This window comes from Homo sapiens, chromosome 19 (genome assembly GCF_000001405.40).
Source record: "Homo sapiens chromosome 19, GRCh38.p14 Primary Assembly".
Lineage (NCBI taxonomy): Eukaryota > Metazoa > Chordata > Mammalia > Primates > Hominidae > Homo > Homo sapiens.
The window spans coordinates 8,269,894-8,793,634 of record NC_000019.10 but is presented as its reverse complement, the minus strand read 5'-3'; the positions used below and the strand labels follow the sequence as shown (position 1 = coordinate 8,793,634).

The window sequence follows — 523,741 nt, the reverse complement described above, 5'->3', positions numbered from 1 at the left end:
TAATCTGTGTATTTTTAGTAGATACAGGATTTCACCATATTAGCCAGCCTGGTCTCGAACGCCCGACCCCAGGTAATCCTCCCACCTCATCCCCCCAAAGTGCTGGCATTACAGGCGTGAGACACAGTGCTTGACCCAATAGGACAAAATCTAATAATTTGATTTTGAAAATGGGCAAAAGACAGGAATAGATTATTTTTTTATTTTTTTATTTTTAGACAGAGTCTCACTCTGTCACCCAGACTGGAGAGCAATGGCACGATCTCAGCTCACTGCAACCTCCGCCTCCCAGGTACAAGCGATTCTCCTGCCTCAGCCTCCCAAGTAGATGGGATTACAGGCATCCGCCACCACGCCCAGCTAGTTTTTGTACTTTTAGTAGACACAGGGTTTCATCACGTTGGCCAGGCTGGTCTCAAACTCCTGACCTCAGAAGATCCGCCCACCTTGGCTTCCCAAAGTGCTGGGATTACAGGCATGAGACACCACGCCTGGCCTCTGAATAGACGTTTTTCAAAAGAAGATATACAAATGGTAAACAGGCTTATGAAAAGGTGCTCAACATCATTGATCATCAGAGAAATGCAAGTCAAAACTATGAGGAGATATCACCTTACCCCAGTTAGCTTACATCCAAAAGACAGACAATAATACATGCTGGTAAGGATGTGGAGAAAAGAGAACGCTTGTACTGTGTTGCTTAGTTCAACCACTATGCAGAGCAGTAAGGGCCACAAAGTGAGACCTTGTCTCTAAAAAAAATTACAAAAACAGGCCTGGCGCAGTGGCTCACACCTGTAATTCCAGCACTTTGGGAGGCCCAGGCAGACAGATCGTCTGAGCTCAGGAGTTCAAAACGAGCCTGGGCAACTTGGCGAAACCGCGTCTCTACTAAAAATACAAAAATTAGCTGGGTGTGGTGGAGCACGCCTGTAATCCCAGTTACTTGGGTGGCTGAGGCACGAGAATCGCTTGAGGCTGGGACGTGGAGGTGGCAGAGAGTCAAGATTTTACCACTGCACTCCAGCCTGGGTGCCAGAGTGAGACTGTGTCAAAAAAAAATGGTGAATAGAAGAATAATTGAATAACTGCCTCAGACATTTATACAGTTCTCAACTCATTCTGGGCACACGGAAGACCGTGTTGGACTCATCTCCTTGATTTTAAAAACAGTCATTCTAAAATCAAGGAGACTAGATGTATCACTTCTAGGCCAAATCGTGAAAGAAAACGTGTAAGAGTTTCATGTGCTCTTCATCTCTGTGATCACAATTGAAGAAGGCATGAGTTTGAGATGCTGCATCACCAAGATCGTGGTGATTCCATTATCATTACCCTTGTAACTTGTGAGCATCCTTACTGCCAGCAATCATTATTAGATATCAAATGTGAGATAGGAGTTCATATTTACGGTATGAATATCTTGGTCTGGGAGTGGTGGCTCATGCCTGTAATCCCAGTGCTTTGGGAGGCAGAGGCAGGAGGCTCACTTGAGCCCAAGAGCCCAAGAGTTCGAGACCAGCCAGGACAATTTAGCGAGACCCCATCTCAACAAAAAATTTAAAAATCAGCCAAGTGTGGTGGTAGGTGCCTGTAGTCTCAGCTATTTGGGAGGCTGAAGTGGGAGGATCCCTTGAGCCTGGGATGTCAAGGCTACAGAGAGCCAAGATCGTGCCACTGAACTTCAGCCTGGGCAACAGAGCAAGACTGTCTCAAAAATAAAATGTTTTATTCTTTAGGCTTAAATTCTAACCCTCAAACCTCCAATGTGAAGGTATTAGGAGCTGGGGCCTTTTGGAGATGATGACGTTATGAAGGTGGAGCCCTCATAGATGGGATTAGTGCCCTTCTGAAAGTGACAGAAGAGAGCTCGCCGGCACCTTCCATGTGAGGAGACAGGGAGGATATGACAGTCTCCAACCTGGAAGAGGGTCCTCACCAGACCCCGATCATGCTGGCACCCTCATCTTGGACTTCCAGCCTCCAGAACTGGGATAAACAAATGTCTGTTCTTAAAAAAAAAAAAAGCGTGGAAAGCAGTGTTAATGTTCCCAATCACTTTGAGTACATTCTTTCTTTAACTATGTCTTAATGCATAGTTGTGTTGTATGGCCTAGTTTGTAATGTTAGAATATGCATGTTAGTGAATTAATAAATACAGCAATAAAGAATACTGTTCAGGTTGGGAATGGTGGCTCACGCCTGTAATCCCAGCACAATGGAAGGCCAAGGCTGGTCAATCACCTGTAGTCGGGAGTTGGAGATCAGCCTGACCAACATGGAGAAATCCCGACTCTACTAAAAATACAAATCAGTCTGCCATAGTGGCACATGCCTTTAATCCCACTGCTCGGGAGGCTGAGGCAGGAGAATCACTTGAACCTGGGAGGCAGAGGTTGTGGTGAGCCGAGATCGCGCCATTGCACTCCAGCCTGGGCAACAAACGCTAAACTGAATCTCAAAAAATTAAAAAAAAAAAAAAAAAGAATGCTGTTTGTTGACCATTTGATCAGCTAGACTTGGTGCTTCCTGGTGAGCCAGGAGAGCGCTGCCCCACCCCCAACCCATTCCAGTAGACATGGCATAAGAGTGATTCTCACTCTCTGCTATAGCCTCTTTATCCATTGGCTGAAATGATTTTTTTAAAGTGTCTTATAAATGTTTCCATAGTAAAAAAAGAATTGAATTTTATAGTGACTCTTTTGGGGATCATTACCCATAATTTGTTTGAACTCCTAAAAAATGGAAGTATGCCGAGCACAGTGGCTCATGCTTGTAATCCCAGCACTTTGGGAGGCTGAGGCGGGCGGATCACCTGATGTCAGGAGTTCAAGACCAGCCTGACCAATGTGGGAAAACCCCAACTCTACTAAAAATATAAAAATTAGCCAACCATGGTGGTGTGCACCTGTAGTCCCAGCTACTTGGGAGGCTGAGACAAGACAATTGCTTGAACCCAGGAGGCAGAAGTTGCAGTGAGCTGAGATGGTGCCACTGCACTCCAGCCTCGAAGACAGAGGGAGATTTTGTCTCAAAAAAAAAAAAAAAAAGGAAGTAAAGGGAAATAAATAAGGAATCTTTGACTGGATATCTGGATTGCCTATGAAAGCGTGTGTGTGTGTGTGTGTGTGTGTGTGTGTGTGTGTGTGTGTGTGTGTGTGTAGCCAGGAAGAAGTGTCTGTTCCTGGGGTGCAGACCCTTCTTTGTCTGGAGAAAGTTCATTGCTGGTAACTCATTGTGGGTTTTGTGAACATTTTCTCTCTCTCTTTCTTTCTTTCTTTCCTTCTTTCTTTCTCTTTCTTTCTTTCTTTCTTTCCTTCGGACATTTTCTCCTCCCTTCCTCCCTCCCTCCCTTTCTTCTTTCCCTCCCTCCCTCCCTCCCCTCAGGAGAATGGCGTGAACCGAGGAGGCAGAGCTTGCAGGGCGCCAATGTCACTCCACTGCACTCCAGCCTGGGCAACAGTGCAAGACTCCGCCTCAAAAAAAAAAAAGGAGAAAAAAAAGAAAATCTCCATTTCTGGCCACGCACAGTAGCTCACACCTGTAATCCCAGCACTTTAGGAGGCTGAAGCGGGTGGATCGCTTGAGCCCGGGAGTTGGAGACCAGCCCGGGCAGCATGAGGAAACCCCATCTCTAGAACAAATGCAAAAATTACACAGGTGTGGGATCTCCCCACTCCAGAGGCTGAGGTGGGAGGATGGCTTCAGTGCAGGAGGCACAGGTTGCAGTGATCTGAGATCGTGCCATTGCACTCCAGCCTGAGTGACAGAGTGAGACCCGGTCTACAAATAATCCTAATAAAAAGTAAAGTAAAATAAAATAAAACTCCATTTCTGCCGCAAACTGTTTTATTTCTACTGGATACAAGGCACAGATGGTAGAGCCCAGAGTAAGTGGACAGAGATGAGCTTTCTCAAGGCAAAAGAGGATCCCCCACTCCACAGATGACAGCACACACACACACACACACACTCACACAATCAAAAAACACACGTACGAATCCATTTATACCCCCACCATAGGTCATCTTCAGATTTCCCCCAGCGTTTCCCAAATGCATGAGTTTCCACTTCTAAAGAGTCTCTTGTGAATAGACCCCCAGAGGTGGTCTGTTTGGACAATTATGGAGGAATCACAATTAGAAACTCTCTCACAACATCTTATATATTTCCCTTTAATTCCTTTTTTTATTTTTTTAAGATGGAATCTCCCTCTGTCATACAGTCTGGAGTGAAATGGCACCATCTCAGCTCACTGCAACTTTTGCCTCTTGGGTTCAAGCAATTTTCCTGTCTCAGCCTCCCAAGTAGCTGGGAATACAGGTACACACCACCATCGTCGGCTAATTTTTGTATTTTTAGTAGAGTTAGGATTTCTCCCACATTGGTCAGGCTGGTCGTGAACTCCTGACATCAGGTCATCCGCCCACCCAAAGCGCTGGGATTACAGGCATAAGCCACTGTGCTTGGCATACTTCCATGTTTTAGGAGTTCAAACAAATTATGGGTAACAATCCCCAAAAGCGTCACTATAAAATTCAATTCGTTTTTTAATGTGGAAACATTTATAAGACATATAAAAAAATCATTTCAACCAATGGATGAAGAGGCTATAGCAGAAAGTGAGAATCACTCTTCTGCCATGTCTACTGGAATGAATGGGGGCTGCAGCAGGGCTCTCCTGGCCCACAAGGAAGCACCAAGACTAGCTGAACAAATGGTCAACAAACACCATTACATTTTTTTTTTCTTTATTCAGATAGAGTTTAGCTTTTGTTGCCTAGGATAGACTGCACGCACACGATCTCAGCTCACCACAACCTCTACCTCCTAGGTTCAAGTGATTCCCCTGCCTCAGCCTCCGAAGTAGCTGGGATTAAAGACACGTGCCACTATGACAGGCAGATTGGTATTTTTAGTAGAGTCGGGATTTCTCCATGTTGGTCAGGATGATCTCCAACCCCCGACTTCAGATGATTGACACGACTTGCCCACCCATTGTGCTGGGATTACAGGCGAGAGCCACCATTGCCAACGAGAACAGTATTCTTCACTGCTGTATTTATTAATTCACTGATATGCATATACTAATATTACAAACTAGGCCATCCAAGACAACTATGCATTAAGACATAGTTAAGGAAAGAATGTACTCAAAGTGATTGGGAACATTAACATTGCTTTCCACACTTTTTTTTTCTTTAAGAATACACATTTGTTGATCAGAGTTCTGGAGGCCGGAAGTCGAAGATGAGGGTGCCAGCATGATCGGGGTCTGGTGAGGACCCTCTTCCAGGTTGGAGACTGTCATATCCTCCCTGTCTCCCCACATGGAAGGTGCTGGCGAGCTCTCTTCGGTCACTTTCAGAGGGGCACTAATCCCATTTACGAGGGTTCCACTTTCATAATCTCATTATCTCCCAAGGGCCCCACCTCCTAATACCGCCACATTGGAGGTTTGAGTGTTAGAATTTAAGCCTAAAGGAAAAAGTATTTTATTTTTGAGAGAGAGTCTTGCTCTGTTGCCCAGACTGAAGTTCAGTGGCACGATCTCGGCTCCCTGTAGCCTTGACATCCCGGGCGCAAGCGATCCTAACACTTCAGCCTCCTAAGTAGCTGAGATTACAGGCACCTACCAGCACACTTGGCTGATTTTTACATTTTTGTAGAGACGAGGGTCTGGCTATGCTGTCCCGGCTTGTCTCGAACTCCTGGGCTCAAGCGAGCCTCCTGCCTCTGCCTCCCAAAGCACTGGGATGACAGGCATGAGCCACCACTCCCAGAACAAGATATTCATACAGCAAATATGAACTCCTATATCAGATTCCATATCTAATAATGATTGCTGGCAGTAAGGATGCTCACAAGTTACAAGGGTAATGACAATGGAATCACCACGATCTTGGTGATGCAGCGTCTCAAACTCATGCCTTCTTCAATTGTGATCACAGAGATGAAGAGCACATGAAACTCTTACACATTCTCTTTCAAGATTTCGCCTAGAAGTGATACATCTAGAATCCTTGATTTTAGAATGACTGTTTTTAAAATCGAGGAGATGAGTACAACACGGTCTTCTGTGTCCCCAGAGTGAGATGAGAAATGTATAAGTGACTCAGGCAGTTATTCAATTATTCTTCTATTCACCAATTTTTCTTTTACACACAGGAAGGAAGGACGGAAGGAAGAGGGGAAGGGGAAAGGAAGAAGGCAGGAAGGAAGGAAAGAGGGAAGGGAGGGAGGAAGGATGGAAAGAGGGAGGGAGGGAGTGAGGAGGGGGGGATGGAGTGGGGTTAGGATCGAGGGAGGGAGAAAGCAAAAAATGTCAGAAAGAACGAAAGAAAGAGAGAAAATATCTCCAAAACCCACAATGAGTCAACAGCAATGGACATTCTCAAGAGAAAGAAGGGTCTCCACCCCAGGAACAGCCACTTCATCCTGGCTTCACACGCACACACACACACACACACACACACACACACACGCTTTCACAGGCACATCCACAAATCCAATCAAAGGTTCCTTCCTGTCATCCTGAAATTCTCAGTAGCGTTTGTCAAATGTCCTAAGATTGATCTTCTGAAGCACCTTCTTACTTGGGTAGGAAGTAGGAAGCCAACATATTTAGGAAACATGGCAGGAATTCAAGCAGAGACTCTCAGGGAAGCTTGTGAATTTCCTTCTGCTTCTGCTCCTTTGACACTTCATTTCGTGTACATAACATTCCCCAGGATAGCCACCGTGAAAGTTAACATATTTTTATTGCATGAAAATATAAAAGGCACACATGAAAAACTATTTCAGCGATGGATGAATTGGGTATTACAGAAAGTGTCTATCATTATTAGGCAAGACCTAGAGGATGGGAGGGGACAGGAAACAGGTTGACTCTTGATGGGATTAGGCAGGTTCTGTTGATCGGTCATCTATGGATTGAGTTACGCCCCAATCCTCCATGAGGGCCCCTCCCGTTGTCATACCAGGAACAGCCAATCACATCAGTTCCTGCTGACAAATCCCCTGGCTCCACCCCCTGCTGACAGTGTACAAGATTCCCCCAAGAGCTCAGTTGTCAGAGCCTCATCCACCTGCCGCTGGCCACAGCCCCGTCGCTACACAACCCAAGCCTTCGGGAGCAGCTTTGGGGCTGACACCACTCTCTCAAAGGAACTAAAGGATTCGGGAGCCAAGAAGAAATCTTTGCAGGAGACAGACAAACACTGGCAGTGGCTGACTTGGAGAACCCTGGAAATTTTCACCATGAAAGGTTCCCGGCGCCCAAGAAGCCCCAGTGATTCCTGCACCGAATCCAAGAGCGACCACGCAGGAGAGAGCGGGTGAGCTTTGCTATGTGCTGGGGACGCCTGCGGGGTGACCTGCCTGTGGGATGTGTGGGTGTGTGTTGGAGAGAGGGGAAGGGAAAAGGGTGCATGAACCTGCCATGAGATTGGATGTTTTGAATTTGGGGCCAGAGGGAAGTGAGGTGCCCGTAAGTCATCACAGGGTGCTGGGAAGGCTTCTACATCGCAACCACACACATATCTCAGGGCAGCCCCACTTTCAATCCACCCAACCAGCTCCACAGGGAATGGGTTCTGTGTTCTGCAAGAAGGGAGATTGTAGGACATGATGTGAGAGTTTCAAGATCTACTAGGAAAAATAAAACAGTTTCCTCCTTTTTTCATTTTTAATTTTTCTATTTGTCTTATTTACTGATTTATTTTACTGAGACAGCGTCTCACTCCGATGGTCCACACTGGAGTGCAGTGGCGTGATTTTAGCTGACTGCGGGCTCCACCTCTGAGTCGCAGGTGATCCTCCCACCTGAGCCTCCTGAGTAGGTGAGACCACAGGCATGCACCACCATGACCCACTAATGTTTAGTATTTTTAGTGGAGACTAGCTTTCACCATGTTGCCCAGGCTGCTCTCAAACTCCTGGACTCAAGCAATCCTCCGACCTTGGCCTCCCAAAGTGCTGGGATTACAGGCGCATGCCGTCATGCCCGACAAATTCCTTCCTCTTCTCCTGCTGTGATTCGAATCCTAAGACCCCATTCCTTTGTTACCTGTGTAGACAGAGGTGCCACCTCTCCGGGATCTCAACATCTTTCTCCAGCTCCTCACACCCAAGGAGAGTTTTCCAACTCTCATCTGCATGAGCTCCTGAAAGGGTAAACTGCTCCCTGTGGGCACCGACCCTCCTTCCCTGCCTTTTCTTCACCCAGGGAAGCTCAGGTAGATGGGGTGAGAACAAGAACAGCTGGGAGTTAGGACAGATTGGGAGCAGGTCTCACAGGAAGTGGATGACGAGTCTGTGGCCTTGAATGAAAGGCAGGGAAGTGGAGTGAATTTGTGGGGATTCAGGGAATTGGACGTTAGGGAACTGCCCGAAATCTGACTGTGTCTCTCTCTCTGTCCTACAGCTCCAGCGGCACGCCATCAAATGCCCCAAAACGCCAGAAAGTGGAGGAGCTGGGTCCTCATCCAGGTGAGGCATCTTCTCTTTTTCATCCTGAGTCCCCTGCTACCAAGCCAGTGTCCCGTCACGTCATGAGGCGAGCAGCTGTGCTGTCCAGAGTGTCGGGAGCTTCCTCCTGCAGCTCCGTGGCTGGGTGTCCTGTACCTGGCTTCTTCTGTATTTGGTCTTTCTCACGGTGGCACCTTGAACCCTCAAGGGCATCCTGCATGACAAGGGCTTTCACCTGCACACTCTGCTCTCTCCACAGGTGCAGAACCAGCTCCGGTACAGCCAGCTCCCCACCACCCTGCACAACTGCCCCTGGAGCTGCCCCAGGTAAGGTCACACCACCTAGGTGGGCGTGGGTGAGACAGGTCTGCCTGAGCTCCAGGCCCTAGGGGACTTGCAGGAAATCACCGTCCCAAGGGGCGTCAATACAGGTGCCAATTCTGGGTGTCCCTGCGGGGTTTCATTTATGCCTGGGGAAGTTACTGGCAGCTCCCCGCCTTGCTCTCTCCCTGTTTGAGCCACCCTCAGAGGACAATGACTGACCCACGGCTTTTCTCCCCCAGGGCCCACAGCTTCCCCAGAGGAAGATGATCATCGCGGTCTTGGAACCAGGAATGGTCCTGCACCTGCGCCTGGGGCAGGAGTTCCTGGGGCTGGACCCACAGGGAGCCCTGCGACTCAGCCTCCTCAATGTGCAGCTCCTGGTGGTCCCTGAGCAACTCTTGATGTCCCTGAAGGATCTCTTGTACCCTGCCCATGCCCGCTGGCTCCTGCTCACTAGTACAGAGACTGTCTGGGAGATTGACATTGAAAATGGATCTGTGAGAGCCCAGAGAGCAGAGAATGTGTGTGTGGCGCCTTCAGTAAAAGAGGGTGAGGCTCCGCAAGGCTTCCTGACCCTGATGGGACCCCCAGCAAACCTTGTGCATGGAGTCAGCCCTTCTTCCTGGCGTGTCCTCTACCTCAAACCTGACTACAGAGCGGCCGTCCCCCAGGGCTCATCCCAAATGCCCAAGCCTAGTCCCTGGAGACAGGCTCTGCCTGAAGAATTCCACTTGGATCTCCACGGCCTGGAGCCCCTGCCCACCTCTGCTCTCAGACCTCTACCTCCATCACCCAGTCCGGAGCCCAGAATTTGCCACAAGTTTCTATGGAGGCCAACGTGCAAGGCCCGAAGACGTCTCTTCTAAGGCTCATGGGCCATGGACCCTCAGGCACCAGACGGGAATCAGAGACGCTCTATTCAGAATGAAGCACACCTGCTTTTTCATGGTGTCTCCCTGCACACATGTCTCGGCATCTCGGAGGAGAGAGATGCTGCGCATGCTGGAGAGGTGGAGAAATGCTCCGTCCTCTCACCTGAACCTTTGCTCTGCCTCAGATGCTCTTGATTTGTATCAAAGAGCAACCTTGAGATTGGGGCACAAAATATTTGCAAATCTCATATACGTGCAAGGACTGCTCATACTCAGAATACACAGAGTTGTCAAAACTCCAATGGGACAAACAAATGATTCTGTTCAAAACCCAGCCAGAGACTTGAGCAGACATTTCCTCAAAGGGGATGTAAAGAACCACTTCAAAAAGCGTTCACTGTCCCTCCCCTGGGGAAATGCACGTCAAATACACCTTCAACAACAACCAAGAAGCTCTCCCAGAAGCCACCGTGACAATCACTCACCATCCCAAGGGCTGCGGAGCATGTGGAGAAGCTGGAACACTCTGACAGTGCTGCTTGGAATCCAACTGGGACAACCCCCAGGGAGAAAGAGTTTCATTGATTCATAATCAATGCAATAGGCACTTAGCATTGGAACCATCTTTCCCACCCTGAGATAGTTGTTCTAAAGGAATTAGAACTCACGTGGACAAGGCTGAGGGCAGAGGCTTCTAGCACCTGTCCTCACAATCGCCAAAAGATGGAGGGGCCTTCAATGTCGTTCCACAGTGTCTAGAGAGAGGAACTGTGACCCATTCTTTCAATGGGATGCAGTTCAGCAATGAATAGGCTGGGATTGTTGTTGGTAAATTCAGTTCTAAGAATGAGTAGTGAAGAACTTGTCGAAACACTTGAAGGTATGTTTGGACTCTTACGCTATGTGAGACTTCTCCTGAGATTGTAACTCTCATGAAATTGACATGCACATCAAGCATGTGTGATCGACGTTCAGTTTCCAACTGACGTTTGCTGTAAAACACATACTAGATTTTGCATCTGAGAATGAAGGATTGTAGCATGTATCTTAGTCATCATTGTGACATCAATTGTATTGGTGTTGATTATATCTGTATTCCTTGGGTTAAATAAAAATGTTAAAATGAGTTTCGTCTATTTGCGTTTCTTTTCTTTAATGTGTTTGCTCAAAAATCTCCATTTCTGGGCCGTGCATGGTGGCTCATGCCTGTAATCCGAGCACTTCGGGAGGCTCAGGCGGGTGCATCACGAGGGCAGGAGATCGAGACCGTCCTGGCTAACACGGTGAAAGCCCGTCCCTACAAAAAAAAAAAAAAAAATGCAAAAACCTTAGCTGGGCGTGGTGTCGGGCGCCTGTAGTCCCAGCTCTTTGGGAGGCTGAGGCAGGAGAATGGCATGACCCCAGGAGGCAGAGCTTGCAGTGAGCCGAGGTCACTCCACTGCACTCCAGCCTGGGCCACGGTGCGAGGTTCCGTCTCATCAAAAGAAGAACAAAAATCTCCATTTCTGGCCGGGCACAGTAGCTCCCACCTGTAATCCCAGCACTTTGGGAGGCTGAGGCGGGTGGATCACTTGAGCCCGGGCGTTGGAAACCAGCCCGGGCAGCATGAGGAAACCCCATCTCTAGAAAAAATGCAAAAATTACACAGGTGTGGGATCTCCCCACTCCAGAGGCTGAGGTGGGAGGATGGCTTCAGTGCAGGAGGCACAGGTTGCAGTGATCTGAGATCGTGCCGTTGCACTCCCGCCTGAGTGACAGAGTGAGACCCGGTCTACAAATAATCCTAATAAAAAGTAAAGTAAAATAAAATAAAACTCCATTTCTGCCGCAAACTGTTTTATTTCTACTGGATACAAGGCACAGATGGTAGAGCCCAGAGTAAGTGGACAGAGATGAGCTTTCTCAAGGCAAAAGAGGATCCCCCACTCCACAGATGACAGCACACACACAAACACACAGTCACACTCTCACACAATCACAAGACACATTTAAGTATCCATTTACACCCCCACCACAGGTCATCTTCAGATTTCCCTGAGTGATTCTCAAATGCATGAGTCTGCACTTCTAACGAGTCTTTTACGAATAGATCCCCAGAGGTGGTCTGTTTGGACAATTAAGGGGGAATCACGATTAGCAACTCTCTCCTAACACCTTGTATATTTGTATATTTCCCTTTACTTCCTTTTCTTTCTTTTCTATTTGGTTATTTATTTATTATTTGAGACGAAATATCCACTGTGCTCGGCATACTTCCCTTTTCTAGGAGTACAAACAAATTATGGAATGATGGGTAACAATCCCCGAAAGAGTCCCTATAAAAGTCAATTCAATTTTTTTTGCTATGGAAGCATTAATAAGACACATTAAAAAAGAATCATTTCAGCCAATGGATAAGGAGGCTATAGCAGAAAGTGAGAATCACTCTTATGCCATGACTACTGGAATGGGTAGGAATGGGGCAGGGCTCTCCTCGCCCACCAGGAAGCACCAAGACTGGCCACTCAAATGGTCAACAAACAGCCTTCTTTTTTTTTTTTTTAATTTTTTGCTATAGAATTTAGCTTTTGTTGCCCAGGCTGGAGTGCAATGGCGCGATCTCGGCTCACCGCAACCTCTGCCTTCTAGGTTCAAGTGATTCTCCTGCCTCAGCCTCCCGAGTAGCTGGGATTAAAGGCATGTGCCTCTATGACAGGCTGATTTGTATTTTTAGTAGAGTCGGGATTTCTCCATGTTGGTCAGGGTGATCTCCACCTCCCGACTACAGGTGATTGACCCGCCTCGGCATGCCATTGTGCTGGGATTACAGGCGTGAGACACCATTCCCAACCACAACTCTATTCTTTACTGCTGTATTTATTAATTCACTAACATGCATATTCTAACATTACAAACTAGGCCATCCAACACAACTATGCATTAAGACATAGTTAAGGAAAGAATGTACTCAAAGTGATTGGGAACATTAACATTGCTTTCCACACTTTTTTTTTCTTTAAGAACACACATTTGTTGATCAGAGTTCTGGAGGCCGGAAGTCCACGATGAGAGTGCCAGCATGATCGGGGTCTGGTGAGGACCCTCTTCCAGGTTGGAGACTGTCATATCCTCCCTGTCTCCCCACATGGAAGGTGCTGGCGAGCTCTCTTCCGTCACTTTCAGAAGGGCACTAATCCCATTTACGAGGGTTCCACTTTCATAATCTCATCATCTCCCAAGGGCCCCACCTCCTAATACCTCCGCTTTGGAGGTTTGAGTGTTAGAATTTAAGCCTAAAGGAAAAAGCATTTTATTTTTGAGAGAGAGTCTTGCTCTGTTGCCCAGGCTGAAGTTCAGTGGCAAGATCTCGACTCCCTGTAGCCATTACATCCCGGGCGAAAGCGATCCTAACACTTCAGCCTCCTAAGGAGCTGAGACTACAGGCACCTACCAGCACACTTGGCTGATTTTTACATTTTTGTAGAGACGAGGGTCTCGCCATGCTCTTCCGGCTTGTCTCGAACTCCTGGGTTCAAGCGAGCCTCCTGCCTCTGCCTCCCAAAGCACTGGGATTACAGGCATGAGCCAACACTCCCACACCAAGATATTCATACAGTAAATATGAACTCCTATATCAGATTCCATATCTAATAATGATTGCTGGCGGTAAGGATGCTCACAAGTTACAAGGGTAATGATAATGGAATCACCACGATCTTGGCGATGCAGCATCTCAACCTCCTGCCTTCTTCAATTGTGATCATAGAGATAAAGAGCACATGAAACTCTTACACATTTTCTTTCAAGATTTCGCCTAGAAGTGATACATCTAGAATCCTTGATTTTAGAATGACTGTTTTTAAAATCGAGGAGATGAGTATAACACGGTCTTCTGTGTCCCCAGAGTGAGATGAGAAATGTATAAGTGACTCAGGCAGTTATTCAATTATTCTTCTATTCACCAATTTTTCTTTTACACACAGGAAGGAAGGACGGAAGGAAGAGGGGAAGGGGAAGGGAAGAAGGCAGGAAGGAAGGAAAGAGGGAAGGGAGGGAGGAAGGATGGAAAGAGGGAGGGAGGGAGTGAGGGGGGGAAAGAGGGGGGTTAGGATCGAGGGAGGGAGAAAGCAAAAAATGTCTGAAAGAACGAAAGAAAGAGAGAAAATATCTCCAAAACCCACAATGAGTCAACAGCAATGAACATTCTCAAGAGAAAGAAGGGTCTCCACCCCAGGAACAGCCACTTCATCCTGGCTTCACACACACACAAACACACACACACACACACACACACGCTTTCACAGGCACATCCACAAATCCAATCAAAGGTTCCTTCGTGTCATCCTGAAATTCTCAGCAGCGTTTGTCAAATGCCCTAAGATTGATCTTCTGAAGCACCTTCTTACTTGGGTAGGAAGAAAGAAGCCAACATGTTTAGGAAACATGGCAGGAATTCAAGCAGAGACGCTCAGAGAAGCTTGTGAATTTCCTTCTGCTTCTGCTCCTTTGACACTTCATTTCATGTACATAGCATTCCCCAGGATAGCCACCGTGAAAATTAACATATTTTTATTGCATGAAAATATAAAAGGCACACATGAAAAACTATTTCAGCGATGGATGAATTGGGTATGACAGAAAGTGTCTATCATTATTAGGCAAGAGCTAGAGGATGGGAGGGGACAGGAAACAGGTTGGCTCTTGATGGGATTAGGCAGGTTCTGTTGATCGGTCATCTATGGATTGAGTTACGCCCCAATCCTCCATGAGGGCCCCTCCCGTTGTCATACCAGGAACAGCCAATCACATCAGTTCCTGCTGACAAATCCCCTGGCTCCACCCCCTGCTGACAGTGTACAAGATTCCCCCAAGAGCTCAGTTGTCAGAGCCTCATCCACCTGCCGCTGGCCACAGCCCCGTCGCTACACAACCCAAGCCTTCGGGAGCAGCTTTGGGGCTGACACCACTCTCTCAAAGGAACTAAAGGATTCGGGAGCCAAGAAGAAATCTTTGCAGGAGACAGACAAACACTGGCAGTGGCTGACTTGGAGCAGCAAACCTTGTGCATGGAGTCAGCCCTTCTTCCTGGCGTGTCCTCTACCTCAAACCTGACTACAGAGCGGCCGTCCCCCAGGGCTCATCCCAAATGCCCAAGCCTAGTCCCTGGAGACAGGCTCTGCCTGAAGAATTCCACTTGGATCTCCACGGCCTGGAGCCCCTGCCCACCTCTGCCCTCAGACCTCTACCTCCATCACCCAGTCCGGAGCCCAGAATTTGCCACAAGTTTCTATGGAGGCCAACGTGCAAGGCCCGAAGACGTCTCTTCTAAGGCTCATGGGCCATGCACCCTCAGGCACCAGACGGGAATCAGAGACGCTCTATTCAGAATGAAGCACACCTGCTTTTTCATGGTGTCTCCCTGCACACATGTCTCGGCATCTCGGAGGAGAGAGATGCTGCGCATGCTGGAGAGGTGGAGAAATGCTCCGTCCTCTCACCTGAACCTTTGCTCTGCCTCAGATGTTCTTGATTTGTATCAAAGAGCAACCTTGAGATTGGGGCACAAAATATTTGCAAATCTCATATACGTGCAAGGACTGCTCATACTCAGAATACACAGAGTTGTCAAAACTCCAATGGGACAAACAAATGATTCTGTTCAAAACCCAGCCAGAGACTTGAGCAGACATTTCCTCAAAGGGGATGTAAAGAACCACTTCAAAAAGCGTTCACTGTCCCTCCCCTGGGGAAATGCACGTCAAATACACCTTCAACAACAACCAAGAAGCTCTCCCAGAAGCCACCGTGACAATCACTCACCATCCCAAGGGCTGCGGAGCATGTGGAGAAGCTGGAACACTCTGACAGTGCTGCTTGGAATCCAACTGGGACAACCCCCAGGGAGAAAGAGTTTCATTGATTCATAATCAATGCAATAGGCACTTAGCATTGGAACCATCTTTCCCACCCTGAGATAGTTGTTCTAAAGGAATTAGAACTCACGTGGACAAGGCTGAGGGCAGAGGCTTCTAGCACCTGTCCTCACAATCGCCAAAAGATGGAGGGGCCTTCAATGTCGTTCCACAGTGTCTAGAGAGAGGAACTGTGACCCATTCTTTCAATGGGATGCAGTTCAGCAATGAATAGGCTGGGATTGTTGTTGGTAAATTCAGTTCTAAGAATGAGTAGTGAAGAACTTGTCGAAACACTTGAAGGTATGTTTGGACTCTTACGCTATGTGAGACTTCTCCTGAGATTGTAACTCTCATGAAATTGACATGCACATCAAGCATGTGTGATCGACGTTCAGTTTCCAACTGACGTTTGCTGTAAAACACATACTAGATTTTGCATCTGAGAATGAAGGATTGTAGCAGGTATCTTAGTCATCATTGTGACATCAATTGTATTGGTGTTGATTATATCTGTATTCCTTGGGTTAAATAAAAATGTTAAAATGAGTTTCGTCTATTTGCGTTTCTTTTCTTTAATGTGTTTGCTCAAAAATCTCCATTTCTGGGCCGTGCATGGTGGCTCATGCCTGTAATCCGAGCACTTCGGGAGGCTCAGGCGGGTGCATCACGAGGGCAGGAGATCGAGACCGTCCTGGCTAACACGGTGAAAGCCCGTCCCTACAAAAAAAAAAAAAAATGCAAAAACCTTAGCTGGGCGTGGTGTCGGGCGCCTGTAGTCCCAGCTCTTTGGGAGGCTGAGGCAGGAGAATGGCATGACCCCAGGAGGCAGAGCTTGCAGTGAGCCGAGGTCACTCCACTGCACTCCAGCCTGGGCCACGGTGCGAGGTTCCGTCTCATCAAAAGAAGAACAAAAATCTCCATCTCTGGCCGGGCACAGTAGCTCCCACCTGTAATCCCAGCACTTTGGGAGGCTGAGGCGGGTGGATCACTTGAGCCCAGGCGTTGGAAACCAGCCCGGGCAGCATGAGGAAACCCCATCTCTAGAAAAAATGCAAAAATTACACAGGTGTGGGATCTCCCCACTCCAGAGGCTGAGGTGGGAGGATGGCTTCAGTGCAGGAGGCACAGGTTGCAGTGATCTGAGATCGTGCCATTGCACTCCAGCCTGAGTGACAGAGTGAGACCCGGTCTACAAATAATCCTAATAAAAAGTAAAGTGAAATAAAATAAAACTCCATTTCTGCCGCAAACTGTTTTATTTCTACTGGATACAAGGCACAGATGGTAGAGCCCAGAGTAAGTGGACAGAGATGAGCTTTCTCAAGGCAAAAGAGGATCCCCCACTCCACAGATGACAGCACACACACAAACACACAGTCACACTCTCACACAATCACAAGACACATTTAAGTATCCATTTACACCCCCACCACAGGTCATCTTCAGATTTCCCTGAGTGATTCTCAAATGCATGAGTCTGCACTTCTAACGAGTCTTTTACGAATAGATCCCCAGAGGTGGTCTGTTTGGACAATTAAGGGGGAATCACGATTAGCAACTCTCTCCTAACACCTTGTATATTTGTATATTTCCCTTTACTTCCTTTTCTTTCTTTTCTATTTGGTTATTTATTTATTATTTGAGACGAAATATCCACTGTGCTCGGCATACTTCCCTTTTCTAGGAGTACAAACAAATTATGGAATGATGGGTAACAATCCCCGAAAGAGTCCCTATAAAAGTCAATTCAATATTTTTTGCTATGGAAGCATTAATAAGACACATTAAAAAAGAATCATTTCAGCCAATGGATAAGGAGGCTATAGCAGAAAGTGAGAATCACTCTTATGCCATGACTACTGGAATGGGTAGGAATGGGGCAGGGCTCTCCTCGCCCACCAGGAAGCACCAAGACTGGCCACTCAAATGGTCAACAAACAGCCTTCTTTTTTTTTTTTTTAATTTTTTGATATAGAATTTAGCTTTTGTTGCCCAGGCTGGAGTGCAATGGCGCGATCTCGGCTCACCGCAACCTCTGCCTCCTAGGTTCAAGTGATTCTCCTGCCTCAGCCTCCCGAGTAGCTGGGATTAAAGGCATGTGCCTCTATGACAGGCTGATTTGTATTTTTAGTAGAGTCGGGTTTCTCCATGTTGGTCAGGGTGATCTCCACCTCCCGACTACAGGTGATTGACCCGCCTCGGCATGCCATTGTGCTGGGATTACAGGCGTGAGACTCCATTCCCAACCACAACTCTATTCTTTACTGCTGTATTTATTAATTCACTAACATGCATATTCTAACATTACAAACTAGGCCATCCAACACAACTATGCATTAAGACATAGTTAAGGAAAGAATGTACTCAAAGTGATTGGGAACATTAACATTGCTTTCCACACTTTTTTTTTCTTTAAGAACACACATTTGTTGATCAGAGTTCTGGAGGCCGGAAGTCCACGATGAGAGTGCCAGCATGATCGGGGTCTGGTGAGGACCCTCTTCCAGGTTGGAGACTGTCATATCCTCCCTGTCTCCCCACATGGAAGGTGCTGGCGAGCTCTCTTCCGTCACTTTCAGAAGGGCACTAATCCCATTTACGAGGGTTCCACTTTCATAATCTCATCATCTCCCAAGGGCCCCACCTCCTAATACCTCCGCTTTGGAGGTTTGAGTGTTAGAATTTAAGCCTAAAGGAAAAAGCATTTTATTTTTGAGAGAGAGTCTTGCTCTGTTGCCCAGGCTGAAGTTCAGTGGCAAGATCTCGACTCCCTGTAGCCATTACATCCCGGGCGAAAGCGATCCTAACACTTCAGCCTCCTAAGGAGCTGAGACTACAGGCACCTACCAGCACACTTGGCTGATTTTTACATTTTTGTAGAGACGAGGGTCTCGCCATGCTCTTCCGGCTTGTCTCGAACTCCTGGGTTCAAGCGAGCCTCCTGCCTCTGCCTCCCAAAGCACTGGGATTACAGGCATGAGCCAACACTCCCACACCAAGATATTCATACAGTAAATATGAACTCCTATATCAGATTCCATATCTAATAATGATTGCTGGCAGTAAGGATGCTCACAAGTTACAAGGGTAATGATAATGGAATCACCACGATCTTGGCGATGCAGCATCTCAACCTCCTGCCTTCTTCAATTGTGATCATAGAGATGAAGAGCACATGAAACTCTTACACATTCTCTTTCAAGATTTCGCCTAGAAGTGATACATCTAGAATCCTTGATTTTAGAATGACTGTTTTTAAAATCGAGGAGATGAGTACAACACGGTCTTCTGTGTCCCCAGAGTGAGATGAGAAATGTATAAGTGACTCAGGCAGTTATTCAATTATTCTTCTATTCACCAATTTTTCTTTTACACACAGGAAGGAAGGACAGAAGGAAGAGGGGAAGGGGAAGGGAAGAAGGCAGGAAGGAAGGAAAGAGGGAAGGGAGGGAGGAAGGATGGAAACAAGGAGGGAGGGAGTGAGGGGGGGGATGGAGGGGGGTTAGGATCCAGGGAGGGAGAAAGCAAAAAATGTCTGAAAGAACGAAAGAAAGAGAGAAAATATCTCCAAAACCCACAATGAGTCAACAGCAATGAACATTCTCAAGAGAAAGAAGGGTCTCCACCCCAGGAACAGCCACTTCATCCTGGCTTCACACACACACACACACACACACACACACACACACACACGCTTTCACAGGCACATCCACAAATCCAATCAAAGGTTCCTTCGTGTCATCCTGAAATTCTCAGCAGGGTTTGTCAAATGCCATAAGATTGATCTTCTGAAGCACCTTCTTACTTGGGTAGGAAGAAAGAAGCCAACATATTTAGGAAACATGGCAGGAATTGAAGCAGAGACGCTCAGAGAAGCTTGTGAATTTCCTTCTGCTTCTGCTCCTTTGACACTTCATTTCATGTACATAGCATTCCCCAGGATGGCCACCGTGAAAATTAACATATTTTTATTGCATGAAAATATAAAAGGCACACATGAAAAACTATTTCAGCGATGGATGAATTGGGTATGACAGAAAGTGTCTATCATTATTAGGCAAGACCTAGAGGATGGGAGGGGACAGGAAACAGGTTGGCTCTTGATGGGATTAGGCAGGTTCTGTTGATCGGTCATCTATGGATTGAGTTACGCCCCAATCCTCCATGAGGGCCCCTCCCGTTGTCATACCAGGAACAGCCAATCACATCAGTTCCTGCTGACAAATCCCCTGGCTCCACCCCCTGCTGACAGTGTACAAGATTCCCCCAAGAGCTCAGTTGTCGGAGCCTCGTCCACCTGCCGCTGGCCACAGCCCCGTCGCTACACAACCCAAGCCTTCGGGAGCAGCTTTGGGGCTGACACCACTCTCTCAAAGGAACTAAAGGATTCGGGAGCCAAGAAGAAATCTTTGCAGGAGACAGACAAACACTGGCAGTGGCTGACTTGGAGAACCCTGGAAATTTTCACCATGAAAGGTTCCCGGCGCCCAAGAAGCCCCAGTGATTCCTGCACCGAATCCAAGAGCGACCACGCAGGAGAGAGCGGGTGAGCTTTGCTATGTGCTGGGGACGCCTGCGGGGTGACCTGCCTGTGGGATGTGTGGGTGTGTGTTGGAGAGAGGGGAAGGGAAAAGGGTGCATGAACCTGCCATGAGATTGGATGTTTTGAATTTGGGGCCAGAGGGAAGTGAGGTGCCCGTAAGTCATCACAGGGTGCTGGGAAGGCTTCTACATCGCAACCACACACATATCTCAGGGCAGCCCCACTTTCAATCCACCCAACCAGCTCCACAGGGAATGGGTTCTGTGTTCTGCAAGAAGGGAGATTGTAGGACATGATGTGAGAGTTTCAAGATCTACTAGGAAAAATAAAACAGTTTCCTCCTTTTTTCATTTTTAATTTTTCTATTTGTCTTATTTACTGATTTATTTTACTGAGACAGCGTCTCACTCCGATGGTCCACACTGGAGTGCAGTGGCGTGATTTTAGCTGACTGCGGGCTCCACCTCTGAGTCGCAGGTGATCCTCCCACCTGAGCCTCCTGAGTAGGTGAGACCACAGGCATGCACCACCATGACCCACTAATGTTTAGTATTTTTAGTGGAGACTAGCTTTCACCATGTTGCCCAGGCTGCTCTCAAACTCCTGGACTCAAGCAATCCTCCGACCTTGGCCTCCCAAAGTGCTGGGATTACAGGCGCATGCCGTCATGCCCGACAAATTCCTTCCTCTTCTCCTGCTGTGATTCGAATCCTAAGACCCCATTCCTTTGTTACCTGTGTAGACAGAGGTGCCACCTCTCCGGGATCTCAACATCTTTCTCCAGCTCCTCACACCCAAGGAGAGTTTTCCAACTCTCATCTGCATGAGCTCCTGAAAGGGTCAACTGCTCCCTGTGGGCACCGACCCTCCTTCCCTGCCTTTTCTTCACCCAGGGAAGCTCAGGTAGATGGGGTGAGAACAAGAACAGCTGGGAGTTAGGACAGATTGGGAGCAGGTCTCACAGGAAGTGGATGACGAGTCTGTGGCCTTGAATGAAAGGCAGGGAAGTGGAGTGAATTTGTGGGGATTCAGGGAATTGGACGTTAGGGAACTGCCCGAAATCTGACTGTGTCTCTCTGTCCTACAGCTCCAGCGGCACGCCATCAAATGCCCCAAAACGCCAGAAAGTGGAGGAGCTGGGTCCTCATCCAGGTGAGGCATCTTCTCTTTTTCATCCTGAGTCCCCTGCTACCAAGCCAGTGTCCCGTCACGTCATGAGGCGAGCAGCTGTGCTGTCCAGAGTGTCGGGAGCTTCCTCCTGCAGCTCCGTGGCTGGGTGTCCTGTACCTGGCTTCTTCTGTATTTGGTCTTTCTCACGGTGGCACCTTGAACCCTCAAGGGCATCCTGCATGACAAGGGCTTTCACCTGCACACTCTGCTCTCTCCACAGGTGCAGAACCAGCTCCGGTACAGCCAGCTCCCCACCACCCTGCACAGCTGCCCCTGGAGCTGCCCCAGGTAAGGTCACACCACCTAGGTGGGCGTGGGTGAGACAGGTCTGCCTGAGCTCCAGGCCCTAGGGGACTTGCAGGAAATCACCGTCCCAAGGGGCGTCAATACAGGTGCCAATTCTGGGTGTCCCTGCGGGGTTTCATTTATGCCTGGGGAAGTTACTGGCAGCTCCCCGCCTTGCTCTCTCCCTGTTTGAGCCACCCTCAGAGGACAATGACTGACCCACGGCTTTTCTCCCCCAGGGCCCACAGCTTCCCCAGAGGAAGATGATCATCGCGGTCTTGGAACCAGGAATGGTCCTGCACCTGCGCCTGGGGCAGGAGTTCCTGGGGCTGGACCCACAGGGAGCCCTGCGACTCAGCCTCCTCAATGTGCAGCTCCTGGTGGTCCCTGAGCAACTCTTGATGTCCCTGAAGGATCTCTTGTACCCTGCCCATGCCCGCTGGCTCCTGCTCACTAGTACAGAGACTGTCTGGGAGATTGACATTGAAAATGGATCTGTGAGAGCCCAGAGAGCAGAGAATGTGTGTGTGGCGCCTTCAGTAGAAGAGGGTGAGGCTCCCCAAGGCTTCCTGCCCCTGATGGGACCCCCAGCAAACCTTGTGCATGGAGTCAGCCCTTCTTCCTGGCGTGTCCTCTACCTCAAACCTGACTACAGAGCGGCCGTCCCCCAGGGCTCATCCCAAATGCCCAAGCCTAGTCCCTGGAGACAGGCTCTGCCTGAAGAATTCCACTTGGATCTCCACGGCCTGGAGCCCCTGCCCACCTCTGCCCTCAGACCTCTACCTCCATCACCCAGTCCGGAGCCCAGAATTTGCCACAAGTTTCTATGGAGGCCAACGTGCAAGGCCCGAAGACGTCTCTTCTAAGGCTCATGGGCCATGCACCCTCAGGCACCAGACGGGAATCAGAGACGCTCTATTCAGAATGAAGCACACCTGCTTTTTCATGGTGTCTCCCTGCACACATGTCTCGGCATCTCGGAGGAGAGAGATGCTGCGCATGCTGGAGAGGTGGAGAAATGCTCCGTCCTCTCACCTGAACCTTTGCTCTGCCTCAGATGCTCTTGATTTGTATCAAAGAGCAACCTTGAGATTGGGGCACAAAATATTTGCAAATCTCATATACGTGCAAGGACTGCTCATACTCAGAATACACAGAGTTGTCAAAACTCCAATGGGACAAACAAATGATTCTGTTCAAAACCCAGCCAGAGACTTGAGCAGACATTTCCTCAAAGGGGATGTAAAGAACCACTTCAAAAAGCGTTCACTGTCCCTCCCCTGGGGAAATGCACGTCAAATACACCTTCAACAACAACCAAGAAGCTCTCCCAGAAGCCACCGTGACAATCACTCACCATCCCAAGGGCTGCGGAGCATGTGGAGAAGCTGGAACACTCTGACAGTGCTGCTTGGAATCCAACTGGGACAACCCCCAGGGAGAAAGAGTTTCATTGATTCATAATCAATGCAATAGGCACTTAGCATTGGAACCATCTTTCCCACCCTGAGATAGTTGTTCTAAAGGAATTAGAACTCACGTGGACAAGGCTGAGGGCAGAGGCTTCTAGCACCTGTCCTCACAATCGCCAAAAGATGGAAGGGCCTTCAATGTCGTTCCACAGTGTCTAGAGAGAGGAACTGTGACCCATTCTTTCAATGGGATGCAGTTCAGCAATGAATAGGCTGGGATTGTTGTTGGTAAATTCAGTTCTAAGAATGAGTAGTGAAGAACTTGTCGAAACACTTGAAGGTATGTTTGGACTCTTACGCTATGTGAGACTTCTCCTGAGATTGTAACTCTCATGAAATTGACATGCACATCAAGCATGTGTGATCGACGTTCAGTTTCCAACTGACGTTTGCTGTAAAACACATACTAGATTTTGCATCTGAGAATGAAGGATTGTAGCATGTATCTTAGTCATCACTGTGACATCAATTGTATTGGTGTTGATTATATCTGTATTCCTTGGGTTAAATAAAAATGTTAAAATGAGTTTCGTCTATTTGCGTTTCTTTTCTTTAATGTGTTTGCTCAAAAATCTCCATTTCTGGGCCGTGCATGGTGGCTCATGCCTGTAATCCGAGCACTTCGGGAGGCTCAGGCGGGTGCATCACGAGGGCAGGAGATCGAGACCGTCCTGGCTAACACGGTGAAAGCCCGTCCCTACAAAAAAAAAAAAAATAAATGCAAAAACCTTAGCTGGGCGTGGTGTCGGGCGCCTGTAGTCCCAGCTCTTTGGGAGGCTGAGGCAGGAGAATGGCATGACCTCAGGAGGCAGAGCTTGCAGTGAGCCGAGGTCACTCCACTGCACTCCAGCCTGGGCCACGGTGCGAGGTTCCGTCTCATCAAAAGAAGAACAAAAATCTCCATTTCTGGCCGGGCACAGTAGCTCCCACCTGTAATCCCAGCACTTTGGGAGGCTGAGGCGGGTGGATCACTTGAGCCCGGGCGTTGGAAACCAGCCCGGGCAGCATGAGGAAACCCCATCTCTAGAAAAAATGCAAAAATTACACAGGTGTGGGATCTCCCCACTCCAGAGGCTGAGGTGGGAGGATGGCTTCAGTGCAGGAGGCACAGGTTGCAGTGATCTGAGATCGTGCCGTTGCACTCCAGCCTGAGTGACAGAGTGAGACCCGGTCTACAAATAATCCTAATAAAAAGTAAAGTAAAATAAAATAAAACTCCATTTCTGCCGCAAACTGTTTTATTTCTACTGGATACAAGGCACAGATGGTAGAGCCCAGAGTAAGTGGACAGAGATGAGCTTTCTCAAGGCAAAAGAGGATCCCCCACTCCACAGATGACAGCACACACACAAACACACAGTCACACTCTCACACAATCACAAGACACATTTAAGTATCCATTTACACCCCCACCACAGGTCATCTTCAGATTTCCCTGAGTGATTCTCAAATGCATGAGTCTGCACTTCTAACGAGTCTTTTACGAATAGATCCCCAGAGGTGGTCTGTTTGGACAATTAAGGGGGAATCACGATTAGCAACTCTCTCCTAACACCTTGTATATTTGTATATTTCCCTTTACTTCCTTTTCTTTCTTTTCTATTTGGTTATTTATTTGTTATTTGAGACGAAATATCCACTGTGCTCGGCATACTTCCCTTTTCTAGGAGTACAAACAAATTATAGAATGATGGGTAACAATACCCGAAAGAGTCCCTATAAAAGTCAATTCAATTTTTTTTGCTATGGAAGCATTTATAAGACACATTAAAAAACAATCATTTCAGCCAATGGATAAGGAGGCTATAGCAGAAAGTGAGAATCACTCTTATGCCATGACTACTGGAATGGGTAGGAATGGGGCAGGGCTCTCCTCGCCCACCAGGAAGCACCAAGACTGGCCACTCAAATGGTCAACAAACAGCCTTCTTTTTTTTTTTTTTAATTTTTTGATATAGAATTTAGCTTTTGTTGCCCAGGCTGGAGTGCAATGGCGCGATCTCGGCTCACCGCAACCTCTGCCTCCTAGGTTCAAGTGATTCTCCTGCCTCAGCCTCCCGAGTAGCTGGGATTAAAGGCATGTGCCTCTATGACAGGCTGATTTGTATTTTTAGTAGAGTCGGGTTTCTCCATGTTGGTCAGGGTGATCTCCACCTCCCGACTACAGGTGATTGACCCGCCTCGGCATGCCATTGTGCTGGGATTACAGGCGTGGAAGAGGGGAAGGGGAAGGGAAGAAGGCAGGAAGGAAGGAAAGAGGGAAGGGAGGGAGGAAGGATGGAAAGAGGGAGGGAGGGAGTGAGGGGGGGATGGAGGGGGGTTAGGATCGAGGGAGGGAGAAAGCAAAAAATGTCTGAAAGAACGAAAGAAAGAGAGAAAATATCTCCAAAACCCACAATGAGTCAACAGCAATGAACATTCTCAAGAGAAAGAAGGGTCTCCACCCCAGGAACAGCCACTTCATCCTGGCTTCACACACACACACACACACACACACACACACACACACACACACACGCTTTCACAGGCACATCCACAAATCCAATCAAAGGTTCCTTCGTGTCATCCTGAAATTCTCAGCGGCGTTTGTCAAATGCCCTAAGATTGAACTTCTGAAGCACCTTCTTACTTGGGTAGGAAGAAAGAAGCCAACATGTTTAGGAAACATGGCAGGAATTGAAGCAGAGACGCTCAGAGAAGCTTGTGAATTTCCTTCTGCTTCTGCTCCTTTGACACTTCATTTCATGTACATAGCATTCCCCAGGATAGCCACCGTGAAAATTAACATATTTTTATTGCATGAAAATATAAAAGGCACACATGAAAAACTATTTCAGCGATGGATGAATTGGGTATGACAGAAAGTGTCTATCATTATTAGGCAAGACCTAGAGGATGGGAGGGGACAGGAAACAGGTTGGCTCTTGATGGGATTAGGCAGGTTCTGTTGATCGGTCATCTATGGATTGAGTTACGCCCCAATCCTCCATGAGGGCCCCTCCCGTTGTCATACCAGGAACAGCCAATCACATCAGTTCCTGCTGACAAATCCCCTGGCTCCACCCCCTGCTGACAGTGTACAAGATTCCCCCAAGAGCTCAGTTGTCAGAGCCTCATCCACCTGCCGCTGGCCACAGCCCCGTCGCTACACATCCCAAGCCTTCGGGAGCAGCTTTGGGGCTGACACCACTCTCTCAAAGGAACTAAAGGATTCGGGAGCCAAGAAGAAATCTTTGCAGGAGACAGACAAACACTGGCAGTGGCTGACTTGGAGAACCCTGGAAATTTTCACCATGAAAGGTTCCCGGCGCCCAAGAAGCCCCAGTGATTCCTGCACCGAATCCAAGAGCGACCACGCAGGAGAGAGCGGGTGAGCTTTGCTATGTGCTGGGGACGCCTGCGGGGTGACCTGCCTGTGGGATGTGTGGGTGTGTGTTGGAGAGAGGGGAAGGGAAAAGGGTGCATGAACCTGCCATGAGATTGGATGTTTTGAATTTGGGGCCAGAGGGAAGTGAGGTGCCCGTAAGTCATCACAGGGTGCTGGGAAGGCTTCTACATCGCAACCACACACATATCTCAGGGCAGCCCCACTTTCAATCCACCCAACCAGCTCCACAGGGAATGGGTTCTGTGTTCTGCAAGAAGGGAGATTGTAGGACATGATGTGAGAGTTTCAAGATCTACTAGGAAAAATAAAACAGTTTCCTCCTTTTTTCATTTTTAATTTTTCTATTTGTCTTATTTACTGATTTATTTTATTGAGACAGCGTCTCACTCCGATGGTCCACACTGGAGTGCAGTGGCGTGATTTTAGCTGACTGCGGGCTCCACCTCTGAGTCGCAGGTGATCCTCCCACCTGAGCCTCCTGAGTAGGTGAGACCACAGGCATGCACCACCATGACCCACTAATGTTTAGTATTTTTAGTGGAGACTAGCTTTCACCATGTTGCCCAGGCTGCTCTCAAACTCCTGGACTCAAGCAATCCTCCGACCTTGGCCTCCCAAAGTGCTGGGATTACAGGCGCATGCCGTCATGCCCGACAAATTCCTTCCTCTTCTCCTGCTGTGATTCGAATCCTAAGACCCCATTCCTTTGTTACCTGTGTAGACAGAGGTGCCACCTCTCCGGGATCTCAACATCTTTCTCCAGCTCCTCACACCCAAGGAGAGTTTTCCAACTCTCATCTGCATGAGCTCCTGAAAGGGTAAACTGCTCCCTGTGGGCACCGACCCTCCTTCCCTGCCTTTTCTTCACCCAGGGAAGCTCAGGTAGATGGGGTGAGAACAAGAACAGCTGGGAGTTAGGACAGATTGGGAGCAGGTCTCACAGGAAGTGGATGACGAGTCTGTGGCCTTGAATGAAAGGCAGGGAAGTGGAGTGAATTTGTGGGGATTCAGGGAATTGGACGTTAGGGAACTGCCCGAAATCTGACTGTGTCTCTCTCTCTGTCCTACAGCTCCAGCGGCACGCCATCAAATGCCCCAAAACGCCAGAAAGTGGAGGAGCTGGGTCCTCATCCAGGTGAGGCATCTTCTCTTTTTCATCCTGAGTCCCCTGCTACCAAGCCAGTGTCCCGTCACGTCATGAGGCGAGCAGCTGTGCTGTCCAGAGTGTCGGGAGCTTCCTCCTGCAGCTCCGTGGCTGGGTGTCCTGTACCTGGCTTCTTCTGTATTTGGTCTTTCTCACGGTGGCACCTTGAACCCTCAAGGGCATCCTGCATGACAAGGGCTTTCACCTGCACACTCTGCTCTCTCCACAGGTGCAGAACCAGCTCCGGTACAGCCAGCTCCCCACCACCCTGCACAGCTGCCCCTGGAGCTGCCCCAGGTAAGGTCACACCACCTAGGTGGGCGTGGGTGAGACAGGTCTGCCTGAGCTCCAGGCCCTAGGGGACTTGCAGGAAATCACCGTCCCAAGGGGCGTCAATACAGGTGCCAATTCTGGGTGTCCCTGCGGGGTTTCATTTATGCCTGGGGAAGTTACTGGCAGCTCCCCGCCTTGCTCTCTCCCTGTTTGAGCCACCCTCAGAGGACAATGACTGACCCACGGCTTTTCTCCCCCAGGGCCCACAGCTTCCCCAGAGGAAGATGATCATCGCGGTCTTGGAACCAGGAATGGTCCTGCACCTGCGCCTGGGGCAGGAGTTCCTGGGGCTGGACCCACAGGGAGCCCTGCGACTCAGCCTCCTCAATGTGCAGCTCCTGGTGGTCCCTGAGCAACTCTTGATGTCCCTGAAGGATCTCTTGTACCCTGCCCATGCCCGCTGGCTCCTGCTCACTAGTACAGAGACTGTCTGGGAGATTGACATTGAAAATGGATCTGTGAGAGCCCAGAGAGCAGAGAATGTGTGTGTGGCGCCTTCAGTAGAAGAGGGTGAGGCTCCCCAAGGCTTCCTGCCCCTGATGGGACCCCCAGCAAACCTTGTGCATGGAGTCAGCCCTTCTTCCTGGCGTGTCCTCTACCTCAAACCTGACTACAGAGCGGCCGTCCCCCAGGGCTCATCCCAAATGCCCAAGCCTAGTCCCTGGAGACAGGCTCTGCCTGAAGAATTCCACTTGGATCTCCATGGCCTGGAGCCCCTGCCCACCTCTGCCCTCAGACCTCTACCTCCATCACCCAGTCCGGAGCCCAGAATTTGCCACAAGTTTCTATGGAGGCCAACGTGCAAGGCCCGAAGACGTCTCTTCTAAGGCTCATGGGCCATGCACCCTCAGGCACCAGACGGGAATCAGAGACGCTCTATTCAGAATGAAGCACACCTGCTTTTTCATGGTGTCTCCCTGCACACATGTCTCGGCATCTCGGAGGAGAGAGATGCTGCGCATGCTGGAGAGGTGGAGAAATGCTCCGTCCTCTCACCTGAACCTTTGCTCTGCCTCAGATGCTCTTGATTTGTATCAAAGAGCAACCTTGAGATTGGGGCACAAAATATTTGCAAATCTCATATACGTGCAAGGACTGCTCATGCTCAGAATACACAGAGTTGTCAAAACTCCAATGGAACAAACAAATGATTCTGTTCAAAACCCAGCCAGAGACTTGAGCAGACATTTCCTCAAAGGGGATGTAAAGAACCACTTCAAAAAGCGTTCACTGTCCCTCCCCTGGGGAAATGCACGTCAAATACACCTTCAACAACAACCAAGAAGCTCTCCCAGAAGCCACCGAGACAATCACTCACCATCCCAAGGGCTGCGGAGCATGTGGAGAAGCTGGAACACTCTGACAGTGCTGCTTGGAATCCAACTGGGACAACCCCCAGGGAGAAAGAGTTTCATTGATTCATAATCAATGCAATAGGCACTTAGCATTGGAACCATCTTTCCCACCCTGAGATAGTTGTTCTAAAGGAATTAGAACTCACGTGGACAAGGCTGAGGGCAGAGGCTTCTAGCACCTGTCCTCACAATCGCCAAAAGATGGAGGGGCCTTCAATGTCGTTCCACAGTGTCTAGAGAGAGGAACTGTGACCCATTCTTTCAATGGGATGCAGTTCAGCAATGAATAGGCTGGGATTGTTGTTGGTAAATTCAGTTCTAAGAATGAGTAGTGAAGAACTTGTCGAAACACTTGAAGGTATGTTTGGACTCTTACGCTATGTGAGACTTCTCCTGAGATTGTAACTCTCATGAAATTGACATGCACATCAAGCATGTGTGATCGACGTTCAGTTTCCAACTGACGTTTGCTGTAAAACACATACTAGATTTTGCATCTGAGAATGAAGGATTGTAGCATGTATCTTAGTCATCACTGTGACATCAATTGTATTGGTGTTGATTATATCTGTATTCCTTGGGTTAAATAAAAATGTTAAAATGAGTTTCGTCTATTTGCGTTTCTTTTCTTTAATGTGTTTGCTCAAAAATCTCCATTTCTGGGCCGTGCATGGTGGCTCATGCCTGTAATCCGAGCACTTCGGGAGGCTCAGGCGGGTGCATCACGAGGGCAGGAGATCGAGACCGTCCTGGCTAACACGGTGAAAGCCCGTCCCTACAAAAAAAATAAAAAAATAAATGCAAAAACCTTAGCTGGGCGTGGTGTCGGGCGCCTGTAGTCCCAGCTCTTTGGGAGGCTGAGGCAGGAGAATGGCATGACCCCAGGAGGCAGAGCTTGCAGTGAGCCGAGGTCACTCCACTGCACTCCAGCCTGGGCCACGGTGCGAGGTTCCGTCTCATCAAAAGAAGAACAAAAATCTCCATTTCTGGCCGGGCACAGTAGCTCCCACCTGTAATCCCAGCACTTTGGGAGGCTGAGGCGGGTGGATCACTTGAGCCCGGGCGTTGGAAACCAGCCCGGGCAGCATGAGGAAACCCCATCTCTAGAAAAAATGCAAAAATTACACAGGTGTGGGATCTCCCCACTCCAGAGGCTGAGGTGGGAGGATGGCTTCAGTGCAGGAGGCACAGGTTGCAGTGATCTGAGATCGTGCCGTTGCACTCCCGCCTGAGTGACAGAGTGAGACCCGGTCTACAAATAATCCTAATAAAAAGTAAAGTAAAATAAAATAAAACTCCATTTCTGCCGCAAACTGTTTTATTTCTACTGGATACAAGGCACAGATGGTAGAGCCCAGAGTAAGTGGACAGAGATGAGCTTTCTCAAGGCAAAAGAGGATCCCCCACTCCACAGATGACAGCACACACACAAACACACAGTCACACTCTCACACAATCACAAGACACATTTAAGTATCCATTTACACCCCCACCACAGGTCATCTTCAGATTTCCCTGAGTGATTCTCAAATGCATGAGTCTGCACTTCTAACGAGTCTTTTACGAATAGATCCCCAGAGGTGGTCTGTTTGGACAATTAAGGGGGAATCACGATTAGCAACTCTCTCCTAACACCTTGTATATTTGTATATTTCCCTTTACTTCCTTTTCTTTCTTTTCTATTTGGTTATTTATTTATTATTTGAGACGAAATATCCACTGTGCTCGGCATACTTCCCTTTTCTAGGAGTACAAACAAATTATGGAATGATGGGTAACAATCCCCGAAAGAGTCCCTATAAAAGTCAATTCAATTTTTTTTGCTATGGAAGCATTTATAAGACACATTAAAAAAGAATCATTTCAGCCAATGGATAAGGAGGCTATAGCAGAAAGCGAGAATCACTCTTATGCCATGACTACTGGAATGGGTAGGAATGGGGTAGGGCTCTCCTCGCCCACCAGGAAGCACCAAGACTGGCCACTCAAATGGTCAACAAACAGCCTTCTTTTTTTTTTTTTTTTAATTTTTTGATATAGAATTTAGCTTTTGTTGCCCAGGCTGGAGTGCAATGGCGCGATCTCGGCTCACCGCAACCTCTGCCTCCTAGGTTCAAGTGATTCTCCTGCCTCAGCCTCCCGAGTAGCTGGGATTAAAGGCATGTGCCTCTATGACAGGCTGATTTGTATTTTTAGTAGAGTCGGGATTTCTCCATGTTGGTCAGGGTGATCTCCACCTCCCGACTACAGGTGATTGACCCGCCTCGGCATGCCATTGTGCTGGGATTACAGGCGTGAGACACCATTCCCAACCACAACTCTATTCTTTACTGCTGTATTTATTAATTCACTAACATGCATATTCTAACATTACAAACTAGGCCATCCAACACAACTATGCATTAAGACATAGTTAAGGAAAGAATGTACTCAAAGTGATTGGGAACATTAACATTGCTTTCCACACTTTTTTTTTCTTTAAGAACACACATTTGTTGATCAGAGTTCTGGAGGCCGGAAGTCCACGATGAGAGTGCCAGCATGATCGGGGTCTGGTGAGGACCCTCTTCCAGGTTGGAGACTGTCATATCCTCCCTGTCTCCCCACATGGAAGGTGCTGGCGAGCTCTCTTCCGTCACTTTCAGAAGGGCACTAATCCCATTTACGAGGGTTCCACTTTCATAATCTCATCATCTCCCAAGGGCCCCACCTCCTAATACCTCCGCTTTGGAGGTTTGAGTGTTAGAATTTAAGCCTAAAGGAAAAAGCATTTTATTTTTGAGAGAGAGTCTTGCTCTGTTGCCCAGGCTGAAGTTCAGTGGCAAGATCTCGACTCCCTGTAGCCATTACATCCCGGGCGAAAGCGATCCTAACACTTCAGCCTCCTAAGGAGCTGAGACTACAGGCACCTACCAGCACACTTGGCTGATTTTTACATTTTTGTAGAGACGAGGGTCTCGCCATGCTCTTCCGGCTTGTCTCGAACTCCTGGGTTCAAGCGAGCCTCCTGCCTCTGCCTCCCAAAGCACTGGGATTACAGGCATGAGCCAACACTCCCACACCAAGATATTCATACAGTAAATATGAACTCCTATATCAGATTCCATATCTAATAATGATTGCTGGCAGTAAGGATGCTCACAAGTTACAAGGGTAATGATAATGGAATCACCACGATCTTGGCGATGCAGCATCTCAACCTCCTGCCTTCTTCAATTGTGATCATAGAGATGAAGAGCACATGAAACTCTTACACATTTTCTTTCAAGATTTCGCCTAGAAGTGATACATCTAGAATCCTTGATTTTAGAATGACTGTTTTTAAAATCGAGGAGATGAGTACAACACGGTCTTCTGTGTCCCCAGAGTGAGATGAGAAATGTATAAGTGACTCAGGCAGTTATTCAATTATTCTTCTATTCACCAATTTTTCTTTTACACACAGGAAGGAAGGACAGAAGGAAGAGGGGAAGGGGAATGGAAGAAGGCAGGAAGGAAGGAAAGAGGGAAGGGAGGGAGGAAGGATGGAAAGCGGGAGGGAGGGAGTGAGGGGGGGGATGGAGGGTGGTTAGGATCGAGGGAGGGAGAAAGCAAAAAATGTCTGAAAGAACGAAAGAAAGAGAGAAAATATCTCCAAAACCCACAATGAGTCAACAGCAATGAACATTCTCAAGAGAAAGAAGGGTCTCCACCCCAGGAACAGCCACTTCATCCTGGCTTCACACACACACACACACACACACACACACACACACACGCTTTCACAGGCACATCCACAAATCCAATCAAAGGTTCCTTCGTGTCATCCTGAAATTCTCAGCAGCGTTTGTCAAATGCCCTAAGATTGATCTTCTGAAGCACCTTCTTACTTGGGTAGGAAGAAAGAAGCCAACATGTTTAGGAAACATGGCAGGAATTCAAGCAGAGACGCTCAGAGAAGCTTGTGAATTTCCTTCTGCTTCTGCTCCTTTGACACTTCATTTCATGTACATAGCATTCCCCAGGATAGCCCCCGTGAAAATTAACATATTTTTTTTGCATGAAAATATAAAAGGCACACATGAAAAACTATTTCAGCGATGGATGAATTGGGTATGACAGAAAGTGTCTATCATTATTAGGCAAGACCTAGAGGATGGGAGGGGACAGGAAACAGGTTGGCTCTTGATGGGGTTAGGCAGGTTCTGTTGATCGGTCATCTATCGATTGAGTTACGCCCCAATCCTCCATGAGGGCCCCTCCCGTTGTCATACCAGGAACAGCCAATCACATCAGTTCCTGCTGACAAATCCCCTGGCTCCACCCCCTGCTGACAGTGTACAAGATTCCCCCAAGAGCTCAGTTGTCAGAGCCTCATCCACCTGCCGCTGGCCACAGCCCCGTCGCTACACAACCCAAGCCTTCGGGAGCAGCTTTGGGGCTGACACCACTCTCTCAAAGGAACTAAAGGATTCGGGAGCCAAGAAGAAATCTTTGCAGGAGACAGACAAACACTGGCAGTGGCTGACTTGGAGAACCCTGGAAATTTTCACCATGAAAGGTTCCCGGCGCCCAAGAAGCCCCAGTGATTCCTGCACCGAATCCAAGAGCGACCACGCAGGAGAGAGCGGGTGAGCTTTGCTATGTGCTGGGGACGCCTGCGGGGTGACCTGCCTGTGGGATGTGTGGGTGTGTGTTGGAGAGAGGGGAAGGGAAAAGGGTGCATGAACCTGCCATGAGATTGGATGTTTTGAATTTGGGGCCAGAGGGAAGTGAGGTGCCCGTAAGTCATCACAGGGTGCTGGGAAGGCTTCTACATCGCAACCACACACATATCTCAGGGCAGCCCCACTTTCAATCCACCCAACCAGCTCCACAGGGAATGGGTTCTGTGTTCTGCAAGAAGGGAGATTGTAGGACATGATGTGAGAGTTTCAAGATCTACTAGGAAAAATAAAACAGTTTCCTCCTTTTTTCATTTTTAATTTTTCTATTTGTCTTATTTACTGATTTATTTTATTGAGACAGCGTCTCACTCCGATGGTCCACACTGGAGTGCAGTGGCGTGATTTTAGCTGACTGCGGGCTCCACCTCTGAGTCGCAGGTGATCCTCCCACCTGAGCCTCCTGAGTAGGTGAGACCACAGGCATGCACCACCATGACCCACTAATGTTTAGTATTTTTAGTGGAGACTAGCTTTCACCATGTTGCCCAGGCTGCTCTCAAACTCCTGGACTCAAGCAATCCTCCGACCTTGGCCTCCCAAAGTGCTGGGATTACAGGCGCATGCCGTCATGCCCGACAAATTCCTTCCTCTTCTCCTGCTGTGATTCGAATCCTAAGACCCCATTCCTTTGTTACCTGTGTAGACAGAGGTGCCACCTCTCCGGGATCTCAACATCTTTCTCCAGCTCCTCACACCCAAGGAGAGTTTTCCAACTCTCATCTGCATGAGCTCCTGAAAGGGTAAACTGCTCCCTGTGGGCACCGACCCTCCTTCCCTGCCTTTTCTTCACCCAGGGAAGCTCAGGTAGATGGGGTGAGAACAAGAACAGCTGGGAGTTAGGACAGATTGGGAGCAGGTCTCACAGGAAGTGGATGACGAGTCTGTGGCCTTGAATGAAAGGCAGGGAAGTGGAGTGAATTTGTGGGGATTCAGGGAATTGGACGTTAGGGAACTGCCCGAAATCTGACTGTGTCTCTCTGTCCTACAGCTCCAGCGGCACGCCATCAAATGCCCCAAAACGCCAGAAAGTGGAGGAGCTGGGTCCTCATCCAGGTGAGGCATCTTCTCTTTTTCATCCTGAGTCCCCTGCTACCAAGCCAGTGTCCCGTCACGTCATGAGGCGAGCAGCTGTGCTGTCCAGAGTGTCGGGAGCTTCCTCCTGCAGCTCCGTGGCTGGGTGTCCTGTACCTGGCTTCTTCTGTATTTGGTCTTTCTCACGGTGGCACCTTGAACCCTCAAGGGCATCCTGCATGACAAGGGCTTTCACCTGCACACTCTGCTCTCTCCACAGGTGCAGAACCAGCTCCGGTACAGCCAGCTCCCCACCACCCTGCACAGCTGCCCCTGGAGCTGCCCCAGGTAAGGTCACACCACCTAGGTGGGCGTGGGTGAGACAGGTCTGCCTGAGCTCCAGGCCCTAGGGGACTTGCAGGAAATCACCGTCCCAAGGGGCGTCAATACAGGTGCCAATTCTGGGTGTCCCTGCGGGGTTTCATTTATGCCTGGGGAAGTTACTGGCAGCTCCCCGCCTTGCTCTCTCCCTGTTTGAGCCACCCTCAGAGGACAATGACTGACCCACGGCTTTTCTCCCCCAGGGCCCACAGCTTCCCCAGAGGAAGATGATCATCGCGGTCTTGGAACCAGGAATGGTCCTGCACCTGCGCCTGGGGCAGGAGTTCCTGGGGCTGGACCCACAGGGAGCCCTGCGACTCAGCCTCCTCAATGTGCAGCTCCTGGTGGTCCCTGAGCAACTCTTGATGTCCCTGAAGGATCTCTTGTACCCTGCCCATGCCCGCTGGCTCCTGCTCACTAGTACAGAGACTGTCTGGGAGATTGACATTGAAAATGGATCTGTGAGAGCCCAGAGAGCAGAGAATGTGTGTGTGGCGCCTTCAGTAGAAGAGGGTGAGGCTCCCCAAGGCTTCCTGCCCCTGATGGGACCCCCAGCAAACCTTGTGCATGGAGTCAGCCCTTCTTCCTGGCGTGTCCTCTACCTCAAACCTGACTACAGAGCGGCCGTCCCCCAGGGCTCATCCCAAATGCCCAAGCCTAGTCCCTGGAGACAGGCTCTGCCTGAAGAATTCCACTTGGATCTCCATGGCCTGGAGCCCCTGCCCACCTCTGCCCTCAGACCTCTACCTCCATCACCCAGTCCGGAGCCCAGAATTTGCCACAAGTTTCTATGGAGGCCAACGTGCAAGGCCCGAAGACGTCTCTTCTAAGGCTCATGGGCCATGCACCCTCAGGCACCAGACGGGAATCAGAGACGCTCTATTCAGAATGAAGCACACCTGCTTTTTCATGGTGTCTCCCTGCACACATGTCTCGGCATCTCGGAGGAGAGAGATGCTGCGCATGCTGGAGAGGTGGAGAAATGCTCCGTCCTCTCACCTGAACCTTTGCTCTGCCTCAGATGCTCTTGATTTGTATCAAAGAGCAACCTTGAGATTGGGGCACAAAATATTTGCAAATCTCATATACGTGCAAGGACTGCTCATGCTCAGAATACACAGAGTTGTCAAAACTCCAATGGAACAAACAAATGATTCTGTTCAAAACCCAGCCAGAGACTTGAGCAGACATTTCCTCAAAGGGGATGTAAAGAACCACTTCAAAAAGCGTTCACTGTCCCTCCCCTGGGGAAATGCACGTCAAATACACCTTCAACAACAACCAAGAAGCTCTCCCAGAAGCCACCGAGACAATCACTCACCATCCCAAGGGCTGCGGAGCATGTGGAGAAGCTGGAACACTCTGACAGTGCTGCTTGGAATCCAACTGGGACAACCCCCAGGGAGAAAGAGTTTCATTGATTCATAATCAATGCAATAGGCACTTAGCATTGGAACCATCTTTCCCACCCTGAGATAGTTGTTCTAAAGGAATTAGAATTCACGTGGACAAGGCTGAGGGCAGAGGCTTCTAGCACCTGTCCTCACAATCGCCAAAAGATGGAGGGGCCTTCAATGTCGTTCCACAGTGTCTAGAGAGAGGAACTGTGACCCATTCTTTCAATGGGATGCAGTTCAGCAATGAATAGGCTGGGATTGTTGTTGGTAAATTCAGTTCTAAGAATGAGTAGTGAAGAACTTGTCGAAACACTTGAAGGTATGTTTGGACTCTTACGCTATGTGAGACTTCTCCTGAGATTGTAACTCTCATGAAATTGACATGCACATCAAGCATGTGTGATCGACGTTCAGTTTCCAACTGACGTTTGCTGTAAAACACATACTAGATTTTGCATCTGAGAATGAAGGATTGTAGCATGTATCTTAGTCATCACTGTGACATCAATTGTATTGGTGTTGATTATATCTGTATTCCTTGGGTTAAATAAAAATGTTAAAATGAGTTTCGTCTATTTGCGTTTCTTTTCTTTAATGTGTTTGCTCAAAAATCTCCATTTCTGGGCCGTGCATGGTGGCTCATGCCTGTAATCCGAGCACTTCGGGAGGCTCAGGCGGGTGCATCACGAGGGCAGGAGATCGAGACCGTCCTGGCTAACACGGTGAAAGCCCGTCCCTACAAAAAAAATAAAAAAATAAATGCAAAAACCTTAGCTGGGCGTGGTGTCGGGCGCCTGTAGTCCCAGCTCTTTGGGAGGCTGAGGCAGGAGAATGGCATGACCCCAGGAGGCAGAGCTTGCAGTGAGCCGAGGTCACTCCACTGCACTCCAGCCTGGGCCACGGTGCGAGGTTCCGTCTCATCAAAAGAAGAACAAAAATCTCCATTTCTGGCCGGGCACAGTAGCTCCCACCTGTAATCCCAGCACTTTGGGAGGCTGAGGCGGGTGGATCACTTGAGCCCGGGCGTTGGAAACCAGCCCGGGCAGCATGAGGAAACCCCATCTCTAGAAAAAATGCAAAAATTACACAGGTGTGGGATCTCCCCACTCCAGAGGCTGAGGTGGGAGGATGGCTTCAGTGCAGGAGGCACAGGTTGCAGTGATCTGAGATCGTGCCGTTGCACTCCCGCCTGAGTGACAGAGTGAGACCCGGTCTACAAATAATCCTAATAAAAAGTAAAGTAAAATAAAATAAAACTCCATTTCTGCCGCAAACTGTTTTATTTCTACTGGATACAAGGCACAGATGGTAGAGCCCAGAGTAAGTGGACAGAGATGAGCTTTCTCAAGGCAAAAGAGGATCCCCCACTCCACAGATGACAGCACACACACAAACACACAGTCACACTCTCACACAATCACAAGACACATTTAAGTATCCATTTACACCCCCACCACAGGTCATCTTCAGATTTCCCTGAGTGATTCTCAAATGCATGAGTCTGCACTTCTAACGAGTCTTTTACGAATAGATCCCCAGAGGTGGTCTGTTTGGACAATTAAGGGGGAATCACGATTAGCAACTCTCTCCTAACACCTTGTATATTTGTATATTTCCCTTTACTTCCTTTTCTTTCTTTTCTATTTGGTTATTTATTTATTATTTGAGACGAAATATCCACTGTGCTCGGCATACTTCCCTTTTCTAGGAGTACAAACAAATTATGGAATGATGGGTAACAATCCCCGAAAGAGTCCCTATAAAAGTCAATTCAATTTTTTTTGCTATGGAAGCATTTATAAGACACATTAAAAAAGAATCATTTCAGCCAATGGATAAGGAGGCTATAGCAGAAAGCGAGAATCACTCTTATGCCATGACTACTGGAATGGGTAGGAATGGGGTAGGGCTCTCCTCGCCCACCAGGAAGCACCAAGACTGGCCACTCAAATGGTCAACAAACAGCCTTCTTTTTTTTTTTTTTTTAATTTTTTGATATAGAATTTAGCTTTTGTTGCCCAGGCTGGAGTGCAATGGCGCGATCTCGGCTCACCGCAACCTCTGCCTCCTAGGTTCAAGTGATTCTCCTGCCTCAGCCTCCCGAGTAGCTGGGATTAAAGGCATGTGCCTCTATGACAGGCTGATTTGTATTTTTAGTAGAGTCGGGATTTCTCCATGTTGGTCAGGGTGATCTCCACCTCCCGACTACAGGTGATTGACCCGCCTCGGCATGCCATTGTGCTGGGATTACAGGCGTGAGACACCATTCCCAACCACAACTCTATTCTTTACTGCTGTATTTATTAATTCACTAACATGCATATTCTAACATTACAAACTAGGCCATCCAACACAACTATGCATTAAGACATAGTTAAGGAAAGAATGTACTCAAAGTGATTGGGAACATTAACATTGCTTTCCACACTTTTTTTTTCTTTAAGAACACACATTTGTTGATCAGAGTTCTGGAGGCCGGAAGTCCACGATGAGAGTGCCAGCATGATCGGGGTCTGGTGAGGACCCTCTTCCAGGTTGGAGACTGTCATATCCTCCCTGTCTCCCCACATGGAAGGTGCTGGCGAGCTCTCTTCCGTCACTTTCAGAAGGGCACTAATCCCATTTACGAGGGTTCCACTTTCATAATCTCATCATCTCCCAAGGGCCCCACCTCCTAATACCTCCGCTTTGGAGGTTTGAGTGTTAGAATTTAAGCCTAAAGGAAAAAGCATTTTATTTTTGAGAGAGAGTCTTGCTCTGTTGCCCAGGCTGAAGTTCAGTGGCAAGATCTCGACTCCCTGTAGCCATTACATCCCGGGCGAAAGCGATCCTAACACTTCAGCCTCCTAAGGAGCTGAGACTACAGGCACCTACCAGCACACTTGGCTGATTTTTACATTTTTGTAGAGACGAGGGTCTCGCCATGCTCTTCCGGCTTGTCTCGAACTCCTGGGTTCAAGCGAGCCTCCTGCCTCTGCCTCCCAAAGCACTGGGATTACAGGCATGAGCCAACACTCCCACACCAAGATATTCATACAGTAAATATGAACTCCTATATCAGATTCCATATCTAATAATGATTGCTGGCAGTAAGGATGCTCACAAGTTACAAGGGTAATGATAATGGAATCACCACGATCTTGGCGATGCAGCATCTCAACCTCCTGCCTTCTTCAATTGTGATCATAGAGATGAAGAGCACATGAAACTCTTACACATTTTCTTTCAAGATTTCGCCTAGAAGTGATACATCTAGAATCCTTGATTTTAGAATGACTGTTTTTAAAATCGAGGAGATGAGTACAACACGGTCTTCTGTGTCCCCAGAGTGAGATGAGAAATGTATAAGTGACTCAGGCAGTTATTCAATTATTCTTCTATTCACCAATTTTTCTTTTACACACAGGAAGGAAGGACAGAAGGAAGAGGGGAAGGGGAATGGAAGAAGGCAGGAAGGAAGGAAAGAGGGAAGGGAGGGAGGAAGGATGGAAAGCGGGAGGGAGGGAGTGAGGGGGGGGATGGAGGGTGGTTAGGATCGAGGGAGGGAGAAAGCAAAAAATGTCTGAAAGAACGAAAGAAAGAGAGAAAATATCTCCAAAACCCACAATGAGTCAACAGCAATGAACATTCTCAAGAGAAAGAAGGGTCTCCACCCCAGGAACAGCCACTTCATCCTGGCTTCACACACACACACACACACACACACACACACACACACGCTTTCACAGGCACATCCACAAATCCAATCAAAGGTTCCTTCGTGTCATCCTGAAATTCTCAGCAGCGTTTGTCAAATGCCCTAAGATTGATCTTCTGAAGCACCTTCTTACTTGGGTAGGAAGAAAGAAGCCAACATGTTTAGGAAACATGGCAGGAATTCAAGCAGAGACGCTCAGAGAAGCTTGTGAATTTCCTTCTGCTTCTGCTCCTTTGACACTTCATTTCATGTACATAGCATTCCCCAGGATAGCCCCCGTGAAAATTAACATATTTTTTTTGCATGAAAATATAAAAGGCACACATGAAAAACTATTTCAGCGATGGATGAATTGGGTATGACAGAAAGTGTCTATCATTATTAGGCAAGACCTAGAGGATGGGAGGGGACAGGAAACAGGTTGGCTCTTGATGGGGTTAGGCAGGTTCTGTTGATCGGTCATCTATCGATTGAGTTACGCCCCAATCCTCCATGAGGGCCCCTCCCGTTGTCATACCAGGAACAGCCAATCACATCAGTTCCTGCTGACAAATCCCCTGGCTCCACCCCCTGCTGACAGTGTACAAGATTCCCCCAAGAGCTCAGTTGTCAGAGCCTCATCCACCTGCCGCTGGCCACAGCCCCGTCGCTACACAACCCAAGCCTTCGGGAGCAGCTTTGGGGCTGACACCACTCTCTCAAAGGAACTAAAGGATTCGGGAGCCAAGAAGAAATCTTTGCAGGAGACAGACAAACACTGGCAGTGGCTGACTTGGAGAACCCTGGAAATTTTCACCATGAAAGGTTCCCGGCGCCCAAGAAGCCCCAGTGATTCCTGCACCGAATCCAAGAGCGACCACGCAGGAGAGAGCGGGTGAGCTTTGCTATGTGCTGGGGACGCCTGCGGGGTGACCTGCCTGTGGGATGTGTGGGTGTGTGTTGGAGAGAGGGGAAGGGAAAAGGGTGCATGAACCTGCCATGAGATTGGATGTTTTGAATTTGGGGCCAGAGGGAAGTGAGGTGCCCGTAAGTCATCACAGGGTGCTGGGAAGGCTTCTACATCGCAACCACACACATATCTCAGGGCAGCCCCACTTTCAATCCACCCAACCAGCTCCACAGGGAATGGGTTCTGTGTTCTGCAAGAAGGGAGATTGTAGGACATGATGTGAGAGTTTCAAGATCTACTAGGAAAAATAAAACAGTTTCCTCCTTTTTTCATTTTTAATTTTTCTATTTGTCTTATTTACTGATTTATTTTATTGAGACAGCGTCTCACTCCGATGGTCCACACTGGAGTGCAGTGGCGTGATTTTAGCTGACTGCGGGCTCCACCTCTGAGTCGCAGGTGATCCTCCCACCTGAGCCTCCTGAGTAGGTGAGACCACAGGCATGCACCACCATGACCCACTAATGTTTAGTATTTTTAGTGGAGACTAGCTTTCACCATGTTGCCCAGGCTGCTCTCAAACTCCTGGACTCAAGCAATCCTCTGACCTTGGCCTCCCAAAGTGCTGGGATTACAGGCGCATGCCGTCATGCCCGACAAATTCCTTCCTCTTCTCCTGCTGTGATTCGAATCCTAAGACCCCATTCCTTTGTTACCTGTGTAGACAGAGGTGCCACCTCTCCGGGATCTCAACATCTTTCTCCAGCTCCTCACACCCAAGGAGAGTTTTCCAACTCTCATCTGCGTGAGCTCCTGAAAGGGTAAACTGCTCCCTGTGGGCACCGACCCTCCTTCCCTGCCTTTTCTTCACCCAGGGAAGCTCAGGTAGATGGGGTGAGAACAAGAACAGCTGGGAGTTAGGACAGATTGGGAGCAGGTCTCACAGGAAGTGGATGACGAGTCTGTGGCCTTGAATGAAAGGCAGGGAAGTGGAGTGAATTTGTGGGGATTCAGGGAATTGGACGTTAGGGAACTGCCCGAAATCTGACTGTGTCTCTCTGTCCTACAGCTCCAGCGGCACGCCATCAAATGCCCCAAAACGCCAGAAAGTGGAGGAGCTGGGTCCTCATCCAGGTGAGGCATCTTCTCTTTTTCATCCTGAGTCCCCTGCTACCAAGCCAGTGTCCCGTCACGTCATGAGGCGAGCAGCTGTGCTGTCCAGAGTGTCGGGAGCTTCCTCCTGCAGCTCCGTGGCTGGGTGTCCTGTACCTGGCTTCTTCTGTATTTGGTCTTTCTCACGGTGGCACCTTGAACCCTCAAGGGCATCCTGCATGACAAGGGCTTTCACCTGCACACTCTGCTCTCTCCACAGGTGCAGAACCAGCTCCGGTACAGCCAGCTCCCCACCACCCTGCACAGCTGCCCCTGGAGCTGCCCCAGGTAAGGTCACACCACCTAGGTGGGCGTGGGTGAGACAGGTCTGCCTGAGCTCCAGGCCCTAGGGGACTTGCAGGAAATCACCGTCCCAAGGGGCGTCAATACAGGTGCCAATTCTGGGTGTCCCTGCGGGGTTTCATTTATGCCTGGGGAAGTTACTGGCAGCTCCCCGCCTTGCTCTCTCCCTGTTTGAGCCACCCTCAGAGGACAATGACTGACCCACGGCTTTTCTCCCCCAGGGCCCACAGCTTCCCCAGAGGAAGATGATCATCGCGGTCTTGGAACCAGGAATGGTCCTGCACCTGCGCCTGGGGCAGGAGTTCCTGGGGCTGGACCCACAGGGAGCCCTGCGACTCAGCCTCCTCAATGTGCAGCTCCTGGTGGTCCCTGAGCAACTCTTGATGTCCCTGAAGGATCTCTTGTACCCTGCCCATGCCCGCTGGCTCCTGCTCACTAGTACAGAGACTGTCTGGGAGATTGACATTGAAAATGGATCTGTGAGAGCCCAGAGAGCAGAGAATGTGTGTGTGGCGCCTTCAGTAGAAGAGGGTGAGGCTCCCCAAGGCTTCCTGCCCCTGATGGGACCCCCAGCAAACCTTGTGCATGGAGTCAGCCCTTCTTCCTGGCGTGTCCTCTACCTCAAACCTGACTACAGAGCGGCCGTCCCCCAGGGCTCATCCCAAATGCCCAAGCCTAGTCCCTGGAGACAGGCTCTGCCTGAAGAATTCCACTTGGATCTCCATGGCCTGGAGCCCCTGCCCACCTCTGCCCTCAGACCTCTACCTCCATCACCCAGTCCGGAGCCCAGAATTTGCCACAAGTTTCTATGGAGGCCAACGTGCAAGGCCCGAAGACGTCTCTTCTAAGGCTCATGGGCCATGCACCCTCAGGCACCAGACGGGAATCAGAGACGCTCTATTCAGAATGAAGCACACCTGCTTTTTCATGGTGTCTCCCTGCACACATGTCTCGGCATCTCGGAGGAGAGAGATGCTGCGCATGCTGGAGAGGTGGAGAAATGCTCCGTCCTCTCACCTGAACCTTTGCTCTGCCTCAGATGCTCTTGATTTGTATCAAAGAGCAACCTTGAGATTGGGGCACAAAATATTTGCAAATCTCATATACGTGCAAGGACTGCTCATGCTCAGAATACACAGAGTTGTCAAAACTCCAATGGAACAAACAAATGATTCTGTTCAAAACCCAGCCAGAGACTTGAGCAGACATTTCCTCAAAGGGGATGTAAAGAACCACTTCAAAAAGCGTTCACTGTCCCTCCCCTGGGGAAATGCACGTCAAATACACCTTCAACAACAACCAAGAAGCTCTCCCAGAAGCCACCGTGACAATCACTCACCATCCCAAGGGCTGCGGAGCATGTGGAGAAGCTGGAACACTCTGACAGTGCTGCTTGGAATCCAACTGGGACAACCCCCAGGGAGAAAGAGTTTCATTGATTCATAATCAATGCAATAGGCACTTAGCATTGGAACCATCTTTCCCACCCTGAGATAGTTGTTCTAAAGGAATTAGAACTCACGTGGACAAGGCTGAGGGCAGAGGCTTCTAGCACCTGTCCTCACAATCGCCAAAAGATGGAGGGGCCTTCAATGTCGTTCCACAGTGTCTAGAGAGAGGAACTGTGACCCATTCTTTCAATGGGATGCAGTTCAGCAATGAATAGGCTGGGATTGTTGTTGGTAAATTCAGTTCTAAGAATGAGTAGTGAAGAACTTGTCGAAACACTTGAAGGTATGTTTGGACTCTTACGCTATGTGAGACTTCTCCTGAGATTGTAACTCTCATGAAATTGACATGCACATCAAGCATGTGTGATCGACGTTCAGTTTCCAACTGACGTTTGCTGTAAAACACATACTAGATTTTGCATCTGAGAATGAAGGATTGTAGCATGTATCTTAGTCATCACTGTGACATCAATTGTATTGGTGTTGATTATATCTGTATTCCTTGGGTTAAATAAAAATGTTAAAATGAGTTTCGTCTATTTGCGTTTCTTTTCTTTAATGTGTTTGCTCAAAAATCTCCATTTCTGGGCCGTGCATGGTGGCTCATGCCTGTAATCCGAGCACTTCGGGAGGCTCAGGCGGGTGCATCACGAGGGCAGGAGATCGAGACCGTCCTGGCTAACACGGTGAAAGCCCGTCCCTACAAAAAAAAAAAAAAAAAATGCAAAAACCTTAGCTGGGCGTGGTGTCGGGCGCCTGTAGTCCCAGCTCTTTGGGAGGCTGAGGCAGGAGAATGGCATGACCCCAGGAGGCAGAGCTTGCAGTGAGCCGAGGTCACTCCACTGCACTCCAGCCTGGGCCACGGTGCGAGGTTCCGTCTCATCAAAAGAAGAACAAAAATCTCCATTTCTGGCCGGGCACAGTAGCTCCCACCTGTAATCCCAGCACTTTGGGAGGCTGAGGCGGGTGGATCACTTGAGCCCGGGCGTTGGAAACCAGCCCGGGCAGCATGAGGAAACCCCATCTCTAGAAAAAATGCAAAAATTACACAGGTGTGGGATCTCCCCACTCCAGAGGCTGAGGTGGGAGGATGGCTTCAGTGCAGGAGGCACAGGTTGCAGTGATCTGAGATCGTGCCGTTGCACTCCCGCCTGAGTGACAGAGTGAGACCCGGTCTACAAATAATCCTAATAAAAAGTAAAGTAAAATAAAATAAAACTCCATTTCTGCCGCAAACTGTTTTATTTCTACTGGATACAAGGCACAGATGGTAGAGCCCAGAGTAAGTGGACAGAGATGAGCTTTCTCAAGGCAAAAGAGGATCCCCCACTCCACAGATGACAGCACACACACAAACACACAGTCACACTCTCACACAATCACAAGACACATTTAAGTATCCATTTACACCCCCACCACAGGTCATCTTCAGATTTCCCTGAGTGATTCTCAAATGCATGAGTCTGCACTTCTAACGAGTCTTTTACGAATAGATCCCCAGAGGTGGTCTGTTTGGACAATTAAGGGGGAATCACGATTAGCAACTCTCTCCTAACACCTTGTATATTTGTATATTTCCCTTTACTTCCTTTTCTTTCTTTTCTATTTGGTTATTTATTTATTATTTGAGACGAAATATCCACTGTGCTCGGCATACTTCCCTTTTCTAGGAGTACAAACAAATTATGGAATGATGGGTAACAATCCCCGAAAGAGTCCCTATAAAAGTCAATTCAAATTTTTTTGCTATGGAAGCATTTATAAGACACATTAAAAAACAATCATTTCAGCCAATGGATAAGGAGGCTATAGCAGAAAGCGAGAATCACTCTTATGCCATGACTACTGGAATGGGTAGGAATGGGGTAGGGCTCTCCTCGCCCACCAGGAAGCACCAGGACTGGCCACTCAAATGGTCAACAAACAGCCTTCTTTTTTTTTTTTTAATTTTTTGATATAGAATTTAGCTTTTGTTGCCCAGGCTGGAGTGCAATGGCGCGATCTCGGCTCACCGCAACCTCTGCCTCCTAGGTTCAAGTGATTCTCCTGCCTCAGCCTCCCGAGTAGCTGGGATTAAAGGCATGTGCCTCTATGACAGGCTGATTTGTATTTTTAGTAGAGTCGGGAATTCTCCATGTTGGTCAGGGTGATCTCCACCTCCCGACTACAGGTGATTGACCCGCCTCGGCATGCCATTGTGCTGGGATTACAGGCGTGAGACACCATTCCCAACCACAACTCTATTCTTTACTGCTGTATTTATTAATTCACTAACATGCATATTCTAACATTACAAACTAGGCCATCCAACACAACTATGCATTAAGACATAGTTAAGGAAAGAATGTACTCAAAGTGATTGGGAACATTAACATTGCTTTCCACACTTTTCTTTTCTTTAAGAACACACATTTGTTGATCAGAGTTCTGGAGGCCGGAAGTCCACGATGAGAGTGCCAGCATGATCGGGGTCTGGTGAGGACCCTCTTCCAGGTTGGAGACTGTCATATCCTCCCTGTCTCCCCACATGGAAGGTGCTGGCGAGCTCTCTTCCGTCACTTTCAGAAGGGCACTAATCCCATTTACGAGGGTTCCACTTTCATAATCTCATCATCTCCCAAGGGCCCCACCTCCTAATACCTCCGCTTTGGAGGTTTGAGTGTTAGAATTTAAGCCTAAAGGAAAAAGCATTTTATTTTTGAGAGAGAGTCTTGCTCTGTTGCCCAGGCTGAAGTTCAGTGGCAAGATCTCGACTCCCTGTAGCCATTACATCCCGGGCGAAAGCGATCCTAACACTTCAGCCTCCTAAGGAGCTGAGACTACAGGCACCTACCAGCACACTTGGCTGATTTTTACATTTTTGTAGAGACGAGGGTCTCGCCATGCTCTTCCGGCTTGTCTCGAACTCCTGGGTTCAAGCGAGCCTCCTGCCTCGGCCTCCCGCCTCTGCCTCCCAAAGCACTGGGATTACAGGCATGAGCCAACACTCCCACACCAAGATATTCATACAGTAAATATGAACTCCTATATCAGATTCCATATCTAATAATGATTGCTGGCAGTAAGGATGCTCACAAGTTACAAGGGTAATGATAATGGAATCACCACGATCTTGGCGATGCAGCATCTCAACCTCCTGCCTTCTTCAATTGTGATCATAGAGATGAAGAGCACATGAAACTCTTACACATTTTCTTTCAAGATTTCGCCTAGAAGTGATACATCTAGAATCCTTGATTTTAGAATGACTGTTTTTAAAATCGAGGAGATGAGTACAACACGGTCTTCTGTGTCCCCAGAGTGAGATGAGAAATGTATAAGTGACTCAGGCAGTTATTCAATTATTCTTCTATTCACCAATTTTTCTTTTACACACAGGAAGGAAGGACAGAAGGAAGAGGGGAAGGGGAATGGAAGAAGGCAGGAAGGAAGGAAAGAGGGAAGGGAGGGAGGAAGGATGGAAAGCGGGAGGGAGGGAGTGAGGGGGGGGATGGAGGGTGGTTAGGATCGAGGGAGGGAGAAAGCAAAAAATGTCTGAAAGAACGAAAGAAAGAGAGAAAATATCTCCAAAACCCACAATGAGTCAACAGCAATGAACATTCTCAAGAGAAAGAAGGGTCTCCACCCCAGGAACAGCCACTTCATCCTGGCTTCACACACACACACACACACACACACACACACACACACACACGCTTTCACAGGCACATCCACAAATCCAATCAAAGGTTCCTTCGTGTCATCCTGAAATTCTCAGCAGCGTTTGTCAAATGCCCTAAGATTGATCTTCTGAAGCACCTTCTTACTTGGGTAGGAAGAAAGAAGCCAACATGTTTAGGAAACATGGCAGGAATTCAAGCAGAGACGCTCAGAGAAGCTTGTGAATTTCCTTCTGCTTCTGCTCCTTTGACACTTCATTTCATGTACATAGCATTCCCCAGGATAGCCCCCGTGAAAATTAACATATTTTTTTTGCATGAAAATATAAAAGGCACACATGAAAAACTATTTCAGCGATGGATGAATTGGGTATGACAGAAAGTGTCTATCATTATTAGGCAAGACCTAGAGGATGGGAGGGGACAGGAAACAGGTTGGCTCTTGATGGGGTTAGGCAGGTTCTGTTGATCGGTCATCTATCGATTGAGTTACGCCCCAATCCTCCATGAGGGCCCCTCCCGTTGTCATACCAGGAACAGCCAATCACATCAGTTCCTGCTGACAAATCCCCTGGCTCCACCCCCTGCTGACAGTGTACAAGATTCCCCCAAGAGCTCAGTTGTCAGAGCCTCATCCACCTGCCGCTGGCCACAGCCCCGTCGCTACACAACCCAAGCCTTCGGGAGCAGCTTTGGGGCTGACACCACTCTCTCAAAGGAACTAAAGGATTCGGGAGCCAAGAAGAAATCTTTGCAGGAGACAGACAAACACTGGCAGTGGCTGACTTGGAGAACCCTGGAAATTTTCACCATGAAAGGTTCCCGGCGCCCAAGAAGCCCCAGTGATTCCTGCACCGAATCCAAGAGCGACCACGCAGGAGAGAGCGGGTGAGCTTTGCTATGTGCTGGGGACGCCTGCGGGGTGACCTGCCTGTGGGATGTGTGGGTGTGTGTTGGAGAGAGGGGAAGGGAAAAGGGTGCATGAACCTGCCATGAGATTGGATGTTTTGAATTTGGGGCCAGAGGGAAGTGAGGTGCCCGTAAGTCATCACAGGGTGCTGGGAAGGCTTCTACATCGCAACCACACACATATCTCAGGGCAGCCCCACTTTCAATCCACCCAACCAGCTCCACAGGGAATGGGTTCTGTGTTCTGCAAGAAGGGAGATTGTAGGACATGATGTGAGAGTTTCAAGATCTACTAGGAAAAATAAAACAGTTTCCTCCTTTTTTCATTTTTAATTTTTCTATTTGTCTTATTTACTGATTTATTTTATTGAGACAGCGTCTCACTCCGATGGTCCACACTGGAGTGCAGTGGCGTGATTTTAGCTGACTGCGGGCTCCACCTCTGAGTCGCAGGTGATCCTCCCACCTGAGCCTCCTGAGTAGGTGAGACCACAGGCATGCACCACCATGACCCACTAATGTTTAGTATTTTTAGTGGAGACTAGCTTTCACCATGTTGCCCAGGCTGCTCTCAAACTCCTGGACTCAAGCAATCCTCCGACCTTGGCCTCCCAAAGTGCTGGGATTACAGGCGCATGCCGTCATGCCCGACAAATTCCTTCCTCTTCTCCTGCTGTGATTCGAATCCTAAGACCCCATTCCTTTGTTACCTGTGTAGACAGAGGTGCCACCTCTCCGGGATCTCAACATCTTTCTCCAGCTCCTCACACCCAAGGAGAGTTTTCCAACTCTCATCTGCATGAGCTCCTGAAAGGGTAAACTGCTCCCTGTGGGCACCGACCCTCCTTCCCTGCCTTTTCTTCACCCAGGGAAGCTCAGGTAGATGGGGTGAGAACAAGAACAGCTGGGAGTTAGGACAGATTGGGAGCAGGTCTCACAGGAAGTGGATGACGAGTCTGTGGCCTTGAATGAAAGGCAGGGAAGTGGAGTGAATTTGTGGGGATTCAGGGAATTGGACGTTAGGGAACTGCCCGAAATCTGACTGTGTCTCTCTGTCCTACAGCTCCAGCGGCACGCCATCAAATGCCCCAAAACGCCAGAAAGTGGAGGAGCTGGGTCCTCATCCAGGTGAGGCATCTTCTCTTTTTCATCCTGAGTCCCCTGCTACCAAGCCAGTGTCCCGTCACGTCATGAGGCGAGCAGCTGTGCTGTCCAGAGTGTCGGGAGCTTCCTCCTGCAGCTCCGTGGCTGGGTGTCCTGTACCTGGCTTCTTCTGTATTTGGTCTTTCTCACGGAGGCACCTTGAACCCTCAAGGGCATCCTGCATGACAAGGGCTTTCACCTGCACACTCTGCTCTCTCCACAGGTGCAGAACCAGCTCCGGTACAGCCAGCTCCCCACCACCCTGCACAGCTGCCCCTGGAGCTGCCCCAGGTAAGGTCACACCACCTAGGTGGGCGTGGGTGAGACAGGTCTGCCTGAGCTCCAGGCCCTAGGGGACTTGCAGGAAATCACCGTCCCAAGGGGCGTCAATACAGGTGCCAATTCTGGGTGTCCCTGCGGGGTTTCATTTATGCCTGGGGAAGTTACTGGCAGCTCCCCGCCTTGCTCTCTCCCTGTTTGAGCCACCCTCAGAGGACAATGACTGACCCACGGCTTTTCTCCCCCAGGGCCCACAGCTTCCCCAGAGGAAGATGATCATCGCGGTCTTGGAACCAGGAATGGTCCTGCACCTGCGCCTGGGGCAGGAGTTCCTGGGGCTGGACCCACAGGGAGCCCTGCGACTCAGCCTCCTCAATGTGCAGCTCCTGGTGGTCCCTGAGCAACTCTTGATGTCCCTGAAGGATCTCTTGTACCCTGCCCATGCCCGCTGGCTCCTGCTCACTAGTACAGAGACTGTCTGGGAGATTGACATTGAAAATGGATCTGTGAGAGCCCAGAGAGCAGAGAATGTGTGTGTGGCGCCTTCAGTAGAAGAGGGTGAGGCTCCCCAAGGCTTCCTGCCCCTGATGGGACCCCCAGCAAACCTTGTGCATGGAGTCAGCCCTTCTTCCTGGCGTGTCCTCTACCTCAAACCTGACTACAGAGCGGCCGTCCCCCAGGGCTCATCCCAAATGCCCAAGCCTAGTCCCTGGAGACAGGCTCTGCCTGAAGAATTCCACTTGGATCTCCATGGCCTGGAGCCCCTGCCCACCTCTGCCCTCAGACCTCTACCTCCATCACCCAGTCCGGAGCCCAGAATTTGCCACAAGTTTCTATGGAGGCCAACGTGCAAGGCCCGAAGACGTCTCTTCTAAGGCTCATGGGCCATGCACCCTCAGGCACCAGACGGGAATCAGAGACGCTCTATTCAGAATGAAGCACACCTGCTTTTTCATGGTGTCTCCCTGCACACATGTCTCGGCATCTCGGAGGAGAGAGATGCTGCGCATGCTGGAGAGGTGGAGAAATGCTCCGTCCTCTCACCTGAACCTTTGCTCTGCCTCAGATGCTCTTGATTTGTATCAAAGAGCAACCTTGAGATTGGGGCACAAAATATTTGCAAATCTCATATACGTGCAAGGACTGCTCATACTCAGAATACACAGAGTTGTCAAAACTCCAATGGGACAAACAAATGATTCTGTTCAAAACCCAGCCAGAGACTTGAGCAGACATTTCCTCAAAGGGGATGTAAAGAACCACTTCAAAAAGCGTTCACTGTCCCTCCCCTGGGGAAATGCACGTCAAATACACCTTCAACAACAACCAAGAAGCTCTCCCAGAAGCCACCGTGACAATCACTCACCATCCCAAGGGCTGCGGAGCATGTGGAGAAGCTGGAACACTCTGACAGTGCTGCTTGGAATCCAACTGGGACAACCCCCAGGGAGAAAGAGTTTCATTGATTCATAATCAATGCAATAGGCACTTAGCATTGGAACCATCTTTCCCACCCTGAGATAGTTGTTCTAAAGGAATTAGAACTCACGTGGACAAGGCTGAGGGCAGAGGCTTCTAGCACCTGTCCTCACAATCGCCAAAAGATGGAAGGGCCTTCAATGTCGTTCCACAGTGTCTAGAGAGAGGAACTGTGACCCATTCTTTCAATGGGATGCAGTTCAGCAATGAATAGGCTGGGATTGTTGTTGGTAAATTCAGTTCTAAGAATGAGTAGTGAAGAACTTGTCAAAACACTTGAAGGTATGTTTGGACTCTTACGCTATGTGAGACTTCTCCTGAGATTGTAACTCTCATGAAATTGACATGCACATCAAGCATGTGTGATCGACGTTCAGTTTCCAACTGACGTTTGCTGTAAAACACATACTAGATTTTGCATCTGAGAATGAAGGATTGTAGCATGTATCTTAGTCATCATTGTGACATCAATTGTATTGGTGTTGATTATATCTGTATTCCTTGGGTTAAATAAAAATGTTAAAATGAGTTTCGTCTATTTGCGTTTCTTTTCTTTAATGTGTTTGCTCAAAAATCTCCATTTCTGGGCCGTGCATGGTGGCTCATGCCTGTAATCCGAGCACTTCGGGAGGCTCAGGCGGGTGCATCACGAGGGCAGGAGATCGAGACCGTCCTGGCTAACACGGTGAAAGCCCGTCCCTACAAAAAAAAAAAATAATAAATGCAAAAACCTTAGCTGGGCGTGGTGTCGGGCGCCTGTAGTCCCAGCTCTTTGGGAGGCTGAGGCAGGAGAATGGCATGACCCCAGGAGGCAGAGCTTGCAGTGAGCCGAGGTCACTCCACTGCACTCCAGCCTGGGCCACGGTGCGAGGTTCCGTCTCATCAAAAGAAGAACAAAAATCTCCATCTCTGGCCGGGCACAGTAGCTCCCACCTGTAATCCCAGCACTTTGGGAGGCTGAGGCGGGTGGATCACTTGAGCCCAGGCGTTGGAAACCAGCCCGGGCAGCATGAGGAAACCCCATCTCTAGAAAAAATGCAAAAATTACACAGGTGTGGGATCTCCCCACTCCAGAGGCTGAGGTGGGAGGATGGCTTCAGTGCAGGAGGCACAGGTTGCAGTGATCTGAGATCGTGCCATTGCACTCCAGCCTGAGCGACAGAGTGAGACCCGGTCTACAAATAATCCTAATAAAAAAGTAAAATAAAATAAAACTCCATTTCTGCCGCAAACTGTTTTATTTCTACTGGATACAAGGCACAGATGGTAGAGCCCAGAGTAAGTGGACAGAGATGAGCTTTCTCAAGGCAAAAGAGGATCCCCCACTCCACAGATGACAGCACACACACACACACACACAGTCACACAGTCACACTCTCACATAATCACAAGACACATTTAAGAATCCATTTATACCCCCACCACAGGTCATCTTCAGATTTCCCTGAGTGATTCTTAAATGCATGAGTCTGCCCTTCTTTTTTTTATTTTTTTATTTTTATTTTTATTGATCATTCTTGGGTGTTTCTCGCAGAGGGGGATTTGGCAGGGTCATAGGACAATAGTGGAGGTAAGGTCAGCAGATACACAAGTGAACAAAGGTCTCTAGTTTTCCTAGGCAGAGGACCCTGCAGCCTTCCGCAGTGTTTGTTTCCCTGGGTACTTGAGATTAGGGAGTGGTGATGACTCTTAAGGAGCATGTTGCCTTCAAGCATCTGTTTAACAAAGCACATCTTGCACCGCCCTTAATCCATTTAACCCTGAGTGGACACAGCACATGTTTCAGAGAGCACAGGGTTGGGGGTAAGGTCATAGATCAACAGGATCCCAAGGCAGAATAATTTTTCTTAGTACAGAACAAAATGAAAAGTCTCCCAAGTCTACTTCTTTCTACACAGACACAGCAACCATCCGGTTTCTCAATCTTTTCCCCACCTTTCCCCCTTTTCTATTCCACAAAACCGCCATTGTCATCATGGCCCGTTCTCAATGAGCTGTTGGGTACACCTCCCAGACGGGGCGGCTGGCCGGGTAGAGGCGCCCCTCACCTCCCGGATGGGGTGGCTGGCCGGGCGGGGGCTGACCCCCCCACCTCCCTCCCGGACGGGACGGCTGGCCGGGCGGTGGGCTGACCCCCCACCTCCCTCCCTGACGGGGCGGCTGGCCGGGCGTGGGGCTGACCCCCCCACCTCCCTCCTGGACGGGGCGGCTGGCCGGGCAGAGGGGCTCCTCACTTCCCAGTAGGGGCGGCCGGGCAGAGGCGCCCCTCACCTCCCGGACGGGGCGGCTGGCCGGGCGGGGGGCTGACCCCCCCACCTCCCTCCCGGATGGGGCGGCTGGCCGGGCGGGGGGCTGACGCCCCCACCTCCCTCCCGGACGGGGCGGCTGCCAGGCGGAGATGCTCCTCACTTCCCAGACGGGGTGGCTGCCGGGTGGAGGGGCTCCTCCCTTCTCAGACGGGGCGGCTGCCAGGCAGAGGGGCTCCTCACTTCTCAGACAGGGCAGCCGGGCAGAGGCGCTCCTCACATCCCAGACGGGGCGGCGGGGCAGAGGCGCTCCCCACATCTCAGACGATGGGCGGCCTGGCAGAGACGCTCCTCACTTCCTAGATGGGATGGCGGCCGGGCAGAGACGCTCCTCACTTTCCAGACTGGACGGCCGGGCAGAGGGGCTCCTCACATCCCAGACGATGGGCGGCCAGGCAGAGACGCTCCTCACTTTCCAGACGGGGTGGCGGCCAGGCAGAGGCTGCAATCTCGGCACTTTGGGAGGCCAAGGCTGGCAGCTGGGAGGTGGAGGTTGTAGCAAGCTGAGATCACACCACTGCACTCCAGCCTGGGCGCCATTGAGCACTGAGTGAACAAGACTCCGTCTGCAATCCGGGCACCTCGGGAGGCGAGGCTGGCGGATCACTCGCGGTTAGGAGCTGGAGACCAGCCCGGCCAACACAGCAAAACCCCATTTCCACCAAAAAAATACGAAAACCAGTCAGGCGTGGCAGCGCGCTCCTGCAGTCCCAGGCACTCCGCAGGCTGAGGCAGGAGAATCAGGCAGGGAGGTTGCAGTGAGCCGAGATGGCAGCAGTACAGTCCAGCTTCGGCTCGGCATCAGAGGGAGACCATGGAAAGAGAGGGAGAGGGAGACTGTGGGGAGACGGGAGAGGGAGAGGGAGAGGGAGAGAGCGAGTCTGCACTTCTAACGAGTCTTTTAGGAATAGATCCCCAGAGGTGGTCTCTTTGGACAATTAAGAGGGAATCACAATTAGCAACTCTCTCATAACACCTTGTATATTTGTATATTTCCCTTTACTTCCTTTTCTTTCTTTTCTATTTATTTATTTATTTATTTATTTATTTATTTATTTATTTATTTTTGAGACGAAATCTCCATTGTGCTCGGCATACTTCCCTTTTTTAGGAGTTCAAACAAATTACGGAATTATGGGTAACAATCCCCGAAAGAGTCACTATAAAAGTCAATTCATTTTTTTTGCTATGGAAGCATTTATAAGACACGTTAAAAAACAATCTTTTCAGCCAATGGATAAGGAGGCTATAGGAGAAAGTGAGAATCACTCTTATGCCATGTCTACTTGAATGGGTAGGAATGGGGCAGGGCTCTCCTCACCCACCAGGAAGCACCAAGACTAGCCATTCAAATGGTCAACAAACAGCATTTCTTTTTTTTTTTTTTTTTCTTTTTTGAGATAGAGTTTGGCTTTTGTTGCCCAGGCTGGAGTGCAATGGTGTGATCTTGGCTCACCACAACCTCTGCCTCCTAGGTTCAAGTGATTCTCCTGCCTCAGCCTCCCCAGTAGCTGGGATTAAAGGCATGCGACACTGTGACAGGCTGATTTGTATTTTTAGTAGAGTCGGATTTCTCTTGATCAGGCAGATCTCGAACTCTCGACTTCAGGTTATCTGCCTACCTTGGCCTTCCAATGTGCTGGGATTACAGGCGTGAGCCACCATTCCCAACCCGAAGAGCATTCTTTACTGCTGTATTTGTTAATTCACTAACATGCATATTCTAACATTACAAAGTAGGCCATCCAACACAACTATGCATTAAGACATAGTTAAGGAAAGAATGTACCAAAAGTGATTGGGAACATTAACATTGCTTTCCACAGTTTTTTTTTTTTAAGAACAGACATTTGTTTATCACTGTTCTGGAGGCTGGAATTCCAAGATGAGGGTGCCAGCATGATCAGGGTCTGGTGAGGACCCTCTTCCAGGTTGGAGACTGTCATATCTTCCCTGTCTCCTCACATGGAAGGTGTTGGCGAGCTCTCTTCTGCCACTTTCAGAAGGGCACTAATCCCATTTACGAGGGTTCCACTTTCACAACCTCATCATCTCCCAAGGGCCCCACCTCCTAATACCTTCACATTGGAGGTTTGAGGGTTAGAATTTAAGCCTAAAGGAAAAAGCGTTTTGTATTTGAGAGAGAGTCTTGCTCTGTTGCCCAGGCTGAAGTTCAGTGGCATGATCTCGGCTCTCTGCAGCCTTGACATCCCAGGCTCAAGGGATCCTCCCACATCAGCCTCCCAAATTGCTGGGACTGCAGGCACCTACCACCACACTTGGCTGATTTTTACATTTTTTGTAGAGATGGGGTCTCCCTGTGTTGTCCTGGGTGGTCTCAAACTCTTGGGCTCAAGTGAGCCTCCTTCCTCTGCCTCCCAAAGCACTGGGATTACAGGCATGAGCCACCACTCCCAGACCAAGATATTCATACAGTAAATATGAACTCCTATCTCAAATTTGATATCTAATAATGATTGCTGGCAGTAAGGATGCTCACAAGTTACAAGGGTAATGATAATGGAATCACCACGATCTTGGTGATGCAGCATCTCAAACTCATGCCTTCTTCAATTCTGATCACAGAGATGAAGAGCACATGAAACTCTTACACATTTTCCTTCATGATTTGGCCTAGAAGTGATACATCTAGTCTCCTTGATTTTAGAATACTGTTTTTAAAATCAAGGAGATGAGGCCAACATGATCTTCCGTGTGCCCAGAATGAGATGAGAACTGTATAAATGTCTGAGGCAGTTATTCAATTATTCTTCTATTCACCATTTTTTTTTGACACAGTCTCACTCTGGCGCACAGGCTGGAGTGCAGTGGTAAAATCTTGACTCTCTGCAACCTCTGCATCCCAGCCTCAAGCGATTCTCGTGCCTCAGCCACCCAAGTAACTGGGATTACAGGCGTGCTCCACCACACCCAGCTAATTTTTGTATTTTTATTAGAGAATCGGATTCGCCAAGTTGCCCAGGCTCATTTTGAACTCCTGAGCTCAGGCGATCTGCCTGCCTAGGCCTCCCAAAGTGCTGGAATTACAGGTGTGAGCCACTATACCAGGCCTGTTTTTGTAATTTTTTTTAAGAGAGAGGGTCTCACTGTGTGGCCCTTGCTGCTCTCCATAGTGATTGAATTAACCAACACTGTACAAGCGTTCCTTTTTCTCCACATCCTTACCAGCATGTATTATTGTCTGTCTTTTGGATGTAAGCTAACTGGGGTAAGATGATATCTCCTCACAGTTTTGACTTGCATTTCTCTGATGATCAGTGATGTTGAGTACCTTCTCATAAGCCTGTTTGCCATTTGTATATCTTCTTTTGAAAAACGTCTATTCAGAGGCCGGGCGCGGTGGCTCATGCCTGTAATCCCAGCACTTTGGGAGGCCAAGGTGGGTGGATCACCTGAGATCAGAAGTTTGAGACCAGCCTGGCCAACATGATGAAACCCTTTGTCTACTAAAAGTACAAAAATTAGCTGGGCGTGGTGGCTGGTGCCTGTAATCCCAGCTACTTGGGAAGCTGAGGCAGGAGAATCGCTTGAACCTGGGAGGCGGAGGTTGCAGTGAGCTGAGATCGTGCCATTGCACTCCAGTCTGGGTGACAGAGTGAGACTCTGTCTTGAAAAAAAAAATCTATTCATGTCTTTTGCCCATTTTCAAAATCAAATTATTAATTATTAGATTTTTGTCCTATTGGGCCAAGGACGGTGTCTCACACCTGTAATGCCAGCACTTTGAGGGGCTGAGGTGGGAAGATTACCTGAGGTCAGGCATTTGAAACCAGCCTGGCCAATATGGTGAAATCCTATCTCTACTAAAAATACACAAATTAGCCGGGCATGGTAGCAGGTGCCTGTAGGGCCAGCTACTCGGGAGGCTGACGCAGGAGAATTGCTTGAACCTGGGAGGTGGAGGTTGGGGTGAGCCGAGATTGTTCCACTGCACTCCAGACTGGGCAACAGACTCTGTCTCAGGAAAAAAAAAAAAAAAAAAAGATTGTGTTCTATTGAGTTTTTTGAGCTCCTTCTGTATTTTAAATTAATTTCTATATTTTACTTATCACCTGATAGACCCTGTAAATGTGCATATTTTGATCAAATATCTAAGTTGCCCATGATTTAGTTTGTTTTCTTCTTGCTTCCTCAGAGTTTTGTTAGCTTTATAATGTTTAAATATTAGCTTGATGATATATTAATATTTCTAACATATTGAGGAGTTTTCCTAAATTCAAAAGTTAGTCGAGCAAAATTCTTTTACACATGTGTAATCTATTGTCCACAGGACTCTTATTAAATCATCATTGTCGAGATGTTTTGAAATTCTATCTTTATCACACACTAGGTTTTCAGGACAGAAATGGTTCTAAAAACAAATGTTCCTCCATCGATTTACTGCTTTGTGTTATTGCTTTTGCTCTAAGTTTTCTTTTCCTAATATCAAACTTGAGAATAATTTTTGGTATTGAGGTGGAATTGACATAATAAAACACTAATTATTTTAAAGTGAACAAATCAGCAGCATCTGGTACATTCATGAAGTGATGCCCCAGCTGTCCCCTCTCTCTAGTTCCAAGTCATTTTTGCCACCCAAAATCAGACTCTTACCCATTAAGTAATCAACCCCAATTCCCCTCTGCACCCACCTCTAAGATCATGTAGCCATCAATCTGCTTTCTTTCTTTTTTTTTTTTTTAAGACAGAGTCTGGCTCTGTCACCCAGGCTGGAGTGCAATGGCGCAATCTCGACTCACTTTAACCTCCACCTCCCGGTTCAGTTGATTCTCTTGAGATTCCTGAGTAGCTGGGAGTACAGGCATGCACCACCACGCCCGGCTAATTTTTGTATTTTTTTATTTTTAGGAGAGACAAGGTTTCACCATGTTGGCCAGGCTGGTCTCAAACCCCTGACCTCAGGTGATCCGCCCACCTCAGCCTCCCAAAGTGCTGGGATTACAGGCATGAGCCACTACGACCGGCCATCATCAATCTGCTTTCTCTTTCTATTGATTTAACTATTCTAGATACTTTATATAAATGAATTTATACCACATGCTATCTACTGTGTCAGGCTTCTTTCATTTATTATAATATTTTCAAGGTTTATATACATGGTAGCAGATATCTTTTTTGCTTTTCTTTTCTTTTTTTTTTTTTTTTTTTTTTTTTTTTTTGCAAGACAGGGTCTCACTCTATCACCCAGGCTGGAATGCAGTGGTGTGATCTTGGCTCACTGCAACCTCTGCTTCCAGGCTCAAGTGATTCTCCTGCCTTAGTCTCCCAAGCAGCTAAGACTACAGGTGCGTGCCACCACAGCCTGGACTTTTTTTTTTTTTTTTTACTTTTTGTAGAGATGGAGTTTCACTATGTTGAGCAGGCTGGTTTCAAGCTCCTGGCCTCAAGTAATCCTCTTACTTTGGCCTCCCAAAGTGCTGGGATTACAGGTGCAAGCTACCACAGCCAGTCTTTCATTCCTTTTTATGACCAAGTAACATTCCATTATATTGATTCTGTTTATGCATTCCTCCATTAGTGGACGTTTGGGTTTTTTCCACCTTTGGCTGTAGAGGTAGGCCGCTGTGAGCATGCATGAGCAAGAATTTGTTTAAGCACACTTCTTTTGGGTATACACCAAGGAGCGGAATGGTTGGGTTGTGTGGTGATTCCATGTTTATAACTTTTTTTATTTTAAGACAGGGTCTCACTCTGTCGCCCAGGCTGGAGTGCAGTGGTGCCATCTTGGCTCACTACAACCTCCGCCTCCTGGGCTCAAGCAATTCTTCTGCCTCAGCCTCCTGAGTAGCTGGGATTACAGGTGCCCGCTACCACACCCAGCTAACTTTTGTATTTTTAGCAGAGATGGGGTTTCGCCATGTTGGCCAGGCTGGTCTCGAACTCTTGACCTCAAGTGATATGCCCATCTCGGCCTCCCAAAGTGCTGGGACTATAGTCATGAGCCACCACACCACCACAGGTAGACGGGGTGAGAACAAGAACAGCTGGGAGTTAGGACAGATTGGGAGCAGGTCTCACAGGAAGTAGATAACAAGTCTGTGACCTTGAATGAAAGGTGAGGAGATGGAGTGAATTTGTGGGGCTTCAGGGTGAGGATTTGTGGTGGCTCACACCTGTAATCCCAGCACTCTGGGAGGCCCAGGTGGGCGGATCACATGAGGTCAGGAGTTCGAGACCATCCTGGCCAACATGGTGTAACTCCGTCTCTACTAAAAATACACAAATTAGCCAGGGGTGGTGGCAGGCACCTGTAATCCCAGCTACTCAGGAGGCTGAGGTAGAAGAATTGCTTGAACCTGGGAGGTGGAGGTGGAGGTGAGCCGAGATCGAGCCACTGCACTCCAGCCTGGGCAACAGAATGAGACTCTGTCTCAAAAAAAAAAAAAAAAAAAAAAAAAAAAGATTTTGTCCTACTGAGTTACTGGAGCTCCTTGTATATTTTTAATTAATTTGTATATTTTACTTATCACCCAGTAGACACTGTAAATATACATATTTTAATAAAATATCTAAGTTACACCTGATTTATTTTCTGTTTTCTTCTCAGGGCCAGCTTTGGTGCTGACACTTCTTCAGAGTTTTGTTAGCTTTATAATGTTTAAATATTAGCTTTATAATATATTGATATTTCTGGCCAGATGTGGTGGCTCACACCTGTAATCCCAGGACTTTGGGAGGCCAAGAAGGGCAGATTACTTGAAGTCAGGAGTTTGAGGCCAGCCTGGTCAACATGGTGAAACCCCATCCATACTAAAAATACAAAAATTAGTTAGGCATGGTGGCGCACGCTTGTAATCCCAGCTACTTGAGAGGTTGAGGTGGGAAGATTGCTTGAACCCGGGAGGTGGAAGTTGCAGTGAGCCGAGACTGTACCACTGCACTCCAGCCTAGATGACAGAATGAGACTCCATCTCAAAAAAAATGGGGGGGGGGGTACATTGTTACAGAAATAATATACTGTCTGAGCACAATGGCTCACATCTGTAATCCCAGCACTTTGGGAGGCCGAGATGGGAGGATTGCTTGAGTCCAGGAATTCAATACGAGCCTGGGCAACATCATGAGACCCCATCTCTACAAAAAATGAACAAAATTAGCTGGGCGTGGTGGCACATGCCTGTAGTCCCAGATACTCAAGAGGCTGAGGCAGGAGGACCCCTTGAGCCTAGGAGTTCTAGTCTGCGGTGAGCTATGACCATGTCACAGCATTCCAGCCTGGGCGACAGAGTGAGACCCCGTTACAAAAAGAAAAAAAAGAGAGAGAAAAAAAATATGCTGAATGTGATTGGGATGATTACCATTGCTTTCCACAAGTCCATGAGGGAAAACATGAACCCAGCTAGTCATCAGCAGGGAGGAACTCGGCGTGAGCAGGGAGGAACTGGGCAGACACTTAGCCTTGGACATAAGCACTTAGCAGCTGAATTTTACACTTCAAAGTGGCTCATTTTATGTTACGTGTATTCTACCTCAATTTAAAAGGCAGACATTTTCTCAAAAAGTTGCACCTTGGGCAATGGCTGGATATTTGGCCAGTTGCACAAATTGGCAATTGAATGCCAAATGCATACTTTGGGAAGGTGGGTGGGATCGAGGACCGCTGGAATCTCACCAGCAGTTTCTATGTAGTCAGCACATTTGCCTGAGTCCAGCTCTGCTAAGCACTTTGACCAAAGCCATCCACACCTCCGGATTCCTCAGACTGTAGATAAGGGGGTTGAGTGTAGGGGTGACAAGGCTATAGAAGAGGGAAACCACGTTATCCTGCTGTGGACTGTGGTAGGCGCAAGGCACCATGTACATGAACACGGCGGCACCATAAAAGAGCCCCACTACCGTGATGTGCGAGGAGCAGGTGGTGACAGCCTTGTGTCTGGCCTCCTCTGAGCGCATGCTTAGAACAGCCTGCAACACGTGGCCGTAGGAGGTGGCGATGAGGGAAAGAGGGAGCATTAGGATCAGCACCCCTGAGGTGGACAGCGCCATCTCGTAGGCACAGGTATCTGCACAGGAGAGCTTCAGTAGGGCTGGCACCTCACAGAAGAAGTGATCCACAATACGGGAGGCACAGTAGGGAAAATGCAGGGTGATGGAGGTCTGGATGGAGGCGTTGAGCACACCTACCACCCAGGAGGAGCCCATCATCAGCAGACATACCTGGCGTCTCATAAGTACAGGATACTGCAGGGGCTGGCACACAGCAACATAACGGTCATAAGACATGAGGACCAACAGGACGCCCTCAGCCACACCCATCAGTGTGAGGAAGAATATTTGAGCTGCACCACCTCCATAGGAGGTGGCACCTTCTCCCCGCAGAAAGTCTGATGCCATCTTGGGGATGGTGACCATGGGACAGCCAATGTCAAACAGGGAGAGCTGGCTGAGCAGGAAGTACATGGGTGTGTGGAGCCGGGAGTCCACACGGATCAAGAAGAGAAGAACGGTGTTGCCCAGAAGGCCTATGACAAACATGACAGCCACCAGGGAGAAGAGGAGCTGGCGTGATCCTGAGTGACTGAAGAGGCCCACCAGAATGAAGTCTGAGGCCACCGACTGATTCACATCCCCCATGTTTTACACAATGCACTTTAGCTGCAGGAAGAACAGCTGAACTATGGCAAGAAGCCTGCATGGGGTGGCAAATAATTTTCATCTCACATGCCAATCATCATTGATTGGTAGTGGCTTCCTGGGATGGTGTCTTGAGAAGAGTAATGAGGCTGCAGCTAGAATCAGTAGGCTGGAGGGAGAAAACTTAATCAGTTAGTGTCTATCCAAGGCATGGGATGGGAAAGAAGCAGCTGGCATCTCTGAATGAGACGCTTGGCCACACTCCAATGAAGAGCTACCCACTGCTCCCTATAGTGAAAAATTTGAGGTTCGGCTGGACGTGGTGCCTCACGCCTGTAATCCCAGCACTTTGGGAGGCCGAGACAGGTGGATCACGAGGTCAGGAGTTCGAGACCAGCCTGACCAATATGGTGAAACCTCGTCTCTACTAAAAGTACAAAAATCAGCTGGGTGTGGTGGCACTCGCCTGTAATCCCAGCTACTTAGGAGGCTGACACAGGAGAATTGCTTGAACCCGGGTGGTGGAGGTTGCAGTGAGCCGAGATCATGCCACTGCACTCCAGCCTGGGCAACAGAGCGAGACTCCATCTCAAAAAAAAAAATGCGGTTCAAGTTAAAGACAGCCACATAGATGGTGGAATGCTTCAATACCCCTCATCCCAGGGGTCCTTAACCAAAGCTGAGGTCAGATACCAAAAGGGCTGGGAGGTGAAACGGGATGATGAAACTGAAGCAACAAGCTAAGTAAGAAAACAGAGAGAAGGGCTTGCTTGGGTCTAAATGCGTGGATGAGAATCTGAAGCAAAGAGAAATCTGTGATGAGCCAGCACTGGAATCAAATTGAGGGAATGCCCAAGGAAAATAAATCATTCTACCAAATGAGCATGTTTATCACAGCACTATTCACAATAACAAAGAAATTGAATCAACCGGGGTGCCTATCAGTGGTGGACTGGATTTTTTTAAATGTAGTATATAGACACCATGGATTGCTATGCAGCCATAAAAAAGAATACAATTGGCTGGGCACAGTGGCTCATGCCTGTAATCCTAGCACCTTAAGAAGCCAAGACAGGAGGATCACTTCAGCCCAGGAGTTCAAGACCAGCCTGGGTGACATGACAAGACCCCATCTTGGAGCCCGGGGATGGTGGCTCATGGCTATAATCCCAGCACTTTGAGAGGCCGAGGCGGGTGGATCACCTGAGGTCAGGAGTTCGAGACCAGCCTGACCAACATGGAGAAACCCCATCTCTACTAAAAATACAAAATTAGCTGAGCGTGGTGGCATATGCCTGTAATCCCATCTATTCGGGAGGCTGAGGCAGAAGAATCGCTTGAACCCAGGAGGCGGAGGTTGCAGTGAGCCGAGATCGCACCATTGCACTCTGGCCTGGGCAACAAGAGCAAAACTCCGTCAAAAAAAAAAAAACCATCTCTACAAAAAATTTAAAGTTCGACTTGGTGGTGACTGCCTGTAGTCTCAGCTACTGGGGAGGCTACGGCAGGAGGATCACTTGAGCCTGGGAGGTCGAGGCTGCAGTGAGCTATGATCACATCACTGCACTCCAGCCTGGGCCACCGAGCAAGACCTTGTCTTAGAAAAAAAAAAAAAAACCTGTTCATTGCAGTGACATGGACGCAACTGGAGCCCATTATCCTAAGTGAATTAAGGCAGAAACAAAACCAAATACCACATGTTCTCACTTATCAGTGGAAGCTAATCACTGGGTACGCAGGAATATAAATAGGGGAACAGCAGACACTGGGGACTTCAGAGGGAAGCAAGGGTTAAAAAACTACCTATTGGGCCCTTTTCACAAGATGGCGCCGAAAGCAAATAAGGAAGCTCCTGCCCCTCCTAAAGCCGAAGCCAAAGTGAAGGCTTTAAAGGCCAAGAAGGCAGTGTTGAAAGGTGTCCACAGCCACTAAAAAAAAGATCCCACATGTCACCCACCTTCCAGCAGCCCAAGACACTGTGACTCCGGAGGCAGCCCAAATATCCTCGAAAGAGCACCCCCAGGAGAAACAAGCTTGGCCACTCTGCAATCATCACGTTGCCGCTGACCACTGAGTCCACCATCAAGAAGATAGAAGACAATGACACACTTTCGTTCATTGTGGACATTGAAGCCAACAAGCACCAGATCAAACAGCATGTGAAGTAGCTCTATGACATGGATGTGGCCAAGGTCAACACCCTGATTCAGCCTGATGAAGAGAAGAAGGCATATGTTCGACTGGCTCCTGATTATGATGCTTTGGATGTTGCCAACAAAATTGGGATCATCTAAACTGAGTCCAGCTGGCTAATTCTAAATATATGTATATCTTTTCACCATAAAAAAAAAACTACCTATTGGGTACTATGTTCGCAATTTGGGTGACAGTTTCAATTGAAACCCAAATCAGCATCATGCAATATATCCATGTAACACACCTTGCATATGTACCCCCAAACGTATTTAACAGAAGAAAAACATTTAGGGTATAAATCTAAAGAAAGGAAACCATAGAGGCACAATGACAGCAGGAGGGGGTTGAATGGCCTGGGGAGGGGCAGTTGCTGCTGAGCTCAGCTATTACTGGTGGCTTCACTGCATTGGATGGGAGAGCAGCGGCCTGTGGGTAGTCTGACTCAATTTCAAGGACTACTATGAGACACTAGCTCTAGAAGATTTTATGTCCCTAAGTATTGCCTGAGTGAATGAGGTGAACAAGAAGGATGGCCAAGAACCAGGAAGAGCTGCACACTTAAATCAGGAATACTTCCTCTCTTCGGCAACCTCCAAGCTCCCAGACAAAGCCAGATTATTCTGAAAGACCATGCAGTGCCCACAACTCCAGCAATGGAAAATGCAGGACCTGGTGAATGTTCTTTCCCAACTGTGGATGGTTAAGAAGCATGCTAAAAAGGAAAAGAAAAAGCAAAGAGGACAGGAGTGGTTCTCTCAGAGAAATGGTCTGAGCTAGCACTTTTGCTTTACGCCAGTATTTATCCACTTTGGGCTATATGACCAGGGCTGTTTTATTATTCGTATGTTTTATAAAATAAGATTCTATTTCTCATTCCTGCTCAAGGTGAGTGGAAGATAGCATCCTCATCCCTGCTCAACCCAATTGAGGTGTTTTCTTTTTGTTTGGTTTGGTTTTGTTTTGGTTGAGACAGAGTCTTGCTCTGTGACCCAGGCGGGAGTACAGTGGCGTGATCCTGGCTCACTGCAACTTCCGCCTCCCCGGTTCAAGCAATTCTCCTGCCTCAGCCTCCCAAGTAGCTTGGATTACAGGCACATGCCATCACAATCAGCTAATTTTTGTATTTTTAGTAGAGACAGGGTTTCACCATGTTGGCCAGGCTGGTCTCAAACTCCTGACCTCAAGTGATCAGCTCGCCTTGGCCTCCCAAAGTGCTGGGATTACAGGCGTGAGCCACTGTGCCCGTCCTCAACTGAGTTGTTTTTTTTTATTATTATTATTATACTTTAAGTTTTAGGGTACATGTGCACAACGTGCAGGTTTGTTACATATGTATACATGCGCCATGTTGGTGTGCTGCACCCATTAACTCGTCTGAGTTTTTATTGAATTGTTTTCTAAGGAGTCAGAGTGAGTTATGAATAAAACACATCTTCAGGGCAAAACAAATAGAGCTGATTCCCAGCATGCCAGACAGCCAGGAAGAGTTTTCAACAGAGGTGACCAGGGGCTGAGGAAGAGTGTCTCTCAGACAACACAAAAAGCTGCCCAAAGTGGCTGCTTCATGGCATTACTAAGAGTGCAATGGAGGCCGGCTGCACTGACTCACGTCTGTAATCCCAGCACTTTGGGAGGCTGCAGTGGGAAGATCGCTTGCACCCAGGAGTTTGAGACCAGCCTGGGCAACATAGGGTGCCTCCATCTCTACAAAAAAATTACAAAAGTTAGCTGGGCGGGGTGATACAAGCCTGTCATCCCAGGTACTTGGGAGACTGAGGCAAGAGGATTGCTTGAGCCCAGCAGGCTGAGGCTGCATGATCACCCCATTGTACTTCAGCCTGGGAGACTGAGCGAGACCCTGTTTCAAAAGGAAAATGGAATTTTAAGAAAAAGATAAATAAATAAAAGAGTGCATGGGGTTAAATTTAAAAAAAAAGAAAAAAGCAGCAAGACTGATCATTTAAGAGCAAGTAGATTCTACTGAAGGCCTCCCTGGAGCTCTTTGTCATGAGGCTGCCTGTGGAATTATTCCTCACTCAGATGATGGCCTGCAAGGCTGTCTTTAGTTATACGCCATCCTGATTTTTCTCATTCCATCCAAGCTCCTCTCTACCATTCATCCATGCATTCAACAAAATGTGTCATGCCCTAGAATGGGCATAAAACATTCAGAGGTGAATCATCCAGGCAAGATCCCCGGTTCTCTGGACTCCACCATCTCCATCAGGAGACCAATGACCAACAAGAAGATAAATGCACAAGACCTTTGTGATAGGGGGAAGTGCAGGGGTGAAGTGGTCAGGATGCCCTGTAGGTAATAGCTAAGGACACTACAAGACGTGGTCAGGGAAGCCTCTTGAGACAGGTGAGAGCTGCCTGGTATGGTTTGGACCTGTGTCCCCACCCACATCTCATGTTGAATTGTAATCCTTAATGTTGGAGGTGGGGCCTGCTGGGAGGTGATTGGATCATGGAGGTGGCTTCTCATGAATGGTTTAGTACCATCCCCCTTGGTCATGATAGTGAGTGAGTTCTTGCGAGATCTGGTCATTAAAAGTGTGTAGCACCAGCCAGGCATGATGGCTCACAACTGTAGTCCCAGCACTTTGGGAGGCCAAGGCGGGCCGATCACGAGGTCAGGAGTTTGCAACCAGCCTGGTCAACACGGTGAAACCCTGTCTCTACTAAAAATACAAAAAATTAGCCAGGTGTGGTGGCAGGTGACTGTAATCCCAGCTACTCGGGAGGCTGAGGCAGGAGAATCACTTGAACCCAGGAGGCGGAGGCTGCAGTGAGCCGAGACCGTGCCACTGCATTCCAGCCTGGGCACAGAGTGAGACTCCGTCTCCTCCACCCACCAAAAAAAAGTGTGTAGCACCTCCCTCTGCCTCTACTCCTGCCATGTAAGACATCTGCTTCTCCCTCATCTTCCACCATGATTGTAAGTTCCCTGAGACCTCCCCAGAAGCAGAAGTCATTATACGTCCTGTACAGCCTACAGAACCATCGCCAGTGAAACATATTTTCTTTATAAATTACCCAATCATCTCAGATAGTTCTTTAAAGCAATGCAAGAATAGACTAATACACTGACCTTGCTATCTGATGACCTTCATGAGGGGAAGAGTAGAATTGCCTGCTTTATACTACTGGAAGGTGGATGTTAATGAGGGCAGCTGTGTGGTTCAACCTAGCAAAGAACTTTCTAACAGTGAAATCTAACCAAAAATGGAATGGAGTGCCTCATTGGTAGCATTTTTCCAGAGTCAATCAAAGATGTATGGGAGTTTGGCTGGGCGTAGTGGCTCACGCCTGTAATCCCAATGCTTTGGGAGGCTGAGGCGGGCAGATCATTTGAGGATGGGAGTTCAAGACCAGCCCAGCCAACAAGGTGAAACCCTGTCTCTACAAAAAATACAAAAATTAGCCAGGTGTGGTGGCGGGCACCTGTAATCCCAGCTACTCAGAAGGCTGAGGCAGGAGAATTGCTTAAACCCAGGAGGCAGAGGTTGCAGTGAGCCGAGATCATTCCACTGTATTCCGGCCTGGACAACAGAGCGAGACTCCAACACAAAAAAAATTAAAAGAAAAACAAAGATGTATGGGAGTTAGACAATTTAGCCCTGCAGTTATAGAATTTAGAGTTAGAGTTTGACAGGGAACATGAGCATTGTTGAACTCATTTCAGCATAGTCTGATGAGCAATTTAATAAAAATACATGCATGATGATTTTTGGTACCCAGGAGATGAAACTCTGCCTGGGATGGGATCTGGGAAGCCTTCACAGAGAAGGAGGCATTGGAGCTGAGTTTTGAAGGTCAGGTAGGAATTTTCCAGAGAGCTAGAAGAGGGAAGGTTGTTCCAGACAGAAATAATACAGTATCTGGACTCTATGGACTGGTGGTTAAGAAAATGCACCCAGGAGTAAGACATAAAATAGGCTTGCAGGCAGAAGCCCAGGCAATAGTTTTCACACCCACTCCTCCAGCTGTGTTTTGGAAGCAAGGAGAGCTTTCTGAGAGCTGGGCAGCTCCTCTAAGCCTATCACCTCCTACCCAAGGACACACTTTTTGTACCCCATTCTCAGTAATGAAGAGAAGTCTGTCGGTGGATAATTGAAGGTGGTCGAGCATCTGTCTTTCATCAACCCCTGAGCCCCGAAAATGGAAAAAATGAAAGAATGAAATGCAAATCTAAGTTTTTGGGAAGAGAAGTGAGGATGGTGGGAATGGAGGTGGCTGGGGAAGCTGTTATAGAAATATTCAGCAAGCCCTTGATGACAATGACAATAACAATAACCACACTATTAGGCTGGGTGTGGTGTTTCACATCTGTAATCTCAGCACTTTGGGAGGCTGGGACCAGCCCAGGAGTTTGGGACTAGCCTGAGCAACATGGCAAGATCCCGACTCTACAAGAAATAGAAAAATTAGCCAGGCATGGTGGCACATGCTTATAGTCCCGGCTACTTGGGAGGCTAAGGTGGGAGGCTCACTTGAGCCCAGGAGGTGGAAGCTGCAGTGAGCTGTGATCACACCACTGCACTCCAGCCTGGGCAACAGAACACAGAGTGAGACCCTCTCTCAATTAAAAAAAAATGACCATAGGTATTAATACCTCTATGAATTTTGGGGATGAGAAGACAGAGATCTGAGAAGTGCAGTGCCTTGTCCAGGATGAACCAGCAAGAAGGTAACCAAGTCAAGATTCTAACAAAATGAGATTTAATTCCAAAGTCCTTGTTCTTGCATCGGCATTTCACACATCTCCAAACACTGTAATAGATATTCAAGATTTGCTTCACACACACACACACACATACACACACACACACACACACACACACACACACACACACACACAAACAGACTCCCCTTCACCACTAAGTTATGATTTCTGGCTAATGGGTGATCATGTCCCACCCTGGTCTGGTAGAGAAGCCACACTTGCCAACCCTCAGGGCCAATGGTCCACCCTAGAACTGTTCTAGGACTGGCATTTCCCCTGGTTTCAGGCATTGTGGCCCTTTGGGATGGTGGGGAAGGCTTCTGCACCAACAACTCTGCAGGACCTGCCTTGAAACTGCAGAGCACTCTTGGGAAGAAACCACACAGGTTGACATTTGGGTCTAGAACAGTGTCATCGCCCCACCACTGGTTTCTGTAATTCTTCTTCTGTTTTCACAGACCCTTATCTGGTGACACACACACACACACACGCACTGTATGTGTAAAATCCAACCAAAAATGAAATGGAGTGCCTCATTGGTGGCATTTTCCAGAGTCAACCAAAGATGTACGGGAGTCAGATAATTTAGCCCTGCAGTTATAGAATTTAGAGTTTGAGAGAGAACATGAACATTGTGCAACTCATTTCAGCATAGTCTGATGAGCAATGTAATAAAAATACATGCATGATGATTTGGGTACCCAGGGGATGAAACTCTGCCTGGGATGGGATCAGGGAAGGCTTCACAGAGAAGGAGGCATGGAAGTTTTGAAGGTCAGGTAGAGGAGGGAAGGTTTCCAGAGAGCTAGAGGAGGGAAGTTTATTCCAGGCAGAAGTAATAGAGCATCCGGACTGTATGGACTGGTGGATAACAGAATCCACCCAAGAGTAAGACATAAAACATGATTGCAGGCAGAAACCCAGGCAACACTCCTGTGTGCCCCCAAACTCACCTTTCCTTTCAGGGTGCCCAGGTGGTCCCACTGTCTTTGATGCATCTGAAAAAAATAAAAACCCCTGGTTTTGGGGATCTCTAGCAGTTCCTCTAATTCCATTGTAATGCCTTTGTGTCCTGAGCTTTTTTTGGTAGAGGGAACAGAGCCTCACTCTGTCACCCAGGCTGGAGTACAGTAGCACAATCATAGCTCACTGCAGCCTTCAACTCCTGGGCTCAAGCCATCTTCTTGCCTCAGCCTCCCGAGTAGCTGGGACTCCAGGTGTGCACCACCACACCTGACTAATTTTTATTTTTTAATTTTTTTGTAGAGATGCGGTCTTGCTATGTTTCCCAGGCTGGTCCCTTAATCCCAGTTTTAAATAATACCTCCCCATCTTGGCCTCACAAAGTGCTGGGATTATGTCCTGAGCTTTTGGCACACTGTTTCCCACTGAAATCTCTTTCAGAAAAAAATGTTCCACCCATCCAACCTCTCTCACCTGCTGCCCCACAGTCAGACAGGCAGAGCTGGAAAAAGTAGCCATGACTTACTCTAATCTGGGCTGGAACATCTCACAGTGATTCCTAAATCAGTCCTTCTTTGGGTGGGAGGAGAGTCCCTTTGAAAAGTTTTAAAGTTGTGGTTTTACCTGTCCCTTTCCCGTTTTCCTCAGGGATGCCAAAATGTGGGTCTAGAGTGGTCCCTTTGCTGACACTGAGTGACCAGAAGAAAGGAGCTACATTATTTATCTTCTTGTTGCCAATAAAACTCACATCAGTCCGTTATGACCAGGCATGATCTGGACTCTTGGTCACTTTAGTAGCCAAATGATCACATGACAGTTTGCAGGACAAACTGTCACTTATATTATTTATTAAATTCTCACATTCTCTTATATTATATTCACTTATATTATTTAATTTAATATATAATATAATTTACTTAATAAAATAATTTAATTCACTTATATTATTTATTTATTTCTCACATTCTCACATCTCAAGGATCCACAGCAGAGCCTGCTCAGTAAATAGTTGTTAAATGAATACGTCCTGCAAGGGAAATAATGATTGTTGGAACTAAAGTTAAAGACAAATGGACTCAGAGAGGGTAAGTGACTTACCTAAAGTCACACAGCTAAGAAGAGGGTAGACTGGGATTTGAACCCAGTTTGATTTCAGATCCTGAGCTGTCTCTATTCTGGACACTGTCTCTTTCTTGGACTTAACACTCAACTCATCTTCCCTGGAATTCTGAGCTGAGAATTCCTCCAGAGCATCACTGTTGTAGGATGGTCACAGTCTCCAGAAAGTGAGCTGAAGGTGCTTCCAGCCCATGCCAGATGGGTTGTTCTAGTCCCGGCCCCATGGCCAAGGTGAGGTGCCCACCCCTTGCTGCTTCCAGCACATTTTATGGAAGGTTTGGAATGAACGTCAACATGGGTGACCTTCTGCTATCTAGAGGTCCAGCCTGCTTGGATTCACAGCAGCAATAACAGACAAGGTAAGATGCATCCAGCGTGCAGGTTGGCAAATGTCCAAGAGGTAGACAAAAATTCATCTTTCCATCCAAATACCTGTACAAGCTCAACCCAATGAGCTTGTGAAACACAATACCAGCAGTTCTGGGGGCCCATCTTGCCACTAATACTAGTCTCTAAATTATGCCCAGACCCCCAAGATCTCCACAAGGCTGGGTTCCAAACTCTCACCCCCAGTCACCAAGGTCTGTGTGCAGACAGAGTGATGGATCCCTCTCAATGCCCCATGAGCATGTCAACTCCCTTCATTGCAAGACAGCTCCTGAAAAAAACCTCCCCAGGCTCCAGCATCTTGGGTTTAATCAGTGCCACCTTGGTCTATGCAAAGATAGACATCCTTGTCTGGGGATCGAGGCTCCAGGGACAGCTTTTGCATCAGAACCCCTCTGGGTCTCCCTTTCTGTTAGGAAAAAAAAATAGTTTCAGTGGGAGCCTAGAGCCCATGATACTTGGATTGTCCCTGGAGGATTGTGGAAAAACATTTACTCATCTCTCAATTAACCATGGGGAAAATGGGCAACACTGATGCAGATAATTGGATATGGCAGATACCCAAGTCCTTTTGCTTGGATCTAAGAAGAGAAAGGAGATGAGGGAATCCATTACTACAAAGGGACCCTCATGTTCCAAAGGAAATCTGATGTCCAGGAGATTTTTTTCTGCATTAAATACTGGGGCAGTGATGGTGGTGGCACAGCCAAGAGGCAGATTCCCTGGTCAGGACATTTCTTCCACTGAGTTCCATCCTTGAGGGGCTTCCAAGACTCAGGCAAAGCAATGGTCCAGAGACAGATAGATCATAGAGAGACCCTGCCTCTACAAAAACATTTTTTAAAGATTAGCTGGGCATGGTGGCACACACCTGTAGTCCCATATTCCCAGATACTTGGGAGGCTGAGGTTAAAGAATTGCTTTAGTCCAAGATTAATTTCTTCACAAGGGTCAGTAACAGTTCATGGACCACAATTTGAGTGGCACTGCCATAGACCATGAGTTCCTCAATGGCAAGAGCCTGCAATTATTCATTTTTGTATAACTGGTGACCAAGGGACATGGACACATTAATGTTTACTAAATAGGAAGGGCTGAAACAGACAGGAGTTTAGAAAAAGAAATCAAGATATGGAGAAATGAGCAGTGGGATTTGGATGCTCAACACCTAGCACAAATTGACTGGCACCAATGATGGATGGATGGATGGATGGATGGATGGATGGATGGATGGATGGATAAATGAATGGATGGATGGATGGATGGATGGATGGATGGATGGATGGATGGATGGATAAATGGATGGATGGATGGATGGATGGATGGATAAATGAATGGATGGATGGATGGATGGATGGATGGATGGATGGATGGATGGATAAATGGATGGATGGATGGATGGATGGATGGATGGATGGATGGATAAATGGATGGATGGATGGATGGATGGATGGATGGATGGATGGATAAATGGATGGATGGATGGATGGATGGATGGATGGATAGATAAATGGTTAGAGGGATGGATGATGGATGGATGGATGGATAGGTAGAGGAATGAGTGAAGGGATGGAGGGGTGGAGGATGAATTGATGATGGATGAAAGGGTATAGAAATATATAGAACAAACCATGAAAATTGTTTTTGACTACACCATGTCATTATAAAGAACAAGGGAAGAGAAAACATGACAGAGAAAACATGTTAATACTCTCGACATGTGCCTCAAATATTAATAAATTATTATTAGTAATAAAGGATTAATATTAATCCTCTGAATTCCAGCTCCATTTTTTGCCATTGCTGTGTGCCATCCACATTCATTGTCTTGATAGAGGTAACTCCTGCTTAATGTCAATTATACGTTTCTGAAAAGCAGATGCTCACAAAATTGTCCACTGGGACTCTATATTCCATTATTTCAAATGTGAAAAGGCTGTATTGTACCTCAACCCAAAAGTCTCAAATAATTTCCTGGAATATAGCTGAAACTAGTAAAAGGCTTGTGTATCAGTAATCAGTAACAAACTGTCATGTTAGGATATGAAATATTTAAAATACTGCTTCCTGTTAACCAAAAAAATGAAATGGTTAGTTTGATATGAGGTCATATTTCTCTTCATGGCTTCCTTTTCCAAGATTTTCTTTCACTCTCTCAGCTTTTGGGAAACTCATTGCAGAACATTAACCTTTGCTTTTGCCAAAATATAGAAAGCCTTGGGGAAATAAACTCAGGACAAGAGCACAACAGTATAGAATGCTTCACACTGGGCCAGGAGTGGTGGCTCACCCCTGCAATCCCAGCACTTTGGGAGGCCAAGGCAGGGTGGATCATTTGAAGTCAAAAGTTCGAGACCAGCCTGGCCAACATGGTGAAACCCTGTCTCTACTAAAAATACAAAAATTAGCTGGGTGTGGTGGTGTGCACCTGTAATCCCAGCTACTCGGGAGGCTGAGACAGGAGAATCGCTTGAACTTGGGACAAAAAAGTTGCAGTGAGCTAAGATCACGCCACTGCGCTCCAGGCTGGGTGACAGAGGGAGACTCCAACTCAAAAAAAAAAAGAATGCTTCACACTGAGTGTGACATTATGATAACATGTCTTAGGACCAGCAATATCTGAGACACACACTCTCTTTTGTTATCACTTGGGACACTTTTTCTTCATGTCATTTTACGTAAAATCTTGTATTTATTGGGAGGCAAAGATTGCTTGAGCCCAGGAGTTTAAGATTGCAGTGAGCTATGATTGCTGCCTCCAGCCCAGGTGACAGAGTGAGACTCTCTCTCAAAAAACAATCTTGTATTTATTTAGATGTAAATATAAACGTTTCCCATAAAACCATAGGCCAGAGAACATTATATTCAAAGAAACACACATTTTATAAACTTTGTGCATTAACACCGAGAGATTTGGCATTCTACTGGAAAAACTTAACCAGAAAGATACCTATATTTTTAAAATTACTCACTTTTAGTTGTTTTTTTTTTTAGAATTGACTTAATTTCATCTTTTATGCTGACATTATACAATTTATAAGCTATCACTTTTTGCCTTCAGAAGAGATAAACTGAAAATGATGGAAATGGCTAAAAAATTAAACACCAAGTATTCTCTCCGTTTTTCTAACTTTTACTTAAAATATTTTAGACTAAAAGAAGAGTTGAATGAACACCCATATACCCTCCAACAATTGTTAATCTTTTGCCCATTGTTTTATCTCTTTATATACGTATAAACGCACACATTATTTTATTCAGATGAAATTCACAGGCTGGGCATGGTGGCTCACACCTGTAATCCCAGCACTTTGGGAGGCCAAGGCAGGCAAATCACCTGAGGTCAGGAGTTCAAGACCAGCCTGGCCAACATGGTGAAACCCCTTCTCTACAAAAATACAAAAATTAGCCTGGCATGATGGTGGGTGCCTGTAATCCCAGCTACTTGGGAGGCTGAGGCAGGAGAATCGCTTGAACCCAGGAGGCGGAGGTTGCAGTGAGCCAAGATTGCACCACTGCACTCCAGCCTGGGCGACAGAGTGAGACTCCATCTCAAAATAAATAAATTAATAATAAGGAAATATGCGTAACATAAAAATTAGCTATTTTAAAGTGTATAATTCAGTGGCATTTAGTACATTCACTATGTTGTACAATCATCAACTCTATCTAGCTTCTAGATAAAAATGAAAACATTTTTATCACCAAAGAAACCTCTGTATCCATTAAGCATTCACTCCCCGTTCCTTCCCTCTCAGCCTCTGGCAACCATCAGTCTGATTTCTCTAAGTATAAATTTACCTATTCTGGATATTTCATGCAAACAGCATCATACAATGTATGATCTTTGTGACCTTTCATTGAGAATTTACACACACACACATCTAGAGAAGACGCATCCACAGAAAGGGCTTGAAAGGCCCCCAGACTACAGACAGTCAGATTGATTGGTGAAGTTCTCGCTCTGTCTGTAAGAAGCCAGCCTGTAAAGACTATAAGACATAGTTTTCTCAAATGCATGGTGTCAGGAAACACAAATAAAAAAGGAAAGATGCCTAGGTTTTCTTCTAGGGTTTTTATGGTTTTAGGTCTAACATGTAAGTCTTTAATCCACCTTGAATTAATTTTTGTATAAGGTGTAAGGAAGGGATCCAGTTTCAGCTTTCTACATATGGCTAGCCAGTTTTCCCAGCACCATTTATTAAATAGGGAATCCTTTCCCCGTTGCTTGTTTTTGTCAGGTTTGTCAAAGATCAGATGGTTGTAGATATGCGGCATTATTTCTGAGGGCTCTGTTCTGTTCCATTGATCTATATCTCTGTTTTGGTACCAGTACCATGCTGTTTTGGTTACTGTAGCCTTGTAGTATAGTTTGAAGTCAGGTAGCTTGATAACATTCAGGACATAGGCATGGGCAAGGACTTCATGTCTAAAACACCAAAAGCAATGGCAACAAAAGCCAAAATTGAGAAATGGGATCTAATTAAACTAAAGAGCTTCTGCACAGCAAAAGAAACTACCATCAGAGTGAACAGGCAACCTACAAAATGGGAGAAAATTTTCACAACCTACTCATCTGACAAAGGGCTAATATCCAGAATCTACAATGAACTCAAACAAATTTACAAGAAAAAAACAAACAACCCCATCAAAAAGTGGGCAAAGGATATGAGCAGACACTTCTCAAAAGAAGACATTTATGCAGCCAAAAAACACATGAAAAAATGCTCATCGTCGCTGGCCATCAGAGAAATGCAAATAAAAACCACAATGAGATACCATCTCACGCCAGTTAGAATGGCGATCATTAAAAAGTCAGGAAACAACAGGTGCTGAAGAGGATGTGGAGAAATAGGAACACTTTTACACTGTTGGTGGGACTGTAAACTAGTTCAACCATTGTGGAAGTCAGTGTGGCGATTCCTCAGGGATCTAGAACTAGAAATACCATTTGACCCAGCCATCCCATTACTGGGTATATACCCGAAGGATTATAAATCATGCTGCTATAAAGACACATGCACATGTATGTTTATTGCGGCACTATTCACAATAGCAAAGACTTGGAACCAACCCAAATGTCCAACAACGATAGACTGGATTAAGAAAATGTGGCACATATACAGCGTGGAATACTGTGCAGCCACCAAAAATGAAGAGTTCCTGTCCTTTGTAGGGACATGGATGAAACTGGAAACCATCATTCTCAGCAAACTATAGCAAGGACAAAAAACCAAACACCGCATGTTCTCACCCATAGGTGGGAATTGAACAATGAGAACACATGGACACAGGAAGGGGAACATCACACTTTGGGGACTGTTGTGGGGTGGGGGGAGTGGGGAGGGATAGCATTAGGAGATATACCTAATGCTAAATGACGAGTTAATGGGTGCAGCACACCAACATGACACATGTATACATATGTAACAAACCTGCACATTGTGCACATGTACCCTAAAACTTAAAAGTGTAATAATAATAAGATAAAATTAAAAAAAGGAAAGATGGTTCCCCAAAAAGGAAACTAAATCTCCAGAAACGGATTCTAAATAATTGAGGTAAATTACCTGAAAAAGAGTTCAAAATAACCATCATAAAGGTGTTCTATGAGCTCAAGAAAATGATGCATGAACAAAATTAAAATATCAATAAAGAGATTTAAACAGTTTTCAACCAAATAGTATTTATGGTGCTAAAGAATATAGTAACTGAACTAAAAAATTCAATAGAGGGGTTCAATAGTAGATTTGATCAAGCAGAAGAAATAATCAGGTCATTTGAACATATCCAATCAGAGGAACAAAAAGAAAAAAAAATGAAAGAGAGTGAAGAAACCTTAAGGGACTTATGTGACACTGTCAAGCCGAACAATATACACATCATGAGATTATTAGAAAAAAGAGAGAAAAATAGCAGATAGTTTCTTTAAAGAAATAATGGCTAAAAACCTTCCAAACCTGAGACAGGAAATGGACATCCAGATCCAAGTAGCCTAATAGACTTCAACTAGGATAAACCCAAAGAAATCCACACCAAGACACATAATCAAATTATCAAAAGCTAAAGACCAAGAGATTTTTGAAAGCAGTGAGAGAAAGGCAACTCATTTCATACAAGGGAACCTGCATAAAACTATTAGAGGATTTCTCTGCAGAAATCTTGCAGCCCAGAAGGGAGTAAGATGATATAGTCAAAGGATTAAAAGAAAAAATGCCAACCAAGAATCTTATATCTGGCAAAGCTACCCTTCATAACTGAATAAAGACTTTTCTATATAATCAAAAGCTGAGGGAGTTCATTACCACTAGTTCTGCCTTACAAGAAATGCTGAAAGAGTCCATCAGGTGAAAATGCTACAATAGTAGTGTTTAAATCACTATTCATTCTGGCATAGAAGTTTTAAGACAAAAATATTTTTAAAAACTATAACTTCAAAAATATATTAATGAATATGCAATATAGAAAAGACTGAATTTTTAACATCAATAACAAAATCTAGGGGGAGTAAAAGTGTAGAGTTTTTATATGTGATTGAAGTTATCAGTTTAAAATAGATTGTTATAAATATATTTATAGGAGTTTCATTTTAGCCACAAAGAAAATACTTATAGTAGATACACAAAAGAAAATGAGAAAAAAAATCAAAACATGTCACCATAAAAAAAAATCAATGAAATACAAAGAAAGATAGCAAGAGAGGAAAAGAGATGAAAAACTACAAGACAGAAAACAATGAACAAAATTGCCCTAGTCCTTCCCTATCAATAGTTACTTTAAATGTAAATGGATTAAACTCTTCAACCAAAAGACATACAGTAGCTGAGCATATTTTTTAAGACTCAAGTATTGCTGTCTACAAGAGACCCACTTTAGCTTTAAAGAAACACAATAGGCTGAAAATGAAAGGATAGAAAAAAAATATTCCATGCAAACGGTAACCAAAACACAGCAAAGATAGCCATACTTGCATCAGACAAAATAGACTTTAAATCAAAAATCAAGGACATTGTATAATGATAAAAGCATCATCTCATCCAAGAAGATATAATACGTATAAATATATACACACTCAGCACCAGACCACCCAAATATATGAAGCAAACATTGACAGAACTGAAAAGATAAATAGAAAGCAACACAATAAGAGTAGGGAATTTCAGCATTCCATCTTCAATAATGGATAGAACATTCAGACAAAAGATCAATATGGAAACAAAGCACTTGAACGATACTAAAGAGCAAATGGACCTAACAGACATATACAGAACATTCTCTCCAACAATAGCAGGATACACGTTCTTCTTAGGTACATGTGAGACGTTCTCCAGCATAGATCACACGTTATCTCACAAAACACAACGTAACACATTTAAGAAGGTGGAAATCGTTGTCAAGTATCCTTTGCAATCTCAATGCAATGAAACTAGAAGTCAGTAGCAGAAAGAAAACTGAACATTTCACAAATATGTGGAAGTTAAACAATATGCCTTCGAACAACCAATGGGTCAAAGAATAAATCAAAAAGGGCCCAGTGAGGTGGCTCACGCCTGTAATCCCAGCACTTTGGGAGGCTGAGGTGGGTGGATCACCTGAGGTCAGGAGTTCGAGACCAGCCTGACCAACATGGTGAAACCACGTCTCTACTAAATACAAAAAAAAGTTAGCTGGGTGTGGTGGCAGGTGCCTGTAGTCCCAACTACTTGGGAGGATGGGGCATAAGAATCGCTTGAACCCAGGAGAGGGAGGTTGCAGTGAGCCGAGATCATGCCACTGCACTCCAGCCTGGGCGACAAGAGCGAAACTCCATCTCAAAAAAGAATAAATCAAAAGGGAAAATAGAAAATATCTTGAGACAATGAAAATGAAAACACAAAATACTAAAATTTATGGGATACGACAAAAGCAGACGAAGAGGGAAGTTTAGAGTGATAAATTACTACATTAAAAATGAGGGAAAATCTCAAATAAATGACCTAACTTTAAGCCTCAAGGAACTAGAACTAGAAAAAGAAAAACAAGCCAAAAGTTAGCAGAAGAAAGGAAATAACGGAGATTGGAGCAGAAATAAATTAGATACGCAGCCAGAGATGGCTGGAGGCACGGCCGCCGCTCTCAGTTCATCCTCATGTTGTGCGGCCCAGGGTTTTAAAAAAAAAAATTTGGAAGAGCATGGTGGCTGACGCCTGTAATCCCAGCACTTTGGGAGGTCGAGGCAGGCAGATCACCTGAGGTCAGGAGTTCAAGACCAGCCTGACCACCATGGAAAAACCCCGTCTCTACTAAAAATACAAAAATTAGCCAGGCGTGGTGGCAGGCACCTGTAATGCCAGTTGCTCGGGAGGCTGAGGCAGAAGAATGGTTTGAACCCAGGAGGCGGAGGTTGCAGTGAGGCAAGGTTGTGCCACTGTACTCCAGCCTGTGTGACAAAGTGAGACTCTGTCTCAAAAAAAAAAAAAAAAAAAGAAATAAATAAAACAGAAAAACAATAGAAAAATTAATGAAACTAAAAGTTGTTTTTTGAAAAGATGGACAAAACTGGCAAATCTTTGGCTAGACTACCTAAGAAAAAAGATAGAAGATGCAAATAAATAAAATCAGAAATGAAAGAAGAGACATTACAACTGAGGTCACAGAAATAAAAAGTGTCATAAGAGACTACTATGAACAATTATATAACAACAAATTAGATAACCTAGAAGAAATTGATACATTTCTAGAAATGCATGACCTGCCAAGACTGAATCATGAAGATGCAGAAAATCTGAATAGATATATGACTAGTAAGGATATTGAATCAGTAACCAAAAACCTTATAACCAAGAAAAGCCCAGGACCTGGCCGGGCCCGGTGGCTCACGCCTGTAATCCCAGCACTTTGGGAGGCCGAGGCGGGTGGATCACAAAGTCAAGAGATCGAGACTATCCTGGCTAAAACGGTGAAACCCCGTCTCTACCAAAAATACAAAAAAAATTAGCCGGGCATGGTGGCAGGCGCCTGTAGTCCCAGCTACTCAGGAGGCTGAGGCAGGAGAATGGCATGAACCCAGGAGGCGGAGCTTGCAGTGAGCCAAGATCACGCCACTGCACTCCAGCCAGGGCGACAGAGCGAGACTCCATCTCAAAAAAAAGGAAAGAAAAGCCCAGGACCAAATGGCTTTATTGATGAATTCTACCAAACAAATGTACAGAAGAATTAATGTCAGTCCTTCTCAAACTCTTATTTAAAAAAACAAAATGGAGAGGAGTGAACACTTCCAAACTCATTTTACAAAGCCAGAATTACCCTGACACTACAACCAGAAAAAGATACTTTAAGAAAACTATAGGTCTTTTATCTTGGACACCCCCATTGTGTCACCAAAGCATAAATATTTGCAGAAATAACAGCCTCAAGGGCCTTGAATATCACCGACACACAATAAAGTTCCTTTCTCTTCCTTCACACCTTCTTCTTCTACCACTCGCCCACCCCACCATTGCCAGCACCTTTCAAAATGGGGCCAGCCATCAAAGACTACCTGCAATGCCACCTTCTCAGCGAAGACCATCCTGGTTTCTCCCACCTGACACTCTTCCTGACAGATTCACCTGACCTTGTTTAAAGAATCCATTAATGTTCAACTTGGTTTATGTTGCAATTGTGTGTATCTGGAAGTGTAGCATACTTGGCAAGAATGAAGACTTGGAAGCAGACTTCTTGGGTTGAAAATTTGATTCTACTCTTCATAAGCTATTAGATTCCAGGCAAGCTGCTTAATACCTCTGTGCCTGGTTTTCCTCCCCTGTAATGTGAGAATAAAGATTAAATGGGCTAACAGTTGTAACCCACTTAGAAAGTAACTGGGAACATTGAGGCTGTAACAGTGTTTGATATTATTACTATCTTTTTTTAGAGATGGGGTCTTGCTATGTTGCCCAGTCTGGATTCAAATTGCTGGAATCAAGCTGTCCTTCAACTTTAGCTTCCTGAGTAGCTGGGACTACAGGTGCACACCACCGTACCCTGCTACTGTCATTATCTGTGAGGCTTGTAAGCAATCCACTTCTACCTTGCCTCTGGCCTGTTAACATTTTCTTCTTTCCCAGATTGTTTTTCAAATAGTAAAGTACACAAACATAAAATTTACCATCATAACCACCTGTAAATGTACAGTTCAGTAATGTTAACTATACTTATGTTGTTGAGCCACAAATCTCTGGAACTTTTCCATCTTGCAAAACTGAAACTCTGTACCTGTTAAATAACTCCCTATTCACCTCCGCAACTCCAGCCTCTGGCACCTGCTATTCAACCTTCTGTTTCTATGAGTTTGACCACTGTAGATACCTCGTATAAGTGGAATCCTACAGTATTTGACTTTTTGTGACTGGCTTATTTCACTTTGCATGATGTCCTCAAGATTTATTCATGGCTTTGCATGAGCAGAATTTCCTTCCTTTTTAAGGCTGAATAATATTTCACTGTATAAGTATAGCACATTTCTTTATCCTTTTTTTTTTTTTTTTTTTTTTGAGAAAGTCTCACTCTGTCACCCAGGCTGGAGTGCAACGGCCAATCTTGGCTCACTGCAATCCCCATCTCCTGGGTTCAAGCCATTCTCCTGCCTCAGCCTCCCAAGTAGCTGGGATTACAGGCGCCCACCACCATGCCCAGCTAATTTTTGTATTTTTAGTACAGACTGAGTTTCACCATGTTGGCCAGGCTGGTCTCGAACTCCTGACCTCAGGTGATCTGCCCGCCTTGGCCTCTCAAAGTGCTGGGATTACAGGCGTGAGCCACTGTGCCCCGCCTGTTTATCCTTTTATCTATCAATGGACTTTTGGGTTTCTTCCACATTTTGGCTACTGTGAATAACGCTGTTATGAACATAGGTATACAAACATCTCCTTAAGATCCTACTTCCAATTCTTTTGGGTATATGCCCAGAAGTAAAATTGCTGGATCATATGGTAATTCAATTTTTAAATTTTTGAGAAACCACCATACGTTTTCCATCATATTTGCACCATTTTCTATTTCCACCAACATGCACAAGGGTTTCCATTTCTCCGCATCTTTGCCAACACTTGTGGTTTTTTTTGGTTTGGGGGAGTTTTTTACAGTAGACATCCTAATGAGGATAAGGTGGCAACTCATCTCACTGTGGTTTTGACTTCAGCTTATCTTTTTTTTTTTTTTTTGAGTCGGAGTCTCGCTCTGTCTCCCAGGCTGGAGTGCAGTGGCGTGATCTCAGCTCACTGCAACCTCCACCTCCCAGGTTCGAGCGATTCTCCTGCCTCAGCCTCCTGAGTAGCTGGGACTATGGGCATGCGTCATCACGCCAGGCTTATTTTTGTATTTTTAGTACAGACGGGGTTTCCCCATGTTGGCCAGGCTAGTCTCAAACTCCTGACCTCAGGTGATCTGCCCGCCTTAGCCTCCCAAAGTGCTGGGATTACAGGCGTGAGCCACGGCACCTGGCCAACTTCAGCTTATCTTTTGAGGAAGATGTTTCTCTTTCGCTGCATCTCATAGCCTTTTCCCGAGCAGGTCAGAACTGAAGTTTATCTCAGGGCTGAGAAAGCCTCTGCTGCTTTCCAATGTCACCCACGGTGCTGTTCATACCTGGCAGTGCTGAGCATCAGGCCAAAGCAGCCAATATATCCTTGGGTTAAGTCCAAGGAATGGGCATTTAACCTGAAAGCGCAGGAACCTATTAAAGGCAGATATCAAGTCATGGAAAGAGAAGCAAAAGTGCAGAAGAGATGAACAACTCCAAGACATGCTTCCTTCAACAGAGTGAGGAAAGCTGGGGCTCTCTCACCATCCCTGGCTGTTGTGTGTGGTTAATGGCTCCGTATACAGATGGTCCAACCCCTGCTTAGTGGGAAACACAATTCTGGGATTTAGGAATTCAAACCAGGGCTCCGAATAACCTAACAATGCCCAAATCCTAACACTCTAGTGAAAGAAGAGGTCAAAAGAAGGCTAATGGTCAAGGTGATTCAGTTATTTCTCCATGACGATGACCTAACCAAGAATGGATCCCCATGCTCTGTTCTTTAACACTTTGCAACTTTATATATATATATAACCTTATAGATAGATAGATAGATAGATAGAGTTTCTCATATGTATGAGAAATAAGACTATATTTAAGAATATATTCAATACATATTTATACTATATATTTGTATTGTTATATAAATATAAACACATAAGCTTATACATTAAATATAAATATATATCATTTCTCATATATGTAAATAATCTCATATCAAATATATATCATGTATCATATATCAAATATATATAATATTTCATGTATATAAAATATATTATTTATATTAAAGTGATATATATATATAAACTGGCTAGCCATATGTAGAAAGCTGAAACTGGATCCCTTCCTTACACAAAAATTAATTCAAGATGGAGTAAAGACTTAAATGTCACAACTAAAACCATAAAAACCCTAGAAGAAAACCTAAGCAATACCATTCAGGACATAGGCATGGGCAAGGACTTCATGACTAAAACACCAAAAGCAATGGCAACAAAAGCCAAAATTGAGAAATGGGATCTAATTAAACTAAACAGCTTCTGCACAGCAAAAGAAACTACCATCAGAGTGAACAGGCAACCTACAGAATGGGAGAAAATTTTTGCAATGTACCCATCTGACAAAGGGCTAATATCCAGAAGCTACAAAGAACTTAAACGAATTTACAAGAAAAAAACAAACAACCCCATCAAAAAGTGGGCAAAGGATATGAGCAGACACTTCTCAAAAGAATACATTTATGCAGCCAACAGACACATGAAAAAATGCTCATCATCACTGGCCATCAGAGAAATGCAAATCAAAACCACAATGAGATACCATCTCACACACCAGTTAGAACGGCGATCATTAAAAAGTCAGGAAACAACAGGGTCTGGAGAGGATGTGGAGAAATAGGAACGCTTTTACACTGTTGGTGGGACTGTAAACTAGTTCAATCATTGTGGAAGTCAGTGTGGCGATTCCTCAAGGATCTAGAACTAGAAATACCATTTGACCCAGCCATCCCATTGCTGGGTATATACCCAAAGGATTATAAATCATGCTGCTGTAAAGACACATGCACACGTATGTTTATTGCGGCACTATTCACAATAGCAAAGACTTGGTACCAACCCAAATGTCCATCAATGATAGACTGGATTAAGAAAATGTGGCACATATACACCATGGAATACTATGCAGCCATAAGAAAGGATGAGTTCATGTCCTTCGTAGGGACATGGATGAAGCTGGCAACCATCATTCTGAGCAAACTATCTCAAGGACAGAAAACCAAACACGTCATGTTCTCACTCATAGGTGGGAACTGAACAATGAGAACACTTGGACACAGGGTGGGGAGCACCACACACCAGGGCCTGTCATGGGGTGGGGGAAGGGGAGAGGGATAGCACTGGCAGATATACCTGGTATAAATGACGAGTTAATGGGTGCACCACACCAACATGGCACATGTATACACATGTAACAAACCTGCACGTTGTGCACATGTACCCTAGAACTTGAAGTATAATAATAAAAAATATATATCATGTATCATATTTCAAATATATATCATGTTTCATGTACATAAATATATATTATTTTTCTCATATACATATATATATAGTTTCTCATATACAGATATAAGATATATAAATAGACATGCTGGATTATAATCCTCTTTTTCCATTCCTGAACAAATTCAACATATTTGGAGATACTTTTTGCATATATATATGTATGTATAGATATAACCTTATATATATACATAGTTTATATAAGAAACTATAAATGGTTATATCTAAACATGTATATGAAAACTATATATAAAAGTAAACTATATATGAGAAACTATATAAATAACCATGTAACTATATATTATATATAATGTAATATAGTTTCTCATATATATTATATGTAACTGTATATATCATATTATATGTACATATATAAGAACATAATATATAATAATATATATAATATTACATAACATATATGATATATTTACAGCTATATATTTATACATAATGTATAGTTTCTCATATATATGTGACAAACTATATATAACTATATTCAACATATTTGGAGATAGTTTTCATGTATATATATGTATAGATATAACCTTGTTATGTATGTATAGATATAACCTTATTATCTATATATATGAAAACTCTATATAAAACAAACTATATGTGAGAAACTATATATAACTGTATATATTATACTATATATTATATATAATATGTAATTATATTTAGAACTATATATTATATTATATATTATATACAACTATATTTAGAACTATATATTATATATTATATATGTTATATGTTATATATTATATATTATATATGTTATATATTATATTATATATTATATAATATAAAAATATATTATATAATATATTATATAATATATTATATATATTATATATTATATAATATATTATATATATTATATAATATATAATATAAAATATATTATATATTATATGTATTATATATTATATAATATAAAAATATATTATATAATTATATGTATTATATATTATATAATTATATATATTATTATATATCTTATATATTATATAATATAAAATTATATTATATTATATAAAATTATTATATCATATATAATATATAATATACATTATATATAGTTTCTCACATATATATAGTTTCTCACATACATAACCATGCAACTATATATTATATATAATTATTATATAGTTACATTATATATGTACTATATATTATAATGTACATTACATAATTACATTATATAATACATTATATATAATATATAGTTACATGGTTATATATGTGAGAAGCTATATATAACTGTGTATATTATATTATATATTGTATATAATATATAAAGTTCTGTATATATTATATATAATATATTATAACATATATTATATATTATAACATATATTATATATTGTATATTATATATGTTATAATATATAATATATGTTATAATACATAATATATGTTATAATACATATTATATATGTTATAATACATATTATATATTATATATAGAACTACATATATTATATATACAATATATACAGAACTATATACATTATATATAATATATAATATAATATATACAGTTATATATAGTTTCTCACATATAATTTATTTTATATAGAGTTTTCAGATATATGTATAGATAATAAGGTTATATCTATACATATATACCAAGGTTATATCTATACATATATATACCAAGGTTATATCTATACATATATATACCAAGGTTATGTCTATACATATATATACCAAGGTTATGTCTATACATATATATGCATGAAAACTATCTCCAAATATGTTGAATTTATTCAGGAGCAGGAAAAGAAGATTCTAATCCAGGATTCACCAAATGGCAAAGCATGAGTGCATCCAGTGAGGGAAGGGTAAAGGAAAGGTCTTATAGGCAAAAAGGGAGAAGTTCTTGTAAACTGCTTGGAAACAGAGTTCATTGGTTCCAGAGGCTCAAAGCCAGAGTTGTCATCAGTTCGTTAGTGGAGATGCTATTACCGGGCAAACGTCCTTCCAAGAGCACCTTCTCTGAATTACTGCACTCCTAAAGAATGCCTGGTGATAAATCTTGTCATAGAAACATAAGCACACGTGTAAAACATGCAAGTCTGCAATGCAGGTGATGTGTGAAGAACAGGAAGAAATTTCTTGTGGGGTTTTTAGAAATTCTTGGAAACAGTTCTTATCTCAGACATGCAACCACAAGCCCTCCTCCTTGGTGTCTTCCGGGCCCTATTTTTTCTGTGTCTAACAAAAGTGATTTTATCCTGGTGTTCCCTGAAAGGGCTAAATATGCAAAGTGGACCCCAAATGCTGAAAGACCTGAGAACCAAAGAATGAGGCAGACAAATCCAGTCTGTAGGTAAAGATTGTTTGATTGGGGGAAATTACAGACAGAAGCATGGTCTTGGGAGGCCACAAGACAGGTAGATCTCTGCACTGTTACTCCCCAGGCCCAAGGCTTATATACCATAGAGAAAGGGTATATCTGCTCAAGCAAGACAAAAAAAGGCAGCCCTCCAAAAAAGGCAAGAGAACTACATGAGTCATAGCTTATAATTTGTGCTATAGTGACATCAAGGTTGACATGTTCTTACACTAAAGACAGTATTAAATAAAGTAGAGGCAGGGCACGGTGACTCATGCCTGTAATCCCAACACTTTGGGAAGCCGAGGCAGGTGGATCACTTGAGGCCAGGAGTTTGAGACCAGCCTGGCCAACATGGCGAAACCCCATCTCTACTAAAAATACAAAAATTAGCCAGATGTGGTGGCGGGCGCCTGTAATCCCAGCTGCTCTGGTGGCTGAGGCAGGAGAATCGCTTGAACCCGGGAGGCGGAGGTTGCAGTGAGCCAGGATTGTGCCATTGCACTCCAGCCTGAGTGACAAGAGCAAGATTCCTTCTCAAAATAAATAAATAAATAAGGTAGGGAGCAGGAGGCATTCATGGAACTGAGGCTAATCAGAAGTCAACCCAGCAGATTATCATCCGAGATGGAATCACTTTTGTCTCCACACCTGGTATCTGCAACTTCCACACACCAACCGAGAATGCTGCTTTGGGGAGGAAACAGATTCAGTCTCTCACCAACACAACTATCCAAAACTCACTGCTGATACCAATAACACCTGAACACAGGTGATGGGAGGACACACACATGAGGGTGGAACTGTCTGTATCACGTCTGAATCCCTGCCTTTCCCCAAAATACACACTGCTGTGGACTTAAGATTGAGAGATACTATGAAGGCTGGGCGCGGATCACCTGAGGTCAGGAGTTCGAGACCAGCCTGGTCAACATGATGAAACCCGTTCTCTACTAAAAATACAAAAATTAGCCAGGCGTGCTGGCAGGTGCCTGTAATCCAGTTACTCGGGAGGCTGAGGCATGATCATCGCTTGAACCCGGGAGGCAGACATTGCAGTGAACCAAGATGGTGCCACTGCACTCCAGCCTGGGTGACAGAGTGAGACTCTATCTCAAAAACAAAAAAAAAGAAAAAAAGAGTGATACAGTGAAATTCCCAGGTATTTGATCCGTAGGCTGGGAAGACAGCCTCCAGCATTGCACAGTCCTACGTATCCTGTTTTTTTGCACAAAAGTAAAAGTCACATGTCTTTCCTGACCTTGTTCTGAGCCCACCAAGGCATACCCATGAGCATACTCAGTGAGAGACACCCATCAGAACTTTATTTAATACTGTCCTTAGTGTAAGAACATGTCAACTTTGATGTCACTATAGCACAAATTATAAGTTATGATGCATGTAGTTCTCCTGCCTTTTTTGGAGGGCTGCCTTTCTTTGTCTTGCTTGAGCAAATATAGTCTTTCCCTATGGTATATAAGCCTTGGGTCTGAGGAGTAACAGTGCAGAGACCTACCTGTCTTGCAGCCGCGCAAGACCACACTTCTGTCTGTAATTTCCCCCAATCAAACAATCTTTACCTACAGACTGGATTTGTCTGCCTCATTCTTTGGTTCTCAGGTCTTTCAGCATTCGGGGCCCACTTTGCATATTTAGCCCTTTCAGGGAACACCAGGATAAAATCGCTTTTTTTGTTGTTTGTTTTGTGTGTGTGTGTGTGTTTTATTCGAGACAGAGTCTCACTCTGTTGCCCAGGCTGTAGTGCACTGGCACGATCTCAGCTCACTGCAACCTTCACCTCCCGGGTTCAAGCCATTCTCCTGCCTCAACCTCTGGAGTAGCTGGGACTACAGGCAGGCACCACCACATCCAGCTAATTTTTTTGTATTTTTAGTAGAGACGGGGGTTTCACCATGTTGGTCAGGCTGGTCTCGAACTCCTGACCTCAAATGATCTGCCTGCCTCAGCCTCCCAAAATGCTGGGATTACAGGCATGAGCCACTGCGCCCGGCCTAAAATCACTTTTGTAAACCTAGACAAAACAGTAGCTGGAAGGCATAAAGGACGGGGGCTTTTGGTTGCCTGTCTGAGATAAGAACTGTTTCCAAGTGCTTAACCCACTAACACCATCTTCACTCAAGCAGTATTGAGCTACTGTCAAGGGATAAAGGCGTTACATTCAAATCCTCTTCCAGCCTCCCGTTTCAACTGCAGAGAAAAAAATTAATTGCAGTGGGAGTCACGTGCTCTATATCTAAAATTGGCCCCAGGAGAGCATGAAAAAACTGTTAGGTTCGGTTTTAATTAACTGCAGGAATGAAGGAAGGAGGTTTGCCAAGAACATCCAAGAAGTGTTGGATAATTAAACATCCCTGAGCATTTCAAGTAAGAAGAATGAGTGAAGCCTTCTGTTTTAAATGTAGGTTTTGGCGGGGTGCGGTGGCTCATGCCTGTAATCCCAGCACTTTAGGAGGCCAAGGCAGGTGGATCACTTGAGGCCAGGAGTTCGAGACCAGCCTGGCCAACATGGAGAAACCCTGTCTCTACTAAAAATACAAAACTTAGGCTGGGCGTGGTGGCGTGTGTCTGTAATCCCAGCACTTTGGGGGCTGAGGTGGGCAGATCACCTGAGGTCAGGAGTTCGAGACCAGCCTGGCCAACATGGAGAAATCCTATCTCTACCAAAAATATGATAATTAGCTGGGCATGGTGGCGGGTGCCTGTAATCTCAGCTACTTGGGAGGCTGAGGCATGAGAATTGCTTGAATCCAGGATGCAGAAGTTGCAGTGAGCCGAGATCATGCCACTGCACTCCAGCCTGGGTGACGGGAGAGACTCTGTCTTAAAAAAAAAAAATTAAATGTAGGTTTTATTATTATGCACATATGGCAAGGCCAAGAGATTGGGAGATGATTGCAATTGAAAGATAACTTACTACAGTTTCTAAGAGGAGGAGGCACACCATGCCATAGGGCCGGGGGCAGTGCGTGGGGGGTGGGTGGCGGGGGCGGGACATGGGGAAAGCACCATGGGTGGTCAGGAAGCAAAGGGAGTGAGAGAAACTGTGGGCAAGAGATTTTATTGTGGTTTCCCCAGGAAGGAACAGGCAAGGCAGGGTGAGCAGGCTTAGAATTGGCTAATATGAATCATTTCAGTAGGCTCTGGGGTGTGGGAGCTGTTCCTGGTTATCTGGGGTGACTGGGGCAAGAGGAGAGTGGGCTGGAGTGCAAGAGCCTGACAAGGAGGTGGCTGGGGAGTATGGGCTCTGGATTTGTTTGTTTGCACAGGAAACCTGAAGTTGCAAACAAATTATTGACTATCTCTAAGCGTTGGGTAGTCAGGAGGAGCAGTCTCTGCAGGCTCAGCAAGGCTCCAAAATGCCCCAGCCTCGAAAGAACAGAATAAAAAGACGGTGAATACAGCATTTCTTTTGCCTAGAAAGGACAGAATAAAAAGACGATGAATACAGCATTCCTTTTTGTTCTCCAGGGTTTGTGACAAGACTGCTCAAGAAATCAGTGGTTCTCGGCACTAAAGGCACAGCAGGCTGACCTAGGAAGTTTTTTTGGTTTTTTGTTTTTTTTTTTTTGAGACAGAATCTCGCTCTGTCGCCCAGGCTGGAGTGCAGTGGCGCGATCTCAGCTCACTGCAACCTCCGCCTCCCGGGTTCAAGCAATTATCCTGCCTCAGCCTCCCGAGTAGCCGGGATTACAGGCATGTGCCACCACGCCCAGCTAATTTTTGTGTTTTTAGTAGAGACGGGGTTTCTCCATGTTGGTCAGACTGATCTCCAACTCCTGACCTCCAGGTGATCCACCCACCACAGCCTCCCAAAGTGCTGGGATTACAGGCGTGAGCCACCGCGTCCAGCCAGTACTTATCATTGATGTAACAAACCCTCACATAGCACTTACTATGTGTGAACCACTGACCTAAACACTAGAAAACAATAACTTGCCCATCCTCATAGCTGCACTTTGAAGGTGGCACTATTATTACTCCCATTTTGCAAATGGGGATACTGAGTCACAGTTAGTAGTTTGCCTCAGCTATTAAGCAGAGGAGTCAGGGCTTAAATTCCAGAAGCCTGGCCCCGGATCTGTGGCCTTAGGCACATCATGGCTTTGTTGCCTATAATCACGATATTTTCCTATATTGTTGCTTCAGTATCTCAGAAGCTAGCATCTATTAAGTGCCAGACAAGGTATCCTCATTTTATCCAAGAAGAGAGGAAATGGAGGCTCACAGAGTCCCAACCTTTGTTTCTGTTCTATTTTTAGTGGGTTTTTCTTGTTTGTTTGTATGTTTGTTTGTTTGTTTGTTCCTTGAGACAGGGTCTCGCTCTGTCACCCAGGCTGGGTGCAGTGGTGTGATCTTGGCTCACTGCAGCCTCCAACTCCTGGGCTCAGGTGATCCTCCCACCTCAGCATCCCTAGTATCTCGGACTACAGATGTGAGCCACCATGCCTGGCTGTTTTGGGTGGATCTTAGATTTCACAATTTCCCAGACTCACAGTCAGCCACTGAAGTAAGTCAAAGATGTAGGCTCAACTCCTGCCTCTGTCTCATACCAGTTGTGACTTTGAACAATCACTTGACCTCTCTGAGCTTCTTTTCCATCAAAAAAATAGACATAGTACCCATTCCTAAGTCATAAAGTTGCCATAAGAAGTTGCCATGTTTTAAAATCAGAAAATGAAGAAAGGCCAGGCATGGTGGCTAATCCCTGTCATCCCAGCACTTTGGGAGGTTAAGACAGGAGGATCACTTGAGCCCAGGAGCTCAAGATCAGCCTGGGCAACATAGCAAGACCCCATTTCTACAAAAAATTAAAAACTTATCCGGAGATAGTAGCACATGCCTATAGTCCCAGCTACTTTGGAGGCTGAAGTGGGAGGATTGCTTGAGACCACGAGGTTAAGGAGGCTGCAGTGAGCAGTGATTGCACCACTACACTCCAGCCTGGACAATATAGCAAGACCCAGTCTCAAAAAAAAATTGAAAACAATAAAGTGTTATCACTTAGTGTATTTCTGGTTGTTGTGAACAGTCCAAAAAACAGACCCTCAATAAATTGCTGAGTAAATATTTCCAAAAGCATGGATTAGACCACACATACCAGTAAATCAATAATTAATTAAAATGCTCAATAAACCACACTCTGGCAGAGTAATAAATCTAGACACAACTAGAAAATTAAACCTCTTTCATTTAGATATCCCATAAGACATTCACTAGCACTATTCCTGGTGATTTCTACCACCACATGCATGAACATACACTAAGAAAAACGTTTTTATTTGCTTTAACTAACAGGTGATATCTGATATCACCAAAAACAGCCATGGTCTTGAAGCAACTCTCCTAATGCATTTTGAAGCCTGCTATTTATTGTTGAGATAATTCCTTCCTCCCAAATGCACCCTCTCCCCTTTTATCTATACTGAAACCCCTTCTTGTATCTCACTGAGCCCCTCTCCTGCCAGGAGGAAGCAGGTAACAACCCCTGGAGAGAAGGCAGACTTCCCCCATCCCTCATCTAGTTGGAGTACAGAGTAGAAATCAGGGTTGGCTTCCAGGAGGAGGTGGCATCAGACTGAGATTTGAAGAGGCAAATTCCTTCTTGGCAGGAATGGGACAGGGAGAATGATTCAGGCAGTGAATATAGCAGAGGAAGCAAAGAATCTAGGACAGGGGTGTTCCTGTCTCTCCCTGCCTCTCTCCATCCCCAACCAAGGCTGGCCTCTGTCTCCATTTGGAAACCAGGAAGCCATGCTAGCCCGCCCCACCTTCTAATTAATATTCTGAGGAGGAATATTCTAATATTCTAGGGAGGCCTGTGGCAAGCTCTCTGCCACTAGGCTGTAAATAGCTTCATGGCGAGGTACCCAGAGGAGGATTCCTGGGTCTTCCTGAAAGCGTGGCCCAAAGAGTTAGAGAAACCAATTTTGCATGTTTTTAGTGAAACCATGCCCCAAAGAAATGTTTGAGCTTGCAGAATGGCAGATCAAAAAAGAAACAACTTGCTGAAATGCCTTCCACTTATGAGGGTTTTTTGTTTGTTTCTTTGTTTGTTTGTTTGTTTGTTTTGAGATGAGTCTCGCTCTGTCATACAGGCTGGAGTGCAGTAGCATGATCTTGGCTCGCTGCAACCTCCACCTCCCGGGTTCAAGAGATTCTCCTGCCTCAGCCTCCCTAGTAGCTGGGACTACAGGCATGTGCCACCATGCCTGGCTAATTTTTTTTCTTTTATTTTCTTTTTCTTTTGAGACAGAGTCTCACTCCATCCCCCAGCCTGGAGTGCGGTGGCATGATCTTGGTTCACTTCAACCTCCACCTCCTGGGTTCAAGTGATTCTCCTGCCTCAGCCTCCCCAGTAGCTGGGACCACAGGCATGCGCCACCATGCCAGGCTAATTTTTGTATTTTTTGGTAGAGACGGGTTTCACCATGTTGGCCAGGCTGGTCTCGAACTCCTGACCTCAGGTGATCTCCCACCTCGGTCTCCCAAAGTGCTGGGATTACAGGTGTGAGCCACAGCCCCCGGCCCCAGAACTTTTCTAATAAAATTACTGCCTTAAAGCCAGCTGAGAAACAGACTTGTGCTGGATTCCTAGCTCCCAGTGGGTTGACATGCAACAAAAAGCTTGTCTTTTCTCAAAAACCAGGTGCCATCGTATTAGCTTCTAGCGCATCCGACAGAAATGTGTTAAGAGGGCCCTGCTCTGAGATGCTCATCTCCTCCTCCAAATTTGGCTCTTCAGAGAAGAGATGACAGCCTTTGGGCAGGCAGGGCTGGGCAGGGACCCATCCTCTTGGCTGCATTGTGATGTCTTAAGAAGACTGAAGGGGCACCGTGACGTCATAGATTGCGGGCCCACCCCTCCCCCTGTCTGCCTGCCCTCCCCACTGGCCGGGCCTCAACCTCTTCTCCCCGCAACCCCAACCCCAGAGGAAAAGCCCCCTCACCTGGCGTCCCGCAACCATGGATGCAAGTCGCCCCAAGTCCTCGGAATCCCAGTCCTCCCTGGAGGCCCCCAGGCCCGGCCCAAACCCCAGTCCCAACGTGGTGAACAAGCCCCTGCAGCGGGACTCCCCCGGCATGGTGGCCGACAGGCTGCCACCAAAGACCGGCGCGGTGGTTATTGACATGGGCACAGGCACCTGTAAGGTAGGTTTTGCTGGGCAGGCCAGCCCCACCTACACCGTGGCCACCATCCTGGGCTGCCAGCCCAAGAAACCCGCCACCTCGGGGCAGTCCGGGCTGCAGACGTTCATCGGCGAGGCAGCCCGCGTGCTCCCAGAGCTGACGCTGGTGCAACCCCTGCGCAGCGGCATCGTCGTGGACTGGGATGCCGCCGAGCTCATCTGGCGCCACCTGCTGGAGCACGACCTCCGAGTGGCCACCCACGACCACCCGCTGCTGTTCTCCGACCCACCCTTCAGCCCGGCCACCAACCGCGAGAAGCTAGTGGAGGTGGCCTTCGAGTCGCTGCGCTCCCCAGCCATGTACGTGGCATCGCAGTCGGTGCTGTCTGTCTACGCCCACGGTCGTGTCAGCGGGCTGGTGGTGGACACGGGACACGGGGTCACCTACACAGTGCCCGTCTTCCAGGGCTACAACCTGCTCCACGCCACGGAGCGTCTGGACCTGGCGGGCAACAACCTGACCGCCTTCCTGGCGGAGATGCTGCTCCAGGCCGGCCTGCCCCTGGGACAGCAGGACCTGGACCTAGTGGAGAACATTAAGCACCACTATTGCTACGTGGCCTCCGACTTCCAGAAGGAGCAGGCCCGGCCGGAGCAGGAGTACAAGCGGACTCTGAAGCTGCCCGATGGGCGCACGGTCACCCTGGGCAAGGAGCTGTTCCAGTGTCCGGAGCTGCTGTTCAACCCCCCAGAGGTCCCGGGGCTGTCACCCGTCGGCCTCTCCACCATGGCCAAGCAGAGTCTCCGCAAGTTGTCACTGGAGATGCGCGCGGACTTGGCCCAAAACGTGCTTCTCTGCGGTGGGTCCTCGCTCTTCACCGGCTTCGAGGGTCGCTTCCGGGCAGAGCTGCTGCGCGCTCTGCCAGCCGAGACCCACGTGGTGGTGGCTGCCCAGCCCACCAGGAATTTCTCCGTATGGATCGGGGGCTCCATCCTGGCCTCCCTGCGCGCCTTCCAGTCCTGCTGGGTCCTGCGGGAGCAGTACGAGGAACAGGGTCCCTATATCGTGTACCGCAAATGCTACTGACCAGGGCAGAGCTGGGGAGGGCGTGGGGGCAGTAAAGCCTCTGCTACAGCCGGCTCTGTCCTGTCCTTCCTCCAGGGCCTGCCCCATCCACTCCTGGGCACCTCGCCCCACAGGCTGACCTAACTCACCTCCTGTGATGCATGCCCTGAGACACCCCAATCCTGACCCCCTAAACCCACCTTCCCCATGAATAACTCCCAACAGACCACTAAGTTCTAATCCTGTCAACCCATCCTCCTGTGATCTGTGCCCCTCCCCAGGCACCCTTGGGTTGGGACACCCCCTCCCCAGACCACCTCTGACAAGTGCCCTTCCCATTTACACACTCCCAGAGATGGGGAGTTCACTACCTCAAGGCTATTGTTAGAAATATCACCTCCTCCTATGAGTCATAGATAAGCCTCCACCTGGCACCTGCCCCCAACCCCAAACATGAAGAACATGAAAGCCTCTGACCACCCACCCCATGCCCACACACACCCCTAGGGTCTGCCACATACCCAAGCCACATACCCAATTCCTTCCATTTCTAGTTTAAGTGATTCATGCATTGATCCCACATACATTCATTAATTACCCACTATGTGCCCAAGACATCCTCAAATACTGACTCCCTAATCTCACCCCATTATCTATTGCTTTTGATATAGCATCCCAAAATACCCCTGGGCTCCAAACCCTCCAAACTGCCACCCCCCTTAGTATGCTCCTCAGGGACCCCCCAACCCAGTCTCTACCCCGGAATGCTCCAACCTCCTCCCAGAATCTTCCCGTGAGTGCTCCAACCCCTGGGTGCACCCCCATAATCTTCCCCTTATTTCTAATCCCCCCAAACACACTCTTAAATTCCACTTGTCAAGATTCCACTTGTCAAGATACCCCTGGTTCTCAGCACCCCAAATCCACCTCTTCATTGGTTTCCCCTAGGATGCCCCCCACAAGTGCTGACCCCCCAGATCCATCACAGAGACCTGAATTCTGACTTTCAAGGGTTTCTCCTACAATGGTCCCACCATGGGATGCCCCTGGCATCCATCATCCCTGCAGAACTCTCCCCTCCCCTCAGGATTTTTCCCCCAGACCTCCCCTGGCCCCACCTCCACTGACCAGGTGGTCCCATCACCCATCCCCCATCCATCTTCCCAAAACACATCATTCTGAGATCCACCCCCGAAACCCCAGGGTGGACCCCTGTTGCTCTAAGACCACTTTCTTGCACTGTGTCTCCGCCCGAAATACTCCCAAATGTTCTCTCTCACAGGACACTTCCTGACCCTCTTCCTCAGCCCCCAGCTCCTCCCAGGAAAGAGCCAGCCTCCCAAATGTCATGCTCAGGTCCCCATGAGCATCCTATAACGACCCCACTAGACCCTAGGCCCTCCTCTGTGTTCCAACACCTCCCAACTCCCTCCTCCACAGACTCTCCCAAAGATACCCTCCCAGGCACCCCATGATGTGCACCCCGCCCTGGAACTCTCACAGGCTCTCCGGAACCCACTCCCCAAGACCATTCCCTGGACACCATACTATCAAGCAAGACTTGGACATCAGTGGGTAGTGATACTCTTAAGGGCTTCCCAGTCCACTGCAGTCATGGGGCAGATGCCCCAGGCAAGGAGCTTCACCTGGACACTGGCTCTCTCACTCGCCCCAGCACAGGCACCCAGGGCCCATGTGTCCCAGGCTATGCATCCCCATCTCCCTCCATTCCATTAAAAGTCCATCTCTCAGCCTGTTCCTCTCAGTCCCATGAGCTTTCTCTGGGTTGTGCACTGAGGATGCTCGAGGAGGCCTCTCCCACCCCACCCTGTCCCTGCCAGGGTCGGGAGGGGGAATCCAGCCTCTCAGGATGGCGAGCGTCCTGGGTCCCCTCTGGAGGTAGGACCCTCTGTCTTCATGCCCCCTAGCCCAGCCTGAAGGACATCCGGACCTCCAGCCAGCAGTCTGGACACAACCCCCAGTTTATCAACACAGTAGACAGGAGCTGCTGGAGGTTATCCATGTCTGTGTCAAGTCCTCTTTTTGCTCAGCCCAAGAAATCATTCATTCACTCATTCATTCATTCTTTCAGCCAGTCACTATTTAAGGAGCATCACTCACAGGATCTGTAGGCTCCTGCTGTGTCTTTCTGTGCATTGCTAACTTTTCAGGAGTTTTGTGCTCAGTTGCTGTGTTTGTTTGTTTGTTTGTTTGTTTGTTTGTTTGTTTGTTTTTGAGACAGGGTCTCGCTCTGTCACCCCATCTGGAGTGCAGCCGCATGATCATGACTCGCTGCAGCCTCAGCCTCCCCCAGCTCAGGTGATCCTCCCACCTCAGCCTCCCGAATAGCTGGGACTGCAGGTGCATGCCACCACATCTGGCTAATTTTTTGTATTTTTAGTAGAGATGGGGTTTCACCATGTTGCTCAGGCTGGTCTCCAATTCCTGGGCTCAAGCGATCCATCCACCCCTGCCTCCCAAAGTGCTGGGATTCCAGGCGTGAGCCACCACACCTGGCCTCACTTGATGTGTTTCTTTCTCCCTAAACCAGCGTGTGTGTCTCTGTCTCTACCTGCCTCTCTCTCTCTCTCTCTCTCTCTCTCTCTCTCTCTCTCTCTTCCTCTCCGTCTGACTCACCTGCAAGAACCATGCTTATGGATGGAATTTTCCAGAGTGGAAATGCATTTATCTGTGGAGCAGTGAGGCGACCTCCCCTACCCTCCAAGTCAGCCGTGAGAAACTCCCCACCCACCCTGTCCCACTGTGTCCTGGAGAGTAGGCTGTGGCTCCAGGCTCACCCTGGGTTAGTGTGAGATCCTCAGCTCAGGGGTGGGGGGCCCCCACTGACAGGCCAAGATCTCCAGATCACAAATATTCAGGGTTGGACCCGCTCTGACCCAGCCGGGCTCTCCCCAAGGTAGACTCAACCTATAGAATGCACAGAATCCCCTACCAGGAGGTCATGGGGTGTTGAGGAGACATTTCTTCTCCTCCACACCAGGGGGCAGCACCTCCAAGCTCAAGGGCATGGAATTCAGAACGTTGATGCCTGGAGCAAGCCAGACACCCAGACCCCAAGTGAGACCCACTCCAAGCTCCAGCCACAAGGCACAGAAGGTATGTGAGACAGGCTGAGTCTCAGATACCACAGGAAGTGAGGGAGATGCAGAAACCCTGTCACCCCTGGGCTCCTGGGAAACCCAATGAATCCTCATTTAGAGCAGACTGAGGTTCCCTGTTCCCTCAGCTCCAGACCTTCCCTGGGGCAGAATTTTCCTCTACAACTCTCTGGACAAGTGCTTTTCCCATTTACACAGTCCCAGAGATGGGGAGCTCACTACCTCAAAGCTGTTGTTAGAAATCTCACCTCCTCCTATGACTGATAGGTAAGCCTCCACCTGCCATCCGCCCCTAACCCTGAGCACCAAGAACTCAAGACCCCGACCACCGCCCCCTCCATGCCCACACACACCCCCAGGGTCTGCCACCATACTTGGCTAATCTTTTTTATTTTTAGTAGATATGAGATCTGGCCATGTTGTCCAGGCTGGTCTTGAACTCCTGAGCTCAAGTGATCCTCTCACCTCAGCCTCCCAGTTCCCCAATTTCCTCTTGCCTCAGCCTCCCGGGTCCCCGATTTCTTCAATTTTGATTTAAGTCATTCATACATTGATCCCACAAACATTCATTGATCACCCACTATGTGCCCAGTACTGCTCCAAAATGTAAGGAAACCACAGCAAACAAGAAATGGGGCCAGGCATGGTGGCTCACACCTGTAATGCCAGCACTTCGAAAAGCTAAGGCGAGAGGATTGCTTGAGCTCAGGAGTTCAAGACCAGCCTGGGCAGCATAGCCAGATCTCATCTCACTAAAAATCAAAAAGACTAGCCAAGCATGGTGGCACCTTAGTCCCAGCCACTTGGCAAAGGTGGGAGGATCACTTGCACTCAGGAGTTTAAGGCCAGCCTGGGAAACACAACCAGACCTCATCTCTACTAAAAATCCAAAAAATTCGGCAGGGCGCAGTGACTCACGCCTATAATCCCAGCACTGTGGGAGGCTGAGGCAGATGGATCACCTGAGGCCAGGAGTTCGAAACCAGCCTGGCCAACGTGGTGAAACCCCGTCTTTACTAAAAATACAAAAATTAACCAGGCGTGGTGACAGCTGTCTGTAATCCCAGCTGCTCAGGAGGCTGAGGCACAATAATTGCTTAAACCTGGGAGGTGGAGGTTGCAGTGAGCCAAGATCACGTCACTGCACTCCAGCCTGGGTGACAGAGCGAGAGTCTGTCTCAAAAAAAAAAAAAATAGCCAAGCGTGGTGGCGCCTTAGTCCCAGCTACTTGGCAGAGGTGGGAGGCTCCCTTGAGCCCAGGAGTTCGAGGCTGCAGTGAGCTGTGTTTGTGCCACTGCACTGCAGCCTGGGCAACAGAGCAAGACCTTGTCTCAAAGAAAAGAAAAATAAATGATGTGTCTGCCCACCGGATCCTCCTTGAAGGGTTTAACTTGAGAAGGCAGATTCGTCACTTCACTTGTATAGACATGTTTCTTCCATCACGAACTTTCAACTGGTTCATATCTGTTTTGCACACCGATTCACAAGTCCTTTCCTTCTCAATGCCCCTGGAGCCATCCACCTCTCTCTATCCTTTTGATCCCAGCCCAGGGATCAGCTGAATGACTGAAGGCGCCTCCTCCTTGGTGTCCCAGTCACCTTCTCAGAAGATCCTTGTATGCATAGGGCTTTTGCAAAACACAGAACATGTTATTCCCTGCTAAGAACATCCTAGTCGCTTGCCTGCCTGCCTTCCTTCCTTCCTTCCCTCATTCCTTTCTTCCTTCCTTCCCTCATTCCTTTCTTCCTTCCTTCCCTCATTCCTTTCTTCCTTCCTTCCCTCATTCCTTTCTTCCTTCCTTCTTTTCTTTTCTTTTCTTTTTTTCTTTTCTGAAACAGGGTCTCATTCTGTTACCCAGGCTAGAGTGCAGTGACTCAGTCATAGCTGACTGTAACCTTGAACTTCTGGGCTTAAGTAATCCTCTTACCTCAGCCTCTGGAGTAGCTGGGACTACAGGTGTGTACTACCACAACCAGCTATTTTTTAAGTTTTTTTGTAGAGATGAGGTCCCACTATGTTGCCCAGGCTCTTGTCAAACTCCTGGGCTCAATCTTCCTGCTTCGGCCTCCCAGAGTGCTGGGATTACAGGCATGATCCACCATGCTCAGCCAGCCTATGCCTTTTCATTTCGTGCAAATAAACCAAGTTCTTCCTATGGCCCTGAATCCTCTGCTGATCTCTCTAAACCTCTCCTTGGCATCCCTCCTAATCCCCTTTACCTCCAGCCACACTGCCTGCCTTTCTCTTCCAGTTATGGGATGCACTATGTCCCGCCAAAATTCATATGTTGAAAGCCCAACCCCCAGTACCTGAGAATGGGACTGTATTTGGAGATTAGAACTTTCAAGTAATAATTAAGTGAAAATGAGGTCTTCAGGGTGCAGCCTCATCCAGTATGACTGATTGGACATCAGAAGAGATTGGGGCCAGGCATGATAGCTCATGCCTATAATCCCAGCACTTTCAGAGGCTGAGATGGGCGGATCACTTGAAGTCAGGAGTTCAAGACCAGCCTGGCCAACATAGTGAAACCCCATCTCTATTAAAAATATAGAAAAAATTAGCCAGGAGTTGTGGCACATGCCTGTAATCCCAGCTACTCTGGAGGCTGAGGCTAGAGAATCACTTGAACCCAGGAGGCGGAGATTGCAGTGAGCCGAGATTGTGCCACTGCACTCCAGCCTGGGGGACAGAATGAGACTCCATCTCGAAAGAAAGAAAGAGTGACAGAATGAGACTCCATCAAGAAAGAAAGTGAAAGAAAGAAAGAAAGAAGAAAGAAAGAAAGAAAGAAAGAAAGAAAGAAAAGAGGGAGGGAGGGAGGGAGGAAGGAGAGAGAAAGAAATGAAAGAAGGGATAAAGGAAGGAAGGAGAAAGAAAGAAAGAGAGACAGAAAGGGAAGAGGGAGGGAGGGAAGGAATGGAAGGAAGGGAGGGAAGGAGGAAGGAGAGAGAGAAAGAAAGAAAAGAAGGAAGGAAGAAAGGAAGGAAGGAAACAGAAAGAGAGAGAGAAAGGAAAGAAGGAAGGAAGAAAGGAAGGAAGGAAACAGAAAGAAAGAGACAGGGAGAAAGGAAGGAAGGAAGAGAGAGAGAAAGAAAGGAAAGAAAGAAAGAAAGAAAGAAAAAGAAAAGAAAGAGAGAGAAAGAATAGATTGGGACATAGACACACACAGAGGGACAAACATGTGAAGACACGGAGAAGACAGTCATCTACAAGGAGAGAGGCCTCAGAAGGAATCAACCCTGCTGACACCTTGAACTTGGACTTCCAGCCCCCAGAACTGTAAGGCTATACATTTCTGTTGTTTAAGCCACCCAGTCTGGGATACTTTACAGCCTGAACAAACGAACGCAAACTTTGATACCAAGAATTGTTCTAAAGTTAGTTAAAAATAACAGCTATAACCACGTGACCAGTTACAGAAATGAAGACTGTAGCTGTCACCAATATGTCTTCCTTAACTTGCTATGAATATGTTTACATGTATATAAAATACCTTTGTCTTATCCCTTCTCTTATCATGTAACATAAGGTTTATTAGGCCAGGCATGGTGACTCGTGCCTGTAATCCCAGCACTTAGGGAGGCTGAGGTGGGAGGATCACTTGAGCCCAGGAGTTGGAGACCAGCCTAGGCAACATAGTGAGATCCTATCTCTACCAAAATAAAAATATTAGCCAGATGTGATGGTGTGCACCTGTAGTCCCAGCTACTCAAGAGGCTGAGGCGGGAGGATTGCTTGAGCCCAGGACTTGGAGGCTATGGTGAGCTATAATCATACCACTGCACTCCAGCTTGTGTGACAGAGAAAGATCCTGGGAAGAAAGGAAAAGAAAAGAAAAGAAGAAAAGAAAATAAAAGGGGAATCTCAGATCCTACTCAAGACCCACTGAGTCATTTTAACAAAATCCACACGGGATTCCTCAGCACATTAAAGTTTGAAAAGCGGCCAGGCATGGTGGCTCACACCTGTAATCCCAGCACTTTGGGAGCCCAAGGCAGGTGGATCGCTTGAGGTCAGGAGTTCGAATCCAGCCTGGCCAACATGGCGAAACCCCATCTCTATTAAAAAGAAAAATTAGCTGGGTGTGGTGGCAGGTGCCTGTAGTCCCAGCTACCCAGGAAGCTAAGGCAAAAGAATCTCTTGAACCCGGGAAGTGGAAGTTGCAATGAACTGAAATAGCACCACTGCACTCCAGGCTGGGTAACAGAGTGAGACTCTGTCTAAAAAAAATAAATAAATAAGGTTTGAAAAGCACTGAAAAAAATTGAAATAAAAAATAAATTAATCTCAATCTCTCTCTCCCATCTTATCAAAGGTAGCCCCACAAATCTCAGCTGCCACAAAAGAAATGATTACAACAGTTGACTTTGTGTAAACACCCCCAAAAACTCCGCAAGGTAAAAATCACCCTCATCAAAGTCAAAAGACAAATGACCACTTAAAAATAATAAATAGGTCGGGGCGGTGGCTCCCGCCTATAATCCCAGCACTTTGGGAGGCCGAGGTGGGTGGATCACAAGGTCAGGAGTTCGAGACCAGCCTGGCCAACATGGTGAAACCTTGTCTCTACTAAAAATACAAAAATTAGCCAGGTGTGGTGGTAGGCGCCTGTAATCCCAGCTACTCAGGAGGCTGAGGCAGGAGAATCTCTTGAACCCAGGAGGCGGAGGTTGCAGTGAGCTGAGATCAAGCCATTGCACTCCAGCCTGGGTGACACAGCAAGACTCTGTCTCAAAAATAATAATAATAATAATAAATAATAATTTGTAATGACAAATGGAAAAAAATACTTGAAACTCATAACACAAAGGAATAATGTCTGTCATATATAAAGAGCTCTCAGAAAGAATCAATAGGAAAAATACCTCAAGGGTCCGTGAAAAAGTTAGCAAAGGATATGAACACACAGCTCATTAAGAAAGACGGACAAACGGTTCTTAGACACAGGAGAAGATGCTCAATTTCATAAGGGAAATGAACACTACACCTATACTGCGATGTCGTTTTTAACCCATCAGATTGGCGATCAAAAGATTTGATAATACTCACCGTTGGTGAGACTCTGGGGAAACTAGTACTGTTTTGCCTTGAAAGTGGGGAGGGAAATTGGTACAACCCTATACAGGACATATTCCAGCCGCAAACACCTGGCCCAGCTATGGCACTTCCAGGAACCTCTCCTTCTGATACAATCAACTTTTACGCGAAATGACGTCAATGCAGTTATCCATCATCCGTGACGCGGCGCTTTCTGGCCGCAAAACACTGGAAACAAGACACGCGACCATCCAGACAAACCGATTAAATAAATTGTATTCCAACAGAAGAGAAATACTACACGGGTTTTAAAAGAAATGAGCAAGCTGTGTTCTGACATGGAGTGATCCCCAAGATATAGTTTGGGAAAAAAGAAAGCCCAGAACAGTATGTTATCATTAACATAAAAAGAGGAATAAAAGGAGATGTGGGCATTTGCTTTAAAATGTCTAGAACATTCTGAGGTTTGGAGCAAGTTTTTTTTGTTGTTGTTTTTGTTTGTTTGTTTGTTTTTGAGACGGAGTCTCGCTCTGTCACCCAGGTTGGAGTGCAGTGGCGCGATCTCTGCTCACTGCAAGCTCCGCCTCCCGGGTTCACGCCATTCTCCTGCCTCAGCCTCCCGAGTAGCTGGGATTATAGGCTCCCAACACCACGCCCGGCTAATTTTTTGTATTTTTAGTAGAGACGGGGTCTCACCATGTTAGGCAGGATGGTCTCGATCTCCTGACCTCATGACACACCCGCCTCGGCCTCCCAAAGTGCTGGGATTACAGGCGTGATCCATCACGCCCAGCCTGGAGCAAGATTTAAAAAAAAAAAAAAAGAAAGAAAAGAAAAGAAGAAAGAAAGAGAGAGAGAGAGAAAGAAAGAAAAGAAAGAAAGGAAGAAAGAAAAAAGAAAGAAAGAAAGAAGGAAAGAAAGTCTAGAATAGATCAGACACAGTGGCTCACACCTGTAATCCCAGCATTTTGGGAGGCAGAAGCCAGAAGACTGCTTGAGGCCAGGAGTTCGAGACCAGCCTGGGCAACATAGTGGGACCTCAGTCTCTACAAAAATACAAAAATTAGCCGGGGGTGGTGGTGCACCTCTGTAATCCCAGCTACTCAGGGGTTTGTGGCAGGAGGATGGCTCGAGCCCAGGAGTTTGAGGCTGCAGTGAGCCGTGATCACACCTCTGCCCTCCAGCCTGGGCAACAGAGCAAGACCCTGTCTCAATAAAAAAAAAAATTTTTTAAAAAGTCTAGAATAGGCTGGGAGTGGTAGCTCACACCTGTAATCGTGGGAGGCTGAGGGGAGACAGTCACTCGAGCCTAGAACTCGAGACCAGCTTGGGCAACAAAGTGAGAACACATCTCTACAAAACAAATTTTTTTAAATGTTTTTCATTAAAATAATTTTTTTAGGCCAGGTGCAGTGGCTCACGCCTGTAATCCCAACACTTTGGGAAGCCAAGGCAGACAGATCATGAGATAAGGAGATCGAGACAATCCTGGCCAACGTGGTGAAACCCCGTCTCTACTAAAATATAAAAAATTAGCCAGGAATGGTGGCACGTGCCTGTAGTCCCAGCTATTCGGGAGGCTGAGGCAGAGGAATCGCATGAACTCGGGAGGCGGGCATTGCAGTGAGCTGAGATCGTGCCACTGCACTCCAGCCTGGTGACACAGTGAGACTCCTCTCAAAAAAAAAAAAATCAAAAGATAAAGCAAAAAATAAAATGTCTAGACTATCTCAAAGATCACAAAAAGAAAAATTGAACGGCGGCAGCTTCTATGCCAGTGTTTCTCAGCTTTCATTTCATTATTACCCCTAAGGAGGCTTTTTAAACATGTTTATCCTAGTTCCTCCCCTGCCATGAAAGTTTAATATGATGGATATATTGCATAGCTGCCCAACTGAAGTATTTACATTTTGAACCATGTGAATATAAATATGTAATACATATTTTTTTTTGAGACAGGGTCTCACTCTGTTGCCCAGGCTGGGTACAGTGGCACAGTCACGGCTCACTGCAGCCATGATTATAACCTCCTCCAACCCAGCTCAAGCAATCCTCCCACCTCAGCCCTCTGAGTAGCTGGCACTACAGGCACATGCCCCCACATCTGGATTTTTTTTTTTAATTTTATGTAGAGATAGGGTCTCACTATGTCACCCAGGCTGGTTTCGAATTCCTCAGCTCCAGCAATCCTCCTGCCTCAGCCTCCCAAAGTGCTGGGATTACAGATGTGAGCCACCATGCCTGGCCATGAGTATATTTTAAAATATGGATGTTTGCTTTAGGTTCCTCTGGTGTCCACCCAGACAGTTCTTTTTCCTTCCTAATCTTCTCCCTAGTTGTGACCATCAAATTTCTGTTTAATTTCTTGTTAATCAATGGTGTCACCATCCCTATCACGAGTTCCATGAGGACAGGCCCCCCCCGTGTCACTGCTATGTCCCCAGTTTCAACAGCACTCATCACACAGTCATGCCCAATACATGTTTGTTGAATGACTGAATGATTCAAAACATTCAAACATCATTGAGTGACTGAATGAATGAGCCAAGAAGAATCCTCTTCCGTGGGAGGCCACTTCCCCTCTCTTCCTTGGGCATTGGAGTCAGACAGGCCTGGGTTCCAGGCAGCTTCCTCCCACGCTGTGTGACCTTAGACAAGTGGCCTGACCTCTCTGAGCCTCACCTGAAAAATACAGCCATGTCAGCGCTCACTTCAGGGGAGTTTTATGAAGATAAAATGAGCTCATGCAGGCTCTCTGGGCAGTGTAGAAGGACATCTCTTAAATTTCAGTCACCTTTAAGATGGGAGGCTGGAATCTTTTGAGTTTATATATGAATGTAATTGTTTGAATGTTTTATGATGCAAATGCCTCCATAGACATAATATTTTTTTTTTTTTTTTTTTTTTTTTGGAGACTGAGTCTCACTCTATCACTCAGGCTGGAGTGCGGTGGTGCAATCTCAGCTCACTGCAACCTCTGCCTCCTGGGTCCAAGCGATTCTCCTACCTCAGCCTCCTGAGTAGCTGGGATTACAGGCGCTGCCACCACACCCAGCCTAATTTTTGTATTTTTAGTAGAAACAGCGTTTCACCATGTTGGCCAGGCTGATCTCGAATTCCTAACCTCAAATGATCTGCTCGCCTCGGCCTCCCAAAGTCCTGGGATTACAGGCGTGAGCCACCGCGCCTGGCCAGACATAAATTTTTAAAACTGCTTTTTGACTAATGCATGAAGTGGACTTAGCATGCTTAGTACACAGCAAGCTCTCAACAGATGGTGGGGCTGCTGTTGCAACTAGATCGTGCCAAAGACGGACCCCCGAGTCCAGCCTTGGACTCACCCTCCAGACAGACAGACAGACAGACAGCAACCCAGGACCTGGACACCCTCTCTCAAGGGTTTGAGCAGAGAGAGAGGGCCCCTGTTTATTGCGAGGCCCAGGAGAGGAAGTATTTGGAGAAGACAGGGTTATTCCACTAGGGAAATGATGAACCCAGCAGAGATGATGTTGAGGCCACCAATTCAGGCTGAGCAGATGCAGGGGCAAGCTTGGCTTCATTTTACAATTTGACACCAAGTACCAGGTGCAGTGCCTTATACCTGTAATCCCAACACTGGGAGGCAGAGGCAGGAGAATCAGTTGAGCTCAGGAGTTTGCAACCAGCCTGAGCAACACAGCAAGACCCTGACTCTACAAAAGCTAAAAAATTAGCCTGGCATGGTGGCACACGCCTGTAGTCCCAGTTACTTGGGAGGCTGAGGTGGGAGGATCACTTGAGCCAGGAGTTCAAGGCTGCAGTGAGCTATGATCATGCCACTGCCTGGGTGACAGAGCAAGACCATGTGTCAAGAAAAAAGAAAACATTAAAAAAAAAAAAAAGGAACACTGCGGGCCAGGTGCAATGGCTCACGCCTATAATCCCAGCACTTTGGGAGGCCAAGGCAGGCAGATCAACTGACCTCAGTTCGAGACAAGCCTGGCCTACATGGTGAAACCCCATCTCTACTAAAAATACAAAAATTATCCAGGCATGGTGGCACATGCCTGTAATCCCAGCTACTTGGGAGGCTGAGGCAGGAGAATCGCTTGAACCCACGAAGGGGAGGTTGCAGTGAGCAGAGATCGCACCACTGCACTCCAGCCTGGCAACAGTGCGAGACTCCATCTCAAAAAAAAAAAAGAGACTCAAAAAAAAAAGAGACTCAAAAAAAAAAAAGAGACTCAAAAAAAAAGAGACTCAAAAAAAAAAAAACCCTGGAGCATCAGAGCTCGAATGGGGAAACTGAGTCACGGTGTGGCACAGTGGCCTGCTCAAAGCCATCCAGCATGTCCGTGGCAGAGTTGAGATCCCAGGTTTCCTGCCTGCCAGATCCAGCTCATCTCACCACCCTCCCCTGTTTCCGGAGGAAATGGAATTTGAGTTAGGATTTGGATTATTCCTGGGTTTGCCAAGGAGGAGAGGGATGAGGACATTCTGTGTAAGGGAACAGCGAGGATAAAAGTGTGGAGTCTGGAGTAAAGCAAGATGCAGAAAATGAATAACAGTGACAGCCAGCATGTAGCAGGTGCGTTAGGACCTGCCAGACTCAGCTCTCACCTCCCCGTGGGTGTCACCTCCTCGACTTCTCCCACAGCCCTCGGGGGGTAGGAACTACAATTATCCCCATTCTGTAGAAGAGGAAACTGAGGCCCAGAGAGGCAAAGCAAAGTCGTGAGAAGCAGGGCAGAGCCCTCTCCCCTCTGTCTAAGAACCCAGGCTGGGACGGGGGTTCTTAGTCTTTCCCCATGACCCCAAACCCAGGCCCCAAGACAGGAAGACAGTGGCCAGGGCAGCCCTGCTGGGGACGAAGGCGGGCGAGGACGGCCTAGGCCAAACCACAGGACAGGATTTCTCAGAATTTACAGTATGGGGGAGAGGGGAGGCTGGGGCTGCTCCCAGGTCCTTCATAGGCGGGAGAGATGGGGTGATGGGGGAGGGGGCACACCAGTGGCCTTAGGGGAGGGAACTCAACTCTCCCCCATCCCCTACATCCTCCGCAAGGCTTCAGCCCCACAACACGGCTTGTGGGGGGGCATATGGAGAGACTTGAGGCGGTTCCTTCACCCCCAGGCTCAAGCACACATGTGTATACATGTAGGTATCATGCCCACACCTACACGCCCTGATCTGAGCACATACGTGAACACGCATATGCTGTGTCTCCCACGCAAAAAGGGGCGGGAGTGTGTGTGCATGTGAGTTACTTCCCTACCCAGGCAGGTCCAGGCGCTTCACACCCTGTCACCCTGGCATACCCACAAAGCCAGGGCTGGCAGGGCTCCCACGCCCCCATTTCCAAGTGGGGGCCAACAAGGGGTGATTCTCCTCCCATATCCTCATACTCTGCGCCCTGTTCCCTGATCTCTCTGTCCCTTTTGATCTCAGGTGCAGGCCTTCCTCTGGGCATGGCAGACTCACTAGCTTTTTTTTTTTTTTTTTAAACATAGTCTTGCTCTGTCACCCAGGCTGGAGTGCAGCGGCACGATCTTGGCTCACTGCAACCTCCGCCTCCTGGGTTCAAGTGATTCTCAAGTCTCAGCCTCCCAAGTAGCTGGGATTACAGGCACCCACCACCACGCCCAGCTAATTTTTGTATTTTTAGTAGAGACAGGGTTTCATCACGTCAGCCAGGATGGTCTCGAACTCCTGGCCTCAAGTGATCCACCCACCTCAGCCTCTCAAAGTGCTGGGATTATAGGCGTGAGCCACCGCACCCGGCCTCATTAGCATTTTTTTAATTGAGGTGAAATTTACATAACATAAAATTAATCATTTTAAAGTGTCCAATCCAATGTGGCCTTTAGTGCCTTCACAATGGTGTGCAGTCAGGCATCAGTGGTTCAGTGGTAGAATTCTCGCCTGCCACAATGGTGTGCAGTGAGTGCCTCCAGCCAAAACATTTTCATCATCCTCAAAGAAATCCCATCCCCATTAGCAGTCACTCCCATTCCCACCTCTCCCCCAGCCCCTGGCAACCACCAATCTGCTTATTGTCTCTAAGAATCATGTTTCAAATATTTCACACAAATGAAGTCAGACAACATATGTCCTTTTGTGGCTGGCTTCTTTCACTTACTAAGGTTTTCTAGGTCTTGGTTCAAATGTCACCTCCTCAGAGGGACCTTCCCTGACCTGCCCAGTCCCCGAATGCCCCAGCCATAAGCTCACAGCCCTCAGTAGCATCTGACACAGTACTGATTGTCTATTTGTTCACCTGAAGGTTGTCCATCTTCTTATCAAAGGGCAGGTTCTGTAAGGGCCACCCTTTGAAATCTATTCCAAAAGGAATAGATTTCATTGTTTCTGGAAGGTTGTGGGTGAATAAATAAATGGATGGATGGATGAATGCATGCACGCATGCATGGATGGATGGGTGCATGAACGCATGGATGGATGGGTGGATGAGTGAGTGAATGTGTGAATGAGTGAGTGAGTGAATGAGAGAGTGAACAAATTAGTGAGTGAATGAATGAATGAATTAGTGAGTGAGTGGATGAATGAATGAATTCGTGAGTGAGTGGATGAATGAATTAGTGAGTGAGTGGATGAATGAATGAATTCGTGAGTGAGTGGATGAATGAGTGAGGGACTGGAGTGCATGAATGAATACATGAGTGCATGAATGAATGAGTAAGGGAGGAAGGGATTGAATTAGTGGGTGAGTGAATGAGTGGGTGAATGGATGAATGAGTGAATGAATGAGTGGGTGAATGGATGAGTGGCTGAATGAATAAATTAGTGAGTGAATCAATGAATGATGAGTAAGTGAATGAGTGAGTGGATGAGTGCAAGAATAAATGAGTGAGTGAATGAGTGGACAGATGAGTGAGTGAATGAATGAAGGAAAGACTTACGTGACACCCTCCTTCTTTGTCTCCCTCTGCCCCATAACATGGCTCCTGTTTCCTTATCAAACCTCAGATTCAATTCAACAATATTTCTCACACACTTGCATGACAGGCTCTGTCCCAAATACAAAAGCTTTTTGGGTGAATGCAACAGAAGAATCCCCATCCTCATCCTCCAGATCATAAAACCTGGTGACACAGGATCTAACTCTTGAATTAAGTAAGAGCTACAATGGAAGCTTTTACTAAGAGGCTCATCTGAACCTATTCACTTCATTGATTTGTTCAACAAGTATTTATTGAACACCTACTATGGGTACATGCTCAACACAAATAACTGGGGCTCTTATTTAGACTGGATGTACAGGGAGGGCCTTTCTGAGGAGGTGGCATTGGAACCGAGACCTGAAGATGGAAAAAAGAGTCATTTAAAGACTCAGGGAAATTCCAGGCAGAGGGAAAGCAAATGCAAAGACCTGAGGCAGGAAAGAATCTCAAGGAATAGAAAGTTAGCCAATGACACTGGTGCAGTGATGAGGCGGGAAGTGGCCCAGTCACCAACTAAGTAATATTAGGCAAGATACATAACTGCTCTGAGTCACAGTTTCCCCATCTGTTAATGGAGATCATAATAATGAAGGCTTTTTCAGAGGGTCAAACAAAATCTAGGATAAATCACCAGCACAACCACTGGCCCAGACTAGGCAGCCAAGAAATGAGTCTGCTTGTCATAGGTGACAGACCCTCAGGAGTCATGGTATTTGCAGGGCAAGTTGAAGCCTTTACTTCCTTTCCCCTCCATGGCCTTCCTCCCCAGAGTAACCAGTTTATCTCCAACTTATCTCCAGCTCTTCCTGTTTGCCTGAGCTGTTTACCTTCCTGTTTACCTACCATGCAATGCCTTGAGAACTATTCCTGGCCACTTCCTCACTGACTCATCTCCCACCTCAGCCATCCCTTTGCCCTTCCAGCATCCCCCACATGCATCTGATTACCCTTTCTCCCACACTTGTCAAAAATAATTATTTAGTGGAAGACAGCTTCATAAAGAAAAAAAAGAACCATCTGTGTTTTTCTTCCATGATTCCACCTCATGGAGTAGCTTTACCTGCCCTGTCCGTCATATCTCAGAGAAGTTTAGAAGCAGGGATGGGATGAGCACCCTGGCTCTGAGCGCAGGGAGAATGTGGCCATTTAGGGGGACATGAGTCACAGCAACACTGTGGTCAGTCCCCACCTATCCCCACCCCAGACAATGAGCCAGCTCTCCTGCACTTATGTGGTGGGTTTATTTTCACTCAGCCTCACACATCACAGGATGGAGGTAAGGGGAGAACTACAACAGAAATATACTTGGAAACGTCCCCCTCATGCCCATATCACTCAGAAAGGAAGCCAAAGTCCTCACCTTGGCCCACAAAGTCCTCCACAACCTGCTTCCATCACCTCCCTGCCCTCGCCTCCTCCCTCTCTCCCCCTTACTCACTCCACTCCAGCCACATGGGCCTCCTCAATCTTCCTCAAAACACTAGGCACTATCCCACCTCAGGGCCTTTGCACAGGCTGTTCTTTCTGACTAGGAAATGTTCTTCCTCTGATACATGCATGACTCCCCCCTTCATCTCTCTCAAGTCTCTGTTCAAATGTCACTTTCTCAGCAAGGCTGAGATCCCCCTATTTCAATCCTGATCTCCCTATTTCAATTATTACAACGCACCCACACCTACCTTTCCCAAGCCTCCCTTTTTTCTCCATGACACGTATCATCATTGATCCTACTATATGTTTTTCTTATTTTTTAATCTATCTCCTTCCCTGGGTTATCAGTACCATAGAGGCAGGAATCACATCTATTGTGTTCACTTCTCTTTCCCCAGTACCTGGAACATAAAGATAGGAGACTATCTTTATGATCTTGAGACATGGAAGTTGTCTTAAACATGACAAAAATGTACAAACCACAAAAGAAAAGACTGCCAACTCGGCTGCATATGATTTTCAGACTTTTTACAACAAAACATGCCTTGAATAAAATGAAACAATGAGAAACTTATGATCAAGAAAATTTGCTAAATAAGCAAATGAATTAAAAAATGAATGAATGAATGAATGAATGAATGAAAATGCTGTTATAGCTGAGCCACAAGCTCGGCCCTGAGCTCCTTGGTGGGCAAAGCAAAAAGGGAAACAGGATTTTTTCTTTTTCCTTTTTTTTTTTTTTTTTTTCAGATGGAGTCTCGCTCTGTCGCCCAGGCTGGACTGCAGTGGTGCAATCTCAGCTCGCTGCAGCCTCCACCTCCTGGGTTCAAGTGATTTTCATGCCTCAGCCTCCCAAGTAGCTGAGATTACAGGCGCTCGCTACCATGCCCGGCTAATTTTTGTATTTTTACTAGAGACGGGGCTTCATCATGTTGGCCAGGCTGGTCTCGAACTCCTGACCTCAAGTGAGATCCATCTGCCTTGGCCTCCCAAAGTGCTAGGATTACAGGCATGAGCCACCTTGCCCTCCAGGATTCACATTATTTATGAAGATAAAACAGTCCAGAGAAGCCCCTATACCGGGCAATTTATTTACTGCCTCTTATTTAATATTCACAATATATTTCTAGGGAATGGGCTCATTTATAGGTAAACATTTATAGATGTATAAGGGAGGCTCAGTGACATGAGAAAAGCCACCTGCTGGAAGGTCAGGCATGGAGGGAAGGAGAAGGGCTGATCTTGCCCAATCCCTGCCCTGGACCAGAACCAAAGGCTGAGCAAGTAGAGGAGGTCCTACCTGTGATGTGCAGGATTCTAGGGATGCCCAGTCACAGGGGAGCTCTTGGCCTGTTTGGTGATACTGCCCACCTGTTGTACTAGTGAGAGAGAGGCACTTTGTACGTCCTCACCCTGCACACATTTGTGGCTCTGATAAACTTGGAGTAGCCAAGAACTAGCCCAGCCCCCAGATCTGGTGGGGGTGGGCGATGCTCCTGAGTCCAAGTGATCCAGTTGGCCAGGGGCATCTGGTTCTCAGTGTCAGTACCAGTCCAGATGAGCCCCCCATCCCATGAGCTCTCCCCATGATTGGAGTTTGAGTATTTTTATCTAGAATCTAACAAGATCCCTGATGTAATAATAATAATAATAATAATAATAATAATAATAATGGGAGAGGGGCTGAGTGAGAAACTGAGGAGGAGGGAGCCTTGATAAGTCCTTGGGCTCCAGGCCCCTGGAAGACCTTCCCTGCAGAATGGACCCTTCCACCTGGGTGGGTGTATACCTGGTTCTCAGGGGCAGGGGGCAGCCAGGGAGAGAGAGGACACTGATGCCCTCACACAGCTGCTCCTGTTCCAGCAGCTCAAGGCCTGATCCAAGACACAGAAGAAGCCAATATGTCTGCCCCTCAAACTGGGTGGTAAGCAAGCCCCCCAGGGGACACCAAGAAGGGGGATTCAGACACCCTAGACGTTACCTCCTCCTTCAGTCTGGTCTTCAGTATGTTTCTTCCCAAACACCCATTCCTACCCCAGGACAGGAAACCCAAGACCAGAAAAGTGTCTTCTCACTTGTCACTAACTGGGCACAAAAGGAAGGTCTAAAGATCGTGAGTGGGTGGGTGAGGGGACAAGTGAATTATAAGTAAATTAATGAGTAAGAGAATGAATGAATAAACAAGTTAGCACATAAATGAGTGGCTAAATGAATAAATGAATGAAAGGATGGATGGGTGGATGAGTAGATGAATGGGTGGATGAAAGGAAGGATGTGTAGATGGATGGGTGAGGATGGATGGATGGATGGGTAAATGGATGAGGATGAGTGGATGCAAGGAAGGAAGACAGGATGGATGGATGAATGGGAATGGATGAGGATGGATGGATGGATGGAGAATAAATTGATGTATGAATGGATGAATGGATAGGTGTGTGGATGGGAAAATGGATAGAAGCAAGAAAGAATGGGTGGATGGATGGATAGGTGAGGATGGGTGGATGAGTGGATGAGGATGGATGGATGCATGCATAGATAGGTGGATGGGTGGATGAATGAATGGATGGATGGATAGATAGAAGGAAAAACAAATGCATGGATGAATGAGAATGGATGGCTAGATAGAAAGAAGGAAGAACAAATGCATGGATGAATGAGAATAGATGCATGGATAAATGGAGGATGGATAAATGGACAGATGGATGGCTGAATGGATGGACGGATGGATGAATGGATGGATGGATAGATGGACGGATGGATGGATGGATGGATGGATGGATGGATGGATGGACGGACAAGTGGATGAATGGATGGAGGGATGGATGGATGGATGGATGGATGGATGGATGGAATGGATGGATGGATTGATGGATGGATGAATAGATGGGTGGATGGATGGATGGATGGATGGATAGATGGATAAGGATGGAGGGACTAATGGATGGATGGATAAGGATTGATGAATGAATGAATGGATGAATAAATGAGGATGAATGGATGAATGGATGGCTATAGGGAAGAATAGATAAATGGAAAGGAGGAAGGAAGAGGGAAAAGTGACAACCCAAAGCATAGATTTTAAGGCAAGGCAAGAGCCATGGTAGAATCCAAGATGGGCTCCCATCCACTCCACCCCTAGGAGGTCTGGTATGGAAGCTGTGAAGTGGACCTTCCAAGCCAGGGCACCCCTACTTCCTACAGGCCTTCCCAGATTGCTGATCAAGACCAAGCTACTCATCCCTCAGACAAACCTATATTCCGCCCCCAAACACCCCCTTGCAAGCCTAGCCCTTCCCAGAGGAAGCCCTCAGAGGGGCGCCTGACCACCCTCCCAGCCACGAGGTACCCTGCCTGAGGCTCGGGACTTGATGCGCAGTTTGTGGGGCAGAGAGGGCTGACCCAGACCCTCAGGACTGTTCCCTGGGGCAGGGCAGGTCACCCCAGGAGACAGACCCATGGGATCAGCAGTGGGTGTCAGCAACACATCTGATGGCCCTGAAGCCCGGCATCCAGAGGGCACTGGTGACCACAGCCCCCAGCAGGGTCTGAGCTCTGGTCTGGACCCTACATGCCCCTCCAAGAGGTGACAGCTGAAGAGGGCAGGTGGGAGGGCAGTCTGCAAGGCCATGTCAATTCTGTTGAGGGTAGGAGATGCAGACTCTTGGGGGGACCTAGGAGAAGTGGCCAAGCCAGTCCATCTGGGAGCCAGCAGGCAGCCCCGACATCCTGGAATCCCAGCATCCAGGGAACGTGGCCTTAAGAGGCAGCTGTGAGAGCCAGACAAGGATGAGAGTGCTTCAGCCCCAGGCCGGGGGTCCCCAGTCCAGGGGGCTTCCAATAGCAGAGCCTGCAGGGGCAAGGCCCGGGGCCCACCAGTCAGGGGCAGGAGGCCAAAGCGAAGCTTGAGCGCCTTCAGCTCACCCTTGAGCAGGGCATTCTCCTCCATCAGTGCAGCCAGCCTGCCCTCAATGGCTGCATCATTGAGACGTCGCTTTTCCCTGGATCTCTTGGCTGCTTCATTGTTCTTCCTCCGCTTCTCCCAGTAAACTGTGTCCTTCTTTTCTTCTGGCATGAACTCCCGCTGGCGACGTATGGAGGGGCCCCTGCCCCGAGCCCCCCACAAGGTCTTGCTATGACTCTGAGACACATCTGGCAGGCCCGAGAAACCCACATCCATAGCTGCTTGGAGAACCTGGGAAAAAGGAAAGAGTTCTTGGAGTAATGGCAAAGGGTGGACCTGGATGACCCCTTTCTCTAATTTATCCTTTGTCTCCACCATCACCCATGGAGGGGACAGGTGGAGTTGGAACTGAGCTGGAGACCAAGGTTCGATCTTCATCTGTTTGATGCCCAGTGAAGATTGGGTGAGGCCACAAAACAAGAAACTGCTAGAAAGGCTTAAGAGCAGACCACCGTCATCATGAAGAGCTGGTTCAACCCTGTACCCTCAGAAGGACACATGCTCTTCCAGGGGTGTTCTCCTTACTGTTGAGAAGGTCAGCAGACAAGCCCAGGGCTCAGTTCAATTGGAGTTCCAAGGTAAGATTCTTGGAAACCCAGAGGGAGACAGAAGGATGACTGAACCTAGAAATAGAGAATATGTATCCATGGAGGTAAACAGAGCCAATTTGGGATCAGAAAATAAGCTGCTATTCACCTAAACTGTGCCCAGATTGTACCCCAAGATCGCTTCAGTTTGTGGCCAGAATTTTTTACCTGCCCTTCCATCCATCCAACTACCCACCCATTCATCGGGTAATCCAATCACTCACCCATTCACTCAACTGTCCATTTGTCCATCCCTCTACCCAACTCACCATCTATCCATTTATCCATTCATTCACTCACTCACCATCCATTCACTCAAACCCATCTCCCCATTTCATTGTGCAACTCTCCATCACATCTACCACTTACTCACTCATCCATTCATCCAACCGTCCATTGATTCACTGAGAGATTCATTTTTTTTAAATCACATTGTGCCTTTACTAGGCATCTTTTCATCCATATATTCATTTGCTGATCTCAACCATCCACCATCTATTCCTCCATTCTTTCATTCATCCAAATGTCCCTCCTATGTGTCAGTCACTCTTCTACAAATCCATTCATTCATCTATATATTCATCCATGGGTCCATCCATTCATCCAACCAACAAAAAAGCAATTTTTTTAGAGGCATGGTCTGACTGTCACCCAAGCTGGAGTGCATTGATGGGATCATAGTTCACTGCAGCCTTGAACTGTTGGGCTCAGGCAATCATCATGCCTCAGCTTCCCAAGTAGCTGGGACTACACTTGTATGCCATTATGCTCAGCTATTTTTAAATTTTCTGTAGGAACATGGTCTCACTTTGTTGCCCAGGTTTGAAAACAAAACACAATTCCCATGTGCCTAGTGTTGAAGAATTAGAGGGTTGGTAATTGGGGGTAGAGAAAAAAAATCAAAGTTATTAGATTCCCAACCCCTAGGGTGGAGCCCAGAAAAGATGCCCAGTGTCCCAGAGATATAGCAAGGATGGAAGACTACCTCCCTTGCCTCAGCCCAGTTTCTCACACTGGTTTTCATGAAGACTCTAACACAAAGATCTGGGTTCTACTAACCACCTGGGGGATGTCTTCACCTTCTGTGATTCAGATACAAAACAGGTGGAGAGAAAAACCACAGCAAGGCGGAAGGAGCCTGTCTAAAAATTCAGAACAAACTTCAGGAAAGAAGGGGCACTGAGGGCTGAAAACCGATCATCTTTGTTCTGAAAACCGATGACTGTCATCTCCATAAGGGCATATGTATGTCTTTTTTGGTCTACTCTTGTATCCCTGGTACCTAACATTGTGCTTGTAAATAGCAGGTGGTAAATAAACACTTGTTGAATGAATTAATGACTTAATGAATGAACACATGAATGAAAACAACCTTGTTCACAGCTGGAGAGCATTTAACCCCCTTGCTGAACTCCCACCCAAGAAACCATGAAAGACACCACATTTTTCTGTTCACTTTGGCAGAAACTCAGTGTTGAGTTTTAAGATAAACCGTAGTAACTTTCCTAAATTGGGAGTATAGGTTTTTCTTCCCCAACATTCTAATTTAGTCTTTTATTCTTCACTAACAGCCCTTGACCTTAGTTTCTGTTGCTACATGGTTATGTGACATAATTCAGGTCATGTTTGACAGAGGATAAAGGAATATACAACCAGACAAATAGCAACACTCCAAGGACCTCTGACAATGATCCTAAGTCCACATTTCCCAAAGTATGTTCCTAGGAACCCCAGTGCCAAAGATGACGCGCCCTCAGAAAAAGAATACAAAAATGTTTGAGAAATATTGCATACCTTATTCCTTATAGGAGAATCACAAAGTACATTGAAGGCTCTGAGAAATCCTGCAAAAAAAAAAAAAAAAGTTTAGTTTTGTGACTTAGAGGCTCTCAAATTTATTTGCCCAAGAAATGCTTACTATACTTCACAAAACAATTTGAGGTGCATATTTATTCATTCATTCACTGTGCCAGGTTGTAAGGTAGACAAAAGAAGAAAATCAAACTGCCTCCCAGCCTTCACAAATCTCCCAGTCTCATGGAAAAGTTGAGTGAAATTATAATAAAAGAAGAAAATATGTCTAGAGAAGGTCTTTCATCTGCTCACATCACACAGTAAGTCAGCAGCAGGACTAAGATTTGAACTCAAATCTGTCTAATGTGTGAGTCTGCTCCGCCACACCATGTGATCTGCTCATGTGCTCAGGAGGCCACCATGTCTGGAAATCTTGGTTGGGCTTGGAGAATAAAAAATAAGGCCAAGCGCGGTGGCTCATTCCTGTAATCCCAGGACTTTTGGAGGCCGAGGCAGGCGGATCACAAGGTCAGGACAGCAAGACCATCCTGGCTAACACGGTGAAACCCTGTCTCTACTAAAAATACAAAAAATTAGCCAGGCATGAGGGCATGCACCTGTAGTCCCAGCTATTCAGGAGGCTGAGACAGGAGAATCACTTGAACCCGGGAGGCGGAGGTTGCAGTGAGCCAAGATTGCGCCACTGCACTCCAGCCTGGGCGACAGAGCAAGACTCCATCTCAATCAATCAATCAATCAATCAATGCCTTGTGGTGTTCTGCAGTCGCCCAAGTCAACAAGAACTCCTAGCTACTGGAAGGTCTCCAGCACTCATGCCCAGGACCACCTAGTCACAGAAGGGACTCCAGTGCCCATGCCCAGGAACTCCTCTGAGAATTTCTATTCATGGGAGGGACTCCAGTGCCCATGCCCAGGACCTCCTCTAAGAACTCCTAGTCACAGGAGGGTCTGCAGTGTCCATACCTGGGACCCCCTCTGAGAAATCCTGGTCACTGGGGAGACTCCAGAACCCAAGTCCAGGACCAACTCTGAAGCCGAAAGACATCTGGACCACCTCCCCACCTGTTGCCACTTGCTGTAGTGGTAGGCGGCTCCACACCTGCCCACATCACATGGGCTGGGGAAGCAGCTGCAGTTAGGTGAACCCTGGTCCACAGGTGCCAGACGGGACGCCCTGGGTTTGCAATTTCCTGCAGCTGTCTCTGAGCTTTGTTCCTGGTAGCCAGGCTAATAACATAACCTTGCTCAGGTGTCCAAGTTCACTGAGCCCTTATAGACACCTAGGGCTACCATACCCTCTGTCAGGAGCATATCATCCCCACTTACAGACCATGCAACTGAGGCTCAGGAAAAGTTAAGTGGCTGACCCAGGGACAGTCAGAGATTCCAAAAGTAAGCAGCATTCTTCTCCTAGCATGTGAGTACCGCCACCAACTCTGGCCCCAAAGCTGCCACTGACACCCCTCAAATCCTTCTCCCCTGGCCCCATTCATGCCACCTCCCACTAATCGCTCCTCCACAGTTGCATCCACCCCTCTCTCCAGTCCCCACAGCCCTGGTCCCCGCCCAAGCATTTTCTATCCCACCTGGGCCCCCACCAGCCTCCACCCTTGTCCCCCACAAACCCACCATGAGCCCAGAGGTAGCTTTTTGAAATTCCATTTATCCTTTGCTTAAAAGCCTCTGGGGTGTGCTTATGAAAGTATAAGCATCTTAGACTCCTAAAACCAGTGTTCATATGTTCCTCAATTCACCTCCACCCCAGGATCAGGAATGAAGGAGGAAGGCCCTGTAAAAGTATTTATTGGAATAAACTAATAAATATATGAATATTTTTTAAAATAAACTATTTAATGCATAAATATTTTTTGAATGAATGCCTGAATATTTTTGAATGAACTAATAAATGCATGGATTTTTGGCATGAACTAATAAATGCATGGATTTTTTTTGAATAAACTAATAAATGCATGGATTTTTTTGAATTAATAAATGCATGAATATTTTTTGGAATGAACTAATAAACACATGAATTTTTTAATGAACTAATAAATGTATGGATTTTGAATGAACAAATAAGTGCATGGATTTTTTTTGAATGAACTAATAAATGCATGGATTTTTTGAATGAACTAACAAATGCATGGATTATTTTGAATTAACTCATAAATGCATGAATATTTTTTGGAATGAACTAATAAACACATGAATTTTTTTAATGAACTAATAAATGTGTGGTTTTTTTGAATGAACAAATAAGTGCATGGATTTTTTTTGAATGAACTAATAAGTGCATGGATTTTTTTTGAATAAACTAATAAATGCCTGGATTATTTTGCATGAACTAATAAATGCATGGATTTTTTTGAATGAACTAATAAATGCATGACTATTTTTTAGAATGAACTAATAAATGCATGGATTTTTTGAATGAACTAACAAATGCATGAATATCTTTTTGGAATGAACTAATAAATGCATGGATATTTGAATAAATTAAAATTGAGTGAAGCGTGGGTAAATGAATGAATGAATGAGCAGATGAAGGAATACTCAAAAGGGCAGAACCCATAACAGTGAGGTGCAGTGAGCCTGAATGGGTCCTCTCTCCCCACAAAGGGCTGGGCCTGGGTCTTCCACTGCCCAGACAGCTCACCTGAGCCCCAGACAAGACCCCAGACAAGCCCTCACTTGGGGTCCCCCACTAGCCACAGAATTCCCCTGCCACATTCCTGGCCCTGTCTTGGGGGGACATCAGAGGGGGTCCCAACAACCATTCCAACTTCAACGGATGTTGACCAGAGCCCAGGAATTGATGAACATCTGTGTAGAGGTCCACGGCACATCCCGGAGCTCTGGGGCCAGCATCTAGAAAGTACCACCTTGGCTCTAGGAGAGAAGACAGAAGTGGTAGGCAAGCTCCGAGATGAACACAGCTGGGCTGGAAAGGAAGAGGAACACAGCCCAGGGGTCCCCAAGAGCCACACCAGAATCAGCAATGCCCAAGGAAGAGAAGTGAGTGTGGGCTGGTAGTCACATAAAGAAAGGACAGGCCAGAGTGACTCTGAGCAGTCAGCTCTCAGGCCACACCACTGAGATAGAGGAAAATTTGTTATCACTGTGGTCTGAGTCCTTCCCGTCTGTGGCTTGGCCTGAACCCCCCTAACCACCGCCCCCTACACCTCCACAGGAACCCAGAGGGAGATGGGGCAGCAGATAGTTCTGCTGCCCGAGTTTATTTAAAGAAAACACAGTAAGAGCTGGGCTGGGCCTTCCTGTGGTCGCAGAGGAAGTGCTAACGGAGGGTGGCGAGACAGGCAGCACTCCTTGCAGTGGCCGGAGGGGGATGAAGAAACAGGAAAAGGGTCTCTCTCAGAGATGGCCCCATCGCAGGCCAGCCCCACCCCAGCCAAGCAGCCTCCGCAGCTGCCTTGACCAGTGACATCAAAGCTCTGTTTGGTCCTCTTCTGTAACAGGGAGCTCATCCCCTCTAAAGTCACTAGAGAGAATGTTCTGCCACACCATGTGGCCTGCTCATGTGTTCAAGAGGTTCCCATGTCTGGAAATCTTTTTTTTTTTTTTTTTTTGAGACAGTCTCACTCTGTCACCCAGGCTGGAGTGCAGTGGTGCAATCTCAGCTCACTGCAACCTCCGCCTCCCAGGTTCAAGCCATTCTCCTGCCTCAGCCTCCCGAGTAGCTGGGATTACAGATGCTTGCCACCACGCCTGACTAATTTTTGTATTTTTAGTACAGACGGGGTTTTGCCATGTTGGCCACGCTGGTCTCAAACTACTGACCTCAGGTGATCCACCTGCCTCAGCCTCCCAAAGTGCTGGGATTACAGGCATGAGCCAGAGCGCCTGGCCATGTCTGGAAATCTTGACTGAGCTCAGAAAACAAACAGTAAAAGCCTTGCAGGATTCTATAGTCACCCAACCCAGCAAGAACTCCTAGTCACTGGAAGGTCTCCGGCATCCACCCCTTTGGGAAAGAGAGGATCCAATCAGACTGTATTCCAGTCTCATGGCGCCTGCCTTTTGAGTATTATTTCATCTGCTCATTCATTCATTCACTCACTCACATTTCACTCATTCTTTAATTTATTCAACTATTCATGCATTTATTGGTTCATTCCCAAAATATTCATACGTTTAATGGTTTATTCTAAAAAATATGGGGCCAGGTGCAATGGCTCACACCCATAATCCCAACACTTTGGGAGGCCAAGGTAGGTGGATCACTTGAGCCTAGGAGTTCAAGACCAGCCTGGGCAACATGATGAAACCATGTCTCTACAAAAAATACAAAAATTAGCCATGTGTGGTGGTTTCTACCTGTAGTCCCAGCTACCCAGGAGGCTGAAGTGGGAGAATCATCTGATCCCAGGAAGTCAAGGCTGCAGTGAGCTGTGATGTACCACTGCACTCCAGCCTGGGCATCAGAGTGAGACCCTGCCTCAAAAAAAAAAAAAAAGTCACCTGTCAGATTAGGTGAGCTCTCATGGTCCAAAAAGTTTTCCTGGAGTAGAGCTAGAAGCCACCTTTGCTGGACCCATCCCTGCTAGAATTCATTCTTTCCTTAACATCCGTGGAGAATCTCCCCTTCCTCTGGACCCTAGAACCCTTTGGGGATTTGAGGAATTGACACTGACATTTCCCTATTCCCACAACAGCCTGCTCTCCTCCAGGGAAAACAATTCTTGTGTATTGAGCACCTACTGTATGCCAGGTACATGGAACATCTCACTTTTCACTCACCACTACCCAGAGAGGAAAGTAAAGCACGGCTATCATCCTGATTTGACAGATCAGGAAAGCAAAGCTCTGAGAGGTCAAGTGACCTGCCTGAGGTCGCACAGCCAGAATCCAGGTACAATGGGATCCAGTACCCAAACCCTTCCTAATGCACCAGGTTAAATGTCCCCAGATACTTCCACTTGTTTCAGTGAGGACACAGTTTTGAGTTTGCATAGCACCTCTGAAGGGTAGAGGTTGGTTTCCACAGAGGAACAAAAGGGTCAAGAAACCACACAGTTAACAATACGGCAAGGCTGAGATTAGTATCCATGCTGTCAGGATGCAATGAAATAGGCAGGATTAAGAACACCTGCTTTAACTGGGTTCAAATTTTCCTCCCTAGCTAAGTGTGCCTGGGCAAGTCAGGTCACCTCTATGAGCTTCCAATGTCTCATCTGCAAAAGGGGAATAATAGCAGTACCTACCTCATTGGTTGTATAAGGAATAAATAAGGTAAGATGTGTTAAGAGCTGGTACCTGATAATAATAAATAACCCACATAGCTATTTTTCATTTATTGTTGTTAGAATCCTCTCTTGGCCAGGCTTGGTGGTTCATGCTTGTAATCCCAGCACTTTGGGAGGCCAAGGTGGGCAGATCACCTGAAGTGGGAAGTTCGAGACCAGCCTGGCCAACATGGCGAAACCCTGTCTCTACTAAAAAATACAAAAATTAGCCGGGCATGGTAGTGCACGCCTGTAGTCCCAGCTACTCGGGAGACTGAGGCAGGAGAATCACTTGAGCCTGGAGATGGAGGTTGCAGTGAGCCGAGATTGCACCACTGCACTCCAGTCTGGGTGACAGAGTGAGACTCTGTCTCAAAAAATAAAAGAATCCTCTCCCACTGGACTTCTCCGGCCACACTCTGTACTATCTGTGTTGAAAATGTCTCTGAGAACCTTCGGACATCACCCAACACAACTGTATCTGTTTACAGATGGTAAATTGACTATCCACTCGAGACCAAATACACACCAAAACCTCCCCATTCCTCCCAGACACTGAGAAATGGTGGGAAAATGCTAACTTGAACCAGAGACCAAAGCAGAGATGCCCAATGACAAGGATAAAAGTCTCCCACGCATGGAAGTGCAGAGTCCCCTAATATATAAGGTCAAAAGCATGCACGTGCAGAAGGCCCAGACCAAGGAGAAATAACCTAAAGAAGATAATGAATCTGTGGCCACTTCAAGAAATTCCCACAAACTCCCCAACTAGAAGATATTACATCTGAGGAAATAGAGAATATCAGTTTAATCTTGAAAGAGCTGTACAATGAATATGTTAGGTGACTCAGAAAGATAAAGGAAGGAATGACAACTGTCAAACAAGAACAGGAGGTTATGAAAGAAAAACATGTAGATATAAAAAGAACCAGTTAGAGCTCAGATATGAAAAGTATACCATCATTCCTCTGTATCCTCGGGTTCCATATCCATGGATTCAACCAACCACAGATTGAAAATACAGTATTTGAAAAAAATAACAAGACAACAATAAAAATAATGCAAATTTAAAATTATATATGTATATGCCGGGCACAGTCGCTCAGGCCTATAATCTCAGCACTTTGGGAGGCCAAGGCAGGCAGATCACTTGAGGCCAGGAGCTGGAGACCAGCCTAGCCAACATGGTGAAACCCTGTCTCTACTAAAAATACAAAAATTAGCTGGGTACGGTGGCACATGCCTGTAATCCCGGCTACTGGAGAGGCTGAAGCATGAGAATCACTTGAGCCTGGGAGGTGGAGGCTGAAGTAAGTCTCCACTGTCACTGCACTCCAGCCTGGGTGACAGAGCAAGACTCTGTCTCAAAAAATAAATAAATAAATAAAAATAAAATAAAAAATACATATATAGTATAACAACTATTTACATAGCATTTATATTGTATTAGTTATCATAAGTAATGTAGAGATGATTTAAAGTATATGGGAGGGCAGGGCACTGTGGCTCACGCCTATAATCCCAGTACTTTGGGAGGCCGAGGTTGGGGGATCACTTGAGGTCAGGAGTTCGAGACCAGACTGGCCAACATGGTGAAACCTCGTCTGTACTAAAAATACAAAAATTAGCCGGGTAGTGGTGGACACCTGTAATCCCAGCTACTTGGGAGGCTGAGGCAGGAGAATCACTTGAACCCGAGAGGCGGAGGTTGCAGTGAGCCGAGATCGCACCACTGCACTGCAGCCTGAGCAACAGAGCGAGACTCCATCTCAAAAAAATAAAAATATAAATAAATAAATATTTGGGAGGATATGCATAGGTTATATGCAAATACTACACCATGTTAGATTAGAAACTTGAGTATCCATGGATTTTAATATCCAAGGGAGACCCCAGAACCAATCCCCCCCAGATATCAAGGGATGACTGTAGTTCCCAGAAAATCCAAGAGATGGGTTGACTCGTAGAAGGAAAAACTGAGACCCAAAGCTGGTAAAGAATTTATCAAGGTCATATGGGGTTTTAGTGGCAGAGATGGAACTAGAGCTTGGAGCTTAGAATTTAGCAGCCCAAAACCGAGGTCTAACTCAGGAACTGAGCCCTGGAGCCACTTGTGGCTCTCTAAGGGTTGTTTGTGGTTTCCCCTCCCTCTTTCCTGTTTTCTTTTCTTTCCTTGCATTGTAAGGCTGGTGCTGAACTGGACTCCACAGTCCCTCCCTAATAAGGAATGGGGCTTCCATCCCCTGACAGGGCAGGGTGGGACAGTGGGTAGAGAGAGATGGCCAACAGCCGAGCGAGGTGGCTCACACCTGTAATGCCAACACTTTGGGAGGCCGAGGCAGGAGGAACAGTTGAACTTAGGAGTCCGAGACCAACCCGGGCAATGTGGCAAAACCCTGTCTCTACAAAAAAAAAAAAAAAAAAGTTTTCAAAAATTAGCCGGGCATGGTGGTGTGCACCTCTGGTCCCAGCTACTTGGGAAGCTGAAGTGGGAGGATCACCTGAGCCTGGGGAGGTCGAGGCTGTAGTGAGCTGTGATCACACCACTGCACTCTAGCCTGGGCAACAGAGTGAGATTCTGTCTCAAAAAAGGAGAGAGAGATTGACAGAAAGAGAAAGATAAATGGCCAACCCTCTGCTCCTAAATTAGAATTTAATAAAATCTTAATGTCATAAGAGTAATTTATTGAGTGAAACTAAGAGAAATAGCCAATATTGGCCATGGGATACTGACTGAGTGACTTAACCTCTCTAAGCCTCAGCTCCTCATCTATAAAAGGGGTTCAAGGTTATCATCATAGGCAGATGTTGTGAGAACTAAAATGGTAAGATGTGTCTATAAGATATAAGATACCTGGCATAGGCTGGGCACGGTGGCGCACACCTGTCATCTCACACTTTGGGAGGCTGAGACAGGTGGATCGCTTGAGCCTAGGAGTTCAAGACCAGCCTGGGCAACATAGTGAGACCTTGTCTCTACAAAAAAATCAAAAAAAAAAATGAAGCAGGAGGTTGCTTGAGCCCAGGAGGTCAAGGTTGCAATGAGCTGTGATGGCACCACTGCACTCCCACCTGGATGATAGGAGTGACACCCTGTCTCAAAAATAAGAAGAAGAAGAAGATACTCAGCATATCAGCATAGTCTCCTATGAAGACTTGGGGAGTCTTCCTGTGGTTTGCCAACCCTCTTTTTTGAGCCCAAAGACACCCCAGATGAAGATGAAGCTACAGTTACCAGAAGACTCAGAGGCCAACAGAGTACAGAGAAGTTTAAAAGGACAAAAAAAAAAAGGTGAGAAAAAGAAAGATGAATCAAAGGAGAAGGGAGGAGGCTGCCTCACAAATTCCTCCACCCATGTGGCCAGAGGGTAGCCCACAAGCTTTTCTTTTGCTCTAAGAGAGGAGCTAAAAATGACTGCAAACTCTCCAGCGAGTGTAAGATTTCTTAACACTCAGGCAAAAGGTAGCATTTGCCAGGCCAATGCATGTCTGGAGAAATTGTTTAGGCATGTCGCTTACAAGGGAAATACTCATTTGTTTTCATTTACATGAGATACCAATTTTTCCTGCCGAAATTGGCAAAGATTTCTTAAAAACAATAAAACCTAATGCTAGCAAGGATGCAGTAAGATGGGCACTTGTGTACCTAGAAGGTATACCTTGCTTCCTGGCAAAGCAATTGAGAAATGTGAAATGAGTCAGGCATGAAGGCTCATGCCTGTAATTCCAGCACTTTGGGAGGCTGAGGTGAGAGGATCACTTGAAGCCAGGAGCTGGAGACCAGCCTGGGCAACATAGCAAGACCCCATCTCTCTTAAAAAAATGTTTAAGAAATACAAAACAAATTTGGACTCATACCCTGTTTGAAGAATGAGGGTATTGTTTTTCTGCTACCTGGGTCACTGCTCCAGGCTTTTCTCTATCCCTTTTCTGGCCTTAGTACCCCCTTAGCCCTCCTCAAACACACCACTCCAGCCACGTAGACCATTTTTTACTTCATGAAAGAATGGTCCCTCACCTCCACATAATGTTTCTTCTGCCTGAAGCATTCTTCCCTCACCTCTTCCCTAAGCCAAATCATATTTGTCCTTTAAGACACAGCTTAGATGCTACCTCCTACAGGAAGCCCACCAAATTGATTCCTCTCAGATAGGCCAGAAGCGCCTTCTAGGTTCCCAGGACCCAGTGGGATTCCACCATTGCTGCAGCAATCTCTCTGGGTCTGCCCCTGTGTCCACACATCTCCTGAATAGACAGTCGAATAAATATAAGAGTGTGAGATATTTGGAGAAGGGGGTGTGCTCCGTGTGGTCCAGAAAGCTAGGTAAGGACCACAGAGAGAGGGATGAAGGTGCAGTTTTGAACCAGCATCTGAAAGGATTTTGTAAGAATTCCAGCTCACTAACCAAGCAAGGTTGCCTTGATAGGTAATGAGCTGCCCGTCACAGGGGGTGTGCAAGCAGGGAGTTGGAGACTACTTCTCTAGGTCCAGCTCTCTGCCTTCTCCACCCCTCCTGCCCAGACTTGGGGGGCCTGAGATGAGGAAATTGCTTTCCTCCCCAAGCTGGCTTTCCTCTGACTCAAAAGTCTGCCCAAGGAGAACCAGGGACCCATAGAGGCTATTCCCACGGCCCTGGGCAGCCCAGCCCAGGTTTCTCGGAAGGGCCACATTTCCACGGGGTTCAGGGAACCCAATGGAACCTCGGGGCCCTGCACTCTCAATCTGATGGAGCCCCTGCCTCATAAAAGCCCCCAGCGAAACCGATCTCTAAAACCGAGACGCTTCTGTGGGAACTCAGTCTTCAAGGGGAAAATGCAAGGCACCCTGGGAGCCGTGGCCCGCCCTCCCCCTCCCCCGGCACCTCCTGAGCCTCAGGGGAAGAGACCGGAAGCCGTTGGTATCTCCCGTGCCCAGCCCACAAGCCCATCTGGGGTCCCGAGTGCCAGGAACAGGCTGATGGGCAGGAAGTGGGGGGTGGGCAGGGGTGTCCAGAGCCGGTGAGGCCAAGGACCCAGTCCCTGCTCTGCCAAAGACACACTTGGACAAGTGACTCCTCTTTCCTGAGCCTCAGTTCTTTGAACTGTGAAATGGGCACAGGTTTGCAGCAAAGGCTGAACAGGTAACCCGGTACATACATTGTTCACCAACATAACAGATACTCAGTTCTTGGACACCCGAGCTCCAAGGGAGGCTCACCAGGGCTCACGGGGTCTGATGTGACGTCAGGGCTGTTATGCATGGATGCCGTGCAGTGGAAATTCACTTCCTTAAACTCACTCCCAGCAAAATTCATCTCGGTCTTGGAGCCCACAGTCTCTGGCCCAACGGGCCCCTCAGGTTCTGCCTTTCCCTCTCTGCAGGGCACTGGCCTCAGTCACCACACAGCCTCAAAGGAAGGAAGCTCAGAGGCACCTCGTGTCCATCCAAGGCCAAGCCCCAGCTCCCACTAAAACGCCAGCCAGGAGGGTCTCTCTTCGAGGCACCTGAGTCCCTACATCCCCCAGAGCAGGTGGCTGGACCCCACTCAGGCCACCAAGTCCCCCCCACAACAAACACACATACATACACACACACACACACACACACACACACACACACACACACACACACACAAACACACACACACACCACACCTTGTTAATTCTACGCTGAGCCCAGGAGATTGTGACTCCCAGCTGGCTTCACCCCAAACTCAGCATTCGTGGGACATTTACCTCCCAACGCCCGCGAGCATCAAATACTCAACGTGGCCAAAACCCAGCAAGTGATGTGCCTCACCACCAGCGCCCCCTCCACCTTCCCCATCTCAGTTCATGGCAGTTCCACCCCTCCCCACCACCAGCGTCCCCTCCACCTTCCCCATCTCAGTTCATGGCAGTTCCACCCCTCCCCACCACCAGCTCCCCCTCCACCTTCCCCACCTCAGTTCATGGCAGTTCCATCCCCCACTGCCACCAGCCCTGCAAGTGCTCAGGCCAAAACCCCTACTTTTGTCCTCTGCTCCTCTTTTTCTCTCACCCCCAAATCTGAGCCCAACTCAGGAAACTACTGGCTTCACCTTCAAAAATTGCCATAGAGGCCAGGCACAGTGGATCATGCCTGTAATCCCAGCACCTTGGGAGGCCAAGACTAGAGGATCACTTAGGGCCAGGAGTTCAAAACCAGCCTGAGCAACATAGCAAGACCCCATCTCTTAAAAAAGCAAAAAACAAAACAAAACAAAACCCAGGCATGGTGACACATGCCTGTAGTCCCAGCTACTTAGGAGGCTGAGGCGTGAGGATCGCTTGAGCCCAGGAGGTCAAGGTTGCAGTCTGCTATAATCTCACCACTGCACACCAGCCCTGGCAACAAAGTGAGACGCTGTCTCTTAAAAAAAAAAAAGGAAAAAGAAAAAGAAAAATTTAGGCCAGGCACGGTGGCTCATGCATGTAATCCCAGCATTTTGGGAGGCAGACGGATCAAGAGGTCAGGAGTTGAAGACCAACCTGGCCAACACAGTGAAACCCCATGTCTACTAAAAATGCAAAAATTAGCTGGGCATGGTGGCGGGTGCCTGTAATCCCAGCTACTCAGGAGGCTGAGGCAGGATAACTGCTTGAACCCAGGAGGCGGAGGTTGCAGTGAGCCAAGATCGTGTCACTGCACACCAGACTGGCAACAGAGAAAGACTCCATCTCAAAAAAAAAAAAAAAGGAAGAAAAGGAAAACTTCATCTAAGATCCTTCCACCTGCCACCTCTCTTGGACTCTTCTCCTCACGTAACTGGACAACTGCAACATCCCCTCCCACACTCACTCACTCACTCCACTCCAGCCGCATGGGCCTCCTCCGTGTTCCTCCAACACCCCAATGCAGTCCTGCCTCAGGGTCTTTGCACAGGCTGTTCCCTCTGCCAGGAATGCTGTTCCCCAGACACTCACATCGCTCCTCCCTCACCTCCTTTAGGTCTTTCTCCTCCAATGTCACCTCCTCAGCAAGCCTCCCCTGACCCCCAGCCTAAACAGCCACCCACACATTCACACACACTCACATACTTACACACTTACACACTCACTTTCTCTCCTTATTCTGCTTATTCCAGACACTTTTGCTCCCCTCCTTTACTTTTTCACCTTTTTTTTTTTTTTTAAGACAGAGTCTTGCTCTGTCACCCAGGCCTGAGTGTTGTGGTGCAATCATGGCTCACTGCAGCCTCACCCTCCTGTGTTCAAGCAATCCTCCTGTCTCAGCCTTCCAAGTAGCCGGGACTACAGGCATGTGCCACCACACCTGGCCAGTTTTTTTTATTTTTATTTTGTAGAGACTGGGTCTTGCTACGTTGCCCAGGCTGCTCTCCAATTCCTAGCCTCAGTGGACCCTCCTTCCTCAGTTTCCCAAAGCACTGGGATTACAGGTGTGAACCACCTCGCCTGGCCTATTTTACTGTATCTTTTGTTTGTTTGTGTTTTGAGACAGAATCTCACTCTGTCGCCCAGGCTGGATTACAGTGGCGCGATCTCTGCTTGCTGCAACCTCTGGGTTCAAGCGATTCTCCTGCCTCAGCCTCCCGGGTAGCTGGGATTACAGACGCACGCCACCATGCCTGGCTAATTTTTGTATTTTTAGTAGAAACAAGGTTTCACGATGTTGGCCAGGCTGGTCTCGAACTCCTGACCTCAAATGATCCACCCTCCTCGGACTCCCAAAGTGTTGGGATTACAGGCATGAGCCACTGTGCCCTGGTTTCTTATTTTTAATTGACAAATAATAATTGCAGATATTTGTGGAGTATGATGTGAGGCTTTGATGTATGTGTACTGTGTGGAATGATTAAACCAGGCTCGTTAACAAACCCATCAGCTCATACACTTATTGAAATCAGTATGAAGAGGTACTGGCACTCCAGGCACTATTCACAATAGCACAGATATGGAAGCAATTTAAGTGACCACGGATGGATGAAGTGATAAAGAAAATATGGTATAAGCCTGGGCGAAACCCATCTCTACAAAAAATACAAAAAACTAGCCAGGCGTGGTGGTGCATGCCTGTAGTTCCAACTACTTGGGAGGCTGAGGTGGGAGGATTGCTTGAACCCAGGAGGTCGAGGCTGCAGTGAGCTATGATTGCATCACTGCACTGCAGCCTGGGTGACAGAGAAAAAGAAAGGAGGAAAGAAAAAAAGAGAGAGAGAGAGAAAAGGGAAGGGAAAAAGGAAGAAGGAAGGGAGGGAAGGAAGGAAGGAAGGAAGGAGGAAGGGAGGGAGGGGGAAGGAAGGGAGGGAGGGGGAAGGAAGGGAGGGAGGGGGACGGAAGGGAGGGAGAGGGAGGGAGGAAAGAAAGGGAAGGGAAAGGAAGGAAGGAAAAGGGAGGGAAAGAAAGCAAGAAAGGAGGGAGGGAGGGAGGAAGGAAGGAGGGCAGGTATGGTGGCTCACACCTGTAATCCCAGCACTTTGGGAGGCTGAGGCGGGCAGGTACCCTGAGGTCAGGAGTTTAAGACCAGCCTGGCCAACATGATGAAACCCTGTCTCTACTAAAAATACAAAAAAATTAACCAGGCATGGTGGTGGGCACCTGTAATCCCAGCTACTCAGGAGGCTGAGGCAGGAGAATCGCTTGAACCTGGGAGGTGGAGCTTGCAGTGAGCCGAGACTGCACCATCGAACTCCAACCTGGGCAACAAGAGCAAAACTCCATCTTAAAAAAAAAAAAAAGTAAGGGAGGGAGGGAAGAGGGAAGGAGAGAAGGAAGGAGGGAAGGAAGGAAGGAAGGAGGGAGGGAGGGGAGGAAGGAAGGAAGGAGAGAAGGAAAGAAGGAAGGAAGGAAATGTGATATGTATACACAATTCAATACTACTTAGCCTTGAAAAGCAAGGAAAATCCTGCCATTTGAGACAACGTGGATGAACTTCCTTACTTTATCATTACCGATGGTCGTATTTGCTTGGTGTATGTCTCTGCCGCTAGAACACCAGCCCCCGAGAACAGGGACCATTCCCCCTCTGTGTCTACAGTGCCCAAAACAGCACCTGACACACAGTAGGTGCTTAATAACTGTTTGTTGAATGAAGGAATGTAAACAATGTTGTTTAATTCTCACAACACCCTTGGGAGACTCCACATCTCTTTTTCCCCCGGAGGCCCAGAGAGATGCACCGACTTGCCTAGGGTCACACAGCTAGTCACAGGTGGGTTTGGTGCCTGGGCAGCCGGAGCCCAGGGCCTACCCTGCCAAGCCTGAGATGTGGCCTGAACTGTGAGCAGGTCCCAAAAGCGCCTTTGATGCCAAGACACAGCTCCTCTGGGACCTCCCACAGGGCAGTGGCCGGTGTTGTAGCTCAGGACTGGGTGCTCATGAGGCCCCAGGGCCTCAGTCTCCCTTCTGTGAAACGGGCCCAGGAGTTCACTGAAAGAAGTGTCTTCCGGCCCTTGGAGCCCTCCCCCCACCACCCTAGAGGTGGCCGTCCTTCCCCCATCTCCGAAACTATGCTCAAAACAGGGAAATTCTTCTTTTCCACCCCCTCACCCCAAGCCTAGAATATACCATGGGCTCCTGGAAACAGGCCAGAGCTTCATCCGTGGGGACTCAGAGGGCACGAATTGGAGCCTGTGACACCTCTGGGTCCCCAAAATACCCGTTGGCATCATCCAACTCATTTCTGAGTCCCTTACACTGCCTATGCTAAGCACTTCACAGACACTATCTGCTGGAGGGATCTTTTTACCATGCATATCAGATTATGCTACTTTCCTGCTTAAAACCTTTAACGGATCAAGACTGCACTCTCTTCCCCCACTCACAGGGCCTGGGAGATCCAGATGGAGCGTATCCTGACCCTACTCCAGCCACACTGGCCTTCCCACCATTCGGAGTCACCGCAGGGCCTCGGCACCTGCAGCTCCAGTGCCTGCAACGCTCTTCCTCCTCTCCCCTAATTCCTCTATCCCCCTCCTCTGATCACATATTCTCTGGGAAGCCCTCTCCGACCTACCAGACTAAGTCAGGTGCTTCTGCTTCTCAGCGTTTAGTATTGTTGCGATTTTACAGGTATCTGTGTAATTATTTCATTAATGTCTCTTTCTTTTTAAAAAAAAATTTTTTTTTTTTGAGATGGAGTCTCCCTCTGTCACCCAGGCTGGAGTGCCCTGGTGTGATCTCGGCTCACTGCCATCTCCGCCTTCTCAGGTGCAAGTGATTCTCCTGCCTCAGCCTCCCGAGTAGCTGGGATCACAGGCACACACCACTACACCTGGCTAATTTTTTGTATTTTTAGTAGAGACAGGGTTTTACCATGTTGGCCAGGCCGGTCTCGAAATCCTGACCTCAGGTGATCCACCCAGCTTGGCCTCCCAAAGTTCTGGGATTACAGGCATGAGCCACGGCAACCAGCCTTTAAATTTTTTTAGAGAGAGGGTCTTGCTCTGTCACCCAGGCTGGAGTGCAGTGGTGCAATCATACCTCACTGCAGCCTCGACCTCCTGGGCTCAAACGATCCTCCCACCTCAGCCTCCTGAACAGCTGGAAATACAGGCATGAGCCACTGCGCCCAGCAACTAACGTCTCTCTTTCTTTCATGACGCCACTGCCTGTCTTTCTTCCTCGTGGTATATCCTCACTGTGGGGGCTGGCATATAGTAGATGCTTAATAAATACTTGTTGAATGAATGAATGAATGAATGAATGAATGAATAGAATCCTCTCATCACCCCAGACTCTGATTTGATAGGTGAGGAGAATGAAGCTTGTTCACTTAAGGTCACACCAGAAATCCTCACTTGTCCTGTGCAGCTCCCACCCCAGTCCCCCCAGGCAGCCTCCCACTCTCGGCCCCACTTCCAACTTTAGGACAATGGTTCTAAACCCAGGGGAAAGTTGTCAATGTTTTTTGTTATCCTCACTTGGGAAGTGCTACTGGCCCCTGGTGGGTAGAGACCAGGTGCCCCTACTGGTCTCTAAATATTTACGCTGCTGAATATCCTACAATGCACAACGCAGCCCCCCAAGACAAAAGACTGCCTGGCCCCAAATATCAATAGGGCATGGTGGAGAACCCCAGCTGTAGGGGAAGTGCCCGCAGCTGAGCCTGTTAGGAAGATGTGCACCCCAAAGAGGCTTGGGCCCAGGAGCTCCCGGCTCGGAAGTGGTGGTTGTAACACCAAATCATCCTGCTACCTCTTGATCATTCTGTTTCAGGCACGCAGGCCTCCTTGCTCTTCCCTCAACACACCAGGCACTGTCCTGCCTCAGGGCCTTTGCACATGCTGGCTGTGCCCTCTGCCTGGAATGCTCCTGCCAGATATCTGCATGGCTGGTCCTCTCTCCCAATGCCTGTAACCCTCTCTGTTCCCCCCTCGCCAGGGAGAGTCCCTGCACCCACCCAAGACCGCCAGTCCTGCCAAACCCACCAAGCCCCTCAGCCTCAGCCTTGAAGTTTGAGAACAAGGTCAGAATGGGGTGTGGTCTCTGAGACCCAAACATCTAGCTCTTTTGGCCCATGTGAGCCAGTGATTCCCACCCCCAGGGCTGATCACAGGTGGTGGGGAAAATGAGGGGTGTCCTGCCTCCTCTCCCCGTCTGAGCAGGGCTGAGAGCCCCCCAGAAACCTGCTGCAGTCAGACACTGGCCTCACCGTAATTATTCCAATGATTCCTCAACAAATCTTTGAATGAAAGCACGGTGTGGAGGGACAGAGAAAGAGGTAGAGACGGAGAGAGATTTACAGTGAGAGAGGACTGTCACTCACCCACTAACTACAATCCCACACACAGCGATCAGACTCCAGCAGACAACAGCTGGAGGTCTGTGTCCCTAACTTGCCTGCAACAAATACTCCCAACCCCTTAGCAACTGTCACTCACAGCAGTCACGTCCCCGCAACCATCAATCTTAAAGCAACAGGACCCTGCAGCAGCCAGAGTCCCCAACGACCCCCTGCAGACAAAAGCAATCGCCAGGCCAGGCGCGGTGGCTGACGCCTGTAATCCCAGCACTTTGGGAGGCCGAGACGGGTGGATCACGAGGTCAGGAGATCGAGACCATCCTGGCCAACATGATGAAACCCCCCTCTCTACAAAAAAAAAATTAGCTGGGTGTGGTGGCGCGTGCCTGTAACCCCAGCTACTCAGGAGGCTGAGCCGAGCCGAGATCATACCACTGTACTCCAGCCTGGTGACAGAGTGAGACTCCGTCTCAAAAAAAAAAAGCAATCGCCAATCTCCACAGATTTGGACCTCCCACCGGAGCGAAAACCGCCCCCCTCCACAAAACCACCCCAGACAGGCACAGGAACAAGACTCCTTTCAACAGCAGAGCCCCCAGAATACTGCACCCCAAATCCTTACAACAACTGGATCCCCTCAATAGTCAAACGCCAACCACAGACAACCCCCAGGACAAAGACCTTCAGCACGGTGACTGGACCCACCTAACCACCAGATTTACAGAGCCAAGCTGGACTCCCCCACCTCCCCTGGAGCAGGTCCCAAGAATAAGGACCCCTACAGCCACACAACAGCCAGACCCTCCCTGGTGCATGAGGCATCATCTTTGGAGACCTCCAGACCCCCCTTCAGTTCCCTGCTACACACACACAGGTGTTGCCACCCATAGGGGCCCAGGATTAGCTGCTTTGCAGAAGTGCAAGGAGGCCATGCTCTTCCATTCACCTAGCACAGGCCTGGGCGCAGCAGGGAAACATTGGGCGGCGGCAGCTGTGCTGTGTGGGGAGCAGGGCCAGGTACGGGGGCTGCACCCGTAGAAGTAAAAAGGCAGGACAGGAGGTTGGAGCCAGGTGGGAAAACAAGCGGGGAGAAGGGGAGCTTCAGAGAGAAGGTGGGCTGCAGGAGAAGGTGGGCTGCGGGAGAAGGTGGGCTGCGGGAGAAGGTGGGCTTCAGAGAGAAGGTGGGCTTCGAGGAGAAGGTGGGCTGCGGAAAGAGGTGGGTTTCAGAGAGAAGGTGGGCTGCGGGAGAAGGTGGGCTTCAGGGAGAAGGTGGGCTTCAGGGAAGAGGTGGGCTTCAGGAAGAAGGGGGCTTCAGGGAGGAGGTGCGCTGCGGGAGGAGGTGGGCTGTGGGGAGAAGGTGGGCTTCAGAGAGAAGATGGGCTGCGTGGAGAAGGCAGGAGGGTTTCTGGGAGAAGGTGGGCTGCAGGGAGAACACTGGCTTTGTGCACAAGGTGGGCTGTAGGGAGAACGTGGCTATGGAGGGCCTTCTCAGATGGAGGCAGCATGGGGTTCTGCAGCCTGGTGCTCCCTCCTCCTTCCTGGGCAGTGCCTGGTGGTCCCCCTTAGGGACCGGGTCAGAGTAAGCCAATGAGGAAGAGAACCTCGGAGAGGGTAGAACCTGTTCTCCCCACCCTGAGAGCAGGGCTTGGATGGGGCAGCAGAGACAGGGACAGGCAGAGACACAGAGAGAGACAGAGACTCAAACGGAGACAGAGACCCCCCCTGAACCAGAGACCCAGGGAGAGAGAGGGCCAGAGACAGCGAGAGAGACATGGGGAGACACAGAGAGAGAAAGAGACACAGCATGGAGAGCTCCAAGACAGTGAACAAGACCCAGAGAGAGACAGCGCCAGAGAGAAAGGACAGAGTTGAGAGGGTGGAGGGGACAGAGATGGGGAGACAGAGTCAGAGAGAGGGCCTGAGACAGGCAGGGGGCAGCAGCTGGGTGTGGGGTCCCTGAATGTCCTCCAGCCCCCTGAACGGGCCAGCCCAGCATGCCGTCCTCACCTGCTCTGGACGCTGTCTCCCCGGTGAGTCCCACGTGAGCCTCATCAGCCTTGTGGAACCTCCCGCGGTGGAGGTAGTCACCGGCGCTTCCGTAAAGGTGACACCCGGGCCCCCAGCCTGAAGCTTGTGGCTTTCCCTCCAGGGGTGTCCCCGCACCTGGTGTCTGCCCAGGGAGCAGGTGCTGTGGGATGGCCCAGACTCAGGGACATCACTGGAGAGTAAACAGCCCCACCAGGAGGGTACAGGGGGAGGAAGACCTGCTTGTCCAGCCCCTGGGAGCCCAGTAAGTGGAGTCTGAGCTGGCCACAGCTAAAGTCTCCCATTCCAACCCCGTAAGGCCCTTCTAGAAAGATCCAGGGGCAAAGGGAAGGAGGCTCTGTCCTTCCTTACATCTGAGGACACTCTCCTGCTCAAACACCCTCTATGGCTCCCCATTGCCTTTCAGATTGTCTAATTCCTGGCCCTGAACTTTTCTTGGACAAAGCCTCTCTGTCCAGCCTCTGCATCAGGGGAAACTGAGGCATGGAGCAATTAAGTGGTATGCCCCCAGGAAGAAGTGGAGCTAAGTACTATATGAGTTTTCTAATGAAAGGGCATCCCAGGCAGAAGGAGCAGCAAAGGCCCAGAGGTAAGAGTCGGCAGGAACCTGTCCCAGGAACCCAACAGGAAGTGGAGGAATGTGGTCAGAACTGCTTATAGGAAAATTTCTGCAAGTGGCTGCGGGGTTGACTGGACTCCAGGGGCAGAGTGGGAGCCTTGCGATGAGGGAGGAGGCCGAGCCACGCTGCAGATTGGAAAAGGAGACGTCCTGAGGTGCGACCCCGAGGCGGGGCTGGGGTTGAGATTCACCCTGCAGAGTCGCTGAGCCGGCCTAGGCTTGGGAGCAGCGGCACCTGGTGGGCGCTGTATGGAACTGCACCCTCCTTCATTGGTTGATTCAACAGATATTTATTTCTTTTTCTTTTTCTTTTAATTTTTCTTTTTTATTCTATTTTTTAATAAATATTTTTTGAGGCAAGGCTCGCTTTCTCTGTCACCCAGGCTGGAGTTCAGTGGCGCCAACACAGCTCACTGCAGCCTCGACCTCCTGGGCTCAAGTGATCTTCCCACCTCAGCCTCCCTAGTAGCTGGGATTACAGATGTGTGCCACCGTGCCTGGCTAATTTTCTGGTTTGTAGAGATGGGACCTCGCCATGTTGCCCAGGCTGGTCTCGAACTCCTGGGCTCAAACAATCCTCCCGCCTTGGCTTCCCAAAGTGCTGGGATTACAGGCATAAGCCACCACTGCCAGCCATAATTTTTTTTTTTTTCAGTAGCTTTTGGGGTAAAAGTGGTTTTTGTTTTTGGTTTTTGGTTTTTTGGTTTGTTTGTTTGTTTGTTTTTGTTTGTTTGTTTTGAGACAGAATTTCACTCTTGTTGCCCAGGCTGGAGTGCAATGAGACGACCTCAGCTCACTGCAACCTCCACCACCTAGGTTCAAGTGATTCTCCTGCCTCAGCCTCCGGATTAGCTGGGACTACAGGCACCTGCCACCATGCTCAGCTAATTTTTTTGTGTTTTTAGTACAGACAGGGTTTCACCATGCTGGCCAGGCTGGTTCTCAAACTCCTGACCTCAGGTGATCCACCTGCCTTGGCCTCCCAAAATGCTGGGATTACAAGTGTAAGCCACCACGCCTGGCCTGGTGTTGATTACATGGATGAATTGTTTAGCGGTGAAGTCTGAGATTTTAGAGCACCCGTCACCTGAAAATGTACACTGTACCCAACATGTAGCCTTTTATCCCTCATCCGCCTCCCAACCTTTCCCACCCCAAGGGCCTGAAATCCATGATGCCATTCTATGCGTTTGCATCCTCATAGCTTAGCTCCCACTTATAAGTGAGAACACACGGTATTTGGTTTTCCATTCCAGAATTACTTCACTTAGAATAATGGCCCTAGCTCCATCCAAATTGCTGCGAAACACATTATTTCATTCTTTTCATGGCTGAATAATATTCCATGATGTATATATACCACGTTTTCTTTATCCACTCATTGATTGATGGCCACACCGGTTGGTTCCATATCTTTGCAATTGTGAATTGTGCTGGAAAAAACATGCGTGCAGTTGAACATTTATTTCGAGCAGCGTTCCTGGTGTATTTGACACCAGCTGGGATCATTTTTCAATTTCTCCTCTCTATAAAATAGACTCATCTTCAGCAATAATCATGAAATAAAACAATAACCATGAAATAAATGCAGGCCAGGCGCAGTAGCTCATGCCTGTAATCTCAGCAATTTGGGAGGCCAAGGTGGGCAGATCAACTGAGATCAGGAGTTCGAGGCCAGACTGGCCAACATGGCGAATCCCTGTCTCTACTAAAGATGCAAAAATTAGCTGGGTGTGGTGGTGCGTGCCTATAATCCCAGCTACTTGGGAGGCTGAGGCAGGAGAATCACTTAAATTGGGAGGCGAAGGTTGCAGTGAGCCAAGATCGCACCATTGCGCTCCAGCCTGGGCAACAAGAGCAAAACTCTGAGAAAGAGAAAAGAAAGAAAGAGAGAGAGAGAGAGAGAGAGAGAGAGAGAGAGAGAGAGAGAGAAAGAAAGAAAGAAAGAAAGAAAGAAAGGAAGGAAGGAAGGAAGGAAGGAAGGAAGGAAGGAAGGAAGGAGGGAAGGAAGGGAAAGAAAGAGAGAGAAAGAGAGAAAGAGAGAGAGAAGAGAGAGAGAGAAGGAGGGAGGGAAAGAAAGGAAGGAAGGAGGGGGAAGAAAGTAAGAAAAGAAAGAAAAGGAAAGAAAGAAAGAGAAAGTGAGAAAGAAGAGAGAGAGAGAAGGAGGGAGGGAAAGAAAGAAAGAAAAGAAAGAAAGGAAAAAAAGAAAGAAAGAAATGCAGACACTGAAAATTTGGTTAATGTCTGATATAATCGTATTTTATGTAAATAATTGTCCAATAACTAAGGGAACTTTAATAAAACCGAAATATCTGCAAGCAGCGCAATTCCAGCAAGTCACTAAATCAATGGTGTAAAGACTGATGTAAAATGATGTAACATTTTATTTTCTTGCCTCATTCTTTAGCGTGAAAACAATGAACAAATTTTAAAGCGTAAGTTGCCATTTTAAAGATATCATTCGAATTCGGCACTAGAGTTCATGTATGAACTAAAATTTACACTTGCAAACATCTACACCTAACGGTTTGCAATGCTCCGCTGGTTTCAATACAAATAAAATCTCCCAGCCAGGAGCGGTGGCTCAAGCCTGTAATCCCAGCACTTTGGGAGGCCGAGGCGAGTGGATCACTAGGTCAGGAGATCGAGACCATCCTGGCTAACACGGTGAAACCCCGTCTCTACTAAAAGTACAAAAAAATTAGCCGGGTGTGGTGGCGGGCGCCTGTAGTCCCAGCTACTCTGGAGCCTGAGGCAGGAGAATGGCGTGAACCTGGGAAGCGGAGCTGGCAGTGAGCCGAGATCGCGCCACCGCACTCCAGCCTCGGCGACAGAGCAAGACTCCGTTTCAAAAAAAAAAAAAAAAATCTCCCAGTGGTCACAGCAAAGTACAGAATTGAAGTCATTCAAGTTCTGTGTTTTCATCTTTAAATCATCTTTTATTATTTCTTTCTAGTCTAAATCCAGGAAGACGTAGATGTATTATACTATCATGAGGTTTAGAGACACTCAAGCCATTCCAAACCATTGTTTCTCCAAATGAAAGTAGATAGTTGAAGGATGGCTACCAGAGGCCAGGAAGGGTAGTGAGGAGGAAGAGGGAGAAGGAATGTTTAATGGGTCCAAAATATAGTTAGAGGCCGGGCACAGTGGTTCACACCTGTGATCCCAGCACTTTGGGAGGCCGCAGAGGGAGGATCACTTGAGGCCAGGAGTTCAAGACCAGCCTGGAAAACATCGTGAGATCCCCATCTCTATTAAAAGTTTAAAAATTAGCCAGGCATGGTGGCACATACCTGTGGTCCCAGCTACTCAGGAGACTGAGGTAGGAGGATCGCATGAGTCCAGGAATTTAAAGCTGGAATGAGCTGTGATCTCCCCACTGCACTCCAGCCTGAGCAACAGAGCGAGACCCTGTCTCTAAAGAAAGAAAAAAGTTAGATAGAAGAAATAATACCTAGTGTTCCGTAGCACAATAGGGCACCCATGGTTAACAATAACTTATTGAAGGTCGGGCGCAGTGGCTCACGCCGGTAATCCCAGCACTTTGGGAGGCTGAAGCGAGTGGATCACTTGAGGTCAGGAGTTTGAGACTAGCCTGGCCAACATGGTGAAGCCCCGTCTCTACTAAAAATGCAAAAATTAGCTGGGCCTAGTGGTGGGCACCTGTAATCCCAGCTACTCAGGAGGCTGAGGCAGGAGAATCGCTTGAACCTGGGAGGCGGAGGTTGCAGTGAGCTGAGATCACTCCACTGCACTCCAGCCTGGGCAACAGAGCAAGATTCCATCTAAGAAAAAAAAAGCTTATTATATATTTTGAAATAATTAAACAATTGTAATTGAAACGTTCCTAACACAAATAAATGTTTGGGGTAATGGACGTCACAATTACCCTGATTTTATCAGGACACATTGTATGTTTTTATCAAAATATCACATATACTCCATAAATATGTACACCTATTATGGTTCCACAATAACTAAAAATAAATTTAAGAAAAAGAAAGTGGATAATTAAATCCGCTTATGTGGACTGCCTCTGTACATGGGAATTTCTCTGAATTAATTTCCATGGAGAACACAAAGTTCACCAAGAATAAATGATGAAAATGCGCTAAGTTGAAGTTTACATGTACATTATGAAACCTCAAATAAATAAATACGTAAATTATGAAAATAAATAGTAACTAGAGAAATCCAAGTAAATTCTGTACTGGAGAGAATCAGTCATATTCTATCAGCATCAATGTCCTGATCTTTTTTTTTAGCATGAGTTTCCTTTTATTTCTATTTCTTTCTTCTTTTTTTTTTTTTTTTGAGACAGAATCTCACTCCATCTTGCAGGCTGGAGTGCAGTGGTTCAATCTTTGCTCGCTGTAACCTCCGCCTCCCATGTTCAAGCAATTATCCTGCCTCAGACTCCCCAGTAGCTGGGATTACAGGCGCGTGCCACCACGCCCGGCTAATTTTTGTATTTTTAGTAGAGACGGGTTTTGCCATGTTGACCAGGCTGGTCTCAAACTCCTGACCTCAGGAGATCCCCCTGCCTTGGCCTCCCAAAGTGCTGGGATTACAGGCGTGAGCCACCGCACGCAGCCTCTATTAATTTCTTTATACCCATCCATGTAGGGCTAACTCACTCATGCAATGTGCTGATCTTGACACTGGACTGTGGTCATGTAAGATCTTGTTAGAGGAAGCTGGGTGCAGGGGACATGAGAGCTCTGTGCTATTTTTGCAGCTTCTTGTAAGTCTTAAACTATTTCAAAATGTAAAAGTTATCAAAACAAACAACCACAAAAAAAAAAACCTCAGCTGTAACCGCAGTAATTTTTTGGAACCAATTTTTTTTTTTTCAGACGGAGTCTTGCTCAGCTGGCCAGGCTGGAGTGCAGTGGCATGATCTCAGCTCACTGCAGCCTCCACCTCCCGGGTTCACGCCATTCTCCTGCCTCAGCCTCCCAAGTGGCTGGGATTACAGGCGCCCACGACCAAGACCGGCTAATTTTTGTATTTTTAGTACAGACGGGGTTTCACCATGTTAGGCAGGCTGGTGTCGAACTCCTGACCTCAGGTGATCTGCCCATTTCAGCCTCCCAAAGTGCTGGGATTACAGGCGTGAGCTACCACGCCCGGCCAAAAGATTTTTTTTTTCAGGGTATTTTATTACTAACATTCTTTAGAATTCTGGGCATATGTGAATGATAAAAGCAGACTGCCTTCTGGTGATTTTTATTCTTGCTTTTCAATTCTCTGCAGACAATGTGAGGCAAACTGCTTTCCCCACCCTGCCCAGGGACTGGGCTGGACCAAGAAAACCAAAGTTCAGTAAAACAGGACCCATACAGCAGAGCCGGCAAGACAGGCGCTCATGGAAAAATTATGCTTTGAAAATGCTTAATTATGCCGGGCACGGTAGCTCACGCCTGTAATCCCAGCACTTCGGGAGGCCAAGGCAGGTGGATCACCTGAGGTCAGGAGTTCAAGACCAGCCTGGCCAACATGGCAAAATCCCGTTTCTAACAAAAATACAAAAAATTAGCTAGGCGTGATGGCATGCACCTGTAATCCCAGCTACTCAGGAGGCTGAGGTAGAAGAATCGCTTGAACTCGGGAGGTAGAGGTTTCAGTGAGCCAAGATAACACCACTGCACTCCAGCCTGGGCAACAGAGCGAGACTTTGTCTCAAAAAAAAATTGCTTAATTGCCAGGTGTGGTGACTCACCCCTGTAATCCCAGCACTTTGGGAGGCCAAGGTGGGAGGATTGCTTGAACCCAGGAGTTCAAGACCAGCCTGGGCAACGTGGCAAGACCCCATCTCTCCAAAAAAAAATACGAAAGTCAGCCAGGTGTGGTGGTGCCTGCCTGTGGTCCCAGCCACTCAGGAGGCTGAGGTGGAAGGATCACTTGAGCCCAGGAGTCTAAGGCTGCAGTGAACCATGATCATGCCACTGCACTCCAGCCTGGGTGACAAAGCAAGATCATGTCTCAAAACTAAATAAATAAAAATACATAAATATGCTTAATTATAGGGTGAGATAAGGGCCTTGAAAGAAAAGATAGGGGCTTCCTGAAATCACAATTTTACTTTTTTTACATCTGCCTTTTTTTTTTTTTTAAGCAGAGTCTCACTTTGTTGCCCAGGCTGGAGTGCAATGGCATGGTCTTGACTCACTGCAAATCTCCACCTCCCAGGTTCAAGCCATTCTCCTGCCCTCAGCCTCCCAAGTAGCTGGGATTACAGGCATGCACCACCACGCCTGGCTAGTTTTGGGTTTTTTGTTTGTTTGTTTGTTTTGTTTTGTTTGTATTTTTAACAGAGATGGGGTTTCACCATGTTGGCCAGGCTGGTCTTGAACTCCTGACCTCAAGTGATCTGCCAGCCTCGGCCTCCCAAAGATCTGGGATTACAGGCATGAGCCACCATGCCCAGCCACATCTGCCTTTTTTGTGTAGTAATATATACATAATGTAAAACTAACCATTTTAATCATTTCTCAGCGTCCATACAGTTCAGAGGCATTAAGCACACTCACATTGTGCAACCATCACCACCATCCGCCTCCAGAATGCTTCATCTTGCAAAACCAAAACAGCATACCCATTAAACACTAGCTTCCCATTCTTCCCTTCCCTTTATTTATTTATTTTTTTAAGTTCCAGGGTACATGTGCGAGACGTGCAGGTTTGTGACATAGGTAAACGTGTGTCATGGGGGTTTGCTGCACCTGTCAACCCATCGCCTAGGTATTAAGCCCGGCATTCCCTATTTTTCCTTTTTTTTTTTTTTTTTTTTTTTGAGACGGAGTCTCGCTCATGCCCAGGTTGGAGTACAGTGGCTCAATCTCGGCTCACTGCAAGCTCCACCTCCCAGGTTCACAGCATTCTCCTGCCTCAGCCTCCCAAGTAGCTGGGACTACAGGCACCCGCTACCATGCCCGGCTAATTTTTTTTGTATTTTTAGTAGAGACGGGGTTTCACCGTGTTAGCCAGGATGGTCTTGATCTCCTGATCTCGTGATCCACCCGCCTCGGCCTCCCAAAGTGCTGGGATTACAGGCACGAGCCACCGCACCTGGCTTCCCTATTTTTCCTGATGCTCTCCCACCCTGCCCTCCCCCAACAGGCCCCAGTTGTGTGTGTGTGTGTGTGTGTGTGTGTGTGTGTGTGTGTGTGCGCGCGCGCGCGCGCGCATGTGTGCGTGTGTGTGTGTGTGTGTGTGTTGTTCCCCTCCCTGTGTCCATGTGTTCTCATTGTTCAGTTCCCACTTATAAGTGAGAACATGCAGCGTTTGGTTTTCTGTTCCTGGTTTAGGTTGCTGAGAATGATGGCTTCCAGCTCTATCCACATCCCTGCAAAGGACATGATCTCGTTCCCTTTTTTTGGGGGGGGGGGTGCGGGGACAGAATGTCCTTCTTGTCCCCCAGGCTGGAGTGCAGTGGTGCGATCTCGGCTCACTGCAACCTCCACCTCCTGGGTTCAAGTGATTCTCCTGCCTCAGTATCCCAAGTAGCTGGGATTACAGGCGCCTGCCACCATGCCCAGCTAATTTTTGTATTTTTAGTAGAGACAAGGTTTCACCATGTTGGCTAGGCTAGTCTTAAACCCCTGACCTCAGGTGATCCACCCACTTCAGCCTCACAAAGTGCTGGGATTACAGGCATGAGCCACCGCGCCTGGCCGATCTCATTCCTTTGTATGGCTCCATAGTATTCCACGGTGTGTATGTACCACATTTTCTTTATCCAGTCTATCATTGATGGGCATTTGGGCTGATTCCATGTCTTTGCTATTGTGAATAGTGCACCAACCCTTGCCTTTACACTACTGTTATTAGCTGCCTGCATAACTGAGTTCAGCATTGTTCTAATCACGTTCCACATAATAGCCTCCTCTGATCCTCACCCAAACTTATAAGGCAGGAGTACCTGCCTATTAACATCCTATTTTACAGATGAGGAAACTGAGGCACAGAGCGATCAAGGTATCCGCCCAAGGTCACACAGCAAGGCAGTCATGGAGTCGGATTTGAACTGGGGCCAGCTGCCTCAGGGCCTGTGTTCTTCCTGCCTGGGTTTTCCTAGCCTAGATCCGGGTCAGGAGGAAGGCTGTGAGGGGTCACTTCTCTGAGGATACGCATTTGCTCTTGGTTTAGGAGGAGCAGCAGAGGAAGGGCATTTTAGACAGAGGGAACAGCACAGACAAAGGTCCTGAGGTGTTTGGCAAATTGGAGGGACAAAGAGGAGCTCGGTGAGGGCTGAGTGACGTGGGGACAGCAGTGGGAGACAGGACGGGAAGTGATAGAGGGAACTGCATTGTGCAGGGCTTGCCGGCCACAGTGGGGATTGTGGTCTTTAACCCAGGGGCCTCGGGGAGCCACTGACGGTTCTAGGCAAAGGAAGAGTGGCTCTTACTTCCTCTCTCCAGTTATGCAGCCTCTGGCATTACTGGGAAACAGTCAGAACTCCTTTGGGTGTAAAAACAGAAGCAAGTGGCAGAACTGAACACAAGGTGAGGGGTCCAGGAATCCTGGTTCTGGCCACGCCAGCTGTGTGGCCTTGGACAAATTGCTTAACCTCTCTGCGCCCCAGCTTCCTCATCTGTGCAATGGAGATTAATACAAGGCAAGTGGTTAGGCTGGGCGCAGTGCCTCACGCCTGTAATCCCAGCACTTTGGGAGGCCGAGGTGGGCAGATCACTTGAGGTCAGGAGTTCGAGACTAGCCTGGCCAACATGGTGAAACCCCATCTCTACTAAAAGTATAAAAATTAGTTGGGTGTGGTGGAACACACCTATAATCCCAGCTACTCGGGAGGCTGAAGCAGGAGAATCACTTGAACCCAGGAGGCAGAGGTTGTAGTGAGCCGAGATCGCGCCACTGGACTCCAGCCTGGGCAACAGAGCAAGAGTCCATCCCCCCCAAAAAAAAAGAAAAAAAAATAAGGGTCTGGCATGTAGTAGGAGCTATACAATGTCACATATTATTTAGGTTGGTGCAAAACTAATTGTGGTTTTCCAGTTACTTTTAATGGCAAAAACCACAATTACTTTTGCATCAACCTAATATCATCTTCGTTTTCACAGTAAATATGGACCCACATAACTGAAAAGCTAGCTGCTTCAGGTGAGGCTTGATCCAGGCATCCACCAGACCTCACCAAGGCTCTGGTGCCTCTCCTCTGCCATCACTGGCTGCCTGGGCTTTATGTTCAGGCTCCACATTGCAGCTAACGCCCCAATCCTTCCCCAGTAGTCCACAAAGCAGTCACTGCCATTTCTCCCATTCTCCTACCCACACCCTCTAGGGCCAGCTCGAGGGTCTCTTTCAATTGCTCCCAAGAAAGAAAAAGGGAGGTGTACTTTCCCAGAATCCCCAGCAAATGTCCTTGCCTCTCATTGGCTCTGGGTGTGTTACACACTCACTCCTGAGCCAATCACTGTAACCAAAAGATGAGGTGTTGGCTGGGAGCTGGGGTTTGGAGCCAATCACAGCTGAGGCTGGGGACAACATGATCAGAAAAAGTAATGTAGGAGCCAGGAACTGTGGCTCATGCCTGTAATCCCAGCACTTTGGGAGGCCTAGGCAGGAGGATTAGCTTATGGCCAGGAGTTGAAGACCAGCCTGGGCAACATGGCTAGACCCCCATATCTTAAAAAAAAAAAAAAAAAAATCACCCAGGTGTGGTGGTGCAAACATGAGGTCCCAGCTACTCAGGAGGCTGAGGTGGGAGGATCACTTGAGCCCAGGAGTTTGAGGCTGCAGTGAGCTATGATTGCACCACTGCACTCCAGCCTGGGCGACAGACAAGACCCTGTCTCTTAAAATAAAACAGAATTAAGGAAATTGTATCTCATACAGTGAGATAATTGATAAGTAAGAAAATGGAAAGCTGGACAGGTGCGGTGGCTTATGCCTGTAATCCCAGCACTTTGGGAGGCTGAGGTGGGGGATGGGGGGAGGGTGGGATCACCTGAGGTCAGGAGTTCGAGACCAGCCTGACCAACATGGCGAAACCCCATCTCTACTAAAAATACAAAATTATCCAGGAATGGAGGCGTTTGCCTGTAATGTCAGCTACTGGGAGGCTGAGGCAGGAGAATCCTCTGAACCAGGGAAGCGGAGGTTGTGGTAAGCCGAGATCATGCCATTGCACTCCAGCCTGGGCAACAAGAGCGAAAACTCAGTCAAAAAAAAAAAAGTCATCTGGCTGGACATGGTGGTTTAAGAGTGTAATCTCAGCACTTTAGGAGGCCGAGGCAGAAGGATTGCTTGAGCCCAGGAGTTCAAGACCAGCCTGGGCAACACGGTAAGACCCCCATCTCTACAAAAAAAAAATTCTTTTAATAGCCAGGCATGGTAGCATACACTTGTGTTCCCAGCTACTCAGGAGGCTGAGGCAGAAGGATCTCTTGAGTATGGGAGGTTGAGGCTGCAGTGAGCCATGGTCTCCACTGCAATCAGCCTGGGCAACAGACTTCAAAGTCATAGCATAGACTGACTTTAATAGAATGAGATTCTTGACTGACCTCCGCTGGAAATGAGTTGAAATACATGTACAAGTTGACCCTATTACCAGCTACGGTGGCTCATGCCTGTAATCCCAGCAATTTCGGAGACTGAGGCATGTGGATCACTTGAGGTCAGGAGTTGGAGACCAGCCTGGCCAACATAGTGAAACCCTGTCTCTACTAAAAGTACAAAAATTAGTTGGGCATGGTAGCAATCGCCTGTAATCCCAGCTACTTGGTAGGCTGAGGCATGAGAGTCATCTGAACCCAGGAGGTGGAGGCTGCAGTGAGCCAAGACCATACCACTGCACTCCTGCCTGGGTAACAGAGCAGGACTCCATCTCAATTAATCAATCAATCAATCAATCAATGCCCTATCTCCAAATTCAGTCACACTGGGGTTTGGGGCTTCAATACGTGCATTTGGGGTGGAACAATTCAATCCATAATGAGGGAAGGAGGTGTTGGGGGAATGCAAATGGCTGAGAGAGAGAACCCCACAATAAACGAAGAAATGGAAATGTCCTGTGAATTAGTCAGAGTTCTCCCAAGAAACAAAATCAATAGCTGATCAGAAAGGTGGAGAGAGAGCGACAGCAACAGAAAGAGATAGAGAGATCCAGGGTGAGATTTATTATAAGGATTATATAATTACAGGGCTCATCTGATTATGGAGGCTGAGACATCCTATGATCTGCTTTCTGCAAGCTGAAGACCCAGGAAGATTCATGGTATTGTTCAAAGGTTGGAGAGCCTGAGAGCCAATGATGCAGATTCCAAGCCAGGTCTGAAGGCCTGAGAGCCAGGAGCACCAGGGGTAGAAGATCAATGTCCCTATTCCACAGTTTGACACAGACAGAATTCAACCTTCCTCTCTGCCTTTTTGTTCTAGTCTGGCCCTCAACAGATTGGATGAGGTCTGCCCACATTGGGGAGCACCATCTGCTTTTCTCAGTCCACCAATGCAAATGCTAATCTCTCCCAGAAACACCCTCCCAGATACACTCAGAAATAATGTTTAACCCAGATATCTGGGTGTCTTATGGCCCAGTCAAGTTGACACATAAAATTAACCATCACATCCCATAGAGAGGAAGTTATTTTCCATCATAAGACTGGTGGGCTAGCCTGGAAGTTATGGTCTCTACTTATAAACTCTCTTCTTTTGAGAAGTGAAAACATGTGAAAACATATCTTTAGAGTCAAAATCCTTAGCTGGGTGTGATGGCTCACGCCTGTGATCCCAGCACTTTGGGAGGCTGATGCAGGAACTTCACTTGAGCCCAGGAGTTTGAGACCAGCCTGAGCAACAGAGGGAGACCCCATTTCTTCAAAAAATTTTCAAATTAGCCAGGTGTGGTGGTGCATGCCTATGGGTCCAACTACTCAAGAGGCTGAGGTGGGGGGAGAGCTTGAGCCTAGGAGGTTGAGGATGCAGTAAACTATGATCACACCACTGCACTCCAGCCTGGGTGACAGGGAGATACCCTGTCTCAAAAAAAAAAAAAAGAGTCAAAATCCTTTAAGTTGAAACTGACGATTCAACACCCAACCACTCGCCAGCAAACATGTGTGACAGATTGGGGAGTGGGAAGAACAGCCCCAATATTTACAATATTTGTCATTTCCTCCAGTCAAGAGATAGATTCTGTTTCCTTACTTCCTGAGTCTGGGTTTGACCATATGGCTTGTTTTAGCCAATCAGACATTACCAAACATGACACAAGGGGAAGTTCTTGCGCATTAGGGCTATATTCTCTGCTTTTCCTAGCAACTCTGCAACCACCATGGGAATGAGCTTGAGCAAGCCCACCGGAGAGGCCACGTGGAGGAGAACCAAGGCACCCCAGCAAACAGCCTGCTAATGGACTCATGAGTGAAGCAATCCAAGGTAGTCAGCCCCAGCCAACCCACCAGCTAACTGTAGCCACATGCATGGGCCCAAGCAAGACCGACAGAAGAACCGCCTGGCTAAACTCAACCAAGTTGCCAACCCACAGAATCAAGGGTTAATAAGTGGCTATGGTTGCAATCCATAGGGTAGTTTGTTACACAGCAAAGGCTAACAGATACAATGTGTAAACACACTCTCTTTGGAAAGAGACATAGCCACTAATTCCCCAACAATAACCACACAGGCAAAGACATGCATGTGATCACCATGTTTCAGTGCTGCAAACCCTACTTTATTCATCACAGAACCACTAGGTGGCAGGAGTTCTTTGGTTCAAACTTTGACTTAGCTACAGGCTAAAGAATCAACTCGGGTCTACACTTAAAAAAAAAAAAAAAGAGAACGGTGATAAAAATTAGAGCCATAGGCCAGGCATGGTGGCTTCACACTTGTAATCCCAGCACTTTGGGAGGCTAAGGCAGGAAGATCACTTGAGCCCAAGAGTTCAAGATCAGCCTGGCCAACATAGCAAGACCCTGTCTCTACAAAAAACATAAAATGTAAAAAAAAGTACTAGCTGGGCATGATGGTGCACATCTGTGGTCCCAGCTACTTAGGAAACTGAGATGGAAGGATCCCTTGAGCCTGGGAGTTTGAGGCTGCAATGAGGTGTGATTGTGCCACTGCACTCCAGCAGCCTGGGCAACAGAGTGAGAAGCTCTCTCTAAAAAAAAAAAAAGCTATCATTTATTAAGGCATTGGTTCTAAATGCTTCACATATGTGTCATGTGATCCTCATAGCATCCCTACCAAGTAAGTGCTATTATTATCCTGGCTTTGCAGATAGGGAAACTGAGGCACAGAGAGAAGACATCTCAGCTGGTAAGGGAACTCACATCCAGTTCTTACTCTGACACCAAGGGCTGTCATGAAGTGTCTTCATAACCCTGAGCAAGTCTTTGTGCTCTTTTGACTCAGTTTCCCCATGTGTAAAATAAGAGAACCAAGCTAGATCAGAGGTTATGAACCCAGAATTGGAATGGGCTCTGTGGATAAAATTTTGCAGCACCACAATACCATACAACTATCTGCAAAATCTTTTGGGTAAATATATTTGGGGTGGGAGGAATTTTGGCAATGGGCCAGCAGTGGTCTTTAGATTTGGGTGAATTCCTAAACAAGTATGTGGTCCAGAAACATTTAAGAAACACTGGAGAGGCCAGGCATGATGGCTCACGCCTGTGATCTCAGCACTTTTGGAGGCTGAGGTGAGCGGATTGCTTGAGCCTGGGAGTTCAAGACCAGCCTGAGCAACATAAGGAGACCCCATCTCTACAAAAAAAAAACAAACATTAGTCAGGTGTGGTGGTGCATGCCAGTAGTCCCAGCTACGCGGGAGGCTGAGGTGTGAGGATCACTTGAGCCTGGGAGGTCGAGGTTGTGGTGAGCCGTGAGAAAGAAACATTGGAGAATATGCTCTTGAAGACCCATCCTTCAAGTGAACACCAAATGCTACAATTACAAAGATGCAGAAACCAAGCAAACCTTGCAGAGAACAGTCTTAGTTACAATTCAGTCCATATTACCGAGGCATTGAACTGCAGTCAAGGTTAAGTGTAACCCTGGTCTTCTTCCAGGCTTGAGTGATATGCATCTTTCCAATACTATCTGCACCCTCGTCTCAGAACTAAACCAGTTCTGGGCTTATCCCATACAGCACGACCTGCCCAAGGAGGTTCTCCTCACCCCTGCCCCTTGCAAGGTGCTGTTGCTGTAACTTTGACCTCTGGTCCTTGAATATCCACACCCTGAGAAAGCAGTTAATGATTACAGAAACTGTGAGAAGAGTCCACAACATATTCTGTTGCCAACGCTTGCCTAATTTTCCAGAAGTCTGGTGCAATGTGGCTGCTTCTGGTCTCTTGAGGTTTGTCTGGGGATGGGTTGCTGTCTCTCATCGTGTCGCCGCCTCAATTTTTCTGGACTGTGCCAGCTCTTACCCACCCGGGAGCAGCAGCGTTCAAGACAGCTTGACATCAAAGGCACCTTCTGCTGCTCACAGCCATTGGCCCCGGGTGTCCTAAGTGAACTTCCCCTTCACAGGACAGCCTGGTAAACTCCAAGCCGGTCATCACGCTCTATGCTGTGTTATGCAACAAGTGTGTAAACTTTTCCTGTTGGTGGTGGAATGCTTTGTCAAGCAACATCTTATGCAGAAGCTCAAGCAATGGTAAAAAAAAAAAAAAAAAAAACTACAGCAGGAACAATAGGTTCTTGCTACATTGGCCAGACTGGGAGAGCACAGTATCTTGAGAGGCAACCTGCAGGCAGTCCATGTGCAAGAGTGATCTGGGGGAAAATCAAGAACACAGGACCGGTTCACCCGCAAAGCACTGGCCCCAGGAAGGTGGGTGAGGGCAAGAGTTCAGCGGGCAGGAACTCAGGCCAAGACGCAACCATGAGAACAGAGGCCCTGGGAATTCACAAGCATCTCACAGAGGGCACCAGGCTTCCCACAGGTCGTGGGAGAGAGGCAGACGCCAAATCTCTGAGGCTCTATTGACCCCAGCTGACATCTGGGTAACATCTGTTATACAAAAGAGCCGGGACCCAGCCAAAACATGGCAACCCCAGTAGGGCTTTTAAACACCCAGCAGGGTTTTTTAAATAGTGTTAGAGAGATTCTTTCACAACAACAAACTCACTAATGGCCACCTGGCTCAGCTGCCGCCCAGAGACACCCAACACACACACGCCTACCGCATATAAAAATAAACTAATCCTTACCCCATGTGTGGTATATGCCAGACACTGGCCTATCACTTTACACATATTAATTCATGTCGTCCTTCCAACAACTCCTTCAGGTAGGTGCTATTATCATCCACCCAGCAGCCAGAGAGGACACCCTCAACACATCCCAGGGTAAAAGCTTGAGTACTTTCTGCAAATCTTTTTTTTTTTTTTTTAATTTTCTTAAGAGATGGTCTGGCTCTGTGACCCAGGCTGTATTGCTGTGGTGCGATCATAGCTCACTACAGCCTCAAACTCCTGGGCTCAAGCGATCTTCCTGCCTCCTGAGTAGCTGGGACTACAGGCACATGCCACCATACTTGGCTAATTGTTGCGTTTTGTTTTGTTTTGTTTTGTTTTTGTAGAGGCAGGGGTCTTGCTATGTTGCCCAGGCTGGTCGCAAACTTCCAGGCTCAAATGATCCTCCTGCCTCAGCCTCCCAAAGTGCTGGGGTTACAGGTGTGAGCCGCCATGCCTGGCCTGCCATGCCTGTAACTCTTGAGATCTTGCAAGCTCTCCTTCCCCACAACACCCACTGTCACCTCTCTGCCTTTGCCCTCCTTCCTCTCACCCCTTCTATCACTCTGCTCCAACCACATGGACCTCCTCACTGTTCCTTAAACAGCCAAGTAGGCCGGGCTCAGTGGCTGACACCTGCAATCCCACCACTTTGGGAGGCCGAGTCGGGCAGATCACTTGAGGCCAGGAGTTTGAGACCAGCCTGGCCAATGTGGTGAAAGCCTGTCTCTATTACAAATACAAAAAATTAGCTGGGCATGGTGGTGTGCGCCTGTAATCCCAGCTACTCGGAGGCTGAGGCAGGAGGATCCCTTGAACCCGGGAGGCAGAGGTTGCGGTGATCCAAGATTGTGCCACTGCACTCCAGTCTGGGCAACAGAGCGAGATTCCATCTCAAAAAAAAAAAAAAAAACAGCAAAGTAAATTCCTGCTTCAGGGCCTTTGCACTTGCTTTGCCCTCTGCCAGAAAGACTCTCCCCTCCCCTCCATCCCCCTAGAAGCACCTCACTCTCCTCACCTTCCCCGGGAGGTCCCCCCACCTCTAAAGCTGCAGCCTCTTCCCCATGTACACAAACGCAGCCCTACCACCCTGTGACATACTGCAGACTTGACCAACTCTTCATCTTTATTTCTGCCTTCCTGGCCCACCAGGGCAGGCATTTGGGTCTGTTTTGTTCGCCGCTGCAACCCCCAGTGCTTGGAATGGAGCCTGGCACGCAGGAGGTGTTCGTTCCGTAAATATTTGTTGAATGAATGAATCCACACTGAAAGAGGAAACGGGCAGGAGAGAAGTTGGGCAATTCGCCCAAGGCCCCACAGTCCTTAAGTGGCAGAAGCAAGACGGGAGCCCCCACAGTTCAACTGCACAGGCTTCCTAACCACTGTGTGAGGTTTTCCCCCAGGCACATCCCTTTGCACGCCCACAAATGCACACAGCGGCTAACGCACGTGCACACTCATGAACGCACGTGTAAATTCCACCACCAACAGGATAAGTGTGCGCACTTCTAGCATCACACAGCATAGCGTGTGACGCCTGGCTTAGCGTTTACCGCGGAATGGCAATGAGTTCGTTGTAGAATCTAGGGGTGAGTGTGCCTGTGCCCAATTCTTTCCATTTTTCTGTGTGTTGGAAAGAGTTTCTAATGTTGAGAAAATTTGACTTCCCATAGCATCTACTGATCTTTGCTCTATTAAGGTGGCCTGGCAAGGTCATGCTGGCACTAACCTGTGTTGGGGAAAGGTCTATGAAGTCCTTCTCTGTTCTACAAGAGCAAGGGGACTATGTGGAGGCTTTTTGTTTTTCTTTTTCTGTTCTTTTCTTTTTTTTTTTTTTTTTTTTTTGAGACCATCTTTAGTCTTGCTCTTGTCGCCCAGGCTGTAGTACAGTGGCGCAATCTCAGCTCACTGCAATCTCCGCCTCCCTGGTTCAGGTGATTCTCCTGCCTCAGCCTCCCAAGTAGCTGAGATTACAGGCATCTGCCACCATGCCTGGCTAATTTTTTGTATTTTAGTAGAGATGGAGTTTCACTATGTTGGTCAGGCTGGTCTCAAACTCCTGACCTCAGGTGATCCACATGCCTCAGCCTCCCAAAGTGCTGGAATTACAGGCGTGAGCCACTGCACTCGGCCTTTTTTTTTTTTGAGATGGAGTCTCACTCTGTCGCCTAGGCTGGAGAGCAGTGGTGCAATCTCGGGTCACTGCAACCTCCACCTCCCCAGTTCAAGCTATTCTCCTGCCTCAGCCTCCCAAGTAGCTGGGACTACAAGTATGCACCGCCATTCCCTGCTAATTTTTGTATTTTTAGTAGAGAAGGGGCTTCACCATGTTGGTCAGGCTGGTCTCGAACTCCTGACCTCAGGAGTTGCTGAGTTCTATGGTAACTTTGTGTTTAAGGTTTTGTTTTGGTTTGGTTTTGGTTTTTTTTCTATTGCCCAGGCTGGAGTGCAGTGGTGTGATCTCAGCTCACTACAATCTCTGCCTCCTGGATTCAAGTGACTCTCCTGCTTCAGCCTTCTGAGAGCTGAGATTATATGTGTGCGTCATCACACCCGGCTGGAGTGCACAGTCCTAGCTCACTGCAGCCTCGAACTCCTGGGCTCAAGTGATCCTTCTGCCTTGGCCTCTTAAAGTACTGGGACTACAGGTATGAGCCACCACATTCAGCCTTGCCCATTTTTTTAAAAACTAGGCAAGGATTTGGTTAGAATGAAGATTCTGGCCTCCCCTCCAGGCACCCTGTCCTATACCTCACCTGATTCGCACTTCTATATCTTCCCCTTGGCCCCAGCTCTATCCCTGACTGTCCCCCTCCAGTATCCAGGGGACCAGTGTCCTGTCTCTCCATACAAAAGCCTCCATATAGGCCAGGCGCAATGGCTAATGCCTGTAATCCCAAAACTTTGGGAGGCCAAGGTGGGCGGATCACTTGTGGTCAGGAGTTCGAGGCCAGCCTGGGCAAAAGGGTGAAACCTCACCTCTATTAAAAATACAAAAATTAGCCAAGCATGGTGGCTCACGCCTGTAATCCCAGCACTTTGGGAGGCCAAGGCAAGCTGATCACCTGAGGTCGGGAGTTCAAGGCCAGCCTCACCAACATGGTGAAACCCCGTCTCTACTAAAAATAAAAATTAAAAAAAAAAACATAGCTGGGCATGATGGTGCATGCCTGTAATCCTAGCTACTCAGGAGGCTAAGGGAGGAGAATTGCTTGAACCCAGGAGGCAGAGGTTGCGGTGAGCCGAGATGGCGCCATTGAACTCCAGCCTGGGCGACAGAGCAAGACTCTGTTTCAAAAAAAAAAAAAAAAAGATGGAGTCTCGCTGTGTTGCCCAGGCTGGAGTGCAATGGCGCAATCTCGGCTCACTGCAACCTCCGCCTCCCAGGTTCAAGCATTTCTCCTGCCTCAGCCTCCCAAGTAGCTGGGACTACAGGCGTGTGCCACCATGCCCAGTTAATTTTTGTATTTTTAGTAGAGACGGGGTTTCACCATGTTGGTCAGGCTGGTCTCGAACTCCTGACCCCGTGATTCACCCGCCTCGGCCTCCCAAAGTGCTGAGATTACAGGCATGAGCCACCGCGCCCAGCCGAAAATAAAATTTTTTTAAAAGGCTGGTTTTGGCTGGGTGTGGTGGCTCATGCCTGTAATACCAGTACTTTGGGAGGATGAGCCGGGTAGAACACTTGAGGCCAGGAGTTCAACACCAGCCTGGGCAATACGGTGAAACCCCCTCTCTACTAAAAATACAAAAATCAGCTGGGTGTGGTGGTGCGCACCTGTAATTCCAGCTACTCTGGAGGCTGAGACAGGAAAATAGCTTGAGCCCAGGAGGCAGAGGTGGCAATGAGCCAAGACTGCACCATTGCACTCCAGTTTGGGTGACAGAGCAAGACCCTGTCTAATAAATAAAAATAAATAAACAAATAAATAAAGAGAGAAAGAGAAAGTCAGAGACAGAGAGAGAGAATAAGGACTCATAGGTATTCACCGTAGAGAAATGGAAACTTACCCTCACACCAAAACTTGCACATCAACGTCTGGCACATTATTTATCATCGCCTATGAATTTGGGCATTCGTCACCAAAACTGGAAACAACTCACGTGTCTGTCAACAAATGAATGGATGCATGGTGACACATCCATACCAGGGACTCCTCAACAGTAAAAGAAACAAAAAATGCTACACCCAACAACGTGAATAAGCCTCAAATGCATTCTGCTGCCTGGAAGAAGTATGCGCCAAAAGCTGCCTATGGTACGATTCCATTGACATAATATCCTGGGAAAAGGCAGAAATATAGCAACAGAGAGGAAGTCAGCAGGGGCCAGGGGCTGGGACTGAGGGAGAGAAATTGACTCCAGAGGGGCACGCAGGAATTGCAGGAATTGGGAGGGAAAAAGGTATTCTGTATTTCTTTTTTTTTTTTTTTAATTTTTTTTTTTTTGAGATGGAGTCTTGCTCTGTTGCCCAGGCTGAGGTGCAGTGGTATGATCTCGGCTCACTGCAACCTCCGCCTCCCAGGTTCAAGCGATTCTCCTGCCTCAGCCTCCTGAGTAGCTGGGATTACAGGTGCCCACCACCATGCCCGGCTAATTTTTGTATTTTTAGTAGAGACAGAGAGTCACTATGTTGGCCAGGCTGGTCTTGAACTCCTGACCTCAAGTGATCCACCCGCCTCAGCCTCCCAAAGTGCTAGGATTACAAGTGTGAGCCACCAGGCCTGGCCGGTATTCTGTATTTCTATTGAGGTTGTGGTTATAGGGTTGTGTGGTTTGTCAAATATCACAGAATCGTATACTAATATGTATGGGTTTCACTGTCAGTAAATTACACTGGTTTTTTTGTTTTTTTGTTTGTTTGTTTGTTTGTTTGTTTGTTTGTTTGTTTGTGATAGGGTCTTGGCTAAAGTGCAGTGGGGCCATCTTGGCTTGATGCAGCCTCGACTTCCCGGATTCAAGTGATCCTCCCACCTTAGCCTCCCAATTAGCTGGAACTACGAATGCACACCACTATGCCCAGCTAATTTTCTGTTTTGTTTTTTGTAGAGACAAGGTCTCACTGTGTTGCCCAGACTGATCTCCAATGCCTGAGCTCAAGCGATCCGCCCGCCTCAGCCTCCCAAAGTGCTGGGACTATAGGCCTGTGCCACCACACCTGGCCAGTAAATTACACTTTAATTTTTACTTAAATGAAAGGAAAAAACATTACAATAATAAGGCCCAGCATTTTGGTAGGCTGAGGCAAGAGGATTACTTGAGGCCAGGAATTTGAGAGAGATCCCATCTCTACAAAAAATAAAAATTAGCTGGGTGTCACGGCATGCGCCGATAGTTCCAGCTACTCAGGAGGCTGATGTGGGAGAATCATTTGAGCCCAGACATTCAAGGCTGGATTGCACCACTGCAATCCAGCCTGGGCAACAGAGTGAAACCCTGTCTCAAAAAGAAAAAAAAAAGAGGCCAGGCAGGGTGGCTCACGCCTGTAATCCCAACACTTTGGGAGACCAAGGGGGTGGATCACTTGAAGCCAGGGGTTCAAGACCAGCCTGGCCAACATGGTGAAACCCCTTCTCTACCAAAGATACAAAAATCAGCTGGGCATGATAGCACACACCTGTAGTCCCAGCTACTTGGGAGGCTGAGGCAGGAGAATCGCTTGAACCTGGCAGGTGGAGGTTGCAATGAGCCGAGATGGCGCCACCGTACTGCAGCCTGGGTGACAGAGCAAGACTCTATCTCAAAAAAAAAAGGAAACAAGAAAGCAAGCAAGAAAGCAAAAAAGAGAGAGAGAGAAGGAAAGAAGGGAGGGAAGGAAGGAAGGAAGGAAGGAAGGAAGGAAGGAAGGAAGGAAGGAAGGAAGGAAGGAAGGAAGGAAGGGAGAAAAGTTATACTAATGATAACTGAGTAAGAAAGAAAGCTATACTCCCAAATCCACTTCCTCCCCTTCCACAACCTCCTGTCCAGCCTCGACATCTGTCTCTCCCTCCCCAGGACCCTGCTCCCTTGACCAGGAGGCAGGGGGCCTTGTCCCAGGACAAGAGCTGAGTTGGGCATAGCTAAGTTGGTCTTCAGAGGGGGCAGGAAGGGAGGCAGGAAACCATCCTCAGGGCGGCTGGAGGGCTCCTCCCACAGCAGCTGCAGGTGCACTTCCAAGAGCCAGAGGTGGGGGAAGGTAGAGAGAGGGAAAGGAGCTGGCCCTCAGAGCCTAGGCAAGGGTCCAAGGTCAAGGTGTCAAGTTCAAGGTCAAGACACCTTCCCTGTGCAGCCTCAGCTTAGCCGCAGCTTCCCTACCTCACTGCCAATAACACCAACTTTTACTGGAAAAGGGTCCCGATCCAGACCCCAAAAGAGGGTTCTTAGGTCCCCCGCAAGAAAGATTTCAGGGAGAGTCCACGGAGTAAAGTGAAAGCAAGCTTATTAAGGAAGTAAAGGAGGCCGGGCGCGTTGGCTTCCACCTATAATCCCAGCACTTTGGGAGGCCGAGGTGGGTGCATCGCCTTAGGTCAGGAATCCAAGACCAGTCTGGCCAACACGGTAAAACCCCGTCTCGACTGAAAATACAAAAAATTAGCTGGGCATGGTGGTGCACATCTGTAATCTCAATCAGTCAGGAGGCTGAGGCAGGAGAATCCCTTGAACCCAGGAGGCAGAGGGTGCAGTAAGCCAAGATTACACCACTGCACTCCAGCCTGAGTGACAGAGCAAGGCTCTGTCTCAAAAAAAAAAAAAAAAAGGCAGGTGCAGTGGTTCATGCCTGTAATCCCAGCACTTTGGGAGGCTGAGGCAGGCGGATCACCTGAGGTCAAGAGTTTGAGACCAGCCTGGACAACATGGTGAAACCCTGTCTCTACTAAAAATACAAAAATTAGCTGGGCATGGTGGTGTGTGCCTGTAATCCCAGCTACTCAGGAGGCTGAGGAAGAAGAATTGCTTGAACCTGGGAGGCGGAGGTTGCAGTGAGCCAAGATCGTGCCACTGCACTCCAGCCTGGGGGACAGAGCGAGATTCCGTCTCAAAAAAAAAAAAAAAGGAATAAAAGAATGGCTACTCCACAGACAAGAGCTGCTGGTTGCCCATTTTTATGGTTATTTCTTGATGATATGCTAAACAAGGGGTGGATTATTCATACCTCCCGTTTTTAGAGCATAGAGGGTAACTTCCTGATGTTGCCATGGCATCTGTAAACCGTCAGGGGGCTGGTGGGAGTGTAGCAGTGAGGACAATCAGAGGTCACTCATGTCATCATCTTGGTCTTGATGGGTTTGGGCCGGCTTCTTTACTGCAACCAGTTTTATCAGCAAGGTCTTTATGACCTGTATCTTGTGCCAAACTCCCCTCTCATCCTGTGGCTTAGAATGCCTTAACTGTCTGGGAGTGCAGCCCAGTAAGTCTCAGGCTCATTTTACCCAGCCCCTATTCAAGATGGAGTCACTCTGGTTCACAAGTCTCTGACACAACAGCGGTAAAAATAACCCCCTGACACACACACACACACACACACACACACACTGTATGGCGGGGCAGTCAGCCCTGAACCTGCCTCCCTCTGGCTCCTCTAGAGCATCCCAGTAATAAAACACAAGGGCGGCCGGGCGCGGTGGCTCACGCCTGTAATCCCAGCACTTTGGGAGGCCAAGGCAGGTGGATCACCTGAGGTCAGGAGTTCGAGACCAGCCTGACCAACATGGTGCAACCCCATCTCTACTAAAAGTACAAAAATTAGCCGAGTGTGGCGGCAGGCACCTGTAATCCCAGTACTGGAGAGGCTGAGACGAAAGAATTGCTTGAACCCGGGAGGCAGAGGTTGCAGTGAGCTGAGATCGAGCCACTGCATTGCAGCCTGGGCAACAAGAGCGAAACCCCATCTCAAAAAAACAAACAAACAAAACACACACACACACACACACACACACACACACACACAAAAGCGAGGACTGGAGTGACCAAGCCCCCAGGGTCCCCATCACTAGAGACGCTTCAAGAGGTCAGCGGGTGTAGACGGAGGAGGCAGAAAGTGAAAGGCCAGGAGGCTGAGAGGCTGGAGCCGCCGCACAAAGGGGCTGGACACGAAGGCCTGGCGGCTGGATGTAGGGGAAGCCAGGCCAGCACTGCCTGTTTACTTTCAGAAGAACAGGGCCAATCTGCGGCCTCCCACTGTGACCCTGGACTCGGGGGAAGAGGGGGCCAAGACTCAGATGTTTGTCTACTGAGCTAATCCCTGGGCTTTGTCCCAGGGGACTCCGCTGCCTTCCCAGAAGACACGCCTGCCTCCAGACCCCCCAGAGATCAAGGGACAGGCACAGAACTCCAGTTCAGAATGCTGCCTCTCTGTTCAGTCCCCCTGTTCATCCCAAGCCCAGCCCCCAGCCCTGCCTGGGCTGACCCCCTCCAGCCTCCCTGTGAGCTCCTAATTTGGCCTGCCTAGAATTTGCAACCCCACTGGGCCACCCCTGAGAGAGCTGTGGGGTGCCAGCCTTGTTCTCAGTGCCCGGGTCCTGGGAAGGGAAAGCAGAGAGGGAGGAGCAGGAGGAAACCTTTGATGCTTAGCCAGAAGTCCCTGCCTGAAATTCCACCATTCAGGCACCCTCTTTGAGTTAAAGCAATGATTCCTGTATCCCTTCCAGAAACCCCTGGTACCCCAAAATGCTACAGAGGAAAAAATATCAAAGGAGTTAAGTAAGTTTGAGAAAGCTGTGCAAAGCACAGGTGTCTATTAAAGGCTCTGAAAAGATCTGCATGAAACGATCCTAGTCAGCTTTGCTTAATCCCCTCACTTGGCCGCAGTTCCATGCAACACGACCCGGGCATCCAAGGCCCCAATTAAAGGCAATCATGAGATCCCAGAAGGGAGATGGAGGTAGTTAAGCTGCAGGGGGAATAAGCTGATCCAACCGGACCTGTGTGGGGGAGAGAGGAGCCTAACCCAGGTCTGCATGCCCTCCTGTGTCAGAGACCAGAAATGTCCCACCCAAGGCATGGGAAGGAAGACTCAGCCTCTCATCATTACCACCTTGCTTCCTGCTCCTTGCTCCTCCTGGCTCTCCAGTCTTCCACCCAAGCCCTCAGGTTCCCCTAGAGCTCTTTCCCACTTCCTAGTCCCCAGCCATGGCAGAGAACTCTGTGCCCACGAACAGGGCTATAATGGAGATATCCCAGGTATTGTCAACCAACAAAGTGCCATGGAGGTGACATCATAAATATCAGTGATAGGCTGGGTGCGGTGGCTCACGCCTGTAATCCCAGATCTTTGGGAGGCCCGGGCAGGTGAATCACAAGCTCAGGAGTTCAAGACCAACCTGGCCAACGTAGTAAAACCCCGTCTGTACTAAAAAGACAAAAAATTAGCCAGGCGCGGTGGCACGTGCCTATAATCCCAGCTACTCAGGAGGCTGAGGCAAGAGAATCACTTGAACCTAAGAGGCAGAGGTTGCGGTGAGCAGAGATCATGCTGTTGCACTCCAGCCCGGGTGACAGTGTGAGACTCCAACTCAAAAATAAATAAATAACTATCAGTGACAGGAGTTTGAAGCTAGTGAATACAATGTTCATGGACACTATGAACACTCTCATAGGTTATTCCTGATGCCACACACCAGTGTGGATTTGAACTGTGCATCTACCACTGAGCAATTGTGTGATCCTGGGGAGTTAAACTCACCAGACCTCATCTGGAAGTTTGTAGTATTTTGTTATAGCAGTCCTAGGTAACTAACATACACTCTCTCCCTTTCTCTCCCTGTTTTCTTTTCTTTAATTTATTTTTATCATTTCTTTCTTTGTTTTTTTTTTATGGAGTTTCACTCTTGTTGCCCAGGCTGGAGTGCAATGGCACAGTCTCGGCTCACTGCAACCTCCGCCTCCTGGGTTCAAGCAATTTTCCTGTCTCAGCCTCCCAAGTAGCTGGGATTACAGGCATGTGCCACCACACTTGGCTAATTTTGTATTTTTAGTAGAGACGGGGTTTTACCATGTTGGTCAGGCTGGTCTCTAACTCTTGACCTCAGGTGATCCACCCGACTCGGCCTCCCAAAGTGCTGGGATTATAGGCGTAAGCCACCGTGCCTGGCCTATCCTTTCTTTCTTTTTATTTATTTTTATCTTTCCTTTCATTTTATGTATTTTTATCTGAGTGAGATAAAGTGTCCAACACCAGGAGATTGTGGGGTTTCTGTGAGATACCAAACCCGGACCCTAGCCTGCCCTTGTGCTGTCTTGTCCTTCTCTGGGGTCTCACATCCTTCCTCTGTCCACAGTCCTCCATGGCTCCCACCTCCTCAGGGTAAAAGCCCAAGTCCTTCCTGCAGCCCACAAGGCCCTTCATGACCTGTCCCTGTCACCTCCCTGTCCTCACCTCTCCCACATCAACTCACTTCCTTCCAGCTGTACACACAGACCCTGTTATGATGCCAGAACAGATAACAAAACAGGCACAGCCCAACCCCAAGACCTTTGCACACGTTGTTCCCTCCACTTAGAATGCTCCTGCCCCAGATCCCCTTGACTTCAATCAGGCCTCTGATCATATATTGCCTCCTCCAAGAAGCCTTCCATGCTTCCATGAACTCCCTCTCTAAAAGAGCCCCCTGGACTGGGTTGAATAGTGTCCCCTCCCCTAAATTCATGCCCATCTGGAACTTGTGAATGAGACTTTATTTGGAAATACAGTCTTTGCAGATGAAATCAACTTAAGATGAGGTCCTCCTGCGTTATGGTGGGTCCTAATCCAATGTGACTCGTGTCCTTATAAGAAGACGAAAATGGCCAGGCATAGTGGCTCACGCCTGTAATTCCAGCACTTTGGGAGGCCAAGGTGGGCAGATCGCCTGAGGTCAGGAGTTCAAGACCAGCCTGACCAACATGGAGAAACCCCGTCTCTACTAAAAATACAAAATTAGCCAGACGTGGTGGCGGGTGCCTGTAATCCCAACTACTTGGGAGCTGAGGCAGGAGAATCACTTGAACCTGGGAGGCAGTGGTTGCAGTGAGCCCAGATTGCACCGTTGCACTCCAGCCTGGGCAACAAGAGCGAAACTCCATCTCAAAAAAAAAAAAAAGAGGGAAATGGCAGGCTTGGTGGCTCATGCCTGTGTAATCACAGCACTTTGGGAGGCTGAGGTGGGCAGATCAGCTGAGGTCAGGAGTTCAAGGCCAGCCTGGCCAACATGATGAAACCCCGTCTCTACTAAAAATACAAAAAAATTAGCCAGGCAGAGTTGTGGGCACCTGTAATCCCAGCTGCTCAGGAGGCTGAAGCAGGAGAATCACTCCAACTCAGGAGGCAGAGGTTGCAGTGGGCCGAGGTTACACCATTGCACTCCAGGCTGGGTGACAAGAGTGAAACTCCATCTCAAAAAGGAAAAAAAAAAGAAGAAGGAGGAAATTCAGAAACAGAGGCAGACACACGCAAAGAAGGCTACACGACGGAAGCTGAGATTGGAGTGATGCAGCTGCAAGCCAAGGATAGCTGGCCACCACCAGAAGCCAGGGAGAAGCAAGGAAGGGTCCTTCAGAAGGAGCATGGCCCTGTCGACACCTTGATTTTGGACTCCTGGTCTCCCAAACTGTACAATAAAGTTCTATTGTCAAAAATCACCAGTTTCTAGTATTTTGTTATAGCAGTCCTAGGTAACTAACATACACTCTCTCCCCTTGTCTCCCTGTTTTCTTTTCTTTCATTTTATGTATTTTTATCCTTTTTTTCTTTCTCTCTTTTTTTGAGATAGAATCTCGCTCTGTCGACCAGGCTGGAGTGCAGTGCTGCCATCTCGGCTCACTGCAATCTCTGCCTCCTGGTTACAGCAATTCTCCTTCAACCTCCCAAGTAGCTGGGATTACAGGTGCGTGCCACCATGCCCAGCTAATTTTTGTATTTTTAGTAGAGACAGGTTTTGCCATATTGACCAGGCTGGTCTCCAACCCCTGACCTCAGGTGATCCACCAGCCTCGGCCTCCCAAAGTGCTGGGATTACAGGCGTGAGCCACCGCGTCCAGCCTGTTTTTATCTTTTTTTTTTTTTTTTTTTTTTTGAGACAGAGTCTCACTCTGTCCCCCAGGCTGGAGTGCAGTGGCACAATCTCCGCTAACTGCAAGCTCCGCCTCCCAGGTTCATGCCATTCTCCTGCCTCAGCCTCCAGAGTAGCTGGGACTACAGGTGCCCGGCCACCGCGTCCGGCTATTTGTGTGTGTGTGTGTGTATTTTTAGTAGAGACGGGGTTTCACCATGTTAGCCAGGATGGTCTCGATCTCCTGACCTCGTGATCTGCCCACCTCGGCCTCCCAAAGTGCTGGGATTACAGGCGTGAGCCACCGCACCAGGCCTATTTTTATCTTTTTAGAGACAGGGTCTTGCTCTGTCACCCAGGCTGGAGTACAGTGGTGCAATCATAGCTCACTGCAGCCTCAAACTCCTGGACTCAAGCGATTCTCCTGCCTCAGCCTCCCAAGTAGATGGGACTACAGACACATGCCACCACACCCAGCTATTCTTCTAAAAAACATTCTTTTGGCAGAAACATGGTCTTGCTATGTTGCCTGGGCTGGTCTCAAACCCCTAGCCTCAAATGATCCTCCCACTTCAGCCTCCCAAAGCAATGGGATTAAAGGCGTGAGTCTGTTTTCAACCCAGCCTTTTATTTCCCGCACAGCATTCACTTCCACCTGTAATATGATACAGTTGATACTCATTATTCATGGATTCTGGCATCACAAATTGGCCTGCTTGGCCGGGTGTGGTGGCTCATGCTTGTAATGCCAGCAATTTGGAAGGCCAAGGCAGGCGGATCACCCGAGGTCAGGAGTCGAAGACCAGCCTAGCCAACATGGTGAAACCCCGTCTCTACTAAAAATGCAAAAATTAGCTGGGCGTGGTGGCAGGTGCCTGTAATCCTAGCTGCTTGGGAGGCTGAGACAAGAGAATCGCTTGAACCCGGGAGGCGGAGATTGCAGTGAGCCGAGATCACACCACTGCACTCCAACCCTGGGTGACAAAGCATCAAAAAAACAAAAACAAAACAAAACAAATTGGCCTGCTTGCTAAAATGTATTTAACCCCCAAATCATTACTGGTGGGGTTCTCAAAGCCATTCTCAGTCATGTGCAGATGGAGCAGCAAAAACTTTGAGTGGCGCTACACACCTGTCCCCAGCTGAGGTCACACAAGGCGACACTCTGCCTTCCTGTCTCAGCTCTCATCATACAAACAAGTGCCCTTTTGGAGTCTATCGAGTGGTGCTGGGTTTTTTTGGGTTTTTGGGGTTGTTTTTTTTTTTCATTTTTGTGCTTTTTTTTTTTTTTTTTGGTGATGTTGCTGTTCACATTGGCTCCAAGCACAATGCTGGTGTGGAGTCCTGTGTCCCTGCGCACAATGTCTTATTTCACTTTGTGCTGCCATCACAGAATTCCATAGACTGGGTAGTTTATGAAGAACAGAGATTTATTTCTTACAGTTGGAGGCTGGGATGTCCAAGGTCAAGGGGCCTGCACCTGGCAAGGGCCTTCTTGTCCCATCATCCCATGGCTAAGTTTCTTAGAAAAATTACACTTTTCCAGACCAGTCGGGTGGCTCATGCCTGCAATCCCAGCACTTTGGGAGGCCGAGGCGGGCAGATCACAAGGTCAGGAGATCGAGACCATCCTGGTTAACACAGTGAAATCCCGTCTCTACTAAAAATAAAAAAAATTAGCCGGCGTGGTGGCGGGCACCTGTAGTCCCAGCTACTCGGGAGCTGAGGCAGGAGAATGGCGTGAACCCGGGAGGCGGAGCTTGCAGTGAGCCGAGATCGCGCCGCTGCACTCCAGCCTGGGCGACAGAGCAAGACCCCGTCTCAAAAAAAAAAAAAAAAAAAAAAAAAAAAAAAAGAGTTCGAGACCAGCCTGGCCAACATGGTAAAACCTCGTCTCTACTAAAAATACAAATATTAGCCAGGCATGATGGTGGATGCTTGTAATCCCAGCTACTCGAGAGGCTGAGGCAGGAGAATCTCTTGAACCCAGGAGGCAGAGGGTGCAGTGAGCCGAGATCACTCCATTGCACCCCAGCTGGGGCAACAGAACAAAAACTCTGTCTCAAAAATTAAAAAATAAAAGAAATAAAAAGAAAAATCACACTTTTCCATTTGGTTTTGTTTTGTTTTGTTTTGTTTCAGAGACAGGGTCTCACTGTGTCCTCCAGGCTGGAGTGCAGTGGCAAAATCTTGGCTCACTGCAGCCTTGACCTCCCTGGCTCCAGTGATCCTCCCATCTCAGCCTCCCAAGTAGCTGGGACTACAGGCATGTGCCACCCTGCCTGGCTACTTTTTCTGTTTTTTGTAGAGACGGGGCCTCGCTATGTTGCCCAGGCTGATCTCAAACTCCTGGCCCCAAGCAACCCTCCTGCCTCAGCCTCCCAAAGCACTGGGATGACAAGCATGAGCCACCTCGCCTGGCCAGAATCATGTATTTAATCTAATCCTTACCACAGCTCCATTAGATGGTGCTATGGTGTGAACGTGTGCCCCAAAATTCATGTGTTGGAAGGGCAAAGAGAGAGTGTGAGAGAACAAGAAAAATCAGGCTCATAGCCTCAATCCTCCTCTTTTTTTTTTTTTTTTTTTTTTTTTTTTTGAGGCAGAGTTTCACTCTTGTTGCCCAGGCTGGAGTGCAATGGCGCGATGTCAACTCACTGCAACCCCCACCTCCCGGGTTCAAGCGATTCTCTTGCCTCAGCCTCCCAAGTAGCTGGGATTACAGGCCTGCGTGACCACACTCAGCTAATTTTGTATTTTTTTGGTAGAGACGAGTTTCCTCCATGTTGGTCAGGCTGGTCTCGAACTCCCAACCTCAGGTGATCCACTCACCTCGGCCTCCCAAAGTGCTGGGATTACAGGCATGAGCCACCGCACCCAGCCTAATCCTCCCCTTTTTTTGAGATAGAGTTTTCCTCTATTGCCCAGGCTGGAATGCAGTGGTATAATAACAGCTCCCTGCAGCCTCAACCTCCCTGGGCTCAGGTGATCCTCCTGCCTCAGCCTCCCAAGTAGCTGGGACTACAGACTCATGCCACCACACCCAGCTAATTTTTTTTTTTTTGTAGAGACAGGGTCTTGCTATGTTGCCCAGGCCGGTCTCAAACCTCTGGCCTCAAAGGATCCTCCTGCCTCAGCCTCCCAAAGTGCTGGAGTTACAGGCATTAACCACTGTACCCAGCACTCAACCCCTTTTCAAATTGTTCCTAATCTATTCATGAGGGTGGAACCTTCATCACCTAAACACCTCCCCTTAGGCCCCACTTCCCAACACTGTTGCACTGGGGACTGAGTTTCCAACACATGTCTTTTGTGGGGACACATTCAAACCACAGTATACAGAAGACTGTGATGAATCTCACAGAGAAAATCCATGTGTTAGAGAAGCTTCATTCAGGCGCGAGTGGTCTTGCTGTTAGCCATGAGTTCAATGTGAATGAAGCAACTATATATATTTAACAAGGTGTCTTTAAAAATAAACACATATAGGCCGGGTGCAGTGGCTCATGCCTGTAATCCCAGCACTTTGGGAGGCCGAGGCAGGCAGATCACCCGAGGTCGGGAGTTTGAGACCAGCCTGACCAACACGGAGAAACCCTGTCTCTACTAAAAATACAAAATTAGTCGGGCATGATGGCGGGTGCCTGTAATCCCAGCTACTCGGGAGGCTGAGGCAGAAGAATCACTTGAACCCGGGAGGCAGAGGTTGCAGTGAGCCGAGATTGCACCATTGCACTCCAGCCTGGGTAACAAGAGCGAAACTCCATCTCAAAAAATAAAAAATAAATAAACACATATAGGGCCGGGTGCAATGGCTCACACGCCTGTAATCCCAGCACTTTGGGAGGCCAAGGTGGGCAGATCACTTGAGGCCAGGAGTTCAAGACCAGCCTGGCCAACATGGCGAAATGCCATGTCTACTAAAAATACAAAAATTAGCCAGACATGGTGGTGCGCACCTGTGGTCCCAGCTATTCTGGTGGCTGAGGCATGAGAATCACTTGAGCCTGGGAGGCAGAGGTTGCAGTGAGCCAAGATCCTGCCACTGCACTCTAGCCTGGGCAACAGAGCGAGACTCTGTCTCAATAAAATTAAATTAAATTAAATAACACATATAAACCAAGGTTATGTATTGATCAGTTGATTAAAATGCTGTGACCAGAGAGTCATAGGAACCTAACCTTTTATTTCCCCAGGAACAACAGTTTAGTGTTCCCTAATTCAGTGTCCATGGCGACATTAAAGAACAGAACTACCACAAGTAAAGAGAATCTACTCTGTGTGTATTCGTTTATTGGTTCTTTTGTCTTTTTCTAGTGCTATGAGAGTGGAGATGTTGTTCTCTTCTTCTGCCTGAACAAGGCACAGAGTAGGGGCCCAATAAATGTTTGTTGAATCAATCAGCTAATTAATAATATCAGAGTGGCCGGGCATGGTGGCTCACACCTGTAATCCCAACACTTTGGGAGGCGGAGGCAGGTGGATCACCTGAGGTCAGGAGCTCGAGACCAGCCTGGCCAAAAGGTGAAACCCTATCTCTAATAAAAATGCAAAAATTAGCTGGGCATGGTGGTGGGCACCTGTAATCTCAGCTACTCAGGAGGCTGAGGTTGGAGGACCACTTGAGCCCAGGAGTCTGAGGTTGCAGTGAGTTATGATGGCACCTCTGCACTCCAGCCTCTGGGTGGCAGAGTGGGACCCTGTCTCAAAAAAAAATAGTAAATAAAAGGCCAGGCACGGTGGCTCCTGCCTGTAATCTCAGCACTTTGAGAGGCTGAGGCGGGTGGATCACCACAGGTCTGCAGTTCAAAACCAGCCTGGCCAAAATGGTGAAACCCAGTCTCTACTAAAAATAACAAAAATTAGCTGGGCACGGTGGCGGGCACCTGTGATCCCAGTTACATGAGAGGCTGAGGCGGGAGAATTGCTTGAACCCGGGAGACAGAGGTTGCAGTGAGCCAAGATCATATAATTGCACTCCAGCCTGGGAGACAGAGAGAGACTCTGTCACACACACACACACACACACACACACACACACACACACACAAAATAATAATAATAGTAATAATAGCTTCTGTGCCAGGCACCATTCTAAGTCTCTTATAAGAATTACATATTTAATCTAACCCTCACCACAAGGAGCTTCCAATCTGGGTCTCAGATTCTGTGGCTGAAAAGTGGAGATAGGAAAAGGCTTAGGGACTGTGGAAGGGGGGGTGGGTCTGGAGGTCAGAGCCTGTTGGAGACGGGGGGGTTCAGGGGAGACAGTTGCAGCTGAGACTAGGTCCCAGCCCAGCCCAGATACAGCAGGAGACAGCAGGGAGACGGCTCCAGGGGACACTGGCATGGAAGCAAGAGGGGGCAAATCATGGTCTACATGTACAATGGAATATCATTCAAACTTAAAACATGTATGAGCAGCCAGGCATGGTGGCTCACGTCTGTAATCCCCAGCATTTTGGGAGGCCGAGGCGGGTGGATCGCCTGAGGTCAGGAGTTCAAGACCAGCCTGACCAATATGGTGAAACCCTATCTCTACTAAAATACAAAAATTAGCCAGGCGTGATGGCAGGTGCCTGTAATCTCAGCTGCTTGGGAGGCTGAGGCAGGAGAATTGCTTGAACCCGGGAGGTGGAGGTTGCAGTGAGCTGAGATCACACCATGCTCTCCAGCCTGAGCAATAAGAGCGAAACTCTGTTTCCAAAAAAAAAAAAAAAAAAGCATATGAGCTTGCTAGGGCTGCCAAGAAAATGCACCACAGACCTGGCTAAAACAACAGAAATTCATTTTCTCACAGTTCTGGAGGCTGGAGGTCCAAGTTCAAGGTGTCAGTAGGGTTGGTTTCCTCTGAGGCCTCTCTCCTTGACTTGTAGATGGCCACCTTCTCTCTGCGTCTTCACCTGGTCGTTGTTGGAGGGCTGGTGGGGCAGGGTTTTAAATGCTCACAAAGGCCAGACTTTGTGGCTCACTGTAATCCTAGCACTTTTGGGAGGCTGAGGCAAGATGATTGCTTGAGGTCAGGACCTTGAGACCAGCCTGGGCGACAGAGCGAGACTCCATCTCAAAAAAAAAAAAATACTTGGCCCCTTCTACCAGACCCAGGCCACCCCAGAAAAGGTGGCCAAGGGCTACTCCATCCAGGCATGACTTCCTTGGAGGACTGGGAGATGGATGCCCGGGCAAGCAAACCACTTGGGCATCTCTGGTCCTCAGCACCAAAGACAGCTGGTTCTAGATGAAGAACTGGAGCCCCAGAAGCCAACTCGGGTTTTTCTGAAGTTGGACCCGCAGTCCGATACCTTCCTCCCCGCTCACTCACCACCCCTCCACCCCAAGCAAGGGGTAAGGAGGTCACACCCCAGGGTCTCTCACTCAGGGGTGGGGGATTTTTTTTTTTTTTTTTTTGAGGCAGGGTCTTGCTTGTTGTCCAGTCTGGAATGCAATGGTGCAATCACAGCTCACTGCAGCCTCCAACTCCTGGGCCCAAGCAATCCTCTCGCCTCCTCCTCCCAAAGTACTGGGATTACAAGCATGAGCCACCACACCCAGCTGGGGATGGGAAATTTTAGTCACCTTCTGCCAAGTGTCCCCTGAAACCTCTGGGGTGGTCAAGGTGGCAGAACAGGACCAGAAGGTGCAAAGACAGCCACCCCAGCAGGTGCACCAGGGGCGGCACAGAGGCCCACCCAGAACAGGACAAGAAAGGGAGCAGTGTTTGAAGTTTACATCGAAATCACAAAGCGCGGGGAAATCGAGGAAAATCATGGGGGATGCCGGGAGCTGCACCGCATCTGCCCCAGCTGCAGAGGGGAAACTGAAGCCAACCCCAGGCCAGGTCTGTGGGATAATCACACCAGGAGCCAAGATGGGAGCCAGCCAGGGCGGGAAACACGTGAAGCAGGATCAGAGCATCTCCTGGGACGGGCTGAGACCGGGAAGCCAGGGATGCCCAGAAGAGACCGGATGCAGTCAGGAGGATATCAAAGAAGGATCAGAAGAAATTAACATTGCATGAAGTCGCAGAGACAGGGCATCTCCCCAGTACCCAGCACGTAGACCTCCTCAACACAGCTGCACCCAATCAAACATCCCCTCCTGCCTCATCCTCATCTTCCTCCTGTCCCATGCAGCCTGGACACCTGGGCGGTTTGGGGCACCCCCCACCCCCGAACTGTGACAGCATCCACCTCACACTTGGGCCAGGCACACAAACCTCACGTCTGCTCCCTGGGACCAGGGACCTGTAGGGACCGCCCGCTCCACGATCTGTTTCCGCCCTTTCTATCCACTTCACCAGCACTGCTCCCTCCATGTGGCCTCAGGGACCTGCACAGAGCTGTCCAGCCCACCTGTTGTGACCTGGTCCCCAGCCTGCCTGAGGTTTTCTCCATGCCCACACTCCAGCCTCCCATCCAGAGACTTCCTCCCTAAGTCTCTATTCTTCCTCTCCCCACGCAGAAAATCTCTTTCCTAGACTCTGGGCTGGGATACTTCTTTCTTTCTTTTTTTTTTTTTTTTTTTTTTTTGAGACGGAGCCTGGCTCTGTTGCCCAGGCTGGAGTGCAGTGTCACGATCTTGCCTTGCCACAACCTCCACCTCCCAAGTTCAAGTGATTCTCCTGCCTCAGCCTCCTAAGTAGCTGGGACTACAGGCACGCCACCATGCCCGGCTAATTTTTGTATTTTTAGTAGAGATGGGATTTCACCGCGTTGGCCAGGCTGGTCTCGAACTCCTGACCTAGTGATCCGCCCGCCTCAGTCTCCCAACGTGCTGGGATTACAGGCGTGAGCCAGCACACCCGGCCTACTTGTTTCCTATACAAGATTCTCTCTGGCTCACACCTATAATCCAGCATTTTGGGAGGCCAAGGCGGGCAGATCACCTGAGGTCAGGAGTTTGAGACCAGCCCAGCCAAGATGGTGAAACACCGTCTCTACTAAAAATACAAAAATTAGCTAGGCATGGTGGTGCATGCCTGTAATCTCAGCTACTCGGAAGGCTGAGGCATGAGAATTGTTTGAACCTGGGTGGTGGAGGTTGCAGAAAGCTGAGATTGCACCAGGACTGCACTCCAGCCTGGGCGACAGAACGAGACTCCATCCCAAAAAAAATAAAAATAAAAACATTCTCTCAAAGCTGTTTTTGCTGGAAGCCTTCCCTATCCCCGTAGGCACTGTGGAACTTCGGGTCCAGAAAATGCCTCTCTTTTTCCAAGGTGGACACCCCCTTCTTGGGGATATGAGACCAGTGCCCTTGCTCAGGGAAAGAACAGAGTAGAATAATAATAACCACAAATATTTAAAAACAAACAAAAAAATTTAAACAAAGATTAAAACCAAATAAAGAAAAATAAAGATTAATAAACAGAAACATTTCTAAAAATCAAAACAAAAACAAACAAATGTTAATAAACAAAGCATTTTAAAAATCAAAACAAAAAGCAAGTAAGATTAATAAACAAAAAAAATCAAACCAAAAACAGATTGGGCGCGGTGGCTCCTGCCTGTAATCCCAACACTTTGGGAGGCTGAGGTGGGAGGATCACTTGAGGCCAGGAGTTTGAGACCAGCCTGGGTAGGTGAGACCTTGTCACTACAAAAAATTTTTAAAAATTAGCCAGTTGTGGTGGTGAATGTCTGTAATCCCAGCTACCCAAGAGGCTGAGGCAGGAGGATTAATTGTACCCAGGAGTTGGAGTCTGCAGTGAACTGTGATGGTGCCACTGCACCTCAGCTTGGGTGACAGCGAAAGACCTTGTCTCTTTAAAAAAAAAAAAAAAAAAAACAGTCCGTGCGCAGTGACTCATGCCTGTAATCCTAGCACTTTGGGAGGCTGAGACGCGCAGAGCATGAGTTCAGGAGATCAAGACCAGCCTGGCTAACACAGTGAAACCCTGTCTCTACCAAAAATACAAAAAAAAAAAATTAGCCAGGCGTGGTGGCAGGTGCCCGTAGCCCCAGCTACTCAGGAGGCTGAAGCAGGAGAATGGCGTGAACCTGGGAAGCGGAGGTTTCAGCGAGCCACGAAGGCGCCACTGGACTCCAGCCTGGGCGACAGAGTGAGACTCTGTCTCAAAAAAAAAAAAAAGCCTGTAATCCTAACACTTTGGGAGGCCGAGGCTGGTGGATCACCTGAGGTCAGGAGTTCAAGACCAGCCTGGCCAATATGGTGAAACCTCTTCTCTACTAAAAATACAAAAATTAGTCTGACGTGGTGGCGGGTGCCTATAATCCCAGCTACCTGGGAGGCTGAGGCAGGAGAATCACTTGAACCCGGGAGGCAGAGGTTGCAGTGAGCCGAGATCGCACCACTGCACTCCAGCCTGGGTGACAGAGCAAAACTCTGTCTCAGGAAAAAAAAAAAGATAAAGAAAAAATTGTTTAACTTTAAAAAATTAAAAATCAAAACAAAATAAGAAATAGTAACAACAAAACCAGAACTAATCATAATAGCTACCACTTACTTTGTGCCTGGCACTATGGTAATAAGCACTTTACCATTAATAGTGTTGAATCCTCACAGCCACCTGATTAAGCCCATTTTCCAGATGAGAAAACTGAGGTGTGGAGAAGTTTAAATAATGGACAAAGATCGGCAAGGTGGGATTTGAACCCCCAGTCCTCAGTATTAAAAGATGAAGGAGGGTGAAACGTTAGTTGTGAAATATCACGCTACAGAGGGACCAGCCTTACAGAGGTGTAAAGGTTTAGGTCTAGAGGGGCTTGAGGCAAGTATGTTGCACGTGGAACATTTAGGCACTATGTGGGTTGAGAAACCTCCAGATAGCTGGGGGCTTCCGGCCATGGGGACTTTCAACTGTTGTAGGACACTGACCTGGCAGCCACCGAATCCTTTTGGGCCCCAAAACTGCATGGGGCAGGGGTGAAGGGGGTGGACCCAGCCCTCAGATCATTCTGGGCTCAGCTTGCAAGATAAGATTATCTGTGATATCCAAATGAAGGCCGATTAATGTGTTTTTTGTTTTGTTTTTTTGAGATGAAGTCTCGCCTTGTCCCCCAGGCTAGAGTGCAACGGGGCGATCTCGGCTTGCTGCAACCTCTGCCTCCCGGATTCAAGCGATTCTCCTGCCACAGCCTCTCGATTAGCTGGGATTACAGGCGCGCACCACCACACCCGGCTAATTTGTGTATTTTTAGTAGAGACAGGGGTTTCACCATGTTGGCCAGGCTGGTCTAGAACTCCTGACCTCAGGTGATCCGCCTGCCTGGGCCTCCCAAAGTGCTGGAATTACCGGCGTGAGCCACTGCGCCTGGCCAAATGTGTGTTTTGAATTTCAAGAGGAAGGGGGGTGGGGGTGGGAGAGTTGCGTTGCCTCTGCCAGGAGGGGTTTGAGTAAATAAATATTCACTCCAAGAGAATCTCATAGGAAACTGAGACCTGCCCTTCCCTCTCTCCCACGTCCAGGATTTTGGGCAGGCCATGCCCCCAGCTTGAAACTCCCTTCCTCCCCGTCTTTAACTGCCTAAGTCTTCCCTGCCCCTGAAACTTGGAGATGAATTTTGATTTCAAATGACCTTGAGAAGGCGTGATTTATCTCCACATTTAAGAAGATACCAAGCCACAGAGCTGGGGGAAAACGCCCAGCAGATGGGCTAAGGGTTAGGAGCTCCATTGTCAGGTGTAGTGACTTATGCCTGTGATCCCAGGACTTTGGGAGACCAAGGCAGGAGGATCACTTGAGCCTAGGAGTTCAAGACCAGCCTGGGCAACACAGCAAGACCCCATCTCCACAAAAAAAAATTTTTAAATTAAGCGAGCATGGTGACGCATGCTGTAGTCCCGGCTACTTGGGAGACTGAGGTGGGGTGATCTCATGAGCCCAGGAGTTTGAGACCGCCTGGTGAACATAGCAAGTCCCCATCTCTACAAGAAAAAAAAATTTTAAATAGCCAGACAAAATAGAGCATGCCTGTAGTCCCAGTTTCCTGGGAGGCTGAGGTAGGAGAATTGCCTGAGCCCGGGAAATTGAGGCTGCAGTGAGTCATGAGTGTGCCACTCGTCTCCAACCTGGGCAACAGGACAACACCTTGTCTCAAAAAAAAAAAAAAAAAAAAAAAAAAAGAGAAAGAGAGAGATGGGAGCTCTACCCACTGGGAAAAGAGTCAGCCCTCAGCACAATGATCCCAGGGCCCCCCCAGGACTCCCTCCTCCCCCGATCCTAGGGGAAGGTCTTCAGCCTCAAAGTTCACCTGCCTTCCCCCTAAATGGTCAAATTATGGGTGACTTTTACCTTGGTTGCTCTATTCTGGTTCTACCAATCCTAGCTGAGAGACCTTGAACAAGTTACTCAACCTCTCTGGGCTTAGTTTCCTCAGTTGCAAAATGGGCACCTACCTTGTAAGGCTGTCGTGAAGTTAAGACAGACCTCACAGCCCCTGCTCCATCGCCATCACCATCATTATCACCATTATCATTGCTTCTTCTTTTTTTTTTTTTTTTTTTTTTTTGAGACGGAATCTCAATCTGTCACCCAGGCTGGAGTGCAGTGGCACGACCTTGGCTCATTGCAACCTCCGCCTCCCGGGTTCAATCGATTCTCTCGCTTCAGCCTCCTGAGTAGCTGGGATTACTGAATAGCTGGGATTACAGGTGCACACCACCACGCCCGTCTAACTTTTGTATTTTTAGTAGACACGGGGTTTCACCATGTTAGGCAGGCTGGTCTCAAACTCCCGACCTCGTGATTCGCTCGCCTCGGACTTCCAAAATGTTGGGATTACAGATTACAGGCGTGAGCCACCGCGCCCTGCCGATTATCATTACTTCTATTTTCCTAGTTCCTACTTTCCAAGGGCAACAATGGAGTTCCATTGCGCCCTCCTGTGGCAGAGCTGCAGTACTGCATCCCTAGGCACAACCACTCCGGGTTCTAAAGGTTGCAAAGAATCTGAAAAACAATTTTTTCTTTTAAGTCAGTCCAGACTGGTTTAAATAAAAAGAGAATGGGCACAGGAACCTTGCAGTTACTGTGCACTCCTCCTAGAACGCCTTCACCCTCACACTGCCTCTTTTTTTTTTTTTTTTTTTTTTTTTTTTGAGACAGGGTCTCACTCTGTCTCCCAGGCTGGAGTACAGCGGCATGTTCACAGCTCACTGCAACCTCGAATTCCCTGGCTCAAGTGATCCTCCCGCCTCAGCCTCCCAAGTAGCTGGGACTACAGGTACGCATCACCATGCCCAGCTAATTTTTTTTTTTCCAGTAACAGGCTCTCTTTCTTAACATTCAAACCACAACATCATTGTCACCTCTTCTGAGAGCCCTTTTATTTACTAGTGAGCCTATTTATTCAACGGTGGGCACTAACTGTGGGTGAGACCCTGCTAGGCACCAAGGATACTGCTGTGGACCACACAGACAAAAACCCCTTCCCTCACGGAGCCGGCATTCCGGTGGGAGACACAGGAAGCCAGCAGATATAAGTATTCCATAGAGTAGGTCCAGTAGTGACTCACACTAAGAGTAAAATAAATCAGGGAGTGGGAAAGGAAGCCCGTTGGGGTGTCATGTTGAAGTGAGGGGATCAGTGCAGGCCTCCCTAAGGAAACGATGTTTGAGTCAAAACTTGAAAGATGGCCAGGTGCAGTGGCTCACGCTTACAATCCCAGCACATTGGGAGGCTGAGGCAGGCAGATCACTTGAGGTCAGGAGTTTGAGACCAGCCTGGCCAACATGGCAAAATCCCATCTCTACTAAAAATACAAAAATTAGCCAGGCGTGGTGGCATGCGCCTGTAATCCCAGCTACTCAAGAGGCTGAGGCAGGAGAATCGCTTGAACCCAGAAGGCAGAGGTTGCAGTGAGCTGAGATCGTGCCACTGCACTCCACAGATCACGCCACTGCACTCCAGCCTGGGTGACAGATCAAGACTCTGTTTCAAAAACAAAAAAAAATTTGCAAAGACAAAACAGAGCTGGCCATGGAATAAGGGGGTTGGGGAGGGAGGGTGTTCCAGGCACAGGGAACAGCAAGTGCAAAGGCCTTGAGGCAGGACGGTGACCTTTGTGGGATGGAGATTGTTGTTCCTGCCATGTCCCCAGTACCTGGATCAGCACCTGATACAATATAGTGCTCAATAAAGAGTGTGACTGGATTAAAGCCCATCTATGGGCTTCAGGAACAGCTTGCTCAGGGCTCAAATGATGATGGCCCCAAGGCCATTACTCTCCTCCATCTGCTCCATCTGGTGACTTCGTTCATTTTTTATTTTTATTTTATTTATTTACTTAACTTTTTTTTTCTCTTTTTTTTTAGAAAGAGTCTCACTCCATCACCCAGGCAGAAGTGCAGTGGCCCAATCTCAGCTCACTGCAACCTCCACCTCCTGGACTCAAGCCTCCCACCTCAGCCTCCCGAGTAGCTGGGACCACAGGCATGCACCACTACGCCCTGGCTATTTCTCTGTATTTTTTAATAGAGATGGGCTCTTGCCATGTTGTCCAGGCTGGTCTCGAACTCCTGAGCTCAAGCGATCCACCTGCCTTGGCCTCCCAAAGTGCTGGGATTACAGGAGTGAACCCACATTCCCAGCTGGCTTCATTCTTATAAGAGGCCTCCCTCTGTTGTCTAAGATAGGGACTCAGCTTCAAATCCATCCCACTCAAGACACAGAAGTCAGGCCAGACTTGTTGGCTCACAGCTGTAAATCCCAGCAGTTTGGGAAGCCGGGGCAGGGAGATTGCTTGAGGCCAGGAGTTCAAGACCAACCTGGACAACAGAGAGAGACCCTGTCTCTACAATTTGAGGCCAGGCACAGTGGCTCACACCTGTAATCCCAACACTTTAGAAGGCTGAGGTGGGCGGATCACTTAAGGCCAGGAGTTCAAGACCAGCCTGGCCAACATGGCAAAGCCCCATCTCTACTAAAAATACAAAAATTAGCCGGGCGTGGGTGGCTCATGCCTGTAATCCCAGCTACTTGGGAGGCTGAGGCAGGAGAATCGCTTGAATCCGGGAGGTGGAAGTTGCAGTGAGCCGAGATCGCGCCACTGCACTCCAGCCTGGGCGACAGAGCAAGACTCTGTCTCAAAAAAAAAAAAAAAAAAAGAACTTAATCGGGCATGGTGGCTCACATGTGTGGTCCCAGATACTCAGGAAGCTGAGGCAGAAGGATCATCTGAGCTCAGGAGTTCGAGGCTGCAGTGTGCTATCATCATACCACCTCACTCTAGCCTGGGCAACAGAGCAAGATCTTGTCTCAAAAGAAAAAGACAGAAAAGGGCCGGGTGTGGTGGCTCACACCTGTAATCCCAGCACTTTGGGAGGCCGAGGCAGGCAGATCACGAGGTCAGGAGTTTGAGACCAGCCTGGCCAAGGATAGTGAAACCCCATCTCTCCTAAAAATACAAAAATTAGCCAGGCGTGGTGGCACGTGCCTGTAGTCCCAGCTACTCGGGAGGCGGAGGCAGGAGAATTGCTTGAACCCAGGAGGCAGAGGTTGTGGTCAGCCGAGATCGCGCCATTGCACTCCAGCCTGAGCAACAGAGCGAGACTGCATCTCAAAAAAAAAAAAAAAAAAAAAGGAAAAAGAAAAAGACACAAAAGTTTGTTTCCCAAGACTCATCACAAATGCCTCAACACAGCTCACTGGAGGCTTCAGGTGGGGAAGGTGCATCCCCTAAACAATCGGCCAGGCCCTAGAGGGCCACACGCCCTTGAGGAAATAAAGAGACCCCCCCACCCCAGTGAAGTCTGGGGCTGTGGTGGGAAGTAGTGGGTGTAGAACTGTCAAAGTTTCACAGAGTAATTATAATGAGAGGTTTCACAGCTAGGAGTGCCAGAACCTAGGAGTGCCAGAACCTAGGAGCGCCTGGCTCAAAGCAACCCTGAAATTCCCAGTGCGGTCTGGAAACCACCCATCCTTAAGAGGAGGGACAGGTGGGCTGGGTGCAGTGGCTCACGCCTGTAATCCAAGCACTTTGGGAGGTCAAGGTGGTCGGATCACTTGAGGTCAGGAGTTCAAGACTGGCCTGGCCAACATGGTAAAACCCCATCTCTACTAAAAATACAATTAGCCGAGCATGGTGGCAGGTGCCTGTAAACCCAGCTACTCGGGAGGCTGGGGCTGGAGAATTGCTTGAACCCGGGAGGCGGAGGTTGCAGTGAGCCAGGATCACACCACCACACTCCAGCCTGGGCAACACAGCAAGACTCCATCTCAAAAAAAAAAAAAAAAAAAAAGTAGGGACAGGTGGCTGGACCAGTCACTAGGCTAACAGTGGGAGCCTTTAGTATCTACAGCAAAGAAAGGAAGCCACCACCTCTTTGATGGAGAAAGAGGGCCCCATAGGTAGTAGAAGAACAGCTAACAGAGGCCAGAAATGGCTGACTTAGACTCGTTCCTCAAATGGGGGCCCGAGAGGCCCTGGTGGGAAGGAGGGAGTGTGGGGAGCAAACAGGAGGGTGGGGGCTGCACCTCTGGTCTAGCCTGGAGTCCCAGGAGGTTGGGGTAAGGTAGTGTGGTGGGAACTCCAGGAGTCTGGTATTTATGCAGCACCTGCTGTATGCGTGAGTAATGACAGGTCATTCCAAGTTCAAAAGGAAAAATTCCGAGTTGGGAAGCTGCCCTCCTGGTCTCAGCTGTGTCCCTGGAACCCAGCACATAACAACAAATCTTTGCTGCAGAATGAAACCCCTCCTCCACCCCCTACTCCAGCCCTGGGAAGGCTGTTATTACCCCCACTGTGTGGATGAGTAAACCCAGACTCAGACAAAGCCAAGGCCAAGGCTCTGGCCAGCTCCCTGGGGGGGGGCGTTCCTGGGAAATGCCTGCAATTGTGAGGCCTGGGGGTCACCGCCCTTCCCTGGAACCAGGCACTGTACCAGGCGCCTGGGATTCAAATCCCAGCCCTGCCCCAACCATCCAGGTCCTCCTCATTCACGCATTCGTTCATTTTATGGAGCGAGACCCAGAGTGACCAAGACCAAGAGGGCTCCGGTTCCAACAGAATTTTCACTCTCCCCATCTCTGTGGCCTCAGTTTCCTCATCTGTGAAATGGGACCAGCTGAGCCTACGTCACCGCAAAGGAGTTAAGGCACAGAGACCAAGGCCAGGCCCAGGACCGATCAAACCCCCCTGAGAGCTCGGAGAGGGCGGGGCCGAGCTGGGACTTATTTCCCGCCCCGGGCACCGTGCCTGGCACACGGGAGGCGCCCAATAAATGCTTGTTTGAGCCAGGCCCAGCCCTCAATAAATAACAGCTGTTGTTGATGCCGCAGAGGCTGGCGAGGAAGTGGGCTCTCCCCTCCCCAACCCCAGCATCTCATGCTCCCATCCCCCCTCCAGCCCCATTCCTTACCCCCCTCCATTCCTTCCCGTGGCCCCCAACCCAACTCAGCCCCTTCCTCCAGGCCCCCACCTCCCCCCAACCCACTCAGCCCCTCCTCCAGGGCCCCACCTCCCCCAACCCCACTCAGCCCCTCCTCAAGGGCCCCACCTCCCCCCACCCCACTCAGCCCCTTCCTCCAGGCCCCCACCTCCCCCCACCCCACTCAGCCCCTCCTCCAGGCCCCCACTTCCCCCCACCCCACTCAGCCCTTCCTCCAGGCCCCCACCTCCCCCCACCTCACTCAGCCCCTTCCTCCAGGCCTCCATCTCCCCCTACCCCTTCCCATTCAAACTTCCCCCTCCCCCAACCTCTCCCTTCTCTTCCTCCCTTTCCCCGAACCCCCACCCACCCAATTCTGCCTCCATCCCCATCCCCCACCTGATTCTTTCTCCCCTCCCCCACCCATTCTCCCCGCCGCCACTCGATTTCTCCCGCTTCGTCCCCTCCCCGCCCCCCGCGGTTCCCCAGCCCCCTCCCACGCGGCGGGGGCGCTGGTCCCGGGCGGGGCGGCCCGAGTTCCCGGGTCCCTGGCTGGGGTCCAGCCCGCGGCCCAGGCCGGGCGGCGGCAGGCGGGCGGGGTTTCTGGCCGCGCGCAGTTTGGGGGTTTTTTTATAACCCTGGCAGGCGGCTCAGGAAGTGCCTTCCCCGCGCCCCCTCCCCTGGCCACGCCGCCGCGCTCGCTCGCTCCCTCCCTTCCTGCGCGCGCGGGGCGGCGAGACAGCGGCGGCGACGGCGCGGAGGCCCCGGGCGCGGCGCAGGTAGCGGCGCGGGCGGGGGGCCCGGGGGTGCGTGATTCAGTGGGACTTTGTGTGTCCGCATCGGGCTGTGAGGGCGTGGGGCTGTGGTGCCCTGGATGGGGGAGGGCATCCCGCTGTGCGACTCCGGTCGGTGCCTGAGGTCCGCAAGTGCGCGCGCCACTGATCACGCCCGGGGTTGCCGTGGGTTTGTTTGCGCTGTGTGTGTGTGTGTGTGTGTGTGTCCGTCCACGTAGGGGCAGAGTGGTTGTGCATTACATGTGTGTGTCAGTGCCTGGGGATGAGTCTCTTGTGTGTCTGTGTGTTTGGACAGTGTGTGCGCATAGGGGTTTGCTATGTGCGCGCAGATCTGGAGGCGAGTGTGTGTGTGTCTGGGTTTGTGTGTGTGTCCCCAAGCATGTGTGCGTTTGTCTCTGACCGTGATGAGTGTGTAAATACCTGTGTGTGTGTGTCTGGTGTGGGGGGGTGTCTAGGTCTGTGGGACTTGTGAGTTTGTCTCTGGTTTGGTGTGAGCATGCAAATGAGTGTGTATGTGTCAGCGTGTAGGCCTGTGTGTCTGTCTCCTTGGGTTGTCTGTGTATGTATGTGTGTGTTTCTGTTTGTGTAGGCCCCGGGTGCGTGTATTTGTGTGTCCGCGTGTTTCTCTGTCTTGTCCCGTGTGTGCGCGTGTAAATGAGTGTGTGTTTACACATGTCTGGGAGTGTGTGGTTGTGTGTCTCCATGTGTTTGTCTCCGGGTGTGTGAGTGTGCACTGAGCCTGTCGGCGTGTGTGTCTGCGGTGGAGGCGTCCTGCGTCTTTTGTGGGTCTACAGTGCCCGAGCGCCGGTCTCTGGTTGCGCGGGGTGTGTGTCGCTGCCAGTGTGTGTTTGTGTGTCTGGGTGTGGGAGTGGCGCCGCCCACTTCCCCTGAGTTGGTCAGTGAGGCCACAGCCGTCTGTCTCAGGGTGTCTCCAGCGGTCGGGCTCAGGGCCTTTAATTAGCGGCCGGTTGTGGGGGACCAGCCCGGGCGCCGGCCCCCTCCTCCCGCAGGCCCCGGCTGGGCCTTTGTCTGCTCTCCGGCAGGGACTGCCTCCTGCCGGCCCGGCCAGATGTGCAGCCGGGAGGAGGCCGGCAGGCTGGGGCCTCTGCCTGGGGAGACGCGGCCTTGGCCTCCACGGGGGACCTTCCGTCGGCCCTGTCCCCGCAGCCTGGCCGGAGAGGTTTGGGTGTGGAGCTTAGGGTCCCTTCAGGATCCCCGGGATGGGATGGGATGGGACAGAGCCTCTGTTTCTAAGCCATTTCCATTTCCCGGAGGCATTTCCTCCTCCAGGCCTGGCACCCTCCCCCACGCTGGCCACCTCCCTCCTGCCTTCGGGGAGGAGGGGCTGGAGGAATGGCCAGGCCTGGGTACACACACACACACACACACACACAGGGTCACACACACTCACAAGCCATAATGCACATGCAGTCACACGCTCACAATCACACACAGGGTCACACACACTCACATACATGCTGTAATGTACATGCAGTCACACACACACGCCACAGTGCAGATCCCTCACTGACATCCTGTTGGCCACCACCGTCTCTGTCCCTGAGCCTCTCTCAAGCTTCATCTTTGGCCCCAGACCCACTGCCTTGTTCATGTCCCCCCACCACCTGGTGCCCTGGGCTGTGTCACACCTCGACACCACCCTGTGGGCTGGACCCCCAGCTCAGACGCCTGTGAGCCTTCTGCAGACCCCCCTCCTCCCCCTACCCCATACACTGTGCACAGGTGAGTCCCCTTCCCCTGTCCTCACCCCCTGTGCTGGGTCCTTCCACAATGTCCCAAACCTTGTCCCTCACACCCCACCTGAGCCCAAAGCACAGAAGGGGGTGTGAGGGTTTTGGGAGGAGCGCCTCACTTCAGAGGACAGTGATGAGGACTGAGGGTCTTAGGGGGACCAGGACAGACCCAAAGACACTCTAGACAAGACCAGAGAGAGCCCCTGAAGGAGGAGGATGGGGCACCAGGCCTGGCAATGCAAGAACAGGAGAGGAGGGAGGGAGCCAGTGGGAGAAAGGGGTGAGGTCCCTGCTTCACTTGCAATGAGAATGTTCCTACCTTTCAGGGGTGGCTCAGGGCAGGAGCGGGGGTCAGAGGTGCCCAACCAGGAAGGGCCTTGATCTGGGAGTTGGCTGACACTTCCAAAGAAGGAATAGGGAAGAAGAAGCAAGAAGAGAGGGAGAGGGAGAGGAGGTGGGTTTTTGTTGGAGGGGGTTCATTAGGAACAGAAGAAAGAAGAAGTCTAAGAGGAAGTTCTCCAGGGGCAGAGAGAGGGTCAGAATTTCCTCAGTGATCCCTCAACTACAGACCCAGCTCAGTGCTGAAGACCAGCCCGGCTCCTCCTCTTTGACCCCTCCCTGCCCAGGCTCCAAAGAAGAAGAAACCAAGGCCCAGAGAGGGAGGCCCAGGTGCAGGGAGCAGGCGAGGGAAGGATCCGTACAGGGGCCCAACACTACTCCACCAACCGAAGCCCCCAAAAGGTAAAAAAAATAAAAAGGAGAGAGAGGCCAGGTGCTGTGGCTCACGGCTGTAATCCCAGCACTTTGGGAGGCCAAGGCGGGCTGATCATGAGGTCAAGAGATCGAGACCATCCTGGCCAACATAGTGAAACCCCGTCTCTCCTAAAAATACAAAAATTAGCTGGGCATGGTGGCGCACACCTGTAGTCCCAGCTACTCGGGAGGCTGAAGCAGGAGAATCGCTTGAACCCGAGAGACAGAGGTTGCAGTGAGCAGAGATCACACCACTGCACTCCACCCTGGCGACAGAGTGAGACTCCGTCTCAAAAAAAAAGAGAGAGAGAGAGAGAGAACAACAACAGAAGGAATGGACATTAGCCCAGCTAAAGAGTGCAACAGGGGTCACAGAATATCTGTGAGTGAGCTCCCCGTCACTAGAGGGATCCAAGCAGAAGTGGGGAATGTGGGCTTCTTGGTCCATCAGCAACTTGGCAAAAACCTGGCTCCCTCCCTTGGGGCTGAACTGCCCTGTTTGGGGATTGACTCTCAGACTTGGACTCTCAGACTTGGCTGGGCTGCAAAGAAAACAAGACTCTGTGATTAAGGGATTTTGCACAGAGGAGGAGGAGGGTGGAGACAGCAGGGTGGGGGAAGAGGGTTTGGCACAGGGTGGTGGCCCAAAGTGGTGTCTGCGGCAGGCTGGCCTGGGGCAGATGCTGGAGAGACTGAGACCTGCGGGGCGGGCTGGCTTGGAGCCTTGAAAGAATCTGAATGGAGGACGGGGTCAGAAACACAGGGTGGAGGAGAGGCCTGGGAGGTGGGAGTGAATAGTGCTACCCAGTGCAGAGAATCCAAAGATGGCCCAAGACAGTGGGTGCGTGGGTGGGCATATGAAAGTCTGCAGGACTGGAATACTAGCCTTAGCTTTAAAAATCTGGCTTGAATGGTGCTACCCATTTCAGATAATCCAAAGACAGGGCCCAGGACAGTAGATGCATGGGTGGGAGCCTTAGCTCTAATCTGGCTTGAAAATTCACACCGACCAGCCCCCCCTTCAAGTGCCTCTGATGCCAGCCTCCCCTTGCTCTCCTGCACCCACCCTGTCTGGGCTCATGCCAGGCTCTACCCAACCTCCAGGCCTTTGACCTTGCTGTTTCCCCTCCTGGTGCACCTTCGCCTGTCTCTTCACACCATTGATTTCTTATGCTTTGAACCTCTGCTTCCCAGTCTCCCCATTGATACCTTCTAGAGAACATGTCACAATCTGAACTATTCTCCATTCACTTGACTGTCATCTGTCACTCCTAAGAGATGGAACCCCACAGGGCTAGGGCAAGTAGGGGTTGCTATCCTTAGCATGCCTGGCTGTCATGCCCCCGTCCACCCTCCACCGGAGGCTATAACCCAATGAATGAACCCAGGTTCTACCACTTTCTAGCAATGTGACCCACGGCAAACTCTATCACTCCTGAGTCTATTTCCTCATCTATAAAAAGATGAGGGATACGAGTGTGATGCGAGGTCAGGAGTTCAAGACCAGCCTGGCCAACATGGTGAAACCCCATCTCTACTAAAAATACAAAAATGTAGCTGGGCGTGTTGATGCGTGCCTGTAATCCCAGCTACTCAGGAGGCTGAGGCGGGAGAATCAAATGAACCCGGGAGGCGGGGGTTGCAGTGAGCCGCGATTGCGCCATTGCACTCCAGCCTGGGTCACATAGTGAGACTCCATCTCAAAAAAAAGAGCGTGATGACCATGACTTCTCAGTTATTTTGGAAATGAAATACGGTGGGCTGGGTGCAGTGGCTCATGCTTGTAATCCCAGTGCTTTGGGAGGCTGAGGTGAAAGGATCCCTTGAGGCCAGGAGTTCAAGATCAGCCTGGGCAACAAAGTGAGACCCCCGTCTCTCCAAAAAAACAAAAACATTAGCCAGGTGTGGTGGCTTGCACCTGCAATCTCAGCTACTTGGGAGGCTGAAGCAGGAGGATTATTTGAGCCCAGGCAGTGGAGGCTGCAGTGAGCTATGATCACAACACTGCACTCCATCCTAGGTGACAGAGCAACGCCCTGTCTCTTAACAAAAGAACAGAAATGCAGTGGTGTGAAAACTAGGGCCAGTAGCTGGCACATAGGAGATACTCCCAGCGTCCCAGTCCCTGTCTGTCCTCTTGTAGGAGTGTAGGAAGGATTGGAAGGGGAGGTGGGGAGAGGGGAGTGACTGAGTGAGAAAATGCATTCAGAATCTTCAGAGTCAGGTGAAAAGCTTTGGCCATGATTGGCCTTGGCATTGGTTGTGCTGGACAGCGGGACCAGGCGCCCCCTTACCTGGCTCCCCCCTCCCAGGAGCCCGGTGATGCTGCGAAGGCTGTGAACAGGGGAGGCGGCACTGTGGGGGCTGCCGGCAGCCGGGGCTGGGGAGAGACATGTGGACACGTGGCCTCTATGGCTCCCGCCTGCCAGATCCTCCGCTGGGCCCTCGCCCTGGGGCTGGGCCTCATGTTCGAGGTCACGCACGCCTTCCGGTCTCAAGGTAGGGGAAGTCTGGTGGTGGCGGTGGGGAGGGAGCGAAAAATGTAAGAGACCAGTTGGGCTCCAACAGAAAGAGGCATCAGGGGGCTGGGATGGGGGTCAATGGGGGAAGGCCCTGGGGTCAATAGGCGGGAGCCTTGCAGCCAACTCCCTGGATTTCGGGGGTCAGTGAGGCCAGCATCACTTGCTCCAGCAGCCTAACAGCCAGGACACAGGGGTCCAATAAGACCAGGGCCCACCCCAGGCCTCTGACCCTCACCCACAGATGAGTTCCTGTCCAGTCTGGAGAGCTATGAGATCGCCTTCCCCACCCGCGTGGACCACAACGGGGCACTGCTGGCCTTCTCGCCACCTCCTCCCCGGAGGCAGCGCCGCGGCACGGGGGCCACAGCCGAGTCCCGCCTCTTCTACAAAGTGGCCTCGCCCAGCACCCACTTCCTGCTGAACCTGACCCGCAGCTCCCGTCTACTGGCAGGGCACGTCTCCGTGGAGTACTGGACACGGGAGGGCCTGGCCTGGCAGAGGGCGGCCCGGCCCCACTGCCTCTACGCTGGTCACCTGCAGGGCCAGGCCAGCAGCTCCCATGTGGCCATCAGCACCTGTGGAGGCCTGGTGAGCTGAGGATTCTGGAACGCGGGGGGAAATGCCCATAAGTTTGGAAGTTAAGAAAAACACTTCTACATAGAGGGCAGAGAAGGAATGATAGTGGGATGTTTTTTAAGTGTTTTGAGCCAATCAGTGCTTTGGGGATGCAGCTAAAGCAGTACTTAAAGGAAAATGTATAGCCTTAGGTAAGGCTGAAAATTAATGAGCTAAACATCAATCTCAAAAAATTCGAGGCTGGGCATGGTGACTTATGCCTGTAGTCCTGGCATTTTGGGAGGGTGAGGCGGGCAGATCACTTGAGGTCAGGAGTTCGAGACCAGCCTGGCCAACATGGTGAAACCCCATCTCTACTAAAAATACATATAAAAATTAGCCAGGCATGGTGGTATGTGTATGTAATCCTAGCTACTCAGGAGGCTGAGGTGGGAGAATCAGTTGAACTCAGGAGGGGGAGGTCTCAGTGATCTGAGATCACAACACTGCCCTCCAGCATGGGTGACAGAACAAGACCCTGACTCTTTAAATATATATATATATTTTTTATATTTATAAATATATATAATATATAATTATATATGTGTATGTGTATGTATACACATACATACATACTATACACATACACACATATATAATTTTAAAATAAAAAGAAATTAGAGGCTGAGCATGCTGACTCATGCTTTTAATCTTAGCACTTTGGGAGGCCGAGGCAGGAGGATCACTTGAGGCCAGGAATTCGAGACCAGCCTGGGCAACATAGTGGAACCCCATCTCTATGAAAAATAAATTAAAAATTTTAAAAATTAGCCAAACATATTGGTGTGCTCCTATAGTCCCAGATCCTTGGGAGGCTGAGGCAGGAGGATCGCTTGAGCCCAGGAAGTTGAGGATGCAGTGAGCTACGATTGCACCACTGCACTCCAGCCTGGATGACAGAGTAAGACCTTGTCTCCAAAAGAAGAAATAAATAAATAAATAAATAGCATGGACACTAATTACCTATGCCAAAAAAAAAAAAAGAAATAGCAAAATAAACCTGATAAGAATGAAATCATAAAGACAGAGAGAAGGTCCCAGGGGTCCTAAGCTCCAGAACCTGATCCTGAGAGCTTTCTATCCCACTTCTCAAAACCCAGCACGGCCTGATCGTGGCAGACGAGGAAGAGTACCTGATTGAGCCCCTGCACGGTGGGCCCAAGGGTTCTCGGAGCCCGGAGGAAAGTGGACCACATGTGGTGTACAAGCGTTCCTCTCTGCGTCACCCCCACCTGGACACAGCCTGTGGAGTGAGAGGTACATCGGTCTTTCTGGGGATGGGCAGAGGGCTACACAGTATCTTTCCCTTGAGGCAGCAGTGTCTTTTTATCCAGAAAGTCAGCAGGCAGTTATGTGAGGGGAAGAATGGAGCTGCTGAGAAGGGGACACAGTGATATAATTATGGAGTTCCGGCCGGGTGCAGTGGCTCACACCTATAATCCCAGCACCTTGGGAGGCCGAGGTGGGCGGATCACCTGAGGTCAGGAGTTCAAGACCAGCCTGACCAACATGGCGAAACCCCATCTCTACTAAAAATACAAAATTAGCTGGGCGTGGTGGCGCATGCCTGTCATCCCAGCTACTCGGGAGGCTGAGGCAGGAGAATCACTTGAACCCGGGAGGCAGAGGTTGCAGTGAGCAGAGATCACGCCATTGCACCCCAGCCTGGGCGACACAGCAAGACTCCGTCTCAAAAAGAAAAAATAGGGAGTTCTATCCAGGGGACAGCAGAGACATATCCTCAGACGGCGAACCAGTGGAGCTATGGAATAATCTTATCCCTGCTATAGTCACCTAGCCCAGCACTGAGTAAGACAGCCAGAAAGGTGTTCAGGTATAAAACCATTCCTTCTCTAGGATTATCATCTGATCAGACAGTTAGACGGTGTGGTGGTTGTATCAGATACTCCAGCAGTTATACAGCCAAAAGGCCAGATTTACGATCAGACTGGTAGGAGGATGGTTGTACAATCAGGCATTTAAGAAATGAGAGAGAAGGAAAGCTATACACCAACAAAATACTTACCAACACAATCGTACTGCTAGGAAACCAGGTCAGTTCGGGCATGGTGGCTCACACCTGTAATCCTAGCACTTTGTGAAGTTGAGGCGGGAAAATCACTTGAGCCCAGGAGTTTGAGAACAGCATGGGCAACATAGTGAGACACTATCTCAACCAAAAATAGAAAAAATAAGCCAGGTGTGGTGGTGTGCTCCTGTAGTCCCAGCTACTTGAGAGGCTGAGGCAGGAGGATCACTTGAGCCAGGGAGATTGAGGCTCCAATGAGCCTTGATCACACCACTGCACTCCAGCGTGGGCAACAGAGCAAGGTCCTGTTTCAAAATATATATATAGAAAATCAGGGTCAGGCACAGTGTCTCACGCCTGTAATCCCAGCATTTTGGGAGGCCGAGATGGGCAGATCACTTGAGGTCAGGAGATTGAGATCAGCCTGGCCAACATGGCGAAACCCCGTCTTTACTAAAAATACAAAAAAGTTAGCCAGGCGTGGTGGCACACACCTGTAATTCCAGCTACTTGGGAGGCTAAGGCAGGAGAATCGCCTGAACCCGGGAGGTAGAGGTTGCGGTGAGTTGAGATTTCGCCATTGCACTCCAGCCTGGGCGACAGAGTGAGGCTCTGTCTCAAAAAAGAAAATCAGATGAATGTTAGATGGAAAAGCAGAACAGTGTGATATTGAATTAAGTATATAATCAGATACTCTATGAGTAGGATGCTGTGGTAGACATACAGCCACAGTCAGCAGTACAGACAGAAAAAAGGTGGATGACGTACGATGTCACAGTTGGGTGGTCCATGAGACCATCTGGTTGTAGTACATCAGGCAGTATGATTGTTCTAACTGCAATGCAGTTAGAACTAACTGATCTAATTGGGCAGTGCATTGATTGGAAAGTTGCTCAGCTAGAAGGACAACACGTTGTCCAAGCACACAGTTCAAATTGCAAAACAGGCTGGTTCACACCATTCCATTCGGGCAGTGGAATTGTCAGTGGATTGTACAATCATGCTGGTCATCATGGGACAGTGATTCAACCAACCAGCTTAGCTGTGGGACAGTCATGCAAGTGTTCAGTTGGACATTTGGGCAGCGGGGCAGGCTGGTAGCTGAACAGGTTGGCAAACAGGCAGTGGAACAGCCATACAACCAACAGTGGGAGAAGTCAGGCTGTTATTCAACTCAACAGTTTGGCAGAGGGACAGTGACATCATGGTAGACTACAATATTCTCAGGTAGTAGGACACTGACAAAAAAAAGAGATGGTACCGCCAAGATGCCCTATAGACAAAACAATGAGGCAGCCAGGCGCAGTGGCTCAAACCTGTAATCCCAGCACTTTGGGAGGCTGAGACGGGTGGATCACTTGAGGTCAGGAGTTCGAGACCAGCCTGGCCAACATGGTGAAATGCAGTCTCAATTAAAAATACAAAAATTAGCCAGGCATAGTGGCACATGCCTGTCATCCCAGCTACTCGGGAGGCTGAGGCAGGAGAATCGCTTGAACCTGGGAGGCAGAGGTTTCAGTGAGCCAAGATCGCACCACTGCAGTCCAGCCTGGGTGACAGAATGATACTCCGTCTCAAAAAAAAAAAAAAAAAGAATAAGAAAAACGATGAGGTGTTTGGCAGCCCATTGGGCAGACAGACCATCACACAGGTAGCTGGACAACAAGAGAAGGCAGCAGAATGACCAGAAATTGTCTGTCCAGACTGTTGGGTAGAGAGGTAGCCAGTCAGAGGTTGGACAAGACAGTTGTCAGGCAGCTCTGCGTCCCACCAGCAGGGCAGGGCTTAATTGCTCTACTGGGTTCCCCAGATGAGAAACCGTGGAAAGGGCGGCCATGGTGGCTGCGGACCTTGAAGCCACCGCCTGCCAGGCCCCTGGGGAATGAAACAGAGCGTGGCCAGCCAGGCCTGAAGCGATCGGTCAGCCGAGAGCGCTACGTGGAGACCCTGGTGGTGGCTGACAAGATGATGGTGGCCTATCACGGGCGCCGGGATGTGGAGCAGTATGTCCTGGCCATCATGAACATTGTAAGTGCCTTCCCCTCCCTGGGCACGCAGCCCTGAGGACTTGGAGCCAGCCTGCAGTGTTAGGCAAGGGGGTGGCTACCATCCCACCCCAATCCCTGACGTGGGGACAGGGGTAGAAAGGAAGGTTGCAGGCCGGGCGCGGTGGCTCACACCTGTAATCCCAGCACTTCGGGAGGCCAAGGCGGGCAGATCACAAGGTCAGGAGATGGAGACCATCCTGGCTAACACGGTGAAACCCCATCTCTACTAAAAATACAAAAAATTAGCCGAGTGTGGTGGCGGGCGCCTGTAGTCCCAGCTACTCGGGAGGCCGAGGCAGGAGAATGGCGTGAACCTGGGAGGCAGAGCTTGCAGTGAGCCAAGATCACGCCACTGCACTCCAGCCTGGGCGACAGAGCAAGACTCTGTCAAAAAAAAAAAAAAAAAAGAAAAGAAAGAAAAGAAAAGACAGAAAGAAAGAGAAAAGAAAGAAAGAGAGAGGAAGGAAGGAAGGAAGGTAGGTAGGTAGGTTGGTTGCATATGGCAATGAACGAGGAGGAGAAAGAGCATAAGCACAGTGACTAGATGCAGAGGTGCCCTGGGGCAGAGGGAACCTGCTTGGGCTTAAATTTCCGCTCTGCCACTTTTTAACTGTCTGCCTTTGAGCAAGTTACTTCACCTCTCTGCCTTGTCTTACCTATCTGTAAAATGGGCATAATTGTGGTACCTACTTTATAAAGCTAAGGTAGATCCAGTGCATTCATAAAGCATGTAGAACAGTTCTTGGCATGCAGTAGGTGGCATATAAGTGTTTGCTGTGTGTAAAAATACACACAGGCTGGGCACAGTGGCTCATGCCCAAGGTGGGCAGATCACTTGAGGTCAGGAATTCAAGACCAGCCTGGCTAGCATGGTGAAACCCCGTCTCTACTAAAAAATACAAAACATTAGCCGGGCGTGGTGGCGGGCACCTGTAATCCCAGCTACTCAGGAGGCTGAGGCAGGAGAATCGCTTGAACCAGGGAGGTGGAGGTTGTAGTGAGCTGAGATCACGCCACTGTGCTCCAGCCTGGGCAACAGAGCAAGACTCTGTCTCAAAAAAAAATAAAAAAATAAGTACACAGCAGCCTGGGAAACATAGTGAAATCCCGTCTCTACAAAACATTTAAAAATTAGCAGAGCATGGTGGCACATGCCTGTAGTCCCAGCTACTCAGGAAGCTGAGGCAGGAGGATCACTTGAGCCCAGGAGTTTGAGACGCAGTGGGTTATAATCCCTGTCATTCATTCATTCATAAATAAATAAATAAATCGCAGTAGGCTGGGCACGGTGGCTCACACCTGTAATCCCAGCACTTTGGGAGGCCAAGGTGGGTGGATCACCTGAGGTCAGGAGTTCAAGACCAGCCTGGCTAACATGGTGAAACCCCGTCTCTACTAAAAATACAAAAATTAGCTGAGCGTGGTGGTGGGCACCTGTAATCCCAGCTACTTGGGAGGCTGAGACAGGAGAATCGCTTGAACCCGGGAGGCAGAGGTTGCAGTGAGCCAAGATCGCACCATTGCACTCCAGCCTGGGCAACAAGAGGGAAATTCCATCTCAAAATAGATAGATAGATGATAGATAGGTAGCTCACAGGTACTCGTTGAGGTTAGCAGTACACACACAGGCACACATCCGTATTCACGCAGCATTCTTGCACAAGCACCTACTTATAAATTCCTACAGGCTGACCTCCCCAACCCACCTTCAGATATAGTCCATTTCCATCCTAGATCTCAGGCGAGATTCTTGACCTCTCTAAGCCTCAGCGTACCAGTGTATCAAATGGAGATATAATGGTAGCTACCCTAGAGAGTAAGGATTGGTGGAAGGGAAGCCAGGTAGGCTATTTGGCACATAGTAAGGGCTTGATGAATGGTGCTCTTGTTTCACTGAAGCAAAAGGGAAAACAAAAAGTTTAGCAGACAGGCAGAGGGTCCAAAATGTTGTGTAGTGTCGTCTCTGATGGCCCTCAGTTGTGCCTGAGCCTGGCCTCTCTCCCTAGGGCTTTCAGAATTTCCTGGGGGTTTCCAGCCCGGTGCAGTGGCTCACGCCTGTAATCCCAACACTTTGGGAGGCCGAGGCGGGTGGATCACCTGAGGTCGGGAGTTCGAAACAAGCCTGGCCAACATGGTGAAATCCTGTCCCTACTAAAAATACAAAAATCAGCTGGGCGTGGTGGCGGGCACCTGTAGTCCCAGCTACTCCGGAGGCTGAGGCTGGAGAATCGCTTGAACCCGGGAGGTGGAGGTGAGTGAGCCAAGATTGCGCCACTGCACTCCAGCCTGGGTAACAGAGTGAGACTCCATCTCCAAAAAAAAAAAAAAAAAAAAAAAAAAAATTCTGGGGATTTCCAGACGGGGAAATGATTACCCAGGGTTCCAAGATCCCTGCACAGCCTGGCCTCTGTCTTCTGTGCCAGCTCATCCCTGGGGCTGCTTCCTCCTTTCCTCTGACCACTGTCTCCAGAGCCTCCTGCCCTCACAGTTTTACTTTCCTGTGGTGATGGGCAAATTGGTACCTTCAGACAGCTGTGGAATGAACTCAGACATGTATATCCCTCAGGTCGCCTCTGGACAAAGATGCTTGAGGCAGTCAGGGGGGTAAGCAGGGGTTGGGGGACAAGTAGATAAGCTGAGCTTGGAGGAGTCTGAAAGAAATGTTCTGGTAAGCAATCCAGACTTGAGTCTCACTTCTGACACCTACCAGCTGTGTCCTAACCTCTGTTTGCATGTCTCCTCATCTGTAAATTGGGGATGATAATAGCACCTGTTGATGAAAAGACTGATGCATGGCCAGGCATGGTGGCTCACACCTGTGATCCCAGCACTGTGCCAGGCCAGGACAGGAGGATCGCTTGAGGTCAGGAGTTCAAGACCAGCCTGGCCAACATGGTGAAACCCAGTCTCTACTAAACATACAAAAATTAGGCGGGCATGGCTGGGCACGGTGGCTCACGCCTGTAATCCCAGCTACTCGGGAGGCTGAGGCAGGAGAATCGCTTGAACCCAGGAGGCGGAGGTTGCAGTGAGCTGAGATCACACCATTGTACTCCACCCTAGACAAAAAGAGCAAAACTCTGTCTCAAAAAAAAAAAAATTAAGTGGGCATAGTGATGTGCGCCTATAGTCTCAGCTACTTGGGAGGCTGAAGCAGTAGAATCATTTGAACCTGGGAAGTGGAGGTTACAGTGAGCTGAGATTGCACCGCAGCACTGCAGCCTGGGCAACAGAGCGAGACTCCATCTCAAAAAACAACAACAACAAATAGTAACAACAGCAAATATTACCTATTCATGAAAAGACTGATACATGGCTGGGCATGGTGGCTCACACCTGTAATCCCAGCCCTATGGGAGGCCAGGCAGGAGGATCACTTGAGGTCAGGAGTTCAAGACCAGCCTGAGCAACATACCAAGACCCCCATCTTTAACAACAACAGCAACAAAAAACCCTAATAGCAGGTTTAGCCTAAGACCCGACACACAGTAGGTGCCTGATGAAAGCAAGCTGTTATCATTGTTTTTGCTTTTCATTTTCTACCCTGGGCTCCTCTTAAGACTCGGTCTCTCTTGTTTCTTGGAGGTCAGGTTGCCAAACTTTTCCAGGACTCGAGTCTGGGAAGCACCGTTAACATCCTCGTAACTCGCCTCATCCTGCTCACGGAGGACCAGGTGCGGGGGACTTCCTCCCCTTCCCCTTCCCCTTCATACCAGCATGTCCTGCCGTCCCCTGGGTGGTGGGTGCCCATGCATTTCCCTCTGTCCATCCCCAGCCCACTCTGGAGATCACCCACCATGCCGGGAAGTCCCTGGACAGCTTCTGTAAGTGGCAGAAATCCATCGTGAACCACAGCGGCCATGGCAATGCCATTCCAGAGAACGGTGTGGCTAACCATGACACAGCAGTGCTCATCACACGGTGAGGGGACAGGAGAGGTCTAGGACTGGGGCTGAGAAAACAGATGGTCCAGGGAACCATGAGAGTCCAAACAGAGATCACTTCTGCTAGGGTCAGGAGGAGCAGAGAAGTTTGGGCTGCCCATGAGGGAGCCAGGGATGGGGAGGGGCTGCTTGAGAATAATGGGTAAGGGAGGTTTGGGACCATTTGGGCACCGATGCCCTCATTCACTTATTCTCCCACTCATGCATGCATGCATGCATTCATTCATTCATGTGGTCAGTCACTCCTGTATGCAGCTTCAGGTGAGAGGCAGATGGCGCCTCCAAGGCAGGACTCAACCCCCAGAGCTGGGCATGGTGGCATCAGCAGGGCTTAGGGAGACAGCCCAGCCCCCTCACTGACCCTGTCTCCTTTTACAGCTATGACATCTGCATCTACAAGAACAAACCCTGCGGCACACTAGGTACCCGAGCCCCGTAGGTTTCAGGCGCCTATGAAGGCAGTGGGCTGGGGTGAGACCTGGCAGGTGGATGGGGCCAGCCAGCACCGTCCTGAGCCTCCCAGCCCCATCCCCACATGTCCGTCTTCCCAGGCCTGGCCCCGGTGGGCGGAATGTGTGAGCGCGAGAGAAGCTGCAGCGTCAATGAGGACATTGGCCTGGCCACAGCGTTCACCATTGCCCACGAGATCGGGCACACGTGAGGCCAGGGCACACAAGAGGGGGAGGAGGGGAGGAGCTGGGCGGGTCCCTCAGCGCCCGGCAGAGCCGACACCCCTTTCCCCAGATTCGGCATGAACCATGACGGCGTGGGAAACAGCTGTGGGGCCCGTGGTCAGGACCCAGCCAAGCTCATGGCTGCCCACATTACCATGAAGACCAACCCATTCGTGTGGTCATCCTGCAGCCGTGACTACATCACCAGCTTTCTAGAGTGAGGATGCACCTGGGTGTCCCTCAGAGCGGGTCACACTCATGGTGGGGCAGGGTACACGGGAGACGATAGAAATCAGGGATGCTCCCTGGGACCCCCATCCAGCTGAGGCTCCTGAGCTCTTGATTTGCAGCCACCTAGCATGACAGTTGCTTTTCTCTCGAGGCAGCTCGGGCCTGGGGCTCTGCCTGAACAACCGGCCCCCCAGACAGGACTTTGTGTACCCGACAGTGGCACCGGGCCAAGCCTACGATGCAGATGAGCAATGCCGCTTTCAGCATGGAGTCAAATCGCGTCAGTGTAAATACGGGGTAGAGAGAGTCTTCCTGCTTTCCTTCCTGGGAGGGGAGGGGGCCGCTGGGGCTGGGGGAGGGAACTCCACCAGGGCACCCACCTGGGAAGTGAGGGGGTGGGAGAACCGGGAAGGGGGGTGAGGTGAGCCCCCATGGTGACCTGGGAGGACAGAGGTGCATGGAGTGTGCAAAATGTCCTAAGCAATCAGACAGTGCTTGGGAACAAAAATGGGATCACCTGCTTCTCCAGACCCCTGATTTGAGGGCTGGGCTGGGGGGCCAGCTTCTGTCTGGCACATCACACCCCCTGTGGGCTACAGCAGGATCAAAGTCTCAAGACCTCTCACGGGGCAGTTTTTAACTAAACATCCAGTCCTGACGGAAATAATTTCCCTGGGGATGAGCCATCTTTCCTACTTGGCAAAGAACTAGACAGAACCTTCCAGGGACTCCCTGTCTGGAGGAGCTCTGAGCCTCCTGACCTCTCCCCACCCTTTCCTGAGGTTTAGATTCCCAAAGCCCCATTCGTGCATAGAGAAGGGCATTGGGGGGCAGGAGGTTCCACTCCCAGCTCCCCCCAGGAAGCTGAAGACCTGCTGGCTTCCTGCTTCAGCCACCAAGGTTCAGCCAGGATCTGCTCCTCCTCTGCCCACCTGCCTCGATTCCCTAAATGCACCCCTAAGCTCCTCACAGTCTCAGCCCTAGGGGCCCAGGTTCAGCCCCAGTTCTTCACACTATCACAACTCAAACGATCAGAGTTTTTGTGATGCCATGTTAATGCAAAGCAGAGGGCAAGCAGCTGCCAAATTGCCCTCCCTTCATTCCACTGCAAGACAGAGACAAACCCTGGAACAATTTCTATTTCACTGACATTCCACCCTTGACACCCCCCAACATCCTAACTTAGCTGGTAACTGCAGCACCCTCTAAGGAATTCCTAAAGAATTCTGAAGCTACTCCTCAACATCTGCTGTGACCCAGGTATCCTAACAATGATCATGGTGTCTGACATTTACTGAGCTCTCACTATGGGCTAAGCATGTGCTGTGTGTCACCATCTAAACTCCTGACAATCCTGCTAGCCCCCACGTTACAGAGGAAGGGACTGAGCCATAGCATAGGGAGGATGACTTGTCCAAGGCCACAGTTTGAGACCATGACAGAGCTGGGATTTAAATCCAGGTCTCTCATGACTCTCTAAATTTTACAAAGGGGCAGGGGAGGGGAGGAGCTGTCAAAATATCAAGCTTGGGCTGGCACTGGCTATATGTTGAATTGAGCCTTCCTTTTAGTTTTTGAAGGAACATCTTTCAGGCCATCTTGGCAAAGGGGGATTTATTTACTAAATGTGAACTGGTTAATATATGTAAAGGGTTCAGCCTGGTGCCTGGTCCAGAGATAGTGGTGGTCATTGTTACCCCATAATGGCATTGGTGCAAGTCCTTTCTTATCTATCCTGTCACGTGCCTCATAGCCATTTATATAGGCAAGACAGGCATTAGGCTGCCCATCTTGTAGATGAGTAAACTGAGGCCCAGAGAGGGGAAATATATTGCAAGTTGGTAGCAGAATTGAGGTCTCTGCACAACTCAAATATGCCACAGTGCCTCCTTGTGGAGAGGAGGACAAAAGCAGAGCTGAAATCATTATCTTGAAGAGGTGTCAGAAGTGGGATTGCGACAGGACTGATGTGATATTTTTAGATATGGCCAAGAGGACACAGTCTGAGTTTTTAGCTGAGAAATGTCCTCTATAAGGCAGAAGGCAGAGATTCTAGAGGACCTTTGAGGGAGAATGTATTTGAGAACAACTCTTCCAGCTTCTTACATATGTACAGGTATCTCTCAGGGGCTGACCTAGGAAGGGTCCTTTCCTGTGGCCATTGATCGATCCAGTCCCACATCTGGAAAGCTTACAAGAATTGGGTTCAAAGCGGGGATTACACTTGATAATTACAGAAGGACCACCTACTTCTTAGAGGAAAGACGCTGGGAGGTTGCTTAGGATGTGGGCCAAGAGGGTCAGAGAGGACCACCTACTTTTTAGAGGAAAGACGCTGGGAGGTTGCTTAGGATGTGGGCCAAGAGGGTCAGAGATTTTGCTTCACCTGAACTCACTGGGGCTTCTCCAGGGATATTAACCTGGACTTTAAGAGTCAGAGTGAGTCCCTGGGACTAGTTCAGCCCATCCAGGATTCAGACGGGAAGAAGGTGGGGCTGATTTTTCACCTGGAGAAAGAGAGGCATGTCCCACACAGACCTAACTCGGCATTGTCCCCTCCCAAACTCCCACCCCTCCACATAGCTTAAAAGTGTTGGGGGCTTCTCCAGTTTAGATGGGGGAACAAAGAGAACCAACAGCTGGAAAAAACTAGAGATGAGGCCGTTGGCCTAGTCATCATCCAGGCCGATTTCTCAGAACCACCACTTTCTCTTCGGCTACTTTGCCCATCCCATAAAAGAACCCCAAATCCTTCCTGTTCATTCCTCAGCAGTTCCCACGTTTCCTTCCAGAAACTCAGAAGGCACCAGGAACTGAATTGCAAAGTTCGTTAGAGCACAGACTCTGAATTAAAGAGCTGGGTTAAACTCCAGGCTATTCCCTTAGTAGCTGTGTGACCTTACCTGTCTGAAGCTTGGTTTTCTCCCAGTAAGATGGGGTAGTACTGCCTAAAGAGGTATATGGCATGTATAAAGTGCTCCATAAATGGAGCTTATTGGGAGAGTATAAGTCACAGGCCATGCCCCGCAAGGGGATGCACGAAGACCCACCGCGAGCCAGGAAGGGAGCACCGGGCTCTCTGCTCTGGGACCGGCAGTGAGCCGGACATCTGGGTCCTCCCAAGCCGGGCGGGCTGCCCCAGGGAGGAAGGGAGGGGGGCGAGCCTGAGCGGGCACCTCGGCCCGCAGGAGGTCTGCAGCGAGCTGTGGTGTCTGAGCAAGAGCAACCGGTGCATCACCAACAGCATCCCGGCCGCCGAGGGCACGCTGTGCCAGACGCACACCATCGACAAGGGGGTGAGCGCCGGCCAGGGCCCCCAACTGGGCCACGCCCCCTGAGCCACCTCCCGCGTTGGCCACGCCTACCCGCCTGTCCTTCGGCCTATTATCTGCTCCCTCCCACATTGGCCACGCCCGCCATTTGTGCTCCCTCGGCTGTGGCCACGCCTACTGCTTGCTCCTTCCCGCGTTGGCCACGCCCACCGTCTATGCGTCCCTTGGTTCTGGCCACGCCTACTGTTTAACTCCCTCCCGCGTTGGCCACGCCCACCGTGTAATGATTCCCACGGCTCTGGCCACGCCTACTGTTTGCTCTCTCCCTCATTGGCCACGCCCATCCCCTGTGCTGCCCTCGGCTCTGGCCACGCCTACTGCCTGTAGACCTCCCCTCCCCAGCCTGAAGCCACGCCCCACCTCGTCTCCACGCTTATCGTGGTCCTGTCTACACCCCTCCCCGTTAAGCACCCTGTGCTCAGGCCACGCCTCTCGCTTGTACCTGGTCTGTCTCCCAGACCACTCTCCTACGTAACCTGACTCTGTTCGCATGTTCAGACCCCGCCTCTGCCCATCCCGGAGAGGCTGATATCTCTGGCTGGGGCCTGGAGTGGGGAACGGTGCATGGGGCCGACGAGTGTCCTCCGGGCTGGACTCACTCCTTCCTGTCTCCCCCCACCCAGTGGTGCTACAAACGGGTCTGTGTCCCCTTTGGGTCGCGCCCAGAGGGTGTGGACGGAGCCTGGGGGCCGTGGACTCCATGGGGCGACTGCAGCCGGACCTGTGGCGGCGGCGTGTCCTCTTCTAGCCGTCACTGCGACAGCCCCAGGTCAGCCCTCAGGACCCCCACCCGGGAGGGCAGCGCGACCCCTGCCCCCATCGCCCACTGCCTCATCCCTCTCCTATCCCACCACCCTTTCCAGGCCAACCATCGGGGGCAAGTACTGTCTGGGTGAGAGAAGGCGGCACCGCTCCTGCAACACGGATGTGAGTTCCCCCAAACCCCTTGAGGGGTGGGGGGAGGAAGCATTAAAAACAGCTATCAGAGGCCGGGCACCGTGGCTCACGCCTGTAATCCCAACACTTTGGGAGGCCAAGGCAGGCGGATCACGAGGTCAGGAGATCGAGACCATCCTGGCTAACATAGTGAAACCCCGTCTCTACTAAAAATACAAAAATTAGCTGGGCGTGGTGGCAGGCGCCTGTAATCCCAGCTACTCGGGAGGCTGAGGCAGGAGAATCGCTTGAACCCGGGAGGCGGAGGCTGCAGTGAGCCGAGATCGCACCACTGCACTCCAGCCTGGGTGACAGAGCGAAACTCCATCTCAAAAAAAAAAAAAAAAACAAAAACGCTATCAGAGTGCTTCATCCAGGCACCTGCTGCCTCCTGGGGAACCTGCAGCCGCCACCCCTCTCTTCCCTCCTCTCCCTGACCCCCACCACCTTCTCGTCCCCAACCCCTCCTCCTTAAAGACCTGGCTCCTTCCAGCTCTCTTTTCCTCCTACATTTAGACTACAAGCCCCCACCTTGAAATCACTGCTTGGCCCTCACAACCCCCTACCATCCAGTCTCTCCCCTCCCTTTACAGCCCAACTTCCCCTGAAGAGTCCTACCCCTGCCTTCTGTCATCCCCCAAAGTTGTAGCTGAAGCTTCCTCTCACCAAACCCAGTGACAGGTGTCTGTCCTCTGCTTGTGCCCTCAGCTGACCTGCAACCATCAGTGAGCAGTGAGAAGTTTACTGGGGAGGGGGTGTTTTAGAGGGCAGTGAGAGCTTTGGACTTTTCAGCCTCCCAGCTGGGGGGAACCAGGTCTTCAGAGAATCCACATGCTAGCACTTTCTATAAACCCTGATCCCTTCCAGACCTTCTCTCTCAAGAAAGACTCCATGTGGCCAGGTGCAGTGGCTCACACCTATAATCCCAGCACTTTGGGAGGCTGAGGCAGGCAGATCACCTGAGGTCAGGAGTTCGAGACCATCCTGGCCAACATGGCAAAACCCCATCTCTACTAAAAATACAAAAATTAGGCCGGATGAGGTGGCTCATGCCTGCAATCCCAGCACTTTGGGAGGCCGAGGCGGGTCAATCACCTGAGGTCAGGAGTTCGAGACCAGCCTGGCTAACATGGTGAAACCCCGTCTCTACTAAAAATACAAAAAATTAGCCAGGCGTGGTGGCACGCGCCTGTAGTCCCAGCTACTTGGGAGGCTGAGGCAGGAGAATCACTTGAATCCAGGAAGCGGAGGTTGCAGTGAGCCGAGATTGTGTCACTGCACTCCAACTAGGGCAACGAGAGCGAAACTCTGTCTAAAAATAAATAAATAAATAAATAAATAATGCAAAAATTAGCCAGGCATAGTGGCATGCACCTGTAATCCCAGCTACTCGGGAGGCTGAGGCAGAAGAATTGCTTGAACCCAGGAGATGGAGGTTGCAATGAGCTAAGATCATGCACTGTACCCCAGCCTGGGCGACAGAGTGAGATTCTGTCTCAAAAAAGAAAAAAAATGCAAGCAAGCAAGAAAGATTCCATAGCCTGGAACCAGAAACCCAGGTGTGTCCTGCCCAGCTCACCCTCAGACCTCTAATGAGGGATCCAGTCCTATCCCAGATGTGTCTACACGCCCAGCCCAGGCTACCTTCCAGGCCTAGTCTCACGCAGACCACCACAGCCTCCTCCCTGGCCTCCCTGCCTCTAGCCTCCCTCCTCCAGCCCATCTTTCTCTGAGCACCCCTTTTCTGACTCCATCCCCCCAAGCCTGGCCTCCCTCCATCTCTCCTCTCCTGCCCCCAGGACTGTCCCCCTGGCTCCCAGGACTTCAGAGAAGTGCAGTGTTCTGAATTTGACAGCATCCCTTTCCGTGGGAAATTCTACAAGTGGAAAACGTACCGGGGAGGTGAGTGTGGGACTCCAAAGGCTGTGGGGCCGTGAAGGGCAGCCGTGGGAGTGTCCAGCAGCAGGTGGATGAATGCAGCATCCCGGGGTCTGCCCTGAGCCCTGTCCCCACCCGGGGAGACAGAGTACCTGGGATACGGTACCATGGGGGTTCAACGTGACGCTGGGAGCCCCCACTCCCTCTGCCCAAGCTGCCCTTCCTCTTGGGTCTGGGGTCTGTCCCTCTTGGCCTCACTCCCCCAGGGAGCAAGCAAAGAGTTCCGGGGTGGCCTGGCCCGTGGTGTGACGGGGCCGTGCCCCCCAGGGGGCGTGAAGGCCTGCTCGCTCACGTGCCTAGCGGAAGGCTTCAACTTCTACACGGAGAGGGCGGCAGCCGTGGTGGACGGGACACCCTGCCGTCCAGACACGGTGGACATTTGCGTCAGTGGCGAATGCAAGGTGGAGGGGACTCCCAGGGAGGTGGAGAGGGGATGGGGAGCGGGGGTGGGTTAGGGGGTCGCCTCACTCACGCCTTCTCCACGCAGCACGTGGGCTGCGACCGAGTCCTGGGCTCCGACCTGCGGGAGGACAAGTGCCGAGTGTGTGGCGGTGACGGCAGTGCCTGCGAGACCATCGAGGGCGTCTTCAGCCCAGCCTCACCTGGGGCCGGTGAGAGTCTCCAGCTTCCCTCCCACACTCCCTGCATGGGCCAGCTGACTGCAGGTGGAACTGATCCCAGTGCAGTAGCTGAGATCACTAACTCCTCAGACCCCAGGGGCCCCGTGGAGTGTCAGGAGTCCCCAAAAGTCCTGCGGGCTCAGCCAGGTGAAGTGGCTCAAGCCTATAATCCCATCGCTTTTGGAGGCCGAGGCAGGATGATCACTTGAGGCCAGGAGTTTGAGACCAGCCTGGCCAACATGGTGAAACCCTGTTTCTACTAAAAATACAAAAATTAGCTGGGCGTGGTGGCGAGCACCTGTAATCCCAGCTACTCAGGAAGCTGAGGCACGAGAACTGCTTGAACCTGGGAGGTGGAGGTTGCAGTGAGCCGAGATCACACCACTGCACTCCAGTCTGGGCGACAGAGCGAGGCTCTGTCTCAAAAAAAAAAGAGTGTCTCAGGAGACAGGAGCCCGAATCTGTCTCCTCTGCCTCCTGGAGAAGCTCATGCCACGTCTGGGTGGAAGCAAGCATCACTTTCCATCCTCTGTGAGCCAGAGGAGCTGCGAGAATGAATGTTCTGTGCTAGCAGGGAAAGGCTTACTACGGGAGGGGATATTCAGAGAATGTAGAAAGCACCTTTTCCAGCTTGGGCTTTGGGCAAGTGACAGAGAGCCCAGGGAGTGGGCAAGAGGGGAGGAGGCTCAGGAAATATCTGGAAGGCTGAGGAAGCCGTAGGCACTGTCAGAGGGAGGGAGTGTGTCCAGGTGAGGCAGGAGTAGGTTGCAGAGTGTGAGTTTCAGTCCCCAGGTAGAGTCCCATTGGGGTTTTATAATAAGCAGCCTGGCCGCTGGCATCAAAAGTGAGACAGGCACGGTGGCTCACACCTGTAATCCCAGGGCTTTGGGAGGCTGAAGCGGGAGGATCCCTTGAGCCCAGGAGTTTGAGACCAGCCTGGGCAACCTAGGGAGACCCCAACTCTACAAAAAAAAAAATTTTTTTTGAGACAGAGTCTCAATCTGTCACCCAGGCTAGAATGCAGTGGCTTGATCTCGGCTCACTGCAACCTCTGCCTCCCAGGTTCAAGAAATTCTCCTGCCTCACCATCCCAAGTAGCTGAGACTACAGACATGCACTACATGCCCGGCTAATTTTTGTATCTTTAGAAGAGATGGGGTTTCACCATATTGGCCAGGCTGGCCTGGAACTCCTGACCTCAAGCGATCCACCCACCTAAGCCTCCCAAAGTGCTAGGATTACAGGTGTGAGCCACCACACCCGGCCAAACTCTACAAAATTCTTTTTTTTTTTTTTTTTTTTGAGATGGGGTCTCGCTCTGTCACACAGGCTAGAGTGCAGTGGTGCCATCTCAACTCACTGCAAGCTCCACCTACCAGGTTCATGCCATTCTCCTGCCTCAGCCTCCCAAGTAGCTGGGACTACAGGAGCCCGCCACCACGCCTGGCTAATTTTTTGTATTTTTAGTAGAGATGGGGTTTCACCGTGTTAGCCAGGTTGGTCTCAATCTCCTGACCTCATGATCTGCCCGCCTCAGCCTCCCAATGTGCTGGGATTATAGGCGTGACCACTGTGCCCGGCTACAAAATTCTTTTAATTAGGCGGGTGTGGTGGTGTACACCTGTAGTTCCAGCTGCTCGAGAGGCTGAGAGGCAGGAGGATCCCTTGAGCCCAGGAGGTCAAGGCTGCAGTAACCTATGATCGCACCACTGCACTCCAACCTGGGTGACAGAGTGAGATCCTGTCTGAAAAAAAAAAAAAGCTGGCCAGGCTCATACCGGTGCTCCCAGCACTTTGGGAGGCTGAGGCAAGAGGATCACTTGAGCCCAGGAGTTTGAGACCAGCCTGAGCAACTTAAGGAGACCCCCAACTCTACAAAAAAAAAAAAAAAAAAAAAAAGGTTTTTTAGTTAGCCAGGTGTGGTGGCTCACGCCTGTAGTCCCAGCTACTCCAGAGGCTGAGGTGGGAGGATCACCTAAGCCTAGGAGTCTGAGGCTGTAGCAAGCCAAGATCACTTCACTGCACTCCAGCCTGGGCAACAGAGACATCCTGTCTCCAAAAAAAAAAAAGAAAGAAAGAAAGAAAGAAAAATCCTAACCCAGTCATTTCCTAGCTGTAAAACCTGGTCAAGTTCCTTAGCTTCTCTGAGCCTCAGTTTTGTCAGCCCTAAAATGGGGATAATGAAACACCTGGTTCACAAGGGTGGGGCAGGGGTGCAGTTAGATGTGTGTTTAGCGCAGTAATAGTTAGCTGTTATCCTCATGGGCCGGGGACAGGGGAGGCAGGCAGGTGTTGGGGACATGCCAAGTGGGTGACATCTGAGCTCTGCTGTTCAGGGTACGAGGATGTCGTCTGGATTCCCAAAGGCTCCGTCCACATCTTCATCCAGGATCTGAACCTCTCTCTCAGTCACTTGGGTGAGCAGATGGTGGGGAGGGGATGAGGATTAGGGGTCAGTGGGGAGGGCGGTTTCAGCATGACTAGAATTCTGAACCCTGCATCGTCCCCCAGCCCTGAAGGGAGACCAGGAGTCCCTGCTGCTGGAGGGGCTGCCTGGGACCCCCCAGCCCCACCGTCTGCCTCTAGCTGGGACCACCTTTCAACTGCGACAGGGGCCAGACCAGGTCCAGAGCCTCGAAGCCCTGGGACCGATTAATGCATCTCTCATCGTCATGGTAACAGGGAGACTGGGGGCAAGGTGCAGCCTTTGGAATTAGAGACTCCATGCGATCCTTCCACTGGCTGCCGCCCCCTTTCTCCAGGTGCTGGCCCGGACCGAGCTGCCTGCCCTCCGCTACCGCTTCAATGCCCCCATCGCCCGTGACTCGCTGCCCCCCTACTCCTGGCACTATGCGCCCTGGACCAAGTGCTCGGCCCAGTGTGCAGGCGGTGAGGCCGGGGGTGGGGGAAGGCACAAGATACCTGGGCTGAGGTTCTCTGGGCCGGGAGGGGCTGAGCAGGCCTCTCACCCTCCCCTCCAGGTAGCCAGGTGCAGGCGGTGGAGTGCCGCAACCAGCTGGACAGCTCCGCGGTCGCCCCCCACTACTGCAGTGCCCACAGCAAGCTGCCCAAAAGGCAGCGCGCCTGCAACACGGAGCCTTGCCCTCCAGAGTGAGTGCCGCCAGGGGGCAGTGTTGCTCAGGGTGAGAGGAGAGTACTCCCTGGAGTCAAGAGCGAGTGCTCCAGGGGGGTGGGGAGCAGATTAGTGCAGAGTCGGAGTGACAGTGGGCCGAGTGCTGCAGTGATGGTTCTATAGGAGTTATGGGGGAGTCCAAGGTAATAGTGCCCCCAAGGTGGCGGTCAAAGCTGCATGGCCCTGGAGTCAGAATGATGGCGCTGCCTGGTCACTCGCATTGTCCAAAGATTTATTTCTCCTTAGGGTAATGCACCTCTCTGCCCCCAGTCTGGGTGCAGGCTAACGATGCCCCAAGTGTGGAATGTGGAGGTGCCTGGTGCCAGTTTCCATATGAGGCTGGGTGATTGGAAGGGTGGGGGTAGGCTATAGTGCCCCCTGCTGTTGTGTTGGGACCCCCTGCCCTGCTTACTTGCTCAGACCCCTTCATCTCTTACAGCTGGGTTGTAGGGAACTGGTCGCTCTGCAGCCGCAGCTGCGATGCAGGCGTGCGCAGCCGCTCGGTCGTGTGCCAGCGCCGCGTCTCTGCCGCGGAGGAGAAGGCGCTGGACGACAGCGCATGCCCGCAGCCGCGCCCACCTGTACTGGAGGCCTGCCACGGCCCCACTTGCCCTCCGGAGTGGGCGGCCCTCGACTGGTCTGAGGTCAGCCGCCCCCTTCCTTCGCGCCCACTGGGATGCCCAGGTGGGGTGTCCACGGAGACGCCTCTGCGCGGTCTCCAGGTTAGCTGTCCCCTCCTCACTTCGCACTGGGGCAGCACCCTGAGCACGAAACGCCCCTTCCAACTGCAGTGCACCCCCAGCTGCGGGCCGGGCCTCCGCCACCGCGTGGTCCTTTGCAAGAGCGCAGACCACCGCGCCACGCTGCCCCCGGCGCACTGCTCACCCGCCGCCAAGCCACCGGCCACCATGCGCTGCAACTTGCGCCGCTGCCCCCCGGCCCGCTGGGTGGCTGGCGAGTGGGGTGAGGTAGGAGGGCGCGCCCCAGAGGGGTGGGGGCCAGGGCAGGGGCTGCGGGGCAGCAACTGAGTGGTGCCCCCTCGCAGTGCTCTGCACAGTGCGGCGTCGGGCAGCGGCAGCGCTCGGTGCGCTGCACCAGCCACACGGGCCAGGCGTCGCACGAGTGCACGGAGGCCCTGCGGCCGCCCACCACGCAGCAGTGTGAGGCCAAGTGCGACAGCCCAACCCCCGGGGACGGCCCTGAAGGTATGTGGGTGACCAGCCAGGGTGCGCCAGGAGGGTCCTGGCCAGAGGCAGCCACAGAGGGCATTGGGGGTCCTGACTTCATCCTAGAACTTCTGGAACCTCGGAAATGCATTGCTGTGTCTCTGCCAGGCCATCCTTCACCATCCCCTCCCTGCAAGCATTTATTAAGTGCCACTGTATGCTGAGTGTTTCAGGCACCTGACCCTTCTGTGCACCCAAACTTGTGACATTTCCCCAGTCACTTTCATAACCTGTACCTATTCATCTCCACCTGTAGCACAATTTCCTGAATATTTTTCCTTTAAATCGGTTTTTCAACCTCAGGCACTAGTGACATTTTGAGCTAGATGATTGCCGTGGGGAGCTGTCCAGCACATTGTAGGGTTTTTTGTTTGTTTGTTTTTCTTTTTTGGAGAGATGGGGTCTTGCTGTGTTACTCAGGCTGGTCTCCAACTCCTGGGCTCAAGCGATCCTCCCACCTCAGCCTCCCAAAGTGCTGGGATTTGTGCCAGCCTGTAAGATGTTCAGCAGCATCCCCGGCTTCTACCCACTGGGTGCCAGTAGCAGCCTTCTCCCAAGTTATGACAACTAAAAACGTCTCCAGACATTGCCCAATGTCCCCTGGGGGTCAAAATCGATCACTTCCCTTGAGAACCACTGCTTTTAAGTATACACATTTTTTTCTGCCTAGGTAATTTTTTTTATTTTTTTATTTACTTTTTTTTTTTTTTTTTTTTTTTGAGATGGAGTCTCGCTGTCACCCAGGCTGGAGTGCAGTGACCTGATCTCGGCTCACTGCAACCTCCGCCTCCTGGGTTCAATCGATTCTCCTGCCTCAGCCTGCTGAGTAGCTGGGAGTACAGGTGCCCGCCACCACACCCAGCTAATTTTTGTATTTTTAGTAGAGACAGGGTTTCACCATGTTGGCCAGGCTGGTCTCAAACTCCTGACCTTGTGATCCGCCGGCCTTGGCCTCCCAAAGTGCTGGGATTAAAGGCGTGAGCCACCATGCCCAGCCTTATTTACTTATTTATTTTTGAGACCGGGACTCACTTTGTCACCCACGTTGGAGTGCAGTAGAGCGATCTCGGCTCACTGCAACCTCCACCTCCCAGGCTCAAGCGATCCTCCTGTCTCAGCCCCAAGTCTCCCCAAGGACTACAGGCAAGAGCCACAGTGCCCAGTTAATTTTTGTATTCTTGTATTCTTTGATAGAGACGGGGTTTTTCTATGTAGCCCAGGCTGGTCTTGAACTCCTGGCCTCAAGTAATCCACCCGCCTCGGCCTCCCAAAGTGCTGGGATTACAGGCGTGAGCCACTGCGCCTGGCTGTAAATTTTTTTTTTTCTTGTTTTGAGACAAAGTCTCACTCTGTCACCCAGGCTGTAGTGCAGTGGCATGATCTCAGCTCACTGCAACCTCCACCTCCTGGGTACAAGTGATTCTCCTGCCTCAGCCTCCTGAGCAGCTGGGATTACAGGCACGTGCCACCATGACCAGCTAATTTTTGTATTTTTAGTAGAGATGGGGTTTCACCATATTGGCCAGGCTGGTCTCGAATTCCTGACCTCAGGTGATCTGCCCGCCTTGGCCTCCCAAAGTGCTGGGATTACAGGCATGAGCCACCGCGCCAGGTCCATAAATTTATTTTTGATAGAGAACAATTAATTCCTTAGTCTGGGCACTGCAACCAAACTACCTGGGTTCATCTTCCACCTCTGTGTTTTTGTTTCTTTATCTGTCACGGGATGTAAATGATATATTCACTTGAGGGGTGCCCCAGAAGGGAGATGCAATAAAATGATCCACCCAGGCCGGGCGAGGTGGCTCATGCCTGTAATCCCAGCACTTTGGGAGGCTGAACTGGAAAGATTGCCTGAGCCCAGGAGTTGGAGACCAGCCTGAGAGACATAGTAAGACACCTGTATCTACAAAAAATAAAATTAGGCTGGGCGTGGTGGCTCACGCCTGTAATCCCAACACAATGGGAGGCCAAGGTGGGCAGATCACCTGAGGTCAGGAGTTTGAGACTAACCTGGCCAGCATGGCGAAACCCCAGATCTACTAAGAATACAAAAATTAGACAGGGGTGGTGGCATGTGCCTGTAATCCCAGCTACTCGGGAGGCTGAGGCAGGAGTGTCTCTTGAACCCAGGAGGTGGAGGTTGCAGTGAGCCAAGATTGTGCCACTGCACTCCAGCCTGGGCGACCAAAAAAAAAAAAAAAATCCATCTGTAGCTTTTAATTCGCCCCTGGTCCTGCCATAAATCACTGGCCGCTAGATGGAAGCTCATATCCATCCATAGTCATCAACAGACATCATGATCACACAAAATAGTCAATGTTCTGAAAAATACCCTGACTCACCCACTCAGCTGGGACTCAAGAGCTTCAGGTTTTGTTTTGTTTGTTTTTGTTTTGCTTTGTTTTGAGACGGAGTCTCACTGTCGCCCAGGCTGGAATGCAGTGATGCAATCTCCGCTCACTGCAAGCTCCACCTCCCAGGTTCACGCCATTCTCCTGCCTCAGCCTCCTGAATAGCTGGGACTACAGGCGCCTGCCACCACGCCCGGCTAATTTTTGTATTTTTAGTAGAGACGGGGTTTCACCATGTTAGCCAGGATGGTCTCGATCTCCTGACCTCATGATCCGCCCGACTCAGCCTCCCAAAGTGCTGTGATTACAGGCGTGAGCCACCATGCCCGGCCTATCTTCACTTTATTAAAAAAGAAAACGAGTGAGGATTACAGCCCCAAATGGACATTTTTTCCTGGGTGCTATGAAAAGGAACAATGGAAAGGAAAGGGAATATTTGTCTTCTTTTGTTTTATTGGGTCGTGTTTGTTTGTTTGTTTGTTTGTTTGTTTGACAGGGTCTCGCTCTGTCGCCCAGGCTAGAGTGCAGTGGTGCCATCATAGCTCACTGCAGCCTCCACCTCCTGGGCTCAAGCGATCCTCCAGCCTCAGCCTCTTGAGTAGCTGGGACTACAGGCACATGCCACAACACCCGGCTAATTTTTCCTTTTTTTTTTTTTTGTTTTTTTGTTTTTTTGTTTTGTTTTGTGACAGAGTCTCGCTCTGTCTCCCAGGCTGGAGTACAGTGGTGCAATCGCGGCTCACTGAAACCTCTGCCTCCCGGGTTCAGGCAATTCTCCTGCCTCAGGCTGTCGAGTAGCTGGGATTACAGGCACCCGCCACCACGCCCAGCTAATTTTTATATTTTTAGTAGAGATGGGGTTTGATCACGTTGGCCAGGCTGGTTTCAAACTCCCGACCTGAAGTGATCCACCTGCCTCGGCCTCCCAAAGTGCTGAGATTACAGGCATGAGCCACCATGCCCAGCCTATTTTTTTCTTTTAATTAGTTTTTGTAGATGCAGTGCTCTCACTATGTTGCCCAGGCTGGTCTCAAACTCCTGGGCTCAAGCAGTCCTCCTGCCTTGGTCTCCCAAAGTGCTGGGATTACAGGCATGATACACTGTACCCGGCCCTTTTCTCATTACTAATGTGTCTGTGTTGGCCCCCAACCCTACACTCTCTCTCTTAAATCCTCAAAACAGCCTAGTGACATCGGTGCTATTATAAGCCCCCTTTGATAGTTGAGGAAACTAAGGCACAGAAGTCAGGCGTGGTTTGCTCACACCTGTAGTCCCAACTACTTAGGAGGCTGAGGTGAGAGGATCACTTGAGCTCAAGAGGTGGAGACCAGCCTGGTCAACATAGCAAGATAACATCTGTAAAAAAAAAAAAAAAAAAAAAAAAAAAAAGTAAATTTAAAAAGAAAGAAACCAAGGCACAGAAAGTCACTGGCCAGGAAGCACTGCAGGTCGTGTGTGCAGCCCTGCGGGGAGGGCAGCTGAGACCTGATTTTTCCTTCCTTCTCCCGTCCCCGCAGAGTGCAAGGATGTGAACAAGGTCGCCTACTGCCCCCTGGTGCTCAAATTTCAGTTCTGCAGCCGAGCCTACTTCCGCCAGATGTGCTGCAAAACCTGCCATGGCCACTAGGGGGCGCGCGGCACCCGGAGCCACAGCTGGCGGGGTCTCCGCCGCCAGCCCTGCAGCGGGCCGGCCAGAGGGGGCCCCGGGGGGGCGGGAACTGGGAGGGAAGGGTGAGACGGAGCCGGAAGTTATTTATTGGGAACCCCTGCAGGGCCCTGGCTGGGGGGATGGAGAGGGGCTGGCTATCCCCCCAGAGCCCCTCTTCAGCATCCGCCCCTTCCAGTTCACATAGTGAGACCCCCCCTCCAGGGTGGGTCTGGGGAGGGGACAGCTGTTCACCCCAGCACCCTTTGAACCCACCCTTAGGGAGTCCCCAACACTCCCCCCCTCCTTTGATCGGAATATGTACTGTGAAGAGTAGGGGTGGGGAGGTGGTCTGCCGGTGCCCTGCCCCCCAGCACTGCCCTACCCCTCCACTCCGAGCTGGGGGGGAATCTGTGTCTGCTATGGGAGGGGGGGGGGTAGCACCACCTCCCTGACACCCTCCCCTGACCTGACTAGGGGGAGGATCCACCCCAACCTCTGCCCTGCCCGCCCCAGGGGCACCCCGACATCCAGGCCACCCCCTCATGGTGCTACAGACCCTGCCCTGGGGCCCACACACTCCTGCCAGGAAGCCCTACATCAATAAAGTTCTGTCTTGTGTAGATTTCTACGAATTGCGGTGTGTGTGTGTCAGTGCATCCAGTAGCCCCCACCCAGGTCTGGAAAGGACCACCCATTCTCCCAGGTCTACCCAACAGCCAAAAGGGGACTTCTTTTTTTTTTTTCCTGAGACGGTCCCTGTCGCCCAGCTATGCCTATCATAGCTCACTGCAGCCTTGATCTCCTGGACTCAAGTGATCCTCCCACTTCCACCTTCTGAATAGCTGGGACTACAGGCGTGCACGACCACACCCAGCTGATTTATTTATTTTTTTTTTTTATTTTTTTTTTTTTTTGAGACGGAGTCTTGCACTGTTGCCCAGGCTGGAGTGCAGTGGCACGATCTCGGCTCACTGCAAGCTCCGCCTCCTGGGTTCATGCCATTCTCGCCTCAGCCTCCCGAGTAGCTGGCACTACAGGCGCCCGCCAACATGCCCAGCTAATTTTTTGTACTTTTTTAGTAGAGACGGGGTTTCACCGTGTTAGCCAGGATGGTCTCGATCTCCTGACCTCGTGATCTGCCCGCCTCGGCCTCCCAGAGTGCTGGGATTACAGGCATGGGCCACCGTGCCCAGCCAGAAGGGGACTTTTAACATTGCAGACAGGAACCCAGGGATTTTAGGAGAAAAGTACAACAGCTTCTCGTGGAAGGGTTTTGCTTTTTTGTTTTTGTTTTTTGAGACAGGGTCTCACTCTGTAGCCCAGGCTGGAGTTCAGTGGCACGATCTCAGCTCACTGCAGCCTTGAACTCCTGGGCTTAAACGATTCTCCTGCCTACCCTGCCAAGTAACTGAGATTATAGGTGCAACAGCACACCTAGCTGATTTTTTAATTTTTTGTAGAGACGAGGTCTTGCTATGTTGCCCAAGCTGGTCTGGAACTCCTGGGCTCAAGCGATCCTCCCACCTCAGCCTCCCAAAGTTCTGGGATTACAGGCATCAGCCACCATGCCTGGCCCTCACAGAGGCTCTTAAAGCCACACGGTCTAGCACCTGCCACCCTGGCCATCACACTCTCCGTCACTCCGCATGCTCCAGCCACACCAGCCTCCCCGAACTTCCTCAATTGCCCTATGGTTTTCCCATATCTGGGCCTTTGCTTGAGCGCTTAGCATGGCCAGGTGCACGCTCCTGCCCCTTTACCTTTTTTAACTCCAGCTTACTCGCCGGTGTCAGCACAAACGTTGCCTCTTCCTAGAAGCCTCCCCTGATGGCCCCCAACAAAGTGGGGTCCTCTTACCCATTCATATTCACTCTTGAGTGCCTGGAGACATTGCTGAGAATTGCATGCCCCAAGCCCGTCAATTCTGCAAACTCGCTCAGGAGATTCCAGCAGAGACGGGCTCCTTCCCAGCTGTGGCCACTAGGGGCGCTGCATATTAACATCTTCAAGGGGGATGCGGGTTTATCGCCCTGGACCAAAGATAGATCTGAACATGGGTCCCCCAGGGTCTCCCAGGGTCGGGTCCTGCCTCGGCCACCTCCTTGCTGGGTGGTGTGGGGAAGTAACAACCTATTAGAACTGCCATTTCCTCACATGTCAAGAGGAGCCTCAGGTGGTTGGCTGGTGTCCCAAAGACCAGCTCATAGGCTGACACGTACCTGGGCCAGGCTCTGCTGGGGGGACCCACGTTCCCATTTTACAATGAGAAAAGGGAGTAACTAAGTCATCCAGGAAGTAGCCAAACTGGAGGCTGTTAAATCTAGATGTGACATCCAAAGTCAGGGACCTTTCAGATGCACCTGCTTCCCAGTACCCTCCACTTCTGCACACAAACACGTGTGACTTCTGAGGGTCATCTAAAGAGGGAGGTTGGGCCAGGCGTGGTGGCTTATGCCTGTAATCCCAGCACTTTGGGAGGCCGAGTTGGGAGGATCACCTGAGGTCAGGAGTTCAAGGCCGGCCTGGCCAACATGGCGAAATTCCGTCTCTACTAAAAATACAAATATTAGCCAGGTGTGGCGGTGGGCACCTGTAATCCCAGCTACTCAGGAGGCTGAGGCAGGAGAATCGCTTGAACCCAGGAGGCGGAGATTAAAGTAAGCTGAGATTGCACCACTGCATTCTAGCCTGGGTGACAGAGCTAGACTCCGTCTCAAAATAATAACAATAATAATAATGAAGGAGGTTGCCCAGGGATGCCCAGAGCAGACACAGCTGAAGAAGGCACCCTTCCCTGTTGTTGTTGTTTTTTTGGTTTTTTTGTTTTTTCTGGTTTGTTTTTAGAGACAGGGTCTCACTCTTTCGCCCAGGCTGGAGTGCAGTGGCGCAATCAGGGCTCACTGAGGCCTCCACCTCCCAGGTTCAAGCAATCCTCCCACCTCAGCCCTCTGAGTAGCTGGGACTGCAGGCTCATGCCACCATGCCCAGCTAATTTTTTTTCTTTTCATTTTTTGTAGAGATGGGGTCATGCTATATAGCCCAGGCTGGTCTCAAACTCCTGGACTCAAGCGATCCTCCAACCTTGGCCCCCCAAAGTATTGGGATTACAGGCGTGAGCCACCTCCCCTGGGCCCCTTCCTTGGTTTTAAAAAGAGACCCGGGAAGCCCAAATGCTTCCTGAATCGCCCTGAAAAGAGGTGGTTCGTCCTGCAGCCAGCTGACCCAAATGTTCCTGCAGCAGCCCTGTCCCCAAGGAGTTGGGGAAGAGGCCTCTGAGGTCCAGTAGTGGCTGCCATCAAGTTCTGACCCCTCCCTTCAGGCTCAGAGCCCCAAACAGCCAGCTCCCCGCCCCCCTCCACACCCAGCTTCCCTCCCCCATGGCCTCGGCCCCTCCCGCCAAAGGAAGTGAGAAGGGGCTGTTGTAAGAGGAACTAAAGCCGGGAGTCCGGTGAACGGGCAGAAGCAGGGCCATGCCCAAGCCACCCCCAAGATCCCCCTGAACCTGCACCTCCATCACGACCCATTCAGGAGCCTCCAGGAGCCCAGACACCAGCCCCCCACCATGGTAAGTCCTTCAAGGGTGGGATCTGGAAGAAGAAAGAGGAGGGACACCAGCCAGGTGGAGGTGTCCTAAAAATGACCATCAGAAATTGGGGTGAGGGGAGGGGCATGGTGGACTTCTGTGGGGGTGGGGTGTCTCTCAGTGCAGCTCAGGTGCCTCCAGCATCCCTTACCAGGGAGCAAGCTCCCATCTGTAGGTGGTGGGGATGCCAGGGTGGTATCCCTGGATCCAAGGATAGGGCAGGACCTGGAAGACAGAAGGTGGCCCAGGGAGAATCACAGAGTCTGCAGGGACAAGGACATAGCCTCCTTTGCTTGCAAATTAAGGGAGCCCTTTCCCAGTCCAGCCCAGTCTCTCGTCTCCCTGTGTAGCCTTGGGCTAGTCACTTCCCCTCTCTTGGCCCCGGTTCCCACAGATGTCATATTTGGAAATCCGTCTAGATGCGGAAGTTGCTCTTCAGGGGTCTTTCAGTTGCAACATTCTCAAGGTCTGTGGGTTCTGCCACAGAGTCCTCGGCTGAGATGGGAAGCTATGTCTAACAAGCGATGGGGTGGATTGACGCCCTCCCTGTGCCGGTGACGGGCGGTATGGCTGCAGCAGAGGCAGGAGAGGCTGAATACGTCCATGCCACCCTTTGGTGGGCATCCCTTATCCCAAGAGGAGGATGGCAGCCAGAGGTGTTGCTGCCTGTCAAGTCTGAGGTCTGTCGATGATAGCAACGGGGAGACTGTCGTGATCATGGCGCTATTCCTAGCAGTATCGTACCACCATAAGACGCAAAGTAAGAGGTGGCCAGGGCTGACCCCACCCCACAGCTCTCTGCTGTGTAGACCACTTCAGCTTTCATTTCTCGTCATTCAGTCAGTGAGGATGAGAGCATGTGGCTGTGACAGCGGCCACTGCAGGATTCTTGGCAGGTACAGCTTACTAGGGTGGAGTCAGGGACATAGGGCAAGAGGCAGAGGTGGTGTTAGTCTGAGAGACAACACCTTCTTTCAGGAAGCCAGTGAGGGCCAGGGACAGTGGCTCATGCCTGTAATCCCAGCATTTTAGGAGGCTGAGACAGGTAGATCACTTGAGGTCAGGTGTTCGAGACCAGCCTGGCCAACGTGGTGAAACCTCGTCTCTACTAAAAAATACAAAAAATTAACTGGGCGTGGTGGCACACGCCTGTAATCCCAGCTACATATGAGGCTGAGGCAAGAGAATAACTTGAACCCAGGAGGCGGAGGGTGCAGTGAGCTGAGATCCTGCCGCTGCACTCCAGCCTGGGTGACAGAGCACACTCCGTCTCAAAAAAGGAAAGCTGATGAGAAATTGGGCATCCCGGAATTCACACCCAAACCATCAGCTGGAGCTCTGAGACTGTTGGGGTGGGAATTCTTCCAAGATGAGAAGCAAGCCAGGGAGGCTCAGGTCCTGGGATGGGCAGGGCTTTGATCAAAAGAACACAGGAAGTGATTTGCTACTTGAAAGAAAGGCAACCCCTCCCCAAGGAAGCCCTCTGAAAATGCTTAGTCAACAGTCGGCTTGGCAGACAAGGTCTGGGAGGGGCCACCCGTATCGCAGAGGATGATAGAAGAGAAAAAAATGACACCCACCTCTGTCTGGGGATGCTGAAATCTTCCTGGAGGAGTGGTGAATGCCAGGAAGATCGCTGAAGGATTCAATGAAACAGTATTTCTGAAGTCCTTTACAACAGGGTCCCCAACCCCCGGGGTCATGGACTGCTATCGGGCCATGGTCTGTCTGTTAGAAACCATGAGCCCTATCGGGTCACAGAGCAGGAGATGAGTGGCAGGCAAGCAAGCCCGAGCTCCACCTCCTCTCAGATTCTCGGGGGCGCCATTAGATTATCACAGGATCGCAAACCCTGTTGTGAACTGCACACACGAGGGATCCAGGTTGCATGCTGCTTATGACAATCTAATGCCCGGCCGGGTGCGGTGGCTCACACCTGTAATCCTAGCACTTTGGGAGGCCGAGGCGGGCAGATCACGAAGTCAAGAGATAGAAACGATCCTGGCCAACGTGGTGAGACCCCGTCTCTCCTAAAAATACAAAAATGAGCTGGGTGTGGTGGCACATGCCTGTCATCCTAGCTACTCGGGAGGCTGAGGCAGGAGAATCGCTTGAACCCGGGAGGCGGAGGTTGCAGTGAGCCAAGATCACACCATTGCACTACAGCCTCGGCGACAGAGCCAGACTCCGTCTCAAAAAAAAAAAAAAAAGAAAAAGAAAATCTAATGCCGTTGGCAGGGTGCAGTGGCTCATGCCTGTAATCTCAACACTTTTGGAGGCCGAGGTGGGCGGATCACCTGAGGTCAAGAGTTCAAGACCAGCCTGGCCAACATGGCAAAACCCTGTCTCTACTAAAAATACAAAAATTAGCCAGTCGTGGTGGTGCGCGCCTGTAACCCCAGCTACCCGGGAACCTGAGATAGGAGAATCACTTGAACCCAGGAGGCAGAGGTCGCAATGAGACGAGATCACGCCACTGCACTCCAGCCTGGGCCACAGAGAGAGGCTCCATCTCAAAAAAAAAAGAAAGAGAGAGAGAAAGAAAGAAAGAAAAAGAAAGAAAGAAAGAGAAAGAAAAAGAAAGAAAGAGAGAAAGAGAAAGGAAGAAAGAAAGAAAGAGAGAAAGAAGAAAGAGAAAGAAAGGAAAGAAAGAAAGAAAGAAAGAAAGAAAGAAAGAAAGAAAGAAAGAAAGAGAGAGAGAGAGAGAGAGAAAGAAAGAAAGAAAGAAAGAAAGAAAGAAAGAAAGAAAGAAAGAAAGGGAAAAAAGAAGAAATAAAGGAAAAGAAAGAAAAGAAAATCTAATGCCCCGCTCCATGGTCCATGGAAAAATTGTCTTCCATTAAACCGGTCTCTGGTGCCAAAAATGTTGGGGACCATTGCTTTACAGAGCACATAACATGCACTTGATCCATGGTAGCTGCCATTAGCTGGGATGTCCATTCATTTCTGGATTCAGCAATGAGGATGGACGGAGGTGACGATTGTGGTAATTGGGGAGGAGTTGCTGCGAGTGGTCATTGCTGGGTTGTTGGTGTCATTGGTTGTGGTGGTGGTTGTGGCTGTTTCTTGTTGCAGGTTCGTGGTGATAATGGCTCTTGCAGGTGGGCTGGTGGTGGTGGCGGTTGGTGTTTAATGTTGTTCGTTGGTGGTGGATTGTTTTCAGCTGGAAATTCTGGAGATGCTTGGTGACCAGTGGAATGATGACCATCGGTGGTTGCTGTTATTTGGAGAGGAAAGGTGTTGGTAGTAGCGTTCATTTGCTGCTGGTAGTTTATTGTTGGTTTCTGGTAAGATGATGATCAGCAATGGTGGTGCTGGTTCAATGTTGGGTTTTGAACAGGATAGGACTGGTGACTGCTGCTTTCTGTGGTTGCTAATGGTAGTTGGTTATGTGTGGTTGTTGATGGCTAGTATTGTTTTTTTGTTTTGTTTTGTTTCTGAGACAGAGTCTCGCTCTGTCACCCCGGCTGGAGTGCAGTGGTGCAATCTCGGCTCACTGCAACCTCCACCTCCTGGCTTCAAGCAATTCTCGTGCCTCAGCCTCCCAAGTAGCTGAGATTACAAGCACCTGCCACCACACCCAGCTAATTTTTGTGCTTTTAGTGGAGACGGGGTTTCGCCATGTTGGCCAGGCTGGTCTCCAACTCCTAACCTCAAGTGATCCACCCGCTTTGGCCTCCCAAAGTGTGAGATTACAGGTGTGAGCCACTGTGCCTGGCCGATGACTAGATGGTGGTTGGTTATTATAGCGTGGTGGTGGTGGTGGTGGTGATCGTGGGAGAATGTAAGGAAGGCTGATGCTGGAATTGCTCATGGGACCTGTCTGACATTGGCTAGTCATGATGGTATTGGAGTTATCAGCAGTTTCTGTTTGTCTTTGAGAAGGGTAGGAGAGAGAGTGAAGACGTTCACTGGTTGCCTTTGGTTGGTGATGGTGGTCATGTGAGGATAATAGTGATTGTCTCTTCTTTTTTTTTTGAGACAGAGTCTCGCTCTGTCACCCAGGATGGAGTGCAGTGGCATGATCTTGGCTCACTGCAAGCCCCACCTCCTAGGTTCATGCCATTCTCCTGCCTCAGCCTCCCGAGTAGCTGGGACTACAGGCGCCCGCCACCATGCCTGGCTAATTTTTTTCTATTTTTTTAGTAGAGATGGGGTTTCACCGTGTTAGCAAGGATGGTCTCGATCTCCTGACCTCGTGATCTGCCCGCCTCAGCCTCCCAAAGTGCTGGGATTATAGGCGTGAGCCACCACACCTGGCCAATAGTGATTGTTTCTAAGGTACAGTCACAGGGCCAGGAACAATGGCTCATGCCTGTAATCCCAACAGTTTGGAAGACGGAGGTGGGAGGATCACTTGAGGCCAGATGTTCGAGACCAGCCTGGGAGACATGGCAATACCCCATCTCTACAAAGCATTTAAAAGTTAGCCAGGCATGGTGGCATGGACCTGTAGTACCAGCTAATTGGGAAGCTGAGGTGGGAAGATCACTTGAGCCCAGGAGTTCCAGGCTGCAGTGAGCTGTGATGGCCCCACTGCACTCCAGCCTGAGCAACAGAGACAGACTCTGTTTCTAAACAAATAAATAAGATACAGCCACAAAGCAGGGAGACCAGTGAAGTGGCTGCTGGGTCCAGAATCAGTGGCCATGAGGATGGACAGGAAAGGCTGGGAGTCAAAAGGAATTTAGGAGAAAGAATCAGTTAAGACCACTAACTGGGCACGGGCACAGTGGCTCACACCTGTAATCCCAGCACTTTAGGAGGCCGAGGCAGGTGGATCACTTGAGGTCAGGTGTTCGAGACCAGTCTGGCCACCATGGTGAAACCCCATCTCTACTAAAAATACAAAAATTAGCCAAGCGGGGTGGCATGTGCCTGTAATCCCAGCTACTCAGGAGGCTGAGGCAGCAGAATCGCTTGAACCCGAGAGGCAGAGGTTGCAGTGAGCTGAGATCGCACCACTACACTCCAGCTTGGGCAACAGAGCGAGACTCTGTCTCAGAGGGGAAAAAAAAATGCCCATAATTGATTGGATGCAAAGAGTGAACGTAACAATGAATCAGAGACAGGCAGGTTTCTGTCTTGGGGGTTGGGGACCACATCCCAGAGGATCTTCCCCAAAAAGCAGGAGGGACAAGACCAGGGTTCCCCAGCTCCAGCTTCTGCGTGGAGATGTTTGAGACGGTAGCCACCGACTGTCAGCAATCTCCAGCGACGAGACAAAGAGCCCAGCTCCAGAAAGACAAGGGTCCCCACGTATAAAGGCCAGGCGCGGTGGCTTACGCCTGTAATCCCAATACTTTAGGAGGCCGAGGCGTGCGGATCACGAAGTCAGGAGATCGAGACCATCCTGGCTAACACAGTGAAACCCCGTCTCTAAAAATACAGGGGCTGGGCGCGGTGGCTTACACCTATAATCCCAGCACTTTGGGAGGCCGAGGCGGGCAGATCATGAGGTCAGGAGATCGAGACCATCCTGGCTAACATGGTGAAACCCCGTCTCTACTAAAAATACAAAAAATTACCCAGGCGTGGTGGCGGGTGCCTGTAGTCCCAGCTACTTGGGAGGCTGAGGCAGAAGAATGGCGTGAACTCGGGAGGCAGAGCTTGCAGTGAGCCGAGATGGCGCCACTGCACTCCAGCCTGGGTGAGAGAGCAAGACTCCGTCTCAAAACAATAAAAATACAAAAATACAAAAAAAAAATTAGCCGGGCGCGGTGGCGGGCGCCTGTAGTCCCAGCTACTCGGGAGGCTGAGGCAGGAGAATCGCTTGAACCCAGGAGGTGGAGGTTGCAGTGAGCCGAGATCATGCCACTGCACTCCAGCCTGGGCAACAGAGTGAGATTCCATCTAAAAAAAAAAAAGAGAGAGAGAGAGAAAAGAAAAGAAACAGAGTCCAGTCCCCCTGCTCCCCTGAGGGATGGAGCCTTTGGAGGTGAGAATGTTGTTTGCACAGTGCATGGACGCAGGGTGTGGCCCCAGAGCCCCACTGAGCTGGGGGCAAGGCTCCAGGGCCACCCTCAGGCACCAGGGCAGGGTCTGGGAGCTGAGAGCTGGCTCCAGAAGCAGCTACGGAGGCTTAGCTCTCCTCCCGGCAACCACAGCTCGCAGGACCTGGGTGAGGAAGGAAGTGGCTGTTTGTTTGCTGTCTTCAATCTAGAGCTCTTGCTCATCACGCCCAGAAAAAGCAGACAGCCTGGAGCCCATGGGGTGAGTTGCAAAAGCTCCCTCCTCCAGCCCTTCCTCCTGGCCAGCTCATGGCCACCATTGATGGGGACAGTGAGGAACGCTAGCATTTACACTGGACAACCTTTGCTTCGTTGAATCTGCAGAGCAGCCTGTGAGATTTGCACCCCTCGATGTTCCCATTTTCCGAATGAGGAAACTGAGGCAGAGAGGTTAGGTGAGCTGCCCAATCTAAAATGAAAGAGGATTTTGACTCAGTGACTCCCAAGGCCACACTATTAACAGCCATCTTGGCCGGGCACAGCGGCTTGCACCTGTAATTCCAGCGCTTTGGGAGGCCAAGGCAAGAGGATCAGCAGTCCAGGAGTTTGAGACCAGCCTAAGCAACATAGTTAGACTTTGTCTCTATTTAAAAAAAAAAAAATGTGGTTGGGTGCGGTGGCTCATCCCAGTGCCCGTCATTCCAGCACTTTGGGAGGTCAAGGCGGGCAGATCACTTGGGGTCAGGAGTTCAAGACCAGCCTGGCCAACGTGGTGAAACCCTGTCTCTACTAAAAACACAAAAATTAGCCAGGTGTGGTGGCGTGCACCTGTAATCCCAGCTACTCAGGAGGCTAAGGCAGGAGAATTGCTTGAACCTGGGAGGCAGAGGTTGAGCCAAGGTCATGCCACTGCACTCACAGACTGAGCAACAAGAGCGAGACTCCATCTCAAATAAAAAAAAAAATGTGGCTGGGTGCAGTGGCTCACGCCTATAATCCCAGCACTTTGGGAGGCCGAGATGAGTGGATTGCCTGAGGTCAGGAGTTCGAGACCAGCCTGGCCAACATGATGAAACCTGGTCTCTACTAAAAATACAAAAATTAGCCAGGCGTTGTGCACGCCTGTAATCCCAGCTACTTGGGAGGCTGAGGCAGGAGAATCACTTGAACCTGGGAGGCAGAGGTTGCAGTAAGCCTAGATCATGCCGCTGCACTCCAGCCTGAACAACAGAGCAAGACTCCATCTCAAAAAAAAAAAAATGTATTAGCCAGGCGTGGTAGTATGCACCTGTGGTCCCAGCTACTCAGGAGGCTGAGGCAGGAGGATTCGCTTGAGCCTGGGAGGTCAAGGCTGCAGTGATATCAAACCACTGCCTTCCAACCTGGGCAACAGAACAAGACTCTGTCCAAAAAAAATAACAGGCACCTTGACCACAGCCTCCTGTCCTCCTAAGCAATGAGAGGCCAGCAGGACTATGTGCTGACCCCACATGGCCTGGGCTGTCTATCCCTCCAGGACCATGACCCTCCATTCCAAACAGACTAGAATCCTGGTGTCCACCACACACCCAAGGCCTCTCTGGCTGATGTCTCTTGCAGCCACCACTGATGCTGCCTGGAAAGTTCATGTTGCAAGACGTGCCTTCTACAGGAAGCCCTCTCACCTCTCCACAGTACTTTCCAGCCATGGTCTCCTCTGGGCAACTGAGACACCACTTGGGGAACACCGAGCCCCCCAAGGGCAGGTTCTGGGCCTGGTCCACCTAAGCCTGGTCTCCACCTACCTCCATGCACAGTAGGGGCCCAGGAAGTGTGTTCCCTCCATGGCACACATCCCCCAGCCCCATAGGCACCATCACCTTCACCACAAACAGCCCCTCCCTGGTGTGATACCAGGAAGGTTGTCCCCGCCTGCCCTAGTTCTGCCTTCAGCCTTGGGGTAGAGAGACCTCTCTGAAGAGCTGAAGGAAGAAGCTACCCGTCCTTCCTACCCCACCCACCTCAAGCCCCTGACTGCCTTTCACAAGAGCTCCAGCAGGTTGAGTCATATTCAGCTTGTGGTCAACTGTGACCACAAGCTCTTCGTTGCATCCCCACCCCCAAGGAAGAGACTTACAAACAAACAGTTTTGACTTGACCCATGGAGACTTGGAGGCCACAGAATGAGAGAGATATCTGGGAGACAGGGCAGGGGGCAGTCTCATCCCAATAGGACTTCATTCATTCATTCATTCATTCAACAAGTATGTATTGACCAGGCTTTCTGTCCAACACTGATGCCTTAAATCCTCTCAAGGTCACAGATGACATTTCCTGAGGCATCTCGGCGCATTTTTTCTCTTTGTTCGCTCCTGTACTTGTTTCAGAGACCCCACACAAGGGTCATTATGGAATCCATTTGGTTATTTGTTGTTGTTGAGATGGAGTCTCGCTCTGTTGCCCAGGCTGGAGTGCAATGACGTAATCTTGGCTCACTGCAACCTCCACCTCCTAGGTTCAAGCAATTCCCCTGCCTCAGCCTCCCGGATAGCTAAGACTACAGACACCCGCCACCACGCCGGGCTAATTTTTGTATTTTTAGTAGAGATGAGGTTTCACCATGTTGGCCAGGCTGGTCTTGAACTCCTGACCTCAAGTGATCTGCCTGCCTCGCCTCCAAAAGTGCTGGGATTACAGGCGTGAGCCACCATGCGCGGCCAAATCCACTTGCAAAGAGGAGAAACTGAGGCTTGGAGAAGAGAAGTGACCTCCCCAGAGTCACACAGTCAGTCAACTGTCAAGCCAGGCTTTGACCCCAATCCATCACATGCCAAAATTCTCGACTATCCTCCCCACACGATATTCACTTGAGCAAAACCCTCTCTCCCTTCGATGCAAACAGCCTGTGATTAATTTTTTTTTTTTTTTTTTTTTTTGAGACGGAGTCTCACTCTTTCACCCAGGCCGGACTGCAGTGGCACCATCTCAGCTCACTGCAAGCTCCGCCTCCCAGGTTCACGCCATTCTCCTGCCTCAGCCTCCCGAGGAGCTGGGACTACGGGCGCCCGCCACCGCACCTGGCTAATTTTTTGTAGTTTTAGTAGAGACGGGGTTTCACCGTGTTAGCCAGGATAGTCTCGATCTCCTGACCTCGTGATCCACCCACCTCGGCCTCCCAAAGTGCTGGGATCACAGGTGTGAGCCACCGTGCCCGGCCCAGCCTGTGATTTTACAGGTGGCTGGAGCATGGAGTGTCTGAGGGCCTCTAGTGCCTGGGGCAGGATAGAGAGGGAGAGAATGGTCAGAGAAGAGGGCCACTCTGCCAGATGAGGAAAGAGGGGAAGGGCAGGAAGAGGAACCAAGTCGTCAGAGCCGGGAGAGCCAGGAGGGCTGATGGGCCTAGCCAGACACAGCTGACCCCAGTGAGGGGAAGTGGCCTGGGGTCTTAGTTCAGCCTGAGTGGCCTGGCAGGCTGAAGCCTGCACTGGCCCCCAAAGGGGAAATTGTAGACATGACCCATCTTCTCCCCAACCCATCCTCATCTGACCTCAGCAGCAACCCCGGCGATCTCTGATACAGACCAGCCTGGGGAAGGACAGCTTCGTGGGTCCTCCCCAAGGTCCTCTCTGCACTGCTGTGTGTCCTTGAAGAGGACACTTAACCTCTCTGTGCTGTAGTTTTCTCTTCTATAAAATGGACCCAGGATGGGTGCGGTGGCTCACGCCTATAATCCCAGCACTTTGCGAGGCCGAGGTGGGAGGATCACCTGAGGTTGGGAGTTCGAGATGAGCGTGCCCAACGCGGTAAAACCTTGTCTCTACTAAAAATACAAAAATCAGCCAGGCGCCTGTAATCCCAGCTACTCAAGAGGCTGAGGCAGGAGAATCGCTTGAACCCAGGAGGTGGAGGTTGCAGTGAGCTGAGATCGTGCCACTGCACTCCAGCCTGGGTGCAACAGAGCAAGACTTTGTCTCAAAAAAAAATAGACCCAGTGGGCCGGGCACGGTGGCTCATGCCTGTAATTTCAGCACTTTGGGAGGCCGAGGCAGGTGGATCACAAGGTCAGGAGTTCAAGACCAGCCTGGCCAAGATGGTGAAACCCCCATCTCTACTAAAAATACAAAAATTAGCAGGCTTGGTGGTGGGTGCCTATAATCCCAGCTACTCGAGAGGATGAGGCAGAGAATTGGAATTGCTTGAACCTGGGAGACGGAGGTTGCAGTAAGCCAAAGTCGTACCACTGCATTCCAGCCTGGGCGACAGAGCAAGACTCAATCTCAAAAAAAAAAAAAAAAAAAAATTGGACCCAGTGATAGGACTAACCTCAGCCAGCGTGTGTTGAAAGGATAAGATGAAGTAATTCACATAAAAAGCTTAGACCAGGCTTGGCCTGGTGGCTTACGCCTGTAATCCTAGCACTTTCATAGGCTGAAGCAAGAGGATTACTTGAAATTCAGGAGTTCAAGACCAGCCTAGGCAACATAGCGAGACTCTATCTCTGTTTGTAAACATATATTATTTAATATATATATTAAAATAAATAAAGGCCAGTTATGGTGGCTCATGCTTGTAATCCCAGCACTTTGGGAGGCTGAGGCGGGTGGATCACTTGAGGTCAGGAGTTCGAAACCAGCTTGGCCAACATGGTGAAACCCCATCTCTACAAAAAATACAAATATTACCTGGGCATGGTGGCATGCACCTGTAATCCCAGCTACTTGGGAAACTGAGGCAGGAGAATCGCTTGAGCCAGGGAGGCAGAGGTTGCAGTGAGCCAAGATCATGCCACTGCACTCCAGCCAGGGCGAAAGAGCAACACTCTGTTTCAAAAATAAATAAATTAATTAAATTAAATAAATAAAAATAAAATTTTTTTTAAAAAGCATAGACCAGGCCGGGCGCGGTGGCTCACGCCTGTAATCCCAGCACTTTGGGAGGCCGAGGCGGGTGGATCATGAGATCAGGAGCTCGAGACCATCCTGGCTAACACGGTGAAAGCCCATCTCTACTAAAAATACAAAAAATTAGCTGGGCATGGCCGTGGGAGCCTGTAGTCCCAGCTACATGGGAGGCTGAGGCAGGAGAATGGCGTGAACCCGGGAGGCAGAGCTTGCAGTGAGCCGAGATCATGCCACTGCACTCCAGCCTGGGCGAGAAAGCAAGACTCCATCTCAAAAAAAAAAAAAAAAAAAAAAAAGACATAGACTGGAGCCTGGTACACAGAATAAGTGCTAGTTTGGTGTTTGGGTTTTTTTTCTGGGTCTTCGTCTGTCATCCAGGCTGGAGTGCTGCCACAATCACAGCTCACTGTAACTCCGAACTCCTGGGCTCAAGTGATCCTCTTGCCTCAGCCTCCTGAGTGGCTGGGACTACAGGCGCATACCACCATGCCTGGCTAATTTTTATTTATTTTTTATTTTTTATTTTTTTTTGCAGAGATGGGGGTCTCACTATGTTGCCCAGGCTGGTCTCAAACACCTGGCCTCAAGTGATCCTTCCACCTCAGCCTCCCAAAGTGCTGGGATGACAGGTGTGAGCCACCACCCGGCCAGGTGTTAACTGTTGTTGTCATTGTTTTCTATTGTTGTTATTTCCATCCAATCTCCACCCTTAAGCTCTTCAGAGACAAAATGCACTTCCCGTGTCCCCACCCACTGACACAGCTGTGCCTGTCCCCAGCCTCTCCCCAAATACCTGTTTAGAAAAAGAACAGACCCTCACCACTCACGACCCTGCTCCTGCCCCACTAGGCCCATGAATGATGCCACTTTGCCCACAATTATTTATTTTTTAATTTTTATTATTATTATTATTTCGAGACAGAGTTTCGCACTTGTTGCCCAGGCTAGCTTGCAATGGCACAATCTTGGCTCACTACAACCTCTGCCTCCCAGGTTCAAGCTATTCTCCTGCCTCAGCCTCCCGAGTAGCTGGGATTACAGGCGCTCGCCACCACACCTGGCTAATGTTGTACTTTTAGTGGAGACGGGGTTTCCCCACGTTGGTCAGGCTGGTCTCAAACTCCCAACCTCAGTTGATCTGCCCGAGTCAACCTCCCAAAGTGCTGGGATTACAGGCGTGAGCTACTGCACCCAACCTGCCCACAATTTTTATTGTCTCTTCTCATCAACCATCTGGTCTCCCCATCTTGAAAATGAAATGAGCCAGGCGTGGTGGCTCACGCCTGTACTCCCAGCACTTTGGGAGGCTGAGGTGGGTGGATCACTTGAACTTGAGGTCAGGAGTTACAGACCAGCCTGGCCAACATGGTGAAATCCCTGTCTCTGGCCGGACACAGTGGCTCATGCCTGTAATCCCAGCACAGTGGGAGGCTGAGGTGGGCGGATCACCTGAGGTTGGGAGTTCGAGATGAGCGTGTCCAACGTGGTGAAATCCTGTCTCTACTAAAAACACAAAAATCAGCCTGGCTTGGTGGCAGGCGCCTGTAATTCCAGTTACTTGGGAGGCTGAGGCAGGAGAATCACTTGAACCCGGGAGGCGGAGGTTGCAGTGAGCCGAAATCATACCACTGCACTCCAGCCTGGGTGACAGAGCGAGACTCTGTCTCAAAACAACAACAAAAAAAAAACAGGAAACACGGGCTCCCCTGACCCCACTTCTCCCCCACAGCCTCTCTCCCTCTTCCCCTTCTCAGCCAGATCCTCATTCCTGTCTATACCTCCTAGCCTCCCAATCCTGCTTCTGACCCTGGGGCCCCTCTTAGTCTCCAGTGAGCTCAGACGCTCTTCAGGGTTGAGTCGATGGCTCCTAACCCACCCTCGTCCCATCTGGGCCTCCCCTGCCTGGTCCGGGTTTTGCCTCTGACTTCCCTGGCAGTTCCTACTCAGCCAGTCTGTGGTGGGTGTCAACTTCAACCCCTCCATGCCACTGCTCCCCAGGATTCTGTCATCTCCTGACGCACCCCAGGGACTCTCAGTGCATCCCAGTCAGCACCTCCTTCTTTTTTTGTTGTTTTCAAGACAGGGTTTCACTCCTGTCGCCCAGGCTGAAGTGCAATGGCATGATCTTGGCTCACTGCAACCTCTGCCTCCTGGGTTCAAGCGATTCTCCTGCCTCAGCCTCCCAAGTAGCTGGGATTACAGGCGCCTGACACCACGCCTGGCTAATTTTTGTATTTTTAGTAGAGACGGGGTTTCACCATGTTGGCCAGGCTGGTCTCGAACTCCTGACCTCAAGTGATCCATCCACCTTGGCCTCCCAAAGTGCTGGGATTATAGGCATGAGCCGCCATGCCCGGCCAGCACCCACTTCTTATAAAAACACCTAATTAGGCCTCCTTTAAATCCCGACATTAACCTCAGACAATGGACACACTCAACTCCCATAGTTTCAAAAAGAATCAATGTGATTGCCTGTAATGAAGACCTTACAATAAAATGTGTGTCCAAATATGAGAGTGCTAGGGTCAGGCCAAAGCGCAGTGGCTCATGCCTATAATCTCAGCACTTTGAGAAGCCAAGGCGGGTGGATCACCTGAGGCTAGGAGTTTGAGACCAGCCTGGCCAACATAGAAAAACCCTGTCTCAAGCCAGGCGCGGTGGCTCACCCCTGTAATCCCAGCACTTTGGGAGGCTGAGGCAGGGGGATCGCCTGAGGTCAGGAGTTCCAGACCAGCCTGACCAACATAGTGAAAGCCCATCTCTACTAAAAATACAAAAAAAATTAGCTGGGCGTGTTGATGGGCTCCTGTAACCCCAGCTACTAGGGAGGCTGAGGCAGGAAAATCGCTTGAACCCGGGAGGCGAAGGTTGCAGTGAGCTGAGATCACATCATTGCACTCCAGCCCAGATAACAAGAGAGACACTCCATCTCAAAAAAAAAAGAAAGAAAGAAAGAAAAAGAAAAATCCTGTCTCTACTAAAATTACAAAACGTTAGCTGGGCGTGGTGGTGCACGCCTATAATCCCAGGTACTCAGGAGGCTGAGGCATGAGAATCGCTTGAATCCGGGAAGCAGAGGTTGCAGTGAGCTGAGATCTCACCACTGCACTCCAGCCTGGGCGATAGAGCAAGACTGTGTCTCAAAAAAAAAAAAAAAAAAAAAGTGGCCAAGCACAGTGGCTCATGCCTATAATCCCAGCATTTTGGGAGGCCGAGGCGGGTGGATCACCTGAGGTCAGGAGTTCAAGACCAGCCTGACCAACATGGTGAAACCCCATCCATACTAAAAATACAAAAAATTAGCCAGGCATGGTGGCAGGTGCCTGTAGTCCCAGCTACTCGGGAGGCTGAGACAGGACAATCACTTGGACCCGGGAGGCAGAGGTTACAGTGAGCTGCGATCAAACCACTGCACTCCAGCCTGGGCGACAGAGTGAGACTCGGTATCAAAACAAAAAAAGGAAAGAAGGAAAGAAGGTGCTAAGGTCAGCGGTCCAAGAAGGCCCAGGAGAGCCACCAGGTGCTCCCACCTGTAAACAAGTATGACAGTCCCACCTACAGGTCATTTTTAACGCCACCACCGGCATGACTTTCAACGAAGTGAGTTTCCAAAATGTTTAACTTGGCCAGGCACCATGGCTCATGCCTGTAATCCTGGCACTCTGGGAGACTGAGGCAGGAGGATTGCTTGAGCCCAGGAGTTAGAGACCAGCCTGGGCAACATAGGGAGACCCCATCTGTAAAAAAAAAATTTAAGTAGCTGGGCACAGTGGTACTTGCCTGTGGTCCCAGCTACTCAGGAGGCTGGGGTGGGAGGATCACTTGAGCCTGGACGTCAAGGCTACAGTTAGCTATGATTACACCACTGCACTCCAGCCTGGGCAACAGAGCAAGACCCTGCCTCAAAAAAATAAATAAGTAAATAAATTTTTAAAATAAACAAAGTGTTGAGCTCTTAGCACACTGAACAAAACTAAAATCTCCCAGCTGGGCCCAGTGGCTTCCACCCATAGGCCCAGCTACTCAGGAGGTCAAGGCAGGAGGATTGCTTGGGCCCAGGAGTTCGAGGCCGCAGTGAGGTATGATCGCACCAGTGCACTCCAGCCTAGGTGACAGAGTGAGATCTTGTCTCAAAAAAGACAAGAAAAAGAAAGGAAGGGCCGGTGCGGTGGCTCATGCCTATAATCCCAGTGCTTTGTGAGGCCAAGGCGGGCGGGTAACGAGGTCAGGAGATCAAGACCATCCTGGCTAACACGGTGAAACCTCGTCTCCACTAAAAATACAAAAAAAAAAAGAAAAAATTAGCCGGGCAGGAGAACGGCGTGAACCCTGGAGGCGAGGCTTGCAGTGAGCCGAGATTGTGCCACTGCCCTTCAGCCTGGGCGACAGAGCAAGACTCCATCTCAAAAAAAACAAAAGAAAAAAAAAGAAAAAGGAAGGAAGGGCCAGACGCAGTGGCTCATGCCTGTAATCCCAGCACTTTGGGAGGCCGACATGGGTGGATCACGAGGTCAGGAGTTCAAGACCAGCCTGGCCAATATGGTGAAACCTTATCTCTACTAAAAATACAAAAATTAGCCGGGTGTGGTGGTGCGCGCCTATAGTCCCAGCTGCCCGGGAGGCTGAGGCAGAAGAATCGTTTGAACCTGGGAGGTAGATTTTGCAGTGAGCCAAGATCGCGCCACTACACTCCAGCCTGGCCAACAGAGCGAGACTCCATCTCAAACAAACAAAAAAAAAGATAGAAAAAAAGGAGGAAGGAAGGAAGGAAAAGGGAAGGGAAGAAAGGAAAGAAGGAAAGAAAAAATGGAAGGAAAGAAGGAAAGAAAGAAGAAAGAAAGAGAGAAAGAAAAAAGAGAAGAGAGGGAGGGAGGGAAGGAAGGAAGGAGGGAGAGGAGGGGAGGGAGGGAAAGAAAGAGGAAGAAAGAAGAGAGAAAGAGAGAAGAATGAGAGAGAAGAAAGAGAACGAAAGAAAGAGAAAAAGAAAGAGAGAGAGAGGGAGAGAGGGAGGAAGGAAGGGAGGGAGAGGAGAAAGGAAGGGAGGGAGAGGAGAAAGGAAGGAAGGAAAGAAGGGGGGAAGGGAGGGAGGGAGGGAGGGAGGGAGGGAATTCATGCTGACTACTCAGGCCAGGAGCAGTGTGAGGGGTTGAAGCCCTGACTACCCCTGCATTCCATTCTCTGTCCCTGCTGCAGCCACACCTCCACACCTTTCCCCAGACAGTTAACCCTGACTGGTGCACCCTTTCTCCCAGCTGTTTATCAAAACCCTTCTCAGGCCAGGCACAGTGGCTCACACCTGTAATCCCAGCATTTTGGAAGGCCAAGGTGGGAGGATCACTTGAGCCCAGGAGTTATAGACATCAGCCTGAGCAACAGAGCAAGACCATGTCTCTATGAAATATTTAAAAATTAGCCAGGCGTGGCCAGGCGCAGTGGCTCACACCTATAATCCCAGCACTTTGGGAGGCCGAGGCGGGCAGATCACAAGGTCAGGAGATTGAGACCATCCTGGCTAATACAGTGAAACCCCGTCTCTACCAAAAATACAAAAAATTAGCCGCCGTGGTGGCGGGCGCCTGTAGTCCCAGCTACTCGGGAGGCTGAGGCAGGAGAATGGCGTGAACACAGGAGACAGAGCTTGCAGTGAGCCGAGATCGTGCCACTGCGCTCCAGCCTGGGCGACAGAGCAAGACTCTGTCTCAAAAAAAAAAAAAATTAGCCAGGCGTGGTGGCATGTGCCTGTAGTCTCAGCTACACAGGAGGCTGAGACCAGGAGGATCACTTGAGCCCAGGAGGTCAAGGCTGCAGTGAGCCATGACCTTGCCACTGCACTCCAGCCTGGGAGACAGAGTGAGACCCTGTCTCAAAAACCAAACCAAAACAAAACAAAAAAATCCTTCTCAGCACCAGCCCAGCCTCCTGTGCGTGTAGACAGAGGCAAGAACCTGTTCTTTTTTTTTTTTCCTTTTTTTAAGACCAAGTCTCGCTATGTTTGCCCAGGTTGGAGTGCAATGGTGCAATCTCGGCTCACTGCAACCTCTGCCTCCCGGGATCAAGCGAGTCTCCTGCCTCAGCCTCCTGAGTAGCTGGGATTACAGGCGCGCACCCCCACACCCGGCTACTTTTTTTGTATTTTTAGTAGAGATGGGGTTTCACCATGTTAGCCAGGATGGTCTCGATCTCCTGACCTCATGATCCGCCCGCCTCAGCCTCCCAAAGTGCTGGGATTACAGGCGTGAGCCACCGCGCCCAGCCAAGAACCTGTTCTTTGCTGTTGAATAGACCCAGGTTCAAACCCCACACCCTTGGAAACAATACCTGTATCTTTAGTCCCGTGTCCTTAAGGAAGCTGCTGTACTTCTCCAGCCTCCGTTTCCCTTCGAGCCTACCCACACTGAGATGGTGTGATGATGGCTGCCAGTATCAACCATCTACATCCCCCAAACCAGGCACAGCATAGGTGCTCGCTGAGTGTTAATTCTTTACTTTTTTTTTTTTTTTTTTTCTGAGATGGAGTTTTGCTCTTGTTGCCCAGGCTGGAGTGCAATGGCACAATCTGGGCTCACCGCAACCTCCGCCTCCTGGGTTCTAGCGATTCTCCTGCCTCAGCCTCCCGAGTAGCTGGGATTACAGGCGTGCGCCACCACGCCCAGCTAATTTTTGTATTTTTAGTAGAGATGGAGTTTCACCATGTTGGTCAGGCTGGTCTCAAACTCCCGACCTTAGATGATCTCCCCGCCTCGGCCTCCCAAAGTGCTGGGATTGCAGGTGTGAGCCACCGCGCCCGGTCGTGTTAATTCTTTCAAATGCCCCTCAGCCTCGGTCTATCCTCACGACCACTCAGGCTTGGGGAGGGGCACCAGCCTCCCATCCCACCTTGTTCCCCCAGAGTAGTTCATCCTCTCATCAACCCTGGGAAGTGGAGCTGCCTCTTCCTTTTTATAGATGAGACGATGGAGACTCACAGCAGCATCTGTTTGCCCAGTCAGGATCAGAACCCAGATCTACCCTTATGCCAAAGGCTGGGCTTATTTAATGCCCATGGGCATCCCTCAACAACCTCTAACTGTCAGTATGTCCAGAATCTGATCATGCACCTCCACCCCCACCCCCCACCCCCCACCCCCTCAAGAACATTCCGTGGCTCCCCAGTACCCCCAGGAGAGACTGGCTCCACTTCTGCCTTACAGTTGCCCACGTGGACACTTCTGCTTGTGCCCTGCCTGTATCCCTGGAATCCACTGGCAAACACAGTCCACTTTAAAGACTTCAATCCTGGGCTGGGAGCGGTGGCTCATGCCTGTAATCCCAGCAGTTTGGAAGATCGAGGCAGGAAGGTCGCTTGAACTCAGGAGTTCAAGACCAGCCTGAGCAACACAGTGAAACCCCGTCTCTACCAAAAATACAAAAAATTAGCTGGGCTTAGTGGTGTGTGCCTGTAGTGCCAGCTACTCAGGAGGCCGAGGTGACAGGCTCGCTTGAGCCCCGCAGGCAGAGGTAGCAGTGAGCCGTGGTCTCACCACTGCACTCCATCCAGCCTGGGCAAAGCAGTGAGACCCCATCTCAAAAATACAAAAATACTTCAATTCCCAGCTTTGTTTGCTCTGGTGGTTTTTGCTCTGAATCTGGGTTTCTTTCTTTACCTTTGTCCCCTGTTCATTTGACAGAGAAAAGACTCAGCCCCAGTCTCTGTCTCCAGGAGCTCCTGGCCTGGGGATGGGGGGCTTCCAGGAGGAGAGACATCTTATCTGACCATCAGTTCACCAAATGGGGTAGCTCCAAGTTGCCATCACTCCTATCTGTCAGACTACTCCTTTGCAGAGATGTGTTGAATAGAGACAGAGTGAGCCTGAGAAAGCCAGGGTGTTTAAGGCACTAGATAAATTCAGTCGGGCTAAAAGGAGAGCAACCAGGGCAGGCTTCCTGGAAGAGGAGATTTTGGAGAGCATGTGCCTCAGTCTCCTCCATGGGGCCTAAAGAAAGTGTCGTCTGGGTCAGGCAAGGTGTCTCATGCCTGAAATTCCAGCACTTTGGGAGGCTGAGGTGGGAGGATCACTTGAGGCCAGAAGTTAAAGACCAGCCTGAGCAACAGAGCAAGACCCCATCAATACAAAAAAAATTTAAATATTAGCTGGGCATGGTGGCACACACCTGTGGTCCCAGCTACTCAGGAGGCTGAGGTGGGAGGATCTCTTGAGCCCAGAAGGTCAGGGCTACAGTGAGCTATGATCCCGCCACTGCACTCCAGCCTGGGTGACAGAACAAGACTCTGACTCAAAAGAAAAAAAGAAAAGAAAAAGAAAAACTGAGAGAGGAAATGAAATGAAAAAAATGGCAACCTAAGAAGGTGCTGGCACTGCTGAGGGGCAAGGTGAAGGGACACAGAGGAGAAGGCCACGGCAGGGGCAGCAGGGAGGCAGGGCTGGGAGTAGAGGGTAGAGCTGAGGAACAAAGTCATACACAGGCACAGAGGGCAGAGGTCACAGCACATGGTGGCCTGGAGGAGCTCAAAGGGACCAGCTGGTATGTGTGACCACAAGAGAAGAGGAGAGGTAGGAGGGAGAAGGAAGGGGCCTGGCAGCAGTGGATCAAATGCCACAGAGAAGTCAGGGACTGGCCTGGGCCTGGGGAGGGGACGGGGGATGTGAAAGGGAGAGGCTGGGAGGCTGGCAGGAAGTGAGAACTGGGATGCGCCCACTTCCCACCAAGTCACCCGGTCTCCCTGCTCTGCTCCTACAGCCTGCAGAACCCCAAGCACTCTGTGCCCTGCCCGCCAAGCCTGGCATCCTTCATGGGAAGTGAGGGGTACTAGGTGGAGTGACAGATGGAAAGAGAGACCAAAGGAGAGGGCTGAGGGGCTGGGTGCAGTAGCTTACGCCTATAATCCCACCACTTTGGGGGACTGAGACAGATAATCCATTCAGCCCAGGAGTTCAAGACCAGCCAGGGCAACATAGCAAGACCCCATCTCTACAAAAAAATACAAAAATTATCCAGGCATGGTGGTGCACGTCTGTAGTCCCAGCTACCCAGGAGGCTGTGGTGTGGTGGAAGGATTGCTTGAGCCCAGGAGGTTGAGGCTGCATGGAGCTGTGATCACACCACTGCACTCCAGCCTGGGTGACAGAGTGAGACCCTGTCTCAAAACTTTTTTTGTTGTTTGTTTGGTTGTTTGTTTTTTTTGAGACAGAGTCATCCAGGATGGAGTGTAGTGGCGAAATATCAGCTCACTGCAACCTCCACATCCTGGGCTCAAGTGATCCTCCCACCTCAGCTTCCAGAGTAGCTATGATCACAGACACATGCCACCACTCGTCTAATTTTTCTATTTTTTGTAGAGATGGGGGTCTCACTATGTTGCCCAGGCTGGTCTTGAACTGCTGGCCTTAAGCAGTCCTCCCGCCTCGGCCTCCCAAAGTGCTGGGATTACAGGTGTGAGCCATTGCGTCTGGCCCCACTGATCTTTTACTGTCCTCATAGTTTTGCCTTTTCCAGAATATCCTATAGTTGGAATAAGACAGTAAATAGCCTTTTCAGATTGGCTTCCTTTTTTTTTTTTTTTTTTTTTTTGAGACAGAGTTTCACTCTTGTTGCCAAGGCTGGAGTGCAATGGCACAATCTCGGCTCACTGCAACCTCTGTCTCCCAGGTTCAAGCGATTCTCCTGCCTCAGCCTCCCGAGTAGCTGGGATAACAGGCATGTGCCAGCACACCTGGCTAATTTTGTATTTTTAGTATAGACGGGGTTTCTCCATATTGATCAGACTGGTCTCGAACTCTCGTCCTCAGGTGATCCACCCGTCTTGGCCTCCCAAAGTGCTGGGATTACAGGCATGAGCCACTGTGCCCGGCCCCAGATTGGCTTCTTTCACTTAGTGATATGCCTTTAAGTTTCCTCCATGTCTTTTCATGGCTTGAGATCTCATTTCTTTCTTTCTTTCTCTTTCTTTCTCTTTCTTTCTTTCTTTCTTTCTTTTTTTATAGAGACGGGGCCTCGCTATGTTGCCCAGGCTGGTCTCGAACTCCTGGCCTCAAGCGATCCTCCTGCCTCAACCTCCCGAAGTGCTGGGATTACGGGCATGAGCCACTGCACTTGGCATTAAAAAATTTTTTAATTAAAAAAAAAAGAGGCCGGGTGCGGTGGCTCACGCCTGTAATCCCAGCACTTTGGGAGCCTGAGGCGGGTGGATCACTTGAAGTCAGGAGTTCCAGACCAGCCTGGCCAACATGGTGAAACCCCATCTCTACCAAAAATATTAAAAATTAGCCGGGCATGGTGGTGGGCACCTGTAATCCCAGCTACTCGGGAGGCTGAGGCAGGAGAATCGCTTGAACCCGGGAGGTGGATGTTGCAGTGAGCAGAGATCACGCCACTGCACCCCAGCCTGACTGACAGAGTGAGACTCTGTCTCAAAATAAATAAATAAATAAAAATTAAAAATTAAAAAAAAATAGAGGGCTGAGGGCTGGATCCGAGCAGTGCAACTTCTGTCTGGGGCAGGGGGCCTGGCTTGGACCCTGCCAGCCTCTCCTGGAGATGGGGAAGGAGGAATGGAGGTGGGGCGGGGGAGGTGGGACAGAACCCAGAAGCTGATAGCGTCGGTGAGCCAGGTGCCGCATCCCCGTGCAAGGGCTCACCCCGACCCCCCTCTCACCCCCCAGGGCAGCAAGGAGCGCTTCCACTGGCAGAGCCACAACGTGAAGCAGAGCGGCGTGGATGACATGGTGCTTCTTCCCCAGATCACCGAAGACGCCATTGCCGCCAACCTCCGGAAGCGCTTCATGGACGACTACATCTTCGTACCCTGGGCCAAGGCTGGGGGTGGGCAGGCAGGGAAGGAATGAATGGCTGGGCCATGGACGGAGAGGAGGGTGAAGGAGCAGAGGGAGGAATGGGCCGGGAGAGCACCAAGTGGTGACACAGAGGACAGACAGAGTGACAGCAGGGCTCTGGTTGGGGGCAGCTGTGGCTGCCACTGCTCCCTCTGTCCTGGGGAAGCTCAGCCCCAGCGTGTTCCATTTCCCCCATTCCGGATCCAACCCTGTTTGTTCTTTTTTTTTTTTTTTTTTTTTTTTTTTTTTGAGACGGAGTCTTGCTCTGTCGCCCAGGTTCCAGGCTGGAGTGTAGTGGCACAATCTCAGCTCACTGCAACCTCCACCTCCCGGATTCAAATGATTCTCCTGCCTCAGCCTCCCAAGTAGCTGGGATTATAGGCATGCGCCACCATGCCTGGCTAATTTTTTTGTTTTTGCTTTTTGTGTTTTGTGTTTTGTTTTTGAGACTGAGTGGCTCTTGTTGCCCAGGCTGGAGTGCAATGGCACGATAGCTCGCTGCAACCTCTGCCTCCCAGGTTCAAGCGATTCTCCTCCCTCAGCCTCCCAAGTAGCCGGGATTACAGGCATGCACCACCATGCCCGGGTAATTTTTTGTATTATTAGTGGAGACAAGGTTTCACCATGTTGGCCAGGCTGGTCTCAAACTCCTGACCTCAAGTGATCCGCCTGCCTCGGCCTTCCAAAGTGCTGGGATTACAGGCATGAGCCACCGCGCCCGGCCAGCCCTGTTTTTTCCAAGAGACTCGAGGTGCATCCATTATCTCCATCTCTTCCACCTCCAAGCAATGGAGTTTTAGGAAGCCCTGGGTGGGGGCAGGATGAGGGGACAGGGAGGACAAAACCTACCAGGACACCACACGACCCTTAACCATCCCTCAGACCTACATCGGCTCTGTGCTCATCTCTGTAAACCCCTTCAAGCAGATGCCCTACTTCACCGACCGTGAGATCGACCTCTATCAGGGCGCGGTGAGGCTGGGGCTGGGTGGGAGGCACAGCCCCCAGACTCCTGGCCCCCAGCCCTGGGCTGAGACCTGACCTCCCCTGCCAGGCCCAGTATGAGAATCCCCCGCACATCTACGCCCTCACGGACAACATGTACCGGAACATGCTTATCGACTGTGAGAACCAGTGTGTCATCATTAGGTATGGACAGAGTTGGGGGGCCACAGACCCTGCTGCCCGGGCCCCTGCTGAAACATCACCACCCCCAGGGAGGTTTGCCTGAAACTCCCAATCTGAACATTGCCCTGCTGTCCCTCTCTGCCCTCACTCTGTTTTATTTTCCTTGTCACCATCTGACTCACGATGTATTTTATTGATTCATTCTGCTATTGTCTGTCTGTCCCCTCTAAATGTCACCTCAGGCCAGGTGTAGTGGCTCATGCTTGTAATCCTGGCACTTTGGGAGGCCAAGGCGAGAGGATCTCTTGAGGCTAGGAGTTCAAGACCAGCCTGGGCAATATGGCAACATCCTGTCTCTGTATAGATAATAATTAGCCGGACACGGTGGTGCACGCCTGTAGTCCCCAGCTACTCAAGAGGCTGAGGAGGGAGGATTGCTTGAGCCCAGGAGTTCCAGGCAGGAACAGGTGCTATGATCACACCACTGCACTCCAGCCTGGGCAACAGAGTGAGACCCCATCTCAGTCAATCAATCGATGCCAGCTCTATGAGAGCAGAGAGAGAGAAAGAGAGCGAGAGAGAGAGAGAGAGAGAGAGAGAGAGTGTGTGTGTGTGTGTGTGTGTGTGTGACAGAGTCTCAGTCTGTCACCCAGGCTGGAGTGCAGTGGCACAACCTCAGCTCACTGCAACCTCTGCCTCCCAGGTTCAAGCAATTCTCCTGCCTCAGCCTCCTGAGTGGCCGGGATTACAGGCGCCCACCACCATGTCCGGCTAATTTTTGTATTTTAGTAGAGACTGGGTTTCACCATGTTGGCCAGGCTGGTCTCTAACTTTTGACCTCAAGTGATCCGCCCTCCTCAGGCTCCCAAAGTGCTGGGATTACAGGCAGGAGCCACCATGCCCGGCTGAGAGCAGAGATTTTATCTGTCTTGTTCATTACAGTATCCCCAGTACCCGGAATACTGGCAGGCACACAGTAGGTGCTCAATGAATGAATGGTCAGGCACTAAAAAGGGCTCTTCCCCAACCACTGATCATTTATTCCTCCATTCATCCCCAGTGGAGAGAGTGGAGCTGGGAAGACAGTGGCAGCCAAATATATCATGGGCTACATCTCCAAGGTGTCTGGCGGAGGCGAGAAGGTCCAGGTGAGACGAGGAAAACAGAAGGATAAGCTGGGTCGCCCTCACCTGCATGGTAGTGCAGCCCCACCCATCTGCACTCCTGCCTCAGTCTGACTTCTTCCCACTCCACCTGCCTCTGCCCCAGCACGTCAAAGATATCATCCTGCAGTCCAACCCGCTGCTCGAGGCCTTCGGCAACGCCAAGACTGTGCGCAACAACAATTCCAGCCGCTTTGTAAGTCTCTGCAGACCTGCTTGGAGCAGCTGCTCCCTCCGTGCTGACCTTTCTACACACACACCCACACATACACACACCCGTATTGCCAAGACAAGAGTCCATTGAAAACCCAGCAGGAAATACCTACTCCTGAAGGGGAGACTCACTTCCTGCTCATGGTCCCTTTCAAAAGAGAGTCCCCCATTGGCAGAACTGTGGAGGCCATGACACCCCTGTGTAACATTCTTAAATGCTCCCCCGGCTGCAGCCATGCTACATTGTTCCCATTCACATTTCAGGTCCAATTTATTCCCTCATCCATTCCTTCTTTCGACAATAGTTCTGGGACTCGTTCTTTGTGTGGGTGCTGCGCTGGGCCCAGTGAAAGTCAGGATAGGTAAACAGATATGGATTCAGGGTTTGATTCTATCACTGTGAGCTGTGTAGCCTGGGGGGGAAAAAAATCTATGCAACTTCCTGAGTTTCCTCTGTTTGCTCATCCATAAAATGGTGACGATGTTAATATCCATCTCATAGACTTCAGTATTACACCTGCACATGGACATGGTTTAATAAATTCCATACCCTTGGGCTGGGTGTGGGGGCTCACATCTGAAATCCCAGCACTTTGGGAGGCTGAGACAGGCGGATCACTTGAGGTCTGGAGTTCAAGACCAGCCTGGCCAACATGATGAAAAATACAAAAATTAGCTCTGCCAAAAATACAAAAATTAGCTGGGCATGGTGGCGGGTGCCTGTAGTCCCAGCTACTCAGGAGGCTAAGGCAGGAGAATCACTTGAACCCAGGAGGTGGACGTTGCAGTGAGCCGACATTGCGCCACTGAATCCCAGCCTGAGCAACAGAGTCAGATTCTGTCTCAAAAAAAAAAGGAAGAAGGGAAGAGAGGCAAGGCTCATAAGACCCATCCCCAACCCTTCCCCCACCTGCACCCCAGGACACTGGGGTGCTGACATGGTTCTCTCGGATTCAGGGCAAGTACTTTGAGATCCAGTTCAGCCGAGGTGGGGAGCCAGATGGGGGCAAGATCTCCAACTTCTTGCTGGAGAAGTCCCGCGTGGTCATGCAAAATGAAAATGAGAGGAACTTCCACATCTACTACCAGGTGCAGGGAAGGGGCCGGGGGAGAGGGAGCACCACCTGGAGCCCAGCGGGGTGGACAATGGGAAGGTAAACACCTAGGGGGGCATGGCAGGGCAGATGAGGGATCACAGGGGCTGAGCCAGGCAAGCACCAGATGCATGAACATGGCACACCCTCCAGCTGCTGGAAGGGGCCTCCCAGGAGCAAAGGCAGAACCTGGGCCTCATGACACCGGACTACTATTACTACCTCAACCAATCGGACACCTACCAGGTGGACGGCACGGACGACAGAAGCGACTTTGGTGAGACTCTGGTGAGCACCGGCCTCTACTCCAGTCCCCGGCCAGGCAGACCTCAGCCCCAGAAACCCTCCTGAGTTACAAATTAGGAAACCGAAGCCCAGGCCAGGCATGTGGCTCAAGCCTGTAATCCCAGCACTTTGGGAGGCCGAGGCAGGTAGATCACTTAAGGTCAGGAGTTTAAGACCGGCCTGGCCAACGTGGTTAAACCCCGTCTCTACTTAAAATACAAAAATTAGCCAGATGTGGTGGCGTGTGACTGTAATCCCAGCTACTGGGGAGGCAGAGGCAGGAAAATTGCTTGAAAACGGGAGGTGGAAGTTGCAGTGAGCCGAGATCACACTACTGCACTCCAGCCTGGGCAACAGAGTGAGACTACATCTCAAAAAAAAAAAAAAAAAAGGCCAGGCACGGTGGCTCACACCTGTAATCCCAGCACTTTGGGAGGCCGAGGCAGGTAGATCACCTGAGGTCAGGAGTTCAAGACCAGCCTGGCCAACATAGTGAAACCCCATCTTTATTAAGAATACAAAGATTAGCCGGGTATGATGCCATGCGCCTGTAGTCCCAGCTACTAGGGAGGCTGAGGCAGGAGAATCGCTTAAACCCGGGAGGTGGAGGTTGCAGTGAGCCAAGATAGCGCCGCTGCACTCCCGCCTGGGTGAAAGAGTGAGACTCTAAAAAAAAAAAAATAGGAAACCAAAGCCCAGTCCGGACACGACGCTCACGCCTGTAATCCCAGCTACTCGGGAGGCGGAGGCAGGAAAATCGCTTGAACCTGGGATGAGGAGGTTGCAGTGAGCCAAGATCATACCACTGCACTCCAGCCTGGGCAACAGAGGGAGACTCTGTCTCAAAAATAAAAAATATAATAAAAAACAAAGCCCAGAGAGGTGCAGGCACTTACCCAAGGTCACGCGGCAAGTGACTGAAAGGGGTAGGACAGGGACCCAAGGGTGCTCACTCCCTGAGTCCGTGCTGTGGTCCCTCAAGCCTGCCCCTGGAGGCAGGTTGGAGGCCAGGATTCACGGCACAGTTTCTGCCCCCGTTGTACCACAGAGTGCTATGCAGGTTATTGGGATCCCGCCCAGCATCCAGCAGCTGGTCCTGCAGCTCGTGGCGGGGATCTTGCACCTGGGGAACATCAGTTTCTGTGAAGACGGGAATTACGCCCGAGTGGAGAGTGTGGACCGTGAGTGTGGGTATCAGGGAGGGCTGGATGGAGGCCTGTGGGTGGGTGAACTGCGTCCTCCTAGCTCAGCCCCCAGGAAGCTGAAAGCCCACGAGGAAAAAAATGTGGGTGTCACTGGGCAAGATGGGGATAATAGGAGGCCCATGCAGGAGGCACAAGAGCCCAACCAACTGTCCCATTTTTGCCCTGACCTTTGCCCTGGTAGTCCTGGCCTTTCCCGCCTACCTGCTGGGCATTGACAGCGGGCGACTGCAGGAGAAGCTGACCAGCCGCAAGATGGACAGCCGCTGGGGCGGGCGCAGCGAGTCCATCAATGTGACCCTCAACGTGGAGCAGGCAGCCTACACCCGTGATGCCCTGGCCAAGGGGCTCTATGCCCGCCTCTTCGACTTCCTCGTGGAGGCGAGTGGGGCTGGGGCTGGAAGGCAGAGTGGATGCTCTGGGGTCACAAACATTTATGGAAGCTGAGTGCAGTGGCTCACGGCTGCAATCCCAATGCTTTGGGTGGCTGAGTTGGGAGCATTCTTTGAGGCCAGAAGTTCAAGACCAGCCTGGGCAACATAGCAAGACCCCCATCTCTACAGAAATTTCAAATTAGTTGGGTGTAGTGGTGTGCATGTGTAGTTCTGGCTACTCAGAGGGCTGAGGTTGGGGGATCATTTGAACCCAGGAGGTTGGGGCTGCAGTGAGCTATGATTGCGCTATTGTACTCCAGCCTGGGTGACAGAGCAAGACCCTGTCTCTAAAAAAAACTTTTGGCCAGATGCAGTGGCTCATGCCTGTAATCCCAGCACTTTGGGAGGCTGAGGTGGATGGATCACTTGAGGTCTGGAGTTTGAGACCAGCCTGGCCAACATGGTGAAACCCCCTCTCTACTAAAAATTACCCGGGAGTGGTGGCACATGCCTTTAATCCCAGCTACTTGGGAGGCTGAGGGAGGAGAATCACTTGAACCTGGGAGGTGGAGGTTGCAGTGAGCTGAGATCGTGCTATTGTATTCCAGCCTGGGCAACAGAGAGAGACTCTGTCTCAAAATAAATAAATAAATAAAATAAAAACTTTTTTAATGTATGGAGTCAGCCTGGGCAACATGGCAAAACCCTGTCTCTACAAAAATACAAAAATTAGCCGGGCATGGTGGCTGGTGCCTGTAATCCCGGCTACTCAGGAGGCTGAGGTGGAAGAATCCCTGACCCCAGGAGGTTGAGGCTGTAGTGAGCCATGATCAAGCCACTACACTCCAGCCTGGACAACAGACTGAGACCCTGTCTCAAAATAAAAAATAAAAATAAATAAAGTATAAAATGTATGGCCAGGTGCAGTGGCTCATGCCTGTAATCCCAGCACTTTGGGAGGTCAAAGCGGGCAGATCACCCAAGGTCAGGAGTTCAAGATCAGCCCTGGCCAGCATGGCAAAACCCCGTCTCTACTAAAAATACAAGAATTAGCCGGGCGTGGTGGCGCATGCCTGTAATCCCAGCTACTTGGGAGGCTGAGGCAGAAGAATCTCTTGAATCCTGGAGGCAGAGGTTTCAGTGAGCCGAGATTGCGCCACTGGCATTCCAGCCTGGGCAACAGAATGAGACTCCATCTCAAAAAAAATAGAAAAGAAAAAGCCCCATAAGGTAGTTGCTATTATCAACCCCTTTTAAAGATAAGAAAATAGAGGTGCAAGGCCGGGCGCAGTGGCTCACACCTGTAATCCCGGCACTTTGGGAGGCCGAGGCGGGCGGATCACGAGGTCAGGAGATCGAGACCACAGTGAAACCCCGTCTCTACTAAAAATACAAAAAATTAGCCGGGCGTGGTGGCAGGCCCTTGTAGTTCCAGCTACTTGGGAGGCTGAGGCAGGAGAATGGTGTGAACCCTGGAGGCGGAGCTTGCAGTGAGCCGAGATCATGCCACTGCACTCCAGCCTGGGCGACAGAGTGAGACTCCGTCTCAAAAAAAAAAAAGAAAAAAAAAAAAAGAAAATAGAGGTGCAGAGAGGTTCAGGGGCAGAGTCAGCTCTGGAGTCAGGGACCCTGATACACTGACACTTGGGTTTCTCCTCTGAGTGACTGATTATGGGGTGGGGAGACTGTACACAGAGCCAGGAAGGGCAGAGCTAAAGAGGGCTGGAGGGAAACTGGCATGAGGGGACATCACCCATGAAGTTGGCTAGGCGTGTGTCTAAGGAGTGGTGGGCAGGGGCTTCAGATCTGACCGATGCCCACTGACTTCCTGTCCCCACCCACACCGCAGGCCATCAACCGTGCTATGCAGAAACCCCAGGAAGAGTACAGCATCGGTGTGCTGGACATTTACGGCTTCGAGATCTTCCAGGTACGGCCCCCTGCCTCCAGCCCACATCCTGTCCTCCCTGGGGCAGCCCAGGGTGGCCACAAGAACTTCCAGCACCAGGACATTGAGGGAAGGACCCTTTTCCTCCTTCTGCAGAAAAATGGCTTCGAGCAGTTTTGCATCAACTTCGTCAATGAGAAGCTGCAGCAAATCTTTATCGAACTTACCCTGAAGGCCGAGCAGGTGGGCGGCCAAGCAGTCAGGGATGGGGGATCCTGGGGTGGGGGTGGGGTGGAAGGACCATGAGGATCCCTTAGCAACTAGGGGACACCCCAGCCCTCCCCACCGCGTTCCCACCTCTCTGTGCCAACCTACCCAGGCTCCATAGTGATACTTCCTTCTGCCTCTAAAGCTTTGGGAAGGACCGTGCCTCTTAGTTCATTCATTCAGCAATTATTTATTGAGCACCTGTTGTGTGCCAGGTACTGTTTAGGGTGCTTGGAGACACAGCCATGAACAATAAGGCAATAGTCCCTGCTGTCTTCATTTTGCCCCTCCCCCAGAAGCAGAGCCTGAGGCAAGGATTCAGAGACAAATGGTTTTTCTGGGAGGCAATCCCAGGAAGCTCCAAGAGGAGACTGAGGAAGTAAGTCAGGGATTTTTTTTTTTTTTTTTGAGACAAAGTCTCGTTCTGTCACCCAGGCTGGAGTGCAGTGGCATGATCTCGGCTCACTGCAACCTCCGCCTCCAGAGTTCAAGTGATTCTCCTGCCTCAGCCTCCCGAGCAGCTGGGACTACAGGCACCCACCACCATGCCCAGCTAATTTTTGTATTTTTAGTAGAGACAGGGTTTCATCATATTGGCCAGACTGGTCTCAAACTCCTGACCTCGTGATCCACCCACCTCAGCCTCCCAAAGTGCTGGGATTACAGATGGGAGCCACCATTCCCCGCTTTTTTTTTTTTTTTTTTTTTTTTGAGACAGGAACTCGCTCTGTTGTCCAGGCTGGAGTGCAGTGGTGTGATCACAGGTCACTGCAGTCTACACCTCCTGGGCTCAAGCAATCCTCCCACTTCAGCCTCTCAAGTAGCTGGGACCGCAGGCACACACCATCATGCCTGGCTAATATTTTAAAACTTTTTTGTAGAGTTGGTGTTTCACTTTGTTGCCCAGATTGGTCTTGAACTCCTGGCCTCAAGCAATCCTCCTGCCTTGGCCTGCCAAAGTGCTGGGACTACAGGCATGAGTTAATATGCCCAGTCCTGAGACAGGGATTTTTTTAACAAAGAGAGAGAGAGAGGCTGGGTGCAGTGGCTCACGCCTGTAATCCCAGCACTTTGGGAGGCTGAGGTGGGTGGATCACCTGAGGTCAGGAGTTTGAGACCAGCCTGGCCAACATGGTGAAACCCCATCTCTACTAAAAATATAAAACTTAGCCAGGTGTGGTGCTGGGCACCTGTAATCCCAGCTACTCAGGAGTCTGAGGCAGGAGAATTGCTTGAACCCAGGAGGCAGAGCTTGTAGTGAGTCGAGATTGTGCCATTGCACTCCAGCCTGGGCAACAGCAGAATGAGACCCTGTCTCAAAAAAGAAAAGAAAAAAAGAGAGAGACAGACCGAGCCAGACACAATCACTCACACCTATAGTCCCAGCTATCTAGGAGGCTAAGTTAAGAGGATCGCTTGAGCCTGGGGGTTCAAAGCCAGCCTGGACAACATAGTGAGACCTCATCTCTACAAAAAACATAAAAATTAGCCAGGCATGGTGGTGTGCTCCTACGGTCCCAGCTACTCGGAAGGCTGAGATGAGAGGATCACTTGAACCCTGGAGGTCAAGGTTGCAGTGAGCTAGGATCGCATCGCTGAGTTCCAGCCTGGGTAACAGAGCAAAACCCGGTCTCAAAAAAAAAAAGCAAGCTGTGTGCGGTGGCTCATGCCTGTAATCCCAGCACTTTGGGAGGCCGAGGTGGGCAGATGTCCTGAGGTTGGGAGTTCGAGACCAGCCTGACCAACATGGAGAAACCCCATCTCTACTAAAAATACAAAATTAGTCCGGCGTGGTGGCACATACCTGTAATCCCAGCTTCTCGGGAGGCTGAGGCAGGAGAATCGCTTGAACTCGGGAGGCGGAGGTTGCGATGAGCCAAGATCGTGCCATTGCACTCCAGCCTAGGCAACAGGAGTGAAACTCCATCTCAAAAAAAAAAAAAAAAAAAAAAAAAGAGTCAAAATAGTGTGTTAATGAGCACGTTATGCTGTGGACAACCGGAATGCAACTGCACTGGGACTCGAGGAGGCTTCATAGAGCGGAGAAGCGAGGGAGCTGGGGTATTTATCCACCCACTCCTGTTGATTATTGGTCAAGGACTGCTGAAACCAGATGTAATTCCCTGGCACTTCCAGCCTTGCCCACATAGGAGTGACGGGCTTTGTTACCAGAGACAGTCCTAAGTGATGAGATGGAGAAGGGGAGAGGACATGGGGGGAAGGGTGGCCACAACTTTTTCACTGGCCCCCACATCCACCCCCTTTTCCACCCCAGGAGGAGTATGTGCAGGAAGGCATCCGCTGGACTCCAATCCAGTACTTCAACAACAAGGTCGTCTGTGACCTCATCGAAAACAAGCTGGTGAGGGCTGGGTCAACTTTGGCGGGGGCGTCTCACTGGTCCCCTGAGCTGAGTCTGGAAGATGAGGGGGAGGGCCAAGGGTGTTATGGCATCCTCAGGCCCTTCTCTACCCTACACTCAGGACTTCCAGCGACAGATAACAACCAAAATGTCCCTTCCGCCCCTCATCCATTCATTCCGCCTACTTGTCCACCTTTCACTTAATCATTCAATAAACATTTCCCCGGGAACCCCAGCTCACAGTTAGAGTCAAATTTGCAGATTCCATGCCGGTGGCTCACGCCTGTAATCCCAGCACTTTGGGAGGCCAAGGTGGGCGGATCACCTGAGGTCAGGAGTTCGAGACCAGCCTGACCAATATGGTGAAAACCTGTCTCTACTAAAAATACAAAAAATTAGCCAGGCGTGGTGGCAGGCGCCTGTAATCCCAGCTACCCGGAAGGCTGAGGTGGGAGGATCACTTGAGCCCAGGAAGTCAAGGGTGCAGTGAGCTATGATTGCACCACCACACTCCAGCCTGAGGAACAGAACAAGACCCTGTCTCAAAAAAAATTAAATTTAAGACGTATTTAGGCGGGACATGGTGGCTCATGCCTGTAATCCCAGCACTTTGGGAGGCCAAGGCAGGTGGATCACCTGAGGCCAAGAGTTCGAAACCAGCCTGGCCAACATGGTGAAACCCCATCTCTACTAAAAAATACAAAAATTAGCCGGGCATGGTGGCGGCATGCCTGTAATCCCAGCTACTCAGGAGGCTGAAGCAGGAGAATCACTCGAACCTGGGAGATGGAGGCTGCAGTGAGCTGAGATCACGCCACTGCTCTCCAGCCTGGGCAAGAGAGCAAGACTCCGTCTCTAAATAAATAAATAAATACATAAGGCAGGTCCCCCTACCAAGGGATTCTAGTCTGGGGCCTGAATCTCTTGAGGGGTCCCCACCCACTTCTGCACCTCAGCGAGCTTCCACAGTAGCCCCACACACCCTTGCCCCCCTATCCCTTCCATCCCTGACCCCTGCAACGCCTTTTGTGCTTGTATTTGAAGCCCCTGGTGCCCTCCCCACCCCCAAAGCTCTAGCTCCCTCCACTCCTCCACCCCCTCCCTCCCCTAATCTCTGCACTGACGAGCTGTGGGGAGGCAAGGCAGACCAAACTGAGCCGCTGCTGGCTCCCGCTCGCCCCGCAGAGCCCCCCAGGCATCATGAGCGTCTTGGACGACGTGTGCGCCACCATGCACGCCACGGGCGGGGGAGCAGACCAGACACTGCTGCAGAAGCTGCAGGCGGCTGTGGGGACCCACGAGCATTTCAACAGCTGGAGCGCCGGCTTCGTCATCCACCACTACGCTGGCAAGGTGCGCCCCCTGCCCCTACCCTACCCTGTGCCTCCTCGCAGACCCCCAGGGCTCCAGGCTGTAGCCCCCACCCTCCAGCACCCAGGCTGGAAAGAGCCTGCTAGGACCCTTATCCAGGGCTGTAGAATTCCACTGTCCCCCGCCTCAATCCACCCCCTACTAACCAGAACTACAGACCCTTCCGGCTGACCCCCCAGGAACTCTCTAAGCCCCAAACTTGTCTGGACACCACCACCACCACCACCACCACCACCAGCACCGCCACCGCCACCGCCACCGCCACCGCCACCGCCACCACCAGCACCACCACCAGCACCAGCACCAGCACCACCACCACCACCACCACCAGCACCACCAGCACCACCACCACCACCACCACCACCACCACCACCACCACCAGCACCACCACCACCACCACCAGCACCACCAGCACCACCAGCACCACCACCACCACCACCACCACCACCACCACCACCACCACCACCAGCACCACCAGCACCACCACCACCAGCACCACCAGCACCACCAGCACCACCACCACCACCACCACCAGCACCACCAGCACCACCAGCACCACCACCACCACCAGCACCACCACCACCACCACCACCACCACCACCAGCACCACCACCACCACCACCAGCACCACCACCACCACCGTGTTCCCTGGGCCAGGGCTGCAGAAACCCTGACCTCTGATCCAGGCCACAGCTTCCCTTACACATCAACTCCCCTAACAGAGGGAACAGAATTCCCCCCGATTAACACCAGCTTGGGTACCAGACTGCCTATGTTCAGATAAGCCCCAATGTGAGTCATAACCCCCTGACTAGGACACAGCCCCCCACCTTCTGATCCCAATTTGGAGAGGAAATCCCCAAAGCCCCCAGGCCCCTCCTGTGAGCCACCAGCCTTCAAAATGTGCTGAAGCCTCCTACAGACCCCTACCGAAGGCTACAGAAATCCACTGGACTCTAACCATGCCCGCAGCCCCACTCCCCAAAAGACAGGACTACACTCTCAGGCAGTGATCCAAGGATCTCACAACATGAGAGCAGAAGTTCCTAGGAGTGCCCCTAAAATGGGCTGGAGAGGCTGGGAGTGGTGGCTCACGCCTGTAATCCCAGCACTTTGGGAGGCTGAGGCGGGTGGATCACCTGAGGTCAGGAGTTCAAGACCAGCCTGGCCAACATGGTGAAACCCAGTCTCTACTAAAAATACAAAAATCAGCCGGGCGTGGTCGTGGGCACCTGTAATCCCAGCTACTCAGGAGGCTGAGGCAGGAGAATCACTTGAATCCAAGAGGTGGAGGTTGCAGTAAGCCAAGATTGTGCCACAGCACTCCAGCCTGAGCAACAGAGCAAGACTCCATCTCACAAAACAAAAGCAAACAGGGCCGGGTGCAGTGGCTCACGCCTATAATCCCAGCACTTTGGGAGGCTGAGGCGGGCGGATCACAAGGTCAGGAGATCGAGACCATCCTGGCTAACATATTGAAACCCCGTCTCTATTAAAAATAAAAAAAAAAATCAGCCAGGTGTGGTGGCACACGCCTGTAATCCCAGCTCATCGGGAGGCTGAGACAGGAGAATCACTTGATCCCGGAAGGCGGAGGTTGCAGTGAGCTGAGATCGTGTCATTGCACTCCAGCCTGGGTGATAGAGCAAGACTCTTTCTCAAAAAAAAAAAAAAGCAAACAAACAAAAACAAAAACGGCTGGAGCTCCCATGTTCCCTCAGCCAGGGTTGCAAAAGCCCTGCTCAGAACTACAGAGGGCCCTAACCTTTGGTAGCAGCTCCAGCCCCCAACCCTGGCTGAAATGCCCCCAGAGATCCCTGAGACAGGGCTGTTACCCTCCTGACACAGGCCCCCTGCACTGGCCCCTGATTGACCAGGTCACAGATATCCAATCTGACCTCTGACTCCCAGGGACCCCCCCGCCAGGCTGCAGCCCCCCACCCACCAATCTGAGCTATAACTTTCACCGCCCCCCGGCCTCTGATGCAAGCTGCAGCTCTCTCCTGGCTCATCTAGGTTGTAACCCCCACCTCCCCTTACCTCTGACCTGGGATACAGCCACGATCCTCTAACCTCAACTTGAACATCAGCTCTCCAGGAAGCCCGCCCCCCATCCCCTATTCTGAACTGTAGATACCCCCCAGCCAGCGCTGTAGACACTGCCTGATCCTCTCACCCCACAGCAGGCCCCAGGAAAGCCTTGACCACCTGGGCTGTAAGCACCCCACGCCCACCCTCCCAGCCAGGTTTCTCAGTCCCTCACTGTCCTCAGCACTGTCCCCTCCAGGTCTCCTACGACGTCAGCGGCTTCTGCGAGAGGAACCGAGACGTTCTCTTCTCCGACCTCATAGAGCTGATGCAGACCAGTGAGCAGTGAGTGGTCCCAGGCATGGGGACCTCCGGCTACAACCCCCCAAGGGGATGGAGGGAGGACCGGGCCCCACTCCATCTTACCCAGAACTGCCATCTCGCCACAAACTCGAGGGGAGTGGCTGTGCGGCCAGGATGGTGTTTCTATGGACTAGTTCTGATGTAAAAAGTAACTCCAGAGGCCGGGCGCAGTGGCTCACGCCTGTAATCCCAGCACTTTGGGAGGCCGAAGTGGACAAATCTCTTGAGGCCAAGAGTTTGAGACCAGCCTGGGCAACATGGCAAAACCTTGTCTCTACTAAAATTATAAAAATTACCTAGGCGTGGTGGCGCGCACCTGTAATTCCAGCTACTCAGGAGGTGGAAGCATAAGAATCTCTTGAACCCAGGAGGCAGAGGTTGCAATGAGCCAAGATTGTGCCACTGCACTCCAGCCTGGGCGACAGAGGGAGATTCTGTCTCAAAAAAAAAAAAAAAAAAAAACACACACACACACACACACACAAAGAACATAGCATTAGATGTAAAGTAATAAGACGGGGATCCTTAAAGTGTTTGACATGTGGTTCTTAGACCAGCAACCTGAGCATCCTTGGGCCTTGTTTCCAGTGCAGAATCTCCCTAGCCAGAAGGATCACTGGAGGTCCCAAGTTTAAGACCAGCCTGGGCAACATAGCAAGACCCCTGTCTCTTAAAAAAAAATTCTTTTTTTTAAATGCTTGTCTACTCTGCCAGCAAAAATAATAATAATTAATTAATTAGCTGGGTGTGGTGGCACATGCCTATAGTCCCAGCTACTCGGGAGGCTGAGATAGAAGGATCACTTGAGCCTAGGAGGTGGAGGCTACAGTGAGCCGTGATTGCACCACTGCACTCCAGCCTTGGCAACAGACCTTATCTCTGAGGGGAAAAAAAAGGCAGAACCTCAAACTCCACCCCAGACCTCCAGAATCAGAATCTGCATCTGATTCTGAACTATCAGAATCTGAACAATCAGGTTTAGAACTATCGGAACCTAACCTGATCTTTAAGCCAGGATGCACCCATGCCTCCCAGGGATCCATGTGCACGTAAGGGTTTCAGCAGCACTTACCATTAAATCCACCCACTTTAAGCAGTGTCTCAATCCATGACGTTTAGCAAATTCACAGAATTGCGCAACCATCACCACAATCCGATTTTTTTTTTTTTTTTTTGGAGACAGTGTCTCTCACCCTGCCGCCCAGGCTGGAGTGCAGTGGCACGATCTCGGCTCACTGCAACCTCCACCTCCTGGGTTCAAGCGATTCTCCTGCCTCAGCCTCCCGAGTAGCTGGGATTATAGACGCCCACCATCATGCCCCGCTAATTTTTGTATTTTTAGTAGAGACAGGGTTTCACCATGTTGGTCAGGCTTGTCTCAAACTCCTGACTTCAGGTGATCCACCTGCCTCAGCCTCCCAAAGTGCTGGGATTACAGGCATGCACCACCGCACCCGGCCTTATTAACCATTTTAAAATGTACAATTTATCCGTGTTGTTCCCTTTTTGTGACAAAGAAAAAATAAAGGAAATAAATAAATAAATAAAATAAGATAAAATGAAATGAAATGTACAATTCAGTGGCATTCAATACATTCACACATTGGCTTGAGCCCAGGAGTTCCAGGCTGCAGTTCCTATCATCGCACCAATGCGCCCCAACCTGGAGGACAAAGCGAGGCCCTGCCTCAAAAAACAAACCAAAAAACCAACCCTCTGCATCTCACCCATCACAGCTCCCCTCCACATTGAGAGAACCATATTTTGCGTTGCGGCATTGAGGCTGCCCCACCCCTGGAGGAAGAGTACCCGAAAGTCTAGCCATACCTCCAACTCCTCCTCTCCCCTTTCCTACCCAGGGCCTTCCTCCGGATGCTCTTCCCCGAGAAGCTGGATGGAGACAAGAAGGGGCGCCCCAGCACCGCCGGCTCCAAGATCAAGGTGGGCCTGGGGTGTACAACGGGGAGCTGGGCCTGCAGAGGGCTGAGTTCCACCCTACCTGGGGTCCGGACTCTGTTTCTCTCATTCCAACGTCTGTCTGTCTACCAATCCTGGGGCTTCTGCCTCTGACTGTGACGTCATCTGTTCAGCAGGGTCTTCCTCCAGCTCTGGGTTTAGGGAGCTTGAACCAGCTTCTTGGAGGTCTCCATCAACTCCTTCAATGCAGAAGTAGACCATTATTCTAATACATTTTTGTTTGGTCTTTAGTCATTTACCATTTTTTAAATTTGTGGTAAAATATACATGACATAAAATTTATCATCTTAATAATATCCAATAATTTTTTTTTTTGAGACAGAGTCTTGCTCTGTCACCCAGGATGGAGTGCAGTGGCACAATCTGGGCCCTCTGCAACCTCCGCCTCCTGGGTTCAAGTGATTCTTCTGCCTCAGCCTCCTAAGTAGCTGGGATTACAAGCATGCGCCACCACACCCAGCTAATTTTGTTTTTTTGTTGGTTTGGTTTTTTTTTTGAGATGGAGTTTCACTCTTGTTGCCTAGGCTGGAGTGCAATGGCGTGATCTCGGCTCACCACAACCTCTGCCTCTTGGGTTCAAGTGATTCTCCTGCCTCAGCCTCCCAAGTAGCTGGGATTACAGGCATGCACCACCATGCCCGGCTAATTTTGTATTTTCAGTAGAGACAGGGTTTCACCATGTTGGCCAGGCTATTCTCGAACTCCCGACCTCAGGTGATCCGCCTGCCTCAGCCTCCCAAAGCGCTGGGATTACAGGTGTGAGCCACCGCGCTCGGCCTAATTTTGTATTTTCAGTAGAGATGGGGTTTCACCATGTGGGCCAGGCTGGTCTCCTGACCCCAGGTGATCCGCCCACCTCAGCCTCCCAAAGTGCTGGGATTACAGGCGTGAGCCACTGTACCCAGCCTATCTAATAATATTTTAACCAGTTTTAATGTTCAGTGGTATTAAGTGCATTCATATGGTTGTGCAACCATCACCACTACCCATCTCCAGAACTTTCTCATCTTCCCAAACTGAAACTGTGTCCCCAGGAAACACTGCCTATCTGCTTTCCAAGTCCCTGGCACTCACCATTCTGTTGCTATGAATGTGACAACAAATCTAGTCTGGGCAACAAAACAAGACCCCGTCTCTATAAAAAATAAATTAAAAATTAGCCAAGCATAGTAGTGCACACCTGTGGTCCCAGCTACTTGGGAGGCTGAGGCAGGAGGATCATTTGAGCCCAGGAGGTCGAGGCTGCAGTGAACCATGATTGCACCCTGGCACTTTAGCCTGGGAACAGAGTGAGACCCTGTCTCTTAAAAAAAAAAAAAAAAAAAATCAGACCGGGAGCAATGGCTCACACCTGTAATCCCAGCACTTTCAGAGGCTGAATCGGGCAGATCACTTGAAGTCAGGATTTCAAGACCAGCCTGGCCAACATGGTGAAAGCCCATCTCTACTAAAAATACAAAATTTAGCCAGCATATGCCTGTAATCCCAGCTACTCAGGAGGCTGAGGCAGGAGAATTGCTTGAACTTGGGAGATGGAGGTTGCAGTGAGCCAAGAGCCACTGCACTCCAGCCTGGATGACAGAGCAAGACCCTGTCTCAGATAAATTAATAAATAAATACTAAAATAAAATAAAATAAAAATGCAAGCCAGGCACAGTGGCTCAAGCCTGTAATCCCAGGACTTTGGGAGGCTGAGGCAGGTGGATCACCTGAGGTCAGGAGTTGAAGACCAGCCCAGCCAACATGGTGAAACCCCGTCTCTACTAAAAATATATATATAAAAAAAAAGGAGCTGGGTGTGGTGGCAGCTACTCGGAAGGCTGAGGTGGGAGAATCACTTGAACCTGGGAGACGGAGGTTGCAGTGAGCCGAGATCATGCCACTGCACTCCAGCCTGGCAACAGAGCGAGATTTTGTCTCCAAATAAAAATAAAAATAAAAATAAAACAAAATGCAAAACCCAAGGCAAACCTCTCAGGCATACACACAGTTTCCCTACCTCCAAAGTACATGTCTTAGCCAGGCACAGTGGCTCAGACCTGTAATCCTAGCTACTCCGGAGGCTAAGGCAGTTGATCGCTTGAGCACAGGAGGCTGAGGCTACAGTGAACTATCACGGCGCCACTATACCCCAGCCTGAGTGACAGAGGGAGACCCTGTCTCAAAAAAAATCACCCAGCCAGGTATAGTGGCTCATGCCTGTAATCCCAACACCTTGGGAGCCAGAGGTGGATGGATCACCTGAGGTCAGGAGTTCATGACCAGCCTGACCAACATGGCAAAACCCTGTCTCTACTAAAAATTATCCGGGTGTGGTGGCACATGCCTGTAATCCCAGCTACTTGGGAGGCTGAGGCAGAAGGATCTCTTGGATCCAGGTGGTGGAGGTTGCAGTGAGCCAAGATGGCACCATTGCGCTCCAGCCTGGGTGACAGAGCAAAATTCCATCTCAAAACAAAATAAAACAGAACAAAACAAAAAAAACAAACACCCAAGGTACCTATCTCCCCAAAGGACAAAAAGAAATGCTCTCATAAGGGCTCTGTTACTCAGTCAACAAACATTTACTGAGCACTTACTATGTGCCAAGGTAAGTGGTGAGTGCGGTAGACGTGAGAGCTCCTTGTCTTGGGTTCCAGGGTCAGGCAGACACCCCACATCAGTCCCACTAGTGTGGTGTGCACTAGTGGAGGTGCACACAGACCAGGGACATCTGGCCCCTGTGGCTTATCTGTTACCAGCCCTCACCCACCCCCAGTCTCTGTCTATTGGGACTGTATCCAGGGTGGAAAAAAGAGGGGCCAGAGGGTCCCATCTCTGTGCCCCCCACCCACCCGTCTTCACTTCTGCCTCAGAAACAAGCCAACGACCTGGTGGCCACACTGATGAGGTGCACACCCCACTACATCCGCTGCATCAAACCCAACGAGACCAAGAGGCCCCGAGACTGGGAGGAGAACAGGTGATCCCCCCCAACCAATCCAAGATTCATTCCCCCCAGGCCCTGCAGTTACCCCTAGAACTGACCGAGACACCTCCCTGACCTCCTGTAGGATGACCCAGGGACTAGCACAGCCCCTCCCACAATCCCCCACCTGCAGAACTGACCCCAGAAGGGACCATCAGGACAAGATCCCTCCCCCCAGTCCCCAGGCTGACCCCCGAAGCCCCCCCAGACCACAGAACTCACCCCCCAAACTTCCCTCAGCATGAATCCAGATCCCCCCAGGTCCCCCACCTCCAGCACCTCCCACCCACCCCCAGGACTGGTGACTCCCCACCCCGAGGGGACTCAGCCTACCCTCCCCACCAGAGTCAAGCACCAGGTGGAATACCTGGGCCTGAAGGAGAACATCAGGGTGCGCAGAGCCGGCTTCGCCTACCGCCGCCAGTTCGCCAAATTCCTGCAGAGGTGAGGAGCCCTCCACCCCCGCCCTCGCCATCCCCTTCATCAGAACGCCCAGCCAGGCCTGTCTGCTATGAGCACTCCCACACCCCAGCCCTCCGCCCTCAGGTATGCCATTCTGACCCCCGAGACGTGGCCGCGGTGGCGTGGGGACGAACGCCAGGGCGTCCAGCACCTGCTTCGGGCGGTCAACATGGAGCCCGACCAGTACCAGATGGGGAGCACCAAGGTCTTTGTCAAGAACCCAGAGTCGGTGAGTGTGTTTGAGGGACAGGCAGAGAAGGAGAGGGGAAGAGAGAGAAAGGTATAGAGAGGGACTGAGAGAGAGAGAGAGAGACAGAGGGAGACAGAGATTGAGAGAAAGACTGATAGATTGAGAAATTGAGAAACAGATTGAGAGAGAGGGATTGACAGAGAAACTGAGATAGAGGTTGAGAGAGAAATTGAGAAAGCAAGTGAGAGATTAATAGACTGAAAGTAAGAGACTGAGAGAGACTGAGCGAGAGATTAAGAAAGACTGCGACTGCCGGGCGCGGTGGCTCATGCCTGTAATCCCAGCACTTTGGGAGGCTGAGGAGGGCGGATCACAAGGCCAGGAGATCGAGACCATCCTGGCTAACACAGTGAAACCGCGTCTCTACTAAAAATACAAAAAAAATTAGCCGGGCATGGTGGCGGGCACCTGTGGTCCCAGCTACTCAGGAGGCTGAGGCAGAAGAATGGCTTGAACCCAGGAGGCAGAGGTTGCAGTGAGCCGAGATCACGCCACTGCACTCCAGCCTGGGCGACAGAGCGAGACTCCGTCTCAAAAAAAAAAAAGAAAGAAAGAATGTGATTGAGAGATTGAGAGAGAGAGATTGAGAGAGACACTCTGGAAGAAATAGACCAAAAATTTTGACATAGAACAGAAAAAAGGCAAAATAAAACTAGCACCAAGTCAGGTGTGGTAGCGCATGCCTGTAATATCAGTGCTTTGGGAGGCTGAGGCAGGAGGATGGTTTGAAGCCAGGAGTTCGAGACCAGCCTGGGAAACATAGTGAGACCCTGTCTCTACAAAAGACAAAAAGAAAAAAGAAAAATAACTATCACCAGCAAAGACTATATAAAGTAAAATTTAATTTAGACAAAAATTTCAGTCTATAGATTTTGATTTGGAGAAGACGGACGGGGTAGAAATAATGAAATTCACGATGGCAGATGCTTAGTGGTAAAATCCTATAAGAACATCAACAACAAAGACAGACTGAATATTTATAAAAGAAAGAAAATAATCCTGATGAAAATAATCTTGCTGGCCAGGCGCACTGGCTCACACCTGTAATCTCAGCAATTTGGGAGGCTGAGGTGGATGGATCACTTGAGGTCAGGAGTTTGAGACCAGCCTGGCCAACATGGTGAAACCCCTTCTCTATTAAAAGTACAAAAATTAGCTGGGCGTGGTGGTGCACACCTGTAATACCAGCTACTCAGGAGGCTGAGGCAGGAAAATCACTTTAACCCAGGAGGCAGAGGCTGAAGTGAGCCAAGATCGTGCCACTGCACTCAAGCCTGGGCAACAGTAATTTAATTTTAGTAAAATAAGCTGGGTGCAGTGGCTCACGCCTATAATCTCAACACTTTGGGAAGCCGAGGCGAGTGGATCACGAGGTCAGGAGTTCAAGACCAGCCCGACCAACATGGTGAAACCCCGTCTCTTCTACAAATACAAAAAATTAGCCAAGTGTGGTGGTGCGCACCTGTAATCCCAGCTACTCAGGAGGCTGAGGCAGGAGAATCACTCAAACCCAGGAGGCAGAGGTTGCAGTGAGCCGAGATCGCACCACTGCACTCTAGCCTGGGCAACAGAGTGAGACTCCATCTCAAAAAAAAAAAAATTAGTAAAATGAAAATAGAAGAAAAGGCCAGGCACGGTGGCTCACAACTGTAATCCCAGCACTTTGGGAGGCCAGGGTGGTGGATCACTTGAGGTTAGGAGTTCGAGACCAGCCTGGCCAACATGGGGAAACCCCATCTCTACTAAAAATACAAAATAAGCCGGGCATGGTGACACGTGCCTGTAATCCCAGCTACCTGGGAGGCTGAGGCAGGAGAATTGCTCGAACCTGGGAGGCAGAGGTTGCAGTGAGCTGAGATTGCGCCACTGCACTCCAGCCTGGGGGACAAAGTGAGACTCTGAAAAAAAGAAAAGAAAAGAAAAGAAAAATAGCCAACGGTTTAACTGTGCTATATTTAAAAAGTAATCAAGAAATTAAATTAGCTTAATGGAGTTGGAGCCTTTCTCAACCAAAAATGCATTCATGTTGGGATGAATTTTTTTTTTTTTTTTTAGACAGAGTCTCGCTCTGTCACCCAGGCTAAAGTGGAATGGCGCAATCTTGGCTCACTGCAACCTCCACCTTCCTGGTTCAAGCAATTCTCCTGCCTCAGCCTCCCAAGTAGCTGGAATTACAGGCACCCGCCACCACACCAGGCTAATTTTTGTGTTTTTAATAGAGATGGGTTTTCACCCTGTTGGCCAGGCTGGTCTCCTGACCTCAAGTGATCTGCCCACCTCAGCCTCCCAAAGTGCTGGGATTATATGCATGAGCCACCGCGCCCGGCCCCTATTTTGATTTTCTTATGAACATGGTTTGGGCCATCCTCAAACATTTTATCTGCCTGTTGGCCTTTGTGGCCCAGCATCCCAGGTATGTTATAATAGTCTGCTGGGACAGCTGAAACAAAGTTCCACAAACTCCATGGCTTAACACAACAGCAATTTATTCTCTCACAGTTCCGCAGGTCAGAAGTCCAAAATCAAGGTGTTGGCATGGCCATACTCTCTAAAGGTTTTAAAGAAGAATCTGAGGCTAAGCGTGCTGGCTCACGCCTGTAATTCCCAGCACTTTGGGAGGCCGAGGCAGGCGGATCATGAGGTCAGGAGATTGAGACCACCCTGGCTAACACAGCAAAACTATGTCTCTACTAAAAAAATACAAAAAAGTTAGCCAGGCATGGTGGCGGGCGCCTGTAGTCCCAGCTACTCGGGAGGCTGAGGCAGGAGAATGGCGTGAACCCAGGAGACGGAGCTTGCAGTGAGCCAAGATCGCACCACTGCACTCCAGCCTGAGCGACAGAGCAAGACTCCGTCTCAAAAAAAAAAAAAAAGAAGAAGAAGAAGAAGAAGAAGAATCTGAGGCTGGGCACGCTGGCTCACGCCTGTAATCCCAGCACTTTGGGAGGTCAAGGCTGGTAGATTCCTTGAGCCCAGGAGTTCCAGACGAGTCTGGACAACATGGCAAAACCCCAACTCTACCTCTCTACCAAAAAAATATATATATAATAATACCATAATTAGCCTTGAGTGGCTGAGGTGGGAGGATCCCTTGAGCCCGGGAGCCGAGATCGCACCACTGCACTCCAGCCTGGGAAACAGAGCAAGACCCTGTCTCTGAAAAAATTAAAACTATTTTGGTCAGCAGAGCAGGGAGCAAGGCTCTTAGCAGCAATGTGCTACCTATGGACTTGGGAAAGCACTCTGGGTGAAGTGCTAATTTTTCTAAATAAAGCCCAATTGTGTGTGTGTGTGTGTGTGTGTGTGTGTGTGTGTGTGTGTGTGTGTATTTTTTTTTTTTTCTGAGACAGGATCTCACTCTATCTCCCAGGCTGGAGTGCAGTCGCACAATCACAGCTCACTGCAGCCTCAACCTCCTGGGCTCAAAGAATCCTCCCACCTCACCCTCCGGAATAGCTGGGACTACACATGCGTGCCATCACCCTCAGCTAATTTTTGCTTAGTTTTTGTAGAGACGGGGTCTTTCTATGTTGCCCAGGCTGGTCTTGAACTCCTGGGCTCAACAATGCTCCCACCTTAGCCTCCCAAACTGCTGGGATTAGAGGCATGAGCCACCGCACCCAGCCTATATTTGCATTATTTCCCATCTTCACTAATTGACAATATTGTCCCTTTGATCACAGTTTCTCTTTGAAGTAGGATGTTTCTCAAGCATCTGCCCTATTCCAGTTAATCATTCTATTCTCTGACAGGCATGCTATTGTTTTTATTACTATAGATTTACAGTATTTTAATATCCAGTAGGTTCCTCACCTTGTTCACCTGCTGTTATTACAAATGAGTAGACATTCCTCTTAGACTTTGTACTTTGACTTGCTGTAATGTAATTCATTCTCTAAGTCCCCTCTGGGTCTAGACTTTTACAACTCAAAACCCTTTTCTCTGCTTTCTGCAAAAGCTTCCTTTCTGGGCCTGCTACGGATGGCTGTGCAGGTTGTACACTGCCCAACCACACGGTTGCTAGTCACATCACAGTTCTACACATCAGATTTTCTTTTTCTTTCTTTTTTTTTTTGAGATGGAGTTTCATTCTTTTCTTTTTTCAGGGGTCGGGGGACTGAGTCTCACTCTGTCGCCCAGGCTGGAGTGCAGTGGCGCAATCTCCGCTCACTGCAACCACCACCTCCCGAGTTCAAGCGATTCTCCTGCCTCAGCCTCCCGAGTAGCTGGGATGACAGGCATGCGCCACCACACCCGGCTAACTTTTGTATTATTAGTAGAGACGGGGTTTCACCATGTTGGCCAGGCTGGTCTCAAACTCTTGACCTCAGGTGATCCGCCCACCTCGGCCTCCCAAAATGCTGGGATTACAGGCTTGAGCCACTGCACCCGGCCACATTTTCATATTTACTGTATTTTATTGGTTTTCCAAGATGCACACTGGTTCCTATTTCTACCATCTCTGACACGGCAGTGTACCTCGTGGATAGTGTCGAGTAACAGTGTAAGAAACCGTGACATCATACCGTTTCTTGCAAAAGCACACAGGTAGTAAGTGGCACAGCTGTGATCTGAAGCTAGTGACTCACTGTTATCATGTAAGGCAGAAGTGTGTACCCCACATGGGGAGAGACGCACAGGGAGGTCCAGTCATTTGGAGGAAGATAAAAATTTTTCCAGCCTGGGCAACATGGCAAGACCACATCACCACAAAATTAGCTGGGCATGGTGGCTCACAGCTGTAGTCCCAGCTACTCAGGAGGCAGAGGTGGGAGGATCACTTGAACCCAAGAGGTTGAAGCTGCAGTGAGCTATGACTGCACCACCACACTCCAGTCTGGGCGACGGAGCGAGACCCTGTCTTTTTCTTTTTTTCTTTTTTTGAGATGAAGTTTTGCTCTTGTTGCCCAGGCTGGAGTGCAATGGCACAATCTCAGCTCACCGCAACCTCCAACTCCCAGGTTCAAGTGATTCTCCTGCCTCAGCCTCCTGAGTAGCTGGTATTACAGGCATGTGCCACCATGCCCGGCTAATTTTATGTTTTTAGTAAAGACAGGGTTTCTCCATGTTGATCAGGCTGGTCTCAAACTCCCGACCTCAGGCGATCTTCCCGCCTCAGCCTCCCAAGGCGCTGGGATTATAGGCATGAGCCACCAGCTTTTTTTGTTTTTGTTTTTTGTCTTTTTGAGATGGAGTTTCACTCTTGTTGTCCAGGCTGGAGTGCAATGGCGCGATCTCAGCTCACTGCAACCTCCGCCTCCCGGGTTCAAGTGATTCTCCTGCCTCAGGCTCCCGAGTAGCTGGGATCACAGGCATCTACCACCATGCCCAGCTAATTTCTTTTTGTATTTTTAGTAGAGATGGGGTTTCACTATGTCGGTCAGGCTCGTCTCAAACTCCTGACCTCAGGTGATCCACCCGCCTCGGCCTCCCGAAGTGCTAGGATTACAGGCGTGAGCCACTGCGCCCGGCCCCTTTTTCTTCTTTTCTTTATGAACGAGTGTCACTAGAAAGACCCCGCCTCTTAAAAAAATTAGCACATGTGTGGGGATGGGTGAGCAAAAGCGTGTGAGTAGGGTGAGCGCAGGGAAAACCCGGAACTGCAGCCCCTGGGGAGACACCAGGACTCACCCTTGCCCCCCACGACCCCCGCCCAGCTTTTCCTCCTGGAGGAGGTGCGAGAGCGAAAGTTCGATGGCTTTGCCCGAACCATCCAGAAGGCCTGGCGGCGCCACGTGGCTGTCCGGAAGTACGAGGAGATGCGGGAGGAAGGTGAGAGGCTTCGGGTAAACGGCGCGGGGTGGGGGCACAAGGACCTGGAGGAGCTGTATCAGGAGCTCTGCCCTCCACCCTCTGTCCCCGCAGCTTCCAACATCCTGCTGAACAAGAAGGAGCGGAGGCGCAACAGCATCAATCGGAACTTCGTCGGGGACTACCTGGGGCTGGAGGAGCGGCCCGAGCTGCGTCAGTTCCTGGGCAAGAGGGAGCGGGTGGACTTCGCCGATTCGGTCACCAAGTACGACCGCCGCTTCAAGGTGAGGCACTAGTGGGTGGGCACAGCAAGACCCTGACTACAGCCTGGCACCCTCACCTGGCCCAGATGCACCTGCCCACAGCCAGATATCCCCCAGCCTAGATCCATCTGTTCCATCACAGGTACACCCTCACCTGGCCCATATGCACCTGCCCACAGGCATAGATCCCCCAGCCTAGATCCATCTGTTCCATCACAGGTATACCCTCACCTGGCACAGACACACCTGTCCATAGGTATCTATCCCCCAGCCTAGATCCATCTGTTCCATCACAGGTATATCCTCACCTAGCCCAGGCACACCTGCCCACAGGTATCTATCCCCCAGCCTAGATCAATCTGTTCCATCACAGGTACATCATTACCCGGCACAGACACACCTGCCCACAGGTATACACTCAAGTATAGCAGACACAGCTGTCCATCAAACATGCACTTGTAGCCCAGACACACCTGTCAGATACACCCTCACCTGGCCAGATGCATCTCTCAACAATCACACATTCATTCACCTTGTCTAGAAGCCCCAACCACGAGGCCACCCTTGCCTATCCTAGACACACCCATCCATTAGGTACACTCTACCTTCAACCTGGAAATTAGATATACCTTCACCTGGCCCAGACACACCTGTCCACAGGTACACTCTCACCTGGCCCAGGCAGCCTAGTCCATAGGTACATGCTCTCTACAGGGATACATCACCTGACCCGTGCATTCATGCTTGGCATAGACAGCTGGGCACCTCCACCAACAGACACATCCTCTTCTGCCCCAGACAGCCCTGAACCTACGTGTACTCTAATCACCTAGCCTGGACTCTCCTGTCCACAGGTACACCCAGACTTGGCCTGTTTACCGTCACCTGTACCTGGGCGGGCCAGGTACACACTCACTTGACCCATATCTCATGTCCCAGAGAGTCACCTAGCCCAGTAACTCACCCTACCCTCACCTTAGAGAGGCCTATGTGTGGCAGGTACACACTGAGATCACCTATATACCATCTTTACCTGGATGGATAGTCTCATATGGCCTGGACACCCTCACCTACCTTGGACAAGTTTATGTGGCAGGTGCCTCCTCACATGATCTGTACAACTTCACATACCAGACACACATTATTGGGTACCTTCACCTGATCCACCCACCTGCTTTGGACAGGTCTGTGTGGCAGGTATGCCCTCTCAGGTGACCTGTATACCATCACCTTAAATGTTTTCACTGAGACAGGTATCCCCACTAGACCCAGAGAACTCTGACCGCAGGCCAGCTCAACCGGCTTGCACATTCACCCTTCTACCAGGTACACCCTCACCTGCCTTCCTGTACAAACTCATAGAGTTCAGATACACACCCGCTCACTTCCTCTCATGATCCAGATACTCCTATTTACCTGACTTGTACACCCTCACCTGAACCATAATACCTTTACCTGAGCTGGCTACAGTCACATGACCCAAGTACTTTCACCTGGTCTAAGTGTTCTCATCTGGCCCGGGAACCCATGTCCAGCAGGTGCCTTACCTACCCAGCACCTGTTCACTGACCCAAACACCCTTTTCTAGCCAACCAACCAACCAACACATTCCCATCTGACCTCGTTTCTTTTTTGTTTTTCTTTTTTGTTTTTTTGAGACAGAGTTTTGCTCTTTTGTGTGTGTGTGTTGAGTCAGAATCTTGTTATGTCGCCCAGGCTGGAGTGCAGTGGCACAACCTCGGCTCACTGCAACCTCTGCCTCCCAGGCTCAAGCAATTCTCCTGCCTCAGCCTCCCGAGTAGCTGGGACTACAGGCATGTGCCACCACGCCCAGCTAGTTTTTTGTATTTTTAGTAGAGATGGGGTTTCATGGTATTAGCCAGGATGGTCTCAATCTTCTGACCTTGTGATCCACCCACCTCAGCCTCCCAAAGTGCTGGGATTACAGGCGTGTGCCACCGCGCCTGATCTGTTATTTTTTGTTTGTTTGTTTTTGAGACAGGGTCTTGCTCTGTCACCCAGGCTGGAGTGCAGTGGCAGGATCTCGGCTCACTGCAACCTCATCCTCCTGGGTTCAAGCGATTCTCCTGTCTCAGCCTCCTGAGTAGCTGGGACTACAGGTGCCCACCACCTCGCCCAGCTAATTTTTGTATTTTTAGTAGAGACGGGGTTTCACCATGTTGGTCAGCCTGGTTTCAAACTCCTGACCTCATGATCTGCCCGCCTCGGCCTCCCAAAATGCTGGGATTACAGGCGTGAGCCATGGCACCCAGCCCTCCTTCTGTTTCTTATATAACAACTCATGGCCAGGCGTGGTGGCGCACACCTGTAATCCCAACCCTTTGGGAGGCCAAGGAGGACAGTTTGCTTGAGATCAGGAGCTCAAGACCAGCCTGGGCAACAGGGCAAAACCCTGAATCTACAAAAAATACCAAAATTAGCTGGGCATGGTGGTGCGCACCTGTGGTCCCAGCTACTCAGGAGGCTGAGGCAGGTGGATCACTCAAGCCCAGGAGGGGGAGGTTGCAGTGAGCTATGATGGCACCACTGCACTCCAGCCTGAGCGACAGAGTGAGACCCTGTCTACAAAACAGACGACTCATACACCTTCACCTGGAGGGCTCCCACCTTCCTCACCTGACCTGCCAGCACCACCCCTCTGCCTGGGGTGGATCCTCTGTGGCCAGGCTGGCCAGGCTACAGGCATCAGCCTCTAATCCTGCATCCCCACAGCCCATCAAGCGGGACTTGATCCTGACGCCCAAGTGTGTGTATGTGATTGGGCGAGAGAAAGTGAAGAAGGGACCTGAGAAGGGCCAGGTGTGTGAAGTCTTGAAGAAGAAAGTGGACATCCAGGCTCTGCGGGGAGTCTCCCTCAGGTGAAGCCAGGTCCTTACCTGCCGCACAGTCACTCTCACCTGTCCCCTGGCTGCCCTCATTCTAGTGACCCCGTCTGTTACCCTGACAATCTTACCTGGTGCCATGCCTGTAGCCCTCTGTTGGCCCCACCTGTCATGTTCACCTGCCCCCTATGCTCATGATCCTTAGATGCCAAATCCTTCCGTCCTGCACCTTACCCTCTTACTAGACCTCACCTGGCCCTCTTCTGTAACCACCTCTTCCACTCCTTGCCACATCCCCCTTTTTCTCCTACCTGGTCACCGCTGACTTGGCCCTTAGCTGACCCTTCCCTAAATCCACCTTCAGCCACCTTCATCTGTCTCTCTCACCTGTCGCCCTCACCTGTGTCCCACCTGACGCTCTCACCCGCCCCTCCCCAGCACGCGACAGGACGACTTCTTCATCCTCCAAGAGGATGCCGCCGACAGCTTCCTGGAGAGCGTCTTCAAGACCGAGTTTGTCAGCCTTCTGTGCAAGCGCTTCGAGGAGGCGACGCGGAGGCCCCTGCCCCTCACCTTCAGCGACACGTACGGCCCCGCCAACCCCAGCACCATCTCGGGGTGGTCTCGGCGCGGCGCACCCTCTCCCGCCCCACCGACCCGGCCGAACTGCGCTTCGGCCCCGGCCGCGGCCCCGCCCCTGCCCCAACCAGCGAGAGTTGGGTGGGGCGGGGGACCTCAGCCAGCGCCCCCAAGCTTTCTTCTCTCCCCATAGACTACAGTTTCGGGTGAAGAAGGAGGGCTGGGGCGGTGGCGGCACCCGCAGCGTCACCTTCTCCCGCGGCTTCGGCGACTTGGCAGTGCTCAAGGTTGGCGGTCGGACCCTCACGGTCAGCGTGGGCGATGGGCTGCCCAAGAGCTCCAGTGAGTCTGCGCGGAACTAGGGCAGAGGGGGCGGGGCCAGCGAGGCTGGTTAAGAGTGGACGAAGGCCAGGAAGGGGAGTGTCTACAGAGAGAGAGAGAGAGACTTTTGAGTTTTGTGGTTTTTTTAAGACGGAGTCTCACTCTGTCGCCCAGGCTGGAGTGTTGTGGCACGATCTTGGCTCACCGCAACCTCCGCCACCCGGGTTCAAGCGATTGTCTTGCCTCAGCCTCCCGAGTAGCTGGGATTACAGGCGCCTGCCACCGCGCCCAGCTAATTTTTGTAGTTTTAGTAGAGACGGGGTTTCACCATCTTGGCCAGGCTGGTCTTGAACTCATTACCTCATGCTCCACCCGCCTCGGCCTCCCAAAGTGCTGGGATTACAGGCGTGAGCCACTGCGCCCGGCCAGAGAGACAGACTTTTAAACAAAGGCCGCAACCAATTAGTGGGCGTGAAATGTGGAGGAGGGACGTGGCCATGGAGGAAACCAATCAAAATAGTGGGGCGGGGCCAGCAGGCTGGACCAGAGAGGGCAACAGCAAGGAAGGGGCGGGTCTAGAGAGAGAGAAAGACTGTTAAGGAGAAGACATGACCAATGCGGGGGCGAGAAATGTAGAGGGGTGCGGCCAGAGCGGCAACCCTGGAACTGGGTAGTGATGAAGGAGTGACCTAAAGTGGGCGGGCCCAAAGAGCAAGGCCAGTGAGGTGTTGGGCCCTTGGGGGGCGAGGCCAATTAGTGGGCGGAGCCAGTGTAACTGTACCTAAGGGGCGGTGCTAATGGGAGAGCCTGAGGGGGCGGGGTGCGGCGGAGCCTCAGAATGGACTAGATTTGTGGGCGGGGCAAAGAGCGTGGTCTGTCTGTCATTCAACTCCCTGACACTCTTCTTTCAGAGCCTACGCGGAAGGGAATGGCCAAGGGAAAACCTCGGAGGTCGTCCCAAGCCCCTACCCGGGCGGCCCCTGCGCCCCCCAGAGGTGAGGAGCTGCGTCCCTTGCTATATTCCCTTGTCTGTTGTGGGTCCCATGGCCTAAGCCAGACCTTCAGCAAACGAAATCTAACAAACACAGTTTACCACTCACTTCTCTGTCCAGGACTCTCCGTAGCTCCACATCTCCCGCAGAATAAAGGCTAAACTTAGTTTGGCATTCAGAGCCCTTCAAAACCCAAACCCAGCTAACCACTGACATCTTCTCTCCTCCTACCCTACACTCCTGCCCTGTAAACTACATCTTTTTTTTTTTTTTTTTTTTTTTGAGATGGAGTCCAACTCTGTCTCCCAGGCTGGGGTGCAGTGGAGCGATCTCGGTTCACTGCAACCTTCACCTCCTGGATTCAAGCGATTCTCCTGCCTCAGCCTCCCGAGTAGCTGAGATTACAGGCACCCGCCACCACGCCCGGCTAATTTTTGTATCGTTTTAGTAGAGACAGGGTTTCACCACGTTGTTCAGGCTGGTCTCGAACTCCTGACCTCAGGTGACCCGCCCGTCTCGGCCTCCGAAAGTGCTGGGATTAACAAGCATGAGCTACGGCGCCTGGCCTCAAACTACATCTTATTTTCCCAATTCACAAAATTTATTCTTACCTCCAGGCCTTTGGGCCGTTTTCTCTGCTTCTCTCTCAAATTCCCATTCCATTCGTTGAGCTCTTATTTATCCACCAAGACGTACCCACAGAAGCTCTCCTACAGAGGATAGGAGGAGGGAAACTTGCCCCTGCAAAGCCACTCCTGGCCAGGCAAGATGGCTCACACCTGTAATCCAAGCACTCTTGGTAGGCCAAGGCAGGAGGATCACTTGAGTTCAAGATCAGCCTGGGCAACATAGCAAGATCCTGTCTCTACCAAAAATTCTTTCTTTTTTTTTTTTTTTTTGAGACAGTCTCGCTCTGTCACCCAGGCTGGAGTGCAGTGGCATGATCTTGGCTCACTGCAACATCCACCTCCTGGGTTCAAGCGATTCTCCTGCCTCAGCCCCCTGAGTAGCTGGGACTACAGGCGTGTGCTACCACGCCTAGATTTTTTTTTTTTTTTTTTTTTTGAGACAGAGTCTAGCCCTGTTGCCCAGGCTGGGGTGCAATGGTGCGGTCTCAGCGCACTGCAACTTTCCACCTTCTGGGTTCAAGAGATTCTCCTGCCTCAGCCTCCCCAGTAGCTGGGATTACAGGCATGCACCACCATGCCCAGCTAATTTTATCTTTAGTAGAGACAAGGTTTCACCATGTTGGCCAGACTGGTCTGGAACTCCTGACCTCGTGATCCACCCGCCTCGGCCTCCCAAACTGCTGGGATTACAGGTGTGAGCCACCGCGCCCGGCCTTTTTTTTTTTTTTTTTTTTGAGACGGTGTCTTGCTCTGTTGCCCAGGCTGGAGTGCAGTGGCGTGATCTTGGCTCACTGTAACCTCCACCTCCCAGGTTGAAGCAATTCTCCTGCCTCAGCCTCCCGAGTAGCTGGGACTACAGGCACACGCCATCATGCCTGGCTAATTTTTGTATTTTTAGTAGAGGCAGAGTTTCACTATGTTGGCCAGGCTTGTCTCAAACTCCAGACCTCGTGATCAGCCCACCTTAGCCTCCCAAAGTGCTAGGATTACAGGCGTGAGCCACCGCGCCTAGCCTAAAAATTCTTTTTAAATTAGCTGGGCATGGTGGTGTGTGCCTATAGTCCCAGCTATTTAGGAGGCTGAGAGGGGAGAATATCATGAGCCTAAGAGTTGGAGTCTGCAGTGAGCTATGATCTCACTGCTGCACTCCATCCTGGGCCACAGAGCAAAACCCTGTCTCTAAACAAATAAAAAATAAATAAGGCCAAGTACAGTGGCTCATGCCTGTAAAACCAGCATGTTGGGAGGCCGAAGTGGGAGGATTGCTTGAGGCCAGGAGTTTGAGACCAGCCTGAGCAACATAGTGAGACCCCATCTCTACTTTAAAAATTATAAAAATCAACTGGGCATAGTGGAGCATACCTGTAGTCCCAGCTCCCCTTAAAAGGAGGCTAAGGAGGGAGGATTGCTTGAGCCCAGGAGGTCAGAGTTGCAGTGAGCTACGATTGTACCACTGCACTCCAACCTGGGCGAGAGTGAGACCATGTCTCAAAATAAACAAATAAAAGTAAAAAATAATTGGCCAGGCGCGGTGGCTCATGCCTGTAATCCCAGCACTTTGGGAGGCCAAGGCGGGCGGATCACAAGGTCAGGAGATCGAGACCATCCTGGCTAACATGATGAAACTCCGTCTCTACTAAAAATATTTAAAAAATTATCCAGGCGTGGTGGCAGGTGCCTGTAGTCCCAGCTACTCGGGAGGCTGAGGCAGGAGAATGGCGTGAACCCAGGAGGCGGAGCTTGCAGTGAGCCGAGATCGCGCCACTGCACTCCAGCCTGAGCGACTGAGCAAGACTCCATCTCAAAAAAAAAAAAAAGTAAAAAATAATTTTAAAATTATGCTTAAAAAAGCTTCTGTCTAGGCCCTCCTAGCGGCAGAGTCCCTCCGTCTGGCCCAATCCTTACCACACTGGGTTGAGAGTGTCGCAGTCTCCTCCCTCAGCCTGAGAACTTGAAGCCAAGTCCTCCTCAAATCCTCCTAGCATCACCCTAATACATGTCTTCATCCTTGCTCCTGCCACAGGCATGGATCGCAATGGGGTGCCCCCCTCTGCCAGAGGGGGCCCCCTGCCCCTGGAGATCATGTCTGGAGGGGGCACCCACAGGCCTCCCCGGGGCCCTCCGTCCACATCCCTGGGAGCCAGCAGACGACCCCGGGCACGTCCGCCCTCAGAGCACAACACAGAATTCCTCAACGTGCCTGACCAGGGCATGGCCGGGTAGGTGGGGTGGGAGGGCAGCTCCAGGAGGTGGGCAGGGGGTAGGGGAGTGTCTGGGGCTGTGACTCAAACCCCCTGTGCCCACAGCATGCAGAGGAAGCGCAGCGTGGGGCAACGGCCAGTGCCTGGTGTGGGCCGACCCAAGCCCCAGCCTCGGACACATGGTCCCAGGTGCCGGGCCCTATACCAGTACGTGGGCCAAGATGTGGACGAGCTGAGCTTCAACGTGAACGAGGTCATTGAGATCCTCATGGAAGGTGTGTGTACCAGGGCAGAAGCTGGGGTGAGGGGAGTGGTAAGAACCCTGACATCGGCCGGGCGCGGTGGCTCACGCCTGTAATCCCAGCATTTTGGGAGGCCAAGGCGGGCAGATCACGAGGTCAGGAGATCGAGACCATCCTGGCTAACACAGTGAAACCCCGTCTCTACTAAAAATACAAAAAATTAGCCGGGCGTGGTGGCGGGCGCCTGTAGTCCCAGCTACTCGGGAGGCTGAGGCAGGAGAATGGCATGAACCCGGGAGGCGGAGCTTGCAGTGAGCCGAGATTGCGCCAACACACTCCAGCCTGGGCGATAGAGCGAGACTCCGTCTCAAAAAAAAAAAAAAAAAGAACCCTGACTGACATTGCCAGGCAGACCCCACCACTGCACACCCTCCCCACGGGAGAACAGAGATAACAGATGGGCGAGGTGGCTCATACCTGTAATCCCAGCACTTTCAGTGGCTGAGGCAGGAGGATCACTTGAGGTCAGGAGTTTGAGACAAGCCTGGGCAACCTAGCAAGACCCCATCTCTACAAAAGATTTACAAAAAAAAAACTTTTAAAGAGTAGAAATGGCCGGATGCAGTGGCTCACACCTGTAATTCCAGCACTTTGGGAGGCTGAGGCAGGAGGATGGCTTAAGCCTAGGAGTTTAAGACCAGCCTGGACAACATAGGGAGTCCCCATGAACAAGATGGACAGACCAGGCATGAGAGCTTTCTCCAGGGCCAGCTAGGGGCACCTCAAGCTTTCCTCTCTCCCACAGATCCCTCGGGCTGGTGGAAGGGCCGGCTTCACGGCCAGGAGGGCCTTTTCCCAGGAAACTACGTGGAGAAGATCTGAGCTGGGCCCTGGGATACTGCCTTCTCTTTCGCCCGCCTATCTGCCTGCCGGCCTGGTGGGGAGCCAGGCCCTGCCAATGAGAGCCTCGTTTACCTGGGCTGCAATAGCCTAAAAGTCCAGTCCTTTGGCCTCCAGTCCTGCCCAGGCCCTGGGTCACCAGGTCACTGCTGCAGCCCCCGCCCCTGGGCCCTGGTCTTCCTCCAACATCACACCTGCTGCCCATTCTCCATTTCTGTGTGTGTCAAAGGGGACTAACAGCAGAATCTACCTCCCAACTGCCATGTGATTAAGAAATGGGTCTTGAGTCCTGTGCTGTTGGCAAAGTGCCAGGCACAGTTGGGGAGGGGGGGGTCCTTAACAAGCGTGACTTTGCTCATTCTGTCATCACTAAGGCAATAAACCTTTGCCAGGTGAAAGCACGAGTTAACTTACTAAGTGCCCAACAAGGACGATGTTTTCACAGCCCTGTGAGGTAGGAGCTGTGAAGGACCCCATCTTACAGGTGGAACAATGGAGGTTCAGAGAGGTTCACTGACCCAAGACTGCACAGAGCCATGCCTTGCATTCATATGTGACCATAAAGCTTGAATTTGTCCCAGTTTGGGCTGGGCGCAGTGGCTCACGCCTGTAATCCCAGCACTTTGGGAGGCTGAGGCGGGCAGATCACGTGAGACCAGGAGTTCAAGACCAGCCTGGATAACACAGCAAAACCCTGTTTCTACTAAAAATTTAAAAAAGAAAAAAAAAAAAGCCGGGTGTGGTGGTGCCTGCCTGTAATCCCAGCTACTGGGAAGGCTGAAGCAGGAGAATCACTTGAACCCGGGAGGCAGAGGCTGCCGTGAGCCGAGATCATGCCACTGCACTCCAGCCTGGGCAACAGAGCAAGACCCTGTCTCAGAAAAAAAGAAAGGAAGGAAGGGAGGGAGGGAGGGAGGAGGTGGGCGCGGTGCCTCACACCTGTAATCCTAGCACTTTGGGAGGCCGAGGCGGGCAGATCACAAGGTCAGGAGATCGAGACCATCCTGGCTAACATGGGGAAACCTTGTCTCTACTAAAAATACAAAAAAGTAGCCGGGCGTGGTGGCGGGCGCCTGTAGTCCCAGCTGCTCGGGAGGCTGAGGCAGGAAAATGGCATGAACCTGGGAGAAGGAGCTTGCAGTGAGCCGAGATTGCGCCACTGCCCTCCAGCCTGGGCAACAGAGCGAGACTCCATCTCAAAAAAAAAAAAAAGAAAGAAAAGAAAATAAAGAATTTGTCTCAGTTTCCCTTCCAAAATCTGCATCCCAAATGGTCCAGCAGGTCCTGTTAGTCTTGAAGCTACAGCCGCCAAACCCATCTGGGACCTATGGAGAGAGGCAGGTCCCACATGCCACATGCTCCCACCCTCAATGCACTCTGGGTCACTCCTGCCCCCTGCACCCCAATCCCATTTCTGTGCCCTCTTAGTCTTCACCTAACTGGGACTAAGACTGGAGTCCTGCTATGGTCTGAGCCTAAAGATCCTGAATTTTGGGCTGGGCGCAGTGGCTCATGCCTGTAATCCCAGCACTTTGGGAGGCCAAGGCGGGCGGATCATCTGAGGTCAGGAGTTCCAGACCAGCCTCACCAACATGGTGAAACCCTGTCTCTACTAAAAATACAAAAATTAGCTGGGCATGGTGGCACGTGCCTGTAGTCCCTGATACTTGAGAGGCTGAGGCAGGAGGTGGAGGCTGCAGTGAGCCAAGACTGCACCATGGAATTCCAGTCTGAGCAATAGAGTGAGACTCTGTCTCAAAAAAAAAAAAAAATTCCTGAATTTTGGGAGTGGTGGTGCATGCCTGTAGTCCCAGCACTTTGTGAGGCCGAGGCTGGAGGATCACTTGATCCCGGGAGTTCAAGGCTGAAGTGAGCTATGATCGCGTCACTGCACTCCAGCCTGGGCAACTCAGCAAGACCCTGTCTCTAATACTAAAATAAACCAAATCCTGGCCAAGCATGGTGCCTCACAGCTGTAATCCCAGCACTTTGGGAGGCCAAGGCAGGAGGATCACTTAAGGTTTGACCACCCTAGGCAACCTACTAATACCCTGTCTCTACAAAAAAATTTTAAAATTGGCCGGGCACGGTGGGTCACACTTGTAATCCCAGCACTTTGGGAGGCCAAGGCGGGCAGATCATAAGGTCAGGAGATCGAGACCATCCTGGCTAACACAGTGAAACCCCATCTCTGCTAAAAATACAAAAAATTAGCCGGGCGTGATGGTGCGCGCCCGTGGTCCCAGCTACTCGGGAGGCTGAGGCAGCAGAATTGCTTGAACCTGGGAGGCGGAGGTTGCAGTGAGCCGAGATGGCGCCACTGCACCCCAGCCTGGGTGACAGAGTGAGACTCCATCTCAAAAAAAAAAAAAGCTAGTGTCATGCCTGTATTCCCAGATACTCAGGAGGCTGAGATGGGAGGATCACTTGAGCCCAGCAGGTCGAGGCTGCAGTGAGCTGATTACAACATTGTACTCCAGCCTGGGCAACAGAGCTAACCCTGTCTCTCTCTAAAAATAATAATAATAATAATAATAATAATAATTAATTGTAGCTTTCTAATATGGACACCCGCTCTGTGCTCAGCCCCTCAAAGAGAAGCCAGTCCAGTAGAGATGGGGCTGACTGGTGAGGTGAGGACTGGCCCACAGAAGCGAGGGGAATTCAGAGGTGGAATGGGCGTTGCAGCAGGAGCCAGGAAGGTGGGAGAGGGTCGGTCTCAGCAGATTTGGTTGACAAGCACTGCACAGAGTGATCTAAGCTGTGATGAGCGAACTGCGGGCACAGAATACCTACCCAACGGAAGAATGGGGCATCGGGAATCCCCAGTAGAGCCAGGAATCAAAGCAAGACTAGCAGCCGGGCACGGTGGCTCACGCCTGTAATCCCAGGGCTTTGGGAAGCTGAGGTGGGCAGATCACTTGAAGTAAGGAGTTCAAGACCAGCCTGGCCAACGTGGTGAAACCCCATCTCTACTAAAAATACAAAAATTAGCTGGACATGATACGCACGACTATAGTCCCAGCTACTCGGGAGGCTGAGGCAGGAGAATCGCTTGAGCCCGGGAGGTGGAGGTTGCAGTGAGCCGAGGTTGTGCCACTGCACTCCAGTCTGGACAACAGAACAAGACTGTGACACACACACACACACACACACACACACACACACAGAGAGAGAGAGAGAGAGACAGCAAGAATGGCCAGCAGAACCTTCTGCAGAATCTATTCTCCCTTCTGTGCCTGTCTTGGGAAGCTGAGCATGGCTGGAAAAAATTCTCAAGGCTGCAACCGGGTCTCAAGGGCCCTTTTATTGCTCAATGATGACACAAAAGCATTTAGCAATCTCTTGAATGGCCCTAGTGCTTTCCATCTCTGAATTTCCTTTTCTTTTTTTGAAGATGGGGTCTCACTGTGTTGCCCAGGCTGGTCTCGACCACCTGGGCTCCTGCGATCCTCCCACTTCAGCCTTCCCCCAGTAGCTGAGATTACAGGCACACACCACTGCACTCCAGCATCTGATTCTTGTTGCTGTTGTTTTGAGACAGGGTTTCACTCTGTTGTCCCAGACTGGAATGCAGTGGTATGATCATAGCTCACTGCAGCCTTGGATTCCCAGAATCAAATCATGATCCCGCATCACCCTCCCAAAGTGCCGTGATTACAGGTGTGAGCCACTGTGCACGGCACCATGGCCATTATCTTAAACGTTTAGCATATGCTAAAAGATAATCATCTCCTATCTAGGTTACAGGCATCTTCAGACTGCAGACCTCAGTCATGTGTGCCCCGCCTGCTGCTCACCCCCACATCCTGTTGACTCTTTTACAAAATTTCTTAAGTCCAGTCCCTCCTCTCCCTTCCTTCCTTGGGTCCCTGTCCCTTCTGCCACCTCACCCCATCCTTCCCCAGATTGCACTAGCCTCCCCTGCACACACGCACACACACACACACACACATCCTTACCCTGCATTAAAATGATCTTTGTTTTTTAAATGAAATGAGTTTTCAACTGAATGAATAATAATTAAAAGAAAAAATTTTAATTTGTTTTTGTTTTATTTTTTATTTTTGCATGTATGTATGTATTTATTTTTGAGACTGAGTCTCGCTCTGTTGCCCAGACTAGAGTGCAGTGGCATGATCTCGGCTCACCGCAACCTCTGCCTCCTGGGTTCAAGCGATTCTCCTGCCTCGGCCTCCCGAGTAGCTGGGATTACAGGCACGTGCCACCATGCCTGGCTAATTTTTGTATTTTTAGTAGAGATGGGATTTCACCATGTTGGTCAGGCTGGTCTCGAACTCCTAACCTCGTAATCCGCCCGCCTCAGCCTCCCAAAGTGCTGGGATTACAGGCGTGAGCCACCGTGCCTGGCCTTTTGTTTTATTTTCTTAGAGACACGGTCTTGCTCTGTTGCCCAGGATGGAGTGCAGTGGCATGAACACAGCTCACTGCAGCCTCTAAATTCTGGTCTCAAGCAATCCTCCCACCTCAGCCTCCCAAGAAGCTGAGACTACAGGCATGTGCCACTATGCCCAGCTAATCTTTTTATTTTTGGTAGAGATGGCGTCCTGCTCTGTTGCCCAGGCTAGTCTCAAACCCCTGGCCTCAAGTGATCCTCCCACTTCAGCCTCCCAAAGTGCTGGGATTGCAGGCTTGAGACACCATGCCTGGACAGAAAAAAATAATAATAATTCAAAAAACACAAAAGTGAAAACTCAGTCTCTCTCCCACTCAAACATCCCTGTTCCTCTCCCCAGTTTTTAAATATCTCCTAAAGGTATTCTCTGCATATAAAAGCCCATAGGGGGCTGGATACAGTAGCTCACACCTGAAATCCCAACACTTCGGGAGGCTGAGGCAGATAGATCACTTGAGCCCAGGAGTTCTAGAACATCCTGGGCAATGTGACAAAACCCCATCTCTACAAAACATATAAAAACTAGCTGCGTGTGGTGGCACACACCTTTAGTACCAGCTACTAGGGAGGCTGAGGTAGGAGGATCACCTGAGCCCAGGGAGGTTGAGGCTGCAGTGAGCTGTGATCACATCACTGCACTCTAGCCTAAGCAACAGAGTGTGACTGTGTCTCAAAAAAACAAACAAAAAAGCCGGATGCAGTGGCTCATGCCTGTAATCCCAGTACTTTGTAAGCCCAAGGCAGGTGGATCTCTGAGGCCAAGAGTTCAAGACTAGCCTAGCCAACATGGCAAAACCCCGTCTCTACTAAAAATACAAAAAAAATTAGCTGAGCGTGGTGGCACAAGCCTGTAGTCCCAGCTACTTGGGAGGCTGAGGTACGAGAATTGCTTGAACCCAGGAGGCGGAGCTTGCAAGATCATGCCACTGCACTGCGGCCTGGGGGACAGAGTGAGACTCTGTCTCAAAAAAAAAAAAAAAAAGTGCATAGGTACAACTTGCTTTGCAGATGGAAATACACTGCACATAAAACCTACAATTGTGGCCAGGTGCAGTGGCTCATGCCTGTAATCCCAACACTTTGGGAGGCTGAGGCAGGCGGATCACCTGAGGTCGGGAGTTGAGACCAGCCTGACCAACATGGAGAAACCCCATCTCTACTGAAAATACAAAATTAGCCTGGCATGGTGGCACATGCCTGTAATCCCTGTTACTTGGGAGGCTGAGGCAGGAGAATCGCTTGAACCCAGGAGGCGGAGGTTGCAGTGAGCTGAGATCGCGCCACTGCACTCCAGCCTGGGTGCAGTGCAAGATGTCGTCCAAAAAAAACAAAACAAAACAAAAAAAACCCTACAGTTGCCTAGAACTCAACGAATACCTCTTGAATGGCAGCATGATGAGATCTAAGATGATCTCATCTTAGATGATATGGCAGCAGAGAGATCTAAGATGTTAGATCTACCTTACCGCCCTCTCAACAGCCCATCCTACTCCAAGTGACTGCCAGGAATCAGATGATGCGCCTCCCCCTGCTAAAAATTCATCAGTGGTTACAACATAAACCACACTCCTCTCTCTGCACCACTCCCATGGCCCTGCGTGACCTGCCGCGCACCATATTCGCTTTCTGACCTCCACACCCCGCCTCCACTCTGCTCCAGTGGTGCCCTGGCCACCTCGCTGCTCTTTGACCAAAATAAGCCCGTCCTGCCCCACTCCAGGACATCACCACCAGCTATCCGGTAGAGCCCCCTGCTCCTCGGGCTTTCCACCAGCTCACTCCTTGATCATCTGGAGACAGCTCCGAAGTCACCTCCTCAGAGTGGCTTCCCTGACCCATCACTTCGACATTTCATTGTTTCCTTCATTGCTCTGAATAGGACAAAAGATTGTTTTTGCACTTGTTGATTTACTATTTCCCCATTTTTATTTAACTTTTAGAGATGGGGGTCTCGCTTTTTCGACCAGGCAGGAGTGCAGTGGTGCCATCACGCTCACTGCAGCCTCGACGTCCCTGGCTCGAGCGATGCTGTTTCCCCATTTTAAAATGTGAGTGCAAGGGGAGGCGAGGTGGCTCACGCCTGCAATCCTAACATTTGGGAGGCCAAGGCGGGAGGATCGCTTGAGCCCAGGAGTTTGAGACCGGCCTGGGCAACACACAGAGAGACCCTGTCTCTAAAAAGAATTTAAAAATTAGCTGGGCATGGTGGCACACGCCAGTAATCCCAGCTACTCGGGAGGCTGAGATGGGAGGATCGCCTGAACCCAGGAGGTCAAGGCTGTAGCGAGCTATGATCGCATCACTGCACTCCAGCCTGGGCGACAGAGCAAGACCCTGTCTCAACACTATAAAAAATAAAGAACTGGCCGGGCGCGGTGGCTCACGCCTGTAATCCCAGTACTTTGGGAGGCCGAGGCGGGTGGATCACCTGAGGTCAGGAGGTGACGACCAGCCTGGACAACATGGTAAAACCCAGTCTCTACTAAAAATACAAAAAATTAGCCAGACGTGGTGGTGGGCGCCCGTAATCCCAGCCACTTGGGAGGCTGAGGCAGAAGAATCGCTTGAACCCAGGAGGCGGAGGTTGCAGTGAGCCGAGATCGCGCCATTAAACTCCAGCCTGAGCAACAAGAGCGAAACTCTGTCTCAAAAAAAAATAAAAAATATAAAGAAAGAACTGCTGTTTATCGCCTGTCCAGGGCTGATCTTGGGACAAGACTAGAGGGATGAAGGTGCCCACTTTGAAGACTAGGACAGCGAGGTCATCCCGGATCTCCGTGCACGGAGTCTGCTGAAGTGCGCGCTGACTGCCCGGGGATAGATAGCAAGATTGCACCAGCGTCCGACCTGAGCTCCAGGGTGACTCTGCCCTCAGGCCCCGCCCCCTCTCCGAGCGCCCTGCGCAGGCCCCGCCCCCAGTCTCGCGAGAGCTGAGAGGTGGAAAATGGCGCTGACGTGAGCGCGAACTCGCACTGCCCAGAGGGTGGCCGCCGCCTAAGCTGCAGCCGCCGGAGCCGCAGAAACAAGAGGCCGAGCCGTGTCGAAGATGGTGAGCGCGGCACCGGGGTCGCGGGCGCGGCGGAGCTGCGGGGACTGGCGGGGAGCGGCCCTGTCGCGCCTACAGCCTCCGGCCGACCCCGCCCCCACATCCGGGCACCCGTCCGCCGCTGGCTGTCACTCGGAGAGCGCCCTACTTCCGGGCCCGGCCCGGAATGGACCACGCCCGTCAGGCTAGGACTCCGCCCCTAAACTTCTTACATCCGGGCCCCCAGCACCTCCAAGATTGTCCACACTGCTCGAGGCCGGCCGGTCTCGGTCCTCAGACAATCCATGTCTAGCTCCTCTAGCATCTTCCCAGTCCATGCCTGCCCATAGCCCCGCCTCCGTAGCCTTGGCCCCGCCCACTCCCTCTAGGCCACGCTTGTGTGCATACTGGGGCTCCCACCTATCCTAGTTGAGGAGAGCAGATGTTTCTCCCGTATGCATAAGGAGCTCAATCCGGGCCAGTGCAGTGGCTGACGACTCTAATCCCAGCACTTTGGGAGGCTGAGGCAGGAGGATCACTTGAGACCAGGGGTTCAAGACCAGTGAGGGCAACATGGCGAGACCCCATCTTTATAAAAAGAAAAAAAGAGCTTAGTCCACCCTTACGTATTCCCCTATCCTCTCCTGCTGGTGATTCCTTAGGATGGGGGCCGACTGGGTTGACCCAGAGCCCAGAAGGGTTCTCTCCGCCTCTTCCTTCCACCAGGAGGAGAAACCCTCAGGGCCCATCCCAGACATGCTGGCCACTGCAGAGCCCAGCTCCAGTGAGACCGACAAGGAGGTGTTGTCCCCGGCTGTGCCAGCTGCAGCCCCTTCCTCCTCCATGTCGGAGGAGCCAGGCCCTGAGCAGGCAGCCACACCGCCAGTGTGGGAACGTGGAGGGGCTGGAGGGATGCAGCAGGGCTCCTCCCCAGCCCCAGACAGCTGCCAGCCTGGCCCCGGACCCAGCCCTGGCCTGACCAGCATAGTCTCCGGGACCAGCGAGGACCTGCGGCCTCCCAGACGACGCCCACCTCCAGGTGATCTGTGATGGGGTCTTCTGGGGAATCACAGTCCCTGAAACAATAGAAGCGAGACGTAGAGAATCTCTAACCTCAGGGCCTTTCTAGAGGGATGCCACTCATCATTTTACGGAGCAGCCGGTGGATGCCAGGCTGTGGCTCCAATGGTGAGCCTGGCCAGTCCAGCCCCTGCACTGTGGCAGACCAGTCTGTTGTGGTAGGCAGAGAGTAAAGGCCCCAGCACATCATATTTGCTTCTCTGGGGCAGAACCCTGGGGTCAGGGACAGCACTAGTGAGGAAGGGACCAGTGACCACTGTTCTGTGCGTCCTGCAGGGAAGCAAATCCCTTGCTCCAGCCCTGGCTGCTGCCTCAGTTTTCCCAGCGTCCGTGACCTGGCACAGCATCTGCGAACCCACTGCCCGCCCACACAGTCCCTGGAAGGTAGGGCCAGGACTGGTAATGGGGAGGCAGGTTAGGGTGGGAAACAGGCGGAGCCCCTCGGAGCCAGCCTTGGCCACCTGTCTCCACTTCTCTGTCCTTCATCCCTACCAGGCAAGCTCTTCCGCTGCTCAGCCCTGAGCTGCACCGAGACCTTCCCCAGCATGCAGGAGCTGGTGGCTCACAGCAAACTGCACTACAAACCCAATCGCTACTTCAAGTGAGACCCTGACCTCTTGAGCTCCGCCCTGCCCTAGCCTCACCCTATGTGTGGGCTCCAGGCCTTCCTCCCTTCCTGGTCAGGGTGTTGGAGGGCGGGACTTGATGTGGGTGGGCCTTTGGGGAAGCCCCGCCCTCAACTCCCTGGATGGGGCGGGGCATACGTGGGCGTGGCCCCACCCAGCCAGGCTTTACCTCCCAAGTGGAAAACCGGCCGCCTAACTTAAAATTGAGACTTCTTTCCGGGTTTCCCCAGGTTCCCACCCGAAGTGGTCAGGAAGGGTCGCTGCCACAGTTGTACAGGAGCGGGGAGGTGATTAGTGCCCAGGCTCCGTTCCCACGCTCGAAGGGCGGGTGGCATTGCACAGGACACTCTCCCTGGTGCCCCTGGAGGCCCAGCCCAGCCCAGCCCTCTGCCCACCTCCAGGTGTGAGAACTGCCTCCTGCGCTTCCGCACGCACCGCTCGCTCTTCAAGCACCTGCATGTTTGCGCGGAGCATGCGCAGAGCCCAGCCCCGCCGCCACCCCCGGCCCTGGACCGAGAGCCGCCCGCGCCGGAGCGCCCCCCGGAGGTTGACCCCGCATCAGCGCCGGGCCTGCCGTTCCCGCTGCTGGAACCCTTCACGACCCCCGCCCCTGCCCCCACCGGACCGTTCCTGCCCTACTTGAACCCTGCGCCCTTTGGCCTAAGCCCCCCGCGCCTGCGCCCCTTCCTGGCCGCTGCACCCGGGCCGCCGGCTTCCAGCGCCGCCGTCTGGAAAAAGAGCCAAGGTGAGTGTGGGGTCGGGGGCCTCCAGGAGGGCTGGCTGGGCTCGCCCTGACTCTGAACTTGACCCGCCCCTTTACCGCAGGTGCTGGCAGCAGCCCCCGAAGACCCCAGGGCGGCTCCGACGCGCCCTCAGGTGCGTGCAGGTGACCACCAGGGAGGGGTGGAGGGGCTTTCTTTCCTGCGCCCTGCGGGGTCTGGTGGATACCAGGAGGCAGCAGTGCTCATCCCCTTCCCAGGGGGCACAAATGCCACCGTCCCGAAATACAGGATTTTTGCCTTAAAAATGACTGGCACCTGCGCCTTCATCTGCGCCGGCGTTCCCGTATAAACCTTGCGCCCCTTTCACCGTTCACCTCGGAGCGGGCTTCTCCCCAACAGTGAATCTGGGGATGATAGTAGGGGACGCGGAGAAGCCAAGTTGGGTGCCCCCAACTCTAGGGGCAGACAGACCCGGGAGAAACTGAACTAGGCGCCCGGAAGCTGATGGGGGGCGGGAAAAAGTCCCACCCACCCTCGCCGGCGTCCTCCATCCTTGGCGCACGGGTCTTCTGGGCTGGGGGAGCCCGGGACTGACGGGGTCCCGCCTGCCCGCAGGGCACGCGGCCCCGAGCCGCATCGTGTGGGAGCACACACGCGGCCGCTACTCGTGCATGCAGTGCGCCTTCTCCACGGCCTCGCGGCCCGCCATGACCCTGCACCTGGAGGACCACCGCCCCGGCGCCCCCGCGGCCCCCGCGGCCGGGCCGCCGCGCCCCGACGCCCCCGCGGGTAAGGCCGAGGAATGCGCGGGTGGAGAGGGGGGCGGGGGCCCAAGGCGCTGAGGCTCAGGCGCCCCCCTCCTCTGCCCCACCCAGATCCGGCCCCGCTTGCACCCAAGGTGTCGCCGCTGCTGTCAGAGGGGGAGCTTCCAGTGTTCTCGCAGCTCTGAATCCCGCCGCTTTGGGGGTGGGCCATGGGATGTGGGTAGTTTTGTCATTTGGAGGGGGCTGCAGGGAAGGGGGGCTGGGGTGGACAATAAAGAAGGCGCCATGAGCCAGCCTATGCTGTGTTCCCATCCCTTGTCCATCCAAAGCATAGTGGGCTCGAGCCCAGCAGTCATGGATTGATCACATCTTGGGAGGACCACCTGGGTCCACAGGTGCAGGCCTCACAGCCCACCTGTGTCCTGTCTTCCCATCACCCCAATCCTGGGACCCAGGTCCCCACCTCCAGCTGTGGTTGAGGTCCCCAGTACCCACTGTGGCAGCGTTCTCCCTTGTCCAGAAACCAAATGGGATGGGGACTCTCCAGTTTTCTTTTTTTTTTTTTTTCTTTTTTTTTTTTTCTTTTTTGAGACAGTCTTGCTCTGTCTCCCAGGCCGGAGTGCAGTGGCACAATCTCCTCTCACTGCAAGCTCCACCTCCTGGGTTCACGCCATTCTCCTGCTTCAGCCTCCCAAGTAGCTGGGATTACAGGTGCCCACCACTATGCCCGGCTAATTTTTTGTATTTTTAATAGAGATGGAGTTTCACCGCGTTAGCCAGGATGGTCTCGATCTCCTGACCTCATGATCCGCCCGCCTTAGACTCCCAAAGTGCTGGAATTACAGGCGTGAGCCACCACGCCCGGTCTCCAGTTTTCTTTTAAGAAGTCCCGGCCGGGCACAGTGGCTCACGCCTGTAATCCCAGCACTTTGGGAGGCTGGGGCAGGTGGAGCACCTGAGGTCAGGAGTTCGAGACCAGCCTGACTTACATGGTAAAACCCCATCTCTACTAAACACAAAAAATTAGCCAGGTGTGGTGGCGCACACCTGTAGTCCCAGCTACTTGGGAGGCTGAGGCAGGAGAATCACTTGAACCTGGGAGGTGGAAGTTGCAGTGAGCTGAGATTGTGCTATTGCACTCCAGTCTGGGCAATACGAGTGGAACTCCATCTCAAAAATAAAGAAAATTAAAAAGCAATCCCGTAACCAGGAGAGGTGACTAATGTCTGCAGTCTCAGTGCTTTAGGAAGCTGAGGCAGGAGGGGCGCCTCAGGCCAGGAGTTCGAGACCAGCTTGGGCAACCTAGCAAGATCGCATCTCTACCTCCCCGCCCACCAAAAAAAATACAAAAAATAATCAGGCATGGCTGGGCATGGTGGCTCATGCTTGTAATCCTAGCACTTTGGGAGGCCGAAGTGGGTGGATCACTTGAGGTCAGGAGTTGGAGACTAGCCTGGCCAACATGGTGAAACCCCATCTCTACTAAAAATATGAAAATTAGTCGGGCATGGTGGTGGGCACCTATAATCCCAGCTACTCGGGAGCCTGAGGCAGGAGAATCGCTTGAACCCGGTGGGATGGAGGTTGCAGTGAGCCGAGATCAAGACCCTGCACTCCAGCCTGGGTGATAGAGTGAAACTCTGTCTTAAAAAAAAAAAAAAAAAAAAATAGCCGTGGTGGCTACCTGGGAGGCTGAGGCAGGAGGATCACGAGCACAGCAGTTCAAGGCTGCAGTGAGCCATCATCACACCATTGCAACCCCAGCCTGGGAGACAAAAAAAGAAAAAATCCCAGGAGCTTCGGGGACAGGCTGGAAGGCTGGTCCTGAGAAAGTGCAGGGACTGGCCAGGATGGCCTGAAGACCCCCAGACCCTGAACCCCATACTGACTTAAGGGGAAGAATCCTTTGGGATTGGGGAGGCAGGCTGGGGACTCAGGTCTTCATCCTCCTTGCTGTCTGCCAGACCAATTTCCACCATGTCCCAGCTCTGAGGAGTGGGGTGGGTCAAGGCCAGCCCTCCATGGCCTGGTCTTTCTCCTCACCCCTGAAGCCAGCCTCCCAGGTATGGAAGTCCCAGGTGATATCCACAGCCATCCCTTGGAAGCTGGTTTTACCTCCATGATCCCTCTCCCTTCTATCCTCATCTCGCCAGCCCCAGGGTCCCCTAGCCCACCCCCTACTCTCCCCAACCTGCCCTTACCCCAAGACTGAAAACAGAAAACAGTCTCTTCTTCCTCTTTTTATTTTATTTATTTTTTTTTTTTTGGAGACAGAGTCTCGCCGGAGTGCAATGGCAGTGCCAGGCTGGAGTGCAATGGTACACTCTCAGCTCTCACTGCAACCTCCGCCTTCTGGGTTCACATGATTCTCCTGCCTCAGCCTCCAAGTAGCTGGGATTACAGGCGCCTGCCACCACCCCGGCTAACTTTTTGTATTTTTAGTAGCGATGAGGTTTCAACATGTTGGTCAGGCTGGTCTCGAACTCCTGACCTCAGGTGATCGACCCACCTTGGCCTCCCAAAGTACTGGGATTACAAGTGTGAGCCACCACGCCCTGCCAGGGTCTCTTCTGATTGTTCCCCTCTCCTGCCCGGCACCCTTCAGTGGCTTCCCATGGCCCTCTGGATGAAGATCCTGTTCTCCCAGTAGCCCACAAGGCCCTACCTTGAACCTCTCGGTCCCCTCCCAGAACAACACTCACTGTCTCCCTCATCCTCCTGGATATACAGACATCCTGTGAGCAAGAACCCAGGGACCTCCTTCACGCAGTCCACCTTGTCTCAATCCTTACCTCCTCCTCCTTTCTCCATTCTCTGAATCCACTTCGGGGTTCCCCCTCACCTCCTCATCCTGGTATCTGCAGCCGAGACACCAGTAACCCCTGGGCGGGGCCCCCAGACCCCACTCCTCCGTCACTGCCCTCCCACCTTCTCCTTGCCCCCCGCCACCCTCCTTGTTGTCTTCCTCAGATTTTTTTTTTTTTTTTTTTTTTGGAAGATGGAGTCTCGCACTGTCACCCAGGCTGGAGTGCAGTGGCACCATCTCAGCTCACTGCAGCCTCCGCCTCCCAGGTTCACACCATTCTCCTGCCTGAGCCTCCCAAGTAGCTGGGATTACAGGTGCCCTCCACCATGCCTGGCTAATTTTTTGTATTTTTAGTAGAGATGGGGTTTCAGCATGTTGGCGAGGCTGGTCTCGAACTCTTGACCTCATGATCCGCCCGCCTCGGCCTCCCAAAGTGCTGGGATTACAGGCGTGATCCACCGCACCTATCTTCCTTGGACTTTTCATCCACCAACGTGTCCACCTCAGGCTCTGAGTCAAAGCCATCCAGGTAGACAAGCCAAGGGCCACCTGCCCCACACCTGCTCAGTGCCATGTCACCTCAAAGATGGACAGCTCTGGGCTCCAGAAGCCCTTCAGCCACTGCAAGGGGCAGGAGGGGATCCTCAGGCCCTTGGGACCCGTCTGTCTGCCCCACTGCCCACCGCCTCACCAGGGGCCTGAAGACTGCTCTGTCCTTGATGGGGCTGTGATGTGACGGGGCAGCAGCCTCAGCTGACGTGGCTTGGGCTGGGTGTCCACTCTCCCAGAACCTGTAGGCCCCAGCTGAGGTGGTTGTCAGGATGGGGTAGGACAGGCCATCAGGAGGCCCCCTAAGCTCCCCCTTCTCAGCCAGAAGCCTTGAAACCACCACTGTGGGACCCTGGAAAAGAGTCGACTTCCCTGCCTCCCAATTCCCTCGTCCTTAAAAGGGTGTCATGATGACTGGTGAGTCCTTTGGGGTGGACGCGAGGATGAAAAGAGAGGCTGCAGGGAGAGGAGGGGCTTGGGAAATGTCTGCTGAGAACTTCACGTCCCGAGCCCATGGCTGCCTGGGACTCTCTCGACCTGGGGAGGAGGGTGGGACAGGGTGAAGGGGCCCATTTTACAGATATATAGAGAAGGTGAGGCTAGGAGGCCTCTAGCCAGCCCCAGTTCCCAGTCAGCGGCACTGATTCTGCACCATCTTGGGAGCTGCGCACGGTTACCACGAGAAGAGAAAACCCTGCCAGCAGGTCCAGAGGACACGCCCCTGTTCCCGCATTCTGCAGGTCCCTAGATCTGGCTGTAGTCCAAGCCTCTCCCCCATCTCCAGGGACAGCGCTGTGTTCTCTGTCCCCCAGGCCCCTAACCCCTCTCCAGGGTCCCGGGGGCCCCCAGGAGTCTTTGTCCCCATCAGTTTCTTTATTCGGCCACCCCCAGATCTAGGCCACGCCTCTTCCCAGTCTGTCAGTATCTTTCCAGAGAAACCTAGAGCCAACACGTCCGTCCAGGGACCTCTCCCCTACCCCATCACCCACGGAGATGGGACAGCCCTTCCTGTGTGTACAGCGGGCCCACGGCCACCACACTACCCTCTGGAGTGAACTGACTGCCGCGAGGCCTGGGGAGCTGGCTCACCACCTGTCCTCCACCGTTCACCCTGTCCACTGCAGAAACGACCTCCTACCCTCAAGCCGGCCCCCAACCCCCATGCACAGGAGCCCAGCCCTCTTGGGCCCCGGCTCCGCCCAGCAGGGGGCGCCCAGGAATCTCAGACTCGGGGGAATGAAAGCCGGGAGAGCAGTGGGGATAGCGGGCAGGTTGGCTGGAAGCCGCGGGCTCGCGCTGAACAGCTCTGAGGCCGGCCAGAGGCCCGTGCCCGGCATTTGTCCAGCCCCAGCTGTCACTTGCAGGTGCCGGTCCGGTTACCCTCATTGCGGGCCAGGAGCGGGGAGGTGGAGGGCGCCCTGCGGCCCTGGGATCCGCCGCCCACGTGCTCCCCGGGCTCCTCCCCCTGCACACCGTTGTTCGCGTTTCCGACCCCGCAGATTCCCCAAGGCGCGCCCTAACGAACTCTCACTCCCCTGGTCCGGGCTCCCTTCTCCGGGATTCCGGTAACCCTATCTGTCCCTGTCTGCAGCCGCGCCGCGCGGAACCCTGCCGGGAGCCCCTACGGAGGCGCCAAATACACAAAGGGTAGTTGGCGGGGAGGCGCACCATGACTACAGCTCCGGGACCTGCGCTTCACCCCCACGGCGCCCCCGTGGGGCCTTGGTGCGCGCGCCCTGGCTGGACCCTCCTAGCTGCGAGAGTGCACGGGTAGTGACCAGCCCAGGCACCTGGGAATCCATCAGCTGTCATCCAATCCTTTAATTACCTTGATTGAGCTCCTTACTGTGGCCAAGCATTGCTTGATTTATTTATTTACTTATTTTTATTATTTAATTTAATTTTTTTTTTTTTGAGACGGTGTCTCGCCTTGTCACCCAGGTTGGAGTGCAATGGCGCAATCTCAGCTCACTGCAACCTCCGCCTCCCGGGTTCAAGCGATTCTCCCGCCTCAGCCTCCCAGGTACCTGGGATTACAGGTGTGCACAAACAGTATTTTTAGTAGAGACAGGGTTTCATCATGTTGGCCAGGCTGCTCTCGAACTCCTGACCTCAGGTGATACGCCCGCCTGGCCTCCCAAACTTCTGGGATTACAGGCGTCAGCCACCGCGCCTGGCCACTTGTTCTTTCTTTCATTCTTTCCTTCACTTGCCAAGGTTCTGGAGACCCACAGAGAGCCCATACTGTCCTCCCGAGACTCCTTTTTGGGAGGGCAACCCACATCTGGGAACTGTGCCCCAGGACAGGATGCAAAGGCACAACAGAGATGGCAGAATCCTGATGTCTGTGCTCTTAAAGGAGGCGTGAAAACAGGCAGGCCAGGCGCAGTGACTAAGGCCTGTAATCCCAGCACTTTGGGAGGCCCACGTGGGTAGATTGCTTGAGGTCAGGAGTTTGAGACCAGCCTGGCCAATGGTGACACCCCAGCTCTGCTAAAAATCCAGAAAATTAGCCGGGCATGTTGGCAGGCACCTGTAATCCCAGCTACTTGAAGCCGGGAGGCAGCCTGGGAGACAGAGCAAGACTTTGTCTCAAAAAAAAAATTTTAAAATGTTTTAAAAATACTTGCTCGGGCCACACCCCAGACTGATTAAGTCAGAGTTTCTTGTAGGTTCTGTTTTTTGTTTTGTTTTTTTTTAGATGGAGTTTTGCTCTGTCACCCAGACTGGAGTGCAGTGGAGCCATCTCGTCTCACTGCAACCTCCGCCTCCTGGGTTCAAGCAATTCTCCTGCCTCAGCCTCCCAAGTAGCCAAGATTACAGGCATGCGCCACCACGCCGAGCTAATTTTTGTATTTTTAGTAGAGATGGGGTTTCTCCATGTTGCCCAGGCTGGTCTTGAACTCCCAACCTCAGGTGATCAACCTCAGGTGATCCACCCGACTCAGCCTCCCAAAGTGCTGGGATTACAGGCGTGAGCCACACTGCCCAACCGCCGGTTCTTTTTTTTTTTTTTTTAACTGTTCAGGCAATTCCAACATGTGCTCAAACTGAAAACCAGGGCTCTCTACTCTCTTAGCAGGTGTTTTCTCCCTTTGTCTACCGTGACGGAGATTACTGATCTCCTGTGGGCTGAGCTCTGTGGTCAGGGCTTGTCCTTATCTGGCCAGTCCTCGGCACCACAAGTGACTGCCTTCACCCCCTCTTGGCCCCTGTCTCTGTCTCCTGGTTCCTCTTCTCTCTACTACCTCTAACCTCTGGGAATCTGGTGTGTCCTCGGGTCCTCAGACCCCCTCACTCCTCCAGAACTGCAAAGCCTTTTTTTTTTTTTTTTTTTGAGATGGAGTCTCTCTCTGTCACCCAGCATGGAGTACAGTGGCGTGATCTTGACTCTGCAACCTCCGCCTTCAGGGTTCAAGTGATTCTCCCACCCCAGCCTCCCAAGCAGCTGGGACCACAGGCGTGCACCATCACACCTGGCTAATTTTATATTTTTTGTAGAGATGGAGTCTTGCTACATTGCCCAAGCTGGTCTTGAACTCCTGGGCTCAAGTGATCCTCCTGCCTCAGCCTCCCAAAGTGTTAGGATTACAGGCGTGAGCCACCGTGCGTGGCCCAGGTGCAAGGCCTTTGACACCACTCACCCACCGACCCCCAAATCTGCTGTACCAGCTAAGCTTTCTGCCCAGGGCGGCAGCCTGGGACATCCATGGCCTGTGATATCTGCCCCAGAACAAGTGAGTCCTGCTCAGAGCCGGGAATTGGATTTCATGGAAGTGTTGAAATGAGGAAGGCGGATGAGCCAACCAGGGCAGACAGCAGAGGCCTCACCCGGTCACATGGGCCCCCACGTCCTGGGCCTCTGGGCCTCCCCAGGAGCCTCCTAAACCCCAGAGCTGTCCGTACCCCTGATCTGCTGAGATCTCCCCATCCTGTGGCTCTCTAGCCCAGGAGGTCACCAGGGCCTGGCATGGAGTCCTCCCTGGAGTCCAGAGATGGGGACACCAAAGTAGTAGGAATGATGGGGACTATAGAGAGTAAGAAACTAGTTGGCCAGGCGTGGTTGCTCACGCCTGTAGTCCCAGCACTTTGGGAGGCCGAGGCGGGCAGATCATCTGAGGTTGGGAGTTTGAGACCAGCCTGACCAACATGGTGAAACCCCGTCTCTACTAAAAATACAAAAAATTAGCCGGCAGTGGTGGCACATGCATGTAATTCCAGCTACTCAGGAGACTGAGGCAGGACAATCGCTTGAACCTGGGAGGCGGAGGTTGCAGTGAGTCGAGATTGCGCCACTACACTCCAGCCTGGGCAACAAAGTGATACCCCGTCTCAAAAAAAAAAAAAAAAAAAAAAAAAAGAAAGAAACTAGTGACCATGTTAGGAACATGCGGGCAACCAGTGCCCCAAGCTTGGGACAGTAGCAGGCAGGACAGGAATTCAAGCGAAATAGAAGTGCCCAGCAGGGGCCGGGGCAGTGGCTCACACCTGTAATCCCAGCACTTTGGTAGGCCGAGGCGGACCGATCCCTTGAGGTCAGGAGTTTGAGACCAGCCTGCCCAACATGGTGAAACCCCTTCTCTACTAAAGATACGAAAAGTAGCCAGGAGCGGTGGTGCGCGCCTGTAATCCCAGCTACTCAGGAGGTTGATGCAAAAGAATTGCCTGAACCCGGGAGGCAGAGGTTGCAGTGAGCCGAGATGGCACCATGGCACTCCAGCCTGGGCGACAGAGCAAGACTCAGTCTCAAAAAAAAAGAAGTGGCTGGCAGGATCTGGAGACGGACTGGAGCCTCCCCACCTCCTTCCCTTCCTCCTCTGCCCTCCCCCGCCCCACCTCTAGCAGCCCCCACCCTGTGTGCTGACCGTGGAGCAGAAGCCACAGTCACTTCCTGAAGGCAGCGGCCCCAGCTCGGGTCCCACTCATCCCATGGCCCATCACCTGCCTGCAGCCATGGTGAGTGCTGGAAGAGGCCTGTGCCTCACTGGCTGGGAAGCAAGGGACACAGATGTTCCCAGAAGGATAGGATCCACCTGTGGAGGGGCGGGCGGGGGGGCGGGGGGTGGCTGCGAAAGACATCTGGGAAACGGGAAGGGTCGGCAAAAAGGACCCGAGGTAGGCGGCCACCAGGCACACCCCAGGACAGCGCGGGCTCCTGGGGGTTCACGCTCAGGTTGGGACTGCGAGGGGGACAGATGGGACTCCCCGGGGGGACAACTCCCGTCTCCCCAGGTCAACATGAGCAGCCATGTGGGAACGGGCTGCTGGGGTGAGAGCAGTGCTTTCCTGCGGGGTGACAAAGTGGGTCATGACCCTCCCCCGTCCAGTCACCCAAGTTGTGACCTGCTAACCCTGACTTATCTAGCCCTGTGGTCGCCCGGGAGCACTTCCTTCAAACCACTCGGGGCTTTGACAGGGGCACTTCAGGCCCCAGGTGGGAATTGCTGCCTTTCCAAGGAGCAATCCTGGTCTCTGGTCCTCTGGATGGGGAAAGTGAGGCACACGCAGGAAGCAAAGGCCACACGTTTCTGCCCTTTCCCTCCCCCAATCTCCTTGACCACAGGTGAAAGGGGCGTTTGTAGGACTAAGGAGGCCTGGCCTTCTTGTGAATCTGCCTACCTCTGTGAGGAGTGGTTGCAGGGCCAGCTAGGAGGGCAGCTGGGACAGCTGGGTATGCAGGAGACAGCGCCTGTGCCCACGGTGTCTGCACCAATCCTCTCAGGCACTGTCAACTGTGAGCATTCCTGACCATCAGCCCGCATGTCAGAGACGGTGTGAGAGGGACCGCATGGCCGTCTCCAGGCATCTCTGTGTTTTCCTGATGGTCAGGCTGAGTACATGGCTGTCTTTGTGCTGCCTGAATATTGTTTATTTCAGCAAATATTTACTGAGCACCTACCATGTTCCAGGCCCTGGGAAGACAGCAATGAATGAGCCAAGTCTCTGCCTTGCAGAGGCTGAGGAACTGAGGGAAGTTGTGGTGTAGAGAGACAAAAAAAAAAAAAAAAAAAAATCAAGACACATTAAAAACAATGTAAAATAGTATAATACGTAGGGGTGGGTACGATGGAGAAAATCATGCATGCTGAATGCAGGGCAGTAGTGGGATGGGGTGATCCATTTAAAATAGGGTGGTCTAGGCCAGGCGTGATGGCTCATGCACTTTGGGAGGCCGAGGTGGGTGGATCACTTGAGGTCAGGAGTTCGAGACCAGCCTGGCCAACATGGTAAAACCCTGTTTCCATTAAAAATACAAAAAAAATTAGCCAGGCGTCGTGGCAGACACCTGTGATCCCAGCTACTCAGGAGGCTGAGAATCGCTTGAACCCAGGAGGCGGAGGTTGCAGTATGGCGAGATTCCACCACTGCATTCCAACCTGGGTGACAGAGTGAGACTCCGTCTCAAAAAAAAAAAAAAAAAAGAAAGAAAGAAAAATAGGGTGGTCTAGGTTGGGCACGGTGGCTCACACCTGTAATCCCAGCACTTTGGGAGGCTGAGGCGGGTGGAGGGTGGATCACCTGAGGTCGTGAGTTTGAGACCAGCCTGGCCAACGTGGTGAAACCCTGTCTCTAGTTAAAATACAAAAATTAGCCAGGTGTGGTGGCGAGTGCCTGTAATCCCAGCTACTTGGGCGGCTGAGGCACGAGAATCATTTGAACCTGGGAAGTGGAGATTGCAGTGAGCCGAGATCGCGCCATTGCACTCCAGTCTGGGTGACAGAGCAAGACTCCATCTCAAAAAATAAAAATAAACAAATAGGGTGGCCTTGGATGGCCTCTCTAATAAGAAAATATGAGAACAGAGGCTGGGAGGAGGAAAAGGAGAGACCCAGGTGGTGCAGAGACATGTCCTGGGTCAGGGACAGGGCAGAGGCCCCGAGGTCGGAGGGAAGTGTTCAGGGTGCAGGGAGGAGAAGGTGGCTGGGTAGGGAGGCTGGTTCGCCCAGGCTTTTATGAGGCATTTAGCTTGAACTGTGGGGACATGAGGAAGCATTGCCGAGTTTTGAGCAGAGGGACACAAACAGACTCAGGGTTCAACAGGCTTCTCCCTCCAGCTGCCATGGGGGGAACTGACCAGGGAAGGGGGTAGGCAGAGGCCCAGGGAAGGGCTTGTTAGAGTAATCCAGGCAATTGGTTGGGGGAGGGCAGACACTGCCTCCCACTACCTCCTGGGGTGACAGTGGTGAAGGCAGTGAGAAGTGGTTGGATTCCGGATGTGTTTTGAAATTAGCACAGAAGGGACTGGGGGCCTGGGCGCGGCGGCTCAAGCCTGTAATCCCAGCTACTGGGGAGGCCGAGGTCGGGGGAATCATTGGAGCCCAGGAGTTGCAAGCTGCAGTGAGCTATGATTGCACCACTGCTCTCCAGCCTGGGCAATGGAACGAGACTGGAGACATGCAGTGGGAGGGGTGAAAGAATGAGGGGGTCAAGGATGCTGGGGGGGTGGGGTACCACCCATGGGGGGAGGGCAGTGGGACTGGAGGCTGCAGGAGGGATGTCGGGATCTCCAGTGCTGCTAGAGGAGGTTGGGTGTGGAATCAGCACTAAATGGAGAAGTAGGGAGGGGTGTCGGTCCCAGGATCCTAGGATCCATGGGGGCTCCTGGGAAAGAGCTGAGGGCTGACCGGGCCTGGGCGCAGGGGTGGTGGTTGTGGGCTGTGCCTGAGGGTCCCCAGGCCCATCCTTCCATGCCCCTTCTGTGTGTTTGAGCCCCTGCCTCATTGGCTCTGCGTCTCCTAGGAGAGCCATCAGGACTTCCGGAGCATCAAAGCAAAGTTCCAGGCCTCTCAGCCGGAGCCCAGCGACCTGCCCAAAAAACCTCCGAAGCCTGAGTTTGGTAAACTGAAGAAGTTCTCCCAGCCTGAGCTAAGCGAGCACCCCAAGAAGGCCCCGCTGCCTGAGTTTGGTGCAGTGTCCTTGAAGCCCCCGCCGCCTGAGGTCACTGACCTCCCCAAGAAGCCCCCGCCGCCTGAGGTCACTGACCTCCCCAAGAAGCCCCCGCCGCCTGAGGTCACTGACCTCCCCAAGAAGCCCCCGCCGCCTGAGGTCACTGACCTCCCCAAGAAGCCGTCCAAACTGGAGTTGAGTGACCTCTCCAAGAAGTTCCCACAGCTGGGGGCCACTCCGTTTCCAAGGAAGCCCCTGCAGCCTGAGGTCGGTGAGGCCCCTTTGAAGGCCTCGCTGCCGGAGCCTGGTGCGCCGGCCCGGAAACCCCTGCAGCCCGACGAACTCAGTCACCCCGCCAGACCCCCCTCCGAACCCAAATCCGGCGCATTCCCCAGGAAGCTCTGGCAACCCGAGGCCGGTGAGGCTACCCCGAGGTCCCCGCAGCCTGAGTTGAGTACCTTTCCCAAGAAGCCTGCGCAGCCTGAGTTCAACGTGTACCCCAAAAAGCCTCCGCAGCCTCAGGTCGGTGGCCTCCCTAAGAAGTCCGTGCCGCAGCCTGAGTTCAGCGAGGCCGCTCAGACTCCCCTCTGGAAGCCTCAGTCCAGCGAGCCGAAGCGCGACTCCAGCGCCTTTCCCAAAAAGGCCTCCCAGCCTCCGCTGAGTGACTTTCCCAAGAAGCCTCCGCAGCCTGAGCTTGGGGACCTCACCAGGACCTCCTCAGAGCCCGAAGTCAGCGTGCTTCCCAAGAGGCCGCGGCCGGCCGAATTCAAAGCGCTCTCCAAGAAGCCCCCGCAGCCCGAGCTGGGCGGCCTCCCCAGGACCTCCTCAGAGCCCGAGTTCAACTCACTCCCCAGGAAGCTGCTGCAGCCGGAGCGCCGGGGGCCACCCCGCAAGTTCTCACAGCCTGAGCCCAGCGCTGTCCTCAAGAGACACCCGCAGCCTGAGTTCTTCGGTGATCTCCCTCGAAAGCCTCCACTCCCCAGCTCCGCTTCCGAGAGCTCACTGCCTGCGGCCGTGGCCGGCTTCAGCTCCCGGCACCCGCTCAGCCCTGGGTTTGGAGCGGCTGGGACACCCCGCTGGAGGTCAGGAGGCCTGGTTCACAGTGGAGGGGCCAGGCCAGGCCTCAGACCCAGCCATCCACCCCGGCGGAGGCCTCTGCCCCCTGCCAGCAGCCTGGGACACCCTCCAGCCAAGCCCCCGCTGCCCCCGGGGCCCGTGGATATGCAGAGCTTTCGGAGACCCTCTGCAGCATCCATAGGTGGGTGAGGGCGGGCGGCACCGGCAGGAGCGGGGGCTGAGGTCCCAGGCAGTGCCGGCTTCCCTGCCCTACTCTCTACCCCACAGATCTACGGAGGACCCGCTCGGCCGCTGGGCTCCACTTCCAGGACCGACAGCCTGAAGACATCCCGCAGTGAGTGTGGGGAGGAAGCGGAGGTGGGTGCGGATTGTGGGGCTCAAAGAGGCCTCATCTCGGCCTGGAGCTCCCAGAACTTCGGGAGGCTGAAGTGGGCGGATCTCCTGAAGTCAGGAGTTCGACAACAGCCTGGCCAACGTGGTGAAACCCCGTCTACTAAAAATACAAAAATTAGCCCGGTGTGGTGGGGGGCACCTGTAATCCCAGCTACTTGGGAGGCTGAGGCAGGAGAATCGCTTGAACCCGGGAGGTGGAGGCTGCAGTGAGCCCGAGATCATGCCCCTGCACCACTCCAGCCTGGGCAACAGAGAAAAACTCCGTCTCAAAAAAAAAAAAAAAAAAAAAAAAAGAAGAGGCCTCATCTCAGGTATCCCCGCAGGGTCCCAGATGAGATCTACGAGCTGTATGACGATGTGGAACCCAGAGATGACTCCAGCCCCAGCCCCAAGGGCAGAGGTTTGTTGGTGGCCTGCCCGAGTCCCTGCAAAACATTCGGGGCAAGGCCATTTTCTGCCATGCTCCTGGTGTAAGAGCAAGTAACATTTTAGGACCTGCTGGCTCCTGCTGGGTGGAACTACATAAGGGGAGCCCAGAGGCGAAGGACCAGTGAGAAGGCTGTTGTAGGCAGAGGTGTGGCCCAGGTTGGCAGCAGGAGATGTGGGAGCAGTGGGTGAATTCAGTAATCAAAAGCAGGCATCAGGCCGGGTGCAGTGGCTCATGCCTGTAATCCCAGAGCTTTGGGAGCCCGAGGCAGGAGGATCGTTTGAGCCAATCCCAGGGCTTTGTGAGGCCAAGACAGGAGGATCCCGTAAGCCCAAGATTCCAGACCAGTCTGGGCCACAGAGCGAGACCTCATCTCTACAAAAAAACTTAAAAATCAGCCAGGTGTGACAAGCATCTGTAGTCCCAGCTATTTGGGATGCTGAGACAAGAGGATTGCTTGAGTCCAGGAGGTCGAGACTGCAGACTGCAGTGAGGCTGTGACTCCACCACTGTACTCCAGCCTGGGCAGCAAACACCCTGTCTCAAAAAAAAAAAAAAAAAAAGCAGGATTTGGTGGTATATAAAGCAGGGAAGTTTCAAGCCTAGCACCCAAGGGCATGACAGAGCCGCCCCTGGGTTGACGACAAGATGTTAGGTTCCATTCATTCATCCATCCATCCATCCATCCATTCATTTATTTATTTATTTTTTGAGATGGAGTCTCGCTCTGTCACCCAGGCTGTAGTGCAGTGGAGCAATCTCAGCTCACTGCAAGCTCCGCCTCCCGGGTTCATGCCATTCTCCTGCCTCAGCCTCCCCAGTAGCTGGGACTACAGGCACCCACCACCGCGCCCAGCTAATTTTTTTGTATTTTTAGTAGAGATGGGGTTTCACCGTGGTCTCGATCTCCTGACCTCGTGATCCACCTGCCTTGGCCTCCCAAAGTGCTGGGATTACAGGCGTGAGCCACCACGCCTGACCCTTATTTATTTATGTATTCGTTTTTTTGTTTGAGATGGAGGCTCGCTCTGTTGCCCAGACTGGAGTGCAGTGCCGTGATCTTGGCTAACTGCAACCTCTGCCTTCCGTGTTCAAGCGATTCTCCTGTCCCACCCTCTGGAGTAGCTGGGATTACAGGCACGTGCCACCAAGCCCAGCTACTTTTTGTATTTTTAGTAGATATGGGGTTTCACCATGTTGGCTAGGCTGGTCTCAAGCTCCTGACCTCAAACGATCCACCCACCTTAGCCTCCACAAGTGCTGGGATTACAGTCATGAGCCACCGCGCCCGGCCTTATATTTTTATTTTTTATTTTTTTGGAGACACAGTCTCGCTCTGTTATCGCCCAGGCTGGAGTGTAGTGGTGCCATCTCAGCTCACTGCAACCTCTGCCTCTTGGATTCAAGCGATTCTCCTGCCTCAGCCTCCCAAGTAGCTGGGATTACAGGCGCCCACCACCATGCCTAGTTAATTTTTGTATTTTTAGTAGAGCTGGGGTTTCACTACATTGGCCAGGCTGGCCTTGAACTCCTGACCTCGTGATCCGCCCACCTCAGCCTACCAAAGTGCTGAGATTTCAGGCGTGAGCCACCACGCCCAGCCTGATTTACTTAGACCTGTTGTGTTCAAGGTAGCTGAGGGGATGTCCAGGCAGAACTTGGGCCTGAAACTCAGGGGGAGGTGTGGCCTGCAGGCAGGTGTGGCAGTGGCAGGGGAGGGAGGCTGCCAAAGGTTTCTTAGAAGTTTGTGCTGGGTGAATAGGGAGCAGGCCCGCACCTCCTGCCCAGCTCCACAGTTAATGCCTTCATGAAAACACAAGCAGCTTCCAGGCAAGCACCTTGCCTGCCTGTCCCTAAATCTGTACCCTCCACTCCCTGCATGTCCCTAAATCTGTCCTTAAATCCGTACCCTCCACTCCAAAGTTAATGCCTTCATGAAAACACAAGCAGCTTCCAGGGAAGCACCTTGCCTGCCTGTCCCTAAATCTGTACGCTCCACTCCCTGCATGTCCCTAAATCTGTCCTTAAATCCGTCCTTAAATCCGTACCCTCCACTCCAAAGTTAATGCCTTCATGAAAACACAAGCAGCTTCCAGGCAAGCACCTTGCCTGCCTGTCCCTAAATCCGTACCCTCCACTCCCAAATCCCCACAGGGCAGTAAGGCAATGCACCCCCATTTTACAGATGCACAAGGCTGGCCCGGCGTGGCAGCTCACACCTGTCATCCCAGCAGTTTGGGAGGTCCGGTGGGCGGATCACTTGAGGTCAGGAGTTCCAGACCAGCCTGGCCCGCATGGCAAAAACCCATCTCTACTAAAAATAAAAAAACTAGCTGGGGCCGGGCGTGGTGGCTCACGCCTGTAATCCCAGCACTTTGGGAGGCCGAGGCGGGTGGATCACCTGAGGTCAGGAGTTCGAGACCAGCCTGAACAACATGGAGAAACCCCATCTCTACTAAAAATACAAAAATTCGCCAGGTGTGGTGGTGCGTGCCTGTAGTCCCAGCTACTAGAGAAGCTGAGGCAGGAGAATCGCGTGAACCTGGGAAGGAAGGGTTGCAGTGAGCCAAGATCACGCCATTGGACTCCAGCTTGGGCGACAGAGTGAGACTCAATCTCAAAAAAAAAAATGAGTCGGGCATGGTGGCATGCACCTGTCATCCCAGCTATTCGGAAGGCTGAGGTGGGAGAATTCCTTGAACCCGGGAGGTGGAGGTTGCAGTGAGCTGACATCGCGCCGCTGCACTCCAGCCTGGGTGACAGAGTGAGACTCTGTGTCTGTCTCAGTTGAAAAAAAAAAAAAAGGCCAGGCGCAGTGGCTCACGCCTGTAATCCCAGCACTTTGGGAGGCCAAGGCGGGTGGATTGCCTGATGTCAAGAGTTCAAGACCAGCCTGGCCAACATAGTGAAAACCTGTCTCTACTAAAAATACAAAAAATTAGCTGGGTGTGGTAGCAGGCGCCTGTAATCCCAGCTACTTGGGAGGCTGAGGCAGGAGAATCGCTTGAACCTGGGAGGCAGGGGTTGCAGTAAGCTGAGATCCTGCCATTGCACTCCAGCCTGGGTGACAGAGTGAGACTCCATCTCAAAAAAAAAAAAAGAAAAAAAAATAGGTACGCAAGGTTGAGGCTCTGGGATGGGGCTTGCCCTGGCTTGCACAGCTGGTCCACGAGCTGGATCTGTGGCAGGGCTTTCAGCGGGGGCCAGAGCTTGAGCTTCTAAGGTGCTCCTGCTCTCGCTGACAGCCTCAGAGGGCCTGGGGCAGAGAGGCCCCCTCTGCTTCTCCTGGGCTTTCTCCCTGAGCTTCTTGCAACACCTCCCTGTGAGCACACAGCTTCCTGGTGGGGCCCCTTCTGCTTCCGCTCTAGGGGAGGCTCTGTGGCTTGGGTCTGGGGGCCACCGTTGGGGATGCGGATGGCCAGGAGTGGGGCTGCTGAGCGCCTGGGCTAGTGACAGCCTGCCTCCAACCACTCCCAGAAGCCCTGCTGGAATCCCCCACCTCTTCCGAGGCTAGGAGCATCTGCCTCTCCTCAAACTTCATACAGTCCCCACCCTTGGCCCATTGTTCCTGTCACCAAATAACCTTCTCCCCCTTCCTTGCCAGTCATTTGAGGTTCTGATAGGAAAAAAGAAAAAAGGGGCCGGGCGCGGTGGCTCATGCCTAAAATCCCAGTTCTTTGGGAGGTGGAGGCAGGCGGATCAGTTGAGGTTGGGAGTTCGAGACCAGCCTGGCCAACATGGTGAAACCCCGTCTCTACTAAAAATACAAAAATTAGTTGGACATGGTGTTGCACACCTGTAGTCCCAGCTTCTGGGGAGGCTGAGGTGGGAGGATCGCTTGAATCCAGGAGATGGAGGCTGCAATGAGCCGAGATTGCACCTCTGCACTCCAGCCTGGGCAACAGAACGAGACCCTGTCTCAAGAAAAAAAGAAAAAAAAAAAGGTCCCACTTCCCTGGATCTCCCGCTTCTCAGGAGTGGCGTGGGCTTCTCACTGTGGGTGCAGCTTCTCAAAGGCAGCTTAGGTCTCTTGGGGCCAGGACTCTGGACTCCCCTTTCCCACTGTCTGCCTTACTTGGAGCAGTGGCAGCTCCACTGCAGAGGTTCCTGGAAGGCAGGGGGCTCCTCTGCAGGTGGGGAGAGCCCAGCCTTTCCCAGGGATCTGAGCTGGCCATGCGGGGAAGGCGGGCAGAGGCCTGCTCTGGGTCAGCTGTGGATGAACCAGGGCTGCCTGCATGGCGGTGCCAAGAGGTGCTCTAATGTGGCGGGTTTGCAGGGACCCTGGAGTGCCAAGGTCAGGTTCGCTCCTGGTGGAGTGACTGCTCACGGCCAGGGAAGCCTCTGAGAGGCAGGAGCAGCTGGAGGGGCTGTGTGTTCCAGGTGAGACTGTGGATGGCCATGCCTGGTATCTGGCGGGCACGATTCAGGTGCTGCTCCTTGGGCTGCTTGGAGGGACTACAGGCCTGAAATGTCCGGCGGGATACTTTGAGCCATTCGGAAAGGACATGCTGGGGCTCTGGGTTCTGGATCTTTCACTCACCAGGGTTCCTGGGGCTCCCACCTGAAGCCAATTCCTTGGCCAGCAGGGCTCTGACTTGGGAGCCTGGTCATTTGCCAGGAAGTGGCACAGGGAGACTGGCACCATGGGAGACCCCTCAGTCCAGAGTCTCATCATCAGTCACCAGTCCAGGACGCTTACCCTAGCAGCATCTTTTAAAAATTATTTTTATTTACTATTTTGAGACAGGGTCCTGGTCTGTCGCCCAGGCTGGAGTGCAGCGGCGCCATCTTGACTCACTGCAACCTCCAGCTCCCAGGTTCCGGCGATTCTCCTGCCTCAGCCTCCTGAGTAGCTGGCATTATGGGCGCCCACCACCACACCCGTCTAATTTTTGTATTTTTAGTAGAGACAGGGTTTCACCATGTTGGCCAGGCTGCTGTCAAACTCCTGACCTCAAGTGATCTGCCCGACTTGGCCTCCCAAAGTGCTGGGATGACAGGCATGAGCCACCATGCCTGGCCATGATATTTTACTGTCAACTATCATTGCCCTCCTGTGCAATGGAACACCCAATTTCTTCTTCCTAACTGTAACTTTGTACCCATGGGCCAGCCTCTCCTCATCCTCCCTTCTGCCTTAGTTTTTCACCCAAATCTCATTACAGTAGAACCCCAGAACCTACCGGGTGCAGTGGCTCAGGCCTGTAATCCCAGCACTTTGGGAGGCTGAGGCAGGGGCATCACCTGAGGTCAGGAGTTAGAGACCAGCCTGGCCAACATGACGAAACCTCATCTGTACTAAAAATACAAAAATCAGCTGGGTGTGGCAGTGGGTGCTTATAATCCCAGCTACTCAGGATGCTGAGGCAGGAGAATCGCTTGAACCCAGGAGGCAGAGGTTGCAGTGAGCTGAGATCATGCCATTGCACTCCAGCCTGGGCAACAAGAATGAAACTCCGTCTCAAAAACAAAAACAAAAACAAAAGAAACAAAAAAAAAAACGGCTAGGCACGGTGGCTCACGCCTATAATCCCAGCACTTTGGGAGGCCGAGGCGGGTGGATCACCTGAGGTCAGGAGTTTGAGACCAGCCTGGCCAACATGGTGAAACCCGTCTCTACTAAAAATAAAAAAAAAAATTAGCCGGGTGTGGTGGCATGTGCCTGTAATCCCACCTACTTGGGAGGTTGAGGGAGGAGAATCGCTTGAACCCAGGAGGTGGAGGTTGCAGTGAGCTGAGATCGCGCCATTGCACACTCTAGCCTGGGCAACAAGAGCAAAACTCCGTCTCAAAAAATAAAAAAGAACCCTAGACCCAACTTGCTCTAGGAGGCAGAAGTGAAATGGCCTCGAAGCCTACAGATAAATCCTGCCTTTACCATTTACCAGCTGGGTGACCTTGGGCAGTTTGCTTGACCTCTCTGAGCCTTTATTTCCTTGTGGACAAGTTGGGCATGACAGTGGCGTCTACTGGCATGAACAAGGTTGCTGAGAGGGCTGCCATGAGGGGCGTGGCCCAGCAGTTCCCACCATGCTGAGCACGTGGCAGGAGTTAAGGGAATGGAAGGCAATCCAGAAGAACCCATGACCCCTGAGAAAGGCTTGCGGAAGAAGGTGGGCAGGGAGAGGTTTGGGAGGGGACCTGGTGGGATTTGGGGAGTCCTCAGAACTGACACAGGGAGGCCTTACTCAAGATCCAGCCACCTGCCAGGCGCAGTGGCTCACGCCTGTAATCCCAGCACTTTAGGAGGCCGAGGCGAGTGGATTGCCTGAGGTCAGGAGTTCAAGACCAGCCTGGCCCACATGGTGAAACCTGTCTGTGTTAAAAATACAAAAATCAGCCAGGTGTGGTGATGGACACCTGTAATCCCAGCTACTCGGGAGCCTGAGGTAGGAGAATCGCTTGAACCCAGGAGGCGAAGGTTGCAGTGAGCCGAGATTGTGCCATTGCACTCCAGCCTGGGTGACAGAGCAAGACTTCGTCTCAAAACAAAAACACAAAAACAAACAAAAAACAGCTACCAGGGTAAAGGCTGAGCCGGCGGGCCCTGCCTTGACTCGGAGTCCTGACTGTCCCCAGATGAAGCGCCCTCAGTTCAGCAAGCCGCCAGGAGGCCACCACAAGACCCAGCGCTCAGGTGCCATGGGCAGAGGGGGTGGGCAGACGGGGGGCGAGCTCCAGGAACCCCCAGAGGAGCACAACTTGCTCACGAGCACACAATTCCTTGGTGGGGGCTATCAGGAAGGAGAAGGATCCCCAGCCACAGCAGTTGCCACCCATGGACCCAAAGTTGCTGAAGCAGCTGAGGAAGGCAGAGAAGGCCGAGAGGGAGTTCCGGAAGAAGTTCAAGGTGAGGCCTCTGAGCTAAGCAGGAGTCCTGGCAGGGCGGAGACCAGGGTCCCACCGATCCCAGGCTCAGAAAGAAGACAGGGGCCCAAGGGCGGCAGCACAAGCAGAGGCCCTAACATCTCGCGCCCCAGTTTGAAGGGGAGATCGTGGTTCACACGAAGATGATGATCGACCCCAACGCTAAGACACGTCGCGGGGGTGGCAAGCACCTCGGGATCCGGCGCGGGGAGATCCTGGAGGTGATCGAGTTCACCAGCAATGAGGAGATGCTGTGCCGGGACCCCAAAGGCAAATGTGAGTGCGCCCGGCCCCGCAGCCCCGGGAGGTCCCCGCCGCCACCCTGGGCCTCAGAACCCACCATGCCCACTCTCTCCACAGATGGCTACGTGCCCAGAACAGCGCTCCTGCCCCTGTGAGTGCCAGCCCTGACCGTGGTGGGGGAGTGCGGGGTGTGTGGTGCAGGGTGGGGGGAATGGGCCACGGTGCCCCTTGCTGACCCAACTGTGCTCTGCCAGGGAGACGGAGGTGTACGATGATGTCGACTTCTGCGGTACGTGGACACTCTGGGAGGGCTGGAGGGACCCTGGCGATTCCCCGGGGGCGCTGCTCACTATTGGGCTTCTGGGGAGAGGGGTCCATGGAAGTCACGCTTCCTCGGCAGATCCCCTGGAAAACCAACCACTCCCCCTGGGACGGTAAGACCGGTAGGCGTGGGGCCAGGACAGCCAGCCAGCCCAGCGCCCGCTCACCCAGGAGCCCTGGATCCCGGCGCGGGAAAGTCACAGAGCTGCCTGGGCTTGTACCTGGCCACATAAAGCCCCAGTTTAAAGCAGTCCCTGCTTCTTGTCTTTTCTTTCCCTCCTGATTGGCACACAGTGGAGCAAAGGCACGGGAACCCCCTGACCAAACACAAAAGGGGGTGTGTCTGGGGTCACCCTGCCATGGTCTCACCCCTCAGGGATAAAAGCCAGTGGGGAGAAAAGGGTGGCAAGAAGCTGGTGAGCAAGGGGGGCTCCGGGTGATCAGAACAGCATGTGCTACCAGGCAGGCAGCCGGGCAGGACGCGCCCCTCCACAGCCAACAGAACAGCAGCAGCCAGGCCTCCTTGCCAGGTATGCACACCTGCTTGGCCTGAGTGGATCCTGAGAGCGCTTCACTGGGGGAAGGGGTGGGGCCTATACCCAATTCTGACAGAGCCCAGGTATCAATCAGATTTGGCCTGAGCCTCTGGCAGGACTGAACACGCATGGAAGGTGGCACACAGTTTGGTCTGTTTCAGCAGGAAAAAAAAAAAGCCAGAGAACAAGCCTGACTCAGGCAGGGCCTGTGCCCCAGGGCGTTAACTTCACAACAGGGAGACAGGATGGCTTTCGGGGGGCTTTTTTTTTTTTTTTTTTGAGACGGAGTCTTGCTCTGTTGCCCAGGCTGGAGTGCAGTGGCGCGATCTCACTCACTGCAACCTCCGCCTCCTGGGTTCGAGTGATTCTCCTGCCTCAGCCTCCTGAGTAGCTGGGACTACAGCCATGAACCACCGCGCCTGGCCTCAGAAGGCTCTAAACAGCCAAACGCTCCATTGTAAGCCGGGGGATTACAGCCCACAGGAAGGCAGTTTCCAGGGAAGAGTCTCCCCCCATCTGTGGGCAGGCACCCACCCCTGGGGCCTCAGACAAGCAAGAGAGGGGATGAGATCCCTGCTGCTTGGACTGGAAGCTCGAGTGACCCCAGCTCCCCACACCTCGCGTGGTTGCCCACACAGCACACACAAGCAGGCCGTTTTCAGGAACCGGTATTTATTATCAAAGTCATATTCGATGTCAACAAGATGCCACAACTACAAAAAAAATTGCGCACATTGCAATCTCAATGCAAACAGTCAAATGGAACCCCAGTCATTAAAAAAGTAATTCAAATTACCCCAAAAAGCAACTGAATTTTTTAAACATCTTTATACATCCAGCCAACAAATTAAAATGGTTAACAAGAAAAAATACAAATTCAGAGGTCTCGTATCGATGTTTAAAAAAGGCAACTGCTTAAGCGTTTCTATCAATTCGAACGTCAATCTCTCGGCCACTCAGCTTCATGCCATTCATCATCCGGCAGGCTCTCTCGGCCACCTCTGGCGACTCGAACTTAACCACGCCACACCCCTTGGACTTCCCATTCTCCATCTTGATGTCGGCGTACAGCACGTGGCCTAGGACAGGGAGGGAAGAAGAGACGACACTCAGTCCCGATTTTGTTAGATTTTGGTGGACAGAGTCAAAAAGGAGAGGCCCTGAAGCCTAGAGCACAAAGGCTCAGAATACAATGGCGAGAACCAATGACTACGGCCCCCTCAGCCACACTGCCATTCTTCTGCTAACAGAGCCTGCCCCTGCCCCATGAAAAGCCTTCCTGGCGGATTCAATGCACGCCTTTACGCTTCAGGAAGTTCAAAAAAGAAGGCGCAGTGTAAAGCCAGCTTTATAGGCAGAAAGTTCCCATACATTTTACAAAGTCTTCATTTTTGATATGCCACCGCCCCTGGTTACAAAGCCATCCGCAATCCAATGGACACGTCTGTACTGTCCAAATGAAAGCCAGCAGGTTTCACTTATTCATTTGAGCACCCGTTAAGCATCCAGATATGTGTCAACGCCGTGGACAGAGCCCTAGAGGGCAAAGGCTCTACTCCAGGAGTACCAAAGGTGGTAGGGCCACAATGCCAGAGGTGGGAACTCAGTGCCTAAGAGAGGGCCCAGGGCAGGTAGGGTGGAGGGGTCCTCAGGGGCAAGTTCTGAGTGAGCTTACACAGAAATTCACCAGAAAGAAGACTTGCCAGTAATTGGCTCACACGAGAGCATTGCGGGACACGTGCAGCACTTGCCGCTCAGGTTCTGGGACAGGAGGGAGATGGAGGAGGATAGGACCAGGTCTTCAAGGGGCTTGTGAGTCTGGACTTCCTCTTGAAGGCACAGGGCCGCTCCAGGCATTGCAAAAGTGGGGGCTGGGGGCGCTGTGATCCCACTGGCCTTTTCAGAATATCTAGCTACAACATGGGAACTCAGGAGTGGGGAAAGAGGTGAAGAATGGAGCAAAGAGGCAGATCATGACTCAACGGCTTGCCCCAAGAACCATGGAGAAGCAGCAATGGTGGTGAAATCGGAGCCACTGCTGAAACAGGAAGCGGGAGGACAGTGCGGAAGCAGCTGCCCAGACCTCTAGCTCAGGCCCCTCTAGCTAAAAAGAACAGAGGTGGTGCATGCGGGGTGGGGGCTCACCCTGGAGGGCAGGGAAGGAAGACAACTTGCTTTCAGCCACAGACAGAGCCCTCCAGAAGAGTTGCCCGATGTGCCAGGAAACCACAAGACCTTAGCCTCACCCTCACAGGAGCTGCTGTGTGCCCAGAGCCTGCACCGCCTCCCCATGGCACCTGCTGGGCTGTGTTCTCTCCGAGGCCCCACACCAGCTGTGCTGAGGGGAAAGCGACCTCGTCTGGGATGTATTTATTTAGCCTTGCCACCTAGAAGCCAGGTAACCTCAGAAGGAAGACTCTGCCTGACTCATCTGTGAAATGGGGACACTACTACCTTGTTTCAAAGACTCAAAAAGAAAAAAGGAAGTAAGGATGAAATGAGAACACAGCTGAAAAACATGTGACACATCACAGGACACTCAACAACCTGCCTGAGCATTGGCGTGGGCAGAACATGGCAAGGCCATGGGTCCTGAGCCGACGGAGGGGGCTGGGAGGGAGGTTTTGCTGCTGACTCGGCTGCGTCACCAACAAGCACGAGGGAAGCACCTACAAAGCCGTTCCCAACACTTACCGCACTCGTTGAATTTGTCCTTTAGCATCTTCCATGTGAAATCGAATGGCAGCTGAAGGGGAGAAGAAAAGGGAGACTGATGCGTGATTAAACCAAATCCTAAGGCATGCCTTGCAGCTGGCTCTGAGGGCCATGCTAGATTTCTCACTATACCGAGAAGCTGGCTGCCCTTCAGACTGAGGCGATCAGCAGGAAACTAATAGATACATGTGGGACAAGGCTGTGAAGCGGCACAGCCAGCTCCCTCCCTGGGGCTCTGCCTGTGGGAGCACCGTGCAGGATGGGACACTCAGGCCTGCGGTGCGCAGCCCACAGTCACTAAATAGTGGCTAAGGGTGGCTGAGCTGGGGAAAATAATTCCGTTACAGCCACTTCTTTCCCTGGACCATCGTGCAACACATAGTGCCTCTTCAAGCCAACCAATCAGAAACTGGAGTCTCTGAGCTCAGCGTCTGCTCCATATTCTAGCACAGTGGAGAAGCCCAGGCTCTTCCAGAACCCACAGTTCTCACATTCCTTACTTGTCCCACTAGCATAAAACGTTTGGGACAGTGGCAAGGAGGTGTGGTCCCCTTTGAAGGGCGCCACCTCTGACTTCATCCTGCTGATCTTTGCCTCCCCTGTCCCCTCATGCTCACCACCACCAAGAAGTTCCCCAAGAGCCACTTACATTTCTCACAAATATCTGGCAGGCCTTCCTGGCCACCCCAGGAGCATGGCCTCCAGCTCCACCAAAGGAACCTGCGAAGCTTCCTCCGAAGTTGCCACGCTCCATCTCGATGGCACGGTCAAAGCTGGCACCGCCACCGCCACCCATGGCCAGGCCCATGCGCTCAATGCCAGCGCCCAGGGCCGGGCCCATGGCAGGGCCCATGCGCTCGAGGCTGTTGGCACCCATGCGCTCCAGGCCCATGCGCTCGAGGCTGTTGGCGCCCATGCGCTCCAGGCCCATCCGCTCCAGATTGTTGGCGCCCATGCGCTCCAGGCCGGTGGCCATGCGATCCATCACGGGGCCCATGCGCTCCAGGCCAGCTCCCATACCTGCGGGCACCATGCGCTCCATGCTCAGGCCCATGCGCTCGATGGCAGGGCCCATGCGCTCCACGCCAGAGCCCATGCGCTCAATGGTCTGGCCCACACGGTCGATGGGAGCGGCCATGCGCTCAAGGCCGAAGCCCATGCCGGCACCCATGCGCTCCACGCCAGAGCCAATGCGCTCCATGGTCTGGCCCATGCGCTCAATGCTGGAGGCCATGTGGTCGAGGCCCAGCGGGCCCATGCGCTCAATGCCGGAGCCCATGCGCTCCACGGAGCCCATGCGGTCCATGACCAGGCCCATGCGCTCGATCTCGGAGCCCACGCGATCCATGCCGTGGCCCAGGCCCGCGCCCATGCGCTCCATGCCGGCACCCCCGAGGCGGTCAATGCCAGGACCCATCCTCTCGATCCCAGGGACGCTTCCTCCACCTCCACCTGAAACAGGGACACAAAACACAGGTGGGTGTCAAGAACTTGAGTGTGCGTGTGCACAACACGCCAGACCACTTCAGCTCATGGGCATGGATCAGGGGTAAAGGCCCACCATAATTTACCATTAAGACACCCCTCAAATGTTGACAACAGCTACAGCTGTGTGGTGGGCACATGGGGGCCTCCCAGCATTCTCTCTGCTCTATGCCACAGCTGAGATTTCCATAACACAACTTCTAAAGAACACCCCTGTATGTGTGTCTGTGAGGTGCTAGTGTCTGTGACAAGCTTTGTGAACCATGGACGTCAATTCCTGAGACATCTGAGGTTTCTCCATCAGCAGACACTGAGAAATGCTCCAGGGGGAGGCATGGACACCCCCCACTCGGGGGGCCACCCAGGGTAATGAACAGGAGTTATGTGGAGACAAGTCGGAGTCACTCCCACCTTCCCCTCCCAGCCTGTCCCTCTAGGATGCTCTGCTGGGGGCCACTCTGGCTGCATTTCCTCAGCGCTCCCAGGGCACAGAGAAAGGATTTTCGGCCACACCATCAAGCAGAGGTCAAAAAAACACACACCGAGAGATCCTCTGTGTACAAATGCACACAGCTGGCCACTTTTGGGGACCCTATTGTCAGGGAAACCAAATGACTTGCTGGCTTTGGAAAGAAGATGTTGATGGCACTGCAGAGTGGGCTCTGGTAGCGGCTGGGGGTCAGTCAGCAGAACGAAGGGACGCCCCCACCCGTGGTGCTTGCAACTCTGGAAAGCAGGGTCTGGCTCCGTCAGCAAGGCCACCCCTTTCCACATGCCGAGTTTGGGGCTCCTCCCCGAAACCCTGTCGCTTGCCTCTGAGAGTGGCCATCAGCCCAGAGCCAGCCTGTGACCGACCCAAGCAGCCTAGTCAAAGATACCAATTCAAGAGGAAACTGGGCAGTTTCTCTAACTGGCTCTGTAACTGGCCACACCGCGCCTGCTTCTCTAGCTGCACAGCACACAGTGAGCGGCCAAAGCAGGCCCGACTCTAAGAATGTGTGACTTTCAGAGGGGAGACGTCTCAGAACTTCCCCACAGTATAAGGAACCTAGCGAGAATGGGCACTTTGCCCAAAGGCATCAGAAATGAGGTGGGGCAGCTGGGTGTGGTGGCTCATGCCTGTAATCCCAGTACTTTGGGAGGCCAAGGCGGGCGGAACAAGGTCAGGAGTTCGCGACCAGCCTGGCCAACATGGTGAAACCCCATCTCTACTAAAATTGCAAAAATTAGCTGGGTATGGTGGCGTGCGCCCGTAGTCCCAGCTACTTGGGAGGCTGAGGCAGGAGAATCGCTTGAACCCAGGAGACGGAGGTCACAGTGAGCCGAGATCGTGCCACTGCACTCTAGCCTGGGCGACAGAGTGAGACTCCGTCTCTCAAAAAAAAAAAAAAAAAAAGAAATGGGAGGAAATGGTACCAGCGTGGAGCTCCAGAGCCAGCCCAACACAGAAGTCAGGAGGTGAGATGCCAAGATACTCAGAGGGAAAATCAGGCTGAAAAAGTACATTTGGGCCAGGTGTGGTGGCTCACATCTGTCATCCCAGCACTCTGGAGGTATGCAGGTCACTTGAGGCCAGGAGTTTGAGATAAGCCTGGGTAACATGTCAAAATGCCATCTCTACAAAAAAAATCAAAAAATTAGCCAAACCAGGTGGCACACGCCTGTAGTCCCAGCTACTTGGGAGGCTAAAGTGGGAGAATCGCTTAGGCCTGGGAAGTTGAGGCCGCAGTGAGCAGAGACTGCACCACGGCACTCCAGCCTGGGAGACAGAGCGAGACTGTCTCCAAAAATGCTCAAAAAGTACATTTTGTTCTCAGTATCCATAAAGCTGTGTATGAATGAAAGATTCAGAACAAAATGTTTCCGGCAGTCATCACTGGGCGATGGGGTTTCAGACCATACTTTCTTCATATTTTCCTAATGAGTACATTTATCTATTTTACAAGCATTTATTACTTGTTGGGTGGTGTGCTTTCAGTCTTATCATCAAGTCTAAGGAAAATATATTTACTTTTAGGAATTTATAATGTGGAAAACAAAACCCCCAAAAGAGAGGTACTCTAACAATGAAGATGGTCGGCCTGTGCACAGCACGTGCGGAAGCACTCTTTCACATGCATTCACTCTCCACAGCATCCCTGAGGCAGGTACTATTACACCCCCATTTTACAAATGAGTGCTATGAGAAACAGAGAGGTTCAGTGACTTGCCAAACGTCACACAGCTAGAAAAAGGCAGAGCTGCTCCCACCCCGGGCAGTCTGTGTCAGAACCCGCACTTCTCACCACTAAGCTCTACAGTCCCCAGCGATAACAGCCTGTTCTAAAAAAACAAAACATCAAACTAAGCGGTTCCTACCTCCTCCCTGCTTTGCAATGATCTCTCCTCTCTTCAGTGCATTACTTAGGATTTCTAAGGAAATCAGGAAGAAAAAAAAATTAGCCAAATTCCTCTATGGCAATAGAAATGTGCTCATTACAGATTCCAGAGTAGAAATACTACTAATAAAAATGACAAGATAAAGGGAAAGGGGTTTGAGAAACACACGCACAGACAAGATCATTTTACAGAGAACTAGGAGAGTCCTTGATGCTGGGTCACGATGCCAAGACCCCACGTAGCTCCAGAGTCTGAGGCCCAGCGTGCGGGGTCACCTGCGAATGCGCCCAGCAGAGATAGGAGTCATATGCATTCATGAACTGAGAGCCAGAGCAAGAAGAGGGCCATCGGGTCTCGCTCAGCGGCAGTTTTCTAAAGCTGGTCCAGGCTCTCAGGACTGAGGCTTCCTTGCCTCCCCTGAGCTGGAAAGTAAGCCCCCACCCCCACCCCAGCCAACTTCTTGTTCAGAAGACCGCCCAGCATCACCCACTTGGAGCCCACATTTATCCACCCAGAGGCACCTCTCATTATCATAGAGCAAATTAAAGCTGCAGCTCCACGGACAACCTCAACGCTAACAAATGAGCTCTGCGCGGAAATCCTTGAGCATGCCAGCCTTGCCTGAAATGAGCTGGGTGTGCTGTGACTAGGCAACAGATAAGGTTTCAGGAAAATACCTAAATTGCACCCCCCACCAAGTATCCCAAACACAGTGCTGCTGCTCACTTGCCCACGGTGCACCCACACCTCTTTAAGGTTTGTCTGATGCTATCATAGCATTACCTTTCCAAGCTTCTGGTCCATCTTTTGCTATGTAGAAGACACTTGTACCCACCCGCTCTGGTCTCAAAGTATATGCTCAGCAACTTGGACATTAGCCACGAGGCACATTTCGCTTTATGACCACGGCCACAAAGCCATTAAAACCTGTCCCCCGGCCGCGCAGTAGCTCATGCCTGTAATCCCAGCACTTTGGGAGGCCAAGGCGGGTGGATCACCTGAGGTCAGGATCAGCCTGGCCAACATGGTGAAACCCCGTCTCTACTAAAAATTAGCCGGGTATGATGGCAGGTGCCTGTAATCCCAGTTACTCAGGAGGCTGAGGCGGGAGAATCGCTTGAACCCTGGAGGCAGAGGTTGCAGTGAGCCGAGATCGTGCCACTGCACCCCAGCCTGGGCAAGAGTGAGACTCTGTCTCTAAGAAAAAAAAAAAAAAAAAAAAAGACACCAAACAACAACAACAACAAAAGCACCTGCACCCCACACAGCTGCTTCTTATATCCCAACTAACTGCTGTGGGACAAGGTGGGAAAGTTCACCAAGAGACACAGACTTCAGTCTACCAGCAGGTACAGCTCATTCTCCCGGGACGCCTGCGATCCTGCCCGGCATGCCTGAGCCGAGGCTGGCTTTCCAGCACCTAGACCAAGCTTGTCCAACACGTCTTACTTTGCTTTGTTCTGTTTTAGGCTTTTTGGCAGCCTGAAACCATGGTTTTTAAGTTTCTGTCTCTAGTAATAAGTGGAAAAGAGGGATAAGGGGCTTTACTGACCCAAACAGAAACCAACTGAGAACCCATGACTATATTCTCCCGTGCACACCCCTGAACTAGATCAAGCTTCCAACTAACACACCTGCAAGACAGCTGCAAAAGCTTTCAACCAACATGCCACTGATTTGCAGAGAATGGCGGAATTCTCCCATCGGCATTCACAGGCCTCCCCACAGACCACAACTGGAGCCTGTTCTGCCCATGCTCCTCCCCTGCCTCACAGAGACCTGCACCCACCGCCGCCAGCCGCTCTATCTGCGCACACCTGCTGCCTGTGCCAAGCCTGCTGAGCCCCCTAGCAGAGCCAATGCCCTGAGCAGCATCTGGCAACCAACGTCTCCACCAGCGTCCTCACTAGGCCACTTGGATGCACAGACCTCTGGCGATGTCCCAAGCCACCCTTAGTATCGCCTCAGCTACACCTCATCCTTGAAGGCCAAAGACCACAGGCCTATCCAAATTTTTGAAGCAGCAAGTACAGCTGTTTGCACAAAGGAGTGCAAAGATCTACTGCCTAGGCACAGGAAGGGGCACCGAGTAGGAAAGCACTATGGAAAGGAGCACCACAATGGTTCACCTCTCATGGCAAAGGACACGGGAAAGAGGTCAAGAATTGAATCTTGAAAAACCAACCCAACCACTCTGAGAACCTGACGAGATCACCTTACTCATGTAGGTCTGATCACAGCGGCAGGAGGGAATTCCGGGACAGAGATCGCACAGTCCCAATCAGAAAGAAGGTGTAACCGCAGCGGGAGAGGTGGCGCCCTGCCGGTCAGGACAGGAACAGTTTCCTGTGGCCACATGAAGTGACCTCAAAGGCAAGAAGCCCACATCCACCTCTCTGTGCCACTCATGTGCCACTCCAAAAAGCGGAATTAGGCGAGAGGTGCTGCAGAGTGGCAAGAAGCTGAAGGCTCTTAGCAAGAAAAAGTTCCTACAGAAGTAAAGATGCCTTTTTTTTTTTTTTAATTTTGAGACAGAGTCTCACTCTGTCGCCCAGGCTAGAGTGCAGTGGTGTCATCTCGGCTCACTGCAACCTCTACCTCCCAGGTTCAAGCAATTCTGCCTCAGCCACCTGAATAGCTGGGATTACAGCATGCACCACCACGCCCGGCTAAATTTTTTGTGTTTGTAGTAGAGACGGGGTTTCACCATGTTGGCCAGGCTGGTCTCAAACTCCTAACCTTGTAATCCACCTGCCCAGCCACATGCCATCTATTCTTGCCATAGCTATCCACAAATTAGTATTTGCAGGCAAATGACAGTAAGTTTTAATTTTTTTTTTTTTTTTTGAGATGGAGTCTCACTCTGTCACCCAGGCTGGAGTGCAGTGGTTTGACCTCGGCTCACTGCAACCTCCGCCTCCCAAGTAGCTGGGATTACAGGCACCCGCCACCATGCCCGGCTAATTTTTGTATTTTTAGTAGAGACGGGGTTTCACCACATTGGCCAGGCTGGTCTTGAACTCCTAACCTCGTGATTCACCAGCCTCGGCCTCCCAAAGTGCTGGGAATACAGGCATGAGCCACCGCGCCCGGCCAGTAAGTTTTAAAATATTTCTTTGGCCGGGTGCGGTGGCTCATGCCTGTAATCCCAGCACTTTGGGAGGCCGAGGCGTGTGAATCACGAGGTCCCGAGTTCAAGACCAGCCTGGCCAAGATGGTGAAACCCCATCTCTACAAAAATACAAAAAATTAGCCGGACATGGGGGCACGCGCCTGTAATCCCAGCTACTCTGGAGGCTGAGGCAGAGAACAGCTTAAACCTGGAGGGGCAGAGCTTTCAGTGAGCCAAGATTGTGCCACTGCACTCCAGCCTGGGCAATAGAGCGAGACTCTGTCGCAAAAAAAAAAAAAAAAAAAATTTTTTTTTTTTTTTTTAAATACACCGCTGGCCAGGCATAGTGGCTGTTGCCTATAACCCCAGCACCTTGGGAGGCCAAGGCGGGAGGATCACTTGAGCCCAGGAATTTGTAATAAGCCTGGGCAACATACACTCTGTCTCTACAAAAAAATAAATTAGCTGGGCATGGTGGCATGTGCCTGTGTTCCTAGCCACTCAGAGGCAAAGGTAGGAGGATTGCTTCAGCCTGCTACAGTGAGATCATACCCACTGTACTCCAGCCCAGATGACAGGGAGAGACTGTATTAAAAAAGAATCTTGCCCCTCTGATGAGCTGAAGGATGAATCTAATGACCACCTTTCTAGGGCCTTCATAAATTTGAAGAATACAGCTAACATAAAATGGACATCAACAGACCTGGCGTGATGGCTCACACCTGTAATCCTAGCACTTTGGGAGGCAGAGGCAGGTGGATCACTTGAGGTCAGGACTCAAGACCAGCCTGGCCAACACAGTGAAACCCTATCTCATTAAAAATACAAGAAAATTAGCTGGGTGTGGTGGCGGCAGTGCCAGCTACTCAAGAGTCTGAAGCAGGAGAACCACTTGAAACCGGGAGGTGGAGGCCGCAGTGAGCTGAGATCGCACCATTGCACTCCAGCCTGGGCAACAAAGCGAGACTCTGTCTTGAAAAAAAAAAAAAAAAAAAAAAAAGAAAGAAAGAAAAAAGAGGAGGAAATTGCTCTGCCACCTAACCAAAACTGAAAAAATAATTTCTCTGCATACGGATAGGCCTAAATACTCAAGACCTTCCAACTTTAGAAAACCTCTCTAGTCGGTCTAGATGCCTCTGTCAAAGGCATCAGCAAGTGCACAACTCACTCCATCCTGCTAACTGGACTGGACACCACAGCACCCTGGGGTAAGGAAACTCCTGCCCCAATTAGCAGGGCTTTGAAACACGCTCCAGGCCTAGGGAGCCAGAGGGCCATGAAACACTCTCCAGGCCTAGGGGGCCAGAAAGTCAAGTACACGCAGCAGTTTCCATTCCCACAGCCTGCACAACCTTATGCCAATTTTTTAAAAAGCCATCTGAAAAGACTTAAAGACAAATAATGCTACTGATATAGCAATAAAACACTAAAAGACCTAAATTTTTTACCTAGGTCTAAAACAACATCTTTTTTAAAAGCTTAAAAAAAACCAGCTGACTCTAAGAGAGCAGGGACATCAGGTAAACCCTGGCAGCCTGCACCCCAGAGGGCGGACCCCAGCCACTGAGGCCCACTGGGCCTTCTTACTCATTCCTCTGCCAAGAGGCTCTCCAAAGCTTCGAGATATCCCCATCTCCTTCCTGGCAAAGTCTCTTTCAAGTCCTCCACCCATGCCACGCTCCATCTCTGTGGAAAAATCACCCTAGGCCTTTCCAGGAATACCACTGTGTCTGAGACATCAAAAACAAAACAAAATGTATACACACGACAGCCACCACCAAGTCAGCATGTTTAACTCTTCTGCAGGAAACCATTATTCATTCTTCATTCCCTAAAAAACAAAGTCACTGCAACTGAATCCCTGAACAACCTACCTAACATAAGTCCATCAAGGACCAATGAACAACTTCCATTACAGCCACACAAACCACAATACTGGGTACACCAAGCATTCGCTACCACAGTAACCAAGAGGTCCCCTGCAGTGCAGCTAAATCAAACGTAGGCTGCAGAAGGTAACACCTACTAGGCACTCAACACATGCCCTACCCCAAAGGCTTTGTGTATAATTCCATCAACTCTTCACAACCATGCCACGCACGCCTGTTACCCTCCACCACCACTACCACTTTAAAAAGAAATTGAGGCTCACACAATTTAGTAACTTGACCAAGGTCACATGCTGGTGAGAGGTGAGGCAAAGGCTGGGACTCAAATCCAGTGCAGAAGCCCATCCTCTAATACAGAAGCCTGTGCCCTAACACAGAAATGCGTGTGCATGGCGAGACGTATGTCTGCACAGAAAGACCTCTCTGCTGACAACTGCAGTGGCTGCATCTACATAACGGGGTTTGGGTCACAACTTTCTCATATTTTGTAAGGTTCTTTTTTTTTTTTTTTTTTTTTTTTTTTTTTTTTGAGACAGGGTTTCACTCTGTCAACCCAAGCTCCCAAGCTGGAATGCAGTGGCGTGATCATGCTTCACTGCAGCCTCGACCTCCTGGGCTCAAGTCATCCTCCCACCTGAGTTTCCCAGGCAGCTAGCACAGGTGTACGGCATCATGCCCGGCTAATTTTATTTTTTGTAGAGAGGAGGTCTCACTATGTTGCCCTGGCTGGTCTTGAACTCCTGAGCTCAAGTGATCCTCCTGCCTCAGCCTCCCAAAGTGTTGGGATAACAGGTGTGAGCCACTACACCCAGCCTTACAATGTCTTTTAAAACAAAGGTCCTAGCTTCTGCCGGGAAAGGCCCACCACAGTGGTCACTTGCTTGATAAGCCTTTCGTGATTCCTACTGCTGGCCACTTCTTTCCTTGTGCATCCATCTCACGCAGGCTGAAATGGGGATCACACTTTTCATGCTGCGAGGTCCTTGAAGAATCTCTCCCTCCCATGCTGAGAGGGCCTTGAAGAATCTAGTTATTAATCATCTCACTCCTTAGAAATGTCAGGTAAGATAGGTGCGATGTAATGAACACCTTGCATTATACAGCCAGAGTCCCTATCTTTCAATAAAATAAGCAATTCCATTAGAGATGTGGCAGCAGCAGCACATTATGAATTAACAAGGACTGGCTGCCAATGGTGGGCTTAACATTCCTAGTTTGAATTAACCCAAGTGACCTCATGGGTCAGCATGCTCCTCATGGGTGCTATCTGCTGGATAGCAGAGCCCAGGAGTCGGTGGTGGTGGGAGGGTGGGGGGGACGGCGGCAGGGACAGAACCCTGCAGCCCCGCAGCGGCATCCTCATGGAGTTCTGCTGCTCTCCTTCCATCCTGCCACCTGTCTGCAAGAAGGCAGCACCCCACTCCAGACAAGCATGCCACAGGCTGGCATCAGCATGTTGGCAAGGACCTCATAACTCATCTTACTGGCTGTCAACAGGGCCCCAGAGCTCAGGGAGCACCGTGAACTCCAATTTACACCCACAAAGGGTAGCATTTTCACTGTCAAACACTGCCTCACTACAGTCAGTTTTTGACATTTAACAATCTCTCTTTTTTTTTTTTTAACATTAATCTCAATGCGCTGGGATTACAGGTGTGAGCCACCGCGCCTGGCCGACATTTAACAATCTTTTGATTTACATTTTTATAGCCACTCTATCAAGATTTGACTCATGCTGAGTGTGGGTCCTGGGAACCTGCATGACCAGCAGTCTGATGGGAGCACCCATGACCATAATGGCTACACTCTAGTCATGAATTAACATTTCATTAAACCCAAACGTCTGCTTCAATTCTTCCTCCAGTGTGATGTACAGTTTCCTTGCAGTGCCCAAGGGCTCTAGAGCTCATCCCACCCAAACCAAAGAATGCTGGTCAAGTGGGAAGGAGTCCCTGTTCTCAGCTGTAGAGGGTGTGGGGAGCACTCCGAGTGCCGTATCTCAGAACATCTAAGAACAGTCTAGGAAAACACACTCCATTTGTGGTTCTCCAGAGAATCAGCACTTGGAATCCTTTGCCACCGCGTACCCCAGGCTCTGAATCCTGACTGCGAGATTACACCTGCCAGTTCACCATCGACTGTGTCACACGGCTCAGCACAGCTCCCAGGCCAACCCATCCTGATTTCCATCTACTTCTAAACTGCATCACTCTACTCCTCACAGCAACAACTCAAATTCCCTAATGACTAATCTGTTCTTAAAAAAAAAAAAAAAAAAAAAAAAGAGAGAGATGGGGTTTCGCAGTGTTGCCTAGGCTGATCTTGAACTCCTGAGCTCAAGCAATCCTCTTACCCCAGCCTCCCAAAGTGTTGGGATTACAGGCGTGAGCCAGCACACCCAGACTAATCTGCTCTGAGTAACATTTTACCAAGCCAGATTTCTGAAACTTTTTTTAAAAATTAAAATCCCATGCACACACAAGTTACAGGCAAGCTTGAATGTACACTGGAAACGCAGACCTCTGTTGCTTTATTACTAATGGTGACAACTTTCCTACATCCTTTTACCAGCTTCTAGAACAAGGCACCCATGAAGAGGGCAACACACATCATGCCCCACTGCTCCCTGTGCACCGGAAGAAGGGCCTGATCATCAGGGACAGCCGCCTTTCAAGCCTGACAATGATGTCTGTCCTTGTACCATTTTCACATCCTTTGTTATGGCAGACCCGCAAAGGAAGGTTTATACCTAAATCCCTAATGACTTCTCAGTCCAAGAAAGTTTCTGTGTAAAAAAGCAGCAGCTTTCCTGCAGTGAAGGGGAAGGTCAAAGAGTCACCAACACATAAAGGATTTCAAAAAGGAAAATTTACAATTTCTCATGCACACTCTACAGCCCTGCTGGTGCCCTGGGCCAAGTGCTGTGCTGGAGGCACTTCTAAAAGGCAGGATTCCCACATGATGAAGTGCCAGGCTCTGGAGCCAGACAGCCTGGGTTCACATGCAGGCACCACTGTTTACCAGTCACTTGACCTAGGCATGTCACTCTCTGTGCCTCAGTTTCAGATGAAACAAGGATAGCAGTATGTACATATCATGTGGTTCTCACAAGGACTAAATGAAATACTACATTGTTATTATATTATTATATTTCTGCTAAAAAGTTGGGGGCAGGTGCCGAGCACGGTGGCTCACGCCTGTAATCCCAGCACTTTGGGAGGCTGAGGCGGGCGGATCACATGAAGTCAGGAGTTCGAGGCCAGCCTGGCCAACATGGTGAAACTCCGACTCTACTAAACATATAAAAATTATCCAGGCATGGTGGCACACACCTGTAATACCAGCTACTCAGGAGGCTGGGGCAGGAGAATCACTTGAACCTGGGAGGCGGAGGTTGCAGTGAGCCAAGATCGCACCATTGCACTCCAGCCTAGGTGACAGAGTGAGACCCTGTCTCAAAAAAAAAAAAAAAAAAGTTGGTGGAGGATTTGAATTATACTAAACCAGAATTTGCATTATGTAAATGCTAAATTAAAAGAGCCTGTGATTTTTATTAACGCCTCTATAGACAACTTGTAGCTGGGGCAGATGACCAAGAACAACCCTTTGCAGCACTCCCAGAGACAAACTTGATTACAAACTTTAAAGAATCCCTCATACTCGGAGACCATAACCACGAACGTGTACATGCTTTTTAACACTGTACTCGAAAATTACTGCAGAGCTTGGGAACACAGGACATCTCAAAAGACTAGCGACCAAGTGAAGTAAGTCTACTATTATGTCTAGTTTTTGAAATATTTAAGGCAATTCAAAAGACATTTGATTCGGTTGAAAAGCAGAAGTGAGAAACCACTTATTCAGTGGGTCTGCAGCCTAAAAGTCACCTGAGAGGCAACAGCCGGCAAAGGGTGAGTGAAAGCAGGAAGAAAACACGATGCTTACCATTTATCCTGCCCATGTTCATCCCAGATCCAAATCGACCCATGTTTTCCATACCACCACCAAAGGGCCCCTCCATTCCTGCAAGAGAGGTTCACATTTCAGCATCATCCAACAAGACTGCTTAGACTAAGCAGGGAAAGAAAAATTCTATCACATGTTTCAACTGGGGTATCTTCTGCCAAGAACTTACCAAGTTTAAAGGCTTTTGAAAAACAAAAAAAATGCTAGCACCCTTGTTTAAAAATCACCCATCTTCAAAAAGCTGGTCTGATCCAACCCCCTCAATGAATAGACAAGCAAAAAGAGGCATAGAGATGGAGTGGTCTGCCCAAGGTCACAGAGCTAGTTAGTGAGACAGCCAGAACCAAAAGCCAAGACACCCGCTGGAAGGATGGACAGGCAGGAGGAAGTCATTTCTAGACTCAAACTGAAACCAAAGAGAATTTCATGCAGGGTTTAAACAAGAAAGAAAAGAGGAAAGAGAGAAAACTATGCCTAAAAGTGATTATGCTTGTACTTCATTTTAAATTTCTTACCTCCCATTTTATTTATTCCAAATCCTATGCCTTCCATTCCCATTCCTTAAAAAGAAAAAGTCAATGCAAACTAAAATTATGTCAAAGCAGTAAATAACGTTTGAACTTAAAAAGCATAATTCCAAACCAGCAAAAGAACTCAAAAGAAAATCCCTGATGACAAGTATATTTTATATATTTTAATCAGCAAGAAAAAAAGCCCTTACCATTTCAACTGTCAAATATCATATAGCTATTTTTTTTTTTTTTAAACACAGTATTGCTCTGTCACCCAGGCTGGAATGCAATGGCACAATCTTGGCTCACTGCAACCTCCACCTCCCGGGTTCAAGCAATTCTCCTGCCTCAGCCTCCCGACTAGCTGAGATTACAGGCGCCTGCTACCACGCCTGGCTAATCTTTTTCTGAGGGATCTACATACTTTAATGACCCAGTCGGGCAGGGTTTTTGTGTTTTTTTTGTTTTTGAGACAGGGTCTCCTTCTGTCACTGGGGCTGGAATGCAGTGGCATGGTCACAGCTCCCTACAGCCTCAACATCCCAGGCTCAAGTGATCCTCTTGCCTCAGCCTCCCAAGTAGCTGGGACTACGCCACCACACCTGGCTGATTTTTTTTATATTTTGTAGAGATGGAGTCTATGTCGCCTAGACTAGTCTCAAACCCTCGGCCTCCAAATTGCTGGGATTACAGGCATAAGCCACCACACCAGGCCTCAAGTTAGGCAGTATTAAACATGAAATAGAATTATAAGACACATTCTATGGAACATAAACTTTTTAGAAAATTTTAGGGAACAGAAGTAGATTTTTTTTAAGAATCCCTGTTAAGGGTGGGCGTGGTGACTCACGCCTGTAATCCCAGCACTTCAGGAAGCCGAGGCGGGTGGATCACCTGAGGTCAGGAGTTCCAGCCCGGCCTGACCAACATGGTGAAACCCTGTCTCTACTAAATACAAAAAATTAGCTGGGTGTGGTGGCACATGCCTGTAATCCCAGCTACTTGGGAGGCTGAGGCAGGAGAATCACTTGAACCCAGGAGGCAGAGATTGAGTGCGGTAAGCTGAGATTGAGCCACTGCACTCCAGCCTGGGCAACAAGAGCAAAATTCCGTCTCAATAAATCAATCCCTGTTAAAGGTAAAATCTTCAAAATAAAAACCAGTTCCTAAAAACACCAAGACTTCCTCCCCAACCCCCAGTCTTTCTGTTTAGATGTCAGACATGGGGTGTGTGTGTTTTGGGTCGGGGGAAACGTTAACAGCCATTTGAAGTTGTGGCCCAGAATTTAAGTCAGCCCCAGGGTGACTCTGGAAGAGAGTCTAGGGATATGCAACACTGACAATGGTGGGATAGAGGGGCTTCCATATTCCAATTTCAAAGGATTCCAACAAAGACCAAAGTCTAAGGTCATAAAAATGACATATTCCTTAATAGAATCAAAATACATCATTACACAGCAATGAAAATGCTAAACAGCAAAGCCTGAGTTTATTCTACACATCAAAGCTTTCATGCAGGTTTTTTTTTTTTTTTTTTTTCTGGAGACGGACTCTCGCTCTGTTGCCAGGCTGAAGTGCAGTCATGTGATCTCAGCTCACTGCAACCTCCGCCTCCCGGGTTCAAGCAATTCTCCTGCCTCAGCCTCTTGAGTAACTGGGATTACAGGCGTGCGCCACCACGCCCGGCTAATTGTTTTATTTTTAGTAGAGATGGGGTTTCACCATGTTGGCCAGGATGGTCTCAAACTCCTGACCTTGTGATCCGCCCACCTCGGCCTCCCAAAGTGCTGGGATTACAGGCGTGAGCCACCGTGCCTGGCCTCTCCACCTTTTTTGCATCTATCAATGCCCCTAGCTCTCTAGCAGCAGCTGTGCAAACACCAGGAGGGCCCAAAGGGGTCTTGGTAAGACACTTTTCAGGGCACTGCGGCAGTGCTATGGTCCCGTGGTCAGGAGACCTGCAGCCTGTCAGTAACTGACAGTGTGACCTTGAGCAAGATCAACTCTCTGGCTTGCCTCCTCTTATCAAATGGCACAACTATTTCAGCTTAGAAGGTTGTTGTCAGGTTACAATGAAAAAGCATAATGACTTTTTAAAAAATGACTCAACTTGATAAAAATACAAAATACTGCCTTTATTCAAAATGAGGCAGAGATGAATAAGGAGGGAATTTTGTCCCAGTTAAATATTTATTCCATTTAAACTACTCAAAGTCCAGTTGTCCCAATAATTAATAATTTTCACTTCCCCAAACCACCAAGCAAGGTGCACTGTCATTCTCACCTGCGGGACCTATGTTTCCCATTCCGATGCCTTTATTCAGGTGATTGGCATCAATGGGTTGCCCTCCTGGTCCTAACCCCATGCCAATACCACCAAGGCCATCTGGAAAGAAAAGAGAAAGAAGCTTAGTTTTCCCCTATTTAGCAAACCTTGACCCTCAAAGGAAAAGAGTGTTTAGTGAGTTGCAGCTATCCACTTCAGCCTACCCACCCCCACCCACCAGTGACCTCAGGGCCCAATGCAAAATTCAACATCGGCACACTTGGAAACAGAGCCTTGTTCCGGCGTTTGGGATATGTGTGTATACAACAAAGGCGGCTGAAAACCAACACGGGAAAGTTAACAACCCCCACACTAAGATTCTTGAGAGCCTATTTGTTTCACTAACCCATGGACTGAGAACTGTCTGATCAAAAAAGGTGACTCAAGACATCAGGTGGCAAGCAGCACAAATGTGCCCAATCCCTAGTAGCCCAAAGGATGTTTCTCATGAAAAAACACGTTACAAACCAGCCAATCAACATCCTGGGTGTCCACTACTCTCTGAATCTGGGTGGTTTTAGTAACAATGAAGCTAATGTATGTATTCAAAGAACCTATCTTCCTTCCCCCAAAGCTTCCCAACCCACAACTGGATACCCAGCCCACACTCAACTCCATGCCCTACCAACACAGACAGGGACACAGAAATACAGGCTGGTCTCTGGAAACAGCCAAAAGAGCTGACACTTGCAATATCTGGGGTAACCACCATCTGAGGCTTAAACTACAACCAGGTAAGCTTTTAAAAATCGTAACAAGGGCAGGCGCAGTGGCTCACGCCTGAAATCCCAGCACTTTGGGAGGCCAAGGCGGGTGGATCACGTGAGGTCAGGAGTTCGAGACCATCCTGGCCAACATGGCAAAACCCCATCTCTACTAAAAAAAAAAAAAAATTAGCCTGGCATGGTGGCACATGCCTGTAATCGCTGCTACTTGGAAGGCTGACAGGAGAATCACTAGAACCCAGGAAATGGAGGTTGCAGCAAGCCAAGACCGCACCACTGCACTCCAGCCTGGGCGACAGAGCGAGACTCCATCAAAAAGAAAGAAAAAGGAAGAAAGGAAGGAAAGAAAGCAAACAAAGTTCATTTAAAAAGTAAATAAAACCTGCCACCACTTCCCAGGCGTTTCATCTGATGAACATTCCATCTTTAATTGCATAGCAACAGCAGCAAGAGATCGCCACGGTGACTTACTCTCCCAAAGCACTGAAGGCTTTGAAGTCAAGCCTCCGAAATGGCCGGGAGACCAAGAGCCATGGATAACAGGCTCCCTGGAGCAGTGTGCTCCTCCTCCTGCTCCAGCACAAGAGTCAACAAGAGCCATCGCCATGGTCCAGGGTGACCACTGCTCAGGTGAGCACACTGACAATTTATTTGGGAAATGAGTATGTTATGTCCAGGAAATGCAATCCTTCTCTAACTAATGTTGCCTTTCAACAGATGAGCCTTCTCATGAAGCCACAGATTTCCCTTCAAGATACATCTGTCATGCTGCCATAATGCTACGCTGCAAAGGTGCTCTGGCCTGGGCTCCCATCCAACTCAGTGAGTAGGGCCCTGAGCTTGAGCTGCTGCTCCAGACCAGGCCCCCTCAACCCGCCTGGTGGAGGTCACCCCAGCACAGCACACACAGGCCTCTCACCCTCATCCATCTTTCTTCTCCAGGAGAGCTTTACCTGCGCCAGTGATTCCCTGAGTCGTCCCACCGCTGTATGCACTGAGGTTCTTGCTTCCAGCCTCTGGCTTATCTATGACTCTGCACTAATATTTGCCACTTCTACCTATGTGGTAGCCCATCAACTAGCCTTCCCTGTCACGAGACAGATTTTCACCTGGGTGTCACAAATAGCTGATCCCTTTCCCCTCTGCATACAAATTATTTGTTCAAGACACTTCACATACCATAAAACTCAAAGTATTCGGTGGTTTTTAGTATATTCAGAGATATGCAACTATCACTACCATTTAATTCCAGAACATTTTCATCACCCAAAAAAGAAATCCAACCTTATTAGCAGTCCCGTCCCTACTTACTCCTTCCCGGCCTCAGGCAACCACTAATCTACTTTCTGCCTTTATGCATTTATCTATGCGGAGCATTTCCTGTAGATGAAATCGAGGTTCATCCACACTGCAGCATGTGTCTTTCATCCTGCTGCAAACATCTGCGTGCGAATTTCTGTGCAGATGTCTAGTGTGCACTGCTAGCCCACATGGGACTAACCAGTATCTTCTGAATTAGAGTGCAGCCTGGTTTTCATTCCCTTCACAGGTTCTGATTCTTCCTTCCCCAGGACACTTTCAAAATGCCTAACCACATCCTCTACATCCTGGTATTACAATCCTAGGATTACCATGAGGTAATCCTAACAATATCCTCAAGTTGTGAATCTCTGCTCATTTCTCACCCTGAAAAATCTATAGAAAAGAACTGGCCAAGAGAACTGAGGGCTAACCTGGCACAGGTTCAAGTGAAACCATATGGTAATTTTCTGTTTATTAGTGTAACTCCAATTCAAACTCTCAGCCCTAATCACTGAAACACTTACGGGGAAGTTGTTGTGGACGCTCAGGAGGGAAGAAATCTCCTTTTGGTAAGGCCCTCTCATCCTGAAAGAGAAAGAAAACAAACAAATCTCAGTATCCAGTGCAGCAGTGTTTGCAACAGCAAAAGACTGAAATGGCCCCCCATCAAGAGAGGACCAGCTAAACACATTATCCACGCCATGGAGTAATACGCAAGGGTAGAAAGGCATGCGGAGCATGCTTCCTATTTTATGTCAAGGGAAAAGACACATGGATATTATTGTGGGGGATGATGGGGACCTGGGCAAGAAGTCCAAGTAGGACTCACACTATCTTCACACTACCTTTTCATGCCTTTTGACTTTTGAGTCACGTGAATCTATCATCTATTCAAAAAACTTACCTACTCTATTTAGAGTAATGAAAAAATTGCTTTATAGTTTATCTTTTTCCTGAATTTGAGTCCCAACTAGACTGCCCTCAGCATGTTCCAGTCATGCCTGTAGTAATTATTATCTTTGGCACAGTTACGGCAGAGCAAATGTTTATTAAGATTGAAGTGCTCCAACAGACCTTTAAAAGCTGTCTGAATCAATGACTTAATTATGTTCACAACAGATTTGATGCTAACCAAACATTATACTGTAATACTTTGAAAAACTGGAACCCCACATATATAACCATTCTTTGAAACGGATCACTTGCTCAACCAGGATACCCAGGTGACTTCCTGAATGCGCCATGAACAGTCAACTGTGCAAAAGGAAAAATATCTAATGCAGTCAAGAGCTGCCATGAGCAAAATGTTTTTTTTTCTTCTTTTTTTTTCTTGAGACAGAGTCTCACTCTGTTGCCCAGGCTGGAGTGCAGTGGCACGATCTCGGCTCACTGCAGCCTCTGCCTCCCACGTTCAAGTGATTCTCCTGCCTCAGCCTCCCGAGTAGCTGGACTACAGGCGCGTGCCACCACGCCCGGCTAATTTTTGTATTTTTAGTAGAGACGGAGGAGTTCCACCACGTTGGTCAGGCTGGTGTCGAACTGCTGACCTCATGATCCGCCTGCCTCAGACTCCCAAAGTGCTGGGATTACAGGCGTGAACCACCACGCCTGACCAGCAAAATGTTATTTCTCTCACAATTTTGCTCAACATACTGCACCCTATTTAACTTAGACTAATCCACAAATATTTCATAGTGGCTATATGTACACTCTTATTAATTCCATGTTTTTGCTAGACTTGAGTATATCACAGAGAAAGATCCTACTGACTTACCATCTTGACGTGCATTGGTCTATCAAATAGCAGCTGGCCATTGAACATAGCTGGTATTACAATTAAGGCTATTTCTTGCAATTCTAAAAATGTGCACAAGAGAAATACAAAAAGAAAGAAAAATACTCCAACTGCTACCAGTCCCTCTAAGTGATGAATTTATGAGCAATTTCAATTCTTCATTATACTTTCAACAATAAACATAAAAGGAACAATAAATAAAGCTGGCGGGGAGGACAAGACAACTTCCGCTTATTCCTTAGGTGTGAAGCTTCATTCGTAACCTTACAATTTCACCAAACCATCCTCTTAAGCAGTGGCATCAAGGTTCTCTGAATGTGACCAATGGGCCAGGCATCTACCACTATCTAAACTGAAGGACCATGTTTTCTGGGTAAGACATGCAGTGACGGTCTTGTCTGAGTTGTATGAATGTGCTCCTGTGGGGTACTCTCCAAGGGATTAAAAACTCTAGGCTAAGCCTAGGGTCAAGGAGAAGTGGCCTCTTCCAAAATGATGTCTACTCACTGGAAAGAGTGAGGTCCTATAAGGATGTATTACACATGAAACAACAACCCCACTTTCTCTCTAGTAGCACATTCTTTGGACTTCCTCCTTCAAACCTAGACTCTTCTGAAAAGAAAACAGTAGAAAGACTCATGGGCATATGCCCATGTTGTAACCATCCCCTCTATCCACACTGTATTGAATCAATTCCACCCCCAGAGAACCTTTTTTTTTTTTTTTTTTTTTTTTGAGACTGAGTCTCACTCTATCACCCAGGCTGGTGGTGTGCAGTGGCGCAATCTCGGCTCACTGCAACCTCCACCTCCCGGGTTCAAGCGATTCTTGTGCCTCAGCCTCCCGAGTAGCTGGGATTACAGGCACCCACCACTGCGCCCAGCTAATTTTTGCATTTTTTAGTAGAGCCGGGGTTTCACCATGTTGGCCAGGCTGGTCTCGAACTGACCTCAAGTGATCCGCCCGCCTTGGCCTCCCGAAGTGCTGGGATTACAGGCGTGAGCCACCGTGACCGGTCCGGCCCAGAGAACCTCTTAATTCCACAGTAATGCACTCCCCCTAGTCACATAAAAAACATGAATACACACAGTCACCTCTTCCTCACACAAACCTACATTACTAACACAGCAATTTAGGTCAAACTGTTCATAAGTTGAATTCCTGCAGAAGGATACATATAGCTTGCACAGCTTCAATGGACTGTTCAAAAGTAACAGTGCCTATTCCACGACTTTTTCCATCTTTATCTTCAAGAATGTCTGCTCGGACCACCACACCAGCCATACTAAATACTTCCTTCAGTTTCTTCCAGCCAACTTTATAATCCAGCTAATCGAGAGAGAACGGGGTAAAAACCTCAATGTAAACATCTTAAGAAACACAACATTTTTACTACATGAATGATACATGCTTTGGTTGGAAAAAAGTATTAGGAAATAATGTCACAAAAACTAATCAACTGCAATGGAAATTTTAAAATAGGATTATAAAGCCTGGCCTTCACTGTAAATAAACTGTACCTATAGTAAATATATTGTCTCTTTTCTCAGAAACTTAAGTCACCTCATACTTCAAATTAATACTCATTTTCTGAACATTTTTAAAAAATTGTTTCCCTGATAAGCTTTACCACTCCCCACCCCACCCAACCTACTTTATTCTAAAAATATTTCCCCTTGCAGATGGTGGAGGTATTATCATTCACCCCAGACACAACAAGAGGAAGGTGTCAGTGCACTTCTGCTCGTACAGTCTTACTCTGCACCAAAACTGCATAAAATAAACCAACGGAGAATGCAGACTCGGTTACTGCTTGCGGAAACACCTGCGAAACTCAGGAATCACAGCCCCAACGAGACCACGGTCAAGCCTGTGACTTAGGAATGCAGACAAAGCCCGCCTATAAGGCTGATTTTTAAAGAAATCAAGAACAAAACCCTTCTTTACATTTTTCTTCTCAAATGTGAGAATTACTTTTATAACATATTGACAAGGTCATTTCATAAAGTTCTGATTTTCTACTTTAGACGATGGTTCTGTTTACTTACATTTGCTACAAATACTGTGCTTCCAAGTCTTCCAGCCTGTAATGCATGGATAATCTCATTTGGGATGTTGGGATTATTTAGGATACTGGGTGGGATAGTAATCATTCCTGGGCCACCTGGTCCCATACCCATCCCACCAGTCGTAGCCATCACCTTTTGCATTGCTCTCCTGGCATGTTCACCATCAGGATCCTAAAACAAGCACAAAAGGTGTTACGTTTAACTGACCCAGTACAACGCAAACCATGCTTGCACAGTAAATGATATTCTCAAGACTTAGAAACTGAAAGGTTGTTTGGAAAGCATCTCTCAAATCTATTAACAAGAAAGTCAAATGAACTCAACTACCAGCTTAGAAGAGTCCAGCTAAAGAAATAGGAAAGGAAGAAAAGGCATGAAGTGTAGCACTAAAAACACAGCTCTCAATTGCACTAAGTAAAAAAGAAAAGCAGGGTAGGGAGGGAAACATGATTAGCTGATATAATGTAGAACCGCCAGACTGAAATTAGAGCTTCATGGGCTTGGTATAGCTGAATCTTACTAATTCATCAATGGGGTTTTGTAACTTCTGCAAACCCCGTCAATGGCTTCCAGAAGTTTGAGAAACAGTTCTAGACCACACAAGCGCCCCCATCCTTCAAGTCCTTCAGGTGTTGGAGGCGTGTGTGTGAGGGCTGCGCAGTAAAACAACATCTGGGAAGGTCTGTGAAGCTCTGTACTGACTCTCTTCTTCAACTCTCTGTCCTGTCAATTACCACCATCAGCACTAAAAAAGACATCATAACACATGAGAGACCTTAGACCCTACCAAGCTTCACTCTGAATCTACTCATCTTCCTCCCCAAGAGAAGAGGTGAAAAGAAGTTAAGAGGGATGTTTTTTTGAGACAGAGCTTTGCTCTTACTGCCCAGGCTGGAGTTCAATGGCGCGATCTCGGCTCACTGCAACCTCCGCCTCCTGGGTTCCAGCGATTCTCCTGCCTCAGCCTCCCGAGTAGATGGATTACAGGCACCCCCCACTACGCCCAGCTAATTTTTTGTATTTTTAGTAGACAGGGTTTCACCATGTTGGTCAAGCTGGTCTTGAACTCATGACCTTGATCCACCCACCTCAGCCTCCCAAAGTGCTGGGGATTACAGGCGTGAGCCACTGCGCCCAGCCAAGAGGGATTTAATCAACAAAAAAACCTTCTTCCTCAAGGAATATATTTGATTCAGATGAGATGTGAAAGCAGGTTTGAGGAATAACAAACTCACTTTATTTTTTTATTTTTTAGACAGGGTCTCACTGTTGCCCGGGCTGGAGTGCAATGGTGCAATCTCAGCTCACTGCAACCTCCACATCCTGGGCTCAAATGATCCTCCTGCCTCAGCCTCCCAAGTAGCTAGGACTACAGGCATGCGCCACCATGCCTGGCTAATTTTTGTACCTTTTGTAGAGAGGGGGTTTCACCATGTTGCCCAGGCTGGAACAAACTCACTTTTTAAAAAAAGAAAAAAGATGGGCCAAGAAGAAGGGTCAGATGGAGTAAAACTTAATGGCACAAACCCACGGGCTCATGGTTTGAGAGTCCCTGAGACAACAAGGCCTCAGACAAATCACAGATATTAGAAGGTGGTCAGCAGCCACTCAGGATCTGCTTGGCCACCACCCCAAAGTCCTTGCAGGGAATGGCTGCTGTAGGCTATGACCGACACTCTTCATTAGAAACAACAGGCTGGCACTTGCTTTGTAAATGCCGTCTGGGACCATGACCGTCTTTCCCTAATTCCAAAGTAGGATCACTCAACAATTACACACAGTATCCGCAGTGTTAAGCAAGAGCTTACTTCTTTGACTTTCAGTGGTCTTCCGCTCAGACTATGCTTGTTTAGGACTTCCGCAGCTTTTTTCATGCTCTCTTCCATCTTGAATTCAACAACACTATAGAGTCAAAAGGAAACGAGTCGAGTGAAACCAGTCCTACAAGTTAGAAGGCTCAAATACCAATAAGTAACTAGACGATACTTACGCACATCCCTTTGGAGGAAGCCAGAGACCAGTCAGAAGAGCAAGGAAGGGGAAAAAGAAAAGAAAAAAATAGTAAATATCAATGACAGTTATAAACAAACTAAAAATATGATTTATGTCACAAAGTTAGTCTTTTAAAATGAACCCTTCTAAGGGGAAGCTGACAGAAGTGCCTCGCCTCGCCTTCCTTGTTAAAAGCTGGGCTCCTTAATATCTCCTTCTCCTACGCGTTACCAGCATTGCACTAGAGCTGCTGACATTTAATAAGCAGACCTAAATTCAGGGTCTCCAAGAAATCACACCAACTTTAGATCTGCTTCCCTCTGTACTCAATCGAGTCCTTACCATATTCCTCCTAAATCCATCCCTTCCGTAAGTTAAGCTCATCCTTTTGATTATTCTAAGCCATTCTATTGCACGACAGAAAATAGTTTATGTTCTCTTTAAACTAGGCCAATTTTGAACATTCAGGTTTTTAATATTTGGTTTACAATTTACTGGCACAAAGGCAACTTTTCGGAATCTTTGGTTCACACAACTTTCAAATTCAGCAAACAACCAAGAGTAACATTTTCTAGACAAGAACACACGTTTTACATTAATTATACCACCGCTAAAATTCCATGCATAATTCACACACAGCCAATTCCTCTGTTAACAAAGAGACAATGCTGCTATTGGTCCCCAGTTATCCAAATTGGGCATCCAAACAGAATACCAAAAAGCTCTTTGGCCAGCCATTTGGAAAAGCGGGACTCCCATTTGCAAATCCCCTCCCACCCCACTCAAATGTTTGGCAAAATCAAACATAGCTACTGTAACATGAGCACTCACTGCCTTCCTGATTTCATTCGATTCCACGCCACCATACAGTTACATTTTTCATGTAGTAAATCCACAGAAGAAATTCTCTCAGACACTTACCCTTGACTTTCCTTCAGCGTCCATTAAGAGCTCCACGTATGTTACCTCACCAACTACAAATCAGTTTCCAGACGACACATAAACCAAGGGAGAAAAGCCAAGAAAACAATGGGAATTTAGAACAATCATCAGCAACCTTGTATGGAGCCTCTGCCTTATAAGAAAGCCCAGAAACACTCCATATTCTCTAAACCACCGAACTAGGCATTACAGGTGTGCAGTAAAAGTAGGTGAAAACACGTTAACAATATGTCCTTGATTTTCCTCCCACCACAAACAAGCTATTCCACAGATTTCCGTATCAATTTCCCTGTCTGGAAGACTCATTCATGACTAGAGGCAATCCAAATCTATAGGAAAGAAGTCTGCGTGATTTACTTTTCTGGGGAAGGGAGGAGGTTTTACACATACGCTCTCATTGGTGGCAAGCAGGTGAAATGCATACAAATTGCGATGCCATCGGGCTGAGCTCACATGCTATAAATACAAGGACGCACGTATGCGAAGGTATAAGCTCACAGGCACACACGGCCGCAGGGCCAGCTTCACAGGTGAGCAACTCGTGCAATTGTACAGAGCCCCGCACTCAGGGGCCCTGAGCTTGGTTTAATGCTGTTATCGCTGCCATGACATTCTTAGTTTTTTTTTTTAACAAGAGGCCCCTTGTTTTCGTTTTGTGTTGGGCCCCACAAATTCTATAGCTGGTCCTGCACACAGCACTAGGCTCCACATCTGTAGAGGCAGAATGTTTGAATATAATAAGATCACAAAACCAGAGCAGCATCTGGATTCTCTTCAGTGAATTAGGCCAGGCTTCATTCTTGCCGCTTTCTAAACCTCCCCATTTAAAGGACACAAATAAATTCAAATTTAGGGCTCAGATTTTGTATCTAAACAGTTAAACAGACTCATATGATTCTAATCTACACAAAAGGGAAAAAACCAAAGCATTTCAAAAGTTTCTGCAGATTTTCCTCAAGGTTTGGATTGCCAATTCATGACCACCATGACCAGATGTTAGAATCCATCAAGACAACCACCAAAATGGCTGCTGAACTTGAAGATGGCACACAGAAAACAAATGTAAAGTGTTACCCTGGAGAAAACTATCTCTAACCAGACTCTCCAAAGGCAAAAAATGGGCTTTTGTTGTCCTCTGGATCGGTTTGGTTTAGCAGTACAAGGGTAAAAATAACCCGCTTAACGGCCTCAACAAGTCATGCCTATTCCAACTCTTTTGTTTAAAGGACATTAAAATTATGAGGCTATAGGAAGAAAAATTTTTAATGAAAAACAAGGTAAAATTATTTTACAAAAAATTTAAAGATCTGAAGGACATATTTATTAATGGCTCTGCACATTGGTTGAAGGCAAGAAAGCCAAGTGTCCAAAGTTTACATCTAGAGCCTCACCCTCTTTGTCCTCTCCTGAAATGTTTCAGAACGAAACTGACACTTTGTACAAAACAGGAGAATCATCAGTGCAAAGAAATGAAGAACGGAAATATGAGGGATCAGTACAATTTACTTTTAGAGTATGTACTCCTGTGGGGCAAACTGAAAAATGATCACAGCCAAGGGACAGTTGTACAAAGCGGCTTTATTTAACCCTTAAAAAGTAAAGCAGTTCCAAAAATGCAGCCGCCCTGAGGCCATGTTAAAAAGCCATTTGTTTCAAGAGCAGCAGCCATTCAAGGACCACCAACCCTTGTCTCCACTTTGATGAAAATGCCACATAGTGTCAAAATAGTGACTGAAGAGGCCCCAAGTTGATTTCCTACCAGCTATGACTACCACCTAATAACCTTTAAAAAATAAAAGACTCACAATAATTAATTCAAAACAGCTGCAACCATGTTGCCGAAATTCAAGTCCCAGTTGCATGGGAAGTTTCTAGTCTGTGTCCATAAGACGCTTGGATCAAAAAGCTGTAATTGCAACCCAGAAACCAAGCAAATCCAAACCAAACTTTTTCCCATGGCCATAACCACTTTAACAAAAAGAGAGGTTTAGAAATTAGGACTTTTTCCACGTAACAGTCTAGTCTAGAAATAGCACACCTGACTCAATCCTTTGTATTAAAAATTTGCTTAAAACGTTCTCCCTCTTTTTACCTCAAGTGGTATCATCATTTAGCAGTCACCCGGGGGTCCAGCATGAGTAGTGCTGTCCCTGAGATCATCAGTAATGCCCATCCTCCTCACAAACTCATAAAATTCCAACCTCTACCCTGAGAGACCATCCATTAAGTGTTAAGGGATCTGCAATAGCTGCTAATTCATACTTTCCTATAGGAAAATGGAGCCTTTAAAAGACCACCTCCCTTTTGGTTCTACAATAGCAAAGCAAAGATTTATTTTATGTAGTCAGTACAACTATCGACAAGAATGTGAGGGCAAAATTTGTCAAGTAAACAGTCTGGTCACATTCCATGAAGTGAAGTTTAACGAGCAAACCATCCAGAGCAGATCACACAGTCAGGACTCAGGGGTAGAGGTGACAGCTTGGCAGTAGCAGCAGTCTTACAGAAACGGCACTCACAGTTATTAATAAAAAATACGGTTGCTCCTCCCCCTGTGTAAACATGGATGGAATTCATGGAATCCCAAGAGTAGGCTGCTAAGACAAATTCTACTGCAGCTTAAAACATCAAAATATTGAAAAAACTAAGACATTAAAAAATCTAACACCAACTGTTATCTACCTCTATTTAAAATGCTCTAAGAAATCATTTTTGACCAACATTTAAGTGAATTATTAAAAAGACTGCCTTATTCTTAAAACACATCAGGAGGATAAGCAGATGAGCAACCCAAAAAGAACTCAGGCGGTCCCTGGGAGCTACTGTGACCTCACTCTCCTGCACAGACCTTTAGCCAAATGAGTATTTGTTTTTGTGTTCCCATTTACTGCTCAAGTCTGAAAAAGAAAAAAAGAGGGAATACAGTGCCGAAGCTTCACTGAAGAGAATTCACATGTTATAAGACCTATATATTTTTTTTTAACAGGAGTTGGGGGGACTTGAAAGTCAGGCATGTTGTCAAACATTCTTCATCTCATAACGGTCAATTCTCAGGCTGCCACTCTATTGGGCGAGGGGAGTGCACAGAACACATGCACACTCTTTAATATAAAGACACCTTGAAACATGGCAAAATAATTATTCTACACACCTACTTGGCTTATGGACATGTTAGGAAATGACTGAGCCCACGCTCCTCAATTGCGTGGCAATAACAGAACGTTACTGCTTCCCTAACACCAGAGACCACACGGGGTAAGCCAGACAGGCTGCACTGCTGGGGCTCAACCTAAGTATTCATACATATGAACGCTTTAGCATAACAGGCCTTTCTAAAATGCAGGCTGCGGCCAGGCCTGTAATCCTAGCACTTTGGAAGGCCAAGGCAGGCAGATTACCTGAGGTCAGGAGTTCAAGACCAGCCTGGCCAACATGGTGAAAGCCCATCTCTTACTAAAAATACAAAAATTAACTCGGCGTGGTGGTGGGTGCCTAATCCCGGCTACTTGGGAGGCTGGGGCAAGAGAATCACTTGAACCCAGGGGGCAGAGGTTGCAGATCACACCACTTCATTCCAGCCTGGGCAAAAGAGCAAGACTCCATCTCAAAAACAAAATAAATAAAATACAGGCTGCATTTCCAACAGAGGAAAATATGAAGAAGCAAGTAGACTGGGTAGGAATATCATTTAAATTGAAAATACAGTTCTGCCTAATAGACCCACAATGCAAATTATCTCCAGGAGCCAAGATGGAGGTTTTCTACTGGACTACACTTGCCCTCTGGGCCTTAGTTTTCTGTCAGATGCAATTTGAAATTTACTTAAAGTGGTGTATTATACTAACAGAAGGATTAAGTGCTTAAAAGAAATCTTTGCTTACACAAGTTGAACTGACTGCTGCTAAACTTCGGATCGACTGAGGGTAAACTACATCCCTGACCTTCCTTTCTTCCTCAACCTGGGCTCTATTTACTCACTGCAGGTGCAGCTCAGTCCTGCTCTGGTGGCACTGCCCCACCTGGGTGCTGCCGGCTGCCTGGTGAGGTCAAGAGAAGCAGCCCAGCAAGGAGCTTCCTCCACTCATACAGGACTTGGTCTCAAACAAATGTAGCACGACACTAAGTTTAAAAGCCTAAGATCGCCTTTTCTCACAGAAATCTTTATTTTTTCCACCCAGTCCTTATGGTCAATCACTTTAAGATGTGTATCCCTTTACCTGTCAGGATACAACCTGGGGAGCTGTGGCCTGTTAAGTCACTTTCAAAGGCATAAATGACCAGTTTACTTCCTATGTGGATTTTTAATAGGAAATGCTAGAATGCTGCTAAATGCTAAAATTAAAGCTGGAGAATATGCAGCTGGTATGAAAGATGGGGAAGAGGATCAAGAGTGAGGGAGGAGCATGTGAGACAATCTCCCCCCGGAGTATCCTTAGAAAAAAAGCTCCCCTCTTGGGCCTCTCAAAGCTAGCTACTTTAGTTCTGAGAGGCTGCAATTAGATAGTGCTATAATGACAGAAAATTTCAGTTGAGGACAACTAATTCCAGTTCTTGTTCTACTCATTTCCTGAAACAAGGCTAAGATTCATCAGACCTTAAAACACAGACTGATAAAGAGTGCTTAGGTTACAACAGCCCAGATCTCTGTGTTTTGGAATTGAGACTAATACTTTTAGGGTTGTAAGTGCCTCTATCTGCCAGTTCTTCCTATGTATAAAGTCTTCAAAACACTTAAAACTTATGCGCAACAAATTTCAAGTAAATATTTCAGATTTAAACTAACCACTTAAACATTTTTTGTACACCAAAACGGGAATAAAAACGTCTTTTTGAAAGCACGTAATAAGAAGAGTATTTCTTAAGAAGTCATATGTATGTAAACACAGTAAATTTCTTTAGACCTCACATACTGAATATAAGCATTATCATAAAAAGATTACCTTTCTGAGTCACTTTACCCACAATCCTATACCGCTAATAATTTAATTAAACAGCAAAGTAATTAATTTAACCAGTACAGGGGAGCTCTAAACAAGAACATTTTAAGGCTCATTAAAAATAACTGATTTACTGCACACCTGTAATTCTAAATTACACCACCAAAAATACACTGAGAGGGCTGAGCCCAGGCATTCGTAGCAGTATGCCAGGGGAATATGAGAACCAGTTTGGAAGTATCCCAATCAACCACCAGGCTGGCTCCACACTTAAGAGTGCAAAATAGTGAATTGAGGTGAACTGCTTCTACATCCAGAAACACCATGGCTGCTGCTGCTACTACCAGCTTTAAGGTTTCCCAAACCGAATTACTGAATGGTAAAGCAGTAAAAATGTCACCTACTTCATCCAGCATGTCCCAAAACTGGTTCACACACTCCTAAAAATGAAAAAATAATTTGGCCTGCAATCTCTTACAAAATTCTAACAATTGCATTTTCAAAGCCACATTCCTGGTTCTTGGAACTACTATACCTTATTATCAATGGAAATAGCAATTCAGCGGTTCAACCAAATCACGAGAACACAAATTTGGAGGTTATTCCAAAAGCTAATTCGAATGAGGCCCAACTGTACTGTACAGAAATTCTAAGCTTCTATTGAAGCAGCAGTCCCAAAAACCAAGAACACTGCATCTGGGATGCAGCATGACACACCCTCAGACAAAAAGAAGAAACTGCACTCTTGCCCTAGGAGCATTGGCAGGAATGATTTGGCTGATCAAGGCAGGCACATCAATCTCACACCAAAACGTTTTTCCATCTGTGTTATCTGGAGAAATGCCACGTGGGAGCAGCACGCGTGACTGTACGGAGAGGTTCACAGTGCCTAGTGCTTCTTGCATGTCATGGTCAAAATAAGGGATGGGACAATGATGGCAGTGCCATTCATAATTTCAAAATCCAATGCAGGGAGCACCAGTACACATACCAAAATGGCCTATCCACGGGGCATCTCTGTCACTGAAATGTTAAATCATTTGACAAATCAAGCTCACATCTCTTTTCATAATGAATGCTCCAGAAAACCAATACCTTTCAGTCATGCAAAGACTCCATGAAGGGTAGTTTGAGTCTAGGTCGGGGTGCGGGGAGGGCGCCTCAAGGCAATATACAAATTGTTCTCTACCACGGTGTTGTCTAACCCAGGGCTGAGCAGTCTCTTTAGTCCTAAGTGCCACCAGCAGGGCCAAGAATCAGGAAAGAAAGGAAGACGATAGCAGCACAGGAGGGAAGAAGGAGAGAGAGAGGACACCACAGTGTGCACGGGGGTGAGGATCACAGAGGCAGGCCTCCTCGGGCCTCCTGGTGGCAGCAGAGCTTGGCTGCTTCCCCTGCCCTCGGCTGGAAGGTGGACACCTAGGCTATGACAATCCACATCCTAAGGCACCGCGTTACAAAGCAGATACCTTATTTTGAGCTCTCCAATGGCCAGTCTACTCTATTTTTTCCCAGAGGGGAAAAAGCCTAAAAGTTAAAATACAAGCTAATGTTTTATAGTTTGGAATCTGAGAAGCATAAGGTCCAGCTACCACATTTTGATCCCAGGAAGACATCCACAAAATTTTAAACAAGCTATCTTCCTGTGAAACTTAAAAAGCTTAAAAAAAAAAAAAAAAGGAAAGAAAGGAAAAATCTCTCCCACCTAACGTGCAAAATTCAAAAAATTTCAACACGAAAAGGCTCCCCGGAAGCCTAATCGAAGCCTTATTAACCATACTAAGCCAGTAAAATCATCTGTAGGCCAAAGGACCATACAAACCATCCTGTTTGACACACAGGGGTATGACCACAAAACAAAACAAAACAAAAAAAAAACACAAAACAAAAAAAAAAAACTGAGGTGGGGTAAGGGGGCTTCACTCTTAAGCCTGGAAAGAACATGCTCTACCCAGAGCCGCTTCCACTGACCAAAAATAACCAAGGAATTAGCCACAGAAAAGATGACACACCAACCTTCTCACCCTACTCAATCACCAGTACCATTACCTTTTTCTTTAACCAGGTCTTTAAGTGACTGCCATTTCACATCAAAAGGTATGTTTGTAATGAAGGCTCTGTATCTTTTAGTTGGATTGGCATATGGCTCAAAGCGATTGCCTCCTCTTTTTATGTTTTTCTCCTTCCTCTTCTCATTCTGAGCAGGTCGTTCTCCTTCACTGAATTCGAGAGAGAGGAAAAAAAGGTAAAGGGTTTATATGTCAGCACAATGTGAAAGATAATTATTTGATTTGCCAGGTTTACAATTCCACACAAAGTTACATATGACACAAGACTAGTATTGGTCAGATGCGGTGGCTCACACCTGTAATCCTAGCACTTTGGGAAGCCAAGAAGGGGGGATCATTTGAGGCCAGGAGTTCAAGACTAGCCTGGGCAACATAGCAAGACCCTGTCAAAACAACAAAAAAATATATATAAAACTTAGCCAGGTGTGGTGGTGCACTTGCAGTACTAGCTAGTAGGGAGGGTGAGATGGGAGGATCACTTAAACTCGGGAGTTCGAGGCTCCAGCAAACTATGATCACCCTACTGCACTCCAGCCTAGGGTGACAGAGCGAGACCCTGTCTCAAAAAAAGCAAAGACAAGACTAATGTTGGTTTTGAATTAAGACATTCAAACTCAAGGCTCCACAGGGCAGAAAGCATTCCCAAGGAAAGGTACACCTTCCTGGGCTCACAAAATACTCCTACGGACAGTAACAGAGACAATGGTGAGGCCAACTCCCTGACCAAGGTGTGTTAATTCCAAGACAGAAACAGGAGAAGAGAGGGATGATTTCTAAGACTTCATAGAATGGAAATATGAGGTAGTACACATAGGCCCATCCAATTTTAGCTTCACAAATAAGTGTCTTTCATAGTGTTAAAAAAAAAAAGGGGGGGGGGGCATAAAATGATGCAGCCGCCATGGAAAAGTTAGGTAGTCACTCAAAATTAAACACAGAATTACTATGACCCAGCAATTCCACTGCTAGGTATACACCCAAAAGAATTAAAAGCAGGGACTCATACACATATGCCAATGTTCATAGCAGCACTACTCACACAAGCCAAAAGGTAGAAACAACCAAGTGTCTACCAATAGATGAATGGAATAAACAAAACACGGACTATCCATGCAATGGGATATTATTCAGCCACAAAAAGGAAGGAAATCCTGACAAAGGCTACAACATGCATGAACCTTGAGGGCATTATGCTCAGTGAAATAAGCCAGTCACTGAAGGCCAAATATTGTATGATTCCACTTATTAAATACCTATAATAAGCAAATCCATACACAGAAAGTAGAACAGAGGTTACCTGGGCCTAGGGGGAGGTAGAAATGGGAAGTTATTAAATACTGAGCATAGAATTTCATGTGGGATGAGAATAAAAGTTCCAGGAATGTGCAGATTGCTGCAAAACATCATACTTCACTGCACACTTAAGATGGTTAAAATGGTCTATTTTATGTATATTTTAACCACTTTTTAAAAATCCAGAAAGGTGGAAAAGAAACCACTCCCTACACAATCCTACTACTTTGAAGCTGGGAAACTTGGGTCTGAGCAACCCTGGGAGGTGGAAGACAGCATGCAGACAATCCCACCTTTGGCAAAGAAGGGTGGCTGCTTTTCTGGCACGGCCTTCCCATTGCACTCTTTACCTTTGTGTGCTAGGTGCCACCACACTGTTAACACTAACCATCTCTAGGTAGCAGCCATCAGGCTTGGAAGCCCGGGCACTGGCTGACAGGGCGCTTTCCTCAGCTGCCAGCTCAAGCGCAACCCCTCTGACTACAGGGAGGCACAGATTAGAGCTGATCAGGAACAAGTGAGGAGCCAGAAGCCACCTCAAGTTTCTTAAGCAACTGAGCCTTGCACCTTCTGCTTCCCCAGCCCTGTGTGTCCCGCCAGTGAGAATCCAGTGACTCCCAGACCACGGGCTCTACTACAGAATTTGTAATCCATGACAAAACCGGAAAAAAAACCAAAAAGCCAAGACTACAGTATTAATGATTTATAAAAGTATCTTTAACTGAAGAGCCGATCTTTATTCTGGGATGTAACTTTCTTCCGTGGAAGAAACACCAGATAGTAGCTGGAGAAGCTACTATTTTAAAATGTTATTTAGTTGAGGCCAGGTGTGGTAACTCCCATCTGTAATCCCAGCACTTTGGGAGGCTCAGGCAGGTGTATCACTTGAGGTCAGGAGTTCAAGACCAGCCTGGCCAACATGCTGAAACTCCATCTCTACTAAAAATACAAAAATTAGCTGGGCGTGGTGGCACATGCCTGCAATCCCACCTCTCAGGAGGCTGAGGCAGGAGAATCGCTTGAACCCGGGGGGCGGAGGTTGCAGTGAGCTGAGACCGCACCACTGCACTCCAGCCTGAGTGACATAATGAGACTCTGTCTCCAAACAAACAAACAAAAGTATTCACTTGAGACCAGGTATGGTGGCTCACACCTATAATCCCAGCACTTTGGGAGGTCAAGGCAGGAGAATCTTACTTAAACCCAAGAGTTCGACAAATAAGACCCTGTCTTTATTTTTAAAAATAATAATAATTATCTGAGTGTGGTGTTGTGCACCTGTAGTCCCAGCTACTCAGGAGGCTGAGCTGAGAGGATGGCTCCAGTCCAGGAGGTCAAGATTGCAGTGAACTATGATTGCACCACTGCACTCCAGCCTGGTTGACAAAGCAAGACCCTGTCTCAAAAATAGTAACGTATTTACTTGGAAAAATTTTAAAGTCAGCAACTTTGTGTAGTCCCCAAACACAAGAGTGCCAAGTGGTATCCCAGCAGAGGTATCACTGGTGTGAGCCACACCCAAATCAACACAAGGTAAAACCAAGGAAAGCAGCTTCCTCTGTGATCTCTCAACTATACCAATACACAATCAACAGGCTTCCCTTCCCACGGGCTGGCAGATAAGGTGATGTTATGGCAGCTCCAATCCCTAGATGCCTAGAACGCAATCTACCTGAGTCCACAAGACTGGCTTCACACCACAAAGCAGGTCCCACAGGAGACCTACAACTGTTACCCAGGCCACTTGTCTACTCCAAAAGAAAGTCCTTCACCAAAGTCTGCCAAACAAAATCTATCTGCCAAATCATCTCCTACTCTTTCCTGGAAAATGACGACGACTGTGTTAGAAAAAATCATAAAACATAACAGAATCTACACATCATGGTCCACCAGAGGATTCACAGATGGAAATGAATTTTAATATTGTTACTTTTGAAGTCCCAAATACTTTAAGATTTACAATAAAAAACATTCTGACAGAGTCCATGATGAATTATTTCCAGTCTTTCACCAGACTGCTTAAGCTCACCTATAAACTACGAAATGTATAAATAAATAATTACAGCCAAAGCAGGTAACAAAGTGTCTAACCTATATTCCACAGGTGCATACCATGGCTACGAATAAACTATCCAATCTAACCACAGAAGCTGAGCATTTGGTTTGGGGTTAATCCACATCACATGACTCACCATTGAGAAAGCGGCTCTCACCATGCTTAATGGGCACAGCACCTCTGCAAACAAATCCTTCCCTGGCTAATCATTCCCTCTGAGAGGTTTCCTCAGTAAAGAGATTAGAACTATCTCTTGTCATTTCCAACTTTTAAAAAATTGACCTTTTTGGAAATCTACCACCACCAACTAATTCTTGACAGACTTGTAGAGAATGACCCTCAAAGAAATATCATTCGAGACACATATTCAAGCAGACTGGCCATGGTGGCTCATGCCTGCAGTCCCAGCAGTTTGGGAGGCTGAGGTGAGCTGAGTGCTTGAATCCAGGAGTCTTGAGACCAGCCTGGGTAACATGGCAAAACCGTGTCCCTACAAAAAAAATACAAAAAATTAGCCAGGTATGTTGGTGCACAACTGCGGTCCCAGCTATGCAGAAAGAAGACAGTCTGGCTCCAGGAGGTCAAGGGTACAGTAAGCCATGATTGCACCACTACACTCCAGCCGGGGGTAACAGCGGGAGACCCTGTCTCGGCAAGGGAAGGGGAAGGGGAAGGGGAGGGACATATTCAAGTTTAGATGATGTGATAGTATAAAAGTGATGTCCTGAAAAGCTCTTTTTTTAACATGTCCAATCCTATTTTCTCACTATCTTCAGGACAAAATTAGGGGAAGATTCTTCTCTAGTCCATGTATATGTATACGTACATATAAAAACTTAACTCTGCAAGTCTTTTTAACTTTTGGCTGGGCGCGGTGGCTCACACCTGTAATCCCAACACCTTGGGGGGCCGAGGCGGGCAGATCACCTGAGGTCAGGAGTTCAAGACCAGCCTGGCCAACATGGTGGAAACCTGTCTCTAATAAACATACAAAAATTAGGCCAGGCACGGTGGCTCACGTCTGTAATCCCAGCACTTTGGGAGGCCGAGGCAGGTGGATTATCTTAGGTCAGGAGTTTGAGACCAGCCTGGCCAACATGGTGAAACCCCGTCTCTACTAAAAATACAAAAATTAGCTGGGCGTGGTGGCAGGCGCCTGTAATCCCAGCTACTCGGGAGGCTGAGGCAGGAAAATTGCTTGAACACAGGAGGCGGGGGTTGCAGTGAGCCGAGATTATGCCATTGCACTCCAGCCTGGGCGACAAGAGTGAAACTCCGTCTCAAAAACAAAACAAAACAAAACCAAAAATTAGCCGGGCATGGTGGCGGGTGCCTGTAATCCTAGCTACTCGCTACTTGGGAGGCTGAGGCAGGAGAATCACTTGAACGGGAGGCGGAGGTTGCAGTGAAGTGAGATAGCGCCACTGCACTCCAGCCTGGGCAACAAGAGCAAAACTCCATCTCAAAAAAAAAAAAAATAATAATAATAATAATTAATTAAATTAAATTAAAAATACGATTAATGCCTGTAATCCCAGCACTTTGGGAGGCCAAGGTGGGCGGATCACTTGAGCTCAGGAGTTCAAGAACAGCCTGGGCAACATGGTATAACACCATCTCTACAAAATATTAGCTAGGCATGGTACCATGTGCCTGTGGTCCTATTTACTCAGAAGGCTGAGGTGGAAGGATCGCTTGAGCCCAGGAGCTGGAGTTGCAGTGAGTAGAGATCGTACACTGCACCCCAGCCTGAGGGACAAGAGTGAAACTCCATCTCAAAAAACAAAAAAACCCTAATAAAAAGATTGAGTGCCTAATCTGCAAAAGACCACCACCAAATAGTGACTGCCTACCCTCTCTTAAGGTCTCCATGCAGTTCCCATGCGTAACACTCACTACTTTTGGAGTTTCTAATCAAGGAAAGGGTGCAGTTTGAAATGGCAATCCCAATACCCTGAAATTGTGATCACATCTCCTGAGGGACAAGGACCCCTCTGCCCGTGTGAGAACCATCCCTTATATAAAGTGATTCTTCACAGAAATCCCTCAAGTCCTGCGCTGCTCTAATGCATGTAAGGTGTGGAGAGCACTATTCACAGCACCATTCCAGCTCCAAGGCCACCACTGAACTACCCACATGACTCAAGCTCTTTCTGTCTCTAGCGCTTTACCAGCAAAACCAGCGCAACCTGTATGCATGGTAGCTCAGAGGGACACTGTGACAATCAACAAAGAATGGCAAAACAAAAAGCAGCTCATCTAGGGAAGCAGTACTGCATGTGGCTAAGAGCTGGGGTCACCATGTCGTCACTAGGCCTCGGTCCTATGGAGGCTACTACCTACACGCTTACAGCTTTAAAAGAGACTCTTAGGCCGGGCGCGGTGGCTCACGCCTGTAATCCCAGCACTTTGGGAGGCCGAGGCGGGCGGATCACGAGGTCAGGAGATCGAGACCATCCCGGCTAAAACGGTGAAACCCCGTCTCTACTAAAAATACAAAAAATTAGCCGGGCGTAGTGGCGGGCGCCTGTAGTCCCAGCTACTTGGGAGGCTGAGGCAGGAGAATGGCGTGAACCCGGGAGGCGGAGCTTGCAGCGAGCCGAGATCCCGCCACTGCACTCCAGCCTGGGCGACAGAGCGAGACTCCGTCTCAAAAAAAAAAAAAAAAGAGACTCTTAGCACACAGTGAGGCAATGATGTATTTTTCTACCAATAATTTTATTGAGAAGGGTAGAGAGGGGGACTGATTCACTCCTAGCCTTCTACTGTTCAGGCTTTAAAACTAGCAAACCAGAGCCAAGGCTGAGAAAACCTAGGCATCATAATCATTACAGACTAGCAAAGGGACAATTTAGCTTTCAACCCTATGACTGCAAAATATGGTAATGGGGAAGTCCATTGGAGAACCCCCCCTCCCAAAAAAACAAGCAAGCTAATCTTTGCAGGCTAGTATCTCTTTCCCTAACCAGAATAAAATCAAAGAGCTGAGTGAAAGCAAAGGCCTGGCAGCATGCATTCAAATAATCCAAAACCCTGTCTTCTAATCTTGAGCTCACAATCTGACGTGTCTCCAAAATCCTTTTTGAATAAACAATCACTCTTTAAAGTACAGCAAACACTCAAATGCATTGTATAGAGAATCTGATTTAAATAAAACAATTCAAACGGCTGTTTACTGAGTGGTTACCAAGGTAGTATCATGAAAGCAGCAAGCTGCCTGGGAGTCAGGAGGGCCTCCCCTGGAGTCTTTAGGTCAGGTTCCTGAACCTGGGTTTAAGTGTTTAAAACGAAAGTTTTCTTGATTGTCAAATGGAGTCAACTCTAACAGTACCTCCTCAGGAATCTACCCTAAATATATATTTTTATTTTTATAAATAACCAATCCATCTGTTTCTTATTCACCCACAAAATTACTCAGGAAGGGGCCAGGTGTGGTAGCTCACGCCTATAATCCCAGCACTTTGGGAGGCCAAGACGGGCGGATAACGACGTCAGGAGATCGAGACCATCCTGGCTAACAGAGTGAAACCCCATCTCTACTAAAAAAAAATATTAAAAAAATTAGCCAGGCATGGTGGCGGGCGCCTGTAGTCCCAGCTACTCGTGAGGCTGAGGCAGGAGAATGGCGTGAACCCGGGAAGCGGTTCACGGAGCTTGCAGTGAGCTGAGATCGCGCCACTGCACTCCAGCCTGGGCAACAGAGCGAGACTCCATCTCAAAAAAAAAAAAAAATTACTCAGGAAGGGGAGCAGGTTAAGTCATTTATTTTATATATGATACTACATTTAAAAAAATTTTAAAAACCTATACATTCCCCTAAAATGAACTTTTTTTTCCCTGACTATACCCTAACTCTGAATCTTTGCTGACTTTAATTGGAACAGACTTCTCATCAAAATTAAGCAAATCCTATTCTCACACCCAGGAGAGAAGTAACTGCAAAACAAGATTTCCAACCTGGGTTCCCAGATCAAGCTTGCTAGCTCACTGCATTTGTGGTCTACTGCACACTCCACTCCTGGTAGAGAAAGAATTCCAAAGAACCAAGTTTCTATTTTTCTCCTGTCTCTCAAAGGCTTTCAAGATAAAAATCCAAATTCACTGCCCATCAGCTGGCTGCCAGTGCTCCAACCTTAAAACTCTATAGCAACTTCAGTGTTCTTGTTTGTTTGTTTGTTTGAAGAAGGAGTATCGCTCTGTCGCCCAGGCTGGAGTGCAGTGGCCCAATCTCGGCTCACTGCAAGCTCTGCCTCCCAGGTTCACGCCATTCTCCTGCCTCAGCCTCCCCAGTGGCTGAGACTACAGGAGCCCGGCACCACGCCCGGCTAATTTTTTGTATTTTTAGTAGAGACGGGGTTTCACCGTGTTAGCCAGGATGGTCTCTATCTCCTGACCTCGTGATCTGCCCGCCTCGGCCTCCCAAAGTGCTGAGATTACAGGCGTGAGCCGCCGGGCCCAGCCTGTTTTGTTTTTTCTTTTTTTTGGTAGAGACAGGGTTTCACCATGTTGCCCAGGCTGGTCTTGAACTCCTGAGCTCAAATAGTCCTCTCACCTCAGCCTCCCAAAGTGCTGGGATTACAGGTGTGAGCCACTACACCCAGCACAACTTCAGTTCTCGATAAAGCATACACTCAAATCTCTGCTCTTTGGATACTCTCTTCCCTGCCCCTCCCCAACCATCTTCTTCTCCTCCACTTCCACACGTCTTCCTGTCATGGAGGAACAGGTCCCTGCCCCCAGCAGGTGGCGGAGGTCACCTCCTCCATTCTTTCTACCAAGCAACTCCACTAACTTCTATCACAGCATAATTACCTTATGTTATGGTAATTACATAACATACATAACATACAAATATGTTAATGGCCTCTCCACTCTGCATGGAGTGCAAAAGTATAGGCTTCTAAAGAGATTTCCTTAAGACTTGTAATGAAAAAAAAAAAAAAAAGTTTTCCACAGGCCCTATCAAAAATATCCAAGTGTTGCCAGCTTCCTAAACTATCCTCTATGAAGCTAGTACTAGACTTTGAGACTTTGAGCCTCTTTCTCACAACGGCTATTTTATTCTACAATTTTCAGGTTCCAACAGTCCACATGTATTTGTAAAATGACTCAGTCACAAAATGACTATTTGAAAATGGACAGGGGAAAAGGGAAAATTTGTAATCTATTAATTTACCCTATCATCTAGCAAGGTTCTACCAGCACTCCTTCCTGCATACGGTAAATAAATTTATCTTAAAGCCCTCCAAATACCACCCTCAGAAATCCTACCAGCTTCCGTAGATAGACGCTGAAAAAGTCAAAATTAACACATTCCTTCCCAGAGTTTTCAATAGTAAAATGCTGGGAATAGAGGAAGTTTTTCTCATTTCTAAGGGCCAGTAACCATGGTATTTTATTTCTCCCTACTTAAGGAGGGAAAGAATCTGGAATTTTCTCCGGATTTATTATCTACCAATATAGCTAGCACTTAGGGAACGTTCTTAACCTAAGCGCTCAACTAGGCAGGGCGCAGTAGCTCATGCCTGTAACTTCAGCACTTTGGAAGGCCTAGGCAGGAGGATGGCTTGAACCCAGGAGTTTCAGACCAGCCTGGGCAACACCCGGAGACCTCCTCTCTTCAAAAAATTAGCCGGGCATGGTGGTGCCGCGCCTGTGATCCCAGCTACTCAGGAGGCTGAGATGGAAGGATCGATTGAGCCCAGGAGTTCGAGGCTGCAGTGATCTGTGATCGTGCCACTGCATCCCAGCTTGGGTAACAGAGGGAGACCCTGTCTCAAAGAAAAAAATTAAATATATAAGTGCTCAACCGCATTCACTTTTAATCTCCATAAACTAAGCTTCACACATTACAATATGAGGAAGGCAAAGTCACAGACAGAAAGGAAAGAAAACGGAGGGAGTTAGTATTTAATAGCTACACTTTCTGTTTCCGATGATGAAAAAGTTCTGGACATGAAGCAGTGACGGTTACAGCACACTGAGTCAGTATACTCAATGCCACTGAATTATACGCTTAAAAAATGGTTAAAATGGCAAAGTCTACGTTATGTCTATTTTACCACAATGAAATAAATGTCTGGGAAATTCAATGTGTACCCAGGCTTCCCCTTCCTTCCCGGCCGCTGATCTTGGAGCCAAAACCTCTCTGTCTCTCTTAAGTGTCTGTAATCAGAATGAATGAGTTTCACCGGGGCACAAGTCGATGCTTCCTCCTTTAAAGAAACTTTTAAAAGCCAAGGAGTCAAAGAGCCCCAAGCAGGACTCGAAAAGCTGATGAAGTCTGGAAGTAAATGAACCCGCCTCCTGACAGAACAGCTTCCCCGAAACACGGGAAAAAGGGGATTCCTCCCCCGACTTCGTATCTGTCTGCTTCCGAGGGTGAACGCTAAGCAGCAGATCCCATCTCTCCACTAATACCTGCGGCGCACCCGGGGAGGAGGAGCGGGAAACGGCGAGGGACTTGAGCCAGGGCCAGAGCGTGGGGCGAGGGGCGGTTCCGAGGGAGGCACTTCCCGCGGAGCGCGGTCGGCGCGCGGGGACTAAGGGGCGGGGCAGGAGGGGAGCCCCCCGACCCGGCTTCGCGGCCCTTCCTGACGCTTCCCTCGCTCGGTTACCGTTGACTCGGGCTGACTGCGCGCGAGGCCTCCCGGGCGCGCACCCTCTCTCCTCCCCCCACGTTACGGATCAGAAAACAGACCCCGGGAGGAGAGGGGACGGGGGGCTGAAACCCGGCCCCCGAGGTCACCCTCCCGGGGAGCGGTCGGGTAGGCCTCGGAGGCTCTCCGGTCCGGGCCCGCGCCATCAACCCCCATGCGCAGCAGCTGGGCCTGAGGCCTCGACTACGGGGTTGGCCCCGGCCTGGAGGGACTGAGGGTGGCGAGGCTCGAGGCCCGGTGTAGGGGACGATTCTGGAGGCTCCCCCGGCTCCCCGCTCACGGCCCTAGACGCCGCTACCCTGAGCAGGCGGTACGGGAACAGCCGGGGCCGAGGCCGCGCCGGGGCTAGGCCGCCAACAGACCTAACGGAGCCGCCGCCCGCGTCGGCCGCGGAGAGGAACCCTTACCCGTGGCAAAGGACCGTGGGATACTCACCCCTTAGGGCCCGGAGCCCCGTTGCCGCTCGGCACGCCGGGCGCGCCGCTCTCTTCCTCCATTTTGATCTCCGTCGCCGCCACCTCCGCCGCCGCTTCGACCCCTGCCGCCATTTTCTCCGCGTCTGGGCTTTGTGTGAGCGAACGGGCTGCACCGCGCTGCGCCTGCGCGCCCACGTGACCCGACGCAACCAGTAACACCTGCGCCCGCCGCTCCCGGCTGCCTCCTTGGCCCCACTCGCCCCGGGCCACGCCCCCGCCGCGCGCAGGCGCAGACCGGCAGCTGTTGATCGCTTCTCTCTCGAGATACACTCGCGTTAGGCACCGACTGGCTGTTCCCGGCGCGCGTCCTCTGAGTCCGATAGAGGAGGCATCTCCCCACCCCACCCCACACAAACACCTAGACCTAGTCACTCTCAGCTTTCTGTAACCAGAGCTGGAGCAGAGGGGAAGCAATGATCCTGTCTAGAGATTCCTGGAAGTTTTAGATGAAGCTTGTTCAACCCGCGGTCCGGCACACGATTCGTAAACTTTCTTAAAACATTGTGTCTTTTTGTGTGATTTTTTTCTTTTTGTAACGCAATTGCGCGGTTCTCCAGCGCGAACTTTGTAGGCAACAACGGAACGGCATGGAATAATATCAGAGTATTATCCGTAATTCGCATTATAATTGCAAACAGTTCGTCCAGAAGAAACGGAAAACTGTTAAAATTCACTAATAATGGGGCCAGGCGCGATGGCTCACTCCTGTAATCCCAGCACTTTGGGTATGGGAGGCCGAGGCGGCGGATCACCTGAGGTCAGGAGTTCGAGACCAGACTGGCCAACATGGTGAAACCGCGTCTCTACTAAAAATAAAAAAATTAGCTGGACGTGGTGGCGGGCGCCTGTAATCCCAGCTACTCGGGAGGCTGAAGCAGGAGAATCGCTTGAACCCAGGAGCCGGAGGTTGCAGTGAGCCGAGATCACGCCACTGCACCGCAGCCTGGGAGATAGACTGAGACTCCATCTCAAAAAACAAAAAGATAAGTATTGAGTACTGGGCTTAATACCTGGGTGATGAAATAATCTGTACAACAAACCTCCATGACAAGTGTTTACCTATTTAACAAACCTTCACATTTACCCCCAAACCTAAAAGTTAAAAACAAAATTAAAAAAAAAATTAATGGCTGGGCGCGGCAGCTCACGCCTGTAATCCTACCACTTTGAGAGGCCAAGGCGGGTGGATCACGAGGTCAAGAGATCAGACCATCCTGGCCAACATGATGAAACCCTGTCTCTACTAAAAATACAAAAATTAGCCGGGTGTGGTGGCAGGCGCCCATAATCCCAGCTACTGGGGAGCCTGAGGCAGGAGAATCGCTTCAACCCAGGAGGAGGAGGTTGCAGTGAGCCAAGATCGGGCCACTGCACTCCAGCCTGGTCACAGAGTGAGACCCCATCTCAAAAAAATTAAAAATAATAATAAAGAGCGAGAGGACTCTTGCAATGTTGCATAAAGTGAACTGTGACAGAATTCAGGGTGTATTCTGTACTAGGCATAATGCTGTATGGTCTTATTTTTGTGTGCATTCGTGGCATCAGTTTTATGGTGCTGTGCAGCCTCCAATGTGCCATTTTCCAAGTGCAGACAGTCGAATTGGCACCATCAGATGTTACGTGTGCTTGTGGCAACTTGGGCAGTAAGATGCAGCGATTATCTTTTTGAGACGGAGTTTCGCTCTTGTTGCCCAGACTGGAGTGCAATGGCGCCATCTCGGCTCGCTGCAACCTCCGCCTCCTGGGTTCAAGCGATTCTCCTGTCTCAGCCTCCCGAGTAGCTGGGATTACAGGTGCATGCCACCACGCCCGGCTAACTTTTGTATTTTTAGTAGAGACAAGGTTTCATCATATTGGTCAGGCTGGTCTCGAACTCCTGACCTCGTGATCCGCCTGCCTCAGGCTCCCAAAGTGCTGCGATTGTAGGCGTAAACCACTGCGCCTGGCCTTCAATGCAGCGATTATCAATAATATATTTTTTTCTTTTTTTGGAGACAGTCTTGCTCTGTCACAGAGGCTGGAGTGCAGTGGCACCATCTCAGCTCACTGCAACCTCCGCCTCCTGATTTCAAGCGATTCTTCTGCATCAGCTTTCCAAGTATCTGGGATTACAGGTGCACACCACGACGCCTGGCTAAGTTTTGTATTTTTTAGTAGAGATGGGGTTTTGCCATGCTGGCCAAACTAGTCTCAAACTCCTGACCTCAGGTGATCTGCCCACCTCAGCCTCCCAAAGTGCTGGGATTACAGGTGTGAGTCACCGTGCCCAGCCTATCAATAATATTTCAATCTACCTTTGTAAATGATAGCTCACTGCAACCTTGAACTCCTGAACTCAAGCGATCCTCCCCTGCTTAGCCTGTCAAGTAGCTGGGACTGTAGGTGCACGCCGCTGCACTTGGCTAATTTTTTATTTTTATTTTTTGGTACAGATAGGGTCTTGCCGTTTTTCCCAGGATGGTCTCGAACTCCTGAGCTCAAGGGATCCTACAGCCTTGGCCTCCCACAGTGCTGGGATTATAAGCGTGAGCCACTGTGCTGGTCCTTAGAGGATTATTAAAGACAGGTTAACACCAAACTAAAACTCTTCTCTATGAAAGTATTAGAATAGATTTGCAAAGAAAACACTTTTCCTTCTCTCTCTCTCTGTTTCTTTCTCTTTTTGTAGAGACAGGGTCTTGCTATGTTGGCCAGGCTGGTCTCTAACTCCCAGCCTTCAAGCAATCCTCCTGCCTTGGCCTCCTAAAGTGCTGGGATTTCAGGCATGAGTCACCCCATCTCGTCTCTCTCTTCCTCATGGCATGTCCTGAGGCATCTGTACATCAACTCCTGGGGCACCACAGGCCAAAGTTGGCCTGAGGAAAGATGGGTGTCAGGCTGTGTAGGGAGTTCAGCTGCAGGAGCAAGGAAGGCCCCCCCAAGGGGCAGGAGAGCTCATGCGCACTGGTGTGATGCTCCGTTTTTGCAGACCACTGGTGCGTCAGTCACCCCATGCCTAGGAGGCCCTGCCCATCTCTCCAGCCACCTGCCCCTCAATCACACTGCTCCAGCCCTGGGGTTCCTCCCTGCTGCTCTTCCTACAGGCTAAGCAGTTTCCAGCCTCTGGGCCTTTGTGCTTAGCTGTTTCCTCCACTCCCATGGCCACACAGGCTTCTCCTTGCCCTTCCAGTCCAGGCAGAAAGTTTTTCTTCCTTTGTGAGTGAGCTACATACCAGGCAGGGATTCATATGGAAAACAGACCTTGAGCAATCAGCTCCTCCACTCTGAGGCTCAGTTTGCTTAACTGAAAATATGGATAATAAGAAATGCAATGCACCAGGCTGGGCACGGTGGCTCACGCCTGTAATCCTAGCAGTTTGAGAGGCCGAGTCAGGTGGATCATTTGAGGTCAGGAGTTCAATACCAGCCTGGCCAATATGGCGAAACCCCATCTGTACTAAAAATACAGAAATTAGCCAGGCATGATGGTTGGCGCCTGTAGTCCCAGCTACTCAGGAGGCTGAGACAGGATAATTGCTTGAACTCGGGAGGTGGAGGTTGCAGTGAGCAGAGATAGTGCCACTGCGCTCTAGCCTGGGCAACAGGGCGAGACTCCGTCGAAAGAAAGAAAGAAAAGAAAGAGAGAGAGAGAGAGAGAGAAAGAAAGAAAGGCACCAGAACTCACCTTTCAGGGTTGCCCTGAGCTTTAAAAGCAGACAGATGCCAAGAGCCTTTAAATATAAAAGAATCGGCAGGCAGAAAGCGCTGAAGAAGTAGGTGTTGTTATTAGATTAACTGCATTCTGGGCCAGGCTCGGTGGCTCACGCCTGTAATCCCAGCACTTTAGGGGGCCGAGGTAGGTGAATCACCTGAGGTCAGGAGTTCGAGACCAGCCTGGTCAACATGACAAGACTTCATCTCTACTAAAAATACAAAACTTAGCTGCCTGTGGTCCCAGCTACTTGGGAGGCTGAGGCAAGAGAGAATCACTTGAACCCGGGAGGCAGAGGTTGCAGTAAGCCAAGATCACCAAGATCACGCCACTGCTCTCCAACCTGGGTGATGGAGTAAGACTCTGTTTCAAAAAAAAAAAAAAAAAAAAAAAAAAACACGTATTCTGCATCTTTCCTGAGTCTTCCTCCAAAAGGAGTCCTGGTGTCACCCCGGCTCCACTTCCTACAGCTCTGAGACCTTAGATTAAGGCTTCCCTGCCCTGGGCCTCAGTCTTCTCACCTGTAAAATGTAGGTAATAACCACTTCTTCCCTAACAAGTGACAGTCAAAGGAGGGAGAGACTCGGAACTATGCCTAATCTATAGTCACCCTAAGTCAGCGTGGATATTGTCACCATTTTTAAAAAATTGTTTGTTTGCTTTAGAGACAGGGTCTTGCCCTGTTGCCTAGAATAGACAACAGAAGTATAATTATAGCTCACTGCAGCCTGGAACTCCTGGATTCAAGGGATCCTCCCACCTCAGCCTCCTGAGTAACTGTGACCACAGGTGCATGCCACCATGCCCAGCTAATATATATATATTTATATATTTATTTATTTAGTAAAGACAGGGTCTCACTATGTTGCCAAGGCTGGTCTCAAACTCCTAGGCTCAACTGATCCTCCTGCCGAAGCCTCCCAAAATGCTGGGATTACAGGCATCAGCCACCAGGCCTGGCCCATGCTGGACTCTCTACACTTAACTAAAAACTAACAGTGGCTAGGCGCAGTGGTGCATGCCTGTTGTCCCAGCTGCCAGGGAGGCTGAGACAGGATTGCCTGAGCCCAGGAGGTCGAGGCTGGAGTGAGCTGTGTGATTGTGCCTCTGCACTCCAATCTGGGTGACAGAGCAAGACCCCATCTCAAAAAAAGAAAAACAGAGGCCAGCATGGTCTGTGGACTGGCAGATGCAAAGTAAGAGGAAATTGTTCTTATGTCTATTTTATTTTTCTATTTTTTATTTTTTGAGACAGAGTTTCACGATGTCACCCAGTCTGAAATGCAGTGGTGCAACTGATCTCAGCTAACTGCAACCTCTGTCTCCCAGGTTCAAGCCATTCTCCTGCCTCAGCCTCCCGAGTAGCTGGGATTACAGGTGTGCGTCTCCACGCCCAGCTAATTTTTGTATTTTTAGTAGAGATGGGGTTTCACCATGTTGGCCAGGCTGGTCTCGAACTCCTGACCTCAGGTGATCCACCCATCTCGGCCTCTCAAAGTGTGATTACAGGCATGAGCCACCATGCCCAGCCCGTATGTATATTTTAAAAATCATTTTTATAACCCTGCTACCTGATTTTTACTTGAAGACTGAGCCTTTGCTTCTTCCCATGGGCTTCAGAACAGATCCCTCAAAACAAGCCAGTGGTTTTTATTGTTTTTTATTTTATTTTATTTTTTTTGAGACAGAGTCTCGCTGTCTCACCCAGGCTAGAGTGCAATGGTGCGATCTTGGCTCACGGCAACCCCTGCCTCCCGGGTTCAAGCGATTCTCCTGCCTCAGCCTCCCGAGTAGCTGGGACTACAGGTATCTGCCACCACGCCTGGCTCATGTTGTATTTTTAGTAGAGACGAGATTTAACCATATTGGCTAGGCTGGTCTCGAACTCCTGACCTTGTGATCCGCCCACCTCAGCCTCCCAAAGTGCTGGAATTCCATGCATGAGCCACTGTGCCTGGCCAACCAGTGTTTTTTGTTGTTGTTTTGTTTTGTTTTGTTTTGGAGATGGAGTCTCTCTCTGTCGCCAGGTTGGAGTGCAGTGACGCCATCTCAGCTCACTGCAACCTCCACCTCCCAGGTGCAAGCGATTCTCCTGCATCAGCTTCCTGTGTAGCACCTGGGATTACCGGCGCGCACCACCATGCCCAAGTAATTTTTATATTTTTAGTAGAGACAGGGTTTCACCATGTTAGCCAGGATGGTCTCGATCTCTTGACCTTGTGATCCACCCACCTCAGCCTCCCAAAGTGCTGGGATTACAGGAGTGAGTCACTACACCTGGCTGGCCGCCAGTGTTATTTTTTTACCTCCATGTGGTCCCTCCCTGGGAGGCCTCCTTTGAGAAACATAACTGACAAGTCCATTTTGTCCAGCCAGGGCTCCTTTTATTCATTCAGGGGTGGGTTTTTGAAACGCAGTGCAACTTTTATATAAAGTCGAGGGTGCCAGGAAAGTGGGCCTGCCGGGTGCAGAGAAGCGCAAGAAGCTTGCTGGAATGTTCCAGCTTTAAGGGCGCCCTTGATACACCGGCCACAGCTGCTGGCCCAGAAGGTGCCATGTGGACCTCAGAATGAGATCAGGGTGCCTGCTCCGTCCAGAGCTCAGGACCATGTCCACCTGTCCTCCATATGCAAAAAAAAAAAAAAAAAAACCCTGAAAATATCTTCACACAGGATCACAGACTAGGCTCTGCATGGTGTCTCTTGGCCTAAGAAGCGTTCAGGCCGTGCGGGAACTGTTGAAGTGGAAGTGTTGAAGTGGAAGTCCTTCCACAGGACAGGGTATCACCAGCTACCTCTGGCCTCTCTGCTGCAGGGTCCGGAGAGCCCAGCATTCATACTGGTGTCTCCTCTGCCACCTTCTTCAGGAGTCCAGCTGCCAGTGGAGAATGCTGGGGGCCCTCGGGGCTGTCCGCCTCCCGGATCTTCAGGCGAACTTTCTGGTTGGTCTTTCTCCACTCGGAGTACAGCTGGCAGTGGTAGCGGAAGGAGACCTGTGGGGCAGCCCTGCAGTGAGCGGAGGCCTCCACCCGCAAGGGAGGAAAACAAGTCGCCGTGGTGGCACCTGCGTTGGCCCAAACCATGGCTGGGGCTCATGCTTCCAGAAGCAGAGCTGGCTTATGAACATTCCTCCCACAAAGTGCACACACACAGACCCATTCACACTCCTGGTGACACCCACCAGCTTCCAGAGTCCTGCAAAGACAAGATACACCCCACACACACCAGCAGGAAGCAAACGGGAGCTCCTTTCCTGCCTCTCAGTGGGAAAGGAGTGAAACAGCCTCTTGGAAGGCATTAAATGTCAATCAATCAGGCCGGGCGAGGTGGCTCACACCTGTAATCCCAGTAGTTTGGGAGCCCGGGCACGGGGGAAGATCACTTGAGCTCAGGAGTTCAAGATCAGCCTGGGCAACATGGAGAAACCCTGTCTCTACTAAAAACCCCGTCTCTACTAAAAATACAAAAATTAGCCTGGCGTGGTGGCACGGACCTGTAGTCCCAGCTACTTGGGAGGCTGAGGCAGGAGAATCGCCTGAGCCTGGGAGATATGGGCCGCAGTGAGCCGAAATCACGCCACTGCACTCCAGCCTGGGCGACAGAGTGAGACCCTGTCTCAAAAAAATTTTTTTAATGTAAATCAGTCACATAATTGCCAAAACGTGCAACCAGAACGTGCAAACAAAAAAAAAAAGTTTAAAAAAAAAAAAGTCACTCAATAGGTGAATGAGGCCAGGCGTGGTGGCTCACGCCTGTAATCCCAGCACTTTGGGAGGCCAAGGCAGGTGGATCATGAGGTCAGGAGATCGAGACCATCCTGGCTAACACGGTGAAACGCCATCTCTACTGAAAATACAAAAAATTAGCCGGCCGTGGTGGTGGGCGCCTGTAATCCCAGCTACTCGGGACGCTGAGGCAGGAGAATGGTGTGAACCTGGGAGGCAGAGCTTGCAGTGAGCCGAGATCGCACCACGGCACTCCAGCCTGGGCGACAGAGCGAGACTCCGTCTCAAAAAAAAAAAAAAAAAAAATAGGTGAATGAATAAATAAACAGTGGTGCTTCCAGATAATGAGATCTTATTCAGTGCTAAAAAGAAACGAAGCTGGGTAAGGTGGCTCATGCCTGTAATCCCAGCACTTTAGGAGGTCGAGGCGTGGGGACCACTTGAGCTCAGGAGTCGAAGGCCAGCCTAGGCAACATAGCGAGACCTTGTCTCTACCAAATATTTAAAAATTAGCCAGGTGTGGTGGCCCAGGCCTGTGGTCCCAGCTACTTAGGAGGCTGGGGTAGGAGAATCATTTGAGCCCTGGAGGTTGACGCTGCAGCAAGCTGTGCTCACGCCACTGCAATCCAACAGAGTGAGATCCTGTCTCAAAAAAAAAAAAAAAAATGCTGGGCGCAGTGGCTCAAACCTGTAATCCCAGCACTTTGGGAGGCCAAGGTGGGTGGATCACCTGAGGTCCAGAGTTTGAGACCAGCCTGACCAACATGGAGAAATCCCATCTCTATTAAAAATACAAAATTAGCCAGGCATGGTGGCGGGTGCCTGTAATTCCAGCTACTCAGGAGGCTGAGGCAAGAGAATCGCTTGAACCTGTGGGGGAGGGGTGCGGAGGCTGCGGTAAGCCGAGATCGCTCCACTTCACTCCAGCCTGGGTGAAAGAGCGAGACTCTGCCTCAAAAAAAAAAAAAAAAAAAAAAAGAAAGCCCTTAAGCCACGAAAATAACCTTAAATGCTTATCACCAAATGAAATAAACCAACCTGAAGATGCTGCATACTGAATGACTCCAACTATAGGACATTCTGGAAAAGGCTAAACCATGGAGACAGTAAAAAGATCAGCAGTGGATAGGGCTTGGGGAAAAGGAGGGTGGCATGAATAGAGAGAGCACAGAGGACTTTTAGGGCAACGAAACTACTCTGTCTGATATTATAATGGTGAATATGGCTGGGTGCAGTGGCTCACACCTGTAATCCTAGCCCTTTGGGAGGCCAAGGTGGGCAGATCACGAGGTCAAGAGATCGAGACCATCCTGGCCAACATGGTGAAACCCCATCTCCAATAAGAATACAAAAATTAGCTGGGCGTGGTGGCACAGGCCTGTAGTCCCAGCTACTCGGGAGGCTGAGGCAGGAGAATCGCTTGAACCCAGGAGGCGGAAGTTGCAGTGAGCCAAGATCGCACCACTGCACTCCAGCCTGGCACACAGTGAGACTCTGTCCCCCCCAAAAAAAAAAATAGTGAATACATGTCATTATACATTCATCAAAACTTATAAATGTCCAACAGCAAGAGTCAACTCCTAGCCTGGGCAACATGGCAAAACCCGGTCTCCACCAAAAAAATACAAAAATTAGCCAGGCGTGGTGCACACATCTGTAATACTAGCTACTCAGGAAGCTGAGGTGGGAGGATCAATTGAGCCTGGGAGGTTGAGGCTGCAGTGAGCCATGATCACGCCACACTGCACTGCAGCCTGGGTGACAAAGAACAATCCTATCCCCTCCCCGCCACACACACACACACACACACACACACACACACACACAGGCCAGGTGCAGTGGCTCACACCTATAATCCCAGCACTCTGGGAAGCCAAGGTTTGAGCCCAGGAGTTTAAGACCAGATACAACAACATAGCAAAACACTGTCTCTACAAAAAATACAAAAACTAGCCAGGTGTGGTAGTGGGCACCTATGGTCCTAGTTACTTGGGAGGGCCGAGGTGGGAGGATCGCTTGAGCCCAGGAGGTAGAGGTTGCAGTGAGCGGAGATCACACCACTGCACTCCAGTCTGAGAGACAGGGCGAGATACCATCTCAAAACAAACAAACAAAAGAAGTGAATCCTAATGTGAACTATGGCTTTAAAGGGATAATGAAGGTTCACTGATTGTAACAAATGCACTGCTTGGGTAAACGATGTTAATAGTGGGGGAGGCTGTGCAAGTTGTGTGCGTATGGAGCAGGGTGATATACAGGAACTCTCTGTACTTTCTGCTAAATTTTGCTGTGAACCTAAAATTGCTCTAAAAATTAGTCTATAAAAAAATTTAAAAATGGCCTAGTGTGGTGGCTCACACCTGTAATCCCAGCACTTTGGGAGGCAGACACGGGCGGATCACGAGGTCAAGAAATCGAGACCATCCTGGCCAACATGGTGAAACCCTGTCTCTACTAAAAATAAAAAAAATTATCTGGGCATGGTGGCGCACACCTGTAGTCCCAGCTACTCGGGAGGCTGAGGCAGGATAATTGCTTGAACCTGAGAGGCAGAAGTTGCAGTGAGCCAAGATCGCGTCACTACACTCTAGCCTGGTGACAGAGCGAGACTCTGTCTCAAAAAAAAAAAAAAAAATTAAAAAATAAATGTTGCTTAGCGCAATGGCTCACGCCTATAATCCCAGCATTTTGGAAGGCCAAGGTGGGCAGATCACCTGAGTCCAGGAGTTCGAGACCAGCCTGGCCAACATGGTGAAAACTCGTCTCTACTAAAAATACAAAAATTAGCCAGACATGGTGGCAGATGCCTTAATCCCAGCTACTCGGGAGGCTGAGGCATGAGGACTGCTTGAACCCGGGAGGCGGAAGTTGCAGTAAACTGAGATTGCACCATTGCACTCTGGCCTGGGCGACACAGTGAGACTCCGGCTAAATAAATAAATAAATAAATAAAGGTCAGTGGTTCACATCCTTTGACCAAGCAAGTTCCCAAGAAACATTTGCATGGACAGTCCCAAAGCACTGTTCATAATGGAAAAAACAAGGAAGTAGAAATAAAACCACACACACATTGGAAAAAATCCCAGTGCCTGTCAAAAGTGATTTGTTAAATAAATATGGTCCACCCATACAATGAATGTCTGCTGGGTGGCTGCCTCGTTGTGTGTGTGGGTTTTTTTTTTTAAAGAACACCAGCAAAATGAAAACAAGCAGATGCTAAAACAGTAGCTATGATTTCATCCTATTTACATATTTTAAAATATGCTGGTAGGGGCAGGGCGCGATGGTTCATGCCTGTAATCTCAGCACTTTGGAAGGCCAAGGTGGGTGGATACCTGAGGTCAAGAGTTCGAGACCAGCCTGGCCAACATGGCGAAACCCCGTCTCTACTAAAAATATAAAAATTGGCTGGGTGTGGTGGCACATGCCTGTAATCCCAGCTACTCAGGAGGCTGAGACAGGAGAATCGCTTGAGCCCAGGAGGCGGAGATGGCAGTGAGCCAACATTGTGCCACTGCACTCTAGCCTGGGTGACAGAGCAAGACCCCGTCTCAAAAAAAAAAAAAAAAAAAAAGAAATGCTGGTAGGTTCATTGAAAAATACTTTGTGAGGCAGGGACTCCCCTACAGCTGGACAATAGTGGTTATGTCTGAGGGGTGAGATTTGGGGGAGCTTTTGCCTCTAAGCAAGGGTTCTGCTGCCTACCAGAGGCCTAGAACAATACCTCACACCCCCATCATTCTGTCTGTCTCTCATTCAGGCTTTTTTTCTTTTTTTTTTTTTTGAGACAGAGTCTTATTCTGTCACTCAGGCACCCAGGCTGGAGTGCAGTGGCACGATCTTGGCTCACTGTAACTTCCACCTCCCAAATTCAAGTGATTCTTGTGCCTCAGCCTCCCGAGTAGCTAGGATTACTGGCATGTGCCACCACACCTGGCTAATTTTTCTTTTCTTTTCTTTTCTTTTTTTTTTTTTTTTTTGAGACGGAGTCTTGCTCTGTTGCCCAGGTTGGAGTGCAATGGTGCAATCTCAGCTCACTGCAACATCTGCCTCCCAGGTTCAATCGATTCTCCTGCCTCAGCCTCTTGAGTAGCTGGGATTACAGGCATGTGCCACCACACACAGCTAATTTTGTATTTTTAGTAGAGACACGGTTTCACCATGTTAGTCAGGCTGGTCTTGAACTCCTGACCTCGTGATCCACCCGCCTCAGCCTCCCAAAGTGCTGGAATTACAGGCGTGAGCCACCGTGCCTGGCCAATTTTTTGTATTTTTAGTAGAAACGGGGTTTCACCATGTTTCTCAGGCTGGTCTTGAACTCCTGACCTCAAGTGATATGCCCCCCTCAGCCTCCCAAAGTGCTGGGATTACAGGCATGAGCCACTGCACCCAGCCTTTTTTTTTTCCTTTTTCTTTTATTAATATTATTATTTTCTTCGAGACAAGGTCAGGCTCTATCACCCAGGCTGAAGTTCAGTGGTGCAATCTCGGCTCACTGCAACCTCTGCCTCCAGTGCTCAAGCGATCCTCCACCTCACCCTCCGGAGTAGCTGAGACTGCAGGCACGCACCACCACGGCCGACAAACTTTTGTATTTTTTCTAGAGATGGGGTTTTGCCACTTTGCCCAGGCTGGTCTCAAACTCGTAAGCTCAAGCAATCTGCCTGCCTCAACCTCCTAAAGTGCTGGGATTACAGGCGTGAGTCACCATGCCCAGCCCCTATTATTATTTTTTGAGATGGGGTCTCACCATCTTGCCCAGGCTGATCTTGAACTCATGGGCTATGGTGATCCTCCTGCTGCAGCCTCCCAAAATACTGGGATTACAGGCAGAAGCACTGCACCCAGGCTTTTTATCTTTTTTTGATACTGGGTCTTGCTTTGTCACCCAGGGTGGAGTATAGTAGTGTGATCACAGCTCACTGCAGCCTCAAATTCTTGGGCTCAAGTGATCCTCCTGACTCAGCCTCCCAGGTAGCTGGGACTACAGGCATGTGCCACCATGCCCAGCTAATTTTTTAAAATTTTTTGTAGCCACGGGGTCTTTCTATGTTGCCCAGGCTGGTCTTGAACTCCTGGCCTCAAGGGATTTTCCCACCTCGGCCTCCTAAAATATTGGGATTACAGGTGTGAGCCAACATGCCCAGCTAATTATTTTCCTTTTGTAGAGATGGGGTCTCCCTAAGTTGCCCTGCTAGTCTAAAACTCCTAACCTCAAGAGATCTTCCCACCTTGGCCTCCAGAGTAGCTGAGAGTGTAAGTGCACACCACCACTAATTTTTAAATTTTTTATAGAGATGGGCATCTGGCTTTGTTGCCCCGTCCTGGTCTTGAACCTTCTTGCTTCAAGCAATCTTCCTGCCTCAGCCTCCCAGTGTGCTAGGACTGCAGATGTTACAACCACTGGGCCTGGCCTCACTCAGTGTTTTCATCTCAGTTCCTCTCTCTCTTCCCCTTCAATTTTTCTTTTCTTTTCTTTCTTTCTTTTTCTTTTTTTAAAGACAGAATCTCACTCTGTCGCCCAGGCTGGAGTACAGTAGCAGGATCTCAGCTCATTGCAACCTCTGGCTTCTGGGTTTAAGCGATGCTCCTGCCTCAACTTCCCTAGTAGCTGGGATGACAGGCACATGCCACCACACCAGGTTAATTTTTTGTATTTTTAGTAGAGATGGGGTTTCACCATGTTGGCCAGGCTGGTCTCAAACTCCTGACCTCAAGGAATCCGCCTGCCTCAGCCTCCCAAAGTATGGGGATTACAGGCATGAGCCACCGCACCTGGCTTTCCTCTTTCAATTTATTTTTGTTTTTATTTTTATTGAGACAGAGTTTTGCTCTTGTCGCCCAGGCTGGAGTGCAGTGGCGCAATATCGGCTCTCTGCAACCTCTGCCTCCCGGGTTCACGTGATTCTCCTGCCTCAGCCTCCCGAGTAGCTGGGATTACAGGCACCCACCACCACGCACAGCTAAATTTTTGTATTTTTAGTAGAGACAAGGTTTCACCATGTTGGCCAGGCTGGTCTTGAACTCCTGGGCTCAGATGATCCACCTGCCTTGGCCTCCCAAAGTGCTGGGATTAAAGGAGTAAGCCACTGTGCCTGGGTTTTCCCTTTCAATTTCTTTCTTTTTTCTTTTTTCCTTTTTTTTTTTTTTTTTTTTTTGAGATCGAGTTTCGCTCTTTTTACACAGGCTAGAGTGCAATGGCATGATCTAGGCTTACTGCAACCTCCGCCTCCCGAGTTCAAGCAATTCTCCTGCCTCAGCCTCCCAAGTAGCTGGGATTAGAAGCATGTGCCACCACACCTGGTTAATTTGTATTTTTAGTAGAGATGGGGTTTCTTCATGCTGGTTAGGCTGGTCTTGAACTCCCTACCTCAGGTGATCCACCCACCTTGGCCTCCCAAAGTGCTGGGATTACAGGCGTGAGCCACCATGCCCAGCCTCAATTTCTTAATCAATATATATTTCCCCACTATCTTGTTCTCCCCCGATCTCTCTCTCAGGCTTTTGCTCCTCTCTGCCCCACTCCTAATCTTGGGGGTTCATGGATGGGGGTTCCTGCACTCAGGTCAAGGTTCACACCTGGCTCAGGGATTCCCTAGACCTTTGTCACATTTGGAATCTCAAGCTCCTGGAGAGGCAGGGTGACCTCAGAAGCTCTCTTCCACCCACGGCCATAGACAGAGGCAGCCAGGGAGCCCCGTGCCCCACAAGCCAGGGGCCAAATCCTTGGCCCTGCTGCTCCCAGCGGCAGAGCTCGAGACGCGTGCTGCACAACCACAGCCACTCACCAGCGTCCAGAGGACATAGATGGTGAAGAGGGCGATGGTGAGGGCAATGAGACCCACGGCCTCCAGCTGGCTGTGGAGCCGGAGGTGGTCCTGGGCCCCGCGCAGGCACAACCAGCCTGAGATGGCGGCCAGCGGTGTGATGAACAGGAAACACACCATGTCGCAGCACAGTGTCCGCTTCTCCGTCCGCGGCCCCGGGTCCTTCAGCCACTGCAGGGGAGAGGATAGGGGGCAGAGGAGAGGGGGCAGAGAAGGGGCTACTGAGGGGGAGGGGTAAGGACCTCCAGGCCTAGGCCTCCCTCTGTCCTTTCCTTCTTTCTTTTTTTTTTTTTTGAGACAGATTCTCACTCTGTTGCCCAGGATGGAGTGCAATGGTGTGATCTCGGCTCACTGCAACCTCGACCTTCTGGGTTTAAGCAATTCTCCTGTCTCAGCCACCGGAGTAGCTGGGATTACAGGCAAGCGCCACCATGCACGGCTAATTTTGTATGTATATATATTTTTTGAGACAGAGTCTCGCTCTGTCAGCCAGGCTGGAGTGCCGTGGCACGATCTCGGCTCACTGCAACCTCAACATCCCAGGTTCAAGCGATTCTCCCACCTCAGCCTCCCGAGTAGCTGGGATTATAGGCAAGCGCCACCATGCCCTGCTAATTTTGTATTTTTAGTAGAGATGGGGTTTCACCATGTTTGTCAGGCTGGTCTCGAACTTGTGACCTTAAGTGATCTGCCCACCTCGGCCTTCCAAAGTTCTGGGATTACAGGTGTGAGCCACCACGCCTGGCCCTTTCCTTCTTTCAAACATTTATTGAGCCCATGAGGAGCCAGGCCCTGCCAGGTGCTGGGCACATTTACCCCCATTTTACAGATGGGGAAACTGAGGCACAGAGGAATTAACTCAAGTGAGCAAACTCACACAGCTACATAGTCCACAAAGCTGGGGTTCCAACCTGGGAAGTCTTGCTCCAGGGCCGAAGCGTCTTTGGCTACTAATCTACTACGCTTGGCCTTCCCCAGATGACAGGCCAAAAGAAATGGGCTAAAAAAAAAAAAAAAAAAAAAAAGCCCTGGTGTGGTGGTTCACGTCTGTAATCCTAGCACTTTGGCAGGCCAAAGTGGGTGGATCACTTGAGGCCAGGAGGTCAAGACCAGCCTGGCTAACATGGAGAAACCCTGCCTCTACTAAAAATACAAAATTAGCTGGGCGTGGTAGCACGCACCTATAATCCCAGCTACTCAGGAGGCTGAGGCAGGAGAATTGCTTGAACCCAGGAGGTGGAGGTTGCAGTAAGCCAAGATCGTGCCACTGCACTCCAGCCTGGGTGACAGAGTAAGACTCTGTCTCAAAATAATAATAATAATAATAATAATAATAATAATAATAATAAGTTCTTTCATTTCTTTGATTTTTTTGTAGAGACAGGGTCTTGCTGTGTTGCCCAGGCTGGTCTTGAACTCCTGGCCTCAAGTGATCTTCCCACCTTGGCTTCCCAAAGTGCTGGGATTACAGGCATGAGCTACCACACCCAGCCAAGAAATGGGCTTAATTCATGAAATTCTGGTGGATGAGACAGAAAGGGCCCCTGCCCTCCCATGCTGGCAGTGGAGGTATGAAATGGGTGAACGGTCACATGGGGCAAGGCCTTGCCAAGGAGGTGACATTGAAGAGAACGGAATGAACAGAAGGAACCACGTGAAGAATGGGGGAGATGGGGCTCTAGGCTGCAGGGGCGGCAGATGCAAAGGCCCTGGGATAGGGGGAGGCGGCCTAGACAAGATGTGTGGGGAGGGGGCTGTGTGGCTGTAGCACGGAGACCAAAGTGGGTGTGGGAGGGTGTGTGAAGGGGCTGGACCTCCCTCCCACTTTTCTCCCTACACTCTGGCTCCTAGGTGGGCCAGGGGCTTTTCTAGGGTTTTTGTTTTTTGTTTTTTGAGACGGAGTTTCGCTCTTGTTGCCCAGGCTGGAGTGCTGTGGTGCAATCTTGGCTCACTGCAACCTCCGCCTTCCGGGTTCAAGCTGGGATTACAGGCCCCCGCCACCATGCCCAGCTAATTTTTGTATTTTTAGTAGAGACGGTGTTTTACCACATTGGCCAGGCTGGTCTCGAACTCCTGAACTCAGGTGATCCACCCACCTCTGCCTCCCAAAGTGCTGGGATTGTGAGCCACCACGTCCAGCCTTGGTTTTTTTTTTTTTTTTTTTTTTTTTTTTTTTTTTGAGATAGAGTCTCAATCTGTTGCCCAGGCTGGAGTGCAGTGGCGCTATCTCAACTCACTGCAAACTCCGCCTCCCAGCTTTAAGTGATTCTCCTGCCTCAGCCTCCCAAGTAGCTGGGATTACAGGCATGCGCCACCACACCTAGCTTTTTCCTCATCGTTTGAGACAGAGTTTTGCTTTGTCACCCAGGCTGGAGTGCAGTGGCTTAGTCTCAGCTCACTGCAACCTCCGCCTCCCGGGTTCAAGCAATTCTCCTGCCTCAGCCTCCCTAGGGTTCAAGCAATTCTCCTGCCTCAGCCTCCCTAGGGTTCAAGCCAGTCTCCTGCCTCAGCCTCCCTAGTGGATGGGATTATAGGCACCCACCACCATACCTGGCTAATTTTTTTTTTTGAGATGGAGTCTCACTCTGTCGCCCAGGCTGGAGTGCAGTGGCCTGATCTCAGCTCACTGCAAGCTCCGCCTCCTGGATTCAGGCCATTCTCCTGCCTCAGCCTCCCGAGTAGCTGGGACTATAGGCACCTGCAACCACGCCCGGCTAATTTTTTGTATTTTTAGTAGAGATGGGGTTTCACCATGTTAGCCAGGAAGGTCTTGATCTCCTGACCTCGTGATCCGCCCGCCTCGGCCTCCCCAAGTGCTGGGATTACAGGCATGAGCCACCGTGCCCAGCCCACACCTGGCTAATTTTGTATAGCTAGTAGAGACAGGGTTTTCCCATGTTGGCCAGGCTGGTCTTTAACTCCTGACCTCAGGTGATCCATGCATCTTGGCCTCCCAAAGTGCTAGGATTACAGGCGTGAGCCACCGTGTCTGGACTTTTTTTTTTTTTTTTTGTATTTTTTGTATTTTTAGTAGAGACGGGGTTTCACCATGTTGGCCAGGCTGGTCTCGAACTCCTGACCTCAAGTGATCTGCCCGCCTCGGCCTCCCGAAGTGCTGGGATTACAGGCATGAGCCACCGCGCCCGGCAGCTTGTTCCTTTTCATCTCTCAGGCCTCAGCTGGGGGGTTCACCTCCTTTTGAGGCCTTGCCTGACACCCCAAGTTGCCCCACCCCCTGTGACATGTTTTTCCCTTACTGCACTATTGCTCCCAGAAACCAGTTGCTTCGTTGATTTTTTTTTTTTTTTTCTGTAACCTCATATCAGAAGCGATGCTTTGAAGTCCAGATTAAAGTTACTGGACTTTAATCTCCATGAGTGCCCAGCCCTACGTGTCTTGTTGGTGGCTGGGTCCCCAGTGCCTAACAGAGTGCTGGGCATGCTGGAGGTGCCCAGGAAATCTCTGCTAATGAAAGACACAGGCTGGGAGCGGTGGCTCATGCCTGTAATCCCAGCACTTTGGGAGGCTGAGGTGGGCAGATCACTTGAGGTCAGGAGTTCGAGACCAGCCTGGCCAACATGGTGAAACCGCATCTCTACTAAAAATACAGAAAATTAGCTGGGCATGGTGGCGCACGCCTGTCATCCCAGCTACTTGGGAGGCTGAAGCAGAAGAATCGCTTGAACCTGGGAGGCAGAAGTTGCAGTGAGCCGAGATCGCACCACTGCACTCCAGCCTGGACAAGAGTTAGACTCTGTCTCAAAAAAAAGAAGAAGGAGAAGGAAGAAGAAGAAAGAAGAAGAAGAAAGACTGAATGAAAACAGGGAGAGGTTAATGGGTCTGGGAGCTCTTAAACCCTAGGCCTGGTTTCTGACACACCATCAGCAGACCCACCTGGTGGACAGGGGCGGTAGGGAGTTCTGCCCTAGGAGGACCACCAGATTGCCCGGGGCAGCTCCTGCCTTTGGCCCCCATGTCTGCCCTCTCCCCACTGCCCACCGCAGTCTCAGACTCTTAAGGGTACCTCTGTGAGGGGTCGAGGCCGTTTCTCCACTGCAAACTCCGTGTGGCACAGCTCGCAGTAGCTGGTGTTAGATGAGGAAAGCCACTTCTCCAGACAGCTCTTATGCACGGCACCCAGCGTGCCGGTGCAGCCACACGGGGACAGCAAGCACTCCCCGTTCGCTCCCTCATGGCAGATCCGGCAGAAAGGACCATCACTGGACACAGAGATAGGACCCATGAGCAATGATTGGGCTTTCTGTCTATACCTGCTTCACTACCCACTGGATCACAAGCTCACCCTTACCCCATGCTGCCACTTAGTGAACTCCTACTCATCCTTCAATGCCCAGCTCTAAATGTCCTTCCCTTTGGGAAGGAGATGCAGGGAAGGTAACCTTGCGAAGCCTTCCCAGACTCCCACAGGTGGAGTGATGTGTTCCCTTCCCAGGGACCCTGCAGCACCCTCTCAGACCCAAGATGGGCATCTGTTATACCCGCCCCCATGTCCTCTCCAAATTTCCCTAAAATACCCACCCTGATTGTCCTGCACAACTTCCCCACCCTCAACTCTTTTTTTTTTTTTTTTTTTTTTTGAGACAGAGTCTCGCTCTGTCACCCAGGCTGGAGTGCAGTGGTGCGATCTCGGCTCACTGCAAGCTCCGCCTCCCGGGTTCACGCCATTCTCCCACCTCAGCCTCCCGAGTAGCTGGAACTACAGGCACCTGCCACCACGCCCGGCTAATTGTGTTTTTGTATTTTTAGTAGAGACGGGGTTTCACCGTGTTAGCCAGGATGGTCTCGATCTCCTGATATTGTGATCCGCCTGCCTCAGGCTCCCAAAGTGCTGGGATTACAGGCGTGAGCCACCGCACCCGGCCCCCAATCCTCGACTCTTAATCCTCAAAGACCAGCTGGGTGAGGTGGCTCATTCCTGTAATCCCAGTACTTTGGGAGGCCAAGGCAGGAGGATCATGAGGTCAGGATTTCAAGACCAGCCTGGCCAACATGGTGAAACCCCGTCTCTACTAAAAATACAAAAATTAGCTGGGCGTGGTGGTAGGTGCCTGTAATCCCAGCTACTGGGGAGGCTGAGGCAGGAGTATCACTTCAGCCTGGAAGGCAGAGGTTACAGTGAGCCGAGATTACACCACTGCACTCCAGCCTGGGTGACAGAGTGAGGCTCCGTCTCAAAAAAAAAAAAAAATCCTCAAGGACTAGGGCAGAGCAGACAACACTCCTCATGACCTCAGGCCTCATACTGGACCAGTCAGAACACCAGGCCGGGAGCAGTAGCTCATGCTTGTAATTCTAGCACTTTGGAAGGCTGAAGCGGGAGGATCACTTGAGCCGAGGAGTTCAAGGCCAGTGTGGGCAACCTAGTGAGATCTCATCTCTATAAAAAAAAAATTTTCTTTTTTTTTTTTTGAGATGGAGTCTCGCTCTGTCATCAGGCTGGAGTGCAGTGGTGTGATATCAGCTCACTGCAACCTCCACCTCCCAGGTTCAAGCGATTATCCTGCCTCAGCCTCCCGAGTAGCCTCAGCCTCCCGAGTAGCTGAGACTACAGGCACATGCCACCATGCCCAGCTAATTTTTTTTTTTTCTGTATTTTAGTAGAGACGGGGTTTCACCGTGTTAGCCAGGATGGTCTCAATCTCCTGACCTCGTGATCTGCCCGCCTCAGCCTCCCAAAGTGCTGGGATTACAGGCGTGAGCCACCACGCCCGGTCCCAAAATTTTTTTTAAAGACTTATCTTGGCGTGGTGGTACATGTTGTGGTCCCAGCTACTTGGGAGGCTGAGGCAGGAGGATCACATGTGCCCAGGAGTTCAAAGCTCCAATGACCCATAATTGTACCACTATACTCCAGCTTGGACAACAGAGTGAGACCATTTGAAAAAAAGAAAAAGAAAATAGAACAGCACGCACCCCTGCTCATGCAACCAACTCAGGCTTGTATGATACCATCAGAGTCACCGATAATCTATTCCTAAAATTCTTTGTTTCCCCGTAAACTCCAGAACTGTCGGCCACAAGGCTGACAGAAGCCTGGAGCTCCTGCAGCTGCCTAGTCTGTGTGGAGCCTGTGAATGATGCCAGCACAGAGGAGAGCAGAGCCAAGAGACAGGGAAAGGTAGATTTTTTTTTTTCTTTTTTTTGAGACAGTGTTGCTCTGTCACCCAGGCTGGAGTGCAGTGGCGCGATCTCGGCTCACTGCAAGCTCGACCTCCCAGGTTCATGCCATTCTCCTGCCTCAGCCTCCAGAGTAGCTAGGACTACAGGCGCCGGCCACCACGCCCGGCTAATTTTTTGTATTTTTTGTAGAGACGGGGTTTCACCGTGTTAGCCAGGATGGTCTCGATCTCCTGACCTCGTGATCCACCCGCCTCGGCCTCCCAAAGTGCTGGGATTACAGGCGTGAGCCACTGCGCAAGGCCTGGGAAAGGTAGATTCTTAAGGACATCTTTGCGGGCCCCTGGATCTAATCACACCTGAAGCCCGTGCTACCTGAGAAACCTGTGCATCCAGAGAGAAGTGCTCACCTGCTCCTCTGCCCTTGTGAGGGGGAAATAGAAATAAAAAGCATCTGCAGAAAGCTGCCTCGGAAAAGTCTCCAGCCCTGGCCCAGTCTCTGGGGATGCCGGGTCCTTCCCAGGGCAGCTCAGGAGGCAGGGGGCGTGGCCCAGAGGCCAAACAGCCATGAGTCACTGTTTCCCAAACATTTCTGGCCAGAAGGCAGACTGTGAGGTCACACAAAGAAGAGCTATTTTCCAGACAACGCCAATTTCCTCTCAGAGAGACTGTATTTTTTTTTCTTTCTTTTTTTTTTTTTTTTTTGAGTCACCCAGGCTGGAGTGCAGTGGTGCAATCACAGCTCACTGCAGCCTCGGACTCCCTAGCTCGAGCGATCCTCCTGCCTCAGTCTCCCGAGTAGCTGGGACTACAGGTGGCACCACGCCACACAGCTAATATTTTTTAACTTTTTCTAGAGAGGGGGGTCTCACTATGTTGACCAGGCTGGTCTTGAGCTTCTGGGCTCAAGCGATCCTTCAGCCTTGGACTTCCAAAGTGCTGGGACTACAGGCATGAGCGACCACGCCTGCCTGGAAATGACTGTTTTCTATCCTTTTCTCAGATTCTCATGCTGCGGGGTGGAGTTGGGCGGCTTTAAAAAGAGCCCAACAGGCTGCTCATGGCTGCTTTCTCAACAGTCCTGTCCCTGGACTGCTATTTCCTCCTGCAATGGCAAAAGGGCATGCCTGCCTGCCTCCTTTCTGAACCCATACCCCGATCCCACCCTCCCCCAAGTACACACACAAACAAAGTTAACAAAAAAGGAACCCTTTGTCCGGAAACCAACCCAGGGAAACAGAAGTGACGAGAATCTTGAGGAAGAATCATGTCAGTTTGGAGCTTGTTCTGGGAAACTGTGAAAAAGTTTGGGAGAGCAAATTCAGAGAAGAGGCCAGGCACAGTGGTTCATGCCTGTAATCCCAACACTTTGGGAGGCCGAGGTGGGTGGGTCATCTGAGGTCAGGAGACCAGCCTGACTAACATGGTGAAACCCCGTCTCTACTAAAAAAATACAAAAATTAGTCGGGCATGGTCGGGGCGGGGGGGCTGTAATCCTAGCTACTTGGGAGGCTGAGGCAGGAGAATCGCTTGAACCCAGGAGGCAGAGGTTGCAGTGAGCTGAGATCATGCCACTGCACTCCAGCATGGGTGACAAAGTGAGACTCTGTCTCCAAAACAACAAAACAAAACAAAAAAACAAATTCAGAGAAGAGAGGAAAAAAAAAGCCTTAATATTTGTTGAGCACGGCCAGGCGCGGTGGCTCACGCCTGTAATCCCAGCACTTTGGGAGGCTGAGGTAGGTGGATTATGAGGTCAAGAGATCAAGATCAGCCTGGCCAACATGGTGAAACCCCATCTCTACCAAAAATACAAAAATTAGCTGGGTGTGGTGGCGCGTGCCTGTAGAACCAGGTACTCAGGAGGCTGAGGCAGGAGAATCGCTTGAATCCGGGAGGCGGAGGTTGCAGTGAGCCGAGATCACGCCACTGTACTCCAGCCTGAGTGACAAAGCAAGACTCTCTAAAAAAAAAAAAAAAAAAAAAAATTTAAAAAGAGGCTGGGCACGGTGGCTCACACTTATAATCCCAGCAGTTTGGGAGGCCGAGACGGGCAGATCACCTGAGGTCAGGAGTTTGAGACCAGCCTGGCCAACATGGCGAAACCCCGTCTCTGCTAGAAGTACAAAAACTAGCCAGGTGTGGTGACGGGTGCCTGTAATCCCAGCTACTCGGGTGGCTAAGGCAGGAAAATCACTTGAACCTGGGAGGCGGAGGTTTCAGTGAGCTGAGACTGCGCCACTGCACTCCAGCCTGGGCAACAAAATGAGACTCTGTTTCAAAAAAAAAAGAGAGATACAGTGGTGAAGTAATTTGTCCCAGGTCACTCTGGGAGAGAGAGAGGTGTCCACTCAGGGTCAGGGCCGAGGCACTGAGCCCACAGCCTGCACTCCTGACCGCCCCCTATACTGCCTCCCAAAAGTGTGTTACTTGACAACATTTGACCTTCAGATTTCACATAATAATCTGGAATTTCAGCTTTTCCTAAAGAATCAGACCCGGCCAAAGCTAGGCCTCTGTTTCCACAAGGCGATAACTGTTTGTGTCTCTTTCTCTATTTACCCACTTGGCCCTCTGTCAACGGTTGGACTTCTAACCCCAGGCTGGGAGAAACTCACTGCGCCCAGAGAGAAGAGGCAACAAAGGCCAGGATATCCACGCAGTCACCACTCACCTCGGTGTGTCCAAGGCACGGATGACGGTGGAGAGGAGCCGGCCATCCCTTGAAGTCACCTGTGCCACATACTGGGGCGGTCCGAGGCCCGTAGCCTCCACGACCTTGGAGAAGGCAGGGCTGCCGGAGCAGTCACACAGGGAGCCGGGGAGGTGGCAGCAGTCACCCGTCGTCATGGCCACCGGGAGCCCCGTATCCTCAGGGCCTGAGGCCCATGGTTCCAGGAGCCTGGGAACAGGCCAGTGCGGAGGTTAGGGGCAAGGTTAATGAGCCTGACGGACTAAGGTTTGAGTCCCCTCTTGTCAAGGCTGTAGGGACCACTAGACCATTTACATCTCTGAGCCTCAGTTTGCACCATCTGTAAAATGGGCCTCTGTAGGGCCAGTGAGGATTCAAGGAGACGATGCATGTAACTCAGCACAAGGCTGGTATACAGCAGGAGCTTGGGTTGTATTATTTCTCACTCTCCTAAGAAAAGCTATGCTTCCCTGGCCAGGCGCGGTGGCTGACGCCTGTAATCCCAGCACTTTGGGAGGCTGAGGCGGGTGGATCACGAGGTCAAGAGATCAAGACCATCCTGGCCAACATGGTGAAACACTGTCTCTACTAAAAATACAAAAAAAAAAAAAAAAAAGAAAAGAAAGAAAAAAGTAAAAAAAAAAGAAAAGCTAGGTTTCCCATTCTGGCTAACACAGTGAAACCCCATCTCTACTAAAAATACAAAAAATTAGCCAGGCTTGGTGGCACGCGCCTGTAGTCCCAGCTACTTGGGAGGCTGAGGCGGGACAATCGCTTGAACCCAGGAGGGGGAAGTTACAGTGAGCCGAGATCACGCCACTGCACTCCAGCCTGGGCGACAGAGCAAGACTCTGTCTCAAAAAAAAAAAAAAACCCAAAAAAAACAGGAAAGCTAGGCCTGGCCAGGTGTGGTGGCTCATGTCTATAGTCCCGGTGCTTTGAAAGCCAAGGTAGGAGGATTGTTTGAGCCCCAGGAGTTTGAGACCAGCCTAGGCAACACATCAAGACTCTATCTTTATAAAAAATGAGAAAATTAGGCCAGGAGCAGTGGCTCACACCTGTAATCCCAGCACTTTGGATTCAAGACAATCCGCCTGCCTCCGATTGCCTCAGCTCAGGAGTTTGAGACCAGCCTGGGCAACATGGTGAAACCCTGGCTCTACTAAAGAAAACCAAAAATATTAGCCAGGCATGGTAGCACAAGCCTATAGTCCCAGCCACTTGTGAGGCTGAGGTGGGAGGATGACTTGAGCCCAGGAGTTTGAGGCTGCAGTGAGCTATGACGGTGCCCACAGCACTCCTGCCTATGCCACAGAGTGAGAACCTGTCTCTAAAAAAGAGAAGACAAGAAAAGCTAGGCCTCCTCTTACCCTCAAAGCCTCCAGGGCCAGGACCACCTTTCAACTAATATCACCTTTCCAGATAAGGTATCAGAACCAGTTCTTTTTTTTTTTTTTTTTTTTGAGACAGAGTTTCGCTGTGTTGCCCAGGCTGGAGCGCAGTGGCACGATCTCAGCTCACTGCAACCTCCACCTCCTGGGTTCAAGCGATTCTCCTGCCTCAGCCCCCCAAGTAGCTGGGACTACAGGCATGCACCACCATGCCTGGCTAGTTTTTGTATTTTTATTTATATTTATTTATTTTTTTTTTAAGATGGAGTTTCACTCTTGTCGCCCAGGCTGGAGTGCAATGGCATGATCTCGGCTCACTGCAACCTCCACCTTACGGGTTCAAGCGATTCTCCTGCCTCAGCCTCCCAAGTAGCTGGGATTACAGGGGCCCACCACCACACTCAGCTAATTATTTATTTATTTATTTATTTATTTATTTATTTATTTTTTGAGACGGAGTCTCACTCTGTCGCCCAGGCTGGAGTGCAGTGGCGCGATCTCAGCTCACTGCAAGCTCCACCTCCTGGGTTCACACCATTCTCCTACCTCAGCCTCCTGAGTAGCTGGGACTACAGGCGCCCGCCAACACACCCGGCTAATTTTTTGAATTTTTAGTACAGACGGGGTTTCACCATGTTAGCCAGGATGATCTCCATCTCCTGACCTTGTGATCCACCTGCCTCAGCCTCCCAAAGTGCTAGGATTACAGGTGTGAGCCACTGCGCCCGGCAATTATTTTTATTTTTATTTTTATTTTTTATTTTTATTTATTTATTTATTTATTTTTTTTTTGAGACGGAGTCTTGCTCTTTCGCCCAGGCTGGAGTGCAGTGGCCTGATCTCAGCTCACTGCAAGCTCTGCCTCCCGGGTTCACGCCATTCTCCTGCCTCAGCCTCCCGAGTAGCTGGGTCTACAGGCGCCCGCCACCACGCCCGGCTAATTTTTTCTATTTTTAGTAGAGACGGGGTTTCACCGTGTTAGCTAGGATGGTCTCGATCTCCTGACCTCGTGATCCGCCCGCCTCGGCCTCCCAAAGTGCTGGGATTACAGGTGTGAGCCACCGCGCCCGGCCAATTATTTTTATTTTTATTGTATTTTATTTATTTATTTTTTGAGATGGAGTCCGGCTCTGTTGCCCAGGCTGGAGTGCAATGGCGCGATCTTGGCTCACTGCAACCTCCGCCTCCCGGGCTCAAATGATTCTCCTACCTCAGCCTGCTGAGTAGCTGAGACTACAGGCATGCGCCACCATGCCCAGCTAATTTTTGTATTTTTAGTAGAGATGGGGTTTCACCATTTTGGCCAGGATAGTTTTGATCTCTTGACCTTGTGATCCTCCTGCCTTGGCCTCCCAGAGTGCTGGGATTACAGGCATGAGCCACCACGCCCGGCTAATTTTTGTATTTTTAGTAGAGATGGGGTTTCACCATGTTGGCCAGGATGGTCTCAAACTCCTGACCTCAGGTGATCCATCTGCCTCGGACTCCCAAAGTGCTGGGATTACAGGTGTGAGCCACTGCACCCGGCCCGGCAGAGAATTTCATTGAAGAAACAAGGGCCCTTTCTGGAGACCTCCTTGAAGCCAATACAGGTGCCCTGGAGCCAAGGATCTCTGTTCCCAGCTTGTCCAACCCCCAAGAGCTACAATGTCCAGAGCCCCTGCAGCCCCTAAAGTGTTCAGAAAGTCCAAGCAAGAGAGGCAATCAAGTACTCAGCGAAGTATTCCCACCCCCACCCCAAGTCAGCTTGTAAACTGCCAATCAAAATCCGAGCCCTGGGCCAGGGGAAGTTGTTCATACCTGTAATCCCAGCGCTTTGGGAGGTCCAAGCAGGAGGATCACTTGAGGCCAGGAGTTTGAGACGAGCTAGGGCAACATAGAGAGACCCTATCTCTCTGAAGGTTTTTTTGAATTAGCCAGGCATGGTGCTGAAAGCCTGTAGTCCCAGCTACTTGGGAGGCTGAGGAGGGAGCCTCAACCTCTTGAGCCCAGGAGTTCAAGGCTGTAGTGAGCTATGATCACACCACTGCACTCCAGCCTGGGTAACAGAGCAAGACCCAGTCTCCAGTCTCTAAAACAGAACAAAAGAAAGCAAGCAAACAAACAAACAAAAAAACAAATCTGAGCTCCAAAGTGGGGAGGTGAAGGAACAGGGGAGCAATTACTAACTCTTGCGCTAGGACGGTTCACTGCTGGATAAATGCCCTCTAAACAGCTCAGCCAGCAGCCTTCCTGGCCTCACATGTTCTTCTGAGCATCATAGTCAGGCCTCTGCAGGCCAGATAAGCAAGTATTGCCCAAAGGCAGGGACCCAAGAGGAAGACTGCAGGCCTGAGATAACACCCACAGGGCAGTGGCCGGGCCTGACACAGGGTGCCTGCTGCTCTCCCTCCCAAGTCCCTGCAACCAGAACCTTAAGCTCAGAGGCCAAAGGGGAAGCGGCTGGGCTCTTTACGGGAAGGCAGGCAGAGGCGAGTCCTTTCCTCCAGCCCAGCCCTTCTGAGGCTAGGTCTTTACATTTCTTTTTTTTTAAGACAGGGTCTTGGCCGGGCGTGGTGACTCATGCATGTAATCCCAGCACTTTGGGAGGCCGAGGTGGGCAGATCACCTGAGGTCAGGAGTTCAAGACGAGCCTGACCACATGGAGAAACCCCGTGTCTACTAAAAATACAAAAAAATTAGCCAGGCATGTTGGCGCATGCCTGTAATCCCAGCTACTCGGGAGGCTGAGACAGGAGAATCACTTGAACCTGGGAGGCAGAGGTTGCAGTGAGCCGAGATCGCACCATTGCACTCCAGCCTGGGCAACAAGAGTGAAATTCTTTCTCAAAAAAAAAAAAAAAAAAAAAAAAAAAAAAAGACAGGGTATTGGCCGGGCGTAGTGGCTCATGCCTGTAATCCCAGCACTTTGGGAGGCCGAGGCGGGCGGATCACCTGAAGTCAGGAGTTCGAGACCAGCCTGGCCAACATGGCAAAACCCCATCTCTACTAGAAGCACAAAAATTACTTGGGCATGGTGGCGGGCAACTGTAATCCCAGCTACTTGGGAAGCTGAGGCAGGAGAATCGCTTAAACCTGAGAGATGGAGTTTGCAGTGAGCTGAGATCACGCCACTGCACTCCAGCCTGGGTGACAGCAAGACTTCATCCCCCCGCCCAAAAAAAAAGACAGGGTCTCACTCTGTTACCCAGGCTGAAATGCAGTGGTGTGATCTCAGCTTACTGCAACCTCAGGCTCCTGGGTTCAAGCAATTCTCCTGCTTCAGCCTGTCGAGTAGCTGGGACTACAGCTGTGTTTCACCACACCCAGCTCGTTTTTGTATTTTTAGTAGAGACAGGGTTTCACCACGTTGGCCAGGCTGGTCTCCAACTGCTGATCTCAAGTGATCTGCCCGCCTCGGCCTCCCAAAGTGCTGGGATTACAGGCTTGAGCCACCACCCCTGGCCTGGTCTTTACATTTCTGCAAATAACTGGATATTACAGGAACTATCCCAGCTCCTGCATGTGGTGTTCTAATATTTCTTCTATCAGGGAGAAAAAAAAAAAACCACAGGTAAATCTCTTAATGCAAGGCCTGCAAACCACCAAAATTATACTAGCAGCTTCTATCTATTAAGAACCAGACACTATGCCAAGCAATCTCCATACATAGTCATCATCTCACTGAACTCGAAACAGTTGTTATAAGTGTCTCCTTCAAAGGTCACCTTCCTGGAGAAGCCTTCTCGACAATGCTGTCTGGGGCCTGGCGCATTGGCTCATGCCTGTAATCCCAACACTTTGGGGGCTGAGGTGGGAGGATCGCTTGAGCCCAGGAGTTTGAGAGAAGCCTGGGCAACATACCAAGACCCCGTCTCTACAAAAAATACAAAAATGAGCCGGGTGTGGTGATGTGCGCCTGTAATCCCAGCTACTCAGGAGGCTGAGGTGGGAGAATCGCTTGCACCCAGGTTGAGGCTGCAGTGAGCCATGATCACACAACTGCACTCCAGCCTGGGCCACAGAGCAAGACCCTGTCTCAATCAATCAATGAAGTGCCAATGGGGTCCACTTGATTCCACTCGTGGCATGTGTCCCTGTCTGAAACATTCTACTTATTCACCTACGTATTTAGCCACGTCTGTTGTCCTACCCTACAGTGAATTCTGTAAAAAAGAGACCCTGTCAGATTGCCTCCCGCTGTCCCCAGCACCTGGCCCTCTGTCTAGCCCAGAGCTGCTGCATTTCTGGTTGCTGCTGCAGTCATTTTTTTTTTTTTTTTTTTTTTGAGACAGAGTCTCGCTCTGTCGCCCAGGCTGGAGTACAGTGGCCGATCTCAGCTCACTGCAACCTCCACCTCCTGGGTTCAAGGGATTCTCCTGCGTCAGCCTCCCGAGTAGCTGGGATTACAGGCACCCACCACCATACCCGGCTAATTTTTGTATTTTTAGTAGAGACAGGGTTTCACCATGTTGGCCAGGCCAGTCTCGAACTCCTGACCTCGTGATCCGCCCACCTCAGCCTCCTAAAGTGCTGGGATTACAGGCATGAGCCACTGTGCCTGGCCATGTTGTAGTCATTTCTCAATCCTCACTCCGTTTAAGAACAGCGTGAGAGAGCCACATCTCTTGACCCTCCGATCCTGGTCGGCCAGCCCCTGTGGTGGGCATCAGAGATATTTAGAGGCTAGAGGTCCACTCAAACCACAGAGGCCCAGGCCTGGAAGAGGCCAAACTTGAGGCTGGACACAAAGAGAGGGTGACTGCAAGTCGGACTCAGCTCTGAGGCTGCTGAAATGGGAGAGTGATCTGATGGCTCCAGCAAACTTGGCCCAGTGCCCAGGAGATTTATTTCTCTTCTTTCTTTTGTCTGGTTTTTTTTTTTGTTTTTTTTGTTTTTTTTTTTTTGAGATGGAGTTTCACTCTTGTTGCCCAGGGTGGAGAGCAATGGCACCACCTCGGTTCTCTGCAACCTCCGCCTCCCAGGTTCAAGCGATTCTCCTGCCTCAACCACCAGAGTAGCTGGGATTACCGGTGCCCTCCACCCACAGCTGGCTAATTATTTGTATTTTTAGTAGAGACGGGGTTTCACCATGTTGGCCAGGATGGTCTCAAACTCCTTATCTCAGGTGATCCACCCGCCTTGGCTTCCCAAAGTGCTGGGATTACAGGCATGAGTCACCGCGCCTGGCCTATTTCTTTTCTTTCTTTTGTCTGTTTTTTTTTTTTTTTCTTTTGAGGCAGGGTCTCAATCTGTCACCCAAAAGGCTGGAGGGCAGTGTAGTAATCACAGCTCACTGAAGCTTCCACCGCCCCCAGGTTCAGGTGATCCTCCCACCTCAGCCTCCTGAGTAGCTCTGCACACCACCACATCCAGCTAATTTTTGTATTTTTTTGTAGAAATGGTGTTTTGCCAAGTTGCCCAGGCTGGTCCTGAACTCCTGGCCTAGTGATCTGCCCGCCTTGGCCTCTCAAAGTGTTGGGATTACAGGCATGAGCCACCACGCCCGGCCTGGAGATAGATCTCATTGAGTCTTCACAACAAACCAATAATTACACCCTATGATGGGGAAAGAGGCTGAAGCTCGGAGAGAGGCACCTACTTTCCCAAGGTCATATAGCTAGGAAGGGGTGGTGTCAGAATTTGAACTTAAAACAGTCCAGGGAGTGGTTCTGGACCTCAAGAGACCTGGGTTCTTTAACTCCTGGCCCTCCTGGCTATGCCACCGATGCTGGGTGTCCTGGTTCAAGTCACTTTGCTTCTCTGGGCCTCATTCTAATGATGGAGCTGGTGGACTCTGTCCGTGGAGGGGTCTCCTGAGAAGGAGCCTCCAGGCTGAATTCATCCAGTAAAGCTCACCCTTAGCTAGGCTTGTTTAGGGTGGCACTGAGGCCCCCCAGTCTTTTCCATACCTGCCCAGGCTCCTTTTCCTGAAGGTAGGAAACAGAGGGCAGAGGAATCAGAGGGCCCTAAAACTCCCTACATTGTGGTCTCAGGCAGCTGTTTTACTCTCTCAGCCTCAGTATTATCATCTCTAAAATGAGTGTTACAGGCCGGGCGCAGTGGCTCACGCCTGTAATCCCAGCACTTTGTGCACTTTGGGAGTTCAAGGAAGGTGGATCACTTGAGGCCAGGAGTTCGAGACCAGCCTGGTCAACATGGTGAAACCCCGTTTCTGCTAAAAAGACAAAAATTGGCCAGGCACGGTGGCGGGGGCCTGTAATCCCAACTACTTGACCAGGGTGAGGTAGGAATCGCTTGAATCTGGGAGGCAGAGGTTGCAATGAGCTCAGATCGTGCCACTGCATTCCAGCCTGGGCAAGAGAGAGAGACTCTGTCTAAAAAAAAAAAAGACGGGGAGTCATAATGATATGTAGTTCATAAATTAGTAAAAAATTAAGAAGTTAATAACTATTAGCTCTTATTATAATTACTATCATCAGCTTACAGAGTTGTTGATGAGAGGTCACACAGTCAACCCTGGCACACACAGTAAGTGCTCAATAAAAGCTCTATTAATATTTTTTAGGGTAAATGTGGAGGTTGTTATTGCATTCATTCCTCCCTGCATGAGAAGCAAGGTTCCAATCCCAGCTCTACTCCTTATGTGCTGTGTGGCCCTGGGCAAGACACTTAACCTCTTTGAGCCTGGACTCTCTCAACTGTATAACAGGGGACATTTCTACTGCTTCCACCTACTCAGTATGGTTTCAAAAGAACTGAATGAGCTCAACATGCCCATTTGACTACCCCGTTTTGAGCACCCACATAGCACAGGGCATCCTGTTTCAGCATCTTTGTGCAAAGTGGCTGGGTCATTATATTATAACTTACTATTTTGCAGGCAGAGCCGCTCTGAGAAGGAGGTTGGGGAAGGGCATTGGCCACTTAGCAGTTGCCTACTGTGTGTCAGGCGTTTTCTGCACCAGCCACCTCCTGAATCCTCCCAGAAGCCCCATCAGGTTGGCAATGGGATGACCCAGTTTCACAGGTGGGGAAACCGAGGCTCGGAGAGGCGCCTATGTGTGCCGGACCCCGGAGACCTCCCACCGGCCTTGACACGGGAACTGAGGTCCCCGCGTCCCCGAGAAGGCTGTGGCCAAGGGATCGAGCCCAGCCGTCCCGCCCGGGTGCCGAGCTCCGGCCTCGAACCCGGGGCCGGCCCGCGGACTGGCGTCCTCCGGCCCTACCTGCAGGCCCGTGCCTACCTGATCCGCGGCCGGGCCGGGCGGCCGCACAGGCCCCTCGGTTCGCCTCGGCCCCGGTCCCGGCCCGGCCCGGCCCGTCGGCGCCACTAGCTCCGCTCCGGCCGGCACCTGCGTCCGGGCACCGCCCGCCGAGCCGACAGCGCCGCGGACCAATAGCGACCGCCTCTCGCCTGCATTCGCCAATCGCCTTGCACGTCCCGCCCTAAGAGGCGGGGCCGGAGGCCACAGGGACGACTTGGGCCGCACAGGCCCCGCTGTGCCGCAGCTGCTGGCTCCGCCCCTGCCGCGTCTTGGCTCCGCCCCCAGCTCCGGCTCCGCCCCAGCACTGGCCCCGCCCCAGCCCCGCCCCAGGCACGAGGGGGTGCTGCTGCGCCACCTGCAGACGGCCAGCGTCCTCTAATAAATAAAACCTCTGCAGAATTTAACTTTTTTTTTTTTGAGACTGGCCGGGTGCAGTGGCTCATGCCTGTAATCGGAGCACTTTGGGAGGCCGAGACGGAAGGATCGCTTGAGGCCAGATGTTGGGGACCAGCCTGGGCAACATGGTGAGTTCCCGTCTCTACAAAAAATTTAAAAGGATGGGCGCGGTGGCTCACGCCTGTAATCCTAGCACTTTGGGAAGCCGAGGCGGGCGGATCACGAGGTCAGGAGATCGAGACCATCCTGGCTAACACGGTGAAACCCCGTCTCTACTAAAAATACAAAAAAATTAGCCGGGCGTGGTGGCGGGCGCCTGTAGTCCCAGCTACTCGGGAGGCTGAGGCAGAGGAATGGCGTGAACCCGGGAGGCAGAGCTTGCAGTGAGCCGACATCGCGCCACTGCACTCCAGCCTGGGTGACAGAGTGAGACTCTGTCTCAAATAAATACATAAATAAATAAATAATAAAATAAAATAAAATAAAAGTTAGCCAAGTGTGGTGGCCCAGGCCTGTAGTCCCAGCTGCTCTGGAGGCTGAGGCAAGAGGATCACTTGAGCCCAGGAGTTCGAGGCCAGTCTGGGCAACATAGTAAACTCACCCACCCCCATCTCTAAGACAGATCAATTTTTAAAAAAATACTGCACTATATGTTCACTTAGTATAAGCACACTTTTGCACATAATCACAGTATAACCTTCAAAATCAGAAAATTAATGTTCATCTAATATTATCATGTAATTCCCAGAGCCCATTCAAAGGCCAGGTGCAGTGACTCATGCCTGTAATCCCAGCACTTGGATCATTTGAGGTCAGGAGTTCGAGACCAGCCCGGCCAACATGGTGAAACCCTGTCTGTACTAAAAATACAAATAATTAGCTGGGTTTTGTTGTGGGCACCTGTAATTCCAGCTACTCAGGAGGCTGAGGCAGGAGAATTGCTTGAATCTGCAAGGTGGAGGTTGCAGTGAGCGGAGATCTTGCCACTGCACTCTAACCTGGGCAACACAGCCAGACTCTGTCTCAAAAAAAAGAAAAGAAAAGTTTCCAATAAAGTCCTTTAAAAATCCAAAGTCCAGGCCAGGCACAGTGAGTCATGTCTGCAATCCCAGCTCTTTGGGAGCCCAAGGCAGGAAGGTCTCTTGGGTCTAGGAGTCTGAGATCAGTCTGGGCAGCACAGTGAGACCCCATCTCTACAAAATAAAATAAAAATATTAGCCAGTTGTGGTGGCATCCTCCTGTGGTCCCAGCTACTTGGGAGGCTGAAGTGAGAGGATCAATTGAGCCCAGGAGTTCTGGGCTGCAGTGAGCCATTACCTCACCACTGCATTCCAGCCTGGGCAACAGAGCAAGATCCTGTGTCAAAAAACAAAAAATCCCAAATCCATCCCAGGATCAAGCATTGTATTTTGTTGTTAACGACTCTAATTTAGTCTCTCTTTCTGGAACATTTTATCAATCTTACCTTCTCTCCATGACATCAATATTTTTCAAAAATTCCAGGCTAGTAATTTTGCAGGAAGTCCTTCCATTGCTATTTGTCTAATACTTTCTCATGATTTTGCATTTGTGGCAGGAAACAGATGTGACGTTGTGTTTTCAGGATGCATACAATGCTGATTTTGTCCACTATCGATTGTGCTAACTTGGTTCAAATGGTGTCTGCCAGTTTCTCCAGTGTGAGGTTAGTATGTTACACTGTGGTGTTTTGTTGTTGTTGTTGTTTTTAATATTTTATTTAATTTTAATTTTTTTTTTTTTTTTTTGAGACAGAGTCTCACTCTGTCACCCAGGCTGGAGTGCAATGGTGTGGTCTCAGCTCACTGCAACCTCTGCCTCCCAGGTTCAAGGGATTCTCCTGGCTCACCTCCCGAGTAGCTGGGATTACAGGCCCGCACCACCACGCCCAGCTAATTTTTGTGTTTTTAGTAGAGGCAGGTTTCACTATGTTGGTCAGGCTGGTCTTAAACGCCTGACTTCAAGTGATCTGCCCACTTCCGCCTCCCAAAGTGCTGGGATTACAGGCAGGAGCCACCACGCCCGACCAATTTTTTTTTTCTTTTTTGGCGATGGAGTCTCATTCTGTGGCCCAGACTGGAGTGCAGTGGCGCCCTCTCTGCTCACTGCAACCTCCGCCACCGGTTCAAGTGATTTTCCTGCCTCAGCCTCCTGAGTAGTTGTGATTACAGGCCCGCACCACCACGTCCAGCTAATTTGTGTATTTTTAGTAGAGATGGGGTTTCGCCATGTTGGCCAGGCTAGTCTTAAATTCCTAACCTCAGGCATGAGCCACGGCACCTGACTTTACACTTTGTTAATAAGTGCTTTCTGGGGAGATACTTCGAAAGTAATTAAATAGCCTGTTCCTCAACACACGCCGTTTCCAAGAGCTTAATATCAATTGATGACCCTTGCCTGAGTCAGTTATTACCATAATAGCAACCAAATGGTGATTTTCTTTTTTGAGATGGAGCGTTGCTCTGTCGCCCAGGCTGGAGGGCAGTGGCGCGATCTCGGCTCACTGTAAGCTCCGCCTCCGGGGTTCACGCCATTCTCCTGCCTCAGCCCCCCGAGTAGCTGGGACTACAGGCGCCCGCCACCACGCCCGGCTAATTTTTTGTATTTTTTTTTAGTAGAGATGGGATTTCACCGTGTTAGCCAGGATGGTCTCGATCTCCTGACCTGGTGATCCGCCCTCCTTGGCCTCCCAAAGTGCTGGGATAACAGGCGTGAGCCGCCGCGCCCGGCCCCAAATGGTGATTTTCTAATTCCATCTTGGGGCATTTCCTTACTAACTGGCTCAACAAACTCTTCCAGGCTGACTTGTCTTGTCTTTTGCCTGCCCCAGGCCTGGACTCAACCATTTTTCCGAAGAGCCCTGGTTCATTTTAGTGGCGAATGATATTTTATTTATTTATTTATTTATTTATTTATTTATTTATTTATTTAGAGACGGAGTCTCGCTCTGTCGCCCAGCTGGAGTGCAGTGGCGTGATCTCGGCTCACTGCAACCTCCGCCTGCCGGGTTCACGCTATTCTCCTGCCTCAGCCTCCCGAGTAGCTGGGACTACAGGCGCCCGCCGCCCCACCCGGCTGATTTTTTTGTATTTTTTAGTAGAGACGGGGTTTCACCATGTTAGCCAGGATGGTCTCGATCTCCTGACCTCGTGATCTGCCCGCCTCGGCCTCCCAACGTGCTGGGATTATAGGCCTGAGCCACCGCGCGCAGCCAATTTTTTATTTTATTTTATTTTGAGATGGAGTCTCCCTCTATTGCCCAGGCTAGAGTGCAGTGGTGCAATCTTGGCTTACTGCAACCTCTGTCTCCTGGGTTCAAGCGATTCTCCTGCCTCCGCCTCCTAAGTAGCTGGGAATACAGGTGCACGCCACCATGCCCAGCTAGTTTTTTTGTATTTTTAGTAGAGACGGAGTTTCACCGTATTGGCCAGGCTGGTCTCAAACTCCTGACCTCGTGATCCACCTGCCTAGGCCTCCCAAAGTGCTGGGATTAAAGACGTGAGCCACTGTGCCTGGCCTTAATTTTTAAATAATAGAGACGGGGCTTGCTATGAGGCCCAAGCTAGTTTTGAGCTCCTGGGCTCAAAGGATCTTCCTGCCTCGGCCTCACAAAGTGGTAGGATTACAGGCGTGAGCCACTGTGCCTGGCAGATAATTTCATTTATTTATTTATTATTTATTTATTTATTTATTTATTTTTGAGATGGAGTTTCACTCTATCGCCCAGGCTGGAGTGCAATGGAACGATCTTGGCTCACTGCAACTTCTGCCCCCAGGTTCAAGCAATTCTCCTGCTTCAGCCTCCTGAGTAGCTGGATTACAGTCACTTGCCACCATGCCCATCTAGAATTTGCATTTTTAGTAGAGACGGGGTTTCATCATGTTGGCCAGGATGGTGTCAAATTCCTGATCCTAGCACTTTGGGAGGCTGAGGTGGGTGGATTACTTGAGGTCAGGAGTTCAAGACCAGCCTAACCAATATGGTGAAACCCCATCTATAATAAATATACAAAAATTAGCCGGGCATGGTGGTGTGTACCTGTAGTCCCAGCTACTCAGGAGGCTGAGACAGGAGAATTGCTTGAACCTGGGAGGCAGAGGTTGCAGTGAGCCGAGATTGTGCCACTGCACTCCAGCCTGGGTGACAGAGCCATTCTGTCTCAAATAAATAAATAAATAAATAAATACACAAAAAAGAAAACAAAAAAAAGAAGGCTGGGCACGGTGTCTTACACCTGTAATCCTAGCACTTTGGGAGGCCAAAGCAGGTTTATCACATGAGGCCAGTAGTTCGAGACCAGCCTGGCCAATGTGGTGAAATCCCATCTCTACTAAAAACACAAAAATTAGCTGGGCATATGCCTGTAATCCCAGCTACCTGGGAGGCTGAGGCATGAGGATCACTTAAACCCAGGAGGTGGAGGTTGCAGTGAGCCGAGACAGAATGAGACTGACTCAAAAAAAAAAAAAAAAGACCCGTCTCAAAGGAAAAAAAAGTAACCTGGCTGGGCGGTGCAGTGGCTCACGCCTGTAATCTCAGCATTTTGGGAGGCCGAGGCGGGCGGATCACGAGGTCAAGAGATGGAGATCATCCTGGCCAACATGGTGAAACCCCGTCTCTACTAAAAATACAAAAATTTAGCCTGGCATGGTGGTGTGAACCTGTAGTCCTAGCTACTGGGGAAGCTGAGGCAGGAGAATCGCTTGAACCTGGGAGGCAGAGGTTGCAGTGAGCCGAGATCTCACCACTGCACTCCAGCCTGGCGACAGAGTGAGACTCCATCTCAAAAAAAAGGAAAAAAAAAGTATTCCAGAAATAAGAGAAGGAATACAATTTGCATATCACCATTTTGTAGCCGCTAATGGATTATGAAGCTTGGTAATGCTCATTAGCAGCTGCTAATGCCACAAAAGAGGGAAACATTAATGTAATGTGTCTTCTAATGTATGTACACGACACTAGTTAGGCAGCGCTCAATCCAGTCCTGACTCTAATCAAACCTTTAGGTGGTTTTTTTTTTTTTTTTTTTTTGAGACAGGGTCTCACTCAGTTGCCCATGCTGGAGTGCAGTGGTACTATCTCTGCTCACTCCAACCTCCACCTCCCAGGTTCAAGTGATCCTCCTGCTCCAGCCCCTGGAGTAGCTGGGATTACAGGCACCTGCCACCATGCCCAGCTAATTTTTGTATTTTTATTAGAGATGGGGTTTTGCCATGTTGGCCAGGCTGGTCTCGAACTCCTGACCTCAAATGATCTGCCTGCGTCGGCATCCCAAAGTGCTGGGGTTACAGGCATGAGCCACTGCACCCACCCCATAAAACATTTTTAAAAAGTTGGTATACTTCTTCCCAGTCTCCATTCATTCATTCATTCATTCATTCACTGTGACAGTGTCTCCCTCTGTTGCCCATGCTGGAGTGCAGTGGTGTGATCACAGCTCACTGCATTCTCTACCTCCCTGACTCAATTGATCTTCCCATCTCCTCCTCCTAAGTAGGTGCGTGCCACCATGCCTGGCTAATTTTTGTATTTTTTGTAGAAACGTGGTTTCATCATGTTGCCCAGGCTGGTCTCGCATTCCTGGGCTCATGCAATCTGCCTGCCTTGGTCTCCTGAAGTGCTGTAATTACAGACGTGAGCCATGCTCTCAGCGTTTCTTTATTATTTTTTTAGAGACTGGGTCTTGCTGTGTTGCCCAGGTTGGACTGTAACTCCTGGGTTCAAGTGATCCTTCTCTCTCTCTCTTTTTTCATTGGCAGTTTCTACTTGAAATCCTCCTGTTGCCCTGGCGCGGTGGCTCACGCCTGTAATCCCAGGACTTTGGGAGCCCAAGGTGGGCGGATCACAAAGTCAGGAGATAGAAACCATCCTGGCTAACACGGTGAAACCCCATCTCTACCAAAAAAAAAAAAAACAAAAAAAAATCAGCCGGGTGTGGTGGCATGTGCCTGTAATCCCAACTACTTAGGAGGCTGAAGCAGGAGAATTGCTTAAACTCAGGAGGCGAGGGGGAGGTTGCAGTGAGCCGAGATCAAGCCACTGCACTCCAGCCTGGGCGACAGAGCGAGACTCCATCTCAAAAAAAAGAAAAGAAAAAAGAAATTCTCCTGTCTCAGACCCAGAGTAGCTGGGACTACAGGTCACACCACTGTGCCCGGCTGTCTTCCCAGCCTTTTATCTGGGCATTTTATCCACTTCTTAGAGTTTTCTGGCTCATAGCTGGTACTCAATAAATGCTCAGAGAAGCCTCATAACTTAGCGGTTACACACAGTTCTGGGTTTGAAACCTGTCTGCATCTTACTAATTGTGAGACCTTAGGGGAATCACTTAACTTCTGTAAAAGGGGCCAGTATATTATGCCCACCTCGTTGGGTTGTTGCAAATAACAAATAATGATGTGTGAAAGATTTAACACGGTCCCTAAGAAAAGTAAACGTAGAATTGCCATATGGGCCAGGCATGGTGGCTCAAGCCTGTAATCCCAACATCTTGACAGGCTGAGGTGGGTGGATTTCTTGGGCCCAGGAGTTCGAGACCAGCCTGGGCAACACAGTGAGACCCCTGCCTCTACAAAAAATACAAAAATTAGCCAGGCGTTGTGGCGTGTGCCTGTGGTTCCAGCTACTTGGGAGGCTGCGGTGGGAGGATGGCTTGAGCCTGGGAGTTGGAGGTTGTAGTGAGATCATGCCACTGCACTCCAGCCTGGGCGACAGAGCGAGACCCTGACTTAAAAAAAAAAAAAAAAGTTTTTTTTTTGAGACGGAGTCTCGCTATGTCGCCCAGGCTGGAGTGCAGTGGCACAATCTCTGCTCACTGCAAGCTCCGCCTCCCGGGTTCACGCCATTCTCCCGCCTCAGCCTCCCGAGTAGCTGGAACTACAGGCGCCCGCTACCATGCCTGGCTAATTTTTTTTTGTATTTTTAGTAGAGACGGGGTTTCACCATGTTAGTCAGGATGGTCTCAATCTCCTGACCTCGTGATCCACCCACCTTGGCCTCCCAAAGTGCTGGGATTACAGGCGTGAGCCACCGCGCCTGGCCAAAAAAAGTTAAGTTTTATGTTATGTGTATGTTACCATAATAATAAAAGATTTAAGAACAGAGTCTGGCAGAGTGAGCAGGACGTGCTTATTAAATCACTGAAATCAGAGTAATTAAACTGGCATTGCTGGCTTCTGACTCTTAAAGGGACATAGAGTATGTCAGTCAGTCCCCATCTCAGGCCTAGCAGATAATGGCGGCTCTAGAAATATTTGTTGATCTTTTGACTGCTTGAAATTCAAGGTGCTAAGGCCAATCACGGTGGCTCACGCCTGTAATCCCAGCACTTTGGGAGGTCGAGGCGGGTAGATCATCTGAGGTCAGGAGTTCGAGACCAGCCTGGGCAACATGGCAAAACTCTGTCTCTACTAAAAATACAAAAATAAGCTGGGTGTGGTCGCATGTGCCTGTAATCCCAGCTACTCCAGAGGCTGAGGCAGGAGAATCCCTTGAACCTGGGAGGTGGAGGTTGCAGTGAGCCAAGATCACACTACTGCACTCCAGCCTGGGTGACAGAGCAAGGCTCTGTCTCAAAACAAACAAACAAACAAACAAAAGCTCAAGGTGCTTTCTTGCTTAGCACCCAATGCCTCTGTCCACCACATGACCTGCCCTGCCCAAACCCAGGGGAATCCATGTCCCAGGGGTCTCTGTGAATGGGCCTTGGAGCCCAGGGTGCCCAGGTGCCTCCAATTCTGCCAGTTAGCTCTGTGCCAGGCTGCTCCCTGGGCCTGGAGCGCACACCTTGGCTCATTCCAACTCCTGTGTCTACACAGCTCCCAGCGACCTGGAGCTCTTCTGGGAAAAGGTGTCTGTGATCCCCTATCCCTCCAGGCAGGGCAGCCAGTCTAGAATCAAGAGGGAGTGGTGCTGTCCTCTCTCATGGGTCCCCAGGGTCTTCAGGGTGTGGGTGGCCTCTTCAGCTAGAGGCTGGAGCTTTTGGACAGCTGCTGGCAGCTCACACTGGTCCCAAGGTCACTGCAGGGGTGAGGTGGAGGGAGACGCTGGATCCTGGGAAGAGGAACTCCATGCCACACATTTTGCTGTCCCTGGCATTTCCCCACTGGGCCCTCCTCCGGTGTCAGTTTAGGGTGGAGACATCTGGCATCACCAACATCCACTGGGCAAGTCACCCTCGTCAGGACCCCAGGGGAGGGGAGGCCCTGGCAGGAGACAAAGTGATGAACCCTGGCCACTGCTCTTGGCTCCCATCCCCATCAGGGGACGCCCGCAGGCCTGAGGTCCTAGGACCCAGGAGTTTAAAGTCAAGGACAAGCGGCAGCCTTCCATCCCTCCCTGCCACAGGGGCAGCTTGACCAGGGCCCACCCCAACTGCGCTGGCTGACTTCCACGCTGCCCTTGGCAGGTGCTGGGGTCCTCTCGCTTCCTGTGGGGTGGGCTGGGGAGACGGGGGGTCTGGCCTGCATTGGGGAACGTGCAGCGAGAGGGGCCTCAGCCTAGGAGCTGGCGCCTGGCGGAAAAGAAAGAAGACAGAGGCGCAGCGGCAGGTTTCTGTACAGGAAGTCAGATTATACATTTCAGTAACGGGCGGGGTGACGGGGACGGGGCAACAGCGCAGGGGCCACAGGGAGAAGAAGAGATCGAGAGCTGGGGTTTGGCGTAAATCTTACAAAGTGTATAAAGAATCTGTGTTTCTCTACATTAACAAAAACCAAAGGCTACAAGAGCGGTTGTATATACAAAACACGGAGATATTGCTTCACTTGCAAACAGGTTCCAGACCAGATGGGGAGACGAGACAGAGGAGGGGGACAGGGAGGGCCGAGAGGGCGCGTTGCGTGCAGGAGAGGGGAGGGGAGAGGGGAGAGGGGGGGACGGGCTTCTCCCTGCATCAATCAACAGGCAGAGGTGGGAGGCCTGTGCGAGCTGCTGTGTGCGGAGGAGCGGGTGGGCGCTGAGAGCCCGGGGGGTCCGCCTGCCCCGGCCCCCGCTGCCTGGTTCTTCGGGCTTTGGCCCAGAGCACGGTTCTGGGTGGGGACGACGGGCTGGCTGGGCCACCCGGTCACGGAGGGAGGGAGGCAATCGCTCCCTAGAGTCGGCCAAGGAAAAGGGGAGAAGGCGGCGCCGTCCGCCCGTCCTCCTCGCCTCTGGCCAGCCCCGTCCATCCTGCCGCCCTCCCCACCCCGCCAAGACGCTGTGGGGACCCGAGTTTCATGGGTGCAGCAAACCGGGGCTTCTAGCTTTTCCCCGGGCAGGACGGGGTAGCACTGGCTCCTGTCCTTCCTGGGCCCCGGCCCGGCCGTGCAGAGCTCACTGGGAGGGCTGGAACGAGCCGGCCACAGAGGGACAGCAGGGAGGGGCCAGAGGATACCGTGGCGGGGGCGGGCGGAGGACGTGCACGCACGCTGGGTGGAGGCGCAGGGGTCACAGGTTCTGGCAGCACTGCAGCTTGTTGGGCTTCTGTCCGTCCGTGGTGGGCGGCACGCTGATGTCCACCACGTTGTTCCCCGGGGACTCGTCGTGGGCAGCGCGGTCTGCGATCTGTTTCTGTGACACGATGCGGTAGATCTCTGCAAAGGGGGTACAGGGGGACGTGGGGTGAGCCAGCACGTGCCCTGCCTGCCGAGGGGAACCCCTCCCTGCAGGACTCCAGAGGCCCTCTCCAGACCCCCACAGCGCCCCCATCACATCAGGGGTAACAAGGACAGGGGCTGCGCACCCAGCCAGGACCCACATCTGGTCACAGCCAGCCCCGGCCTCTCGCTCCCTAAGATCAGAAGCGCCCTCCTCCCTCAGAGGTAAACTCCCAGAAGCCAAAAGGCTCCAGGTCCCTGAGGCTACCCGCCTCCCCGCAGCGCCAAGAGTTAAGGCAGGGCCCATCCCCAGGAACTGGGGCCAGGGGGTCTCTGTGTCCCCAGTGCCAGCAAGGGCTAGACCTGGTCTGACCCTGTGAAGTGTCCAGGTGGACCGGCAGGTTTAAAAAGCAAAGGTTAGGGGTGGTGGTGGAAAAAAATCAAACAGGCCAGGTGCAGTGGCTCACGCCTGTAATCCCAGCACTTTGGGAGGCTGAGGCAGGAGGATCACTTGAGCCCAGGAGTTCGAGATCAACCTGGACAACATTGTGAAATCCTGTCTCTACTAAAAATTACAAAAATTAGCGGGTGTGGTGGCAGGCACCTGTAATCCCAGCTACTCGGGAGGCTGAGGCAGGAGAATTGCCTGAACCTGGAAGGCGGAGGTTGCAGTAAGCTGAGATCGAGCCACCACACTCCAGCCTGGGCAAAGAGCAAAAATCCATCCTGCCCCGACAAAAAAAAGAAAAAAACAAGCAAACGAACAAAACAAGCGAAGGTTCAGAGGCCGTGTTCCACCCTGCCTGGCTGGTGCCCTACCCACACCCATCTGGTCCCCGGCCACCTGTGAGGATGTTCTTGAATGCTTCCTCTACGTTAGTGGAATCCAAGGCTGAGGTCTCGATGAAGGACAAGTTGTTCTTTTCTGGAACAAAGAATACTGCCTAGGTGAGTGGGGAGGCAGGGTGACAGGCTCCCACATGCTCTCAGGGACCCCGCCCACCCACCTGGCCCATCCCAAGGCCACTCCTCAGGGAAGGGAAGCCAGGGCTGTGGCCAGGGCCCCAACACTGTGAGGGGCCTCCTGCCTTCCAGACACCTCTCTGATGCCTGCGTCTCCGTCTGCTCACCTGCGAAGGCGCGGGCCTCGTCAGTGGGCACAGCCCGCAGGTGGCGCAGGTCACTCTTGTTGCCCACCAGCATGATGACGATGTTGCTGTCTGCGTGGTCCCGCAGCTCCTTCAGCCAGCGCTCCACGTTCTCATAGGTCAGGTGCTTGGCGATGTCGTACACCAGCAGGGCGCCCACTGCACCACGGTAGTACCTGCAGGGTCAGGGGCCCATGAGCCTCTCTGGAGGACAACCATGGGCAGCGGCAGCCTCACGGGATAACAGCACACATCACGCCCAGGGTGGGTCGTCCAGGGCCGAGCCAAGGGGCAGTCATTGTGGCCTCAAGGGAAGGGTGTGTGTCTGGAGGCCCCAGCGCTGCTCCCTGGATCCAGCTCTGAAATGTGGGGGTCTGAGGAGGGAGTTTGGGAGCTGGAAATAGAAGATACCGTGAGGTCATCAAAAAAAGGGAAGAAGGGGCTGGGCATGGTGGCTCATGCCTGTAATCCCAGCACTTTGGGAGGCTGAGGCGGGTGGATCACTTGAGGCTGGGAGTTTCAGACCAGCCTGGGCAACATGGCGATACCCCATCTCTACTAGAAAAACACAAAAATTGGCCGGGGGTCGTGGCTCATGCCTGTAATCCCAGCACTTTGGGAAGCCGAGGCAGGTGGATCACGAGGTCAGGAATTCAAGATCAGCCTGGCCAAGATGGTGAAACCCCATCTCTACTAAAAATACAAAAATTAGCCAGGCGTGGTGGCAGGCGCCTGTAATCCCAGCTACTCGGGAGGCTAAGGCAGGAGAATTGCTTGAACCCTGGGGGGCGGGGGGCGGAGGTTGCAGTGAGCCGAGATTGTGACACTGCACTTCAGTCTGGATGACAGAGTGAGACTCTATCTCAAAAAAATAAATAAATAGGCCAGGCAGGGTCGCTCACGCCTGTAATCCCAGCACTTTGGGAGGCCGAGGCGGGCAGATCATGAGGTCAGGAGATCGAGACCATCCTGGCTAATGCGGTGAAACCCCATCTCTACTAAAAATACAAAAAATTAGCCAGGCGTGGTGGTGGGCGCCTGTAGTCCCAGCTGCTCAGGAGGCTGAGGCAGGAGAATGGCGTGAACCTGGGAGGCAGAGCTTGCAGTGAGCTGAGACTGCGCCACTGCACTCCAGCCTGGGCGACAGAGTGAGACTCTGTCTCAAAAACTAAAACTAAAAAATAAATAAATTAATTAATTAAATTAGCCAGGCATGGTGGCACAGGCCTGTAGCCCCAGCTACTCAGGAGGCTGAGGCAGGAGAATCGCTTGAGCCTGGGAGGTCAAGGGGGCAGTGAGCTGCAATTGTGGCACTGCACTCCAGCCTGGGCGACAGAGCAAGACCCTGTCTGTCTCCAAAAAAGAGGAGGCGACAGCCAGGCACGGTGGCTCACGCCACCTGTAATCTCAGCACTTTGGGAAGCCGAGAGGGTGGATCACCTGAGGGCGGGAGTTTGAGACCAGCCTGACCAATGTGGAGAAACCCCATCTCTACTAAAAATACAAAATTAGCCTGGTATGGCGGCATGTGCCTATAATCCCAGCTACTTGGGAGGCTGAGGCAGGAGAATCGCTTGAACCCAGGAGGCGGAGGTTGCAGTGAGCCGAGATCGTGCCATCGCACTCCAGCCTGGGCGACAAGAGTGAAACTCCATCTCAAAAAAAAAAAAACAAGAGGAGGTGACAGAGAGACAGATGTACCTGAGGGATGAAGGAGATGGGAGGGAGCCCAGAGGATCTCAAGACGGTGGTGGGAATGGCTGGGGGGCTTGGGAGGGGTCCAGAAAAAGGCAGCTGAGTGGGTCCTGATGGCTGGGAAGCCTTTGCAGGGAATGGAGGCCAGGCCCAGGTGGGAGGACAGGAGGCGTGTGGGACCAGGTGTGGGCACCAGTGAGGAGGGAAGCTGAGGGAGGAGGAAGGCTGGGATGCTGGCTGGGCAGGGGCAGCGGCAAGGCGGAGTGGCCTGAGCTAGGTCCTCACTGCACTTGGTACCCAGAGATACCCTGGTGTGGCGAAGGCTGGGCGCTGGTCAGCCTGAGGGTCCCACGGCGCATGGCTAAAGCGTTCTTCCAGCCTCACTCCCTGGTCTTGGGAGCACACTCTCCCCTTCTCCTGCCCAACTCCTACACATCCTTCCAAGCCCACGCGCTGCAAGCCCACGCCCCCGAATCTCAGCGTCCCTGCCCAGGCTGCCGACACGCACGCGGAGGTGATGGCGCGGTAGCGCTCCTGGCCAGCGGTGTCCCAGATCTGCGCCTTGATGGTCTTGCCGTCCACCTGGATGCTGCGGGTGGCGAACTCCACGCCGATGGTGCTCTTGCTCTCCAGGTTGAACTCGTTGCGGGTGAAGCGCGACAGCAGGTTGCTCTTGCCCACGCCTGAGTCCCCGATGAGCACCACTGGGCGGGAAGGCGAGGTTCTGTGAATCCCCACACTCCACCCACGACTGCCCCCACAACCTTCCCGCCGGTTCCCTGGGTGCTGCACCAACGCGGCTGCCAACGGTGTGGAGGAGTCGAGAGATGCCTGGAGCCCAGGGCCTGCAGGCACTGTGCTAAGTGGTGCAGAAGTGAAGGCAGGCTCCTGCCTTCCAGAAACAGCCACTGCGGATAGCACAACACCTGCCTGTGTCTGGTCCTCAGAGCAGGGCTGTCCCAGCTGGGGCAAGGGGACCCAGGCAGCCAGGCAGGCAGAGCAGCTTGAGATCCATCAACCCTGAGCCTCCACCTGCAGCCTGGTGGCTGGGCAGCCAGACACGGCTTGAGAAGGCTCCTGAGCGGGGTGACCTTGGGCAAGTCACTTCACCTCTGGACTACTTTTTCCAAATGTGTGAACAGGAAGGCAGTCACAGGAGGAGGAAGTAAGAGCAGGCATGGCCAGGCACGGTGGCTCCCGCCTGTAATCTCAATGCTTTGAGAGGATGAGCCAGGCGGATCACTTGAGGTCGGGAGTTCGAGACCAGCCTGGCCAACATGGTGAAATCCCGTCTCTATAAAAAATACAAAAAGTACCCGGGCGCGGTGGCTCACACCTGTAATCCCAGCACTTTGGGAGGCCGAGGCGGGTGGATCACGAGGTCAGGAGATCGAGACCATCCTGGCTAACGTGGTGAAACCCCATCTCCACTAAAAATACAATAAAATTAGCTGGGTGTGGTAGCGGGCGCCTGTAGCCCCAGCTACTTGGGAGGCTGAGGCAGGAGAATGGCGTGAATCCGGGAGGCGGAGCTTGCAGTGAGCCGAGATCACGCCACCGTACTCCAGCCTGGGTGACAGAGCGAGACTCCATCTCAAAAAAAAAAATAATAATAATAATAATTAGCTGGGCGTGGTGGCTACTGTAGCCCCAGCTACTCAGGAGGCTGAGGCAGGAGAATCGCTTGAGCCCAGGAGGTGGAGGCTGCAGTGAGCCGAGATCGAATCACTGCACTCCAGCCTAGGCAACAGAGATTCTGTCTCCCCCCACGAAAAGAGCAGGCATCGCACAGGAAGGGACACGAGTAGGCAGCTGTCACGGTTGTTGTGGTTTCTGGTCAGGGCATGGGAAGGGTCACTGCTCCAGGTATGTAAGTGACAGGACATGAGGAGCTACTCCCACCTCAACCCCCACCTCTCCTGGTGCAGCAAACCCACATCCAGCTTCGGCACAGATGGCTGAGTGGGAAACAGGAATGTGCCCTGAGGACGCAGCCCGGAGGAAAGAGCCTGCAGCCACCTCCCACCACCCCTGTCCCCAGGGTCAGGTCCCCTGCTGAGCTGCAGGGAGCTCCAGCCAAGGCTAAGTCCTCATTCAAGGGGCAGTCCGTGTGGCAGTCCACGTGTGTGCACAGCTCCTCACAAGGCTCCAACACAGGTATGCATTGTCCCAGGAGGGGGGTGCACAGCAGAGCAGCTTGCCAAGATGCAAACCCTGGCCCAGAAAGGAGTCAGCGCAGCGTGGACAGAACAGAGATGAGGGTTTGTGGGCAACAGCACCCAGGGACGGGGGCCTGAGCCCAGTCGACACGGGGTGTGCAGCAGGCCTGTCTCATGCTGGCCAAGGAGCATCAGGAACACTTTCCCTGAGCAGAGCAGGTGCCTGCTGGTCAGGCCAGGGGTGAGCTGCCTTGTAAACTGTTTCCTGTCCCAGCCATGGAAGCACTGTCCCTATGGGCCCAGCCGCCCCAGGCTCTGGGGTGGGGTCTGGGTGAGCTGTCCCCAGACCCAGAACATACCATGTGGGGAAGATCAGTGTGTGTGTGTGCACTTGAATACAGCCAACCAGACGCCCCAGCCAGAAGCCCCGTGGACCCCCAAGTGTGGGCCTTGGGCCCCGGCACCTGAGGGTGGGTTGGCTCAGTGGCTTGGTCATCCCTGGTCCCAGGGAGTTAGGGGGCATCCACTGAGGATGAGGCTTCCTTGTCTGGGAAGAGATGGGTATGGCTGTTCCTCCTGAGCTCGGGGAGGTGCTGGCAGCCAGGCTGAGCCCTGGCTGACCCAGAGGTCCGCTGGCCCCACTCGGGACCCCTGCTACATTGAGGGAGCAGGCCCTGGAGCCCACCAGGCAGCCCTCCTCTGCCCTTCCCCTGGCCACACTGTGGGGCTGTACCTACACGTTTGGAATTTTCCCTCTAGAAAACATTCTCTCCTGACCCAACTTCCTGCCTCGGGCACTGGAAGGTATCATCTACACTCACTCACTCCACCTCCTGTCCCCCAGTCCTAGAACTCAAACCAAGCACGCTTTCGCCCCCACAGTCAGTGTCAGCCTCAGCTACCCCCACTCCCCCGGGCCTGTGCAGCAGGCACCCAGCCAGCTCTCCCTCCTTCCCTGCCTGCAGGGGCTCCACACCCCGACTCCTCTCCTCACAGTCACTCCCACTCAGTCTCCCACTCTACCTTCGAACCTCAGGGAGCCTCAGGACAGGCATCTCTGTCCACACCCAGTCCCCAGGTGACCCCATCCAGGCTCATGGCTGTAAATACCAGCCATGGGCTGGTAACTCCTATATTACCTCTCTCCCTAGAAGCCCAGACTGGCGTGCCCATTGTCTCCTTCATGTCTCCTCAGGGGCCCCAGGCCCCTCATACCCAGAAGAGCAGAGCCAAGCTCCCGATCACTCCCTAAGCCTGCTCACCCACCGCTCACCTACCCTCCTTATCTTGGTTAACTTTGGCTTGGTCCTACCAGGCACTCATGCCAGAAACCTGGAGTCATTCTCGACTCCTTCCTTTCTCTCGCATCTCAGAATCAATCCTTCAGCACATCCGAAACAGATCCAAGAGAAGGGAGGACGAGGGGTGCACCCCACCATGTCTCCCTGGGCGATTCCATTCCAGACTCTCAGACCCTGGAAGGTATTGTCTGTGCGGTCCCTGTGTTCACGCTCATCACCAACCAAAACGCTGTCCTCCTGCAGCAGCCACCAGAGAGCGCCCGTGAGTGCCGAGCCAGGGCACCTCCCTCCCTCCTCTGCAGACAACCCTCCGTGGCCCCCACCTTCCGCAGGGGAAAAGCCACAGTCCTCCCCGCTGCCCACAGGGCCCTCCCCTCCTCCCTCCCGCCCCCCCCCCGGCTCACTCTGCTCCAGCCACACAGGCCTCCATGCTGTTCCCCCAACACGCCAGGTGCGATCCTGCCTCAGGGCCTTTGCACGGGTTGCTCCTGCTGCCAGAAACGCTCTTCTCCAGGCACACACCTGGCTCCCTCCCTCATCCCCTTCGTGTGGCCCCTTAAATGCCACTTGGCCAAGAAGGCCCTCCCTGCTATGCTACTAAAACTCTACTCTCCGAATTACCCTGCTCCCGGACCCAGTTCTTCCTCCGTCACTCTTGCCACTCTCTCACCTGTCAGGTGGCATTTATCTTTTGCCAGTCTGCCCCAAGGGCAGGAATCAGGTCCTGGCACAGTGCTTGGCACACAATAAACACCCAAGAAAATGTCTGTCAAGTGAACAAACAAAATGCCAAAAAGGCTGGCAGAGCCTCCCACGCATGCCGCCTGCCCCATACCTAGAGGATGCCAGGTCACCACCCTTGGGCCACAGGTGAGGAGGGCAGGATCAGGCAGCCCCTACAACCCCACCTGGTACCCGCTCTGGTTGGCTGCTTGGAAGCCAAGAATAACAAGAACAAGGAGAATATTCGATGAGCTTGTGCTAACAAAGCTCTTGATGTGCGTTACTTCGCAGAAGCCTCCTGTAGCCCATTTTTACAGATGAGGAAACTGAGGCTTGGATGGGGAACGGGGTGCGGGGCAGAGCAGGACCCTGAAGCTATGCATGTTTGTGGGCTCGCCCTCACCTCCCAACGGTGCTCCCCAAGTGACTTGTCTGGAGCCACCGCCTGGGAAGTGAGCCAGGCAGGATTTGAACCCAGGTCTTCTGCATCCACAGTCCAAGTTCTTCCTTCGCAACTCACTGCCACACTCACTGTCCTACCCCAAACCCCAGCACGTGGCTCGGGAGTCGTGGTTCTGCCTTATGGGGTGGGCATTGAGGCTCTGGGCACCCCAGCTCCCACCGCATAGGGCAGCCTGTCCCCCTGGGGCGGCCAGCAAACTCCTACTCATCCTTCAAGACCCCTCGGCTCAGACCTCTCCTCTCCCCAAAGACCACTGCTTGGCCTGGCGTGAAAGACCTAAGACAACGGGGCTGGCATTCTCTCACGTCACCATGGGTGCCCCGCACAGGGCTACCAAGTGGACTTCAGAGAAAGACAGAAAGATGGCCGGGTACAGTGGCTCATGCCTGTAATCCTGTAATCCCAGCACTTGGGGAGGCCGAGGCAGGCGGATCATTTGAGGTCAGGAGTTTGAGACCAACCTGACTAACATGGTGAAACCCCGTCTCTATGAAAAATACAAAAATTAGCCGGGTGTGGTGGTGGAGGCTGAGGCAAGAGAATCATTTGAACCTGGGAGGCGGAGGTTGCAGTGAGCCGGGATCGTGCCACTGCACTCCAAGCTGGGCGACACAGCGAGACTCCATCTCAAAAAAAAAAAAAAAAAAAAGAAAGATGGAAAGAGGTGGAGTGAATGTAGGCGTGTGGCCCAGCACCTCCCAACCAAGCCAGTAGGGATGAGAATCGGCTCCCAGGCCACTGGGGGCCAAGATGGACTCACTGTGAGGGCCCCCATCTACACCACCAACCTTAACCTCCTTTCCACGGCAGCTACGGGAGCCTGGCCAAGGCCAGGGAGGTCTGCTCAGTTCTCACGTCCTCAGGAAATAAGACAGGAAACTCGGGCCCTGCCCAGGCATTCCCGACACCTTCACACCATTCCAGCCTTGCCCCAGCTGTACAGCCTTAGTGGCTCCTCAGCCCCATCAGTTTGTTTGTTTTTGTTTGTTTGTATTGAGATGGAATCTCCCTCGCCCAGGCTGGAGTGCACTGACACAATCTCAGCTCACTGTACTCTCCGCCTCCTGAGTTCAAGAGATCCTCCTGCCTCAGCCTCCCGAGTAGCCGGGATTATAGGCGTGCACCACGACGCCCAGATAATTTTTGTATTTTTAGTAGAGGTGGGGTTTTGCCATGTTGGCCAGGCTGTCTCAAACTCCTGACTTCAAGTGATTCACCCACCTCGGCCTTCCAAAGTACTAGGATTCCAGGCGTGAGCCATGGCACCCAGCCCCATCAGTTTTGCCCTCAAGCACTTTGGCCAGGCTGGGTCCCCAGTGCTTTGCAGGCCTCAGCTGTCCACATTCTCAGGGCTGCCCCAGGGACAGATGTAAATATTATCATTCTCCCTGAACAGCTGGGGACACTCAACCCAGAGTGACCAAGTCAGAGCAAAGGCCAAATGGCCACTGAACAGATCAATGACAGGCCAGGTGCAGTGGCTCACGCCTGTAATCCCAGCACTTTGGGAGGCCAAGGCGGGTGGATCACTTGAGCTCAGGAGTTCGAGACCAGCCTGTCAACATGGCGAAACCCCGTCTCTACTAAAAATACAAAAAATAGGTGGGCATGGTGGTAGGCACCTGTAATCCCAGCTACTCAGGAGGCTGAGGCAGGAGAATCATTTGAACCCAGGAGGCGGAGGTTGCAGTGAGCTGACACTAAGCCACTGCACTCCAGTCTGGGTGACAAAACAGGTGAATGGCAAAGAGGCTGAGCTGCCCAACCAGTCCCTGGCACTGGGTGCCCGATGCAGAGAGGTGGCCAGCGGGGCAGTGGCGGGCTGGTCCAGGATGCAGGCTGGGGATGAAAACTTCATTGTCTAGGACACAAGCAATCTGTTGTCTTGGGGAAATAAAGAGCCCTTGAGGACACAGCTCCGAGCATTTCCACAGAAGTTGGTGGCTTCACTGGCTGGGAAGCGACCCCCCTACCCCAGACACGCCACTTGGCTGACAGAGCAGGCAAGCCCGGTTGGCAAAAACAAAGAACTGGCACCTCTGAGAAGTCCTAGGTGCCCTGGCCTGCCCCATGACAGTGTGGTGGCCCTGGGGGCCCAGACCCTAATGCTCAGGCAGACTGAGAGACTCTTCAGGGGAATGGTGCCCCCATTCCGGCAGAGCCTGGCGGAGCCAAGCAGTGCCCCCATCCCTCCCCTGGAAGCTGGTCCTAAGCATCCTAGGCCCCAGGGACCGGCACTGGGGGCCACTCTTGTCTCAGCTCTTCTATGGGGAGGTGTACAGAGCCAGGGCACTGGAGGGACCCCCATTCTAAATGGGGAAGATGGTATGTTTGGGTCCCCAAACAGCAACTGGAACAGCAGGCCCACTGTGAGGTCTGCCCAGGCTTGAGGGCTGGGAGCTGCCTCAGGAGCCTCAGCACAGAAAGGGAAGCACCAGGCAGGCCCCTTCCCTGGGGACAGGGGCCACCTTGTCCTTGGGCAGGGGAGGGGTGGACAAGACCCAGAGGACAGGGCCTGGGGCAGCTGCGGCCCGTTTCCCCCACGACCCATGTCCTCCAGGGCCAGGTGAGCCCTGATTGGCCAGGGCCTCTAGGGTAGGGGAAGGGCTCTGAGAGGACCTCAGTGGCCCTTGGGGACACAGCTGCAACCATGGAGTACCGAGTCCATCAGAAAAGAAATCTGGGGTCCCACGGCAATTAGTGGCAGGCTATGAAAATGGCCCATGGCTAAAGGAGAAAATGTTAGGAGGATAAATGTGAGGCTCTATAATTAGGTACAAATCAACAGTGTCATTCCTGGGGGAAGGAAAGAACATTCACGAAGGAAAACAAATGGCACACGGGGCATCACCCGGGGGATCTGCTGGCCTTGGCCGCTGAAGTCAAGGGAGCCAGTGCGTGATGTGGCCACCAAAAAAAAAAAAAAAAATGCAGAGGCCAGGCACGGTGGCTCATGCCTGTAATCCCAGCACTTTGGGAGGCCGAGACAGGTGGATCACCTGAGGTCAGGAGTTCAAGATCAGCTGGCCAACATGGTGAAACCCCGTATCTACTAAAATACAAAAATTAGCCGGGTGTGGTGGGTGCTTGTAATCCCAGCTACTCGGGAGGCTGAGGCAGGAGAATCGTTTGAACCCGGGAGACGGAGGCTGCAGTGAGCCGAGATTGCGCCACTGCACTCCAGGCTGGGTGACTAGAGTAAAATTCTGTCTCAAAAAAAAAAAAAAAAAAAAAAGAAAAGAAAAAGGAAAAGAAAAATATTGAAAGAGAATAGAGGAGGTCCTCTGATGAGGCACAGCTGTGAAGGTGAGACGGCAGATGACCAGTTTGGGAAAAGCTGAACTTGTGGGTTAGATTTTTGCTACCAACTAGCTTGAGAAGGTCAGCAGGGCACCTGCTAGACTCAGTAAAAGGAGGCCAGTGTGGGGAGGGCAGCAGGGCAGGCACCGCCCCCCCCCACCCCACACCGCCTGCCCGCCAAATGCCAGATGCCGCAGAAGCTAAATCAGTGTTTCCAGGAAGCAGTCTCTGCAGACAAGTCCCGGGAACCACACAGCCTCTCCATTGCTCCTGACCCAGTAACTGTTCTGCTGGGAACGCACTTCAAGGAAATAATCTAAAGGGCAAAACCATGACTTGAGCAAGCACTCGGAGCTGGGTCATTTAACACAGCAAAAGGGCAAAAATAACAAGCAGGGGATAACCACAGAAACCTGGATGGGGCATGTGGGGAGCAACACCCCTGCCCTGGCAGTGCCACGTCTGGGTGGGTGCCCAGCCAGGACCTGGGAGCAGCTGCCTCACGGTGGGCTGAGTGGAGATGGCACCCGATCAGCAGGACCCAAAGTTTAGTCCCCCTGTCTCCAGACGGCCCCTTAGAATCCCAGTCTCCAAAACCCTTCCAAAGCTTCCTCCTGCCACGAGGGGCGAGACCTTGGGCCGGGCACCTGCTGACCACAGAGCCTCACCCACCAGTGACATTATCAACCTGTGTGCAGCTGCCAGAGCCCTCAGTGCCACAGGACGACTCTAGGCCCTTGTAGAGGCACTTCCTCTCCCTCCCCCCGGAAGGCTTTCGCCACACGGACAGCCCAGGTGGGGAGACCTCTGCCTCATTCCCCACAATCAGAAGACGCTGGATGAGACCAGACACAAGGCCCAGCTAGGCCTGGTGCAAGCCACAGAGCACACTCGGAGGAACGGCTCAGCGAGGTGAGGATACCAACAGCTGATGTGCGACGCAGGCCCTCATAGAGCAGGCCGCAGGGTGAAGGCACCTTGGATCCAGGGGTTAGCCCTCAAGGGCTGCCATTGTCAGCCAGGGAGCCCAGCAACCAGGGCAGACCACTAGGCCAAAGTGTAGCTGGGCACAGAAGGCTCAGCTGAGAAACAAGGGACTCCGGCTTCCTCCAGCTGTCCCTAAATGGGCAATGGCTGCCTGATCTACCTAGGCCTTATGTGATGCTCCTAGAGCCCCCTCAGTCCCTCGGGCGGGGAAGACCCTCCAGCAGGCTGGCTGGGGCCCCGGCCATCAGTGCGCACGTGTTGGAAGAAGTTGGTCCAACAACCCAAAGTCCCAGATGCTGGCCACAAGCCCCCTAAGACACGCTTCCTAAGTGGTAAGGCCTACAGGTGGCCTGGGCTCAATCGGGTTCCAACACTTATAAACTGTGTCTTTGTCACTCTGGGCCTCAGTTTCCCAACGTGTAAAAAGAGAGGCTGGTTAGTATCAACCTCAAAGGGCTGCAGTGAGGATTTTAGTTAATTCGGGTAAAGTGCTCAGAAAAGTGCAAGTACTGGCTTAGCACTGTTGAGAGTTCTGAGTGAAGAGATGGAATTCTTGCTGCACACACGGGTGCCTTTCCACTCAATCCCAGCTTTGCACCCCAATCCAAGGCTCCCACCACCACACACCTCACCCCCAGGCCCTCATCTCGGCCCAGCCCCCATTGCCTGCCCCGCCTCTCCCGGGCCCCACCCCCAAACACGCTGCCCCAATCAGGACAAGCCTCGTGAGAGCCCCGCCTCCGTTTGCCCAGGCCCAACCCACCTATTGGTCACGCCCATCACGCCTTAGCCCCGCCCCTAAAAACCCCGCCCCCATCCCGAATCACGCTTTCAGCCCAGCCCGGCCCGCCAAATCTTGGGAAAGCTCCACCCCCTGCGGAGGCCCCGCCCTAACAGCCTCTCCCACCGCTCCGGGCCCCACCCCCTCTAGGCTCTGGCCCCGCCCCGGCGCGTCCTAGGTCCCCCAGGTCTCTCCGGGCCTCCGGCTCCGTATAGCCGCGCATCCTAGCCCGAAGCTGATGCTGCCCGGTCGGCTCCGGCCTTCCCGGCTGCCTGACCCGCCGGGCCCCAAGCCCCGGGCTCCGGCCTGGGCCCAGCGGCCTGGAGCGCGGCCTTGGCCCGTCTGCCCGCCGCCTCGCCGCCACGACTTCGCCCGTCTGTGCCCCACCGGCCGCACCTTTGAATAGGTAGTCGTACTCGTCGTCCCGGGTCCCCATTGTCCTGGCGCTTCCGGCGGGATCGGCGACTCCGCAGCCCCACCACAAACACCCGACGGGGGCGGAGCCGGCGCCGCGCAGAGCGGCGGTTGAATGGCCTATCAGCGGCGAGTGGAGTAGCGACGGGCACCCAGCGAAGCCAATCAGAGATGGAAGTAGTGCTCTGAGGGTGGGCGCCGCTTGGTACCACCCTCCTCGCCCTCGGTGTCCTGGAGAAAGGCGGAAGGAATGCGGACCTTTTTGAAGTGACGGACGCGCCAGCCTATCAGGGGCGAGCTCAAGAGGGCGGGGCGGAAGACTGCAGGAATGAAATGGATTGACAGACCAAATAACTAATGAGAGGCTTGATTGAGAACCTACCCGACTATCAGAGGACCTGTCCGGGAAGAGAAATGGGGCTACGTCCAGGTAATGCTACGATGCTTAACGTCCCGATGACGTCATAGGTCAGCGCGCGCTGCCCTGGTCGCCCCCCAAGCCCATAAATGACCATTTCCGGGGACCTCAGCGCTGGGTCCCCTTTCTCGGTTGCAGTCTCCATCTCTATATTGGGACTCACTGGGTTATCCTTCTGTGCCTCAGTTTCCTCCTCTGTAAACTGAAGAAACCCGTCTCATGGAATCTTTTGAAAATAACCAGATCAGCCAGGCGCGGTGGCTCACGCCTGTAATTCCAGGACTTTGGGAGGCCGAGGCTGGCGGATCACGAGGTCAGGAGTTCGAGACCAGCCTGACCAACATGGTGAAACCCCGTTTCTACTAAAAATACAAAAATTAGTCGGGCGTGGTCGCTGGTGCCTGTAAACCCAGCTACTCAGGAGGTTGAGGCAGGAGAATCGCTTGAACCTGGGAGGTGGAGGTTGCAGTGAGCCGAGATTGCACCAAGTGTGAATCAACCGTCCACTTTCTGCTATTCTTTGTTAAATAAATACTTTTAAATCCTTACTGGATACCAATGCTCTCCAACAGGACCTCCTACCACTACCCCTCTTTTGTCCTATATTTTGCCACATAGGTAAAATATAAAAATAGGTAATATAGAAAATAAAACACATACTGCTGTATTGTCAGGTAGTGATAGGATTTATCACTACCTGACAATACAGTATGTGTTTGTTTTATATATTTAGGGTGTACAGCGTGTGTTTTGATACACATGTACCCAGTGAAATAATAATTATGACAGTTTTTTTTTTTTTTTTTGAGACGGAGTTTTGCTGTCGTTGCCCAGGCTGAAGTGCAATGGTGTGCTCTCGGCTCACTGCAGCCTCTGCCTCCCGGGTTCAAGCGATTCTCATGCCTCAGCCTCCCGAATAGCTGGGATTACAGGCATGCACCACCATGCTTGGCTAATTTTTTTGTATTTTTAGTAGAGACGGGGTTTCTCCATGTTGGTCAGGCTGATCTCGAACTCCTGACCTCAGGTGATTCGCCCACCTTGGCCTCCCAAAGTGCTGGGATTACAGGCATTTTCACCACACATGGCCAATTATGAGAGTTAAGCAATTAACCTATCCATTGCCTTCCATAATTAACTGTGTGTGTAGTGAGAGTATCTAAAATGTACTTTCTTGGCAAATTTTCAATATACTATGCAAAATTATTAACACAAAGTATACGTTACTTTTTGTTTGTTTGTTTTGGCTGGCTGCGGTGGCTTATGCCTAAAAACATGCCCTTTGAGGAGGCTGAGGTGGGAGGATCACTTGAGGCCAGGAGCTAGAGACCAGCCTAGGCAACATGTCAAAACCCAGTCTCTCAAAAAAAAAAAAAAAAAAAGAAAAAAAGGAAAAAAAAGAGAAAAGGAAAAAAAAGAAAAGAACAACAACAAAAATTAGCCAGATGTGGTGCATCATGCCAGGGTCCCAGATACTTGGGAGGCCAAGGCGGGAGGATCATTCGAGCCTGGGAAATCGAGGCTGCAGTGAGCCATGATCACCCCACTGCACTCCAGCTTGGGTAACAGAGCAAGACCCTGTCTCAAAAAAAAAAAAGCCTTGCTTTCCTGACCCATTGATCTGTTTGTTTTTTGTCCTCTGTCAGCAGCATATCAGCCTGATGACATCAGGGACTGTATCTGTCCCCATCATTGCTGTAAGTTCCCCACTGCTGAATAAATACGTTTATTTATTCAGTGGTGAATAATCTAAGCCTAGAGTCAATGTACTAGTTATTAGAGCAGATGCCATTATCGCCTCTTGGATCTCATTCCCAGGGTGTTCATTGGGCATCTGTCAAAAAAACAAAATTACAACACATTTAGTTTAAAGATCTTAATTGATTTTATTTGCAATTCTACAATCGGGCAACACTTCATTTCACAAAATGAAACTAATTTTCCCATGAGCTGAGCAGGTAGGTTGGTTTTACAGGCAGAAAAAGGGCCAAGTAAAGCACAAACAGAAAATAAAACGTGGAGGTCAGGTGCAGTGGCTCATGCCTGTAATCCCAGCACTTTGGAGGCCGAGGCAGGCAGATCACCCGAGGTCAGGAGTTCGAGACCAGCTTGACCAACATGATAATGATGATGAAACCCTATCTCTACTAACAATACAAAAATATTAGCCGGGCGCGGTGGCAGGTGCCTGTAATCCCAGCTACTCAGGAGGTTGAGGCAGGAGAATCACTTGAACCAGGGAGGCGGAGGTTGCAGTGAGCGAAGATCACACCATTGCACTCCAGCCTGGGAGAGCAGAGCAAAACTCCGACTCAAAAAAAAAGAAAAAAAGAAAAGAAAACTTGGATTGGTCATTTTAAAGTTTCCTTTTGGAGTCTGAGTCTTGCTCTGTCACCCAGGCTGGAGTGCAGTGGTGCGATCATAGCTCACTGCAACCTCAACTTCCTGGGATCAAGCAATCTTCCCACCTCAGCCTCCTGAGGAGCTAGGATCACAGGTGTGTGCCACCATGCCCAGCTAATTTTTTTTTTCCAGAGACAGGGTCTTGCCTTGTTGGCCAGGCTGGATTTGAACTCCTGAACTCAAGCAATCCTCCTGCCTTGGCCTCCCAAAGTGCTGGGATTACAGGCATGAGCCACCACCGCACTCAGCCCAAAGTTACTTTTCTTGTAAAGGTTAAAGCAGAGAGGACATCCTTATCATGATGGCTAAAACTGACCTGGTGGGAGACTTGGCTATCCCATCTCTCTCTCTCCTGATTTTGTAGAAGGTCAGATAAACAACTTAGTTTCTTTTTGATCACGTAAAACTTTAGCATGAGTGACTCCATTTTGGTTTAGTTTGTTGGGCCTGGTGTAGGAAGTCAGTCCAAAGTAATAGCCTCCTATAAGTTTTGTATAACACATCCTGTGTCCAGATTGGTGGGTTCTTGGTCTTGCTGACTCCAAGAATGAAGCCACAGACCCTCCGGTGAGTGTTACGGTTCTGAAAGATGGTGTGTCCAGAGTTTGTTCCTTCTGATATTCAGACATGTCTAGAGTTTCTTGCTTCTGGTGGGCTTTTGGTCTCGCTGACTTCAGGAGTGAAACTGCAGACCTTTGCGGTGAGTGTTACAGCTCATAAAGGCAGTGCGCACCCAAAGAGTGAGCAGCAGCAGGATTTACTGGGAAGAGTGAAAGAACAAAGTTTCCACAGCATGGAAGGGGACCCAAGCACGTTGCCGCTGCTGGCTGCGGTGTCCTGCTTTTATTCCCTTATTTGGCCCCACCTACATCCTGCTGATTGGTCCATTTTACAGAGAGCTGATTGGTCCACTTTACAGAGTGCTGATTGGTCCGTTTTACAGAGTGCTGATTGGTCCGTTTTGACAGAGTGCTGATTGGTGCATTTACAAACCTTTAGCTAGACACAGAGTGCTGATTGGTGCATTTACAATCCTTTAGCTAGACAGGAAAGTTCTCTAAGTCCCCTACGCGATTAGTTAGACACAGAGCGCTGATTGGTGCATTTACAAACCTTTAGCTAGACACAGAGCGCTGATTGGTGCATTTGCAATCCTTTAGCTAGACAGAAAAGTTCTCCAAGTCCCTACTCAACCAAGAAGCCCAGCCGGCTTCACCTCTCAATCACCCCTCTAAACAGAACACCCCAACTGCTGTTGGGAATTTGGCCGATGACCACTCTAGCTACTTCCTGCTGGAAGAAGGGGCCCTGCAATTGTAGTGTCCTCCAGAGGGGAACTCTTTAGGCCAGTGGAAGGGCCAGTGGGTCGGTCCAGGGGTCCTCAGTAGAAGTTGTTAGTTGAACTCATTTGGGGTTCCATTTTTAAGACCATCTGTAGCTTGATGGCCTCGATTCTAGAAGAAACAAATTTGACAAGAAGGTTAAAAATGCAGGGCCCAAAGGTGAGTAAGAGCAAGATGGCTGCCACAGGACCTAGGGGAGAAGCCATGTTGCCCAACTCCAGAGGTTGGTATTAGAGTTCGAAAGGCATTGTCTGATTTCAGAAGCCTTTTCCTGTAAATGCCAGGTGGCATCTCGTGCTATCCCTGACTGTTTAGTGTAAAAACAACACTCTTCCCCTAAGAAGGTGCAGAGTCCTCCTTTCTCAGCAGTGAGGAGGTCTAGGCCTCAGTGGTTTTGGAGAGTTGCTGCTGCCAAAGAGTATATTTGGGATTGTAGAGTAAGGATAGATTTTGTTATTTCTTACAAACTGTCTGAGAAATCCTTTGAAGGTGTATGGTAGTAGAATAATGAAGTGGATAAACTGGCTATTCCGGTTCCTGTAGCAGTAGCCATTCCTAACCCTATAAGTAGGGATATTAGTTGTATGGCCCTGCGCTGATAGACTTGAGCTTTGAGGGGCACAGATACGGTCTGATTTCCATAAGATTAGAAGTTAGGATAATACATGTTACACTGTTAACTTTTTTAGCAAACTTTACTTTTGTTGAAAACCTTGTAAGTTTGGGATTTCAATTATTCTTTGCTATTAGTAAGACCTTGTTCAGTCCATATTAACTTAGAATTGGTATAGATGGCTGCTTCCTGATTCTGTAAGTACTTTAAGATTTGGCTGAGTGGAAACAACTGGCATGTTTGAGCAGACCAATTATTAGGCAATTTTCCTAACTCTGCATCTACAAGAGTTTCCTTATCACTTACTGAATACCCATTGTGTCTTTTTCCCTTAATCGCCTGGGAGGAACCATCTATCATCCTGTCCTGAAGGGAGTTCCTCCTAGATCTGGTCAGACCTTTGTATGGTAATTAATTAAGATTTAGATCTCCTGTTAGGAAACCTGCTGGGTTAAGGATTTTTGATAGGAAGGCTACAGGTTGTCAGTGGCCTCAGTGCTTTCCGGCTATGCCCTTGTTTACACTGACAACAAGGTGGTATTGGAGTGTTATAAGGTTACAGAGAAGACCTTCAATTATCAATTATAGGTTTTAAATTTACGCTAGGGTACACTTTTTTTTTTTTACTACTTCTATCTCCTTTTCTCTTTGACTTCTTCTTTGTCTCTGTCTCTTCCTCTCTGTCTCCTTCTCTTTGTCTCTCTGTTTCTTCCTCTCTTCTCTCTTTCTCTGACTTCCTGTCTCTTTCTCTCTTTCCTTTCTGCTGGTCTTTCCCTGCCTCTGCTAGCCACTTATGCTGCTGTTCTCCCCTCTTCTTCCCATTTTTGATGGCTTCGGCTGTGTAAGACTGCCACCTCCTTGGGTTTTTGCACTGTGTGCAATAACTCCATGGTTTCCTTGTGGTATTTAATGGGGGTTCCCCCAGAGGTTAGAAACTCCCTTTCTTTCCATATTGCGGCATGGGCATGTAGGATTAGGTAAGCATACTTGCTATATGTATACACATTTATTCTTTTTCCGTTTCCCAGTTCTAAGGCTCAGGTAAGTGCCACTAGTTCTGCTAACTGGGCGCTGGTCCCTGGGGGAAGAGGCTTACTTTCAAGTACAGTTACATCACTAACTATGGCATAACCTGCCCTTCATATCCCATTCTCCACAAATGAACTTCCATCAGTATATAGGTTAAGGTCAAGATTAGCTAAGGGGACTTCTAAGAGATCCTCTTGGGCAGCATAATTCTGGGCTATAATTTGTTGGCAGTCATGCTCAATTGGTTCCTCATACTCTGGGAGAAAAGTGGCAGGGTTGAGGGCCACACATGTGCATATTTGAAGCACCAGCCCCTCAAGGAATAGTGCCTGGTATCTAAGTAGGCGATTGTCTGATAGCCATAAACTTTCTTTAGCACCTAGGTTGCCATTTACATCATGAGTAGTCCAGACAGTGAGATCCTTTCCTTGTATTATTTTGATAGCCTCTGACACTAAGACAGCCACTGCTGCAACTACCCATAAGCAATGAGGCCAGCCATTTGCTACTACATCAGTTTCCTTACTTAGGTATGCCACTGGTTGTGGGGTTATCCCATGAGTCTGAGTAAGGACTCCAAGAGCTATCCCTGCTCTCTCTGTGATGTTTTGTCCTGTGGGAAGGCTTAAAGCTGGAGCTTGTACTAGGGCCTGCTTTAAGGTTTTGAAGGCTGTTTCTGCCCCTGGTTCCCATTCTACTAGATGAGTATTTGCCCTCTGGGTCTCCTTGATTAGAGTATAGAGGGGCCTGGCTATCTCGCTGTATCTGGGGATCCACAATCAGCAAAAGCTGGTGATTTCAAGGAACCCCTGCAACTGTTAAATGTCTTAGGGTGAGGATAAGCCAGTATAGGCTGTATTTGTTCCTTGCTGAGGGCCCTGATTCCTCTGGCTAAGATTAGGCCTAGATATTTGACCTGCTGTAGGCAAAGCTGGGCCTTCGACCTAGATGCCTTGTACCCTTGATTAGCTAGAAAGTTCAAGAGATCTAGAGTAGCCTGCTGGCATGAGGCTTCTGAACTAGTAGCCAAAAGTAAATCATCCACATACTGAAGGACCAGAGCACCTGGATTTGAGAAGTGGCCTAGATCTTGAGCCAGTGCCTGACCAAACAGATGAGGGCTATCCCTAAACCCTTGGGGCAAGACCATCCACGTAAGTTGGGACGTGTGGTCTGTGGGATCCTCAAAGGCAAAGAGAAACTGAGAGTCAGAGTGCAGGGGAATACAGAAGAAGGCATCCTTGAGGTCCAGAACAGTGAACCATTCTGCTTCCTCTGGTATTTGAGAGAGCAGGGTATAGGGGTTGGATACAACTGGATATAGAAAAATTATTGCCTCATCGATGAGTCTAAGATCTTGCACTAGTCTCCATTGACCATTTGGTTTTTGTACTCCTAGAATTGGGGTGTTGCAGGGACTGCTGCATTTCCTTACTAAGCCTTGAGCTTTTAAATGTTTAACAATATCCTGTAATCCTTTATAAGCTTCAGGCTTTAAGGAATATTGCCTTTGATAAGGAAATGTGGTGGGATCTTTTACCCTGATTTGGACTGGGTGGGCATTTTTTGCCCTTCCAAATTGTCCTTCCAATGCCCAGACTTCAGGCTTGATTTCATCCTCAAGTAGGGGACAACAAATGGGAAACTTGTTCCCCATATTCATGTAGATAATAGCTCCAGCTTTGGCTAATATATCCCTCCCTAATAAGGGTGTGGGACTTTCAGGCATAACAAGAAAGGCATGTGAAAAGAGCAAAGTCTCCCAATTACAACTGAGGAGGTGGGAGAAATACCTGGTTACAGGCTGTCCCAGGATTCCTCAGATGGTAACGGACCTGGAGGACAGCTGTTCAGGACAGGAAATTAACACTGAGAAAGCCGCACCAGTGTCCAGGAGGAAGTCAATTTCCTGGCTGTCAATGGTTAAAGTTACCTGGGGCTCAGTGAGAGTGATGACATGAGCTGACACTTGCCCCAGGCACCCTCAGTCCTGTTGTTGGATCATCTGGTTGGGGGCTTCTGTCCCAGAGAAGCTTTGTCCTCTGGGGCAGTGTGCCTTCCAGTGATTGCCTTGGCATAGGGGACATGGACAAGGGGGCAGCTTGTTTCTCATTGGACAATCTTTTTTAAAGTGTCCTTGCAAACCACACTGCTAACAAGCCATACTGGATGATTGGCCTGCTCCATTTTCTGTCCTCTCTGAACCACCAAGGTTTGTTTGTCTGAGGGCCATGACTAAGTCTGCGGCCTTTCTCTGATCTCACTTTTCCTTTTGGGCCTGTTCCTCTTGGTCCCTGTTATAGAACAGTGAGGTTGCCAGGTTTAATAATGCCTCTAGATTTTGTTCAGGGCACAGGGCTCACTTTTGGAGCTTTCTCCTGATATCTGTGGCTGATTGGATAATAAACTTATCTTTTAGGATCAATTGACCCTTGAGTGATTTGGGTGACAGGGGAGTATATTTTCTTAAGGCCTTCTGTAGCCACTCGAGGAAGGCAGAAGGATTTTCTTCCTTTCCCTGAGTTATGGTGGACATCAGTGAATAATTCATGGGCTTCTTCCTAATTATCCTTAGTCCTTCTAGAACATAGGTCAACAGATGTTTATGACTCCAGTCCCCATGATCTGAATTGAAGTCCCAGTGGGGATCCATACTGGGGATGGCTTGCTGACCAGTAGGGAATTTGTCCCTTTCTTCAGCTGTCATTCTATCATTTACTTAACTAAGATACCAGGTACCTCCAAAGTCTTGGGCTGCAGCTAAAGCTGCATTATTTTCATTAAAGGCCAGGGTTTGATCTAACAATAGCATGACATCTCTCCAAGTGAGATTGAAGATTTGCCCTAGACCCTGTAGGACATCTATGTACCTATCAGGATCATCTGAAAACTTCCCCAGGTGTGCCTTGATCTGCTTTAAATCAGAGAGGGAGAAGTAGACATGTACCCATGTTAGGCCAAATTCCCCTCCCGCTACAATTTGAAGGGGACATAACCGACAGCCCAGGGGAGTTTTGTGGTCCTTTGGAGATTTCTTTGCTTATTTCCTTCTGGGCAGGGGAGATTAGAGGAGGCTTGTCACTAATACGAAGGGGAGCTGTAGGGAGGCTAGGATATGGGGGTAAGCTGAAAGGTTCTCCTGTGGGATGTAAATTGCAACCTTTGCATAGATGTGTATTCTCCTTTAATGAAAGGAAAGCTTGGACATAACTATTTCACTCCATTTGCCTTTCTCTTACAGAAAAGGTCAAGCTGCAGGATAGTATTGTAATTTGTACTTCCCTCAGATGGCCATTTTTCCCCATCAGAGAGAGAATATTGGGGCCAGGCCACAGTGCAGAAAAAAATGAGCTGCCTCTTTTTCAGGGTTTGCAGGTCAGACTGGTCCCAATGGCCTAGGATGCATTTCAAGGGTGAGCCTGTTGATGCCTGTTTCCCATCTGAAAGACAAAACCACCCACGATTTTGGTGTGTTTTTCTTCTCCCCCTGCCCAAGAATCCACAATGGTCCTTGGGCCCTGCTGATCGGAATAGTTGCGCTCACTGATGCAGCAGCAGAAACAACCCCTGCCCAAGAACCCGTAATGGTCACTAGACCCTGCTGATTGGAATAGTTGCACTCACCAACGCAGCAGCAGAAACAGTAGCTTTCCTCCCAGACCACAAGGAGAACCGAGGAAGGTCGGATTTAGTGGCCCTTACCAACGCATTCTCAAAAAACCTGCACCCTTGCCTGTCCTCCTAGACCACAAAGATGACCGAGAAAAATTGGATTTAGTGGCCCTTACCAACACATTCTCGAAAACCTGTTACAGTCCTAAGCATTCTCCTTTTAGTATTGGGACCTTACCAATTTCCTACAATGATGTTATGCCCCAAAAATGAAGTGGAGGGCCATACCATGAGGGAAGGAAGGGATCTCCAGGGTTGGAAGAGTGACACCTTTTGTCCTCACTTATATGAATAGGAAGAATACAATTTCTGAGGCTCCCCATATCCTAGCTTCAGGAATAGCTTTTATTAGTCCTGCTTGTCTGAGGAGGGATCCTAAAATTCCAGATAGCCCCCCTACAACAGGGCTTTGGGCAAAAATTATGTCTTTCTGATTAGTGAGCCTAGGTGCCTAAAGAAGGTAACAGAGTCCTGAAGTTTATACTAGAAGTCATTCTTATAGGAGAAACTAGAAAAGCACCAGAGACAGGGAGTGGTTTTTAGAGGTGGGACTAGCCTCGGAGAAGAGAGGCGAGAGGAAGTTTGTCTGACAGGCATTAGGACCCAGGAGGCAAGGGTCAGGACAGATAGGATAGATGGGCGAGTCTCACTTGGGCGACATGACTTTGAGAGTTCTGCTCATGGCCACAGGATCAACCAACTTGTTGTCAAGACCCCAGAGCTGAATGGCTTTCCTGTCAACCCTCGACTCAGCCCAGAAGTACAGGAAAAGCGGAAGCTGGTTCCAGGCAAACTAACGCTCCCAACTCCAAAAAGTCGGGGTTTGTTAGAGAGCCCCTTCCCAGAAAGCCTCACACCCATGTCTTTAGTCCAGCACCTGCGCTAGTCGCTTTTAACTGGCCGACAGGTGCCCGGTATTTAGCCCCCAAATTCTAAGGAAAAATAGGACGAATAGCAAGCGAAAGGGGTCCGATGGTACTCACCGCTTGGTGATAGGCGATAGTCTCACCGCTTGGTGATAGGCGATAGTCCCTTCGTGGTCGCCAAAATGTGTCCAGTATTGGTGGGTTCTTGGTCTCACTGACTTCAAGAATGAAGCTGTGGACCCTCACGGTGAGTGTTACAGTTCTTAAAGATGGTGTGTCTGGAGTTTGTTCCTTCTGATGTTTGGATGTGTCTGGAGTTTATTCCTTCTGGTAGGTTCGTGGTCTCGCTGACTTCAGGAGTGAAGCTGCAGATCTTTGCGGTGAGTGTTACAGCTCATAAAGGTGGTGCGGACCCAAAGAGTGAGCAGCAGCAAGATTTATTGCGAAGAGTGAAAGAACAGAGCTTCTACAGCGTGGAAGGGAACCTGAGTGGGTTGCTGCTGCTGGCTCGGGTGGCCTTTTATTCCCTTATTTGGCCCCACCCACATCCTGCTGATTGGTCTATTTTACAGAGAGCTGATTGGTCCATTTTACAGAGTGCTGATTGTTCCGTTTTAGAGTGCTGATTTGTCCATTTTGACAGAGTGCTGATTGGTGCATTTACAAAACTTTAGCTAGACACAAAGTGCTGATTGGTGCATTTACAATCCTTTAGCTAGACAGAAAATTCTCCAAGTCCCCTACCTGATTAGCTAGACACAGAGCGCTGATTGGTGCATTTACAAACCTTTAGCTAGACACAGAGTGCTGATTGGTGCATTTACAATCCTTTAGCTAGACACAGAGTGCTGATTGGTACGTTTACAATCCTTTAGCTAGACAGAAAAGTTCAAGTCCCCACCCGACCCAGAAGCCTAGCCGGCTTCACCTCTCAATCCCATAAACAAATTTGACTCCTTCCCCATATCCACTCCCCCTCTTGTGTCTCCATCCTTCCTTCCCTCCCTCCCATCAAACCCAGAGGACATGGACTTCTGTCTCATCTTCTCCTCTCTGCCTCCCTCCCTCTATCATCCTCAGTTGCCTTATTCTGTCTCTCCTCCCTCTGAAATTTCTCTTGATTCTTTTTTTTTTTTTTTGAGGCAGGGTCTCACTCTGTTGCCCAGGCTGGAGTGCAGTGGCATGATCTCGGCTCACTGCACCCTCTGCCTCCCGAGTCCAAGCAATTCTCTGCCTTAGCCTCTCAAGTAGCTGGGATTACAGGCGCCCACCACCACACCTGGCTAATTTTTTTGTATTTTTAGTAGAGATGGGGTTTCACTATCTTGGCCAGGCTGGTCTTGAACTCCTAACCTCATGATCCACCCGCCTTGGCCTCCCAAAGTGCTGGGATTATAGGCATGAGCCACTGCACCCGGACTTTTTAAAAATTTATCGTAGAGATGAGGTCTTGCTGTGTTGCGTAGGCTGGTCTCAAACTCCAAGGTCCTCCAGCCTCAGCCTCCCAAAGAGCTGGGATTACAGTCGCGAGGCACTGGACCCAGCCTGTGATGAATATTAATGCCTTATTAATTCTTTACCACCCCCTCCCCACACCATGAGGCCAGGAAGGGATGGTGGCATGGAGGGGTGGGGTGTCAAAACCATCCCCATTTTCCAAATGCAGGAACTGGGGCCAGTGAGCTCCTGTGGTCCAGGAGAGGGATGTGATTTACAGCTGCAGCTCTGGAGTTTAACAGGTCCAGGTTCACATCCCAGCTTCCTGGCCCCTTGTTAGTTTCCTGCCATGGTGTTTTTCTTTTCTTTCTTTTTTTCTTTCTTTTTTGAGACAGAGTCTTGCTCTGTCACCCAGGCTGGAGTGCAGTGGTGCAATCTCAGCTCACTGCAACCTCCGCCTCCCAGGTTCAAGTGATTCTCCTGCCTTAGCCTCCCGAATAGCTGGGACTACGGGCATGTGCCACCATGCCTGGCTAATTTTTTGTATTTTTAGTAGAGACGGGGTTTCACCGTGTCAGCCAGTATGGTCTTGATCTCCTGACCTTGTGATCTACCCACCTCAGCCTCCCAGAGTGCGGGGAGTGTAGGAGTGCGCCACCGTGCCCAGGTGGTGGTTTTTTTTTTTTTTTTTCTGTCGTTCCCCAGGTTGGAGGGGCAGGAAATGCTTTGAGGTCAAGGTGGCTGCAGGAAAAAGGATGACATTGAAGAGATGAGCCCATCATTGGCAGAGCCTGGAAATGAAGAGGGTGTGGCTAGAGGAACCCCCTCTCCTGCAGACTGGACTCACCACCAGCTCCAGTGACAGTGGGCTCAGAGGAGATCCTCTAAGCCTGCTCAGTACAGGACACAGGCAAACAAGGAACCTGGAGAGGGCAGCCTCTAGCCTCCCTGGCCTGGCAGCTGTAGGACCTACCTCTACAAAGCTAAAAAGTTTGTCACCTATACCCAGCCACAGCCCCAGGGAAACAGCTGTGTCCCCAGCACCTGCCAGGAAGGGTCAAGACAAGGAAATCACAGATATTTTTTCTTCTAGCGCAAGAACCCCCACCACCTCCCCAAGAGACATCTATAAGGAATATTTGGAGGGAGATACTGGGGCAAAAATAAATTAACAGGCCGGGCACAGTGGCTTGCGCCTGTAATCCCACCAGTTTCGGAGGCCGAGGCGGGCAGATCACTTGAGGTCAGGAGTTTGAGACCAGCCTGGCCAAACCCATCTATACTAAAAATACAAAAATTAGCTGGGTGCAGTGGGAGGCGCCTGTAATCTCAGCTACTCGGGAGGCCGAGGCAGGAGAATCGCTTGAACCCGGGAGGTGGAGGTTGCAGTAAGCTGAGATCGCACTACCGCGCTCCAGCCTGGGTGACAGAGTGAGACTCTTGTCTCGGAAAAAAAAAAAAAAAAAATTAACAGCAGCTGGGGTTCAGAAAATGGACAGATGTGGTTTTCCTCAAATACATGTCCTAGATGTAGGGTATCCAATTATTACAATTTTTATTTTATTTCATATTTATTTATTTATTTTTTAGACAGAATCTCGCTCTGTTGCCTGGGCTGGAGTGCAGTGGCACTGTATCCGGAATTGGGGGGTTCTTGGTCTCACTGACTTCAAGAATGAAGCCATGGACCCTTGCGGTAAGTGTTCCAGCTCTTAAGGTGGCGCGTCTGGAGTTTGTTTCTTCTGATGTTCAGGTGTGTTCAGCGTTTCTTCCTTCTGGTGGGTTCATGGTTTCACTGGCTCAGGAGTGAAGCTGCAGACCTTCGCAGTGAGTGTTACAGCTCATAAAAGCAGTGGGGACCCAAAGAGTGAGCAGTACAAGATTTATTGCAAAGAGCAAAAGAACAAAGCTTCCACAGTGTGGAAGGGGACCCAAGTGGGTTGCCACTGCTGGCTCGGGCAGCCTGCTTTTATTCTCTTATCTGGCCCCACCCACATCCTGCTGATTGGTAGAGCCCACTGGTCTGTTTTGACAGGGCGCTGATTGGTGCGTTTACAATTCCTGAGCTAGACACAAAGGTTCTCCACATCCCCACCAGATTAACTAGATACAGAGTGTCAACACAAAGGTTCTCCAAGGCCCCACCACAGTAGCTAGATACAGAGTGTCGATTGGTGCATTCACAAACCCTGAGCTAGACACAGGGTGCTGATTGGTGTGTTTACAAACCTTGAGCTAGATACAGAGTGCCGATTGGTGTATTTACAATCCCTGAGCTAGACATAAAGGTTCTCCAAGGCCCCACCAGAGTAGCTAGATACAGAGTGTTCATTGGTGCATTCACAAACCCTGAGCTAGACATAGGGTGATGATTGGTGTATTTACAATCCCTGAGCTAGACAAAGGTTCTCCACGTCCCCACCAGACTCAGGAGCCCAGCTAGCTTCACCCAGTGGATCCTGCACCGGGGCTGCAGGTGGAGCTGCCTGCCAGTCCCACGCCGTGCGCCTGCACTCCTCAGCCCTTGGGTGGTGGATGGGACTGGGCACCATGGAGCATGGGGCAGTGCTCGTCAGGGAGGCGCGGGCCGCACAGGAGCCCATGGAGGGGGTGGGAGGCTCAGGCATGGCGGGCTGCAGGTCCCGATCCCTGCCCCGCGGGAAGGCAGCTAAGGCCTGGTGAGAAATCAAGCGCAGCGCCGGTGCGCTGGCACTGCTGGGGGACCCAGTACACCCTCCGCAGCCGCTGTCCGGCCCGGGTGCTAAGCCCCTCATTGCCCGGGGCCAGCAGGGCCGGACGGCTGCTCTGAGTGCAGGGTCCGCCAAGCCCACGCCCACCCGGAACTCCAGCTGGCCCACAAGCACCGCGCGCAGCCCCGATTCCGGCTCGCGCCTCTCCCTCCACACTTCCCTGCAAGCTGAGGGAGCCAGCTCCGGCCTTGGCCAGCCCAGAAAGGGGCTCCCACAGTGCAGCGGTGGGCTGAAGGGCTCCTGAAGTGCCGCCACAGTGGGAGCCCAGGCAGAGGAGTCGCAGAGAGTGAGCGAGGGCTGTGAGGACTGCCAGCACGCTGTCACCTCTCAGCGCCATCTCGGCTCACTGCAACCTCCACCTCCTGGGTTCAAGCAATTCTCCGGCCTCAGCCTCCTGAGTAGCTGGGATTATAGGTGCGCATCACTATGCCCAGCTAATTTTTGTATTTTTAGTAGAAATGAGGTTTCACCACATTGGCCAGGCCAGACCAGCCTGGACAATAGAGTGAGACCCTATATAGGGATCTCACTATATAGAGCAATACAGCGGGATCACCCGACCTCGGGTGATCCGCTCGTTGGCCTCCCAAAGTGCTAGTGTTACAAGTGTGAGCCAATGCGCCCAGCCCTATTCTTTTTTTTTTTTTTTTTTTTTTTGAAATCAAGTCTTGCTCTGTCACCCAGGCTGGAGTGCAGTGGCATGATCTCTGCTCACCGCAACCTCCACCTCCCGAGTTCAAGTGATTCTCCTGCCTCAGCCTCCTGAGTAGCTGGGATTACAGGCACCCGCCACCACACCCGGCTAATTTTTGTATTTTTAGTAGAGACGGGGTTTCACCATGTTGGTCAGGCGGGCCTGGAACTCGTAATGTCAGATGATCCACCTGCCTCGGCCTCCTAAAGTGCTGGGATTACAGGCATGAGCGACCACGCCATCTTTTTTTTTTTTTTTTAACAAAACACAGATGTAGAATTAGAGCCTTCAGGGGTGGGTGCAGTGGCGCTCACACCTTTAATCCCATCACTTTGTGAAGCCAAGGCAGGAGGATCCCTTGAGTCTCGGTGTTTGAGACCAGCCTGGACAATAGAATGAGACCCTGCCTCTACGAAAAAAAAATTATTTTTGTTTTGAGATGGAGTCTTGCTCTGTTGCCCAGGCTGGAGTGCAGTGGCGCAATCTCGGCTTATTTGCAGCCTCTGCCTCCTTGGCTCAAGTGATTCTTCTGCGTCAGCCTCTAGAGTAGCTGGGACTACAGACGTGCACCACCATGCTCGGCTAATTTTTGTATTTTTTTGTAGAGATGGGGGTTCCACCATGTTGGCCCGGCTGGTCTCGAACTGCTGACCTCAAGTGACCTGCCTGTCTCGGCCTCACAAATGGCTGGGATTACAGGCACGAGACACCGTGCCTGGCCCTGGGAACATGTTTACATGGACTTTGTTCACTTTTTAAAACAAACTGAGGGTAACTTACTAGATCTGTGAACTAAAGAAAGAGAAAAAAAAGAAAGAAAACAAACAAGAACAAAGAACAAAGTGTTCTGAGGTTGCTTTTATTCCAAGAACTCTGTGAGCTCCGCCCAGATACCATTGGCGCCTGCTTGTGTCCCCAGGGGACCTACACACAACAGCACCAGCACCATGAGGGCGCTCTCGACCCACACAAGCCCTGGTCCCCGTCAGTCAATGTGACTGAGTCCGCCATTGAGGCCAGTCTGGCTGGCCCCAAGTGGTCCCTCTGAGTCCCCAACTCCCTGGCCAGCAAGGAGTGAAGCTCCATGCCCCTTGGTCCACGCCTCTAGAGTCTGAGCATATCCTGCAGCCTCGATCTCAGGAGGCAACGCATGCAGCCCCCCTGCACTCAGAAAGGGGGCTTCTCCAGTCGTGGTCTTCTTCTCTGTCCACAAGTTTCCAGATGGCCCCTCCTTGGAGCCCCTGCCCAGGCAGGGAACGGCCACATCCTCGGGCAGAGCCAAGAGTCACCGTCTTTCGTGGGCCTGGGACCAGGCCCAGCCAGGACGCTAGGAGGCTGCCTCTGCTGCCATGGGCTGGATCAACATGGTGGTGGCCTGCAGCGGGTAGTAGCGGCCCCGCCAGGTCTTCCAGAAGATTCCCTTCTTAAGCTTCTGCCGCTGCTGTGGGATGGAGCGGAAGTACTGGCCGTTGAGGTTGGAATGGCTGCAGGTGCCAAACCACCAGCCTCCTGCCGGGGTCAGGGGAGAGGGAACATGGTCAGGTCTTTGAGCCACCGATGGGGCTGAAAGGAGATAGGGATAGGGTTGAGGATGAGGCAGGTTGGGGACCAGGCTGGGCTTTGGACTTGACTTTTTTTTTTTTGAGATTGAGTCTTACTCTGTCACCCAGGCTGGAGTGCAGTGGTGCGATCTCAGCTCACTGCAACCTCCGTCTCTCAGGTTTAAGTGATTCTCCTCCCTCAGCCTCCCGAGTAGCTGGGATTACAGGCGCCTGCCACCACACCTGGCTAATTTTTGGTCTTTTTTTTTGAGACTGAGTCTCACTCTATCTCCCAGGCTGGAGTGCAGTGGCACAATCTCGGCTCACTGCACCTCTGCCTCCCAGGTTCAAGGGATTCTCATGCCTCAGCCTCCTGAGTAGCCGGGATTACAGGCACCCGCCACCACGCCTGGCTAGTTTTTGTATTTTTAGTAGTGAGGGGGTTTCACCATGTTGGCCAGGTTGGTCTCAAACTCCTTACCTCATGTGATCCACCCTCCTCAGCCTCCCAAAGTGCTGGGATTACAGGTATGACCCACTGCGCCTGGCCTAATTTTTGTATTTTTAGTAGAGACAGGGTTTCACCATGTTGGCCAGGCTAGTTTTGAACTCCTGACCTCAGGTGATCCACCCACCTCGGCCTCCCAAAGTGCTGGGATTACAGGTGTGAGCCCCCACACCCGGCCTTATTTTTAAGTTTAAAAACAATTTTTTTTGAGACAGGGCCTGGCTCCATTGCCCAGGCTGGAGTGCAGTGGTGTGGTGATGGCTCAATGCAGCGTCAACCTTACGGGCTCAAGTGATTCTTGTACCTGGGCCTCCCAAGTAGCTGGGACCACAGGTGTGAGCCACCATGCCTGCATTTTTTCTTTTTCTTTTGAGGCAGGGGTCTCACTCTGTCACCCAGGCTTGAGTGCAGTGGCGCAGTCTCAGCTCACTGCAGCCTTATCTCCTAGGCTCAAGAGATCCTCCCAACTCAGCCTCCCAAGTAGATGGGAACACAGGCAGGCACCACCATGCCCAGCTAGTTTTTTGTATTTTTAATTGAGACAGGATTTCGCCCTGTTGCTCAGATTGGTCTCCTGGGCTCAAGTGATCCACTCGCTTCAGCCTCCCAAAGTGCTGGGATTGCAAGTGTGAGCCACCGTGCCTAATTTTTTTTTTTTTTTGAGAATTGCTTGAACCCGGGAGGTGGAGGTTGCAGTGAGCCGAGATCGCACCACTGCACTCCAGCTTAGGCAACAGAGTGAGACCCTGTTTCAAAAAAAAAAAAAAAAAAAGAATCCTGTGGAGCACCATTATAAAGATGTTTGTGGCCGGGTATTGTGGCTCACGCCTGTAATCCCAACACTTTGGGAGGCCGAGGTGGGCAGATCACTTGAGGTCAGGAGTTCAAGACCACCCTGGCCAACATGGTGAAACCCCGTCTCTACTAAAAATACAAAACAATTATCTGTGCATGGTGGCGGGAACCTGTAATCCCAGCTACTCAGGAGGCTGAGGCAGGAGAATCACTTGAACCCAGGAGGCGGAGGCTGCAGTGAGCCAAGATCACGTCACTTGCACTCCAGCCTGGGAGACACAGCGGGACTCTGTCTCAAAAAATAAATAAGTAGGCCGGGCGCGGTGGCTCACGCCTGTAATCCCAGCACTTTGGGAGGCTGAGGCAGGCAGATCACGAGGTCAGGAGATCGAGACCATCCTGGCTAACACGGTGAAACCCCATCTCTACTAAAAATACAAAAAAATTAGCCAGGCGTGGTGGTGGGCACCTATAGTCCCAGCTACTCGGGAGGCTGAGGCAGGAGAATGGTGTGAACTCAGGAGGTGGAGCTTGCAGTGAGCCAAGATCGTGCCACAAAGCACTCCAGCCTGGGTGACAAAGTGAGACTCCGTCTCAAAAAATAAATACATAAATAAATAAATAAACAAACACATAAGTAAATAAAAGTAAAGACGGTCAAGACCCTTTTCAGGATGGGAAAACTGAGGCCAGATAGGCTAAGTTAGTGGCCCAATCACACACACGGCATGTAAGGAAGAGGTGGGGGCAGGAAACAGATGCAATGTGGGGTTGAAGGCAGGACAGAGCAGCAGAAAGATAAGGAGGGAAGCTGCTGGCTGGGTGTGGCATGGCAGGGCCTGCTCACCAGAGAGGCTCTTGGCGCAGTTCTTGTCCCTGCGGAGGTCGTGATCCTGGTCCCAAGTGGAGAAGGGTACGGAGAGGCCGCTGGGTGGGACGGTGGTGGCGCCCAGCTGGCCGGCCACGGGTGCAGTGAGCTGCAGGCTATAGGCCGTGTCCTCGCCACCCAGGTGCACGGAGAACTGCAGCAACTCGGCGTTGCCATCCCAGTCCCGCAGCTGCACGGCCAGGCGGCTGTTGCGGTCCCCCGTGATGCTATGCACCTTCTCCAGACCCAGCCAGAACTCGCCTGGAGTGGGAGAGGCCACTCCATGAGGCAGGGCCACTTCTGAGGGTCCCTCTTCCTCCCCTGCCTCTGTCCCCACTAGAAACACCTACCGTGGGGATCCCCAAACCCCGCCTTGTAGGCTTCCCAGGGCCGGTTGAAGTCCACTGAGCCATCGTGGCGCCTCTGAATTACTGTCCAGCCTCCATCTGCCCAGAAAGGTACAAGGTCACCAGGAAGTCCCTCTTCACAGACGACCCCACTCCCTCATCTGGCTGCCAAGCACCAAACCCCCTCCAAACCCAGGAAGACAGCAGCTCCCTCACTCATCCCTGGAGGACTCGAGGAGGGTGGGTCAGAGGGAGGAATATTATGGGCTGGCCTTGGGAAGATCTTTGTCCCAAGAACCCAGCAGGGACTGAGTGTGGGAGGGAGTAGGCAGTGGAAATCTGCAAAGCCTCTCTGGGCCAGCTGAACTGGGTAAAACCCCGTGTTGTAACCTCTTGTAATGGAAAGGACTTCTCAGTGGAAAAAAAAGCTTTCTTTTTTTTTTTTTTTTTTTTTAGAGATGGAGTCTCACTCTGTTGCCCAGGCTGGATCGCAGTGCCGCAATCTCAGCTCACTGCAACCTCTGCCTTCGGGGCTCAAGCGATTCTTGTGCTTCAGCCCCACAAGCAGCTGGAATCACAGGCACGCCCGGCTAATGTTTATGTTGGTAGAGATAGGGTTTCACCATGTTGGCCAGGCTGGTCTTGAACTTCTGACCTCAAGTGATTTGCCCGCCTCAGCCTCCCAAAGTGCTGGCATTTCAGGTGTAAGCCACCGTGCTCAGCCTTTGTTTTTTTTTAGAAACGAGGTTTTGTTGTGTTGCCCAGGTTGGAGTGCGGTGGCTATTCACAGGTGTGATCACGGCTCACGGCAGCCTTTAACTCCTGGGCTGAAGTGACCCTCCTGCCTTGGCCTCCCGAGTAGCTGGGACTACAGGCATGTGCCACCATGCCCAGCAAGGGCTGAATTTTATTTTATTTTATTTTATTTTCTCTTTTTTATTTTTTTGATGGGGGGACGGAGTCTCGCTCTGTCGCCCAGGCTGGAGTGCGGTGGCGTCATCTCAGCTCACTGCAACCTCTGCCTCCCAGGTTCAAGAGATTCTCCTGCCTCAGCCACCTGAGTAGCTGGGATTACAGGTGCACACCACCATGCCCGGCTAATTTTTGTATTTTTAGTAGAGACGGGGTTTCACCATGTTGGTCAGGCTGGTCTCGAACTCCTGACCTCGTGATCTGTCTGCCTCAACCTCCCAAAGTGCTGGGATTACAGGTGTGAGCCACTGCACTTGGCCTTTTTTTTTACTTTTACAAAATTTTTTGTAAAGATGAGCTCTCACTATGTTGTCCAGGCTGGTCTCGAACTTCTGGGCTCAAGTGATCCTCATGATAGGCCTCCCAAAGTGTCGGGATTACAGATATGAGCCACTACACCCAGACAAGGGCTGCATTTTAAAGAAAAGAGGCCAGGAGCAGTGGCTAATGCCTATAATCCCAGCATTTTGGGAGGCCAAAGTCGGCAAATCATTTGAGGTCAGGAGTTTGAGACCAGCCAGACCAACATGGTGAAACCCAGTCTCTACTAAAAATACAAAAATTAGCTGGGTGTGGTTGCTCGCACCTGTAGTCTCAGCTACTGGGGAGGCTGACGCTGGAGAATTGCTTGAACCCGGGAGGCGGAGGTTTCAGTGAGCTGAGATCGTGGCATTGCACTCCAGCTCCAAGAGCAAAACTCCATCTCAAAAAAAAAAAAAAAAAAAAAGACCAGCTTGGGCAACATAGCAAGACCCTGCCTTTAATTTTTTTGTTTTGTTTTGTTTTCAATTTAAAGAAAGACAACAGGGCCTATGGGGAGAGGGGCCCCTGGTGGACTAACACACCCTACCTGAGGTCATCTTGCAGTTCACCAAAAATGGCGGAGACCCCTGAGGCTGGATTTCAAATAGTCCACTCTGCCTCTCCCCAACCTGGAACAGCTCCTGGCAATCCCTGGGCAGCCCTGAAGGGAGATAAAGTGGAGACTTGAAACAGGAGGGCAGCCCCTGGGGGGGGTCTCAGGAGCCAGGCATATCTGGGGGCTTAACAGTGGATGACCAGGGAAGTAAAAGGCAAATCTTATCTCATGACCACCTCTCTGCCATCTGCCTAACCTCTTCCATGGCTCCCTATGTCCTTCCTCAGCATGGTCCACAAGGCACCTGGAGGACCAGCCCCCGTGCCCATCCTCCTCCTGCCATGCTGTACCCACACCCTCTCTGGCACACAGGCTTTCTTCCCACCCTTGTACCACACACCGTCCTGCCACAGGGACTTTGCACATGCTGTTCCCCCTGCCTGGGACTCTCTTTTTTTGTTTTGTTTTTTGATACGGAGTCTCGCTCTGTCGCCAGGCTGGAGTGCAGTGGCGCAATCTTGGCTCACTGCAACCTCCGCCTCCCAGGTTCAAGCAATTCTGCCGCAGCCTCCGGAGCAGCTGGGACTACAGGCATGTGCCACCACGCCCGACTAGTTTTTGCATTATTTGTAGAGACGGGGGTTTCACCATGTTGGCCAGACTGGTCTCGATCTCCTGACCTCGTGATCCGCCAGCCTTGGCCTCCCAAAGTGCTGGGATTACAGGTGTGAACCACTGCGCCCGGCGGGACTCTCTTTCCTCACTTCTCTCTCTGGGTCCCAGCTTCTGGAAGGACACCCTGCCTTGCCTCACCCCCAGACCAGGCCAGAACACCCCAAATGGGAATTGAGCAAGGACTTCCCACTCCTGGACACTGAGGTCATCTAATGGTCTCTCCTCTGACTCAATGGAGGCTCCATGAGGCTGGGGACAAGGAGCAGCTCTGCCCACAGCCTGGCACCAGCATCCACGCAGGCCCCAGCGCATAGCAGCTGCTCAATAAAGACTTGAGGAATGGGCCGGGCGCAGTGGTTCATGCCTGTAATCCAGCACTTTGGGAGGCGGGCGGATCGGTCAGGAGTTTGAGACCAGCCTGGTCAACATGGCCAAACCCCATCTCTAGTAAAACATACAAAGATTAGCTGGGTGTGATGGTGGACGCCAGTAATCCCAGCTCCTTAGGAGGCAGAGGCAGGAGAATCACTTGAACCCGGGAGGCAGAGGTTGCAGTCAGCTGAGGTTGAACCATTGCACTCCAACCTGGGTGACAGAGTGAGACTCTGTCTCAAAAAAAAAAAAGACTTGATAAATGAATAAAAATTAGCTGGGCGTGGTGGCGGTAGGCGCCTATAATCCCATCTACTTGAGAGGCTGAGGCAGGAGAATCACTTGAACCCAGTGGGAGGCAGAGGTTGCAGTGAGCTGAGATTGCGCCACTGCACTCCAGCCTGGACAACAGAGCGAGACTCCGTCTCAAAAAGCAAACAAAACAGTCTTGACAAATGAATGAATGAATGAATGAATGAGGCAGCAGGTCCAGAACGGGAAGAACTGTGCTGAGCAGGAGCATCTCAGAGGCTCTGCCTGGGGTCCCAGCTCCTAGAGGGAGAGGAGGCAGGGTTGAGGAAAGAAAGAGGGAGGGAGGAGGGGAGGATGGCGTTGAGCACGTCTGGAGGCTCAGACGCTCCAGACTGGGAGGAACCGCCCCCAGCCCAGCCGGAAAAGTAGGGGAAAGGTCGAAATGAGTCTGCACGGTGGGGGTGGGGGCGGGCCCAGAGTGACCAGGAAGACGCTTTCCGGCCCCTCAGGCATCTCCCCTTTCCCCTACTTTCCTCCCATCCAGTAAGGATGGGCACGCGGCCAAACCACCAGTGTGGCTTCCATGAATGCCAGCTGTTCGCCTTCCCAGCTCTGAACTTTCTCCTACTTGGCGGGCCTGAGCCAAGAGTCTGGGAGTCCCGAACCCACAGAACCCCTGCCCCCTTCCACCGCATTTCCCAGCCAGGACTTGTGCCTTCCCCCGTCACCCTCCAGAAGCCCCTCATCCTGGGATGGTGGCTTTGGGAGGGTGGACAGGACCCTGACCACGCTGAGATGCTAGCCTGGCGGGGTTGGGGGCGGGCAGCACGGAGGTGGGAAGGAGCGGGAGCTTGGGGAGGAGAGAACCCTCAGGTCTACAGTGCTGGAAGCCTGCCACTGACCCTAGGGTGTGAGAGGGGGATCCAAACTTTCACCCAGTTGGCTGTGGACAGCCACAGATGCAGGGAAGGATGAGGACCACAGAGAAACCGTGTGGGGCCGTGAACTTAGAGAACCGCGAGTCTGCATCGGACACACGTGGACATGCTGTGGTTCGAGATGAACGGAGATTTGGGAATAAAGCACCTACAACTTGTGGTGGCAGCAAAAGCCCACTTTCTGCGGTGGGGAGGGGGCCGGCGGGGGCGGGGAGGGAGGAGGAGAACAAGAGAGGAAGGAGGAAGAGGGGTCAGGGACCTGGAGCATTGGATTTGTAAGATACAAGAGTGTTTCTGGTCTGGGAGCTGGGGGTTCCCAGCCCTAATTCCCACATACCCCAAGACATTGTGGAGGGCCCAAATCTACAAACACTACTACCTGGCACCCCCTCCTCCATGACACCCTCCCCTAGAAGGTTCTAACCTTCAGGATGGCACCCCGAACCCCATTTCTACCTTCTCCAGCACCCCTGCAGCTCAAGTCCCTCAAGACCTCTTTCTCCACCTCTGTTCCAATCAGTGATCAGCAGGGCTTCAGGGACAGCCCACTGGCTTGCAGAGGAGAAGGGTTGGGTGGCCTGGCTGGGCCAGGTCAGGGCTGAGGAAGGAGGTGCTCCCATCAGCTTTGACCCAGAGACTGGTGAGCCCTCAGGGACTCCAGGCCAGGACATCTTCTCCTTAAGGTGGACCTGACAAGGAGAGGACCAGCAATGGCAAGTGGCGGGGTAGGGGTGGCCACCGGAGAGCATCGAGGGGCAGACACTCACGGTGCAGGCGGCTGACATTGTGAGCCGGGTCAACTGGCTGGGCCATCTCGGGCAGCCTCTTTCTTCGGGCAGGCTTGGCCACCTCATGGTCTAGGTGCTTGTGGTCCAGGAGGCCAAACTAGGATGGGACGGGAGGAGGGTGTCAGGTCCTGCCTGGCCCCACGTCCCCAGCCACACGTCCAGTTCTCACCACCTCCCTCTCAACCTGGGGTCCAGCTATCAGAGGGACCTTTTCTCCCTTGATCCTAGGGTTACCTGGCTTTGCAGATGCTGAATTCGCAGGTGCTGCTTCTCCAGGTGCCGCTGCTGCTGGGCCACCTTGTGGAAGAGTTGCTGGATCCTGCTGTTCTGAGCCTTGAGTTGTGTCTGGGGAGGGGTGAAAACCTTGGTGAGGACCCAGCTTGCCTACCCCAACCTCTTAATTCATCCACTCATCCATCCTTCCAAATCTCCATCCGCTGAGGCCAGGCAAGGGAGTCTTTCTTTTTTCTTTTTTTTCCCAATGACGGGGTCTCGTTCTCTCGCCCAGGCTGGAGTGCAGTGGTGCTGTCACAGCTCACTGCAGCCTCCAACTCCTGGGGTCAGGCGATCCTCCTGTTTTCAGCCTCCTGTGTAGCTGGGACTACAGTCATGCAGCTCTATGCCTGGCTTATTTTTTATTTTTTCAGACAGAGTCTCGCTCTGTCACCCAGGTTGGAGTGCAGTGGCGCAATCTTGGCTCACTGCAACCTCTGCCTCCCAGACTCAAGTGATTCTTGTGTCTCAGCCTCCCAAGTAGCTGCCACCACACCTGGCTAATTTTTGTATTTGTATTTTATTTTATTTATTATTATTATTATTTTGAGATGGAGTCGAGCTCTGTCGCCCAGGCTGGAGTGCAATGGCATGATCCCGGCTCACTGCAACCTCCGCCTCCCGGGTTCAAGAGGTTCTCCTGCCTCAGCCTCCCCAGTAGCTGGGATTACAGGCGCCCACCACCACACCCAGCTAATTTTTGTATTTTTAGTAGAGACGGGGTTTCACTGTGTTGGTCAGGCTGGTCTTGAACTCCTGACCTCAGGTGATCCACTGGCCTCGCCCTCCCAAAGTGCTGGGACTACAAGCGTGAGTCACCGCACCTGGCTTTATTTTTATTTTATCGCTATTATTTTTTTGAGGAGTCTCACTCTGTTGCCCAGGCTGGAGTGCAGTGCTGCGATCTCGGCTCACTGCAACCTCTGCCTCCCGGGTTCAAGAGATTCTCCTGCCTCAGCCTCCCAAGTAGCTGGGATTACAGGCATGCACACCATGCCAGGCTAATTTTTTGTATTTTTAGTAGAGACGAGGTTTCTCCATGTTGGCCAGGCTAGTCTCGACAGCAGGTGGAGGCTCCGTGAGCCACTGCGCCCGGTCGTTTTTTAATTTTATATTTATTTTATTTTATTTTATTTATTTTGTGTGTGTGTGTGTGTGTGTGTAGAAGAGACGGGGGTCTCGCTATTTTGCTTTAGGTGGTCTTGAATTCCTGGCCTTGAGCGAACCTCCCTCCTCGGCTTCCTAAGGGGGGAGCCCATCCCTTGACGCAGGGAAGCCCAGGGAGCCACAGTTGCGCACCCCGCCCCCACGCCCCACTCCTGTCCATACCCTTCCAAGCCAGGAGAGCCACTAGGGGCGCGGAGAACCAGCCCTGGGGACACGTACCTGCAGGCTGTGAAGGACCTCAGGGTCCACCCGGCTCTCAGGGGCTAACGGGAGGTCGGTGGACCCCTCGGTTCCCTGACAGGCGGACCCGCACGCGCTCAGGCGCCGCTCCAGCGCGCTCAGCTGACTGCGGGTGCGCTCCGCGTGTTCGCGCAGCCCCTGGCCGAGCTGCAGGAGTCCGTGCGCCAGGACATTCATCTCGTCCCAGGACGCAAAGCGCGGCGACTTGGACTGCACGGGTCCGCCCTGAGCGCTCAGTAGCACGGCGGTGGCGGCGCAGAGCATCAGGGCTGCCCCGGCCGTCGGAGCACCGCTCATCCTCTTAGGTAGCCTGGGAGCGGGGATTCGGGGACTCTCGGGGACGTTGGGGTTCCAGGTGCGAGGACTGGAGACGCGGAGGACCGGGGGTAAGACCCGCTTGGTTGCAGAAGCCGCTGGAAAGAATCGGATCACAGTCGTGTGAGGATCCGCTCAGCTCGGCTTCTCCCCGCCGCGCCCGAGGACGGTTTTTATAAGTTGGGTGCGGAGTGGGCGGAGGAGTCTTGGAGGCGGGGTGCGGGGAGTGCTGGGGGCAGGGCCTGTGGCCGGGGGTGGGGTCCTGTCCTCTGGAGGCCTGGTAGTCTGCGGGCTGGGGGATGCCCTGGGGATGCCAAACTGTGGCTCTCCCGCCCCCGCTCCAGGCTCAGGCAGGCCTTCCTCTACGAACCGTGGGAGACGTGACTCTTCTTTCCCCCACGGTGCCCGCCTCTAGTGTGAAATTGCAAGCCCCCTATTCCGCCCCCGCCTTACCCAGTGGCGGAGAGGGCGCACGCTTGAGGTCAAGACTTCCAGACCAGCCCGGCCAACATCGTGAAACCCAGTCTCTACTAAAAATACAAAAAAAAATTAGCCGGGCTTGGTAGTGCGCGCCTGTAGTCCCAGCTACTCGGGAGGCTGAGGCAGTAGAATCGCTTGAACCCGGGAGGTGGAGGTTGCAGTGCGCCGAGATGGCGCCATTGCGCTCCAGCCTGGGCGACAGAGCCAGAGTACGTCTCAAAATGAAAGAAGAGAAAAGAAAAGAAAAGAAAGAAAAGAGAGAGAAAGAAGGAAAGAAGGAAGGAAGGACGGAAAAAGAAAAGAGAGAGAGGTAGGGAGGGAGGGAAGAAGGAGAGAGAGAGAGAAAAGAGAGAGAGAAAGGAAAGAGAGAAAGAGGAAGGAAGGAAGGAGGGAAAGAAAGGAAGAAGGAAAGAAAGGAAGGAAAAGAAAAAGAGCTGAGTTCAGCGGAGCCCGGAACTCACCAAAAGTCCTTGCCTTGCGGAGGCTTCGTGTGACCTCCATCCCAAGACCAGGAGAGACTTTTCTGGGCTCGCATGTTCCTTCCCGTGAAAGGGTTCGTCATCGCAGCTGTGTTTATGAGATTCTTTGACTTCCATTTCTCCCCTGAGCCCGAAATTATGAGTGCCTTAGCGGCAGGACTTGGATCAGGGCCTCACCCCCATAGCCTACCCTCTACCGCCAGGGTCTTTAATGTCCTGAGCTTTGCCTATAATAAAGCAGGAACTTAGAGAACAGAAAGAGGAGACACAAGGAAGGGAGGAACCAGGGCGGTCGCCCATGACTGTGGTCGCAGCTACTTGGGAGCCTGAGGTGGGAGGCTCACTTGAGCCCAGGAGGTAGAGGCTGCAGTGAGCCACAATGGTGCCACTGCACTCCAGCCTGGGCAACAGAGTGAGATCCTGTCTCTAAAAAAGAAATAAAATAAAAGTCTGTGGCCAGGCGCGGTGGCTCACGCCTGTAATCCCAGCACTTTGGGAGGCCGGGTGGTGGGAGGGGGGGGGGGGCGGATCACCTGAGGTCAGGGGTTCGAGATCAGCCTGGCCAACATGGTGAAACCTCGTCTCTACTAAAAATAAAAAATTAGCCGGGTGTGGTGGCACGTGCTTACAGCTACTCGGGAGACTGTGTCAGGAGAATCGCTTGAACTCAGGAGACGGAGGTTGCAGTGAGCTGAGATTGCACCACAGCACTCCAGCCTGGGTGACAGAGTGAGACTGTGTGTCAAAAAAAAAAAAAAAAGTTTCAGACATGGAAGACCTTCCTCTTTCTCTCCCTCATTCATTCATTCACTCATGCACTGAACGAAGGTGCTGCTGCCCTCTAAGCCCAGCCCCTGTATGTTTGAAGTTCTCAGGCAGGTGGAGATACCCCAACATTCTGAGCCTGGGGTAGGGATAGAGTTGGGACAAAGGAAGTACTGAGTGAGGCTAAAGGGCTGGACCACATTCATTCCACAGGGCTAAGTGTTCATTCAAACTTGCACCGATCTCCTCTGCCTCTTCCCTACCCATTCCCCTATACCCTGTCAGGAAGGGGAGGCTGGCACAGAAAACCAGCCTGCCAGGAAGAACTCGGGGCAGGTTGGCTCAGAGCACTGGCAAGGAGAAGGGCATTGACTCAGCAGGGCTCCAAGCCAGCTCATTCTCTGGAATCTGAAACTGCACACCCAAGGGCTGACGTGCAGGCTGCCACTCATACACTTGGCCCCGTCAGCTGGGCCAGATGCCAGGACAGCAAATCCCTCCCAGCAGCAGTGGACAGGAAAGGGAGGGAGGAAAACCCCAGTGAGGAGTAGGTTCAGATGGTCACCGTCTGGCCTGTCCACCCCCAAGCCCCCAGCCTCTCTCTGAGTAGGGACACAGCTATCCCAGGCTATCCCAGAATGCAAGCTCCTCCTCTTCCCCACCTTCTTAAACTGAGAGAACTGATCAATTACTTCCCCAACCTGATGACCTTTTCATGATCTGATTTTCAGGGACTTCTTTGGAGCCATGTGTCCCACAGCACAAAACACATCACAGACCCAGGGTCTTAAGGGCACCTGCTGTGAGCAATCTACAAAAGAGTCTATACTGTCGCCTCAAGTTGGCTCTAGATTTTATTCTAAAAACTGCTCTTTATTTTTTATTTATTTATTTATTTATTTATTTATTTATTTATTTTTTGAGAAGGAGTCTCGCTCTGTCGCCCACGCTGGAGTGCAGTGGCGCAATCTCGGCTCACTGCAAGCTCCACCTCCCGGGTTAGTGCCATTCTCCTGCCTCAGCCTCCCGAGTAGCTGGGACTACAGGCACCTGCCACCATGCCCAGCTAATTTTTTGTATTTTTAATAGAGACAGGGTTTCACCATGTTAGCCAGGATGGTCTCGATCTCCTGACCTCGTGATCCGCCCGCTTCGGCCTCCCAAAGTGCTGGGATTACAGGCATGAGCCACCGCGCCCAGCCTATTTTTTATTTTATTTATTTATTTTTTTGAGATGGAGTTTCCCTCTTGTCGCCCAGGCTGGAGTGCAACGGCGCAATCTCCGCTCACTGCAACCTCTGCCTCCCAGGTTCAAGCGATTCTCCAGCCTCAGCCTCCCGAGTAGCGGGGATTACAGGTGTGCACCACCACACCTGACTAATTTTTTGTATTTTTAGTGCAAACGGGGTTTCACTATGTTGGCTCTGCTGGTCTCAAATTCCTGACCTCAGGTGATCCACCTGTCTCGGCCTCCCAACGTGCTGGGATTACAGGTGTGAGCCACTGTGCCTGGCCTAGCCTTTTTTTTTTTTTTTTTTTTGAGACAGAGTCTTGCTCTGTTGCCCAGGCTGGAGTGCAGTGGCCTCATCTCGGCTCACTGCAAGCTCCACCTCCCAGGTTCCCGCCATTCTCCTGCCTCAGCCTCCTGAGTAGCTGGGACTACAGGTGCCCACCACCACGCCCGCTAATTTTTTGTATTCTAGTAGAGGGGGTGGGGTTTCGCCATGTTGCCCAGGCTGGTCTCAAACTCCTAAGCTTAGGCTATCCACCACCTCAGCCTCCCAAAGTGCTAGGATTACAGGCATGAGCCACCACGCCCAGCCCTGTTTTATGTATTTTTTTTTTTTTTTCTGAGATGGGTCTCACTCACCCAGGCTGGAGTGCAGTGTCACAATCACAGCTCACCGCAACCTCAAACTCCCAGGCTCAAGTGATCCTCCCACCTCAGCCTCCCAAGCAGCTGGGACTATAGGCATGTGCCACCAGACCTGCCTAATTTCTGTAGATTTTGTAGAGACAGGATTTTTGCCGTGTTGCCCAGGCTGGTCTTGAACTCCTGAGCTCAAGGGATTCACTCGCCTCGGCCTCCCAAAGTGCTGGGATGACAGGTGTGAGTCACTGTGCCTGGCCAAAAACTGACCTTTAGAATGTGGCCTCTTACCCAGCAAAGACAAAGTCATCCTGATCAATTGTTCCTGGAGCACCTACTATATGCCAGGCACTGTACTGGGGCGATCACGGTGGGCAAGACCGGGTCTCCAATCCCAACGCGTGGGCTACTTTGGCCAACATAGTTAAAAATTGTTAAAATGACCAATTTTATATTATGTATATTTCTTTTTTTCTTTTTCTTTTTTTTCTTTTCTTTTCTTTTTTTTTTCTTTTTTTTGAGACAGAGTCTTGCTCTGTCGCCAAGGCTGGAGTGCAGTGGTGCAATCTCTGCTCACTGCAACTTCCACCTCCTGGGTTCAAATGATTCTCCTGCCTCAGCCTCCCGAGTAGCTGGGATTACAGGTGCCCACCACCACGCCTGGCTAATTTTTGTATTTTAGTAGAGACGGGGTTTCGCCATGTCCAGGCTGGTCTCTAACTCCTGACCTCAGGTGATCCGCCTACCTCGGCCTCCCAAAGTGCTGGGATTACAGGTATGAGCCACTGCGCCCAGCCTGTTATGTGTATTTCACTACAAATGTAAATGCCATTAAGCTAGGCAAGGTGGCTCATGCTTGTAATCCCAGTACTTTGGGAGGCCAAGGTGGGAGGACTGCTTGAGCCCAGGAGTTCAAGATTGGGTAACATGGCAAGACCCTGTCTGTACAAAAAATTTAAAAAATTAGCTGGGGCCAGGCTGGGCACGGTGGCTCATGCCTGTAATACCAGCACTTTGGGAGTCCAAGGTGGGCAGATCGTGAGGTCAGAAGTTCGAGACCAGCCTGACCAACATGGTGAAACCCGGTCTCTACTAAAAATGTAAAAATTAGCCAGGCGTGGAGGCGCGCGCCTGTAATCCCAGTTACTCGGGAGGCTGGGGCAGGAGAATCGCTGGAACCCGGGAGGCAGAGGGTGCAGTAAGCAGAGATTGCGCCACTGCACTCCAGCCTGGGCAACAGGGCGAGACTCTGTCTCAAAAAAAAAAAAAAATTAGCTGGGGCCCGGCATGGTGGCTCACACCTGTAATCCTAGCACTTTGGGAGGCTGAGGTGGGTGGATCACTTGAGTCTGGGAGTTCGAGACCAGCCTGGCCAGCATGGTGAAACCCCATCTCTACTAAAAATACAGAAATTAGCAGGCATGGTGGTGTGTGGCCGTAATCTCAGCTATTTGTGAGGCTGAGGTGGGAGATTCGCTTGAACCCAGGAGGTGGAGGCTGCAGTAAGCGGAGATCGTACCATTGCACTCCAGCTTGGGTGACAGAGCAAGACTCTGTCTCAAAAAAAAAAAAAATAGCTAGGCGTGGTGGCACATTCCTGTAGTATGAGCTACTTGGGAGGCTGAGGTGGGAGGATCATTTGAACCTGGGAAGTCGAGGCTCAAAGCTACAGTGAGCCAAGATTGCACCCCTGCACTCTAGCCTAGGGGACAGATCAAGACCCTGTATCCAAAAAATAAATAAACACACATAGAGACATAAAATATAAATATATATAATACACACAGAGACACATACATATGCAATACACATAAAGATATATATATACATATATGGAGAGAGCCACACTTACATACAGAGAGATACATATATATAACATACACAAACAGGCTGGGCAGGGTGTCTCACACCTGTAATCCTGACACTTTGGGAGACTGAAGTGGCAGGATTGCTTGAAATCAGGGATTTCAGACCAGCCTGGGTAACAAAGTGAGACCCCATCCCTCCAAAAAATAAAAGATTAGGGCTGGGCGTGGCGGCTCACGCCTGTAATCCTAGCACTTTGGGAGGCCGAGGCAGGCGGATCACCTGAGGTCAGGAGTTCAAGACCAGCCTGGCTGACATGGTGAAACCCCATTTCTACTGAAAATACAAAAAAAAATCAGCCGGGCATGGTGGCATCTGTAATCCCAGCTACTTGGGGGGCTGAGGCAGGAGAATCACTTGAACCCGGGAGGCAGAGGTTGCAGTGAGCCAAGATTGTGCCATTGTATTCCAGCCTGGGTGACAAGAGCGAAACTCCATCTCAAAATAAATAAATAAATATAAAAATAAAAAAATAAATAAAATAAAAAATTAGCCAGGTGTGGTGGTGCCTACCCGTACTCCCACACGTACTCAAGGAGGCCGATGCAAGAGGACAACTTAAGCTCAGGAGGTGGAAGCTGCAGTCTGCTATGATCGTACCATTGCACTCCCATTTGGGCATCAGAGTGAGACTCTGTCCCAAAAAAAAAAAAAAAAAAAAAAGAGGTCTGGCACGGTGGCTCAGGCCTGTAAACTCAGCTCCTCGGGAGGCTGAGGGAGGAGAATCGCTTGAACCTGGAAGGCAGAGGTGGCAGTGAGCTAAGACTGCGCCATTGAACTCCAGCCTGGGTGACAGAGCAAGACTCCATCTCAAAAAAAAAAAAGGCCGGGCGCGATGGCTCACGCCTGTAATCCCAGCACTTTGGGAGGCCGAGGCGGGTGGATCACGAGGTCAGGAGATCGAGACCATCCTGGCTAACATGGTGAAACCCCGTCTCTACTAAAAATACAAAAAATTAGCCAGGCGTGGTGGCAGGCACCTGTAGTCCCAGCTACTCAGGAGGCTGAGGCAGGAGAATGGCGTGAACCCAGGAGGTGGAGCTTGCAGTGAGCCGAGATGAGGCCACTGCACTCCAGCCTGGGCAACAGAGCGAGACTCTGTCTCAAAAACAAAAAAAACAAGAAACAAAACAACAACAACACACACACACGTATACGTAATACATAAGTGCATAAGTGCATAGATAGATAAAATACACTCACATAGAGACGTATTCTTATATATTTATATAATACACTCATGCAGGGTGAGATAATACACACTTTTTTGTACATCTTCTTTTTCTGACCCACTTAAGGATATATTGCACACATAACGTGTGCCTTTTGCCCTTTACTAAGAAAAAAAAGTGTTTATATAACCGTGGTACAGCTAGCAATTTCAGGAAATTTGACCCTGACATAGTACTGTTATCTAATCTATGGTCCATATTCCAGTTTCATCAATTGTGTCAAGCATGACCTGAACAGCTGTGGTTTGTGTTTCTGTTTGTTTTCCTTTGTTTTGGAGACAGGGTCTCACTCTGTCATTCAGGCTGGAGTGCAGTGGTGCGATTATAGCTCACTGCAGCCTCCAACTCCTGGGCTCAAGTGATCCTCCTGCCTCAGCCTCCTGAGCAGCTGGGACTACAGGCACATGCCACCACACCAGGCTAATTTTGGTATTTTTTGGTAGAGACAGGGTTTAGTTACATTGCCCAGGCTGGTCTCAAACTTGAACTCCTGAACTCAGGCGATCCTCCCACCCCGGCATCCCACAGACCTGGGATTACAGGCATGAGCCACTGTGCCTGGCCACAGCTGTTTTTTGTTTTGTTTTGTTTTTTTAAAAAAAACTGAGTCTCCCTCTTTTGCCCAGGCTGGAATGCAGTGGCATGATCTCAGCTCACCACAACCTCAGCCTCCTGGGTTCAAGCAATTCTCCTGCCTCAGCCTCCTGAGTAGCTGGGAATACAGGCACACGCCACCATGCCCAGCTAATTTTTGTATTTTTAGTAGAGATGGGGTTTCACTATGTTGGTCAGGCCGGTCTCGAACTCTGACCTCATGATCCTCCCGGATACACTATAATGTGCTAGGATTACAGGCGTAAGCCACCGCGCCCGGCCTCACAGCCATGTTTTTTATGAGCAGGACCCTATCCAGAATCATCCACTGCATTTCATTGTCATATCCTGTTGGTCCTTTTTTTTTTTTTTTTTAATCTGAGACAGGGTCGTTGTTATGTTGCCGAGGCTGGTCTCAAATCTGGACTCAAGCAATCTTCCTGCCTCAGCCTACTGAGTAACTGGGAATACAGGTGCATTCGCTATACCAGGCAGGGCACTGGCATTTTTTGAGACACGGTCTCACTTTGTCACCAAGGCTGGAGTGCAGCAGTGAGATCACAGCTCACTGCAGCCTCAACCTCCTGGGCTCAAGTGATCCTCCCACCTCAGCCTCCTGAGTAGCTGGGACAACAGGCATAAGCCACTATGCCTGGCCAAACACTGATATTTTCGAGATGTACACACCGGTTTTTTGTAGCACGTCCTCCATTTTGCATTTGTCTGATGCAGATGTTTCTTCCCCTTAAGGTGCCTGTTATGTATTTTTGGCAGTGATGTTGTGTCCTTCTCAGTGTATGATATCAGGAGGCACATGATATCTGTTTGCTCATTGGCACCATGAATGGTGCTAAGATTTAACTACATAAGTTGAATCCTAGATGGTCAATGCTGCAATGGGGTAAGCACACAGGCCTAGAAGAGTATAGAAAAGATGTCAATCCCATTAGGTAAGGATTCCTGGAGCAGGGGTCCTAAGACTGAGAGATGCTTGACAGAGTCCTAGACAAAGTGTACAGGAAATAGATGACTCAGGTTCAAGGAAGAGCATGAAAAATTCTCTCTGGCTTGAGACATGCAGGATTCTTCTCAGACAAGCCCACAAGGTTGTTAGGACTATGTAATGGCACATCGTGTCCAGTGACTGGCCTCTACCGCCCCCAGCAACTAACCACAGTCTTCCTGCCACACTGTACTCACATCCAGGTCACCAAGAAAGGTCAGCCCAAGAGCAGGACCTCAAACACTCAGGGCAGAAAGGATGACTCAGAATCTGGGCTGGTGCTCAGAAGGGAACGGGGTTGCCTTTCCACCCTCCCCTATTAGCTTTTCCCCATAATTCCTTCCAGTCTGGGAACTTGTACATTGCAGGGCAGACAGCTATGAAGTCACTAAGGAAATAATAACTGTAGCAGCGTACATTTATTTAGTGCCACCTTTACACCATCAGACACTTGTGTAATCCATTTTATCTCAACCTCAAGTCGGTCCCTGAAAGGAGATAAATTGAGCTTCTGAGACCTTTAGGAATTTGGACAAAGTCACACAGCTCAGAAGGGTCAAGATTTGAACCTAGGCCAGGCGTGGTGGCTCATGTCTGTAATTCCAGCAATTTGGGAGGCTGAGGTGGGCAGATTACCTGAGATCAGGAGTTTGAGACCAGCCAGGCCAACCTGGTGAAAACTTCTCTCTACTAAAAATACAAAATATTAGCTGGGCATGGTGGTGAGTGCTACCTCCCAGCTACTTGGGAGGCGGAGGCAGGAGAATCGCTCTAACCTAGGAGGCAGAGGCTGCAGTGAGCCAAGATCGCACAACTGCACTCCAGCCTGGGTGACAAAGCCAGAATCCATCTCAAAAAAAGAGATAAAAAAAAAGATTTGAACCTAGTTCTCTTTAGTTCCAAACCATTGAATCTCTCTTTCTGTCTTTTAAGACGGTGGCGGGGGAGGGCACGTGGGGTGGTGGTGGGATGTCTTGCTGTGTTGCCAAGGCTGGATTGGAACTACTGGGCCCAAGAAATCCTCCCATCTCAGCCTGCTCACTAGCTGGAATTAACGGTGCCCAAAACCGTGACCTCTTTTATTTTATTTTTCATTTAATTTTGTTGTTGTTTTGTTTTTGAGACGGAGTCTCACTCTGTCGCCCAGGCTGGAGTGCAGTGGCACTATCTCGGCTCACTGCAAGCTCCACCTCCTGGGTTCATGCCATTCGCCTGCCTCAGCCTCCCGAGTAGCTGGGATTACAGGTGCCCGCCACCAGGCCCAGCTAATTTTTTGTATTTTTAGTAGAGATGGGGTTTCACCGTGTTAGCCAGGATGGTCTTGATCTCCTGATCTCATGATCCGCCCGCCTCGGCCTCCCAAAGTGCTGGGATTACAGGCGTGAGCCACCGTACCTGGCCTATTTTTAAAGCTTGTCATTGTTTTGTAATTTACGATTTATTTATTTATTTATTTGAGACAGCGTCTTGTTCTGTCACCCAGGCTGGAGTGCAGTGGGGCGATCTCGACTTACTACTACCTATGCCTCCCAGCTTCAGGGGGTTCTTATGCCTCAGCCTCCTGAGTAGCTGGGATTACAGCTGCTGGCCACCATGCCCGGCTAATTTTTGTATTTCTAGCAGAGACTGGGTTTCACCATGTTGATCTTGAACTCCTGATCTCCAGTGATCCACCCGCCTCGGCCTTCCAAAGTGTTGGGATTACAGGCGTGAGCCATCGCGCCCAGCCTATTTTTATTTTTGGGAAATTATTTTTACAACAATAAGAAAAAGCTAGAGATAGATTCCCCCACTACCCCCCACCCCGAAAATTCCTTCTCTGTATATACCCGGTTTGACAACCGCGGCCCCGGGGGGTTTACCCTAGATAGCAGCGCCCTCTGGTGGTGAACTCGAGAGCAGCTGTTCTGGCCGCTCAGACGCGCTCCTTTCCCGCTGATCCCAGGCGCCTGAGAGGAAGTTCAAGGCCTCCTGGCGGCTGCCCGCCCGCTGTGGGAGGCTCGAGAAGACTGAGTAAATCAAGGGGGAAGTGGAGATGATGACGACGATGATGATTTTTGAGACAGAGTCTCGCTCTGTCGCCCAGGCTGGAGTACAGTGGCGCGATCTCGGCTCACTGCAACCTACACCTCCCGGGTTCAGGGGATTCTCCTGCCTTGGCCTCCCAAGTAGCTGGGACTACAGGCGCACGCCACCACACCCGACTAACTTTTGTATTTGTAGTAGAGATGAGGTTTCACCATGTTGGCCAGGCTGGTCTCAAACTCCTGACTTCAAGTGATCCACCCGCTTCAGCCTCCCAAATTGCTGGGATTATAGGCGTGAGCCACTGCACCCCGGTTGAGACAGTCTTGCTCTTGGCCCAGGCTGCAGTGCAGTGGCGTGATCATAGCTTACTGTAGCCTCAAATTCCTGGGCTCAATCAATTCTGCCATCTCAGCATCCTGAGTAGCTGGGACTACGGGAACATGCTACCATCCCCAGCTAATTTTTAAAAATGTCTGCTGGGTGCAGTGGCTCATGCCTGTAATCCCAGCACTTTGGGAGGTCGAGGCGGGTGGATTACGAGGTCAGCAGATGGAGACCATCCTGGCTAATGCGGTGAAACCCCATCTCTACTAAAAATACAAAAAATTAGCCAGGCATGGTGGCAGGTGCCTGTAATCCCAGCTACTAGGGAGGCTGAGGCAGGGGAATTGCTTGAACCCTGGAGGCGGAGCTTGCAGTGAGCCGAGATTGCGCCACTGCACTCCAGCCTGGGCGACAGAGCAAGACTCTGTCTCAAAAATAAATAAATAAATTTTCTAGAGACAGGGTCTTGCTTTGTTGCCCAGGCTGGTCTCAAACTCTCAGCCTCAAGCAATTCTCCTGTCTTAGCCTCTCGAGGCACTAGGATTACAGGCATGCACACCACAACTGGCCAATGCTGTCTTTTGAAGCTCCTGACTGGGGCCAATTAGCTCTCATGTCAGGGGTGTCAATGTTCTGAGACAGGCCGGGCACAATGGCTCACGCCTGTAATCCCAGCATTTTGGGAGGCAGAGGTGGGCGGATCACCTGAGGTCAGGAATTTGAGACCAGCCTCGCCAACATGGTGAAACCCTGTCTCTACTAAAAATACAAACAATTAGCTGGGCTGATAGCAGGTGCCTGTAATCCCAGCTACTGGAGAGACTGAGGCTGAAGAATTGCTTGAATTCGGGAGGCGGAGCTTGCAGTGAGCTGAGATCGCGCCACTGTACTCCAGCCTTGGCGACAGAGCGAGACTGTCTCAAAAAAAAAAAAAAAAAAAAAAAAAAAACTGTTCAGAGACAGGCGCAGTCTCTCTGGGCAGTTAAGCATTCCAGATGGGGGCAGGGGTGCCTTGGAGTTTCCAGGAGGCCCCTAAAATGGCAAAGGAGCTGAAAGTGGCTCCCAAGGGGTTCAATGTATTCTGGAGTGCCCGGGAACCTCCTCCCTCTCTCTTTTCTTTTCTGACTCAAGCCTCAGCCTGGGACAGGGTGGGAGAGAGAAGGGTCACATTTTCTACCATGAACACCCAGGGTATTAGGAATGTGGGGGAGGAGGGAAGTTGTTTAAGAGGTCTAAGAGCATCTTCCTCACCCACGCAAGCAAAATTCCTTTTCTTTCTTTCTTTCTCTTTCCTTCTTTCTTTCTTTCTCTTTCTTTCTTTCTATTTCCGTCCCTCCCTCTCTCTCTTTCTTTCTTTTCTCCCCTCTTTCTCTCTTTCTTCCTTCCATCCTTCCCTCCCTCCCTCCTTTCTTCCTTTTTCTTTCCTTCTTTTTCTTTCTTTCTCTTTCCCTCCCTCCCTCTTTTTCTTTCTTCTTTTCCCCCCTTTCTCTCTTCCTTCCTTCCTTCCCTCCCTCCCTCCTTTCTTTCTTTCTTTCTTTCTTTCTTTCTTTGTCTCTCTTTTCTTTCTTTCTTTTTTTTTTGACAGAGTCTCGCTCTGTCACCCAGGCTGGAGTGCAGTGGCGCGATCTTCGCTCACTGAAACCTCTGCCTCAGCCTCCTGAGTAGCTGGGATTACAGGTGCACAGCACCATGCCCGGATACATTTTTTAGTTTTAGTACAGATGGGGTTTCGCCATGTTGGCCAGGCTGGTCTCCAACGCCTGACCTCAGGTGATCCGCCCACCTCAACCTCCCAAATTGCTGGGCATGCAGGCATGAGCCACCGTGCCCGGCCCCTTTTCTTTCTTATACCTCTCCCCACTGGCTAGCTAGGCAGGAATACTCTTCAGAAATTCTTGGTCTGCAGGGAGCTTGAAATCACCTTTCAATCTTTCCATTCAGTGAAAATTTATTGAGTGTCTACTGTGTGCTGAGCACCTGTGGTGGGATTCTGAGTAGCTGGGATTACAGGCGCCCACCACCACAGGCTGGAGTGCAATACTGCACTCTCAGCCCATTGCAACCTCTGCCTCCTGAGTTCAAGTGATTCTCCTGCCTCAGCCTCCTGAAGAGCTGGGATTACAGGCGCACGCCACAATGCCCAGCTAAATTTTGTTTTTTTTTTTTGAGACGGAGTCTCGCTCTGTCACCTAGGCTGGAGTGCAGTGGTGCGATCTTGGCTCACTGCAAACTCCGCCTCCCGGGTTCATGCCATTCTCCTGCCTCAGCCTCCTGAGTAGCTGGGACTACAGGCACCCGCCACCACGCCCGTCTAATTTTTTGTATTTTTAGTAGAGACGGGGTTTCACCGTGTTAGCCACGATGGTTTCAATCTCCTGACCTCGTGATCCGCCTGCCTTGGCCTCCCAAAGTGCTGGGACTACAGGCGTGAGCCACCGCGCCTGGCCAATTTTTGTATTTTCAGTAGAGACGAGGGTTTCAACATATTGGTCAGGCTGGTCTCGAACTCCTGAACTCAAGTGATCCGCCTGCCTCAGCCTCACAACATTCTGGGATTACAGGCATGAGCCACCACTCTGGCCGCAATTTCCAATCTCCTTTTCTCTCTCTCTGTCTCTCTCTCTCTCTCTCTCTCTCTCACACACACACACACACACACACAAACACACACCCCTCTGCTTCCATCATAACACCTTCTATAACTCTGACCCTCCTACCTTTCTCTTCTTTTTTATTTTGAGACAGAGTCTCTGTCTTTCAGGCTGAAGTGCAGTGGTGTGATCTTGGCTCACTGCAATCTCTGCTTCCTGGGTTCAAGAGAAGTGATTCTCATGCCTCAGCCTCTGGAGTAGCTGGGACTACAGGCATGCACCACCATGCCTGGCTAAATTTTTTGTGTGTTTTTAGTAGAGGAAGGGTTTCACCATGTTAGCCAGGCTGGTCTCGAACTCCTGGCTTCAAGTGATCTGTCCGCCTCAGCCTCCTAAAGTGCTGGGATTACAGGCGTGAGCCACTGTGCCAGCCATAATGATTTTATGTTATGAGACAGGGTCTCACTCTGTTGCCCAGGCTGCAGTACAGTGGCTCAATCATGGCTCACTGCAACTTCGACCTCCTGGGCTCAAGCGATCCTCCTGCCTCAGCTTCCCAATGTGCTGGGATTACCGGAATGTGTCACTGCACCTGGCCAATAATCAGGTTTTTATCTTGCCTTTCTTCTCTAAAAGTGTCACTGGAAAACCAGATAGTACATAAGAAGAAGTATCTTGCATAAAAAAAAAAAAAAGAATTCAACTAACAAATAAGGACGAAATGGCCAGGCGTGGTGGCACAAGCCTGTAATCCCAGCTACTAGGGAGGCTGAGGAAGGAGAATCACTTGAACCTGGGAGGCAGAGGTTGCAGTAAGCTGAGATTGTGCCACTGCACTCCAGCCTGGGTGACAGAGCGAGATTCCATCTCATAAAAAAAATTAAATAAGTAAATAAAGAAGGAAGAAACACAAGAGATATGACATCACTATTTTGTAATCTCTAAGGAGTTAATTCTCGATGGCTACTGGACTGAGGAAAGGAGGCACAGCCAAACATCACAAGCCTCCTAGTGAAAGAACAGAACGCCATCAGTAGTCATGTCAAAGTAATCAAATCTGAGTCTGACCCCAGTTCTAGAAGCAACCGCCAATTTGCAGGGAATACCAAGGACAGAAGAACATCCTGAACTAACTACACAATGAGTGTAGGATCAGCAACATTTAGACCATAGGAAACACTTCAGGACAAGCAGCCAATTGTGCGATCCTTTTTTTTTTTTTCCTTCCTTCCTTCCTTCCTTCCTTCCTTCCTTCCTTCCTTCCTTCCTTCCTTCCTTCTTTCCTTCCTCCTTCCCTTCCCCTCCCTTCCTCCCTTCCTCCCTTCCTCCCTTTCTCTCTTTCTCTCTTTCTTTCTTTCTTTCACAGGGTCTCACTCTGTTTCCCAGGCTGGAGTGCAGTGATGTGATCACAGCTCACTGCAGCCTTGATCACCTGGGCTCGAGCGATCCTCCCACCTCAGCCTCCCCAGTAGCTGGGACTACAGGTGCATGCCACCATACCCAGCTAATTTTTGTAGTTTTTGTAGAGATGGGGGGTCTCACTATATTGCCCAGGATAATCTCGAACTCCTGGGCTCAACCGTTCCTGCTGCCTCGGCCTCCCAAAGTGCTGGGATTACAGGTGTGAGGCACCATGCCCAGGCATGCAATGCTTCTATTGTAAGGGAAAGGGAGGGATGGAGAGGAACCTGTGAATTAAAAGAGGCTTAGGCCGGGCGCGGTGGCTCACACCTGTAATCCCAGCACTTTGGGAGTCCCAGGTGGGCAGATCACCTGAGATCGGGAGTTCCAGACCAGCCTGGCCAACATGGAGAAACTCCATCTCTACTAAAAATACAAAAATTAGCCGGACGTGGTGGCGCATGCCTGTAATCCCAGCTACTCAGGAGGCTGAGGCAGGAGAATCGCTTGAATCTAAGAGGCAGAGGTTGCAGTGAGCCAAGATTGCACCACTGGACTCCAGCCTGGGCAACAAGAGTGAAACTGCATCTCAAAAAAATAAAATTAAAAATAAATAAATAAATAAATAAACAGGCTTAGGCCGGGCGCGGTGGCTCGTGCCAGTAATCCCAACACTATGGGAGGCTGAGGCTGGTCGATCACAAGGTCAGGAGATCGAGACCATCCTGACCAACATGGTGAAACCCCATCTCTACTAAAATACAAAAAATTAGCTGGGCATGGTGGCTTGTGCCTGTAGTCCCAGCTGCTCTGGAGGCTGAGGCAGGGGAATCGGTTGAACCTGGGAGATGGAGGTTGCAGTGAGCCAAGATCACGCCACTGCACTCTAACCTGGTAACAGAGCAAGACTCCGTCTCAAAAAAAAAAAAAAAAAAACGGGCAGGGGGAGCTTAAAAGACATATCATTTTCTTTTTGAATGGGCAAGACTAAACTCCAGTGTCTACAGATTCACATTTGGATAATAAAACTATACATGTGCAGTGGCGCTCACCTGTCTCCCAGCTACTCAGGAGGCTAAGGATCATTTGAGCCCAGGAGTTCCAGGCTGCAGTGAGCATTGATTGCACCACTGCACTCCAGCCTGAACAATACAGTGAGACTCTGTCTCGAAATAAATAAATAAGCAAACAAACAGAAACCTACACAGGGCCGGGCGTGTTGGCTCATGCCTGTAATCCCAGCACTTTGGGAGGCCGAGGCAGGTGGATCACCTGAAGCCAGGAGCTCAAGACCAGCATGGTCAACATGGTGAAACCCCATCTCTACTAAAAATACAAAAAATCTGGTCATGGTAGCGGGCACCTGTAATCTCAACTACTCAGGAGGCTGAGGCAGGAGAATCATTTGAACCCAGGAGACTGCAGTGAGCTGAGATCATGCCACTGCACTCCAGCCTGGGCAACAGAGCGAGATTCTGTCTCAAAAATAAATAAATAAATAAACAAACAAATAAATAAAAGTCACAAAACAGTGGTTACTTAGGGAGTGAGGGGCAGCTGTGACTAGGACATAGTCCACGGAGGCGCTTCTGGGGTAGCTGGCAAGTGCAGTTGGTTGGCCCGGGTGGAGGCGACGATGACCTTCATCTCAGCACTGGGTTTCTGAAACTTAGCACTCTTGACATTCAGGCCACATAATTCTTGGTCCTTGGGGATGGCCTGTGCATTGCAGGGTGGTTAGCTACATTCCTGGCCTCCGCCCTCTAGAGGCCAAAAACACCCGCCTCCTCATTACCCAAAAGTGCTCCTGGATATTGTCAAACATTCTCCCATGGGGCAAAATCACTCCTGGTTGAGAACTACCCCCTGGAGGAACTCCTTAAACTATACATTTGTGGGGTTTTTTGTTGTTGTTGTTGGTTTTGTTTTGTTTTTTGTTTTTGTTTTTTACTTTTAATTGCATTTATTTTAATGCTGAATTTACTCCCATGCCATAAGTTTTTGTTTCTTCAGTTTCTTCTGGGATATCTTTTTCTTTCTTTTTTTTTTTTCCGAGATGGAGTTTCACTCTTGTTGCTCAGGCTGGAGTGCGATGGTGCGATCTCGGCTCACCGCAACCTCTGCCACCCGGGTTCAAATGATTCTCCTGCCTCAGCCTCCTCCTGAGTAGCTGGGATTACATGCATGCGCCACCACGCTCGGCTAATTTTATATTTTAAGTAGAAATGGGGTTTCTCCATGTTGGTCAGGCTGGTCTCGACCTCCCGACCTCAGGTGATCCACCCGCCTCGGCCTCCCAAAATGCTGGGATTACAGGCGTGAGCCACTGCGCCCGGCCTTGGGATATCTTTTTCTTTTGGGCAACCTCCTCCTCTGGCTTAGGAAAAATCTGTTCCTTTTCAGTAAGAATCATCTCAGTGTGGCAGGGAGAACTCATTCATGGGTTAATCCGACCGGAGTTCCGTAGGTCTGGCGACGCATCTTAGGTACTTTGTTCACTTGGATATGCTCAATGACCAGAGAATCTACATATAACCCTTAAGTTCAGCATTACTCTCTGCATTTTTTTTTTTTTTGAGACGGAGTCTCGCTCTACTGCCCAGGATGGAGTGCAGTGGCACAATCTCGGCTTTGCAACCTCCGCCTCCCGGGTTCAAGCAATTCTCCTGCCTCAGCCTCCCTGGTAGCTGGGACTACAGGCACGTGCCACCACACCCAGCTAATTTTTGTATTTTTAGTAGAGATGGGGTTTCACCGTGTTGGCCAGGCTGGTCTCGAACTCCTGACCTCAGGTGATCCGCCCACCTCAGCCTCCCAAAGTGCTGGGATTACACGTGTGAGCCACCATGCCCGGCCACTCTCTGCATTTTTAAGCATGTACAGCAAAAATTCAGCACTTTTTCTGGGCCACTGACTTTGTGTCCAGCCCCACTGCTTGGCCTGGGCACACCTGCCAACTCCACCATTGTAATGTTGGAATGGTACACACAGTTTCTGTAAAGTGACATCTTTCAGATACTTCGTGGATTTTCATATATACATACCCTTGATGGCCTGGGCAGTTTCATGAGTGTTCTCCAAGTGAACATGAAGATTTGAACCTCTTGATTTGCATGATTTTGTGGGGTTCTCTGGGTCAAGTAAATAGCGAACCATTTTCCCAGATTACCTCAGGCCACTTAGGGAAAGAGTATACATTTGTTTTATGTGGTTTCTTGAATCTGCTGTGTGTGTGCATCTATGGACGCTTTATTTTACAACTATATATATATATATATATATATATATATATATATATATATTTTTTTTTTTTTTTTTTTTTTTTTGAGACAGAGTTTCACTCTCGTTGCCCAGGCTGGAATGCAATGGCTCACTCTCGGCTCACTGCAACCTCTGCCTCCCAGGTTCAAGTGATTCTCCTGCCTCAGCCTCCCAAGTAGCTGTGATTACAGGCATGCACCACTACACTGGGATAATTTTGTGTTTTTAGTAGAGACGGAGTTTCTCCATGTTGGTCAGGCTGGTCTCGAACTCCCGATATCAGGTGATCTGCCTGCCCTGGCCTCCCAAAGTGCTGGGATTACAGGCGTGAGCCACCGCACCCGGCCACAATAAAAATATTTTAGGGCTGGGTGCGGTGGCTCACGCCTGTAATCCCAGCACTTTGGGAGGCTGAGGCAGGCAGATCACGAGGTCAGGAGATCAAGACCATCCTGGCTAACACGGTGAAACCCCGTCTCTACTAAAAATACAAAAACAGCCAGGTGTGGTGGTGGGTGCCTATAGTCCCAGCTATTCGGGAGGCTGAGACAGGAGAATGGCATGAACCCGGGAGGCGGATCTTGCAGTGAGTGGAGATCACACCACTGTACTCCAGCCTGGGTGACAGAGCAAGACTCCGTCTCAAAAAAAAAAAAAAATTATATATATATATATATATATATATATATATATATACACACACACACACACACATATATTTTAAACATTCCAATGGAGGCCAAGTGCAGCGGCTCATGCCTGTTATGCCACTATTTAGGGAGGCTGAGGCAGGAGAATCACTTGAACCCAGGAATTTGCGACCAGCCTGGGCAACATAGAGAGACCCTGTCCTTACAAAAATAAGAAACCTGCTGGACGTGGTAGCACATGCCTGTAGTCCCAGCTACTCGGGAGGTTGAGGTGGGAGGATTGCTTGAGTCTGGGAGTTCAAGGCTGCAGTGAGCCATAGGTCTTGCCACAGAACTCCAGCATCGGCAACAGAGTAAACTTTGTCTCAAAGGAACAAAGAAGAAAATTCCAATGGAGTTTCTGTGGGGAAACGCGACAGAATTCCACAGTTTTAACTGAAAGAATCAACCAATTAAAATAGCCCAGGAATTTTGTTTTTTTTTAAAAAGTATCAGATGTTAAAATACATTTTAAAATATTACTATATTCTGGCCAGGTGCTGTGGCTTATGCCTGTGATCCCAGCACTTTGTGAGGCCAAGGCAGGTGGATTGCTTGAGCCAAGGAGTTGAAGACCAGCCTGGGCAAAGTAGTAAAAGCCCGTCTCTACTAAAAATAAAAAAAATTAGCTAGGCGTAGCACACACTTGTAATCCCAGCTACTTGGGAGGCTGAGGCAGGAGGATCTCTTTAACCTGGGAGGCGGAGTTTGTAGTGAGCTGAGATATTGTGCCACAGCACTCTACCCTGGGCAACAGAATGAGACCCTGACTCAAAAAAGAAAAAGAAAACATTATTTCAGCAAACATTTATTAAGCATCTACTGTGTACTAGGGTCGCTGGATAAAGCAGTTATCAAAACCAGTTTCCTGTTCCCATGGTGCTGACACTTAATTTAGAGACAGAGTCTCACTCTGTTGCCCAGGCTGGTCTTGAGCTGCTGGGCTCAAAAGATCCTCCCACCTCAGCCTCAGGAGGTGCTAGGATTACAGGCATGAGCCACCCCACCTGGCCTTGGTGCCGACACTTTAGTGAGATGGCAAGCAGGTAAACCAATAAATAACCAGCCAGGCATGGTGGCTCACGCCTGTAATCCCAGCACTTTGGGAGGCTGAGGTGGGCGGATCACCTGAGGTCAGGAGTTCGAGACCAGCCTGGGCAACATGGTGAAACCCTGTCTCTACTAAAAATACAAAAATTAGCTGGGCGTGGTGGTGTGCGCCTGTAATCCCAGCTACTTAGAAGGCTGAGGCAGGAGAATCGCTTGAACCCCAGGAGGCAGAGGTTGCAGTGAGCCAAGATCGCACCACTGCACTCCAGCCTGGGACAGAGCGAGACTCTGTCTAAAAAAAAATTAAATTAAATTAAAAAATAAACCAAATAAATAACTGAGTGTTTCGTTTTTGTCTTTTTGTTTTGTTGTTTTCTTTTGTTTTGAGAACTAGGTCTTGCTATGTTGCCCAGGCTGGTCTCAACTCCTGGCTCAAGCTATCCTCCCATCTATGCCTCCCTAAATACTGGATTTACAGGCGTGAGTCACTGCGCCTGCCAATAACAGAGTCTGCTTTTTTTTTTTTTTCCAGATAGTAAAAGTAGCTATTAGGTTAATACAATAGAGTGATGAGAAAAATACTAACTGGGGAGGGGCTATGTCAGGAATTTAGGGGGCAGCAACACAAAAGCTGAACCTCAGAAAGTAGGGAAGGCCGGGCGCGGTGGCTCACGCCTGTAATCCCAACACTTTGGGAGGCTGAGGCGGGCGGATCACTTGAGGTCAGGAGTTCCAGACCAGCCCGGCCAACATGGTGAAACCCCATCTCTACTAAAAATACAAATATTAGCTGGACGTGGTGGTGTGTGTCTGTAATCCCAGCTACTCGGGAGGCTGAGGCAGGAGAATTGCTTGAACCCAGGAGGCGGAGGTTGCAGTGAGTGTCACTGCACTCCAGCCTGGGACTCCGTCTCAAAAAACAAAAACAAAACAAAACAAAAAACAGTAGGGGAGCCTCAAAAAGTACCTACGTGTACAGGTGCAAGGGAAAGCATTTCAGGTAGGTGGAACAGCATGTGCAGAGGCCCTGCGGTGGGGAAGATCCGGGACCTGATACTTCACCCAGGCACTGCGAAATAAGTGCCAGTTATAGAAATCCCACCGGGTTACTCTTCTACTCATAGTTCTCCCATGGCTCCCTCGTGCCTGTGGATCAAATCCAAGCTCCTTGGCCCGGCGCTGGGCAGAGACTTGACCTCTGCTGGTGCAGAAATGCCGCCAGCCAGCGCTCGGCGACCGTCACTCCAGGGCCCGCCCTCAGTCACCACCCCTACATTCCAGGCCCCGCCTGCCTGTCCCACCCCACCGTCCCACTGGGCGGCTTGGAGAGCCTCGGGTGCTGGTTGGCTGGCGTGGCCGTCAGTTAGGGCGAAGGCCTTGATAATCAGTCCCCGGACTTCGAGGGGGCGGGCTCGGGTGCGGGCGCGGCTGGGGCTGCGGCTTCAGGTAAATTGCCAGCTTGCGGGGACACGGATGGGGGACCCCTGGGTGGGTGGATTCGGGGACGCACCGGGACCCGGCGCTGCGCTGCGTTTCCAGCCCCACTGAGGGCTCTGCCCGCTGCGACGGGGCGGGCGTCGTGTCCTCTGGCCGGGACCCCTCCCACATTGGAAGTCCCAGGTGGGTAGCGAGCAGAGTGGGGGGCTCTGGAGGCGTGGGCTTGCCCCCCTCTCGCCCTTCGGGAGCTCACTGCGGGGCTCGTTCGCTCCCTAATGCCACAACCGGCCCTGGGACCCTTTCCCGGGACGGCCTGGGGACCCCAGCCAGCCCCTCGCGCTGGGCTGGGTGTGGGAGCGTGTCACGGAAATGGTGTTTTGGGGAGGGACGCACGGCCCCCGGACCCGCAGACAATGGGTAGCGGATGGAACCGCCCGGCGGCGCTTCCTGTAGGAAACTGCTCTGTCTCTGTGCGGCTAGGACGACCTGGGGGTGGACGGGTGATGATGACTTTAACACCCACCTTCCTGCCGCCACCGGTCCCCCACCCACCCACCTCAAGAGTCTGAGAGTCCCAGCAGACATCAGGGGCTGCCAGTACTCAGGGCCTCCTGGAAGGCGCCCTCTCCCCAGGACTGGGATCCTCACTGGCCTGCCGTGGCCCCCACCACTCCGGTTTGGTGATCACAGCTCTGCGTCCCAAAATAGTCCCTGGGGCGGGAGAGGGGGCGTGTGGCGTCGGCTCTGACGGCCTAATGAGGGGGTCTCAGGCACAGAATCCGGATCTAGCTGTGACAGTCAGGGCAGGGAGCGGAGGAGAGGGAAGGCAGCTAAACGCCCCACTTAGTGAGGCCCCAGCCCCTGAAGCCGCAGAGGTGGTGGGCACCTCCGCCCCCAATCAGAGTCTGACACAGGTGTAGGCTGGGAGGGACAAGCCCCCTGAGGCTCCTTGGTGGTTCATGCCTGTTATCCCAGCACTTTGGGAGGTCAAGTAGGGCTGATCTCTTGAGGTCAGGAGTTTGAGACCAGACTGACCAACATGATGAAACCCGTCTCTACTAAAAATTCAAAAATTAGCCAGCTGTGGTGGCAAGTGCCTGTAATCCCAGCTACTCAGGATGCTGAGGCAGGAGAGTCGCTTGAACCCTGGGCTCAGAGGTTGCAGTGAGCCGAGATCCTGCCACTGCACTCCAGCCTGGGTGACAGAGACTCCGTCTCAAAAATAAAAATAAAAGAAAGCATTCAAGTGTAGTGGCCAAAGCAAGGACTCTGGAAGACCTGCCTGGGTTTAAAACCTGCCTCTGCCTGTTTATGACAGGACCCAGGCAGGACACTAAACTGTTCTGTGTCTCAGTTTCTCCATCTGTACAATAGGGGAAGGGACAATGATCATAGGAAATCCAACCTCAGTGGATTTAGCTAGGATTTTAAAAAATAAGTCAAGGTCAGGTGCAGTAGCTCATGCTTGTAATCCCAGCACTCTGGGAGGCTGAACTGGGAAGATTGCTTGAGCCCAGGAGTTGGAGGCCAGCCTGGGCAATATAGCAAGACACCTGTATCTACAAAAAATAAAATTAGGCCGGGCACGGCTCACGCCTGGTTTGAGACCAGCCTGGCCAACATGGTGAAACTCCGTCTCTACTAAAAATACAAAAATTAGCCAGGCATGGTGGTGCACACCTGTAATCCCAGCTGCTTGGGAGGCTGAGGCAGGAGAATCACTTGAACCCGGGAGGCGGAGATTGCAGTGAGCTGAGATTGTGCCACTGCACTCCAGCCTGGGCGACAGAGCATGACTCCATCTAAAACAAAAAACCAAAAAATTTAAAATATTAGCCTGAATTAGCCAGGTGTAGAGGTCCATTCCTGTAGTCTCAGCTATTTGTGAGGCTGAGGCGGATCACTTGAGCTCAGGGGTTCAAGGCCACAGTGAGCTATGATCGAGCCACTGACTCCAGCCTGGGTGACAGAGTGAGCGAGACATTGCCTCTAAAAAAAAAAAAAAAAAAAGTAAATATCCATAAATTCCTTAGACTAGAGGCTGGCCCATAGTAAATATCAAAAGCGTTGTTATTATTTGACATTCTGGAGGGATCCATTCCTTTCTTAGCCCAGCCTCTGGATCCAACTGCTTCAGCTAGTTTAGGTCTTAGGAATGGCCCACAGCTGTCTTCTGAGATCCCAGGGCCTGGGATTTGGGTGTGACCAGGTCACCGGAGGAGGACGCTGACCCCATTGCGTCATACGGCCAGCTGTGTGAGAAGTAGACCCAGACCCCCCAACCCTTGATCTGGACTTTTTCCACAACCCAGTTCTTCCCTGGCAATTTCCTGAAAACAAGTGATGAACGGCATTGGCTGTCCTCTGCGATGACCCGCTGGCCTGTTGATCCACCCCTTGCAGCTGGTGTGAAGGGACGGGAAACAGCTGCTTGGGGACTGGAAGAGGCCCCCTGCCTGGCCTTGGAGTGGGAAGGGAGAGGTCAGGGACCTCGGCCAGACAGAAGTGGGAAATGGAGTTACGGTTTCCCCAGCGGTGGAGTAGGGTAATGAGTCAGGAGGGCTGGTGGGTGCTCAGTGCTTCATAGCATCAGGCACACAGGTGGTCCCAGGGATTCGAGAAGCCAGAAGGGGTGGCTGGGAGTGTTGCCATGTGGTTAGCACAGACGGGCCGTGGCCCAGGGAGAGGATGAAGTGGGTTTGGCAGATGCCTGTCAGTGGAGGACTGGACAGGTAAAGGGCAGTCAGAAGCTGTGGCAGGGACCTGCTGACAAGGGTTCCGCAGATGGGCAGAGCCCAATCTGAGGGTGCTTCCCACAGGCAACTGATTTAATTGTTCTGTGCCTCAGTTTCTCCATCTGTAAAATATGAATAATAATACTACTTTGCAGTATGCAAAGTGTTGTATGGGGGCTGTGTGTGTGTGTGTGTGTGTGTGTGTGTATATATATATATATATGGTTTTTTTTTTTTGAGACGGAGTCTGGCTCTGTCCCCCAGGCTGGAGTGCAGTGGCATGATCTCAGCTCACTGCAACCTCTGCCTCCCAGGTTCAAGCGATTCTCCTGCCTCAGCCTCCTGAGTAGCTGGGACTACAGGCATGCACCATTGTGTCCAGCTATGGCGATGACATTTAATCAGGAAGGGCACACCGTAGGCACTTTCCCCTCCCTGAAGGTTTTCCATGTGGGCTTTCCAAAGCCCATCTTTCCCACTCCATGTTCCTGTGCTTTTCTTTTCTTTTCTTTTCTTTTTTTTTTTTTTTTTTTTTGAGACAAGGTCTTGCTCTGTCAACCAGGCTGGAATGCAGTGGCATGATCATAACTCACTGCAGCCTGCATCTCCTGGACTCAAGAGATACTCCTGCCTCAGCTTCTTGAGTAGCTGGGACTACAGGTGCATGCCAACACATCCAGCTAATTTTTGTGTTTTTTGTAGAGATGGGGTTTCGCTATTTTATTTATTTATTTAGAGACAGAGCTTCGCTCTTGTTGCCCAGGCTGGAGAGCAATGGCTTGTGAGCCACTGTGCTTGGTGGTTTCACTATTTAAAAACAAACAAACAAAAGAGATAGTGGCCAGGCACCTTGGCTCATGCCTGTAATCCCAGCACTTTGGGATGCCGAGGTGGGTGGATCACCTGAGGTCAGGAGTTCGAGACCAGCCTGGCCAACATGATGAAACCCTATCTCTACTAAAAATACAAAAAATTAGCCAGGTATAGTAGCAGTGGCTGTAATCCCAGCTACTCAGGAGGCTGAGGCAGGAGAATCACTTGAACCCAGGAGGCAGAGGTTGCAGTGAGCCAAGATTGTGCCACTGCACTCTAGCCTGGGCAACAAGAGGGAAATTCTGTCTCAAAAAAAAAAAAAAACAAAAAGAGATAGGGTCTCGCTATGTTGCGCAGGTGGGTCTTGACTCCTAGGCTCAAGCGATCCTTCTGCTTTGGCTTCCCAGAGTGCTGAGATTTCACCCTGTGCTTTTTGAACCAAAGTTCTGGATTCAATATTTGTCCTTGTTAAATATCACATTATTATATGTGGCCCAATCTTCCTCACTTTCTTACAGCCTCCATCATGTCATCCAAACAGTCACTTTCCCAGGCAGCCCCATGAATAGTCACAGCTCTGACAACCCAGGTGTTTTGTGTTTGCATTACAAACTCTTACAAGCCAAGGATCAAGCCTGTGACACTCCGCTAGCGACATTCCAGGGAGACAAGTATCCGTTGATTTGTTGATTTGGATCTTTGGTGCATCCAGCCCGCAATTCCCCATCATTCCTGCAAGAGTTTCACAACTGACCTTGGTAAAAATTTGGATGCACAATTACATCCTTTTTTTTTTTTTTTTTTTTTTTTTTGAGACGGAATCTCGCTCTGTTGCCAGGCTGAAGTGCAGTGGCGCCACCTCAGCTCACTGCAAGCTCCGCCTCCCGGGTTCACGCCATTCTCCTGCCTCAGCCTCCCGAGTAGCTGGGACTACAGGCGCCTGCCACCACGCCCGGCTACTTTTTTATATTTTTAGTAGAGATGGGGTTTCACCGTGTTAACCAGGATGGTCTCGATCTCCTGACCTCATGATCCGCCCTCCTCGGCCTCCCAAAGTGCTGGGATTACAGGCGTGAGCCACCGCGCCCAGCCTAGATGAGTTTTTAATGATCCTGTGAAGGGCTTCCAACTCTGGTCTTTCTTTCCTAAAGGCTCATAGTCCACTACATAGAGCGTCCATTTCTGATTTTCCCCAGAGATTATCAGAAAACCCAGCAGGTCTGGAATGCCTCCCCAACTCCCAGCTACCCTTGTTTTCTTGGTCACCTTCTTCTTTTTGCTTGATGTCTTTCCTGCTTCCTCCTGCCCAGCAGGCTGACATCTGACACCTGGGGATCATTCATTCCATCCAAAGTTTCAAGGTCGGCTAGGCACGGTGGCTCATGCCTATAATCCCAGTACTTTGGGAGGTCGAGGCAGGCGGATAACTTGAGGTCAGGAGTTCGAGACCAGCCTGGCCAACATGGTGAAACCTCATCTCTACCAAAAATACAAAAATTAGCCAGGCGTGGTGGTGGGCACCTGTAATCCCAGCCACTTGGGAGGCTGAGGCAGGAGATTCACTTGAACCCGGGAGGGGGAGGCTGCAATGAGCCGAGATTGTGGCATTGCACTCCAGCCTGGGTGACAGAGCGAGACTCTGTCCCAAAAAAAAAAAAAAAAAAAAAGTTTCAAGGTTTCTTTAGGGAAGAGGAAGGAGAGGCCATGTGTGGAGGGAGGTGGCTGGGTGGAGGAGAGCTCTTGGGTCCTGTTTGCTTAGACTCAAAGGCAGGCCCCAGAGGCTCCAGCCAGAGGGACAGCGCCCAGCCCCACCTTCACCCCTTTTGCAGGGTGCCTCTGACAGCTGCTGCAGGAAACATGGCCAAGTTTGCCCTGAATCAGAACCTGCCCGGTGAGTGTGCAAAAAGAGAGATGTGTGTGTGTGTGCGCATGCACAGAGAAACGCTTGATGCCCTTGTGTGTGGACGCAGCCTACAGCCCTAGAGTGCAGTCCTCTCCAATGTCATGAGCCTGCTTTAAACCACCTATGGCATCAATCATGGCCGGGTGCGGTGGCTCATGCCTGTAATCCCAGCACTTTGGGAGGCCACGGTGGGCGGATCACTTGAGATCAGGAGTTTGAGACCAGCCTGGGCAACATGGTGAAACCCTGTCTCTACTAAAAATACAAAAATTAGCCAGGCACGGCTCGGTGTGGTGACTCATGCCTGTAATCCCAGCACTTTGGGAGGCCGAGGCGGGCAGATCACAAGGTCAGGAGGTCAAGACCATCCTGGCTAACACGGTGAAATCCCATCTCTACTAAAAATACAAAAAATTAGCCGGGCATGGTGGTGCCCCTGTAGTCCCAGCTACTCGGGAGGCTGAGGCAGGAGAATGGCTTGAACCCGGGAGGCGGAGCTTGCAGTGAGCAGAGATTGTGCCACTGCACTCCAGCCTGGGCGACAGAGCGAGACTGCGTCTCAAAAAAAAAAAAAAAAAAAAAATTAGCCAGGCATGGTGGCGCGTGCCTGTAGTCCCAGCTACTCAGGAGGCTGAGGCAGGAGAATTGCTGGAACCTGGGAGGCAGAGGCTGCAATGAGCCAAGATCGCACTACAGCACTCCAGTCTGGGCAACAGAGCAAGACTCCGTCTCAAAAAAAAGAAAAAAACAAAACAAAAAACACCCCACCTATGGCACTAATCGCAAGTGGACTATACCCCCTGCCACCCCAGGTAGCCCTCAAACCAGGGAAGTGTGGCCCTTGTGCGTCCATTCCTCTTCCCCCTGCCTTCTTTACTCTGCTCGGGACACCCTGGTCTCCATCTCGCTGTGACTCCAGCTGACCCTCCTCCCTCCTACCCCAGGGTATTTCCATGGGCTGTTTTCTTCTAGAAACCTTTTCCCAGCTGCTTCCTCCTCATCGTGCAGGGCTTCCCCTCGCCAACCTTTTTTTTTTTTTTTTTGAGACAGGGTCTCACTCTGTCACCCAGTCTGGAGTGCAGTGGTGCAATCTCGGCTCACTGCAACCTCTGCCTCCCAGGCTCAAGTGATCCTCCCACCTCAGCCTCCTGAGTAGCTCACCATTATGCACAGCTATGTATATATATGTATATGTGTATATATATATTTTTGGAGATGGGGTCTCACTTTGTTGCCCAGGTTTGTCTCGAACTCCTAAGCTCTAGCGATCCACCCGCCTCGGCCTCCCAAAGTGTTGAGATAGAGGCGTGAGCCACTGCGCCCGGCCAGGGCTACTTTTTTTTTTTTTTGAGAGGTTCTCTTCTGTCGCCCAGGCTGGAGTGCATTGGTGCGATCTCGGCTCACCTCAAACTCCGCCTACCAGGATCAAGTGATTCTCCTGCCTCAGCTTCCGGAGTAGCTGGGATTACAGGCGCGCGCCACTACCGCCCAGCTAATTTTCGTATTTTTAGCAGATACTGGGTTTCACCATGTTGGCCAGGCTGGTCTGGAACTCCTGACCTCAGGTGATCCGCCTGTGCCGGCCTCCCAAAATGCTGCGACTACAGGCGCGAACCACACGCCGGGCCAGGGCTCCACTCCACAGGAAAGTCCCCTCACAGGAAAGCTTCCCTGGCAACCAAACGCTAAATCGGGCCTCCTCCGTTTATTCCCTGTTATTATTACCATTGCCGTAGGCATCGTTTGGAAGGATGCTTATCTGCTTTCTACAGGAGGACAGGGATGTTTGTCTTGCTCACTGCTGTGTCCCCCGGGCCTAGAAACTTGCTTAGCACAGAGTAGGTGCTCATTAAACAAGCGATTGAGTTAATACTTGGGTACAGATAGGTGTGAAGCGTGGGCATGGGTGGGGGACACGCTCGGTTTGTTTAGTATCTCCCGGGTTTCCCCGTTCTGATGCGCCCTCCCCGTGCCCCCGTCGTGCCTCCAGACCTGGGCGGCCCCCGCCTGTGCCCGGTCCCCGCCGCCGGGGGCGCACGCAGCCCGAGCTCGCCCTACTCGGTGGAGACGCCCTACGGCTTCCACCTGGACCTGGACTTCCTCAAGTACATAGAGGAGCTGGAGCGTGGCCCCGCTGCCCGCCGCGCCCCGGGACCCCCGACCTCGCGCCGTCCCCGCGCGCCCCGGCCCGGCCTCGCGGGCGCACGTAGCCCAGGCGCCTGGACATCCAGCGAGTCCCTGGCCAGTGACGACGGTGGAGCACCGGGCATACTCTCCCAGGGCGCGCCCTCGGGGCTCCTGATGCAGCCGCTGTCGCCGCGCGCGCCCGTGCGCAACCCGCGCGTCGAGCACACGCTCCGGGAGACCAGCCGGCGGCTGGAGCTGGCGCAGACACACGAGCGCGCGCCCAGCCCCGGCCGCGGGGTCCCGCGCAGCCCACGCGGGTCCGGCCGCAGCAGCCCCGCCCCTAACCTTGCCCCTGCTTCGCCCGGCCCTGCCCAACTGCAGCTGGTGCGCGAGCAGATGGCCGCGGCGCTGCGGCGCCTGCGCGAGCTCGAGGACCAGGCGCGAACGCTGCCCGAGCTGCAGGAGCAGGTGCGCGCGCTGCGCGCCGAGAAGGCGCGGCTGCTGGCCGGGCGCGCGCAGCCCGAGCCGGACGGGGAGGCTGAGACGCGCCCGGACAAGCTCGCCCAGCTGCGGCGGCTCACCGAGCGCCTGGCCACCTCCGAGCGCGGCGGCCGTGCCAGGGCCAGCCCCCGGGCTGACAGCCCAGACGGCCTGGCTGCAGGGCGCAGCGAGGGCGCGCTCCAGGTCCTCGACGGGGAGGTCGGGAGTCTCGATGGGACGCCCCAGACCCGGGAGGTGGCCGCCGAGGCCGTGCCCGAGACCCGAGAAGCGGGTGCCCAGGCCGTGCCGGAGACCCGGGAGGCCGGCGTGGAGGCTGCCCCCGAGACCGTGGAGGCGGACGCGTGGGTGACCGAGGCGCTGCTGGGGCTGCCTGCGGCCGCCGAGCGCGAGCTAGAGCTGCTGCGCGCCAGTCTGGAGCACCAGCGCGGGGTGAGTGAGCTTCTGCGGGGCCGGTTGCGGGAGCTGGAGGAAGCCCGCGAGGCTGCGGAGGAGGCAGCGGCGGGGGCCCGGGCCCAGCTACGCGAGGCCACCACCCAGACCCCGTGGAGCTGTGCCGAAAAGGCCGCGCAGACCGAGTCCCCGGCAGAGGCGCCCTCCTTGACTCAGGAGAGCTCGCCCGGATCCATGGACGGAGACAGGGCCGTGGCGCCCGCGGGTGAGTCCCGACCCCGTCGCTGGGCCCTGGCTTACTCGGCGCCGGACTCGAACTCAGTGCCCTCATCTCATCCCCGCCAGGCATCCTCAAATCCATCATGAAGAAGAGAGACGGCACACCTGGTGCCCAACCCAGCTCCGGACCCAAGAGCCTGCAGTTTGTTGGGGTCCTCAACGGAGAGTGAGCGCCTTTCCCCTCCTGTGGCAGCTTCTGCCGGGACATAGACTGGGGTTGGAACCCCAGCTCTGCCCCTCTACTGGCAGCGTGGTCTGGGCAATCCTCAGTTTCCTCATCGTTAAATGGGAACGGCCACACCCACATCGCAGGACTCCAGAACGAGCCCACAGGGGAGGTTTAGCAGACACCTCCCACCCTGCCCCCAGGTACGAGAGCTCCTCCAGCGAGGACGCCAGCGACAGCGATGGCGACAGCGAGAACGGTGGCGCCGAGCCCCCGGGTAGCTCCTCGGGCTCCGGGGATGACAGCGGCGGGGGATCCGACTCGGGCACCCCTGGCCCTCCCAGCGGCGGGGACATCCGGGACCCTGAGCCCGAGGCGGAGGCAGAGCCTCAGCAGGTGGCACAGGGGAGGTGAGCGGCGCTCGCTAGTTGTTTGGAGAGGAGGCGGCTGCCCTCCTCCTGGTCGGCGCTGTCCCCGATCCATCCTGAGTCTCTCCTGGCCTCCTCTGCAGGTGCGAGCTGAGCCCGCGTCTGAGGGAGGCGTGCGTAGCGCTGCAGCGGCAGCTGAGCCGGCCCCGCGGAGTAGCCAGCGACGGCGTGAGTGCCCCGGGAGCGCAGCACCAGGGAGTGGCGTGGGAGCCTCCAAGGACCTCTGACGCCCACTTAGGGGAGCACACCGGGTTCCATCCCTTCCCGCCAGGCACCTCGCCTGACCCCAGGCTCTCCGAAGGGATCTCCTTCCCAGGACAGCGCCGATCTTTCCTTGGTTTCCCCAAAAAGGCCCGGCCCCAGCCCCACTCCCGGACTCCCCAAGGGCAAGCGTTCATTGCCTTTCCCCGTTCCATGTTCTCCCGCAAATTCTTCCCTGGAAGGAAAGGACCCCCTTCCCCCGTGTTTGCCCTCCGATAGGGGTGTGGCCCCAGCCCTCCATCTGGGTTCGCATGGCTCCCCACCTGGACGAGGAGTGACCTTCCTTACTTGCCTGGAAACGCCAAATGGGTCTCTTCCCAGTCCCGCCCCTCCCCAGCTCCCCCACCACGGCGCCGCCGTGGACCATCGCCGATGTTATCTTGGCCCCTGTCCCTTGCAGGGCGCAGTGCGCCTCGTGGCCCAGGAGTGGTTTCGAGTGTCCAGCCAGCGGCGCTCTCAGGCGGAGCCCGTGGCCAGGATGCTGGAAGGGGTGAGGCGCCTGGGACCCGAACTGCTGGCGCACGTGGTGAACCTGGCGGATGGCAACGGGAACACGGCCCTGCACTACAGTGTGTCCCACGGGAACCTGGCCATCGCAAGCCTGCTCCTGGATACGGGTCAGAGCCAAGGGAGGGTGGGTGGGACACCAGGAAATGGGTGGGGGGAGAGGGCAGGGGCTGACCTAGGCTCAAAGACTCTGGAGAGGAAAGCAGAGAATGGCTGTCCAGCACAGGGCACCACTCCTCCTTGAGTTTATTTTATTTTATTTTAATTTTATTATTTTATTTTATTTTATTTTATTTTATTTTATTTTTGAGACGGAGTTTCACACTGTCACCAGGCAGGAGTGCAGTGGCGCGATCTCGGCTCACTGCAACCTCCGCCTCCCAGGTTCAAGCGATTCTCCTGCCTCAGCCTCCCGAGTAGCTGGGACTACAGATGTGCGCCACCATGCCCAGCTAATTTTTGTATTTTTAGTGGAGACGGGGTTTCACCATGTTGGCCAGGATGGTCTTGATCTCCTGACCTCGTGATCTGCCTGCCCCGGCCTCCCAAAGTGCTGGGATTACAGGCCTGAGCCACTGCGCCCAGCCAACCTCCTTGGGTTTTAAACCTCTTCCTGTCTGGGTTCCCAAAGGCCTTCTGCCCTCTGAGCCAGGCATGGTGGCTCATGCCTTTAACCCCAGCACTTTGGGAGGCCGAGGTGGGCAGATCACTTGAGGTCAGGAGTTCGAGACCGGCCTGGCCAACATGGCAAAACCCCATCTCTACTAAAAATACAAAAATTAGCTGGGTGTGGTGGTACATGCCTGTAATTCCAGCTACTCAGGAGGCTGAGGCACGAGAATTGCTTGAACCTGGGAGGCAGAGGTTGCAGTGAGCTGAGATCGTGCTACTGCACTCCAGCCTGGGCGACAGAGTGAGGCTCAGTCTCAGAAACAAAAACAAAACAAAACAAAAAAGCAGAAACTAGCTGGGCGTGGTGGTGGGAACCTGTAATCCCAGCTATTCGGGAGGCTGAGGTGCGAGGATTACTTGAACCCAGGAGGCAGAGGTTGCAGTAAGCCAAGAGTGAGCACCACTGCACTCCAGCCTGGGCCACAATGCAAGACTCCATCTCAAAAAAAAAAAAAAAAAAAAAAAAAAAAAGAGGCCTTTTGGCCCCACCATACCCCTAGTTCTGCCCTGAGGCTCCTCCTACTTTGCAGCTGGAGGGAATACACAGTTCTGGACTTAGGTAAACCTCAGTTTAGGGGCATTATTTAATCTTGCTTGTGAAATGGGGTTGGCAAGGCCTCCCTCCCTGGGTACCTATGATAATACAGGTAGTACGAGATCAGTAAATGGCCAGCATGTGCTCTGTCCCTGAATCTCCAGCTGGAGCACTCACCGAGTTCCTGAGCCCCAGTGTCCAGCCTGGAGGGGAGGTACTCACCAGGCAGGGCTCTGACTCCTCCTGGGATGGGGCACTGTGCCCCACCCACCTCCAGCTGCTTGCCCTGATAAACTGGGCACAAAGGGTCTGGTGGGTGGTAAACAAATCGCTGTCCACCAGGAGCCCCCTCCCTCCAGGTACCCTCCTGCAGGTTCAGAAACCTCTGAGTCAGCCTTTGGGCACCTCTGGTACTAACTGCAGGTTGAGGCGGGTCCCACTGCCTGCCCCCAACCCCCTAAACACGCAGATCCCTCCCATCCCTGCAGGTCTTTATGACCTAGGAAAGGATATAGCTGCTCTGGAAGCTGGGGCATTGTAGGAGACAGGGGACAGTGAATGAATCTAAGTGAATTTTTTGGGCATCTCATGCCTTAAAGGGGGCTGGGGCTGCGGCAAGGAAGTAGGCGTCGTTGGTCACTGCAAGAGGCCCCAGGCTCCTTGGCCCCTTTATCTCCTACATTTGAATCCCCCCCCCACCCCTTTTTTGTTGTTGTTGTTTTGATATGGAGTCTTGCTCTGTCGCCCAGGCTGGAGTGCAGTGGCATGATCTCTCTGCTCACTGCAACCTACGCCTCCCGGGTTCACGCCATTCTCCTGCCTCAGCCTCCCGAGTAGCTGGGACTACAGGCGCCCGCCACCACGCCCGGCTAATTTTTGTACTTTTAGTAAAGACGGGGTTTCAACATGTTGGCCAGGCTCAAACTGCTTACCTCAACTCATCTGCCTGCCTCGGCCTCCCAAAGTGCTGGGATTACAAGCATTAGCCGCTTTGCCCGGCCTTGTTTGTTTTTTCGAACAGATCTTGCTCTGTTGCCCAGGCTGGACTGCAGTGGTGCAATATCAGCTCACTGCAACCTCCACCTCCCGGGTTCAAGTGATTCTTATGTCTCAGCCTCCTGAGTAGCTGGGATTACAGGCGCGTGTACCACACCCAGCTAATTTTTGTATTTTTGTATTTTTTTTTTTGAGATGGAGTTTCGCCCTTTTTGCCCAGGCTACAGTGCAATGGCACAATCTCGGCTCACTGCAACCTCCGCCTCCCAGATTCAAGTGATTCTCCTGCCTCAGCCTCCCGAGTAGCTGGGATTATAGGCATGCACCACCACACCCAGCTAATTTTGTATTTTTAGTACAGACAGGGTTTCTCCATGTTGGTTAGGCTGGTCTCAAACTCCCGACCTCAGGTAATCCGCCTGCCTCAGCCTCCCAAAGTGCTGGGATTACAGGTGTGAGCCACCGTGCCCAGACAATTTTTACATTTTTAGTAGAGATGGGTTTCACCATGTTGGCCAGGCTGGTCTTGAACTCCTGACCTCAAGTGATCCTCCTGCCTAGGCCTCCTAAAGTGCTGGTATTATAGGCGTGAGCCAGTGTGCCCAGCCTCTAATTCCCATTTGGCTCCACCTCTCCAGACCTTCCCCTGGTTCTTACTCATCTCCCCTCTGCCTGTACTTGCTTGCTGTCACATACACTAACGCCCCTGCATTCAGGGGCTGTTTCCTCTTTCATCCCCTGGAATCCAGAGTCTGGAGGTACGTGGGTGTGCACTTTGCTCTTCTTCTCCACTTCCAGACCTTTCACCCTCTTCCTTCTCAAACCCTACCTTGGAGCATCTTGTCACTGACTAGGCCCCTCCTCACTCTGCCTCTCTGGCTTCTACCTCTGACCTCAAGTAGCTCCTCCTTTCTTGAACTTTAGCTCCTGGCCAGTTCTCCCTCTCTCCCTCCAGCCTAATCCTTGCTGCAAAGCAGGTCCACTGTGCACTGGTTACCCCTTCAGCCCATTGCACCTAGGAATGTGCTTTTCCTACCTGCCTGAGTCTGGTAAGGTAGAATACTCATTCACATAACAAGTTACACAAAGCAGGTTCCTTATTTACAGATAGGCAGCAAGGGACAGCAGAAGCCTAAGATTGACAGTGAGCCAATCCCCCAAGGCTCAGGAAGGCTGCCCAAGGTGTATGGAATCTGGTCTGCAGGTGCCCCACTTGCACGGCAGGTGAGGGACCCTGGAAAGCGGCCCACTCTAGGTTTTATACCCTGGGGAACAGGAATTGCTGGGCTAATGCATTAAAGGACAACCTGTTTCTAGATGGGGACAGGAACAGAGCCTAGGCTGTTCCAGTCAGTTCCTCCTTATCTCAAGATTGCATTTCCAGAGCATTCTATAGTTAGTCTTTTTTTTTTTTTTTTTTTTTTTTTTGAGGCCGAGTCTTGCTCTGTTGCCTGGCTGGAGTGCAGTGGTGTGATCTCAGATCTCAGCTCACTGCAACCTCTGCCTCCCGGGTTCGAGTGATTCTCCTGCCTCAGCCTCCCGAGTAGCTGGGATTACTGGCAAGCGCCATCATGCCCGGCTAATTTTTGTATTTTCAGTAGAGACGGGGTTTCACCATGTTGGCCAGGCTGGTCTTTAACTCCTGACCTCAGGTGATCTGCCCGCCTCAGCCTCCCAAAGTATTGGGATTATAGGAGTGAGCAACCGCACCCAGCCGGCACTTGTCAATTTCCTTTTTTTTTTTTTTTTTGAGATGGAGTCTCGCTCTGTCACCCAGGCTGGAGTGCAGTGGCGCCATCTCGGCTCACTGCAAGGTCTGCCTCCCGGGTTCATGCCATTCTCCTTCCTCAGCCTCCCCAGCAGCTGGGACTACAGGTGTCCGCCACCACGCCCGGCTAATTTTTTTTGTATTTTTAGTAGAGATGGGGTTTCACCGTGTTAGCCAGGATGGTCTCGATCTCCTGACCTCGTGATCCGCCCACCTCAGCCTCCCAAAGTGCTGGGACTACAGGCGTGAGCCACCGCGCTCGGCCCACTTGTCAATTTCAACATCCTCCCCCATGATCCCTGCAACCTCCTGGCTGCTCTCCTTCCTTGACCTTGACTCTGCCCCACATCAGCTTTACAGGTATAACATCAGCCCCAGACCTTGATGTCCCTAATAGTTGTGCCCGTTACAGAATCTCACTTCTCAGCTCCCCACTTCCCGACCCTCACCTCCCAGCTTCTCGGCTCACAGGCTCCCATTCCCCAACTCCAGTAATCCTTGGACCTTGCGGGGACAATTACCCACTGCTCCCTCTCCGTTTCACTGCCCCCACCCCTTGTCTCTTTGCCTCTGTCATCCTCCTTCAGCCTGTTGTGGATTCTTCTCCATACCCCTCTCTCACCCGACCCTACCTGCCTGCCTGACAAACCCACAGCAAACCGTCAAGTGTTGAATAAATGCCTGCTCCCACAGAACTTTCAGGAATGTGTAGTTTTGAGTGTGTGTGTGTGTGTGTGTGTGTGTGTGTGTGTGTGTGTGTGTGTGGTGGGGGTGGTGAGTGAAGAGTGGAGAGAGACGATTATCAAGTAAAAACGTGAAATAATTTCAAATGCTAGTAAGGGCCGTAGCAGAAGACAACCAGGGGATGAAGTCAACAAAGGGTGATTCTTTTTAAATTTTTTTGTAGGCATGGGGTTTCACCATGTTGCTCAGGCTGATCTCCAACTCCTGGGCCTAATTGATCCTCCCTCCTCAGTCTCCCAAGTAGCGGGGATTACAGGCGTTCTCCACCACACCCGGCTAATTTTTGTATTTTTAGTAGAGATGAGGTCTCGCTCTGTTGTCCAGGCTGTTCTCGAACTCCAGAGCTCAAGTGATCCTCCTGCCTTGGCCTCCAGTGTTCTGGAATTATAGGCGTAAGCCACTGTGCCTAGCCAGGGTGATTCTTTAGTTAAGCAAGGTCAAGGTAGCTGCAAGAGAAAAGGGAGAGGGAGCAGGAAGATAGGTGGGTCCTTGGCTAGCCTGCAAGGACCCCACTCTGGTTATTTCTGGGTGCTCCTCCCTGACCACCTGACGCCTTACACGGTGTCTTAGTGGAAGGCATGGACACCCACACAGCATGCCACCCAAACAGGGAACGTCCCCCCAACCCCTTTTTACAGACAGCTTTGTTCCAGGCTGGGGTGTAGTGGCGTGATGCAGCCTCAACCTCCCAGGCTCAAGCGATCCTTCCACCTCAGCCTCCTGAGTATTTGGGACCACAGGCATGAACCACCACACTCAGCTAATTTTTTTTTTGGCGGGGAGCAGAGTGTCGCTCTGTCACCAGGCTGGAGTGCAGTGGTGTGATATTGGCTCACTGCAACCTCTGTCTCCCATGTTCAAGTGATTCTCCTGCCTCAGCCTCTCAAGTAGCTGGGACTACAGGCGCACACCACCACGCCTGGCTAATTTTTTGTATTTTTGGTAGAGACGGTGTTTCACCATGTTGGCCAGGATGGTCTTGATCTCTTGACCTTGTGATCTGCCTGCCTTGGCCTCCCAAAGTGCTGGGATTACAGACGTGAGCCACCGTGTCCGGCCAAATTTTTTAAGAGATGGGGGGGTCTTCCTATGTTGCTCAGGCTGGCCTCAGACTCCTGGCCTCAAGTGATCCTCCTGCCTTGGCCTCCCTAAGCATTTGGGTGTACAGGCGTTAGTCACCATGCCTGGCCTCCATTTTTGCTGTCATTTGACTTAACCCTTTACTCCTCAGTCCCTCATCTCAGCTCTCCTTCCTCACTAGGTTATCCATCTCATGACCCCGACCCCGCTCCTTTCCCCAAGCTTCTCATTCATTTCCTTAAACTACCTCAATCCTCAGAGCCTTCAGAATGGCAGGAGACAGGGATTAAAACAGCCACTCCAGGAAATATCATCCAAACAGGCACTGTGAGGAACAGGGACCAGGATGGTAACAGAACTGATCCCAGAGGAAACTGAGCTCACGTTTGTGTTTCATTCAGGATAGGCAGTGTTGACCAGGCTGTTTTGCTTCCTAGGGCTGCCATCAAAGTATCACTGTGAGCTGCTTCAAACAACAGGTGGCCAGACTTCTGAAATCAAGGTGTTGGCAGGTTTTTTTTTTTTTTTCTGAGAGATGGAGTCTAGCTGTGTCACCCAGGCTGGAGTGCAGTGGCGCAATCTCGGCTCACTGCAAGCTCCGTCCCCCGGGTTCATGCCATTCTTCTGCCTCAGCCTCCTGAGTAGCTGGGACTACAGGCACCCACCACCACACCCGACTAATTTTTTTTTTTTTTTTGTATTTTTAGTAGAGACGGGGTTTCACTGAGTTAGCCAGGATGATCTCAATCTCCTGACCTCATGATCCGCCCGCCTCAGCCTCCCAAAGTGCTGGGATTAAAGGCGTGAGCCACTGCACCTGGCTTTTTTTTTTTTTTTTTTTTTTTTTACAACAGGTGGCCAGAAGTCTGAAATCAAGGTGTTGGCAGGTGTTTTTGTTTGTTTGTTTGAGACAGGGTCTCACTGTGTTACCCAGGCTGGAGTGCAGTGGCGTGATCTTGGCTCACTGCAGCTCCCAGGTTCAAGTGATTATCCTGCCTCAGCCTCCTGAGTAGCTGAGATTACAGGTGCCTGCCACCACGCCTGGCTATTTTTTGTGTTTTTAGTAGAGATGGGGTTCACCACATTGGCCAGGCTGGTCTCGAACTCCTGACCTCAAGTGATCAACCACCTCGGCCTCTCAAAGTGCTGGGATTACAGACGTGAGCCAGTGTCCTGGCAACCAAATTCATTTTGAATTGTTGCTCTTGGCCAGGCGCGGTGGCTCACACCTGTAATCCCAGCACTTTGGGAAGCTGAGGCAAGCGAATCATGAGGTCGGAGTTCGAGACCAGCCTGACCAACATGGTGAAACCGTCTCTACTAAAAATACAAAAATTAGCTGGGCGTGGTGGTGCATGCCTGTAATCCCAGCTACTCAAGTGGCCAAGGCAGAAGAATCGCTTAAACCTGGGAGGCAGAGGTTGCAGTGAGCTGAGATCGTGCCACTGCACTCCAGCCTGGGCGACAGAATGAGACTCCATCTCTAAATAAATAAATAGTTGCTCCTGGCTGCTGTGTGGAACCTGGAGTGGATTCAGAGAGAAGGGTGGAGGCTGGCACTGTTCTTTAGGGGAGCAATGATGGTGGCTTGGCGGGTGGTGGCCATGAAAATAAACATATCCTTTTATTATTCAGTCAACAAATGTTTAACTGAGCATCTACTATGTGCCAAGTATTGTTCTAAGTACTGAGGGATACAGAAGCAAACAAAACCAAGTCCCTGCCTGATTTGAAACAGGGACTTGATTTGAAATAGCCACTGGGCCAGTGGCTCATGCCTCTAATTCCAGCACTTTGGGAGGCTACGGTGGGTGGATCACTTGAGGTCAGGAGTTCGAGACTAGCCTGGCCAACATGGTGAAACCCTGTCTCTACTAAATAATACAAAAATTAGCTGGGTGTGATGGCACATGCTGTAGTTCCAGCTACTCCGGAGGTGGAGATTGCAGTGAGCTGAGATCGCACCACTGCACTCCAGCCTGGGTGACAGAGCGAGACTATGTCTCAAAAAAAAAAAAAAAAAAAAAAAAAAGATGAAACAGGAAGGTCCTTCACTGAGCAGATGGTATTTGAGCAACACCTTAGTGAGGGAGGAACCAGGTAGCTATTGTGGGGAGAACGTTGAGACCACCCCATATGCAGGTGCTGTGCCCGAGGCTTGCAGGGAGGTGAGTGGATCAAGTCGGGCCGCGGTGTTGGCATCTCCGTGGACGGCCCCCTTTTCTCTCCCAGGGGCCTGCGAGGTCAACCGCCAGAACCGAGCCGGCTACTCGGCCCTCATGCTGGCTGCACTCACCTCTGTGAGGCAGGAAGAGGAGGACATGGCTGTGGTCCAGAGACTCTTCTGCATGGGTGATGTCAATGCCAAGGCCAGTCAGGTGCGTGGGCGCCCCCACTGTGGCTCTCAGCCAGGAGTCACTTCCACTTTGGGAGTCAACCTGTGACCTCCCTTCCCTGAGCCTACCCCAGCCTGTTCCCTCTTCCTCCCCACTCCCCAGACGGGGCAGACAGCCCTCATGCTGGCCATCAGCCATGGCCGACAGGACATGGTGGCAACCCTACTGGCGTGTGGGGCTGATGTGAATGCGCAGGATGCGGATGGGGCCACAGCGCTGATGTGTGCCAGTGAGTATGGGCGCCTGGACACCGTGCGGCTGCTGCTCACCCAGCCAGGCTGTGACCCTGCCATCCTGGACAATGTAAGACCCCACAATGGGGCTGGCATCTTGGGGGGTGCCCATGGCTTGGCTCAGGGATCTGACTGTCCCTAACGTTCCACAGGAGGGCACCAGTGCCCTGGCCATCGCCCTGGAGGCTGAGCAGGATGAGGTGGCCGCTCTGCTACATGCCCACCTGAGCTCGGGCCAGCCCGACACCCAGGTGAGCACAGCTCTGGAAGAAACAAACTTTCCCAGCTGCAAATTCAGTTTGCAGAGGATAGTAAATATGCCCTGAGCCTCCCTTTCTGCTCCCCAAAGGTGGCACCAGGGGTGCAGAACCAGTGTCTGGATTCTCCTATGTGGCTGCTTTTCTTTTTTGGGAGACAGGGTCTCACTCTGTAACCCGGGTTGGGGTGTAGTGGTGTGATCAGAGCTCACTGCAGCCACAAACTCCTGAGCTCAAGGGATCCTTCTGCCTCAGCATCCTCAAGTGCTGGGATTACAGGTGTGAAACCAGAGCGCCTGGCAGGGGCTGGGATTTGATGTGAAAGCAGCAAAACCCCAGTGAGGTTGACACTACCCCAGGTCATGAGACTGAGTCCTCAAGGGGGGAAGTAACCTAAGGTCACAGAGACCTAGCTAAGACCTTTCATGCATGCCCCTGGGCTCCTGTTACCTACTGCCAGGGAGGCTCTTATCAAAGGAAAAAGGAGCCCTTTGGCATCAGGCAGGGTGGGGAAGGGGGTCCAGAGCTTCAGAACTGGAGACTGGGTGAGTTTGCAGAACACATTAACCCCCAACACCACTATACTCTGATGGCCAAGTGCCAGGATGTTTTAGCACTTTCATAATCCAAGTTATCTAATCAGCCCACTCATCCTGTACAGGTTGACCCCAATTTACCATGGCTCCACTTACCATTTTTTATTTATTTTTGAGATGGAGTCTTCCTCTGTCACCGAGGCTAGAGTGCAGTGGGGCGACTGCAGCTCACTGCAACCTCCACCTCTGGGGTTCAAGCGATTCTTCTGCCTCAGCCTCTCAAGTAGTTGGGACTACAGGCACGTGCTACCATGCCCAGCTAATTTTTTTTTTTCATTTGAAGACAAGAGTCTCGTTCTGTCACCCAGGCTGGAGTGCAGCGGCACAATCTCAGTTCACTGCAACCTCCACCTCCCAGGTTCAAGAAATTCTCCTGCCTCAGCCTCCCAAGTAGCTGGGATTACAACAGCTGTGAGCCATCGCGCCTGGCACAACTTACAATTTTTTGACTTCATGATAGCATAAAAGCAATGTGTGCTTAGTAAAAACCACACTTCAGCAGAGTATTCAATAAATTACATAAGACATTCAATACTTTATTAAAACAGGCTTCGTGTTAGACGAGTTTCCCCAACTACAGGCTAAGGCGTTCTGAACAAGCTTAAGATGGACCATGCTAAGCTGTGATGTTTGGGAGATTAGGTGTATTAAACACATTTCAACTTGCAATACTTTCAACCTATGATGTACTCACCGGAATGTAACCCATTGTAAACTGAGGAACACCTGTACTCACCCCACTGGAAGGGATGTGGGAGGAAGGTCAAGCGCCTCTTCCAGGTCAGAAGGGGCAGAGGTTGGATACAAACCAGGCAGCCTGGGTCCATGGTAAAAGAACCTCCACTAAGTGAGGCTGGGGCTGAATCCCACGTTTCCTGCCTCAAGGAGATTGCAGCAGGCCCCCCTCTTTTCCCCTCTCTCCAGAGCGAGTCACCCCCTGGCTCCCAGACAGCCACACCTGGTGAAGGAGAATGCGGTGACAATGGAGAGAACCCCCAGGTTCAGTAAGCTGCCTCGTCTGGCTCACTACACCTAGCTGTGGGGAGATCTCCTCGTCAGTCACCTCAGCCTTTGGCGCACAGAAGGGTCCAGGGTCCCCTGCTCAGAGGCTAACACTGGCCGAAGAGAAAGGCAATTTCAGTTGGGGTGACTGTGGCAGGAAGGGGCTCACTCTGGCCCCACCAAGGTGAGGTGGGGACCAAGTGATAGAGCCCTGATCCACCCACTCTCTGAAACTTCTTTGCTAATAAAACATTCCTACTACGCTTGTGTTTTGTTTGGGGTAGAGGGTGCAATCGACAAACACGACCCCCCGCCTCAAAAAGGAAAAGCTTCGTTTGGCAAGACCGCACGGCCAGGATTTCCAGAGTGCGGAGGATCGGTGACCGCCTGGGAGCCACTCAAGAAACCTGGAGAAACCCTAGTCGTATAACCCAGACAAGAACCTGAGTTAACTTGAAACACAAACGCTTTATTTAAAGGAGCATCTCAGTTACGTGTGGCGGACAAAAAAAAGGAGCAGACTGTGACAGACCATTCCCATCGGCCAAGTGGTCGAACCCGACATCCAAGACCCTGTAAACAGACCCAAACATGAGATGTTGACAGGCCCCGCAGCAATTGGCAAACTCCCGCCTCCCTCTTGTCAGTCTCTGTATGTAGACTCTGCCTCCCAAACCCTCTCACCCTGGGCTTAACGAAGCCTCCCTACCACCAACCAAAGGTCTATCAAAGGGGTGTCCTCTTTGCACCCACCAGCGAGCAGCCAAGCTCAGCGCAACCTCCGGGCTTCTCGCTCTGACTCCAAAAGGGTGAGCACGTCGCCCTCGCGCACGGGGCCTTTTACATTGCGGATGATGGATCGGCTCGTGTCGTCCATGAATTCCACGCGCACCTACGGGTCCCCACCGGAGTGGAGGAAGAAGTAAGGGCGGGCCGCGGAAAGGCACCGCGGAGTGGGAAGCAGATATGAATTCAGAGAACGTGTCGGGGCCAGAATACAGATCGTTAAAGGGAACCATCAGAACCCCGTGATGAAATGAGAATCGGCTCCCGGATTCCGGCTGGCAGGGGTTAGGGCAGGGTAGAGGTCACATCAGGGTTTAGGTCGCCGGCAGTCGGCCAAATGCCCCCACCCGATTACCTGCGTGCACTGTCCCTGAGAACCGGTCCTGCCCAGGACCTTGGTGACCTGGAGGAAAGAAGCTGGGTTCAGACCCGGCCCGTTTGGCTCCTCTAATCCCTCCCCCTGCCCCCAAATTCGGGCCCCCACCTCACCCTGGCCAGCTTGATAGGCTGCACACGGCTGGTGTCCATGATGGCGGCGCGGCGGCGGTCTGGCGGAGAGGAGTCACGTGCTTCGGGGAGAGCCTTTATAGGACGTTCTAGCACCGCCCACTCCCGTCTCGCGATACCACGCCGCGTCTTTCCCAGCAGCCCCAGCGGTGGAGACGTCACCGGCTGCGCCCTTCAGTATCGCGGACGGAAGATGGCGTCCGCCACCCGTCTCATCCAGCGGCTGCGGAACTGGGCGTCCGGGGTGCGCGGGGCGGACAGGGCTGCACCATGGGGGGCTTCGGGCTCCGTGTGTCCGGGACCCGCTCCTGCTCCTCACCTCCCTCCTAAGCCGGGACCCTTCGCTCTCCCCGAATCTCCCTGGGAACCCCCAGCTAGTCACCCCTTCAGCCCGGGACCCTCTCCTGGCCTGGGAACCACTCAGGCCTGGGATTTCCCCAGTCCCCGACCTTCTTAGCCTTGGATCTGTGGGCCCGGACTCTGGCTTTGCTCTTCACCTGCAGGACCCACATCCGTTTCCCCGAGTGTTCATCCCCTGCCTTCCCTTAAAATGCGCATCCCCGGACCATCCCTGGTCCCTTGCCCTCTCCTTTCCTCTCTCCTGGGGTGCCTTGCAGGCCGACCTCTCCTCTCCTCTTCCCACAGCATGACCTGCAGGGGAAGCTGCAGCTACGCTACCAGGAGATCTCCAAGCGGTGAGCAGGCCCCGCTCGCTGCCCAGCCTCTGGCTCTGTCCTTTCTCCACCAAAAACGAAATCTGTGTTCCTTTAGACCCCTGAAACGGAGGGCTGACATCCTGCCACCAGTCCCCTGCCAGGCTGTGGAGGCAGAGGTTTGCCTTTAACCTTGCTGAACTCCGGAGGACAGCCCTCCTGAAACAGCGAGGCCGGGCGTGCATTCTGACTGGCAATCAGGCTAGATTTGCAGTGCTCAGCGTGGCCATGTTAGTCAGTGTTATCCCCAAGCTACAGATGAAAAAAGAGGTCCAGAGAGGCGAAATCATTTGCCTCAAGTCACTCAGAAGCTAAAAAGTGGCAGCGGGGACTTGAACCCAGAAGTGTCCTGATTTCAGACTCATTTATATTAAAATATTAGTTGATATTTACAAGCCCCCGTCATGTATGACCTCAGCCTTGGGTTTAACTTTGTGAACCAGGAAAGTTCTTATCCACATTCTTTCATGGACGCCACATTCTAGGGAGAAGCATAGTAGGGAAACAAACACAGCAGGTAGTATTGTTCTGGAATGCTTTGAAGACAAAACAAAATAAGTGGAAGCTGGAGGGTGGCTACGTAAAGTCAGATGATTGGGAAAGATCTTTCTTTGGAAATTGACAGTTGAGTCCCCTGAATGATGGGAAGGACCCATTCAAAGAATAATTATTGAAAAAACATTCTGACCGGGCGCGGTGGCTCACGCTTGTGATCCCAGCACTTGGGGAGGCTGAGGCAGGCGGATCACGAGGTCAGGAGTTTGAGACCAGCCTGGCCAACACAGTGAAACACAGTAAAACCCCCTCTCTACTAGAAATACAAAAATTAGCCGGGCGTGGTGGCGCGCGCGGGTAGTCCCAGCTACTCGGGAGGTTGAGGCAGGAGAATCGCTTGAACACAGGAGGTGGATATTGCAGTGAGCTGAGATCGCACCACTGCACTCCAGCCTGGGTGACAGAACAACACTCTGTCTCAAAAAAATAAAAAAGAAAAAACATTCTGAGCAGAGGGAACAGGAAGGGCTAAGAGTGTCAGGCTGGACAGAGCCTGAGTGGAAGGAGGCCAGTATGGATGGAACCCATTGAGGGAAAGGGATAATGGTATAATCTATGAAGTCAAAGGGTAGGCAGAGGTAAGGCAGTCATTGAGGATTATAATGAAAGGAAGAAAAATAGCATTAAAATAATGAAATTTATGTAAATGCCTATATGTTGTGACTAATTCCAAATATTAGAAGTATCAAACTTTGTTTTCAACTTTTTTTTTTTTTTTTTTTTGAGACGGAGTTTTGCTCTTATTGCCCAGGCTGGAGTGCAATGGCACAATCTCAGCTCACTGCAATCTCCATCTCCCGGGTTCAAGCGATTCTCCTGCCTCAGCCTCCCAAGTAGCTGGGATTACAGGCATGTGCCACCACGCCTGACTAATTTTTTGTATTTTTAGTAGAAACGGGGTTTCACCATGTTGGCCAGTCTGGTCTCGAACTCCTGACTTCATAATCCGCCTGCCTCGGCCTCCCAAAGTGCTGGGATTACAGGTGTGAGCCACTGCGCCCGGCTTGTTTTCAACTTTAACGTTAAGTTCTGGGGTACATTTGCAGTTTTGTTACAAAGGTAAACGTGCCATGGTAGTTTGCTGCAAAGATCAAAGATCAACCTATCACTTAGGTATTAAGCCCAGCATCCATTAGCTATTCTTCCTGATGCTCTCTCCCCCCCAACCCCCGACCCCCCTAGTTGGCTTTCTATCAGGGTAGTTGTGGGCCAGTTGAGGAAATGGCTTTGTGAAAGTTTTGACTTTTTTAGGATGACGGCACCCTCTAGTGATTCATCTGGATGTTTTATTGGTCTTTTTTTTTTTTTCTTTTTTGAGACAGAGTCTCACTCTGTCGCCAAGCTGGAGTGCAGTGGCGGATCTGAGATCACTGCAATCTCCGCCTCCCGGGTTCAAGTGATTCTCCTGCCTCAGCCTCCCGAGTAGCTGGGGCTACAGGCGTGCACCACCACACCCAGCTAATTTTTGTATTTTTAGTAGTGACGGGGTTTCACCATGTTTGCCAGGATGGTCTGATCTCTTGACCTCGTGATCTGCCCGCCTCGGCCTCCCAAAGTGCTGGGATTACAGGTGTGAGCCACCGCGCCTGGCCTTTTTTTTTTTTTTTTTTTTTTTTTTTTGTAAGACTGGGTTTCTGTGACCCAGGCTGGAGTGCAGTGGCACAATCATAGCTCACTGCAGCCTCGAACTTCCAGGCCTAAGTGATCCTCCTGGTCCAGCGTACCAAGTAGCTGGGATTACAGGCACATGTTACCGTGCCTGGCTAATTTTTAAATTTTTGTATAGAGACAAGGTCTTACCATGTTGCCCAAGCTGGTCTTAAACTCCTGGCCTCTGACTGGGCATGGTGGCTCATGCCTGTAATCCCAGCACTTTGGGAGGCCGAGGCAGGCGGATCACAAGGTCAGAAGTTTGAGACCAGCCTGGCCAACATAGTGAAAACCCATCTCTACTAAAAATACAAAAATTAGCCAGCATGGTGGCACACGCCTGTATTCCCAGCTACCTGGGAGGCTGATGCAGGAAAATCGCTTGAACCTGGGAGGCGGAGGTTGCAGTGAGCCGAGATCGCACCACAGCACTCTAGCCTGGGCGACAGAGCGAGACTCCATCTCAAAAAAAAACAAACAAAAAAAACACTCCTGGCCTCAAGCAATCCTTCCACCTTGGCCTCCCAAGGTATGAGCCACCACATCCAGCCTCCTTAAGCAAAGTCTTTCACATAATATATTGCTTTTAATATTAAACATTTTTTACTTTATGTTTCTTATTTTTAAAAAATACAGTGACTAACACTTGTTTTAAGAAAAAGGCCAGGAGTGGTGGCTCACGCCTGTAATCCCAGCACTTTGGGAGGCCAAGGTGAGAGGATAACTTAAGGCCAGGAATTCGACATCAACCTGGGCAACATAGCAAGACCCCCGACTCCACAAAAACAATAGAAAAATTGTTTTTAGCCAGATGTGGTAGTGTGCGCCTGTAGTTCCAGCTACTTGAGAGGCTGAGGCGGGAGCATTGCTTGAGCCCAGGAGGTTGAGGCTGCAGTGAGCTATGATCACACCTCAAGCGATCATATGATTGCATATATCATCCAGGCTGCAGTGCATATGATCACTGCCTCAGAAAAAAATTAAATTCCGGGAAACAGTTCCCAGACAAAAAAGTGACTTAGAAACATGGCTAAGTGGAAACAGATCAATTTACGGTTTTTGCTGTCTTCTCTCCTCCCTCTCTCTGGAAAGCCCGTCTTTTGTTTTGAGCTTTTTTTGTTTTTTGAGATGGAGTCTCGCTCTGTCGCCCAGGCTGGAGTGTAGTGGCGTGATCTCAGCTCACTGCAACCTCTGCCTCCCACCACCATGCTTGGCTAATTTTTGTATTTTAGTAGAGATGGGGTTTGCAGTGTTGGCCAGGCTGGTTTCGAACACCTGACCTCAAGTGATCCACCCACCTCGGCCTCCCAAAGTGCTGGGATTACAGGCATGAGCCACCCTGCCCATCCTTGTTTTGAGCATTTCTTTTAAGGCCTCAGGCTTCCAGGTAAATCCAGCCCAGGGTTTAGTTCAAGCCAAGACCGAGCTCTGTTCACCCCTCTCTGGGCTCCAGAGAGGAGTTGCCTGGCCACATGGTGGCAGGAAATGCAGAGATCTTGACAGGCTCCAAGGCTAAGGTGTTCTTGAATAATGGGCCTTGATCCTAGCAGGGTTCTCCAGAGACTTCCTGAGATAACAGGAAACGCAGGGCGTCCAGAGCCTGGCTTTAGGGGAAAAAGCCACTCAGAGTGGACAAAGTCAAGTGAGGCTGGCTGCCAAGCTCAGCCGTGGGGTGGGGGGCATGGGGACATGTCCCGGGCCTTGGGAGCCTCAGAAAGGGTCCTCTGTACCCTCCACATTTGGGACAGGTGGGGTCCCTGGGGGTGGCATCTTCACATCCAGAGCAGGGTCCACCATCTGCTTCTGGCCCCAGGACCCCTCCCCAGGCATATGTCCCTGCCAGTGTACCAAGGGACACCCCCAGCCTGTGGCTTATCCCAGTGGCTGGCTGTAGATCCCACATTTTGTGACTGAGGTGACAGGGGCCCACAGCGGGGCCATGACAGTGACTGTCTCTTTGCTTCAGTGCTCATCTTTTTTCCCCTCAGAACTCAGCCTCCTCCCAAGCTCCCTGTGGGTCCTAGCCACAAGCTCTCCAACAATTACTATTGCACTCGCGATGGCCGCCGGGAATCTGTGCCCCCTTCCATCATCATGTCGTCGCAGAAGGCGCTGGTGTCAGGCAAGCCAGCAGAGAGGTGAGGATCTCCAGCGCTGCTCACCACAGCCCCCATGCCCCCTCCTGCAACCCACTCTGTCTCCCAACTTGTGGAAAGGGTGCTTGTCAAGATCCTACTTAGTAAGCATCAGTTGCGCAGGAACTGTGCTGCTGGGAGCTTTTTGTCCGAGAGCTCATTTACTCGTTTTTAGAGACAGAGTCTTGCTCTGTTGCCCAGGATGAAGTGCAATGGCGCAATCATCACTCACTGCAGCCTTGAACGCCTAGGCTGAAGTGATCCTCCCCTCCTTCCTTGGCCTCCCCAGTAATTGGTGTTACAGATTAGTGCCACCATGCTGGGTCAATTTTTTTTTTTTTTTTTTTTTTGAGACGGAGTCTCACTCTGTCACCCAGGCTGGAGTGCAGTGGTGTGATCTCGGCTCACTGCAATCTCCACCTCCCGGGTTCAAGCGATTCTCTGCCTCAGCCTCTCAAGTAGCTGGGGTTACAAGTGCCCACCACTACACCCAGCTAATTTTTGTATTTTCAGTAGAGGCGGGGTTTCACCATCTTGGCCAGGCTGGTCTTGAACTGACCTTGTGATCCACCCGACTCGGCCTCCCAAAGTGCTAGGATTACAGGCGTGACCCACCGTGCCTGGCCTGTTTTGTTTTTGTTTTTGTTTTTGTTTTGAGATGGAGTCTCCCTGCGTCGCCCAGGCTGAAGGGGTGGGTTGCCCCTCCACACCTGTGGGTGTTCCTCGTTAGGTGGAATGAGAGACTTGGAAAAGAAAGAGACACAGACAAAGTATAGAGAAAGAAATCGGGTGACCAGGGGACCAGCGCTCAGCATACGGAGGATCCACCCGGCCTCTGAGTTCCCTTAGTATTTATTCATCATTATTGGGTGTGATGTGTGAGAGGGGGATGTGGCAGGATCATAGGATAATAGTGGAGAGAAGGTCAGCAGGTAAACACGTGAACAAAAGTCTCTGCATCATAAACAATGTAAAGAATTAAGTGCTGTGCTTTAGATACATATACACGTAAACATCTCAATGCCTTAAGGAGCAGTATTGCTGCCCGCATGTCCCACCTTCAGGCCTAAGGCGGTTTTCCCCTATCTCAGTAGATGGAATATACAATCGGGTTTTACACCGAGACATTCCATTGCCCAGGGAAGGGCAGGAGACAGATGCCTTCCTCTTGTCTCAACTGCAACAGGGCATTCCTTCCTCTTTTACTAATCCTCCTCATCACAGACCCTTTACCGGTGTCGGGCTGGGGGACGGTCAGGTCTTTCCTTTCCCACGAGGCCACATCTCAGGCTATCACATGGGGAGAAACCTTGGACAATGCCTGGCTTTCCTAGGCAGGGAACCCTGTGGCCTTCTGTGGTGTTTTGTGTCCCTGGGTACTTGAGATTAGGGAGTGGTGACGACTCTTAAGGAGCATGCTGCCTTCCAGCTTCTGTTTAACAAAGCACATCCTGCACTGCCCTTAATCCATTTAACTCTGAGTTGACATAGCACATGTCTCAGGGAGCACAGGGTTGGGGGTAAGATTACAGATTAAAATGGAGTCTCTTATGTCTACTTTCTACACAGACACATTAACAATCTGATTTCTCTTTCTTATCCCCACACCAGGCTGGAGTGCAGTGGTGTGATCTCGGCTCACTGCAAGCTCTGCCTCCCAGGGGTTCACGCCATTCTCCTGCCTCAGCCTGCCTAGTGGCTAGGACTACAAGTGCCCACCACTACACCTGGCTAAGTTTTTGTATTTTTAGTAGAGACGGGGTTTCACCGTGTTAGCCAGGATGGTCTTGATCTCCTGATCTCATGATCTGCCCGCGTTGGCCTCCCAAAGTGCTGGGATTACAGGCGTGAGCCACCATGCCCGGCCTCCATGCTGGGTTAATTTTTAAATGTTTCGTAGAGATGGGGTCTTGCTTTGTTGCCCAGGCCGTTCTCAAACTCCTGGGCTCAAGCGATCCTCCTGCCTTGGCCTCCCGAGTAGCTGGGACTACAAGTGAGAGTCACCATGCTCAGCAAGAGCTCATTTAGTCCAACCCAGGGGAGGGTAGAAGTTAGCGCCTCAGCCAGGACTCTGCATCCTACAAAACAGATGAAGTCCGGGGTCCCTCCAAGGGTCCTGTGAGAAACTGAGACATTACTGTTGATATAATTATGAATTCTTATTTTATTTATTTATTTTGAGACAGTCTCACTCTTATTGCACAGGCTGGAGTGCAGTGGCGCGATTTCGGCTCACTGCAACCTCCACCTCCTAGGATCAAGTGATTCTCCTGCCTCAGCCTCCCAAGTAGCTGGGATTACAGGCGCATGCCACCATGCCAGGCTAATTTTGTATTTTTAGTAGAGATGGGGTTTCACCATGTTGGTCAGGCCGGTCTTGAACTCCTGACCTCATGTGATCCTCTGGCCTCGGCCTCCCAAAGTGCTGGAATTACAGGTGTGAGCCACCATGCCCAGCCATGTATTCTTCTCAGAGACAGAAGTGTATAAACCTTGGGCTCCTCTCAAAAAGCAGTTTGGTCCCTGGTTTCAGGTGTCTTCTCTTAATTAAATGGGGACTCTAATAGCATCTACTTCAGAAAGCTGTTACGAGGGTTAGTCCTCATAATTAATATTTGTAAACTCTTGGAGCCTGGCACAGAGTCAGTGTCCTGCCTACCTCCTAATAACTCCACCAGTTAGATGGTGATGACCCCTCTTGCAGAAGAGGAAATCGAGGCTCACAGAAGCCAAGTGACTGGCCTGGGCCACACAGGCAGCAGTAAGCAGAAGCAGGATTTCAAACCAGTTTTCCTGGACTCCTGTTGGGGTCTGGGCTCTACAGCCAACTCACGGTGTGGGCAGTCCCTCAGCCTTCTTGAGCCTTGGTTTCTTCACATATAAAATAGGGATGCTAGACTTGCAGTGTGCTGAGATCTGGGAGGTGATGAGGTCAGGCAGGGCCTGCTCTGTACTTAAAACTCTGTGAGGTCTGGGCGCGGTGGCTCACGCCTGTAATCCCAGCACTTTGGGAGGCCGGGGAGGGCGGATCACCAGGTCAGGAGATCGAGACCATCGTGGCTAACATGTTGAAACCCTGTCTGTACTAAAAATACAAAAAATTAGCCAGGTGTGGTGGTGGGCGCCTGTAGTCCCAGCTATTCGGGAGGCTGAGGCAGGAGAGTGGTGTGAACCCGGGAGGCGGAGCTTGCAGCTCACTGAGATCGCGCCACTGCACTCCAGCCTGGGTGACAGAGTGAGACTCTGTCTCAAAAAAAAAAAAAAGAACTCTGTGAATAGGCCAGGCGCAGTGGTGTGTGCCTGTAATCCCAGTGACTCGGGAAGCTGAGGTGTGAGGATTGCTTGAGTTCTAGACTTGTTTGAGTAACACAGCGAGACCCCGTCTCTATTAGAAATTTTTTAGGCTGGGCATGGTAGCTCACGCCTGTAATCCCAGCACTTTGGGAGGCCGAGGTGAGAGGATCACTAGGGGTCAGGAGATCGACACCAGCCTGGCCAACAGGGCGAAACCCTGCCTCTACTGAAATACAAAAGTTAGGGGCGCTGTGGCTCTCGCCTGTAATCTCAGCACTTTGGGAGGCCGAGGCGGGTGGATCGCTTGAGCCCAGAAGTTCAAGACCAGCCTGAGCAGCATGGGGAAACCCCATCTCTACAAAAAATACAAAAATTAGCCGGGTGTGGTGGTGTGCACCCGTAGGCCCAGCTACTTGAAGGGCTGAGGCAGAAGGATCTCTTGAACCTGGGAGGTCGAGGAAGCTTCACTGAGCTGAGATTGCGCCACTGCACTCCAGCCTGGGTGACAAAGTGAGACCCTGTCTCATAAATAATAAACAAGAAAGAAAATACAAAAATTAGCCGGGAGTGATGGTGCACACCTGTAATCCCAGTTACTTGGGAGGCTGAGGCAAGAGAATCACTCAAGCCTGGGAGGCGGACGTTGCAGTGAACTGAGATTGTGCCACTGCACACCAGCCTGGGTGACAGAGCAAGAGTCTGTCTCAAAAAGAAGGAACTCAGTGGAGTGGTCCTTGTTGTCACCTTCTGATTCACTGGAGTCCAGCACCAGAGTGTGGCAAGATACCTTGTTCCCACACAGCCCCTTGCCATGCCCCCAGAGATGTGTGCATTTCCCAGGGAGGCCACTTCTGCCTTTTCCATTTCCTTGAGGCTCCTGGGAGGTCCTGTGCCTCCACCCCTGGGGCGCCTCCTCCATCACCCCACCCTCCTGCTTCCTTTCTTGCTTAGGCTGTGAAGTGTGTGAGCTCCACAGGCTCAGGTGGGTGGGGTGAGAGGGGAGGGTGCTCGTCCTGGACTTGCCGGCACAGGGTCTCCTGGGGGCTCCCTCTTGGCCAGCTCTGGGCCAGAGATGCGTTTTGCAGTTGCCATTTGCGCATGGATTCTCAGCCCCACCAGCCTGAGTCTTCCTGAGGGCGGTGCCCCATCTTCCTGGCTCTGCGCCCACACAGTAGCGCCTGCCATGCAGTTCTTGCCCAGTCTGAGGCAGGAATAGCTGGAGGCCATTGTCACCTGATCGCTTGGCCCTTTTGCCAGCATCCTGTTTTGAGGGGCAGCAGGAATGGGGGTGGGGGCCTTGTGTACGCTGGAGACCAAAAGTGGGAAGGGAGGAGCCCAGCTCTCCACAGTGGGTTCTGGGCCTGGGGGCCACAGCAGGGGGTTCATACAGGGCTCAGGGGAGAGAGGAGGCTTGCTAGCTCCCACCTGGCGTTGGCTGATCCTCTGAGGGGCTGCGTTGGAGGGGTTGGCATTCTGGAACACCCTGCTGTCTGTCCTGCAGGTCCAGAAAGTCCCTGTGGGTGTGTTTGTCCCGGGGCAGGTGTGGGCTCCCTCAGATCTTTCCACACTGTTCTTTGGAAACCCTCACTGAAGTCTTTCCCTCCTCCAGCTCTGCTGTAGCTGCCACTGAGAAGAAGGCGGTGACTCCAGCTCCTCCCATAAAGAGGTGGGAGCTGTCCTCGGACCAGCCTTACCTGTGACACTGCACCCTCACGGCCACCCGACTACTTTGCCTCCTTGGATTTCCTCCAGGGAGAATGTGACCTAATTTATGACAAATACGTAGAGCTCAGGTATCACTTCTAGTTTTACTTTAAAAAATAAAAAAATAGAGACAGAGTCTCACCATGTTTCCCAGGCTGATCTTGAACTCCTGGCCTCAAGCGATCCTCCTGCCTTGACCTCCCAAAGTGCTGGGATTACAGGCATGAGCCACCACACCTGGCCTGATTTTATTTTTATTTTTTAGACCTTCCCACTGAGGCCTCTGCTTGACCTTGGTCACCCTGTAGCTCAACGGGGAAGGCAAAGGACAGTGAGGGCTGCTTACAGGGAAGGCAGACCTAGGGCAGATCAGGAAAGGCCTCCCTGAGCCAGAAACCATTATGCTGGGGCTGTGGGATGAGAATGAGTTAGCTCCAGAAGGAAGGCAGCTGGTTCCTGGGGAGGAGATAGAAATCTGGCTGCAGGAGCCAGAGTTTTCGCGCTTGTCACCCAGGCTGGAACGCAACGGCACGATCTCAGGTCACTGCAACCTCTGCCTCCTGGGCTCAAGCAATTCTGCCTCAGCCTCCCGAGTAGCTGGGACTACGGGTGTGCACCACCATACCCGCTAATTTTTTTTTTTTTTTGTAGAGATGGCCAGGCTGGTCTCAAATTCCTGACCTCAGGTGATCCGCCCGCCTTGGCCTCCCAAAGTGTTGGGATTACAGGTGTGAGCCACCACGCCTGGCCCCTGATTTTAAGCAATACCCAGCTTACTTGGATTTTGGGGTGAAGTCAGTGCTGAGTCTCCCAACTCTGTTGGCACTCCAGGGGTGGGACAGACACTGTCCCTGGGTGCAGAGGCCCTGGAGACAGCACTGCCCTTTCCCCCAAAGGCCAGGCTCTGACCTTGAGAGTGGTGGGAGTGGGTGATCCTTCTGGGAGGTTGGACTCCCAGGACCGCTGGCTGTTGGGGAGCATTGATTGTGAAGACCAGTCAGGTGGGGTAAGGGGTGTATGTGCGGACACTCAGTAGGCCAGCCACAGACTTCTCACTTCTTTTTTTTTTTTGAGACAGAGTTTCGCTCTTGTTGCCCAGGCTAGAGTACAATGGCGCGATCACGGCTCACTATAACCTCTGCCTCCTGGGTTCAAGTGATTCTCTTGCCTCAGCCTCCCGAGTAGCTGGGATTACAGGCGCCTGCCACAAGCCCAGCTAATTTTTGTATTTTTAGTAGAGACGGGGTTTCGCCATGTTGGCCAGGCTGGTCTCAAACTCCTGACCTCAAGTGATCCGCCCACCTCTGCCTCCCGAAGTGTTGGGATTACAGGCGTGAGCCACCGCGCCTGGCCTAACTTCCATCTCTTGAGGGCTCCCACAGCCACTTCTCACATGAACCTTCCTCAGCACCTTCCCACTGAGGCTCCTGCTTGACCATGGTCACCCTGCAGCTCAACGGGGAAGGCAGAGGACAGTAAGGGCTGCTCACAGGGAAGGCAAACCTAGGGCAGATCAGGAAAGGCCTCCCTGAGCCAGATCCCATTATGCTGGGGCTGTGGGATAAGAATGAATTCGCCCCAGAAGGAAGGCAGCTGGTTCCTGGGGAGGAGACAGAAATCTGCAAAGGGAGGGTGTCCAAGTCTGGCTGCAGGAGCCACCCAGTGACCCTACGCAGGGGAGTGTCATGGCTTCCCCAGGGCACAGCCCCAGACCCTTCAGCAGCTAAAAAAGATCAGCTGTGGACCAAGAGGGTGCTGAGACCGCCCTGCCCTCTGGAAGGGGAAAGGCCACGGCTACAGGCAGCAGGTACCAGTGTCCCAGAGTGGGTCCTACAAAGGCTAACACCTTCCTGGAGAAGGTGGGATTCTGCTTGGGGCAAAAGGATGAATCAGATTCAGAAAGGTCAGGAGGGAAGGAAAGACTAGGCAGGGTGTGCAGAGGCCACAAGGAGGGCAAGACCCTAGGCAAGGCATGCCGCTGACGGCATCTGAACCAAGTTTTATGACCACAACTTTTTTTTTTTTTTGAGACAGAGTCTCACTCTGTCACCCAGGCTGGAGTTCAATGATGTGGTCTCGGCGCACTGCAACCTCCGCCTCCCGGGTTCAAGCGATTCTCCCATCTCAGCCTCCCTAGTAGCTGGGACTACAGGAGCATGTTACCACACCCGGCTAATTTTTGTATTTTTGGTAGAGACGGGAGTTTTACTATGTTGGCCAGGCTGGTTTAGAACTCCTGACCTCGTGATCCGCCTGCCTCGGCCTCCCAAAGTGCTGGGGTTAACAGGCGTGAGCCAGCGCGCCGGCCAACTTTTCTAACAAATGGGGTCTCACTGTCACCCACGCTGGAGTGCAGCCCCAAGTGATTCTCCCACCTCAGCCTCCTGAGTAGCTGGGACTACAAATTAGAGCCACCATGCCCAGCTAATTTTCTTTTTTCTTGAGGCGGGCGGGGACTTGCTGTGTTGCCCAGGCTGATCTCGAACTCCTGGGCTCAAGCGATCTGCCCGCCTCTGCTTCCCAAAATGCTGGGATCACACACGTGACCCACCGCGCCCGGCCTTTATTATTAAATTTAATTAATTAATTGATTTCCTTTCCTTTTTCCCCCCCAAGCAACCCGACTCCGAGAATGGACGTTTCATTTATTCATTTACTCACCAAATGTTTACTAAGAGCCTACTATGAGTCAAGCACTATGTGTCAGATCCTGAGAATAAAGCAGTGAGCAACAGAAGATCCCTGCCCTCCAGTAGCTAGCATTCTATGGGGACTCGGACAACAAACCAGAATAAGTAAATAAAATAAATTACCTGTCGGCGCCACAAAAGCAGTGGGATGAGGGAGGAAATGCGGAGTGCCTGAGGGGCGTGGCTGCCATATTAAAGAAGATCACGAGGCAGTAACATTTGCAGCAGTCCTCATTTGGAACGGGAAATAATGCAAATGAACACCAACAAATTCCTTCCCATCCCCAGAAGTTTCTAACTTCAAGCGGGCTCCATACCTTTCAACTGATCTGGTCACTGGGGAAAGTGGGGACGGGCCTCTAATTCTCTTTTCCCTGCTATTCTGACATTTACGGTACGCGTAGCCGCGGGCGCCGCAGAACTCAGGGGCTTGGGCCCCGCCCCAACCCCGCGCGTGCGCGTGCGCAGGGATAAGAGAGCGGTCTGGACAGCGCGTGGCCGGCGCCGCTGTGGGGACAGCATGAGCGGCGGTTGGATGGCGCAGGTTGGAGCGTGGCGAACAGGGGCTCTGGGCCTGGCGCTGCTGCTGCTGCTCGGCCTCGGACTAGGCCTGGAGGCCGCCGCGAGCCCGCTTTCCACCCCGACCTCTGCCCAGGCCGCAGGTGAGTGACGCCCCGCAGCGCGGGCTCCCACCCCTCGCGAGGCTTCGCCCCGCCGCCGCGCACCGACAACGCCTAGTCACTGGCTGCACCGCACGTCAGTTCATGACACTCCCCCAGCACGTGGACTTGGACTTCATCGCTTGTGGGAAGGCGCGCACTGGTGCTAGGAAGACCCCATGCTGGGGGAGGGGAGGAGGGTGTCTCCACCTGCCTTTAACGGTTTTGCTCCGGCCCTGCACACCGTCTCCACACCTGCTGTGCCCTGTCGTCCCCCATTGTCACCTCCAAGCCGCCCTTCATACCAGCGTGGTCAGGAAAGCTCTTAGCAGGCTCAGATTGTCCGACCGCTAATCACGCAGGACGGGTCACCTGGTGCCTCTCGCACCTTTGCCTTCCAAACCCTCGCGCCCAGGCCTTGTGACCGTTCCGCAACCGTCCCTGCCCTCCCAGTCTCTCCTCCTTTGTCCTCCATCCTTAGAGAACGCGAGGTCTCTCCCCCCCATGCTACTGCAGGCTCTCGCAGAGACTGGGGTCACAAGTTGAATATACCCCCGTGGACGTGTTCGCCCTGGCCTAAGAGGTATTGGTGGCCAGTGGGGACGGGCTCCCTCTCTGATACCCCTAGAGGCAGCTGGAGGGTTGGAGTGGCCTCCCTGTGCACTCAGGCACTCCCAACTTGCAGCCCTGGGCTCAGGCTCACACACTTTCCCAGCTCCTTTGTGCATTCCGCACTTCTAGGTCCCTGGACTCATCCCAAAGTCCCTGACATTCACGTTAAATGTTCCTGGGTTTTTTTTTGTTTGTTTTTTTTTAAGGAGGCAGCGTTCACGTTAACCAAGTACAAAAGTTTTTGTTTTTTTTTTTTTGAGTCTCCCTCTGTCGCCCTGGCTGGAGTGCAGTGCAATGTTGGCTCACTGCACCCTCCGCCTCCCGGGTTTAAGCAATTCTCATGCCTCAGCCTCCCGAGTAGCTTGGGACTACAGGCACCGTCACCATGCCCGGCTAATTTTTGTATTTTTAGTAGAGATGGGGTTTCACCATGTTGGCCAGACTGGTCTCGAACTCCTGACCTCAAGTGTTCTGTCCGCCTCAGCCTCCCAAAGTGCTGGGATTACAGGACAAAACTCTATACACAGTCTCTTTTTTCTCAGGATGTTGAGGTAGGGATTCCCAGCATACCCCGTTTACAGGTGAGGAAACTGAGGCCAGGAGAGAAAGTCACTGGTCACTGTAACTCCTGTCAGGCTTACACCCTATGAGGCGGGGACTGCTGTGCTCTACTGTCCACTTTGCAGAGGGATACACACTCCCGCAGTCCAGCGAAGGGAGGTCAGAGGTGTCAGGGCTGTGGAAGTCTGCGCCTGGGTGGAGAGCCACACCTGGAGGCTGCCAGATCTCCCGGGGGCGGGGAAGGAAGCAGGCACCGGTTTGTCCACAGCTCTTCTGGGATCCATAGAGCTCAGGGACCCTGTGGCAAGTAGGTGCAATTAGGCCTGAAGGCCGAGGAGGGGCTGGCAGTGGGGAGTGGGGGGTTGGAGGCTCATGGCTGGTGGGTAAAGGTGGAAGAGGTTAAAGGCCTTGGCAGAGTGAAGCTAAGCCAGGGTGGCGGATTTGCCACCTCCCCTGGCCGCACCCAGGAGGAAGCCGTAAAGGCCACTCCCTTCCTCTGTCCCTTGGCCCAGGTTGCGGGCCCCTCCGTGCCCCTCCAGGTCGGCAAGCAGCTGAGCTTCCCTGCTCAGAATCTAGGACAGCCGGGATCTTCTCTGGACCCAGCTTGGACCCTTATGTGACCTGTGTCCACTTATAATCAGGCACTGCCCTGGGTTTAGGCGGCCAGGTCACAGCCCTGACCTCCACAGAATGTCCAGTCTGTGGGTGGACAGGCATGACCAGGGCTTTAAGGACAGTTGTTAGACATGGGAGGCAGTGCTTCCTAGGTCTCCAAGAGGGACATGAGAACCCTCCCAGGAAATCAGCTGAGATCTGAAAATTGAGGGGAAAACACAGGGTGTAGGGAGGAGAGAGGGAAAGGCAAGTCTCTGGTGTCCTAATGGACCTTGGGGCCTGGGGCCTGGGGCTCTGGTGAGGAGCTGACACATTTAGGATGGGGAGAGTGATAGGTCTGGGAGGAATTCAGGAGGCGGGGCAACAGGACTTGGTGACTGAGCAGATTTTCTACCCAGTGCCTCAGTTTCCCACCCACTGCCTCAGTTTCCCTTTTGCTACGCAGAGGAGATAGACCCTCCCTGCTGACCTGAGCCCGGGAGCCTGACCCAGGGCATGTGGAAAAATGGCCCGTCCCTCAGTCTCTTTAACCACTGAGTTTGGAGGTCTCCCTGGCAGATCATCTCGCTATGAGGAGCCTGGTGAAGACTCTGGGATCAGCGAGACCTGAGTTCGAAGCCCAACTCCGCTACCAGCTCTTTTTTTTTTCTTTTTTGTGGTGACGGAGTCTCGTTCTGTCGCCCAGGCTGGAGTGCAGCAGTATGATTTCGGTTCATTGCAACCTCCATCTCCCAGGTTTAAGCGATTCTCATGCTTCAGCCTCCCGAGTAGCTGGCATTACAGGCGTGCACTACCACGCCCGGCTAATTTTTGTATTTTTAACAGAGACGGGGTTTCCATGTAGGCCAGGCTGGTCTCGAACTCGTGACCTCAAGTGATCCACCTGCCTCGGCCTGCCAAAGTGCTGAGATTACAGGCGTGAGCCACTGCACCCAGCCTCTGCCACCAGCTGTATGGCCTCCTCTTGGTTCCTTTCTCTGTAACCTGGGGAGTGCAGTAGCACCTGCCCAGTGGGGCTCTTGAGCCCAGGAACTGCTACACTCTGAACCCCACTCGTACTAGGGGCTCAGTAACAAGCAGCCGCCAGTGTGGTTCCTATATCCCGGGACTTCGCCTGTCTCCTGCGGATCACAGCCAGTGACTACTGTGCTCTTGGAGAAAGGTCCAGCCTCCAGCTTCCCAGGCTTCATTTGCATCCATCTCGCAGGCCCCAGCTCAGGCTCGTGCCCACCCACCAAGTTCCAGTGCCGCACCAGTGGCTTATGCGTGCCCCTCACCTGGCGCTGCGACAGGGACTTGGACTGCAGCGATGGCAGCGATGAGGAGGAGTGCAGTGAGTGGCCACGCCCCTTGGCGGGGCTTACAGGGGGCGGGGCCTGAGGGTGGTTTGTCAGGGGCCAGGCACGCGGAGGTGGAGCTTGTGGGAAAGGCAGGGCCGCAGGGATGGGTGCGACTTGGGTCTGTGGGTCATAAGAAGCGGGGTCTAAGATGGGCTTGGGCTGGGCGCAGTGGCTCACGCCTGCAATCCCAGCACTTTGGGAGGCTAGGGTGGGAGGATCGATCACTTGATCCTGGGAGGTTGCCGCTGCAGTGAGCTAGGATTGTGCCAGTGCACTCCAGCCTGGGCAACAGAGTAAGACTGTCTCAGGAAAAAAAAAGAAAAAGAAAAAAAAAAGAAAAATGAAAGAAAGGAAAGAAAGGAAGGAAAGAGAGAGGGAGGGAGCCAGGTACGGTGGCTCACACATGTAATCCCAGCACTTTGGGAGGCCAAGGCAGGCGGATCACTTGAGGTCAGGCGTTCGAGACCAGCCTGGCCAACACAGTGAAACCCCATCTCTACTAAAAATACAAAAGTTAGCTGGATGTGGCGGCAGGCCCCTGTAATCCCAGCTAGTCAGGAGGCTAAGGCAGGAGAATCACTTGACCCTGGGAGGCAGAGGTTTCAGTGAGTCGAGATTGCGCCACTGCACTGCAGCCTGGGCAGCAAAGGGAGACCCCGTCTCAAAAGAAAAAATAAAGAAAGAAACAAACAAACAAATAGAATAAAGTGGGCTTGTAGGAAGGTAGAGCTAGTGGGGTCTCAGGGGAAGAGCTTGCAGGGAGGCCTGTCCTTAGAAAGTGGAGTTAACAGTTGCAGGGGGCGGAGCCTTAGGAAGGGAGCATTTTTTTGGGCTCAGCTGTTCTTAGAGGGTGGGGCTTGCAGGGGATGGGGTTTCAGGGAGTACCTGGGCCTTCTTGGGTGGGCATTTGGGACCTGACCAACCCTGTGCCCCAGGGATTGAGCCATGTACCCAGAAAGGGCAATGCCCACCGCCCCCTGGCCTCCCCTGCCCCTGCACCGGCGTCAGTGACTGCTCTGGGGGAACTGACAAGAAACTGCGCAACTGCAGCCGCCTGGCCTGCCTAGCAGGCGAGCTCCGTTGCACGCTGAGCGATGACTGCATTCCACTCACGTGGCGCTGCGACGGCCACCCAGACTGTCCCGACTCCAGCGACGAGCTCGGCTGTGGTATGCACCTGCGGGGCTGGGGTGGACTCGTGGGTAGATGGGGACACCCACTGCCTGCTGGGGCGTGGCCAGGCTGGGGGCGTGGACACATGCCTTTGCCCGTGCCTGCATCCCTGTGGGGGAATCAAGACATCATTAGGGGCCGGGCCCGGTGGCTCACGCCTGTAATCCCAGCACTTTGGGAGGCTGAGGTGGGCGGATCATCTGAGGTCAGGATTTCGAGACCTGCCTGGCAAACACTGCGAAACCCCGTCTCTACTAAAAGTACAAAAAAATTTGCTGGGCATGGTGGCACACACCTGTAATCCGAGCTACTCAGGAGGCTGAGTCAGGAGAACCGCTTGAACCTGGGAGGCAGAGGTTGCAGTGAGCTGAGATTGGGCCACTGCACACCAGTCTGGGTGACAGCAAAACTCTGTCTCAAAAAAATTTAAAAAAGGCCGGGCACGGTGGCTAACGCCTGTAATCCTAGCACTTTGGGAGGCCGAGGCAGGCAGATCACCTGAGGTGAGGTGTTCGAGACCAGTCTGGCCAACATGGCGAAATCCTGTCTCTACTAAAAATACAAAAGTTAGCTAGGCGTGGTGGCGTGCACCTGTAATCCCAGCTACTCGGGAGGCTAAGACAGGATAATTGTTTGAACTCAGGAGGCAGAGGTTTCACTGAGCCAATATTGCGCCACTGCACTCCAGCCTGGGTGGCAGAGCCAGACTCCCTCTCCAAAAAAAAAAAAAAAAAAAGACATAATTACGGGCAGTCAGCTTCACCCAGCCTGGTTGGTTGAGGATAAACCCCAAGGGCTCCCCTGGGCATCTGGCCCCCTCACGCCTTCAGTGCTCTCTCCTCAACTACTGAACGCCTGGGCTTATTGCAGGAACCAATGAGATCCTCCCGGAAGGGGATGCCACAACCATGGGGCCCCCTGTGACCCTGGAGAGTGTCACCTCTCTCAGGAATGCCACAACCATGGGGCCCCCTGTGACCCTGGAGAGTGTCCCCTCTGTCGGGAATGCCACATCCTCCTCTGCCGGAGACCAGTCTGGAAGCCCAACTGCCTATGGGGTTATTGCAGCTGCTGGTAAGAGGGACTTACCCTCCCATGCTGGGGGCTTAGAGCTCCGGGGATTCAGGGGAGGTGGGTGGGGAGGGATGAGCTGCAGAACTCCCATCCCCATGTGTATGGAGCTTGGTGGGTGTGGGGGCTCTTGCCTTCCCCCTCCTTACTCCTCTGTCCATCTGTTCCCCACAGCGGTGCTCAGTGCAAGCCTGGTCACCGCCACCCTCCTCCTTTTGTCCTGGCTCCGAGCCCAGGAGCGCCTCCGCCCACTGGGGTTACTGGTGGCCATGAAGGAGTCCCTGCTGCTGTCAGAACAGAAGACCTCGCTGCCCTGAGGACAAGCACTTGCCACCACCGTCACTCAGCCCTGGGCGTAGCCGGACAGGAGGAGAGCAGTGATGCGGATGGGTACCCGGGCACACCAGCCCTCAGAGACCTGAGCTCTTCTGGCCACGTGGAACCTCGAACCCGAGCTCCTGCAGAAGTGGCCCTGGAGATTGAGGGTCCCTGGACACTCCCTATGGAGATCCGGGGAGCTAGGATGGGGAACCTGCCACAGCCAGAACTGAGGGGCTGGCCCCAGGCAGCTCCCAGGGGGTAGAACGGCCCTGTGCTTAAGACACTCCTGCTGCCCCGTCTGAGGGTGGCAATTAAAGTTGCTTCACATCCTCCGCCTGCCTCTGGGTCTCTGTCTCCCTTGGCCTGGGCAGCCTGGGGTCGCTGCTGCAGCCCCTCCTCCATGAGAGCCCAGCCCATAGAAGGTGGGACATGGACACCCAGCCCTGTGTGCAGCTACTGTGCTGCTTGCTTTTTGGGAGCAGGGGCAGCAGGGCTGGGGTGGGGAGTCTGCGTTAACATCAGGATTCTTGGAAGAAGAGCAGAGCTTGGGCAGTGCCTTCCCATTCCCAGGTCTGGGGACCCCCACCCACTGTGGCTTCCTCCTCAGTGCAGTGGAAGCCAGGTTTCCTGGGATGGTCTCAGACTCACCCTGTTTTAATTATTTTTTAATTATGTTTTTAGAGACTGCGTTTTGGCCGGGCACAGTGGCTCACACCTGTAATCCCAGCACTTTGGGAGGCCGAGAGGTGGGCGGATCACCTGAGGTCAGGAGTTCGAGACCAGCCTGGCCAATATGGTGAAACCCTGTCTCTACCAAAAATACAAAAAATTGGTTGGGTGTGGTGGCAGGCGTCTGTAATCCCAGCTACTCGGGAGGCTGAGACAGGAGAATCCCTTGAACCTGGGAGGTGGAAATTGCAGTGAGCTGAGATCACGCCATTGTACTGCAGCCTGGGTGACAGAGTGAGACTCTGTCTCAAAAAAGAAAAAAAAGGTTTTATTATTTATCCTGGGCATCATAGGGATCTCTGCAAATTTTTTTTTTTTTTTTTTTTTTTGAGACAGAGTTTCGTTCTTGTTGCTGGGATTACAGGCATGTGCCACCCCACCTGGCTAATTTTGTATTTTTAGTAGATAAGGGGTTTCTCCATGTTGGTCAGGCTGGTCTTGAACTCCCGACCTCAGGTGATCCGCCCGCCTCGGCCTCCTAAAGTGCTGGGATTACAGGCGTGAACCACTGTGCCTGGCCTATACATTTTTTTTTAACTAGCTGTGGGTGGTGGTGTGCACTTGTAGTCTCAGCTACTTGGGAGGCTGAAGTAGGAGGATTGCTTGAGCCTGGGAGGTCCAGGCTGCAGTGAGCCGTGATCAGGCCACTGCATTCCAGCCTGCGTGTCACAGCAAGACTGTCTCAAAAAACAAACAAAAACAAGTAATGTACTTGAATCATCCTGAAACCATCCCCACCCCTGGTCCGTGGAAAAATTGTCTTCCATGAAACCAGTCCCTGCTGCCAAAAAGGTTGGTGACCGGTAAAGTTAATTCACACCCTGACTTCTGGGTGACAGGGCAAAGTTCCTCCCTTATCCTCAGCTTCTGAATCTCTGAATGGGATGTTGGGGGCCACAGTAGCCTCCTTGCAGGGGAGTGACCTCCCTGGGACCGTTAGAGATGGACTCAGATGGACCTGTTGCCCAGGTTGGAGTGCAGTAGTGTGATCACAGCTCACTGCAGCCTTGAACTGGGATCAAGAGATCTGCCTGGGCTGGGCACGGTGGCTCATGCCTGTAATCCCAGCACTTTGGGAGGCCAAGGTGGGCGGATCACCTGAGGTGAGGAGTTCGAGACCAGCCTGGCCAACATGGTGAAACCACATCTCTACTAAAAATAGAAATATTAGCCGGGTGTGGTGGCAGGCGCCTGTAATCCCAGCTACTTGGGAGGCTGAGGCAAGAGAATTGCTTGAACCTGGGAGGCAGAGGTTGCAGAGAGCCAAGATCCTGCCATTGCACTCCAGCCTGGGTGACAAGAGCAAGACTCCATCTCAAAAAAAAGAAAAATCCTCCTGCCTCAGTCTCCCGAGTTTTGGGATTACAGTCACATGTATCACACCCAGCTAATTTTTTATTTTTGTAAAGTCAGGGTTGGTCTATGTTGCCCAGGCTGGCCTCCAACACCTGATCTCAAGGAATTCTCCCACCTCGGCCCCCCACAGCGTTGGGATTACAGGTGTGAGCCACTGCATCCAGCCAGGTTTTTTCTCTAACGTTTTCTCTGTCACGAGTCAGCCTCGGCGGACAACAGGGTATGTCAGGGATATGTGTGCCCGGCTGTGAGGCTGGTGTGGGTGCCACATGCCACCTAAGTGGACCTCTAGGCTCTGGACCGTCCTGACTGTCATGCATTCTTGTTCTCAGTGGAGCAAACCGCCCCATGCCCACTGGCTCCAAACACCTGTTGTCGCATCCTCTCTCCTGGCTCTGGGCTGACCAGGCTCACTGGGGGTTCATTTGTTCCATGTGACAGTGGCTGCCATCATCTGGGGGCCAGGCTGGCTGGATGTCCCATCCAGAAGGTCTGTCATGTCTGGGATAGCTGACCTCTCCATGTGGCCTCTCCACGTGGACTCCTGAGCAAGGTGGCCACACTCCTGCCACGGTGACTTGGGGTTCCCCAACACACAAAGCAGAGAGACTGCTGGGTCAATGTTGCCGATGCTGTATTCTGTGGATTCAGTGGAGTCCAGGTCAGCCCAGATCCTGTGTGTGTGTGTGTGTGTGTGTGTGTGTGTGTGTGTGTGTGTGTGAGTGGGGGGAACACATAAGGGCCTGAACACCCTTTTGAGACTATCTCAAAAACATTATTTATTTATTTATTTATTTATTTATTTATTTTTGAGACGGAGCCTTGCTCTGTCTACCTGGCTGGAGTGCAGTGGTGCAATCTCGGCTCACTGCAACCTCTGCCTCCCGGGTTCAAGCGATTCTCCCGTCTCAGCCTCCTGAGTACCTGGGACTACAGGCCTGCACTAACACATCAGGCGAATTTGTTTTCTATTTGTAGTAGACACGGGGTTTCACCATGTTGGCCAGACTGGTCTCGAACTCCTGACCTCAGGCAATCCGCTCACCTCGGCCTTCCAAAGTACTGGGATTACAGGCGTGAGCCACAGTGCCTGGCCAAAAAAAACTTTTTTTATTTTTCTTTTTTTAAAGTCTCCCTCCTCCCCCTCGCCTTTTTTTTTTTTTTTTTTTTTTTTTTTTTTTTTTTTTGGTGGAGTTTCCCTCTTGTTGCCCAGGCTGGAGTGCAATGGCTCCATCTCGGCAAACTTTGCCTCCTGGGTTCAAGTGATTCTCCTGCCTCAGCCTCCCGAGTAGCTGGGATTATAGGCATGTGCCATCATGCCTGGCTAATTTTTTGTATTTTTAGTAGAGATGGGGCTTCTCCATGTTGGTCAGGCTGGTCTCAAACTCCCGACCTCAGGTGATTTGCCTGCCTTGGCCTCCCAAAGTGCAGGGGTTACAGGCGTGAAACACCACGCCCGCCCCCCTCCCCTCTGCCTTTTTTTTTTTTTTTTTTTTTTTTTAGAGATGAGGTCTTTCTACGTTGCCCAGGCTGGTCTCTTAACTCCTCAGCTCAAGTGATCCTCCCACCCTAGCCTCCCAAAGCACTGGGATCACAGGTGTGAGCCATGGTGTCCGCTGTTACCCACTCTTAAGGGGATTGTTTGAGACTAATGAGTCCTTTCTCTGCGGGTTGCCATTTGCACCAACAGAACAAGACCAGGTTCAGTAAAGCAAGATAGAAACTTTATTCGTCAATCAATGAATGGAGAAAGGGAGGAACTCCTGCTCAAAGTGCCTACTCCCTGCAGGTGTGATGAGGGGAGTTTTAAAGTTTCCTAGGGCATGTAGATGCAGACTGGGGGTGGGGATTCCTGGAAAGAGGTGGGGCTTTCTAGGGGGCACTGAAGTGTTCAGCCTTTCTTTTCTTTTGTACCTGGCATTATATGTGCTTAGCAAAGTGCACCTCTCCCCACTGAAGACTTTTTTTTTTTGGTTTTTCTGTTTTTGAGACAGAGTCTCGATCAGTCACCCAGGCTGGAGTGCAGTGGGGCGATCTCAGCTCACTGCCACCTCCGCCTCCCAGGTTCAAGCAATTCTCCTGCCTTAGCCTCCTGAGTAGCTGGGATTATAGGTGTGACCCACCGCACCCAGCTTTTTTTTTTTTTTTTTGAAACAGCACCTCACTCTGTTGCTCAGGCTGAAGTACAGTGGTGCGATCGTAGCTCACTGCAGCCTCGACCTTCTGAGCTCAAGCAATCCTCCTGCCTCAGCTTCCCAAGTAGGTGGGACTACAGGCATGCATCACCACGCCCGGCTAATTTTTACATTATTTTTTGTAGAGAGAGGGTCTTTTTTTTTTTTTTTCTGAGACTGAGTCTCGCTGTGTCGCTCAGGCTGGAGTGCAGTGGCACAATCTCAGCTCACTGCAACTTCTGACTCTCGGGTTCAAGCAATTCTCCTGCCTCAGCCTCCTGAGTAGTACAGGCGCGTGCCACCACACCCGGCTAATTTTTTTTTTTTTTGTATTTTTAGTAGAGACAGGGTTTCACCATGTTGGCCAGGGTGGTCTCAAACTCCTGACCTCGTGATCTGCCCACCTTGGCCTCCTGAAGTGCTGGGATTACAGGCCAAGAGAGGGTCTTACCATGTTGCCCAGGGTGGTCTTGAACTCTCTGACTTAAGCAATCCTCCCTCCTCACACTCCCAAAATGCTGGGATGACAGCTTGGAGCCATTGTGCCCTGGCTGTGGAGATTTTACTCTGCCCATGGAGTGAGGATTCAGGCAGATGGAGCACTGCTGAGGTCAGCTCTCATCTTGTGGCTCAGTTGTGGTTAATGGCATCCGGCCTTCATGCCTGTAAACTAGCACAGCTGTGAGCAGGGGTTAATTTCTTTTTTTTTGAGACAGAGTCTCGCCCTGTTGCCCAGGCTGGAGTGCAATGGTGTGATCTCGGCTCACTGCAACCTCTGCCTCCCAGGTTCAAGCATTTCTCCTGCCTCAGCCTCCTAAATAGCTAGGATTACAGGCACACACCACCATGCCTGGCTACTTTTTTGTATCTTTAGTAGACACCAGGTTTCACCATGTTGGCCAGGCTGGTCTCGATGTCCTGACCTCGTGATCCACCCGCCTCAGCCTCCCAAAGTGCTGGGATTACAGGTGTGAGCCACCATGCCCGGCCAGAGCAGAGATTAATTTCACAGGTTCTGGGGCTCCCTAAAAGAATGGATGTTATAGTCCGGGTGTGGTGGCTTACGCCTGTAATCTCAGCACTTTGGGAGGCTGAGGTGTGGGGGATCACTTGAAGTCAGGAGTTTGAGACCAGCCGCCTTTCTCACCCTCCCAAAGTGCTTGGATGACAGCTGGGAGCCAGTGCACCCTGGCTGTGGAGATTTTATTATGCCAGTGGAGTGAGGAATCAGGCCTATGGAGCACTGCTGAGGTCAGCTCTCATCTTGTGGCTCATTTGTGGTTATTGGCACTTGGCCTTTGTTCCTGTAAGCTAGCACAGCTGTGAGCAGCGGTTAATTTCTTTTTTTTTTTTTTTGAGACAGAGTCTTGCTCTGCCACCAGGCTGGAGTACAGTGGCGCGATCTCGGCTCACTGCAACCTCCGCCTCCCGGGTTCAAGTCATTTTCCTGCCTCAGCCTCCCAAGTAGCTGGGATTACAGGCGCTCACCACCACGCCCAGCTAATTTTTGTATTTTTAGTAGAGACAGAGTTTCACTATGTTGGCCAGGCTAGTCTCGAACTCTTGACCTCAGGTGATCCACCCACCTTGGCCTCCCAAAGTGCTGGGATTACAGGCGTGAGCCACCATGCCAGGCCGGATACAGGGTCTTTAAAGGGGTGATTAAGGCCAGGTGTGGTGGCTCACACTTGTCATCCCAGAACTTCAGGAGGCTGAGGTGGGTGGATTGCACAAGGCCAGCAGTTTGAAACCAGCCTGGGCAACATAGGGAGAGCCTGCCTCTACTAAAAATACAAAAAATTAGCTCGGTGTGGTGGTGCACACTTGAATCCCAGCTACTCAGGAGGCTGAGGCACGAGAAATACTTGAGAACAGGAGGCAGAGGTTGTAGTGAGCCAAAGATCCCACCACTGCACTCCAGCCTGGGCAAAAGAGTGAGAGTCTGTTTCAAAAAAAAAAAAAAAAAGCCTAAGTGTGGTGGCTCACGCCTGTAATCCCAGCACTTTGGGAGGCTGAGGCAGGTGGATCACCTGAGGTCGGGAGTTCAAGACCAGCTTGACCAACATAGTGAAACCCGTCTCTACTAAAAATACAAAATTAGGTGGGCATGGTGACACATGCCTGTAATCCCAGCTACTTGGGAGGCTGAGGCAGGAGACTTGCTTGAATCTGAGAGGCGGAGGTTGCAGTGAGCCGAGATTGTACCATTGCACTCCAGCCTGGGCAACAAGAGGGAAACTCCGTCTCAAAAAGAAGAAAAGAAAAAAAATTTTTTTAATTAGCAGGACTTGGTGGTGTGCACCCGTGGTCCCAGCTACTCAGGAGGCTGAGGTGGGAAGATTGCTTGATTCCAGGAGGCTGCACTGAGCTGTTAGCGCCACTACACTCCAGCCTGGGAGACAAAGCAAGGCCCTGTCTCAAAAAAAAAAAAAAAAAAAAAAAAAAAGCAGCTGCTGAGAGGTGACAGCGTGCTGGCAGCCCTCGCTTGCTCTCGGTGCCTCCTGGGCCTCCGCGTCCACTCTGGCCGCGCTTGAGGAGCTCTTCAGCCCACCACCGCACTGTGGGAGTCCCTCTCTGGGCTGGCCGAGGCTGGAGCCAGCTCCTTCTGCTTGCTAAAGGTGTGGAGGGAGAGGCGCGGGCGGGAACCCGGGCTGTGCGCAAGGGGCTCGTGGGACAGCGCGAGTTCCGGGTGGGCGTGGGCCCCCGCACTCAGAGCGGACAGCCGGTGCCACCGGCCCCAGGCAGTTGAGGGGCTTAGCACCCGGGCCAGCAGCTGTGGAGGGTGTGCCGGGTCCCCCAGCAGTGCCGGCCCGCCAGCGCTGCACTCGAATTCTCGCGGGGCTTCAGCTGCCTCCCGGCTGGGCAGGGCTCAGGACCTGCAGCCCCCCATGCCTGAGGCTTCCCCCTGCCCTGGGCTCCTGCTCCGCCCGAGCCTCCCTCATGAGCGCCACCCACTGCTCCACGACGCCTGGTCCCATCGACTGCCCAAGCCAAGAGGGCTGAGGAGTCCAGGCGTGTGGCAAGGGACTGGTGGGCAGCTCTACCTCTGACCCCCTGCGGGTTCCACTGCCTGAAGCCAGCTGGGCTCCTGAGTCTAGTGGGGACTTGGAGAGCCTTTATGTCTAGCTGAGGGATTGTAAATGCATCAATCAGCACCCTGTGTCTAGCTCAGGGTTTGTAATTGCACCAATCAGCACTCTGTATCTAGCTAATCTGGTGGGGACTTGGAGAACCTTTATGTCTGGCTAAGGGATTGTAAATACACCAATCAGCACTCTGTGTCTAGCTCAAGGTTTGTAAATACACCAGTCAGCACCCTGTGTCTAGCTCAAGGTTTGTAAATGCACCAATCAGTGCTCTGTGGGGACTTGGAGAACTTTTGTGTCTAGCTCGGGGATTGTAAACACACCAATCAGCACCCTGTCAAAATGGGCCAATCAGCTCTCTGTAAAACAGACCGGTCAGCTCTCTGTAAAATGGACCAATCAGCAGGATGTGGGTGGGGCCAGATAAGGGAATAAAAGCAGGTTGCCCCAGCTAGCAGTGGCAACTTGGGTTGTCTTTCATGCTGTGGTTGCTTTGTTCTTTTTCTCTTTGCAATAAGTCTTACTGCTGCTCGCTGTTTGGGTCCACACTGCCTTTATGAGCTGTAACACTCACTGCAAAAGGTCTGTAGCTACACTCCTGAGCCGGAAAGACCACGAACCCACCAGAAGGAGGAAACTACGAACACATCCGAACATCAGAAGGAACAAACTGTGGACACGCTGCCTTTAAGAACTGTAACATTCACCGCGAGGGTCTGTGGCTTCATTCTTGAAGTCAGTGAGACCAAGACCCCACCAATTCTGGATACACTGCTACATCGGGTCCTCATCCAATCTGCCTGGTGTCCCTACAAGAAGAAGAAATATGGACACTAAGAAATACGAAGGGTGCATGCAGAGAAGAGAGCATGTGAGGGCACACAGGAGGCGGCCGCGGCTCTGTAAGACAAAGCAAGGGGGCTCAGTAGAAACCAGCTCTGGGCCGGGTGCGGTGGCTCACGCATGTAATCCCAGGCGTGATCATTTGAGGTCAGGATTTAGAGACCATCCCGGAAATACGGCAAAACCCCATCTCTACTAAAAATAGAAAAATTAGCCGGGCGTGGTGGTGGGCGCCTGTAATCCCAGCTACTCGAGAAGCTGAGGGACGAGAATTGCTTGAACCTGGGGCTACTCTGGAAGCTGAGGCACGAGAATTGCTTGAATCTGGGAGGTGGAGGTTGCAGTGCAACCAAGATGGTGCCACTGCACTCCAGCCTAGGTAGCAGAGCAAGACTCCGTTTCAAAAATGAAAAGCAGAAACCAACCCTGATGACATCTTAATCTTGGACGTCAGCCTCCAGAAATGTAAGTTTCTGTTTTTAACCTACCCAAGCTGTGGTATTTTGTTATGGCCACCCTAGCAAACTGAAGCTAGTATGATAGCTCAGAAACTCTTTTTTTCATTTTTTTCTTCCTTAGAGACAGGGTCTTGCTTTGGCTCCCAAGCTGGAGTACGGTGGTGCAGTTATAGAATTATAGCTCACTGTAGCCTCAACCTCCCAGGCTTAAGAGATCTTCCCGCCTCAGCCTCCTGATTAGCTGGGACTACAGGTCTGCGCCACTGTGCCCAGCTAATTTAAAACAAAACAAAAAAATGTTTCATACAGATTGGTCAACATGGCCAGACCCCGACTGGTAAAAGCTGGTTAAAAAAGATACTTGTTGATGGTCAGGTGCAGCGGCTCACACTTGTTATCCAAGCACTCTGGGAGGCTGAGGCATGAGGACTGTTTGAACCCAGGTGTTGGAGATCAGCCTGGGCAATATAGTGAGATCTCATTTATACTAAAAAACAAACAAAAAAAATAGCTGGGCATGGTGGCACATACCTGAAGTTTCTGTAGTTGCAGCTACTTAGGAGGCTGAGGTGGGAGGATTGCTTGAGCCTGGGAGATGGAGGCTACAGTGAGCTATGATCACCCATTGCACTCCAGCCTGGGCAATGGAGCAAGATCCTGTCTCTAGAAAACAACAATAAAATATATCTGTTGAATGCTACTATGTATCAGTGCTGTTCCTGGTTCTAACCATGAACAAAATAGCCCTGAAAAAATAGGGCTGAGCCCGGTGGCTCACATTTGTAATCTCAGGACTTTGGGAGATCAAGGCAGGTGGATCGCCTGAGGACTGGAGTTCGAGACCAGCCTGGACAACATGGCAAAACCCCATCTCTACTAAAATAAATTAGCAGCTGGGTGCACTGGTTCATGCCTGTAGTCCCAGCACTTTGGGAGGCTGAGGTGGGCAGATCACCTGAGGTCAGGAGTTCTAGACCATCCTGGCCAACATGGTGAAACCCTGTCTCTCCTAAAAATACAAAAATTAGCTGGGTGTGGTGGCAGGCGCCTGTAATCCCAGCTACTTGGGAGACTGATGCTAGAGAACTGCTTGAACCCAGGAGGCAGAGGTTGCAGTGAGCCGAGATCTTGTCATTGTACTCCAGCCTGGGTAACAAGAGGGAAACTGTCTTTAAAAAAAAAAAAAAAAAAAATTAGCTGGATGTGGTGTAGTGCATGCCTGTAATCCTAGCTACTCAGGAGGCTGAGGCAGAAGAATTGCTTGAACCTGGGAGGCAGAGGCTGCAGTGAGCCGAAATCCGCCAATGCACTCCAGCCTGGGTGACAGCAAGTTCCTGTCTCAAAAAAAAAAAAAAAAAAAAAAAAAAGCTGGTGCGGAGATTCACTCCTGTAATCCCAGCACTTTGAGAGGTCGAGACCAGCCTGGCCAACATGGTCGAACCCGGTCTACTAAAAGTACAAAACTAGCCAGGCATGGTGGTGCATGCCTGTAATTCCAGCTACTCAGGAGGCTGAGGCAGGAGAATCGCTTGAACCTGGGAGGCAAGAGGCTGCAGTGAGCCGAGGTCATGCCATTGTACTCCAGCCAGGGCGACAGAGCGAGACTCTGTCTCAAAAGAAAACGAAAGAGCTGGGCGTGGTGGTTCACGCCTGTAATTCCAGCACTTTGGGAGGCTGAGGTGGGTGGGTCACCTGAGGTCAGGAGTTCGAGACCAGCCTGACCAACATAGTGAAACCCCGTCTTTACTAAAAATACAAAAAATTAGCCGGGCGTGGTGGCAGACACCTGTAATCCCAGTTACTAGGGAGGCTGAGGCAGGAGAATCGCTTGAACCCGGGAGGCGGAGGTTGCAGTGAGCCAAGATTGCACCATTGCACTCCAGCCTGGGCAACAAGAGCAAAACTCTGTCTCAAAAAAAAAAAAAAAAAAAAAAAGAGAAGGTGTTTCTGGTTGCAGTGGGGAGAACAGAACCTGCAGGGAGACCAGGGAGGGGACAACTGCACTGATCCCCAGAAGTCAGGAAGGGGCTGGACCTAGCTGGCAAGTGCAGGTGGTCAGTGATAACTGGCTTCTAGGTCTGTTTTGAAGGAAAAGGCGATGGGGGCTGTAGGATTGGCAGACACATTGGATGCAGGTGGGAGGAGGCGTGGATGCCTCAGAACTGTCAGAGCAGAGCCTGGGAAGATGGTGCTAACTGAGAGGGAGAGGACGCTCGGACAAGGCTTGGGTGGGAAACCCCTAGGAGTCCAGATTGGGACCTGCAACACTGGAGCGGCCTGCGAGGACCCCTTGTGGCAGAGGCTGAGAAGGCACTGGACCCTAGGGTTTGGGCTAGAATGATGAATTTGGGAATTGGCCCAGTTGGGCGTCTGTGGGCTGGAGAGGAGTGAATGCAGCCAAACCTTAGATGTTTTGGAGCTAAGGAAGAATCAGAAAACAGATGAAAAGTTGGGTGCGGTGGCTCACGCCTGTAATCCCAACACTTTGGGAGGTTGAAGCGGGCAGATCCCTTGAGGTCAGGAGTTCAAGACCACCCTGGCCAACATGGTGAAACCCGGTCTCTTGTAAAAATGAAAAATTTAGCCGGGTGTGGTGGCGGGTGCCTGTAATCCCAGCTACACGGGTGGCTGAGGCAGGAGAATCGCTTGAACCTGGGAGAAGGTTGCAGTGAGCAGAGATCATGCCACTGCACTCCAACCTGGGCAACAGAGCAATATTCTGTACAAAAAACAAAACAAAATGAAAAAGAGATGGAAGCGGGGCATGGTGGCTCACATGTTTAATCCTAGCTAGTTGGGAGGCTGAGATGGGAGGATTGCTTGAGTCCCGGAGGTCAAGGCTGGAGTGAGCTATTATTGTACCACTGTGCTCCAGCCAGGGCAACAGAGTGAGACCCTGCTGTATCTTAAAAAGGAAAAAGGGTTGGGCGTGATGGTTCACGCCTGTAATCCCAGCACTTTGAGACGCCAAGGTGGGTGGATGACTTCAGCCCGAAAATTTGAGACCAGCCTGGGAACATAGTGAGACCTCATCTCTACAAGAAATACAAAAATTATTTGGGTGTGGTGGTGCCTGCCTGTAGTCCCAGCTACTCAGGAGGCTGAACTAGGTGGAATGCTTGAGGCCAGAAGGTTGAGGCTGCAGTGAGCCCTGATCTTGCCACTGCACTCCAACCTGGGCAGCAGAGCAAGATACTAACTCGAGAAAAAAAAAAAAACTCATAGATTAAAGTTCATAGCAGCAGGTCCGGCAGCAAAAATTCACCTCTGTTCTCTTAGGATCCCTCTAGGCCTGAGAATTATTAAGTTGACATAAAATGGGTTAACAGGCAGGGCGTGGTGGCTCACGCCTGTAATTCCAGCACTTTTGGAGGCCAAGGCAGCTGGATCACCTGAGGTCGGGAGTTCGAGACCAGCCTGACCAACATGGTGAAACCCTGTCTCTACTAAAAATACAAAAATTAGCCAGGTGTCATGGTGGGCACCTGTAATCTCAGCTACTTGGGAGGCTGAGGCAGGAAATTGCTTGAACCCAGGAAGCGGAGGTTGTGGTGAGCCAAGATTGTACCACTGTACTCCAGCCTGGGCAACAAGAGGAAACTCCATCTCCCCCTACCAAAAAAAAAAAAATAGGGCCAGGCATGGCACAGTGGCTCACGCCTGTAATCCCAGCACTTTGGGAGGCCGAGGCGGGCAAATCACGAGGTCGACAAATCACGAGGTCAGGAGTTTGAGACCAGCCTGGCCAACATGGTGAAACCCCATCTCTACTAAAAATACAAAAAATTAGCTGGGCGTGCTGGCTGGTGCCTGTTATCCCAGCTACTCGGGAGGCTGAGGCAGGAGAATTGCTTGAACCCTGGAGGCGGAGGTCGCAGTGAGCTGAGATTGTGCCACTGTGTTCTAGCCCGGGTGACAGAGCAAGACTGTCTCAGAAAACAAAACAAACAAAAACAGGTTAACAGGAGAGGATACAGATTTACTTAATAGAAGTTTTGCATGGAATAGAAGCCCTCAGAAGAAAATGAATTTGAGAGGTCAAGGCAGGAGGATCCCTTGAGGCCAGGAGTTCAAGACCAGCCTAGGCAACATAGAAAGACCCTTTCTGTACAAAAAATACAAAAATTAGCAGGGTATGGTGGCGTGTGCCTGTAGTCCCAGCTACTCAGGAGGCTGAGGCGGGCGGTGGAGGTTGTGGTAAGCTGAGATCTAGTCACTACACTCCAGCCTGGGTGACAAAGACTCTGTCTGTCTGTGTCTCTCTCTCTCTCTCAAAAAAAGAAGGGTCTGGGCATGGTGGCTCATACCTGTAATCCCAGCACTTTGGGAAGCTGAAGCAGATGGATCACTTGAGGTCAGGAGTTTGAGACCAGCCTGGCCAACATAGCAAAACCCTGTCTCTACTAAAAATACAATAATTGGCCAGGTGTCGTGGCACGAGCCTGTGGTCCCAGCTACTTGAGAGGCTGAGGCAGGAGAATCGCTTGAACCTGGGAGGCAGAGGTTGCAGTGAGCCGAGATCGCGCCACTGCACTCCAGCCTGGGCAATACAGCGAGACTCAGTCTCAAAAAAAAAAAAAGGAAAAAAAACAAAGGTTAATTTTATGCCGTGTGAGTTTCACCTTAATAATAAAAACAAAGGAGGGAAAAATGCATCAACCTATTTGTGTGCTGATAGGAATGCTCCAGGGGTGCGGGGAGGTTGTTGAGGTAGGTGCTTGTCTAGGCCCATGAAGGGGTGGAGGAGTTGGTGGAGAAGGGGGCGTGGTTTTGCTGCATCCAGGGCAAATTGATTCTCACAGGGCAAGAGGAAGAGCCACTGCGTCTGGGTCCTGATGCAGGTCTGCAGGTTGATGGAGGGCAGTGGCTCTGGAAGGTCTCTCCTGCTGATTTCTGTTTTCTCAGAGATGCCACCTGGTCTGTGACAAAGATTGGTAAACAGGAGGATGATGTCAGTATTAAGAGGAAATAACAGGCCGGGTGCGGTGGCTGACGTCTGTAATCCCAGCACTTTGGGAGGCCAAGGCTGTCGGATCACTTGAGGTCAGGAGCTCGAGACCAGCCTGACCAACGTGGCGAAATCCCGTCTTTACTAAAAATACAAACATTAGCCAGGCATGGTGGCCTGTGCCTATAATCCCAGCTTCTCAGGAGGCTGAGACAGGAGGATCGCTTGGACCCGGGAAGCGGGTGTTGCAGTGAGCCGAGATCGCCCATTGCACTCCGGCTTAGGAGACAGAGTAAGACTCTGTCTCGGGCGGGGTGGCGGGGGAAACAGGGAATAACAGTAGGGGAAGTTCCTAGTAATGCATGTTTTTCCAAGTCCCAGAAAGAACATAGCGGCAGATGGCAAGTTGCCCCTAGGTGGTGGTCGTTCCCCATGTCCAACACCCAGTCAGCCTCGGGCTAATCCAGGGTCACTGACCATGTGCTTATCTGGCAGTTCTCCCTGGTTTTCATGCATTTTACTTTTGCTTTAACCTTTTCTGTTTCCGATCGAGTGACCATCATTTTTTTTCTACTGTTAAATATACATATCAATACATAATAGAAAAAAATACAAAAAGTACGTAAGTATTATACCTAAAAATAACATAAAATTGACCACTTTAACAATTTTAAGGTGGGCTTCAAAGGTATTCAGTATTTTTACAATGTTGTGCACTCATCACCACCACCCATCTCTAGAACTGTTGTTTGTTTTTGTTCTTGTTTTTTGTTTTTGAGACAGAGTCTCGCTCTGTTGCCTAGGCTGGAGTGCAGTGGTGCTGTGATCTCAGCTCACTGCAACTTCTGCCTCCTGGGTTAGAGTGATTCTCCTGCCTTAGCCTCCCGAGTAGCTGGCATTACAGGCACGTGCCACCACGCCCAGCTAATTTTTTGTATCTTTAGTAGAGATGGGGTTTTCACTATGTTTGCTAGGCTGGTCTTGAACTCCTGACCTTGTGATCCACCTGCCTCAGACTCTCAAAGTGCTGGGGTTACAGGCGTCAGCCACCATTCCTGGCCAAGAAATCTTTTTTGTTTGTGAGATGGGGTCTCATTATGTTGCCCAGGCTGGTCTCAAGCTCCTAGCCTCAAGTCATCCACCTGCCTTGGCCTCCCAAAGGGCTGGGATGATAGAATTTAGCCACAGTGCCTGGCTTCCTCTTTTTTTTTTTTTTTTTTTTTTTTTTTTTTTTTTTTTTTGAGATGGAGTCGTGCTCGGTCATCCAACCTGGAGTGCTGGAGTGCAGTGGTGTGATCTTGGCTCACTGCAACCTCCACCTCCCAGGTTCAAGCAATTCTTCTGTCTCAGCCTCCTGTAGCTGGGACAACAGGTGCATGCTACCATGCCTGGCTAATTTTTGTATTTTTAGTAGAGATTCGAGATGGGGTTTCACCATATTGGTTAGGCTGGTCTGGAACTCCTGACCTCAGGTGATCGACTGGCCTTGGCCTCTCAAGTGCTGGGATTACAGGCATGAGCCATTGTGCCCGGCCACATCTGTTTTTATCAAAGTGAAATTCATATAACATAAAATTAACCATTGTGAAGTGAATGATTCAGTGGCATTTGGTACATTCACAGTGCAGTGCAACCATATCTATCTACTGCCAGAATATTTTCATGACCCCAAAAGGAAGCCCTGTACTCATTTTGGTGACTCACACATGTAATCCTAGTGCTTGGGAGGCCGAGGTGGGAGGATGGTTTGAGGCTAGGAGATTCAGATCATCCTGGACAACATAGCAAGGCCTAATCTCTACCAAAAATAAAAAAATTAGCTGGGTGTGGTTGTGTGCACCTGTCATCCTAGCTACTGGGAAGCCTGAGGCAGGAGGATTGCTTGAGCCCAAGTGTTGGAAGCTGCAGTGATCTGTGATCACACCACTGCATTCCAGCCTGGGCAACAGAGCAAAACCCTGTCTCTAAAATAAAAAATTTAAAAATAAAAGAAATTGGATATTCTCCCCCTTTCCCTCTTTTTTTTCCCTCCCCCCCAGCCTGGCCAATATGGTGAAACCCTGTCTCTACCAAAAATACAAAAAATTGGTTGGGTGTGGTGGCAGGCGTCTGTAATCCCAGCTACTCGGGAGGCTGAGACAGGAGAATCGCTTGAACCTGGGAGGTGGAAATTGCAGTGAGCTGAGATCACGCCATTGTACTGCAGCCTGGGTGACAGAGTGAGACTCTGTCTCAAAAAAGAAAAAAAAGGTTTTATTATTTATCCTGGGCATCATAGGGATCTCTGCAAATTTTTTTTTTTTTTTTTTTTTTGAGACAGAGTTTCGTTCTTGTTGCTGGGATTACAGGCATGTGCCACCCCACCTGGCTAATTTTGTATTTTTAGTAGATAAGGGGTTTCTCCATGTTGGTCAGGCTGGTCTTGAACTCCCGACCTCAGGTGATCCGCCCGCCTCGGCCTCCTAAAGTGCTGGGATTACAGGCGTGAACCACTGTGCCTGGCCTATACATTTTTTTTTAACTAGCTGTGGGTGGTGGTGTGCACTTGTAGTCTCAGCTACTTGGGAGGCTGAAGTAGGAGGATTGCTTGAGCCTGGGAGGTCCAGGCTGCAGTGAGCCGTGATCAGGCCACTGCATTCCAGCCTGCGTGTCACAGCAAGACTGTCTCAAAAAACAAACAAAAACAAGTAATGTACTTGAATCATCCTGAAACCATCCCCACCCCTGGTCCGTGGAAAAATTGTCTTCCATGAAACCAGTCCCTGCTGCCAAAAAGGTTGGTGACCGGTAAAGTTAATTCACACCCTGACTTCTGGGTGACAGGGCAAAGTTCCTCCCTTATCCTCAGCTTCTAAATCTCTGAATGGGATGTTGGGGGCCACAGTAGCCTCCTTGCAGGGGAGTGACCTCCCTGGGACCGTTAGAGATGGACTCAGATGGACCTGTTGCCCAGGTTGGAGTGCAGTAGTGTGATCACAGCTCACTGCAGCCTTGAACTGGGATCAAGAGATCTGCCTGGGCTGGGCACGGTGGCTCATGCCTGTAATCCCAGCACTTTGGGAGGCCAAGGTGGGCGGATCACCTGAGGTGAGGAGTTCGAGACCAGCCTGGCCAACATGGTGAAACCACATCTCTACTAAAAATAGAAATATTAGCCGGGTGTGGTGGCAGGCGCCTGTAATCCCAGCTACTTGGGAGGCTGAGGCAAGAGAATTGCTTGAACCTGGGAGGCAGAGGTTGCAGAGAGCCAAGATCCTGCCATTGCACTCCAGCCTGGGTGACAAGAGCAAGACTCCATCTCAAAAAAAAGAAAAATCCTCCTGCCTCAGTCTCCCGAGTTTTGGGATTACAGTCACATGTATCACACCCAGCTAATTTTTTATTTTTGTAAAGTCAGGGTTGGTCTATGTTGCCCAGGCTGGCCTCCAACACCTGATCTCAAGGAATTCTCCCACCTCGGCCCCCCACAGCGTTGGGATTACAGGTGTGAGCCACTGCATCCAGCCAGGTTTTTTCTCTAACGTTTTCTCTGTCACGAGTCAGCCTCGACGGACAACAGGGTATGTCAGGGATATGTGTGCCCGGCTGTGAGGCTGGTGTGGGTGCCACATGCCACCTAAGTGGACCTCTAGGCTCTGGACCGTCCTGACTGTCATGCATTCTTGTTCTCAGTGGAGCAAACCGCCCCATGCCCACTGGCTCCAAACACCTGTTGTCGCATCCTCTCTCCTGGCTCTGGGCTGACCAGGCTCACTGGGGGTTCATTTGTTCCATGTGACAGTGGCTGCCATCATCTGGGGGCCGGGCTGGCTGGATGTCCCATCCAGAAGGTCTGTCATGTCTGGGATAGCTGACCTCTCCATGTGGCCTCTCCACGTGGACTCCTGAGCAAGGTGGCCACACTCCTGCCACGGTGACTTGGGGTTCCCCAACACACAAAGCAGAGAGACTGCTGGGTCAATGTTGCCGATGCTGTATTCTGTGGATTCAGTGGAGTCCAGGTCAGCCCAGATCCTGTGTGTGTGTGTGTGTGTGTGTGTGTGTGTGTGTGTGTGTGTGAGTGGGGGGAACACATAAGGGCCTGAACACCCTTTTGAGACTATCTCAAAAACATTATTTATTTATTTATTTATTTATTTATTTATTTTTGAGACGGAGCCTTGCTCTGTCTACCTGGCTGGAGTGCAGTGGTGCAATCTCGGCTCACTGCAACCTCTGCCTCCCGGGTTCAAGCGATTCTCCCGTCTCAGCCTCCTGAGTACCTGGGACTACAGGCCTGCACTAACACATCAGGCGAATTTGTTTTCTATTTGTAGTAGACACGGGGTTTCACCATGTTGGCCAGACTGGTCTCGAACTCCTGACCTCAGGCAATCCGCTCACCTCGGCCTTCCAAAGTACTGGGATTACAGGCGTGAGCCACAGTGCCTGGCCAAAAAAAACTTTTTTTATTTTTCTTTTTTTAAAGTCTCCCTCCTCCCCCTCGCCTTTTTTTTTTTTTTTTTTTTTTTTTTTTTTTTTTTTTTGGTGGAGTTTCCCTCTTGTTGCCCAGGCTGGAGTGCAATGGCTCCATCTCGGCAAACTTTGCCTCCTGGGTTCAAGTGATTCTCCTGCCTCAGCCTCCCGAGTAGCTGGGATTATAGGCATGTGCCATCATGCCTGGCTAATTTTTTGTATTTTTAGTAGAGACGGGGCTTCTCCATGTTGGTCAGGCTGGTCTCAAACTCCCGACCTCAGGTGATTTGCCTGCCTTGGCCTCCCAAAGTGCAGGGGTTACAGGCGTGAGACACCACGCCCGCCCCCCTCCCCTCTGCCTTTTTTTTTTTTTTTTTTTTTTTTTTAGAGATGAGGTCTTTCTACGTTGCCCAGGCTGGTCTCTTAACTCCTCAGCTCAAGTGATCCTCCCACCCTAGCCTCCCAAAGCACTGGGATCACAGGTGTGAGCCATGGTGTCCGCTGTTACCCACTCTTAAGGGGATTGTTTGAGACTAATGAGTCCTTTCTCTGCGGGTTGCCATTTGCACCAACAGAACAAGACCAGGTTCAGTAAAGCAAGATAGAAACTTTATTCGTCAATCAATGAATGGAGAAAGGGAGGAACTCCTGCTCAAAGTGCCTACTCCCTGCAGGTGTGATGAGGGGAGTTTTAAAGTTTCCTAGGGCATGTAGATGCAGACTGGGGGTGGGGATTCCTGGAAAGAGGTGGGGCTTTCTAGGGGGCACTGAAGTGTTCAGCCTTTCTTTTCTTTTGTACCTGGCATTATATGTGCTTAGCAAAGTGCACCTCTCCCCACTGAAGACTTTTTTTTTTTGGTTTTTCTTTTTTTGAGACAGAGTCTCGATCAGTCACCCAGGCTGGAGTGCAGTGGGGCGATCTCAGCTCACTGCCACCTCCGCCTCCCAGGTTCAAGCAATTCTCCTGCCTTAGCCTCCTGAGTAGCTGGGATTATAGGTGTGACCCATATAATCCCAGCTTTTTTTTTTTTTTTTTTTTGAAACAGCACCTCACTCTGTTGCTCAGGCTGAAGTACAGTGGTGCGATCGTAGCTCACTGCAGCCTCGACCTTCTGAGCTCAAGCAATCCTCCTGCCTCAGCTTCCCAAGTAGGTGGGACTACAGGCATGCATCACCACGCCCGGCTAATTTTTACATTATTTTTTGTAGAGAGAGGGTCTTTTTTTTTTTTTTCTGAGACTGAGTCTCGCTGTGTCGCTCAGGCTGGAGTGCAGTGGCACAATCTCAGCTCACTGCAACTTCTGACTCTCGGGTTCAAGCAATTCTCCTGCCTCAGCCTCCTGAGTAGTAACAGGCGCGTGCCACCACACCCGGCTAATTTTTTTTTTTTTTGTATTTTTAGTAGAGACAGGGTTTCACCATGTTGGCCAGGGTGGTCTCAAACTCCTGACCTCGTGATCTGCCCACCTTGGCCTCCTGAAGTGCTGGGATTACAGGCCAAGAGAGGGTCTTACCATGTTGCCCAGGGTGGTCTTGAACTCTCTGACTTAAGCAATCCTCCCTCCTCACACTCCCAAAATGCTGGGATGACAGCTTGGAGCCATTGTGCCCTGGCTGTGGAGATTTTACTCTGCCCATGGAGTGAGGATTCAGGCAGATGGAGCACTGCTGAGGTCAGCTCTCATCTTGTGGCTCAGTTGTGGTTAATGGCATCCGGCCTTCATGCCTGTAAACTAGCACAGCTGTGAGCAGGGGTTAATTTCTTTTTTTTTGAGACAGAGTGTCGCCCTGTTGCCCAGGCTGGAGTGCAATGGTGTGATCTCGGCTCACTGCAACCTCTGCCTCCCAGGTTCAAGCATTTCTCCTGCCTCAGCCTCCTAAATAGCTAGGATTACAGGCACACACCACCATGCCTGGCTACTTTTTTGTATCTTTAGTAGACACCAGGTTTCACCATGTTGGCCAGGCTGGTCTCGATGTCCTGACCTCGTGATCCACCCGCCTCAGCCTCCCAAAGTGCTGGGATTACAGGTGTGAGCCACCATGCCCGGCCAGAGCAGAGATTAATTTCACAGGTTCTGGGGCTCCCTAAAAGAATGGATGTTATAGTCCGGGTGTGGTGGCTTACGCCTGTAATCTCAGCACTTTGGGAGGCTGAGGTGTGGGTGATCACTTGAAGTCAGGAGTTTGAGACCAGCCGCCTTTCTCACCCTCCCAAAGTGCTTGGATGACAGCTGGGAGCCAGTGCACCCTGGCTGTGGAGATTTTATTATGCCAGTGGAGTGAGGAATCAGGCCTATGGAGCACTGCTGAGGTCAGCTCTCATCTTGTGGCTCATTTGTGGTTATTGGCACTTGGCCTTTGTTCCTGTAAGCTAGCACAGCTGTGAGCAGCGGTTAATTTCTTTTTTTTTTTTTTTGAGACAGAGTCTTGCTCTGCCACCAGGCTGGAGTACAGTGGCGCGATCTCGGCTCACTGCAACCTCCGCCTCCCGGGTTCAAGTCATTTTCCTGCCTCAGCCTCCCAAGTAGCTGGGATTACAGGCGCTCACCACCACGCCCAGCTAATTTTTGTATTTTTAGTAGAGACAGAGTTTCACTATGTTGGCCAGGCTAGTCTCGAACTCTTGACCTCAGGTGATCCACCCACCTTGGCCTCCCAAAGTGCTGGGATTACAGGCGTGAGCCACCATGCCAGGCCGGATACAGGGTCTTTAAAGGGGTGATTAAGGCCAGGTGTGGTGGCTCACACTTGTCATCCCAGAACTTCAGGAGGCTGAGGTGGGTGGATTGCACAAGGCCAGCAGTTTGAAACCAGCCTGGGCAACATAGGGAGAGCCTGCCTCTACTAAAAATACAAAAAATTAGCTCGGTGTGGTGGTGCACACTTGAATCCCAGCTACTCAGGAGGCTGAGGCACGAGAAATACTTGAGAACAGGAGGCAGAGGTTGTAGTGAGCCAAAGATCCCACCACTGCACTCCAGCCTGGGCAAAAGAGTGAGAGTCTGTTTCAAAAAAAAAAAAAAAAAAAGCCTAAGTGTGGTGGCTCACGCCTGTAATCCCAGCACTTTGGGAGGCTGAGGCAGGTGGATCACCTGAGGTCGGGAGTTCAAGACCAGCTTGACCAACATAGTGAAACCCGTCTCTACTAAAAATACAAAATTAGGTGGGCATGGTGACACATGCCTGTAATCCCAGCTACTTGGGAGGCTGAGGCAGGAGACTTGCTTGAATCTGAGAGGCGGAGGTTGCAGTGAGCCGAGATTGTACCATTGCACTCCAGCCTGGGCAACAAGAGGGAAACTCCGTCTCAAAAAGAAGAAAAGAAAAAAAATTTTTTTAATTAGCAGGACTTGGTGGTGTGCACCCGTGGTCCCAGCTACTCAGGAGGCTGAGGTGGGAAGATTGCTTGATTCCAGGAGGCTGCACTGAGCTGTTAGCGCCACTACACTCCAGCCTGGGAGACAAAGCAAGGCCCTGTCTCAAAAAAAAAAGAAGCTGCTGAGAGGTGACAGCGTGCTGGCAGCCCTCGCTTGCTCTCGGTGCCTCCTGGGCCTCCGCGTCCACTCTGGCCGCGCTTGAGGAGCTCTTCAGCCCACCACCGCACTGTGGGAGTCCCTCTCTGGGCTGGCCGAGGCTGGAGCCAGCTCCTTCTGCTTGCTAAAGGTGTGGAGGGAGAGGCGCGGGCGGGAACCCGGGCTGTGCGCAAGGGGCTCGTGGGACAGCGCGAGTTCCGGGTGGGCGTGGGCCCCCGCACTCAGAGCGGACAGCCGGTGCCACCGGCCCCAGGCAGTTGAGGGGCTTAGCACCCGGGCCAGCAGCTGTGGAGGGTGTGCCGGGTCCCCCAGCAGTGCCGGCCCGCCAGCGCTGCACTCGAATTCTCGCGGGGCTTCAGCTGCCTCCCGGCTGGGCAGGGCTCAGGACCTGCAGCCCCCCATGCCTGAGGCTTCCCCCTGCCCTGGGCTCCTGCTCCGCCCGAGCCTCCCTCATGAGCGCCACCCACTGCTCCACGACGCCTGGTCCCATCGACTGCCCAAGCCAAGAGGGCTGAGGAGTCCAGGCGTGTGGCAAGGGACTGGTGGGCAGCTCTACCTCTGACCCCCTGCGGGTTCCACTGCCTGAAGCCAGCTGGGCTCCTGAGTCTAGTGGGGACTTGGAGAGCCTTTATGTCTAGCTGAGGGATTGTAAATGCATCAATCAGCACCCTGTGTCTAGCTCAGGGTTTGTAATTGCACCAATCAGCACTCTGTATCTAGCTAATCTGGTGGGGACTTGGAGAACCTTTATGTCTGGCTAAGGGATTGTAAATACACCAATCAGCACTCTGTGTCTAGCTCAAGGTTTGTAAATACACCAGTCAGCACCCTGTGTCTAGCTCAAGGTTTGTAAATGCACCAATCAGTGCTCTGTGGGGACTTGGAGAACTTTTGTGTCTAGCTCGGGGATTGTAAACACACCAATCAGCACCCTGTCAAAATGGGCCAATCAGCTCTCTGTAAAACAGACCTGTCAGCTCTCTGTAAAATGGACCAATCAGCAGGATGTGGGTGGGGCCAGATAAGGGAATAAAAGCAGGTTGCCCCAGCTAGCAGTGGCAACTTGGGTTGTCTTTCATGCTGTGGTTGCTTTGTTCTTTTTCTCTTTGCAATAAGTCTTACTGCTGCTCGCTGTTTGGGTCCACACTGCCTTTATGAGCTGTAACACTCACTGCAAAAGGTCTGTAGCTACACTCCTGAGCCGGAAAGACCACGAACCCACCAGAAGGAGGAAACTACGAACACATCCGAACATCAGAAGGAACAAACTGTGGACACGCTGCCTTTAAGAACTGTAACATTCACCACGAGGGTCTGTGGCTTCATTCTTGAAGTCAGTGAGACCAAGACCCCACCAATTCTGGATACACTGCTACATCGGGTCCTCATCCAATCTGCCTGGTGTCCCTACAAGAAGAAGAAATATGGACACTAAGAAATACGAAGGGTGCATGCAGAGAAGAGAGCATGTGAGGGCACGCAGGAGGCGGCCGCGGCTCTGTAAGACAAAGCAAGGGGGCTCAGTAGAAACCAGCTCTGGGCCGGGTGCGGTGGCTCACGCATGTAATCCCAGGCGTGATCATTTGAGGTCAGGATTTAGAGACCATCCCGGAAATACGGCAAAACCCCATCTCTACTAAAAATAGAAAAATTAGCCGGGCGTGGTGGTGGGCGCCTGTAATCCCAGCTACTCGAGAAGCTGAGGGACGAGAATTGCTTGAACCTGGGGCTACTCTGGAAGCTGAGGCACGAGAATTGCTTGAATCTGGGAGGTGGAGGTTGCAGTGCAACCAAGATGGTGCCACTGCACTCCAGCCTAGGTAGCAGAGCAAGACTCCGTTTCAAAAATGAAAAGCAGAAACCAACCCTGATGACATCTTAATCTTGGACGTCAGCCTCCAGAAATGTAAGTTTCTGTTTTTAACCTACCCAAGCTGTGGTATTTTGTTATGGCCACCCTAGCAAACTGAAGCTAGTATGATAGCTCAGAAACTCTTTTTTTCATTTTTTTCTTCCTTAGAGACAGGGTCTTGCTTTGGCTCCCAAGCTGGAGTACGGTGGTGCAGTTATAGAATTATAGCTCACTGTAGCCTCAACCTCCCAGGCTCAAGAGATCTTCCCGCCTCAGCCTCCTGATTAGCTGGGACTACAGGTCTGCGCCACTGTGCCCAGCTAATTTAAAACAAAACAAAAAAATGTTTCATACAGATTGGTCAACATGGCCAGACCCCGACTGGTAAAAGCTGGTTAAAAAAGATACTTGTTGATGGTCAGGTGCAGCGGCTCACACTTGTTATCCAAGCACTCTGGGAGGCTGAGGCATGAGGACTGTTTGAACCCAGGTGTTGGAGATCAGCCTGGGCAATATAGTGAGATCTCATTTATACTAAAAAACAAAAAAAATAGCTGGGCATGGTGGCACATACCTGAAGTTTCTGTAGTTGCAGCTACTTAGGAGGCTGAGGTGGGAGGATTGCTTGAGCCTGGGAGATGGAGGCTACAGTGAGCTATGATCACCCATTGCACTCCAGCCTGGGCAATGGAGCAAGATCCTGTCTCTAGAAAACAACAATAAAATATATCTGTTGAATGCTACTATGTATCAGTGCTGTTCCTGGTTCTAACCATGAACAAAATAGCCCTGAAAAAATAGGGCTGAGCCCGGTGGCTCACATTTGTAATCTCAGGACTTTGGGAGATCAAGGCAGGTGGATCGCCTGAGGACTGGAGTTCGAGACCAGCCTGGACAACATGGCAAAACCCCATCTCTACTAAAATAAATTAGTAGCTGGGTGCACTGGTTCATGCCTGTAGTCCCAGCACTTTGGGAGGCTGAGGTGGGCAGATCACCTGAGGTCAGGAGTTCTAGACCATCCTGGCCAACATGGTGAAACCCTGTCTCTCCTAAAAATACAAAAATTAGCTGGGTGTGGTGGCAGGCGCCTGTAATCCCAGCTACTTGGGAGACTGATGCTAGAGAACTGCTTGAACCCAGGAGGCAGAGGTTGCAGTGAGCCGAGATCTTGTCATTGTACTCCAGCCTGGGTAACAAGAGGGAAACTGTCTTTAAAAAAAAAAAAAAAAAAATTAGCTGGATGTGGTGTAGTGCATGCCTGTAATCCTAGCTACTCAGGAGGCTGAGGCAGAAGAATTGCTTGAACCTGGGAGGCAGAGGCTGCAGTGAGCCGAAATCCGCCAATGCACTCCAGCCTGGGTGACAGCAAGTTCCTGTCTCAAAAAAAAAAAAAAAAAAAAAAAAAGCTGGTGCGGAGATTCACTCCTGTAATCCCAGCACTTTGAGAGGTCGAGACCAGCCTGGCCAACATGGTCGAACCCGGTCTACTAAAAGTACAAAACTAGCCAGGCATGGTGGTGCATGCCTGTAATTCCAGCTACTCAGGAGGCTGAGGCAGGAGAATCGCTTGAACCTGGGAGGCAAGAGGCTGCAGTGAGCCGAGGTCATGCCATTGTACTCCAGCCAGGGCGACAGAGCGAGACTCTGTCTCAAAAGAAAACGAAAGAGCTGGGCGTGGTGGTTCACGCCTGTAATTCCAGCACTTTGGGAGGCTGAGGTGGGTGGGTCACCTGAGGTCAGGAGTTCGAGACCAGCCTGACCAACATAGTGAAACCCCGTCTTTACTAAAAATACAAAAAATTAGCCGGGCGTGGTGGCAGACACCTGTAATCCCAGTTACTAGGGAGGCTGAGGCAGGAGAATCGCTTGAACCCGGGAGGCGGAGGTTGCAGTGAGCCAAGATTGCACCATTGCACTCCAGCCTGGGCAACAAGAGCAAAACTCTGTCTCAAAAAAAAAAAAAAAAAAAGAGAAGGTGTTTCTGGTTGCAGTGGGGAGAACAGAACCTGCAGGGAGACCAGGGAGGGGACAACTGCACTGATCCCCAGAAGTCAGGAAGGGGCTGGACCTAGCTGGCAAGTGCAGGTGGTCAGTGATAACTGGCTTCTAGGTCTGTTTTGAAGGAAAAGGCGATGGGGGCTGTAGGATTGGCAGACACATTGGATGCAGGTGGGAGGAGGCGTGGATGCCTCAGAACTGTCAGAGCAGAGCCTGGGAAGATGGTGCTAACTGAGAGGGAGAGGACGCTCGGACAAGGCTTGGGTGGGAAACCCCTAGGAGTCCAGATTGGGACCTGCAACACTGGAGCGGCCTGCGAGGACCCCTTGTGGCAGAGGCTGAGAAGGCACTGGACCCTAGGGTTTGGGCTAGAATGATGAATTTGGGAATTGGCCCAGTTGGGCGTCTGTGGGCTGGAGAGGAGTGAATGCAGCCAAACCTTAGATGTTTTGGAGCTAAGGAAGAATCAGAAAACAGATGAAAAGTTGGGTGCGGTGGCTCACGCCTGTAATCCCAACACTTTGGGAGGTTGAAGCGGGCAGATCCCTTGAGGTCAGGAGTTCAAGACCACCCTGGCCAACATGGTGAAACCCGGTCTCTTGTAAAAATGAAAAATTTAGCCGGGTGTGGTGGCGGGTGCCTGTAATCCCAGCTACACGGGTGGCTGAGGCAGGAGAATCGCTTGAACCTGGGAGAAGGTTGCAGTGAGCAGAGATCATGCCACTGCACTCCAACCTGGGCAACAGAGCAATATTCTGTACAAAAAAAAAAACAAGACAAAATGAAAAAGAGATGGAAGCGGGGCATGGTGGCTCACATGTTTAATCCTAGCTAGTTGGGAGGCTGAGATGGGAGGATTGCTTGAGTCCCGGTGGTCAAGGCTGGAGTGAGCTATTATTGTACCACTGTGCTCCAGCCAGGGCAACAGAGTGAGACCCTGCTGTATCTTAAAAAGGAAAAAGGGTTGGGCGTGATGGTTCACGCCTGTAATCCCAGCACTTTGAGACGCCAAGGTGGGTGGATGACTTCAGCCCGAAAATTTGAGACCAGCCTGGGAACATAGTGAGACCTCATCTCTACAAGAAATACAAAAATTATTTGGGTGTGGTGGTGCCTGCCTGTAGTCCCAGCTACTCAGGAGGCTGAACTAGGTGGAATGCTTGAGGCCAGAAGGTTGAGGCTGCAGTGAGCCCTGATCTTGCCACTGCACTCCAACCTGGGCAGCAGAGCAAGATACTAACTCGAGAAAAAAAAAAAAACTCATAGATTAAAGTTCATAGCAGCAGGTCCGGCAGCAAAAATTCACCTCTGTTCTCTTAGGATCCCTCTAGGCCTGAGAATTATTAAGTTGACATAAAATGGGTTAACAGGCAGGGCGTGGTGGCTCACGCCTGTAATTCCAGCACTTTTGGAGGCCAAGGCAGCTGGATCACCTGAGGTCGGGAGTTCGAGACCAGCCTGACCAACATGGTGAAACCCTGTCTCTACTAAAAATACAAAAATTAGCCAGGTGTCGTGGTGGGCACCTGTAATCTCAGCTACTTGGGAGGCTGAGGCAGGAAATTGCTTGAACCCAGGAAGCGGAGGTTGTGGTGAGCCAAGATTGTACCACTGTACTCCAGCCTGGGCAACAAGAGGAAACTCCATCTCCCCCTACCAAAAAAAAAAAAAAAAAAAAAAAAAAAAAAAAAAAAAAAAATAGGGCCAGGCATGGCACAGTGGCTCACGCCTGTAATCCCAGCACTTTGGGAGGCCGAGGCAGGCAAATCACGAGGTCGACAAATCACGAGGTCAGGAGTTTGAGACCAGCCTGGCCAACATGGTGAAACCCCATCTCTACTAAAAATACAAAAAATTAGCTGGGCGTGCTGGCTGGTGCCTGTTATCCCAGCTACTCGGGAGGCTGAGGCAGGAGAATTGCTTGAACCCTGGAGGCGGAGGTCGCAGTGAGCTGAGATTGTGCCACTGTGTTCTAGCCCGGGTGACAGAGCAAGACTGTCTCAGAAAACAAAACAAACAAAAACAGGTTAACAGGAGAGGATACAGATTTACTTAATAGAAGTTTTGCATGGAATAGAAGCCCTCAGAAGAAAATGAATTTGAGAGGTCAAGGCAGGAGGATCCCTTGAGGCCAGGAGTTCAAGACCAGCCTAGGCAACATAGCAAGACCCTTTCTGTACAAAAAATACAAAAATTAGCAGGGTATGGTGGCGTGTGCCTGTAGTCCCAGCTACTCAGGAGGCTGAGGCGGGCGGTGGAGGTTGTGGTGAGCTGAGATCGAGTCACTACACTCCAGCCTGGGTGACAAAGACTCTGTCTGTCTGTGTCTCTCTCTCTCTCTCTCAAAAAAAGAAGGGGCTGGGCATGGTGGCTCATACCTGTAATCCCAGCACTTTGGGAAGCTGAAGCAGGTGGATCACTTGAGGTCAGGAGTTTGAGACCAGCCTGGCCAACATAGCAAAACCCTGTCTCTACTAAAAATACAATAATTGGCCAGGTGTCGTGGCACGAGCCTGTGGTCCCAGCTACTTGAGAGGCTGAGGCAGGAGAATCGCTTGAACCTGGGAGGCAGAGGTTGCAGTGAGCCGAGATCGCGCCACTGCACTCCAGCCTGGGCAATACAGCGAGACTCAGTCTCAAAAAAAAAAAAAGGAAAAAAAACAAAGGTTAATTTTATGCCGTGTGAGTTTCACCTTAATAATAAAAACAAAGGAGGGAAAAATGCATCAACCTATTTGTGTGCTGATAGGAATGCTCCAGGGGTGCGGGGAGGTTGTTGAGGTAGGTGCTTGTCTAGGCCCATGAAGGGGTGGAGGAGTTGGTGGAGAAGGGGGCGTGGTTTTGCTGCATCCAGGGCAAATTGATTCTCACAGGGCAAGAGGAAGAGCCACTGCGTCTGGGTCCTGATGCAGGTCTGCAGGTTGATGGAGGGCAGTGGCTCTGGAAGGTCTCTCCTGCTGATTTCTGTTTTCTCAGAGATGCCACCTGGTCTGTGACAAAGATTGGTAAACAGGAGGATGATGTCAGTATTAAGAGGAAATAACAGGCCGGGTGCGGTGGCTGACGTCTGTAATCCCAGCACTTTGGGAGGCCAAGGCTGTCGGATCACTTGAGGTCAGGAGCTCGAGACCAGCCTGACCAACGTGGCGAAATCCCGTCTTTACTAAAAATACAAACATTAGCCAGGCATGGTGGCCTGTGCCTATAATCCCAGCTTCTCAGGAGGCTGAGACAGGAGGATCGCTTGGACCCGGGAAGCGGGTGTTGCAGTGAGCCGAGATCGGCCATTGCACTCCGGCTTAGGAGACAGAGTAAGACTCTGTCTCGGGCGGGGTGGCGGGGGAAACAGGGAATAACAGTAGGGGAAGTTCCTAGTAATGCATGTTTTTCCAAGTCCCAGAAAGAACATAGCGGCAGATGGCAAGTTGCCCCTAGGTGGTGGTCGTTCCCCATGTCCAACACCCAGTCAGCCTCGGGCTAATCCAGGGTCACTGACCATGTGCTTATCTGGCAGTTCTCCCTGGTTTTCATGCATTTTACTTTTGCTTTAACCTTTTCTGTTTCCGATCGAGTGACCATCATTTTTTTTCTACTGTTAAATATACATATCAATACATAATAGAAAAAAATACAAAAAGTACGTAAGTATTATACCTAAAAATAACATAAAATTGACCACTTTAACAATTTTAAAGTGGGCTTCAAAGGTATTCAGTATTTTTACAATGTTGTGCACTCATCACCACCACCCATCTCTAGAACTGTTGTTTGTTTTTGTTCTTGTTTTTTGTTTTTGAGACAGAGTCTCGCTCTGTTGCCTAGGCTGGAGTGCAGTGGTGCTGTGATCTCAGCTCACTGCAACTTCTGCCTCCTGAGTTAGAGTGATTCTCCTGCCTTAGCCTCCCGAGTAGCTGGCATTACAGGCACGTGCCACCACGCCCAGCTAATTTTTTGTATCTTTAGTAGAGATGGGGTTTTCACTATGTTTGCTAGGCTGGTCTTGAACTCCTGACCTTGTGATCCACCTGCCTCAGACTCTCAAAAGTGCTGGGGTTACAGGCGTCAGCCACCATTCCTGGCCAAGAAATCTTTTTTGTTTGTGAGATGGGGTCTCATTATGTTGCCCAGGCTGGTCTCAAGCTCCTAGCCTCAAGTCATCCACCTGCCTTGGCCTCCCAAAGGGCTGGGATGATAGAATTTAGCCACAGTGCCTGGCCTCCTCTTTTTTTTTTTTTTTTTTTTTTTTTTTTTTTGAGATGGAGTTGTGCTCGGTCATCCAACCTGGAGTGCTGGAGTGCAGTGGTGTGATCTTGGCTCACTGCAACCTCCACCTCCCAGGTTCAAGCAATTCTTCTGTCTCAGCCTCCTGTAGCTGGGACAACAGGTGCATGCTACCATGCCTGGCTAATTTTTGTATTTTTAGTAGAGATTCGAGATGGGGTTTCACCATATTGGTTAGGCTGGTCTCGAACTCCTGACCTCAGGTGATCGACTGGCCTTGGCCTCTCAAGTGCTGGGATTACAGGCATGAGCCATTGTGCCCGGCCACATCTGTTTTTATCAAAGTGAAATTCATATAACATAAAATTAACCATTGTGAAGTGAATGATTCAGTGGCATTTGGTACATTCACAGTGCAGTGCAACCATATCTATCTACTGCCAGAATATTTTCATGACCCCAAAAGGAAGCCCTGTACTCATTTTGGTGACTCACACATGTAATCCTAGTGCTTGGGAGGCCGAGGTGGGAGGATGGTTTGAGGCTAGGAGATTCAGATCATCCTGGACAACATAGCAAGGCCTAATCTCTACCAAAAATAAAAAAATTAGCTGGGTGTGGTTGTGTGCACCTGTCATCCTAGCTACTGGGAAGACTGAGGCAGGAGGATTGCTTGAGCCCAAGTGTTGGAAGCTGCAGTGATCTGTGATCACACCACTGCATTCCAGCCTGGGCAACAGAGCAAAACCCTGTCTCCAAAATAAAAAATTTAAAAATAAAAGAAATTGGATATTCTCCCCCTTTCCCTCTTTTTTTTCCCTCCCCCTCTTCTTGGTATCAGCCTGAATTAGATGAGAAATAACTGTTACTTGAAATGTTGATAAAACTTGATTGGGGCCGGGCACGGTGGCTCACGCCTGTAATCCCAGCACTTTGGGAGGCCGAGGCGGGCAGATCACGAGGTCAGGAGATCGAGACCATCCTGGCTAACATGGTGAAACCCCATTTCTACTAAAAATAGAAAAAAATTAGCCAGGCGTGGTGGCGGACGCCTGTAGTCGCAGCTTCTCGGGAGGCTGAGGCAGGAGAATGGCGTGAACCTGGGAGGCGGAGCTTGCAGTGAGCAGAGATCGCGCCGCTGCACTCCAGCCTGGGCGACGGAGCGAGACGCTGTCTCAAAAAAAAAAAAAGCAAGACTCCGTCTAAAAAAAAAAAAAAAAAAAAAAACCCCAAAAACTTTGGTTGAAAAATCCTCTGGGTTTTGTCCTTTAGCGGAAGGTAGTTTGTTTCTTCCCTTCCCCTTCCCTTCCTCTCTTTCTCTCATTTTTTTCTTTCAACAGGGTCTCCCTCTGTCAACCAGGCTGGAGTGCAGTGGCACCATCATGACTCACTATAGCCTTGACCTCCTGGGTTCAAGCGATCCTTCAGCCTCAGCCTCTCGAGTAGTGGGGACTACAGGCACACACCACCATATCCAGCTAATTTTTATTTATTTTTATTTTTTAAATTTTAGATGGAGTCTTCCTCTGTCGCCAAGGCTGGAGTGCAGTAGCGCAATCTCGGCTCACTGCAAGCTCCGCCTCCCGGGTTCAGGCCATTCTCCTGCCTCAGCCTCCCGAGTAGCTGGGACTACAGGTGCCCGCCACCACGCCCAACTAATTTTTTGTATTTTTAGTAGAGACAGGGTTTCACCATGTTAGCCAGGATGGTCTCGATCTCTTGACCTTGTGATCCACCCACCTCGGCCTCCCAAAGTGGTGGGATTACAGGTGTGAGCCACCGCGCCCGGCCTAATTTTTAAATTGTTTTGTAGAGACCAGGTTTCGCTATGTTGACCAGATGGGTCTTAAACACCTGGGTTCAAGTGATCTGTCTACCTTAGCCTCCCAAAATGTTGGGATCACAGGCATGAACCATATTGTCTGCCCCCTCCCCCAAGTTATTTCCATTTCATTAATATTTATGGATTTAGTAAAGTTTTTTGGTACCTCTTGGTGCAAGTTTTGCATTTTATATTTTTCCATAAAGGTATTCTTTTCATCTTCATCTTTTCTTTTAGTTTTGAGACGGAGTTTCGCTCATGTTGCCCAGACTGGAGTGCAATGGCGTGATCACAGCTTACTGCAACCTCCGCCTCCTGGGTTCCAGTGATTTTTCTGCCTCAGCCTCCCAAGTAGGTGGGACTACAGGCGGGCACCAGCAGGCCTGGCTAATTTTTTCAGATGGAGTCTCACTCTGTCGCTCAGGCTGGAGTGCAGTGGCACGATCTTGGCTCACTGCAAGCTCCACCTCCTGGGTTCACACCATTCTCCTGCCTCAGCGTCCTGAGTAGCTGGGACTACAGGTGCCCACCATCAGGCCTGGCTAATTTTTTGTATTTTTTAGTATACACGGGGTTTCACTGCATTAGCCAGGGTGGTCTCGATCTCTTGAGCTTGTGATCTGTCCTCCTCAACCTCCCAAAGTGCTGGAATTACAGGCATGAGCCACCCTGCCCCGCCAGTTTTTGTATTTTTAGCAGAGATGGGGTCTTGACATGTTGGCCAGGCTGGTCTTGAACTCCTGGGCTGAAGCGATCCACCTGCCTTAGCCTCCCAAAGTGCTGAGATTACTGGCGTGAGCCACTGTGCCTGGCATATACCCACTTTTAATCGCATGCAGATTAAGGGGCAGTTTATGTAGAAACTTTTAGGGAAGGGGGTACTAATCATTGGGGCATTGCCTGGAAAGGGGCAGTAATTCCTTGATGTTAGCATGGTAATGTGAAATTGACACGGCACACTGGCAGGCATGTCTCATCGAAAGCTGCTTCCCCCTCCCTTTTCCTTCACCTGTTTTAGCTAGTCCTCAATATGGTCTGGTGTCTGAGCCCCACCTCTGAAGTCAAATCTTATCTTCTACCTCAC

General features: G+C 50.7%; 15 protein-coding genes, 3 long non-coding RNA genes, 1 other non-coding gene and 2 pseudogenes across 78 annotated transcripts, besides 75 other annotated features; 11 read left to right on the top strand and 10 right to left on the bottom strand.

Annotated features, from left to right (window-relative positions):
• OR2Z1 (olfactory receptor family 2 subfamily Z member 1) lies at positions 61,475-72,001 on the bottom strand. The gene is made up of 3 exons (NM_001004699.3): positions 71,593-72,001; positions 70,485-70,529; positions 61,475-62,775 (listed from the first exon to the last, which is right to left on the bottom strand). The coding sequence occupies exon 3, from the start codon at positions 62,604-62,606 to the stop codon at positions 61,662-61,664; it is 945 nt and encodes a 314-aa protein (NP_001004699.1). The 5' UTR covers positions 62,607-62,775; positions 70,485-70,529; positions 71,593-72,001; the 3' UTR covers positions 61,475-61,661.
• On the top strand, positions 64,412-64,949 carry RPL23AP78 (ribosomal protein L23a pseudogene 78; annotated as a pseudogene).
• A 22,838-nt stretch (positions 72,002-94,839) lies between the features above and the next one.
• ACTL9 (actin like 9) lies at positions 94,840-96,235 on the top strand. Its single transcript, NM_178525.5, has one exon. The coding sequence runs from the start codon at positions 94,934-94,936 to the stop codon at positions 96,182-96,184; it is 1,251 nt and encodes a 416-aa protein (NP_848620.3). The 5' UTR covers positions 94,840-94,933; the 3' UTR covers positions 96,185-96,235.
• Positions 108,795-108,977: a silencer, noted in NCBI's record as "fragment chr19:8794921-8795103 (GRCh37/hg19 assembly coordinates)". NCBI's record gives its function as "represses an EF-1alpha promoter that drives an FKBP-Casp9 reporter gene in an ReSE screen in K562 erythroleukemia cells {active_cell/tissue: K562}" and the evidence as "EXISTENCE:reporter gene assay evidence [ECO:0000049][PMID:32094911]".
• On the bottom strand, positions 112,484-163,002 carry NFILZ (NFIL3 like basic leucine zipper). Of its 3 annotated transcripts, NM_001378599.1 has the most exons (7): positions 162,891-163,002; positions 161,010-161,159; positions 157,889-157,985; positions 154,979-155,142; positions 119,035-119,084; positions 117,179-117,276; positions 112,484-116,884 (listed from the first exon to the last, which is right to left on the bottom strand). In NM_001378599.1, exon 7 carries the CDS (start codon positions 116,867-116,869, stop codon positions 116,000-116,002), a length of 870 nt encoding a protein of 289 aa, NP_001365528.1. In that variant the 5' UTR covers positions 116,870-116,884; positions 117,179-117,276; positions 119,035-119,084; positions 154,979-155,142; positions 157,889-157,985; positions 161,010-161,159; positions 162,891-163,002; the 3' UTR covers positions 112,484-115,999. The 3 variants fall into 3 exon arrangements, with proteins under 3 accessions (NP_001365528.1, NP_001365529.1, NP_001365530.1); NM_001378600.1 differs by lacking the exon at positions 154,979-155,142; NM_001378601.1 differs by lacking the exons at positions 117,179-117,276; positions 154,979-155,142; positions 157,889-157,985; positions 161,010-161,159; positions 162,891-163,002 and adding an exon at positions 138,007-138,058.
• Positions 122,038-122,087: an enhancer, noted in NCBI's record as "active region_13924". NCBI's record gives its function as "activates an Ori minimal core promoter by ATAC-STARR-seq in GM12878 lymphoblastoid cells {active_cell/tissue: GM12878}" and the evidence as "EXISTENCE:reporter gene assay evidence [ECO:0000049][PMID:35858748]".
• Positions 161,902-162,196: an enhancer, noted in NCBI's record as "tiled region #9055; HepG2 Activating DNase unmatched - State 1:Tss". NCBI's record gives its function as "activates a minimal TATA promoter and a strong SV40 promoter by Sharpr-MPRA in HepG2 cells {active_cell/tissue: HepG2}" and the evidence as "EXISTENCE:reporter gene assay evidence [ECO:0000049][PMID:27701403]".
• Positions 182,920-213,395, top strand: ADAMTS10 (ADAM metallopeptidase with thrombospondin type 1 motif 10). Of its 9 annotated transcripts, NM_030957.4 has the most exons (26): positions 182,920-182,991; positions 185,387-185,501; positions 187,826-188,012; positions 188,277-188,623; positions 189,751-189,907; positions 192,490-192,707; positions 196,318-196,401; positions 196,503-196,648; positions 197,050-197,093; positions 197,223-197,328; positions 197,416-197,562; positions 197,732-197,873; positions 200,765-200,872; positions 201,532-201,677; positions 201,772-201,835; positions 203,644-203,746; positions 204,050-204,183; positions 204,270-204,393; positions 206,739-206,819; positions 206,914-207,077; positions 207,165-207,291; positions 207,384-207,513; positions 207,975-208,179; positions 208,327-208,503; positions 208,581-208,740; positions 212,633-213,395. In NM_030957.4, the coding sequence occupies exons 3-26, from the start codon at positions 187,925-187,927 to the stop codon at positions 212,740-212,742; spliced, it is 3,312 nt and encodes a 1,103-aa protein (NP_112219.3). In that variant the 5' UTR covers positions 182,920-182,991; positions 185,387-185,501; positions 187,826-187,924; the 3' UTR covers positions 212,743-213,395. The 9 variants fall into 9 exon arrangements, 8 of the variants coding, with proteins under 8 accessions (NP_112219.3, XP_016882827.1, XP_047295437.1 ...); XM_017027338.3 differs by lacking the exon at positions 185,387-185,501; XM_047439481.1 differs by having other exon boundaries at positions 207,975-208,503.
• Positions 183,600-184,022: a silencer, noted in NCBI's record as "fragment chr19:8674492-8674914 (GRCh37/hg19 assembly coordinates)". NCBI's record gives its function as "represses an EF-1alpha promoter that drives an FKBP-Casp9 reporter gene in an ReSE screen in HepG2 liver carcinoma cells {active_cell/tissue: HepG2}" and the evidence as "EXISTENCE:reporter gene assay evidence [ECO:0000049][PMID:32094911]".
• Positions 201,236-201,834: an enhancer, noted in NCBI's record as "H3K4me1 hESC enhancer chr19:8656685-8657283 (GRCh37/hg19 assembly coordinates)". NCBI's record gives its function as "activates a minimal SCP1, AML or CMV promoter by ChIP-STARR-seq in naive H9 embryonic stem cells {active_cell/tissue: H9 hESC(naive)}" and the evidence as "EXISTENCE:reporter gene assay evidence [ECO:0000049][PMID:30033119]".
• Positions 206,744-207,321: an enhancer, noted in NCBI's record as "OCT4-H3K4me1 hESC enhancer chr19:8651198-8651775 (GRCh37/hg19 assembly coordinates)". NCBI's record gives its function as "activates a minimal SCP1, AML or CMV promoter by ChIP-STARR-seq in primed H9 embryonic stem cells {active_cell/tissue: H9 hESC(primed)}" and the evidence as "EXISTENCE:reporter gene assay evidence [ECO:0000049][PMID:30033119]".
• Positions 208,479-209,058: an enhancer, noted in NCBI's record as "H3K4me1 hESC enhancer chr19:8649461-8650040 (GRCh37/hg19 assembly coordinates)". NCBI's record gives its function as "activates a minimal SCP1, AML or CMV promoter by ChIP-STARR-seq in naive H9 embryonic stem cells {active_cell/tissue: H9 hESC(naive)}" and the evidence as "EXISTENCE:reporter gene assay evidence [ECO:0000049][PMID:30033119]".
• Positions 212,806-212,855: a silencer, noted in NCBI's record as "silent region_10034". NCBI's record gives its function as "represses an Ori minimal core promoter by ATAC-STARR-seq in GM12878 lymphoblastoid cells {active_cell/tissue: GM12878}" and the evidence as "EXISTENCE:reporter gene assay evidence [ECO:0000049][PMID:35858748]".
• Positions 214,667-214,861: a silencer, noted in NCBI's record as "fragment chr19:8643658-8643852 (GRCh37/hg19 assembly coordinates)". NCBI's record gives its function as "represses an EF-1alpha promoter that drives an FKBP-Casp9 reporter gene in an ReSE screen in HepG2 liver carcinoma cells {active_cell/tissue: HepG2}" and the evidence as "EXISTENCE:reporter gene assay evidence [ECO:0000049][PMID:32094911]".
• Positions 216,082-216,231: a silencer, noted in NCBI's record as "silent region_10033". NCBI's record gives its function as "represses an Ori minimal core promoter by ATAC-STARR-seq in GM12878 lymphoblastoid cells {active_cell/tissue: GM12878}" and the evidence as "EXISTENCE:reporter gene assay evidence [ECO:0000049][PMID:35858748]".
• Positions 216,193-272,857, top strand: MYO1F (myosin IF). Of its 14 annotated transcripts, none has more exons than NR_199720.1 (28): positions 216,193-216,328; positions 237,839-237,976; positions 238,892-238,981; positions 239,064-239,158; positions 240,198-240,285; positions 240,407-240,496; positions 241,471-241,602; positions 241,761-241,895; positions 242,941-243,073; positions 243,279-243,475; positions 245,318-245,398; positions 245,513-245,599; positions 247,899-247,985; positions 249,171-249,338; positions 251,644-251,722; positions 253,607-253,688; positions 256,580-256,686; positions 257,038-257,136; positions 257,239-257,383; positions 263,062-263,176; positions 263,270-263,439; positions 266,152-266,297; positions 266,700-266,846; positions 267,034-267,182; positions 268,073-268,156; positions 270,806-271,001; positions 271,089-271,258; positions 272,031-272,523. NR_199720.1 is itself a non-coding variant. In NM_001348355.2 (28 exons), exons 1-28 carry the CDS (start codon positions 216,326-216,328, stop codon positions 272,105-272,107), a joined length of 3,285 nt encoding a protein of 1,094 aa, NP_001335284.1. In that variant the 5' UTR covers positions 216,193-216,325; the 3' UTR covers positions 272,108-272,857. The 14 variants fall into 14 exon arrangements, 10 of the variants coding, with proteins under 10 accessions (NP_001335284.1, NP_036467.2, NP_001427539.1 ...); NR_199722.1 differs by having other exon boundaries at positions 257,225-257,383; NR_199721.1 differs by having other exon boundaries at positions 251,644-251,729; positions 256,989-257,136.
• Positions 216,769-216,818: a silencer, noted in NCBI's record as "silent region_10032". NCBI's record gives its function as "represses an Ori minimal core promoter by ATAC-STARR-seq in GM12878 lymphoblastoid cells {active_cell/tissue: GM12878}" and the evidence as "EXISTENCE:reporter gene assay evidence [ECO:0000049][PMID:35858748]".
• Positions 216,939-217,118: an enhancer, noted in NCBI's record as "active region_13923". NCBI's record gives its function as "activates an Ori minimal core promoter by ATAC-STARR-seq in GM12878 lymphoblastoid cells {active_cell/tissue: GM12878}" and the evidence as "EXISTENCE:reporter gene assay evidence [ECO:0000049][PMID:35858748]".
• Positions 217,289-217,348: an enhancer, noted in NCBI's record as "active region_13922". NCBI's record gives its function as "activates an Ori minimal core promoter by ATAC-STARR-seq in GM12878 lymphoblastoid cells {active_cell/tissue: GM12878}" and the evidence as "EXISTENCE:reporter gene assay evidence [ECO:0000049][PMID:35858748]".
• Positions 217,689-217,748: an enhancer, noted in NCBI's record as "active region_13921". NCBI's record gives its function as "activates an Ori minimal core promoter by ATAC-STARR-seq in GM12878 lymphoblastoid cells {active_cell/tissue: GM12878}" and the evidence as "EXISTENCE:reporter gene assay evidence [ECO:0000049][PMID:35858748]".
• Positions 222,242-222,401: an enhancer, noted in NCBI's record as "active region_13920". NCBI's record gives its function as "activates an Ori minimal core promoter by ATAC-STARR-seq in GM12878 lymphoblastoid cells {active_cell/tissue: GM12878}" and the evidence as "EXISTENCE:reporter gene assay evidence [ECO:0000049][PMID:35858748]".
• Positions 224,397-224,486: an enhancer, noted in NCBI's record as "active region_13919". NCBI's record gives its function as "activates an Ori minimal core promoter by ATAC-STARR-seq in GM12878 lymphoblastoid cells {active_cell/tissue: GM12878}" and the evidence as "EXISTENCE:reporter gene assay evidence [ECO:0000049][PMID:35858748]".
• Positions 226,544-226,744: a silencer, noted in NCBI's record as "peak3337 fragment used in MPRA reporter construct". NCBI's record gives its function as "represses an SCP1 promoter by STARR-seq MPRAs in K562 erythroleukemia cells {active_cell/tissue: K562}" and the evidence as "EXISTENCE:reporter gene assay evidence [ECO:0000049][PMID:32103011]".
• Positions 240,584-240,784: a silencer, noted in NCBI's record as "peak3335 fragment used in MPRA reporter construct". NCBI's record gives its function as "represses an SCP1 promoter by STARR-seq MPRAs in K562 erythroleukemia cells {active_cell/tissue: K562}" and the evidence as "EXISTENCE:reporter gene assay evidence [ECO:0000049][PMID:32103011]".
• LOC124904633 (uncharacterized) lies at positions 246,310-267,190 on the bottom strand. Of its 2 annotated transcripts, none has more exons than XR_007067131.1 (3): positions 267,091-267,190; positions 253,747-253,903; positions 246,310-247,550 (listed from the first exon to the last, which is right to left on the bottom strand). It is a non-coding gene; the product is annotated as an uncharacterized LOC124904633 (long non-coding RNA). The 2 variants fall into 2 exon arrangements; XR_007067130.1 differs by lacking the exon at positions 246,310-247,550 and adding an exon at positions 247,961-248,039.
• Positions 266,907-267,882: an enhancer, noted in NCBI's record as "H3K27ac hESC enhancer chr19:8590637-8591612 (GRCh37/hg19 assembly coordinates)". NCBI's record gives its function as "activates a minimal SCP1, AML or CMV promoter by ChIP-STARR-seq in naive and primed H9 embryonic stem cells {active_cell/tissue: H9 hESC(naive and primed)}" and the evidence as "EXISTENCE:reporter gene assay evidence [ECO:0000049][PMID:30033119]".
• Positions 267,923-268,002: a silencer, noted in NCBI's record as "silent region_10031". NCBI's record gives its function as "represses an Ori minimal core promoter by ATAC-STARR-seq in GM12878 lymphoblastoid cells {active_cell/tissue: GM12878}" and the evidence as "EXISTENCE:reporter gene assay evidence [ECO:0000049][PMID:35858748]".
• Positions 270,459-270,958: an enhancer, noted in NCBI's record as "H3K4me1 hESC enhancer chr19:8587561-8588060 (GRCh37/hg19 assembly coordinates)". NCBI's record gives its function as "activates a minimal SCP1, AML or CMV promoter by ChIP-STARR-seq in naive H9 embryonic stem cells {active_cell/tissue: H9 hESC(naive)}" and the evidence as "EXISTENCE:reporter gene assay evidence [ECO:0000049][PMID:30033119]".
• Positions 275,647-275,706: an enhancer, noted in NCBI's record as "active region_13918". NCBI's record gives its function as "activates an Ori minimal core promoter by ATAC-STARR-seq in GM12878 lymphoblastoid cells {active_cell/tissue: GM12878}" and the evidence as "EXISTENCE:reporter gene assay evidence [ECO:0000049][PMID:35858748]".
• Positions 279,458-279,767: a silencer, noted in NCBI's record as "silent region_10030". NCBI's record gives its function as "represses an Ori minimal core promoter by ATAC-STARR-seq in GM12878 lymphoblastoid cells {active_cell/tissue: GM12878}" and the evidence as "EXISTENCE:reporter gene assay evidence [ECO:0000049][PMID:35858748]".
• On the top strand, positions 279,468-283,957 carry ZNF414 (zinc finger protein 414). 2 transcript variants are annotated; one of them, NM_001146175.2, is made up of 8 exons: positions 279,468-279,591; positions 280,294-280,606; positions 280,924-281,031; positions 281,143-281,248; positions 281,675-282,018; positions 282,099-282,149; positions 282,611-282,784; positions 282,871-283,957. In NM_001146175.2, the coding sequence occupies exons 1-8, from the start codon at positions 279,589-279,591 to the stop codon at positions 282,942-282,944; spliced, it is 1,173 nt and encodes a 390-aa protein (NP_001139647.1). In that variant the 5' UTR covers positions 279,468-279,588; the 3' UTR covers positions 282,945-283,957. The 2 variants fall into 2 exon arrangements, with proteins under 2 accessions (NP_001139647.1, NP_115746.2); NM_032370.3 differs by lacking the exons at positions 282,611-282,784; positions 282,871-283,957 and having other exon boundaries at positions 282,099-282,300.
• Positions 281,346-282,236: an enhancer, noted in NCBI's record as "H3K27ac-H3K4me1 hESC enhancer chr19:8576283-8577173 (GRCh37/hg19 assembly coordinates)". NCBI's record gives its function as "activates a minimal SCP1, AML or CMV promoter by ChIP-STARR-seq in naive H9 embryonic stem cells {active_cell/tissue: H9 hESC(naive)}" and the evidence as "EXISTENCE:reporter gene assay evidence [ECO:0000049][PMID:30033119]".
• Positions 286,704-287,290: an enhancer, noted in NCBI's record as "H3K4me1 hESC enhancer chr19:8571229-8571815 (GRCh37/hg19 assembly coordinates)". NCBI's record gives its function as "activates a minimal SCP1, AML or CMV promoter by ChIP-STARR-seq in naive H9 embryonic stem cells {active_cell/tissue: H9 hESC(naive)}" and the evidence as "EXISTENCE:reporter gene assay evidence [ECO:0000049][PMID:30033119]".
• Positions 287,330-287,830: an enhancer, noted in NCBI's record as "H3K4me1 hESC enhancer chr19:8570689-8571189 (GRCh37/hg19 assembly coordinates)". NCBI's record gives its function as "activates a minimal SCP1, AML or CMV promoter by ChIP-STARR-seq in naive H9 embryonic stem cells {active_cell/tissue: H9 hESC(naive)}" and the evidence as "EXISTENCE:reporter gene assay evidence [ECO:0000049][PMID:30033119]".
• Positions 287,330-287,843: a biological region, named in NCBI's record as "H3K4me1 hESC enhancer GRCh37_chr19:8570689-8571189".
• Positions 287,374-287,633: a silencer, noted in NCBI's record as "silent region_10029". NCBI's record gives its function as "represses an Ori minimal core promoter by ATAC-STARR-seq in GM12878 lymphoblastoid cells {active_cell/tissue: GM12878}" and the evidence as "EXISTENCE:reporter gene assay evidence [ECO:0000049][PMID:35858748]".
• Positions 287,744-287,843: a silencer, noted in NCBI's record as "silent region_10028". NCBI's record gives its function as "represses an Ori minimal core promoter by ATAC-STARR-seq in GM12878 lymphoblastoid cells {active_cell/tissue: GM12878}" and the evidence as "EXISTENCE:reporter gene assay evidence [ECO:0000049][PMID:35858748]".
• Positions 287,864-287,913: a silencer, noted in NCBI's record as "silent region_10027". NCBI's record gives its function as "represses an Ori minimal core promoter by ATAC-STARR-seq in GM12878 lymphoblastoid cells {active_cell/tissue: GM12878}" and the evidence as "EXISTENCE:reporter gene assay evidence [ECO:0000049][PMID:35858748]".
• Positions 290,995-303,579, top strand: PRAM1 (PML-RARA regulated adaptor molecule 1). Of its 4 annotated transcripts, none has more exons than NM_032152.5 (10): positions 290,995-291,070; positions 293,855-295,259; positions 295,346-295,412; positions 295,795-295,871; positions 302,478-302,535; positions 302,640-302,748; positions 302,879-303,041; positions 303,126-303,159; positions 303,263-303,297; positions 303,409-303,579. In NM_032152.5, the coding sequence occupies exons 1-10, from the start codon at positions 291,044-291,046 to the stop codon at positions 303,444-303,446; spliced, it is 2,013 nt and encodes a 670-aa protein (NP_115528.4). In that variant the 5' UTR covers positions 290,995-291,043; the 3' UTR covers positions 303,447-303,579. The 4 variants fall into 4 exon arrangements, with proteins under 4 accessions (NP_115528.4, XP_005272559.1, XP_011526655.1 ...); XM_011528353.3 differs by lacking the exon at positions 290,995-291,070 and adding an exon at positions 293,434-293,523; XM_005272502.3 differs by having other exon boundaries at positions 303,263-303,579.
• Positions 294,440-295,126: an enhancer, noted in NCBI's record as "H3K27ac-H3K4me1 hESC enhancer chr19:8563393-8564079 (GRCh37/hg19 assembly coordinates)". NCBI's record gives its function as "activates a minimal SCP1, AML or CMV promoter by ChIP-STARR-seq in naive H9 embryonic stem cells {active_cell/tissue: H9 hESC(naive)}" and the evidence as "EXISTENCE:reporter gene assay evidence [ECO:0000049][PMID:30033119]".
• On the bottom strand, positions 304,521-348,660 carry HNRNPM (heterogeneous nuclear ribonucleoprotein M). 13 transcript variants are annotated; one of them, NM_031203.4, is made up of 17 exons: positions 348,524-348,660; positions 338,061-338,230; positions 331,054-331,106; positions 330,131-330,138; positions 329,949-330,042; positions 328,273-328,311; positions 328,120-328,155; positions 327,247-327,400; positions 326,051-326,100; positions 324,801-324,861; positions 322,208-322,309; positions 319,927-319,971; positions 319,391-319,468; positions 310,424-310,477; positions 307,230-308,032; positions 306,560-306,611; positions 304,521-304,944 (listed from the first exon to the last, which is right to left on the bottom strand). In NM_031203.4, exons 1-17 carry the CDS (start codon positions 348,634-348,636, stop codon positions 304,781-304,783), a joined length of 2,076 nt encoding a protein of 691 aa, NP_112480.2. In that variant the 5' UTR covers positions 348,637-348,660; the 3' UTR covers positions 304,521-304,780. The 13 variants fall into 13 exon arrangements, with proteins under 13 accessions (NP_112480.2, NP_005959.2, XP_016882313.1 ...); NM_005968.5 differs by having other exon boundaries at positions 328,120-328,311; XM_017026824.2 differs by lacking the exon at positions 310,424-310,477.
• Positions 306,026-306,075: an enhancer, noted in NCBI's record as "active region_13917". NCBI's record gives its function as "activates an Ori minimal core promoter by ATAC-STARR-seq in GM12878 lymphoblastoid cells {active_cell/tissue: GM12878}" and the evidence as "EXISTENCE:reporter gene assay evidence [ECO:0000049][PMID:35858748]".
• Positions 306,366-306,455: an enhancer, noted in NCBI's record as "active region_13916". NCBI's record gives its function as "activates an Ori minimal core promoter by ATAC-STARR-seq in GM12878 lymphoblastoid cells {active_cell/tissue: GM12878}" and the evidence as "EXISTENCE:reporter gene assay evidence [ECO:0000049][PMID:35858748]".
• Positions 319,834-319,883: a silencer, noted in NCBI's record as "silent region_10026". NCBI's record gives its function as "represses an Ori minimal core promoter by ATAC-STARR-seq in GM12878 lymphoblastoid cells {active_cell/tissue: GM12878}" and the evidence as "EXISTENCE:reporter gene assay evidence [ECO:0000049][PMID:35858748]".
• Positions 348,152-348,381: a silencer, noted in NCBI's record as "silent region_10025". NCBI's record gives its function as "represses an Ori minimal core promoter by ATAC-STARR-seq in GM12878 lymphoblastoid cells {active_cell/tissue: GM12878}" and the evidence as "EXISTENCE:reporter gene assay evidence [ECO:0000049][PMID:35858748]".
• Positions 348,622-348,901: a silencer, noted in NCBI's record as "silent region_10024". NCBI's record gives its function as "represses an Ori minimal core promoter by ATAC-STARR-seq in GM12878 lymphoblastoid cells {active_cell/tissue: GM12878}" and the evidence as "EXISTENCE:reporter gene assay evidence [ECO:0000049][PMID:35858748]".
• Positions 351,476-351,770: a silencer, noted in NCBI's record as "tiled region #689; K562 Repressive non-DNase unmatched - State 23:Low". NCBI's record gives its function as "represses a minimal TATA promoter and a strong SV40 promoter by Sharpr-MPRA in K562 cells {active_cell/tissue: K562}" and the evidence as "EXISTENCE:reporter gene assay evidence [ECO:0000049][PMID:27701403]".
• On the bottom strand, positions 354,618-380,330 carry MARCHF2 (membrane associated ring-CH-type finger 2). 8 transcript variants are annotated; one of them, NM_001369776.1, is made up of 6 exons: positions 379,841-380,330; positions 374,828-375,098; positions 371,619-371,846; positions 366,831-367,026; positions 362,768-362,977; positions 354,618-355,247 (listed from the first exon to the last, which is right to left on the bottom strand). In NM_001369776.1, exons 3-6 carry the CDS (start codon positions 371,792-371,794, stop codon positions 355,089-355,091), a joined length of 741 nt encoding a protein of 246 aa, NP_001356705.1. In that variant the 5' UTR covers positions 371,795-371,846; positions 374,828-375,098; positions 379,841-380,330; the 3' UTR covers positions 354,618-355,088. The 8 variants fall into 8 exon arrangements, 7 of the variants coding, with proteins under 7 accessions (NP_001356705.1, NP_057580.3, NP_001356707.1 ...); NM_016496.5 differs by having other exon boundaries at positions 380,215-380,330; NM_001369778.1 differs by having other exon boundaries at positions 374,828-375,096; positions 380,215-380,330.
• Positions 368,738-369,601: an enhancer, noted in NCBI's record as "H3K27ac-H3K4me1 hESC enhancer chr19:8488918-8489781 (GRCh37/hg19 assembly coordinates)". NCBI's record gives its function as "activates a minimal SCP1, AML or CMV promoter by ChIP-STARR-seq in primed H9 embryonic stem cells {active_cell/tissue: H9 hESC(primed)}" and the evidence as "EXISTENCE:reporter gene assay evidence [ECO:0000049][PMID:30033119]".
• Positions 375,287-375,431: an enhancer, noted in NCBI's record as "145 bp enhancer 154 fragment used in the MPRA reporter construct; PK_construct_4099". NCBI's record gives its function as "activates an SV40 promoter by MPRA in K562 cells {active_cell/tissue: K562}" and the evidence as "EXISTENCE:reporter gene assay evidence [ECO:0000049][PMID:23512712]".
• Positions 375,351-375,368: a transcriptional cis regulatory region, noted in NCBI's record as "GATA motif; enhancer activity is reduced when this motif is scrambled". NCBI's record gives its function as "necessary for full MPRA enhancer 154 activity {active_cell/tissue: K562}" and the evidence as "EXISTENCE:site-directed mutagenesis evidence [ECO:0005528][PMID:23512712]".
• Positions 377,716-378,010: a silencer, noted in NCBI's record as "tiled region #12836; HepG2 Repressive non-DNase unmatched - State 23:Low, and K562 Repressive DNase matched - State 8:EnhW". NCBI's record gives its function as "represses a minimal TATA promoter and a strong SV40 promoter by Sharpr-MPRA in HepG2 and K562 cells {active_cell/tissue: HepG2 | K562}" and the evidence as "EXISTENCE:reporter gene assay evidence [ECO:0000049][PMID:27701403]".
• Positions 380,164-380,323: a silencer, noted in NCBI's record as "silent region_10023". NCBI's record gives its function as "represses an Ori minimal core promoter by ATAC-STARR-seq in GM12878 lymphoblastoid cells {active_cell/tissue: GM12878}" and the evidence as "EXISTENCE:reporter gene assay evidence [ECO:0000049][PMID:35858748]".
• Positions 380,164-380,713: a biological region, named in NCBI's record as "H3K27ac hESC enhancer GRCh37_chr19:8477814-8478314".
• Positions 380,205-380,705: an enhancer, noted in NCBI's record as "H3K27ac hESC enhancer chr19:8477814-8478314 (GRCh37/hg19 assembly coordinates)". NCBI's record gives its function as "activates a minimal SCP1, AML or CMV promoter by ChIP-STARR-seq in naive H9 embryonic stem cells {active_cell/tissue: H9 hESC(naive)}" and the evidence as "EXISTENCE:reporter gene assay evidence [ECO:0000049][PMID:30033119]".
• Positions 380,354-380,713: a silencer, noted in NCBI's record as "silent region_10022". NCBI's record gives its function as "represses an Ori minimal core promoter by ATAC-STARR-seq in GM12878 lymphoblastoid cells {active_cell/tissue: GM12878}" and the evidence as "EXISTENCE:reporter gene assay evidence [ECO:0000049][PMID:35858748]".
• Positions 381,576-381,870: an enhancer, noted in NCBI's record as "tiled region #2878; HepG2 Activating DNase matched - State 7:EnhWF". NCBI's record gives its function as "activates a minimal TATA promoter and a strong SV40 promoter by Sharpr-MPRA in HepG2 cells {active_cell/tissue: HepG2}" and the evidence as "EXISTENCE:reporter gene assay evidence [ECO:0000049][PMID:27701403]".
• Positions 389,201-403,275, bottom strand: RAB11B (RAB11B, member RAS oncogene family). The gene is made up of 5 exons (NM_004218.4): positions 403,179-403,275; positions 393,577-393,772; positions 391,356-391,549; positions 391,070-391,150; positions 389,201-390,222 (listed from the first exon to the last, which is right to left on the bottom strand). Exons 1-5 carry the CDS (start codon positions 403,216-403,218, stop codon positions 390,077-390,079), a joined length of 657 nt encoding a protein of 218 aa, NP_004209.2. The 5' UTR covers positions 403,219-403,275; the 3' UTR covers positions 389,201-390,076.
• Positions 396,887-396,936: a silencer, noted in NCBI's record as "silent region_10021". NCBI's record gives its function as "represses an Ori minimal core promoter by ATAC-STARR-seq in GM12878 lymphoblastoid cells {active_cell/tissue: GM12878}" and the evidence as "EXISTENCE:reporter gene assay evidence [ECO:0000049][PMID:35858748]".
• Positions 402,883-403,142: a silencer, noted in NCBI's record as "silent region_10020". NCBI's record gives its function as "represses an Ori minimal core promoter by ATAC-STARR-seq in GM12878 lymphoblastoid cells {active_cell/tissue: GM12878}" and the evidence as "EXISTENCE:reporter gene assay evidence [ECO:0000049][PMID:35858748]".
• On the top strand, positions 402,944-419,259 carry RAB11B-AS1 (RAB11B antisense RNA 1). Its single transcript, NR_038237.1, has 3 exons — positions 402,944-403,626; positions 416,568-416,673; positions 419,027-419,259. It is a non-coding gene; the product is annotated as an RAB11B antisense RNA 1 (long non-coding RNA).
• Positions 403,362-403,643: a silencer, noted in NCBI's record as "fragment chr19:8454876-8455157 (GRCh37/hg19 assembly coordinates)". NCBI's record gives its function as "represses an EF-1alpha promoter that drives an FKBP-Casp9 reporter gene in an ReSE screen in HepG2 liver carcinoma cells and K562 erythroleukemia cells {active_cell/tissue: HepG2 | K562}" and the evidence as "EXISTENCE:reporter gene assay evidence [ECO:0000049][PMID:32094911]".
• Positions 403,413-403,612: an enhancer, noted in NCBI's record as "active region_13915". NCBI's record gives its function as "activates an Ori minimal core promoter by ATAC-STARR-seq in GM12878 lymphoblastoid cells {active_cell/tissue: GM12878}" and the evidence as "EXISTENCE:reporter gene assay evidence [ECO:0000049][PMID:35858748]".
• Positions 404,255-404,345, top strand: MIR4999 (microRNA 4999). Its single transcript, NR_049795.1, has one exon. It is a non-coding gene; the product is annotated as a microRNA 4999 (primary transcript).
• LOC124904632 (uncharacterized) lies at positions 405,476-414,036 on the bottom strand. 2 transcript variants are annotated; one of them, XR_007067129.1, is made up of 3 exons: positions 413,658-413,711; positions 412,627-412,743; positions 405,476-407,471 (listed from the first exon to the last, which is right to left on the bottom strand). It is a non-coding gene; the product is annotated as an uncharacterized LOC124904632 (long non-coding RNA). The 2 variants fall into 2 exon arrangements; XR_007067128.1 differs by lacking the exon at positions 412,627-412,743 and having other exon boundaries at positions 413,658-414,036.
• Positions 419,265-429,480, bottom strand: ANGPTL4 (angiopoietin like 4). Of its 5 annotated transcripts, none has more exons than XM_005272484.4 (7): positions 428,996-429,480; positions 427,571-427,681; positions 427,316-427,433; positions 424,303-424,416; positions 422,484-422,579; positions 422,113-422,394; positions 419,265-419,984 (listed from the first exon to the last, which is right to left on the bottom strand). In XM_005272484.4, the coding sequence occupies exons 1-7, from the start codon at positions 429,311-429,313 to the stop codon at positions 419,749-419,751; spliced, it is 1,275 nt and encodes a 424-aa protein (XP_005272541.1). In that variant the 5' UTR covers positions 429,314-429,480; the 3' UTR covers positions 419,265-419,748. The 5 variants fall into 5 exon arrangements, 4 of the variants coding, with proteins under 4 accessions (XP_005272541.1, NP_647475.1, XP_005272542.1 ...); NM_139314.3 differs by having other exon boundaries at positions 419,265-419,930; XM_005272485.4 differs by lacking the exon at positions 424,303-424,416.
• Positions 429,814-429,863: an enhancer, noted in NCBI's record as "active region_13914". NCBI's record gives its function as "activates an Ori minimal core promoter by ATAC-STARR-seq in GM12878 lymphoblastoid cells {active_cell/tissue: GM12878}" and the evidence as "EXISTENCE:reporter gene assay evidence [ECO:0000049][PMID:35858748]".
• Positions 439,427-439,506: an enhancer, noted in NCBI's record as "active region_13913". NCBI's record gives its function as "activates an Ori minimal core promoter by ATAC-STARR-seq in GM12878 lymphoblastoid cells {active_cell/tissue: GM12878}" and the evidence as "EXISTENCE:reporter gene assay evidence [ECO:0000049][PMID:35858748]".
• Positions 446,304-447,140, bottom strand: LOC100129682 (ribosomal protein L17 pseudogene; annotated as a pseudogene).
• Positions 450,139-450,930: an enhancer, noted in NCBI's record as "H3K4me1 hESC enhancer chr19:8407589-8408380 (GRCh37/hg19 assembly coordinates)". NCBI's record gives its function as "activates a minimal SCP1, AML or CMV promoter by ChIP-STARR-seq in primed H9 embryonic stem cells {active_cell/tissue: H9 hESC(primed)}" and the evidence as "EXISTENCE:reporter gene assay evidence [ECO:0000049][PMID:30033119]".
• KANK3 (KN motif and ankyrin repeat domains 3) lies at positions 450,373-471,051 on the top strand. Of its 5 annotated transcripts, none has more exons than NM_198471.3 (11): positions 450,373-450,410; positions 455,779-455,840; positions 457,843-459,135; positions 459,216-459,315; positions 459,519-459,725; positions 459,827-459,911; positions 460,405-460,621; positions 468,539-468,684; positions 468,805-469,005; positions 469,088-469,186; positions 470,713-471,051. In NM_198471.3, the coding sequence occupies exons 2-11, from the start codon at positions 455,807-455,809 to the stop codon at positions 470,794-470,796; spliced, it is 2,466 nt and encodes an 821-aa protein (NP_940873.2). In that variant the 5' UTR covers positions 450,373-450,410; positions 455,779-455,806; the 3' UTR covers positions 470,797-471,051. The 5 variants fall into 5 exon arrangements, 4 of the variants coding, with proteins under 4 accessions (NP_940873.2, XP_006722781.1, XP_011526186.1 ...); XM_006722718.5 differs by having other exon boundaries at positions 450,373-450,584; XM_011527884.2 differs by lacking the exon at positions 450,373-450,410 and adding an exon at positions 454,294-454,707.
• Positions 452,865-453,365: an enhancer, noted in NCBI's record as "H3K4me1 hESC enhancer chr19:8405154-8405654 (GRCh37/hg19 assembly coordinates)". NCBI's record gives its function as "activates a minimal SCP1, AML or CMV promoter by ChIP-STARR-seq in naive H9 embryonic stem cells {active_cell/tissue: H9 hESC(naive)}" and the evidence as "EXISTENCE:reporter gene assay evidence [ECO:0000049][PMID:30033119]".
• Positions 457,738-457,997: a silencer, noted in NCBI's record as "silent region_10019". NCBI's record gives its function as "represses an Ori minimal core promoter by ATAC-STARR-seq in GM12878 lymphoblastoid cells {active_cell/tissue: GM12878}" and the evidence as "EXISTENCE:reporter gene assay evidence [ECO:0000049][PMID:35858748]".
• Positions 458,098-458,147: a silencer, noted in NCBI's record as "silent region_10018". NCBI's record gives its function as "represses an Ori minimal core promoter by ATAC-STARR-seq in GM12878 lymphoblastoid cells {active_cell/tissue: GM12878}" and the evidence as "EXISTENCE:reporter gene assay evidence [ECO:0000049][PMID:35858748]".
• Positions 458,178-458,367: a silencer, noted in NCBI's record as "silent region_10017". NCBI's record gives its function as "represses an Ori minimal core promoter by ATAC-STARR-seq in GM12878 lymphoblastoid cells {active_cell/tissue: GM12878}" and the evidence as "EXISTENCE:reporter gene assay evidence [ECO:0000049][PMID:35858748]".
• Positions 458,528-458,627: a silencer, noted in NCBI's record as "silent region_10016". NCBI's record gives its function as "represses an Ori minimal core promoter by ATAC-STARR-seq in GM12878 lymphoblastoid cells {active_cell/tissue: GM12878}" and the evidence as "EXISTENCE:reporter gene assay evidence [ECO:0000049][PMID:35858748]".
• Positions 470,271-471,236: an enhancer, noted in NCBI's record as "H3K27ac-H3K4me1 hESC enhancer chr19:8387283-8388248 (GRCh37/hg19 assembly coordinates)". NCBI's record gives its function as "activates a minimal SCP1, AML or CMV promoter by ChIP-STARR-seq in naive H9 embryonic stem cells {active_cell/tissue: H9 hESC(naive)}" and the evidence as "EXISTENCE:reporter gene assay evidence [ECO:0000049][PMID:30033119]".
• Positions 470,295-472,139, bottom strand: RPS28 (ribosomal protein S28). 2 transcript variants are annotated; one of them, NM_001031.5, is made up of 4 exons: positions 472,066-472,139; positions 471,932-471,979; positions 471,544-471,682; positions 470,295-471,363 (listed from the first exon to the last, which is right to left on the bottom strand). In NM_001031.5, the coding sequence occupies exons 1-3, from the start codon at positions 472,102-472,104 to the stop codon at positions 471,560-471,562; spliced, it is 210 nt and encodes a 69-aa protein (NP_001022.1). In that variant the 5' UTR covers positions 472,105-472,139; the 3' UTR covers positions 470,295-471,363; positions 471,544-471,559. The 2 variants fall into 2 exon arrangements, with proteins under 2 accessions (NP_001022.1, XP_047295157.1); XM_047439201.1 differs by lacking the exon at positions 470,295-471,363 and having other exon boundaries at positions 471,538-471,682.
• Positions 471,237-472,204: an enhancer, noted in NCBI's record as "NANOG-H3K27ac-H3K4me1 hESC enhancer chr19:8386315-8387282 (GRCh37/hg19 assembly coordinates)". NCBI's record gives its function as "activates a minimal SCP1, AML or CMV promoter by ChIP-STARR-seq in naive and primed H9 embryonic stem cells {active_cell/tissue: H9 hESC(naive and primed)}" and the evidence as "EXISTENCE:reporter gene assay evidence [ECO:0000049][PMID:30033119]".
• Positions 471,237-473,172: a biological region, named in NCBI's record as "NANOG-H3K27ac-H3K4me1 hESC enhancers GRCh37_chr19:8385347-8386314 and GRCh37_chr19:8386315-8387282".
• Positions 472,111-472,350: an enhancer, noted in NCBI's record as "active region_13912". NCBI's record gives its function as "activates an Ori minimal core promoter by ATAC-STARR-seq in GM12878 lymphoblastoid cells {active_cell/tissue: GM12878}" and the evidence as "EXISTENCE:reporter gene assay evidence [ECO:0000049][PMID:35858748]".
• Positions 472,205-473,172: an enhancer, noted in NCBI's record as "NANOG-H3K27ac-H3K4me1 hESC enhancer chr19:8385347-8386314 (GRCh37/hg19 assembly coordinates)". NCBI's record gives its function as "activates a minimal SCP1, AML or CMV promoter by ChIP-STARR-seq in naive and primed H9 embryonic stem cells {active_cell/tissue: H9 hESC(naive and primed)}" and the evidence as "EXISTENCE:reporter gene assay evidence [ECO:0000049][PMID:30033119]".
• NDUFA7 (NADH:ubiquinone oxidoreductase subunit A7) lies at positions 472,260-485,040 on the top strand. Of its 2 annotated transcripts, NR_135539.2 has the most exons (5): positions 472,260-472,327; positions 472,729-472,778; positions 476,990-477,139; positions 482,040-482,223; positions 484,751-485,040. NR_135539.2 is itself a non-coding variant. In NM_005001.5 (4 exons), exons 1-4 carry the CDS (start codon positions 472,277-472,279, stop codon positions 482,128-482,130), a joined length of 342 nt encoding a protein of 113 aa, NP_004992.2. In that variant the 5' UTR covers positions 472,260-472,276; the 3' UTR covers positions 482,131-482,351. The 2 variants fall into 2 exon arrangements, 1 of the variants encoding a protein (NP_004992.2); NM_005001.5 differs by lacking the exon at positions 484,751-485,040 and having other exon boundaries at positions 482,040-482,351.
• Positions 473,173-474,140: an enhancer, noted in NCBI's record as "H3K27ac-H3K4me1 hESC enhancer chr19:8384379-8385346 (GRCh37/hg19 assembly coordinates)". NCBI's record gives its function as "activates a minimal SCP1, AML or CMV promoter by ChIP-STARR-seq in naive H9 embryonic stem cells {active_cell/tissue: H9 hESC(naive)}" and the evidence as "EXISTENCE:reporter gene assay evidence [ECO:0000049][PMID:30033119]".
• Positions 477,033-477,839: an enhancer, noted in NCBI's record as "H3K27ac-H3K4me1 hESC enhancer chr19:8380680-8381486 (GRCh37/hg19 assembly coordinates)". NCBI's record gives its function as "activates a minimal SCP1, AML or CMV promoter by ChIP-STARR-seq in naive H9 embryonic stem cells {active_cell/tissue: H9 hESC(naive)}" and the evidence as "EXISTENCE:reporter gene assay evidence [ECO:0000049][PMID:30033119]".
• Positions 481,092-481,694: an enhancer, noted in NCBI's record as "H3K4me1 hESC enhancer chr19:8376825-8377427 (GRCh37/hg19 assembly coordinates)". NCBI's record gives its function as "activates a minimal SCP1, AML or CMV promoter by ChIP-STARR-seq in primed H9 embryonic stem cells {active_cell/tissue: H9 hESC(primed)}" and the evidence as "EXISTENCE:reporter gene assay evidence [ECO:0000049][PMID:30033119]".
• Positions 484,449-484,978: an enhancer, noted in NCBI's record as "H3K27ac-H3K4me1 hESC enhancer chr19:8373541-8374070 (GRCh37/hg19 assembly coordinates)". NCBI's record gives its function as "activates a minimal SCP1, AML or CMV promoter by ChIP-STARR-seq in naive H9 embryonic stem cells {active_cell/tissue: H9 hESC(naive)}" and the evidence as "EXISTENCE:reporter gene assay evidence [ECO:0000049][PMID:30033119]".
• Positions 485,034-485,773: an enhancer, noted in NCBI's record as "H3K27ac hESC enhancer chr19:8372746-8373485 (GRCh37/hg19 assembly coordinates)". NCBI's record gives its function as "activates a minimal SCP1, AML or CMV promoter by ChIP-STARR-seq in naive H9 embryonic stem cells {active_cell/tissue: H9 hESC(naive)}" and the evidence as "EXISTENCE:reporter gene assay evidence [ECO:0000049][PMID:30033119]".
• Positions 485,034-485,787: a biological region, named in NCBI's record as "H3K27ac hESC enhancer GRCh37_chr19:8372746-8373485".
• Positions 485,175-485,513: a silencer, noted in NCBI's record as "fragment chr19:8373006-8373344 (GRCh37/hg19 assembly coordinates)". NCBI's record gives its function as "represses an EF-1alpha promoter that drives an FKBP-Casp9 reporter gene in an ReSE screen in HepG2 liver carcinoma cells {active_cell/tissue: HepG2}" and the evidence as "EXISTENCE:reporter gene assay evidence [ECO:0000049][PMID:32094911]".
• On the top strand, positions 485,277-491,508 carry CD320 (CD320 molecule). 2 transcript variants are annotated; one of them, NM_016579.4, is made up of 5 exons: positions 485,277-485,486; positions 488,479-488,604; positions 489,547-489,780; positions 490,655-490,858; positions 491,030-491,508. In NM_016579.4, the coding sequence occupies exons 1-5, from the start codon at positions 485,345-485,347 to the stop codon at positions 491,170-491,172; spliced, it is 849 nt and encodes a 282-aa protein (NP_057663.1). In that variant the 5' UTR covers positions 485,277-485,344; the 3' UTR covers positions 491,173-491,508. The 2 variants fall into 2 exon arrangements, with proteins under 2 accessions (NP_057663.1, NP_001159367.1); NM_001165895.2 differs by lacking the exon at positions 488,479-488,604.
• Positions 485,488-485,577: a silencer, noted in NCBI's record as "silent region_10015". NCBI's record gives its function as "represses an Ori minimal core promoter by ATAC-STARR-seq in GM12878 lymphoblastoid cells {active_cell/tissue: GM12878}" and the evidence as "EXISTENCE:reporter gene assay evidence [ECO:0000049][PMID:35858748]".
• Positions 485,658-485,787: an enhancer, noted in NCBI's record as "active region_13911". NCBI's record gives its function as "activates an Ori minimal core promoter by ATAC-STARR-seq in GM12878 lymphoblastoid cells {active_cell/tissue: GM12878}" and the evidence as "EXISTENCE:reporter gene assay evidence [ECO:0000049][PMID:35858748]".
• Positions 485,774-486,514: an enhancer, noted in NCBI's record as "H3K27ac hESC enhancer chr19:8372005-8372745 (GRCh37/hg19 assembly coordinates)". NCBI's record gives its function as "activates a minimal SCP1, AML or CMV promoter by ChIP-STARR-seq in naive H9 embryonic stem cells {active_cell/tissue: H9 hESC(naive)}" and the evidence as "EXISTENCE:reporter gene assay evidence [ECO:0000049][PMID:30033119]".
• Positions 489,153-489,719: an enhancer, noted in NCBI's record as "H3K27ac-H3K4me1 hESC enhancer chr19:8368800-8369366 (GRCh37/hg19 assembly coordinates)". NCBI's record gives its function as "activates a minimal SCP1, AML or CMV promoter by ChIP-STARR-seq in primed H9 embryonic stem cells {active_cell/tissue: H9 hESC(primed)}" and the evidence as "EXISTENCE:reporter gene assay evidence [ECO:0000049][PMID:30033119]".
• Positions 498,863-499,063: a silencer, noted in NCBI's record as "peak3333 fragment used in MPRA reporter construct". NCBI's record gives its function as "represses an SCP1 promoter by STARR-seq MPRAs in K562 erythroleukemia cells {active_cell/tissue: K562}" and the evidence as "EXISTENCE:reporter gene assay evidence [ECO:0000049][PMID:32103011]".

What these genes read in the sequence shown, in the direction of transcription:
- OR2Z1 (NM_001004699.3), bottom strand. Translation starts at nt 62,606, where the DNA reads ATGGGGGATGTGAATCAGTCGGTGGCCTCAGACTTCATTCTGGTGGGC.
- ACTL9 (NM_178525.5), top strand. Translation starts at nt 94,934, where the DNA reads ATGGATGCAAGTCGCCCCAAGTCCTCGGAATCCCAGTCCTCCCTGGAG.
- NFILZ (NM_001378599.1), bottom strand. Translation starts at nt 116,869, where the DNA reads ATGGATGTGGGTTTCTCGGGCCTGCCAGATGTGTCTCAGAGTCATAGC.
- ADAMTS10 (XM_047439480.1), top strand. Translation starts at nt 187,925, where the DNA reads ATGGCTCCCGCCTGCCAGATCCTCCGCTGGGCCCTCGCCCTGGGGCTG. An exon ending in CCCAGCCTCACCTGGGGCCG is followed by an intron (nt 204,394 to 206,738) that starts GTGAGAGTCTCC and finishes TCTGCTGTTCAG; the next exon opens with GGTACGAGGATGTCGTCTGG. An exon ending in CCTCTCTCTCAGTCACTTGG is followed by an intron (nt 206,820 to 206,913) that starts GTGAGCAGATGG and finishes ATCGTCCCCCAG; the next exon opens with CCCTGAAGGGAGACCAGGAG.
- MYO1F (NM_001440609.1), top strand. An exon ending in TCTTCGACTTCCTCGTGGAG is followed by an intron (nt 243,476 to 245,317) that starts GCGAGTGGGGCT and finishes CCCACACCGCAG; the next exon opens with GCCATCAACCGTGCTATGCA. An exon ending in CATTGAGATCCTCATGGAAG is followed by an intron (nt 271,259 to 272,030) that starts GTGTGTGTACCA and finishes TCTCTCCCACAG; the next exon opens with ATCCCTCGGGCTGGTGGAAG.
- ZNF414 (NM_001146175.2), top strand. An exon ending in GCCCACACAGTCCCTGGAAG is followed by an intron (nt 281,032 to 281,142) that starts GTAGGGCCAGGA and finishes CATCCCTACCAG; the next exon opens with GCAAGCTCTTCCGCTGCTCA. An exon ending in GCGCCCCGACGCCCCCGCGG is followed by an intron (nt 282,785 to 282,870) that starts GTAAGGCCGAGG and finishes TGCCCCACCCAG; the next exon opens with ATCCGGCCCCGCTTGCACCC.
- PRAM1 (XM_011528352.3), top strand. Translation starts at nt 293,491, where the DNA reads ATGGAACGAGACTGGAGACATGCAGTGGGAGGG. An exon ending in GGAGACATGCAGTGGGAGGG is followed by an intron (nt 293,524 to 293,854) that starts GTGAAAGAATGA and finishes TGCGTCTCCTAG; the next exon opens with GAGAGCCATCAGGACTTCCG. An exon ending in AGAACAGCGCTCCTGCCCCT is followed by an intron (nt 303,160 to 303,262) that starts GTGAGTGCCAGC and finishes GTGCTCTGCCAG; the next exon opens with GGAGACGGAGGTGTACGATG.
- HNRNPM (NM_005968.5), bottom strand. Translation starts at nt 348,636, where the DNA reads ATGGCGGCAGGGGTCGAAGCGGCGGCGGAGGTGGCGGCGACGGAGATC. An exon ending in GACCACTGAAAGTCAAAGAA is followed by an intron (nt 328,312 to 329,948) that starts GTAAGCTCTTGC and finishes TGCTTGTTTTAG; the next exon opens with GATCCTGATGGTGAACATGC. An exon ending in GCGTCCACAACAACTTCCCC is followed by an intron (nt 322,310 to 324,800) that starts GTAAGTGTTTCA and finishes TTTTCTTTCCAG; the next exon opens with ATGGCCTTGGTGGTATTGGC.
- MARCHF2 (NM_001369776.1), bottom strand. Translation starts at nt 371,794, where the DNA reads ATGACGACGGGTGACTGCTGCCACCTCCCCGGCTCCCTGTGTGACTGC. An exon ending in CGTGCCTTGGACACACCGAG is followed by an intron (nt 367,027 to 371,618) that starts GTGAGTGGTGAC and finishes CTCTGTGTCCAG; the next exon opens with TGATGGTCCTTTCTGCCGGA. An exon ending in GGCCTCGACCCCTCACAGAG is followed by an intron (nt 362,978 to 366,830) that starts GTACCCTTAAGA and finishes TCTCCCCTGCAG; the next exon opens with TGGCTGAAGGACCCGGGGCC.
- RAB11B (NM_004218.4), bottom strand. Translation starts at nt 403,218, where the DNA reads ATGGGGACCCGGGACGACGAGTACGACTACCTATTCAAAG. An exon ending in GTACGACTACCTATTCAAAG is followed by an intron (nt 393,773 to 403,178) that starts GTGCGGCCGGTG and finishes CTTCCCGCCCAG; the next exon opens with TGGTGCTCATCGGGGACTCA. An exon ending in TACCGCGCCATCACCTCCGC is followed by an intron (nt 391,550 to 393,576) that starts GTGCGTGTCGGC and finishes CTGACCCTGCAG; the next exon opens with GTACTACCGTGGTGCAGTGG.
- ANGPTL4 (XM_005272484.4), bottom strand. Translation starts at nt 429,313, where the DNA reads ATGAGCGGTGCTCCGACGGCCGGGGCAGCCCTGATGCTCTGCGCCGCC. An exon ending in TTCAGCATCTGCAAAGCCAG is followed by an intron (nt 427,434 to 427,570) that starts GTAACCCTAGGA and finishes GTCCCATCCTAG; the next exon opens with TTTGGCCTCCTGGACCACAA. An exon ending in CTGCGCCAAGAGCCTCTCTG is followed by an intron (nt 419,985 to 422,112) that starts GTGAGCAGGCCC and finishes ATCTCCTTTCAG; the next exon opens with CCCCATCGGTGGCTCAAAGA.
- KANK3 (XM_017026563.3), top strand. Translation starts at nt 455,654, where the DNA reads ATGTGTGGAGGGAGGTGGCTGGGTGGAGGAGAGCTCTTGGGTCCTGTT. An exon ending in CCTGAATCAGAACCTGCCCG is followed by an intron (nt 455,841 to 457,842) that starts GTGAGTGTGCAA and finishes TCGTGCCTCCAG; the next exon opens with ACCTGGGCGGCCCCCGCCTG. An exon ending in GCGGAGTAGCCAGCGACGGC is followed by an intron (nt 459,912 to 460,404) that starts GTGAGTGCCCCG and finishes TGTCCCTTGCAG; the next exon opens with GGCGCAGTGCGCCTCGTGGC.
- RPS28 (NM_001031.5), bottom strand. Translation starts at nt 472,104, where the DNA reads ATGGACACCAGCCGTGTGCAGCCTATCAAGCTGGCCAGG. An exon ending in AGCCTATCAAGCTGGCCAGG is followed by an intron (nt 471,980 to 472,065) that starts GTGAGGTGGGGG and finishes TCTTTCCTCCAG; the next exon opens with GTCACCAAGGTCCTGGGCAG. An exon ending in CTCAGGGACAGTGCACGCAG is followed by an intron (nt 471,683 to 471,931) that starts GTAATCGGGTGG and finishes GGGGACCCGTAG; the next exon opens with GTGCGCGTGGAATTCATGGA.
- NDUFA7 (NM_005001.5), top strand. Translation starts at nt 472,277, where the DNA reads ATGGCGTCCGCCACCCGTCTCATCCAGCGGCTGCGGAACTGGGCGTCC. An exon ending in TACCAGGAGATCTCCAAGCG is followed by an intron (nt 472,779 to 476,989) that starts GTGAGCAGGCCC and finishes TTTTCCCCTCAG; the next exon opens with AACTCAGCCTCCTCCCAAGC. An exon ending in TCAGGCAAGCCAGCAGAGAG is followed by an intron (nt 477,140 to 482,039) that starts GTGAGGATCTCC and finishes TCCCTCCTCCAG; the next exon opens with CTCTGCTGTAGCTGCCACTG.
- CD320 (NM_016579.4), top strand. Translation starts at nt 485,345, where the DNA reads ATGAGCGGCGGTTGGATGGCGCAGGTTGGAGCGTGGCGAACAGGGGCT. An exon ending in GACCTCTGCCCAGGCCGCAG is followed by an intron (nt 485,487 to 488,478) that starts GTGAGTGACGCC and finishes TCCATCTCGCAG; the next exon opens with GCCCCAGCTCAGGCTCGTGC. An exon ending in CAGCGATGAGGAGGAGTGCA is followed by an intron (nt 488,605 to 489,546) that starts GTGAGTGGCCAC and finishes CCTGTGCCCCAG; the next exon opens with GGATTGAGCCATGTACCCAG.